This window comes from Phyllobates terribilis, unplaced genomic scaffold (assembly GCF_046119375.1).
Source record: "Phyllobates terribilis strain yellow unplaced genomic scaffold, ASM4611937v1 Scaffold_3__8_contigs__length_932513732, whole genome shotgun sequence".
In the NCBI taxonomy this organism is placed as follows: Eukaryota; Metazoa; Chordata; class Amphibia; order Anura; family Dendrobatidae; genus Phyllobates; species Phyllobates terribilis.
The window spans coordinates 354495280-355071995 of record NW_027362763.1 but is presented as its reverse complement, the minus strand read 5'-3'; the positions used below and the strand labels follow the sequence as shown (position 1 = coordinate 355071995).

The window sequence follows — 576716 nt, the reverse complement described above, 5'->3', positions numbered from 1 at the left end:
CCTGATGTTACCCACTCCTTAGGCCAACTGGATGCGCACCAACGACCTCTAAAGTACGCCCCAAAACCTGAACTTCCCGCCGCATCCGTGTACAACTCCAAAGCACAGTTGTCCTGTACTTCCTCTATGAGCAATGAGCGTCCATTATATTGCTCCAAAAATGTCTCCCACACTACCAAATCGTCTCTGTGTTCAGCTGACAAACGCATGTAATGATGCGGCAATTTTAGACCCGCCGTAGCGCTGGCTAACCGGCGAGAAAAAATTCTCCCCATAGGAATAATGCGACATGCAAAATTAAGTTTCCCAAGAAGAGACTGCATTTCTCTCAAAGTCATCTTCTTTAACTTCCTAGCCCGTGCGACCTCTTCCTTCAAAGCCTTTACTTTCTCCTCAGGCAACCTAAATTCCCAATTCACTGAATCAATTACAATTCCTAAAAAACAAATGGTGATAGTTGGACCTTCGGTCTTTTCTGGAGCCAAAGGCACTCCGAAACGCTCTGCTACCCACTGAGTCGCTCTCAGCAAAATTTCACAACATGAAGAATCGCCCGAACCGATGCACAGAAAATCATCCAGGTAATGTATAATGGATTCAAGCCCTGTCACATCCACAGCCTCAAACAAGGAGCAGGATAAAGAACATCCCATGGGCAAACATCTATCTACGAAAAACTTGCCCTCCCAGTAACAACCCAACAACCTAACACTTTCAGGATGAACGGGCAACAACCGAAATGCTGATTCCACATCCGTCTTAGCCAGCAATGCCCCTTTACCACACTGTCTGACCCACCGAGCCGCCTCATCAAATGATGCATAAACCACGGAACATAGTTCCGGATCAATCCCATCATTCACTGACTTTCCCCGCGGATAGGAAAGATGGTGAATGAGCCTAAACTTATTAGGCTCTTTTTTGGGCACCACCCCCAAAGGCGACACTACTAAATTCGAAAAAGGAGGCTCGGAAAACGGACCCGCCATACGCCCCAAAGCTACCTCCTTTTGTAACTTAGCAGAAACCACCTCCGCATATTGATCTGCTGATCTAAGATTTTTCAACACCCGGGGAATCTCGAATGAAGGTGGAGGAATTTTAAAACCGTCAGCAAAACCTGATACTAACACTGCAGCTTTTTCCCTATCGGGAAACCTACTTAGATAAGGGAGCATTGCGGTTAGTTTCACCGGCGTCTCCCCCTTGGGAATTGTTGGCCCCTGACTTAGCCTTCTTTTTGAAACATCTGGCAGCACCGTGTGATGATCCACTGCAGTGCGAGCAAAGATGCTTGAACCTGCAGTTAGCCCCAAATTTGCGCTGGCCGTCGTTGAACTGCCAGCATAAGCCCGGTTTCTGCGTTCCCGCTTGCCCTGACGTGCCTCCGCTCCCCTGCGTACTTGATTGACCCCCGGAATGGCCGGTAAAACCGGCCCCTCCATGAAAGGAATGCCCTAATCTAGAAGGAGCCATCACCCGTAACCGAAGGCCAATGTCCTTCTGATCCCATCTTATGGCAGGACGAATAGCTTTCCTCTGACGAAACTACTCGTCATAACGAAGCCATGCTTGTCCCCCATAAGTTCTGTGAGCCTCCCCAATAGCATCCATATAGCAAAACAAGGGAGAGCAATTCTCCGGTGCTTTTTCACCTATTACGCTCGCCAAAATGGCGAATGCCTGCAGCCAATTAGTAAAAGTCTGCGGGATTAAGCGCCACCTTTTCTTTTCCTCCTCCTCCTTCTTATTATCATCCTTCTTACTTTTTTTCCAGGTTAAATTTCACCAGAGGCAAAAGAGAAAATATTTCGACGTACTCATCTTTCCAAATTTTTTCCCTCACCTCCTTCTTGAGGTGTGCACGCAACAGACCCTCAAAACACAAGTAAACCTCGCAGTGAGACCTATCATCCAAATGAATTCTACACTCTTTTTCTTTCTCTGTCTGGACTGACACCGAAACGGGCTCAGGCAATTGGCTCGCGCCCCCAAATCTATTGCCTAAGCTGTTCAGCCCGCCCCATTGCGGGCTCACCTATGCGGCTAAATGGCCCGAAACAGCACTACTACCCCTTTCCAAACGCAACAATAACTCCCTCACATTTGCTAAAACCTCACTCACACTCTCCCCAACCTGTTCTTGACTTGTACCCCCAGCCACTGACCCCCGATTAGCACTTAAACCTGGGGATAAAAAATTCTGGGATAACGAACAAGACATAGAACCCAACTCACCGGGCTGCGGAGGAGCTGTGGTCCCCCCAGCCGATAATCCCGACTCCAGCCGTCCATCCCGACATCCGACTCTTCCCGTTGGACCCTCTATCTCTTGTGGCCCGAGCACCGCAGATGCACTGGATCCCGCCGACGCAGCCCTGTGAGGCCGAAAGTTACTGACATGCACTGCAGTCGAAGAAGGACCAAAGGGTTGTGTATGTGGGGACATATTAATATCACCCGATCCCCTGTCTGTTCTGCCCACTGCCCGCAAGGTCTGTGTATTGGCATCCGGTCCTGAATTTAATGCTGTCCAGAGACCATCTGTAAGGGTCGGTAACAACACTTGCCTGTTATCACCGCCCGATTGCTGCCCATCGTGGATAATCCTGCCGTCTACTGTGTCTGAGGAGGCGGGCCGCCCGACCGGAGCATCGCCGATGCGACCCCCCGTGACGTCACTGGTGTTGCGAGGACTGGCGAGTGTAGGCCCCCGCCCGAGCGCAGGCTGCGGCCTACTAACCGCCGCGTGACACGCGCTGGCAAGCGGATTCCTCCCAGACCGGGGCCTGCTGCTGCGCTTCCTAACCGGCACCCGGCCTGGAGGGTCCCCGGAGGGGCTCCTGCGCCTGCGCTGTGTCTGGGGAGCTAAATCAGGCGACAGCCTGGCAGGAGGCCGCGCCCGACGGGAACGCCGCTCAGGCTGAGCTGACACAGCCACCGTCCCTGCTCCCCTTCCAACGATCGCCGCTACCTGCTCTTCCAGCCAGCCCGCAGGGTGCAACTCTACGGCCGCCCTCAGGGACTCAAACAGCTGCGCCGTGGACGCCATGAGGTACGCAGCACGATGTGGGGGAGACAACCCACCACCCTTGTGAGCGGGAAAATGTGACGCCCCTCCCCTCCCTGGCACTTAAACCCCCCGTTAAACCCCTCCCAATGCTAATAGCCTTAGCCACTCCCTCCAACCCATTGTCATGCAGGCCTGCGTCCAAGCCTGCGGGGGAGGGGGGGCTGTACTCCGGCCTGTCCTGTCGTGCTGTGCGTACTCAGTGAGGGGTTCAGTCCACCCTCAGGTATTTCCAGAGCACTTATCAGGGCACCGTTCTGTGTACCTTCCTCTGGCCTCTTCCTGCACCTCACACCCAGCACCACTTCTATCCGGTACCCTCGGGCCTTGGCAGGCGACGTATGTTCCGTCCCCTGGGTCCTATGTGGCTACCTTCTTAGTGCGACTGGTGTGGACTTGTGGCTACAGCACTTGAAACACTGCAGCCTCCGGTTCCTAGTTAAGCATTTGCTGTTTCTCTACTAGTTGAGGGGCCCAGTTCCCTGTTCTGGCCTGACCACTCTACCTCCTGGCAGCAACGGGCGTACGGGTGGCCTTCTGCACGGCCCGTACCCCTAGGGTCCCTTCTCTCCTCGTTCCTGGAGCCATCCTGCTCCCTCTCCTCTCTCTCAGGCTCAGGCCTCCTGACTTGGCCCGCCTGTGGAGCAGAGCTCATACAGAGCCTCTGCTCCCTGACTTCTCCTCAGTCTGTCTGACTGGAACTCCACCTCTCTCTTCTTGAACCAAGATGGTTCCTTCCTTTTATACCTCCTACACATGTGCTCCCAGGATCTACGTCCTCCACCCCATCCACTACATGGTTCCCCCTCTCTAGGTGGTTCCCACCACTCCAGCCAGGGATCAGGGACTGTGCTCTCCCGTAGGAGCAATCTCGCCCTGTCCCCCAGAAATGTGGTGTAGTGGATGCAGTGTTAGGATCCTGAGCCATACTCCTTCCTTACCTGAGAGTGAGGTACCACATCTCTGGATGAGATGCAATACCTCTGTGGCGACCAAACCCTCAGGGGCGCCACACACCCCCCTGGTAAAACACAGCACGTCTGCAGGCTGGAACAGAGCAAAAGACAGGGTAAATTAGGACATGCAGATTTTTGGATGCATCACATTATATAACATTATGGATACTTTTTAAAGGACATTTCTCTTCACACTTATAAAATATTTCTTCACACATATAAGACATTTTTAATATAAACATTCTTCATATCAACACATTTTCAAGTAAAACTTTAGGTCAACCGGTCACAGTAATGCCTGCAACCAGGTGTCCATTTTTCGGTAAAGTGCAAACTTGCAAACACGAATATGAGGGACCCTCAACGGAGGCCCTGGGGTGGCTGCAGGGCTTAGACGATCCAGATGCTGGACCTCGTCTTCGGCCACCTCCAACGGGTTTTTGTTCTGAGGTCACTCGTTGTAGTTCTTATAAAACCAATAAGGGGCACCTCAAGAGGTGCAACTATTTACAAGAAGCGACTGCTCCCAGTCCTCAGCCGGTCAGTCTTTGGACCCGTTACGGGTAACTAACTAAACTGGTAACAACACACAAACTTTGAACTTGCAGTGTCCATTCTGCACGGGTACTGGTGACTACGTGTAGCCTTTAATAGGAGTGCTCCCTCCGGGGAGGCTCTGATCCATGGGAAGCTGACCCAGCCGGGTCTTCATCTTCGCAGGGGTAAAAGTCACTCTCCTCCTCCACCTTGTGGACATTGAGGGCATACCAGCTCCTTACTCCTAGGTGATGGGTGTAAGTCACTGTGTCTCCGGGGTAGAGGTCCCGATCAGGGTGACCCGCTCTTAGATGGGATTCCACGTCCCTCCTGTTGACAAACAAATCAATGTCTGTGTGCGGGTCCCGGATGAACCCCCATCTGGCCTTTAAATCGAATTTAACTACGGTCCCCTCTTCTCTGGGACCGTGGGTGGCTTTGTTGGACTGACGGGCCCGGGTTTTCTCCTGCATATTCTGGGCCTCTAATTTCTCCCATCGCATGCGCCGTGAGCTGCGCTTTTTCAAATTGGGCCAGCTGCTGGTGGCAGAACTCTTTGCGACGGGCTGCGGCTGCCCTGGTCTCCTGGGAGAACCCCATCAGGTCCTCCCCAGCAGGGTCCCACTCGAACTGGGCCTCATCCTTCGGTATTTGGGAGACGACGGCCGGCTCTGAGGCGGGCAGGAGCGAGGGGCACTGGTCTTCTACCTCCGTGGACCTGTCCCACCGGCGGCGGCGGTACATCCACTCGGCTGGTGGGGGAAACGGCTCCTGCAGGGGGCCCAGAAGCTGACTGGATGCTTCCAGGATCTGGGGAGCATTCTGGGCAGACGCGCCCGTGGCTTGTAGGCCTTGCGGCCGGGCCTGGAGAGGGACGCTACTGATGTCACCCGGGGTCAGAGGGCGCGGCTTTGGGACTGGGCGCGGGCTGGTGGTGGCAGCGCCCGGGGTAAGAGGACCTGGCTGCGGGGCTTGCTGCGAGATCAGGAGCGGGCCGCCGCTGGTGGTGCCCGGGGCTAGAGGGCTTGACTGCGGGCCTAGCTGCTGGGGCAGGAGCGGGCTGGTGTTGGAGGCGCCCTGTATCAGCGGCTCCACCAGGGGGCCCAGGAACAGGTCGACGCTGGCAGCGCCCGGGACAGGGAGACTCCTCCTTCCTGCTCCCGCGGCCGCTCCTGCGTCACGTGTCACCTCCTGGCGCTGGTCGGGATCCGCTGAGGCTGGGGCACCGCCGGTGCCTGGTAGCATCATCGGCTGCCGGCTCGCCATCCGCTATTCCATTTCCCGCTTCCACTCGGTGATGGCATCTCACTGGGCCCTCTCCATCCTCCGGTCCAGGTCTTCCATCCCCAAGCAGAGGAACTCCGAGTCCTCTTGGGGCAGCTTAGCCACTAGCTCCTCCAGCGTGTAGGGTGCTGCGGCCTGCAGCAAGTCATTGACTGGGGCTCCGGTACTGCCGTCCTCCATCTTCTCCACCGGGTGCGGTCTGTCTAGACTGATCCAGACCACACCCTGTCTGCCAGTTTTCCTCTCTCCCTTCCCCTGCTGGGGGCGGTCCCAGGGCAATTTGCTGCGGTCCCATGGCTGACTGCTGTCGGTCACTCTTAGGGTCAGCCCCCCCACCTTGATGGACACACTTGCATACATGACCATTGCTGTTTGGGGCGGGTTCTGCGTTTGGTGCCATTCTGGGACCTGGCCCACGATGGGAGGTGGTCTCTTGTCGTCTTTTAGCATGCACATAATGGCGCCCGTTCTTCTCGGGCGGGCGCCACATTCAGCACAGTGAAACAGTCTCTAGGCGCGCGATACCCGGTGATAACGGGTTGGTTGCATATCCTGCCGACTATGCCAAAGTTTATGCGCCCCCTGGGCCGTGGGGGTACCCGGAGCCGGGCCTTGTAGATGCTGGGGGTTGTAGTCACCGTGGCGGCGACCCGGTCCGTGACCCAGGGCGGTCAAACCAAGGGGGTAGTCTATGTGTACAAATGTTAATGTCCGACTCCGCCACCTGTGGAATGCGGTTATTGGTAACTACCGCTGCTGAGCAGTCCGCTGAAGCTGGTGGTATGTGCAGCAAGGTGATGTGACTCCCCACAGGAGGAGTGTAGCTTCAGGGCAGCGTGACTGGATGATGGTGGTGATTGTACAGGGCGTTCTAGTGCTGCTAGTGCTGGCGCCGCAAGGAACACAGAGACAAGATAGTGCAGTCCCAGGGTCTTTACTCACTGTTGTTGTAGTTCAGATTACAGGTACCAAGCAATCTTCCCCCATCGTGCTGTGCGTACTTAGTGAGGGGTTCAGTCCACCCTCAGGTATTTCCAGAGCACTTATCAGGACCCTGTTCTGTGTACCTTCCTCTGGCCTCTTCCTGCACCTCACACCCGGCGCCACTTCTATCCGGTACCCTCGGGCCTTGGCGGGCGACGTATGTTCGGTCCCCTGGGTCCTATGTGGCTACCTTCTTAGTGCGACTGGTGTGGACTTGTGGCTACAGCACTTTCTCTACTAGTTGAGGGACCCAGTTCCCTGTTCTGGCCTGACCCCTCTACCTCCTGGTAGCAACGGGCGTACGGGTGGCCTTCTGCATGGCCCGTACCCCTAGGGTCCCTTCTCTCCTCGTTCCTGGAGCCGTCCTGCTCCCTCTCCTCTCTCTCAGGCTCAGGCCTCCTGACTTGGCCCGCCTGTGGAGCAGAGCTCATACAGAGCCTCTGCTCCCTGACTTCTCCTCAGTCTGTCTGACTGGAACTCCACCTCTCTCTTCTTGAACCAAGATGGTTCCTTCCTTTTATACCTCCTACACATGTGCTCCCAGGATCTACGTCCTCCACCCCATCCACTACATGGTTCCCCCTCTCTAGGTGGTTCCCCCCACTCCAGCCTGGGATCAGGGACTGTGCTCTCCCGTAGGAGCAATCTCGCCCTGTTCCCCGGAAATGTGGTGTAGTGGATGTAGTGTTAGGGTCCTGAGCCATACTCCTTCCTTACCTGAGAGTGAGGTACCACATCTCTGGATGAGATGCAATACCTCTGTGGCGACCGAACCCTCAGGGGCGCCACATATGAGATTTCAGAAATCTCCTCCACTTTCCTGGTACTGTAAACTGTTGTATTTTTTTCCGGCAAAAACGGTGAAGGAAAAAAATGCATCAAAAGCGCATTGTGTGAAGCTACCCTTAGTGGCATTTTAGTGTTCCAAAGGGATGTGAAGACATGTAAGAGATATAAATGGATATATAGATGGAGCTTAGACTGATAAATCATCAAAGTAATTTCAATTAGAAGTGCGGAATATAAATTATGTATTGAGGTTCAGAATAGTTTATAATATCATAACGTTTTGAGCGCTATGGTACGCAGAGTAATACAGTGACATTTATATTAATCTAATGACATACAGAGTGATATAGTGATTGTCTTGTTTGTGAAATTATTGTAATGTCTAGCAGCAGCTCTACAGAATCTAGGGTCTATGATATACTTAAAGCACCATTTCAGCATTTTTTTATTGCAGCACTGGAGTTGTGCTACTAATCTAAGTTCCCTGCCCCTAGACTTATATTTATCAGCCGCCTTATTCAACTGTTCTTGGCACCGCTCCAATTGCTCTTCTGCAGGTTATGACCTGCCGGATTGCTCCAGTGTTTGCTGGGCGATCTGGAAGTCGCAACTTAATGTAAGACTATGAGACCTTGTGACCGTTACCTCTGACTTCTGGTCAGTAAGAAGTTGTGATCACAAGATGGCGCCAGGAACAGCTGAAGATGGTGCTGGTAAATATAATACTAGGGTCAGGAAACTTGGATTAATGACACCATTCCAGAGTTGAAATAAAAAAAAATGCTGGAGTGGTTCTTTAAAAGGGTTGCCCAAGATAATTATATATATTTTTTGTTAGCCCTTCTATTCAAAGAGCTTTCCTACTGCAGCCATGTCACATGCTGACTGGGAATGAGCGGCTCGATCAGCAGAGGATCAGTTAACGTTTAATTTCCTGAAATTCATGGTTTCATACATATTCAAACATTTTGAGATTTGATTTATGGTTCACAAAAAAGAAAATTTACCCAGCACCATTTCCCACACTGCAGAAACATCATGGAGCTGTCTATTGTTATTCTGCATTGCCACATGGGCTACTCCATGACGGCATCTCATGGATTATCACACCTTGTCCAGTAGTGATCAGTACCTGGGCCATCACAGATCAGCGGTTTCTATTGGAGTATTCTTTGTACAGCAGAGTAATTTACTATCTCGAGAATCACAAGGTAAGTCTCTCTTTTTGGTAAATTGTAAGCTCTTATGGCCAGCAGGGTCCTCTCTCTCTGGCGCCTGTAAAATGTAAGCTCTTATGATCAACGGCGTCCTTTCTCTCCTGTAGAGTGTAAGCCCTCAAGGTCAGTAGGGTCCTTTCTCCCTCTCTTTCGCCTGTAAATTTTAAGCTCTTATGGTCAGCAAGGTCCTCTCTTTCTCACTTGTAAAGTGTGGGAGAGAGGTTCTTTCTCTCTCTCCTCTCCCACACTTATATTTTCAGAGTATTAAAATTCCTGTGAATTTATTCGCCACTAAGTCGGCACATTCGAATTTCAAAAGATTTGTTCACCTCTGATGCTGACACATAAAGAGATGGTAGCAGCAGTAAAATCCACACCATGCAGTTTTCTAGTGTCTTGCATATTGCATAGGCTAAAAAAAGGAAGAGGAGTGATGTATGAACTGAAGCGTTCTCAACAAACTAGAAAGCTAAAAGGGGATAGGGAAGGTGACTCTTAAAAAGTTTCTCTTTCATTACATGGTGATTTTTCGTTTTTTGCTCTTTTGTTTTTTCCTCCCCTTCTTTCAAGAGCCATAACTTTTTTTATTTTTCCATTATTTTTCTATTGACTTGGCCATATGAGAGCTTGTTTTATGTTGGATGAGATATAGATGAATAACACCATTAATTTTACCATATAATGTGCTGAAAAACAGAAATAAAACCAAGTGGGATGAAATGGTTATTAATGGCATTTTGGGTAAATAAGAAGATATAACTTTTTATTAAATTTTTTGGGGAAAGTATGGCTACCGAAAAAAATATAATTGATGTCTTTTCATGTTTTTCTGTGTTTAATGCACAGTCTAAATCATTTTGTGTTTTGATAGATTAAAGTTTTATGAATAGGATGATAGCAAAGATGTTTATTTTTCTGTATTTTTTTTAAATGTTTTATATATTTGAACATATACAGTATATATTTCTTTTTATTCTGCAACTGATTTTTTTAAAATTTTTAGTCTAAACTAGGAGACTTGAACCTGTCAATACCACAATATTTCTCCTAAAAGCTAAGTGACAAGCTTGTCTTCATAAGAGGAATAAGGTAGAAGCCATGGGTGCCTTTAGCAAGCCCCAGGCTACCATGGCAACTTGGCTTCCTGCGATTGTCTCGCGGGAGGCAGGAATGAGAACACAAGCTCACTTGCAAACAATAAATGACAACAGCATTTAAATGGTTAAACAGCAGAGATAGGAGCCAGTTCCGATCGATGCTGTTACTGGCAGATGCCAGGTGTGCAACATACAGTAGGGAAAATAAATATTTGATAAACTGACGATTTTGTAAGTTTTCCCACCGACAAAGAATGCAGAGGTCTGTAATTTTTATCGTAGGTACACTTGAACTTTGAGAGACAGATTCTTTAAAAAAATCCAGAAAATCACATTGTATGATTTTTACATAATTAATTTGCATTTTATTGCATGAAATAAGTATTTGATACAATAGAAAAACAGAACTTAATATTTGGTACAAAAACCTTTGTTTGCAATTACAGAGGTCAGACGTTTCCTTAAGTTTTTGACCATGTTTGCACACATTGCAGCGGGGATTTTGGCCCACTCCTCCATACAGATCTTCTCCAGATCTTTCAGGTTTCTGGGGCTGTTGCTGGGAAACATTGAGTTTCAGCTCTCTCCAAAGATTTTCTATTGGGTTCAGGTCTGAAGACTGACTAAGCCACTCTAGGACCTTGAAATTCTTCTTATGTAGCCACTCTTTAGTTGCCCTAGCTGTGTGTTTCAAGTCATTGTCATGCTGGAAGACCTAGTCATGACCCATCTTCAATGCTCTTACTGAGGGAACGAGGTTGTTGATCAAAATCTCGCAATACATGACACCATCCATCCTCCCTTCAATATGGTGCAGTCATCCTGTCCCCTTTGCAGAAAAGCACCCCCAAGTATGATGTTTCCCTCACCATGCTCCACGGTTGGGACGGTGTTCTTGGAGTTGTGGAGAGAAGTTGATACCAAAAAGTTCTATTTTGACCTTGTGTGACCACATGACCTTCTTCAATGCCTTTTCTGAATTTTTCAGATGGTCATTGGCGAATTTCAAAGGGGCCTCCACATGTGCTCGCGTGAGCAGTGGGACATTGCGTGCCCTGCAGGATTTTAATCCATGACGGCGTAGTGTGATACTAGCAGAAATGTTTGAGACTTTGTCCCAGCTCTCTTCAGGTCATTGACCAGGTCATCCAGTGTAGTTGTGGGCTGATTCCTGACCCTTCTAAGAATCATCCTTACCCCACGAGGCGAGATTGTCCATGTAGCCCCAGAGCGAGGAAGATTGACAGTCATCTTGCGTTTCTTCCATTTTCTAATTATTGTGCCAACAGTTGTTGCATTCTTACCAAGCTGCTTGCCTATTGTGTTGTAGCCCATCCCTGCCTTGTGCAGGTCTACAATTTTGTCCCTGATGTCCTTAGACAACTCTTTGGTCTTGGCTATGGTGGAGAGGTTGCAGTGTGATTGATTGAGTGTGTGGACAGGTAATGAGTTCAAACAGGTGCAATACAGGTAATTAGTGCAGAGTAGGAGGGTTTCTTAAAGAAAAGCTAACAGGTCTGTGAGTGCCAGAATTTTTGCTGGTTGGTAGGTGATCAAATACTTATTTCATGCAATAAAATGCAATTAAATGATTTAATAATCATACAATGTGACTTTCTGGTTTTTATTTTTAGATTCGGTCTCTCCAAGTTGAAGTGTACCTACGATAAAAATTACAGACCTCTAAATTGTTTGTAGGTGGGAAAACTTGCAAAATTGGCAGTGTATCAAATACTTATTTTCCCCACTGTAACTGGCACCTGCATGGCTTAGCTCCTGAGCCTGCTACATTAACCACGCATGTAACCTTTAATGAAAATGTCAGATGTCGTTAAGAAATTAAAAACAGATAAGGAAAATAGTGCTTTTTCTAGCTTAGAAGCAGCAAATAAGGCATTTCTTTTTACATTATGAATTTTAATAAGAAACCATATAGATCTCAATGCCATGTAGTTTCTAATCTAGCACAGCCAATCAGAACATGTGGCCCAGTCACTAACACTAAATTGTAATTAAAAATAGCCCAGTGTAACATATTCCTGCAATCACAGCTCTGTTACAAAGTGACCCTGTGGCAGAGCATAGGTGCCATGATCTTTTTATACGTCACTGTCAGCCTACATTGCAAGTTAATTTTCTGCCCACACAAAGTTACAACTGATGGGCACAACTTCCTCATTATGCAGAAAAGGGTGAAGTTATGTGGGCGTCATTTTGGAAATAAATTAGGGTTAATTCTGCTCATCATTAGAGTTGTGAATCTTGTCTCTGTGATCTTGTTAGTGTTCTTACATTCAGTATCATTTGTAGTTAGCGGTTTCCTAGTAACTCAGTACTAATCTTTACATCATCCCCCTTGGTAAAATTCTTATTGATCATCATTTTACTGTGCACATCACTTTTCTTGGCTATCTGTACCATCTGAGTCATCTTAAGCCTTTTTCCTCGCTTTGCTCCCCAGTTCTTAATCATCTACAGGATTTTAATAATCAGCAGTTCAAACCGTTCGGGTACGATCACATGGACATGGGGCCAGTACGCTGAAGAATCTCAGTTTAGATTTGAACGTGGAAAATTACAGTACTAGCAATGTCATTTTAATTGCCAAATAATGAAAATGACATGTTGAAATCAGAGTCATAGCTAGCGTTTTGGTTCAGGGGGGGGTGAAATTTCTGAGTAGGCAGGCCCCTAACCAGGTAACCCTGATTACAACTATGGTGGCGCACCCTAATAGTGAATGTAGGAGAACCTCAGCAGATTACCTTGCTGTTACTAAAAGTAATCTCTATACAAAGACCAACACTGATATTACTTGTATATGGTGACCATATAGTGGTAGATATCAGTCCTGCAGAACTCTAAAGAGATTACAGTACAGTTATATATATAGTACCTTACAGGTGGCGTCTGATGAAATCATTCACTTTTCCCATATTTTCCATCTGGCCCAGGCCGACACGACAACGTCTCCATCCAGGACTCGTTTACAGAGATTATTACAAAGACACATTTGACTTCTCACATTTCAGGCACAGTCTCCATCTATTCCCAACTTGCACAAACCCCTCATCCTACTGATACCCCAATACTGAGCCACTGCTGCCGTATGTGTCCCTACTACTGCACCTGCTGTGTGGCACTGTGTGTCCACAAAATGGTGAAACAAACTTCTAGACTACAGAAATGATGTGTGCCCTAGAAAACAAAGCCCACATTTTGCCCCCTAGAAAGTAATAGTGCCCTTTGTGTTCCCCTTTGACAGTCACAATAACCTGAGTTCCTGTATAATGATAATAGCCCACTCAACATTTAATAATGTCCCCAGTCTCCCCCCATGTACAGCTCCCCTCTTCACAGAATGATGCTCTTCTATACATAGTATAATGCCCCCTCACTGTATAGTACCCCCACACAGTATACTGACCCCTTAGTGACCTCCAAACTGATGGCTCCAACACAGTATGATGGCCCCCACACTGTAAAAAAACCCACATTATCTCCCACGCTGTATGATGGCCCCCTAAGTAGCCTACATATAGTATAATGCACCAGATAGTCCCCAATATAGTATGATGCACCCCCATAGGCCTCCATATAGTAAAATGCACTCCCCATAGGCCTCTATAGTATATTACACTCCCCATAGGCAGACTCTATACAGTATAATGCACCCCTATAGGCCTCCATATAGTGTACAATGCACCCCCATAGGCAGACTCTATATAGTAAAATGTACCCCATAGGCCTCCATATAGTGTAATGCACCCCATAGGCCTCTATAGTATAATGCACCCCCATAGGCAGAGTACATAGTGTAATGCACCCCCATAGCCAGTCTATACAGTATGATGCACCCCCATAGGCAGAAGAGTATATAGTATAAAGCACTCCATAGACAGTCTATATAGTATGACACCCCCCCATAAGCAGAGTATATAGTTTAATGCACCCCCTTAGGCAGAGTCTATAGTATAATGCATCCCCATAGGCAGAGTATATAGTATAATGTACCCCCATAGGCAGAGTATATAGTATTATGCACCCCATAGGCAGAGTACATTGTATAATGCACCCCTATAGGCAGTCTATATAGTATGATGATAAAACATAAAAATCACTGCACACGTAGAGAGGTATGGTATGCTTTAGGTGAAACTTTATTTGAAGGATGATGCTTGAGGCGACTAGTGGGACGTTTCGGCCAACACTGTGGCCTTGATCACAATGTCGCTGTGAGAAAATATGTACAAAAAATATACAATAAGTACAACAAATAGAAAACAACATATATACATATGTACAAAACAATGAATGAAAACATGTCTGTGTTATAATGCTGTTCACAGGGTACAGACAAAGTTCAACCATAATAAATCGCTTGTGGTGAAAAAAATGGTATACCGACCATGTTGCATTTTGAGAGCAGGTCATAATAACCACATGACAATGATCAGGGTCAAGAGTAAGAATTTTTTAGAAGAAAAAGTGCGACTTACCAAGTGGATGGACGCATCCGGGAAACAAAGGAGAAGAATTACCAGTCAAGTAGAAGTGAGGGGCAATTCTTAGATAAGGAAACCTATGAAATATGAATGGGTTATCAATGACATGTTGATGGTGGATGGCAAAAAAAAAGGGGGGGGGGCTTACCAATCCGATAGGAGGTGTCTGGGTATAGACACGGATGGAGTATGCCCGTCAGTTAGAAAAGTGCTGGGTTCAGGGTGTCCTGGAGACAAGGACCACGTCAGCTGGAAAATTATAAATAGCCGACAGGCAAATATGGTCTGGTGCCGTGCTGCAGTTGGCTCGGTACTGTGACATGTTTTCATTTATTGTTTTGTACATATGTATATATATTGTTTTCTATTTGTTGTACTTATTGTATATTTTTTGTACATATTTTCTCACAGCGACATTGTGATCAAGGCCACAGTGTTGGCCGCAACGTCCCACTAGTCGCCTCAAGCATCATCCTTCAAATAAAGTTTCACCTAAAGCATACCATACCTCTCTACGTGTGTAGTGATTTTTATGTTTTATTACTGACGGAACCACTGGCTCCCTTCACTAGCACCATGCCTTTCCACTTTGTTGAGTGCTAGCCTTTATCGTTTCAACTATATAGTATGATGCACCCCCATAGGCAGAGTCTATATAGTATAATGCACCCCCATAGGCAGAGTATATAGTATAATGCACCCCTATAGGCAGTCTATATAGTATGATGCACACCCATAGGCAGAGTCTATATAGTATAATGCACCACCATAGGCAGAGTCTATAGTATAATGCACCCCCATAGGCAGAGTCTATAATATAATGCACCCCCATAGGCAGAGTGTATAGTATAATGCACCCCCATAGGCAGAGTATATAGCATAATGCACCCCTATAGGCAGTCTATATAGTATGATGCACCCCCATAGGCAAAGTCTATATAGTATAATGCACCCCCATAAGCAGAGCCTATAGTATAATGCACCTCCATAGGCAGAGTCTATAGCAGGGGTCCTCAAACTTTTTAAACAGGGGGCCAGTTCACGGTCCCTCAGACCATTGGAGGGCCGGAATATAGTTTTTTAAAAAAACTATGAACAAATTACTATGCACACTGCACATATCTTATTTTGTAGTAAAAAAAACAATACAGGAACAAATACAATATTTAAAATGAAGAACAAGTAAAGTTAAGTCAACCGGTATATCAATAGGTAGGTAACTGTACCCAATAGGCAGCCTAGGTCCCCAATAGGCAGGTAAATATCCCCAATAGGCAGCATAGGTCCCCAATAGGCAGGTAAATGTACCCAATAGGCAGCATAGGTCCCCAATAGGCAGGTAAATGTACCCAATAGGCAGCATAGGTCCCCAATAGGCAGGTAAATGTCCCCAATAGGCAGGTAAATGTTCCCAATAGGCAGCATAGGTCCCCAATAGGCAGGTAAATGTACCCAATAGGCAGCATAGGTCCCCAATAGGCAGGTAAATGTACCCAATAGGCAGCATAGGTCCCCAATAGGCAGGTAAATGTCCCCAATAGGCAGGTAAATGTTCCCAATAGGCAGCATAGGTCCCCAATAGGCAGGCAAATGTCCCAAATAGGCAGGTAAATGTCCCAAATAGGCAGCATAGGTCCCCAATAGGCAGGTAAATATCCCCAATAGGCAAGTAAATGTCCCCAATAGGCAGGTAAATGTCCCCAATAGGCAGCATAGGTCCTCAATAGGCAGGCTGCTTCCCCCTTATAATGCCCTATGCAGGCTGTTCCCCCCTTATTATGCCCCATGCAGGATTTCCCTTTCTCCCACCATATAATGCCCCGTGCAAGATATCACTCCCCTGTCTTTTTAATGCCCCATTCAGGATGTCACCCCCCCATATAATGCCCCATTCAGGATGTCACCACCCCCCCCATATAATGACACATGCAGGATATCACTCCCCTGTCTTTATAATGCCCCATGCAGCACGTCACCCCCCCATATAATGCCCCATGCTGGATGTCACCCCCATATAATGCCCCATGCAGCATGTCACCCCCCCATATAATGCCCCATTCAGGATGTCACCCCCCCCATATAATGACCCATGCAGGATATCACTCCCCTGTCTTTATAATGCCCCATTCAGGATGTCACCCCCCATATAATGCCCCATGCTGGATGTCACCCCCCATATAATGCCCCATGCAGCATGTCACCCCCCCATATAATGCCCCATTCAGGATGTCACCTCCCCATATAATTACCCATGCTGGATGTCACCCCCCATATAATGCCCCATGCAGCATGTCACCCCCCCCCATATAATGCCCCATTCAGGATGTCACCCCCCCCATATAATGCCACATGCAGGATGTCACCCCTAATATTATGTCCCATGCCTCCATACATTAAAAAAAAAAAAATCCAATACTCACCTCCCTCCTTGCCTGCTGCCACTGCTCAGGTCCGGACTCCGGTGTCTCCCGCGTTGTCCCTCTCTGCGCTCCCTGTGACGGCTCAGGGGAGGGCACGGTGTAAAGACGTCACCGCACCCTCTGACCTGAGACGTCACAGGGAGCGCAGACCAGGAAGACAGCGGATCTGCGGAGGCACGGGGAGAGCTAAGTATCGGGCTGCCGGGGCTCTGAGAAAGCGGGGGGAAGGGCGGGCGCTGACACCGCTCTCCTCTGCCCACAGCCCGGCGGGCCGGATAAAAGTCCTCCGCGGGCCGCATGTGGCCCGCGGGCCGTAGTTTGAGGACCCCTGGTCTATAGTATAATGCACCCCCATAGGCAGAGTATATTGTATAATGCACCTCCATAGGCAGAATATATAGTATAATGCACCCCTATAGGCAGAGTATATAGTATAATGCACCCTTATAGGCAGAGTTTATAATATAATGCACCCCCATAGGCAGAGTATATAGTATAATGCACCCCCATAGGCAGAGTATATAGTATAATGCACCCCTATAGGCAGTCTATATAGTATGATGCACCCCCATAAGCAAAGTCTATATAGTATAATGCACCCCCATAGGCAGAGTCTATAGTATAATGCAACCCCATAGGCAGAGTGTATAGTATAATGCACCCCCATAGGCAGAGTATATAGTATAATGCACCCTTATAGGCAGTCTATATAGTATAATACACCCCCATAAAAAATAAATAAATACAAAACTCACCTCTCCTCCTCATTTCCCGCGCTACTCCGAACTCCCGCACATCTCAGAACTGCGGGTGCCAAGTGATGACAACATCGCGCCCAGTCAGTGACGTCAGACACAGAGGGGACTGATGGGAGAGGGAGCGTCGCACTCCCTCTCTCATCATTGAACTTGGGGTGACTGGCGGGCCCGGGCCGGTTCCAGGTTTTTGTGGGCCTTGGGCGAAAGAGTCTCATTGGGCCCCTTTAATGCTTTCCACGATTCATGATGCACAGATACAGTGGAGAAATCTAGGCATACAACACATGGCCCAGCCTCCCCCTCATCCTTCACATATGCAGACACGTACAGGGTACGCATACACACACATGGTACGCAGACATGCCCACGCACACGGTACGCAGACATGCACGCACACAGTACGCAGACATGCACGCACACACAGTACGCAGACATGCACGCGCACACAGTACGCAAACATGCACGCACACACAGTATGCAGACATGGACGCACACATGCACACAGTACGCAGACATGCACATGCAGACATGCGCACACACACACGGTACACAGACATGCACACATACATTACGCAGACACGCACATGCACAAACACATTCACAAATACGTGCACATACTGTACAAGCATATATACAAATTTGAAAATAAATTCTTAGAAACACATATAAAACAGACATAAATATATATGTATATATATATATATATATATATACAGACATTCACATCATACATTCACATCATAAATTCACATCATACATTCACATCATACACACAAATACATTAGAAATATATTTAATATGGGGATTGGGGAAGCTGGCAACAATCCTCACTTACCTGCCCTCGGCCTGTGTCCCGTCCAGCTGTGCAGGGCCGCCGGCGTGTCTTTGGCCATCAGAGACATGGCCCTGGACCATCAGGGGGGCCCACTCGTCTCCAGGGCCCGGGTGCTGCTCCCCCGGGATCTCTGCAGGATTGATAGCGGCTACCTGGCAGTGTAGGGACATCGAGTCTCCCTGCTCTGCCCTAGAGTTACACTAGCGTAGCTCTGGGTGGGCCCCTGAGAGTCTCACTACTCTGCCCATACAGTTACACTAGCATAGCTCCGGGTGGGCCCCTGAGAGCGCGGGGCCACCGCCCCCTCTGCCACCCCGGTAGCTACGATACTGGTTGAAATTGTTTTTCACACATGTTTAAAAATGCATGGATGAAAACTCACTTGGCAAACCATAGACATGTTTTCCCATTTACAGTAAATGGGTGCAAAATGTATTGCAAGCAGATTAGAAGCATTCTTTATACAGATTTCTACCATCAAGTCTCATCCGCAAGCTGTTGAAAAAATTATAGATGCCACTTATGAAAAATTCTAGACATAAGGCTCAGATGATGATACCAAAAGGGCTCTTCATAAACAAAGGGGTAAGGCAAATGAATAGTCAGGTCACAGTTCGAGGTCAGAATTCAAGGAATTGGTAGTGGATCAAGACAAAAGGGCAAAGTAAAGGTCGAAGGTCGGGCAACAAACAACTAATACAGGAACAGAGAAAACAGAGTAATCGCACACCATTTGAGCTAAGCTACAACTGGCACTAATTGGAGGACGAGAGCCAGGTAATTACTCAAATAGCAGACACATGGATGACGCTCTGGCACACCCCTGCCCTGATTGGACGGCTAAACTGTCACTCAACAGACTGACAGCTCAGCATGCCCCAGCCACCGATTAGACGGCTGAGCTGTAGTGATGAGCGAGCATGTTCGCTACTGCTCAGTGCTTGCCCGAGCATCTCACTGCTTGAGATGCTCGGCGCTCACCGAGTATTTCCGGGGTTGCTCGGCGGGAGCTTGCGTCTCCCCCCTGCATGTTTGGCGCTCTTTAGAGCGCCAATGAACATGCAGGGATTGCCTGCCACTCACGGTAATGCTGTAGCCATGTTGGTAGTGGCATTACAGTAATTGGCTGGCCGCACAGCGTCATCAGTCACTCCGGAATCAGACAGTGTAGGGAGAGGTGCTGTTGAGCTAGGGAGAGAATGCTTGTTTCTAGTTAGTGTAGGTGTACCAAACTATATTAGAGACACATATCCATCTCAACAAACAGTCCTTCTGAGGACTAATCCATCTGCAGAGATATCAGGCAGGCAGTGTATATAGGCAGGCAGGGTATATAGCAGACTGCAGTGCATATAGCACAAGAGGCTCTGAAGCGCCCAGGGGATGGGGACGACTCGGCGCCCGGGCCTTGTTGTTTGGTTTTGGGGGATACCGCGGGCTCCTGGGGCCGTACCCTGGGGTCACTCTTAAAAAAGCAAGGAAGGAATTGGGGAAAAAGGTGTATGGGAAGGGGAAAGTTCGTGACGCCACCTGTGGTGTCTGGTGAGGATCACCAGCGCAGCTACAGTCCTCTGAGGCCGGTGATCAGGCAGCTTAGATGGTGCGACTCCCCACAGGTGGAGCGGGGCCTCAGGGCAGCGTAAGAGAAGGGATGCAGGACAGAAGGGACCCAGCCGGGTCGGAGGAAGAATAGGCACACACACGACAGTTCACTTCAGTACCTTTACTGGTGGTGTTTCAGGCACGATCCAGGGCACTGTAGGGTGAAGGGTGCATTTCAGGACTCTCCCCAGTGAGTGGCTGTGGGGCCTCCTGTTCCTTGCCTTTTCCTGTTAAGTGTATGACCTGCCTGGAGCTAGGCCTAACTTGGTCTCTGTCTTGCACCGGCTGACCTGGTGGTAGGGCCTTCTGTTGGAGATCACACTCCCTGGTCTCTTGGGCCTCAGTGACTACTGACCCTGGTATAACAGTCAGCTTTTGGTGTTCCTGGGACATGTAGTTCGCCAGGGATTCCGGTTGTTTCTGCTGGTCCTAGAGATCCTTGCAGACACGGACCCGATGTCCGGTATATGGTTGTGGGGTGAGCCCCCTATGTAGCTCGCTTACTCCACTTGCCTTCGGCCGCGCTCGGGGCCCTCACTAGGCTTCACACTGGCAGTAGGCCTCGCTAGTCTTCACCGCTCTTATGGCGTCGGCACGCCTTAGGCTCACTGACTGAGCTTTTTGAGTCTGAACTCTCTCTAGAGGGACTGGAACTACCTCTGTCCCCTGAGGAAACTGTTCTCTAGACTGAGCTCCACTGCAGGCTGATCTCTCTCAGGCTCCTCTACTGCAGGAACTGAACTGCCTAGCTCCACCTTCCCTTTTTATATCCCTAACGGGCTCCCTCTGGTGGTCTGAGGTGGAAGGTGGAGGTGTGTGTATGCCATGAGGGCCTGGAGGAATCCGTCCATGCACCCCTCTAGGATCTGTGGCACTCATGCGCAGCAGGGGCGCCATATTCCCCCCCTAGCAAAGCTCAGTACTCCCGGACTGAAGTACATTTTGAAACAACAATATAACATGAACAATAACAATCTTCCCTTTATGGGAGGCACATTCTTAAACGTTGCATATAACATTAATAAGTAATAAATAGATATATGTATTGGAATAAGCAACCTAGAAGTCCAAGTCTCTTCCGGAGAGGTTGCACAAAGGGGCACAAATATTTACAAAGAAAAGTCTTTGGGCAGCACATAGTCCTCAGCCATAGAGTTCTTAAGTACCCATACGGGTAATGAGAAGTAAATTGGTAAAGTGTCCATATCACTTGAATTGTCCATTACTGAAAGCAAAAATATAAGTTAAATGCATATAAAAGGCAATGAATACATGGCAATATACAAGATAATACAGTAATATACAATACAATGCTATATAATACCCTAGGGGTAACTATTTACACTTGTCAGAAGTTTAACTATTTTACTCAGTGTAACTGACAGGGGTTGACCTAGTGTACTACGTGTAGACCTACGTGGTACTGAGATGCGTGAGGCACTAATATTTGCACTACCTCCCATTCTGTCAGTTCTAAGTGTTGGGGAACTGCAGGGTTGCCTTAACTTCTCTACAGGACTGGCAAGTATACCATTGGCTGGGCCTTCTTGCTCTGCTCCAACCGGGCATCCTTCTTCCGGGGATTCTTCTTGAGCAGGCTCTACTGAAACACTTACAGGCTCTACTTGCTGGGGAGGGTCTTCTGGCTGTTGAAAGAAGTGGATCACAGGGATTATTACTGCTCCTCCTAGTTGAGGCCAATCTGCCGGGAAATCTCCTAAATCAGTATGGAGTACTGCTTCTTTAGGCTCCTCCGGTACGGTGAGAGGCATTTCTTCTTGGGGCTTTAGCAGGTCTGGACACAACTTCAGATGGTCTCTAGATACCATTGCAGTTGTTATTCCTCCGTCTCTACTAATTAGGCAGATCTTCCTATTATCAAATCTTGAATTTAACACAGTGTAGGGTTCTCTCTCCCACTGGTCATCAAGTTTGTGGTTTCTCCTCTTCCTCTTTAACACCACTTCTCCTGGTGTGAAAGGTTCTGCGGGCGCACTTTTATTGCAGTGAGCTTCCTGCTTGTCCCTTACCCGAGTGAGACTGTCTTCGACACAGGCCTGTACTCTTCTGTACTGCTCCTGTCTGGTCATGTCCCAGTCCTCAGTGGACATATCTGCTTCGGGTTCTACTACACCAAGCTCCAGGTCCATGGGCAACTTCCTGGGTCTTGCTCGCATGAGATATGCTGGAGTACAATTTGTGGAACTCACAGGTATGTGGTTGTACAGATCTACCAGGTCAGGTAGTAGGTCTGGCCACTGATTTCTCTCCTCTAGTGGTAAGGTCTTCAGCAGGTCGATGACGATGTTATTCATCTTTTCACGGAGACCGTTGGTTTGGGGATGGTACGGTGTAGTCCGGATCTTTTTACACCCGTACAGATGGCAGAACTCCTTGAACAATTCGGCTTCAAAGGCTGGGACTTGATCCGTCAGCACCTGCTCCGGGTATCCATGGGGACTGCAGAAGTATGCCTGAAACGTCTTCGCCGCAGTTTCTGCCATCAGGTCCTTGACGGGGGCGACCACCAGGAACCGGGAGTAGTGATCCACCATGGTCAGGGCATAGGAATATCCTGACCTGCTGGGTGACAGCTTGACATGATCCAGGGCCACGATCTCCAAGGGGCGAGTCGTCTTGATGGGTTGAAGGGCTGCCTTCTGGCTGCTGTAGTCTTTTCTTCTGAGGCTACAGGGTCCACAATTCCGGCACCACCTCTCAATGGAACTGCGCATTCCTACCCAATAAAACCGGCACTTCAGCAGGGTTTCTAGCTTCTTCCAGCCAAAGTGCCCTGCCTGATCGTGGTAGGCTTCCAACACCATCTGGATGTCTGTCTTGGGCACCACTATCTGCCATACCATCTCATGGGTTTTGGGGTTGACGTACCTCTGGCACAGCTTCTCTCTATAGATGAACAGCCGGCTCTTCTCATTCTAGAGCTGCTTGGCTTGTAGAGACGCTTCCTTCTCCAGGGAGGAACCTTTCTGGGTTATCAGCTCTTTGATACGGCTGACAACCGGGTCACTGTCCTGGGTCTCCTTCCAGCTGTGGTGAGGCAGGGGGTTCAACTACTTACCGTGATGCCTCCTGGAGGCTCGTTGCTCGTGGACCATTCCATTCCGAAGGCAGGTAGTTCAATCTCCTCCAGGTCATCCGCTTCTTCTTCAGTGTCCGACTGGTGAGGCATCCTGGACAGGGCATCGGCGTTGGCGTTCTTGCAGCCCACCCGGTACTTAATAGTGAATTGGTAGTTTGACAGCCGAGCCATCCATCGTTGTTCCATGGCTCCTAGCTTGGCTGTTTCTAGATGAGTCAAGGGGTTGTTACCAGTGAAGGCAGTGAATTTACTGGAGGCTAGATAGTGCTTGAACTGCTCGGTGATGGCCCAGACCAGGACCAGGAACTCTAACTTGAAGCTGCTATAGTTCTCTGGGTTCCTCTCGGTCGGGCGGAGCTTCCTGCTTGCATAGGCGATCACCTTCTCTTTGCCATTCTGCTTCTGACTCAGTACAGCTCCTAATCCTTCGCTGCTGGCATCAGTGTACAGCAGGAACGGTTGGCTGTAGTCAGGGTAGGCTAGGATCTTTTCGCCGGTCAGGATCTCCTTCATCACGTTAAAGGATTCAGCTTGCTCCTTACCCCACTGGAACGGGGGATTTCTGCCTCTGGGGGACTGTCCTACCAGGAGGTCTTGCAGAGGCGCCGCTTTCTTAGTATAGTCCTTCACAAACCTCCGGTAATATCCGACTAGTCCCAGGAACTGACATACCTCCTTGAGGCTCTTCGGCTCCGGCCATTTCTGCATTGCAGTGACCTTCTCCGGGTCTGGTGCTACTCCCTCTGGACTAACGATGTGCCCCAGGTACTGTACCTTTCTCTAGAGCAGGTGGCACTTTGAGGGCTTCAGCTTCATCCCATACCAGGACAGCAACTCAAATACCTCCGCCAGGTGCTTCAAGTGGTCCTCATATGTTTTGGAGTACACTATCACTTCATCCAGGTATAGTAGTACAGTCTCGAAGTTGCGGTGTCCCAGGCAGCACTCCATCAATCTTTGGAACGTTCCAAGGGCGTTGCAGAGTCCAAACGGCATACTATTGAACTCGCAGAGTCCCATCGGGGTGGTGAAGGCCGTCTTCTCCCGATCCTCCTCAGCAACAGCTACTTGCCAGTACCCACTAGTGAGGTCAAGGGTGGAGAAGTAATTTTCAGACTTTAAGGCAGCCAGGGATTCCTCTATACGTGGTAAAGGGTATGCATCTTTATGTGTAATGCGATTTACTTGTCTGTAATCTACACACATTCTCATGCTTCCGTCCTTTTTCCTGACTAAAACTAGGGGAGCTGCCCAGGGACTACAACTATCCCTTACTACCCCTGCCTTCTTCATGTCGTGCAACATCTCCTTCGCCTTCTGGTAGTGTGCTGGTGGTATAGGCCTGTAACGTTCTTTGATGGGTGGATGGTCACCTGTGGGGATATGGTGTTATACCCCCTTAATCCTCCCAAAGTCAAGTGGGTGCTTACTGAATACTTGCTCGTATTCCTGAACCACCCAGTGTACACCCTGCTTCTGTTGGGCAGGAGTGGTGTCTGTCCCAACATGGAGCTGTTGACACCAATCCTCCACCTAGGTTGCCGGGTCATTATCCTCCACTTCGTCTGATGAGGTTAAGGACTCCACCGTGTGTATGGAGTTATTTACTGTGTACAGTTTGGCAACAGTGGCGTAGCATGGTAATGTAACCTCGTCCTCCCCATAGTTTAGGAGGCGTATGGGCACCCTCCCATTGCGTACATCTACTACCCCTCTAGCAGTCAAGAGTGTAGGCCTATGTTTCGAGCTAAGGGGCTCTACTACCGCCTGGTAGCTCCGTCCTTTTAGACCTATTGCTGCTCTACACCATATCAGCATTTCACTCATCGGGGGAATCACAATGGGTACCGGGTCTGTCACCCGTACATTACCAATTTCACCGCCTGTTAGCTTTACCTGTTGCTGGTACATAAGGGCTCGGATCTCTTTCTGGAGCGCCCTTCTCTGCCCTGGTCTGGCAGTGTCAGCTATCTGTTGAAGCAAGAACACAACTTCTCGCAAACAGTTACTAACAATGTTAGTGCCAAGTACCATATACAAGTTTGTGTCATCAGGATTAGTCTCTACTACAATTAGTCCCTGGTCCTTGAGTTCCACTCTTCCCACCTTTACTGCCACATCCTTAACCCCGACTAGGTTAAGGGGGAGGCCGTTTGAGGCATAAACGGAAAGGTTTGGAGCTGGTGGGCTTAGGTCATCCATGGACCAGAACCTTTTGTAGAGGACATCAGGCATGATGGTTACCTGAGATCCTGTGTCCAGCAGAGAGGATGTCGCGATGCCGTCCAGCACAACGGACAGGAAAGGTCTTCCTCCCACGAACCTGCTGTACCAATCTGTTTGGCCAGGGGCTCCTGGGTGTCGGCCCTCGGCCCCAGGGTTTTCTCATTTAAAGGACAGCTCTGGATGTTGTGACCTGACTTGTGGCAGCGGTGGCAGACAGGGTCCCTCGGTGGACGGCGTTGGTCGCTGATCCTCCCAGGGGGTGGTGTTGTCCTCTTTCTCCTTCTCATCCAGGGGACATCCTCAGGGCTGTTGGCTAGCAGGATCCTTCCCTCCTCCTCGGGCTCTGTCCGCAGCTGCAGGGCACTCAGTACAGTGGTCAGGGTTTTGCTCAACTGACCCACTTCAGAGCGCAGGCTCTCCAGCTCACTAGGGGACGTTGCTTGCACCTTAGCTTCAGAAGCCACTGGGGAAAAGGTGGACGCTGCAGGCACTGGGGTGGCCCCACCCTGGTAACATTGAATAGCAGTTGTTTCCAGGGGCTGCAGTCCTTTTATAGCCATGTCCTTAAGGTTGTCAAAGGTGGCATCTGGATGATCCAGGGACCACCAACGCTCAGTCCTGTTCTCCTCTTGGGACCTCAGTCCCCGGATAAACTGTTCTTTCAGCATTTTATTTTCATCATTGATGCTGGTTGGACTAACCTGTTTCAGAGCCCGCAGGGCCCCTTGCAAACGCCAGGCATAGTCTCGAACACTGTCCTCCGGTTGCGGAGAACAGTTGTAGAACCTCTTCCGGAGGTCTGTCTCAGTACGATTTTCAAAGACAGTCTGCAACTTTTTAAAGATTGCGGACACTGACTCTTGGTCTGCGGCTGACCAGGTTTCTACTTCTCGTTCCGCAGCACCAGTCAATTGTCCCAATACAACAGCGGCTCTTTGCTTGCCTGTCATAGAGTACATGTCCAGTATACCGCATATTTTCCGTTTAAATCCAGACAGGGTATCTGGTTTGCCGCTGTACTGGGGGAGCCACTTCGCTCCAGGGATGTATGGTAGGGCCATGGGTATGACAGGGGTTACAGTCCCTGCTGGTGGAGCAGTTGCTTCGGCCTGCTCGGCGCCGAGCGCGGGTTGATTATCAGAGCCGGTAACCGGTACTCCGGCGTTGTGCTGTTCTTCGGACATTCTGGCGCCCCCCTAGCAAACCGTGGCCTTCCTTCTTTTCTTCTGGTAGACTGCAGCTCCGCAGGTGACGGTCTTCTTCAGGACCTTGCGTCGCTTACGTCCTACGTCAGAGCGTTCACCGGCGCTCTTTCCAGGACCTGCGCTTCCTGGTTTGACGTCGAGGTGTGGGGCGTGTCCGGGGCTTCGCGCGCTTCAGCAGGTACGCCTCTCAGTTTCCCGCGGTTACGCCCTTCCTCCCGCTCGGCGGCACAACAATGGCGGCAATCTTCGCCACAGTTAAATACACAGTTCAGAATAAAGGCGCACAGTACCCGGTGGCAACGGGCACAACACTCTGTCGTTGCAGCGGGCACGGAATCCTGTTTGTGATGCCAGGAAGAGATGAAGCGCCCAGGGGATGGGGACGACTCGGCGCCCGGGCCTTGTTGTTTGGTTTTGGGGGATACCGCGGTGGCCGACTCCCGGGGCCGTACCCTAGGGTCACTCTTAAAAAAGCAAGGAATGAATTGGGGAAAAAGGTGTATGGGAAGGGGAAAGTTCGTGACGCCACCTGTGGTGTCTGGTGAGGATCACCAGCGCTGCTACAGTCCTCTGAGGCCGGTGATCAGGCAGCTTAGATGGTGCGGCTCCCCACAGGTGGAGTGGGGCCTCAGCGCAGCGTAAGAGAAGGGATGCAGGACAGAGGGGACCAAGCCGGGTCGGAGGAAGAATAGGCACACACACGACAGTTCACTTCAGTACCTTTACTGGTGGTGTTTCAGGCACGATCCAGGGCACTGTAGGGTGAAGGGTGCATTTCAGGACTCTCCCCAGTGAGTGGGTGTGGGGCCTCCTGTTTCTTGCCTTTTCCTGTTAAGTTTATGACCTGCCTGGAGCTAGGCCTAACTTGGTCTCTGTCTTGCACCGGCTGACCTGGTGGTAGGGCCTTCTGTTGGAGATCACACTCCCTGGTCTCTTGGGCCTCAGTGACTCCTGACCCTGGTATAACAGTCAGCTTTTGGTGTTCCTGGGACATGTAGTTCGCCAGGGATTCCGGTTGTTTCTGCTGGTCCTAGAGCTCCTTGCAAACACGGACCCAGTGTCCGGTATATGGTTGTGGGGTGAGCTGGTTAAGCTCCTCTGCCCCCTATGTAGCTCGCTTACTCCACTTGCCTTCGGCCGCGCTCGAGGCCCTCACTAGGCTTCACACTGGCAGTAGGACAATGAGGAAGAGGAGGAGAAGGAAGACCTGGAGCTAGTTTCATGCGCTATAGAGGGTACTACCTGCACAACTGTCATACCATCTGTTCTGCGTCGATGGCCAGGGGACAGAGGAGGAGGAGGAGAGCATGGTCAGTCATCCTCTTGGTGAGGACAGAGAAATCTTGCCTGTTTGCAGTCTGGCACGCATGGCTGAGTTTATGCTTTGCTGCCTTTCCCATGACCCTCGCGTTCTCAAAATTTTGGGTGACAGTCATTACTGGTTGGTGACACTTCTAGACCCACGCTACAAGGAGAACTTTATATCTCTTATTCCTGAGGCGGACAGGTCTAAAAAATGGGGCAGTACCAGAAGGCCCTTGTTGCGGAACTATTAAAAAAATTCCCATCTGAAAACGCTGGCGGCAGAGGTCACAGTTCGTTGGACAAACAATGAGTACAGGTGAAAGAGACACAAATGCAATCCAGCAGAGGAAGGGGAACACTGTCAAAGTTCTGGGACAGTTTTCTCAGACCCTCCCATCACACAGGCCCCAAGGAGTGCAAAGTTTGGGAAGATGCTGAGAGAGTACATTGCCGACCGTACCAACGTCCTCTGTGATTCCTCTGTGCCTTATAATTATTGGGTATCCAAGCTGGATACGTGGAATGAACTTGCTCTCTACGCTTTGGAGGTCCTGAGCTGCCCTGCCTCTAGCGTTTTATCAGAGCGGGTTTTTAGTGCCGCTGGTGGAATTATAACTGATAAGCGCATCCGCCTGTCAACTGAAAATGCTGACAGGCTGACTTTTATAAAAATGAACAAGGGCTGGATTGGGCCAGACTTCTCAACACCACCGAATGATAGCAGCGTAACATAAACTCAAATCCAGTGTCTTTTTTTGGGAGGTGTATTCCCATGCACCTCTTCACATCCACACATGGGTATACGCTTTCTGATTTTGGCTATTTGCTCTTGTCCTCCTCCTTCTCCTCATCCTCATCCTCCACCACCATATCACCAGGGTGATCGTGGTCCGTGATGCAACACTCACATAATTTTTTAAAGAGTGTTATGATGCCCGTAAAAAAAAATTATACAGTATGTTCATGTATACCCCCCCAGGGGTAAATGTTTGTTGGCCCATACACTTATTGCATGGGCATTACCAGTATAGGAGACCCGCTCCTTTCTAATAGGAACATTTTTTTATGAGGCCCTCTAAGTCTCTTCCAAGGGGCAGTGGAGTGCCTCCCAATTTTTGGCAGCCCTTGCATTCACTGCATAGGCCAACACTATGGGAGACTCTCTCCTTTCTAATGGGAATTTGTCGTTACTGTGGCCCTGCTCTATGTGTCTTTAAATTCTTAGTGGGTTTTTTCCTAAATTTGGTCAGCCGTTGGACTCACTGCATACCCTATAACTGTATAGCAGACTCTCTCCTTTCTAATGGGAATTTGTCGTTACTGTGGCCCTGCTCTATGTGTCTTTAAATTCTTAGTGGGGTCTTTCCTAAATTTGGTCAGCCGTTGGACTCACTGCATACCCTATAACTGTATAGCATATCCTCTCCTTTCTAATAGGAACATGTCGTACTCGTTACTGTGGCCCTGCTCTATGTGTCTTTAAATTGTTAGTGGGGCTTTTCCCAAATTTTGGCAGCCCTTACAGTCACAGCATGGGCATTACCAATATAGGAGACCCGCTCCTTTATAATGGGAACATTTTTTTACTGAGACCCTCCAGAGGATTTGATTCTGAGGGCTCATCTTTCTCCCCCGCTCAAGAGCCCCACAGCAGCTGCAAAGTTAGCCCTATCATAAACTCTCCTGATGTAGAAGCCAGGGCACACCAGAGGATTCTCTGGTGGGACCATTCAACCCTGCCGAGAAGCAGTCCTGGCTAAGAAAAGTGTATAGGAAGGTTCCCGGACACTCTATGGCTGCTTTTTTACTGAGGTGGAAACCCACGCAAACACGGGGAGAACATACAAAATCCTTGAAGATGTTGTCCTTGCTGGGATTTGAACCAAGGATCCCAGCACTGCAAGGCTTCAGTGCTAACCACTGATCCAATGTGCTGCCGTTCAGGCTGGAGAAACTTGCACCTACTGCCACTTTATCTTCAGCTCCTTTGTGAGAAACTAATGTATTTGGGCAGCCACTCAGTCTACCAAATAAATTTCCTGAGAAGGAAATTGGGGATGGCTTTGCTACTGGTACTAGAGGCAGTGCTAATACCATGGCGTCGTACCATAGTTTACTAGAAATATTCCAGGCTGGTAGGAGGCAAGCAAATTCCCACAGAAAAGTACCAGCAGTAATGTTCAGGGACCCGCGCTTGTAGAAGGCGGAGACAACACCGGGAGAAATAGTGATGGCTGGGGACCGAGTATAGACACAAGGCATGAGGCTGTAAAAAGTTTCCGCCTCCACGAGCCTAAAAGGCCACATTTCAAGTGCAAGAAGCTGCCCAGAAATCTGGCAGTTTAGTGTTGCGGCCTGTGGGTGGGTGGCTGGCTGTATACTTGCGCTTGCATTCCAAGTAACAGAAAACTAAGCAGATGTGGTCTCTATCATCATCATGGCCTCACCTCAGCACTCTGAACTCTCCTGAAGGAGAAGCCAGGGCACACCAGAGGAGTGTCCGGTTTTCTGGTGGGTCAGTCCAACCCTGCCTAGAAGCATCCCTGGCTAAGAAAAGTGTGGGAGAAGGTTCCCAGACACTCTATGGCTGCTTTTTTAATGTGGATCGGACGTGCTTATGCATGTTATTTCTCAAACTGCATTGCAGATCAGGCCATTGCCCAACTCTATAGCATGAAATTATATGCGCAAAGAAAGATGTTTGTGTGTCAAAGCACCACCGACAAGTGCGAGTTGATGTTGGATGGGCTGCCATTGCTTCTGCAACAAGCTGCATTAAAGGACTTCCTGGGAGAAATGACACCCAGAGTAGATACGGTTTCCCTCTATGCCAGTCCTTTCACCGAGCTATAGAATATGGCTGTGGTGAAGCTGTGGACTGGCTCCGTACCGTCCCTGGCCACATTCACCTGTCCACGTGTTTGTGGTTAGGCGGTCCTTCCCAGTAAGTGCACTGGGGAGGGCACTGGTAATGTTGTGGGACCCGTGCTTGTGGAAGGCGGAGACGATACCGGGAGAAATAGTGGTGGCTGGGGACCGTGTATGGACACCCGGCCGCCGCCGTCATGAGGTTATGAAAAGCTTCCGCATCCACGAGCCTAAAAGGCCACATTTCAAGTGAAAGCAGCTTTAGAGGACTTCCTGGGAGAAATGACAGCTGGGTAGATATGGTTTCCCAAGTCCTTTCACCAAGCTAAAGAATATGGCTGTGGTGAAATACAACTCTCAGCAAAAAAAGCTGTGGACTGGCTTCCTACTGTCCCTGGTCACATTCACCTTTCCACGTGTTTGTGGTTAGGCGGTCCTTCCCAGTAAGTGCACTGGGGAGGGCACGGGTAATGTTGTGGGACCCATGCTTGTGGAAGGCGGAGACGACACCGGGACAAATAGTGGTGGCTGGGAAACTGAGTATGGATACCCGGTCGCCGCCGCCATAAGATTGTGGACAGCTTCTGCCTCCACGAGCCTAAAAGGCCACATTTCAAGTGCAAGCAGGTGTTAAAAAACTTGCAGTATAGTATTGCCGCCAGTTTTGGCTGCATACTTGTGTTTGCATTCCAAGGAATGGGGTAGGGACAACTGAACGCTGCACTGGGACACAAGGACGTGGACGGTGATTGTTGCAAGTCTGCAACAACAGGTGCATGGCGGGAGGCATCTTCGCATGCGCCAAGGATCACTTATGATGAGCACACTTTTAGGCAGTGACCTGGGAATCAGCGATGCTTCCAGGGGTCTTTCCCATGCTGTTCCCATGTCTTTTCAGCACTGTATGCATGTGTCTGATGATGTGTCACACACCACATGGCCAGATAAGGTTGTAAAATGTTAAAATGACATTTCCCAGTGAATGCATTTGTCATGGTTGAAAGCAATGCAAAAGTGCAAAAACGCATCAAAAACGCTACATGTGAACATAGCCCAAGGTGTGGAGGAGTATTTTTGTTTTTGGTTATTTATTTTGCCTTATATACAAGTCATTATCCTGTAAAGGATGTTCTTTAACATATTTCCCAGGAAAATTCATTTTGGTTTCGTTTTTGTATGTTTTATTGTGAGTCCGTAAAAGTGGCGTAATACTCTGACGACGTTGTTGACAGCAGTGACCTGGGAGTCAGAAATGCTTCCAGGGGTCTTCCCCATGCTGTTTCCATGTCATTTGAGCACTGTTTCTATCGATTTGAGCAATTTTTAGGCCCTCTGCTGACCGCCGGTGGGAGCCGCCTGAAAAATGCTTGAGTTTCCCATAGACTTACATTGGGCTCGTTGCTCGGGTCGAGCACCTGAGTATTCCAATTTGCTCAACCCGAGCATCGAGCACCCGAGCATTTTAGTGCTCGCTCATCACTACTGAGCTGTCCATCACTATACTGACAGATCAGCACGCCCCTGTCCTAGATTGGACGGCTGAACTGTCACTCACTGCTTCCAGACACACCAATAGGCGGATTTGTGACACTGCCTGTATCTATCAGTACACATTGTAAGATTAGGCAAGAAGGTACAATTATAGTGACACAATTGAGTTATACTGATCATATTGTACTCAATAAGATATTAAAGGGGTTATCCAATATAGAAAATATTTTTAAGTCCCGGATGCACTTAAAAATAAGAAAACGGTGGCATACTCACGCTCCTTCTGGAAGCCACGCCTGTTCCATTCGGAAGTCAGTGGTCCGCTGCAGCCTGTGATTGGCTACAGTGGTAAGGTGGTTGGAAGAGCTTATCATCAGAGAGAAATCCTATGACTTTCTCCTCTACAATGCTGCTCTACACTGTATGTACCATTAGTAGGTAAGTTAGAATTTTTACCATGTCATCATTTTTATCCATATTTTCCAACTCCAAACTGTATTACCTTGAATACTTATTGAATGAAGCAGATTAGGTGATGTGTACTTGTGTAATGAGGGGGGCTGTGGTTTAAGAATATCATGACCCTTTATCAAGGTGTGCAGAATTATTAGGCAGCTTGTTTTCCTCAGCCAAAATTGGCAAAAATTAGATTTAACTGACTCTGAAAAGTAAAAAATTGTTAAAGGTTTTACAGATCGATGCAGCACTCTTGAAATTGCTAAGATATTTGGGAGTGATCACAGAACCATCAAAAGTTTTGTTGAAAATAGTCCTAAGTTCCATAAAAATTTTGCACTTTAATAGTTGACCAATAATTAGTAACATAGTAACATAGTAAAGGAGGTTGAATAAAGACCTAGGTCCATCAAGTTCAACCTTTCTCCCCCAATTGTACTCCCTACACTAACACTACACTAACTGACTAACTTACTAGGACTAGGCCTCACAAATGTATGATTACCATTTTTATTATTGCTGCACTATGACAATTAAAAATGAACCCGTTTATAATTTTTTAAACTAGTTTTATTTTTTGTATTACTCTTATAATTCTAACAGTGGTATTACTAAAATCCCTATGCCTAAATCTGTTGATCCAGAAGAAGGCAAAAACCCCAGGACACATTCAGCTAATTTGCATCACGGGGAAAAATTCCTTCTTGACCCCGAGAAAAGGCGATCAGCCCAAGAACCCTGGATGAAACCTAACTATGATACTAGTTATGTAATTGCTATTACAGTATTAAATGTACTACTATAGGTGTAACATTTTGTCTAATTTAACTGTAACCCACAATGTTATTTGTATCGAGGAAATCGTCCAGCCCTTTTCTGAAAGCTGTTATAGTGTCAGGCATTACTCAAAAATCTTACTTTTTCTTTCTTAAATATATTCATGTTTCAGGCTTATATATCTTGTGGCAAGACGACTCACTCGGCTGCAGTGGGAAGTAGACAGAGGAATGGTTTCATCTGCAGGTTTATTATATCCGCTTAAAGCACTGCAGACTTTAGCAAAATAAACTCAGCCTTGCTGGCATAAATGTAAAACACAAAACCAAGGATAACACAGTCCATATGTGTATGGGTTAGCCTGCAAGACTTTGCAGCTCCTCTTCAGCTAAAGTTACACAGCCTGGAGACTTGTTACTCCAAACTTCCAACCACTGAAAAAAAAACAGGTACTGAGCATTTAACCTTGCTCAGCCACACCCTGAGGGGGAGGTATGGTGAATGACTTCTCTCCCATCTCTATGTCATTCGCACAAAACCACTCCCCCAACATACAGTACAGACCAAAAGTTTGGACACACCTTCTCATTTAAAGATTTTTCTGTATTTTCATGACTTTGAAAATTGTACATTCACACTGAAGGCATCAAAACTATGAATTAACACATGTGGAATTATATACTTCACAAAACATATTCTAGGTTCTTCAAAGTAGCCACCTTTTCCTTTGATGACTGCTTTGCACACTCTTGGAATTCTCTTGATGAGCTTCAAGAGGTAGTCATCGGAAATGGTTTTCACTTCACAGGTGTGCCGTGTCAGGTTTAATAAGTGGGATTTCTTGCCTTATAAATGGGGTTGGGACCATCAGTTGTGTTGTGCAGAAGTCAGGTGGATACACAGCTGATAGTCCTACTGAATAGACTGTTAGAATTTGTATTATGGCAAGAAAAAGCAGCTAAGTAAAGAAAAACGAGTGGCCATCATTACTTTAAGAAATGAAGGTCAGTCAGTGCGAAAAATTGGGCAAACTTTGAAAGTGTCCTCAAGTGCAGTTGCAAAAATCATCAAGTGCTACAAAGAAACTGGCTCACATGAGGACCGCCCCAGGAAAGGAAGACCAAGAGTCATCTCTGCTTCTGAGGATAAGTTTATCCAAGTCACCAGCCTCAGAAATCGCAGGTTAACAGCAGCTCAGATTAGAGACCAGGTCAGTGCCACACAGAGTTCTAGCAGCAGACACATCTCTACAACAACTGTTAAGAGGAGACTTTGTGCAGCAGGCCTTCATGGTAAAATAGCTGCTAGGAAACCACTGCTAAGGACAGGCAACAAGCAGAAGAGACTTGTTTGGGCTAAAGAACACAAGGAATGGACATTAGACCAGTGGAAATCTGTGCTTTGGTCTGAGGAGTCCAAATTTGAGATCTTTGGTTCCAACCACCGTGTCTTTGTGCGACACAGAAAAGGTGAACGGATGGACTCTACATGCCTGGTTCCCACCGTGAAGCATGGAGGAGGAGGTGTGATGGTGGTGGGGTGCTTTGCTGATGACACTGTTGGGGATTTATTCAAAATTGAAAGCATACTGAACCAGCATGGCTACCACAGCATCTTGCAGCGGCATGCTATTCCATCCGATTTGCGTTTAGTTGGACCATCATTTATTTTTCAACAGGACAATGACTGCAAACACACCTCCAGGCTGTGTAAGGGCTATTTGACCGAGAAAGAGAGTGATGGGGTGCTACGCCAGATGACCTGGCCTCCACAGTCACCAGACCTGAACCCAATCAAGATGGTTTGGGGTGAGCTGGACCGCAGAGTGAAGGCAAAAGGGCCAACAAGTGCTAAGCATCTCTGGGAACTCCTTCAATATTGTTGGAAGACCATTTCTGGTGACTACCTCTTGAAACTCATCAAGAGAATGCCAAGAGTGTGCAAAGCAGTCATCAAAGCAAAAGGTGGCTACTTTTAAGAACCTAGAATATAAGACATATTTTCAGTTGTTTCACACTTTTTTGTTAAGTATATAATTCCACATGTGTTAATTCATAGTTTTGATGCCTTCAGTGTGAATGTACAATTTTCATAGTCATGAAAATACAGAAAAATCTTTAAATGAGAAGGTGTGTCCAAACTTTTGGTCTGTACTGTGTAACATGCTGGAGAAAAGTTGTAGGTTCAGTTCACTAAGGCTACCAGCCGTAGTGAAACATACCTCCCATCACATATAACACCAGTGACTCTGTTACATATTCCCCCTCTGCCCAAAGCTGGGGATTTGGGCACCTTCAGACACTAAAAATGGAATTCTGGAGAGGGCATCAGCATTACTGTGTAACTTCCTGGGCCACGTGAAAATTAAAGTCTTGGAGACCTAAGAACCACCCAGTTACCCGGGCAATCTTATCCTTCTTTTCCCTCAACCATCTCAAAGGGGCATGGTCTGACACCAGTTTAAACTCTCGGCCAAGTAGGTAATATCTTAGCGTGTCTATGGCCTATTTTATGGCTAAGCACTCTTTCTCCATAATGACATAATTTTTCTTGCAGGACGAGAGCTTCCAACTCATATACAGGATGGGATGCTCTTCACCATTTATCTCTTGGGACAGCACGGCTCAAAAGCCAACTTCTGAGGTGTCTGTCTGGACCACAAATTCTTTAGTAAAGTCTGGTGTGACCAGGACCGGCTGCTTACACAGCGCCACCTTCAGCTGTTGGAACGCCATTTCAATTTCAACCGTCCATTTCACCATCGTTGATTTGGTGCCTTTCAGAAGGTCCGTCAGTGGTGTGGCAACCATTGCAAAATTTGGGATAAACCGCCGGTCATATCCCATGATTCCAAGAAACGCTCTCACCTGCTTCTTGGAGAGCGGTTGCGGCCACTTCTGAATTACATCGATTTTATTGACCTGTGGCTTAATTTCGCCTCTCCCGACAACATAGCCTAAGTACTTGGCCTCCTCCATTCCAATGGCACATTTTTTCGGATTTATAGTAAATCCCACCATCCACAGAGCATCCAGAATCGCCTTTGGCAAATGACTAGCCCAGTCTGGGCTAAAGACGACCATGTCATCAAGGTAGGCTGCGGAATACTTCTGATGTTGGCCAAGGATACGATCCATGGCCCTCTTGAAGGTGGCTGGGACCCCCTGCAGTCCAAAAAAGCATTCAGGTGTATTGGAAACACCCATCAGGCATTTAGAAAGCCGTCTTCTCCTTGGCCCTCTGGGACATGGGGATCTGCCAATAGCCCTTCGTCAAGTCGAGGGTGGTAATATACCTCGCAGGTCCAAGCCTCTCAATGAGTTCATGGACGTGGGGCATCAGGTATGCGTCACACTTGGATACCTCATTCAGCCTACGGTAGTCGTTACAAAATCTCCACTCCCCGTCGGGCTTTGGCACGAGAACAATGGGACTCGAACAACAGCTCTTTGATTCCTCGATCACACCGAGGTCCAGCATCCTCTTCACCTCGGTTTAGATCACCTCATGGCAGGCTCCAGGAATCCTATAGGGCTTAAGGTTTACCCTAACATGTGCTTCTGTCAGGACGTCATGCTCGACCACCTGCATACGCCCTGGCAACTCCGAAAACAGATCATGGTTCTGTTGCAGTTGCTCTCTACACCGTTGCTTCTGTGCCGGCGATAGAGTCTCTGCTATTGTGACGTTCTCGACTTTGGCCTTGGGACTGGCTCCCAAACAAGGAGCCTCCAACGTTTCCCGATCTCGCCATGGTTTGACAAAGTTCACATGGTACACTTGGTGCGGTTTTCTTCAGCCAGGCTGGTGTACTTTGTAGTTCACTTCGCCGAGTTTCTCCACTACCTCATACGGGCCTTGCCACTTGGCCAGGAACTTGCTCTCGATGGTGGGAATAAGCACCGGAACGCGATCCCCAGGCTGGAACTGCCTCAGCCTTGCTGATTAGTTATAGACCCTTGCCCGGGCCTCCTGTGCCTGGAGGAGATGTGCCTTCACAATAGGCATCACGTTCCCATTCTCCCCTGCATTTGGACGACATGCTATATGATGCTCCGCTGGGGCGTAACCTTGGCTTCCCGGGTTTCCTTGGCAATACCCAGGAGCCCTCGCGGATGTCGTCCACACAGTAGCTTAAACGGGGAGAAACCAGTAGAGGCCTGCGTAACCTTTCTTACCGAGAAGAGCAGGAACAGTAGCAGGTAGTCTCAGTCACGACCATCCTTCTCTACGACCTTTTTGAGCATCGCTTTTAAGGTTTTATTAAAGCGCTCCACCAGGCCGTCTGTCTGCGGATGGTAAACGTAGGTTCGCAGCTGGGTGATCTGGAGGACTTTACACAGCTCCTTCATTACCTTGCTCATGAATGGGGTTCCTTTATCCATTAATACCTCCTCCGGCAGTCCGGTCCTGGCAAATATATGGACAAGTTCCCGGGCTATGCTCCTACTCGACGAGTTCCTTAGGGGTACCGCTTTCGGGTCGCATAGTCCATGACCACCAGGATGTATTGGTGGCCCCGTGCCGATTTAACTAAGGGGCCCGCTAGGTCCATGGCAATCCTCTCAAAAGGGATTTCTATCACAGGTAGTGGGATTAAAGGACTACGGAAGTGGGAAGAGGGGGCAGTTATCTGGCAGGTGGGGAAGGACCTACAATAGTTTAGGATCTCTCGGTAACACCCTGGCCAATAAAACCTCCTCAATATCCTCTCTCGAGTCTTCTCAAGCCCCAGGTGTCCTTCCAAAACATGTGAATGGGCCATATCTAACACCCTCTGTTGATATGGCCCTGGAACTAACAGCTGCTCCACTATCTCATCACCCCTTGCTTTGGTTACCCTATATAATAACTCCCCCTGAACTGCGAAGTGCGGGTACCTGGTGTCTGCCCCTGGCTCTTGAGAAACCCCATTACGGACATTAACATTGTCCCACACCCCCTCAAGGACAAGTCCCGATCTTGAGCAGACCCAAAGTTCTCTCCGGGCACCTCTAACTCAGGGTGGTTCGCCTCCCCGGTCAGAGTCTCGTCCTCGTCGCCGGCAAGGACACACAATGGAAACTCATCCCCTTCAGATTTTGACAGGGGTATTTCCCTAGGGACCTGGCTTTTGTCCACGTGACTCAGTCCGGTTCCCTTCCCCCACAAGTCCTATAACAAAGAAAAATTGCGCCCCAATATGACGTGATATATCAGGTCCTTGACCACCCCGACCTCGTGGGATTGAGCACCACAGTCTGTTCCCACTGTCACTCTGGCCACAGGGTAGTCCTTGGCGTCCCCATGTGATGCGCCCAGGGGATGGGGATGACTTAACGAACGGGGCTTGTTGTTGGTTTTGGGGGATGCCGCGGTGGCCGGCTACCGGGGCCGTACCCTGGGCCTCTCTTTAAAAGGGTGGAAAATTATATAAAAGTTCGTGACGCCACCTGTGGTGTCTGGTGAGGATCACCAGCGCTGCGGCAGCCCACTGAGGCCGGTGTTAAGGCAGCTTGCGTGTTATAGCTCCCCACTGGTGGAGCTAGGCCTCAGGGCAGCGGGGAAGTAAGGATGCAGGACAGATGGGACCCAGCCGGGTCAGAGCAAGAACAGTGACAGACACGATAGTCACTTCAGTACCTTTTACTGATGGATGTTCAGGCACATTCCGGAGCACTGTAGGGTGAAGGGTGCATATCAGGATCCTCCCCAGTGAGCGGGTATAGGGCCTCCTGTTTCTTGCCTTTGTGTAGTAAGTTTCTAACCTGCCTGGAGCTAGGCCTAACTTTGTCTCTGTCCTGCACCGGCTGACTTTGTGGTAGGGCCTTCTCTTGGAGTACACACTCCCATCTTGCGGGGCCTTCGTGACTCCTGGCTCTGTTACGTATCAGCTCTTGGGTGATCCTGGGACTTGAAGTCTTCCAGGGGTCTCCGGTTGTCTCTTCAGGGGGGTATACGGCCCTGTAGACGCGGACCCTTTGTCCGGTATATGTTTTCTGGGGTGAGCTTGTACAGCTCCTCTCCCCCGATGCTACTCACTCCTCTAGCCTTCGGCCTCGCTCGGGGCCCTCACTAGGCTATACACACTAGCGGCAGCTTGCCGCGCTTCACCGCTCTTATGGCGTCGGCACGCCTTAGGCTCACTAACCTGAGCTCTCTCTGGACTGAGCTCCACTGCAGGCTGACCTCTCTCAGGCTTCTCTACTGCAGGACGTCTTCAGAGGAACCAACTGCCTAACTCCACCTTCCCATTTTATATCCCTATCGGGCTCCCTCTGGTGGTCTGAGGTGGAAGGTGGAGGTGTGTGTATGCTGTGGAGGCCTCTTGTGGAGGAATCCGTTCATGCACCCCTCTAGGATCTGTGGCACTCATGCGCAGCAGGGGCGCCACACATGTATGTGGCAAACGCCCACAGTTTTGGCAGGGATCAGCTAGTGAGGAAGGGTGGCACTGATTACGGTCACCAGACTTCCTGAGTCCAATATGTATAAAAAACTATCGCACTCCTGGTAGAGATCGGTGCACACCTCGGGTCCCAGGACAATAATATATAAAATAAACCTGGCACTCATATGATTCAATAATTGATTTTTTAGATTTTAATTAAGAAAGATGTAGTACAGAAAACTACATCATCAACTACAGATGTAGTAGAGAAAACGTTTCGGTCACACATGACCTTCATCAGTGTACTAAAATAACTAACAAACAAGAACAAAATATAAGGACAAAACATAGTCATGTACAGGCATGAACAAAAATTAAGAAAATTCTAAAATTAAACAGTGGACATTGTAAGTAAAGGGTATATATGGATGGGAAAGGAAGTGAAGGGCAACTGAGGGTAAGAGAAAACACGAGGAGGAAAGAGGACAAAATGGAAAAAAAGGAAGGAAGAAAACATAACAGTACTCTGCAGTCAGTGAGCTTATGGTGGACAATGTCCACAAGTATGGTAGCTGTGTAAAAGAAGGAGCACTAAGTAAAGGGAATAAGGCAAGAGGTCCCAGAGAATAGACAGAAATGTAAGCACATACCTCAGGTGCAGATGCAAAGGAAAGAGGAGATCCCTGAGTCCAATAGTCCAAGCACCATCACCCCATTAATGGACACGGCACATGCCTGCGGCCCCTCACCAGGTTGGCCATCAATGCTACAGGCCAGATAGGACCTGTAGAACATCATCGGCGTAGGCTGCAGTCCATTGGTTCTGGAGACATATGGCCCTGGGTGGCTATGTGTCCAGGATTATGACACCGCCAACATACCACATCCCTCACAGCAGTTTTTGCAGGGCCCTCTGTGGGATTGGGACGACCTCACTATGTGACTCTTGACCTCTTACGTGGTGAGCCCTCCCCCCTTTGGGTACTCCAGTACAAGGAAGTTACTATGTCCGGTTCCCGAGGGATTTTTCGACCGCTTGGTTCCTCTCTACCAGGTCCACGAGGTCGTCCGCATTCCAAGGGTTGCCCTGGGCAACCCAGGTCTGCACCAGCCTGGGTAGAGAATGGATGAACCTGTCTATCACCACACACTCGACCATCTGGGCAATAGACGAAGGCTCTGGCTGCGGCCACTTCTGGACTAGATGTAACAAGTCAAACATCTGTGAGCAAGGAGTTTTGTCACCAGCATACACCCAGTGTTGGACCCTTTGGGCTCTGACAGACATAGTCACTCCTGAGCATACCAATATCTCTGTCTTTAATTTGGCATACTCCTGTGCATTCTGTAGGGCCAGGTCATAGGATGCCTTATGGGGTTCACCCGTTAAACAGGGGGCCAGCACCTCTGCCCACTGCTCTGGTGGCAATTTTTCCTGCTCTGCTACCCTCTCGAACACAGTCAGGAATGCCTCAACATCATCCCCTGGGGTCATCTTTTGCATAGCATGCCTTACTGCCTTCTGGAAATATGAAACACCACCCGGTCTTTGGGGAGGGGCGGTTTCCCTGCTGCGGATCTCCTCTGCTAGGAGGTCCATCTGCCATTGCTGCTGCTGGATCTGCTGCATGAGGAGTTTATTAGACTCTTGCTGCATCTGCTGGCTCTGCTGCTGCTGCTCCCATTGCTGGTGTAGAAGCTCCCGATGCTGCTACCTGTTCTGTTGGCTCTGCAAGTGCTGCTGATGTTGCTGTTGTTGGCTCTGGAGCAGGTGCTTGAGGAGCTTCTCCATGCTGCTGGACATCTCTGGCTCGCGGCCTCTACCCAGGACATCCACCGATCTCTGTGGCAGGTACATGTGTTCCTGGAATCTTTCCCTTATTCTCCACCAACTGTGGCAAGACGACTCACTCGGCTGCAATCGGAAGCAGACACAGGAACGGTTTCGTCTGCAGGTTTATTATATCCGCATAAAGTACTGCAGATTTCAGCGAAATAAACTCAGCCTTGCTGGCATAAAGGTAAAACGAAAAACCAAGGATAACACAGTCTATGTGTGTGCGGGTTAGCCTGCGCCACTTTGCAGCACACTTCAGCTCCTCCTCAGTTGAAGTTACCCAGCCTGGAGACTTATTACTCCTAACTTCCAACCACCGAAAGAAAACAGGTACTGAGCATTTAACCTTTCTCATCCACACCCTGAGGGGCAGGTATGGTGAATGACTTCCCTCCCGTCTCTATGTCATTCACATAAAACCACTCCCTTCTCAGGCGGTGGCACATTGATTGTTATTTGTGCTATTTGTGCTACTGGTCACCGGTATATATATTTTTTGTATCAGTATGGATCTAGCTGCGACGGAAGCAGCCTGGCTGGTTCAGATTAGTGGTGTTTTTGGTTCTTTAGCAATATCTGTCCAGGGCACGTCCTCCATGGTTGATGATGGCTTTGCTAAATTAACTGAGATCACAAGCCTACACAAATCCCTCACCAAAACATGGTGGAACTTGGGTTGGTGCCACGTGGTTTGAGAGTCCAGATCTTCCCAGCTTGGGAGGTGGATGGTGATTTTAAGAGAACATGGGAGACCGGTCTTAATCAATGCTCAGGCATCTTTATGCGGATGCTCATTGAGCATGATTACTCCCTAATGGCCAAATTAAAGAAAGACATTAAGGCAAAGGAGAGTAAGCTGGATAAATTTGATTTGCAAGAATTGGTGACTCCCTTCAGGCAAAAGTTAAAAACCACCATTGATCTTTATGAGAAGGATGTAATCAGGAGTAAGAAAAATAAGTTCCAACCGGATAGGTTGGACCTTGAGAACAATAGGACCTATAGATGGTCACGCCATGGCAATAAGAGAAACATCAGGGTTATGGATGATCCTAAGGATGTCACAGCCCCGATAGGGGCAACAGCGTCCTCTACTGATTTTTTATCATCCGACCCAAGCGATCAAGAAAGCGGTCCAGGAGGGGCAGAAGGAAGAACCTACAATCTCAGAAAAAAAGGACGGCGCTACAGGGATTGGTCCCCCCCATTCAAAAGGAACATGAAATGGAACAAGAGATCATAGACTCATCCACAACCTCTGCTCTCCCTGGTCCCTCTGGTAACAGCCTACATATTATTAACCTCTCTGATCGCATCCTTACGCCAGCTGAAACCTCCATTCTATTTAAGGGTCTATCTTTTTTCCCCATGAACCCACTTGACAAATTTGTACTAACCAAAGATCTTTACTTATTTTGTAGGCAATTGTAATTTTAAACTCCTATACCATCGTCCCACTCTGGTGGATTCTCTACCAGAGGGTGACAGACAGGTGCTTCGTGATCTATTGGATCTTCTGGCAGAAAGCGAGGCAGATGGGGACAACAACAAAGGCAGATTTCTAGGTAGGTTGCCCTCCCAGGCACTCCCTCTTTCACATTATTCCCGGCCATCCAAATATTCTTTGAGAATGTTAGCAGGGAAATTCGTGATCTTAGACCGGATAGACACAGGTATAATAATCTTTCTATTGAAGAAAGGAGGGCGTTGTCGAACCTTCACAGGGACCAGTCTATTGTTATCAAGGAGGCCGACAAGGGCGGTAACATTGTTTTGTGGCCCAAGACAATGTATTTAGATGAGGCTAGGAGACAGCTCTTGGATACCAACTGTTACCGGGTACTACCTTCAGACCCTACCCCTTTCTTCAAATCTAGGTTAGACCATCTATTGAATTCCGCTTGCTCTTATGACATCATTAACAAAAAAGAACACGAGTTTCTCCTTACCCGTGACCCTGTGGTACCCACGCTGTATCTACTTCCTAAGATACACAAGTCTGCAACTGTGCCCCCAGGTAGGCCCATCGTATCTGGGATTGGCAGTTTATTTGAACATCCCTGTACTTACCTTGATTTCTTTTTGCAGCCCTTTGTACATTCTCTGGACTCGTATGTGAAAGACACCTCTGACTTGATCCGTAAAATGGAGAACTTAACTATCCTGTGATATGAGACATATTGTTCATACAGGTTTACAGCCCAAGAGTGGCATATCCAGTGGTAGCGTAGTGTAGTTTCCCATCATACAAAGGTGACCTTGTCGTGGTTGATGGGCACACATAAATTGGCCAAATTATGCGCAAAAACCCTTCATTTTTCAAAGTGACATTTGTCTAGATACAATATTTCTTATATATTCATGTATGGAGTGCCGAAGTTCTTTTTGCAATTGAGATTACTTTTTTCTTCAGAGCACCCGAATAGACCAGTGAGCGACCCCTCTCTTTTTTCTATTAATCATTTTTGGGATCCCGCTCCTGGAACATTGCAGCAGGTACGTGTTCACACTATTAGAAGTTTGACAGCCTTTTTTCTGACCATGTGTCCCTCCCATTCAGTCACAGGTGGTTTTAACTAACTCTACCAGCCCATACATTGTAGGTTAAAAGCCCAAGCAGAGACATATTGTTCATACAGGCTTACAGCCCAAGAGTGGCATATCCAGTGGTAGCGTAGCGTAGTTTCCCATCATACGAAGGTGACCTTGTCGTGGTTGATGGGCACACATAAATTGGACAAATTATGCGCAAAAAACCTTCATTTTTCAAAGTGACATTTGTCTAGATACAATATTTCTTATATATTCATGTATGGAGTGCCGAAGTTCTTTTTGCAACTGAGATTACTTTTTTCTTCAGAGCACCCGAATAGACCAGTGAGCGACCCCTCTCTTTTTTCCCATAAAGGGAGTTTAACCATTTATTATTTACTTACCTTGGATGAGATATGGTCCTCGTGGAAACCGTGGCATCTTGTTCTATGAGTCCGGGAATTCCTTTACCATAAAAAGATCTGGCTCCTATTCTTCTCCATCTTTTGTTGGGCCTCACTTCTGCAGAACCTGGATATATCCTGCATACTCTCTGCCTTCCAGCTCACGTTTATATGCTTTTGCCATTCATTTTCAAACTTTTGTGACTGTATGTCCCATATCTCTATGTATTTATATAATAATTTTTTTTTCTTCCATTATTATTTACTATTTCGTTTTGTTATTTTTCCCGATATGTGATCACATATCTTTGTCATATTGTGGAATTATTTTCCGTCATCTGCATTGTTTTTCTTTTTTAATAAATTTGCAAAAATTTCTACATTTCTGTTTTTTTAAGTCTAGATGGGGTGCAGAGTGTACTTTAGTTAGAAAAAAATGAACTTTTTAGAATTTACCAAAAGGCTGCAATGAAACAAAGAGTGAAAAATTTAAAGGGGTCTGAATACTTTCCGTACCCACTGTATATACAGGGTGGGCCATTTATATGGATACACCCAAATAAAATGGGAATGGTTGGTGATATCAACTTCCTGTTTGTGGGCTAAGCAGTTTACGAACTGTAGCATGGGAGATGGGTGGTCTCGTAGGGTGTCTTGCATTGAAATCTGCTGCAATGACCCGGGTACTACATTCACCAGACATCAACATAATTTCTATCTGCTCCTTACGTGTTAACCTCTGCGACATGTCAATGGCTGTAAACAAAGAGAAACTTGTAAATAACTCATGAAAGAATAAAGTTACGTTAAAACGAAGCACACCATTGTTTTTCTTATGAAATTCTCAATAAGTTTGATGTGTCACATGACCCTCTTCCCATTGAAAAAAATAAATTTGGATCCAAAATGGCCGACTTCAAAACGGTCGCCATGGTCTCCACGCATCTGGAAAAGTTTTCCCCCTCCCAAATACTAATATGCCACAAACAGGAAGTTGATATCACCAACCATTCCCATTTTATTTAGGTGTATCCATATAAATGACCCACCCTGTATATACACACACATACAACTGGTAAAATAAGTATTGAGAACGTCACCAATGAAATTCTCACCAGATGTCTGTAACAACCTATCCAATCCACACAGGCATTGCTCAGATGTGATTTTGGCCCATTCTTCCACATAAACACTCTTGAAATCCAGAAGGTTCCATGGTCTTCTTCTATGAACTCTAAACTTTAATTCCTTCCTCAAATTTTCTATTGCGGTCAGTTCAGGTGATTGGCTGTGCCATTCTAGCAGCTTTATTTTTTTTCTATGAAACCAATTGAGTGTCCTTGGCTATGTGTTTGGGATCAGCCTTGTTGAAGTGTTCACCCTTGTTTCATCTTCATCGTCCTGGTAGATGGCAGCAGGTTTCTATCAAGAATGTCTTGGTACATTTCTCCAGTCATCTTTCCTTCAAATTACATGATGTTTGTCAGTGTCAGAGGCTGAAAAACAGCCCCAAACTATGTTGTTTCCATCTTTAAACTTCACTGTTGGTATGGTGTTTTTGGGGATATATGCAGTGCCTTTTGGCCTTCACACATGGTATGTATTTTGGCATCCAAAGAGTTTCATTTTGGTCATATCTGACCAGACTATATTCTCCCAGTATTTCACAGGCTTGTCTAAATGTTGAGCAAACTTTAAATGGGCTTGAACATGCTTTTTGTTCAGCAGTGGAGTGTTTCGTGGTGAGTGTGCATAAAGGCCACAGCGCGCTGCTTTCTCTATCTCCTTGCGTCTGCAAGTATGCACCAGAGCAGCTGTTTGTGACCTATCACATGACCTCCCAAAAACATTATGTGACATGGCACATGATACTTCGGGTGCTGAGAGTCTATGCACTCTAAACTACCCATGGTCCTGCCTATCCTTAATCCACTGCTGGATGTAACCATTTACCAACTTATTTGTCCCTTAAGTGGCTGAGATGGGGCCACATGGCTGTCAGCCTCAGCACTTATGTGGTTTGTAATGTTTTTACCGATGTACACACACAAGTAATAACCTGTGTATTTTACAACTAAACTACAATACAAAGTATGGGAATGAGGTTTGACAACTCATATATACATGATGCAAAACTCCACTTGGATTTGAGGGCAAAGTGTAGATTTTTCACAAACCTATTTCACTCATTGTTGTGCAACATCTGCTGCAAAATCTGCATTTAGCACTAAGTTCATGTTCCTACTGAATTTAGTGCATGGTAAAACCATATACTGTACAGCAACATAAAACTATATGAAACTTAAGAGTTAATATTAGAGTGAATTGAAGGGAACATGTATTTTTCTTTTTCCCAACAGTTCTGAAAGCGATTGAAAGGCGATCAAAATACAGCATCTGAAACCCAGTTATACTTGATAGGGGAAAGAGTGTGGATTAATTGTTCATTTCTTCTGGCTAAATAAATACATTATTTTATGCTATTTTAATAATATTTTTTAAAGGTTTTTGGTTTTTGGGAGTATAAATAATAAGTGTTAGCTGTGTAATTGTGCACTGAGTTCCATGCGATAATGAGGTCATTCATTTGGGCGCCAGTTGTTTTTCTCTACTCTTTGTGGGTCTGTATAATCCGATGTATGAACAGCTGAGAAGCTAAATGGAACATAAACAGAATGCTGATTACATTGGAAATCAGACACTTTATTGGGTTCTGGTAATGTGTCTGCAGCCTGTGTTCTCATTTCTTAGTTTATGTGACAGAGACACTTGTCACATAGTTAAGTCTTGTACCCCATGGTTCAGAATTAATAAAAGAATGTAAGTGACTTAAAGATGACCACAAGGGACAAGTAGAATATCTGTAAAGAAGCCTGTGCTGGAATATATACAGTGGTGTGAAAAAGTGTTTGCCCCCTTCCTTATTTCTTATTCTTCTGCATGTTTGTCACACTTCAATGTTTCAGATCACAATCACAAAACAAATTTAAATATTAGACAAAGCTAACACAAGTAAACACAAAATGCCGTTTTTTAAATGAAGGTCTTTATTATTAAGGAAAAAAAGAAATCCAAACCTACAGGGCCCTGTGTGAAAAAGTGATTGCCCCCTAAAGCATACCTGTGTGAAGTTGCTGGATATTGGCAGGAACTTTAACACGAAGTCATGTAAGCCGATGCAGAGCATCCCAAACATGCTCAATGGGTGACACATCTGGTAAGTAAGCTGGCCATGCAAAAACTTCGCATAGCCATTGAAGAGTAGAGGACCAACATACCACAGGTCACAATCAACAACCTGATCAACTCTACGTGAAGAGGATGTGTTGCACTGCGTGAGTCAAATGGTGGTCACACCAGACACTGACTGGTTTTCTGACCCCCCGGATCCCACCAAAACTGTAAAATTGCAGAATTTAGAGTGGCCTTTTATTGTGGCAGCCTAAGACACACCTGTGCAATAGTCATGCTGTCTAATCAGCATCTTGATATACCACACCTTTGAGGTGGATGGATTATCTCAGCAAAGGAGAAATTCTGACTAAAGCCCCCGGCTCACATAGCGAGATCGCTAGCGAGATCGCTGCTGTGTCACGGTTTTGGTGACGCAACAGCGACCTCCCCAGCGATGTCGCTATGTGTGACACTTTGCAACGATCAGGCCCCTGCTGTGAGGTCGCTGATCGCTGCAAAGTGTCTTGGACCATTTTTTGGTCGTTGCTCTCCCGCTGGTCAGCACACATCGGGAGATGTTACAGGCTCGTAACCATGATAAACAGCGGGTTACTAGGTGCGCGTGTGCCCCTAGTAACCCGATGTTTACCATAGTTACCAGCCTGCTCCTGCTTCAGCAGGCTCGTAACCAGGAGCAGGACATCGTGGAACGATTCTTTCCACGATGTCGCTGCTCCCCTGATCGTTGGTGAGCCTGCCTGTTTGACAGCTCACCAGCGACCACATAGCGACGCAGCAACGATCCCTGACAGGTCGTATCGTTGTCGGGATCGTTGCAGCGTCGCTAAGTGTGACGGGGCCTTAAGGCCACAGCCCCACTATCAGTATTTGGTCAATATTCGGCTAGTATTTTTTCTCAGGAGTGGGAGCCAAAACCAGGTGAGGAACAATCAGAGAAAAAGTATAATAGAAACAAGTGCACCAATTCTGTATTTATCACCCACTCCTGGTTTTGGTTCCCACTCCTGAGAAAAAATACTGACCGAATACTGACCAAATACTGATAATGGGGCTGTGGCCTAACCTAGACAAATATGTGAACAATATTTGAGAGAAAAAGGCTTTGGATCTTTGAGTTCAGCTCATGAAAAATGGGAGAAAAAACAAAAGTGTTGCATTTATATTTTTGTTCAGTATACATTCAACCCTTATCTTTTTTTTAGGCAGTTACATCTATTGCTATGTAGTGATGAGCGAGCATGCGCGCTACTGCTCGGTGCTTGCCTGAGCATCTCACTGCTCGAGATGCTCGGCGCTCGCCGAGTAGTTCCGGGGTTGCTCGGCGGAAGCTCGGGTCTCCTCCCTGCATGTTTTGCTCTCTTGGCAGAGCCAATGAACATGCAGGGATTGCCTGCCACTCACTGTAATGCCGTTGCCATGTTGGTTGTGGCATTACTGTGATTGGCTGGCCGCACAGCGTCATTAAGTCTATATCAGACCTGGCGCGACCATGCTCGTCAGAGTCACTCCGGAATCAGACAGTGTAGGGAGAGGTGCTGCTGAGCTAGAGAGAGATTTGCTTGTTTCTAGTTAGTGTAGGTGTACCAAACTATATTAGGGACACATATGCATCTCAACAAACAGTACTTCTGAGGACTAATCCATCTGCAGAGATATCAGGCAGGCAGTGTATATAGGCAAGCAGGCAGTGTATATAGCAGACTGCAGTGCACATAGCACAAGAGGTTCCATTCCAGTTTTGTCTGCTGCTGCTGTTAGATATTTCTAGAAATAGGCCCAGGTCTCAGGGGCCAAGAATAATTTTTTTTTGGATCTTAATCCTCATTATTTGCTTAAAAAGCAATTCAGAGAACACTGTTGTTCTGCGCCATTTGCTTGTTGGCACAGCAGAATACAGCCAGGTCCTTTCCATATTACAGCGCTAAAAATCCAGCTATTTAAAACTGTGGTTTGTCCATCACACGGATCACATATAATTGCGCTGAAAATACTGCCATTTCTGGCATCCATTAACAATTTGTTTCAGTGTGTCAGTGAAGCAATTGACACCAGTTTGCTGTTCAAAATAGTTAACTACAAGCCAGGTATGTAAAACTGTGTTTTCTCCGTCACATGGATCACATATACGTTTTCGGAAAATACTGCCATTTCTGGCCTCCATTAAATTTTTTTTTCAGTGTGTCAGCAAAGTTTTTGACACCGGTTTACTGTTCAAAATAATTACTGTTCCGTCACACGGATTACATAGAACTTCGCTGCAAATTCAGCCATTTATAGTGAGCGTGGAAGATACTGTCCTCCATTTAAAATGGACAAGGCGCATGGCAAGGGATGGGAAATTGGATGTGATGGTGATGGTGCATGCAGAGGCCGAGGCCGTGGGCAAGCTGAAATTGTGCCACAACAAACACCCACATCTTCTCGCCTGACCTTCCGGTCCCAATTCCTAGGGGACCGCAGCACACCACTATTGAACTCAGAGCAGTGTCAAAAGGTTGTGGGTTGGATAGCGGATAATGCTTTCAGTCACTTTGCCGCCACCACCACCACCCTCACCCTGTCTTCCACACGCTCAAGTCTCAGTAGCTGTGAGTCTGGATCATAAGAATCACAGTAAAGGATCTATATAGTTATGGTACCAACCAATCTAACAATTCACAGAGCTCGTACCTCTTCAAGACAAATTCTAAAATATAACTTTTAATATCTGTATTAAAATATTGACAGCCATAAAATAACAAACCACAACATCAGTGCACAATAAGAGGAGGGGATAGTGCCTCACCCTATTTAGGCCCTATCTCACCCTACCTTGCGCAGAGGTTGGCACCCTATTTTCCTGCGCAATGGTGCCCCTGCTCAACTATGACTCTCCCTGGGATCCCTATAACACCCTATATTGACGGCCAATGGGGTATAGGGATTCTTGGTGGAGAACACACAGTTTCTTGTGACAAATAGAAACAATGCAAAAAATACTCAAAAAGTTTTTATATATCTGTAGCCCTGATCAGTACAATTTGGCCACAGATACAAAAGGGTGCATGAATATACCGTATTTTTCGGACTATAAGACGCTCTTTTTTCCTCCAAAGTTTTGGAGGAAAATGGGGGGTGCATCTTATAGTCCGAATGTTGGGGGTGGGATGTATATATATGCAGGGTGTGGGGGGAGTGGTAGCGGTGGAGGAGCGGGGCACAGGAGGCAGCAGCCGCCCGCTGCAGCCTACACTGTCTCCGCTGCTAAAGAAAATGAATATTCAGTGCTCCCCACGCCCCGGCGTGGGGAGCACTGAATATTCATGCTCCTTAATAGCAGCACACAGTGTAGCCGCGCTGCGGCTCCTGCTGCTGCCGGAGTCGCCTGTGCCCGCTGTTAAAGGGCATGAACATTCAACCTCTCTCCAGACCCATGGGCGTGGGGAGGGGGTGAATATTCATGCCCTTTAACAAGTGGGCACACGCGATAGCCGGCAGCAGCAGGAGCCGCAGCGCGGCTAAGCTGTGTGCCAGCTATGAAGGAGAGTGAAGTCACTGCTCCCCGCGCACAGAGTCCCGACGTGGGGAGCAGTGTCTTCTGGCAGCTGATCTCTCCATGTGAGCCGCGCATGGCAGTGACGTCATGCGCGGCTCACATGGAGAGATCAGTGCAGGCAGACAGGACGCAGCGCTGGAAGAGAGAAGAAAGGTGAGTAGGAGTGTTTATTTTTTTTTATGTGCAGCATGATGAGGATTAGGGGGACCATGCATACCAGGATAGGGATTAGGGGTGCCATGCATACCAGGACGGGGATGAGGGGTGCCATGCATACCAGGACATGGATGAGGGCTGCCATGCATACCAGGACAGGGATGAGGAGTGCAATGCATATCAGGATAGGGATGAAGGGTGCCATGCATACCAGGATGGGGATTGCTGTGCCATGCATACCAGGATGGGGATTGCTGTGCCATGCATACCAGGATAGGGATTAGGGATGCCATGCATACCAGGATAGGGATTAGGAATGCCATGCATACCAGGATAGGGATTAGGGGTGCCAAGCATACCAGGATGGGGATTGCTGTGCCATGGATACCAGGATAGGGATGAGGGGTGCCATGCATATCAGGATAGGGATGAGGGGTGCCATGCATTTCAGGATAGGGGTGAGGGGTGCCATGCATATCAGGATAGGGATGAGGGGTGCCATACATACCAGGATAGGGATGAGGGGTGCCATGCATATCAAGATAGGGATGAGGGGTGCCATGCATACCAGGATAGGGATTAGGGGTGCCATGCATACCAGGACAGGGATGAGGGTTGCCATGCATACCAGGATAGGGATTAGGGGTGCTATGCATAACAGGATGGGGATTAGGGGTGCCATGCATACCAGGACAGGGATGAGGGGTGCCATGCATATCAGGATAGGGATGAGGGGTGCCATGCATACCAGGATGGGGATTGCTGTGCCATGCATACCAGGATGGAGATTGCTATGCCATGCATACCAGGATGGGGATTGCTGTGCCATGCATACCAGGATAGGGATTAGGGGTGCCATGCATACCAGGATACGGATTAGGGGTACCATGCATACCAGGATAGGGATGAGGGGTGCCATGCATACTAGGACAGGGATGAGGGGTGCCGTGCATATCAGGATAGGGATGAGGGGTGCCATGCATACCAGGATAGGGATTAGGGGTGCCATGCATACCAGGATGGGGATTAGGGGTGCCATGCATACCAGGACAGGGATGAGGGGTGCCATGCATACCAGGACAGGGATGAGGGGTGCCATGCATACCAGGATAGGGATGAGGGGTGTCATGCATACCAGGATAGGGATGAGGGGTGCCATGCATACCAGGATGGGGATTGCTGTGCCATGCCTACCAGGATGGGGATTTCTGTGCCATGCATACAGGATAGGGATTAGGGGTGCCATGCATACCAGGATGGGGATTGCTGTGCCATGCATACCAGGATAGGGATTAGGGATGCCAGGCATACCAGGATGGGGACTATGTATAAAAGGAAGGGGGGGGGCATATATACCAGGATGGGGGATATTGTCAGAATTAGGGAACATTACCCCTATACCAGTGTCCCTGTTAAAAGCGCATCATGACCACATTTTTTGCTTACATTTTTTTTTTTATTTTCCTCCTCTAAAACCTAGGTGCGTCTTACGGTCCAGTGCGTCTTCTAGTCCAAAAAATACGGTAATCAAAGCGCATAACATGGATCAATTTTTAAAAAATTTTTGTTTGCTCAAAATCATGCCACATAAAAGGATAAATCTTAAAATGCACTACTTAATTTCCATGACATGGACAGAGGATCCATTTCAAGATAATACTCAATGCCCGATCAATTTATATATAGCTCATGAACTCAGTTAATAAATTGTCCTGGACTAGGGATCCATTTAATACAAATAAATATTACTTAGTAGATGTAACCACAATTAAATGCCCAAATAGCTCAAAGCAATTCATATGTAGCTCATGACCACTGTTTACATGTCATGAATCAAAATATATTACCAAATCGTGCGTCTCAAATGCCGGAAGTCCACGTGCGCTCCACTGCACAGGAAGTAGTGCGCCTCACCCATCGGAAGTCATGTGTTCCACAGAGTGCGTTCCAAATGCCGGAGCTGACAAAATCTTGTCCGGGGCACATGACCGGAAGACTCCGGGCGCGGTCAACTAATAGCGCTCTAGGGATTACAGACTCTGATGTAGTTTTTTGATAGAATGCGTTATGTCTCTGATATAGTTTTTTGATACAATGCATTGTGATTTAACCACAGATATCATTCTCTTTGGGGGTTGCAAAAGAAGGGAAAACATTTTTGGAGTATTATGATACAAGAACAGACATAATCAAAGAATGCAAAGATATGTGGTTATTCTATAGATAGAAGAACCCAAGAATGTGGGCCTAACGTTGCAAAACTACTTCACCCATTAGAGACAGTGCTGCATGACAGATTTACATGGGGTCCCTTGAAAGTCATATCTAAATCTGGAAGCATTCAAATAAAACAACTGAAATTCAGGTGTTCATTTAGCCCATGAGGTTGATGGAATTTCATTCTATATATCCATTTGAGCTCCTTCTGTAAAATCCTTTTATCTGAATCACTCCTTCTAGCTGTGGGTGTTACCACCTCAATAAGTGAAAAGTTCAAAGAACTAAGATCACCCCGATGTTTCTCCCTAATGTGTCTCGAGATAGGTGTATCCCTAGCATGTTTGATATCACCTATATGATCCCCTATCCTTCTCCTCAACTCTCTTTTAGTTTTTCCTTTGTAATTTAGCGGACATGTACACTGAAATACATAAACTACTCCAGTGGTTTTACAGTTGGCAAAATGTTTATTTTTGTAGGTCAAACCTGTTACAGCACTGTCAAAATAGTCACCTGTTTTTATGTACTTGCAAAAACTGCAAGATCCACATCTAAATGTGCCTATACTTCGATTATCTATCCACGTACCTTTTTTTAGGGGGACATAAGTGCTATGTACCAATTGATGGATCTCCCGCTTCTAAAGGTAATGGCAGGCTTTTTCGGAATAAATCAGCAATTTCAGTGTCAGCTGTAAGGATATCCCAATGTTTATCGAATATCTCTCTTATCTCAGTGGAACAGTCATCAAAGTTGCCTATCACTCTCAGGAGGGAATCATGTTTTTTGGGGCGTGGTCTTAATAGATCAGATCTATTAGATCCTGCTGCATTTTTGAAAGCATTAGTAAGTACATGTGCAGGATGCCCCCTATTCAAAAATCGGTTTCTCAGATGTTTGAATTGAACATGGAATAAATCCTTTGAGGAGCAGTTTATTCTTACTCTAAGGTATTGACCCTTAGGTATCCCTCTCCTGAGTGCGGCAGGATGATGACTGTCCCATTGTAACAAATTATTTGTAGCAGTCGGTTTACAAAATGTTTTCGTCTGGACATGACCCAAACTAATATTTACATCCAAAAAATTGATAGATGTAGGGTGTATCTCAGATGTGAATCTTAAGCCAATGGAGTTATTATTTAATTCACAAATACATTTGTTGAATGAGGATGAGTCTCCATCCCATAGTACCAGGACGTCATCGATAAAACACCCCCAGAGTACTATGTGGGGGCTCCACCATGACGTTTCTTCATCGCCAAAGACAATTTTGTCCTCCCACCAGCCCAGGAACAGATTGGCATATGTGGGGGCGCAAGCACTCCCCATTGCCGTGCCCCTGAGCTGGTGGAAGAATTTACTATCAAAAATAAAATAATTGTGTGTCAATAGAAAGCTCAATAGGTCTATAACAAATTGACTATGTCTGGTCAACTGGACCCCCCTTGATCTCCACATCTATGGAGGCCAGCTGTACATCATCCCCAACTGATGTATCTTCCAATTTTAACAAGAGATCAGAGGTATCCCGTATGTATAATGGTAAAGATATTACAAAGTCTCTAAGGACTTTATCTATATAGATGCCACAATTTCGGGTAACCGATTCATTCCCTGATGCTATGGGACGACCTTTTAAGGGCGAAAGACCCTTATGTACTTTTGGGAGCGAGTAGAAGACAGGAACCATTGGGGTTTTTTGGAACATGAAGTCCTGTTCATTCTTAGAAATTAAACCTTCCTTACAGGCCTCAGACAGTAAGGCATGAAGCTCCACATTGAAAATGTCAGTGGAATCTTTACATAAAATACCATAGGTAGTTTCATCAGTTAAGATACTATAGCACATTTTTTTATTTGTCCCATGATCCAAAACCACAAGGTTCCCACCCTTATCGGATGCTTTAAAAATCAAATTATTATTCTCCGATAGGGCATCCAGCACCTTTCTATCTCTAAGGGATAGATTGCTTCCCTTATTCTTCCTTTTTAACCCTAAGTCCTGTAGGTCTCTGTTTACTAATTTTGTAAAAATGTCAATGCTCGAGTTGTCCGAGCCTGGAGGCATCCTTGTACGTCTTGGTTTTAAATCAGTGAACGGTCCACTGCCAATTGGTCTTGAGCCTTCCTCGAGGACATCTGCTAATAGTCTAACATCCGCCAGTTCACTCTCGTCAATGCCAAGAGCCTCACACTCAGATTTATTATGGGTTTTAAAAAATCTCTTCCATTTAAGTTTTCTGGAGAATAAGTTAATATCTTTAACCTAATCAAATTCTAGATATTTACTCGTGGGTACAAAGGATAAGCCTTTCTGTAAGACCGATATTTCTATCTCAGACAAGGGATATTGTGACAGATTGATGATCTTATTTTTACTTGGTCATCTACCTCATGTAGTAACGGGGATTGCCTGTCCATTCCCTCAAATGGTATGGGAGTCGCGAGCCTCTCCTCTCTAAAAAATTAGTAGACGAGGAGGAGAAGGTACCAGCGGATGGACCAGGAGACGACATTGGGGCCTGTGAGAGAAAGCCAGTATTGCCAGAAACTGGTATGAAACGTTTCTTTCCAGGTTTTCCCCATCTCCCTCTCTGTTTTCCTCTACCACCACTAAACCCACTATAGTCTAGGACCCTATAGAGACTTCCCGAATCACTGTCTGAGGCCTCTAGGTCAGACGAAGGGACGTCTGTTCCACAGACTGCGGGGTTAGGTGGCTTTGTCTCCAAAAAATTGAAGACTTTGTTAGCTCTGAAATCTGAACTGTCACGGTTAAATTGCTTTTGTTTTCTTTCTTTGATTTTAAATTGGAACCTTTCTATATTCTTCTGAAGGATTGACTCCCTTCTGGAAAATTCTGGGTATTTTTTATATTTTGATATATTCTCTATAGATTCAGCTAACTTTTTACTGGTTTTATCCAGGGTATTCTTTTCCTCAATTAGCAGTAATTTGATCAATTTCACTGAGCTGTCTTATCAGTTCCTCCTTCCACTTCTGGAGCAGTTCCGGGGTTTTAGATCTTACAGCCGGTGATAAATTGATCCTCAACCCACTAGGTATAATTCTATTTTTAATATAATTCTCGAGACACTGGGTTTCCCACCAGGATTTCACGTTATCCTTATAACCTCTTGTTAATTCCTGAAACAAATGTTTCAAATCAGATGTTTAATCTGGATTGTCCACAATATTACAATCATTGAATGCATCTCTAGCATCCAGTAGCCTTGACTCCGTGTTAATAGGACCTGTTAGAAATCCTGCCATTTAGACACATATGGATCATAAGAATCACAGTAAAGGATCTATATAGTTACGGTACCAACCAATCTAACAATTCACAGAGCTCGTACCTCTTCAAGACAAATTCTAAAATATAACTTTTAATATCTGTATTAAAATATTGACAGCCATAAAATAACAAACCACAGCATCAGTGCACAATAAGAGGAGGGGATAGTGCCTCACCCTATTTAGGCCCTATCTCACCCTACCTTGCCGCGGAGGTTTGCACCCTATTTTCCTGCGCAATGGCGCCCCCGCTCAACGATGACTCTCCCTGGGATCCCTATAACACCCTATATTGACGGCCAATGGGGTACAGGGATTCTTTGATGGAGAACACACAGTTTTTTGTGACAAATAGAAACAATGCAAAAAATACTCAAAAAGATTTTATATATCTGTAGCCCTGATCAGTACAATTTGGCCACAGATACAAAAGGGTGCATGAATATAATCAAAGCGCATAACATGGATCAATTTTTAAAATTTTTTTGTTTGCTCGAAATCATGCCACATAGAAGGATAAATCTTAAAATGCACTACTTAATTTCCATGACATGGACAGAGGATCCATTTCAAGATAATACTCAATGCCCGATCAATTTATATATAGCTCATGAACTCAGTTAATAAATTGTCCTGGACCAGGGATCCATTTAATGCAAATAAATATTACTTAGTAGATGTAACCACAATTAAATGCCCAAATAGCTCAAGGCAATTCATATGTAGCTCATGACCACTGTTTAAATGTCATGAATCAAAATATATTACCAAATCTATATATATATGACTTAATGCCTGCACAACTAAGATTGCATGTCATGAATGAAAATATATCGTGCACATATGACTCAATGCCTGTGCAACTCAACGCGTTTCCCATTTTACCAAGGTTCATCAGGAGTATCTTATTTAGGCAAGTCTTCCAAAGACATAATGTATAATGCCAAGGTTTACTTATCTGAGTCCTCCATATTTAAAAACACAGAGTCTCCACCATAGCTCTGTCGAGTATTTTGAGAGTCCAGGGAGGGTCCCCACTATAATAAACGTGCTTGTATTGGAGAGTCCATCTGTTCAAACACCCTCTTTTATATATGAACCCCCTTCTCATTTATCAGTAAAGTGCATGCAACACACCTGGTTGACCGAATATTACATTAATTCAACACCGGTGACATGATCCAGCTGGCTAACATGCGTTACATAGCACGAGGAACATGTGCTCTCCGGCGTGCGTCTCAAATGCCGGAAGTCCACGTGCGCTCCACTGCACAGGAAGTGGTGCGCCTCACCCATCGGAAGTCATGCGTTCCACAGTGTGCGTTCCAAATGCCGGCGCTGACAAAATCTTGTCAAGGGCACATGACTGGAAGTCTCCGTGCACGGTCAACTAATAGCGCTCTAGGGATTGCAGACTCTGATGTAGTTTTTTGATAGAATGCGTTATGTCTCTGATATAGTTTTTTGATAGAATGCTTTGTGATTTAACCAAAGATATCATTCTCTTTGGGGATTGCAAAAGAAGGGAAAAAAATTTTGGAGTATTAAGATACAAGAGCAGACATAATCAAAGAATGCAAAGATATGTGGTTATTCTATAGATAGAAGAACCCAAAAATGTGGGCCTAAAGTTGCAAAACTACTTCACCCATGAGGGACAGTGTTGCATGACAGATTTACATGGGGTCCCTTGAAAGTTATATCTAAATCTGGAAGCATTCAAATAAAACAACTGAAATTCAGGTGTTCATTTAGCCCATGGGGTTGATGGGATTTCATTCTATATATCCATTTGAGCTCCTTCTGTAAAATCCTTTTATCCGAATCACTCCTTCTAGCTGTGACTTTGTGGGCCGAACCACAGGGTCCAGGAACAGTGTCTGCGGGGAGCACCACTGCTTCTTCCGCTGTTGTGCATGCAAGCCAATCCCCTGTCCATGGTGCATGCGAAGATGCCTCCTGCCCCGTACCTGTCGTTGCACACTCTCAAGTAGCAGCATCAGGAATCATGTCCTTGTCCCAGCGCAGCGTTCAGTTGTCCATACCCCAGTCCTTGGAACGCAAGCGCAAATACGCAGCCAACGCCCCACAGGCCACACTACTAAATTCCCACATTTCACGACTGCTTGCGCTCGAAATGTTGCCTTTTAGGCTTGTGGAGACGGAAGCATTCTGCAACCTGATAGCAGCGGCCGTCCCTCAGTACTCGGTCCCCAGTCGCCACTATTTCTCCCGGTGTGCCGTCCCCGCATTACACAAGCATGTGTCCTAAAACATTAGCCTTGCCCTCAACAAAGCAGTTACTGGGAAAGTCCACCTAATCACGGACATGTGGACAAGTGCTTGTGGGCAGGGACGGTACATCTTGCTGACGGCACACTGGGTTAACATAGTGGAAGCCAGGACCCAGTCGGACCTTGGGACAGAACACGTCTTCCCGATGCCAAGAATCACAGGCCCTAGGTCAATCAAAGTTACCCCCACAGTCTACAGCTCCTGCACCTCATCCTCCTCAGCCTCCTCCTCCTCTTCAGCCTCCATCTCCGAAGTGATCACATCAGTCACAAGCTGGAAGCACTGCATCAGTGCCTCGGTCAAGGGGCAACAGGCTGTGCTGAAGCTAATATGCTTAGGTGACAGTGACAAACCGCACAATGCTGAAGAGTTGTGGACAGCTCTGGAACAGCAGGCAGATCTGTGGCTCACACTGCTGAACTTACATCCAGGCATGGTCGTGTGTGACAATGGCCGGAACCTGGTGGCAGCTCTGAAGCGAGGCGAGCTCACACATGTACCATGCCTGGCCCATGTGCTTAACCTCGTGGTTCAGCGGTTTCTGAAATCCTACCTGGAGCTGCCAGGTCTGCTTGTTAAAGTTCGCCGGCTGTGTGCCCATTTTAGAAAGTCACCTACAGCTTCCGCCGCCCTTGCCATGTTTCAGTAGCGTTTGCAGCTTCCAGCTCACAGACTAGTGTGTGATGTCCCCACGCGTTGGAACTCTACACTGCAGATGTTGTGAAGGATTTGTGAGCAGAAGTGGGCAGTTGTTGAGTACCAGGATCAACAAGGCCATCGGTATTCAGTTCAGACTCCACATATAAGACCTCAGCAGTGGACATGGATGTCAGACATATGTACCATCCTCCAAAACTTTGAGAACTCCACCAAGATGGTGAGCGGCGATGATGCCATAATTAGCGTCACAATCCTGCTTCTCTGTCTTCTGAAATGCTCTCTGCTCACAATCAAAGAGGATGCATTGCAGGCAGAGCACGATGAGATGAAGCAAGGAACCATACAGGGTGATTACACACAGTCCAGCCTCATCTCATCCCAACATCATCTGGATTGGGTGACAATGAGGAATAGGAGGAGGAGGAGGAAGAACAGGAGCTAGTTTCATGCGCTATAGACGGTACGACCTGCACAACTGTCATACCATCTGTTCAGCGTGGATGGCCAGAGGACAGAGAGGAGGAGGAGATTATGGTCAGTCATCCTTTTGGTGAGGACACAGAAGTCTTGCCTGTTAGCAGTCTGGCACGCATGGCTGAGTTTATGTTACGCTGCCTTTCCCATGACCCTCGCGTTCTGAAAAATTTGGATGACAGTCATTACTGGTTGGTGACACTTCTAGACCCACGATACAAAGAGAACTTTAAATCTCTTATTCTTGAGGCGGACAGGTCTACAAAAATGGGGCTGTACCAGAAGGCCCTTGTTGCGGAACTATTAAAAAAATTCCCATCTGAAAACGGTGGCGGCAGAGGTCACAGTTCTTTAGACAACCAAGGAGTACAGGTGAGAGAGACACAACTTCAATACAGCAGAGGCAAGGGAACACTGTCAAAGTTCTGGGAGAATTTTCTCAGCCCCTCCATCGCACAGGCCCTGAGGCGCGGGGTACTCTCACAAGAAGTGCAAAGTTTGGGAAGATGCTGAGGGAGTACCTTGCCGACCTTACCAACGTCCTTGATTCCTCTGTGCCTTATAATTATTGGGTATCCAAGCTGGATACGTGGAATGAATTGGCTCTCTATGCTTTGGAGGTCCTGGCCTGCCGCCAGCGTTTTATCAGAGCAGGTTTTTAGTGCCGCTGGTGGAATTATAACTGATTAGCACATCCGCCTATCAACTGAAAATGCTGACAGGCTGACTCTTATAAAAATGAACAAGGGCTGGATTTGGCCAGACTTCTCAACACCACCGAATGATAGCAGCGTAACATAAACTCAAATCCAGTGTCTTTTTTTGGGAGGTGTATTCCCATTAAACTCTTCACACCCACACATGGGTATACGCTTCCTGATTTTGGCTATTTGCTCTTCTCCTCCTCGTTCTCATCATCCTCTACCACCATATCACCAGGGTGACCTTGGTCCGTGATGCAACACCCACATAATTTTTTAAAGGGTGCTTATGATGCCCGTAAAAAATTTTTTTTATACAGTATGTTCATGTATACCCCCCAGGGGTAAATGTTGGCAGCCCATACACTTAGTGCATGGGCATTACAAGTATAGGAGACCCGCTCCTTTCTAATGGGAACATTTTTTATGAGGCCCTCATCCACGTCTCTTCCAAGGGGCATTGGAGTGCCTCCCAATTTTTGGCAGCCCTTGCATTCACTGCATAGGCAAACACAATGGTAGACTCACTTCCTAATAATGGGAACATTGTTTTCAGGAGGCCCTCCTCTAAGTCTCTTCAAAGGGGTATTGGGGTGCGTCCAAATTTTGGGCAGCCATGCCACTTACTGCATACGCAATAACAGTATAGGAGACCCACTCTTTAGTAATGGGAACAATAAAACATAGCCGGATGATGGCTCTCTAAGAATAGTGAGGGCCGACTGCTGGCCCTTTAAGAATAGTAAAGGCCGCCTGATGGCCCTATAAAAATAGTTTTTGTGACTTTCAGAGTCCCTCCTTCATAAATGAAACACAATGTGTCTGATGATATCTCACACACCACATGGCCAGATAAGGTTGTAAAATGTTAAAATGACATTTCCTGGTGAATGCATTTGTAACGGTTGAAAGCAATGCAAAAGTGAAAAAACACATCAAAAACACTAAGTGTGAACATAGCCCAAGTGTGGAGGAGCATTTTTGGCTATTTATTTTGCTTTATATACAAGTCATTACCCTGGAAAGGATGTTCCTTAACATATTTCCCAGGAAAATCCATTTTGATTTAGTTTTTGTATGTTTTATTGTGAGTCCGTAAAAGTGGCGTAATACCTCTGACAACGTTGTTGACAGAAGTGACCTAGGAGTCAGAAATGCTTCCAGGGTTCTTCCCCTTGCTGTTTCCATGTAATTTGAGCACTGTTCCCATCGATTTGGGCAATTTTTAGGCCCTCTGCAGACTGCCGGGGGGAACCACCTGAAAAATGCTTGAGTTTCCCATAGACTTTCATTGGGCTCGTTGCTCGGGTCGTGCACCCGAGTATTCCAATGTGCTCGACTTGCGCATCGAGCACCCGAGTATTTTAGTGCTCGCCCATCGCTATTGCTATGTTAATGAATGAATGAATGAATTGACATTAGACTACATTTCTCACTACAATACGTAGCAGTAACCTTTAAACCTTGAAACCTTTACTTCCAATACCTCCCAACTTTGAAAGATGGGAAAGAGGGACACACACTGTGGCAATTTCTATTTTATGTTAAGCCACTTCACTTACCTCGCCCAGTCCTTCATATGTGCCGTCACAGAAATATTGCTCCTGGTGAAGCAAATTAGAGTACCCACACAGTATGGTACCACTGTTATAGCCCCCACACAATACGATTCCCCAAAAGTAGTATCACATCTCCATCAGAGCCTGCTCCTTTGACTTCTGCTTCTATTGCCAGGCACAGGCATATGCACTCTGTTCATGGCACTGGTGATAAAGAAGATGTCGGAACCAGAAGCTCTGGACTGTGTGCTCTGTCCAACCTCTAAGGTTAGTGTGGCTGGGATCTGCAGTGTCATCCAGTCTGACATTGTGGGTGTGTGCTGCCCAGCGGAAGTTATCAGCTCCCTGCTCCAGCCAATTGAAAAGCACCACACCCTACTAAAGCTTCCAGCTTGCTTCTGGAACCAGCCAGATATAGCTTATTGCTTCCCTGGCTCGGTCTGTGTCTTCTGCTCCTGTTTGGTTCTAGTGTATTCTTGTTTTCACCGGCTTATGTTTCTGACTATTCTTACGGATCTTGATTTTGTCCTTGACGTGACCTCTCGGCTCTGACCCTACTCGGTGACTTTTCTTGACTCTGGACCGCAGCCCTTCCATGGTAGCATTCCACTGCGTCCAACTGTAGAAACAGATCCTTGTACAGGGATTAAATGGTATTGGGATTTTTTGGCAATCTGCCAGATGGAGTGGCTTGTGGTAAGTCAGTCCGAGGCAGTCTTTTAAGCCAGTGGCCTCAGTCAGACGCTACATTATATCTGTCCCAAACTAATAATGAACCCCCTCCAAACAGTGGTGGATCAAATGCAAGACCTGGCCCATTTAGTCCAATGTCTTGCAGAGTGGATTCACCATCAGGAATCCACTTAGGCCTAAGCCCTTGCAGCACCTTCATTGATTTTTCCGGAGTCCAAGGTAAACCTTCCTAACTGATTTTTATGCGACCGTAACGTTTTTTTTCCTTTAAAGAAAGCTGTTGCCTGTGTATCAGGCTATGTCCACCTTCATCTGGTTCTGAGACCCAGTGTGTGGGAATTATCCTAACCCTGCTGCAGGTTACCCCCAGGTCTGAGCCTTCTCCCTACCTCCTGATGCTCCCAAACTCTCCACTGTAGACTTGTTTTTTAAGGCCTTAGGGCCAAGACGCCCAAAACCCGTCCCTCCATTTTTCTCCAGCCCATAGCCACCCCTAGGAGTCCTTGGACCCACCTCTCCATGAACTTCATTACTGACCTCACACCCTCAGAAGGGAAGACTTATCAGAGTGGTGGTTGATAGGTTCAGTAAACTCTGTCATTTTGTTCCTCTGTCTGGGTTGCCTAACACTGAAACACTGAATTCCTAGGAAGTTCATTCATCACATTGTGCGATTACATGGTGTTCTGGAAAATATATTTTCCAACAGGGGAACTTTTTGCCTACTACCCAGAGGCCAATGGTCAGACAAAATGAACTAATCAAATACTCGAGCAATATCTTCGGTGTTATGTGTCTGATCATCAGTCTGATTTGGTAGATGATCTGCCGTTAGCTGAATTTGCTATTTATAATCAATATAAAAAATCCATTAAAATTACTCCATTTTTCTGTAATCTTGGATTGCATCCTCGTTTTGGATGATCCTTTTCAACCACTGTGATAAATACTTGTTATGCACGTGGTTTTGGAAACACTGTGCCACGGTCCGGGAAGAGCCTGGAGGGGTGTAACTAAATGACCACCTGGTTTTTCCCTAGAGCCCCTGATGGTGTGGTTAGACTTGAACTCAGGTAGATGCCAGGTGCTACTCCAGGGAAGCAGGACCGGCCAATAACTGGTTGACAGGAGGGATGCGGCTGGTAGACAGATGCTGGATCAGGCATGAGTAGGATAGGTACAGTAACACAGGATGAACTCGGGAGCGGGATCACTAGGTCTGGTTCAGACTGGACAGGTGCCGGTAGCAGAATAGGTGTGGACAAGGCGGGTCAGGCTCAGGGCTAGGTAGAGACAGGGCGGACTCAGGAATAGGTTAAAGCAGGATGAACGGGAGCAAGTGAAGACAGGATGGACAGGGTCAGATTCAGGGAGCAAAGGTACAGGAACCTTACAACTAGGTAGAGGGACTAAACTCTGATTCTAATGTTGCTAAGGCACCTCCCAATTGGGGATGGTACTTTATATACCTAATGTCTCCCAGCCATTGGCTATGGACATTTACAGACGTGCACATGTGGCCCCTTTAAAAGGAAGGAAGAGCGTGCGCCCTAAGCATTATCTCAGGAGACATGCATGCCATGCACAGGCCCTGGGAGGAGGCAGTGGCAATGGGGACCAGAACGGTGCGAGGAGGTGAGGAAACACGCCGGCATCCCTGCTGAGAGGAGGAAGTAGTCATGTGCAGGGGCGCCGACACTGCTACAACAGTACCCCACCCCTTACGCTCCCTCTTCTTCAAGCCCACGATGAATTTCTGTAGAAGTGGAGCATGAATATTTTCTTTTGGGCTCCCAAGACCTTTCTGAAATGGCCAAATCCCATCCAATCAACCAAGAAAAAGGTTTTTCCTCTCACCTTCTTCAAGGCTAGGATACTCTTCACCTCATAGACATCGTGTGGAGCAGGCATAACACCAGGATTAGACCAAAGAGAGGGGGAGACAGAGTCCTCTGATCTAAGGCATATAATCAAAATGATAGGACCCCGGAAGAACAATATTGTGAAATTTAACTAGAGGTTCTAATAAATATCAAAGTTAAATATAAAAGATCAGAGGGCTCTTGTTAGAAAAAACCGCGGGATCGGTTTAGCACAAAATAAATTTTATTAAAGTATACATTCATATAAATAGAAAATCCATATAAAGTGAGACAGAACAAGTTGCTAAAATATGTTTAAAGCAATAGTATGCAGTAAGAACACATGGGAACACAATGGATTCCCAGCCCTCATCCCTCAGGGTTAGCAAAAAATCACCCCCCGCAGCAGAGCATGATGGCTTCAGAAACAACAAGAGTGTAAAATGTTATACAAATAACATGTGCACTAATCACATAAACACTTGAAAGGTTTAACAAAACATTGCAAGACATTAAATAAGAAATGCTATACCTGAAGACATGCTAGCGTTATATGGGGCAGGCTGGGAGTCCAAGCAAGCGGTGCTTGCTCATTTTGATTACATGCCTTAGATCAGAGGACTCTGTCTCCCCCTCTCTTTGGTCTAGTTTATGAAATCGGGTTAGACTCCACCTAGTGTGGTGTCTTTATAGGTTTTCTATAAAACCAGGATTCTTGAAGAAGGGACTAAAGATGACCAGCTTCAAGAGGGACACATGGAAGGAATTGGGTATTCGTAAAGAGGTTGGCAGCTTCAACTTAAAAGATATGGCTTTAGGCCTCTTTCACAAGTCAGTGTCTCCAGTACATGTGGTGACAGTTTTCACACGTACTGGAGACACATACACATGTTTACCCATTCAAATAAATGGGTCTGCGCACACATCAGTGTGTTTCCACGGACCTCGTGTCCGTGGGCAAAACACGCTGACATGTCCGCTTTTTGCCCACTGCACGGGCCGCAAGACGTCCAACACACGTGCATAGTGATGACACATGGATGACATACAGTACAGACCAAAAGTTTGGACACACCTTCTCATTTAAAGATTTTTCTGTATTTTCATGACTATGAAAATTGTACATTCACACTGAAGGCATCAAAACTATGAATTAACACATGTGGAATTATATACTTAACAAAAAAGTGTGAAACAACTTAAAATATGTCTTATATTCTAGGTTCTTCAAAGTAGCCACCTTTGGCTTTGATGACTGCTTTGCACACTCTTGGCATTCTCTTGATGAGCTTCAAGAGGTAGTCACCGGAAATGGTCTTCCAACAATCTTGAAGGAGTTCCCAGAGATGCTTAGCACTTGTTGGCCCTTTTGCCTTCACTCTGCGGTCCAGCTCACCCCAATCCATCTCGATTGGGTTCAGGTCTGGTGACTGTGGAGGCCAGGTCATCTGGCGTAGCACCCCATCATTCTCTTTCTTGGTCAAATAGCCCTTACACAGCCTGGAGGTGTGTTTGGGGTCATTGTCCTGTTGAAAAATAAATGATGGTCCAACTAAACGCAAACCGGATGGAATAGCATGCCGCTGCAAGATGCTGTGGTAGCCATGCTGGTTCAGTATGCCTTCAATTTTGAATAAATCCCCAACAGTGTCACCAGCAAAGCACCCCCACACCATTACACCTCCTCCTCAATACTTCACGGTGGGAACCAGGCATGTAGAGTCCATCCATTCACCTTTTCTGCGTCGCACAAAGACACGGTGGTTGGAACCAAAGATCTCAAATTTGGACTCATCAGACCAAAGCACAGATTTCCACTGGTTTAATGTCCATTCCTTGTGTTCTTTAGCCCAAACAAGTCTCTTCTGCTTATTGCCTGTCCTTAGCAGTGGTTTCCTAGCAGCTATTTTACCATGAAGGCCTGCTGCACAAAGTCTCCTCTTAACAGTTGTTGCAGAGATGTGTCTACTGCTAGAACTCTGTGTGGCATTGACCTGGTCTCTAATCTGAGCCGCTGTTCACCTGCGATTTCTGAGACTGGTGACTCGGATAAACTTATCCTCAGAAGCAGAGGTGGCTCTTGGTCTTCCTTTCCTGGGGCGGTCCTCCTGTGAGCCAGTTTCTTTGTAGAGCTTGATGGTTTTTGCAACTGCACTTGGGGACACTTTCAAAGTTTTCCCAATTTTTCGCACTGACTGACCTTCATTTCTTAAAGTAATGATGGCCACTCGTTTTTCTTTACTTAGCTGCCTTTTTCTTGCCGTAATACAAATTCTAACAGTCTATTCAGTAGGACTATCAGCTGTGTATCCACCAGACTTCTGCACAACACAACTGATGGTCCCAACCCCATGTATAAGGCAAGAAATCCCACTTATTAAACCTGACAGGGCACACCTGTGAAGTGAAAACCATTTCTGTGACTACCTCTTGAAGCTCATCAAGAGAATGCCAAGAGTGTGCAAAGCAGCCATCAAAGCAAAAGGTGGCTACTTTGAAGAACCTTGAATATAAGACATATTTTCACTTGTTTCACACTTTTTTGTTAAGTATATAATTCCACATGTGTTAATTCATAGTTTTGATGCCTTCAGTGTGAATGTACAATTTTCATAGTCATGAAAATACAGAAAAATCTTTAAATGAGAAGGTGTGTCCAAACTTTTGGTCTGTACTGTACATTTTCATTTTTCAGGATCTGAGGCTGGGTGAGGGCTTATTTTTTGTGGATTGAGTTGACATTTTTACTGATACCATTTTGGGGTACATACAGTGGAGAAAATAAGTAATTGATACACTGCCAATTTTGCAAGTTTTCCCACCTGCAAAGAGGTTACAGCATTTCCTACGACTTTTAGCAGGCAGGTCTGTGCTCTTAAATAGATAAATAGGTTGGGAGTAGTGACTAGTTGTAATTGCAGCCCTTTTGAGGGCTAGGTTACATCAGTTCCTATCACTTTTTGCCAGGCAGGTCTGTTTTAGTGCTGTGCAAGTGTTTTTCACAGCATTTGGCTAAATCTAGCTAAGCAAATCCTTTTGGGCCTCTTGCAGTGTGTGTTAGTCAGTGGAGTAGCCTATCTGTGTTGCAAGCTACACCACCTGTGTATGTAATACAATTTTTTTAATGCACCTAGCCAAGTAAAACCTTTTGGGCATATTAGCAGTGTGTGTTAGTCAGTGGAGTAGCCTATCTGTGTTGCAAGCTACACCACCTGTGTATGTAATACAATTTTTTACTGCACTTAGCCAAGTAAAACCTTTTGGGCATATTAGCAGTGTGTGTTAGTCAGTGGAGTAGCCTATCTGTGTTGCAAGCTACACCACCTGTGTATGTAATACAAATTTTTTACTGCACCTAGCCAAGTAGAACCTTTTGGCCATATTAGCAGTGTGTGGTACTCATTCTATTAGGCCATCTATACTAAGCTCCACCAGCTTTCAAATTACTAATAATTTTTAGCTGCATCTTGCCTGGAAAATAATTTTGGGCATAGTAGCAGTGTGTGGTACTCAATCTATTAGGCCATCTATACTAAGCTCCACCAGCTTTCAAATTACTAATAATTTTTAGCTGCATCTTGCCTGGAAAATAATTTAGGGCCTGTAGCAGTGTGTGGTACTCATTCTATTAGGTCATCTATACTAAGCTCCACCAGCTTTCAAATTACTAATAATTTTTAGCTGCATCTTGCCTGGAAAATAATTTTGGGCCTGTAGCAGTGTGTGGTACTCATTCTATTAGGCCATCTATACTAAGTTCCACCAGCTTTCAAATTACTAATAATTTTTAGCTGCATCTTGCCTGGAAAATAAATTTGGGCCTGTAGCAGTGTGTGGTACTCATTCTATTAGGCCATCTATACTAAGCTCCACCAGCTTTGCAATTAATAATAATTTTTAGCTGCATCTAGCCCGGGAAATAATTTTGGGCATAGTAGCAGTGTGTGGTACTCATTCTATTAGGCCATCTATACCAAGCTCCACCAGCTTTGAAATTAATAATAATTTTTAGCTGCATCTAGCTTGGAAAATAATTTTGGGCATAGTAGCAGTGCGTGGTACTCATTGTATTAGGCCATCTATACCAAGCTCCACCAGCTTTGAAATTACTAATAATTTTTAGCTGCATCTAGCCCGGAAAATAATTTTGGGCATAGTAGCAGTGTGTGGTACTCACTGTATTAGGCCATCTATACCAAGCTCCACCAGCTTTGAAATTAATAATAATATTTAGCTGCATGTAGCCCAGAAAATAATTTTGGGCATAGTAGCAGTGTGTGGTACTCACTGTATTAGGCCATCTATAATAAGCTCCACCAGCTTTGAAATTAATAATAATTTTTAGCTGCATCTAGCCTGTAAAATAATTTTGGGCATAGTACCAGTGTGTTTTACTCATTGTATTAGGCCATCTATACCAAGCTCCAGCAGCTTTGAAATTAATAATAAATTTTAGCTGCATCTAGCCCAGAAAATAATTTTGGGCATAGTAGCAGTGTGTGGTACTCATTGTATTAGGCCATCTATACCAAGCTCCACCAGCTTTGAAATTAATAATAATTTTTAGCTGCATCTAGCCCGGAAAATAATTTTTCTTCCCAATAGTGGTAGCAATAGAAATATGGGGTTCGCGCCTGGCTAACAAAAATATACGCTTCATAACAAAAAACACCAGCCTAGCGCACTGCATTAATAAGATGGCATCATCGTCTCTCCCAGTGCTAGGCCTACTACGCCGGATAGCATTCCTGTGCCTAAAACACAATGTATGGGTCCGCGCTAGCCACAATGCTGAGGGGTCTAACGCTGCTGCTAACGCTTTATCACAATTCAATTGGCAGATTTTCACAGAGCTCCACCCCAACGCCCACCCATCGGGCAACAGTTGCCCACCCTCCCTATGGGATCTAGTGGCGAATAGTTGATGCCATTAATCAGAGCGTCAGTTGCCCCGTCGACGTGGCAAGCATACGGTAAGGCATGGGAAGAGTGGACACGACTAGTAGCAGGCAGACGGGTTGACCAATGTGAACAAGCCAGATTACATGTCACCATAGAATTTCTCCACCAGCTAATGATGAGGGGCATATCAGGGGCGTCAGGGCAGCGGTGTCTGACCAGAGTAGCATTTCACTTCCAGCTACTGAATTGGGGAGATGTGACAAAGAGATTCATCATCAGACAATCCATAAAAGGGTGGAAAAGGGGTCAGCCAAGTCAGGAGTGTAGACGTCCCATCCCGTGTCACTAAAACTGATTTCTCACATCATATCCCTAACACCATTAACATGACACTCACAATTTGAAGCAACACTACTGTCTACTGCATTTGTGATTGCCTTCTTCGGGGCGCTATGCATAAGCGAATTAGTCCCTCAATCCAAAATTACCACCAGTGGAGGCTTATTACACCAGGACGTAGTCATAGCCAATAATGCAATACGTCTACGCATACGCCAATCGAAAACGGTTCCAGCGGGCATGGGCACTTGGGTACTTCTACAACCCACAAACGGTACACTGAGTCGGGTAACAATAGTAAAAACATATATAACCATCAGATCACAAAGTAATTTCTTCCTATCACACATTGATGGAACGCCATTATCAAGATACCAGTTCCAAGCTATATTTAATAAATGCCTAACATCGGCAGGGAACCACCCCAAAGATTACGGGACACACTCATTCCGCATAGGCGCGGCCACGGAAGCAGTAAGAGCAGGACTGTCAGAAACGGAAGTTCAGAGGATAGGGAGATGGCGATCCACGTGTTTGGCGAGATACATAAGCCCGGACTTGTTATCCTAACGTGGTTTGTTTTCCTTTACAGGTGATGCTAAGCCAACAGTGTGGGTGATAGGCTACTCGTATATATATTGGGCAGAAAAAAGGGCGAAAGTCCACCCAGGCGGAAGGAAATTAGAGTTTCATAACACATATTTCAACTGGAGAGGTATTAGAGGCCTGCAATGGCCACAGGTACTAATGGAGATAATCAAGGTAGGGAGAGAGGCAAGCGGTCCGGTCATCTTAGTTATACATGCCGGAGGAAACGACCTAGGTCATCACAAGAGCGCATAACTAATGGCAATAATGAAACTAGACACTGAGCGCTTCAGAGAATTTTTCACAAAACTAACTATAGTATGGTCAGAGATTGTGCCGATAGCAGTATGGCAAGGTGCGCGAGACACCACGGCCATCGAAAGGACAAGGCGAGTAATAAATATTCGGATGGCAAAATTTAGAAGAGACAGAGGTGGTGTAGTGATACGACACCGACAACTGGAAGGAGATAAAGCAGGCCTCATACGGCCCGACGGTGTTCACTTAATGGATATTGGACTGGACATATTCCTGTCAGGACTCCAGGACGGAGTGGAACAAGCGTTAAGAGTGATGGATGGGGGCCAGAGTCCTGCATACGAATACGCAGGATCCTCCGTCGCCTGGAAATAGAAAGGACATGTTGGAGAGGTACACTTGTTGGCCAACTTGCCGGTGTGGAGACACAGGGCATGCTGCAACAAGCTGAATTATTTTAGAAATAAAATGCCTTTCTAATGGAATGAGTATAAAGAGTTAATAAAGCTGTGACCGATCCTCACCCATCCAGTTGTAAGAGTTACATTATTGTATTGTCAAGGAAAGGGGGGCGGTAGGGGGCTGAGCGTCTGGGTTTGGTTGGGGGTCCCCACAGTCTGCCTAGGCTAGATGCAGTTAAAAATTCTTATTAGATACACAGGCGGTGTAGCTTGCTTCAGAGCTGGGCTACTACGCTGACTAGCAGACACTGAAGCTTTGGAGCAGACCTCTGAGTAAACAGCTCTTCAGACTCAACCATCTGTGTTACCCCAAGCCATAGTGTATGTAGTTTTTTACGGTTAAAAGGGGGGGGAGCGACCCAACCCACCTGGAATTGACGATGCCAACATCACGTAAAACACAGCAAGGGGACTCCATAAAGAGTCTCCATTTTTTCCAAAAATTGTGGCACAGACACCACTTAAGTGGCATCAATTGCCCCAGAGTTGCTTAAAACGGTTGGTGAGGTGATTTTACCAAATTCTCAAGCTTTTAGTCTACCCAGGATGACACAGGGGTAGAAAAGTCCTTGCGGATCCATGATTTGTTCATCTTTATGAACGTGAATCTGTCTACATTCTCAGTGGACAGCCGCGTGCGCTTATCTGTCAGTACACCACCAGCAGCGCTGAACACACGTTCAGAGAGAACGCTGGCTGTAGGGCATGACAAGATCTCCAAGGCATGAGTGGCGAGCTCCGGACATTTTTCCAGATTAGAAGCCCAAAATGAGCAAGGGTCCAGTGACACAGTCATGGCTTCTATGTTCACTTGGAGATACTCCTGTACCATCCTCTCTAGGCGTTGACTATGTGTCAGACTTCTTGTCTCCTGTGGCCTTGCAAAGGATGGTCTAAAAAAGTGGTGAAACGATTCCACAAAATTGCTGTTACCAGCAGATACTGTGTTACTGTTACGGTTTGAGTGATGAAGACTCGACAGTCCCACGGTTGGCAAGTTAGAACTGCGAGATTCACTATGTGCACCACTGGTGTTTTGTGGAAAAGCACATGTAAGATTCTGCAACAGCCTCTGCTGATATTCCTGCATGCGTGAATCCCTTTCTATGGCAGGAATTATTTCGGCGAATTTACTTTTGTACCGGGGATCTAAGAGTGTGGCAACCCAGTAGTCGGGATTACTTCGAATTCTGACAATCCGAGGGTCATGTTGCAGGTAGTGCAGCAAGAAGGCACTCATGTGTCTTGCGCATCCAGGAGGACCAAGTCCTTGTTGTGTTGGTAGCGAGGTAAGAATCATGCTTCCTTCCTCTGCCCTCTCCCCCCAACCTCGCACACCAGAAATGTGATCAAGGTCTCCCTCATCTGATGAGTCTTCCATGCCCACCGCCAGTTCGTCCTCCACTTCTTCCTCGGCTCCTGCACCTTCCTCAACAGTTTGGCTGCTACCATGCGCCCTGGTTAATCCCTCTTCCCCACCCTCCCATGCCTGCCGCCTTGGTGCTGCCGACCGTCTGGACCTTGGAGATGTTATTGTGAAGCCCAGCTGTGCTTGGCATCACAGACCCAGAAGCGTGTATTGAAGGATTCCTCCACAAGAGGCCCCCATAACCATTCACACATCTCCACCTTCCACCTCAGACCACCAGAGGGAGCTCCTTAGGGAGATATATAAGGGAAGGTGAGGCCAGGCAGCAGTTAGTTGAGTCTAGACTGGAACTGACAGAGAGCAAACCTGTTGAGAGAGTTCCTGCAGTGTAAAAGCCTGAGAGAGGTCGGTCTGCAGTGGAGCTTATCCAGATCAAGACTCGGTGTAGCTCAGTGAGGTGAACTGTAGGTGTGCCGGCGCCATAAGATCGGTGAAAGGCGGCACGCTGCCGTTTGTGTGAGCGGCCTATTGAGGGCTTGAGTAGGCCGAAGGCGAAGGAGTAGAGAGTTAGTACATAGGGGGCAGAGGAGCTTAACTAGCTCACCCCTAAGAAGAAGTTACCGGACACCGGGTCCGAAGCTTGCCGGGATCTCCACGACCCAGTAAGATAAACCGGTATCCCTGGAGAACTACAGGTCCCAGGATCGCTAAAGTGCTAATACGTACCAGAGCCAGGAGACACATAGGCCCCGTAATTCAGGAGCGTGCACTCCAAGAGAAGGCCCTACCACAAGGTCAGCCAGCGCAGGACAGAGACAAAGTTAGGCCTAGCTCCAGGCAGGTCAGAAACTTATTACGCAGAAGCCAGAACCAGGAGGCCCAAAACCTGCTCATTGGGGAGGATCCGGACATACACCCTTCACCCTACAGTGCTCTGGGGAGTGCCTGAAATTCCACCAGTTAAAGGTACTGAAGTGACTATCGTGTCCGTCCCTGTTCTTGCTCTGGCCCGGCGTAGTCTCTTTGCCCTGCATCCCCGTTCCTATACTGCCCTGAGGCCCAGCTCTACCTGTGGAGAGCAATACCATCAAGCTGCCCTATCATCAGCCTCAGTGGACTGCGCAGCGCTGGTGATCCTCACCAGAAGCCACAGGTGGCGTCACGAACTCTTTCTGTTATAAACTTTACAAATATCAACCCCCTTTTTAAGGAGAGGCCCAGGGTACGGGCCTGGGAGCCGACCACCGCGACATCCCTAAAGGCCAGGCTAAAAGCCCGGGTACCGAGTCATCCCCATTCCCCTGGGCTAGTCATTATCCCTTCCGCATACGACTCCTCCTATACTTCCTCCACCTCCTCTTGTCCCACCACCTGACTCCGAATTCTGTTTAACGTGTGCTCCAGCATGTAAATCACCGGAATAGTCATGCTGATAATGGCATCATCAGCACTAAACATCTTCATCACCATTTCAAAACAGTGCAGAAGGGTGCATAGGTCCCTGATCTGAGACCACTCCTGCAGCGTGATTTGCCCCACCTCTGGATCTCGTTGGCCCAGGCTATATGTCAGAACGTATTGCACCAGGGCTTGTCGGTGCTGCCACAGTCGCTGCAACATGTGCAGAGTTGAATTCCACCATGTCGGCACATCGCATTTCAGCCGGTAAACTGGCAGGCCCAACGACTTCTGCAGAGATGTAAGTCGTTGAGCTGCGGGATGCGAACGGCGGAAGTGAGCACACAGTGACCGTGCCCTCTGCAGAAAGCCATCTAGTCCGGGATAGTGGGCTAAAAATTGCTGTTCAACACGTGAGCCATACAAGGCACGTGTTGACATTGCCCCGGCGAAGGGCCACACCCAGGTTTGCAGCATTGTCGCACATGGCCTTCCCTGGTTGCAGGCCCAGTGGAGACAACCATTCATGAAACTGGGTCTCCAGAGCTGACCACAACTCCTCAGCTGTGTGACTCACATTTCCCAGACATTTCAAAGTAAACACCGCCTGATGCCGTTGAGCCCTGCTGCCAGAATAGTAAGGAGGTGTACAGGATTCCTTCTGCGCAGTTAGAAAGCTTGTGGCATTACCAGACAGGCTTTGGGTGCAGGTGTAGGACCGAGAGGAGGTTGAGGAGGCAAAAGCAGTGGAGGAACTTCTAGATAAAGAGGATTGACGCACAACTCGTGGGGATGGCAAGACTTGGACAGCAGCCCCTTGTCCTGCTGTCACCATAGTTACCCAGTGCCCAGTCAGCGACATGTAACGCCCCTGTCCATGCCTACTCATCCAAGTGCCTGTGGTGACATGCACCCTGTCACACACTGAGTTTCTCAAAGAAGCGGTGATGTTGTGTGCGACATGCTGGTGTAGCGCAGGCACACCTTTCTTTGAGAAGTAGTGCCGACTGGGCATCTGGTACTGGGGCACTGCGACGGACATAAGGTCTTGAAAATCCAGGTGGAAAGGCAGCATTTCTGTAGCCAACAGCTTGCAGATGGTGAAATTCAACCTCTTAGCTTTGTCATGGCTATGAGGAAATGGTCTTTTACTTGTCCACATCTGAGGGACCGAGGGCTCGCTGTTGTGCTTAGACGGGGTTGAGTAGGGTGTCCCCGGCAAACTGCCGGTCTGTGAGGAAGATGCAGGCGGAAAAGTTAGGCTGCCTTGATCCAAAGGTGGTGCTCTCGATGTCGGAGAGCGCTCAACACCAGCTGGTGTTTCCACTTCCAAATGAAATGATGACCTGCCAATCACACTGGCTGTTGCGGGTAAAGAGGTGGCAGGTCTGCATCCAAAAACATGTGTGACTGCTGTCCCCCCAGTCACAGAGGATGAAGAGGTCATGGATGCACAAGATGGGGCAGACGGTGGTTGGCCCGGCCCGCTAGACCGCATTGTAGCACAGTGAGCTTCCCACTGCAACTTATGCTTCATATCCATGTGACGGTTCATGCATGAAGTACTCAAACTATGGATTTTTTGGTCTCTACTTAGCTTTTGGTGACAAATATTGCAGATAACACGAGTTGGGTCATCCTTATCGATCTGAAAAAATGCCCAGGCTATGCAAGGCTTAGAGCCCATGTGACCTGAAGAGCCACCACGCCTTGTGGTCAGAGGCAGAGTTGTGGTTGAGGATGCAGTTGTTGACGTGCTTCCAGTATTCCGTCTCTGTCCAGGAAGGCGCAGCCTAACCTCGTCAATAGCATCCTCCTCCACCTCCTCTGCTGACCTCATCGACTGGCTGACTGTGGGTTGACAGTAAGTGGGATCTCCAACCTCGTCATCATCACCCTGTGTGTTCTCACACCCGTCATCCTCAGAGCCAACCTCTTCCTGCCCTGACCGAAAAGTCAAGTTGTCGCTCCAATCAGGTATTTGAGTCTCATCATCGTCTTCATCATTGTCTCCACCAACAGGAGTTACAGTTTGGGAACAAGGGTCTACATTATGCTCAGAACCTTCTTCATCTGGTCCTGGGTCCGACTCATAAAGATTCTGGGCATCAGTGCAGATCATTTCCTCATTTGGATTAACAGAAGCTCTGGAGCAGACCTCCATTTCCCAGGCTATAGTATGAGTAAACAGCTGTGCAGACTCAACCCTCTGTGTTACCCCATACTCAGATGGGCAGCTGGAGACTTGGGAGCTGTGAGGAAGCAAGTGCGATTGGGGTGACATCTCTGAGGACTTGAGTATTTGTGATGTTGAAGTTGAGGTGCAGGAGAGCCCACTTGAAGGAGCACTTGATATCCGTTGAAGCACCTGTTTTTGTGCCTCATCTGGAATTTGTAGCGATGGGCGTGTCCGTAAGAAAGGGATCGTATCACATTGTCCACGAAAAGAAGTAGACATCTTAGTTTTGCTGGAAGATGGTCTTTCTTCTGCAGATGTTACTCCCCCCCCCACCGCGGGGGGGCTCGACCCACCAGCGGACAGGCACCAGTATTGGGAGAGGGGGCCTGGCCGTCAGGGTCCACTGTGGCTCTGGCACAAACCCGGCGACACAGAAGTCGCACGGGCAGGAACGGACTGGCCGTGTCGGCTTCGCACTCCAGCGTAGTCCCTCTGCCCGCTCGCGCCCGTAACCTCAAAGGGATGCGCAATCGGCTTTTCTTCCCAGGGCTGTTCCCCGCCCAGCAGGAACGTGGGGGAGCTCAGGTCGGCCTTCCACTGTACTCCCTTACCTCCCTCGCCCTCTTTCCTTCTTCCGTTCTCCATCTAACCCTTCGGCTCTGTGGAGTCCGCTCTCCCTGCAGCTCTCTCCTTCTCACAGGCGGACTACTGCGTGTATTCACACTGTGGCGAATCTTTTGGCCCAGGCATAAGAAGTTGTCGAGGTAATGGATAATATGTGCCCCCTTAGAAACGTCCATTACAACCCAATCGAGGAAGCAACTAAACGCCTCAAATAGTGAGCAGGATCTGGACCATCCCATGGGCAAACAGCAATCTATATAGTATGCTCCTTCCCAGAAGCAGCCCAATAGGTGGACACTATTCGGAGGCACAGGTAGTAAGTAACCGGAACGCCGCATCAATGTCTGTTTTGGCCATTAGGGTGACCCTTCCCGACTTCTTGATCCGCCTGATTGCCTTGTCAAAGGATGTACAGTATATACTACTGTACCTGGTTCCACGTCGATGTTGTCGTTTACTGACCTGCCCCTTGGATATGACAAATGGTGGATTAGTCCGAATGTATTGGGTTCCGTTTTTGGCACAACTCACAACGGGGATACCACTACGTCTTGTAAGGAAAGTGTTCTGAATGGAACTGCCATTCTACCTATAGATATTTCTTTTTTTAATTTTCTTGTCACGACGTCTGGGTGTTGGCTGATTTTAGATTTTTACTCCAGCCTTTCTTGATTTTAGAAAGGCATGACATGCCTATATCTGTGCCTCCCCCTCCTTTTACTCCTCCACCTCTTTTCTTTTCGCATGACTATATGTACTTGTGACTTTTCCATGTGTTAGTTGTGTCTTCTGAGCAGTTTGTCAGGACACCTTTGAAGTGTTTTCTATGTGTTTTCTATGTGTTTTTATGTGTTTTTGTTTGCCTGCCATTGGTTTTAAGGGTGTTCGAAGGTGTTCGACGAACAGTTCGACGAACAGTTCGGCGAACATACGGGTGTTCGACGAACCGAACCGAACTTGAACACTACGGGGGTGGCTCAACACTAATACTGAGTCTAAACAAAGGCAGATGTCTCAATAATGAAATAAATACTAGCATAGGGTATGTACAGAGACTATAAACCAAAGGATTTTTTAGTTTAAACATTATCATAGAGAATCCTCTCTAAAGCATGAAGGCAAATTAAACAAGAAATACATGAAAAACTGTATTAAAAAATAAATAGTAAAGTGTCAGTGCAAATAAATACAGTTTAACACAGAATTTAATCATGTAAAGTGCCAAAGTGCATAAGAGACTACAGACTACAGTATTTAGTAACACAAATAGTTAGGGTAACATACTAGGTACGGGGGGGTATCCCAGACTGACTTCCAACGCACGTTTCGCCTTGATGCGGGCTTTAACGAGGGATCAGTTAAGAGAGTTGATTTGAACTTTGGTGGGGGGTTTTTCCAGATTTTTTTTTTAAAAAAATTGTTACACTTTTTACTTACTTCAAAAGTTCCCTTGGAAGCATCCGATCGCTTGTTCAATACAAGACTGTGCATCAGCCCTGCTATGTATAGCAGAAATAACGATCTCCTTGGAACGCCGGGCTGGCATTCACAGTAGATTCACAATGATGACACAGGCGTCATCAACAGACCCCTGGCTGTCATGATAACTCATCGTGGGCCCTTCCCCCTTCCCCAATCACATGACAGGGGAGCCAATGGGTGAGATTAATGTCATTACTATGGATTATGTTAATACAATTTTGTATTTTTACTATATGAATGCAGTATTCCACTCTGTATGACACATATAGGTTTTACAGTGGCTTGCAAAAGTATTCACCCCCCTTGGCTTTTTACCTATTTTATTACATTACAACCCATGTTTAAATATTTTTGTAATTCCGATTTGTGTGTGATGCATCGTCACTAAATAGTGTAAGTTGGTGAACTGAGAAAAATATAGGCATAAAGTAAATTTATGGAATCAAATAACTAACAATTGTCATGTGCATATGTATTCACCCCTTCTGCGATGAAGTGCCTAAAAATTTCTGGTGCAAACAATTGCCTTCATAAGTCACATGCTTAGTGAAAGGAAGTCCACCTGTTTGCAATCTAAGTGTCACATGGTCTGTAAGTGTATACTAACCTTTTCTGAAAGGCCAGAGAGGCTGCAAAACCATTAAGCAACAGGCCCTGTTATGTCCCATGAATGGGAAATTTTACAGACTGCCCCGGACATTTTACATGCTGTGTTGAATCTCTCGCAGTTTTCATATATTGCTGGTTGTTGCTATGCAATAATATTTACCTTTCCTCTCTTCTCTCTTCCTGTCTTCCACACATGTGACTGTGTTGTAGCTAACCCCTCCCTTCAATTTCCTTTCTTTCCTCATTCTCCATCTTGGCTCCATCAGAAGCCTGCTGCAGTGTATGCATTTCACAAGTTCCTGTAAGAAAATAAACCCCTCTTCTGGATTCTTCTCAACGTGTGAGCCTGCAGCTGGGTTAAGCTATATGTGACCATCGCCAATTGTAAGTACAGGTGAAGAGATCCAGCATCTCACAGAGCCATATTTACAGCCACAGGCCATGGGGACAGAATAGTTAAAAAGAACTTCCCAGATTCATCTGTAAAGCCAGCCACACCTTCTATAAAGCTACAGAACTTTCAGCAGAGCATCTGCTCTCATCATATAAGAGACTATACAGTTTCCCTTCTCCCTGTGAATTAATATGGCTGAGGGAATGACTACATGGTCTCTGCCAGACCCATTGTTAGAGGAAGAATGCATAGAACTTGATCCACTGTCTAGTGAGAAGCCTAGGTGCCCCACAAAGCCTACATGGAAGGTTATTGAGAACCTTGAAATCAGTAAACATGAACTGTCCTGTGTTATAGCAGACTTATGGCAAAAACTGCTGAGTCACATGGACAGCCTCTCTCCGCCTGATTCTCTCAAACTACCACCAGAGGGAGCCATTGCACAACTGTGTTCAGATTATCAACTGTATGTAAAAACAACAGATGAATACCCCACCATTTTACAAAAAATTAACCCTTCTGTTTCTTGTAAAGAGCTGCAAGCTTTCCAACAACTTAACTCTGAGAGAGAAAGCATGGTGCATGATATTAAAGCCAAGACAGAGGCAAGAATAGCATTAATGGCTGAGATGTCATCTTGCATTTCTGGCTCAGCCTCGCGGTCAAAGCGATTATCTAAGTCACGCTCTTCAAAATCTTCAACCCTCAGCGAACAGCTTATAAGGGCACGCGCAGAAACTGTGGCCACTAAGGTACAAGCTGCATTTGCTCAAAGGAAAACTGAGATGGAAGTAGAGGCAGCCAAAGCAGTGCGCACAAAGGCAGAAATGGAAGCCAGCGCAGCACGCCAAAATGCAAAAACGGAAGTCAGCGCAGCAGTCAGCGCAGGTCTCCAAAAGGCGGAAATGGAAATTGAAGCAGCCGAAGCAGCACACAAAAAGGTAGAAATTGAGGCCCTAGAGAAGGAATGTGAACACACCACAGCCATGGCAAGGTTAAATGTCCTGGAACAAGCCATTAGTGAGAGCTAAAGAGACAGCATTAGTTTAAGTGATTTTGATACTGAAGACCCTCTTAAACGTACCAGAGACTATGTACAAAGTCAGAATAGTGGACCCCCGGCTCCAGCAATCGTTCCTGATGCCACAGACGTTCCTAAGGCAACAGGACACAGTGTTTATCAGCATCCTGAATTAAAGGTCAGTACAATACGCTGCCAACCCTGTATCCTGATCCTCCTCTGTGCACTGGAATGTACCAGGCCCCTGCACCTCACCAAACCCTATACACACAAGCACACGTGCAGGCCAATATGCAGGCAAGTCATCACATTCCGGTCAGCCACACAGTTCCAGTCCTATGTGTGGCAGAAACTAAGCACATTAGGCCAGTTACTGGACTGAATGCCTACACTGCACCATATTTTCCTGCTTTCCTAGGTCAAAACACCACAAACTCTATGAACAAAGCTACCCAGCCAGCAACGGTCTTTCCAAAATCAGAGAATGCTGATATGTCCGGCTTTGCAAGGTACATGATTCGCTGTAATCTAACTAAGACCGGTCTTACAAAGTTTGACGATCAACCTGAGAACTACAGGGGTTGGAAATGTACCTTTAAAACCACAATTAGCGACCTCCGCATCACTGCTGCTAAAGAGCTAGACCTGCTGATCAGGTGGCTCGGGCCACAATCCACAGAACGAGTCAAGAGACTTAAATCTGTCCACATCAGTAATCCAATGGCTCATCTTGCCGCTGCATGAGAGAGATTAGAATGAAGCTGTGGTAGTCCTGAGGCCATAGAAAATGCCCTGTTCAAGCGTCTAGATGATTTTCCAAAACTATCCGGTAAAGACAGTGCAAAATTCCAAGAGTTCAGTGACCTCCTGTTAGAACTTCAGCTGGCCAAAGCAGACCCACACCTGCCTGGCCTCAGCTACCTGGACACTGCTCGTGGGGTAATCCCAATAACTTCTAAGCTGCCATCCTATATCCAAGATAGGTGGGCCATGCTTGGATCAAAATACAAAAGGGAAAACCAAGTCTCCTTTCCTACATTTTCCTGCTTCTGTCAGTTTATCGAAAACATTGCAGAGTGTAAGACTGACCCAAGCTTCTTCCATGGAGAACCCAGTGGCTCTGGTTCATTCCCTCCCAAGTATGAAGCTCCACGTTCAAGCAACAGAAACCGCAGCAGTCCAGTGTCAGCGAAGACGACTGATGTTCTTCCCACACCTTCACCAGCTCAGACAAGAGCGAGGTACGTGAAAAGATCGAAAATGTTAGAATCTATGTTGTTTTACTATCGGCCATCTTGTTGTGGTTTGCTCACTTCTAGTCTTTTTCTCTGGTGCTGGGTTTCTTGGTCACGTGATCTCTGCACTCTTCATTACTCAGCACCTGGCTCCCATTCTCCACTGGACATCAGTGTTGTATCGCTCGTGCTCTGGCTAGGTAGCCTGGTTTAGTTCTTGCTTTGGACTATTGTTATCCAGGGACTTCTTGTTCCACCAGTTTTGTTTCCTTTAATTTTCGTTTCTGGAACTAACTTTTCTGTTAGGGGGTCTCCTGCTTTTGTTCCCAGTCCTTAGATCTTTTAGGGACTCCTTTCCTACAGGTCTTCGTTTGAGTTCAGTTCAGGAGTTTTGGTGGGGCTATTCATAAGGAATAGGGCACCCACCCCAGCGTAGGTTAAAGCTGAGTCTCCGTGCAGGGACAGCTTTTCCCTCCTATTCCTTAGTTCTAAGTTGCAGAACATAGCAGAAAATCCTAATCGTATGTGCCCCATTCATAAGATGCCACATCCCCTGAAGAAGTGCATCGGCTTCAGAAAGAAACCCCTCCAGGAACGCAAGGAGCTTCTAAAGAAGTTTGGGGTATGTTACAGATGTTGTGCATCTACTGAACACTTTGCTAAAGACTGTAAAATCTCTATTAAGTGTTTTCAGCGTGACAGTGAGGACCACGTACAAGCGCTCCATCCATCCCAACCTGACTCTGCACCGCTTGAGCCTTCCCCCACCACAAGGCATGGCGGGGAGAATGCAGAGCAACCAGCAAGTCCTACCACAATATCTTCTGCATGTACAGAAGTCTGCGCAGAAGACCTGTGCAACCATTCCTGTGCAAAGATATGTCTGGTGAACGTGTATCCTAAGGACCATCCAGAGAAAACCTTAAAAATGTATGCCGTTCTGGACGATCAGAGCAACCGATCCCTTGCAAGGTCAGAACTCTTTGATCTGTTTGACTTAAAGGGAAACGCTCACTTCTACACTCTGGGCACCTGTAGTGGTGTTACAGAGGTCTCAGGGAGTAGAGCCAATGGACTCATAGTATCTTCTCTGGAGAACAATGTGAAGATACCCCTACCCACTTTGGTCGAGTGCAACCAGATATCATCCAACAGAGAGGAGATTCCTATTCCAGAGGCTGCTCTTCGTCACCCCAATCTGAAGACTATAGCCAACAAGATTCCAGCTCTTGACAACAGCGCGCACATCTTGTTTCTGGTTGGCAGAGACATTCTGCGGCTACACAAGGTACGTCGGCAAATCAACGGGCCACATGATGCTCCATTTGCTCAATGCTTTGATCTAGGCTGTGTTATCATAGGTGATGTCTCCATGGAAAGGACGAAGAGACCTGCAAGGATCTTCTCATTTAAGACTCATGTCTCGCCAAATGGTTGCAGCACTCCCTCTCTACCATGCCCGCATCATTAAATGGTGAAAGAGAAGCCAAGTAACAGTAAGTGGCAACAAGAAACCTCTGACAACGTGAACATGTTCCTGTCCTGTGATGACAACCTCGGGTCAACAGTGTTCAATTCTTCAAATGAAGATAACCGGCTGGTACCTGCTAGAGAAGACAGCGGAAACTATCTCAGGTTCCAAGGACACAAGGACAATGACGTCCACAACGAGGTCATAGACTACCAGACGAAGGTACATATCTTCGGGAGCAAGCAGTCACCTGCTGCAGCAATCTGTGGACCAAGACAGACAGCCCAGGAAGGTAAGAGAGAGTATGGACCTGATGCTCTCTTATCTGTGAAGAACTTCTATGTAGTTAATGTGCTTAAATCAATACCCACAAGTAAAGAGACAATTAATCCGCTCTCCGAAACACAGGAAATGTTGTTAGCAGCAAACCTCAGACCTCACAGCATCGTCTCCATCAGCCAGGAGGTAAGGAAGACGTCTGCACCTGAGGACCGTACAATGAGCATAAAGGATCTTGATCTGGGTTTTAACGCTCCTTCTATGCAACACAGCCTTGGTCTGCTCTGGGACATTAAACAGGACACGTTCATATTCCAGGTGTCAGTCTGCATTAAACCCTTCGCCAAACAAGGAGTCTTACTTGTTGTGAACAGCGTCTATGATCCTCTAGGGTTTATAGCAACCATCACCATTCAAGGCAAGATTCTGTTAAGACAGTTGACTGCTGAGAACACGGATTTGAACACTTGACTACCATCCCAGAAACCAAAAAGGTGGGGAACATGGAAGACGTCTTCAAGGATCTTAGTTCACCCCATCTCGTTCCTATCTGGCTGTTCCTTAAAGTCTCTTTCAGCCGCCACAAGAAGAGGAGTCCACATTTTCTCTGGCGCACCTACAAAGGTCATAACTGCAGTGATCTACCTTAAGACCTCAGAAGCCGTCAACAAGGTACATTGTGAATTTTCCCTGGGCAAGACTAAACTAGCCTCAAGACCTGCTCACACTGCACCAAAACTTGCTTTTTGTGCCACCGTACTGGCAGTGGAGGTTGCCGAAGTTGTTCCTGAACCGTGGCACCACATCTCCACTGACTTGCATCCAACTCACCCAGAAACAGGACTCGTGGCTGCACCCAGCCTTTGCGACAACACCTGGTTATCGTTCCCAGGTTTCGTTCCGGAGGACCCTTGTTCTGTCAATGCTGGCAGCACATTTCAACTTGATGAACCAGTCGCTGACATAGAGACCAGACCCGTCATCTCTACACACAGCATACCTGTGACTCCAAAGTTATGGCTGAGGCCTCATCTTTCTGGACGCTTCTTGAGCGGGTCACTGATTGTGCGGGCTGGTATTCACCTGACGTATAACACCAAGTTCTTCATGGGAGAAGGCATCACATGAAGGACATTGTTTCTGGACATAATGCCTCCAGTTGTGTTGGGACATTAAACTTTCTCCAGTGGATTGTTGGGTTGGTGGAAGTGTTTGCACATTGCAGCTTCCCTAATCCAAAGATGGGTTTCCATTTGGACTCGGACTTTACGGCTGTTGAGGACTTCAGGCCTCCAATTGAAGTTTGGACTACACCAATTGGACTACAACTGTTATTGTTGCATCCCAGTGTGTTTTTCTTTTGTCTTTTAGGTCGACGTTGACACCATCAAAAGACATCACGCCAAGAATTGTGAAATCTAAAGATTTAAGATGGTGAGTGTTATGTCCCATCAATGGGAAATTTTACAGACTGCCCTGGACATTTTACTTGTTGTGTTGCATATCTCGCAGTTTTCATATATTGCTGGTTGTTGCTATGCAATAATGTTTACCTTCCTTGTGTATGGCCCGTCTCTCTTCCTGTCTTCCATTCATGTGACTGTGTTGTGGCTAACCCCTCCCTTCTTCTTCCTGTCTTTCCTCATTCTCCATCTTGGCTCCATCAGAAGCTCATGTGCTCTCAGCCTGTCTGAGGAAAGTTCCTTTTTACCTGCTGCAGTGTATGCATTTCACAAGTTTCTGTAAGAAAATAAACCCCTCTTCTGGATTCTTCTCAACGTTTGTGCCTGCAGCTGAATTAAGCTATCTGCGACCATTGCCAATTGTAAGTACAGGTGAAAGAGACCCAGCGTCTCATAGAGCCATATTTACAGCCACAGGCCATGGGGACAGAATAGGCCCCACTAATCAAACAACACCATGAAGACCAAGGAGATCTCCAAACAAGTCAGGGCAAAGTATCCCAACCTCTGATGATCCCCCTGAGCACTATCAAATCCATTTTCATCAAATGGAAAGAACATGGCACCACAACAAACCTGCCAAGAGAGGGTTACCCACCAAAACTCTCAGCCTGGTCAAGGAGGGCATTAATCAGAGAGGCTGCACAAATACTAAAGATAAGCCTGAAGAAGCTGCAGAGTTCCCAAGCAGAGACTGGAGTACCTGTCCATACGACCGCAATAATCCGTACACTCCATTGAGGTTGCCTTTATCCAAGAGAGGGCAGAAAAAAAGCCTTTACTTACACACAAAAATTGTAAAGCTCATTTTGAGTTTGCCAACAAGACATGTTGGAGACTCCCCAAATCTATGGAGGAAGTTGCTGTGGTCAGATGACACCAAAATTTAACTTTTTGGCCACAAAGGGAAACACTATGTCTGACGCCAAACCAACACAGCTCATCTCCCCGAGAACACCATCCCCACAGTGAAACATGGTGGTGGCAGTATCATGCTGTGGGGATGTTTTTCAGCTGCAGGGACAGGGATAATGACCTGAGCCAAGGAGAAGATGGATGGTGTGAAATACAGGGATATTCTTGAGTAAAACCTGTTTCATTCTGTCAGACATTTGAGACTGGGATGGAGGTTCACCTTCCAACAAGACAATGACTCAAAAAAGCTTACTGCTTAAGTAACACTCAGTGGTTTAAGAGAAACATATTAATTTTTCGGAGTGGTCTAGTCAAAGCCCAGACCTTAATCCAAATGAGAATCTGTGGTCAGACTTGAAGATTGCTGTTCACCAGAGGAAACCATCTAACTTGGAGGAACTAGAGCAGTTTTGCCATTGCCATGAGGAATGGGGAAAAATCCCAGTGGCAAGATGTGAAAAGCCCATAGAGACTTATCCAAAGCGACTTGCAACTGTAATTGCCACAAAATGAGGCTCTACACAGTACTGACTTTAGGGGGGGGGAGGGGGGTGAATAGTTATGCACACTGAAATTTTCAGTTATTTGTCTTATTTGTTGTTTGCTTGACAAAAAACAAACAAGCAAATATTGTAGGCATGTTCTCTACATGAACTGATGCAAACCCTCAAAAAAAAAACTGTGAAATTCCAGGTTGTGAGGAAGCAAAACACGAAAAATGCCAAGGGGGGTGAATACTTTCGCAAGCCACTATATATTGTTGGAGTGTATTCTATACTATTCTTTACTAGTTTAGGGGCAACTTGAGGTTTTCCTGACAACATGCTCCTAACCAAGATAATATATTTAACCCCTGTGAATATAATTATATATGTTATGTGATACAGAAGCTGCAGGACTTTAATGGTGATGCCCACTTGGCTAATCCTAACATTATAAGCCCACTCTCTGACTCTTCAGGAGTATGTGAAATAGCGCTGGGGATAATTTTTTTTTTCTGGGGTGTGGGGGGGGGGGGAGTAGCCTGCGCGAATAAAATCGGAAACTGTTTGAATTTGTGAGGACCTGCGAATTTCATGATATTCTACTCAAATTTGATTCATCTGATCCAACCACACTATTTTTGGTCTAATTCAACTCGTCAACTAATGCTATATTTTATTAATTTGCGAGTGCCGCAAAAAAAAAAAAAAGCAGCAATTTTCTAGTGGATTATTCCCATAAATAGCAGGCTTTATATTTACTGATGCTATTGAACATTAGTGTATGACTTAGTATACAGCAGTGCACAAATCGTTATGAAGTTGGACAGCGTCAGGACACTGTTGACTGGCAAACATTGCTAAACTGGGGTGAGAATTGTTTGTTTTTTCTCATATATATGTGTGAAGTGCTTTCCCTCTGGCCCCCTTGACTCCCAAGACCAAAGTGATTCTAATCACAGTTTGATGGAATAGGCTGCCCTTCCTAACCTTATTTTTCATTTATAAATTGATAAGAAAAGAAACACATTGACTGAAAATTGTGAAGACTTTTTGAAAACTAAGGGCAAATAGAGGAGAAAGACCGTTTTAATATGGCTTAAGGTATTCTGTCTATATTACTTTTTTTTGTTTAATACAAATGACCACATCAGTTAAGAAAAGTACAATCTCATAATGCAATTTTAGATAAAAAAATATGAAGTCATCCAGATTACTTCGCCTTGGTAATAAATATTAAAATATATTTTATATCTAACAACAAAATATAATAGAGTTTTAGGAATTGATGGGATGATTTTAAATAACTATTATTTGTCAATCAGGTCAGTCCTACATCTGAAAAAGCTTGATATTTCATCAGGTATTCTTAAGTGCCCATGGTAACTTCTTGCTTCTTTTTATTGTGCTAATCATAGTCCAATTAATAAAACGGAAGAAATGGTGGCCACAACTCTCTCCCTTTTAGCATCCTCTTATGAACAGCACGGTGACTCATTGATTAGCACTGAAAACTTGCATCGCAGGGGTCCTGGGTTCAAATCCCACCAAGGAAACATCTGCAAGGAGTTTGTATGCTCTCCCCATGTCTGTGTGGGTTTCCTCTGGGTTCTCTGGTTTCCTCCCACACTCCGAAGACATACTGATAGGGAATCTAGATTGTGAGCATCAATGGGGACAGTGTTGATGATGTCTGTAAAGTGATGTGGAATATGATGGTGCTATATCTTATAAGCAATGCATAATAATAATTCTCCACTCCTGATACTTTTTTGTCTGTTTCATGTATCAAGCCATTCCACTTTTCCAAACCTGCCTTTCTACCACCTGGCTTGCAGCCTGATCTCTTTAACCATTTATAGAGTATCTATCACCAGTTCAAAAGAGGCCAGGTTTTCTCTTACTGTTTTTCCACAGTTCCCCGAGTATTCCATTTTTTGTCTGTTGGTATCTTTTAAATCCGTCATATTTTTTTATTTAGTGTTTTTGATATTTACCAAAGAGGCACTGGTCATAGGGTACTAATGCAGAACAGCCTGAAGAAACATTCCCAGAGAATCTTGTGAGCATTCACTATCTTGGTAAAGACCATAAAAATTAGCACTAAATAAAAAGGCCTTTGTGTCTTTGTGTATACAGGATGCTGCTGTATTAGATCATATCCTGCATTTATTTCTCTTCACGTTTTCCTCTTTATCTATAGCCTGATTCCTCTCTCCTCCCTGAGACTGTACATGCTTTCTTCCCTGTCCATATTGTGCAGTCTCTTTGCTGCTATTTCTGAGGTCAGCTTCAAATGCCCTAATTTCATTGTCTGTGTACAGATTGCGATTTCTGGGCTGCCCATCTGAACTGCACAATTTTATAGGCATAAATGAGTCTGATAACTTCGGGAGAGGAGACCCATGGCTGGTCCATAAATCCATAAGTAGACTGTGAAACTCGGACATGTGAAGAAGCCTAACACTACGAGAAGGAAAGGGGAGAGCAGAGAGCCATCAGAACTGAACAGGAGCTATGACAGATTTATAAGATTTTTTTGAAAGCTCTCCGCTAGTCAGAGGACTTATAGACACTCTACAGCAGCAAAATGGTAGATTTTTTTTTAATGAAGACTATAGAAAAAGTTATTTTAACTTGCAGTTAGGAGGCAAAAAAATCTGTTCAAATGTGTATGTATATAGACTTCAAAGAGTCCTTATACATACCAGCTAAGCAATGCTCATCAGCCCGTATTATCACATATTACCTCATATTATAGTGAGATCACTGTCAGCTTTTTAGAGTAGGCAACCATTAAAATTCAGGAGCTGCTTAGCAAAACTGCCACTAACAAAAAATTATTTATCAGGCAATATTCAAGACCACTAAAAGAATAATTCCAATGCATAAATGTAAAATGTTCAATTGCAATGTAAAAATCTGTAAGTTAACTGAGAAAAGCTTTATTTACACTGGCCAATAATCTATCAGATTCTAATGGTAACGAGTCGACCCATCATTCATGATAATTGTGTAATGTGAATGGTTTAAGCAAATGTGATTGTATTGCGCAATGTGAATTGTGTAATGTGAATTCATTTACACAGGGGCGCACACTGACTGCTTGGGGCCCCTGTGCAAGAAATGTGTCTGGGACCCCCCCACCTTTTATGGCGACAAAGCTACAGATGTATATATAGCCACACACATATATATACTTCTTACATAGCCTCCTTTATGTATATTGCCGTCCTTTATTACACAGTGCCCTCTCTTGTTATGTACAGCACCGTCCCTTACATATTGGATTATTTATAGTCCCCTGTCTTTATTACATAGCGTCCTCTCTTGTTAGATATATAATGCACTGATGGGGTAAGGGAAAGCTTCTTTTCTAATGGAGGAGCTGATGGACTGGTCTTCTGGTCACCCGCTGCTCCATCGGCAGTCATTTTATATCTAACAAGAGACGACTATGTAATAAAAGAGGGCACTGTGACTGACAAAAATAACAAGAATACGCTATGTAAGGGACAGCACTGTACATAACAGCAGAGGAAGCTATATAATAAGAGACTGCACCATATATAACTAGAGAGGATGGTCCGTAATAAAGAACGGTGTTATACATAATAAAAGAGGAAACTATATAACTAAGGATGGCACTATACATAATAAGTGAGTACACTATATAGTAAGGGACTGTGGTATACATAATAAGGTTACATTCCTGCATCTGTGTGCAGTGTCGGTGTGCTGCCCTGTTTTACCGACGCATTGAGCATGTCCTATTCTAATCCTCAAAATCAGATCAGAACAGGACATTCTCTGACCCTCACAGATCTCATTCTCAGATCCGTGATTTTCATGGATGTGTGAATGGATCTATAAAACTCTACGAGTCCGTGGACCATCCGATAAAAAAATCTGGCAGCACACGGACATTTCACACAAATGTGAAAATGCAGCCTAAGAGAATTTACAGACAACATTATCACTCCAAGTCACACAGTGCAGATACAGAATAATATTTACATTCAGGCATTTATCGCTGACGTCTCATTTGATCAGAGTCGGTTTCTGCTGCTTCTTCTCCATCTGGTCAGACCTTCATGTCGACATCTCCCAGCCACGACTCGTCTTGTCACGATGATCTCCAGCCTAGAAAATAACAAGGTCACATATATTGTATACATACATGTGTCTCCCTCGTACTGCTCCCCTTACTACAGATATGTACCCCACCATTAATATACTATTAGCCACTTAGTAATCAAAATACAAAGTGATAAGCAGCACTGTGCCCCCCATTATCTATAATCTCCACCAGCCAATAATATAAATTATTCAGTCTCTGTGACTCTCCCCAATTAACTGGAAGGCTATATTCAAGGCTTTACAGTACAAGCAAAGTGAAACCCCCATCAATGCTCTCTCCCAGCACGCCCATCATTGCTCTCTCCCAGCACTCCTATCATTGCTCTCTCCCATCACCCTCATCAATGCTCTCTCCCAGCACCCCCGTCATGGCTCTCTCCCAGCACCCCATCAATGCTCTCTCCGAGCACCCCCATCATTGCTCTCCCCATCCCCACCATCCTAATCATTGCTCTCCTCATCCTCATCATTGCTCTCCCGATCCCCACCATCCTCATAATTGCTCTCCCCATCCCCACCATCCCCATCATTTCTCTCCCCAACCCCTTCATTGCTCTCCCCAGCACCATCATTGCTCTCCCCATCCCCATCATTGCTCACCCCAGCCCCATCATTGCTCACCTCAGCCTCATCATTTCTCTTCCCATCATTGCTCTCCCCAGCTCCATCATTGCTCTCCCCAGCCCCATCATTACGCTCCCCAGCCCCATCATTTCTCTCCCCATCCCCATCATTGCTCACCCCAGCCCCATCATTGCTCACCCCAGCCCCATCATTGCTCCCCCCCACCTCCCCTCATTCTCCCGTTCCTCTCCCAGCATTTTAGTATATAAAAAAAACACACACAACTTACCTCTTAGCCGGCTTCCCTGCAGCATCCTCCTCGTCTCTGGTAACTTTCTCCCTGATACAGGCCCACGCTGCATGATGACATCATTGAGCAGAGTGGGCCTGTGTCAGGGAAGAAGTGCTGGGCAGGAAGCAGAGGTGAGAACAGATCCCTCCAGCTCTGCTGCCATTTTCCTCCTGTTAGCAGCAGAGCTGCAGGGATCGCTCCCTGCCCGCCGCATATGATGAGGGCAACTTGGCCATGGGCCCCCGGAGCCTGGGGCTCCGAGAAGCACGCCAGATTGCCTTAATCATTAGCCGCCCAGCACGGGCCCCCCTGCACCGCCGGGCCCCAGTGCAGTTGCACCAGCTGCATCGGCGGTAGGTCTTCTCCTGCATTTACAGCAGGGTTGGTAAGCCTTCCTACATTTTGGAACCTTTTACATTTTTGCTTTGAAATTATTCTTTTGGTGGTCTTGAATATTGCCTAATATATAATTGCCTAATAATAATTTGTGTCCAAAAAACGCTCACTCATCATGCATGAATTCGTTTAGGTGACCTAAACAATTCTCGTTTAACTTTTGAAAATTGTGTAATGTAAATGCAGATTATTTGCTTGTTCAAAAAGGAGGAGTGGAAAATTCAAGTTTTAAATCAGGTTGATCATGTTCTAAGGCAATAGTTCAGTAACAGCTGGAGCATTGGAACAAATATATATTTGTGATTATCAAAAATTCTTTCACTTTGCTAATTCTATTAAATAGTTTTATACAGAATAAGCGGAAATGTTTGTACAAATCTTTATGAACTCATGTATACAAAATAATTAGTATCACTTATGGGATTTGAATATTGAACAAAAAATACACTTCAGATTATCTGTCTGTGTACATGATGTTCGATGCTACAATTTAATCACTATTAAACCATTTAATTCACGATTCTTTTAATTTATAAAAAATTGTCTGACATCGTTTGCTAGTCGTGAGTTACGATCACAGGTGAGTTCCTCATTTACATGATTATCTGCTTGTGTAAATGAACCCTTCGGGTAGTTTCATGCCTAGTAATTTTTTAAATGTAATGATTTGCTACATTCATGCTCCAGAAGAAGCTAGGACTGGTGAAACTCAAGTTTGGTGTTATAATGCAGGATTACCTGTAATTGCAATAAAGAGATTGGTTCACTGCAACTTGATATTGACAGAACTGGCCAACTATCTATTATGTACAGTATAGGCGCCTCCCAACTCTATATCGACAGATGATGTTGGGAGAGATAGGGGATGGACTGTTTTAATTCAGTTGCCTGACACTTTTGTTCTTTGGGAGATAAGCCACTACCAGGTGTTTCTGGCAGTGGCTTTCTCCTCTATCCACAGACAACAAATGAACACTTGGCACAACAAAACATTCATGCTTGTGGATGAGTTGGGGGATATAGCTGTTGGCTGTATTTGACACTGTGCTTTAGACCTCAGATAAGTGAAAAATCTTTGCCCGCAAAATGATTGTGATAATTATTCTGTTATATGTGATTCTGTATTATATGATGCATGCGGTTTGTATAGCTTAATTTTATCTTAAAGCTAGTAACTGCATTTCATTCAGCAGCAATATAATCATTTTATCACTGCAACATCAAAGATTAAGTATATCCAATTTGTTGAATGGCAGCACCCATGAAGACTAGTTGCAATATCATCTACTGCATTGCAAAAGTATAGCAAGCCCATAGTATGCATGTTTTGTGCAACTGATCTACCTGTGATGGTGGTAGGGTGAAGAATAGCACCAAACTACATTGAAAGGCCTAAAGATGCTCTCTATGGATAGTTTTAGAACATGTGTCATTGAACAATCAACAATACACATCAGTAGTAGTTATTATTCCAGGGCCCTCCAACTGATGACCAAGGGATGGATATGCTTCTGCAAATTTTTGTGCATATGCTTTCATCTATGATATATGTAATGTTGTCAAACATACGTACAAATTATATCACAGTATGTACAACATTGTAGATTATGAAGCTCCACAAACATTGCCAAAATCCCTGCTTTGTGTAAATATTGATTTCCTAACAAAATTTTCAAGCCCATCAGTAATCTGCAGAAAACACTCTTGACCTCCATCACACAGTATAGATTCATTAAATCATTAGAGCCCATTTACTGCTGAAATGATGTCATTTTCTTTTTCGCTACACTAACTGCAGCACAATGTCCACCACCATAAAATAAGTCAGGAATGAAGGTCTTCCATCACTCTGAGTTGTCTCCTGTGGCTGGGTAGAAGTATTGCTCTTATATATTAGGAGATCGCATTACAGTTACATGTGTATTCCATGTTATGGCAGTTCCATTATACATGGTTCTCCTGCTTACGAAAGGCTGATTGATCAGAAAGCATTGGAATTGAATTATCCTGAGATTTTATTTGTTGTACTCTGTGTGACCTTTCTGTGGCATTTGCAGAACAAAATTAAAAAGTCTGAAGTAGAGAACTGTTGAAAAACAGCAGCAAAAAATTCTGTTTATTCAGTCCTTTAGCCGACTTCCTATAAATGCTGAGTTAGGCCTGCAGAAGGTGCAAGTGACTAATATGCCAAATAGCAAACTCTTTTAGATGGGTTCTATATAGACAGTGAAGTTCATTGAACGAAGTTCTAAACCTGTAGACATTTAGACCCAAATTCCTCATAACTCTATCTGCAAAGTCAGAGTTTCTGTTTTATTTTCATCTTAGAAATAGATGTGATCTAACTTATCCAGCTAAAATCTGCCATGCGATTAACTGTTTCTTCACTATTTATCATAGAATCATAGAATGTTAGAGTTGGAGGGGACCTCCTGGGTCATCTGGTCCAACCCCCTGCTCAAAGCAGGATTCACTAAATCATCTCAGACAGATATCTATCCAGCCTCTGTTTGAAGACGTCCATTGAAGGGGAACTCACCACCTCTCGTGGCAGCCTGTTCCACTCTTTGATCACCCTAACTGTCAAAAAGTTTTTTCTAATATCTAATCTGTGTCTCCTCCCATTCAGTTTCATCCCATTGCTTCTAGTCTTTCCTTATGAACTATATATGATTCACAAATGCCATTCACAATACAAGAATTATAGCTGGAGGATTTAATGTAATACAAAACGGAACACAGTTTTGTTACATCCCCTGTGTCTCCTGTTTTAACTATAAAGGAAATATGTAGCAAATTTTTTTGCGTTAGTTACTATATCATACAAAATGAAATGTACCTTGAATTTATATTTTCACTAAACTTTTTCTGCAGCCAATGAAGGCCGCAATTTTTTATTTGCTGGTGTATAAGTGTCTTAGCACAACACTTACATATCACAAATATAGCAACACCTGGGCTTGGGAGATGTGGTCGGTGTCATACCACATCGTATATTATGGCTGCCTCAGATGTGAACAGGGCACTCCTCCTGGGCTGTCCAGTTCACAGCTGTGGCGTGAGCCAGGCACAATTTTTTGGTAGCCCAGAGCAGTGCTAACCAGTAAACTAAGTGATACATTGCTGGAATTGGAATCTCTTCCCTACATTATGCTGATCTCAGATTATGTAGCAAAAACCTGCCAACAGATTCCCTTTAGAGAGAACCTGTAATCAGGATTATGAATGCTATAATAAAGGTATGGCCATAATGGTACTGTTAGACTAATTTAATAGATACTTTCAGTGAAGAAATCTGCAGCCTGGTGGTTATTTAATCATCATTAGAAGTTTGGGTTTCCTAAGCTTTCCGTGCATTGGGGGGGGGGGGCTGTGGGTATGGTCTTCGGCTCTGCTCTGGGCCCTCCGCTACCTCTAGTTTCTGTATCTTCTTTCTGTTTTAAATTTTGCATCTGTGTCATCCTAATGGGCTTCAGTAAAATAGTGTCAGTAGTGGTGCGTGTGCACAGTTAGATATCTGTTCAATTAGGAGCCAAAATCTTAATCAGCACATGCGCCTCCACCAGCACCATTTTACTGAAACTCTCTGCAAAGCTGAAGACCCTACCCACATTCATGCCCCAATGCACCGAAAGATTAGGAAACCAAAATTTTTAATGATAATTCAATAATAACCAGGCTGAGGATTTCTTCACAGATGTTATCTTTTAAATCAGTATAACAGTGCCATAATGGCATAATCCTGATGACAGATTCTTTTTAAGACATTTTAGCCACAGCACCGTATATTCAAGCTTAAGTACACAATTCACAGTAAGTTAGCTATTCAAGTTAGTGCTGTACAAAAGTATTTGCCCCTTCCCAGCATCCCATCTTATAGCATATTTGTCACACGTAATGTTTTCTAATCTTTGTATAAAAGGTAGACGCTTAAATAAACCCAGAATATAGTTTTCAGTTATTACAACATCTATTTAAAGGGGAAAGGTACTTGTAAAAATGTAGCTTTATAATTGTTAAATGGAAACTTATGACACTTTGCTATATACAAATCTTTCTAATATGCACAGAATTTGCACAAAGTCGATATGTTGATGCTGCCATAGCAACCCCAGAACAAGCACTAAAGTAAGGAATATTTACATTACTGCAATAGTTAAATGTATCTAACTTCCATAGCAAATTATGTTCTGGATATTAAAAAATATGATTGTATACTTCTGTATACCTGATGAAGCACGGCAAAACGTGCTTTGGGCGCTGGGATGCTTGATGCAGATAACAGCTAAGTATGCTACTTTATACCAATAGTAGCTTGTTTTTCTTTCATGTTTTATTACTTGTATTATTGAGACTGCTTTATCTTAGGCATTATGCCATTACATTGTTGGTACTTATCATGTAATATTTTACCTTAACACATTAGCATCCACAGTATTCTGAGGTTATTTTTTCATGTATTGTGCAGTATCCATAGATTATACTGGCAGCACTCATTATTCGTCATTTACATTTATACTATGACTTTATTATAATTATATTTATTATGTGAATTGATGCAAACATTGTTTCTTGGCCACTGATACTATCAGCTGTATCCATATGTGTCTGGATTATTGCTTGTCCCCTCTCTTTTTGAGTTACCTTGTTTTATATATTGTTTTGTCATTGTTTTAAACTGATTTCAATAAAAGAGTATTCTTAATATACAGTTAGGTCCAGAAATATTTGGACAGTGACACAAGTTTTGACATTTTAACTTTTTATCAAAACATATTCAAGATACAATTATATACTCAATATGGGCTTAAAGTGCTGACTCTCGGCGTTAATTTCAGGGTATTCACAGCATAATTGGAGTACGGGTTTAGGAATTACAGCTCTTTAATATGTAGCTGTCTCCTTTTAAATGTACCAAAAGTAATTGGACAATTATTTCAAAAGCTCTTTAATGGGCTGCATGGGCTATTCCCTCATTAATCCATCATCAATTAAACAGGTGAAAGGTCTAGTGCTGATTCCAGGTGTGGCATTTGCATTTGGAAGCTGTTGCTGTGAACCCACATCATCAGGAAGAAAAAAAGAAGAAATACATCAGAGAGATAGCAGAAATGTTAGGAGTGGCCAAATCAACAGTTTGGTACATTCTGCAAAAAAGAGAGCACTGGGGAGTTTGGGAATGTAAACAGGGCTGGACACGTCTACTGAAGACATCAATTTTAGATGATCACAGAATCCTTTCCGTGGTGAAGAAAAACCCATTCACAACATCCGCCTAAGTGAAGAAGACTCTCCAGGAAGTAGGTGTTTCAGTATCTAAGCCTACCATAATGAGAATACTTCATGAGAGCAAATACAGAGGGTTCACCACAAGGTGCAAACCATTAATCAGCCTTAAAAATAGAATAGCCAGATTAGATTTTGCCAAAACATGTCTAAATAAGCCAGCTCAGTTCTAGAAAAACATTCTTTGGACAGATGAAACTAAATTCAACCTGTCCCAGAATGATGAGAAGAAGAAAGTATGGAGAAGGCTTGGAACGGCTCATGATCCGAGCATACCACATACTCTGTATTATGGGGGGCAGTTACTTTTTACATTGGTATCTTATGTGAATGCGCTGTTAATTATTAGTATTTTCAAAGACTGGCATAACTATTTGGACCAATAATAGGGAACCACTGGAGGAGGAGATATTTTTTCACACATGTAGCTGAGATACACAGATAATCCTGCAAGAGGGGACCAAAGATATTATGAATGCAGTACAGGTTCACAGGGCTAGCACAACCAGTCAGAGAATATATTGTTTAGTTGCAGACAAGAGGTGTTTTCAGCGTTGAACTATTTTTAATGTCAGGAAAATAAATAGCAATGTATAAAGAGATTATTGAAATACTTACAGCAAAGGATCAGGTGAGAGCTATATTAATTTCATTGTATGAGAAGTTAGGGTACCATAAATAATGACTTATTATCTATTCACAATCTCACTTGGCGAGCCTTCAAATTAGCTGAACCTAACAATACAAGACAATATTAAACCCTTTGTTAACAAAAACAGAATAATGTATTTATCAATAAGGTACCTAGTTGCACAATGCTGTTTTTACGTTCATTATATTTATTTTCCCAAACTTTCAACCACAAATCTTACTAAATGTTCTTAATAAAAAAAAGTATCTAAATGTGTAAAATCCTCATATCGTTAATGTAATTCATTCAGGTAATTATGCTTTCACTGTTTCCCACATAATGTTGTCTTGTGTATCATTATTTTTTCTTTACATCTTCTATTCCGTATTTAACAGAACTTTCTTTTCCCATGTTATTGCAGTAGATTTTTTTAAAATATTTTCAAATATAGGCATAGATAGGCCCCATTGCTGGACGTGCGTAAATTGAATTTGCAAAAAATTGTGTGTGCTAGAATCCACTAATTTTGGGAAATTAATTTAGAATTGATTCTCTCATCCTTTTACTTTACTAAACCCTTATTTGTGACAACTGCCTGCCTGTAAAGTTCACAACAGAAACAGCTAGCCCTCCCCCACATTGTAAACTAGATGCATAATAATGTACAAGGCATGCTGAATTAACATCATAAGAAGCTGTAGGCACAAAGCAATATCTGGTAATATTCCAATCAGCCAATGTAATGGAAAATGGAACAGTATTCCATGAAGTTCAAGCTTTTCTCCCAAAAGCAGTACAAATTAAAATAATTTTATGTATGGGGAATGCCCATGTGTACGAGAAAAGCTGCAAGAACAGTGCAGCATTGAAGTAGTTCTGTGAACCCTTCATTCTTGGGATCCGTAGTGATCCAGCAATCATGGAATGACATGGCATATCTTATCCATATACCTTCATTTATTACTATTAGGAGCTCACCTGGTGAAGTGGATTCTCTAAGCCAAAGGTCAAGGTGTAGCGTCGGCGCCTCTGCCTCCTGCCGTGAGACGCCAATCCCCTCACCGCCGCGGTCCCGGTCTAATGTCCTCCAGCTCCCCTGCTGCTTCTGCCCACGCGCAGTTTCCCGTACCCTGTACTTAGGGCGCGCGCGCTCCCTCCCTCTTAAAAGGGCTGCGCATGCCGTCCTAAAAAGTCCCCAGTCAATGGCCGGAGGACTACTCCTATATTAAGCACCTCCTCCAAAATGGAGGTGCCTGTGCAAGGTTATTGTTTGTGCACTAACACTCTCCTCAGCCCTCAGGTTCCAGTACCCGCCAGCCTGTCTCTCACCCGTGCCCGCCAGCCTGTCTATCAGCCATGCCCGCCAGCCTGTCTATCAGCTGTGCCCGCCTGCCTGTCCATTAGCCGTGCCCGCCTGCCTGTCTACCTGCCGTGCCCACCTGCTTGCCTACCCGCATCACCTGCCTGTCTACCAGCCGTGCTCATCTGCTGTGCCTGTCAGCTTCAGCCATCTGACCCGTGGGAGGCGCCTGCTCTCACACAAGGTCGGTCCCAGAGTGGTACTTGGTTCATCTTCCCAGTCCCGCCTTGGTTCACGGAGTCGACTAAGCCGTCGTGTGGCCAGGGTCGGTCCGGGTAGGCACTTAGTCACGCCCCTCTGGTCCCTCCTCGCATCACAGCACAGAGGTTCCACCACCCGGACCCATAACACAAGGTGAGCAACATGAACAGAAGGCTATGGCACAATAGAGAGGGTCTTGGTGGACACAAGTGTATCAAATAGGCCTGTAACGAGGTGGCACGGGGTGGCAGTCGTGGGCGAGTCTACTGAGCAACCTTCAGCAAGCACTCCGACACCTCGCACATGAATAAACGGATAGAGTCAGTGCTTTTAAATAAAACCAACTTTACTGACAGATTTCAGTGTACAGGCAGGTGCAGCAGATATTCTCAGGCCAAGGTCTTATGCAGGGACAATAAGCCGTTTCTCTACCTTCCGACTCAGTTTATCACAGCAGGCAGCCTTTCACCTTCAGCACACCCTCTGTCCTGGTTCCCGCTAGGGAAGCTGGGCTACTTGGATAAGGCTCCTATCCCTTTTTCACAGTCCCTGTTCTCTCTCGCTGTGCTACTTGGATATAGATATATATATATGTACATCCCTTTTCCACAGCCTCTGTTCGGTCCTCAGTTCCTGCTGAGGGCTGTCGGCTCTCTCTCTCTCTCTCTCTCGCGCACCTTCTAACCCTGACGTGGGTCTATGGCTGCCGGACTCTGCTTAGTGCCTAGTCTCTGTCCTCGGATCCGCGCACCTTCTAACCCTGGCTCAGGTCTCTGGCTGCCGAACTCTCTGGTACTCACATGGACCCTTGATGTCTCGTGTACTGGCCTCTTCTCTGAGTGCATTTACACCATCACTGGTCCTTACTCAGGGCCTTACGGCCCCCCACTGCCTCGACCTGTCCTCGGTCCCAACCTGTCACGAGCAGGTCCTCACTCGTGGGCTTACGGCCCCCACTGCCTCGACTCCTTCTTTGCGGGGACATCCCCGTCTTCACACAAGCTCCCTTTCTCTGGAGATCTTCTCTGACACATTGTCCTGGGCATGGCCACCTGAACACTGCCCCTTGACTTTCTGTCTCCTGTCTCTAAGCTCACTGCCTCTGCTCCTCCCTGCTACACTCCTCCCCCTGGCCAGCTCTGCCATGCTGCTGTAACTAGGCAACTACTGCACTGTACAATACAGGGAGAACACATAAAAGCATCAACATTACATTAGACATTACACTCACACTGGGACAACTACTGCTGCACGTGGGAATAATAACAGGAAGAAGTCCTTCTTAAAGGGGTGGTGGCGTCCATCCCACTTACAGGCCTGCGACAGTGGAGTGTATAAGATACCACCCCAAGCCATTTATCATAATAGCGATTGAAGCATTTATAAGGCTGAGAGAGGGATGGGGATCCCTCTCCCTTCAGCTCGGCGCCCCCCGTGCGATCATCACGAGGTCCTGATTGTTGCTATGGCAACCTGAGGTTGTGATGATGACCTCTGGGTTTAACAGCGACGGTGGCCTGCTTAGACCATGCCAGCAGCATAGTCTAACAGGCGATCTGTCAGTGGAGCAGAGACAGGTATAATGCATTGCAATGCATTTTACTAGTGAACAAAGTGATAAAAGTTAAAGTCCTATAGAAGGACTAAATAAAAAAGTAAACAAAAAAGTAAAAACAAATTGGAAAAATATTTAAAAAAAATATCACAAAATATACATAAATGAAAAAAATGTTAAACCAATAAATATGTATATTTATGTAAGTAAAAAAAAATCTACTTAAGAAGTACACATATTTAGTATCACCATGTCCGGAATGACCCAATATATAAGTCGGTCACACTATTTAACCCCTTCAGTGAACACCATAAAAAAATAGCAAAACACTATGCTTTTTCATCATATTGCTAAAAAAATGGAATAAATGCGATCAAAAAGTCAAATGTAAATAAAAATGGTATCGTTGAAATCATCACCTTAATCTGCAAAAAAGCAATCTGTCATACAGCTTGTCAGCAGAGTAATAATGTTATAGCTCTCAGAATACTGAGATGCAAACACAATTCTTTTTTCTATAACATTTTTAAAAGTGCCAAAAATATGTATGTATATATATATATATATATATATATATATATATATATATATATATATATATATATATATACTTATAATGATGTAAATGTTGTATGGTATCACTGTATTCGTACTGACTCGAAGATTTTACCATTACCTAGATAGATGACAGTTGGTTCATTTAAAAGGTTATGGAGGGGAGGGGTGAGGAGGATCTAGAGACAGAAACAGACCATTTCCGGTGACTAGCTCTTGAAGCTCATCAAGAGAATGCCAAGAGTGTGCAAAGCAGTCATCAAAGCAAAAGGTGGCTACTGTGAAGAACCTAGAATATAAGACATATTTTCTGTTGTTTCACACTTTTATGTTAAGTATATAATTCCACATGTGTTAATTCATAGTTTTGATGCCTTCAGTGTGAATGTACAATTTTCATAGTCATGAAAATACAGAAAAATCTTTAAATGAGAAGGTGTGTCCAAACTTTTCGTCTGTACTGTATATAAGAAAAAACAAGGAAATGACATCACAAATGCGAAGGAAAAAACACAAGAATTGATTCAATCAAATTGCGCATAATTTACAAGAAAAATAACATAGTAACATAGTTTTTTAAGGTTGAAGGAAGACTAAGTCCATCTAGTTCAACCCATAGCCTAACATGTTGATCCAGAGGAAGGCAAAAAAAACATGTGGCAAACGCCAAGCTCCACATTGGGGAAAAAAATCCTTTCTGACTCCACATACGGCAATCAGACTAGTTCCCTGGATCAACGCCCTATCAAGGAGTCTAGTATATATAACCTGTAATATTATACTTTTCAAGAAAGGCATCCATGCCCTTCTTAAATTTTAGTAGTGAATCACTCATTACAACATCATGCGACAAAGAGTTTCATAGTCTCACTGCTCTTACAGTAAAGAATCCACGTCTGTGATTATGATTAAACCTTCTTTCCTCCAGACGTAGAAGATGCCCCCTTGTCCCCGTCTTGGCCTCAGAGTAAAAAGATCAGTAGAAAGATCTTTGTACTGTCCCCTCATATACTTGTACATAGTAATAAGATCACCCCTAAGCCTTCGTTTTTCCAAAGTAAGAACAAAACTGTACACAGTATTCTAAGTGTGGTCGCACTAGTGACTTGTATAGAGGTAAAATTATGTTCTCCTCATGAGCATCTATGCCTCTTTTAATGCATCCCATTATTTTATTTGCCTTTGCAGCAGCTGCCTGACACTGGTCACCAAACTTGACCTTCTCGTACACCAATACACCCAGGTCTTTTTCACTGACAGTTTTGCCCAGTGTTTTACAATTAAGCATATAATTATACATTTTATTTCCTCTGCCCAAGTGCATTACCTTACATTTATCCCCATTAAAGCTCATTTACCATTTATTAGCCCAAGCTTCTAGTTTACATAGATCCTCCTGTAATATAACATTGTCCTCCTCTGATTACCCTGCAGAGTTTGGTGTCATCTGTAAATATTGAAATACTACTCTGTATGCCCCCTACAAGGTCATTAATAAATATGTTAAAAAGAAGCGGGCCCAATATTGACCCCTGTGGTACCCCACTGTTAACTGAGACTCAGTCTGAGTGTTTTCCATTAATAACCACCCTTTGTTTCCTATCACTGAGACAGTTCTTAACCCACTTACATATATTTTCCCCTATCCCCATTGTTCTCATTTTATGTATCAACCTTTTGTGTGGAACCGTATCAAAAGCTTTTGAAAAGTCCATATACACAACATCCACTGCATTTCCTTGGTCCAGTCCGGAACTAGCCTCCTCATAAAAGCTAATCAGATTAGTTTATATATACAGGGTGGCCAAAAGTAGGTGGCCAGAAAAAAATAACATTTATTTTGATTTATATATAAAATTATATTTACTAACACAAGCATAACATTGACAATGAAATTTTATTCTGAACAATAATACAAAAGCCCTTAAATTTTATCAACGCAGGTGCTAAAACTGTTTCCCATTACAATTTGCACAGCTTTGAAGTCGCCTCTTATGCTTCGACAAACTTTTTTGCACAAGTCTCTTTGGGTATTAATTTCTTGAAATGCGTCTCTTATGTAATTTTTCAAATCACTGATACTTTTTGGTTTTCGACTATAAACTTTGTCCTTGAGTACTCCCCAAAAGAAAAAATCCATTGGGGTCAAGTCTGGTGAACGTGCCGGCCAATCAAGTGGGCCTCTTCGGCCAATCCATTTATTAGGAAATGTTTCATCAAGATACTTGCGGACTACTCTAGAATAATGTGGAGGGACCCCAGCTTGTTGGAAATAAAGGTAATTTGAATTAGGCTGTTGCTGTAACTGGGAAACAACTTGATTCATTAGAATTTCGAGATACTTATCTCCTGTGACTGTTCCATCAAAAAATATTGGTCCTAAAACACCAAAACTTGAAATACCACCCCAAACATTGACACCAGGCTCATTTAGTTGTTGCTCTAATGTTAAATGCATGTTCTCATTATACCAATAAATACAATTATGTCTGGTAATATGGCCGGATAATTTGAAAGAAGCTTCATCACTCCACATAATGTTATCTAAAATTACTGGATTTTCTTCAATTTCGTCAAGCATAATCTCACTAAATTGCAGCCGCCTGTCTGGATCATCCTCCAATAAACCATGAATTAGACGTGGACGATAAGCTTTCCACCCAATAGATGTCAGGATTCGTATGATAGAAGCTTGTGAAATTCCCAATTCCAAAGAGGCTCTTCTGGTGGACTTTTTTGGACAAATGATTCAGCAACAAGTTGTTTATTATCTTCTGTACAGACTGTTCTGGGTCGACCAGTTTTTGGAGCATTAATGATTGAGACAGTGGCATTGAATTTGTCATGAATGTGGTAAATGGTTTGTCTCTTTGGGGTTTGAGTACCAATTGTTTCAACCCAATTTGTTCTAACGGTTTCAGCATTTTGAGATTTCCAATACTCTGTTAAAATCCATTTTCTTTGATCTGTATTTAAATTATTTGCCATTATGTGTTATCTGAATTATCTGAAAAGAAAACAGATTTGGGAGAGATCTATCTGTGAAAACTAGATCTGTGAAACTGCTCAGTTGCCCTTAGCAACCAATCAGATTCCACCTTTCATTTTCCAAAGAGTCTGTGAGGAATGAAAAGTGGAATCTGATTGGTTGCTAAGGGCAACTGAGCCAGTTTCACTTTACACCATGTTTGACTTTGACTTTACTCCCCCTTCATAACCTTATTACACTTTCTGTCCACCTACTTTTGGACAACCCTGTATATTAATTTATAATAGTTTATATATATTTATATATATAAACTATTAAAAATGAAATAAAACAAAAATACATACATACAATTTATATCCACAACAAAACACAGTTCCCATATATAAAAAGTGTATTTAATTATTCATTACAAATTATTTTAAATTATTTTAATTATTTTAATTATTATAAACACATACCACATATGTTATAATTCCCCCAAAAAGAGATAAACACCTATTATAACCACCTATATGTTAATAAATGTTACTTATATTATCAAATTTTTGATATCCAACAATATTTTTCTAAAAGGTTTTTTGTCATAATTTTTTATTTTTTAGATATTTTTTAAATGCTCATTATTTAGTTATTTTTTATTTTTCACCCAATGACAAACCTGGTGGATCTGAACCTCCATATCAATAATTCATACACCAACTCATTCCTTCTTGAAGATATTTATACCATGTACCTGCAAATCTACTTACTTCTCAATAGTAATACAATTCATACAATCAGTATTCTTTTCCCTTATTAATTTTTATTGTAATAGATGAAAAAAATCTTTATATATATCAAATAATCTAATCATAATCTCAAACATCATATCCCTTATGTTATGTGAACAATTCAAAACCCCAAGCCGCTATACATACAGGTGCACAAAATTAGAATATCATCAAAAAGTTAATTTATTTCAGTTCTTCAATACAAAAAGTGAAACTCATATATTATATAGAGTCATTACAAACAGTTTTTTGCTAATTATTCTAATTTACTGAGATAATGAGTTTTGTGTATTTATTGGCTGTAAGCCATAATCATCAACATTAACAGAAATAAACACTTGATCTCTCTGTTTGTAATGACTCTATATAATATATTAGTTTCACTTTTTGTATTGAAGAACTGAAATAAATTAACTTTTTGATGATATTCTAATTTTGTGAGAAGCACCTGTATATAGAGAGAAAGCACACATTCCATATTTCTCATTTGTGGTGAATATGAAATGGGAAATTAATTACAATAGAAATTAATAAGGGAAAAGAATTACTTGTATTATTATCGAGAAGAAAGTAGATTTGCGGGTATACGGTATAAATATCTTCAAGAAGGAATGAGTTGGTGTATGAATTATTGATATGGAGGTTTAGATCCACCAGGTTTGTTATTGAGTAAATAATAAAAAAATAACTAAATAATAAGCATTTAAAAAAATATATAAAAAAATAATAACAAAAAAAGTTTTGAAAAATATTGTCAGATATTAAAAATTAGATCATATAAGTAACATTTATTAACATATAGATGATTATAATAGGTGTTTATCTCTTTTTGGGGGAATTATAACATATGTGGTATGTGTTTATAATAATTAAAATAATTTAAAATAATCAAAATAATTTTAAATAATTTGTAATGAATAATTAAATACACTTTTTATATATGGGAAATGTGTTTTGTTGTGGATATAAATTGTATGTACTGTATGTATATTTGTTTTGTTTTCATTTATAATAGTTTATTTTTCTTGCAAATTATGCGCAATTTGATTGAATCAATCCTTGCATTTTTTCCTTTGTATTTGTGATGTTATTTCCATGGTTTTTCTTATATACAGTATGTTGTAACTATATGTGATTGCCCACAATTGACAAAGGCTCTGGATGAGCTGAAACGTTTTGCTGGTATATGGAATAAATGAGACTGATGCACTACACGAGTGCCGGGACCCATTTTTTTCTTAAGGTATCTTAGCTTTCCAAGTGCACCACTAAAGGATTACAGAGGATCACGGAGTGCCGACTATATTCTATTTCTTTGGAGTACCTTAGGCATAAAAACACTGGCATAGAAATGGCTTCACTTGGAGGTGTTTAAAAAAATCTCCACCCCCCCCCCTCAAAAAAATACATTGTTTACGACATGATACATGTTACTCTTTCTCTCTATAGAAATGATATTGATACGATTTTTATCCCCTTTCCTATGTTAATTCTTGAATATAGTCACTACTGTGATCAGTAGTTTATTAAATTATGCTCTGCTGGAGATTTCTGCTTTAATGGATGAAATGGAATTGCTGAACCAGCTAGCACTTTCTAGTAATATCTCCTGTTCACACCTATTAAGGAGTTTTCAATTATATTATAATAACCTTATAGGGATAGTTTTTCTAGCTGTCGCTTTTGTGCTCATTTATTACGGAGATAGAAATTCAACCTGCCATTATACTCCCTTTGTGTTTTCTTTTTTTTTTTCAATTATATGTTCATATTTTTGCAGACTTTGATCTGTGATCTGTATCTGACAGTTTAAATATGAATATTGTGATTTTATCCCAATGTTTAATGCAGAAGAAAGAGCATTAAATAATAAATAAAGCCTCCCTTCAATCAAAGTATTACTGTAAGCGTAGGTGTAGCACAATTGTGCCATATAGAAGGGGGTATTAATATTAAAAAAACGATGTTTTCAAAGTAATACTATGTTATGCAACATAAACTCCTTTCAACTCGATGCATTTACTGCATTGTTCAAAAAGTAAAAAAGTAAGGTCCCCTTCACACGTCATGATATTTCCGGTTATGGAAAAAACAGTACCGGAGCTATCCATGTCTGTGTGTAAATGTGCAACATCAGTGTGGCATCCGTGTGCCGCATCAGTGTTATGCATACCGGCACCTGGGAAAAGCCATACATTTAGCGCTGTTCCCGGGAGCCAAATGCTGAATACTACTGTCATCATTGTCGGCTGGTCTCCCTTTTACCCCACTTGCCACCGCACCAGGGAAGCGCTCAGAGCCAGATTTGGCACATCTTATTGATGTGTAATTTTTTGGGGCCGCTGGGGGCTGATGTTATTAGCCTGAGAGAGGGACCAATATCCTTGCCCCTTACCTGGCTATTAATATCAGCCCACGGCTGTCTGTCTAGCTTTTTTTGGTTTGAATTTATAGGGGGACCCTATTTCATTTTTTTCTGGGGTACCCCTGTAAACTAGCCAGTAAAGGCTAAGCAAACAGCTGTGAATCATTATTAATAACCTGGAAATCTTTAGGGCTAATGACTCCTTTCCCAAATTATTAACATCAGACCCCAGCGGTCGGTTTCCCTCTTCTGGTTATGAAAATGATACGGGAGCCCATTTTTTTTAAATGTATTTAATACACCCTAGACACAAGCCGAAACCTGACTACAGCTATCATCGGCGTTGCCTGCTCTCACTGATTGCAGGAAGAGCAATCGACAATGATGACAGTTGTAGTTAGCGATATACACACACGCCGGCTGCTGACTTGAACTATCATCAGAGTCGCTTGCTCTTGCTGATCGCAGGGAGAGCTGGTGACAATGATGAGAGCTGCCTTCAACACCCGGAGCCTGGGAACAGCGCAAACTGTACGGCTTATCCCAGGCACCGGTATGTGTCAAACTGATGTCACCAGAGTGTGTGACGTTTTCAGGCCTGTGCTGCCGGCAAAAAACGGACATGTCAGCGTGTTTTGCACATGGACACGCGGTTCGTGGAAACACACTGACGTGCACAGATCCATTCATTTGAATGGGTCTACGTGTGTAAGTCTCCAGTACGTGCGAAAACTGTCCTCACACGTACTGGAGACACTGGCGTGTGAAAGGGGCCTAATTCTAAACCTTTAGATTAAATTTCCACAATGAGTTATTGATACTGCATGCCGTGGCTTGTGAAATTATTCAACCCCCTTGGCATTTTTCCTGTTTTGATACCTCATAACCTGGAATTTCAGGTTTTTTTGAGGGTTTGCATCAGGTCATGTTAACAACATGCCTACAACTGTGAATATTTGATTTTATTTTGAAGCAAACAACAAATAGGACTAAATAACTGAAAACTTCAGTGTGCATAACTGTTCACCCCCCTAAAGTCAGTACTTTGTAGAGCCTTTGTTTGTGGCAATTACAGCTGTAAGTCGTTTTGGATAAGTCTCTATAAGCTTTCCACATCTTGCCACTGGGATTTTTTCCTATTCCTCAAGGCAAAACGGTTCTAGCGCCTTCAAGTTAGATGGTTTCTTCTGGTGAACAGCAATCTTCAAGTCTGACCACAGATTCTCAATTGGATTGAGGTCTGGACTTTGACTAGGCCACTCCAAAACATTTACAAGTTTCCCCTTAAACCACTTGAGTGTTGCTTTAGCAGTATGCTTCAGGTCATTGTCTTGTTGGAAGGTGAACCTCCATCCCAGTATCAATTCACTGACAGACTGAAACAGGTTTTGCTCAAGAATATCCCTGTATTTCTCACCATCCATCTTCCCCTCGGGACCATTTTCCCTGTCCCCATAGCATGATGCTGCCACTATCATGTTTCACTGTGGGGATGATGTTCTTGGGGTGATGAACTGTGTTGGTTTGGCGCCAGACGTTGGTGGCCCATAAGTTCAATTTTGGTCTCATCTGACAACAGCACCTTCCACAATACATTTGGGGAGCCTCCCACATCTCTTTTGGCAAATTCAAAACGAGCCTTACAATTTTTGTGTGTAAGTAAATGCTTTTTTCTGCCCACTCTTCCATAAAGGCCACCTCTATGGAGTATATGGCTTAATGTGGTCGTATGGACAGAAACTCCAATCTCTGCTTGGGAACTACGCAGCTCCTTCAGGGTTACCTTTGATCTCTGTTTGGCCTCTCTGATTAATGCCCTCCTTGCCCGGGCTGAGAGTTTTGGTGGGCGGCAGTCTCATTAAAGGTGTAACATACCTGGTGGCGTTCTTGCATAGTGCTCCATTCCCCACTATGCAAGATCGCAAACTTGATCACCAGTCCAGTCAGCTAGCCTGGCTTCTTTCCATGCTGTTTGCTTGCCTCTGTTCTGGCTGCTTAAGGGCGGCGCCCGATCTCTTCCTGCTTCTTGTAGCTGCTGTGGGCACACCCCTAATGTATCCTCAGCCTATTGCTGTCCGTCACTGGATATTTAAACCAGCTTCACCTGGAAGCTGGTGCCTGAGCAACGTGTTCATTCAGTGTGCTCTTTCACTCTGAATGTGCCAGGTCCTATTCTGTGTTTTCTTGCCTGCCTGTCTGCCTTCCTGGAGGCTGTATTTCCAGGCCTGTCTGAACACGCTCCTAGCCTGTTCATCCCGCCCTCTGGGGGCCGCATACCCAGACTCGCTCCTGTATCTCGCTGCAGTAACAGTTCCTGTCTGAACTGTCTCCTAACCTGCTTCCTGTTTTTCTCTATGTCCGTACCTTCCCTTTCTCCTGCATTGTCTGAACCAGCACTTGGCTTTACCTTGGCTCGTTCCTGTATTTGTTGCAGTAACAGTTCCTGTCTGAACTGTCTCCTAACCTGCTTCCTGTTTCTCTCTATGTCCGTACCTTCCCTTTCTCCTGCATTGTCTGAACCAGCACTTGGCTTTACCTTGGCTCGTTTCTGTATTTTGTTGCAGTAACAGTTCCTGTCTGAACTGTCTCCTAACCTGTTTCCTGTTTTTCTCTATGTCCGTACCTTCCCTTTTTCTGCAGAGCCTGAACCTGCTCCTAACTCCTACTCGTTGTCGCTGTACTTCCGTTTGTGAGTTTAGAGTCCACTCGCTACTTCATTGCAAGTATCTTGTGTGTATCTGGTTCTGCCTTTCCCTTCCAGTCTGTTCCGTGTGAACAGAGCCCTGTCCCCTCTGCTCTCCCTTGCTCACCGCTCCGGCGGTTCTTGCCTGCTCTGCCTTGCTCACCGCTCCGGCGGTTCTTGCCTGCTCTGCCTTGCTCACCGCTCTGGTGGTTCTTGCCTGCTCTGCCTTGCTCACCGCTCCAGCGGTTCTTGCCTGCCCTGCCTTGCTCACCGATCCGGCGGTTTCTCTCTGCCCTGCCTTGCTCACCGCTCCGGCGGTTTCTGCCCGCTCTGCCTTGCTCACTGCTCCGGCGGTTCCTGCCTGCTCTGCTTTTCTCACCGCTCCAGGCGGTCTCGCTCTGCTCTGCCTTTGCTCACCGCTCCAGGCGGTCTCGCTCTGCTCTGCCTTTGCTCACCGCTCCAGGCGGTCTCACTCTGACCTGTCTTTGCTCACCACTCCAGGCGGCCTCGCCCTGCTCTGCTCTTGTTCACCGCTCCGGCGGCCTCGCTCTGCTCTGCTTGTCTACCGCATCTGAGAAATAGGAGCATGTTCACACTAGCAAAAAGAAGCAAAACCTACAAAAGACAAAAATATATCTCATACCCTACCATCATTATATATAAATGTAAAGCAAAGTTGCATAATAAATATAGGGTACTTAGTGAACTATTTTTGATCAAAAAAAGTATACAAGCCGTCCCACCAGCGGCAAGGTGACCCTAAATTGGGACGGTACCTATACTGCCTATATTAAAAACCTTACTGTATATCAAAGTTGAAGTAATGCATATAAAAGGGTAGACAAATAGGACCGGGTCCCAACTCCAGACCACCCAGGCCCGTGGTAAGCTACATATATACTAATCAGCTCAACAAAGGGGATGCCACACCCTTAAATTGCACAGAATGCAAACAAGACAAAAAACCAAGCAATGTGAACTGAGGTCTAAGATGGTAGACATGCAAGAAATAGGAGCATGTTCACACTAGCAAAAAGAAGCAAAACCTACAAAAGACAAAAATATATCTCATACCCTACCATCATTATATATAAATGTAAAGCAAAGTTGCATAATAAATATAGGGTACTTAGTGAACTATTTTTGATCAAAAAAAGTATACAAGCCGTCCCACCAGCGGCAAGGTGACCCTAAATTGGGACGGTACCTATACTGCCTATATTAAAAACCTTACTGTATATCAAAGTTGAAGTAATGCATATAAAAGGGTAGACAAATAGGACCGGGTCCCAACTCCAGACCACCCAGGCCCGTGGTAAGCTACATATATACTAATCAGCTCAACAAAGGGGATGCCACACCCTTAAATTGCACAGAATGCAAACAAGACAAAAAACCAAGCAATGTGAACTGAGGTCTAAGATGGTAGACATGCAAGAAATAGGAGCATGTTCACACTAGCAAAAAGAAGCAAAACCTACAAAAGACAAAAATATATCTCATACCCTACCATCATTATATATAAATGTAAAGCAAAGTTGCATAATAAATATAGGGTACTTAGTGAACTATTTTTGATCAAAAAAAGTATACAAGCCGTCCCACCAGCGGCAAGGTGACCCTAAATTGGGACGGTACCTATACTGCCTATATTAAAAACCTTACTGTATATCAAAGTTGAAGTAATGCATATAAAAGGGTAGACAAATAGGACCGGGTCCCAACTCCAGACCACCCAGGCCCGTGGTAAGCTACATATATACTAATCAGCTCAACAAAGGGGATGCCACACCCTTAAATTGCACAGAATGCAAACAAGACAAAAAACCAAGCAATGTGAACTGAGGTCTAAGATGGTAGACATGCAAGAAATAGGAGCATGTTCACACTAGCAAAAAGAAGCAAAACCTACAAAAGACAAAAATATATCTCATACCCTACCATCATTATATATAAATGTAAAGCAAAGTTGCATAATAAATATAGGGTACTTAGTGAACTATTTTTGATCAAAAAAAGTATACAAGCCGTCCCACCAGCGGCAAGGTGACCCTAAATTGGGACGGTACCTATACTGCCTATATTAAAAACCTTACTGTATATCAAAGTTGAAGTAATGCATATAAAAGGGTAGACAAATAGGACCGGGTCCCAACTCCAGACCACCCAGGCCCGTGGTAAGCTACATATATACTAATCAGCTCAACAAAGGGGATGCCACACCCTTAAATTGCACAGAATGCAAACAAGACAAAAAACCAAGCAATGTGAACTGAGGTCTAAGATGGTAGACATGCAAGAAATAGGAGCATGTTCACACTAGCAAAAAGAAGCAAAACCTACAAAAGACAAAAATATATCTCATACCCTACCATCATTATATATAAATGTAAAGCAAAGTTGCATAATAAATATAGGGTACTTAGTGAACTATTTTTGATCAAAAAAAGTATACAAGCCGTCCCACCAGCGGCAAGGTGACCCTAAATTGGGACGGTACCTATACTGCCTATATTAAAAACCTTACTGTATATCAAAGTTGAAGTAATGCATATAAAAGGGTAGACAAATAGGACCGGGTCCCAACTCCAGACCACCCAGGCCCGTGGTAAGCTACATATATACTAATCAGCTCAACAAAGGGGATGCCACACCCTTAAATTGCACAGAATGCAAACAAGACAAAAAACCAAGCAATGTGAACTGAGGTCTAAGATGGTAGACATGCAAGAAATAGGAGCATGTTCACACTAGCAAAAAGAAGCAAAACCTACAAAAGACAAAAATATATCTCATATCCTACCATCATTATATATAAATGTAAAGCAAAGTTGCATAATAAATATAGGGTACTTAGTGAACTATTTTTGATCAAAAAAAGTATACAAGCCGTCCCACCAGCGGCAAGGTGACCCTAAATTGGGACGGTACCTATACTGCCTATATTAAAAACCTTACTGTATATAAAAGTTGAAGTAATGCATATAAAAGGGTAGACAAATAGGACCGGGTCCCAACTCCAGACCACCCAGGCCCGTGGTAAGCTACATATATACTAATCAGCTCAACAAAGGGGATGCCACACCCTTAAATTGCACAGAATGCAAACAAGACAAAAAACCAAGCAATGTGAACTGAGGTCTAAGATGGTAGACATGCAAGAAATAGGAGCATGTTCACACTAGCAAAAAGAAGCAAAACCTACAAAAGACAAAAATATATCTCATACCCTACCATCATTATATATAAATGTAAAGCAAAGTTGCATAATAAATATAGGGTACTTAGTGAACTATTTTTGATCAAAAAAAGTATACAAGCCGTCCCACCAGCGGCAAGGTGACCCTAAATTGGGACGGTACCTATACTGCCTATATTAAAAACCTTACTGTATATCAAAGTTGAAGTAATGCATATAAAAGGGTAGACAAATAGGACCGGGTCCCAACTCCAGACCACCCAGGCCCGTGGTAAGCTACATATATACTAATCAGCTCAACAAAGGGGATGCCACACCCTTAAATTGCACAGAATGCAAACAAGACAAAAAACCAAGCAATGTGAACTGAGGTCTAAGATGGTAGACATGCAAGAAATAGGAGCATGTTCACACTAGCAAAAAGAAGCAAAACCTACAAAAGACAAAAATATATCTCATACCCTACCATCATTATATATAAATGTAAAGCAAAGTTGCATAATAAATATAGGGTACTTAGTGAACTATTTTTGATCAAAAAAAGTATACAAGCCGTCCCACCAGCGGCAAGGTGACCCTAAATTGGGACGGTACCTATACTGCCTATATTAAAAACCTTACTGTATATCAAAGTTGAAGTAATGCATATAAAAGGGTAGACAAATAGGACCGGGTCCCAACTCCAGACCACCCAGGCCCGTGGTAAGCTACATATATACTAATCAGCTCAACAAAGGGGATGCCACACCCTTAAATTGCACAGAATGCAAACAAGACAAAAAACAAAGCAATGTGAACTGAGGTCTAAGATGGTAGACATGCAAGAAATAGGAGCATGTTCACACTAGCAAAAAGAAGCAAAACCTACAAAAGACAAAAATATATCTCATACCCTACCATCATTATATATAAATGTAAAGCAAAGTTGCATAATAAATATAGGGTACTTCTACCCTTTTATATGCATTACTTCAACTTTGATATACAGTAAGGTTTTTAATATAGGCAGTATAGGTACCGTCCCAATTTAGGGTCACCTTGCCGCTGGTGGGACGGCTTGTATACTTTTTTTCATCAAAAATAGTTCACTAAGTACCCTATATTTATTATGCAACTTTGCTTTACATTTATATATAATGATGGTAGGGTATGAGATATATTTTTGTCTTTTGTAGGTTTTGCTTCTTTTTGCTAGTGTGAACATGCTCCTATTTCTTGCATGTCTACCATCTTAGACCTCAGTTCACATTGCTTGGTTTTTTGTCTTGTTTGCATTCTGTGCAATTTAAGGGTGTGGCATCCCCTTTGTTGAGCTGATTAGTATATATGTAGCTTACCACGGGCCTGGGTGGTCTGGAGTTGGGACCCGGTCCTATTTGTCTACCCTTTTATATGCATTACTTCAACTTTGATATACAGTAAGGTTTTTAATATAGGCAGTATAGGTACCGTCCCAATTTAGGGTCACCTTGCCGCTGGTGGGACGGCTTGTATACTTTTTTTGATCAAAAATAGTTCACTAAGTACCCTATATTTATTATGCAACTTTGCTTTACATTTATATATAATGATGGTAGGGTATGAGATATATTTTTGTCTTTTGTAGGTTTTGCTTCTTTTTGCTAGTGTGAACATGCTCCTATTTCTTGCATGTCTACCATCTTAGACCTCAGTTCACATTGCTTGGTTTTTTGTCTTGTTTGCATTCTGTGCAATTTAAGGGTGTGGCATCCCCTTTGTTGAGCTGATTAGTATATATGTAGCTTACCACGGGCCTGGGTGGTCTGGAGTTGGGATGCGGTCCTATTTGTCTACCCTTTTATATGCATTACTTCAACTTTGATATACAGTAAGGTTTTTAATATAGGCAGTATAGGTACCGTCCCAATTTAGGGTCACCTTGCCGCTGGTGGGACGGCTTGTATACTTTTTTTGATCAAAAATAGTTCACTAAGTACCCTATATTTATTATGCAACTTTGCTTTACATTTATATATAATGATGGTAGGGTATGAGATATATTTTTGTCTTTTGTAGGTTTTGCTTCTTTTTGCTAGTGTGAACATGCTCCTATTTCTTGCATGTCTACCATCTTAGACCTCAGTTCACATTGCTTGGTTTTTTGTCTTGTTTGCATTCTGTGCAATTTAAGGGTGTGGCATCCCCTTTGTTGAGCTGATTAGTATATATGTAGCTTACCACGGGCCTGGGTGGTCTGGAGTTGGGACCCGGTCCTATTTGTCTACCCTTTTATATGCATTACTTCAACTTTGATATACAGTAAGGTTTTTAATATAGGCAGTATAGGTACCGTCCCAATTTAGGGTCACCTTGCCGCTGGTGGGACGGCTTGTATACTTTTTTTGATCAAAAATAGTTCACTAAGTACCCTATATTTATTATGCAACTTTGCTTTACATTTATATATAATGATGGTAGGGTATGAGATATATTTTTGTCTTTTGTAGGTTTTGCTTCTTTTTGCTAGTGTGAACATGCTCCTATTTCTTGCATGTCTACCATCTTAGACCTCAGTTCACATTGCTTGGTTTTTTGTCTTGTTTGCATTCTGTGCAATTTAAGGGTGTGGCATCCCCTTTGTTGAGCTGATTAGTATATATGTAGCTTACCACGGGCCTGGGTGGTCTGGAGTTGGGACCCGGTCCTATTTGTCTACCCTTTTATATGCATTACTTCAACTTTGATATACAGTAAGGTTTTTAATATAGGCAGTATAGGTACCGTCCCAATTTAGGGTCACCTTGCCGCTGGTGGGACGGCTTGTATACTTTTTTTGATCAAAAATAGTTCACTAAGTACCCTATATTTATTATGCAACTTTGCTTTACATTTATATATAATGATGGTAGGGTATGAGATATATTTTTGTCTTTTGTAGGTTTTGCTTCTTTTTGCTAGTGTGAACATGCTCCTATTTCTTGCATGTCTACCATCTTAGACCTCAGTTCACATTGCTTGGTTTTTTGTCTTGTTTGCATTCTGTGCAATTTAAGGGTGTGGCATCCCCTTTGTTGAGCTGATTAATATATATGTAGCTTACCACGGGCCTGGGTGGTCTGGAGTTGGGACCCGGTCCTATTTGTCTACCCTTTTATATGCATTACTTCAACTTTGATATACAGTAAGGTTTTTAATATAGGCAGTATAGGTACCGTCCCAATTTAGGGTCACCTTGCCGCTGGTGGGACGGCTTGTATACTTTTTTTTGATCAAAAATAGTTCACTAAGTACCCTATATTTATTATGCAACTTTGCTTTACATTTATATATAATGATGGTAGGGTATGAGATATATTTTTGTCTTTTGTAGGTTTTGCTTCTTTTTGCTAGTGTGAACATGCTCCTATTTCTTGCATGTCTACCATCTTAGACCTCAGTTCACATTGCTTGGTTTTTTGTCTTGTTTGCATTCTGTGCAATTTAAGGGTGTGGCATCCCCTTTGTTGAGCTGATTAGTATATATGTAGCTTACCACGGGCCTGGGTGGTCTGGAGTTGGGACCCGGTCCTATTTGTCTACCCTTTTATATGCATTACTTCAACTTTGATATACAGTAAGGTTTTTAATATAGGCAGTATAGGTACCGTCCCAATTTAGGGTCACCTTGCCGCTGGTGGGACGGCTTGTATACTTTTTTTGATCAAAAATAGTTCACTAAGTACCCTATATTTATTATGCAACTTTGCTTTACATTTATATATAATGATGGTAGGGTATGAGATATATTTTTGTCTTTTGTAGGTTTTGCTTCTTTTTGCTAGTGTGAACATGCTCCTATTTCTTGCATGTCTACCATCTTAGACCTCAGTTCACATTGCTTGGTTTTTTGTCTTGTTTGCATTCTGTGCAATTTAAGGGTGTGGCATCCCCTTTGTTGAGCTGATTAGTATATATGTAGCTTACCACGGGCCTGGGTGGTCTGGAGTTGGGACCCGGTCCTATTTGTCTACCCTTTTATATGCATTACTTCAACTTTGATATACAGTAAGGTTTTTAATATAGGCAGTATAGGTACCGTCCCAATTTAGGGTCACCTTGCCGCTGGTGGGACGGCTTGTATACTTTTTTTGATCAAAAATAGTTCACTAAGTACCCTATATTTATTATGCAACTTTGCTTTACATTTATATATAATGATGGTAGGGTATGAGATATATTTTTGTCTTTTGTAGGTTTTGCTTCTTTTTGCTAGTGTGAACATGCTCCTATTTCTTGCATGTCTACCATCTTAGACCTCAGTTCACATTGCTTGGTTTTTTGTCTTGTTTGCATTCTGTGCAATTTAAGGGTGTGGCATCCCCTTTGTTGAGCTGATTAGTATATATGTAGCTTACCACGGGCCTGGGTGGTCTGGAGTTGGGACCCGGTCCTATTTGTCTACCCTTTTATATGCATTACTTCAACTTTGATATACAGTAAGGTTTTTAATATAGGCAGTATAGGTACCGTCCCAATTTAGGGTCACCTTGCCGCTGGTGGGACGGCTTGTATACTTTTTTTGATCAAAAATAGTTCACTAAGTACCCTATATTTATTATGCAACTTTGCTTTACATTTATATATAATGATGGTAGGGTATGAGATATATTTTTGTCTTTTGTAGGTTTTGCTTCTTTTTGCTAGTGTGAACATGCTCCTATTTCTTGCATGTCTACCATCTTAGACCTCAGTTCACATTGCTTGGTTTTTTGTCTTGTTTGCATTCTGTGCAATTTAAGGGTGTGGCATCCCCTTTGTTGAGCTGATTAGTATATATGTAGCTTACCACGGGCCTGGGTGGTCTGGAGTTGGGACCCGGTCCTATTTGTCTACCCTTTTATATGCATTACTTCAACTTTGATATACAGTAAGGTTTTTAATATAGGCAGTATAGGTACCGTCCCAATTTAGGGTCACCTTGCCGCTGGTGGGACGGCTTGTATACTTTTTTTGATCAAAAATAGTTCACTAAGTACCCTATATTTATTATGCAACTTTGCTTTACATTTATATATAATGATGGTAGGGTATGAGATATATTTTTGTCTTTTGTAGGTTTTGCTTCTTTTTGCTAGTGTGAACATGCTCCTATTTCTTGCATGTCTACCATCTTAGACCTCAGTTCACATTGCTTGGTTTTTTGTCTTGTTTGCATTCTGTGCAATTTAAGGGTGTGGCATCCCCTTTGTTGAGCTGATTAGTATATATGTAGCTTACCACGGGCCTGGGTGGTCTGGAGTTGGGACCCGGTCCTATTTGTCTACCCTTTTATATGCATTACTTCAACTTTGATATACAGTAAGGTTTTTAATATAGGCAGTATAGGTACCGTCCCAATTTAGGGTCACCTTGCCGCTGGTGGGACGGCTTGTATACTTTTTTTGATCAAAAATAGTTCACTAAGTACCCTATATTTATTATGCAACTTTGCTTTACATTTATATATAATGATGGTAGGGTATGAGATATATTTTTGTCTTTTGTAGGTTTTGCTTCTTTTTGCTAGTGTGAACATGCTCCTATTTCTTGCATGTCTACCATCTTAGACCTCAGTTCACATTGCTTGGTTTTTTGTCTTGTTTGCATTCTGTGCAATTTAAGGGTGTGGCATCCCCTTTGTTGAGCTGATTAGTATATATGTAGCTTACCACGGGCCTGGGTGGTCTGGAGTTGGGACCCGGTCCTATTTGTCTACCCTTTTATATGCATTACTTCAACTTTGATATACAGTAAGGTTTTTAATATAGGCAGTATAGGTACCGTCCCAATTTAGGGTCACCTTGCCGCTGGTGGGACGGCTTGTATACTTTTTTTGATCAAAAATAGTTCACTAAGTACCCTATATTTATTATGCAACTTTGCTTTACATTTATATATAATGATGGTAGGGTATGAGATATATTTTTGTCTTTTGTAGGTTTTGCTTCTTTTTGCTAGTGTGAACATGCTCCTATTTCTTGCATGTCTACCATCTTAGACCTCAGTTCACATTGCTTGGTTTTTTGTCTTGTTTGCATTCTGTGCAATTTAAGGGTGTGGCATCCCCTTTGTTGAGCTGATTAGTATATATGTAGCTTACCACGGGCCTGGGTGGTCTGGAGTTGGGACCCGGTCCTATTTGTCTACCCTTTTATATGCATTACTTCAACTTTGATATACAGTAAGGTTTTTAATATAGGCAGTATAGGTACCGTCCCAATTTAGGGTCACCTTGCCGCTGGTGGGATGGCTTGTATACTTTTTTTGATCAAAAATAGTTCACTAAGTACCCTATATTTATTATGCAACTTTGCTTTACATTTATATATAATGATGGTAGGGTATGAGATATATTTTTGTCTTTTGTAGGTTTTGCTTCTTTTTGCTAGTGTGAACATGCTCCTATTTCTTGCATGTCTACCATCTTAGACCTCAGTTCACATTGCTTGGTTTTTTGTCTTGTTTGCATTCTGTGCAATTTAAGGGTGTGGCATCCCCTTTGTTGAGCTGATTAGTATATATGTAGCTTACCACGGGCCTGGGTGGTCTGGAGTTGGGACCCGGTCCTATTTGTCTACCCTTTTATATGCATTACTTCAACTTTGATATACAGTAAGGTTTTTAATATAGGCAGTATAGGTACCGTCCCAATTTAGGGTCACCTTGCCGCTGGTGGGACGGCTTGTATACTTTTTTTGATCAAAAATAGTTCACTAAGTACCCTATATTTATTATGCAACTTTGCTTTACATTTATATATAATGATGGTAGGGTATGAGATATATTTTTGTCTTTTGTAGGTTTTGCTTCTTTTTGCTAGTGTGAACATGCTCCTATTTCTTGCATGTCTACCATCTTAGACCTCAGTTCACATTGCTTGGTTTTTTGTCTTGTTTGCATTCTGTGCAATTTAAGGGTGTGGCATCCCCTTTGTTGAGCTGATTAGTATATATGTAGCTTACCACGGGCCTGGGTGGTCTGGAGTTGGGACCCGGTCCTATTTGTCTACCCTTTTATATGCATTACTTCAACTTTGATATACAGTAAGGTTTTTAATATAGGCAGTATAGGTACCGTCCCAATTTAGGGTCACCTTGCCGCTGGTGGGACGGCTTGTATACTTTTTTTGATCAAAAATAGTTCACTAAGTACCCTATATTTATTATGCAACTTTGCTTTACATTTATATATAATGATGGTAGGGTATGAGATATATTTTTGTCTTTTGTAGGTTTTGCTTCTTTTTGCTAGTGTGAACATGCTCCTATTTCTTGCATGTCTACCATCTTAGACCTCAGTTCACATTGCTTGGTTTTTTGTCTTGTTTGCATTCTGTGCAATTTAAGGGTGTGGCATCCCCTTTGTTGAGCTGATTAGTATATATGTAGCTTACCATGGGCCTGGGTGGTCTGGAGTTGGGACCCGGTCCTATTTGTCTACCCTTTTATATGCATTACTTCAACTTTGATATACAGTAAGGTTTTTAATATAGGCAGTATAGGTACCGTCCCAATTTAGGGTCACCTTGCCGCTGGTGGGACGGCTTGTATACTTTTTTTGATCAAAAATAGTTCACTAAGTACCCTATATTTATTATGCAACTTTGCTTTACATTTATATATAATGATGGTAGGGTATGAGATATATTTTTGTCTTTTGTAGGTTTTGCTTCTTTTTGCTAGTGTGAACATGCTCCTATTTCTTGCATGTCTACCATCTTAGACCTCAGTTCACATTGCTTGGTTTTTTGTCTTGTTTGCATTCTGTGCAATTTAAGGGTGTGGCATCCCCTTTGTTGAGCTGATTAGTATATATGTAGCTTACCACAGGCCTGGGTGGTCTGGAGTTGGGACCCGGTCCTATTTGTCTACCCTTTTATATGCATTACTTCAACTTTGATATACAGTAAGGTTTTTAATATAGGCAGTATAGGTACCGTCCCAATTTAGGGTCACCTTGCCGCTGGTGGGACGGCTTGTATACTTTTTTTGATCAAAAATAGTTCACTAAGTACCCTATATTTACTATGCAACTTTGCTTTACATTTATATATAATGATGGTAGGGTATGAGATATATTTTTGTCTTTTGTAGGTTTTGCTTCTTTTTGCTAGTGTGAACATGCTCCTATTTCTTGCATGTCTACCATCTTAGACCTCAGTTCACATTGCTTGGTTTTTTGTCTTGTTTGCATTCTGTGCAATTTAAGGGTGTGGCATCCCCTTTGTTGAGCTGATTAGTATATATGTAGCTTACCACGGGCCTGGGTGGTCTGGAGTTGGGACCCGGTCCTATTTGTCTACCCTTTTATATGCATTACTTCAACTTTGATATACAGTAAGGTTTTTAATATAGGCAGTATAGGTACCGTCCCAATTTAGGGTCACCTTGCCGCTGGTGGGACGGCTTGTATACTTTTTTTGATCAAAAATAGTTCACTAAGTACCCTATATTTATTATGCAACTTTGCTTTACATTTATATATAATGATGGTAGGGTATGAGATATATTTTTGTCTTTTGTAGGTTTTGCTTCTTTTTGCTAGTGTGAACATGCTCCTATTTCTTGCATGTCTACCATCTTAGACCTCAGTTCACATTGCTTGGTTTTTTGTCTTGTTTGCATTCTGTGCAATTTAAGGGTGTGGCATCCCCTTTGTTGAGCTGATTAGTATATATGTAGCTTACCACGGGCCTGGGTGGTCTGGAGTTGGGACCCGGTCCTATTTGTCTACCCTTTTATATGCATTACTTCAACTTTGATATACAGTAAGGTTTTTAATATAGGCAGTATAGGTACCGTCCCAATTTAGGGTCACCTTGCCGCTGGTGGGACGGCTTGTATACTTTTTTTGATCAAAAATAGTTCACTAAGTACCCTATATTTATTATGCAACTTTGCTTTACATTTATATATAATGATGGTAGGGTATGAGATATATTTTTGTCTTTTGTAGGTTTTGCTTCTTTTTGCTAGTGTGAACATGCTCCTATTTCTTGCATGTCTACCATCTTAGACCTCAGTTCACATTGCTTGGTTTTTTGTCTTGTTTGCATTCTGTGCAATTTAAGGGTGTGGCATCCCCTTTGTTGAGCTGATTAGTATATATGTAGCTTACCACGGGCCTGGGTGGTCTGGAGTTGGGACCCGGTCCTATTTGTCTACCCTTTTATATGCATTACTTCAACTTTGATATACAGTAAGGTTTTTAATATAGGCAGTATAGGTACCGTCCCAATTTAGGGTCACCTTGCCGCTGGTGGGACGGCTTGTATACTTTTTTTGATCAAAAATAGTTCACTAAGTACCCTATATTTATTATGCAACTTTGCTTTACATTTATATATAATAATGGTAGGGTATGAGATATATTTTTGTCTTTTGTAGGTTTTGCTTCTTTTTGCTAGTGTGAACATGCTCCTATTTCTTGCATGTCTACCATCTTAGACCTCAGTTCACATTGTCTACCGCATCTGCGGTTCTGTTCCTGAGTCCCAGTCTGTACTGGACCTTATCCAGTCTGTGCTCCAACCTGCTAGTGCCTCCCTGTCGGCACTCCAGCCGTGCTTGCCAGTACCCCCTGCCTGCATACCAGTCGTGCTTACCAGTGACCGCCTGTCTGCAAACCAGCCGTGCCTGCCTATACCCACCAGTCAGTGTGCCAGCCTAACCTGCCTGTTCCTGTATTCCCCGGTGTGGGTCAGCAGCCGTGTCTGGGGTCTGACCTGGAGTCGTACCTGGTCCCTCTGCTCGGTTCCTCCCTGGTGCACAGGCATCGTATGCTGTCGTGCGACATTGGTCGGATCGGGTAGATACTTAGTTACACCCCTCCAGGCACTCTCCGGTTCATGGTCCAGTGGAATCACTAAACACGCACACGCCAGTCAGTCCGGGCGTGTGCATAAGTTTGCTCAGGCCATGGTTCCCGTTGAGCCCCACGGCCCTTCGCTCTCAGAGACATTTTGAATCCGTGTCCAGCGAATACGTGCATTAAAAAATAAATAAATAAATAAATAAAAAATTTCTCTAGCTATGGCCCAGGCGATGTACGCACCAGTCCAAATGGAGCTATCAGCACTCGTTCCTGCGGATCCGCCACGGTGCTATGGGAATCCAAAACAAAGTCGTGCATTTGTGGAGCAATGCATGCTGCATTTCAAGTTCTATCCTCACTATTTTCCTACCGATCGGGTTAAAGTGGCATTTATGATGTCCTACCTAGCAGGTGATGCCTTGAAATGGATCACCCCCCTATGGGAAGCATGGGATCCTATCGTCCTTGATCTGCAGGCCTTCCTGGTGGCCTTTCTAATGGTCTTCGATGACCCCAATCCTGAAGCCTCTGCTAATGCTTCACTTCCCAGTATCCCGGAGCAGCCCCGATGGGTAATGTGTGAGGGTAACTCACCAGTTCTCCAGCCCGAAGAGACTGATGCCTGTTAGAACTCTCCTGTTAGGTTTTCTCTATCTTGCTCGTCACATGACCTTTTTTGCCTATTTAATCCTGCTCTGCCCTCCTGGCCTTCCTGGACTTCATTGTAATTTCTACTCTTAAGCTAGCCTGGTGCTTAGTTACCTTTCTCAGTCAGTTTTGCTAGGTCTTCCGACCTTTATGTTCTATGTTGTGTGTTTGTCTTTTACTGCTACAATCTCTGCTAGGAGGTGTCCAACTTTATCCCAGTCCCTAGTTCTTGTAGGGATCCCTCCCTTGCATCTATAGGTCTTCGTACAGACTAGCCGAGGACTTTAGCGGGTCTGATCGCAGGATCAGGTTCCCCGTTACATCGTAGGGATCTAGCTTAGTTCTATTGTAGGGACAGATCTCCTTTGTTTCCTTTGTGCTTGTAGCAGATCATAACAGTAAGTCCAGCCCAAAAATATCTCTAAGGAAAGACCTCCAGTTTCCATCATGCTGTCGGTTCAGGATTTGGCTAAACGCCTGCAGGGACTCTCTGTGGAGGTGGCCGAGCTCCAACAACACGTGAGTAGCTGTTCTGGAGCACATTTTGTGGAGCCAAAGGTACGTTTGCCTGATTTATTTTTTGGTGATCAACAAGAATTTTTTTCCTTTAAAAATGCTTGTCTGTTGTATTTTTGTTTGAGACCCAGATCCTCTGGTGATGAATCACAGCGCATAGGGTTCATAATGTCACTTTTGCGCAAAGAACCTCAGGGATCGGCCTTTTCTCTCCAACCTAGTGATCCATGCTTTAGATAAGGATAGTATTTTTTCTGCTTTAGGTTTGTTGTATGATGATCCTGATCGTGTCTCATCAGCTGAGACTGAATTGAGACGTTTGAGGCAGGGATCAGGTAATGTGGAAAAATATTGTTCTCACTTCCGTCGGTGGTCTGCCCAGGTGGGGTGGACCAATTCAGCTTTGAAAAGTTTGTTTCTTGCGGAGCTAGGTGAAAGGGTTAAGGATTTGCTGATTGCTTATCCCACACTTGGAAACTTGCAGGAGGCAATGCAATTAGCTATACGGGTGGACAGGAGACTGCGTGCAAGGGTTAATGAGAGTATATCCTCTGCCACGTCAGCTCCGAGTCTTGAGAGGGTCTGTTCTGACATTGGAGAGCCGATGGAGATTGGAGCGATGGCACCCCGCTCTCAGGAAAAAGACCGCAGGTCTTCTGAAGGTTTGTGCTTTTATTGCAGGAAATCTGACCATTTTATTAAGAACTGTGTGCTTCGCATGAACAAAGAAAAAAAAAAAGGTCAGTTACGCCCGTATAGCCTGTTTGAATACTAAGGGGGTATTTCTTTCTGCTACTACTGCTGCTCAGGAAGAATTAATTGAATTTCGGGTATTTGTGGATTGTGGTTCTACTCTGAATGTGATTGATGGGGGATTCTTGGAAAAACTTAAATTAAAACCCAAACCTTTGTCATCCTCTATTGCTGTGGTTTCTGTCGATGGCTCCCCCTTGAAGAGTGTTACTCACAAGGTCTGTGAATTTCCCCTCACTATTAATGGTATTCACCAAGAAAATTTGGATTTGGTAGTATTAAATAATTTGCCTTCTCCAGTAGTTTTGGGGTTACCCTGGTTAAAATTGCACAATCCTGTACTGGATTGGTCTACCAATGAAATTAAGTCCTGGAGCCCTAAGTGTTATGACAAGTGTTGTAACGGACGTATTGCTGCGGTGGAAAAAGGGGAATTACCTGTACCTATTCAGGATTTTTGGAGAGTATTTTCTGAGGAGGAGCCACAAATTTTGCCTCCCCATAGAGACTATGATTGTACCATTGAATTTGTCCCTGGAGCGACTCTTCCTAAAAGTCGTTTATTTAATCTTACTATTCCTGAGAGAAAGGCTTTGGAGGAATACATACAGACAAGCTTGGCCGCCGGTCACATTAGGCCTTCCAAGTCTCCTGTGGCTGTTGGATTTTTTTTTGTTAAAAAAAAGGACGGCGGTTTACGTCCTTGTCTGGATTTTTGTGAGATTAATAAAATTACTGTACGCAATCCTTACCCACTGCCATTGATTCCTGATTTGTTTAACCAGTTAGTGGGGGCCAAGTGGTTCTCTAAAATTGATCTCCGGGGGGCATACAATTTGTTGCGCATGAAGGAGGGTGATGAATGGAAGACTGCTTTTAACACTCCTGTGTGTCATTTTGAGAATCTGGTTATGCCTTTTGGTCTTACCAATGCTCCAGCATTTTTTCAGAATCTTATTAATGACATCCTTAGACCTTTGATCGGCAAAAATGTGGTTGTGTATTTGGATGACATTTTGATTTATTCACCGGATCTGGAGTCTCATTGGCGGAGCGTACGTGAGGTATTACAGTTATTAATTGACAATTCGCTTTTTGCTAAGCTAGAGAAATGTGAGTTCGATGTACAGAGAATTAGTTTTTTTGGCTACATTATCTCCAGCGAGGGCTTTGAGATGGACCCGGTGAAAGTTCAAGCTGTGCAGGAATGGCCTAGGCCTATTGGTTTGAAATCGATACAGAGGTTTTTGGGTTTCGCCAATTATTACAGAAAATTCATTAAAAATTTTTCTATTATTGTCAAACCACTGACCGATCTCACCAGGAAAGGTGCTAATGCGGTTCAGTGGACTACTGAGGCCATTGAAGCTTTTGTGTTTCTAAAGGAGAGGTTCAGCTCTGCTCCCATCCTTATGCAGCCTGATGTGACTAAGCCATTTTTGGTTGAGGTTGATGCTTCTTCGGTGGGGGTAGGTGCGGTGTTGTCTCAGAAAAACAAGGATGGAGTACATCCCTGTGCTTTTTTTTCAAAAAAAATTTCTGAGACTGAACTTAATTACGATATTGGTAATCGAGAATTGCTGGCTATTAAACTCGCATTTGAACACTGGCGTCATCTCTTGGAAGGTGCTGAATTTCCCATTCAGGTTTTCACTGATCATAAAAATCTGATCTATCTTGATGCTGCCAAGCGCTTGAATGCCCGTCAGGCTAGGTGGGCACTTTTTTTCTCGCGGTTTAATTTTTCCGTTACTTACATCCCGGGTACCAAGAATGTTAAAGCTGATGCTTTGTCTCGCAGCTTTTCTCCCATGGTCGGTGCTGAGAAGGAGGGGAGCATTTTACAAGAAGGTGTTGTGATTGCTGCATTGGACACCGTTTTGGAAGATGAGATTCTTAAAGCACAGGAGAATGCCCCATCTAACACTCCCCATGGGAGGTTGTTTGTGCCTAGGACCTTTAGGAGAAATTTGTTTGTTGAGTGTCATGAGTCTCGGTTGGCAGGTCATCCAGGAATTTCTGAGACCAAGAGACTTGTGGGTCGCAGTTTTTGGTGGCCTGGATGGCAGAAGGAAGTCATTAAGTGGGTGCGTCAATGTACGGTGTGTGCTAGATCTAAGTCTTCACATACTCCTGCAGCGGGGTTGCTTTGCCCTCTGGAGGTTCCTAGTGCACCTTGGACACATCTGGCTATGGATTTTATTACTGACCTTCCCCCCTCTGAGGGATTCACAGTCATCTGGGTGGTCGTGGACCATTTTAGCAAGATGTGTCACTTGGTTCCTTTCATCAAACTGCCCTGCGCTAAGACACTCGCTAAGGCCTTTGTCAAGGAAATTGTCAGACTACATGGCGTTCCTACTGACATTGTTTCGGATAGGGGACCTCAGTTCGTGGCTAGTTTTTGGCGTGCTTTTTCTGACAGGTTGGGAGTTCATTTGTCGTTTTCATCCGGATATCATCCTGAGTCTAATGGCCAGACAGAAAGGAAGAATCAGGATGTTGAGCAGTTCTTGCGTTGTTTTGTGGCAGACAATCAGGACGGGTGGTCTGAGTTTCTGCCACTTGCTGAGTTTGCTCTTAACAACCATACATCCTCTTCTGCTGGTTGTTCGCCTTTTTTTTGTTGTTCTGGGAGACATCCATCTTTTGGGTCATTCTCCAAATTGGTATCGGCTGTGCCTGAGGAGGAGAGTTTTTCCGGTGATTTGGAGAGAGTTTGGACGGATGCGCGTGGTAATCTTCAGGAGGCTAACAAAAAATCTAAGAGGTACTTTGATAGGAAACGGCAAGAGGTTTTGTTTGCTATTGGTGACATGGTTTGGTTGTCCTCTAAGAATCTGCGGTTGAGGATTCCTTCTAAAAAATTGGGTCCCAAGTTTGTAGGGCCCTTTAAGGTGCTTCAGGTAGTTAACCAATCTGCTGTTAGGTTGGAGGTTCCTACCTCCTGGAAAATTAATCCAGTGTTTCATGTTTCTCTGTTGAAAAGAGCTTATGTGTCGGATGGAGACGCCTCTGCCACTGTTCCTCCAGTGGTGGAGGACGGGGAATACGAAATTTCCCGCATCCTAAATTCTAGACGGTATAGTGGGAGTTTGCAGTATCTCGTCGCTTGGAAGGGTTTCGGACCCGAGGATAACTCATGGGTGAGGGCGGATGATGTTTCTGCTTCCAGACTTGTCAGAGCGTTTCACAAGAGGTTTCCTGATAAGCCTGGGCCTAGGGGATCCGGAGGATCCTCATAGAAGAGGGGGTACTGTTAGAACTCTCCTGTTAGGTTTTTTCTATCTTGCTGGTCACATGACCTTTTTTGCCTATTTAATCCTGCTCCGCCCTCCTGGCCTTGCTGGACTTCATTGTAATTTCTACTCTTAAGCTAGCCTGGTGCTTAGTTACCTTTCTCAGTCAGTTTTGCTAGATCTTCGGACCTTTATGTTCTATGTTGTGTGTTTGTCTTTTACTGCTTCAATTTCTGCTAGGAGGTGTCCAACTTTATCCCAGTCCCTAGTTCTTGTAGGGATCCCTCCCTTGCATCTATAGGTCTTCGTACAGACTAGCCGAGGACTTTAGCGGGTCTGATCGCAGGATCAGGTTCCCTGTTACATCGTAGGAATCTAGCTTAGTTCTATTGTAGGGACAGATCTCCTTTCTTTCCTTAGTGCTTGTAGCAGATCATAACAATGCCCACCCAGAATCCACACAGGATGACTACGCTCCGCAGAATACTTCTCTTCCCAACCTCAAGAGGCAGTCCAGACGTGCTAGGCGTAGAGGCAAACCATCACGCCAGGTTCTGTCCTCCCAATGACCTCTTATTTCCCAGCCTGCAGAAGCAGCTACTCACACTGAATCCATGAAGGTTGACCATGTTCGGCAGGCAAAGCAGAGGCCGGAACTCAGTCACAAAATCAGATTGCAGTCCCGCTGTGGTTGTTTGGGTCCCCCTGACGGTCTTTGTCCAGTGAAGGTTGGAGAATCCCAAGACATTAGGCCTTTTGGAGAGGCAGCCCTGGGCCTTAGTGTTTCCTCTCCACAGATGACCATGACTGTCTCCGTGGCAAGTAAAAGCCTCGGATTTACCGGAAGTTTCGGGCTTAAAGCCTTGAAGAGTCAGTGTCTGATTCCCGTCCGAAAACTCCAGAAGCCGGTTTGGGCATTGTCTGCAGAGGGACGAGCCCTACTCAGAAACAGTCAAAAGATGTCTGTACAAATTAAGCTCCAGATTGGAGCATTACACTTGAAGAAGCTTTCCTTTCAGTTGCTGACTGGTTTACCCACAGGTCATCCAGAGCCGAGAGATCTAGTGCCCGCTCAGGTCTGGAGACCCTGTATGGTGTATCCTGGGGGACTACTAAGGTACAAGGGGTGTCCAGTCCCCATATCTTCAGGACAGTCAGCAATGTCTTCTTCTTCTTCACCAGATCTGCTAGTCGCTGACTCGCTGTGCGCTGAAGTCTCCGAAGGAAGAGAAGCGGAGGCAATGTCCCCACACAGTCTCGACGATTGTACCAATGATCTGGCTTCAGGTACCGTCCCGCCTCACAGACATGTCATTTCTGAAACCAGTTTGAGGATGGTCCCAAAGCATGGACCCTCCATCTCTAATAAATCTGGCCTTGCGTCCATCGAGGCGGTGGATACCTCCAAGTCTCTGCACCCCTCCAACCAGGCGGAGGACCTCCAGTTGCCTCCTGAATCCTCCGGGGTGCTACCTGATAACAAATGGAGAGAGACTTTCCTACACCCTGTACCTGATACCTCGCCCACTTCATCGAGTGAGCTTAACCAAGTGGACCCCGAAGCAGTGGTTACCCCTGAGTCTCTGCACCCCTCCAACCAGGCGGAGATCCTCCAGATGTCTCCTGAACCCTCCGGGGTGCTACCTGATAACAAACGGACAGAGACTTTCTTACACCCTGTACCTGGTACTTCACCCACTTCATCCGCTGCTGAGGATGGCTTGATGGGAGGAAGCATCCTAGCTACCAAGATAATGAGACCAGGTTTGTTTCCTCTGGTGGACAGAAGAGGTAGTCCTCTTAAAGAGAAGGATTGGCCTCCAAATTCTCTGCAGAACACCCCTGCGGGCTTGAAGAAGAGGGGGCATAAAGGGGGGGGTACTGTAACATACCTGGTGGCGTTCTTGCATAGTGCTCCATCCCCCACTATGCAAGATCGCAAACTTTATCACCAGTCCAGTCTGCTAGCCTGGCTTCTTTCTATGCTGTTTGCTTGCCTCTGTTCTGGCTGCTTAAGGGCGGCGCCCGAACTCTTCCTGCTTCTTGTAGCTGCTGTGGGCACACCCCTAATGCGTCCTCAGCCTATTGCTGTCCGTCACTGGATATTTAAACCAGCTTCACCTGGAAGCTGGTGCCTGAGCAACATGTTCATTCAGTGTGCTCTTTCACTCTGAATGTGCCAGGTCCTATTCTGTGTTTTCTTGCCTGCCTGTCTGCCTTCCTGGAGGCTGTATTTCCAGGCCTGTCTGAACACGCTCCTTGCCTGTTCGTCCCACCCTCTGGGGGCCGCATACCCAGACTCACTCCTGTATCTTGCTGCAGTAACAGTTCCTGTCTGAACTGTCTCCTAACCTGCTTCCTGTTTTTCTCTATGTCCGTACCTTCCCTTTCTCCTGCATTGTCTGAACCAGCACTTGGCTTTACCTTGGCTCGTTCCTGTATTTTGTTGCAGTAACAGTTCCTGTCTGAACTGTCTCCTAACCTGTTTCCTGTTTTTCTCTATGTCCGTACCTTCCCTTTTTCTGCAGAGTCTGAACCTGCTCCTAACTCCTACTCGTTGTCGCTGTACTTCCGTTTGTGAGTTTAGAGTCCACTCGCTACTTCATTGCAAGAATCTTGTGTGTATCTGGTTCTGCCTTTCCCTTCCAGTCTGTTACGTGTGAACAGAGCCCTGTCCCCTCTGCTCTGCCTTGCTCACCGCTCCGGTGGTTCTTGCCTGCTCTGCCTTGCTCACCGCTCCGGTGGTTCTTGCCTGCTCTGCCTTGCTCACCGCTCCGGCGGTTCTTGCCTGCTCTGCCTTGCTCACCGCTCCAGCGGTTCTTGCCTGCTCTGCCTTGCTCACCGCTCTGGTGGTTCTTGCCTGCTCTGCCTTGCTCATCGCTCCAGTGGTTCTTACCTGCTCTGCCTTGCTCACCGCTCTGGCGGTTCTTGCCTGCCCTGCCTTGCTCACCGCTCCGGCGGTTTCTCTCTGCCCTGCCTTGCTCACCGCTCCAGGCGGTTTCTCTCTGCCCTGCCTTGCTCACCGCTCCGGCGGTTTCTGCCCGCTCTGCCTTGCTCACCACTCTGGCGGTTCCTGCCTGCACTGCTTTGCTCACCGCTCCAGGCAGTCTCGCTCTGCTCTGCCTTTGCTCACCGCTCCAGGCAGTCTCGCTCTGCTCACCGCTCCAGGCGGTCTCGCTCTGCTCTGCCTTTGCTCACCGCTCCAGGCAGTCTCGCTCTGCTCTGCCTTTGCTCACCGCTCCAGGCGGTCTCGCTCCCTGTTGGCACTCCAGCCGTGCTTGCCAGTACCCCCTGCCTGCATACCAGTCGTGCTTACCAGTGCCCGCCTGTCTGCATACCAGCCGTGACTGCCTATACCCACCAGTCAGTATGCCAGCCTAACCTGCCTGTTCCTGTATTGCCCGGTGTGGGTCAACAGCCGTATCCGGGGTCTGACCTGGAGTCGCACCTGGTCCCTCTGCTCGGTTCCTCCCTGGTGCACAGGCGTCGTATGCCGTCGTGCGACCTTGGTCGGATCGGGTAGATACTTACTTACGCCCCTCCAGACACTCTCCGGTTCATGGTCCAGTGGAATCACTAAACACGCACACGCCAGTCAATCCGGGCGTGTGCATAACAAAAGGTTTGTTGTGGTACTATGTTCTTTCCATTTGATGATAGTGGGTTTGATGGTGCTCCTGTGGGGATCATCAGAGATTGGGATATGTTTTTATACCCCAACCCTAACTTGTACTTCTCAACAACTTTGTCATCGACTTTAGAGATCTCCCTTGTCTTGATGGTGTTGTTAGGCTAGTGGTAACTCTTGCTTAATGGTGTGGCAGTCTCTGTGGCCTTTCAGAAAAGGTATGTACAAATGGTGTTGCAGTCTCTGTGGCCTTTCAGAAAAGGTGTGTATATACAGACAGACCATGTGACACCTAGATTGCACACAGGTGGACGTCCTGTCACTAAGCATGCGACTTATGATGGTAATAGCTTGCACCAGAATTTTTTAGGGGCTTCATAGCAAAAGGGGTGAATACATATACAAATGCCAACTTTTAGTTATTTGATCCCATGAATTAAATTTTTGCCTACATTTTTCTCACTTCACCAACTTAGACTATTAAGTGCTGATGGATCACACACAAATCGGATTCCAAAAATATTTAAACACAGGTTGTAATGTAACCAAATAGATAAAAAGCCAAGGGGGGTGAATACTTTCACAAGCCACTGTTCATATGTAAAGAAGTGTGAGAATGCAGTGGCATAGAAAATGTAGACTCAGTGGTACAGTAAAAAAAAATGTTATTTATTAATTATATACAGTCATGGCGGAAAGTGTTGGAACTCTTGAAACTTCCTGAAAATAAAGTATTTCTCCCAGAAAATTATTGCAAATACACATTTTATTTCCTTTGTGTGTATTAGAACAACACAAAAAACTGAGAAAAAAAGGCAAATTGGACATAATTTCACACAAAACCCCAAAAATTGTCTGGACAAAATTGTTGGCACTTTTCCAAAATTGCGGGTTAACAACTTTGTTTCAAGCATGTGATGCTTTTTCAAACTCACCTGTGGCAAGTAACAGGTGTGGGCAATATGAAAATCACACCTCAGAGTCTGAGTTTCATCCATAAGGGCCTTTCCTCAACCCCTCTGCCCTCTGATAATGGTTACCACACTAAGCCCTGACAGGAGCCAACTCTGAACTCATGCTAAGCCACAAGTCTTGTACTGTAGGCCATAGAAAGTTCCTTCTATCACCATCCTGTTCTTGTTGCCTCCAGTTCTTAGGGCAGGGCTCATGCTCTTTTCTTCCACTTTGATCAGGCCTCCAGGCCTGCTGCTCACTTGACCAAGGGGTTTCCTTACCGTTGATCAGGCCTCCGTGCCTACTACTCACTCGATCGGAGGGGTCCGTTAATCCGGCCAAACAGAATTCTTCTGCACCCCTGCCCTATTTGGCTACCAATAATAGTCTTGTGTTCCTAGCCACTTTTCACTAGGGGTTGACTGTAAGCTAGTGCATACCTTACTATACTTGCAACTTTATACAAGTCTGGGTGATGACTGACCTCTTGGCCTGCCCCACATGACTTTTATATTTTCTTGCTGCGATACCTCAGATCACAGGTCCCTGTGTAACTGGCTTCTCGCATCCCCCTGTATAAGCAGTCCTTCTCTCTGCGGTTCCTTAGTTGTTTTTAGTTCCTACCTCTATTTTCTTTGGCCACTAGATGGCAGCATCCATTTACACATGCTTCTCAGCACATTCTTTTTATATGAGTCATTAATTTCCTTACGTGTAATTTTGCTGTTCAAAAAACAGGGTCTCACTATTCCAGCAAAATGAATGGGATTTATAGAAATCTTATGCCCGCTGTGCTTTTTTTTATGTTGCGTGAACTGACCTGCAGTGTGTGTTTGAAATCGGCAAATATCAATTTTTCTTGGGGGTACAAGATTGCCAGACACATAAATAGTAATGCATAGCTGTCTAGGCAGGCAACCAAGAGAAGAGGGCTGAATCCAGCAATTAGTGTGGTGATGTACAGACAGAAAATATGCCAGGCTTTAGGAGAATCTGCTTTGAAGACTGTCAGCAAACTAGATAAAGTGTCAAAAGTGCAAACCCACCTTTGTTGTATAAACCAATTGTCTATATCTGTTCAAGCTGTTGACTCTTATAAGAAATTTGTAAACATCAAGCACTTTTTTCCTTATGCAAAACTGTTCCTTAAAGTGGAAGTTTTTTTTTAACCTTCTCCTGTGTGTGTTTGCATTCATTCTGTCATCCGAGTGGCATGATGGAAGCAACCACTCTACCACCAAGGACCACTGTATCTTTTTCTCTGGAAAGGGTACAACACCAAGCTATACTGTCACATGTCTCAGTGTACAGTGTTTAATACCTACAAAAAGTAGTCTACAAAAAAAACACACAGTGAACCGGCATCAAGGTGATGGGTGTCCTAGACTCATTTATGCACATCAGAAGCACAATACTTTCTGTATGGTTTGAGCCAACAGAAGACCAGACCCTTCATAGTAATACAGATAAAGAAAACATTATCTTGACACCTTGAGTGTTACATACCATGATGCAGCAAACCTCATCTTTACATTTGACACATTTAGCACAAGCCATTGATAATGTCAAATTAATGTCTGCTGCACTGTTCTGTTTAAAATATTAAAGGGTTTAAAAAAAATCAGATCCCTAGTGATCCTGAGATCGGGGTTCTGGAGCACCTAGAATGGGATTCTGCAAAGCGCCGTCCAAAAGTAACATAGGTGAGCATGCTCAGCCTTTGAGCAATTCAGGGCTTCATTTTATAAACAAAGGGCTTGTCCAGGTTTGAGATGAAAGTCTGCAGTCACTCTGTGGCTTCTGAATTCTCACAGCACATTCGCTGCACACTTTTAGGATTCTCCCTTGCCGGTGGCAAGAGTGGACAGTCATGTGAGCACAAGTATGCGATTTGTGTACTTCTGGCCATATTCCGACTAGACATGTCCAATCTTACTCAATTCATTGTCATTGAGTGAAGTCACGCATGTCTAGTCGGCATGTGACCAAATGTATGCAAATCACCCGCACGAGAGAATCCTGACAGCGTGCAGTGCACACTGTGAGAATTCAGAAGTCTGCAGTTACATAGAATGACTGCAGACTCATCACAAACTTGGACAACTCCTTTAATGTTCCTAACAAATAAAAACTTGAGAATTAGTATCACAAAAAACATTTACATTCAGGTACCTGATAGATGACGTTGACTCTTGTCCTGATGCCTTGATGACTTTTCTCATCCACAGCTGGTTTCTGCAGACTTCCATCTTCTCTGTTCTTCTGCAGGACATCCCCACACATTGCTATCTTTAAGGGCAGTGTCATTATAATGCTCCTCAGTAAAAATATCTGCCCTATGCTTGAGTCCCTGAATAAATAATTGCCTTTCACTATATTCCCAGCACAAAATATCACCCCCACACTGTCTATCTTATTGTACATGCTCTCCACACTGTCCTCTCCTTACCATACTGGGCCTCCTCTTCACACTCTCCTCTCACACTGTGTCCCCCTATAGGGCCCAGTCTCTATACTGTGACTCCTCATCACACTCTACCTCCTTGGGTTACTGTCCCCTCCTGGCTGTGACCTTACACTGTCCCCCCATACTACACCCCCACATTACTCAGTCTCTATTCAGTGCCCACTCACACTTTTATCCCACCATACTGTTTCCTCACATGTTTGTTTTCCCCTCCTCATAATGTCTTCTCTCACATCCCCCTGCTAATCATACTGTCTCCTCATATATTTACCCCCTCACACATCCCCCCAATTCCCCATACTGTGTCTGCACACATCACATCACCCTTGCTTCCCATACCGTGTCCACATATATTCCCCTCCTTCGCTCCCCATAATGCGTATTCACCCATCCTCCCTATTTTGTGTCCACACCAATCACCCACACACAAAATGCCCCCCCCTCTCCCCACACTACATATCCCCTCTGCCATAAAATAAATCTCCCCCAGCCATACAATAAATCTCCCCCAGCCATACAATAAATCTCCCCCCAGCCATACAATAAATCTCCCCCATCCATATAATAAATCTCCCCCCAGCCATACCATAAATCACCCCCATAGTAAATCTCCCCTATAGTAAATCTCCCCCATAGTAAATCTCCACCCAGCCATACCATAAATCATCCCCCATAGTAAATCTCCCCCCAGCCATACCATAAATCACCTCCCATAGTACATCTCCCTCCAGCCATACCATAAATCATCCCCCATAGCAAATCTCCCCCCATAGTAAATCTCCCCTCACAATAACTCTCATCCATAGTAAAGCTCCCCCAGCCATACCATAAATCTCCCCCCAGCCATACCATAAATCTCCCCACCACAATAAATCTCCCCCATAGTAGATCTTCCCAGCCATACCAAAAATCTCCCCCCTTATTAAATCTCCCCCATAGTAAATCTCCCCCAGCCATACCATAAATCTCCCCCCAGCCATACCATAAATCTCCTCCCAAAGTAAATCTCCCCCCCCAGCAATACCATAAATCACCCCACATAGTAAATCTTCCCCTCCATTACATCTTCGGTGTCTTCAGTTCTGGAGCACAGAGCACTTACCAACAATGTGCGCCTCTGCAGCGCCAGTGAGTGACATCAGCAGCGTGATCACATGACCTGATGACGTGATGAATGTCAGAGCTTCAATTGTACTCGCATCTGAAAGACGCCAGTACAATCACTGGGAGCCGTCGCGCTACAGCTTCTCGGGGCCGCGTGTCAGCTTCACAACCGGCTCAGAGAACGGCCGAATCCCAGTCTGGGGGGTGGTAGAATGCAGCTGCCAGGGGAGACACATCGGACAGCCTCATTAGGCTGCGCCCGGCTGCCCCCCCCCCAGATACGCATTTGCCTCTTAGTACTATGTGTACTAGAGCGTTACTCCAGGTTTTACATCACAGAGGACATCCACCTCTCTGATACATATCTCCCAGCCACTATGTGTCTAGCAGCCACCTTACTATATACAGTGAAGGAAATAACTATTTGATCCCTTGCTGTTTTTGTAAGCTTGCCCACTGACAAAAAGATGAACAGTCTATAATTTTAAGAGTAGATTAATTTTAACATTGAGAGATAGAATATCTAAAAAAAATCAAGAAAATCACATTGTATAAATTAGATAATTTTTTTTGCATTTTGCAGTGAGAAATAAGTATTTGATTCCACTGGCAAACAACACTTAATACTTGGTGGCAAAACCCTTGTTGGCGAGCACAGCAGTCAGACGTTGTTTATAGCTGATGATGAGGGTTGCGCACATGTCGGGAGGAATTTTGGTCCACTCATCTTTGCAGATCATCTCTAAATCATTAAGATTTTGAGGCTGTCGCTTGGCAGCTTCAACTCCCTCCATAAGTTTTCTATTGGATTAAAGTCTGGAGACTGGCTAGGCCACTCCATGACCTTACTGTGCTTCTTTTTGAGCCACTCCTTTGATACCTTGGCTGTATGTTTTGGGTCATTGTCTTGCTGGAAGACCCAGCCATGACCCATCTTCAATGCTCTTACTGAGGGAAGGAGGTTGTTGGCCAAAATCTAGCGATACATGACCCAATTCATCTTCCCTTCAGTACGGTGCAGTCGTCATGTCCCCTTTGCAGAAAAGCACCCCCAAAGTATAATGCTTCCCCCACCATGCTTCATGGTTGGGACGATGTTCTTAACGTTGTACTCATCCTTCTTCTTCCTACAAATACGGCGAGTTGAGTTAATGCCAAGAGGTAAATTTTTGTCTCATCTGACCACAGCACCTTCTCCCAATAACTCACAGAATCATCCAGATGTTCATTGGCAAACTTCAGAAGGGCCTGCACATGTGCCTTCTTGAGCAGGGGTACCTTGAGGGCACTGCAGGATTTTAAACCTTTAAGGTGTAATGTGTTACCAATGGTTTTCTTGGTGACTGTGGTCCCAGCTGCCTTGAGATCATTAACAAGTTCCCCCTGTGCATTTTTAGGCTGATCTCTCACCTTCATCATGATCAAGGATACCCCATGAGGTGAGATTTTGTATGGTGCCCCAGATCGATGTTGATTGACAGTCATTTTGTATTTCTTCCATTTTCTTACTATTGCACCAACAGTTGTCTCCTTCTCACCCAGCATCTTACTTGTGGTTTTGCAGCCCATTCCAGCTTTGTGCAGGTCTATGATCTTGTCCCTGACATCCTTAGAAAGCTCTTTGGTCTTGCCCATGTTGTAGAGGATAGAATCTGACTGATTGAGTCTGTGGACAGGAGTCTTTTATACAGGTGACTATGTAAGACAGCTGTCTATAATGCAGGTACCGAATTGATTAGGAGCGTTTAACTGGTCTGTAGGTGCTAGAACTCATAATAGTTTGTAGGGGACCAAATACTTATTTCTCACTGCAAAATGCAAAAAAAAATTATCTAATTTATACAATGTGATTATCTTGATTTTTATTTTTGGATATTCTATCTCTCAATGTTAAACTTAACCTACCCTTAAAATTATAGCCTGCTCAAGTCTTTGTCAGTGGGCAAACTTACAAAAACAGCAAGGGATCAAATAATTATTTCCTCCATTGTATATAGAGAGAGAGATTATTTACCTACATCTGGAGCAAACATTTCATGAGCGCAAAATGCCAAACCATGAAGATAGCAAAAGATGAGACAGTTCAGAACTACTACTAACCACTTAATATAAGTAACTTGTTTTAAACAGGGTCTCTTTCAAATATATGAAAAATTTTAACTTTCAAAAGATATACGGTACTTGAGAGTTGATATTACTTTCCCTATAATTACCAAAAAAGCAATATTTATAATAACACAAAAAAGGATAAATGTTGGAAAATAGATTGTAGTGTTTTATGTTTATTTGAATAACCTGTAGTTATTTTTTCATTCTTTTTTTTGTTTTTTTGTTTTTTTGTTCAACATAAATTAAAGAATCACCTTTATATATTTATATATACAAATACAGGACTTAATGTTGACATTATTTACATACATTACACAGAAATACACACATTTTAATATTATTTCTTTGACAGTCTGTGGTCTGACTGAAAGGTGGAGTATTTTAATTTATCACTTTATATTACACACAGAGTAAAATGCAATTGGCTACAAATCACCTACTCTTAAGTCATTGTGCTTAGATAAAAGTGTATCCAATAATTATGAGAAAAGATGCACTAGCCTAGAATGATGTCCTGTAGTAAATCACTAACTTGACAATGTCCCTTGAAACTCTTTGGCATACTTTGCACACAAGTTCCATTGTGACCCATCTGGCTCCATGAATTTTGTATGTTTTCTATGGGACACCAGATGTGAGAAAAATGCAGTTTACTAGTGTAGATGCCAATTAGTGGTTGTTTAAAAGCATACTGTAAGATCACATTTAAAACAATTCTCACTTGTGTACACAAAGTCATCACCGACAGAAGAATAAATACAAGCATGTTCATTACATGTGTTTCTTCCACCCCACAGGGAATAGTGACAGTCATAATCCTCATTTCAAATTAGCTCGTTGTCATTGCTGACTTTCACGCACATATTGTTTAATGTCCAAACTGGGGCTTTTCTAGAACTCCAGTAATCGTATCTCTATGACATCGCTGAACACAGTGCTTGGAAATTTTAGCACGGCTTGTACTAATAATATCTTATTTTACTGTTTTCCCATGAGAACCATTTCCAAATACCTTTTTCTGTATGAACCTTTCTCACCCAGGGTAGAGCTAAAGCCAATTAAATTAAGGGGGTGGAAAATATGTAGGAAAATATGATGCAATGACAACACCTACTAGCTGCAATAATATAGTAATATCAAATATAAAAGCAGCACAAGGATTTTACGATGTGCAGATAAAAGAGACTTCTGCGTGATACCAGACTTCTTGCTTTTGAATGGACTATTCCTTTAAAGGAAATCTGTCACCAGGTGTTTGTTACCCAATCTGAGAGCAGAATGATGTAGGGGCAGAAACCCTGATTCCAGCAATGTATCACTTACTGGGCTGATTGCTGCAGTTTTGATATAAACAGTGTTTTATCTGCTGCAGATCTACCAATTCTCTGAATGCTGAGTTCTTTATGACCCTGCCCACACCACTTATTGGCAGCTTTCTGTGTATACTTTGTATAAAGCTGCCAATCAGTGGTGGGGGAGGCATTATACAGAGCTCATGAGTATGAAGGTCTACATGGCAGCAAGTTTACAAGTATTCTAGTGATAATCTCCTATTGATAAAACAGTGATTTTATCAAAACTACAGCAGGTAGCCCAATAAATAACACATCACTGGAATCAGGGTTTCTGTCTCTACATTATGCTGCTTTCAGATTAGATGCCAAAAACTGGTGACAGCTCCCCTTTAGTGGGTTTTTAATTGCTGCATCCCTTACATTCAACGTAAAAATGAGCAACTAGCAGTTTTAAATTTCCAGCAATATTCAATGTATAATGATAATAAATCGCATGAAATTGTCGCAGTAAAGAAGCACTCCCATTAAAATTTTTATCCTCTTAATATATTGCAATCATCATATTATGTAGCACTGTGCATTTACAATTGCTCATTTTGCTTTTCTACCCACTTAATTCTTCTGTTTTCTTTGCTGTATGTAGAAACAAGAAGTCTATTTTCCCTGCATTTATTATTCCTCTTGAACTCCTGACCCAGCTGCTATGCTCCTTCCCTCTGCAGTGATGACTCATGCAGGGAAAAGAGGCTTCATTTTTATACATAGAGCTTAGAAGGATGCAGCTAGTCTGTTTTTAATCACGTGATGTCATAGACCTAATGTAAAAGAGAAGAATTAGAGTGGGGAAAATAAGTATTTGATACACTGCCAATTTTTCACATTTTTCCACCTACAGAGAATGGAGAGGTCTGTAATTTTTATCGTAGGTACATGTCAACTGTGAGAGACAGAATCTAAAAATAAAAAAACAGGAAATCACATTGTATGATTTTTAAATAAGTAAATTGCATTTTATTGCATGAAATAAGTATTTGATCACCTACCAACCAGCAAGAATTTATGCTTTCACAGACATGTTAGTTTTTCTTTAAGAAGCCCTCCTACTCAGCACTCATTACTTGTATTCATTGCACCTGTTTGAAGTTGTTACCTGTATACAAGACACCTGTCCACACACTCAATCAATCACACTCGAACCTCTCCACCATGGTCAAGACCAAAGAGCTTTCTATGACACCAGGGACAAAATTGTAGACCTGCACAAGGCTGGAATGGGCTACAGGACAATAGGCAAGCAGCTTGGTGAGAAGGCAACAACTGTTAGCACAATTATTAGAAAATGGAAGAAACACAAGATGACTGTCAATCTTCCTCGGTCTGGGGCTCCATGCAAAATCTCACCTCGTGGGGTAAGGATGATTTTGAGAAAGGTCAGGAGTCAGCTCAGAACTACACAGGAGGACCAGGTCAATGACCTGAAGAGAACTGGGACCAGTGTATCAAACATTATTGTTAGTAACACACTACACCATCATGGATTAAAATCCTGCAGGGCATACAAGATCCCCCTGCTCACGCCAGCACATGTCCAGGCCCATTTGAAGATCACCATTGACCATCTGGATGTTCCAGAGGAGGCATGGGAGAAGGTGACGTGGTCAGATGAGGCCAGAATAGAACTTTTTGGTATCAACTCCACTCGCTGTGTTTGGAAGAAGAAGAAGGATGAGTCCAAACCAAAGAACACCATCCCAACCATGAAGCATGGTGGAGGAAACATCATACTTTGTTGTTGATTTTCTGCAAAAGGGACAAGACAACTGCACTGTATTGAAGGGAGTATGGATGGGGTCATGTATCGCGAGATTTTAGCCAACTACCTCCTTCCCTCAGTAAAGCATTGTCAAGCTGGGTCCTCCAGCATGACAATGACCCAAAACACACACCCAGGGCAACTAAGGAGTGGCTCCGTAAGAAGCATTTCAAGGTCCTGGAGTGGCCTAGCCAGTCTCCAGACCTGAACCCAATAGAAAATCTTTGGAGGGAGCTGAAAATGTTGCCCAGCGACAGCCCCAAACCTGAAAGATCTGGAGAAGATCTGTATGGAGGAGTGGGCCAAAATTCCTGTTGTAGTGTGTGCAAACTTGATCAAGAACCACAGGAAATGTCTGACCTCTGTAATTACAAACAAATATTTCTGTACCAAATATTAAGTTCTGTTTTTCTATTGTATCAAATACTTATTTCATGCAATAAATATGCAAATTAATGCTGTAAAAGTCACACAATGTGCTTTTCTGGTTTTTATTTTTAAGATTCTGTCTCTCACAGGTGAAGTGTACCTACGATAAAAATTACAGACCTCTCCATTCTTTGTAGGTGGCAAAACTTACAAAATCGGCAGTGTATCAAATACTTATTTTCCTCAATGTAGCTGGGTAGAAAGGCAAAATGAGCAATTGTAAGAACACAGTGCTATATAATATGATGATTGCAATATATTAAGAGGATAAACATTTTGATGAGAATGCTTCTTTAAGTTTAAATATGAAGGAAGAACACAGGCCAAGTTGTTAAATTCACTTCTGTGCAGTTCTACAGATCACTATGCCGATTATAATGTGGAACTCATTGCAGATTTAATCAATACTGCCTCAGACCAGACACGTACACGGCAACATTAGTGAGGGGTAAACCTGCCATGTACATAATAAAGGGAAATTGAATATACCTCGTACACGGAGTGCACCTTATTTCCATATGATAGTAAGTTAGTTAGCATAGGCCCCTCGAAAGTTATTGTCTGCAATGAACAGATCAGTAACTCCTCTGGCTTTGGCTTGTGGAATGTGTAACCCAGCTTTTTTTTACTGCTACTGACATCTTATAGTGAGAAAGAGCGCTGAACTGAGGGGAAAGCAGCAGAGAAGAATGGGTAATAAATTCTGCATCTCTTTTCACCTATTGCTTTATATAACATCAAGAATCAGGTATAAGTTGTCTTGAGATATTCAGAGGACTATGGATTATTATTTGCTCAGTGCTGTTGTCGCACGGACAATATTTATTCGGCCTGAGGAAATGTGCAGCTTTTTTTTACTCATTTATCACCTGGGTATTGAACTGACAGAAAAAGTTTACTTCATATTTGAAATTCTGAAAATCCAATTGGGTTAGAGTTTGCTGTGTAAAGACATTCATGTATAGGCTGTATGAAGACCCACTGACCGCTGTGGAAATTACAAGGGAAGGGTTTATGAGAAAGATGACTGATTTTTAACCACATTTTCACACTCCACATAAACATCAAATTCGTCAACTTCAGACAGAGGGAGTCCATTTCCTGGAACGTGCTCACAAACTGTGCTTCGTGTGGTGACCCTTGTAACACTAGGGGATGATCTTCGAGAACCTAACCTCTTTTTTCTGCTATGACACATGACTTCCTTGAACATCTCCCGGAAACGCGTGGAAAGTAGATTATATAAGATTGGGTTAACAGCCGAACTGAGATAAAATAATACTCCAGAGATGACATGGGCAAAGATAAACATCTGGTGCATTTCATCTGACCAATCATGAATGAAGCTCCACATCAGTCGTTCAGTGTGGAAAGGCGCCCAACAAATTCCAAACACCACCACAAGGATGACTGTAGGGACAAAAAGACAATGTATGAAAACAGTCAGTCAGGTTTTAATTAAACAGAACAATCATATATATGTACAGAACAATTATATATATGTACAGAACGATCATATACAAGTATATATGCACATCTTTGGATTGTTATGGTTGTCCAGTAAAAATAAGTTATCACCTTTCCACATGATAGGTGATAACTTATAGGTTGATTGTTATGATAGGCTACAAGCACTAAGGAAAGACAGGAGATCTGTCCCTACAATAGAACTAAGCTAGATCCCTACGATGTAACGGGGAACCTGATCCTGCGATCAGACCCGCTAAAGTCCTCAGCTAGTCTGAACGAAGACCTATAGATGTGAGGGAGGGATCCCTACAAGAACTAGGGACTGGGAGAAAGATGGACACCTCCTAGCAGAAATTGTAGCAGTAAAAAGACAAACACACAACATAGAACATAAAGGTCAAAAGACCTAGCTAAACTGATTGAGAAAGGTTACAAAGCACCTGGCTAGCTTAAAAGTAGAAATTACAATGAAGTCCAGCATGGCCAGAAGGGCGGAGCAGGATTAAATAGGCAAAAAGGTCATGTGACCAGCAAAATAGAAAAAACCTAACAGGAGAGTTCTAACAGTACCCCCTCTTCTAAGAGGATCCTCCGGATCCCCTAGGCCCAGGCTTATCAGGAAACCTCTTGTGAAACGCTCTGACAAGTCTGGAAGCAGAAACATCATCCGCCCTCACCCATGAGTTATCCTCGCGACCGAAACCCTTCCAAGCGACGAGATACTGCAAACTCCCCCTATACCGTCTAGAATTAAGAATGCGGGAAATTTCATATTCCCCGTCCTCCATCACCGGAGGAACAGTGGCAGTGGCGTCTCTATCTGATACATCAGCTTTTTTCAATAGAGAAACATGAAACACCGGATTAATCTTCCAGGAGGTAGGAACCTCCAACCTAACAGCAGATTGGTTAACTACCTGAAGCACCTTAAAGGACCCTACAAACTTGGGACCCAATTTTTTAGAAGGAATCCTCAACTGCAGATTCTTAGAGGACAACCAAACCATGTCACCAACCGTAAACAAAACCTCTTGACGTTTCTTGTCAAAAGTACCTCTTAGATTTTTTGTTAGCCTCCTGAAGATTACCACGCACATCCGTCCAAAGTCTCTCCAAATCACCGGAAAAACTCTCCTCCTCAGGCACAGCCGATACCAATTTGGTATGGTTGTTAAGAGCAAATTCTGCAAGCGGCAGAAACTCAGACCACCCCTCTTGATTGTCTGCCACAAAACAACGCAAGAACTGCTCAACATCCTAATTCTTCCTTTCTGTCTGGTCTAGACTCAGGATGATATCCAGATGAAAACGACAAATGAACTCCCAACCTGTCACAAAAGGCACGCCAAAAACGAGCCACGAACTGAGGTCCCCTATCAAAAACAATGTCAGTAGGAACACCATGGAGTCTGACAATTTCCTTGACAAAGGCCTTAGCGAGTGTCTTAGGGCAGGGCAGTTTGATGAAGGGAACCAAGTGACACATCTTGCTAAAATGGTCCACGACCACCCAGATGACCGTGAAACCCTCAGAGGAGGGAAGGTCAGTAATAAAGTCCATAGCCAGATGTGTCCAAGGTGCACTAGGAACCTCCAGAGGGCAAAGCAACCCCGCAGCAGGAGTATGAGAAGACTTAGATCTAGCACACACAGTACATTGACGCACCCACTTAATGACTTCCTTCTGCCATCCAGGCCACCAAAAACTGCGACCCACAAGTCTCTTGGTCTCAGAAATTCCTGGATGACCTGCCAACCGAGACTCATGACACTCAACAAACAAATCTCTCCTAAAGGTCCTAGGCACAAACAACCTCCCATGGGGAGTGTTAGATGGGGCATTCTCCTGTGCTTTAAGAATCTCATCTTCCAAAACGGAGTGCAATGCAGCAATCACAACACCTTCTTGTAAAATGCTCTCCTCCTCCTCAGCACCGACCATGGGAGAAAAGCTGCGAGACAACGCATCAGCTTTAACATTCTTGGTACCCGGGATGTAAGTAACGGAAAAATTAAACCGCAAAAAAAAAAAGTGCCCACCTAGCCTGATGGGCATACAAGCGCTTGGCAGCATCAAGATAGATCAGATTTTTATGATCAGTGAAAACCTGAATGGGAAATTCAGCACCTTCCAAGAGATGACGCCAGTGTTCAAATGTGAGTTTAATAGCCAGCAATTCCCGATTAACAATATCGTAATTAAGTTCAGTCTCAGAAAAATTTTTTGAAAAAAAGGCACAGGGATGTACTCCATCCTTGTTTTCCTGAGACAACACCGCACCGACCCCCACAGAAGAAGCATCAACCTCAACCTAAAACGGCTTAGTCACATCAGGCTGCATAAGGATGGGGGCAGAGCTGAACCTCTCCTTTAGAAACACAAACGCTTCAATGGCCTCAGTAGTCCACTGAACCGTATTAGCACCTTTCCTGGTGAGATCGGTCAGAGGTTTAACAATAATAGAAACATTTTTAATGAATTTTCTGTAATAATTGGCGAAACCCAAAAACCTCTGTATCGATTTCAAACCAATAGGCCTAGGCTATTCCTGCACAGCTTGAACTTTCACTGGGTCCATCTCAAAGCCCTCGCTGGAGATAGTGTAGCCCAAAAAAATAATCCTCTGTACAGCGAACTCACATTTCTCTAGCTTAGCAAAAAGCGAATTGTCAATTAATAACTGTAATACCTCACGTACGCTCCGCCAATGAGACTCCAGATCAGGCGAATAAATCAAAATGTCATCCAAATACACAACCACATTTTTGCCGATCAAAGGTCTAAGGATGTCATTAATAAGATTCTGAAAAAATGCTGGTGCATTGGTAAGACCAAAAGGCATAACCAGATTCTCAAAATGACCCATAGGAGTGTTAAAAGCAGTCTTCCATTCATCACCCTCCTTTATGCGCAACAAATTGTATGCCCCCCGGAGATCAATTTTAGAGAACCACTTGGCCCCCACTAACTGGTTAAACAAATCAGGAATCAATGGCAGTGGGTAGGGATTACGTACAGTAATTTTATTAATCTCGCGAAAGTCCAGACAAGGACGTAAACCGCCGTCCTTTTTTTTAACAAAAAAAAATCCAACAGCCACAGGTGACTTAGAGGGTCTGATATGACCGGCGGCCAAGTTCGTCTGTATGTATTCCTCCAAAGCCTTTCTCTCAGGAATAGTAAGATTAAATAAACGACTTTTAGGAAGAGTCGCTCCAGGGACAAATTCAATGGTACAATCATAGTCTCTATGGGGAGGCAAAATTTGCGACTCCTCCTCAGAAAAAACTTTCCAAAAAATCCTGAATAGGTACAGGTAATTCCCCTTTATCCACAGCGGCAATGCGCCCGTTACAACACTTGTCATAACACTTAGGGCTCCAGGACTTAATTTCATTAGTAGACCAATCCAGTACAGGATTGTGCAATTTTAACCAGGGTAACCCCAAAATTACTGGAGAAGGCAAATTATTTAATACTACAAAATCCAAATTTTCTTGGTGAATACCATTAACAGTGAGGGGAAATTCCTAATCCTTGTGAGTAACACATTTCAAGGGAGAGCCATCGACAGAAACCACGGCAATAGGGGATGACAAAGGTTTGGGTTTTAATTTAAGTTTTTCCAAGAATCCCCCATCAATCACATTCAGAGTAGAACCATAATCCACAAATACCCAAAATTCAATTAATTCTTCCTGAGCTGCAGTAGTAGCAGAAAAAAATACCCCCTTAGTGTTTAAACAGGCTATAGGGGCGTAACTGACTTTTTTTTTTTTCTTTGTTCATACGAAGCACACAGTTCTTAATGAAATGGTCAGATTTTTCTCAATAAAAGCACAAACCTTCAGAAAACCTGCGGTCTTTTTCCTGAGAGCGGGGTGACATCGCCTCAATGTCCATCGGCTCTCCAATGTCAATACAGACCCTCTCAAGACTAGGAGGTGACATGGCAAAGGATTTACTCTCATTAACCCTTGCACGCAGTCTCCTGTCCACCCGTATAGCTAATTGCATTGCCTCCTGCAAGTTTCCAGGTGTAGGATAAGCAATAAGCAGATCCTTAACCCTTTCACCTAGCCCAGCAAGAAACAAACTTTTCAGAGCTGAATCGTTCCACCCCACCTGAGCAGACCACCGACAGAAGTGAGTACAATAATTTTCCACATTACCTGATCCCTGTCTCAAAAGTCTCAATTCCGTCTCAGCTGATGAGACACGATCAGGATCATCATACAACAACCCCAAAGCAGAAAAAAAACTATCCACTGATCTAAAGCACGGATCACTAGGTTGGAGAGAAAAGGCCCATCCCTGAGGTTCTTTGCGCAAAAGTGACATTATGAACCCTATGCGCTGTGATTCATCACCAGAGGATCTGGGTCTCAAACGAAAATACAATAAACAAGCATTTTTAAAGGAAAAAAAATCTTGTTGTTCACCAAAAAATAAATCAGGCAATCGTACCTTTGGCTCCACAAAATGCGCTCCAGAACAGCTACTCACGTGTTGTTGGAGCTTGGCCACCTCCAGAGAGAGTCCCTGCAGGCGTTGAGTCAAATCCTGAACCGACACCATGATGGAAACTGGAGGTCTTTCCTTAGAGATATTTTTCTGGCTGGACTTACTGTTATGATAGGCTACATGCACTAAGGAAAGACAGGAGATCTGTCCCTACAATAGAACTAAGCTAGATCCCTACGATGTAACGGGGAACCTGATCCTGCGATCAGACCCGCTAAAGTCCTCAGCTAGCCTGAACGAAGACCTATAGATGTGAGGGAGGGATCCCTACAAGAACTAGGGACTGGGAGAAAGATGGACACCTCCTAGCAGGAATTGTAGCAGTAAAAAGACAAACACACAACATAGAACATAAAGGTCAAAAGACCTAGCTAAACTGACTGAGAAAGGTTACAAAGCACCTGGCTAGCTTAAGAGTAGAAATTACAATGAAGTCCAGCATGGCCAGAAGGGCGGAGCAGGATTAAATAGGTAAAAAGGTCATGTGACCAGCAAAATAGAAAAAAACTAACAGGAGAGTTCTAACATTGATGGGGGTCTGACCGCTGGGACCAACACTAACCGGCAGAGTGGGACACTTTTTTCTGTATTAGAATGGAGGGGTAGTGTTCATTCCATTAATTTCCTATTGGGTTGCTGAGTGCTGTATTTGGCTTTTCCCATCGCCCTTAGATAATGAATGACTGGAGCGGCGGGCGGTCTGGCATGCACACTACTGCTACATTCAAAGGGAGATCAAAATGCTCTATTATGACAATTGGTGTGACCCAACCAATCCATAAGTTGTCAACTATCCCATGGATGAGTGATAACTTATTTTCACTGGACAATCCCTTTAAATGTTAGTACATACAGTGTAAAAGTTCAATGTTTACAAAGAGTGAATAATTCAGTAGTTTAAAATAAAAACAAACTGTGAACATGATTTAATAGATGCCTGGTCAGTCTGATGTACTTACTTTGCAAATAAATCTATGTTAGAATAGCTGTACAATTTATTTCTAATATTAAAATAGGCATTTTGTAAGCTAGTTCTGGACTCAAAGAAGCTGATACATCAAAGTGTTTACATGGCATAAAACACTTTGAATAGCCGCAAAAATTTGGCGCAATGCAGAGCTGGTATGCGCCTCTTAATGAATGCCCATTCTACGAAACGTGAGTCTTAATAAATTGGGACCAATAACAGGTGGGTAAACATTTTGATATGGATTTTCAAAGTAAGTACACGATCATCATCAGATCTAGGAGATATAGCAAATACTGTCTACACGTTGAATTGAGAAATCTGCCAAATTCTTAGTGGTGCAAAATGTCTCCACCAAGTTTGAATGATCCATTGGCTTCTTCTTCCACTACAAGTGGTGCAAAAGTTTTCCCGGCAGCCTGTGAGAAGAATGAGTGAAGCAGCTTTTGCTTTGTCATCTTAGTTGATGCTGCCAGTGCTTATGCAGAGTACAGCAGTCAAGATGACTTTGTAATTTGCTGTGCTCCGCACTGACAGCGACTAAGATGACAAAACTCATTGTAATTAAGTATTGCATATGTACATTATTTTCACATTCAATACTACATTACACTGAGCTTGCCTTTGCAGAATACAGCAGCCAATGACAAAGTCATTTCGACTGCTGTGCCCCGGGAATTGACAACCTATGCTACCCCACTGACAAGAATCCTAAGCTTTGTAATTTATGAATATATTTCCAGTACTGTTGTAATGCATGCACAGATCAGGACTAACAGGCTTAAAGTGTCAATCCCAAGACATTTTATATTCCCTAAAACCAGTCTAACTGTGTATGTAATGTAGTGTAAGTGCAGTAATATACTCACCGATCGCCATCTTCCCCAATTTCCAGCACTGCTCCAGTCCTGTTCTCACTCATGTGACTTCTATTCTAACTTGCCAGATCACACGGTACTTTATGCGCGAGCCGGAAGTCGCTTTTATAATGTAAGCCTATTGAGCCTTATTCTGATGCTCCATAGACTTACATTGTAAAAGCAACTTCTGGTTCACACAAGGAACCCAGTATGAGCCAGTAAGTCAAAATGGAAGTCAAGTTGAAATATGACGATCAGAGAGTATTTTATTGCACTTACACATTTTGACAAGTTTAGGGAATCAGAAATTTCTTACGATTGCTTCTTTATGAAGAACTTGGTATAACAACATAGATTTACATGTCATTCAGAGTATCTTTTAAGAGCGGGTTGACATTGGTTATAGTTACTGTAATAGCTGCCATTAGTCATTGTCTGCTTTTAGAAATCCAGGATCTGTTAAACCAAAATATAGTAACATAGAAATATCTGAATAGCATATAGAGACACTATACATAGCACATTTTTTAAGGGGCAAATGCTCTTTATACGTAATGAATAGCATTCCATGTTCTGGCTGCAGTCCAGCACTGGATAATGAAGAGTTTATTATTCCGTTGCTATACAGCATAGCACATTTATTGCTGTGTATAGTTTAATGCATTAGAAAACAAAAAATGAAAGAGAATGACATTATTTTTGTATAATTGTAAGTCTTTTTAAAGAAGCTGCTAATATAAGCAGGCTGCACATATAAAAAGCTACATTGTCTGCTAAAATATCCTGGCCCAGCCGTGAAAAGATAAATATTATTTCCCTCTCGCCTGTTGTGTGCAGAATTTTGTTCCACATGCAGTTACCAATTCTCTAAATTATCACAGATTATAAAACCCCAATAATAGCCTGTTGCCTTTAAGGAGGAAGGGTTAATTCCCCCCTCAGATATTTGTCTACAGGTTATTGCAAGTATATAGGGGGTATATATCAAAACTTACAAGCACAAAGCAAACTTCCTAATAAGGGTATTATCAGACAAAAAACATCTACAGTTAAAAGGGGACAACAGCCATGAGCTGTCAGCGTGAGACAGCCCAGAGCCACATCCAGCGGGATACAGACATCACCTGGACAAGTTGCAGGGTCACATAATCCCTGGAAGTTCTATCAATCAAGAACAGCGACAGTACGCTGCTTTCCATATGACAAACTGTCAGAAAAAAAGATGATTCCTTTGCAAACTAATACATATCAGTTTCTATAAACATCTATAATGCATGGGATGCATTAAAAGAATTTGACATCAGCTTCGAAAGTCTTGGAATACTTTTTGCCATGCTCCACTTAGACAATAAACAGTAGGGATGAAAAGCCCACTTGAAAGTCAAAATACAGTGATGAAATAAACCACAACAAAGAGACTGGAATGAATTTTTAGTCCCCACTCTTAGTTTTTTAGTAGACTACAGGGGCGATTCATGAAAGCTTTTACGCCAGAATTCACTTTGTGCCCTGTCCCATGAGTATTTGTAAACAGTAATAATGTACACTGTTGCTCCAACATTCCCCCCCTCCCACAATATAATGCCCCATCACAATCTGATGACCCGACAGCCCCCCACACACAGTATGATGACTCCAACACACACAATATGATGGTCCCCACATAGTATGTTGGCCCCCGCAGATTTCACACAGTATGATTCCCCCACAGCTCCTCTACACATTATGATGACTCCACAGTCTACCACAGAGTATAATAGCCCTCACACACATTATAATGCCCCCAAAATAACCCACACACATTATGATGCCTCCAGAACCCCCACACAGTATCATAGCTCCCCAATCAGTATAATGGTCCTCATCCCCTCACAGACGTTATGATGTCCCTACAGCCTACCGACATACAGTATGATTCCCCCAAAGCCCCCACAAATAGTATGATTCCACCACAGCTCCATACACAGTAATGGCCAACACCATCCCCTACACAAATTATGATGTCCTCACAGTCCCTCATACACAATATGATTCTCACCCAGCCCCCTGCACAAAGTAGGATTACTCCCACAGCAGGACACACAATTAGCCTTCCAACACAAAGTAGGATACCCCCACAGCCCTCCACACAAAGTTGGATACCCCCAAAGCTCCACACACAGTTTGATTCCAGATGGTATGATAACCTCAAAGTAGTCCCCACCACACAGTATAATGTCCCCTCTTTCACCTACAAGTACTGACTCACAAAATTAAAAATAATAAACACTACAACTAATTCCAGGTCCTGGAGAGTGTGGCAACACAGTATGTATCCCAGCATGGGCAAAGCAAAGCAAAGATGTCATCATGCACCTGCAATAGGACAGAGGTTTCCTGTGCATGCTCCACCTGTTTTGTAGGCCGCAGGCCTAAAGCAGCTTGCAGACTACAGTGTAAAGAGTGATAGATCAGGAAGACCATGGATCCATGCTCTACTGCAGAGTATAATTGTAAGGGTATGTGTACAAGTTAAGTATTTGCTACATTTTTGGCTTTTTATTCACACAGGTTTGTGTTATGCGCTACGCAGAGAGACCCAGCAAGACTGGCACCAAACCAGCAAAGGCACAGCCACAGATGCACTTGGCACAAGCTGCCCAGCTATGCGAGCCCTTGAGGGCCGGGAATACTCTTCACCCAGCTCCCAGTAAATGGAAGGGGGACTTTGGCAGAGCCCTTCCCAGGTCCACTGTCGCTGGACATCTGGCACCTGGTTACGCGGTCGGTACCTAGTCAAGAGCCTGGTGAGTACCTCTTCAATTCTCCAGGAAGTGTAACCAGAAGAGAAAATGAGAAAACCCCTGAAAAGATAGCAACACTGCTCCTAGCACCACTCACCACCACAGTACATAGGAACTGCAGAGAACAGCAAAGGACTGAGCAGGGAGCAGGATTAAATAGCCCACCCAATGATCAGGTGTTGAATACCTCCCAATCATCCCCAGACAACCACTCCCTGCTAGTTTTAACAGCAGACTGGACACAATGCCACCACTGCCTAGTGCCAGACACAGCAGCATCCTGCGTTGCCTGGCAACCGGGGAAGACAGCTTGACATCTTCCCCGGGCAGAGAAATCAGTGAGAGACACGGCGTCCCGCGTCCTCACACATCCTACAATACCAGAACGTGATGCACCATAAGATTGGGATGGTTTCCCTGCATACGTAGTATCTCCGCCTCCAGGGTCAGGACAATGGAGGTGCTTGGGACCAGAGTAGCGTAGCACTGGACCTGCTCCATTCCCAGGTGGGAGAACAGAACCACAATTGGTAACAGTTTGTCACAAGAACTAAAGAATTTTGCAGTACCAGCCATGTGAATGGGATTTCTGAAGTCTCATGCACACGTTATTTTTTCCTAGCAGATTTGAAGCATGTCAATTCTTTCAATGTTTTTGCAGCATTTTTCACCTATCCTAATGAATGGGGGGAAAAATGCATCAAAAACACTTGCAAACAACATGTCAAAATGCAACAAAAATGTACATATTTTATGCTGTGTTTTTTCTGCCAATACGTCAGTATTTGCAGCAGAAATGTTTGCAGGAAATACTTAATGTTTGCACATATCCTAAGACTGGCAAGCGTTCTGAGTGGGCCCCTCCATGTGAGTGCCCTCCCTGTAGCTACACCACTGTCTGGTGAGAATGATTTTATTTATTCCAAATAAGAAGTCAAGGCAAATAAACCTCTAACGGTATACAGAAAAATCCAATGACTTCTTTGTTAGTTATATGAGCCACATGGGCAGCTATAATTTCTTGTTCATCCTAAAGTAGCACATACACAAGGGGTTAATGTCGATCAACTGCTGGATATGAAAGACACAACAAACAGCAATGCACACATTAAATTATTTACTCTAACTAGCATGGCTATAAACGAATAACAAGACTGAAATGCATTATATTTGTCTCTTATCCATGGATGTGAAGAGCTTCTGATGCAGAGCTTTCACTTGTGGCAATACAGCGGCAGTCAGGACTGCTGGGACCTAATAGAGTGAGCGCCGTGAGAAGAACCTATCAGAATATTTCTATCTGCACCGTCTATATAGAGAGTTTCTCTGTCCCTAAGGCATATGATAATGGGAGTGTTTTATGCCCCTTCATTTACCTCACTATGGCTGTATACATGTCTGTATGTCCCATGAACTACTTGTTAGGTGTACTAAAATGGCCGCCGCTCAGAGTAGAGTTATGTGTAGATGACATCTTTGCTCCTGTACTCTGTGAATTGATTTTTTCTCTTCAAGGATTTTCAATTCGGCCATATCTCCTTTTATCTTTTATCTGCATGTTTTGCACATTTTGGCTGAGTGCACACGATGTGGTTTTAATGCGTTTCCGTGGCGTTTTTTCCACCATGGAAACGCATTAAAACTGCTTGGTAATAGGTCTGCAATGTATAGCAATGATAATCCGCATGTGCTGTGTACATGATGCGGAAATTTCCGCTCCAGATTATCATTGCGGCAAAAACCGCAGCATAACCAATTCAGCCGCGATTCCGCGGTGAATTCGCACCCATTGACTTGTATTGAATCGCAGCAAACCCGCATGTATGACATCTATACATGCGGATTTACTGCATTTCAATGAAAATCAATAGGTGCAAAATCGCGCCCGGCTGGTACCCGGGTCGGGAGAGTAGGCTGCTACTCCTCTCATCCGACCGCTGCTCTGGCTGATAATACCGAGAGCAGCGTGGATGGGAGAAGCTGCAGTCTGCTCTCTCCAGCCCGCGTGCCCGCGGTAGTTAAAAAAAAGAATAAAAAAGTAAAAATTAAAGAAAAAACCCTTATACTCACCTGTCCAGCGGCCCCCGATGTCCTCCTGGTCCCCGGCAGTGATCCTCTCTCATCAGCGGCCAGCGGTACACTGCAGGACGCGGACTCGTGCCCCGCAGTGTACTGCTAGGACCTGCGGTGACGTCACTGATCACCTGATGGTCACGTGACCATCAGCTGATCGGTGGCATCAGCGATCATCTGATGGTCACGCAACCATCAGGTGATCGGTGACGTCAGCAGTCAGCTGATGCTCACCATGGGGACATTCACAAGAATGTTCCTACGGTCTCTAGCTGACCGGGGCTCATCAGCTAATCTTCCGCTGATGAACCCCAGTGACCTCCTGCAGCATGTATACTGACAGGGGGTGATTTTACAACCCTGTCAGTATACAGTGCTGTATTCTAAAGCAGTGACATCAGTGATGGCTGATGTCACTGCTGTAGAAGTGACCCAGATCGTCGTGGGACACTCGTTGGCAGTACATGGACTGCGTCGTTGACGGCGGACAGGTGAGGAATATTGTTGGGTCTTTTTTTCAGGAGATCGAAGGCATCGCGGAGGCATGTAATAAAATAAATTGTAGAACTGTGTGTTTTTTATTTCATTAAAATACTTTATTCTGGCCATGTCTTTTATTGAAAAAGTGGTGACCATTTTACTACGCAGTTAGTAATGGGGGTGTATTATAGACGCTCTCCATTACTAACCTGGGCTTCACGTCAGCCGCCAATATAAGGCTGATGTGAACCCCAACCCCATTACCTCACTCGCCACCACTACAGGGCAGTGGGAAGAGCAAGGCTAAGCACTGGATTTGGCGCATCTTATGGATGCGCCATTTCTGGGACTGCTGAGGGGTGATATTAATATCCGCGGAGGGTGCTAGTATTCATGGCCCCTTCCATGGCTAGTAATATCAGCCCACAGCTGTCTAGTTTAGCCTTTGCTGGTTAGATTTTATAGGGGGACCCCACGTCAATTTTTTTCTGGGTGTCCCCCTGTAATCTAGCCAGTAAAGGCTAAACAAACAGCTGTGAGCTGATATTAATAGCCATGGAACATTGTTGGCTAATGGCACCTTCCGCGGCTACTAATATCAGCCCCCAGCGGTCGGCTTTCCCTCTGCTGGTTAAAAAAATGACGCGGGAGCCCACGCCATTTTTTTTTAACTTTAGGCTCTGTGCCCATAATTCAGATGTAGCAGCACTTTGAACGCAAATTTTTACTGCGTCCAAAACGTTGCATTCTATTGAACGCAGGTAAATTCACATGTGTTCACTGAACCATGTGTATTTACCGCATTCAATACATTCTAGTGGTCAAATTTCTGCTGAGACTAGCGACTCATCAAGAGAAATTGACATGCTGCAGTCCTGAAAGACGTGCCGCATGTCAGTGTCCACGGGTGATCCGCAGCCTCTGATGCACACATAGTGGACATGGGATTTCTAGAGATCCCATTCACTATGCTGTAACATCTGGACACTGCGGGTTTGACTCTGTATATACACGGAGCATCAAACCTGCTGCGGCTCCTGATCGTGGCCAAGTACCCAAACTCACCCGCAGCGTATTAATTTCTGTAGCGGACACGCTAGTCTCCGCTGCAGATTTTGACTGACTGAAGTATCATTATATGCGGTGGATTCACATGTACCGACAACAAAAGTGCGGCATTAGAACACCGAGTTTTGGACGCAACATAAATACTTTGTGTCCAAATCACTGCTGGGTGCTGATTAGGGGGTGTAGCGGCTAACAAACCAGCTGTGAGATGTTATTTAATGGTCAAAGAAATGTTTGCCTAATGACACCTTCCCAAGCTAAAAAAAAAACAGCTCACTGCAGTCAAATAAATTACATGAATAGAAATGCTAATGAAGATTGGGTGAATGGGACTAGCTGACACCCAGCTCTTTTGTTTGATGATGTAAAGGTGTCAATCAGACCTTTTCATGACCAAACAAAGTAAAGAAACACACAGACACAGTGTAAACACTTTATTTGAAATATAACAGACCCATTATTTAATCATTTAAATAAACCAACATACTCACCCCAGTTCTTATGGTAATCCAAGGGCTTAAGCAATGTCCCACCAAATAACTTTATTTAGCTCCAAAAATCATTCATTGATGCTCAAAAATGCTTCAAAAACCACTTAAAAAACGCATGTAAAAACGCATGTAAAAATGCGTCAAAAACGCATGTAAATCCGCATGCGTTTTTTTTTCTGCCAGGGAGAGGCAAAAACGCTCAGGAAATTTCTGCTTCAATTCCTGAAGCAGAACCCTCTATAGTGTAAGCCAACATGCACAAATTGAGTATTTGGTGAGTATTTTACATCAGTATCTGTAAGACAAAACCAGGAGTGGAGCAATCAGAGGAAAAGTATAAGGGTCCATGCGCACGATGCGTTTTTCAAGCGTTTTTGCTGCAGAATTTTTGTAGCGTAAACGCTTGCAAAATGCTTGGTAATCCTTCTCCCATGGTCCCCAATGTAAATCTGCAATTTCAATGCCCATGCTGCGGAGTTTTCCGCAGTGTTTTTGATGTGCGGAAAATTCTGCAGCATGTCCATTATTTGTGCGTTTACGCATGCGGAATTGCCTTCTTCAATGCATTAGAAAACGCAAGGCAATTACGCATGTGCAAAATGCTTGCTTCAAAAACGCGCGAAAAACGCGTGTCAAATTCCGCACATGTTTTTCGCGGCAAGGACATGCAGAACTGAAGCGGAAATTTTCTGCTTCATTTCTGCATCGTGGGCACATAGCCTAATAGAAACACGTCACCACTTCTGTATTTTTAGGAGGAGGAAGGAAGGAATCCGGGACAACCATCCAACATTAAAATCCAGTTTATTCCTTAGTCCTATGCACCAGAAACGCTTCAGATTTTATACAGTTTCCTTGGATCCTTGTTTTTAATGGCTTGTGAATAAGCTGGATTTTAACGTTGGAAGGTGGTGCCGGATTCCTTCCTCCTCTTCATGGCTGTGCCTCACCAGCAGAAGTGGTACCCTCCACATGTATCTCCATTCTGGACATCGATTACCTTGCAGCGTGGTGAGCTCCATCCATTATCCCTATTTCCCTTTTCTGCATTTTTTACCCATTCCTGGTTTTGGCTTACAAATAGTGAGGTACAAAACTCACCAAATACTCAACGTGTGCACGTGGCCTAAAGGTATTTTGTCTCTAGAAGCTCCTCCTATATTTCCCTATGCCTTTTACCTTGACTATATAACTTATATAAGTTTGTGTCTTTTAGATGGCCAGTCCTGCTCAAAGATGAAAAGAGCTCACAAAAAGCTAGGCATAAAGTGCAGCAAGTGTCATCAGCCAATGCGTGAGGAATGGGAGCATAGCGTGTGGAGGGTGTTTGCCAGAACATAGTCTTTGCAATCTGAGGCTGTAGACCTAGTACACTGGTTAAAGGAGCAGATGTCTGACACTTTTATGAAAATGAAATCTACATTAATGACCACTAAGCTTAAAGGAGTAGAGGAGCTTCATCTCCTGTTTCTGCTTTTTCTACCCTTGATTAGAGATGTAGAAATTGTCTTGGATAAATCTTAGGCTGGAGTCACAAGACTGTTTTTCTCTCATCTGAGAAAATATGTCTGATTATGCTAATCACACTCTGATCAGAGTTTGATCAGAGAGTGCTCAGAGTGTGATCTGATTTTCTCGGCTGTGGAGAATAGAAAATAAAAAGTTTATCCATCTTCTCTATTCAGTTTATCCATGAAATTTGGACTGCACTTGGATATCATCCAAGTGCGGTCCATTTTTTCCCGGAGCCATATACTTAAATGGCTGAGTGCGCTGAATCGGAGGCAAATCACAGGTGCTGCAATTTTTTCCTCGGAGCCTTATTGAATAACATGGGAATGAGTGCTATCTGTCAAAATGACGGATAGCTCTCGTCCAATTTTTTGGTTATTTACAGGAGCCCTAAGAGTGATGATGATTAAATGTAGAATAAAAAAAAATTTGTGAGCTTATTAAGGCAGTGAAAAGAAACTACAAATGTGCAGTCTAATAATAATGAGCAATACAACAAAGAAAAAACAGTTGTTTGATGTTTTACCTGTTAAGGACAAAGTCCTGTCATCTCATCCAGTGGTTCCATAATGAGCGGCAAAAGTTTGAAAAGGATTTCTCACCAGTGAAAAATGTGTCTACTTACAGGACCCAAATCAGCAAGAAAGGCGTATTTCATGCCAGTCTTGATGTGGGGACGTGCTGGAATCAGATGCATCTGATAAATTAAGGCGCATTATTATTTTTGATGTTGTAAATTTTCTGCACCATTTCTGCATTTATTAGGTAAATTAAGTTACTTGCGTTTTTTATTGAGTTTTTTTAGTGCGTTTTTTTGACACTGCAGTTTTTGTCTCTTGTTGGTATGTCATGTTTTAAATAAAGTTGCTATGCTTTTGATACTTTCTGGTATTTGGCTTTCACAAAGCTATATTGATATAGTCTTGTGTTTAATGCGTTTCCACCTCAGAAATGCATTAAAAACACACGTGCTGATTTTCCACAACTAATGCTAATTTATGAGACAATATTAGGTATTCAAATCCAGTCAGCAACTTGTCAGTTGTTTATTACCTGAAGAATTACGGGGCACAAGATGTTCTTCATTTCTTCATTAGCAAAGTAGTACAGACCGTTCATGCAGTGGGCAGAGAACATAATATTGCTCTCAGTGGTCCACATATGGTGAATTCTGGACGCTACTGCAGATTCTCTTAGTCATGCTGTTATTTACCCAAGTGTTTGGATTCACAATCAGGAAATCTTCAATCAGATAGTCAGCCAGATGGGCAAGCAAGACCTATTTGTGATGGTGACGAGAGAATGCCAATTTTATTCTCTCAACTGGTTGGATTATCTCCTGACAGTAGATAATCCATTATTACATGGACTTTGTACTCCACCCGTCTTCCCTTCTCTTCATCTTGTCTCTTGAGTTCTGAGGAAAATTCGGGATGATGCGTCCCTTCCTCAACCCGGTAGGGCCAGGTATCCTCTCACAGTGACACTATCGAAAGACAGATTCTGAGACTTGCCATTTTGCATAGACCTTCTAACACAGAAAGAAGTCTATCATCCCAACCTTTGGCAGCGCAATATTCTCATCCAATTAAAATACATTTTTTTCGGTGTAAACGTATGCAATTTAGTCTTGTAATACAGGGTGTTTATAGCCATGGTAATTGGATTAAATAATCTAATGTGTGCATTGATGCTTGTTGTGCCTCTTCTACAGTATATGGCAGGTAATGGACATTAACCCTTTGTTTATGTGCTGGTTATAGACTCCAGGAAATTAATATTCCATGTAATGAATTTTGCATACACACACACATATATATACGGTGGCTCGAAAGTATTCACAACATTTTTTGTGTTTTGCTACTTCACAACCTGGAATTTCACTGTTTTTTTGAGGGTTTCCATCAGTTCATGTAAAGATCATGCTTATAACTGTAAACATTTGGTTTTCTTTTTCCTGTGAAGCAAACAACAAATAGGACAAAATAACTGAAAACTTCAGTGTGCATAACTATTCAACCCCCTAAAGTCAGTACTTTGTATAGCCTCTTTTTGCAGCAATTACAGCCGCAAGTCACTTTGGATAAGTTTCTATGAGCTTTTCACATTTTGGCACTGGGGTTTTTTCTCATTCCTGAAGGCAAAACTACTCCAGCTCCTTCAAGTTAGATGGTTTCCTCTGGTGAACAGCAATCTTCAAGTCTGACCACCAATTCTTAATTGGATTAAGGTCTGGGCCACTACAAAACATTTACTTGATTCCCCTTAAACCACTTGAGTGTTGCTTTAGCTGCATGCTTTGGGTCATTGTCTTGTTGAAAAGTGAACCTCCATCCCAATCTCAAATCACTGACAGACTAAAAATAGTTTTGCTCAAGAATACCCCATTATTTCGTACCATCCATCTCCCCCCTCGACTCAGACCATTTTCCCTGTCCCTGCTGCCGAAAAACATCCCCAAAGCATGATGCTGCCACCACCATGTTTCACTGTAGGGGTGGTATTTTGGGGGTTATGACTGAGCTGTGTTGGTTTGGAGCCAGATATAGCATTTACCTTGGTGGCCAAAAAGTAAAATTTTTATCTCATCTGACCACAGCATATTCCTCATTACATTTGTGGAGTTTCCTACATGTCTTTTGGCAAACTCAAAATGAGCCTTACAATTTTTGTGTGCAAGTAAAGACTTTTATTGTGGTCACATGGACAGATACTCCAATCTCTGATTGGGAACTCTGCAGCTCCTTCAGATTTACTTTTGGTCTCTGTGCTGCCTCTCTGATGAATGTCCTCCTTTCCTGGGCTGAGAGTTTGGTGTGCGTCCCTCTCTTGGCAGGTTTGCTCTAGTACCATGTCGTTTCCATTTGATGATAATGGATTTGATGGTGCTCCGGGGGATCTTCAGAGATTGGGATATTTTTTTCTAACTCAACCCTGACTTGTACTTACGAACAACTGTGTCCTTGACTTATTTGGAATCCTCCTTGGTTGCAGCCTCTGTGGCCTTTCAGAAAAGGTTAGTATATACTGACAGACCATGTGACACATAGATTTCACACAGGTGGACTTCCTTTCACTAAGCATGTGACTTTTGAAGGCAATTGCACCAGAAATGTTTGGGGTCTTCATAGCAAAAGGGGTGGATACATATGCACATGTCAATTGTTAGTTATTTGATCCCATCAATTTAAATTATGCCTATATTTTTCTCACTTCACCAACTTAGACTATTTAGTGCTGATAGATCACACACAAATCGGATTACAAAAATATTTAAACACAGGCTCTAATGTAACAAAATAGGTAAAAATCCAAGGGGGTGAATACTTTTACAAGCCATTGTATCTTTAAGTGTATAATCAAAGCTTTTGAATTAAAAAGGGGAATTTGGAAGATGGGGACAAAGGCATCGTTCCCCTGTATTAAGTAAGTGCTGTTGTCACCATTTTACTATGACCCATGATTCATTTCCATTCCAGTCAGCTGGCACCCGTTTTTGTTTAATTTCTCTAGTTGGTCTAAAGAAGTTGAGAGTCTGAAGAAGAGGCGGAATTACGTAGCATTGAACCCCGCAAAGGAGAAATCGCAAACACAGATTGAAATTAGGGACATATCTCTGATTTGTTGAGACTATCTCCTCCAAGTTGGGGCTGTCCGGCTGGATCCAGGATGGTTGGGAGCTATGCTGAATCACATCTTTTTAGCCAGGCCCAAGCATCACTATTTAGTGCTGATGCATCACACACAAATCGGATTACAAAAATATTTAAACACAGGTTGTAAAATAACAAAAGAGGTAAAAAGCCAAGAAAGGGGGGAATACTTTGCAAGCCGTAACAGAGTGATCTATTTCAAGTGTTTATTTCTGTTAATGTTGATGATTATGGCTTACAGCCAATGAAACACAAGAGTCATTATCTCAGTAAATTAGAATAATTAACAAAAAACACCTACAAAGGCTTCCCATGCCTTTAAAAAGGTCCCTTAGTCTGTTTCTGTAGGCTCCACAATCATGGGGAAGACTGCTGACTTGACAGATGTCCAGAAGGCAGCCATTGACACACTCCACAAGGAGGGTAAGCCACATAAGGTCATTACTAAAGAAGCTGGCTGCTCACAGAGTGCTGTATCCAAGCTTATTAATGGAAAGTTGATTGGAAGGAAAAAGTGTGGTAGAAAAAAAGGTGCACAAGCAACCGGGATAACCGCAGCCTTGAAAGGATTGTTAAGAAAAGGCAATTCAAAAATTGGGGGGAGATTCACAAGGAGTGGACTGCTGCTGGAGTCATTGCTTCAAGAGCAACCACACACAGACGTATCCAGGACATGGGCTACAAGTGTCGCATTCCTTGTGTCAAGCCACTCATGACCAATAGACAACGCCAGAAGTGTCTTACCTTGGCCAAGGAGAAAAAGACCTGGACTGTTGCTCAGTAGTCCAAGAATTTGGAGGAAGAGTGGAGAGGCACACAATCCAAGCTGCTTGAGGTCTAGTGTGAAGTTTCCACAATCAGTGATGGTTTGGAAAGCCATGTCATCTGCTGGTGTAGGTCCACTGTGTTTTATCAAGACCAAAGTCAGCTCAGCTATCTACCAGGAAATTTTAGAGCACTTTATGCTTCCCTCTGCCAACAAGCTTTTTGGAGATGGAAATTTCATTCTCCAGCAGGACTTGGCACCTGTCCACACTGCAAAAGTACCAATACCTGGTTTAAAAACAACAGTATCACTGTGCTTGATTGGCCAGCAAACTCGCCTGACCTTAACCCCTAGAGAATCTATGGGGTATTGTCAAGAGGAAGATGAGAGACACCAGACCCAACAATGCAGACGAGCTGAAGGCTGCTATCAAAGCAACCCGGGCTTCCATAACACCTCAGCAGTGCCACAGGCTGATCACCTCCATGCCATTGATTGATGATTGATGCAGTAATTGATGGAAAAGGAGCCCCAACCAAGTATTGAGTGCATTTACTGAACATACATTTCAGTAGGCCAACATTTCGGATTTTAAAAACATTTTTCAAGCTGGTGTTATAAAGTATTCTAATTTACTGAAATAATAACTTTTGTGTTTTCATTGGCTGTAACCCATAAATATCAACATTAACAGAAATAAACACCTGAAATAGATCACTCTGATTGTAATAATTCTATATAATATATGAGTTTCACTTTATGTATTGAAGAACTGAAATCAATTAACTTTTTAATGATATTCTAATTTAGTGAGAAGCACTTGTTTGTGTGTGTGTATATATATATATATATATATATATATATATATATATATATATAGTAAGGCAGCGCTCGTCATCATACTGGGGGTAACTCGCTTCGCTGCGTCAATCAATGCACACGTGCAATGTCTTTACGTTTTTCACACAGTGTTGCAGTTTATTATGGCACTTCATAAACCGCTGTTCACACACAGTTCATCTTAGTCCGCCACCGGCAGGTTTACACACAAACAATTCATGAGCCAAGTGGCACACCGGCCCACTTGCTCCAGGGTACAGCTTACGGCAAGGTAATAAAGTAGCAATGTTCATATCACAATGTCCATATAGCACCGGGTATTACCTTTGCCGGGTATAGCTGTCTCAGTCCGTTACTCTGCCACCACTGTGGCTCTGCGGCTTCCCAGGTAGGGGTCTCCAGCCATCGTTCCGTCTAAGGCTACTGGTAAGTCTCCACTCACATCCAGCCTGCGCCTTTCAGGACTCTTCCACAAGCCGGCTTTCCCTCAAAGGCCACTGACATCCATGCATCGGATCCAGGCTTGGCCTTTCAGGCTGCCAGGCTTCACTCTCGGCCTCACTAGGCCTCTCACAAACGGTATCACGGTATCCCACACACATGGGGAACAGGCCTCACGCCTCACACCGAACACACTTGTCTCAAATTAAGCAGGTTTATATATGCTGTGCACAGACAGCCACATACTGACAGGACCTTGCTGATGTCACAGTCATGTGATCAGTCAGCTGTGTGTATAGGTCCTGTGCGCTGTCCCAGTCATGTATACAGAGCTTTACTGTGCATGCAGGACCTGGGTGATGTCACAGTCATGTGACCAGTCAGATAAAGGGGAAGGTACATGGTCCGGTAAGCACATCCTGGACCATTTACAGTAATGCTAGCAACCTGCTGCATTACATATCCCCCCCTCTGTTCAAACTTGTGGGGTTGAACACATAATATACACAATAACATTATAACCCCCAGCTCACATATAGACCATGAACTTTACAATTGTGCTACTCAGCCCCTGGAACCTTAGTCAATGACATTAGCCCATTCCTTAGGGACCTACCATTTGTCACTGTCACTGACTTCGTCAGGTCACCTTTCCGGGTCGTAACTTTGTCAGGTCTCTCCCGCTCCCAGCGGTCAGTTTTAACCTTGTCAGGTCTCCCCCGCTCCCAGCGGTCAATCAAAACCCTGTCAGGTCTTCCCCGCTCCCAGCGGTCAATACAGCAGTGCGACTCACATGCCCTGGTATCTAAGGTCCGGTTCGACTCCGTACTGTCCTGTCCTCTATTGGGTCGTTTATACGGACTGCTCAAACCTGAGTTACTGGAGGTCTCACTACCTCTAAACCCACGCCCACTACTCTCAGGACATCTTGAAAGGTCCCTAACTTCAGCTGTAGCTGTTCTGTTATTTAGGGGGCCCTTTCTCTGTCGGGTCTCACTATTTCTAGACGGCTCCCATCTTCTGCTGCTCAGATGATGCTGTCTATCTACTCGCAGTCTAGCGAGATTCAATTGTTCTACCTCCTGCAGGTAGGTCACTCGGTACTCAATCAGCATGCGTATATATTCTAGGCTTTCTTCTGTTCCTACAGTGGAGAAGGACACCATGCCGTCTTCGTCTGGTATCCAGTCCTGATGATCACGTGGACTGCTTACTTTCACCACACCAGACTTCTTGACCATCATCTGCATGGCTCGACCGCTTCTCCCAATGAGCTTTCTCACCAGAACATGAGGCACCCGGATGACCTCTTCACGCATACTGTGAGCTTTTCTCCTAAGCTCCAGTTGCCTAACGGCTTGTTCCGTCTTCAACCGGAGAAACCGCTTCGTACGAATACATCGCCAGTGCATGTCACTTAGGATAGCCACCCTCTTCACTGTGACTTCGGTCGTGGACAGGACCACCAGCTGTTTAGCTTCTGAGGTCAGGTACACCTTACAGGCTCCCACGGCTTTCTTAAACTCCTCATGCACGAACTCACGGGTGCATTCTTCCCTCAAGTCCTCGGGTACATCTACGAGGCACTTGTACAGAGACGTTTCGGTCTCACCAGTGGTTTCCAGACGATCAACCAGCTCAGGTTTCAGGGACAACTGACTTCCAGCTTCTTCACCCTGGATGCTTCCCCTGAGCTGACTCACAACTACCACTTCACAACTTTTCGTCTTGACCACCTCCACTTCACCTTTATCTTCCAACACCATACTCTTAGCTCTCCTCAGGTCTACCTTCTCATGGTCTAAGGGAGTAAGTGCAACTTGTTTGCCTTTTCCCTTCTCCAAGGAGACCTCATTCACCATGTGACACTTTGCTAGGCGACCTTTGAGCTCCCAAACTTCTCCTTCCAGCTCAATTACTCGCCTCTCAGCGGCCCGTCTCTGAAGCTCTTCCTGCTTCAACTGCTCTTCCAGCAGCAGAGCTCTCTCAGACCTCTCCGTCTCCAATGTGCCCACTCGGCTCTCAATAGCCAGTCTCTCACGCTTCTCTTGCGTCCACTGGGTTTGTAGCAACTCCTTGAGCTCCCTGATCTCAGCTCTTACTTCCACCGAATCATCCAAGCTCGCATCACTCGAGGAGGTATCTGCTTCACACCTCCCCTCACCAGCGGCCAACTCCTGGCCCTGGTCTGTGGATTCTCCGACAGACTCCTCCATCTTTTTCCGCTCAGCTTCCATCTTGCTGACTGTTTCTTTAAGGTACGTCTCCGCCTTCTGGAGAGCATCACAGGACATCTGTAGCTCCTTCACCTGAGCTTCCAGATCTAGGGTCTTTCCCCGGAGACCATCATTCTCCTCACGGGTGTCTTGCAGAGTGGTCTCAACCGCTTGGCGCACTTGCTCTGCACCCACCTTATCCTTCTCTAGTTTTTCCTTCACCTTGAGGAGATCCTCATAATCTCTCTTACTCTGTTGCAGTTCCCTACTGCGTTCACCACACTCCTTCTTGGAGTCACACAGCTCCTGGTTGAGCTGTTTGCGCAGTCGTTCTAGGATTTGTTCGCGTCCAGAAACACCATTCTGCCGCGCCTCCTTCTCAAGCTTCAACTGCAAAACCTCTTCCTGGATTTTGCGGCGGTCCTCCTTAATTGCGTAGAACATTTCCTTCCACTGGTTAATTTCCTCGTTGCTTCCCTTTAGATCTCGCTGTAAGTCCTTCACAAGCTGGTGTATTTTCTGCTGTTCAGACTCCAGGATCAACTGGATTGAGGACACGTTCCCCAGGTTTCCACATAATTGCTGCCCGTCACTCTGACCCTGCTGGCCGATAGGTTCCAGCTCTTGGTCACGACTGGCCGCCTCCCCTTCCAGGGCTGTCAGATCCTTCTGACTCGGTACCATACCGGAGGTTGCTACTGGCAACGTCACCTCCTCTTCTACCTCTAATGGAGGATCCACACTTGAAGCAAAGGCACACAGTACTACCCTCTCTTTATTTTTATTTTCAGCCAAGTCTACAGGAGCAACCTTTTTGTGGCCCTTGCGCCGTCTACGAGATGGGGACTCTCTCACCTCGTCTAGCCCCTCCTGACTGAACTCACTTTTTACTTTAATAGTGTCACAGTCAGCTACGGGGTCTGTGTCACTACCCATGGTGTTGTGGACTAACAGGTCACCTCCCACTTTGACGTCACCCCCTTCTACTGGAGTTACCCCGTTATCAACGGTCACATTGTCATTTTTAGGAGGCACCAACCCACCACCAGTAACAATTTTCAGTTTTCTACACTCCACACTCTTGTGAAAATCCGCCCCTTTTTTAGACTCCGCCCCCTTTTTAACAACCACACCGGCAGGGTAATTTTTACACAAAAAATCAGCAGTAGTCTTAGGACTCAGTTCACAACATCTCTTACCACCTCCCCGGGCACTCTGGGACAACACTGGCGCCCCCGGAGAGTCCATAGAATGGTCCACTGCCGCCATTCCATATGGTGCCCACAGCTCCTGCGGTTCCTGCACCATGTCCAGTAAAAGTTTCCCAAATACCTGCTCCGGTCCCAACCGGCCCTTCAACCGCTCAATAGCTCCAGACAGATCTGCTGCTTTGCTCACAGCCATCGCGGTACACTGTTCACACTAGCACTTCATCGCTCTCCCGGAAAAATTTTCGTGGCCCCACCAAGCCACCGCAAAACCGGATTTGAGTGCGATGAGAATCTTCGCAACCCCGCCGAGTTGCCGCAAGATGCTTTATACTTCGTGAGCCCCGCCGAGCCACAGCAAACCAGGTTTGAGTGCGACGCCAATCTTCGCAACCCCGCCGAGTTGCCGCAAGATGCTTTATCCACACTCGTCGTCCTGTGCCGTTGCCCCTAGCAACCGGGGTTGTCGTTGCCACTAGCAACCGGGCTGCCGTTGCCCGCACTCTCGAACCATATGTAAGGCAGCGCTCGTCATCATACTGGGGGTAACTCGCTTCGCTGCGTCAATCAATGCACACGTGCAATGTCTTTACGTTTTTCACACAGTGTTGCAGTTTATTATGGCACTTCATAAACCGCTGTTCACACACAGCTCATCTTAGTCCGCCACCGGCAGGTTTACACACATAAACAATTCATGAGCCAAGTGGCACACCGGCCCACTTGCTCCAGGGTACAGCTTACGGCAAGGTAATAAAGTAGCAATGTACATATCACAATGTCCATATAGCACCGGGTATTACCTTTGCCAGGTATAGCTGTCTCAGTCCGTTACTCTGCCACCACTGTGGCTCTGCGGCTTCCCAGGTAGGGGTCTCCAGCCGTCGTTCCGTCTAAGGCTACTGGTAAGTCTCCACTCACATCCAGCCTGCGCCTTTCAGGACTCTTCCACAAGCCGGCTTTCCCTCAAAGGCCACTGACATCCATGCATCGGATCCAGGCTTGGCCTTTCAGGCTGCCAGGCTTCACTCTCGGCCTCACTAGGCCTCTCACAAACGGTATCACGGTATCCCACACACATGGGGAACAGGCCTCACGCCTCACACCGAACACACCTGTCTCAAATTAAGCAGGTTTATATATGCTGTGCACAGACAGCCACATACTGACAGGACCTTGCTGATGTCACAGTCATGTGATCAGTCAGCTGTGTGTATAGGTCCTGTGCGCTGTCCCAGTCATGTATACAGAGCTTTACTGTGCATGCAGGACCTGGGTGATGTCACAGTCATGTGACCAGTCAGATAAAGGGGAAGGTACATGGTCCGGTAAGCACATCCTGGACCATTTACAGTAATGCTAGCAACCTGCTGCATTACAATATATATATATATATATATATATATACAGATACACAGATATATATGCTTCCATCAATATGGAGATGGCAACAGCAAGAAGAAAAAGTTGAGGAATTATGAAAAAATGGAACTAAAATTTTCAAAGCATCTCGATTTATTTAGTGTCGAATATGAGTGCCAAGTTCAGAAATACTCGCGGTTACACACCTTGGCATGCAATCAATGAGGTTATTAATGGTTGTCTGAGGAATATCCTGTCACAATGAATGGACTCACAAATCATAAAGATTCATTGTTGGCAGATCCCTTTGCAATTGCCGACCAATGATCTTCCAGATGTGCTTGATGGGAAACAAGCAGGAGACACTGCAGGCCATGGTATCATGTTTACGTCATGTAGACTATTTACAATAGCATGAGAACATGTGGCCTGGCATTGGTGTGTTGAAGAACAACTCCTGGGATACTTTGGAGGAAAAGGTCATACTTCTGGTTCATTGACCAACTGAATGTAATTCTGAGCTGTTATTTTACCGAGAATATAAATGAGAGGGGTACAGCCACCATACATTATGCCACCACACACTACAATCCAGGAGTAGGACCAGTTTACTGCTGTAGCAGTAATCTGATATGTAGCAGAAGATTGGAAAAGAAAGTAGTTTGCAGAGAAGTTGTGGATGTTCAAAGTCATCATGGCATCTGAACCAGATGAAGACAAAAAGGATGAGAACTACTCCAATCAGAAAAAATGTCACCTACAAGGTACATGAGTGCAAATGTACTTGAGCTGGGACCTGGAATCTCTCCTCTGGTCTATATCCCCTCCAGTGGATGAGGTATTGGAGGGAATTTTGGACCCAACAAGAATCCACAATCCTCTGAACCTCATACTCCAAGCCACTGTCGACTGAAACCGGAGAAGGCGGGATGAGGGAGACAATGCTGAAGGGACAAACTCCTTTAATTGGGATTTATGGAACACGTTAGGGATGCGAAGGGATCGAGAAGCTTTAATCTGAATGCCACCAGATTCACCACCTTTAGGATCTCATATGGACCAATAAACTATGGACCATAACTTCGCAGATGGCACTTTAAGTTTAATGTTTCTAAATGAAAACCAAACTTTATCCTTGATCTTAAAAACAGGACCCACCGAACATCTTCTATCGGCCTTTTGTTTTTGGCGACTCTCAGCAGTCTCAATCTAAAAGTTGGCAAATCCCAGAAAATGCTTCAAAGCCTTAAGATCACGAGGCTGAACTCAATCAATTATGGCCTTCACCTTCCCAGGGTCTATCTTAAACCCTTCTGCTGACAGGATAAACCCCAAGAATGAAATTTCCTGAACAGAAAAAAACACATTACTCTAATTTAGCAAACAAAGAGTTTACTCTTAATCTTTATCTTACACTTTGCACTGATGAGAGGCAGTATCCCGAAACACAGTGTCTGCAAATTGAGTTTCTGGTTCTGGCTTATATCCTAAGTCATGTGATAAGGCTTTTTAAAGGGTCACTATTGACTTTTAGGATTGCTACTTCCTGTAGGAGGCACTAAAGTTCTGGTCTTCTTCCTCTCTGAAGAGACAATTTGCACCCTTAATATTTGTAACACAACACGGACATGTTCGTGGTGAGAGTCAAAATCTGGTGAGAAAATTAGAATATCATCCAGGGAAATCACAACATATCTTCCAATGCAATCAGAGAAAATATCATTCATAAAATGTTGAAATACAGCAGGTGCATTGGATAATTCAAATGACATGACAAGGTTTTCAAAAAGACCATCAGACCTTAAAAATGCCATTTACCAGTCATCACCCTTCCGGATACGTACCAATTTGTAAGCCATTCTAAGATCAAGTTTAAAGAACACACTGGCCCCCTGAAGCTGAATATATAGGTCGGGGTTGAGTGGAAGTGGTTAAGTATTTTTAACCGGGATTTTGTTTAGTTATCGGAAATCGATGCAAGGACGGAGACCCCCATCTTTCTTTTTTACAAAGAAGAATCCAGCAGCTACCGGAGAGGAGGAAAGACAGATATGATCTTTTGTCAACATTTTCTTTCATGGTGGTCCGTTCAGGCCCAGACAAATTGTAAAGGTGAGCTTTGGGCAATTTGGCGCTAGGAATAATATCAATAGCACAATCATAAGGATGGGGAAGTAGTATCTCCGCCTCTTTTACCGAGAACATATCTCTAAAGTCCTTCAGGTACCCTGGCAGAGCCTTTTGACTAGCGGAGCATATTTGTACAGTTTTTAGACATCTCTTGCAACAATTGGGGCTCCATTTAACACTCTCCCTCTGACACCAATCAATAACAGGATTGTGAATCTGCAACCATGGAAGCCCCAGTACCAACCCAGCAGGTAAATTATCCAACACAAAACATGAGATAGATTCAGAGTGGAGTGCTCCCACTTGGAGCGTGAAATCCACCGTTACCCTCTTGACCAAAGTCCAGGATAGCGGTGTCTTGTCAAGGGCGAAGATTTGAATGGGTCTTTCGAAACTAACTATCCCTAACCCTAACTTCAGAACCAGTCCCGAATCAATAAAGTTAGCAGCAGAAGCACAGTCAATGACACCATATTTATCAGTACTTTATAAGAGTAAGGCCGGAGTCCCACTATCAAATCACATCCGATGCGAGAGCATCTAATGCTATATGCTAATGACACTCGGCTCCTGCTCTGATGCGAGCGGGAGCTGAGTGTCAGTGTTATGTGCTTTGATCCTCTACATGGAGGAGACGGAAAATTTAATTTCTCTATCTCCTCTGTTGCTGGCGTCTGCGGGAATCGCACTACACTCGGATTATATCCCTATATATAGACTAGCATGGGTGCGTGCTATCCGAATTCCATATGCAAACACAGCATGCTGCGGTTTTTTTTCTGTCCGATCGCGATCTGATCGGAGCAGGAAAAAAAACACCATTGAGAACACAAGCATGTTGCTGGAGAGTAATGGTAAAACCACACACAGAGATGGCAATATCGGGTATAAGTAGGTTAGTCGAGAGAGGAAACACAAGGAGTTCAGTTTTTGACACATTCAGTTTTAGATTGAAGGAGGATATAATGTTAGACACAGCGGAAAGACAATCACTTGTATTTTGTAGTAATGCAGGGCTGAAGTCAGGAGACTATCTGTCATCAGCATATTTTCTAAATTATCCACCAGAATTTTATTATTGAACTACTGCTACTTTGTAAATTGTACATGTGTGAACATTACTTGTAGCTTCCATTTAATTGTAGAAAGAAATACATAATTTAAAAATAAAACAATTATATTAATTCCGTTAATTTAAAATAATAACAAATTAAGCAAACATGGCTAAAGGATATAATCTTAATGTTGTGTATCACATTTTCATTATTTAAAAAAAGGGAACAATCTAGAAATAATACCTTAAAGTTGTTTTCTACTTAAGACAATTTCTTTTTGCTGGAAGGGTCCCTGGACAATAAACAGATCACTTGGTGTCCCACTGGTAGGACTGCCAGCAATCTGCTGTAATCTGCAGAGAAACCTGGGAACAAAAATTCCTTCAGTACTGAAGCATTGCACAGCTACCAGTAAAATCAGTGGGCTGCCACTTTAATGTATAGACTTTCCAGGTCCTTCAAAGTCAGAGACTTCTTATATGTAAAGGGGGGTTTTCATCCAGGGAAAAAAAACTTTGTACATGTTTCCTGTATAGCTAGCTAAGCAGGTTTATTTCTCTTTCTGCACTGATGCAGAGACAAGGAAAGGAAACTGGCTCAACTGAATACAGCCAGTCAGCCAGCGCCCTCTATCACTAATCATATGCCAACTCAGAAAGAGAGCTTCCCTTCTGTGCCAGTGCAAACAGAGAAGTTCAGTAGGACTGACAGTAAAAATGGGACACTTTTCTGAAATTGTTTTAAAGTTATGTTACTAAGTTATATAGAAGAGGATTTTAAACACATTTAGCCAGTTGTTGTTTTTTTTGGGAGGACAACTCTTTAAAGGGAATCTGACAACTTGCCCAGATCCCCCAAACCGCCACCATGAATTTATTACTCTGTTAATACCCTGCCTAAAAATACTTTTTAATTGTCTAATTTATTTCTGCATATGGCAAAAACAATCTTATAACTGCTTTGGAGATATGCTACGTAGAGGCTGAATAGTCGGCAGTCTCCAGTTTTCTCCAGAGTAGTCATCCTAATAATCATGTCATTACGCACCTGTGGCTGTGAGCAACATGATTTGCAAAAGCAGCATCTCTGTTGGATCTTTGGAAATCTCTGCCTATCTGAGAAGGTGCAGTCAGGAGGGTGTACGCTCTCTGACTTCATTAGCGTACTACACATACCCAGGGAGGCAGTCGTAATGTAGGTAACGTTATGGTAGCACAGATATAAAAAATTTTTTTTTTCCATATGCACAAATCAATTAGACAATAAAAAGGGATTGTTAGGCAGTGTGATGCTAGTTACTACTCATGGACAAGCCATGAGGTGGGGGATAAAGGGGTTTGAGGTCGAAAGCCAGGAGGGTATGTCAAACAGAGAGGTGAGGCAAAGACATAGTCAGGTCTCTGTCCGGGCTCAAAATTCCAAGAAGGTAGCGGATCAGGACAAAGGGGCCAGGCAAATGGATGGTCAAAGGCAAATACAAGGTCGGCAACAAAAATAAGCATACTAGTACTTAAAGCATAGAGCAGGCACACACACCACTTCAGCAGAGATACAACTGGCAGAGATTAGAGACAGACACCCAGCTAAATAGCCTGGTATTCAATCCAAACAAGAGACACCTGTAGGAAACCCAGCCCACCCACTGGCCCTGATCGGGCAACTGAAATATCACTAAACACACTGACAGCTCAGCACACCCAAGCACCAAATTGGACGGCAGAACTACCCCTCACCACACTGAGTGGAGGAATCGTGACAGGCATAAACAGAGCAATAAATACTTGCTGGCAGTTTGAGGTTTGCTTTCTATATGACCCCAGTGTTTAACTGTAGTGGAAGAGTTGTATAGAAAAGTGATTGTGAAGACCTTGCCTACAATTTAGTATTCTCTTATTCTAGAATATCTAGCCTTTGGAAATTAATATTAGATACTGCTCAAAGATCTCATTTTGAGGCCTATTTCCTGCTCATATATCATAAGAAGCCTAACTGGAAAGCTTTGCACACATTGGGATATAACTAGAGTTGAGTAAAAAAAATGCCCAGGACCCTGGTACAGGAGCCAAGTCATTAGTTCATGGCCGTCAGACCAGAGCCCTGTGAACCTCCTACTATATGCCGCCATCCCCAGCACCTTTTCTGATTGGTCGGCTTGTAGGACATTATCATTGAGGTGTGACACATGATGTCCCACTAGACCTACTAACTAGAAGAAATACCGAGGATGCCCACAGGTAGGAGGAGGTTTGCAGTCAACCACAGACCACTCACAGGGCCTCTGGATCAGAGTCCTGTATTCTCTTTGTTCTAGTTGCAATGTATTTAACTTTGAGCTGAACTGTGGAGTCAAATCTAAGGGATCCCCGTGTTTTCACACTTTCACCACAGCAAAGGTCTCTGGACTTTACTTTATGGGTTCTAATCAATCTAAGCAATCTCTGTTAACACACACTGACAGATGGTAGATTTCAAAGCATGGTACCAAAGCAGGAGATGTGAAGTGTAATCAGAAAGGTTATAATCAAGACAGTCTATGTTAACACAAATTAGTAAACAGGCAAAAGGTCAGGGTACGTTGCAAAAAGCTGGACAGAAAGCGTGAATCCTAGGAGCTTTATAGGTCAGCCAGTAAGCGATATGAGAAGGGCTCTTTAAGATAATTGAATTGGCACGGCATTCAATGGGAAACTCCTTGGCAAGCTGATCCTTCAAGAGACCAAAAGTCTGTTCTTTCATCATCTTAAGGAAGTTTTTCAACATTGTGATATTGATGATGTATCAATATTAGACCAATGGGGGTATGTCAACTGGCACTTCATGGATCAGCTGTTTTAAGCTGCTCCAGCACAGGCCAGATGTAAATTGGAGGTCATAGATAGAGTAGAAGGGATCTTCAGTGGCAGGGAGCACGATTGCAGTAAGAGAACTTGACAGAATGGCAGTTGAAATACAGATCTGGGTTTTTAGAGGCTTATCCTCTATTGTCCACCCACATCGATTGCCACTCTTAATTGTATCAGTGTGTACAACATGCCGATACTGTTAAACTATGGAAGAGCAAGGAGACATGATCTTCTTGCACTATCACTCTCCATACTAAAGGTCACAGCTCGCTTTAGGCTTGTGCCCTACCAAAAAACAGTTTGACGCACTGGACAAGTCCCAGGTGGGGGCGAAGCAACGTGATGACACCATCGTGCCATGCTTTTATTGGTCCACCCACACCTTGCCACTGTCTGATGGCGGACTTGTCATGATCCAGGTTTAGGTGAGTATATGATGTTTATTTTTTTATTTTAATAGTCAGTATTTGTGGGTGGACTGTGGGGGGCATTATACTTTGTGGGGTCTAGTGTGGAGACAACTAAATCCAAAGACGTCAAATGCACAGTGACTGTATTTTATGCCATATTGCCTTATTTTGTTTCCTCACTGTTGTGATGTTTTTAACTATTTTGGAATAAAGACCGGAGTTTTATAGGATCCTTTATGTTGCCTTGGACTTCATTGTATTTTCTACTGCTTCTTTATCTAGTGGGAGGCCCTGCCGAGTAGCACATTTTTATCAATGGTGCATAGATATTCTATATTGGACTGAGTAAGTGTGGGAACAACTATGTGGCCATTATAAAGGGTGGAGACAATTGTAAGGCCATCATAAAGGGTGAGGACAACTGGGGGGACATCATAAAGTGTGAGGGCATTATACTCTGTATTTGGTGCATTATACTTTGTATAGGATGCTGTGTGGGGCATAATACATTGTGGGGGCATTATTTTGTCTATAGGGTGCTATGGGGCTGTATATTGTCCATCATATTGTGCATTGAGGGCTGTGGGGGAATCCTACTGTATATAAGGAGGTTGTGGGACATCATACTGTATATAGAGAGGCTTTGAGGGCTATCGTACTGTGTATAGGGAGCTATGGTGACATCATACTTTATAAAGGGTAGCTGTGGGGACATCATACTGTATATAGGGAGCAAAACCATTTTTCGCTAATAGATAAATTAGATTAAAAAAAAAGTATCCTGCTTATGTGTTCAGCTCCTTATAAGACACAGCTACGATAACTGCATTGTATCTACCATCAGTCCTGCACTTGAGTGTCTATTTCATTACCAAGCCAAGATTTTCATTCCTGAATGAAAGCAAAATTTCCATTCTATCTCTACAGCAGAGATGTTAAAAATCACAGGGAACTGATGGAGTGAAAAATGATTTCATTTTACAATGCATAATCTTTATTTGCAGAACTGAAATGCCTCTAACCTTTCAGCAGCCTAATAAATATGTAGATACAGAGTTTACACTTAAAAAGAACATACTCTTCTGTACAGCAGTGTTGAAACTACACAAGATTCTGCCGGGGAAAAGATCATTGAATACTGTTTATCATGCTCAGTGAATACTTTTTCTTTTGTATGGCTTTCTCAGAACGAATACACAGCTAGCTATATAACGAAGCAGCTCCAATTCAATATATATACAGTAGATCAGATGCAACAGGAAGCAAGCCCATTGATATATTGATGCTTCCATTAGCAAAGTAAGATGTGCCCTGAAATTACTTGCTGTATCTCAGGAACCATTCATTAGAAGATGGATTTTCCATGTAGACACATTACAAATCTAAGTGCATGAGCCATATGTCAGATTTTTTTTTCTGGAAGCATTGTTCTGTATAGGACACTGTAATGCATCTTATTATAGGAAGCTCAGACCAAACTCATAGATCTCTTAATATTATAATGCTCAGGTTTCAGAACACTGATCCTAATGACTGTGAGATCAACAGTAATATATGTGGCAAACCACAATAATCTCAATATAAAGAACCACAACATAAGTCATCAGTATTTTAAAAAACCTTATTATTTCATAGCATAACCTATACTGACACAAAAAAATAATACTTTAAGATAATAAGCCACAAATATCTGTATAAACCAGTCATAAGGGAAATTATAAAATTAATTAATTCATGAGCAAATATCACTAATTGGAGAATTCTAGAAAAAAGACTGTATTTTATCTTATTCCCCTGTATCATGGAGCTGTACAGTTCTTCTCTTGTGCCCCTCTGGGATAATACCTTTGTAGTACAGCGTTTGGTATGGCATCTGAATATGTTACATGTCTTGGATTCCTATTAATTCAATGAGGAAAATCTTTTAGGTCAAGAAATGTCTATTTCAGGTATGGCTAGCGGTTGTATCATAGGATATAGCATTAGTAGAAATGAGAGTTTCTCACTTTCCTTAAAGTGCACAGAGTTGATTGTGACATACCTCTGTCATTGGTCAACATCGGGTTGGAATATTACATGGGTTGTCCATCTTTAGAGACAATTTTTTTCTTACTTGAATACATGCAATTGGGGCTAAAAATCATTTATGCTATTGGGTCTCATTTAAAAATTTTGCACTATTTGCCTCCTATGACCTCTGTATTACACGGTCTATTGCTGGATGCAGAATAAGTTAACATCGGCCTGAGTCAAATGTTATTCTTAAATTTTTTCTCCTACCCTCAAGGAAAAAGAAGAAGTTTAGATGGATATCTTTAGGTATTTCTGTTATTTCTCCATTTTTATTTTATAACTCTTTTGCTTATTTTGTGTTGCTCTATTTTTCTCTTTTTATACCTTTTCTTGTAAGTTCTGCATTTTTTTTACATTAAAGCTCAAAACTTTAATAAGTTTGGTCCTTATATGTTCTAAACAATCCATAGTCTATCAAAGAGTGTCTAGCCTCTTGACTGTCGGACAGTTATATATATTTCAGGGACTCATCACCCCGTGTGTTTGATGAGTCTGGGCAGCGTGTTGTGTATAGGGGGTGTGTGGACTGTGTTGGGGTGTGATTTATGCTCCCTTTGCAGCCTATAGCAGAGGTTGAATGCAAGACTGAGCGAGAGGAGATATATTAACCCTTGTAGTCACACCCCACATCACGTGCTGAGAAGTGTGTACGTGACACTGCCAAAGAGAGGTAACCATGGAAGGGTAATGGCCAGATTTGTAAGTGTATGCTGAGCTTCTGAGAAAGTGAAAGAGTGACTGTTACAAAGTGAATAAGGTACTGCTTAGATTATCAAAGAACATCACACGTGTCAGAATATTGACTCAGGTGTCACAAAAATGTGGCAAATGAAAACTCACTGTTGTAATTGTGCACTACTGTTGACTTTTGTGAGACTGTTCAAACCAATAAGCTTATTGCCTATGTAAGGTTGTGTAACCATGAAGTTCATTGCCTTCCTGTAAGATAAGTTATTGAACTGACATGTGTGTGTGACAGCATCCTTTCACCATTCTTTTGTGAGAAAACACTGTACTCTTTAGGCCCATCACATGCAGTAAAATTTAAAGGGACATACCATCCCTTAACTCTTTTATAAAGAAGTTCACCCCATACACACCACTAACCTAATGAACTCCTTTGCACAAATCCATAAAAAAAATTACAATAAAGCCCCATTGAACTTTCTGGTACATGCAAGATTCAAACTGTTTCAATAATCTGAAATGACACATCCAGTTTTGGTTTGAATATCCCTATAATGAATTCTTGCCTCCATAATGAAGATGATATGCATAATGCTAGTCAGTTATGTTAAGAATTGTGAATCATTGTATCAATAAAAGGAAAGTCAATTTATTGAATTGCCCCTCAAAAGACTCTATAAAATGTTCCTACAACTGCGCCTGCACATATCATGGCTCCAGTAGGACAGTATGTAAATCAAGAATTTCTCTTTTAGACATATTAATGCAAGTATGTTTTCTAAGTACTCGGCGCTCAAAAAATGGTATTCATGAAAATGATGCAATAAATATCTTTATTATTTCATGGAGCAATCCCCCCCAAAAATGTGATGCTTCGGCCTTATATAATCAGGTCTTTATCAAACTCAGATTCTACAAGCCGAAATGTCACATTTTTTATTTTTTGGGGGGGGGATTTTTTTTTTGGATAGCTCCATGTAATAATAAAGATATTTATTGCATCATTTTCATGAATACCATTTTTTGAGTGCCGAGTACTTAGACACATTACATAAAGGGTGGAACCTTTACTCGAGCACCACGCCTAACACCGAGTGCCGTACACCTATTTGACATACTTGCATTACTGTTAATGAGGTTACTGCCAGTCGCCTTTATCTAAATAATTTCATGGTCATTTATAATAATAATAACATTTATAATAATGTGTCCTTTCTCTGTTATCAGTGTGCCTTTAGTTACTTTATGACCCTGTGGTGCATTTGCAAGGCTGGCCATATACTTACTTTCAGAGTGACATGTTGTTCACAGTTGGGCTATGAAGGTTACATTCAAGGCAACTGTGTTATAAGTTAAAAATAAATAAATGGCCATCAGATGAAAATAACCCAAGCCAGACTCCGATGAATGAAGTCATGACAGTTTCCCTTTAAGCATACCTCAGGTCCACATTTATTGTTCAAGGAAGCCAAAAACTGCACATGGCAATAACTAATGCAAATCCAACATAGCAGATTCTACAGATTTATACAGGGTGCTATATAGTAACCAAAGGATTGTCTACATCATTCTAAACGACTATTTAGAATCTCTACGCCAAGTTATGAACGGCCATAAGGGCTAGTGAAAAATTAGCTGAGCTCATCTGAAAGAGAATGCTGATCTCCATTGGCAGCAACAGAAATCTTGGCATGAGCAAAAAATTGAAGCAAAAGGTATAAAATTATTCAGCTTTCCTTATGTATATTAGGCTGTATTTACACAAAACAAAAATCATTTAAAAATGTAATTTTGACTGATCTTTAATACTGAGGATTGAAATATATGTATCTATCAGGTGTCTGCCTACTCTGGAGAAGTAGCATAGAATGTAACACCTTTTCCAGTGGAACCGAAAAAAGATATAAAATATATTTAATATATCTAAGTGAAAGACACACTGTACTGCATCAATATCCCAGAAAACTGGATTTCAACACTTCTAGATAGAATTATTTAACAGATGCTTCTGATGTTCTGCCACTATCTAGCCTTAGATAAGGCATTCAGTTAACAGAAAATCACTTTTGGATTACTGGATTAAAAAGCCGACAAAAGACTTACTGAATGAGAATCAAAAAGTCTAGTAAATATAAGATACATATTAGCTTCCTTCATACAATGGGTAGCACAGTGGCTCAGTGGTTAGCACTGTTGCTTTGCCACGTTGGGGTCCTGGGTTGAAATCCCACTAAGGACAACATTGGGTTTCCTCCCAGTTCTCCAGTTTCCTCCCACACTCCAAATACATCCTGATAGGGAATCTAGATTGTGAGCCCTAATGGGGACAGCAATGATAAAGTATGTAAAGCGCTATGGAATATAGTGGCACTATAAAAAGCAATATATAATAATGGCAGTAGCAGCAGGGGACATATTGGCTTAATTTTTTTTTCATTTCAAACAAATGGAAAAGCAATTTAAATCTGCAATATGTCCAATAAAAGATGCTGGACTACAGACTATACTCCTTTGTGCATATATTAACATTTTCTATGCAGGGTACCCTGTACATAGGAAAATGTATTTCATTACAAAAGCAAGTAAACTACTGAGTTATCTTCAACTTGTGGCTATCCAGTTATTGCAAAACCACAATTTCCAGGTGATGCTGGGACTATATCATTGTGTACAAGAGGAATATTTTTTCTATTTTTTCTATTTTTAGTGAAAATTCATATGAATATTCATATTAATATGTCTGTTGCATTAAAAATGTGACTTACTAATGGAAATATACTGTGATGGTCAACACACTTCTCATTTGTGCTTCTAAAATTCTCATGGTAAATATTATATAGTTTAGTGGTATGTTGAAGTAATGAAAATACATAATATTTCCGATAATGTGACTGATTTCTCATAAACGACAGAACCACTCCAATTCCCACATTGTGCAAATCTTTACATCAAAGTCTGGCTCTAGACAAGTATGCTTCTTACAGGAATTGGACACATTCATGATTCAGTCTGCTTTTAATTAAAACTACTAGGATACCCATTATTTCTTCACAGACCTTTGTGCTTATCGCATCGCTGTCCTATGTTTTCTTTCATTAATACATGATTTGAACTGAGAAGTATGTATTGATTTCAACAGCACGCTTCACTAGATGACTTAGCTGAACCCACCCCAACTTTGATGTGTTCCAGATATCATACGTTCCTTTCCAGTCTATAATAAAAATACACAGAGAAATAAATTTAACGCAATTGAGCACATTATCTTCTGTGCAATCTGCATTTGCAGTTTATGTGATGTTACCATATAGTTTACCAAATTGTTGCATACCTCCAAACCTCTAGTTGAAACCTGATTTTTACTTACTTATTTAAAATACACCTAGCAACAGTAACAATACTATTAGACAACAAACAGAGAAGCCTTCACCTAAAACCAGGATTTTTAGAGTAGGTTTACTCATGGTTAGTGTAAAGGTGAACTGTTCGTAGCATCCTGAAAACTCTTAACAGGGCTTTCACGGACAGGCATTTTGCAAGCCACTCCACTTAGCAGGTTTCAGAGGTAGCCTAGCCTTCATCCTTTAACTTCTCTATATGGATCTGGACTTACAACAATGACCCTTGGGTTGCATCCATAGAGTAGCTGCTGACTAGTGGAGCAACCAGAGGAAAGTTGACTACCAAGGTCAAAACCCGAGAGGGTAGGTACTAGACAAAATCAAGGTCAGGAGGATTGCCAAGGTCAAGAATGATGGAGTCAGAGGCAGTATAGTTAGGCAAACCCAGTTAAGGTCAATCCAGGGTCAGCAACCAGTATCAATAAGCCAGGTATACAACAACCACAGGGGAAAGAAACCAGGGTCAGAGTACAAGTATAACTGTCTATTCCCATCAATATGCTGGAGCTTAAAGGGGTTTTCCCACAAACAAAAGTTAATTTTAATCAATAGATCTATGAATAATAATAAGTTTCACAATTTAATGAATTGAAACAAAATGTTCCTGTGCTGAGATAATCTTATAAATGTGTCAGCTCCGGTCTGGTCAAATGTTAGTAGCCATGAGTCTCGACCACATACTCCTCCTCACCCTGATGCTCCTTCCTCCCACCATGCCGAGTGTCGTCAGACAGCAGCTGATCCCACACTTGGACACTCTGAAGAGCTGTTCACTGGTCCATTTCCAGATTTGTGCCCCTCGCCTGCTCCGCTTGAAGTGGTGGAAGAGGAGATCCCATGTAGCGATGCCCAAATATTTGAACAGCCACAGCCACAGGAAGTCGACGCTGGCAATTTGTCACAAGAGGTGGACGATGACGAGATACAACTGCCAGGAAGTGAGGAGGAGGATCGTGGTGTGCAAGTGGAAGAGGAGGAGGTGGTGGATGATCCAGTAACTGACCCAACGTGGCAGGAGGACATGCCGAGCGAGGCCAGTAGCACACAGGGTGAAGGAGGCAGAGTACCCCAACAGGCAGGAAGAAGCAGTGCGGTGGCCGCACACAGAAAGCAGGCAACAGTTCCCCATAACACCAACACGAGGGACGTTGCCAGTACAACCTGTAGGTCTTCCAGAGTCTGGAATTTTTTTAAAGACTCTGCTGATAACCCCAAAAAGGCCATTTGTACCACCTGTCATACCAGCATCAGCAGGGGTGACAAAATTACCAGCCTGACCACCACCAGTATGATCAGGCACATGGCAGCAAAGCACCCGACATTGTGGGGTGAACCCCAGGGTCCACGACCAGTGTCAGCAGGTGTCACCACTGCTTCTTCCGCTGTTGTGCGTGCAATAGAACCCCCTGTTGTGTGTGCAAGGTAATCCCCTGTCCATACTGCATGCAAAGATGCCCCCTCCTCTCAGTCTTCACTTGTTATGGCAGTTTCTCAAGAAACAGCATCAACGTCCACGTCCCACCGCAGTGTTCAATTGTCCATATCCCAGACCTTTGAACGAAAGCGGAAATTCGCAGCCAACGCCCCACAGGCCACAGTCCTAAATTCGCACATTTCACGACTGCTTGGGTTGGAAATGCTGCCTTTTAGGCTGGTGGAGACGGAATCCTTCCGCAACCTTATGGCGGTAGCCGTCCCTCGGTACTCGGTCCCCAGCCGACACTATTTTGCCCGGTGTGCCACAAGCACGTGTCCCAAAACATCTGCCGTGCCCTCAACAGTTACTGGGAGAGTCCACCTGACAACGGACACGTGAACAAGTGCTTGTGGCCAGGGACGGTACATCTCCCTGACAGCACACTGGGTAAACATAGTGGAAGCCGGGACCCAGACGGACCTTGGGACGGAACACATCCTCCCCACACCAAGGATTGCGGGCCCTATGTCAGTCAGAGTTGCCCCCACAGTGTACAGCTCCTGCGCATCCTCCTCCTCCTCCTCCTCCTCATGTTCAGCCTCCATCTCAGATATTACCACATCAGTTACAAGCTGGAAGCACTGCAGTACTGCCTCCGCCAAGTGGCAACAGGCTGTGCTGAAACTCATAAGCTTAGGTGAGAAACCTCACACTGCTTGTGAGTTGTGGACAGCTGTGAAAGAGCAGGCAGATCTGTGGCTGAGACCGCTGAACCTACATCCAGGCATGGTCGTGTGTGACAATGGATGTAACCTGGTGGTGGCTCTAAGACGAGGCGAGATCACACACGTACCATGCCTGGCTCAAGTGCTTAACTTCGTGGTTCAGCGGTTTCTTAAATCGTACCCCGAGTTGCCAGATCAGCTCGTCAAAGTACGCCGCCTGTCAGCTCATTTTCGCAAGTGGGCTACAGCGTCCGCTGCCCTTTCTGTGTTGCAGCAGCATTTGCAGCTTCCATCACACCAACTGGTGTGTGATGTCCCCACACGTTGGAACTCAACCCTCCACATGTTGCAAAGGATTTGTGAGCAGAGGAAAGTAGTTGTGGAGTACCAGCTGCAACAAGGCCGTCGATATTCAGGTCAGACTCCACACATAAGACCTCAGGAGTGGACCTGGATGTCTGACATATGTACCATCTTGACAAACTTTGAGGAGTCCACCAAGATGGTGAGTGGTGATGACACCATCATTAGCATCAGCATTCCACTTGTCTGTCTTTTGCAACGCTCTCTGCAGAGAATTAAAGAGGAGGCATTGCAGCATGGTCAGTCGTCATCTTGGTGAGGACACGGAAGTCTTGCCCGTTACCAGTCTGGCACGCATGGCTGACTTTATGTTACGCTGCCTTAACCGTGACCCTCGCGTTGTCAAAATGTTGGGTGACAGTCATTACTGGTTGGTGACACTTTTAGACCCCCGCTACAAGGAGAACTTTCACTCTCTTATTCCTGAGGTAGAGAGGTCTACAAAAATGGGGCAGTACCAGAAGGCCCTTGCTGCAGAACTGTTAAAAAAATTCCCATCTGAACACGCTAGCGGCAGAGGTCACAGTTTGTTGCCCAACCAAGGCGTACATGCGAGAGAGACGCAACTCCAATCCAGCAGAGGCAGGGGAACACTGTCAACGTTCTGGGACAGTTTTCTCAGTTCCTCCCTTCGGACAGACCCTGAGGCGTGGGGTACTCTCACAAGGAGTGGAAAGTTTCAAAAGATGGTGAGGGAGTACCTTGCCAACTGTACCAGCGTCCTCCATGATTCCTCTGTGCCTTTTAATTATTGGGTATCCAAGCTGGACACTTGGAATGAACTCGCTCTGTACGCCTTGGAGGTCCTGGCCTGCCCTGCCGCTAGCGTATTATTGGAGCGTGTTTTTAGTGCCGCTGGGGGAATTATAACTGATAAGCGCACTCGCCTGTCAACTGACAATGCTGACAAGCTGACCCTTATCAAAATGAACAAGGGCTGGATTGGGCCAGACTTCTCATCACCACCAAATGACAGCAGAGTAACATAAAGTCAAATCCACTGTGTTATTTCGGGAGGTGTATTCACATGCACCGCTTCACACCCATACATGGGTATACGCTTCATCATTTCGGCTGTTTTATGTTCTTCTCCTTATCCTCAGCCTCCACCAACACTATACCACCAGGGTGACCGTGGTCCGTGTTGCCATTACTGAAAGTTACTTCGTCCTTATTTTTGTCAGCTTTTGCTTGGAATGCATAAGCAAAGACTGTGGGAGACCCACTCTCCAATAGTGGGAATAATATTTTTAAGATGCTGTACTGTATGGCTCTTATAAGGGGCATTAAAACCGTCTTGTTAAGCTACTGTGACCTCCACCACTTTTCCAAGGGGTATTTGTTGTTAGACTCTTAATAGTTTTAAACGCCAATATTAAAGGTTATTTTTTATTGGGTATTTATTGTAAAAAAGCACTGCGACCTCCAACACTTTTTCAAGGGGCATTAAAACCATCTTGTTAAGCTACTGCGACCTCCACGTCTCTTCCGAGGGGCATTAAAAGCGTCTTGTTAAGCTACTGCAACCTCCACCACTTTTCCAAGGGGCATTAAAACCGTCTTGTTAAGCTACTGCGACCTCCACGTCTCTTCTGAGGGGCATTAAAACCGTCTTGTTAAGCTACTGTGACCTCCACCACTTTTCCAAGGGGCATTAAAACCGTCTTGTTAAGCTACTGTGACCACCACGTCTCTTCAAAGGGGCATTAAAAGCGTCTTCTTAAACCACTCTGAACTCCACAGCTCTTCCAAGGGGCATTGAAATGTTGTTTTTAATTACCTCTAACCTCCACGACTCTTCCAACGGGCATTGCATTTCCTCCTAATTTTAGTCAGCTTTTGCTTTTCAATGCAAAGGCGAAAACTAAGGGAGACCCACTCCCCAATAATGGGTAGAAGGTTTTTAGTACGCTGTAATCCATGTCTGTTTCAAGGGGCATTGCAGTTCCTCATAATTTTTGGAAAGCCTTTCATTCACTGCTTAGGCCAACAGTGTACAGGAGACCCAGTTTCTATAAATGGAGAAAATGGTTTAGTTAAGGCCCTCTGACCTCCATGTCACTTCCAAGGGGCATTGGAGTGCCTCGAAATTTTTGGTAGGCATTGCACTCACTGTATGCCCTATAACTGTGTAATCAAACCGCTCCTTTTGGTACAGAAACATATCCTACAAGAGATGTGTGGTTGACTGGCCTCATATTGATGTGAATGGTCCCTGTTCCTCCTGCTCTTTCTCCTTTGCCACCACCTCATCCATCATTTATCACCTGAAGCTTTGTTTTAACAGGAGTCATAGAACTGGGATAGTAGCAGGAAAACATCCAGCAATCCTCGGAGGAGGTAGGATATGCGCCAAAACGCTGACCACCTCAGGCCTAGCCGCTACTACATACATGCGCTTGCATTCCAAGAAAGCAAAGCGGATGCTAACTTCTATCATCATCATGCTCCTCATCTTGGCACTCTCAACTCCCCTGATGGAGAAGCCAGGGCCCACCGGAGGAGTCTGGTTCTCTGGTGGGCTCGTCCAATGCTGCCCTAAAGCAGGCCAGGCTAAGAAAAGTGTGGGGGAAGGTGACAGGAGAAATAGGGGCGGCTGGGGACCGTTTATGGACACCCGGCCGCCCCCTGGCAGCTGGGGACCGAGTGTGGACACCCGGCCGCCGGGCGGCTGGGGACTGAGTATGGATACCTGGCCGACAAAGCAGCCATGAGGTAGTGGCCAACTTCGGCCTCCTCCAAACTAAAAGGCCCCATTTCAAGTGCAAGCTAGCAGTATGGCATTGCAGCCTGGGGGTGGGTGGGTGGCACGCTGCACACTTACACTTGCATTAAAAGAAAACAAAGCAGATGCTAACTTCTATCATCATCATCATGCTCCTCACCTTGGCACTCTCAACTACCCTGATGGAGAAGCCAGGGCCCACCGGAGAAGTCTGGTTCTCTGGTGGGCTCGTCCAATGCTGCCCTAAAGCAGGTCAGGCTAAGAAAAGTGTGTGGGAAGGTGACAGGAGAAATAGGGGCGGCTGGGGACCGTTTATGGACACCCGGCCGCCCCCAGGCGGCTGGGGACCGTGTGTGGACACCCGGCCGCGGGGCGGCTGGGGACCGAGTATGAACACCCGGCCGCCCCATGGCAGCTGGGGACCGAGCGTGGACACCCAGCCGCCGGGCGGCTGGGGACTGAGTATGGATACCTCGCTGCCGAAGCAGCTATGAGGTAGTGGCTAGCTTCGGCCTCCTGCAAACTAAAAGGCCCCATTTCAAGTGAAAGCTAGCAGTATGGTATTGCAGCCTACGGGTGGGTGGGTGGTTGGCTGCACATTTGCGCTTGCATTGCAAGGAATGGGCGAGGTACAATTGAACACTGCCCTGGGACAAGGACTTGCATGGGGATAGTTGCAAGTCTGCATCTTCTGATGCGGCAAGCATCACTTCTGATGGGCACACTTTTAGACAGTGACCTGGGAGTCAGAGATGCTTCCAGGGGTCTTCTCATGCTGTTACCATGTCTTTTCAGCACTGTATGCATGTGTCACACAGCACATGGCCAGATAAGGTTGTAAAATGTTAAAATGACATTTCCCGGTGAATGCATTTGTCACGGTTGAAAGCAATACAAAAGTGCAAAAACGCATGAAAAATCCTACTTGTGAACACAGCCCAAGGTGTGGAGGAGTATTTTTGTTTTTGGTTATTTATTTTACCTTATACACAAGTCTTTACCCTGGAAAGAAAATTCCTTAACATATTTCACAGGAAAACCGTTTCAGTTTCGTTTTTGAACGTTTTATTGTGAGCCCGTAAAAGTGGCTTAATACCTCTGACCACGTTGTTGACAGCAGTGACCTGGGTGTCAGAAATGCTTCCAGGGGCAATCCCCATGCTACCCCCATGCCTTTTGAGCACTGTCACTATCGTTTTGGGCACTTTTTAGGCTTTCTACAGACTGCCAGGGTTGCCGCCGCAAAAATGCTCGGGTCTCCCATAGACTAACATTGGGCTCGTTGCTCAGGTCGAGCACCCGAGTATCACGGTGAGCTCGGCCCGAGCTTCGAGCACCCGAGCATTTTAGTGCTCGCTCAACACTAGTGGTGACTGAAACTGTGACGGTGCCACCCTATGCCTGGAAGCTGAATGCTGAATAGAGTTAATCTCTTTCCGGCAGCGGGGCTCTCAGAGCGACTGCACAGTGTCAGAACGCTATTAATAAGCAGATTAACCCTATATCTGCAGGTTAATATCATTATTTTACATGACAGGTTCCCTTTAAGAAAAGCCAAGAAATGATTCCTGGTCAGCAGAAGCAGGTTACCGCATGTTTAAGTCAGACAATGTAAATACGCATGCACGATGTCGACTACTTTGACCACCTGTCAACTACTTTGACCACTCATAAAGTATTGTAAAAGTCCCTAACTCTTGCATCTGGGTATCTGAAAAAATGGGAAAGCAATTTTGCAAATAGTCTTGTGAAAAACAATCAACATTTTATGTATACAGATCTTATGCAGACCTATATTTCCGCATGATTAAAGACCATAAGCAAATCTGTGTGTAGCCACGGTCATATTTTACTCACTTTCATCTCCGCCATCTTTTTACTGATTCACTGTAGACAGAGTATTATACGTTCCTGGTAGCAGGAAACCAGCAAAATTCTAAATGTATCCCTTATACCTGAATGGTGACAAAAACCTCATGTAGCTCAAAATAAGCACAAGACTCTTGAAGTCTTCCATAGTCTTTGAGTTATCGAAAATAGTAGCATAAGATTAAGCCGTTGTGACCATGAGTCCCTCTACCCTTATGGACTTCAGCTTTGACATCAGGATGTTCTCTATCAAGGATGTTTCCCAAGCGACTCTATAGTCCTGGACAATTCCAAATGCTCAAGGCTTAGACTTGTTGATTTGGCCAACATCTGCATAGGACAAGGGAAATGGGCAATGTTATTGAACACTACAAATTGATGCTATAGCGAGTATCATTGAAATAAAAGTTACGTGTCTCCAAGGAACATAACGGGGTTTATTGGGCTCTAATTAATATAATTTAGCAGAGGTCACACAAGGGCACAATTTGTACCTACTGATGTTCCAAGCAAGGCTATATACAGTTATATGAAAAAGTTTGGGCACCCCTATTAATCTTAGGCTTAATGTTTTATAAAAATTGGTGTTTTTGCAACAGCTATTTCAGTTTGATATATGTAATAACTGTTGGACACAGTAATGTTTCAGCCTTGAAATGAGGTTTATTGTACTAACAGAAAATGTGCAATCTGCATTCAAACAAAATTTGACAGGTGCATAAGTATGGGCACCCTTATCATTTTCTTGTTTAAAATACTCCTACCTACTTTTTACTGACTTACTCAAGCACTTTTTTTGGTTTTGTAACCTCATTGAGCTTTGAACTTCAGAGCCAGGTGCATGCAATCATGAGAAAAGCTACTTAAAGTGGCCACTTGCAAGTTCTTCTCAAGTTTGAATCTCCTCTGAAGAGTGGCATCATGGGCTCCTCAAAACAACTGTCAAATGATCTGAAAACAAAGATTATTCAACATAGTTGTTCAGGGGAAGGATACAAAAAGCTGTCTCAGAGATTTAAACTGTCAGTTTCCACTGTGAGGAACATAGTAAGGAAATGGAAGAACACAGGGACAGTTCTTGTTAAGGCCAGAAGTGGCAGGCCAAGAAAAACATCAGAAAGGCAGAGAAGAAGAATGGTGAGATCAGTCAAGGACAATCCTCAGACCACCTCCAGAGAGCTGCAGCATCAACTTGCTGCAGATGGTGTCACTGTGCATCGGTCAACTATACAATGCACTTTGCACAAGGAGAAGCTGTATGGGAGAGTGATGCGAAAGAAGCTGTTTCTGCAAACACGCCACAAACAGAGTCGGCTGAGGTATGCAAAAGCACATTTGGAGAAGCCAATTTCTTTTTGGAAGAAGGTCCTGTGGACTGATGAAACCAAAATTGAATTGATTGGTCATACAAAAAGGCGTTATGCATGGCGGCAAAAAAACACAGCATTCCAAGAAAAACACTTGCTACCCAAAGTAAAATTTGGTGGAGGTTCCATCATGCTTTGGGGCTGTGTGGCCAATGCCGTCCCCGGGACTCTTGTTAAAGTTGAAGGACGCATGGATTCCACTCAGCTTCAGCAGATTCTTGACAATAATTTTCAAGAATCAGTGACAAAGTTGAAATTACGCAGGGGATGGATCTTTCAGCAAGACAATGATCCAAAACACCGCTCCAAATCTACTCAGGCATTCATGCAGAGGAACAATTACAATGTTCTGGAATGGCCATCCCAGTCCCCAGACCTGAATATCATTGAACATCTGTGGGATCATTTGAAGAGGGCTGTCCATGCTCGGCGACCATCAAACTTAACTGAACTGGAATTGTTTTGTAAAGAGGAATGGTCAAAAATACCTTCATCCAGGATCCAGGAACTCATTAAAAGCTACAGGAAGCGACTAGAGGCTGTTATTTTTGCAAAAGGAGGATCTACTAAATATTAATGTCACTTTTCTGGTGAGGTGCCCATACTTATGCACCTGTCAAATTTTGTTTGAATGCAGATTGCACATTTTCTGTTAGTACAATAAACCTCATTTCAAGGCTGAAACATTACTGTGTCCAACAGTTATTACATATATTAAACTGAAATAGCTGTTGCAAAAACACCAATTTTTTATAAAACATTAAGCTTAAGATTAATAGGGGTGCCCAAACTTTTTCATATAACTGTACTTTTAATGGGAATATGGAATTGGCCTTTCGTATTTAAGTGATACATAATTCATGTTCATCTGCAAAAAAAAGAAATCTGCCTTAAATAAAATCCTTTCAAAAGATGCACATAAATCAACCTAAGAGGCAGTGGAAAATTTCCACCCCTTCCTTCTGAAAATGGATAAGTAAACTCAGATGTATGTATATTTATTCCACTTAACTTGGCAAACTTGACCCACCCATGACTGAAATATGCAGTTCCTGATCATATGTATATACAGCTTATATTGCCGCTGTATAACTGCCATCCAACTGTCATAAACTCCTGGTTTGACATTGGATTATTTCATGGACATACACTGTGGGAAAGCTATACATAATAATGTCCTTGCTCTATCCTTTAGAAGGCAGGAATGACAGAAAGACTCTGCAGACAGATTCTCTCTATGCTCCTGTAGGAAAGTACCTATTTGTGCATTTATTGGATAGCTGACTGCTCTCTTACAGATAATGAAGAACAGTTCAGTTGGAAACAATGTATATGATAGCTTTAATATGCATTGAAATAAGGGAGATAATGGAACCTGCTATTCTGAATACATGTTACTATTGACATATCATTCCATAATAAGAGTATTATAATGGAATCAATTGTATTCAACCAGGGCTGGACTGTGACTAAATTTCAGCCCAGCCACAGGCCCTCTTACTGTGCAGAGAATGTAAAATATATTTGTGCACTTGTGGGTTACTGCTGATCACTGTGTATATCACACTTACAGAATACAAACAGTCAATCACCAAATAATGCCACTATACAAGTATAAGCACCATTTTGTTACTAACCAAAATCCAGAAAAACAAGATGAAAGTTACCACTACAATATCACCACGCCATGACTACATATTACTACCACATAGTGACCAAATAATATCACAAACAATACCACCAAACCATAACCACATACTTCCAGCATATACAGAAGCAATAATGCCATCATGCTGATCAATACACACCACTGTACTAAGAACAATATTGCCACTAAACAGTTGCTTTGTAATGTTAGATGTCAGTTCAGCAGCTCTACAAAGCCAAATAAATATTAAAGTACAGAGAAATCCAGTGTCTCACCAGTGACGTTCTATTTGATTGCACTTGTTCATTTGCATTTTCTTCTCTATTCAGCCCAAACTGCCATGACAACTTTTTCCATCTAAGACTCATCTCTGCAGAATGTAATATAGGCATCCTTGGCTCATCGGTTCCCAGCATACTTCCCACTTTCTCTACCTTTATGCGAACTTCATACTGGCATAATGATCCATAGTGCCCTAAACAGTAATAATGCCCCCTCTCTGTGCCTCCATATGGTAGTATTGCCCCCACTCTGCCTCCCTAAAGTAATAATGTCCCTATCTGCTTTGTGCCTCCACATGGTACTAATTCCCCATATCATAATAGTGCCCCCTTTGTGCTCCCCATAGTAATAATGCCCCCATCCTGCCTCCATATAGTAATATTGACATCATTGTGTGTCCATATAGTAATGGTGGCACATCTGTGCCTTCAGATAGTAGTAGTGACTCCTTTGAACCTCCATATAGTTTTAGTGGCTCTCTATGTGCATTAATGGAGCAATATTTCCCCCTAATGCACCTCCATAGCTATTGTGCTCTTTAGAGCTTCCATGTAGTGATAGTGCCCAATCTGTGCCTCTATATAGTATTAGTGCCTCCCTTGTGCCTCCATATATTTATTGTGCCCCCCTTTGTGCCATTATATAAAAACCATACTCTTGTATCTCCATATAATAATAATGTATCCCATAAATTATGCCCTGTTGTTTCAATAGGAAAATAAACTGAAACTTACCTTATCCTGCTCCCAGGTTGAACAGCCATGTCCTCTCCTTTCTCCACTACAGTCCGGCGCATGATAAAGTGATATCATTTTGTTGCTTGACATCACCTGTATGACCTTAATCCCTAGCAGGTTGTAACTTGCTAGGGATTAAGGTCATACAGGTGATGTTAAGCCTGAAGTAGTTTACCAGAGTGAATGGCAGAGCCTGGATCTGATAGCTCTCTGCTCTGACACAGTTTTTGCCAATTATAAATTATGCAGACCCGATTGTCCCATTACTGTACTGGCCCATTTGGCTTTTGCCAAAATTGCCAGAAAGATAGTCCAGCACTGTATTCAACCCAGCATCTTAAAATCCTTGTTAATACAACTTATTAGTCTAATAATTGAGAATGGTTTTCATTAAATTACTTTCCTGAATGATCGCAATGAAAATAATTCTAGAATTACTATATCTGGTTAATAATCCTGGACTACTACTTCCCTATGCAAGACGTAAATAGGTTGTCCACTACTTTTACATTGATTGTGATGCGCCCGCTGGGCCGTGGGGTACTCGGCAGCCGGGCCTCTGGTTGCTGGGGGATATCACGGTAGCTGGCCCGGTCCATGACCCAGGGCGGTCAGTAAAAGGGGAATAGTTATGGGATTTAAGTGTTCGTGACACCACCTGTGGAATGCGGCTAAGGGGTGCCGCCGCTGCGGAGCAGTCCTCTGGGTGTAATGGATGGTGGTGCAGGAGAGAGACGGCAGGACGGTCACTCACAGACTCAAAGACGGACACTCACACGGGGGTAAGCTTCAGTACCTTTACTGGTGATGGTGCAGGCACGGTCCAGGGTACTCCGGATGAAGGGCGCACTTTTGGACTCTCCCCAGTGAGCGGGTATAGGGCCTCCTGATCCGTTGCTTTACTCGCTAAGCTTCTGACCTGCCTGGAGCTAGGCCTAGCTTGGTTACTGTCTCTCTTTGCACCTGCTGACCTGGTGGTAGGGCCTTCTCTTGGAGATCACTCTCCCTGGACGCTGGGGCCTCCGTGACTCCTAGCCCTGGTACTGTAATCAGCGTTTGGTGAACCTGGGACCTGTAGTCCTCCAGGGGTTCCGGTGGTTCTTACTGGGTGTAAAGGGTCCCTGTAGGCACGGACCCGGTGTCCGGTATTTATATCGGGGTGAGACTGGTATGCTCCTCTGCCCCCTCGCTACTTCTTCCTTCTCCTCTCACCTTCGGCCTCACTCAGGGCCCTCATTAGGCCTTCACACGTGCTGTAGGCCTTGGCTCGCCTAAGCATGGCAGCCAGCGTGCGGCCTCTTCGCTGCTCTCTGAGCGTCAGCACGCTCCCAGACTCTCTCTCTCACAGTCTGTCTGAACACTAAACTGAGCTACCTGGCTCCACCCTCCCTATATATATCCCTAATGGGCTCCCTCTGCTGGTCTGAAGTGGTAGGGTGGAGGTGTGTGAATGTGTGAGGGCCTCTTGTGGAGAAGTCCATCCATGCACCCTTCTGGGTTCTGCGGCACCAATGCACAGCAGGGCGCCACAATTGCCTATCCTTAGGATAGGTCATCAATGTCTGATCGTCCAGTGTCCGGCACCTGGCACCCCTGCTGATCAGCTGCTACCGGTAAATACTTACTTGCGGAGCAAGCCATCTACTTGTAGTGGCTACTGCAGGGTATTACATATCCGCCTACTATTGATTTGAATATTAGGTGGAGGTGTAGCACCCTGCGGCAGCCACTACATGTAGACGACCAGCTCCATAAGTGAGTACTCCCGGCACCGATAACAGCTGATCAGCGGGGGGTGCCAGGTGTCGGACCCCGGAGAAACAGACGTTGATGACCTATCCTAAGGTTGGGGGCGGCTTTTTGCACCACATGATTGACAGCTCAAACCACCGGCAGGGCTTACTGCAGGTCCGAACTGTGCTCCCTCAGATACTGCTATCAGAAGCAGCTTTACCTCTGCAGCATCAAAAGAATGCAGGGGCACTTTGCAATCCAGATCCAGCAATCTGACCAGCTTCAAAACAGAGCTTGCAAGCTATATAACAAAGAGCTTGCACATACTCCTTGGCTATGAAATCAGCCACCTCTGATTGCAGAAGTGGCAGGTAACCTAGGCAACAAAAAATAAACCATAGAATTAAAAATACGTCTGTTCTCGACAGCAGAAAGAGAAAGGATTTTAATAAGAGGTAAATTGCACACTTGTTAGCTTTTACAAACACTTTGCAATTTTACCATAAAGTTGACTTAATCCACTGATTTTGGCTGACCAAGCTGACAATCTGATGTTTATTTTTTCAGCAACAGAAGATGTCAGGGGAGAAAGAGATAAAGCAGTTTGAGTTTCAACACCTGATCCAGAGAGGCCCACCCGGAGCTACGCTACTCTTAACTGTAACAACGTGCACTACTGCTTTCTGTTCTGTAGACCGCAGTTTGCTTTAAGCCTGCGGTCTGCAGAACAGCCAAGGTGTTGACGCACGCGAAGGACATCAAAGTCCCGCCACAGTGACGTCATCGCGCTGTGCCGGGATTCTGACATTTTGTGCGTGCGTCGGTGTTATGACCGTGTGTTGGTCCGTCTGAGCCTCGACGGTGGAGTCGTTAGGATCCTGGATTATAATAATAATTTTATTTACATAGCCTCAACATATTCCGCAGCACTTTACAATTAAGCGGTGACATGTACAAACAATGCAAAAAAACAATACAATGTTACACATCTCAACAGTTACAGGAGGAGTGAGGACGCTGTTTGCAAGCTTACAATCTATAATTTGTTTCTTCATTTTAATTAAAACTTGTGTGTGCACTATAAACAATGGGGGACCCAGAAACTGCGGGGGACCCTCATACATTATAGGGTCTACTGTAAGGGCCCTTATAAGTTTGGGGACCATTATACAGTTTGGAGGCTAATGTGGGGCCCATTATACAGTGTGCAAGGTAATGTGGGGCCCATTATACAGTATAGAAGCTAGTGTGGGGCCCATTATACAGTATAGGAGCTAATGTGGGGCCCATTATAAATTATAGGTGCTAAGGTGGGGGCCATTATACAGGATAGGAGCTAATGTGGTGCCCATTATACAGTTTGGGACTTACTGTGGGGGCTATTATATAGTTTGGAAGCTAGTGTGGGTCCCATTATACAGTATAGGAGCTAATGTGGGGCCCATTATACAATATAAGTGCTAAGGTGGGGGCCATTATACAGGATAGGAGCTAATGTGGGGCCCATTATACAGTTTGGGGCTTACTGTGTGGGCTATTATACAGTTTGGGGTCTAATGTGAGGGTCATTATACAGTCTGGGGGCTAATGTGGGGGCCATGATACTGCATGGAAGCTAATTTGGGGGCTGTTATAAAGCTTGAGATCTAATGTGGGGCCATTATACAGTGCAGTAACTAATGCGGGGCCATTATACATTTTAGGGCTTACTGTGGGGGCCATTATACAGTATATGAGCTAATGTGAGGTCCATTATACAGTTTGGGGCTTACTGTGCCGCCCATTATACAGTTTGGGGGCTAATGTGAGGGCCATTAGAGAGTTTGGGGGCTAATGTGGGGGTCATTATACAATGTGGAAGCTAATGTGGGGCCATTATATAGTGTGGGAGCTAATGCGGGGCCATTATACACTTTTGGACTTACTGTGTGGGCCATTATACAGTGTAGGAGCTAATGTGGGGCCCATTATACAGTATATAGTAGGAGCTAATGTGGGGCCCATTCTATAGTGTGAGAGCTAATGCTGAAGCCATTATACAGTTTGGGGCTTACTGTGTGGCCCATTGTACAGTTTGGCAGCTAATATGGGGGCCATTAAACAGTTTGGAGGTTAATGTGAGGGCCATTATACAGTTTGGGGGCTAATGCAGTGAACATTATACAGTTTGGGGGCTAATGCAGGAGCAATTATACAGTTTGGGGCTAATGTGAGGGCCAGTATACAGCGTGGAAGCTAATGTAGGGGCCATTATGCAGTTTGGGGGCTAATACAGGGGCCATTATACAGTTTGGGAGCTAATATGAGGTCAATTATACAGTTTGGGGCTCACTGCCCCGTAAACAATTCAAGGGCTAGTGTGGGGACCACTGTGGAGGCCATTATACAGTGTGGGGGCCATTATACAGTGTGTGTTCTACTTTGGGGCCATTATACAGTGTGAGGACTTCTGTGAGGGTCATTATATTGTGTTTTAGGGGAGCAGTGGGGACATCATACTATGTATAGAGGAACTATGGGGATATCATACTGTCTATAGCGGAGCTGTGGGTCCACCATACTGTGTATAGGGTAGCTGTGGAGACATGTTTCTCTGTATAAATGAGCTGTGGGTCCACCATAATGTGTACATTGGGGGACTCAGTGGACATTATAAAATGTTATGTGGGCACATAAGAAGCATTATTGTTATAGGGGCACTCAAGTATTGTGTCTGTCAAAGTGGCAAAATGTGGACACTGTTTTCTAGGGCATTTTTACACGGTATTAATATTTTCTAGGGGACAATTTTACCATTCAGAGGGCAAAAAGGAGGCATTTTTACTATTATTACTATGTAAGGGGCACAGTGGTGGCATTATTATGTGGGTAACTAGGAGGAGTGCTGTTATTGTGCCAAACGCAGGTGCAGAAATAGGGACACATATGGCAGCAACGGCTCAGTATTGGGGAACTATATGTCACCATATGGCAGTAATAACGGTAAGCCACCATAGTTGTAATCAGGCTTACTGGTTAGGGGCCCACTCAGATGTTTCGCCCTTCCTGAGCTGAACCCCTAGCTATGCCTCTGGCCTGATCCTTTGGTTTTCAGAGAAGATAAGATAACAGCGGTGTCTGCCAGCAGCTTTCTCTTCTCTCCCCGTTGAAAGCACATGAACAATTACCCAAGCTGTTGTGCATGGGGGAGTCGGGAGTCAGCTATCTCATGTCTGGACCAACTTTACTTTCACACCACAGTGCATTTTATCATCAGTTGATTCCTTGAAATGGATTACAGAATTTCTAAATTTGTTCTTCATCATAAAACCACATCAATAAACACTATTAACTGGACATTGTAGAGAAAGGCGTTACATTAAGGGTTTTCATCTTTCCCCTCACACACATCTGTGTCCCATAACTTCAGTAATGTACATAATATAGATCCTGCTTCACTAGCTGAGAGTGTCTATGGAAATTGTGTTTTCAAATTTATAGCCAAATTATAGTAGATTCAGGGCCAGACATCGGCTTGGGAGCAAGATTTTTTTAAGCTTTTATCTGCAACAGTCAGTTTCATGCTATAATAGAAAATGGCAATGATGACATATTTCAGAATGAAGCTACTTTTTGATTATATCAAAAATAACACTCCTTTGAAAGTTGTTGATGTATATTAAAGGGGCTTTCTCATCATCATAAATTGGTAAAATTGAAAAGTGCATGTAAAAACAAGCAACTTTGCAATTTACCTCGTTTTTAAAATTCTCTCTGTTCTCAAGAATGGAGGGATTTTTTTATTTTATTGTGTTCATTATCTAGGTTACCAGCCTCCTCTACAGTCTATTAAAGACGGACAGTTTTTTAAGCATGGAGCACGTGCGTGCAATTTCTTTGCTACAGAACTTGCAAGCACTTTTCTATAGCTGGTTGGGTCGCTGGATCCGGCCAGCATCAGTATCCCTGTGCTTCTATGAAAAGCGGTCTCTGCTTGCAGCTTGAGAGAGCGCACAGCTTGGTCCAGCGGCTCGGCCACACCACAGGGCCGAACTGTCAATCAGCAGAACTTGAAGAACATGACTCCTCTCCAACAGGAAGCCAGGAGGCACTCCTGAATTACAATTTTGAGAATAACCCTTTAAATATAGTCCTTAGTCTGAAATTTTTTTTGCTTTCCCTATGTTTTTATACTGTTTTTCCATGCGTTGCAGACTCGTTAAAGGGTCAATATTGACTTTTAGGATTGCTACTTCCAATAGGTAACAGTAGAGTTCAAGTAGAGAAATTTGCATGTTACAGACTCTTTGTAATAAAAAAAAAAAACATACTGATCTCTACGAAATTGCAACGTTGAGGAACAAGAAGTGTCTTTACACAAGAAATATTTATAAAAATATTTAATTTATTAATTTTTTTTTAACAATATAATATAGAATAATTAGTAAAAGGGTGCCTCTAGCAAAGAGGGAACCCAGCTTCAAATTATTATATATATGCTAACTGCGTATGATTATAGTACATTTATATTATAAAAATACTTCCCAAATCAATTAGTTAAATAGATATTACATATTCATAAAGCATGATGTTGAGAACACAGATCTCAGAGCACAGATAGCATAATGTTGAGAAGGTCACACCTGACAAAAATACTGAGGCAAAAATGTACCACATGTCATTACCACAAATATCTAGATCTATCTTTCTGGACGAAGCAACAGCAAAACGCACGTCAGGTTGGAGGGACGCAGCTCCAGTGTGCATTCATGTGACCAGCATATTCCATACCTAGGTACAAGCTTGGACTATCCCACAGGAGAACAGGAGAATCCTCTGGTGGGCCCCTGTCCAAGACTGGACCACCACCCTCTTATATGAGCAGTACTTGTCAGCATCTTATTCATTTAACAATCTACCCAATTCATTCTTATATAAATTTGTGATTGAAGATAATGTCACTATTGCATTTAGCTGAAAAGGGGGGCCTTGGAGTTGGTTACTGGTGGGCCCTTGGCACCCCAGTCCGACACTGCCTAGGTAATATACCTATTTTCTATTACTGTTTCACGCTAGATTGATTTTGTGGTGAATAGGAGGTTTCTAATTTAGTAGGGTGCCTGCAGTTATGGTAAAGAGGAACTACAGACTGCCAGCTAAAAATAAAAATGCCACTTTTCCATGTCTTCGGTTTACCTATAAAGACAGAACTTTTTTTTCCTATACATGTGTTAGATGCATCAGTAAATATGTGCATAAAGATCGTCTTTACAGTTGTCTTGCATCCTTTCCTGGTTTAAAAATAAAAATAAAAAGCTTTACACAAATTGGGCAAAATTTCCATTCCCCCTTGTCTAAGGATACCCTTTTATGTGTTTGTTTTTTTAATTTAGCACTATTTTTAGGTTTTCTGGATGTTTTTTGCCTTATTCATCATGTGTGAGTTTTCGAAATTTTCTAAAGTCGCAAATGATAAACCAGGCAAAAACATATGTAAACTTTAAACTCAGCCCACAATGGAAAACAAAACAGACAAATACATAAAAACCCAGTGTTAAAAATTCACAAATGGAAAATAAATATGGCGCAAATATAAAAATGGTACAAAACACTAAAAACTCAACAACAAAAAGATAAAAATGCAATAATGTGTAAGGCTAAGTGCCCACGATGCAGAAATGCTGCATATTTTTTCAGCTTCTCCCTGGCAGGAAAAACGCATGCGGATTTTACATGCGTTTTTCCTGCCAGGTAGAAGCATTTGTCAAGCGTTTTTGCATGCATTTTTGCATGCGGGTTATCAAGGCATTTTCCAAGCGATTTTAGCATCACTTGGAAAAGTGCTTGACAACTTGGTCACACTATATAAATCCATGCAACCGGCATGGATTTATATAGTGTGACCAAGTAATGGTTAAAAAAAGAATAAAAATGGAAAAAATAAAAAATAAAGATTATACTTACCTTCCGATGGCTAAATGACGTCATGGCAGGTCCTCACACCACCGCGACCCATACAGCATACCGGACGCATCGCTGAGGAGACCGGGGGACATCAGAAGGTAAGTATAATCTCTATTTTTTATTTTTCATTTTTTTAACAGGTTCTATGGTACCTGGGTATGGAGGAGAGTCTCCTCTTCTCCAAACCCGGGTACCATCCACAAATAGAATCGCATAATATTCATGTGTGCAAATGTTCTGACACGGATATTAAGCGTTTCAATGCAAGTCAATGGCGGCAATTACGCTACGTGTCCGCAAAATTAGTGGACATGCTGCGTATTTTTCCACAATGATAATCCGCAGCGGAAATTTCCGCAGCATGTGCACAGCACATGCGGATTATCATTGGGGACAATGGGGCACGTATTACCAAGCGTCTTTTAAGCGTTTTTGCTGCACAAATTCCGCGGCAAAAAAGCTTGAAAAATGCATAGTGGGCACGCAGCCTAACACCTGCAGTGAGAGCTACACTACCATTCAAAAGTTTGGTGTCATTTAGAAATGTCATTGTTTTTTAAAGAAAAGCACATTTTTTTCAATGAAGCTAACATTAAATGAATCAGAAATACACTCTATACATTGTTAATGTGGTAAATGACTATTCTAGCTACAAACGTCTTGTTTTTATTGCAATATCTACATAGGTGTATAGAGGCCCATTTCCAACAAACACCACTCCAGTGTTTTAATGGTACATTGTGTTTACATCATGGAAGGGGAGGAGTAGCGGAGGAAGTGACTGTTTGGCTGAGCAATATGGAAAAGAAGGGTGGAGCTAGCCGGCTAGCTAGCTATGTTCCTCCATTACAGACTGGGGAGTGTCTGACGTTGCAAAGTAGACAACAAAGGCAAAAAGTGGGTGCTGACAGCCCAGAAGCTCAGTATGTGAGTGGAGAAGACGATCTTGGAGCTGAACCCCGTCTACTGACCAGCCAGGTTACAAGGATATGTCCATCGTCACCTTGATTATCACAAAGGAGATTCCTGCCCACCCTCAATGTCTCCAGATGTCTAAACGCTGCAGCCCTAAGCTGCAGACAAGGTGACTAAAGAGCTGCATCAAGGAGTGAGTAAAACCTGCTGGAACTTGTTGTTCCACTACTAAGGAATCTATAAGGGAACTGTTGTTGAGGTAATATTACTGGGACTCGTCGTTCTACTGTTAAGAAGTTCCTTAGAGAACTGTTATTGAAAAGATTTTGCTTTGATTGGGAGCTTACAGTGCACTAACGGTTCCTGTAAGCGCGGCAATATCCGCAGCAACCAGTCACCAACTTTAGACTGCATTATTTGTTGGTTAAGTATGATTAGCTAGGACTGTGACTGCTGTTGCTTAAAGGGAAAGTGTTGCTCTTAACATTCAGGCCTACTGCAAATCATATCTTGTACCAGTATCTCAGATTGTTTAATACTATTTGTTTTGCTGTTCCTTGTTATGTCACTTGCATTTTCCACCATTTATCCCCCTATAAATAAACCTGTTAAGTGTTTCAATCTCATCTCTTGTGAGTGTGTACAGACCATGGACATGGGTTTCCCTAGTCAACCCTTGGAAGAAGAGAAGACCATTCAGCATTCCCCTACAACTCCCAGCAAGATTCAGGTGCAGGCACTGCACCATACTGATGTGAGAACTATCAGGCGGCTTAAAGGGGTGTTACAAGTAAATGACCACTGAGCATTTTTAATTTTGTGTAAAATTTTTGAACTGTGTGTATCATTTCGATGACTTTAGTGCAAAAAATGTCAACAAATACCACAAGACAGAAAAATAAAAATGACTTTGAAAAAATTGCAAATGATGAATTGGGCCTAATATACAGGTTATGTTGTGTGAGGCAGTAAGGTAGATCATATACGAGGGTCTATACGTTTCCCCCAGGATGTGCATAGAAACATACTGAACCCACTGGAGAGCATTGTAGTTACGGCCACAGCTGGGGTTACAATGCAAAGTAAAATAGAATGTGGACTTGGTCAAGCTATTTGACTAAGTCAGATTTAGGAAAACCTGACATGGGCTTTTATTTTTGAAGAGATCTATAGGAAGGTAGTGGGACAGATCTCTCCCTCCACTCCGGGTCTTGGGAGTAGCCCATGTCCGCAATTCCCATTTAAACTTTCAGTTAAGAGTCGGGTGTGTCAGTATTGGTTTTGCAAGCAGCAGAGCAGGAGCCAGAGAGAGCAAAGCCATTGCTGCACCCACGGCAACAGACTGATACGGACGTTACGGATGATCCGGCTGCTAACCGGAGGATAACGTTTGAGTTTACGTTCGTAAGTTACCAAAATACAGACATTTAAGTTGAACTTTCTTGTGTCACTGCCTCATTACCGCTCTGTCGTGAAAGCTGCTGCCTTACAGTTGTTAATGTAATAACAGCAAAACTCTGATTTGTGATGAACACAGAACATTTATTTTTAGGTGGGCAATTTTTTATTGTTTTCCGAGTGCTTTGGCGACATTTGTAACTGCCGGCTGAATGTTTTATCATTTTTCCAGTATGTTCGGGGACAGCTCTTTTTAGTGTTTTGGTGTTTTCAAGATATTTTTTTTTATAACTCTATTCCACATTGAAAAAAATGATAGAAGCTTTTGAAGCAAAACTGCTGGCAAAACACTCAAAAAGATGCCTTGTTGCCTTCTGATCATCTTTTGAGCTTTTGACTTGTACGGTAAGCGTTTTCAGAGATGAAAATGCCTGAAAAATGATCAGCTTGCTTCTTTTTTTAAAGATTGGAATCTTTGAAAGCTTGATAAGTCAAAAAATACTTAAAAGACTGCTGAGATGCACATCAAGTTGTTTTTATATAGAAATGCATATGGTCATTTATTTGTGCATTTAGTTAGCGCTTTTTCAGACAGGTTTCAGAGCAGCCCCACCTGAAAATAAATGTTGTGCATGCATGCCCTAAAAGTTATTTCCCCCAGAAGCACCTCATTGATTATTTACAACCACTTCCAATATAGCCAGAATGGTGAGGCTAGCTGTGAAAAATAAACACTATTCAACACAATACCCTTTCTATGGCTATGTGCGCACGATCAGGATTTGAAGCAGAAATTTCCTGAGCGTTTCTGAATCTCCTTGGCAGGAAAAAACGCTGGGCATTTTTCATGCGGTTTTGAAGCGTTTTTGTACATCAATGAATGCTTTTTGGAGCTAAATAAAGTTATTTGGTGGGACATTGCTTAAACCCTTGGATTACCGTCAGAACTGGGATGAATATATTGGTTAATTTGAATGATTAAAGAATGTCTCTGTTGTATTTCAAATAAAGTGTTTGCTCTGCGTCTGTGTGTTTATTTAACTCTTTACTTTAATTAGTTGTAGTCATGAAAACTTCTGATTGACACCTTGTCATCACCAAACAAAAGAGCTATGTGTCAGCTAATCCCATTCACCCAATCTTCATTAGCATTTCTATTCATGTAATTTATGCAGCTGCTGTGAGATGGTATTTTTAGCCTGGGAAGCCATCAATCTTCTGAAATACGTAAAATAACGAACAACCATATCCCTCATCTGTCCACCATTAACGACGTAGTCCACGTACTGCCAACGATTGTCCCACGACGATCCGGGTCACTTCTACAGCAGTGACATCAGCCATCACTGATGTCACTGCTGTAGAAGACAGCACTGTATACTGACAGGGGTGTAAAATCACCCCTATCAGCACACATGCTGCAGGAGGTCACTGGGGTTATCAGCTGAAGATCAGCTTACCACCCTGGGAACATTGTTGTGAATGTTCCAAGGGTCAGGTGAGCATCAGCTGATCAGTCACGTGACCGATAAATATAAAAATATACTGTACCCATAAATAAATATCATTATGAAAAAAACAAAACAATACACATATTTGATATCACTGCGTCTGGAATGACCTGACCTATAAAACTGTCCTGCTAGATAAACACTTTAGTGAATGCGGTAAAAAAAGTAAATAAGAAACGAAGCAAAAACTATGCTTTATCATCATCCGCATGTAATGTAAATAAACGAATGTAAATAAAAATGGTACTGCTGAAAACGTCATCTTGTCCCGCAAAAAACAAGCCACCATATAGCTCCATCAGCTGAAAAATAAAAAAGTTATAGCTCTCAGAATAAACCGATACAAAAAATTTTTTTCTATAAAATAGTTTTTGTGTAAAAGCGCCAAAACATAAAAAAACTATATAAATGTGGTACCGCTGTAAACGTACTGACCCGAAGAATAAAGCAGTCTTATTAATTTTACCACAAGTGGGTCGGCATAAACAGAACCCCAAAAAACAATTCCTGAATTGTTGGTTTTTGTTTACACTGTGTTCCAAATTATTATGCAAATAATATTTTCTCAGATTTTCCCAAATTACCTATATGAATTGCAGTCATTGTAATTTTCCAGTCAAATAACTATTAGAGTACAATTGAATGGTTTTTGTACAAACTGCCTATGATAACAGTATATTTTTAAAAAAATAAAAAACTCAAACTGCACTCAAAATGCATATTCCAAATTATTATGCACAGCAGAGTTTTCAACCTTTTCATTTTAATAAAGAACAAAAAAATGGTCATTTTTGAAATTATAAGCATTAGCAGGTTATTGCAAACTGAAATCAAACAGTTTTCAACTCAAAACTTTATTCTAGGTGATGTTACATTTGCACATAGGACCCCTTGTTCGAAAGGAGCTTCTGAACTCTCTTGTCCATTGAATTTGTCAGGTTTTGGATGGTTTCTGCTTTAATTGTTTTGCATGAGGACAGAATACCCTCCCAGAGCTGTTGCTTAGATGTGAACTGCCTCCCGCCATCATAGACACTCCTTTTGATGATGCTCCAGAGGTTCTCAATGGGGTTGAGGTCAGGGGAGCATGGGTGCCACACCATAAGTTTGTCCCCTTTTATGCCCATAGCAGCCAGAGATGCAGATGTGTTATGTGCAGCATGAGACGGGGCATTATCATGCATGAAAATGATCTTGCTGCGGAATGCACGGTTCTTCTTCTTGAACCATGGCAGGATGTGCTGTTTGAGAAACTCAACATACATTATGGAGTTCATCTTTACCCCTTCAGGGATCCTAAAAGGACCGACAATCTCTCTCCCCATGATTCCAGACCAAAACATTACTCCACCTCCTCCTTGTTAGCACCATAGCCGTGTTTGCATGGGGTGTCCATCAACCAGCCATCCTCCACTCAATCCATCTGGACCATCGAGATCATTTCATGCATGTACTCATGTACTCAGGAGAAATTGCAGAACAAATTGCATGGTGCAATTTCTCCTGTTACCCTTATGAAAATGCAAAATTGGAGGCTGAAAAACATTTTTGTGGGAAAAATGTGAAAATTTTATTTTTACGGCTCAATGTTATAAACTTCTGTGAAGCACCTTGGGGTTCAAGGTGCTCACCACACATCTAGATAAGTTCCCTGAGAGATCTATTTTCCAAAATGGTGTCAATTGTGGGGGTTTCTACTGTTTAGGCACATCAGGGGCTCCCCAAAAGCAACATGGCATCCGCTAATTATTCAAGCAAATTTTACATTCAAAAAGTCAAATGGTACTCCTTCCCTTCCGAACCCTGCCATGTGCCCAAACAGTGCCCACATGTGGGGTATCGGCACAACAAATTTTGGGGTCCATTTTTTTCCTTTTATCCTTGCAAAAATAAAAAAATTGGGGTCTAAAGTAACATTTTTGTGAAAAAAGTTAAATGTTCATTTTTTTCCTTCCACATTCCAAAAATTCCTGTGAAGCACCTGAAAGGTTAATAAACTTCTTGAATGTGGTTTTTAGTACCTTGAGGGGTGGAGTTTTTAGAATGGTGTCACTTTTGGGTATTTTCTGTCATAAAGGCCCCTCAAAGTCACTTCAACTGTGATGTGGTCCCTAAAAAAATGGTTTTGTAAATTTTGTTGGAAAAACTAAAAATCCCTGGTCAACTTTTAACCCTTATGACTTCAAAAAAAAATTTTGGTTCCAAAATTGTGATGATGTAAAGTAGACATGTGGGAAATGATATTTATTAACTATATTGTGTGACATATCTCTCTCATTTAAGGGTATGAAAATTAAAATTTTGAAAATTGCGAAATTTTTGCCAAATTTCCGTTTTCTTCACAAATAAAGGCTAGTCATGTCGAATAAATGTTACCACTATCATGAAGTACAATATGTCACAAAAAAAACATTATCAGAATCAGTGGGATCCGTTGAAGCGTTCCAGAGTTATTACTGCATAAATTGACAGTGGTCAGAATTGTAAAAATTGGCCTAGTCAATAATGTGCAAACCACCCTTTGGGGTAAAGGGGTTAAATAGGTACCAAAGTGAGTTTCTAAAGAAGTTTGGAAGTCGAAATCCGCTATCCAAACCATGTATTGGAGCCTTCTTTGATGACAGAGTAATCTCCAAGGGACTGTGGCCACCAAGATCACCTGATTTAACACCATCAGATTTTTTTTCTTTGGGGTCATTTGAAAGATCGGGTGTACAGTAACAAGCCACGAACATTACAGGCACTCTGAGAGAACATGCAAAGAGAAATTCAGCCTATGACCCCAGTCATCCTGCGGAATGCATTCAACATAATGGGACAGCGCATGCAAGCGTGCTTGGATGTGAACAGGAGACATTTTCAATACCTGCTTTTAAACATCAGTTTCTCATGAACCAAGGTATGTACAGTCCAAATTTAAGTATGATGGATTGTCTCTTTTAAAAGTTACAGCAATTTTTCCAGGTACAGTAGAATTTAGAAGCTACAGTGACGATACTGTCCAATGTCATCAAAAACAGACTCCATTATAAAAAATCCAAATTCAGTTTTATAATATTTATCTGTCTTGGGGTTTTAGGCTAAATAAACCTTCCGTCATCACTGTTCTGGATATCTCACATTCAAACTCATCCCATTGTTCCTGTTTTTTTAACCATTATGAAATGGGTGTCTAAATATATTGACACTCCAAGTTGATGCATGTTTTACTTGTTTCCTATGCATGGGAACTAAAGTTTAAATGGTTGAACACCATAAACAAAATGGTTTCAGTGTGTTTGTAATATAAATATACAGAACTGACTAATATACTTGTATTATCAAAGGTATCTTGTTCTGAAGATAGCAGCACCGTTCCCGAATTCTAGCGGCTCCACTTCTGGCTTGTGTCTATGCATCAGCTGTATAATAGAAGGGGCTGGCTTACCAATTGAAATAAGCCAGACAGACAGCCCCCTTCACACACAGTACTGATAATGTGCCAAACACAGGTCAGGACTGGAGTTGTGGGGGTAATACCAGTTCTGTGGCTAAAGGACATGCTCTCTAAAAATTAAATGGAAAGGATTAGAAGTCTAAAAATGAAAAAAAAGTAGTATTTTTTTGGGAGCACCACAAGAGAATTTTTGTATGGCCCTCAAGTCCTTACACTACAAGATCCATAGAGTTGCATATTAAACATTATATTGCCAAGACACTTGATGATAGAGGTACAGCAAGAACGCTTATACTCAGAATATAACGTCAAGCATCATAAATTCTCATATGTGTGAACTCTGCTCTGTATATTACTGAAAGAAAATATGATATGGCTCATTTTAAGGATATCGATGATCACTAGCTGTGGCCTCTGAGGCACAGTTTTGAAAATGTAACCTTTGGGCTACAGAATTTGCATTTGAATTAATATAGTTCATGAATTAGGGTATATATGCGTGACTATATACTATAATAAAAATATACAAACCTGTCTATATCTTATCTTCTCATTGCCAGCTGTGCCAGATGCATTTTAAATAAATAATACTTTGCGCTGTCTATTAAGTTCAGCAAGCTAAGAAAGCCAATGATACCAATGCAACATTAATAAAACCCATAAGATTCTATAAAGGCGAATGAAATAAAAGTACACATTTAGAATTGCCTACATAGTATTTTAAAATCTTCAGTAGCCACATTTAGCCATAATAACTACAAAATATCAAGATTAGTTGAACTCTTAACACCTGTAGAAATATATTGCTAAGATGTGCCAATGTTTGTGTGATTTATGGTGATCTGACTGCTGGAATGCTAATGATCCTGTACAATTTTTGCCCTGCGCAGCAGTACAATTGGCCAACCCTTGTCCAGGGAACTGCAGCACCACTCCATTCAAGTTTCCTGTTCTCAGCTACTCCATATATTCATTTTAGTGGCTTATGTCCGATGGGAACCAAGAACCTGCACTGAAAACAACTCCTTAAAGGCGGGCTTGCTAACTGAACAAAAGCAGAATTTGTTAAAATGTGTTAAGGTGCATTTACAGTGCAAGATTATTACGAATGACTGTAGATGCTCACATTGGAAACCATCTAATAACACCCACTTGGGCTTAACGAAAGTTAACGCCTTAGGTGCCATATACTTTGATTGCTAATATCTCCACATTGAAGAGGCAGCCACTTTTACATTGTATGTTTAGTTAAAGATGAAAAATTTGATGAGAGGTCCTCTTTAAGCATTCCATTGATTGGGATAAGGGTGAGGAATTCACTTAAAGGGAATCTGTCACCACATTTGACCTAAACTATTAATATGGGCATATAGGTTATATACTTCTGAAAAAAGTCCAACCTGTATGCCTCATATCAGATGCCTTGTTGTGGAGAAATCATCTTTTATCACTTTATATAAATGACCTCTTCCAGGCTATGGGGAGGACGCTGCCTGGAAGATAACTCTGTCTCCCGAGATTATTTTACGTTAAGGGCAGTTACCAGTGTGAGACAAGTAACTAACACAGAACAGGAGAAATTAAATGTGTCTTCTTGCAAACACATTTTTTGCTTTTCTCTGAGCTGTGCTTTATTGTAACAATACACACAGCTCTGCAGTGAGATCAGGAGAGCAGAGAGTGGCCATTACACATCACACAGGTAGCTCTCCCTTCATGTGACTTCATATTCTATTACATCTAACTCCTGGGCACAGTTTTGCACTGAGTGAAAAATGAAAAAAATCAGGGTCAACTATATACAGTACTAGTTTAGAGAAGACAAACTGACACATGTATTTTAGTTGTATATGTGAGTTTGCCTCCAGCAATAGTGTTTGCTCTCTCAGATACTCACCAAATGAGGAAACATAACTGAGGAAATGTAATATGGGAATAGTTTCCCAGTATGTTTGCTGAGGACAACCACTGCCTAATTTATGTTATCTCATAGAGAATTAACTCAGAATGGTCTGTACTTGGTTTCTTCTGAGTCCATTGTAATAAAAAATTGTACCTCATCTAAATATATAACTGTGTAATACTCCGATCTATAGTTTTTACACATGAAAGTTCATAGACAATCATAGATTCAATATAAATACAAATATTGGTAGACATTTAAACAGCAGAAAAATTGTTTTTGTATTTTACCACATTATATATTACATACATAAAGAGAGCCTGTCGCCATGAAAATGCAGTCAAAACTGCAGGCACCATGTTATACAGCAGGAGAAGCTGAGTAGATGGCTATATAGCTTTGTGGGAAAAGATTCAGTATAATCTGTTTTTTAAACGCGTTGAAAATAAACCGCTTTGTTTCCTACATCATGTCTTCTGGATCCTTACTAGGAATATCTCCTCGACAGCGCTGATCAATACTCCTATCTTCCAAACAAATACTAACACGGCAGGTTTCCTGTCCTAATGGTGATGCAGCAGCTGTTTCTTGCTTCTATTCTTCAGTTGTAGGTTTCACAACCCTAAAAGGTGAGCAGTTACCTGTTCCTTCACTTGTTCTTGCCTACTAGATAAGATCCTATTGCGCTGGTTGTCTCCCCCCTTTTTATCCTGATGCCTAATTCTGGTACTTGGTAGTTTACTATTACTCTGTTGTGTAACATCTGGATTGATACTTGGACTTTACCCTGGCCTGCCTTAGCTCTGCTGATTTTGGCTCCATCCTTCTGATTTAATCTGGTTTGACTAATATACCACTGCCAACTTGCCCCACTAGCCAGCAATTCTCCATAAATACAAACCGGTTGTCTTTGCAGCAAAGAACAGATTATTGTAAAGGGGTGAACACTAAAGTGTTATCTGAGACCTGCTAAGTGGAGAAGATAGTGCAAAGACTGTGCATTGACAGTTGTCAGACTCCAAGTACAGTCTTCAAAATATCACCAGAATGAAGAGAAATACATACAACTGATAATATTTTAACATATTTAAATTTCTACCACAAAATAATTTAACTAGAAAAACAAGACATTACTTACATAGCATCTTAGTCACTTGCCTTCTTCGGCTTTTCTCTTGTTGAAGTCTAACATTTTGGTAACTGTCTCCATCTCCACCAGACTTAGCTTCTAGGACTTGCAGCATCTTCTCCTTCTTAAGTTGGAGGCCAATTAGTAAGTACAGAATACTAATTGTACACATTGGTAAGAAGAAAAAAAATATGGTGGTAATTTGAATAACAAGGTTGTAAATCCATCTTGGTTTTACCAAAATACACGTAGTGGAGCCAGGTATTACTCCAAGACCAGGAATATTCAGGTCATAGATTCCAATTAGGCTGGTGTTGGGAATAGAGCAAATAATAGACAAAACCCACACAGAAATGATGACTTTTCTAGCATGGTTCCTGGTTACTACATACTTGGCCCGAAGAGGATGAACCACTGCAATGTATCTCTCCACACTCAGTGCAGTTACATTTAATATCGAAGCAAAGCAAACTGTCTCAAACAAAAGAGTTTTAAATGAGCATCCACTTCTTCCAAAAAGAAAAGGGTAATTACTCCACAGCTCATAAAGCTCTAGCGGCATACCTAACAAGAGGACCAGCAGATCAGAAATCGCAAGACTGAATAGGTAATAATTTGTAGGAGTCCTCATGATCTTGTGTTTGATAATAACAATACATGTTAAAGTATTCCCCACAGCACCAACTGTGAAAATAAGAAGGTATATCACGCAAATTGGGGTAAAGTAGTTGGATCTACGGGGTCCCAGACACCTCAAAAGAAGTTCTTCTATCGTGAAGTTAATCTCCACAGTGTTTATACCACAAAACTCCATGCTGTGGTTTATGGTACTTTGATTAGTTTCAACTTGGTTAAAGCTATGAGAAATATCTTTGTGATGCTGTGAAAGTCCCAGGTCTGTAAAGTTTCTTGAATTGTAAGCCATTTCTCACTTTATTACGGAACAACCTATGAAGAAAATAACTTTTTTTATGACAGAAGCCAAAAAGTATATTTACATAGTTTGTACATGTACAGTATATAAAATAACATGAAAATAAAAATATTAAAACACAATGCTGTGTTCTAAACAATGGCTAGATAGATAGATAGATAGATAGATAGATAGATAGATAGATAGATAGATAGATAGAGATAGAGATATATAGATAGATAGATAGATACAGTAGATAGATAGAGATAGAGATAGATAGATAGATAGATAGATAGATAGATAGATAGATAGATAGATAGATAGATAGATAGATAGATAGCATCAATTTATCTGTCTGTGGTTTTCAGGAATATATCTCTGAAACCTTTTTTATTGGCGTTTTTTGCCCACATGCCACAACCAACCTGAATCAGATTCAGATCAGATCAGTAAAAGATAAATCCACTTACTTCTGCTTAAATCATGTATAACAGTTGACGTCTGTATATATTTTCTGATGTGTGTAATAAAGTACAATCCCAGTGGTATCCTGAAGTCCTTTTAAATAATGGCTGAAATTATCATACCTCATATGTAAATAAGTCTGTAAGGAAAAAAACACATTATTGCAAGTATTAATTTAAGAAAAAATGCAAACATTAAACTATTCGCTATTACGTTCTCATTAATGTTCCATTTTTTTATTACCGTTATTATTGATTATTTATTGCTGGACATATGGGTTGACTATGGCATTGTCATGCATTTAGCAGTCCCAGTATAGATTTTTTTTTTTAGATTTTTACAAAGCCCCATTACAAATAGAGTAGTAGCCTGAAACATGCTTGATCCTGATGTAGAGGGAAAATCAACATCTACGTCTTAGACAAGTCTAGGAGGGATATAATTTCATCATAGGAAAAAGAACATGATCAAACAAGAATCAAAATTTTAAAAAATACAATACTAAAAAGATACAAATCACATGAAATGTACAGACCTAACGACCCGCTTCCTGGCATCATAATTCTATTTTTCTATTTAACAACCGTAGCACATGTTGGCACAACAAAGGCAGTGGATGTGTAATGGAGTGTACTCATTGTAATAAACGTGTAACTGCATTATGTGATATTTTTGTCATTTTATACCTGCTACTACATGACAATAACAAGCTATTGATAGAATAGTCATCCTGCCGTAATGGACTGTACACAGGAGGCAGTGCTATTTCTGGCTAGTGGCTAGTCAAAAGGGACATGCTTGAAGAAATAAAGTTTGATATTTCTTTATGACAATCACTTTATATGCACCTGATGGCAAACAACAATAAATATTTCATACAGTGTGATTTTATCATATTCTGTTTTGCCTTTAAACTGTATCATGAACAGCAAAACTAAGTTGTGGAGAATAAATGCTGAAAGGTAACACTAGCAAGTAAAATAGAAAAAAACTGAATGGAGAAATCTAAACTTCTGCTTGAACATTTATACAGAAATGTGTTTATGCTATTAAGATACACGTTCACTATTCAAACCATGGCTGCTGTTTTTTGACACAAGGTTAGAGGAGGCTGGGTTTTTATAAAGCTGGGAAATTTGCATGATCTGGCCTTTCCTAACGATGATCGTTAACAAGTCATAACCCTAACAGGCTAATTAGGGTCTGAAACCTTGGTCAAAGTTATCTGAGCCACAAATCTCCAATGGTGCCCAAACTTTTGCATCGGCCCATTTTCCTTTTTGTAATTTTTAAAATCACTAAGAATTGTTAGATCCCTATCTTTTGCAGAATCACATATTTGCAGGTTGTTATAATTGAAGAATAATAGATATTGCTTTTAAAATGTAAAAGAAGACAATATATATGTATTTTTGCCTAAAAATACAAAGGAAATGTGTCATCTTTAACTTTAGGCCTTTTAGAGATCATTTCATTTTCAACTTGCTTAACTGTTCACAATAACAGTCATTTTGACCCGGGATGCCCAAACTTTTACATGCAACTGTAAAAATAATGTGTAGGGGAGCCTTTAAGTTTCACACAGCACTTATCAGGTACATCAAAAAAAATTGTCTTTTGCAACTGATATGTTGAATAAATTTGTGTAAATTTGTTTAACAGTCAAAACAATATCTATATTTCTTCAACTGTAACAACTTGCAAATATGTGACTCTGCAAAAGATAGAGATCTAACAATTCTTAGTGATTCCATAAATATAGATTTATCTCTAAGTGTTATATTGCCGTAAGGCCAGTTCCATAAATATCGATTTTCACTAGGCCTTGTATCACCTTGGGATATCACTGAGAATACATGTGTTAGTCTGGATACTAACAACCCTTCTCTAGTAACTAATAGATTTCTTAAGCAAAGGGCTGTAAAGGATATGATCTTAAATGTACTTTCACTATATGCTTAATAGCTTTACAATTCGATATTTTCCTAAAATTAGTAGGATCATAATGAAGCTGTTTTTATCTGATATTTTTTGCATTCATGGTGTTAAATTTCTTTAACCCCTTAATGAGAGACAATTTTGAGCTTAATGGAAACTTATGTGCATGTGACAGTGTCTCCGGTACGTGTGGAAACTGTCACCAAAGGTACCGGAAAGAGCCCCTAGTGTGAAAATTTAAAAAAAAACTTTTTTGCTACCAAAATGCTATATGTTGCATGCACCTCACGATGGTATATAGAGGTTATACAAATTAACATGAATTCTTTGAAATCCTGGGGGAATGTTACTCTGGGAGACCATTAAGCAGAGCTCCCACAGTCTTGAGGTATATCAGCCTTCAGGCACACACACCTATGACAGAGTTCCAGATTCCTTGTTTATTCAGGAGTTTATTCAGGCTTATCTTGATCAAACAGAATCATTACTCTCTATACAATGCTTCCAGCACAATTATGATAGTCTCTTCAACAATCAGTTCTCTTAACTCACACACTGTGTTTGTACAGAGCCACACTTTATCTTCTTTGCAGCGAGGTAGTGGGGGGAGAACAGAAGGATGAATCCAGCCCTCGGTTGTGGTATTCACTCCTTTTACTGCTGTATAACAGTTTGCTCCCACTTCTGCTCTCCACTTAAGGTAGTCACTAGTGTTGAGCGAGCACTAAAATGCTCGGGTGCTCGAAGCTCGGGCCGAGCTCACCGTGATACTCGGGTGCTCGACCCGAGCAATGAGCCCAATGTTAGTCTATGGGAGACCCGAGCATTTTTGCGGCGGCACCCCCTGCAGTCTGTAGAAAGCCTAAAAAGTGCCCAAAACGATAGTGACAGTGCTCAAATGACATGAGGATAGCATGGGAATCGCCCCAGGAAGTATTTCTGACCACCAGGTCACTGCTGTCAACAATGTGGTCAGAGGTATTAAGCCACTTTTACGGGCTCACAATAAAACGTTCAAAAACGAAACTGAAAGTGCTTTCCTGTGAAATATGTTAAGGAACATCCTTTCCAGGGTAAAGACTTGTGTATAAGGTAAAATAAATAACCAAAAACAAAAATACTCCTCCACACCTTGGGCTATGTTCACAAGTAGCATTTTTTATGCATTTTTGCACTTTTGTATTGCTTTCAACCGTGACAAATGCATTCACCGGGAAATGTCATTTTAACATTTTACAACCTTATCTGGCCATGTGCTGTGTGACACATGCATACAGTGCTGAAAAGACATGGGAACAGCATGGGGAAGACCCCTGGAAGCATCTCTGACACCCAGGTCACTGCCTAAAAGTGTGCCCATCATCAGTGATCCTTGCCGCATCAGAAGATGCAGACTTGCAACTATCCCAGTGCAAGTCCTTGTCCCAGGGCAGTGTTCAATTGTACCTCCCCCATTCCTTGCAATGCAAGCGCAAGTATGCAGCCTGCCACCCACCCACCCCCAGGCTGCAATAATATACTGCTTGCTTGCTTGCACTTGAAATTGGGCCTTTTAGGCATGTGGAGGCGGAATCTGACCACCACGTCATGGCTGCGTCGGCGGCCTGGTATCCATACTCAGTCCCCAGCCGCCCGGCGGCCGGGTGTCCATACTCGGTCCCCAGCCGCCCCTATTTGTCCCGGTAACCATCTCCACACTTTTCTTAGCCTGGCCTGCTTTAGGGCAGCATTGGCTGAGCCCACCAGACAACCAGACTCCTCTGGTGGGCCCTGGCTTCTCCATCAGGGGAGTTGAGAGTGCCAACGTGAGGAGCATGATGATGATGATAGAAGTTAGCATCTGCTTTGTTTTCTTGGAATGCAAGCGTAAGTGTGCAGCCTGCCACCCACCCACCCCCTGGCTGCAACACCATACTGCTAGCTTGCTTGCACTTGAAATGAGGCCTGTTAGGCTTGTGGAGGCAAACGCCGGCCACCATGTCATGGCTGCGTCGGCGGCCTGGTATCCATACTCAGTCCCCAGCCGCCCGGCAGCCGGGTGTCCACACTCGGTCCCCAGCCGCCCCTATTTGTCCCGGTGTGCTTTATACACAAGCGCGCATACCAAAATATTACTTGTGCCCTCCCCAGTGCATTTAGTGGGAAGGACAGCCTAACCACAAACACGTGGACAAGTGAATGTGGCCAGGGATGGTCCATCTCACTGACGCCTTCACACTGGGTTAATATTGTGGAAGCCGGGACACAGTTGGACACTGGGATGCAACACGTCCTCCAGACATAGAGGATTGCGGGTCCTGGATCAATCATGCGTCAGCACAAAGTTCAGAAGGTAGACAGCAGCAGTGGTCAGCCTCCTACACGAGTAAATTATTCAAGATCATGTGGCCATCCATCTCCTTAGCTTTCTGTTCCTTGGAATGCAAGCGCATGTATGTAGTAGCGGCTAGGCCTGAGGTTGTCAGTGTTTTGACGCATATCCTACCTCCTCCAAGGATTGCTGGATGTTTTCCTGCTACTATCCCAGTTCTATGACTCCCGTTAAAACAAAGCTTCAGGTGATGAATGATGGATGAGGTGGTGGCAAAGGAGAAAGAGCAGGAGGAACAGGGACCATTCACATCAATATCAGGCCAGTCAACCAGACATGTCTTGTAGGATATGTTTCTGTACCAAAAGGAGCGGTTTGGCTACACAGTTATAGGGCATACAGTGAGTGCAATGCCTACCAAAAATTTCAAAGCATTCCAATGCCCCTTGGAAGTGACATGGATGTCAGAAGGCCTTAACTAAACCGTTTTTTCCATTTATAGCAACTGGGTCTCCTGTACACTGTTGGCCTAAGCAGTGAATGGAAGGCTTTCCAAAAATTATGAGGAACTGCAATGCCCCTTGAAACAGACGTGGATTACAGCGTACTAAAAACCTTCTACCCATTATTGGGGAGTGGGTCTCCCTTAGTGTCCGCCTATGCATTGAAAAGAAAGAGCTGACTAAAATTAGGAGGAAATGCAATGCCCGTTGGAAGAGTCGTGGAGGTTAGAGGTAATAAAAAACAACATTTCAATGTCCCTTGGAAGAGCTGTGGAGTTCAGAGTGGTTTAACAAGACGGTTTTAATGCCCCTTGGAAGAGACGTGTGTAGCATCGGTGTCTCTGCCCCCTGCTAGGCAGAGACGCCGTCCCTCTCACCTTCCTGTTCAGCGCGCGGCATCCTCCAGCGCTCCTTCCCTCGCTGCTGCCGGCGCGCGCTCCTTCCCGGGCACTGTGCTTAGGGCGCGCGCGCTCCCCCTCTCTTGAAGGGGCCGCGCGCATCGTCCTAAGGAGTCCCCGGCCAATTGCCGGAGGACTTCCCATATATAAGGCACCTCCTCCAAAATGGAGGTGCCAGAGCAAAGTTGTTTGCACTGTGTCTGATCTGTGCTTCAGCCCTCAGGTCCCGCTGCTAGCCTGACTTCTCGTCCTGCCTGCCAGCCTGTTATCTGCCCGTTACCTGCCGAGCCTGCCAGCCTGCTCACCTGAGCGCTCACCTGTTACCTGCCTGTTACCTGCCTTGGCTATCTGTCCGCTCACCTGGGAGCATCCGCCTGCCCTGTCTGTCAGACCGCTCACCTGGGAGCGTCCACCAGTTACCTGCCTGTTACCTGCCTCGTCTGTCAGACCGCTCACCTGGGAGCGTCCACCAGTTACCGGCCTGTTACCTGTCTCGTCTGTCTGCCTGCTCACCTGGGAGCGTCCACCAGTTACCTGCCTGTTTCCTGCTGTGTCCGTCAGCCCGCTCACCTGGGAGCGCCCACCAGTTACCTGTCAGTTACCCGCCTCGTCTGTCTGCCCGCTCACCTGGGAGCACCTGCCTGTTTCCTGCCAGCCTGCCTGGAGACCCTGCCGTCACTTGCTGTGACCACCTTCCTGGTAAACCTAAAGACTGCTACTTGCCCTGCTTTCTCGAACTGTGACCACCTGTCTGCTACCAGAGACTTCCGCCTGCTTGCGTGTCCATCCGCCATACCGGTCAGTCCCAGCCATCTGACCCGTGGGAGCCACCTGCTTTCTTACAAGGTCGTCCCCAGAGTAGCACCTGGTCCCTCAGCCCGGATCCTCCCTGGTCACGGTGTCGTTAGCTGCCGTACGACCAGGGTTGGTTCGGGTGGATACTTAGTCACGCCCCTCTGGGTCCCTCCTTGCACCTCGGCGCAGAGGTTCCACCACCCGGACCCGTAACAGTTTGCTCGGGTCATGGAACCCGGTGGCACCCAAGCTCCCTCGCTCTCTGACCTATACCAGGAAGTCTCCCGTCAGAGATCCCAGCAGGAGTCCATCCTGAACCACCTGCGGAATGTCCACTCCCGCCTGGACACACTGACTGCTCCACCAGCAACCATCGCTAGTTGCACGACTCGCACCCCGGCAGCGCCGCTGCCCTTCAATACCATGGCATCCTGCTCCGGACCCCGGCTTTCTGCACCTCCTCGTTTCGGAGGCGACCCCGCTCAAGCTCGGGGCTTCATAAACCAGTGCACCCTGCACTTTGAACTCTTGGCACATCACTTTACCACCGACCGGGCCAAAGTGGCTTTCATCATGTTCCATCTCACTGGGGAAGCACTGGCTTGGCTAAATCCCCTGAGAGAGAGAGGAGATCCCCTAGTATCCAACTTGTCAGCTTTCCTCACTGCTTTCCGGAAAGTCTTCGATGAACCGGGACAAAAGACCTCGTCAGCCTCCTCTCTGCTACGTCTCTGCCAAGGGAGTCTCACCGTAGGCCAATATGCCATACGGTTCCGTACCCTCGCTTCTGAACATGCCTAGGATAACGAGGCCCTGCTGTCCGTCTTCTGGGAGGGTCTTTCCGGTCGGATTAAAGATGAACTTGCCGGTCGAGACATCCCTACCACCCTGAACGACCTGGTGTCACTTGCTACCCGGATTGACATCCGGTTCCAGGAACGTACCAAGGAAACCACCCGTGAGAGAAAGTTTTCCCGCCTTGCTCCTAACTTCCAGAGACCTGTCTCTTCTTCAGTCACTCCCCGGGCGCACTCACCTGAGCCCATGCAGGTCGACCAGACCAAGTTGGTCAAATCCCGCCAGGAGTCACGGCGGGCCGAGGGGAGCTGTTTCTATTGTGGCAGCAAGGAGCACCTGATCCGTTCCTGCCCGGACAGGCCGGGAAACGCCGGTGTCTAGGATCGATCGGAGAGGTCGTCCTAGACAAAAGTAAGTCCTCTCCCTCCCTGACTTTGTCTGTCTCTCTCTCCTGGGGAGAAGATCGGCTCTTTGAAAACGCTCACCTGGACTCAGGAGCGGCTGGGAACCTCATCTCCCAGTCCTTAGTAGAGAGATACCGTATTCCCACCAAGCTTCTCACTGAACCTTTGTCAGTTGCCTCCGTGGATGGTAAACTTCCAGTACCCATCCTGCTTGTCACTGAACCCTTAACTCTGCAGGTGGGAATGCTGCACTCTGAGAAGATCTCCTTCCATGAGCTATCTGGACTCTCACACTCCCTGTTGCTGGGTCTACCTTGGCTCCAGGCACATGAACCCGTATTGAACTGGTGATCCGGCAAAGTACTCCGGTGGGGTCCTGACTGCCATAGGACCTGCCTGGTTCCGATCCGCCCAGCTCGCCCTCCGCCTACTCCAGCTAATCTACCCGGTCTCCCGGCTCCATACTGGCCCTATGCGGACGTCTTCGGTAAAAAGGAAGCGGAGACGTTGCCACCCCATAGGCCATACGACTGCCCAATCGAACTGGTACCTGGCGCCATTCCTCCCCATGGGCGTATCTACTCGTTGTCTGTGGCCGAAACCCGGGCCATGTCTGAATACATTGAAGAGAATCTGGCTAGGGGATTTATCCGAAAATCTACCTCCCCGGCTGGAGCCGGATTCTTCTTTGTCAAAAAGAAGGACGGCTCGTTACGTCCCTGTATTGACTACAGAGGACTCAATCTAATCACTGTGAAAAACAAATACCCCCTGCCGCTCATCTCCGAATTGTTTGACCGTCTCAAGGGCGCCAGGATCTTCTCCAAGCTGGATCTACGAGGAGCATATAACCTGGTCCGTATCCGTCAAGGAGACGAGTGGAAGACAGCATTCAATACCCGGGACGGTCACTATGAGTACCTTGTGATGCCCTTTGGTCTCTGTAATGCCCCTGCTGTCTTTCAAGAGCTGGTCAACGACATCTTCCGTGATCTCCTGTACTCCTGCGTAGTGGTTTACCTGGACGATATCTTGGTCTTCTCTCCGGATCTCCCCACACACCGGAGGGATGTTCGTCAGGTCCTGCTTAGGCTCCGGCAAAACCACCTCTATGCCAAATACGAGAAGTGCCTCTTCGACCAGACCTCCCTTCCATTCTTGGGCTATGTTATCTCCCAGACAGGTCTACAAATGGATCCAGAGAAGCTCTCTTCTGTTCTAAAATGGCCCCGTCCAGAAGGTTTGAAGGCGATACAGCGATTCCTGGGCTTCGCTGATTACTATCGTCTTTTCATTCCACACTTCTCGTCCCGGACTGCTCCCATATCTGTGCTTACCCGTAAGGGGGCTAATCCCAAGGTATGGTCACCTGAAGCTGAGGAGGCTTTCCTTTCCTTAAAGAGAGCCTTCGCCTCTGCCCCCGTCCTGCATCGTCCGGACTGTAATAAACAATTCTACCTGGAGGTTGATGCCTCCTCCTCCGGAGCCGGAGCGGTACTCACCCAAAAATCTTCTACCGGGAGAATGGTAACCTGCGGCTTTTTCTCCAAAATCTTCTCCTCGTCTGAGCGCTACTACTCCATAGGAGACCGTGAATTGCTAGCCGTCAAATTGGCACTGGGGGAGTGGCGCTATCTGCTAGAAGGGGCTCTTTACCCGGTAATCATCTACACGGATCACAAAAACCTGGCATATCTCCAAAATGCCCAGAGACTCAATCCTCGCCAGGTCCGGTGGTCGTTGTTTTTTGCCCGCTTCGACTTCATTCTTCATTTCCGCCCGGCGGACAAGAACGTCAAAGCTGATGCCTTGTCCCAGTCCTTCCTGTCCTCTGATCAAGAGGAGGAGCCTACGCACATCATTGACTCCTCCAAGGTGATGAATGTAGCCCCCTTGGATCTGACTCGTCCTCCACCCGGTAAGACGTTTGTAGCAGTACCAGATCGGGAGAGGGTTCTTCGCTGGGGACATTCTTCTAAACTAGCTGGCCATGCTGGCCAAAAGAAGACCTTCCAGCTCATTGCCCAGCATTACTGGTGGCATACCCTGCGTAAGGACATTGTAGACTTCGTCGCGGCCTGTTCATCCTGTGTCCGTAACAAAGTTCACAGACATCTACCAGCTGGCCATCTCTTGCCCCTGCCCGTACCTGCTGCTCCATGGCAGCACATTACTATGGACTTTATCACCGATCTTCCTGTTTCTGCCGGTTGTACAGTCATTTGGGTGGTCGTTGACCGCTTTTCTAAAATGGCCCACTTCATTCCCCTGCCTGGTCTCCCATCTGCACCTGAGTTGGCTAAAGACTTTATCCGCTACATCTTCCGTCTCCATGGCCTACCCCTCCACATCGTGTCGGATCGTGGGGTTCAGTTCACCTCACGCTTCTGGAGAGCCACATGTAAGCTGCTAGACATCACCCTGGATTTCTCCTCCGCTTACCACCCACAGTCCAATGGTCAAGTGGAGCGGATCAATCAGATCCTGACCAGCTACCTCCGGCACTTCGTTAATGGCCACCATTCGGATTGGGTGGATCTCCTACCATGGGCCGAGTTCTCTTATAATAACCATGAGAGCGAATCCTCTTCCCAATCCCCGTTCTTTATTGTCTATGGACAGAACCCCCAGATTCCAGTTCCTGGACAACCCTGCCGCAGAGTCTCTTGTTAGCGAATTTTCTACTATTTGGGAGAGTACCAGGTCGGCTGTTCTTCTGTCCTCCGAATGGATGAAGATATATGCTGATAAGAGATGTCTGGATCCACCTCAATTCCGTCCGGGAGACAAGGTTTGGCTCTCTTCCAAATATGTGCGGCTCAAAGTACCCTCCTACAAGTTGGGCCCTCGGTTCATCGGACCCTTCGAAGTCCTCAGGCAAATTAACCCAGTGGCCTACAAATTAAAACTCCCGGCCACCCTACGCATTCCCAACTCCTTCCACGTATCCCTCTTAAAACCCGTTGTCCTTAACACTTTTTCCGACAATCTAGGTACTTCTCCTACTCCGGTTTCTGCTGAGGACATCTTTGAAGTGGAGAGTATCCTGGCCACCAAGAGGGTAAGAGGGAGAACCTTTTTTCTGGTGGATTGGAAGGGGTTTGATCCTGGGGAAAGAACTTGGGAACCCAGGGAGAACATCAACGCTCTGCTTCTCCTTGAGAAATTTCTCTCTGGCCTAAAAAAGGGGGGGCCTAAATGGGGGGGGTACTGTAGCATCGGCGTCTCTGCCTCCTGCTAGGCAGAGACGCTGTCCCTCTCACCTTCCTGTTCAGCGTGCGGCGTCCTCCAACGCTCCTTCCCTCGCTGCTGCCGGCGTGCGCTCCTTCCCGGGCACTGTGCTTAGGGCGCGCGCGCTCCCCCTCTCTTAAAGGGGCCGCGCGCGTCGTCCTAAGGAGTCCCCGGCCAATTGCCGGAGGACTTCCCATATATAAGGCACCTCCTCCAAAATGGAGGTGCCCGAGCAAAGTTGTTTGCACTGTGTCTGATCTGTGCTTCAGCCCTCAGGTCCCGCTGCTAGCCTGACTTCTCGTCCTGCCTGCCAGCCTGTTATCTGCCCGTTACCTGCCGAGCCTGCCAGCCTGCTCACCTGAGCGCTCACCTGTTACCTGCCTGTTACCTGCCTTGGCTATCTGTCCGCTCACCTGGGAGCATCCGCCTGCCCTGTCTGTCAGACCGCTCACCTGGGAGCGTCCACCAGTTACCTGCCTGTTACCTGCCTCGTCTGTCAGACCGCTCACCTGGGAGCATCCACCAGTTACCTGCCTGTTACCTGTCTCGTCTGTCTGCCTGCTCACCTGGGAGCGTCCACCAGTTACCTGCCTGTTTCCTGCTGTGTCCATCAGCCCGCTCATCTGGGAGCGCCCACCAGTTACCTGTCAGTTATCCGCCTCGTCTGTCTGCCCGCTCACCTGGGAGCACTTGCCTGTTTCCTGCCAGCCTGCCTGGAGACCCTGCCGTCACTTGCTGTGACCACCTTCCTGGTAAACCTAAAGACTGCTACTTGCCCTGCTTTCTCGAACTGTGACCACCTGTCAGCTACCAGAGACTTCCGCCTGCTTGCCGTGTCCATCCGCCATACCGGTCAGTCCCAGCCATCTGACCCGTGGAACCACCTGCTCTCTTACAAGGTCGTCCCCAGAGTAGCACCTGGTCCATCAGCCTGGATCCTCCCTGGTCACGTTGTCGTTAGCTGCCGTACAACCGGGGTCAGTTCGGGTGGATACTTAGTCACGCCCCTCTGGGTCCCTCCTTGCACCTCGGCACAGAGGTTCCACCACTCGGACCTGTAACAACGTGGAGGTCACAGTAGCTTAACAACATGGTTTTAATGCCCCTTGGAAGAGTGGTGGAGGTCGCAGTAGAATAAAAAGACAATATCAATGCCCCTTGGATGAGTGGTGGAGGTCGCAGTGGAAAAAAAAGACAATATCAATGCCCCGTGGAAGAGACGTGGAGGTCAAAGTAGCTTAACAAGACAGTTTTAATGCCCCTTGGAAAAGTGATGGAGGTCGCAGTGGAATAGAAAGACAATATCAATGGCCCTTGAAAGAGTGATGGAGGTCACAGTGGAATGAAAAGAAAATATCAATGCCCCTTGGAAGAGTGGTGGAGGTCGCAGTGGAATAAAAAGACAATATCAATGACCCTTTGGAAGAGTGGTGGAGGTCGCAGTGGAAAAAAAAGACAATATCAATGCCCCTTGGAAAAGTTGTGGAGGTCGCAGTGGAATAAAAAGACAATATCAATGCCCCTTGTAAGAGTGGTGGAGGTTGCAGTGGAATAAAAAGACAATATCAATGCCCCTTCGAAGAGTGGTGGAGGTCCCAGTGGAATAAAAAGACAATATCAATGCCGCATGGAAGAGTGGTGCAGGTCGCAGTGGAATAAAAAAGACAATATCAATGCCCCGTGGAAGAGTGGTGCAGGTCACAGTAGCTTAACAAGACAGTTTTAATGCCCCTTGGAAGAGTGGTGGAAGTCAGAGTGGTTTAACAAGATGGTTTTAATGCCCCTTGGAAGAGAAGTGGAGATCACAGTAGCTTAACAAGATGGTTTTAATGCCCCTTGGATGAGACGTGGAGGTCAGAGTGGTTTAACAAGATGGTTTTAATGCCCCTTGGAAGAGACGTGGAGGTCAGAGTGGTTTAACAAGACAGTTTTAATGCCCCTTGGAAGAAACGTGGAGGTCACAGTAGCTTAACAAGATGGTTTTAATGCCCCTTGGATGAGACGTGGAGGTCAGAGTGGTTTAGCAAGACGGTTTTAATGCCCGTTGGAAAAGACGTGGAGGACACAGTAGCTTAAGACGGTTTTAATGCCCCTTGGAAGAGACGTGGAGGTCAGAATGGTTTAACAAGATGGTTTTAATGCCCCTTGGAAGAGACGTGGAGGTCAGAGTGGTATAACAAGACAGTTTTAATGACCCTTGGAAGAGACGTGGAGGTCACAGTAGCTTAACAAGACGGTTTTAATGCCCCTTGGATGAGACGTGGAGGTCAGAGTGGTTTAACAAGATGGTTTTAATGCCCCTTGGAAGAGACGTGGAGTTCACAGTAGCTTAACAAGACGGTTTTAATGCCCCTTGGAAGAGACGTGGAGGTCAGAATGGTTTAACAAGATGGTTTTAATGCCCCTTCGAAGAGACGTGGAGGTCAGAGTAGCTTACCAAGACGGTTTTAATGCCCATTGAAAGAGTGGTGGAGGTCAGAGAGGTTTAACAAGATGGTTTTAATGCCCCTTGGAAGAGACGTGGAGGTCAGAGTGGTTTAACAAGACAGTTTTAATGCACCATGGAAGAGACGTGGAGGTCACAGTACCTTAACAAGACAGTTTTAATGTCCCTTGGTAGAGACCTGGAGGTCAGAGTGGTTTAAAAAGATGGTTTTAATGCGCCTTGGAAGAGACGTGGAGGTCAGAGTGGTTTAAGAAGACGGTTTTAATGCCCCGTGGAAGAGACGTGGAGTTCACAGTAGCTTAACCAGACAGTTTTAATGCCCCTTGGAAGAGTGGTGGAGGTCAGAGTGGTTTAACAAGATGGTTTTAATGCCCCTTGGAAAAGACGTGGAGGTCAGAGTGGTTTCACAAGACGGTTTTAATGCCCCTTGGAAGAGACGTGGAGGTCACAATAGCTTAAAAAGACGGTTTTAAAGCCCCTTGGAACAGACGTGGAGGTCAGAGTGGTTTAACAAGACGATTTTAATGCCCCTTGGAAGAGACGTGGAGGTCAGAGTAGCTTACCAAGATGGTTTTAATGCCCCTTGGAAGAGACGTGGAGGTCAGAGTGGTTTAACAAGACGGTTTTAATGCACCTTGGAAGAGACGTGGAGGTCACAGTACCTTAACAAGACAGTTTTAATGCCCCTTGGTAGAGACCTGGAGGTCAGAGTGGTTTAACAAGATGGTTTTAATGCCCCTTTGAAGAGACGTGGAGGTCAGAGTGGTTTAACAAGACGGTTTTAATGCCCCGTGGAAGAGACGTGGAGTTCACAGTAGCTTAACAAGACAGTTTTAATGCCCCTTGGAAGAGTGGTGGAGGTCAGAGTGGTTTAACAAGATGGTTTTAATGCCCCATGGCAAAGACATGGAGGTCAGAGTGGTTTAACAAGACGGTTTTAATGCACCTTGGAAGAGACATGGAGGTCACAGTACCTTAACAAGACAGTTTTAATGCCCCTTGGTAGAGACCTGGAGGTCAGAGTGGTTTAACAGGATGGTTTTAATGCCCCTTGGAAGAGACGTGGAGGTCAGAGTGGTTTAACAAGACGGTTTTAATGCCCCGTGGAAGAGACGTGGAGTTCACAGTAGCTTAACAAGACAGTTTTAATGCCCCTTGGAAGAGTGGTGGAGGTCAGAGTGGTTTAACAAGATTGTTTTAATGCCCCTTGGAAAGAAAAGACGTGGAGGTCAGAGTGGTTTCACAAGACGGTTTTAATGCCCCTTGGAAGAGACGTGGAGGTCACAGTAGCTTAACAAGACGGTTTTAAAGCCCCTTGGAACAGACGTGGAGGTCAGAGTGGTTTAACAAGACGGTTTTAATGCCCCTTGGAAGAGACGTGGAGGTCAGAGTAGCTTACCAAGACGGTTTTAATGCCACTTGGAAGAGTGGTGGAGGTCAGAGAGGTTTAACAAGATGGTTTTAATGCCCCTTGGAAGAGACGTGGAGGTCAGAGTGGTTTAACAAGACGGTTTTAATGCACCTTGGAAGAGACGTGGAGGTCACAGTACCTTAACAAGACAGTTTTAATGCCCCTTGGTAGAGACCTGAAGGTCAGAGTGGTTTAACAAGATGGTTTCAATGCCCCTTGGAAGAGACGTGGAGGTCAGAGTGGTTTAACAAGACGGTTTTAATGCCCCGTGGAAGAGACGTGGAGTTCACAGTAGCTTAACAAGACAGTTTTAAAGCCCCTTGGAACAGACGTGGAGGTCAGAGTGGTTTAACAAGACAGTTTTAATGCCCCTTGGAAGAGACGTGGAGGTCAGAGTAGCTTACCAAGACGGTTTTAATGCCCCTTGGAAGAGTGGTGGAGGTCAGAGAGGTTTAGCAAGATGGTTTTAATGCCCCTTGGAAGAGACGTGGAGGTCAGAGTGGTTTAACAAGACGGTTTTAATGCACCTTGGAAGAGACGTGGAGGTCACAGTACCTTAACAAGACAAATTTAATGCCCCTTGGTAGAGACCTGGAGGTCAGAGTGGTTTAACAAGATGGTTTTAATGCCCCTTGGAAGAGACCTGGAGGTCAGAATGGTTTAACAAGACGGTTTTAATGCCCCGTGGAAGAGACGTGGAGTTCACAGTAGCTTAACAAGACAGTTTTAATGCCCCTTGGAAGAGTGGTGGAGATCAGAGTGGTTTAACAAGATGGTTTTAATGCCCCTTGGAAAAGACGTGGAGGTCAGAGTGGTTTCACAAGACGGTTTTAATGCCCCTTGGAAGAGACGTGGAGGTCACAGTATCTTAACAAGACGGTTTTAAAGCCCCTTGGAACAGACGTGGAGGTCAGAGTGGTTTAACAAGACGGTTTTAATGCCCCTTGGAAGAGACGTGGAGGTTAGAGGAGCTTACCAAAACGGTTTTAATGCCCCTTGGAAGAGACGTGGCGGTCACAGTACCTTAACAAGACAAATTTAATGCCCCTTGGTAGAGACCTGGAGGTCAGAGTGGTTTAACAAGATGGTTTTAATGACCCTTGGAAGAGACCTGGAGGTCAGAGTGGTTTAACAAGACGGTTTTAATGCCCCGTGGAAGAGACGTGGAGTTCACAGTAGCTTAACAAGACAGTTTTAATGCCCCTTGGAAGAGTGGTGGAGATCAGAGTGGTTTAACAAGATGGTTTTAATGCCCCTTGGAAAAGACGTGGAGGTCAGAGTGGTTTCACAAGACGGTTTTAATGCCCCTTGGAAGAGACGTGGAGGTCACAGTAGCTTAACAAGGCGGTTTTAAAGCCCATTGGAACAGACGTGGAGGTCAGAGTGGTTTAACAAGACGGTTTTAATGCCCCTTGGAAGAGACGTGGAGGTTAGAGTAGCTTACCAAGACGGTTTTAATGCCCCTTGGAAGAGTGGTGGAGGTCAGAGAGGTTTAACAAGATGGTTTTAATGCCCCTTGGAAGAGACGTGGAGGTCAGAGTGGTTTAACAAGACGGTTTTAATGCACCTTGGAAGAGACGTGGAGGTCACAGTACCTTAACAAGACAGTTCTAATGCCCCTTGGTAGAGACCTGGAGGTCAGAGTGGTTTAACAAGATGGTTTTAATGCCCCTTGGAAGAGACGTGGAGGTCAGAGTGGTTTAACAAGACGGTTTTAATGCCCCGTGGAAGAGACGTGGAGTTCACAGTAGCTTAACAAGGCAGTTTTAATGCCCCTTGGAAGAGTGGTGGAGGTCAGAGTGGTTTAAAAAGATGGTTTTAATGCCCCTTGGAAAAGACGTGGAGGTCAGAGTGGTTTCACAAGACGGTTTTAATGCCCCTTGGAAGAGACCTGGAGGTCACAGTAGCTTAACAAGACGGTTTTAATGCCCCTTGGAAGATTGGTGGAGGTCAGAGTGGTTTAACAAGATGGTTATAATGCCCCTTGGAAGAGACGTGGAGTTCAGAGTTGTTTAACAAGCCTGTTTTAATTCCCCATTGGAAGAGACGTGGAGTTCACAGTAGCTTAACAAGACGGTTTTAATGCCCCTTGGATGATTGGTGGAGGTTAGAGTGGTTTAACAAGATGGTTTTAATGCCCCTTGGAAGAGACGTGGAGGTCAGAGTGGTTTAACAAGATGGTTTTAATGACGCATGGAAGAGACGTGGAGGTCAGAGTGGTATAACAAGACGGTTTTAATGCCCCGTGGAAGAGACGTGGAGTTCACAGTAGCTTAACAAGACGGTTTTAATGCCCCTTGGAAGATTGGTGGAGGTCAGAGTTGTTTAACAAGATGGTTATAATGCCCCTTGGAAGAGACATGGAGTTCCGAGTTGTTTAACAAGACGGTTTTAATGCCTCTTGGATGAGACGTGGAGATCAGAGTGGTTTAACAAGACGATTTTAATGCCCCTTGAAAGAGACGTGAAGGTCAGAGAGGTTTAACAAGATGGTTTTAATGCCCCTTGGAAGAGACGTGGAGGTCACAGTAGCTTAACAGGACGGTTTTAATGCCCCTTGGTAGAGACCTGGAGGTCAGAGTGGTTTAACAAGATGGTTTTAATGCCCCTTGGAAGAGACGTGGAGGTCAGAGTGGTTTAATAAGACGGTTTTAATGCCCCGTGGAAGAGACGTGGAGTTCACAGTAGCTTAACAAGACAGTTTTAATGCCCCTTGAAAGAGTGGTGGAGATCAGAGTGGTTTAACAAGATGGTTTTAATGCCCCTTGGAAGAGACGTGGAGGTCAGAGTGGTTTCTCAAGACGGTTTTAATGCCCCTTGGAAGAGACGAGGAGGTCACAGTAGCTTAACAAGACGGTTTTAATGCCCCTTGGAAGATTGGTGGAGGTCACAGTGGTTTAACAAGATGGTTATCATGCCCCTTGGAAGAGACGTGGAGTTCAGAGTTGTTTAACAAGCCTGTTTAAATTCCCCATTGGAAGAGACGTGGAGGTCACAGTAGCTTAACAAGACTGTTTTAATGCCCCTTGGAAGATTGGTGGAGGTCAGAGTGGTTTAACAAAATGGTTTTAATGCCCCTTGGAAGACACGTGGAGGTCAGAGTGGTTTAAAAATATGGTTTTAATGCCCCTTGGAAGAGACGTGGAGGTCAGAGTGGTATAACAAGACAGTTTTAATGCCCCGTGGAAGAGACGTCGAGTTCACAGTAGCTTAACAAGACGGTTTTAATGCCCCATGGAAGATTGGTGGAGGTGAGAGTTGTTTAACAAGATGGTTATAATGCCCCTTGGAAGAGACGTGGAGTTCAGAGTTGTTTAACAAGACGGTTTTAATGCTCCTTGGTGACACGTGGAGGTCAGAGTGGTTTAACAAGACGATTTTAATGCCCCTTGAAAGAGACGTGATGGTCAGAGTGGTTAAACAAGACGGTTTTAATGCCCCTTGGGAGAGACGTGGAGTTCAGAGTTGTTTAACAAGACGGTTTTAATGCTCCTTGGAAGAGACGTGGAGGTCACAGTAGCTTAACAGGATGGTTTTAATGCCCCTTGGAAGAGTGGTGGAGGTCAGAGTGGTTTAACAAGATGGTTTTAATGCCCCTTGGAAGAGACGTGGAGGTCAGAGTAGCTTAACTAGATGGTTTTAATGCCCCTTGGATGAGACGTGGTGGTCAGAGTGGTTTAAAAAGACGGTTTTAATGACCCTTGTAAGAGACGTGGAGGTCAGAGTGGTTTAACAAGGCGGTTTTAATGCCCCTTGGAAGAGACGTGAAGGTCACAGTAGCTTAAAAAGACGGTTTTAATACCCCTTGTAAGAGATGTGGAGGTCACAGTAGCTTAACAAGACGGTTTTAATGACCCTTGAATGAGACGTGGAGGTCATAGTGGTTTAACAAGACGGTTTTACTGCCCCTTGGAAGAGACGTGGAGTTCACAGAAGCTTAACAAGACTGTTTTAATGCCCCTTGGAAGAGTGGTGGAGGCCAGAGTGGTTTAACAAGATAGTTTTAATGCCCCTTGGAAGAGACGTGGAGGTCAGAGTGGTTTCACAAGATGGTTTTAATGCCCCTTGGAAGAGACGTGGAGGTCACAGTAGCTTAACAAGACGGTTTTAATGCCCCTTGGAAGATTGGTGGAGGTCAGAGTGGTTTAAAAAGATGCTTATAATGCCCCTTGGGAGAGACGTGGAGGTGAGAGTGGTTTAACAAGACGGTTTTAATGGCCCTTGGAAGAGACGAGAAGGTCAGAGTGGTTTAACAAGACGATTTTAATGCCACTTGAAAGAGACGTGAAGGTCTTAGTAGTTTAACAAGACGGTTCTAATGCCCCTTGGAAGAGACGTGCAGGTCACAATAGCTTAACAGGACGGTTTTAATGCCCCTTGGAAGAGTGATGGAGGTCAGAGTGGTTTAACAAGATCGTTTTAATGCCCCTTGGAAGAGACGTGGAGGTTAGAGTAGCTTAACTAGACGGTTTTAAGGCCCCTTGGATGAGACGTGGAGGTCAGAGTGGTTTAACAAGACGGCTTTAATGCCCCTTGGAAGAGACGTGGAGGTCAGAGTGGTTTAACAAGGCAGTTTTAATGCCCCTTGGAAGAGTCGTGGAGGTCACAGAAGCTTAAAAAGACGGTTTTAATACCCCTTGGAAGAGACGTGGAGGTCACAGTAGCTTAACAAGACGGTTTTAATGCCCTTTGGATGAGACGTGGAGGTCATAATGGTTTAACAAGACGGTTTTAATGTCCCTTGGAAGGGTCGTGGAGGTCAGAGTGGTTTAACAAGATGGTTTTAATGCCAATTGGAAGAGACATGGAGGTCAGAGTGGTTTAAAAATACGCTTTTAATGCCCCTTGGAAGAGACGTGGAGGTCAGAGTGGTTTAACAAGATGGTTTTAATGCCACTTGGAAGAGACGTGGACGTCAGAATGGTTTAACAGGACGGTTTTAATGCCCACTAGAAGAGACGTGGAGGTCACAGTAGGTTAACAAGACGGTTTTAATGCTCCTTGGAAGAGACGTCACGGTCAGAGTGGTTTAACAAGACGGTTTTAATGCCCCTTGGAAGAGACGTGGAGGTCACTGTAGCTTAACAAGATGGTTTTAATGCACCCTGGTAGAGACGTGGAGGTCAGAGTGGTTTAACAAGATGGTTTTGGTGCCCCTTGGAAGAGACGTGGAGTTCACAGTAGCTTAATAAGATGGTTTTATTGCCCCTTGGATGAGACGTGGAGGTCAGAGTGGTTTAACAAGACGGCTTTAATGCCCCTTGGAAGAGACGTGGAGGTCAGAGTGGTTTAAGAAGGCAGTTTTAATGCCCCTTGCAAGAGACGTGGAGGTCACAGTAGCTTAACAAGACAGTTTTAATGCCCCTTGGATGAGATGAGGAGGTCATAGTGGTTTAACAAGACAGTTTTAATGCCCCTTGGAAGAGACGTGGAGGTCACAGAAGCTTAAAAAGACGGTTTTAATACCCCTTGGAAGAGACGTGGAGGTCCCAATAGCTTAACAAGACTGTTTTAATGCCCTTTGGATGAGACGTGGAGGTCATAATGGTTTAACAAGATGGTTTTAATGCCCATTGGTAAGAGACGTGGAGGTCAGAGTGGTTTAAGAAGACGGTTTTAATGCCCATTGGAAGAGACGTGGAGGTCAGAGTAGCTTAACTAGACGGTTTTAATGCCCCTTGGATGAGACGTGGAGGTCAGAGTAGCTTAACTAGACGGTTTTAATGCCCCTTGGATGAGACGTGGAGGTCAGAGTGGTTTAACAAGACGGTTTTAATGACCCTTGGAAGAGACGTGGAGGTCAGAGTGTTTTAACAAGCCGGTTTTAATGCCCCTTGGAAGAGACGTGGAGGTCACAGTAGCTTAACAAGACAGTTTTAATGCCCCTTAGATGAGACGTGGAGGTCATAGTGGTTTAACAAGACGGTTTTAATGCCCCTAGGAAGAGATGTGGAGGTCACAGAAGCTTAACAAGAAGGTTTTACTGTCCCTGGGAAGAGACGTGAAGGTCGGAGTGGTTTAACAAGACGGTTTTAATTCCCCTTGGAAGAGATGTGGAGTTCACAGTAGCTTAACAAGACGATTTTAATGCCCCTTGGTAGAAACCTAGAGGTCAGAGTGGTTTAACAAGATGGTTTTAATGCCCCTTGGAAGAGAAGTGGAGGTCAGAGTGGTTTAACAAGACGGTTTTAATGCCCCTTGGATGAGACGTGGAGGTCAGAGTGGTTTAACAAGATGGTTTTAATACCCCGTGGAAGAGACGTGGAGTTCACAGTAGCTTAACAAGACGGTATTAATGCCCCTTGGAAGAGTGGTGGAGGCCAGAGTGGTTTATAAAGATAGATTTAATGCCCCTTGGAAGAGACGTGGAGGTCAGAGTGGTTTCACAAGACTGTTTTAATGCCCCATGGAAGAGACGTGGAGTTCAGAGATGTTTAACAAGCCTGTTTTAATTCCCCATTTGAAGAGACGTTGTGTTCACAGTAGCTTAACAAGACGGTTTTAATGTTCCTTGGAAGATTGGTGGAGGTCAGAGTGGTTTAATAAGACGGTTTTAATGCCCCTTGGAAGAGAAGTGGAGGTCAGAGTGGTTTAATAAGATGGTTTTAATGCCCCTTGGAAGAGACGTGGAGGTCAGAGTGGTTTAACAAGACGGTTTTAATGCCCCTTGGAAGAGACGTGAAGGTCAGAGTGGTTTAACAAGACGATTTTAATGCCCCTTGAAAGAGACGTGAAGGTCAGAGTAGTTTAAAAAGACGGTTTTAATGCCCCATGGAAGAGACGTGGAGGTCACAATAGCTTAACAGGACTGTTTTAATGCCCCTTGGAAGAGTGGTGGAGGTCAGAGTGGATTAACAAGATCGTTCTAATGCCCCTTGGAAGAGACGTGGAGGTTAGAGTAGCTTAACTAGACGGTTTTAATGCCCCTTGGATGAGACGTTGAGGTCAGAGTGGTTTAACAAGACGGCTTTAATGCCCCTTGGAAGAGACGTGGAGGTCAGAGTGGTTTAACAAGATGGTTTTAATGCCCCTTGGAAGAGACGTGGAGGTCACAGTAGGTTAACAAGATGGTTTTAATGCTCATTGGAAGAGACGTGAAGGTCTGAGTGGTTTAACAAGACAGTTTTAATGCCCCTTGGAAGAGACATGGAGGTCACAGTAGCTTAACAAGACGGTTTTAATGCCCCTTGGTAGAGACGTGGAGGTCAGAGTGGTTTAACAAGATGGTTTGAATGCCCCATGGAAGAGACGTGGAGGTCAGAGTGGTTTAACAAGACGGTTTTAATGCCCCGTGGAAGAGACATGGAGTTCACAGAAGCTTAACAAGACGGTTTTAATGCCCCTTGGAAGAGTGGTGGAGGCCAGAGTGGTTTAACAAGATGGTTTTAATGCCCCTTGGAAGAGACGTGGAGGTCACCGTAGCTTAACAAGACGGTTTTAATGCCCCTTGGAAGATTGGTGGAGGTCAGAGTGGTTTTAAAAGATGGTTATAATGCCCCTTGGGAGAGACGTGGAGTTCAGAGTTGTTTAACAAGCCTGTTTTAATTCCCCATTGGAAGAGACGTGGAGTTCACAGTAGCTTAACAAGATGGTTTTAATGCCCCTTGGAATATTGGTGGAGGTCAGAGTGGTTTAGCAAGACGGTTTTAATGCCCCTTGGAAGAGACGTGAAGGTCAGAGTGGTTTAACAAGACTATTTTAATGCCCCTTGAAAGAGACGTGAAGGTCTTAGTAGTTTAACAAGACGGTTTTAATGCCCCTTGGAAGAGACGTGGAGGTCACAATAGCTTAACAGGACGGTTTTAATGCCCCTTGGAAGAGTGATGGAGGTCAGAATGGTTTAACAAGATCGTTTTAATGCCCCTTGGAAGAGACGTGGAGGTTAGAGTAGCTTAACTAGACGGTTTTAATGCCCCTTGGATGAGACGTGGAGGTCAGAGTGGTTTAACAAGACGGCTCTAATGCCCGTTGGAAGAGATGTGGAGGTCACAGAAGCTTAACAAGACGGTTTTAATGCCCCTTGGAAGAGTGGTGGAGGTCAGAGTGGTTTAACAAGATGGTTTTAATGCCCCTTGGAAGAGACGTGAATGTCAGAGTGGCTTAACAAAACGGTTTTAATTCCCCTTGGAAGAGACGTGGAGTTCACAGTAGCTTAACAAGACGATTTTAATGCCCCTTGGTAGAGACCTGGAGGTCAGAGTCGTTTAACAAGATGGTTTTAATGCCCTTTGGAAGAGACGTGGAGGTCAGAGTCGTTTAACAAGACGGTTTTTATGCCCCGTGGAAGAGACGTGGAGTTCACAGTAGCTTAACAAGACGGTTTTAATGCCCCTTGGAAGAGTGGTGGAAGCCAGAGTGGTTTAACAAGATAGTTTTAATGCCCCTTGGAAGAGACGTTGAGGTCAGAGTGGTTTCACAAGACGGTTTTTATGCCCCGTGGAAGAGACGTGGAGTTCACAGTAGCTTAAAAAGACGGTTTTAATGCCCCTTGGAAGATTGGTGGAGGTCAGAGTGGTTTAAAAAGATGGTTATAATGCCCCTTGGGAGAGACGTGGAGTTCAGAGATGTTTAACAAGCCTGTTTTAATTCCCCATTGGAAGAGACGTTGTGTTCACAGTAGCTTAACAAGACGGTTTTAACTCCCCTTGGAAGATTGGTGGAGGTCAGAGTGGTTTAACAAGATGGTTTTAATGCCCCTTGGAAGAGACGTGGAGGTCAGAGTGGTTTAAAAAGACGGTTTTAATGCCACTTGGAAGAGACGTGAAGGTCAGAGTGGTTTAACAAGACGATTTTAATGCCCCTTGAAAGAGACGTGAAGGTCAGAGTAGTTTAACAAGACGGTTTTAATGCCCCATGGAAGAGACGTGGAGGTCACAATAGCTTAACAGGACGGTTTTAATGCCCCTTGGAAGAGTGGTGGAGGTCAGGGTGGATGAACAAGATCGTTTTAATGTCCCTTGGAAGAGACGTGGAGGTTAGAGTAGCTTAACTAGACGGTTTTAATGCCCGTTGGATGAGATTCGGAGGACAGAGTGGTTTAACAAGACGGCTTTTATGCCCCTTGGAAGAGAAGTGGAGGTCAGAGTGGTTTAACAAGGCAGTTTTAATGCCCCTTGGAAGAGACGTGGAGGTCACAGTAGCTTAACAAGACGGTTTTAATGCCCCTTGGTAGAGACGTGGAGGTCAGAGTGGTTTAACAAGATGGTTTTAATGCCCCTTGGAAGAGACGTGGAGGTCAGAGTGGTTTAACAAGACGGTTTTAATGCCCCGTGGAAGAGACATGGAGTTCACAGTAGCTTAACAAGATGGTTTTAATGCCCTTTGGAAGAGTGGTGGAGGTCAGAGTGGTTTAACAAGATGGTTTTAATGCCCCTTGGAAGAGACGTGAAGGTCACAGTAGCTTACAAAGACGGTTTTAATACCCCTTGTAAGAGATGTGGAGGTCACAGTAGCTTAACAAGACGGTTTTAATGCCCCTTGGATGAGACGTGGAGGTCATAGTGGTTTAACAAGACGGTTTTAATGCCCCTTGGAAGAGATGTGGAGGTCACAGAAGCTTAACAAGACTGTTTTAATGCCCCTTGGAAGAGTGGTGGAGGTCAGAGTGGTTTATAAAGATGGTTTTAATGCCACTTGGAAGAGACGTGAAGGTCAGAGTGGTTTAACAAGACAGTTTTAATGCCCCTTGGAAGAGACGTGGAGTTCACAGTAGCTTAACAAGACGATTTTAATGCCCCTTGGTAGAGACCTGGAGGTCAGAGTGGTTTAACAAGATGGTTTTAATGCCCCTTGGAAGAGACGTGGAGATCAGAGTGGTTTAACAAGACGGTTTTAATGCCCCGTGGAAGAGACGTGGAGGTCAGAGTGGTTTAACAAGATGGTTTTAATACCCCGTGGAAGAGACGTGGAGTTCACAGTAGCTTAACAAGACGGTATTAATGCCCCTTGGAAGAGTGGTGGAGGCCAGAGTGGTTTATAAAGATAGATTTAATGCCCCTTGGAAGAGACGTGGAGGTCAGAGTGGTTTCACAAGACTGTTTTAATGCCCCATGGAAGAGACGTGGAGTTCAGAGATGTTTAACAAGCCTGTTTTAATTCCCCATTTGAAGAGACGTTGTGTTCACAGTAGCTTAACAAGACGGTTTTAATGTTCCTTGGAAGATTGGTGGAGGTCAGAGTGGTTTAATAAGACGGTTTTAATGCCCCTTGGAAGAGAAGTGGAGGTCAGAGTGGTTTAACAAGATGGTTTTAATGCCCCTTGGAAGAGACGTGGAGGTCAGAGTGGTTTAACAAGACGGTTTTAATGCCCCTTGGAAGAGACGTGAAGGTCAGAGTGGTTTAACAAGACGATTTTAATGCCCCTTGAAAGAGACGTGAAGGTCAGAGTAGTTTAAAAAGACGGTTTTAATGCCCCATGGAAGAGACGTGGAGGTCACAATAGCTTAAAAGGACTGTTTTAATGCCCCTTGGAAGAGTGGTGGAGGTCAGAGTGGATTAACAAGATCGTTCTAATGCCCCTTGGAAGAGACGTGGAGGTTAGAGTAGCTTAACTAGACGTTTTTAATGCCCCTTGGATGAGACGTTGAGGTCAGAGTGGTTTAACAAGACGGCTTTAATGCCCCTTGGAAGAGACGTGGAGGTCAGAGTGGTTTAACAAGATGGTTTTAATGCCCCTTGGAAGAGACGTGGAGGTCACAGTAGGTTAACAAGATGGTTTTAATGCTCATTGGAAGAGACGTGAAGGTCTGAGTGGTTTAACAAGACAGTTTTAATGCCCCTTGGAAGAGACATGGAGGTCACAGTAGCTTAACAAGACGGTTTTAATGCCCCTTGGTAGAGACGTGGAGGTCAGAGTGGTTTAACAAGATGGTTTGAATGCCCCATGGAAGAGACGTGGAGGTCAGAGTGGTTTAACAAGACGGTTTTAATGCCCCGTGGAAGAGACATGGAGTTCACAGAAGCTTAACAAGACGGTTTTAATGCCCCTTGGAAGAGTGGTGGAGGCCAGAGTGGTTTAACAAGATGGTTTTAATGCCCCTTGGAAGAGACGTGGAGGTCACCGTAGCTTAACAAGACGGTTTTAATGCCCCTTGGAAGATTGGTGGAGGTCAGAGTGGTTTTAAAAGATGGTTATAATGCCCCTTGGGAGAGACGTGGAGTTCAGAGTTGTTTAACAAGCCTGTTTTAATTCCCCATTGGAAGAGACGTGGAGTTCACAGTAGCTTAACAAGATGGTTTTAATGCCCCTTGGAATATTGGTGGAGGTCAGAGTGGTTTAGCAAGACGGTTTTAATGCCCCTTGGAAGAGACGTGAAGGTCAGAGTGGTTTAACAAGACTATTTTAATGCCCCTTGAAAGAGACGTGAAGGTCTTAGTAGTTTAACAAGACGGTTTTAATGCCCCTTGGAAGAGACGTGGAGGTCACAATAGCTTAACAGGACGGTTTTAATGCCCCTTGGAAGAGTGATGGAGGTCAGAATGGTTTAACAAGATCGTTTTAATGCCCCTTGGAAGAGACGTGGAGGTTAGAGTAGCTTAACTAGACGGTTTTAATGCCCCTTGGATGAGACGTGGAGGTCAGAGTGGTTTAACAAGACGGCTCTAATGCCCGTTTGAAGAGATGTGGAGGTCACAGAAGCTTAACAAGACGGTTTTAATGCCCCTTGGAAGAGTGGTGGAGGTCAGAGTGGTTTAACAAGATGGTTTTAATGCCCCTTGGAAAAGACGTGAATGTCAGAGTGGCTTAACAAAACGGTTTTAATTCCCCTTGGAAGAGACGTGGAGTTCACAGTAGCTTAACAAGACGATTTTAATGCCCCTTGGTAGAGACCTGGAGGTCAGAGTCGTTTAACAAGATGGTTTTAATGCCCCTTGGAAGAGACGTGGAGGTCAGAGTCGTTTAACAAGACGGTTTTTATGCCCCGTGGAAGAGACGTGGAGTTCACAGTAGCTTAACAAGACGGTTTTAATGCCCCTTGGAAGAGTGGTGGAAGCCAGAGTGGTTTAACAAGATAGTTTTAATGCCCCTTGGAAGAGACGTTGAGGTCAGAGTGGTTTCACAAGACGGTTTTTATGCCCCGTGGAAGAGACGTGGAGTTCACAGTAGCTTAAAAAGACGGTTTTAATGCCCCTTGGAAGATTGGTGGAGGTCAGAGTGGTTTAAAAAGATGGTTATAATGCCCCTTGGGAGAGACGTGGAGTTCAGAGATGTTTAACAAGCCTGTTTTAATTCCCCATTGGAAGAGACGTTGTGTTCACAGTAGCTTAACAAGACGGTTTTAACTCCCCTTGGAAGATTGGTGGAGGTCAGAGTGGTTTAAGAAGATGGTTTTAATGCCCCTTGGAAGAGACGTGGAGGTCAGAGTGGTTTAACAAGATGGTTTTAATGCCCCTTGGAAGAGACGTGGAGGTCAGAGTGGTTTAAAAAGACGGTTTTAATGCCACTTGGAAGAGACGTGAAGGTCAGAGTGGTTTAACAAGACGATTTTAATGCCCCTTGAAAGAGACGTGAAGGTCAGAGTAGTTTAACAAGACGGTTTTAATGCCCCATGGAAGAGACGTGGAGGTCACAATAGCTTAACAGGACGGTTTTAATGCCCCTTGGAAGAGTGGTGGAGGTCAGGGTGGATGAACAAGATCGTTTTAATGTCCCTTGGAAGAGACGTGGAGGTTAGAGTAGCTTAACTAGACGGTTTTAATGCCCGTTGGATGAGATTCGGAGGACAGAGTGGTTTAACAAGACGGCTTTTATGCCCCTTGGAAGAGAAGTGGAGGTCAGAGTGGTTTAACAAGGCAGTTTTAATGCCCCTTGGAAGAGACGTGGAGGTCACAGTAGCTTAACAAGACGGTTTTAATGCCCCTTGGTAGAGACGTGGAGGTCAGAGTGGTTTAACAAGATGGTTTTAATGCCCCTTGGAAGAGACGTGGAGGTCAGAGTGGTTTAACAAGACGGTTTTAATGCCCCGTGGAAGAGACATGGAGTTCACAGTAGCTTAACAAGATGGTTTTAATGCCCTTTGGAAGAGTGGTGGAGGTCAGAGTGGTTTAACAAGATGGTTTTAATGCCCCTTGGAAGAGACGTGAAGGTCACAGTAGCTTACAAAGACGGTTTTAATACCCCTTGTAAGAGATGTGGAGGTCACAGTAGCTTAACAAGACGGTTTTAATGCCCCTTGGAAGAGTGGTGGAGGCCAGAGTGGTTTAACAAGATGGTTTTAATGCCCCTTGGAAGAGACGTGGAGGTCACCGTAGCTTAACCAGACGGTTTTAATGCCCCTTGGAAGATTGGTGGAGGTCAGAGAGGTTTTAAAAGATGGTTATAATGCCCCTTGGGAGAGACGTGGAGTTCAGAGTTGTTTAACAAGCCTGTTTTAATTCCCCATTGGAAGAGACGTGGAGTTCACAGTAGCTTAACAAGATGGTTTTAATGCCCCTTGGAATATTGGTGGAGGTCAGAGTGGTTTAGCAAGACGGTTTTAATGCCCCTTGGAAGAGACGTGAAGGTCAGAGTGGTTTAACAAGACTATTTTAATGCCCCTTGAAAGAGACGTGAAGGTCTTAGTAGTTTAACAAGACGGTTTTAATGCCCCTTGGAAGAGACGTGGAGGTCACAATAGCTTAACAGGACGGTTTTAATGCCCCTTGGAAGAGTGATGGAGGTCAGAATGGTTTAACAAGATCGTTTTAATGCCCCTTGGAAGAGACGTGGAGGTTAGAGTAGCTTAACTAGACGGTTTTAATGCCCCTTGGATGAGACGTGGAGGTCAGAGTGGTTTAACAAGACGGCTCTAATGCCCGTTGGAAGAGATGTGGAGGTCACAGAAGCTTAACAAGACGGTTTTAATGCCCCTTGGAAGAGTGGTGGAGGTCAGAGTGGTTTAACAAGATGGTTTTAATGCCCCTTGGAAGAGACGTGAATGTCAGAGTGGCTTAACAAAACGGTTTTAATTCCCCTTGGAAGAGACGTGGAGTTCACAGTAGCTTAACAAGACGATTTTAATGCCCCTTGGTAGAGACCTGGAGGTCAGAGTCGTTTAACAAGATGGTTTTAATGCCCCTTGGAAGAGACGTGGAGGTCAGAGTCGTTTAACAAGACGGTTTTTATGCCCCGTGGAAGAGACGTGGAGTTCACAGTAGCTTAACAAGACGGTTTTAATGCCCCTTGGAAGAGTGGTGGAAGCCAGAGTGGTTTAACAAGATAGTTTTAATGTCCCTTGGAAGAGACGTTGAGGTCAGAGTGGTTTCACAAGACGGTTTTTATGCCCCGTGGAAGAGACGTGGAGTTCACAGTAGCTTAAAAAGACGGTTTTAATGCCCCTTGGAAGATTGGTGGAGGTCAGAGTGGTTTAAAAAGATGGTTATAATGCCCCTTGGGAGAGACGTGGAGTTCAGAGATGTTTAACAAGCCTGTTTTAATTCCCCATTGGAAGAGACGTTGTGTTCACAGTAGCTTAACAAGACGGTTTTAACTCCCCTTGGAAGATTGGTGGAGGTCAGAGTGGTTTAACAAGATGGTTTTAATGCCCCTTGGAAGAGACGTGGAGGTCAGAGTGGTTTAAAAAGACGGTTTTAATGCCACTTGGAAGAGACGTGAAGGTCAGAGTGGTTTAACAAGACGATTTTAATGCCCCTTGAAAGAGACGTGAAGGTCAGAGTAGTTTAACAAGACGGTTTTAATGCCCCATGGAAGAGACGTGGAGGTCACAATAGCTTAACAGGACGGTTTTAATGCCCCTTGGAAGAGTGGTGGAGGTCAGGGTGGATGAACAAGATCGTTTTAATGTCCCTTGGAAGAGACGTGGAGGTTAGAGTAGCTTAACTAGACGGTTTTAATGCCCGTTGGATGAGATTCGGAGGACAGAGTGGTTTAACAAGACGGCTTTTATGCCCCTTGAAAGAGAAGTGGAGGTCAGAGTGGTTTAACAAGGCAGTTTTAATGCCCCTTGGAAGAGACGTGGAGGTCACAGTAGCTTAACAAGACGGTTTTAATGCCCCTTGGTAGAGACGTGGAGGTCAGAGTGGTTTAACAAGATGGTTTTAATGCCCCTTGGAAGAGACGTGGAGGTCAGAGTGGTTTAACAAGACGGTTTTAATGCCCCGTGGAAGAGACATGGAGTTCACAGTAGCTTAACAAGATGGTTTTAATGCCCTTTGGAAGAGTGGTGGAGGTCAGAGTGGTTTAACAAGATGGTTTTAATGCCCCTTGGAAGAGACGTGAAGGTCACAGTAGCTTACAAAGACGGTTTTAATACCCCTTGTAAGAGATGTGGAGGTCACAGTAGCTTAACAAGACGGTTTTAATGCCCCTTGGATGAGACGTGGAGGTCATAGTGGTTTAACAAGACGGTTTTAATGCCCCTTGGAAGAGATGTGGAGGTCACAGAAGCTTAACAAGACTGTTTTAATGCCCCTTGGAAGAGTGGTGGAGGTCAGAGTGGTTTATAAAGATGGTTTTAATGCCACTTGGAAGAGACGTGAAGGTCAGAGTGGTTTAACAAGACAGTTTTAATGCCCCTTGGAAGAGACGTGGAGTTCACAGTAGCTTAACAAGACGATTTTAATGCCCCTTGGTAGAGACCTGGAGGTCAGAGTGGTTTAACAAGATGGTTTTAATGCCCCTTGGAAGAGACGTGGAGATCAGAGTGGTTTAACAAGACGGTTTTAATGCCCCGTGGAAGAGACGTGGAGGTCAGAGTGGTTTAACAAGATGGTTTTAATACCCCGTGGAAGAGACGTGGAGTTCACAGTAGCTTAACAAGACGGTATTAATGCCCCTTGGAAGAGTGGTGGAGGCCAGAGTGGTTTATAAAGATAGATTTAATGCCCCTTGGAAGAGACGTGGAGGTCAGAGTGGTTTCACAAGACTGTTTTAATGCCCCATGGAAGAGACGTGGAGTTCAGAGATGTTTAACAAGCCTGTTTTAATTCCCCATTGGAAGAGACGTTGTGTTCACAGTAGCTTAACAAGACGGTTTTAATGTTCCTTGGAAGATTGGTGGAGGTCAGAGTGGTTTAATAAGACGGTTTTAATGCCCCTTGGAAGAGAAGTGGAGGTCAGAGTGGTTTAACAAGATGGTTTTAATGCCCCTTGGAAGAGACGTGGAGGTCAGAGTGGTTTAACAAGACGGTTTTAATGCCCCTTGGAAGAGACGTGAAGGTCAGAGTGGTTTAACAAGACGATTTTAATGCCCCTTGAAAGAGACGTGAAGGTCAGAGTAGTTTAAAAAGACGGTTTTAATGCCCCATGGAAGAGACGTGGAGGTCACAATAGCTTAACAGGACTGTTTTAATGCCCCTTGGAAGAGTGGTGGAGGTCAGAGTGGATTAACAAGATCGTTCTAATGCCCCTTGGAAGAGACGTGGAGGTTAGAGTAGCTTAACTAGACGTTTTTAATGCCCCTTGGATGAGACGTTGAGGTCAGAGTGGTTTAACAAGACGGCTTTAATGCCCCTTGGAAGAGACGTGGAGGTCAGAGTGGTTTAACAAGATGGTTTTAATGCCCCTTGGAAGAGACATGGAGGTCACAGTAGGTTAACAAGATGGTTTTAATGCTCATTGGAAGAAACGTGAAGGTCTGAGTGGTTTAACAAGACAGTTTTAATGCCCCTTGGAAGAGACATGGAGGTCACAGTAGCTTAACAAGACGGTTTTAATGCCCCTTGGTAGAGACGTGGAGGTCAGAGTGGTTTAACAAGATGGTTTGAATGCCCCATGGAAGAGACGTGGAGGTCAGAGTGGTTTAACAAGACGGTTTTAATTCCCCGTGGAAGAGACATGGAGTTCACAGAAGCTTAACAAGACGGTTTTAATGCCCCTTGGAAGAGTGGTGGAGGCCAGAGTGGTTTAACAAGATGGTTTTAATGCCCCTTGGAAGAGACGTGGAGGTCACCGTAGCTTAACAAGACGGTTTTAATGCCCCTTGGAAGATTGGTGGAGGTCAGAGTGGTTTTAAAAGATGGTTATAATGCCCCTTGGGAGAGACGTGGAGTTCAGAGTTGTTTAACAAGCCTGTTTTAATTCCCCATTGGAAGAGACGTGGAGTTCACAGTAGCTTAACAAGATGGTTTTAATGCCCCTTGGAATATTGGTGGAGGTCAGAGTGGTTTAGCAAGACGGTTTTAATGCCCCTTGGAAGAGACGTGAAAGTCAGAGTGGTTTAACAAGACTATTTTAATGCCCCTTGAAAGAGACGTGAAGGTCTTAGTAGTTTAACAAGACGGTTTTAATGCCCCTTGGAAGAGACGTGGAGGTCACAATAGCTTAACAGGACGGTTTTAATGCCCCTTGGAAGAGTGATGGAGGTCAGAATGGTTTAACAAGATCGTTTTAATGCCCCTTGGAAGAGACGTGGAGGTTAGAGTAGCTTAACTAGACGGTTTTAATGCCCCTTGGATGAGACGTGGAGGTCAGAGTGGTTTAACAAGACGGCTCTAATGCCCGTTTGAAGAGATGTGGAGGTCACAGAAGCTTAACAAGACGGTTTTAATGCCCCTTGGAAGAGTGGTGGAGGTCAGAGTGGTTTAACAAGATGGTTTTAATGCCCCTTGGAAGAGACGTGAATGTCAGAGTGGCTTAACAAAACGGTTTTAATTCCCCTTGGAAGAGACGTGGAGTTCACAGTAGCTTAACAAGACGATTTTAATGCCCCTTGGTAGAGACCTGGAGGTCAGAGTCGTTTAACAAGATGGTTGTAATGCCCCTTGGAAGAGACGTGGAGGTCAGAGTCGTTTAACAAGACGGTTTTTATGCCCCGTGGAAGAGACGTGGAGTTCACAGTAGCTTAACAAGACGGTTTTAATGCCCCTTGGAAGAGTGGTGGAAGCCAGAGTGGTTTAACAAGATAGTTTTAATGCCCCTTGGAAGAGACGTTGAGGTCAGAGTGGTTTCACAAGACGGTTTTTATGCCCCGTGGAAGAGACGTGGAGTTCACAGTAGCTTAAAAAGACGGTTTTAATGCCCCTTGGAAGATTGGTGGAGGTCAGAGTGGTTTAAAAAGATGGTTATAATGCCCCTTGGGAGAGACGTGGAGTTCAGAGATGTTTAACAAGCCTGTTTTAATTCCCCATTGGAAGAGACGTTGTGTTCACAGTAGCTTAACAAGACGGTTTTAACTCCCCTTGGAAGATTGGTGGAGGTCAGAGTGGTTTAAGAAGATGGTTTTAATGCCCCTTGGAAGAGACGTGGAGGTCAGAGTGGTTTAACAAGATGGTTTTAATGCCCCTTGGAAGAGACGTGGAGGTCAGAGTGGTTTAAAAAGACGGTTTTAATGCCACTTGGAAGAGACGTGAAGGTCAGAGTGGTTTAACAAGACGATTTTAATGCCCCTTGAAAGAGACGTGAAGGTCAGAGTAGTTTAACAAGACGGTTTTAATGCCCCATGGAAGAGACGTGGAGGTCACAATAGCTTAACAGGACGGTTTTAATGCCCCTTGGAAGAGTGGTGGAGGTCAGGGTGGATGAACAAGATCGTTTTAATGTCCCTTGGAAGAGACGTGGAGGTTAGAGTAGCTTAACTAGACGGTTTTAATGCCCGTTGGATGAGATTCGGAGGACAGAGTGGTTTAACAAGACGGCTTTTATGCCCCTTGGAAGAGAAGTGGAGGTCAGAGTGGTTTAACAAGGCAGTTTTAATGCCCCTTGGAAGAGACGTGGAGGTCACAGTAGCTTAACAAGACGGTTTTAATGCCCCTTGGTAGAGACGTGGAGGTCAGAGTGGTTTAACAAGATGGTTTTAATGCCCCTTGGAAGAGACGTGGAGGTCAGAGTGGTTTAACAAGACGGTTTTAATGCCCCGTGGAAGAGACATGGAGTTCACAGTAGCTTAACAAGATGGTTTTAATGCCCTTTGGAAGAGTGGTGGAGGTCAGAGTGGTTTAACAAGATGGTTTTAATGCCCCTTGGAAGAGACGTGAAGGTCACAGTAGCTTACAAAGACGGTTTTAATACCCCTTGTAAGAGATGTGGAGGTCACAGTAGCTTAACAAGACGGTTTTAATGCCCCTTGGATGAGACGTGGAGGTCATAGTGGTTTAACAAGACGGTTTTAATGCCCCTTGGAAGAGATGTGGAGGTCACAGAAGCTTAACAAGACTGTTTTAATGCCCCTTGGAAGAGTGGTGGAGGTCAGAGTGGTTTATAAAGATGGTTTTAATGCCACTTGGAAGAGACGTGAAGGTCAGAGTGGTTTAACAAGACAGTTTTAATGCCCCTTGGAAGAGACGTGGAGTTCACAGTAGCTTAACAAGACGATTTTAATGCCCCTTGGTAGAGACCTGGAGGTCAGAGTGGTTTAACAAGATGGTTTTAATGCCCCTTGGAAGAGACGTGGAGATCAGAGTGGTTTAACAAGACGGTTTTAATGCCCTGTGGAAGAGACGTGGAGTTCACAGTAGCTCAACAAGACGGTTTTAATGCCCCTTGGAAGAGTGGTGGAGGCCAGAGTGGTTTAACAAGATAGTTTTAATGCCCCTTGGAAGAGACGTGGAGGTCAGAGTGGTTTCACAAGATGGTTTTAATGCCCCTTGGAAGAGACGTGGAGGTCACAGTAGCTTAACAAGACGGTTTTAATGCCCCTTGGAAGATTGGTGGAGGTCAGAGTGGTTTAAAAAGATGCTTATAATGCCCCTTGGGAGAGACGTGGAGGTCAGAGTGGTTTAAGAAGACGGTTTTAATGGCCCTTGGAAGAGACGAGAAGGTCAGCGTGGTTTAACAAGACGATTTTAATGCCAGTTGAAAGAGACGTGAAGGTCTTAGTAGTTTAACAATACGGTTCTAATGCCCCTTGGAAGAGACGTGCAGGTCACAATAGCTTAACAGGACGGTTTTAATGCCCCTTGGAAGAGTGATGGAGGTCAGAGTGGTTTAACAAGATCGTTTTAATGCCCCTTGGAAGAGACGTGGAGGTTAGAGTAGCTTAACTAGACGGTTTTAATGCCCCTTGGATGAGACATGGAGGTCAGAGTGGTTTAACAAGACGGCTTTAATGCCCCTTGGAAGAGACGTGGAGGTCAGAGTGGTTTAACAAGGCAGTTTTAATGCCCCTTGGAAGAGACGTGGAGGTCACAGTAGCTTAACAAGACAGTTTTAATGCACCTTGGATGAGACGAGGAGGTCATAGTGGTTTAACAAGACAGTTTTAATGCCCCTTGGAAGAGACGTGGAGGTTACAGAAGCTTAAAAAGACGGTTTTAATACCCCTTGGAAGAGACGTGGAGGTCACAGTAGCTTAACAAGACGGTTTTAATGCCCTTTGGATGAGACGTGGAGGTCATAATGGTTTAACAAGACGGTTTTAATGTCCCTTGGAAGGGTCGTGGAGGTCAGAGTTGTTTAACAAGATGGTTTTAATGCCAATTGGAAGAGACATGGAGGTCAGAGTGGTTTAAAAAGACGCTTTTAATGCCCCTTGGAAGAGACGTGGAGGTCAGAGTGGTTTAACAAGATGGTTTTAATGCCACTTGGAAGAGACGTGGACGTCAGAATGGTTTAACAAGACGGTTTTAATGCCCATTAGAAGAGACGTGGAGTTCACAGTAGGTTAACAAGACGGTTTTAATGCTCCTTGGAAGAGACGTCACGGTCAGAGTGGTTTAACAAGACGGTTTTAATGCCCCTTGGAAGAGACGTGGAGGTCACTGTAGCTTAACAAGATGGTTTTAATGCACCTTGGTAGAGACGTGGAGGTCAGAGTGGTTTAACAAGATGGTTTTGGTGCCCCTTGGAAGAGACGTGGAGGTCACAGTAGCTTAACAAGACTGTTTTAATGCCCTTTGGATGAGACGTGGAGGTCATAATGGTTTAACAAGATGGTTTTAATGCCCATTGGTAAGAGACGTGGAGGTCAGAGTGGTTTAAGAAGACGGTTTTAATGCCCATTGGAAGAGACGTGGAGGTCAGAGTAGCTTAACTAGACGGTTTTAATGCCCCTTGGATGAGACGTGGAGGTCAGAGTAGCTTAACTAGACGGTTTTAATGCCCCTTGGATGAGACGTGGAGGTCAGAGTGGTTTAACAAGACGGTTTTAATGACCCTTGGAAGAGACGTGGAGGTCAGAGTGTTTTAACAAGCCGGTTTTAATGCCCCTTGGAAGAGACGTGGAGGTCACAGTAGCTTAACAAGACAGTTTTAATGCCCCTTAGATGAGACGTGGAGGTCATAGTGGTTTAACAAGACGGTTTTAATGCCCCTAGGAAGAGATGTGGAGGTCACAGAAGCTTAACAAGAAGGTTTTACTGCCCCTGGGAAGAGACGTGAAGGTCGGAGTGGTTTAACAAGACGGTTTTAATTCCCCTTGGAAGAGATGTGGAGTTCACAGTAGCTTAACAAGACGATTTTAATGCCCCTTGGTAGAAACCTAGAGGTCAGAGTGGTTTAACAAGATGGTTTTAATGCCCCTTGGAAGAGAAGTGGAGGTCAGAGTGGTTTAACAAGACGGTTTTAATGCCCCTTGGATGAGACGTGGAGGTCAGAGTGGTTTAACAAGATGGTTTTAATACCCCGTGGAAGAGACGTGGAGTTCACAGTAGCTTAACAAGACGGTATTAATGCCCCTTGGAAGAGTGGTGGAGGCCAGAGTGGTTTATAAAGATAGATTTAATGCCCCTTGGAAGAGACGTGGAGGTCAGAGTGGTTTCACAAGACTGTTTTAATGCCCCATGGAAGAGACGTGGAGTTCAGAGATGTTTAACAAGCCTGTTTTAATTCCCCATTGGAAGAGACGTTGTGTTCACAGTAGCTTAACAAGACGGTTTTAATGTTCCTTGGAAGATTGGTGGAGGTCAGAGTGGTTTAATAAGACGGTTTTAATGCCCCTTGGAAGAGAAGTGGAGGTCAGAGTGGTTTAACAAGATGGTTTTAATGCCCCTTGGAAGAGACGTGGAGGTCAGAGTGGTTTAACAAGACGGTTTTAATGCCCCTTGGAAGAGACGTGAAGGTCAGAGTGGTTTAACAAGACGATTTTAATGCCCCTTGAAAGAGACGTGAAGGTCAGAGTAGTTTAAAAAGACGGTTTTAATGCCCCATGGAAGAGACGTGGAGGTCACAATAGCTTAACAGGACTGTTTTAATGCCCCTTGGAAGAGTGGTGGAGGTCAGAGTGGATTAACAAGATCGTTCTAATGCCCCTTGGAAGAGACGTGGAGGTTAGAGTAGCTTAACTAGACGGTTTTAATGCCCCTTGGATGAGACGTTGAGGTCAGAGTGGTTTAACAAGACGGCTTTAATGCCCCTTGGAAGAGACGTGGAGGTCAGAGTGGTTTAACAAGATGGTTTTAATGCCCCTTGGAAGAGACGTGGAGGTCACAGTAGGTTAACAAGATGGTTTTAATGCTCATTGGAAGAGACGTGAAGGTCTGAGTGGTTTAACAAGACAGTTTTAATGCCCCTTGGAAGAGACATGGAGGTCACAGTAGCTTAACAAGACGGTTTTAATGCCCCTTGGTAGAGACGTGGAGGTCAGAGTGGTTTAACAAGATGGTTTGAATGCCCCATGGAAGAGACGTGGAGGTCAGAGTGGTTTAACAAGACGGTTTTAATGCCCCGTGGAAGAGACATGGAGTTCACAGAAGCTTAACAAGACGGTTTTAATGCCCCTTGGAAGAGTGGTGGAGGCCAGAGTGGTTTAACAAGATGGTTTTAATGCCCCTTGGAAGAGACGTGGAGGTCACCGTAGCTTAACCAGACGGTTTTAATGCCCCTTGGAAGATTGGTGGAGGTCAGAGAGGTTTTAAAAGATGGTTATAATGCCCCTTGGGAGAGACGTGGAGTTCAGAGTTGTTTAACAAGCCTGTTTTAATTCCCCATTGGAAGAGACGTGGAGTTCACAGTAGCTTAACAAGATGGTTTTAATGCCCCTTGGAATATTGGTGGAGGTCAGAGTGGTTTAGCAAGACGGTTTTAATGCCCCTTGGAAGAGACGTGAAGGTCAGAGTGGTTTAACAAGACTATTTTAATGCCCCTTGAAAGAGACGTGAAGGTCTTAGTAGTTTAACAAGACGGTTTTAATGCCCCTTGGAAGAGACGTGGAGGTCACAATAGCTTAACAGGACGGTTTTAATGCCCCTTGGAAGAGTGATGGAGGTCAGAATGGTTTAACAAGATCGTATTAATGCCCCTTGGAAGAGACGTGGAGGTTAGAGTAGCTTAACTAGACGGTTTTAATGCCCCTTGGATGAGACGTGGAGGTCAGAGTGGTTTAACAAGACGGCTCTAATGCCCGTTGGAAGAGATGTGGAGGTCACAGAAGCTTAACAAGACGGTTTTAATGCCCCTTGGAAGAGTGGTGGAGGTCAGAGTGGTTTAACAAGATGGTTTTAATGCCCCTTGGAAGAGACGTGAATGTCAGAGTGGCTTAACAAAACGGTTTTAATTCCCCTTGGAAGAGACGTGGAGTTCACAGTAGCTTAACAAGACGATTTTAATGCCCCTTGGTAGAGACCTGGAGGTCAGAGTCGTTTAACAAGATGGTTTTAATGCCCCTTGGAAGAGACGTGGAGGTCAGAGTCGTTTAACAAGATGGTTTTTATGCCCCGTGGAAGAGACGTGGAGTTCACAGTAGCTTAACAAGACGGTTTTAATGCCCCTTGGAAGAGTGGTGGAAGCCAGAGTGGTTTAACAAGATAGTTTTAATGCCCCTTGGAAGAGACGTTGAGGTCAGAGTGGTTTCACAAGACGGTTTTTATGCCCCGTGGAAGAGACGTGGAGTTCACAGTAGCTTAAAAAGACGGTTTTAATGCCCCTTGGAAGATTGGTGGAGGTCAGAGTGGTTTAAAAAGATGGTTATAATGCCCCTTGGGAGAGACGTGGAGTTCAGAGATGTTTAACAAGCCTGTTTTAATTCCCCATTGGAAGAGACGTTGTGTTCACAGTAGCTTAACAAGACGGTTTTAACTCCCCTTGGAAGATTGGTGGAGGTCAGAGTGGTTTAACAAGATGGTTTTAATGCCCCTTGGAAGAGACGTGGAGGTCAGAGTGGTTTAAAAAGACGGTTTTAATGCCACTTGGAAGAGACGTGAAGGTCAGAGTGGTTTAACAAGACGATTTTAATGCCCCTTGAAAGAGACGTGAAGGTCAGAGTAGTTTAACAAGACGGTTTTAATGCCCCATGGAAGAGACGTGGAGGTCACAATAGCTTAACAGGACGGTTTTAATGCCCCTTGGAAGAGTGGTGGAGGTCAGGGTGGATGAACAAGATCGTTTTAATGTCCCTTGGAAGAGACGTGGAGGTTAGAGTAGCTTAACTAGACGGTTTTAATGCCCGTTGGATGAGATTCGGAGGACAGAGTGGTTTAACAAGACGGCTTTTATGCCCCTTGGAAGAGAAGTGGAGGTCAGAGTGGTTTAACAAGGCAGTTTTAATGCCCCTTGGAAGAGACGTGGAGGTCACAGTAGCTTAACAAGACGGTTTTAATGCCCCTTGGTAGAGACGTGGAGGTCAGAGTGGTTTAACAAGATGGTTTTAATGCCCCTTGGAAGAGACGTGGAGGTCAGAGTGGTTTAACAAGACGGTTTTAATGCCCCGTGGAAGAGACATGGAGTTCACAGTAGCTTAACAAGATGGTTTTAATGCCCTTTGGAAGAGTGGTGGAGGTCAGAGTGGTTTAACAAGATGGTTTTAATGCCCCTTGGAAGAGACGTGAAGGTCACAGTAGCTTACAAAGACGGTTTTAATACCCCTTGTAAGAGATGTGGAGGTCACAGTAGCTTAACAAGACGGTTTTAATGCCCCTTGGATGAGACGTGGAGGTCATAGTGGTTTAACAAGACGGTTTTAATGCCCCTTGGAAGAGATGTGGAGGTCACAGAAGCTTAACAAGACTGTTTTAATGCCCCTTGGAAGAGTGGTGGAGGTCAGAGTGGTTTATAAAGATGGTTTTAATGCCACTTGGAAGAGACGTGAAGGTCAGAGTGGTTTAACAAGACAGTTTTAATGCCCCTTGGAAGAGACGTGGAGTTCACAGTAGCTTAACAAGACGATTTTAATGCCCCTTGGTAGAGACCTGGAGGTTAGAGTGGTTTAACAAGATGGTTTTAATGCCCCTTGGAAGAGACGTGGAGATCAGAGTGGTTTAACAAGACGGTTTTAATGCCCCGTGGAAGAGACGTGGAGTTCACAGTAGCTCAACAAGACGGTTTTAATGCCCCTTGGAAGAGTGGTGGAGGCCAGAGTGGTTTAACAAGATAGTTTTAATGCCCCTTGGAAGAGACGTGGAGGTCAGAGTGGTTTCACAAGATGGTTTTAATGCCCCTTGGAAGAGACGTGGAGGTCACAGTAGCTTAACAAGACGGTTTTAATGCCCCTTGGAAGATTGGTGGAGGTCAGAGTGGTTTAAAAAGATGCTTATAATGCCCCTTGGGAGAGACGTGGAGGTCAGAGTGGTTTAAGAAGACGGTTTTAATGGCCCTTGGAAGAGACGAGAAGGTCAGCGTGGTTTAACAAGACGATTTTAATGCCACTTGAAAGAGACGTGAAGGTCTTAGTAGTTTAACAATACGGTTCTAATGCCCCTTGGAAGAGACGTGCAGGTCACAATAGCTTAACAGGACGGTTTTAATGCCCCTTGGAAGAGTGATGGAGGTCAGAGTGGTTTAACAAGATCGTTTTAATGCCCCTTGGAAGAGACGTGGAGGTTAGAGTAGCTTAACTAGACGGTTTTAATGCCCCTTGGATGAGACATGGAGGTCAGAGTGGTTTAACAAGACGGCTTTAATGCCCCTTGGAAGAGACGTGGAGGTCAGAGTGGTTTAACAAGGCAGTTTTAATGCCCCTTGGAAGAGACGTGGAGGTCACAGTAGCTTAACAAGACAGTTTTAATGCCCCTTGGATGAGACGAGGAGGTCATAGTGGTTTAACAAGACAGTTTTAATGCCCCTTGGAAGAGACGTGGAGGATACAGAAGCTTAAAAAGACGGTTTTAATACCCCTTGGAAGAGACGTGGAGGTCACAGTAGCTTAACAAGACGGTTTTAATGCCCTTTGGATGAGACGTGGAGGTCATAATGGTTTAACAAGACGGTTTTAATGTCCCTTGGAAGGGTCGTGGAGGTCAGAGTTGTTTAACAAGATGGTTTTAATGCCAATTGGAAGAGACATGGAGGTCAGAGTGGTTTAAAAAGACGCTTTTAATGCCCCTTGGAAGAGACGTGGAGGTCAGAGTGGTTTAACAAGATGGTTTTAATGCCACTTGGAAGAGACGTGGACGTCAGAATGGTTTAACAAGACGGTTTTAATGCCCATTAGAAGAGACGTGGAGGTCACAGTAGGTTAACAAGACGGTTTTAATGCTCCTTGGAAGAGACGTCACGGTCAGAGTGGTTTAACAAGACGGTTTTAATGCCCCTTGGAAGAGACGTGGAGGTCACTGTAGCTTAACAAGATGGTTTTAATGCACCTTGGTAGAGACGTGGAGGTCAGAGTGGTTTAACAAGATGGTTTTGGTGCCCCTTGGAAGAGACGTGGAGGTCACAGTAGCTTAACAAGACAGTTTTAATGCCCCTTAGATGAGACGTGGAGGTCATAGTGGTTTAACAAGACGGTTTTAATGCCCCTAGGAAGAGATGTGGAGATCACAGAAGCTTAACAAGACGGTTTTACTGCCCCTGGGAAGAGACGTGAAGGTCAGAGTGGTTTAACAAGACGGTTTTAATTCCTCTTGGAAGAGATGTGGAGTTCACAGTAGCTTAACAAGACGATTTTAATGCCCCTTGGTACAAACCTAGAGGTCAGAGTGGTTTAACAAGATGGTTTTAATGCCCCTTGGAAGAGAAGTGGAGGTCAGAGTGGTTTAACAAGAATGTTTTAATGCCCCTTGGATGAGACGTGGAGGTCAGAGTGGCTTAACAAGATGGTTTTAATGCCCCGTGGAAGAGACGTGGAGTTCACAGTAGCTTAACAAGACGGTATTAATGCCCCTTGGAAGAGTGGTGGAGGCCAGAGTGGTTTATAAAGATAGATTTAATGTCCCTTGGAAGAGACGTGGAGGTCAGAGTGGTTTCACAAGACGGTTTTAATGCCCCATGGAAGAGACGTGGAGGTCACAGTAGCTTAACAAGACGATTTTAATGCCCCTTGGAAGATTGGTGGAGGTCAGAGTGGTTTAATAAGACGGTTTAAATGCCCCTTGGAAGAGAAGTGGAGGTCAGAGTGGTTTAACAAGATGGTTTTAATGCCCCTTGGAAGAGACGTGGAGGTCAGAGTGGTTTAACAAGACGGTTTTAATGCCCCTTGGAATAGACGTGAAGGTCAGAGTGGTTTAACAAGACGATTTTAATGCCCCTTGAAAGAGACGTGAAGGTCAGAGTAGTTTAAAAAGACGGTTTTAATGCCCCATGGAAGAGACGTGGAGGTCACAATAGCTTAACAGGACTGTTTTAATGCCCCTTGGAAGAGTGGTGGAGGTCAGAGTGGATTAACAAGATCGTTTTAATGCCCCTTGGAAGAGACGTGGAGGTTAGAGTAGCTTAACTAGACGGTTTTAATGCCCCTTGGATGAGACGTTGAGGTCAGAGTGGTTTAAGAAGACGGCTTTAATGCCCCTTGGAAGAGACGTGGAGGTCAGAGTAGCTTAACAAGGCAGTTTTAATGCCCCTTGGAAGAGACGTGGAGGTCACAGTAGCTTAACAAGACAGTTTTAATGCCCCTTGGATGAGACAAGGCGGTGACAGTGGTTTAACAAGACAGTTTTAGTGCCCCTTGGTAGAGACGTGGAGGTCACAGAAGCTTAAAAAGAAGGTTTTAATACCCCTTGGAAGAGACATGGAGGTCACAGTAGCTTAACAAGACGGCTTTAATGCCCTTTGGATAAGACGTGGAGGTCATAATGGTTAAAAAGACGGTTTTAATGTCCTTTGGAAATGTCGTGGAGGTCAGAGTGGTTTAACAAAATGGTTTTAATGCCCCTTGGAAGAGATGTGGAGGTCAGAGTGATTTAACAAGACGGTTTTAATGCCCCTTGGAAGAGACGTGAAGGTCAGAATGGTTTAACAAGATGGTTTTAATGCCCCTTGGAAGAGACGTGGAGGTCAGAGTGGTTTAACAAGATGGTTTTAATGCCCCTTGGAAGAGACGTGGAGGTCACAGTAGGTTAACAAGATGGTTTTAATGCTCATTGGAAGAGACGTGAAGGTCTGAGTGGTTTAACAAGACAGTTTTAATGCCCCTTGGAAGAGACATGGAGTTCACAGTAGCTTAACAAGACGGTTTTAATGCCCCTTGGTAGAGACGTGGAGGTCAGAGTGGTTTAACAAGATGGTTTGAATGCCCCATGGAAGAGACGTGGAGGTCAGAGTGGTTTAACAAGACGGTTTTAATGCCCCGTGGAAGAGACATGGAGTTCACAGAAGCTTAACAAGACGGTTTTAATGCCCCTTGGAAGAGTGGTGGAGGCCAGAGTGGTTTAACAAGATGGTTTTAATGCCCCTTGGAAGAGACGTGGAGGTCACCGTAGCTTAACAAGACGGTTTTAATGCCCCTTGGAAGATTGGTGGAGGTCAGAGTGGTTTTAAAAGATGGTTATAATGCCCCTTGGGAGAGACGTGGAGTTCAGAGTTGTTTAACAAGCCTGTTTTAATTCCCCATTGGAAGAGACGTGGAGTTCACAGTAGCTTAACAAGATGGTTTTAATGCCCCTTGGAATATTGGTGGAGGTCAGAGTGGTTTAACAAGACGGTTTTAATGCCCCTTGGAAGAGACGTGAAGGTCAGAGTGGTTTAAAAAGACTATTTTAATGCCCCTTGAAAGACACGTGAAGGTCTTAGTAGTTTAACAAGACGGTTTTAATGCCCCTTGGAAGAGACGTGGAGTTCACAATAGCTTAACAGGACGGTTTTAATGCCCCTTGGAAGAGTGATGGAGGTCAGAATGGTTTAACAAGATCGTTTTAATGCCCCTTGGAAGAGACGTGTAGGTTAGAGTAGCTTAACTAGACGGTTTTAATGCCCCTTGGATGAGACGTGGAGGTCAGAGTGGTTTAACAAGACGGCTCTAATGCCCGTTGGAAGAGATGTGGAGGTCACAGAAGCTTAACAAGACGGTTTTAATGCCCCTTGGAAGAGTGGAGGAGGTCAGAGTGGTTTAACAAGATGGTTTTAATGCCCCTTGGAAGAGACGTGAATGTCAGAGTGGCTTAACAAAACGGTTTTAATTCCCCTTGGAAGAGACGTGGAGTTCACAGTAGCTTAACAATACGATTTTAATGCCCCTTGGTAGAGACCTGGAGGTCAGAGTCGTTTAACAAGATGGTTTTAATGCCCCTTGGAAGAGACGTGGAGGTCAGAGTGGTTTAACAAGACGGTTTTTATGCCCCGTGGAAGAGACGTGGAGTTCACAGTAGCTTAACAAGACGGTTTTAATGCCCCTTGGAAGAGTGGTGGAGGCCAGAGTGGTTTAACAAGATAGTTTTAATGCCCCTTGGAAGAGACGTTGAGGTCAGAGTGGTTTCACAAGACGGTTTTAATGCCCCATGGAAGAGACGTGGAGGTCACAGTAGCTTAAAAAGACGGTTTTAATGCCCCTTGGAAGATTGGTGGAGGTCAGAGTGGTTTAAAAAGATGGTTATAATGCCCCTTGGGAGAGACGTGGAGTTCAGAGATGTTTAACAAGCCTGTTTTAATTCCCCATTGGAAGAGACGTTGTGTTCACAGTAGCTTAACAAGACGGTTTTAACTCCCCTTGGAAGATTGGTGGAGGTCAGAGTGGTTTAACAAGATGGTTTTAATGCCCCTTGGAAGAGACGTGGAGGTCAGAGTGGTTTAACAAGATGGTTTTAATGCCCCTTGGAAGAGACGTGGAGGTCAGAGTGGTTTAACAAGACGGTTTTAATGCCACTTGGAAGAGACGTGAAGGTCAGAGTGGTTTAACAAGACGATTTTAATGCCCCTTGAAAGAGACGTGAAGATCAGAGTAGTTTAACAAGACGGTTTTAATGCCCCATGGAAGAGACGTGGAGGTCACAATAGCTTAACAGGACGGTTTTAATGCCCCTTGGAAGAGTGGTGGAGGTCAGAGTGGATGAACAAGATGGTTTTAATGCCCCTTGGAAGAGACGTGGAGGTTAGAGTAGCTTAACTAGACGGTTTTAATGCCCCTTGGATGAGACGTGGAGGTCAGAGTGGTTTAACAAGACGGCTTTAATGCCCCTTGGAAGAGACGTGGAGGTCAGAGTGGTTTAACAAGGCAGTTTTAATGCCCCTTGGAAGAGACGTGGAGGTCACAGTAGCTTAACAAGACAGTTTTAATGCCCCTTGGATGAGACGAGGAGGTCATAGTGGTTTAACAAGACAGTTTTAATGCCCCTTGGAAGAGACGTGGAGGTCACAGAAGCTTAAAAAGACGGTTTTAATACCCCTTGGAAGAGACGTGGAGGTCACAGTAGCTTAACAAGACGGTTTTAATGCCCTTTGGATGAGACGTGGAGGTCATAATGGTTTAACAAGACGGTTTTAATGTCCCTTGGAAGGGTCGTGGAGGTCAGAGTGGTTTAACAAGATGGTTTTAATGCCAATTGGAAGAGACATGGAGTTCAGAGTGGTTTAAAAAGACGCTTTTAATGCCCCTTGGAAGAGACGTGGAGGTCAGAATGGTTTAACAAGATGGTTTTAATGCCACTTGGAAGAGACGTGGACGTCAGAATGGTTTAACAAGACGCTTTTAATGCCCATTAGAAGAGACGTGGAGGTCACAGTAGGTTAACAAGACGGTTTTAATGCTCCTTGGAAGAGACGTCACGGTCAGAGTGGTTTAACAAGACGGTTTTAATGCCCCTTGGAAGAGACGTGGAGGTCACTGTAGCTTAACAAGATGGTTTTAATGCACCTTGGTAGAAACGTGGAGGTCAGAGTGGTTTAACAAGATGGTTTTGGTACCCCTTGGAAGAGACGTGGAGGTCACAGTAGCTTAACAAGACAGTTTTAATGCCCCTTAGATGAGACGTGGAGGTCATAGTGGTTTAACAAGACGGTTTTAATGCCCCTAGGAAGAGATGTGGAGGTCACAGAAGCTTAACAAGACGGTTTTACTGCCCCTGGGAAGAGACGTGAAGGTCAGAGTGGTTTAACAAGACGGTTTTAATTCCCCTTGGAAGAGATGTGGAGTTCACAGTAGCTTAACAAGACGATTTTAATGCCCCTTGGTACAAACCTAGAGGTCAGAGTGGTTTAACAAGATGGTTTTAATGCCCCTTGGAAGAGAAGTGGAGGTCAGAGTCGTTTAACAAGACGGTTTTAATGCCCCTTGGATGAGACGTGGAGGTCAGAGTGGTTTAACAAGATGGTTTTAATGCCCCGTGGAAGAGACGTGGAGTTCACAGTAGCTTAACAAGACGGTTTTAATGCCCCTTGGAAGATTGGTGGAGGTCACAGTGGTTTAACAAGATGGTTATCATGCCCCTTGGAAGAGACGTGGAGTTCAGAGTTGTTTAACAAGCCTGTTTAAATTCCCCATTGGAAGAGACGTGGAGGTCACAGTAGCTTAACAAGACTGTTTTAATGCCCCTTGGAAGATTGGTGGAGGTCAGAGTGGTTTAACAAAATGGTTTTAATGCCCCTTGGAAGACACGTGGAGGTCAGAGTGGTTTAAAAATATGGTTTTAATGCCCCTTGGAAGAGACGTGGAGGTCAGAGTGGTATAACAAGACAGTTTTAATGCCCCGTGGAAGAGACGTCGAGTTCACAGTAGCTTAACAAGACGGTTTTAATGCCCCATGGAAGATTGGTGGAGGTGAGAGTTGTTTAACAAGATGGTTATAATGCCCCTTGGAAGAGACGTGGAGTTCAGAGTTGTTTAACAAGACGGTTTTAATGCTCCTTGGTGACACGTGGAGGTCAGAGTGGTTTAACAAGACGATTTTAATGCCCCTTGAAAGAGACGTGATGGTCAGAGTGGTTAAACAAGACGGTTTTAATGCCCCTTGGGAGAGACGTGGAGTTCAGAGTTGTTTAACAAGACGGTTTTAATGCTCCTTGGAAGAGACGTGGAGGTCACAGTAGCTTAACAGGATGGTTTTAATGCCCCTTGGAAGAGTGGTGGAGGTCAGAGTGGTTTAACAAGATGGTTTTAATGCCCCTTGGAAGAGACGTGGAGGTCAGAGTAGCTTAACTAGATGGTTTTAATGCCCCTTGGATGAGACGTGGTGGTCAGAGTGGTTTAAAAAGACGGTTTTAATGACCCTTGTAAGAGACGTGGAGGTCAGAGTGGTTTAACAAGGCGGTTTTAATGCCCCTTGGAAGAGACGTGAAGGTCACAGTAGCTTAAAAAGACGGTTTTAATACCCCTTGTAAGAGATGTGGAGGTCACAGTAGCTTAACAAGACGGTTTTAATGACCCTTGAATGAGACGTGGAGGTCATAGTGGTTTAACAAGACGGTTTTACTGCCCCTTGGAAGAGATGTGGAGGTCACAGAAGCTTAACAAGACTGTTTTAATGCCCCTTGGAAGAGTGGTGGATGTCAGAGTGGTTTAACAAGATGGTTTTAATGCCACTTGGAAGAGACGTGAAGGTCAGAGTGGTTTAACAAGACAGTTTTAATGCCCCTTGGAAGAGACGTGGAGTTCACAGTAGCTTAACAAGACGATTTTAATGCCCCTTGGTAGAGACCTGGAGGTCAGAGTGGTTTAACAGGATGGTTTTAATGCCCCTTGGAAGAGACGTGGAGGTCAGTGTGGTTTAACAAGACGGTTTTAATGCCCCGTGGAAGAGACGTGGAGTTCACAGTAGCTCAACAAGACGGTTTTAATGCCCCATGGAAGAGTGGTGGAGGCCAGAGTGGTTTAACAAGATAGTTTTAATGCCCCTTGGAAGAGACGTGGAGGTCAGAGTGGTTTCACAAGATGGTTTTAATGCCCCTTGGAAGAGACGTGGAGGTCACAGTAGCTTAACAAGACGGTTTTAATGCCCCTTGGAAGATTGGTGGAGGTCAGAGTGGTTTAAAAAGATGCTTATAATGCCCCTTGGGAGAGACGTGGAGGTGAGAGTGGTTTAACAAGACGGTTTTAATGGCCCTTGGAAGAGACGAGAAGGTCAGAGTGGTTTAACAAGACGATTTTAATGCCACTTGAAAGAGACGTGAAGGTCTTAGTAGTTTAACAAGACGGTTCTAATGCCCCTTGGAAGAGACGTGCAGGTCACAATAGCTTAACAGGACGGTTTTAATGCCCCTTGGAAGAGTGATGGAGGTCAGAGTGGTTTAACAAGATCGTTTTAATGCCCCTTGGAAGAGACGTGGAGGTTAGAGTAGCTTAACTAGACGGTTTTAAGGCCCCTTGGATGAGACGTGGAGGTCAGAGTGGTTTAACAAGACGGCTTTAATGCCCCTTGGAAGAGACGTGGAGGTCAGAGTGGTTTAACAAGGCAGTTTTAATGCCCCTTGGAAGAGACGTGGAGGTCACAGAAGCTTAAAAAGACGGTTTTAATACCCCTTGGAAGAGACGTGGAGGTCACAGTAGCTTAACAAGACGGTTTTAATGCCCTTTGGATGAGATGTGGAGGTCATAATGGTTTAACAAGACGGTTTTAATGTCCCTTGGAAGGGTCGTGGAGGTCAGAGTGGTTTAACAAGATGGTTTTAATGCCAATTGGAAGAGACATGGAGGTCAGAGTGGTTTAAAAATACGCTTTTAATGCCCCTTGGAAGAGACGTGGAGGTCAGAGTGGTTTAACAAGATGGTTTTAATGCCACTTGGAAGAGACGTGGACGTCAGAATGGTTTAACAGGACGGTTTTAATGCCCACTAGAAGAGACGTGGAGGTCACAGTAGGTTAACAAGACGGTTTTAATGCTCCTTGGAAGAGACGTCACGGTCAGAGTGGTTTAACAAGACGGTTTTAATGCCCCTTGGAAGAGACGTGGAGGTCACTGTAGCTTAACAAGATGGTTTTAATGCACCCTGGTAGAGACGTGGAGGTCAGAGTGGTTTAACAAGATGGTTTTGGTGCCCCTTGGAAGAGACGTGGAGTTCACAGTAGCTTAATAAGATGGTTTTATTGCCCCTTGGATGAGACGTGGAGGTCAGAGTGGTTTAACAAGACGGCTTTAATGCCCCTTGGAAGAGACGTGGAGGTCAGAGTGGTTTAAGAAGGCAGTTTTAATGCCCCTTGCAAGAGACGTGGAGGTCACAGTAGCTTAACAAGACAGTTTTAATGCCCCTTGGATGAGATGAGGAGGTCATAGTGGTTTAACAAGACAGTTTTAATGCCCCTTGGAAGAGACGTGGAGGTCACAGAAGCTTAAAAAGACGGTTTTAATACCCCTTGGAAGAGACGTGGAGGTCCCAATAGCTTAACAAGACTGTTTTAATGCCCTTTGGATGAGACGTGGAGGTCATAATGGTTTAACAAGATGGTTTTAATGCCCATTGGTAAGAGACGTGGAGGTCAGAGTGGTTTAAGAAGACGGTTTTAATGCCCATTGGAAGAGACGTGGAGGTCAGAGTAGCTTAACTAGACGGTTTTAATGCCCCTTGGATGAGACGTGGAGGTCAGAGTAGCTTAACTAGACGGTTTTAATGCCCCTTGGATGAGACGTGGAGGTCAGAGTGGTTTAACAAGACGGTTTTAATGACCCTTGGAAGAGACGTGGAGGTCAGAGTGTTTTAACAAGCCGGTTTTAATGCCCCTTGGAAGAGACGTGGAGGTCACAGTAGCTTAACAAGACAGTTTTAATGCCCCTTAGATGAGACGTGGAGGTCATAGTGGTTTAACAAGACGGTTTTAATGCCCCTAGGAAGAGATGTGGAGGTCACAGAAGCTTAACAAGAAGGTTTTACTGTCCCTGGGAAGAGACGTGAAGGTCGGAGTGGTTTAACAAGACGGTTTTAATTCCCCTTGGAAGAGATGTGGAGTTCACAGTAGCTTAACAAGACGATTTTAATGCCCCTTGGTAGAAACCTAGAGGTCAGAGTGGTTTAACAAGATGGTTTTAATGCCCCTTGGAAGAGAAGTGGAGGTCAGAGTGGTTTAACAAGACGGTTTTAATGCCCCTTGGATGAGACGTGGAGGTCAGAGTGGTTTAACAAGATGGTTTTAATACCCCGTGGAAGAGACGTGGAGTTCACAGTAGCTTAACAAGACGGTATTAATGCCCCTTGGAAGAGTGGTGGAGGCCAGAGTGGTTTATAAAGATAGATTTAATGCCCCTTGGAAGAGACGTGGAGGTCAGAGTGGTTTCACAAGACTGTTTTAATGCCCCATGGAAGAGACGTGGAGTTCAGAGATGTTTAACAAGCCTGTTTTAATTCCCCATTTGAAGAGACGTTGTGTTCACAGTAGCTTAACAAGACGGTTTTAATGTTCCTTGGAAGATTGGTGGAGGTCAGAGTGGTTTAATAAGACGGTTTTAATGCCCCTTGGAAGAGAAGTGGAGGTCAGAGTGGTTTAACAAGATGGTTTTAATGCCCCTTGGAAGAGACGTGGAGGTCAGAGTGGTTTAACAAGACGGTTTTAATGCCCCTTGGAAGAGACGTGAAGGTCAGAGTGGTTTAACAAGACGATTTTAATGCCCCTTGAAAGAGACGTGAAGGTCAGAGTAGTTTAAAAAGACGGTTTTAATGCCCCATGGAAGAGACGTGGAGGTCACAATAGCTTAACAGGACTGTTTTAATGCCCCTTGGAAGAGTGGTGGAGGTCAGAGTGGATTAACAAGATCGTTCTAATGCCCCTTGGAAGAGACGTGGAGGTTAGAGTAGCTTAACTAGACGGTTTTAATGCCCCTTGGATGAGACGTTGAGGTCAGAGTGGTTTAACAAGACGGCTTTAATGCCCCTTGGAAGAGACGTGGAGGTCAGAGTGGTTTAACAAGATGGTTTTAATGCCCCTTGGAAGAGACGTGGAGGTCACAGTAGGTTAACAAGATGGTTTTAATGCTCATTGGAAGAGACGTGAAGGTCTGAGTGGTTTAACAAGACAGTTTTAATGCCCCTTGGAAGAGACATGGAGGTCACAGTAGCTTAACAAGACGGTTTTAATGCCCCTTGGTAGAGACGTGGAGGTCAGAGTGGTTTAACAAGATGGTTTGAATGCCCCATGGAAGAGACGTGGAGGTCAGAGTGGTTTAACAAGACGGTTTTAATGCCCCGTGGAAGAGACATGGAGTTCACAGAAGCTTAACAAGACGGTTTTAATGCCCCTTGGAAGAGTGGTGGAGGCCAGAGTGGTTTAACAAGATGGTTTTAATGCCCCTTGGAAGAGACGTGGAGGTCACCGTAGCTTAACAAGACGGTTTTAATGCCCCTTGGAAGATTGGTGGAGGTCAGAGTGGTTTTAAAAGATGGTTATAATGCCCCTTGGGAGAGACGTGGAGTTCAGAGTTGTTTAACAAGCCTGTTTTAATTCCCCATTGGAAGAGACGTGGAGTTCACAGTAGCTTAACAAGATGGTTTTAATGCCCCTTGGAATATTGGTGGAGGTCAGAGTGGTTTAGCAAGACGGTTTTAATGCCCCTTGGAAGAGACGTGAAGGTCAGAGTGGTTTAACAAGACTATTTTAATGCCCCTTGAAAGAGACGTGAAGGTCTTAGTAGTTTAACAAGACGGTTTTAATGCCCCTTGGAAGAGACGTGGAGGTCACAATAGCTTAACAGGACGGTTTTAATGCCCCTTGGAAGAGTGATGGAGGTCAGAATGGTTTAACAAGATCGTTTTAATGCCCCTTGGAAGAGACGTGGAGGTTAGAGTAGCTTAACTAGACGGTTTTAATGCCCCTTGGATGAGACGTGGAGGTCAGAGTGGTTTAACAAGACGGCTCTAATGCCCGTTGGAAGAGATGTGGAGGTCACAGAAGCTTAACAAGACGGTTTTAATGCCCCTTGGAAGAGTGGTGGAGGTCAGAGTGGTTTAACAAGATGGTTTTAATGCCCCTTGGAAGAGACGTGAATGTCAGAGTGGCTTAACAAAACGGTTTTAATTCCCCTTGGAAGAGACGTGGAGTTCACAGTAGCTTAACAAGACGATTTTAATGCCCCTTGGTAGAGACCTGGAGGTCAGAGTCGTTTAACAAGATGGTTTTAATGCCCCTTGGAAGAGACGTGGAGGTCAGAGTCGTTTAACAAGACGGTTTTTATGCCCCGTGGAAGAGACGTGGAGTTCACAGTAGCTTAACAAGACGGTTTTAATGCCCCTTGGAAGAGTGGTGGAAGCCAGAGTGGTTTAACAAGATAGTTTTAATGCCCCTTGGAAGAGACGTTGAGGTCAGAGTGGTTTCACAAGACGGTTTTTATGCCCCGTGGAAGAGACGTGGAGTTCACAGTAGCTTAAAAAGACGGTTTTAATGCCCCTTGGAAGATTGGTGGAGGTCAGAGTGGTTTAAAAAGATGGTTATAATGCCCCTTGGGAGAGACGTGGAGTTCAGAGATGTTTAACAAGCCTGTTTTAATTCCCCATTGGAAGAGACGTTGTGTTCACAGTAGCTTAACAAGACGGTTTTAACTCCCCTTGGAAGATTGGTGGAGGTCAGAGTGGTTTAACAAGATGGTTTTAATGCCCCTTGGAAGAGACGTGGAGGTCAGAGTGGTTTAACAAGACGGTTTTAATGCCACTTGGAAGAGACGTGAAGGTCAGAGTGGTTTAACAAGACGATTTTAATGCCCCTTGAAAGAGACGTGAAGGTCAGAGTAGTTTAACAAGACGGTTTTAATGCCCCATGGAAGAGACGTGGAGGTCACAATAGCTTAACAGGACGGTTTTAATGCCCCTTGGAAGAGTGGTGGAGGTCAGGGTGGATGAACAAGATCGTTTTAATGTCCCTTGGAAGAGACGTGGAGGTTAGAGTAGCTTAACTAGACGGTTTTAATGCCCGTTGGATGAGATTCGGAGGACAGAGTGGTTTAACAAGACGGCTTTTATGCCCCTTGGAAGAGAAGTGGAGGTCAGAGTGGTTTAACAAGGCAGTTTTAATGCCCCTTGGAAGAGACGTGGAGGTCACAGTAGCTTAACAAGACGGTTTTAATGCCCCTTGGTAGAGACGTGGAGGTCAGAGTGGTTTAACAAGATGGTTTTAATGCCCCTTGGAAGAGACGTGGAGGTCAGAGTGGTTTAACAAGACGGTTTTAATGCCCCGTGGAAGAGACATGGAGTTCACAGTAGCTTAACAAGATGGTTTTAATGCCCTTTGGAAGAGTGGTGGAGGTCAGAGTGGTTTAACAAGATGGTTTTAATGCCCCTTGGAAGAGACGTGAAGGTCACAGTAGCTTACAAAGACGGTTTTAATACCCCTTGTAAGAGATGTGGAGGTCACAGTAGCTTAACAAGACGGTTTTAATGCCCCTTGGATGAGACGTGGAGGTCATAGTGGTTTAACAAGACGGTTTTAATGCCCCTTGGAAGAGATGTGGAGGTCACAGAAGCTTAACAAGACTGTTTTAATGCCCCTTGGAAGAGTGGTGGAGGTCAGAGTGGTTTATAAAGATGGTTTTAATGCCACTTGGAAGAGACGTGAAGGTCAGAGTGGTTTAACAAGACAGTTTTAATGCCCCTTGGAAGAGACGTGGAGTTCACAGTAGCTTAACAAGACGATTTTAATGCCCCTTGGTAGAGACCTGGAGGTCAGAGTGGTTTAACAAGATGGTTTTAATGCCCCTTGGAAGAGACGTGGAGATCAGAGTGGTTTAACAAGACGGTTTTAATGCCCCGTGGAAGAGACGTGGAGGTCAGAGTGGTTTAACAAGATGGTTTTAATACCCCGTGGAAGAGACGTGGAGTTCACAGTAGCTTAACAAGACGGTATTAATGCCCCTTGGAAGAGTGGTGGAGGCCAGAGTGGTTTATAAAGATAGATTTAATGCCCCTTGGAAGAGACGTGGAGGTCAGAGTGGTTTCACAAGACTGTTTTAATGCCCCATGGAAGAGACGTGGAGTTCAGAGATGTTTAACAAGCCTGTTTTAATTCCCCATTTGAAGAGACGTTGTGTTCACAGTAGCTTAACAAGACGGTTTTAATGTTCCTTGGAAGATTGGTGGAGGTCAGAGTGGTTTAATAAGACGGTTTTAATGCCCCTTGGAAGAGAAGTGGAGGTCAGAGTGGTTTAACAAGATGGTTTTAATGCCCCTTGGAAGAGACGTGGAGGTCAGAGTGGTTTAACAAGACGGTTTTAATGCCCCTTGGAAGAGACGTGAAGGTCAGAGTGGTTTAACAAGACGATTTTAATGCCCCTTGAAAGAGACGTGAAGGTCAGAGTAGTTTAAAAAGACGGTTTTAATGCCCCATGGAAGAGACGTGGAGGTCACAATAGCTTAACAGGACTGTTTTAATGCCCCTTGGAAGAGTGGTGGAGGTCAGAGTGGATTAACAAGATCGTTCTAATGCCCCTTGGAAGAGACGTGGAGGTTAGAGTAGCTTAACTAGACGTTTTTAATGCCCCTTGGATGAGACGTTGAGGTCAGAGTGGTTTAACAAGACGGCTTTAATGCCCCTTGGAAGAGACGTGGAGGTCAGAGTGGTTTAACAAGATGGTTTTAATGCCCCTTGGAAGAGACGTGGAGGTCACAGTAGGTTAACAAGATGGTTTTAATGCTCATTGGAAGAGACGTGAAGGTCTGAGTGGTTTAACAAGACAGTTTTAATGCCCCTTGGAAGAGACATGGAGGTCACAGTAGCTTAACAAGACGGTTTTAATGCCCCTTGGTAGAGACGTGGAGGTCAGAGTGGTTTAACAAGATGGTTTGAATGCCCCATGGAAGAGACGTGGAGGTCAGAGTGGTTTAACAAGACGGTTTTAATGCCCCGTGGAAGAGACATGGAGTTCACAGAAGCTTAACAAGACGGTTTTAATGCCCCTTGGAAGAGTGGTGGAGGCCAGAGTGGTTTAACAAGATGGTTTTAATGCCCCTTGGAAGAGACGTGGAGGTCACCGTAGCTTAACAAGACGGTTTTAATGCCCCTTGGAAGATTGGTGGAGGTCAGAGTGGTTTTAAAAGATGGTTATAATGCCCCTTGGGAGAGACGTGGAGTTCAGAGTTGTTTAACAAGCCTGTTTTAATTCCCCATTGGAAGAGACGTGGAGTTCACAGTAGCTTAACAAGATGGTTTTAATGCCCCTTGGAATATTGGTGGAGGTCAGAGTGGTTTAGCAAGACGGTTTTAATGCCCCTTGGAAGAGACGTGAAGGTCAGAGTGGTTTAACAAGACTATTTTAATGCCCCTTGAAAGAGACGTGAAGGTCTTAGTAGTTTAACAAGACGGTTTTAATGCCCCTTGGAAGAGACGTGGAGGTCACAATAGCTTAACAGGACGGTTTTAATGCCCCTTGGAAGAGTGATGGAGGTCAGAATGGTTTAACAAGATCGTTTTAATGCCCCTTGGAAGAGACGTGGAGGTTAGAGTAGCTTAACTAGACGGTTTTAATGCCCCTTGGATGAGACGTGGAGGTCAGAGTGGTTTAACAAGACGGCTCTAATGCCCGTTTGAAGAGATGTGGAGGTCACAGAAGCTTAACAAGACGGTTTTAATGCCCCTTGGAAGAGTGGTGGAGGTCAGAGTGGTTTAACAAGATGGTTTTAATGCCCCTTGGAAAAGACGTGAATGTCAGAGTGGCTTAACAAAACGGTTTTAATTCCCCTTGGAAGAGACGTGGAGTTCACAGTAGCTTAACAAGACGATTTTAATGCCCCTTGGTAGAGACCTGGAGGTCAGAGTCGTTTAACAAGATGGTTTTAATGCCCCTTGGAAGAGACGTGGAGGTCAGAGTCGTTTAACAAGACGGTTTTTATGCCCCGTGGAAGAGACGTGGAGTTCACAGTAGCTTAACAAGACGGTTTTAATGCCCCTTGGAAGAGTGGTGGAAGCCAGAGTGGTTTAACAAGATAGTTTTAATGCCCCTTGGAAGAGACGTTGAGGTCAGAGTGGTTTCACAAGACGGTTTTTATGCCCCGTGGAAGAGACGTGGAGTTCACAGTAGCTTAAAAAGACGGTTTTAATGCCCCTTGGAAGATTGGTGGAGGTCAGAGTGGTTTAAAAAGATGGTTATAATGCCCCTTGGGAGAGACGTGGAGTTCAGAGATGTTTAACAAGCCTGTTTTAATTCCCCATTGGAAGAGACGTTGTGTTCACAGTAGCTTAACAAGACGGTTTTAACTCCCCTTGGAAGATTGGTGGAGGTCAGAGTGGTTTAAGAAGATGGTTTTAATGCCCCTTGGAAGAGACGTGGAGGTCAGAGTGGTTTAACAAGATGGTTTTAATGCCCCTTGGAAGAGACGTGGAGGTCAGAGTGGTTTAAAAAGACGGTTTTAATGCCACTTGGAAGAGACGTGAAGGTCAGAGTGGTTTAACAAGACGATTTTAATGCCCCTTGAAAGAGACGTGAAGGTCAGAGTAGTTTAACAAGACGGTTTTAATGCCCCATGGAAGAGACGTGGAGGTCACAATAGCTTAACAGGACGGTTTTAATGCCCCTTGGAAGAGTGGTGGAGGTCAGGGTGGATGAACAAGATCGTTTTAATGTCCCTTGGAAGAGACGTGGAGGTTAGAGTAGCTTAACTAGACGGTTTTAATGCCCGTTGGATGAGATTCGGAGGACAGAGTGGTTTAACAAGACGGCTTTTATGCCCCTTGGAAGAGAAGTGGAGGTCAGAGTGGTTTAACAAGGCAGTTTTAATGCCCCTTGGAAGAGACGTGGAGGTCACAGTAGCTTAACAAGACGGTTTTAATGCCCCTTGGTAGAGACGTGGAGGTCAGAGTGGTTTAACAAGATGGTTTTAATGCCCCTTGGAAGAGACGTGGAGGTCAGAGTGGTTTAACAAGACGGTTTTAATGCCCCGTGGAAGAGACATGGAGTTCACAGTAGCTTAACAAGATGGTTTTAATGCCCTTTGGAAGAGTGGTGGAGGTCAGAGTGGTTTAACAAGATGGTTTTAATGCCCCTTGGAAGAGACGTGAAGGTCACAGTAGCTTACAAAGACGGTTTTAATACCCCTTGTAAGAGATGTGGAGGTCACAGTAGCTTAACAAGACGGTTTTAATGCCCCTTGGAAGAGTGGTGGAGGCCAGAGTGGTTTAACAAGATGGTTTTAATGCCCCTTGGAAGAGACGTGGAGGTCACCGTAGCTTAACCAGACGGTTTTAATGCCCCTTGGAAGATTGGTGGAGGTCAGAGAGGTTTTAAAAGATGGTTATAATGCCCCTTGGGAGAGACGTGGAGTTCAGAGTTGTTTAACAAGCCTGTTTTAATTCCCCATTGGAAGAGACGTGGAGTTCACAGTAGCTTAACAAGATGGTTTTAATGCCCCTTGGAATATTGGTGGAGGTCAGAGTGGTTTAGCAAGACGGTTTTAATGCCCCTTGGAAGAGACGTGAAGGTCAGAGTGGTTTAACAAGACTATTTTAATGCCCCTTGAAAGAGACGTGAAGGTCTTAGTAGTTTAACAAGACGGTTTTAATGCCCCTTGGAAGAGACGTGGAGGTCACAATAGCTTAACAGGACGGTTTTAATGCCCCTTGGAAGAGTGATGGAGGTCAGAATGGTTTAACAAGATCGTTTTAATGCCCCTTGGAAGAGACGTGGAGGTTAGAGTAGCTTAACTAGACGGTTTTAATGCCCCTTGGATGAGACGTGGAGGTCAGAGTGGTTTAACAAGACGGCTCTAATGCCCGTTGGAAGAGATGTGGAGGTCACAGAAGCTTAACAAGACGGTTTTAATGCCCCTTGGAAGAGTGGTGGAGGTCAGAGTGGTTTAACAAGATGGTTTTAATGCCCCTTGGAAGAGACGTGAATGTCAGAGTGGCTTAACAAAACGGTTTTAATTCCCCTTGGAAGAGACGTGGAGTTCACAGTAGCTTAACAAGACGATTTTAATGCCCCTTGGTAGAGACCTGGAGGTCAGAGTCGTTTAACAAGATGGTTTTAATGCCCCTTGGAAGAGACGTGGAGGTCAGAGTCGTTTAACAAGACGGTTTTTATGCCCCGTGGAAGAGACGTGGAGTTCACAGTAGCTTAACAAGACGGTTTTAATGCCCCTTGGAAGAGTGGTGGAAGCCAGAGTGGTTTAACAAGATAGTTTTAATGTCCCTTGGAAGAGACGTTGAGGTCAGAGTGGTTTCACAAGACGGTTTTTATGCCCCGTGGAAGAGACGTGGAGTTCACAGTAGCTTAAAAAGACGGTTTTAATGCCCCTTGGAAGATTGGTGGAGGTCAGAGTGGTTTAAAAAGATGGTTATAATGCCCCTTGGGAGAGACGTGGAGTTCAGAGATGTTTAACAAGCCTGTTTTAATTCCCCATTGGAAGAGACGTTGTGTTCACAGTAGCTTAACAAGACGGTTTTAACTCCCCTTGGAAGATTGGTGGAGGTCAGAGTGGTTTAACAAGATGGTTTTAATGCCCCTTGGAAGAGACGTGGAGGTCAGAGTGGTTTAAAAAGACGGTTTTAATGCCACTTGGAAGAGACGTGAAGGTCAGAGTGGTTTAACAAGACGATTTTAATGCCCCTTGAAAGAGACGTGAAGGTCAGAGTAGTTTAACAAGACGGTTTTAATGCCCCATGGAAGAGACGTGGAGGTCACAATAGCTTAACAGGACGGTTTTAATGCCCCTTGGAAGAGTGGTGGAGGTCAGGGTGGATGAACAAGATCGTTTTAATGTCCCTTGGAAGAGACGTGGAGGTTAGAGTAGCTTAACTAGACGGTTTTAATGCCCGTTGGATGAGATTCGGAGGACAGAGTGGTTTAACAAGACGGCTTTTATGCCCCTTGAAAGAGAAGTGGAGGTCAGAGTGGTTTAACAAGGCAGTTTTAATGCCCCTTGGAAGAGACGTGGAGGTCACAGTAGCTTAACAAGACGGTTTTAATGCCCCTTGGTAGAGACGTGGAGGTCAGAGTGGTTTAACAAGATGGTTTTAATGCCCCTTGGAAGAGACGTGGAGGTCAGAGTGGTTTAACAAGACGGTTTTAATGCCCCGTGGAAGAGACATGGAGTTCACAGTAGCTTAACAAGATGGTTTTAATGCCCTTTGGAAGAGTGGTGGAGGTCAGAGTGGTTTAACAAGATGGTTTTAATGCCCCTTGGAAGAGACGTGAAGGTCACAGTAGCTTACAAAGACGGTTTTAATACCCCTTGTAAGAGATGTGGAGGTCACAGTAGCTTAACAAGACGGTTTTAATGCCCCTTGGATGAGACGTGGAGGTCATAGTGGTTTAACAAGACGGTTTTAATGCCCCTTGGAAGAGATGTGGAGGTCACAGAAGCTTAACAAGACTGTTTTAATGCCCCTTGGAAGAGTGGTGGAGGTCAGAGTGGTTTATAAAGATGGTTTTAATGCCACTTGGAAGAGACGTGAAGGTCAGAGTGGTTTAACAAGACAGTTTTAATGCCCCTTGGAAGAGACGTGGAGTTCACAGTAGCTTAACAAGACGATTTTAATGCCCCTTGGTAGAGACCTGGAGGTCAGAGTGGTTTAACAAGATGGTTTTAATGCCCCTTGGAAGAGACGTGGAGATCAGAGTGGTTTAACAAGACGGTTTTAATGCCCCGTGGAAGAGACGTGGAGGTCAGAGTGGTTTAACAAGATGGTTTTAATACCCCGTGGAAGAGACGTGGAGTTCACAGTAGCTTAACAAGACGGTATTAATGCCCCTTGGAAGAGTGGTGGAGGCCAGAGTGGTTTATAAAGATAGATTTAATGCCCCTTGGAAGAGACGTGGAGGTCAGAGTGGTTTCACAAGACTGTTTTAATGCCCCATGGAAGAGACGTGGAGTTCAGAGATGTTTAACAAGCCTGTTTTAATTCCCCATTGGAAGAGACGTTGTGTTCACAGTAGCTTAACAAGACGGTTTTAATGTTCCTTGGAAGATTGGTGGAGGTCAGAGTGGTTTAATAAGACGGTTTTAATGCCCCTTGGAAGAGAAGTGGAGGTCAGAGTGGTTTAACAAGATGGTTTTAATGCCCCTTGGAAGAGACGTGGAGGTCAGAGTGGTTTAACAAGACGGTTTTAATGCCCCTTGGAAGAGACGTGAAGGTCAGAGTGGTTTAACAAGACGATTTTAATGCCCCTTGAAAGAGACGTGAAGGTCAGAGTAGTTTAAAAAGACGGTTTTAATGCCCCATGGAAGAGACGTGGAGGTCACAATAGCTTAACAGGACTGTTTTAATGCCCCTTGGAAGAGTGGTGGAGGTCAGAGTGGATTAACAAGATCGTTCTAATGCCCCTTGGAAGAGACGTGGAGGTTAGAGTAGCTTAACTAGACGTTTTTAATGCCCCTTGGATGAGACGTTGAGGTCAGAGTGGTTTAACAAGACGGCTTTAATGCCCCTTGGAAGAGACGTGGAGGTCAGAGTGGTTTAACAAGATGGTTTTAATGCCCCTTGGAAGAGACATGGAGGTCACAGTAGGTTAACAAGATGGTTTTAATGCTCATTGGAAGAAACGTGAAGGTCTGAGTGGTTTAACAAGACAGTTTTAATGCCCCTTGGAAGAGACATGGAGGTCACAGTAGCTTAACAAGACGGTTTTAATGCCCCTTGGTAGAGACGTGGAGGTCAGAGTGGTTTAACAAGATGGTTTGAATGCCCCATGGAAGAGACGTGGAGGTCAGAGTGGTTTAACAAGACGGTTTTAATTCCCCGTGGAAGAGACATGGAGTTCACAGAAGCTTAACAAGACGGTTTTAATGCCCCTTGGAAGAGTGGTGGAGGCCAGAGTGGTTTAACAAGATGGTTTTAATGCCCCTTGGAAGAGACGTGGAGGTCACCGTAGCTTAACAAGACGGTTTTAATGCCCCTTGGAAGATTGGTGGAGGTCAGAGTGGTTTTAAAAGATGGTTATAATGCCCCTTGGGAGAGACGTGGAGTTCAGAGTTGTTTAACAAGCCTGTTTTAATTCCCCATTGGAAGAGACGTGGAGTTCACAGTAGCTTAACAAGATGGTTTTAATGCCCCTTGGAATATTGGTGGAGGTCAGAGTGGTTTAGCAAGACGGTTTTAATGCCCCTTGGAAGAGACGTGAAAGTCAGAGTGGTTTAACAAGACTATTTTAATGCCCCTTGAAAGAGACGTGAAGGTCTTAGTAGTTTAACAAGACGGTTTTAATGCCCCTTGGAAGAGACGTGGAGGTCACAATAGCTTAACAGGACGGTTTTAATGCCCCTTGGAAGAGTGATGGAGGTCAGAATGGTTTAACAAGATCGTTTTAATGCCCCTTGGAAGAGACGTGGAGGTTAGAGTAGCTTAACTAGACGGTTTTAATGCCCCTTGGATGAGACGTGGAGGTCAGAGTGGTTTAACAAGACGGCTCTAATGCCCGTTTGAAGAGATGTGGAGGTCACAGAAGCTTAACAAGACGGTTTTAATGCCCCTTGGAAGAGTGGTGGAGGTCAGAGTGGTTTAACAAGATGGTTTTAATGCCCCTTGGAAGAGACGTGAATGTCAGAGTGGCTTAACAAAACGGTTTTAATTCCCCTTGGAAGAGACGTGGAGTTCACAGTAGCTTAACAAGACGATTTTAATGCCCCTTGGTAGAGACCTGGAGGTCAGAGTCGTTTAACAAGATGGTTGTAATGCCCCTTGGAAGAGACGTGGAGGTCAGAGTCGTTTAACAAGACGGTTTTTATGCCCCGTGGAAGAGACGTGGAGTTCACAGTAGCTTAACAAGACGGTTTTAATGCCCCTTGGAAGAGTGGTGGAAGCCAGAGTGGTTTAACAAGATAGTTTTAATGCCCCTTGGAAGAGACGTTGAGGTCAGAGTGGTTTCACAAGACGGTTTTTATGCCCCGTGGAAGAGACGTGGAGTTCACAGTAGCTTAAAAAGACGGTTTTAATGCCCCTTGGAAGATTGGTGGAGGTCAGAGTGGTTTAAAAAGATGGTTATAATGCCCCTTGGGAGAGACGTGGAGTTCAGAGATGTTTAACAAGCCTGTTTTAATTCCCCATTGGAAGAGACGTTGTGTTCACAGTAGCTTAACAAGACGGTTTTAACTCCCCTTGGAAGATTGGTGGAGGTCAGAGTGGTTTAAGAAGATGGTTTTAATGCCCCTTGGAAGAGACGTGGAGGTCAGAGTGGTTTAACAAGATGGTTTTAATGCCCCTTGGAAGAGACGTGGAGGTCAGAGTGGTTTAAAAAGACGGTTTTAATGCCACTTGGAAGAGACGTGAAGGTCAGAGTGGTTTAACAAGACGATTTTAATGCCCCTTGAAAGAGACGTGAAGGTCAGAGTAGTTTAACAAGACGGTTTTAATGCCCCATGGAAGAGACGTGGAGGTCACAATAGCTTAACAGGACGGTTTTAATGCCCCTTGGAAGAGTGGTGGAGGTCAGGGTGGATGAACAAGATCGTTTTAATGTCCCTTGGAAGAGACGTGGAGGTTAGAGTAGCTTAACTAGACGGTTTTAATGCCCGTTGGATGAGATTCGGAGGACAGAGTGGTTTAACAAGACGGCTTTTATGCCCCTTGGAAGAGAAGTGGAGGTCAGAGTGGTTTAACAAGGCAGTTTTAATGCCCCTTGGAAGAGACGTGGAGGTCACAGTAGCTTAACAAGACGGTTTTAATGCCCCTTGGTAGAGACGTGGAGGTCAGAGTGGTTTAACAAGATGGTTTTAATGCCCCTTGGAAGAGACGTGGAGGTCAGAGTGGTTTAACAAGACGGTTTTAATGCCCCGTGGAAGAGACATGGAGTTCACAGTAGCTTAACAAGATGGTTTTAATGCCCTTTGGAAGAGTGGTGGAGGTCAGAGTGGTTTAACAAGATGGTTTTAATGCCCCTTGGAAGAGACGTGAAGGTCACAGTAGCTTACAAAGACGGTTTTAATACCCCTTGTAAGAGATGTGGAGGTCACAGTAGCTTAACAAGACGGTTTTAATGCCCCTTGGATGAGACGTGGAGGTCATAGTGGTTTAACAAGACGGTTTTAATGCCCCTTGGAAGAGATGTGGAGGTCACAGAAGCTTAACAAGACTGTTTTAATGCCCCTTGGAAGAGTGGTGGAGGTCAGAGTGGTTTATAAAGATGGTTTTAATGCCACTTGGAAGAGACGTGAAGGTCAGAGTGGTTTAACAAGACAGTTTTAATGCCCCTTGGAAGAGACGTGGAGTTCACAGTAGCTTAACAAGACGATTTTAATGCCCCTTGGTAGAGACCTGGAGGTCAGAGTGGTTTAACAAGATGGTTTTAATGCCCCTTGGAAGAGACGTGGAGATCAGAGTGGTTTAACAAGACGGTTTTAATGCCCTGTGGAAGAGACGTGGAGTTCACAGTAGCTCAACAAGACGGTTTTAATGCCCCTTGGAAGAGTGGTGGAGGCCAGAGTGGTTTAACAAGATAGTTTTAATGCCCCTTGGAAGAGACGTGGAGGTCAGAGTGGTTTCACAAGATGGTTTTAATGCCCCTTGGAAGAGACGTGGAGGTCACAGTAGCTTAACAAGACGGTTTTAATGCCCCTTGGAAGATTGGTGGAGGTCAGAGTGGTTTAAAAAGATGCTTATAATGCCCCTTGGGAGAGACGTGGAGGTCAGAGTGGTTTAAGAAGACGGTTTTAATGGCCCTTGGAAGAGACGAGAAGGTCAGCGTGGTTTAACAAGACGATTTTAATGCCAGTTGAAAGAGACGTGAAGGTCTTAGTAGTTTAACAATACGGTTCTAATGCCCCTTGGAAGAGACGTGCAGGTCACAATAGCTTAACAGGACGGTTTTAATGCCCCTTGGAAGAGTGATGGAGGTCAGAGTGGTTTAACAAGATCGTTTTAATGCCCCTTGGAAGAGACGTGGAGGTTAGAGTAGCTTAACTAGACGGTTTTAATGCCCCTTGGATGAGACATGGAGGTCAGAGTGGTTTAACAAGACGGCTTTAATGCCCCTTGGAAGAGACGTGGAGGTCAGAGTGGTTTAACAAGGCAGTTTTAATGCCCCTTGGAAGAGACGTGGAGGTCACAGTAGCTTAACAAGACAGTTTTAATGCACCTTGGATGAGACGAGGAGGTCATAGTGGTTTAACAAGACAGTTTTAATGCCCCTTGGAAGAGACGTGGAGGTTACAGAAGCTTAAAAAGACGGTTTTAATACCCCTTGGAAGAGACGTGGAGGTCACAGTAGCTTAACAAGACGGTTTTAATGCCCTTTGGATGAGACGTGGAGGTCATAATGGTTTAACAAGACGGTTTTAATGTCCCTTGGAAGGGTCGTGGAGGTCAGAGTTGTTTAACAAGATGGTTTTAATGCCAATTGGAAGAGACATGGAGGTCAGAGTGGTTTAAAAAGACGCTTTTAATGCCCCTTGGAAGAGACGTGGAGGTCAGAGTGGTTTAACAAGATGGTTTTAATGCCACTTGGAAGAGACGTGGACGTCAGAATGGTTTAACAAGACGGTTTTAATGCCCATTAGAAGAGACGTGGAGTTCACAGTAGGTTAACAAGACGGTTTTAATGCTCCTTGGAAGAGACGTCACGGTCAGAGTGGTTTAACAAGACGGTTTTAATGCCCCTTGGAAGAGACGTGGAGGTCACTGTAGCTTAACAAGATGGTTTTAATGCACCTTGGTAGAGACGTGGAGGTCAGAGTGGTTTAACAAGATGGTTTTGGTGCCCCTTGGAAGAGACGTGGAGGTCACAGTAGCTTAACAAGACTGTTTTAATGCCCTTTGGATGAGACGTGGAGGTCATAATGGTTTAACAAGATGGTTTTAATGCCCATTGGTAAGAGACGTGGAGGTCAGAGTGGTTTAAGAAGACGGTTTTAATGCCCATTGGAAGAGACGTGGAGGTCAGAGTAGCTTAACTAGACGGTTTTAATGCCCCTTGGATGAGACGTGGAGGTCAGAGTAGCTTAACTAGACGGTTTTAATGCCCCTTGGATGAGACGTGGAGGTCAGAGTGGTTTAACAAGACGGTTTTAATGACCCTTGGAAGAGACGTGGAGGTCAGAGTGTTTTAACAAGCCGGTTTTAATGCCCCTTGGAAGAGACGTGGAGGTCACAGTAGCTTAACAAGACAGTTTTAATGCCCCTTAGATGAGACGTGGAGGTCATAGTGGTTTAACAAGACGGTTTTAATGCCCCTAGGAAGAGATGTGGAGGTCACAGAAGCTTAACAAGAAGGTTTTACTGCCCCTGGGAAGAGACGTGAAGGTCGGAGTGGTTTAACAAGACGGTTTTAATTCCCCTTGGAAGAGATGTGGAGTTCACAGTAGCTTAACAAGACGATTTTAATGCCCCTTGGTAGAAACCTAGAGGTCAGAGTGGTTTAACAAGATGGTTTTAATGCCCCTTGGAAGAGAAGTGGAGGTCAGAGTGGTTTAACAAGACGGTTTTAATGCCCCTTGGATGAGACGTGGAGGTCAGAGTGGTTTAACAAGATGGTTTTAATACCCCGTGGAAGAGACGTGGAGTTCACAGTAGCTTAACAAGACGGTATTAATGCCCCTTGGAAGAGTGGTGGAGGCCAGAGTGGTTTATAAAGATAGATTTAATGCCCCTTGGAAGAGACGTGGAGGTCAGAGTGGTTTCACAAGACTGTTTTAATGCCCCATGGAAGAGACGTGGAGTTCAGAGATGTTTAACAAGCCTGTTTTAATTCCCCATTGGAAGAGACGTTGTGTTCACAGTAGCTTAACAAGACGGTTTTAATGTTCCTTGGAAGATTGGTGGAGGTCAGAGTGGTTTAATAAGACGGTTTTAATGCCCCTTGGAAGAGAAGTGGAGGTCAGAGTGGTTTAACAAGATGGTTTTAATGCCCCTTGGAAGAGACGTGGAGGTCAGAGTGGTTTAACAAGACGGTTTTAATGCCCCTTGGAAGAGACGTGAAGGTCAGAGTGGTTTAACAAGACGATTTTAATGCCCCTTGAAAGAGACGTGAAGGTCAGAGTAGTTTAAAAAGACGGTTTTAATGCCCCATGGAAGAGACGTGGAGGTCACAATAGCTTAACAGGACTGTTTTAATGCCCCTTGGAAGAGTGGTGGAGGTCAGAGTGGATTAACAAGATCGTTCTAATGCCCCTTGGAAGAGACGTGGAGGTTAGAGTAGCTTAACTAGACGGTTTTAATGCCCCTTGGATGAGACGTTGAGGTCAGAGTGGTTTAACAAGACGGCTTTAATGCCCCTTGGAAGAGACGTGGAGGTCAGAGTGGTTTAACAAGATGGTTTTAATGCCCCTTGGAAGAGACGTGGAGGTCACAGTAGGTTAACAAGATGGTTTTAATGCTCATTGGAAGAGACGTGAAGGTCTGAGTGGTTTAACAAGACAGTTTTAATGCCCCTTGGAAGAGACATGGAGGTCACAGTAGCTTAACAAGACGGTTTTAATGCCCCTTGGTAGAGACGTGGAGGTCAGAGTGGTTTAACAAGATGGTTTGAATGCCCCATGGAAGAGACGTGGAGGTCAGAGTGGTTTAACAAGACGGTTTTAATGCCCCGTGGAAGAGACATGGAGTTCACAGAAGCTTAACAAGACGGTTTTAATGCCCCTTGGAAGAGTGGTGGAGGCCAGAGTGGTTTAACAAGATGGTTTTAATGCCCCTTGGAAGAGACGTGGAGGTCACCGTAGCTTAACCAGACGGTTTTAATGCCCCTTGGAAGATTGGTGGAGGTCAGAGAGGTTTTAAAAGATGGTTATAATGCCCCTTGGGAGAGACGTGGAGTTCAGAGTTGTTTAACAAGCCTGTTTTAATTCCCCATTGGAAGAGACGTGGAGTTCACAGTAGCTTAACAAGATGGTTTTAATGCCCCTTGGAATATTGGTGGAGGTCAGAGTGGTTTAGCAAGACGGTTTTAATGCCCCTTGGAAGAGACGTGAAGGTCAGAGTGGTTTAACAAGACTATTTTAATGCCCCTTGAAAGAGACGTGAAGGTCTTAGTAGTTTAACAAGACGGTTTTAATGCCCCTTGGAAGAGACGTGGAGGTCACAATAGCTTAACAGGACGGTTTTAATGCCCCTTGGAAGAGTGATGGAGGTCAGAATGGTTTAACAAGATCGTATTAATGCCCCTTGGAAGAGACGTGGAGGTTAGAGTAGCTTAACTAGACGGTTTTAATGCCCCTTGGATGAGACGTGGAGGTCAGAGTGGTTTAACAAGACGGCTCTAATGCCCGTTGGAAGAGATGTGGAGGTCACAGAAGCTTAACAAGACGGTTTTAATGCCCCTTGGAAGAGTGGTGGAGGTCAGAGTGGTTTAACAAGATGGTTTTAATGCCCCTTGGAAGAGACGTGAATGTCAGAGTGGCTTAACAAAACGGTTTTAATTCCCCTTGGAAGAGACGTGGAGTTCACAGTAGCTTAACAAGACGATTTTAATGCCCCTTGGTAGAGACCTGGAGGTCAGAGTCGTTTAACAAGATGGTTTTAATGCCCCTTGGAAGAGACGTGGAGGTCAGAGTCGTTTAACAAGATGGTTTTTATGCCCCGTGGAAGAGACGTGGAGTTCACAGTAGCTTAACAAGACGGTTTTAATGCCCCTTGGAAGAGTGGTGGAAGCCAGAGTGGTTTAACAAGATAGTTTTAATGCCCCTTGGAAGAGACGTTGAGGTCAGAGTGGTTTCACAAGACGGTTTTTATGCCCCGTGGAAGAGACGTGGAGTTCACAGTAGCTTAAAAAGACGGTTTTAATGCCCCTTGGAAGATTGGTGGAGGTCAGAGTGGTTTAAAAAGATGGTTATAATGCCCCTTGGGAGAGACGTGGAGTTCAGAGATGTTTAACAAGCCTGTTTTAATTCCCCATTGGAAGAGACGTTGTGTTCACAGTAGCTTAACAAGACGGTTTTAACTCCCCTTGGAAGATTGGTGGAGGTCAGAGTGGTTTAACAAGATGGTTTTAATGCCCCTTGGAAGAGACGTGGAGGTCAGAGTGGTTTAAAAAGACGGTTTTAATGCCACTTGGAAGAGACGTGAAGGTCAGAGTGGTTTAACAAGACGATTTTAATGCCCCTTGAAAGAGACGTGAAGGTCAGAGTAGTTTAACAAGACGGTTTTAATGCCCCATGGAAGAGACGTGGAGGTCACAATAGCTTAACAGGACGGTTTTAATGCCCCTTGGAAGAGTGGTGGAGGTCAGGGTGGATGAACAAGATCGTTTTAATGTCCCTTGGAAGAGACGTGGAGGTTAGAGTAGCTTAACTAGACGGTTTTAATGCCCGTTGGATGAGATTCGGAGGACAGAGTGGTTTAACAAGACGGCTTTTATGCCCCTTGGAAGAGAAGTGGAGGTCAGAGTGGTTTAACAAGGCAGTTTTAATGCCCCTTGGAAGAGACGTGGAGGTCACAGTAGCTTAACAAGACGGTTTTAATGCCCCTTGGTAGAGACGTGGAGGTCAGAGTGGTTTAACAAGATGGTTTTAATGCCCCTTGGAAGAGACGTGGAGGTCAGAGTGGTTTAACAAGACGGTTTTAATGCCCCGTGGAAGAGACATGGAGTTCACAGTAGCTTAACAAGATGGTTTTAATGCCCTTTGGAAGAGTGGTGGAGGTCAGAGTGGTTTAACAAGATGGTTTTAATGCCCCTTGGAAGAGACGTGAAGGTCACAGTAGCTTACAAAGACGGTTTTAATACCCCTTGTAAGAGATGTGGAGGTCACAGTAGCTTAACAAGACGGTTTTAATGCCCCTTGGATGAGACGTGGAGGTCATAGTGGTTTAACAAGACGGTTTTAATGCCCCTTGGAAGAGATGTGGAGGTCACAGAAGCTTAACAAGACTGTTTTAATGCCCCTTGGAAGAGTGGTGGAGGTCAGAGTGGTTTATAAAGATGGTTTTAATGCCACTTGGAAGAGACGTGAAGGTCAGAGTGGTTTAACAAGACAGTTTTAATGCCCCTTGGAAGAGACGTGGAGTTCACAGTAGCTTAACAAGACGATTTTAATGCCCCTTGGTAGAGACCTGGAGGTTAGAGTGGTTTAACAAGATGGTTTTAATGCCCCTTGGAAGAGACGTGGAGATCAGAGTGGTTTAACAAGACGGTTTTAATGCCCCGTGGAAGAGACGTGGAGTTCACAGTAGCTCAACAAGACGGTTTTAATGCCCCTTGGAAGAGTGGTGGAGGCCAGAGTGGTTTAACAAGATAGTTTTAATGCCCCTTGGAAGAGACGTGGAGGTCAGAGTGGTTTCACAAGATGGTTTTAATGCCCCTTGGAAGAGACGTGGAGGTCACAGTAGCTTAACAAGACGGTTTTAATGCCCCTTGGAAGATTGGTGGAGGTCAGAGTGGTTTAAAAAGATGCTTATAATGCCCCTTGGGAGAGACGTGGAGGTCAGAGTGGTTTAAGAAGACGGTTTTAATGGCCCTTGGAAGAGACGAGAAGGTCAGCGTGGTTTAACAAGACGATTTTAATGCCACTTGAAAGAGACGTGAAGGTCTTAGTAGTTTAACAATACGGTTCTAATGCCCCTTGGAAGAGACGTGCAGGTCACAATAGCTTAACAGGACGGTTTTAATGCCCCTTGGAAGAGTGATGGAGGTCAGAGTGGTTTAACAAGATCGTTTTAATGCCCCTTGGAAGAGACGTGGAGGTTAGAGTAGCTTAACTAGACGGTTTTAATGCCCCTTGGATGAGACATGGAGGTCAGAGTGGTTTAACAAGACGGCTTTAATGCCCCTTGGAAGAGACGTGGAGGTCAGAGTGGTTTAACAAGGCAGTTTTAATGCCCCTTGGAAGAGACGTGGAGGTCACAGTAGCTTAACAAGACAGTTTTAATGCCCCTTGGATGAGACGAGGAGGTCATAGTGGTTTAACAAGACAGTTTTAATGCCCCTTGGAAGAGACGTGGAGGATACAGAAGCTTAAAAAGACGGTTTTAATACCCCTTGGAAGAGACGTGGAGGTCACAGTAGCTTAACAAGACGGTTTTAATGCCCTTTGGATGAGACGTGGAGGTCATAATGGTTTAACAAGACGGTTTTAATGTCCCTTGGAAGGGTCGTGGAGGTCAGAGTTGTTTAACAAGATGGTTTTAATGCCAATTGGAAGAGACATGGAGGTCAGAGTGGTTTAAAAAGACGCTTTTAATGCCCCTTGGAAGAGACGTGGAGGTCAGAGTGGTTTAACAAGATGGTTTTAATGCCACTTGGAAGAGACGTGGACGTCAGAATGGTTTAACAAGACGGTTTTAATGCCCATTAGAAGAGACGTGGAGGTCACAGTAGGTTAACAAGACGGTTTTAATGCTCCTTGGAAGAGACGTCACGGTCAGAGTGGTTTAACAAGACGGTTTTAATGCCCCTTGGAAGAGACGTGGAGGTCACTGTAGCTTAACAAGATGGTTTTAATGCACCTTGGTAGAGACGTGGAGGTCAGAGTGGTTTAACAAGATGGTTTTGGTGCCCCTTGGAAGAGACGTGGAGGTCACAGTAGCTTAACAAGACAGTTTTAATGCCCCTTAGATGAGACGTGGAGGTCATAGTGGTTTAACAAGACGGTTTTAATGCCCCTAGGAAGAGATGTGGAGGTCACAGAAGCTTAACAAGACGGTTTTACTGCCCCTGGGAAGAGACGTGAAGGTCAGAGTGGTTTAACAAGACGGTTTTAATTCCTCTTGGAAGAGATGTGGAGTTCACAGTAGCTTAACAAGACGATTTTAATGCCCCTTGGTACAAACCTAGAGGTCAGAGTGGTTTAACAAGATGGTTTTAATGCCCCTTGGAAGAGAAGTGGAGGTCAGAGTGGTTTAACAAGAATGTTTTAATGCCCCTTGGATGAGACGTGGAGGTCAGAGTGGCTTAACAAGATGGTTTTAATGCCCCGTGGAAGAGACGTGGAGTTCACAGTAGCTTAACAAGACGGTATTAATGCCCCTTGGAAGAGTGGTGGAGGCCAGAGTGGTTTATAAAGATAGATTTAATGTCCCTTGGAAGAGACGTGGAGGTCAGAGTGGTTTCACAAGACGGTTTTAATGCCCCATGGAAGAGACGTGGAGGTCACAGTAGCTTAACAAGACGATTTTAATGCCCCTTGGAAGATTGGTGGAGGTCAGAGTGGTTTAATAAGACGGTTTAAATGCCCCTTGGAAGAGAAGTGGAGGTCAGAGTGGTTTAACAAGATGGTTTTAATGCCCCTTGGAAGAGACGTGGAGGTCAGAGTGGTTTAACAAGACGGTTTTAATGCCCCTTGGAATAGACGTGAAGGTCAGAGTGGTTTAACAAGACGATTTTAATGCCCCTTGAAAGAGACGTGAAGGTCAGAGTAGTTTAAAAAGACGGTTTTAATGCCCCATGGAAGAGACGTGGAGGTCACAATAGCTTAACAGGACTGTTTTAATGCCCCTTGGAAGAGTGGTGGAGGTCAGAGTGGATTAACAAGATCGTTTTAATGCCCCTTGGAAGAGACGTGGAGGTTAGAGTAGCTTAACTAGACGGTTTTAATGCCCCTTGGATGAGACGTTGAGGTCAGAGTGGTTTAAGAAGACGGCTTTAATGCCCCTTGGAAGAGACGTGGAGGTCAGAGTAGCTTAACAAGGCAGTTTTAATGCCCCTTGGAAGAGACGTGGAGGTCACAGTAGCTTAACAAGACAGTTTTAATGCCCCTTGGATGAGACAAGGCGGTGACAGTGGTTTAACAAGACAGTTTTAGTGCCCCTTGGTAGAGACGTGGAGGTCACAGAAGCTTAAAAAGAAGGTTTTAATACCCCTTGGAAGAGACATGGAGGTCACAGTAGCTTAACAAGACGGCTTTAATGCCCTTTGGATAAGACGTGGAGGTCATAATGGTTAAAAAGACGGTTTTAATGTCCTTTGGAAATGTCGTGGAGGTCAGAGTGGTTTAACAAAATGGTTTTAATGCCCCTTGGAAGAGATGTGGAGGTCAGAGTGATTTAACAAGACGGTTTTAATGCCCCTTGGAAGAGACGTGAAGGTCAGAATGGTTTAACAAGATGGTTTTAATGCCCCTTGGAAGAGACGTGGAGGTCAGAGTGGTTTAACAAGATGGTTTTAATGCCCCTTGGAAGAGACGTGGAGGTCACAGTAGGTTAACAAGATGGTTTTAATGCTCATTGGAAGAGACGTGAAGGTCTGAGTGGTTTAACAAGACAGTTTTAATGCCCCTTGGAAGAGACATGGAGTTCACAGTAGCTTAACAAGACGGTTTTAATGCCCCTTGGTAGAGACGTGGAGGTCAGAGTGGTTTAACAAGATGGTTTGAATGCCCCATGGAAGAGACGTGGAGGTCAGAGTGGTTTAACAAGACGGTTTTAATGCCCCGTGGAAGAGACATGGAGTTCACAGAAGCTTAACAAGACGGTTTTAATGCCCCTTGGAAGAGTGGTGGAGGCCAGAGTGGTTTAACAAGATGGTTTTAATGCCCCTTGGAAGAGACGTGGAGGTCACCGTAGCTTAACAAGACGGTTTTAATGCCCCTTGGAAGATTGGTGGAGGTCAGAGTGGTTTTAAAAGATGGTTATAATGCCCCTTGGGAGAGACGTGGAGTTCAGAGTTGTTTAACAAGCCTGTTTTAATTCCCCATTGGAAGAGACGTGGAGTTCACAGTAGCTTAACAAGATGGTTTTAATGCCCCTTGGAATATTGGTGGAGGTCAGAGTGGTTTAACAAGACGGTTTTAATGCCCCTTGGAAGAGACGTGAAGGTCAGAGTGGTTTAAAAAGACTATTTTAATGCCCCTTGAAAGACACGTGAAGGTCTTAGTAGTTTAACAAGACGGTTTTAATGCCCCTTGGAAGAGACGTGGAGTTCACAATAGCTTAACAGGACGGTTTTAATGCCCCTTGGAAGAGTGATGGAGGTCAGAATGGTTTAACAAGATCGTTTTAATGCCCCTTGGAAGAGACGTGTAGGTTAGAGTAGCTTAACTAGACGGTTTTAATGCCCCTTGGATGAGACGTGGAGGTCAGAGTGGTTTAACAAGACGGCTCTAATGCCCGTTGGAAGAGATGTGGAGGTCACAGAAGCTTAACAAGACGGTTTTAATGCCCCTTGGAAGAGTGGAGGAGGTCAGAGTGGTTTAACAAGATGGTTTTAATGCCCCTTGGAAGAGACGTGAATGTCAGAGTGGCTTAACAAAACGGTTTTAATTCCCCTTGGAAGAGACGTGGAGTTCACAGTAGCTTAACAATACGATTTTAATGCCCCTTGGTAGAGACCTGGAGGTCAGAGTCGTTTAACAAGATGGTTTTAATGCCCCTTGGAAGAGACGTGGAGGTCAGAGTGGTTTAACAAGACGGTTTTTATGCCCCGTGGAAGAGACGTGGAGTTCACAGTAGCTTAACAAGACGGTTTTAATGCCCCTTGGAAGAGTGGTGGAGGCCAGAGTGGTTTAACAAGATAGTTTTAATGCCCCTTGGAAGAGACGTTGAGGTCAGAGTGGTTTCACAAGACGGTTTTAATGCCCCATGGAAGAGACGTGGAGGTCACAGTAGCTTAAAAAGACGGTTTTAATGCCCCTTGGAAGATTGGTGGAGGTCAGAGTGGTTTAAAAAGATGGTTATAATGCCCCTTGGGAGAGACGTGGAGTTCAGAGATGTTTAACAAGCCTGTTTTAATTCCCCATTGGAAGAGACGTTGTGTTCACAGTAGCTTAACAAGACGGTTTTAACTCCCCTTGGAAGATTGGTGGAGGTCAGAGTGGTTTAACAAGATGGTTTTAATGCCCCTTGGAAGAGACGTGGAGGTCAGAGTGGTTTAACAAGATGGTTTTAATGCCCCTTGGAAGAGACGTGGAGGTCAGAGTGGTTTAACAAGACGGTTTTAATGCCACTTGGAAGAGACGTGAAGGTCAGAGTGGTTTAACAAGACGGTTTTAATGCCCCTTGAAAGAGACGTGAAGATCAGAGTAGTTTAACAAGACGGTTTTAATGCCCCATGGAAGAGACGTGGAGGTCACAATAGCTTAACAGGACGGTTTTAATGCCCCTTGGAAGAGTGGTGGAGGTCAGAGTGGATGAACAAGATGGTTTTAATGCCCCTTGGAAGAGACGTGGAGGTTAGAGTAGCTTAACTAGACGGTTTTAATGCCCCTTGGATGAGACGTGGAGGTCAGAGTGGTTTAACAAGACGGCTTTAATGCCCCTTGGAAGAGACGTGGAGGTCAGAGTGGTTTAACAAGGCAGTTTTAATGCCCCTTGGAAGAGACGTGGAGGTCACAGTAGCTTAACAAGACAGTTTTAATGCCCCTTGGATGAGACGAGGAGGTCATAGTGGTTTAACAAGACAGTTTTAATGCCCCTTGGAAGAGACGTGGAGGTCACAGAAGCTTAAAAAGACGGTTTTAATACCCCTTGGAAGAGACGTGGAGGTCACAGTAGCTTAACAAGACGGTTTTAATGCCCTTTGGATGAGACGTGGAGGTCATAATGGTTTAACAAGACGGTTTTAATGTCCCTTGGAAGGGTCGTGGAGGTCAGAGTGGTTTAACAAGATGGTTTTAATGCCAATTGGAAGAGACATGGAGTTCAGAGTGGTTTAAAAAGACGCTTTTAATGCCCCTTGGAAGAGACGTGGAGGTCAGAATGGTTTAACAAGATGGTTTTAATGCCACTTGGAAGAGACGTGGACGTCAGAATGGTTTAACAAGACGCTTTTAATGCCCATTAGAAGAGACGTGGAGGTCACAGTAGGTTAACAAGACGGTTTTAATGCTCCTTGGAAGAGACGTCACGGTCAGAGTGGTTTAACAAGACGGTTTTAATGCCCCTTGGAAGAGACGTGGAGGTCACTGTAGCTTAACAAGATGGTTTTAATGCACCTTGGTAGAAACGTGGAGGTCAGAGTGGTTTAACAAGATGGTTTTGGTACCCCTTGGAAGAGACGTGGAGGTCACAGTAGCTTAACAAGACAGTTTTAATGCCCCTTAGATGAGACGTGGAGGTCATAGTGGTTTAACAAGACGGTTTTAATGCCCCTAGGAAGAGATGTGGAGGTCACAGAAGCTTAACAAGACGGTTTTACTGCCCCTGGGAAGAGACGTGAAGGTCAGAGTGGTTTAACAAGACGGTTTTAATTCCCCTTGGAAGAGATGTGGAGTTCACAGTAGCTTAACAAGACGATTTTAATGCCCCTTGGTACAAACCTAGAGGTCAGAGTGGTTTAACAAGATGGTTTTAATGCCCCTTGGAAGAGAAGTGGAGGTCAGAGTCGTTTAACAAGACGGTTTTAATGCCCCTTGGATGAGACGTGGAGGTCAGAGTGGTTTAACAAGATGGTTTTAATGCCCCGTGGAAGAGACGTGGAGTTCACAGTAGCTTAACTAGACGGTATTAATGCCCCTTGGTAGAGTGGTGGAGGCCAGAGTGGTTTATAAAAATAGATTTAATGCCCCTTGGAAGAGACGTGGAGGTCAGAGTGGTTTCACAAGACGGTTTTAATGCCCCATGGAAGAGACTTGGAGGTCACAGTAGATTAACAAGACGATTTTAATGCCCCTTGGAAGATTGGTGGAGGTCAGAGTGGTTTAAAAAGATGGTTACAATGCCCCTTGGGAGAGACGTGGAGTTCAGAGTTGTTTAACAAGCCTGTTTTAATTCCCCATTGGAAGAGACGTTGTGTTCACAGTAGCTTAACAAGACGGTTTTAATGTCCCTTGGAAGATTGGTGGAGGTCAGAGTGGTTTAATAAGACGGTTTAAATGCCCCTTGGAAGAGAGGTGGAGGTCAGAGTGGTTTAACAAGATGGTTTTAATGCCCCTTGGAAGAGACGTGGAGGTCAGAGTGGTTTAACAAGACGGTTTTAATGCCCCTTGGAAGAGACGTGAAGGTCAGAGTGGTTTAACAAGACGATTTTAATGCCCCTTGAAAGAGACGTGAAGGTAAGAGTAGTTTAAAAAGACGGTTTTAATGCCCCATGGAAGAGACGTGGAGGTCACAATAGCTTAACAGGACTGTTTTAATGCCCCTTGGAAGAGTGGTAGAGGTCAGAGTGGATTAACAAGATCGTTTTAATGCCCCTTGGAAGAGACGTGGAGGTTAGAGTAGCTTAACTAGACGGTTTTAATGCCCCTTGGATGAGACGTTGAGGTCAGAGTGGTTTAAGAAGACGGCTTTAATGCCCCTTGGAAGAGACGTGGAGGTCAGAGTAGCTTAACAAGGCAGTTTTAATGCCCCTTGGAAGAGACGTGGAGGTCACAGTAGCTTAACAAGACAGTTTTAATGCCCCTTGGATGAGACAAGGCGGTGACAGTGGTTTAACAAGACAGTTTTAGTGCCCCTTGGTAGAGACGTGGAGGTCACAGAAGCTTAAAAAGAAGGTTTTAATACCCCTTGGAAGAGACATGGAGGTCACAGTAGCTTAACAAGATGGCTTTAATGCCCTTTGGATAAGACGTGGAGGTCATAATGGTTAAAAAGACGGTTTTAATGTCCTTTGGAAAAGTCGTGGAGGTCAGAGTGGTTTAACAAAATGGTTTTAATGCCCCTTGGAAGAGATGTGAAGGTCAGAGTGGTTTAACAAGACGGTTTTAATGCCCCTTGGAAGAGACGTGAAGGTCAGAATGGTTTAACAAGATGGTTTTAATGCCCCTTGGAAGAGACGTGGAGGTCAGAGTGGTTTAACAATATGGTGTTAATGCCCCTTGGAAGAGACGTGGAGGTCACAGTAGGTTAACAAGATGGTTTTAATGCTCATTTGAAGAGAAGTGAAGGTCTGAGTGGTTTAACAAGACAGTTTTAATGCCCCTTGGAAGAGACATGGAGGTCACAGTAGCTTAACAAGACGGTTTTAATGCCCCTTGGTAGAGACGTGGAGGTCAGAGTGGTTTAACAAGATGGTTTGAATGCCCCATGGAAGAGACATGGAGGTCAGAGTGGTTTAACAAGACGGTTTTAATGCCCCGTGGAAGAGACATGGAGTTCACAAAAGCTTAACAAGACGGTTTTAATGCCCCTTGGAAGAGTGGTGGAGGCCAGAGTGGTTTAACAAGATGGTTTTAATGCCCCTTGGAAGAGACGTGGAGGTCACCGTAGCTTAACAAGACGGTTTTAATGCCCCTTGGAAGATTGGTGGAGGTCAGAGTGGTTTTAAAAGATGGTTATAATGCCCCTTGGGAGAGACGTGGAGTTCAGAGTTGTTTAACAAGCCTGTTTTAATTCCCCATTGGAAGAGACGTGGAGTTCACAGTAGCTTAACAAGATGGTTTTAATGCCCCTTGGAATATTGGTGGAGGTCAGAGTGGTTTACAAGACGGTTTTAATGCCCCTTGGAAGAGACGTGAAGGTCAGAGTGGTTTAAAAAGACTATTTTAATGCCCCTTGAAAGACACGTGAAGGTCTTAGTAGTTTAACAAGACGGTTTTAATGCCCCCTGGAAGAGACGTGGAGGTCACAATAGCTTAACAGGACGGTTTTAATGCCCCTTGGAAGAGTGATGGAGGTCAGAATGGTTTAACAAGATCGTTTTAATGCCCCTTGGAAGAGACGTGGAGGTTAGAGTAGCTTAACTAGACGGTTTTAATGCCCCTTGGATGAGACGTGGAGGTCAGAGTGGTTTAACAAGACGGCTCTAATGCCCGTTGGAAGAGATGTGGAGGTCACAGAAGCTTAACAAGACGGTTTTAATGCCCCTTGGAAGAGTGGTGGAGGTCAGAGTGGTTTAACAAGATGGTTTTAATGCCCCTTGGAAGAGACGTGAATGTCAGAGTGGCTTAACAAAACGGTTTTAATTCCCCTTGGAAGAGACGTGGAGTTCACAGTAGCTTAACAATACGATTTTAATGCCCCTTGGTAGAGACCTGGAGGTCAGAGTCGTTTAACAAGATGGTTTTAATGCCCCTTGGAAGAGACGTGGAGGTCAGAGTGGTTTAACAAGACTGTTTTTATGCCCCGTGGAAGAGACGTGGAGTTCACAGTAGCTTAACAAGACGGTTTTAATGCCCCTTGGAAGAGTGGTGGAGGCCAGAGTGGTTTAACAAGATAGTTTTAATGCCCCTTGGAAGAGACGTTGAGGTCAGAGTGGTTTCACAAGACGGTTTTAATGCCCCATGGAAGAGACGTGGAGGTCACAGTAGCTTAAAAAGACGGTTTTAATGCCCCTTGGAAGATTGGTGGAGGTCAGAGTGGTTTAAAAAGATGGTTATAATGCCCCTTGGGAGAGACCTGGAGTTCAGAGATGTTTAACAAGCCTGTTTTAGTTCCCCATTGGAAGAGACGTTGTGTTCACAGTAGCTTAACAAGACGGTTTTAACTCCCCTTGGAAGATTGGTGGAGGTCAGAGTGGTTTAACAAGATGGTTTTAATGCCCCTTGGAAGAGACGTGGAGGTCAGAGTGGTTTAACAAGATGGTTTTAATGCCCCTTGGAAGAGACGTGGAGGTCAGAGTGGTTTAACAAGACGGTTTTAATGCCACTTGGAAGAGACGTGAAGGTCAGAGTGGTTTAACAAGACGATTTTAATGCCCCTTGAAAGAGACGTGAAGGTCAGAGTAGTTTAACAAGACGGTTTTAATGCCCCATGGAAGAGACGTGGAGGTCACAATAGCTTAACAGGACAGTTTTAATGCCCCTTGGAAGAGTGGTGGAGGTCAGAGTGGATGAACAAGATCGTTTTAATGTCCCTTGGAAGAGACGTGGAGGTTAGAGTAGCTTAACTAGACGGTTTTAATGCCCGTTGGATGAGACGCGGAGGACAGAGTGGTTTAACAAGACGGCTTTTATGCCCCTTGGAAGAGACGTGGAGGTCAGAGTGGTTTAACAAGGCAGTTTTAATGCCCCTTGGAAGAGACGTGGAGGTCACAGTAGCTTAACAGGACGGTTTTAATGCCCCTTGGTAGAGACGTGGAGGTCAGAGTGGTTTAACAAGATGGTTTTAATGCCCCTTGGAAGAGACGTGGAGGTCAGAGTGGTTTAACAAGACGATTTTAATGCCCGGTGGAAGAGACATGGAGTTCACAGTAGCTTAACAAGATGGTTTTAATGCCCTTTGGAAGAGTGGTGGAGGTCAGAGTGGTTTAACAAGATGGTTTTAATGCCCCTTGGAAGAGACGTGGTGTTCACTGTAGCTTAACAAGATGGTTTTATTGCCCCTTGGATGAGACATGGAGGTCAGAGTGGTTTAACAAGACGGTTTTAATGCCCCTTGGAAGAGACGTGGAGGTCACAGTAGCTTAACAGGATGGTTTTATTGCCCCTTGCAAGATTGGTGGAGGTCAGAGTGGTTTAACAAGATGGTTTTAATTTCCCTCGGAAGAGACATGGAGTTCAGAGTGGTTTAACAAGATGATTTTAATGCCCCTTGGAAGAGATGGGGACGTCAGAGTGGTTTAACAAGATGGTTTTAATGCCCCTTGGAAGAGAAGTGGAGGTCACAGTAGCTTAACAAGACGGTTTTAATGCCCCTTTGATGACACGTGGAGGTCAGAGTGGTGTAACAAGACGGTTTTAACGCCCCTTGGAAGAGACGTGGAGGTCACAGTAGCTTAACAAGACAGTTTTAATGCCCCTTGGAAGAGACGCGGAGGTCAGAGTGGTTTAACAAGATGGTTTTAATGCACCTTGGAAGAGACGTGGAGGTCAGAGTGGTTTAACAAGACGGTTTTAATGCCCCTTGGAAGAGACGTGGAGTTCACAGTAGCTTAACAAGACGGTTTTAATGCCCCTTGGAAAAGAAGTGGCTGTCAGAATGGTTTAACAAGACGGTTTTAATGCCCCTTGGAAGAGTGGTGGAGGTCAGAGTGGTTTAACAAGATGGTTTTAATTCCCCTTGGAAGAGACGAGGAAGTCAGAGTGGTTTAAAAAGACGGTTTTAAAGCCCCTTGGATGAGACATGGAGGTCACAGTAGCTTAAGAAGACGGTTTTAATGCCCCTTGGAAGAGACGTGGAGTTCACAGTAGCTTACAAGATGGTTTTATTGCCCCTTGGTTGAGATGTGGAGGTCAGAGTGGTTTAACAAGACGGTTATAATGCCCCTTGGAAGAGACGTGGAGGTCAGACTGGTTTAAAAAGACGGTCTTAATGCCCCTTGGAAGAGACGTGGAGGTCACAATAGCTTAACAGGATGGACTTAATGCCCCTTGGAAGAGAGGTGGAGGTCAGAGTGGTTTAACAAGATGGTTTTAATGCCCCTTGGAAGAGACGTGGAGGTCAGAGTAGCTTAACTAGACGGTTTTAATGCCCCTTGGATGAGACATGGAGGTCAGAGTGGTGTAACAAGACGGTTTTAATGCCCCTTGGAAGAGACGTGGAGGTCAGAGTGGTTTAAAAAGACGGTTTAAATGTACCTTGGAAAAGACGTGGCTGTCAGAGGGGTTTAACAAGACGGTTTTAATGCACCTTGGAAGAGTGGTGGAGGTCAGAGTGGTTTAACAAGATGGTTTTAATGCCCCTTGGAAGAGACGTGGAGGTCAGAGTGGTTTAACAAGGCAGTTTTAATGCCCATTGGAAGAGACGTGGAGGTCACAGTAGCTTAACAAGACAGTTTTAATGCCCCTTGGATGAGACAAGGAGGTCATAGTGGTTTAACAAGACACTTTTAATGCCCCTTGGAAGAGACATGGAGGTCACAGAAGCTTAAAAAGACGGTTTTAATACCCCTTGGAAAAGACGTAGAGGTCACAGTAGCTTAACAAGACGGTTTTAATGCCCTTTGGATGAGACGTGGAGGTTATAGTGGTTTAACAAGATAGTTTTAATGCCCCTTGGAAGAGACGTGGAGGTCATAGAAGCTTAATAAGACAGTTTTAATGCCCCTTGGAAGAGTCGTGGAGGTCAGAGTGGTTTAACAAGATGGTTTTAATGCCCCTTGGAAGAGACGTGGAGGTCAGAGTGGTTTAACAAGACGGTTTTAATGCCCCTTGGAAGAGACGTGGAGGTTAGGGTAGCTTAACTAGATGGTTTTAATGCCCCTTGGATGAGACGTGGAGGTCAGAGTGGTTTAAAAAGACGGCTTTAATGCCCCTTGGAAGAGACTTGGAGGTCAGAGTGGTTTAACAAGGCAGTTTTAATGCCCCTTGGAAGAGACGTGGAGGTCACAGTAGCTTAACAAGACAGTTTTAATGACCCTTGGATGAGTCGAGGAGGTCATAGTGGTTTAACAAGACAGTTTTAATGCCCCTTGGAAGAGACATGGAGGTCACAGAAGCTTAGAAAGACGGTTTTAATACCCCTTGGAAGAGACGTGGAGGTCACAGTAGCTTAACAATACGGTTTTAATGCCCTTTGGATGAGACGTGGAGGTTATAGTGGTTTAAAAAGACTGTTTTAATGCCCCTTGGAAGAGACGTGGAGGTCACAGAAGCTTAACAAGACGGTTTTAATGCCCCTTGGAAGAGTCGTGGAGGTCAGTGTGGTTTAACGAGATGGTTTTAATGCCCCTTGGAAGAGACGTGGAGGTCAGAGTGGTTTAACAAGACGGTTTTAATGCCCCTTCGTAGAGACGTGGAGGTCAGAGTGGTTTAACAAGATGGTTTTAATGCCCCTTGGAAGAGACGTGGAGATCAGAGTGGTTTAACAAGATGGTTTTAATGCCCCTTGGAAGAGACGTGGACGTCAGAGTGGTTTAACAAGACGGCTTTAATGCCCCTTGGAATAGACGTGGAGGTCACACTAGGTTAACAAGACGGTTTTAATGCTCCTTGGAAGAGACGTGAAGGTCAGAGTGGTTTAACCAAAACGGTTTTAATGCCCCTTGGAAGAGACGTGGAGGTCACAGTAGCTTAACAAGACGGTTTTAATGCCCCTTGGTAGAGACGTGGAGGTCTGAGTGGTTTAACAAGATGGTTTTAATGCCCTTTGGAAGAGACGTGGAGATCAGAGTGGTTTAACAAGACGGTTTTAATGCTCCTTGGAAGAGACGTGGAGTTCACAGTAGATTAACAAGACAGTTTTATTGCCCCTTGGATGAGACGTGGAGGTCAGAGTGGTTTAACAAGACCGTTTTAATGCCCCTTGGAAGAGACGTGGCGGTCAGAGTGGTTTAACAAGATGGTTTTAATTTCCCTTGGAAGAGACATGGAGTTCAGAGTGGTTTAACAAGATGGTTTTAATGCCCCTTGGAAGAGATAGGGAGGTCAGAGTGGTTTAACAAGATGGTTTTAATGCCCCTTGGAAGAGAAGTGGAGGTCACAGTAGCTTAACAAGACGGTTTTAATGCCCCTTTGATGACACGTGGAGGTCAGCGCTGTTTAACAAGACAGTTTTAATGCCCTTTGGAAGAGACGTGGAGGTCAGAGTGGTTTAACAAGACGATTTTAATGCCCCTTGGAAGAGACGTGGAGGTCACAGTAGCTTAACAAGACTGTTTTAATGCCCCTTGGAAGAGACGCGGAGGTCAGAGTGGTTTAACAAGATGGTTTTAATGCCCCTTGGAAGAGACGTGGAGTTCACAGTAGCTCAACAAGACAGTTTTAATGCCCCTTGGAAAAGACGTGGCTGTCAGAGTGGTTTAACAAGACGGTTTAAATGCCCCTTGGAAGAGTGGTGGAGGTCAGAGTGGTTTAACAAGATGGTTTTATTGCACCTTGGAAGAGACGTGGAAGTCAGAGTGGTTTATCAAGACGGTTTTAATGCCCCTTGGATGAGACGTGGAGGTCACAGTAGCTTAACAAGACGGTTTTAATGCCCCTTGGAAGAGACGTGGAGGTCAGAGTGGTTTAACAAGATGGTTTTAATGCCCCTTGGAAGAGACGTGGAGGTCAGAGTGGTTTAACAAGACGGTTTTAATGCCACGTGGAAGAGACATGGTGTTCACAGTAGCTTAACAAGACGGTTTTATTGCCCCTTGGATGAGACGTGGAGGTCAGAGTTGTTTAACAAGACAGTTTTAATGCCCCTTGGAAGAGAAGTGGAGGTCAGAGTGGTTTAACAAGATGGTTTTAATGCCCCTTGGAAGAGACGTGGAGGTCAGAGTGGTTTAACAAGACGGTTTTAATGCCACGTGGAAGAGACATGGTGTTCACAGTAGCTTAACAAGACGGTTTTATTGCCCCTTGGATGAGACGTGGAGGTCAGAGTGGTTTAACAAGATGGTTTTAATGCCCCTTGGAAGAGAAGTGGAGGTCACAGTAGCTTAACAAGACGGTTTTAATGCCCCTTTGATGACACGTGGAGGTCAGCGTTGTTTAACAAGACAGTTTTAATGCCCTTTGGAAGAGACGTGGAGGTCAGAGTGGTTTAACAAGACGGTTTTAATGCCCCTTGGAAGAGACGTGGAGGTCACAGTAGCTTAACAAGACTATTTTAATGCCCCTTGGAAGAGACGCGGAGGTCAGAGTGGTTTAACAAGATGGTTTTAATGCCCCTTGGAAGAGACGTGGAGTTCACAGTAGCTCAACAAGACAGTTTTAATGCCCCTTGGAAAAGACGTGGCTGTCAGAGTGGTTTAACAAGACGGTTTAAATGCTCCTTGGAAGAGTGGTGGAGGTCAGAGTGGTTTAACAAGATGGTTTTATTGCACCTTGGAAGAGACGTGGAAGTCAGAGTGGTTTATCAAGACGGTTTTAATGCCCCTTGGATGAGACGTGGAGGTCACAGTAGCTTAACAAGACGGTTTTAATGCCCCTTGGAAGAGACGTGGAGGTCAGAGTGGTTTAACAAGATGGTTTTAATGCCCCTTGGAAGAGTCGTGGAGGTCAGAGTGGTTTAACAAGACGGTTTTAATGCCACGTGGAAGAGACATGGTGTTCACAGTAGCTTAACAAGACGGTTTTATTGCCCCTTGGATGAGACGTGGAGGTCAGAGTTGTTTAACAAGACAGTTTTAATGCCCCTTGGAAGAGAAGTGGAGGTCAGAGCGGTTTAACAAGATGGTTTTAATGCCCCTTGGAAGAGACGTGGAGGTCACAGTAGCTTAACAGGATGGTTTTATTGCCCCTTGCAAGAGTGGTGGAGGTCAGAGTGGTTTAACAAGATGGTTTTAATGCCCCTTGGAACAGACGTGGAGGTCAGAGTGGTTTAACAAGATGGTTTTAATTTCCCTTGGAAGAGACATGGAGTTCAGAGTGGTTTAACAAGATGGTTTTAATGCCCCTTGGAAGAGATGGGGAGGTCAGAGTGGTTTAACAAGATGGTTTTAATGCCCCTTGGAAGAGAAGTGGGTGTCACAGCAGCTTAACAAGACGGTTTTAATGCCCCTTTGATGACACGTGGAGGTCAGAGTGGTTTAACAAGACGGTATTAATGCCCCTTGGAAGAGACGTGGAGGTCAAAGTGGTTTAACAAGACGGTTTTAATGCCCCTTGGAAGAGACGTGGAGGTCACAGTAGCTTAACAAGACGGTTTTAATGCCCCTTGGAAGAGACGTGGAGGTCAGAGTGGTTTAACAAGATGGTTTTAATGCACCTTGGAAGAGACGTGGAGGTCAGAGTGGTTTAACAAGACGGTTTTAATGCCCCTTGGAAGAGACGTGGAGTTCACAGTAGCTTAACAAGACGGTTTTAATGCCCCTTGGAAAAGACGTGGCTGACAGAGTGGTTTAACAAGACGGTTTTAATGCCCCTTGGAAGAGTGGTGGAGGTCAGAGTGGTTTAACAAGATGGTTTAAATGACCCTTGGAAGAGACGTGGAAGTCAGAGTGGTTTATCAAGATGGTTTTAATGCCCCTTGGATGAGATGTGGAGGTCACAGTAGCTTAACAAGACGGCTTTAATGCCCCTTGGAAGAGACGTGGAGGTCACAGTAGCTTAACAAGACGGTTTTAATGCCCCTTGGTAGAGACGTGGAGGTCAGAGTGGTTTAACAAGATGGTTTTAATGCCCCTTGCAAGAGACGTGGAGGTCAGAGTGGTTTAACAAGACGGTTTTAATGCCCCGTGGAAGAGACATGGAGTTCACAGTAGCTTAACAAGATGGTTTTAATGCCCCTTGGAAGAGTGGTGGAGGTCAGAGTGGTTTAACAAGATGGTTTTAATGCCCCTTGGAAGAAACGTGGTGTTCACAGTAGCTTAACAAGACGGTTTTATTGCCCATTGGATGAGACGTGGAGGTCAGAGTGGTTTAACAAGACGGTTTTAATGCCCCTTGGAAGAGACGTGGAGGTCAGAGCGGTTTAACAAGACGGTTTTAATGCCCCTTGGAAGAGATGTGGAGGTCACAGTAGCTTAACAGGATGGTTTTATTGCCCCTTGCAAGAGTGGTGGAGGTCAGAGTGGTTTAACAAGATGGTTTTATTGCCCCTTGGAAGAGACGTGGAAGTCAGAGTGGTTTATCAAGACGGTTTTAATGCCCCTTGGATGAGACGTGGAGGTCACAGTAGCGTAACAAGACGGTTTTAATGCCCCTTGGAAGAGACGTGGAGGTCACAGTAGCTTAACAAGACGGTTTTAATGCCCCTTGGTAGAGACGTGGAGGTCAGAGTGGTTTAACAAGATGGTTTTAATGCCCCTTGGAAGAGACGTGGAGGTCAGAGTGGTTTAACAAGACGGTTTTAATGCCCCGTGGAAGAGACATGGAGTTCACAGTAGCTTAACAAGATGGTTTTAATGCCCCTTGGAAGAGTGGTGGAGGTCAGAGTGGTTTAACAAGATGGTTTTAATGCCCCTTGGAAGAGACGTGGTGTTCACAGTAGCTTAACAAGACGGTTTTATTGCCCCTTGGATGAGACGTTGAGGTCAGAGTGGTTTAACAAGACGGTTTTAATGCCCCTTGGAAGAGACTTGGAGGTCAGAGCGGTTTAACAAGACGGTTTTAATGCCCCTTGGAAGAGACGTGGAGGTCACAGTAGCTTAACAGGATGGTTTTATTGCCCCTTGCAAGAGTGGTGGAGGTCAGAGTGGTTTAACAAGATGGTTTTAATGCCCCTTGGAAGAGACGTGGAGGTCAGAGTGGTTTAACAAGACGGTTTTAATTTCCCTTGGAAGAGACATGGAGTTCAGAGTGGTTTAACAAGATGGTTTTAATGCCCCTTGGAAGAGATGGGGAGGTCAGAGTGGTTTAACAGGATGGTTTTAATGCCCCTTGGAAGAGAAGTGGAGGTCACAGCAGCTTAACAAGATGGTTTTAATGCCCCTTTGATGACACGTGGAGGTCAGAGTGGTTTAACAAGACGGTTTTAATGCCCCTTGGAAGAGACGTGGAGGTCAAAGTGGTTTAACAAGACAGTTTTAATGCCCCTTGGAAGAGACGTGGAGGTCACAGTAGCTTAACAAGATGATTTTAATGCCCCTTGGAAGAGACGCGGAGGTCAGAGTGGTTTAACAAGATGGTTTTAATGCACCTTGGAAGAGACGTGGAGGTCAGAGTGGTTTAACAAGACGGTTTTAATGCCCCTTGGAAGAGAAGTGGAGTTCACAGAAGCTTAAGAAGACGGTTTTAATGCCCCTTGGAAAAGACGTGGCTGACAGAGTGGTTTAACAAGACGGTTTTAATGCCCCTTGGAAGAGTGGTGGAGGTCAGAGTGGTTTAACAAGATGGTTTTAATGCCCCTTGGAAAAGACGTGGAAGTCACAGTGTTTTATCAAGACGGTTTTAATGCCCCTTGGATGAGACGTGGAGGTCACAGTAGCTTAACAAGATGGTTTTAATGCCCCTTGGAAGAGACGTGGAGGTCACAGTAGCTTAACAAGACGGTTTTAATGCGCCTTGGTAGAGACGTGGAGGTCAGAGTGGTTTAACAAGACGGTTTTAATGCCCCTTGGAATTGACGTGGAGTTCACAGTAGCTTAACAAGACGGTTTTAATGCCCCTTGGAAAAGACGTGGCTGACAGAGTGGTTTAACAAGACGGTTTTAATGCCCCTTGGAAGAGTGGTGGAGGTCAGAGTGGTTTAACAAGATGATTTTAATGCCCCTTGGAAATGACGTGGAAGTCAGAGTGGTTTATCAAGACGGTTTTAATGCCCCTTGGATGAGACATGGAGGTTACAGTAGCTTAACAAGACGGTTTTAATGCCCCTTGGAAAAGTGGTGAAGGTCAGAGAGGTTTAAGAAGATGGTTTTAATGCCCCTTGGAAGAGACGTGGTGTTCACAGTAGCTTAACCAAACGGTTTTATTGCCCCTTGGATGAGACGTGGAGGTCAGAGTGGTTTAACAAGACGGTTTTAATGCCCCTTGGAAGAGACGTGGAGGTCAGAGCGGTTTAACAAGACGGTTTTAATGCCCCTTGGAAGAGACGTGGAGGTCACAGTAGCTTAACAGGATGGTTTTATTACCCCTTGCAAGAGAGGTGGAGGTCAGAGTGGTTTAACAAGATGGTTTTAATGCCCCTTGGAAGAGACGTGGAGGTCAGAGTGGTTTAACAAGATGGTTTTAATTTCCCTTGGAAGAGACATGGAATTCAGAGTGGTTTAACAAGAGGGTTTTAATGCCCCTTGGAAGAGATGGGGAGGTCAGAGTGGTTTAACAAGATGGTTTTAATGCCCCTTGGAAGAGAAGTGGAGGTCACAATAGCTTAACAAGACTGTTTTAATGCCCTTTGATGACACGTGGAGGTCAGAGTGGTTTAACAAGACGGTTTTAATGCCCCTTGGAAGAGACGTGGAGGTCAAAGTGGTTTAACAAGACGGTTTTAATGCCCCTTGGAAGAGACGTGGAGGTCACAGTAGCTTAACAAGACGGTTTTAATGCCCCTTGGAAGAGACTCTGAGGTCTGAGTGGTTTAACAAGATGGTTTTAATGCACCTTGGAAGAGACGTGGAGGTCAGAGTGGTTTAACAAGACGGTTTTAATGCCCCTTGGAAGAGACGTGGAGTTCACAGTAGCTTAACAAGACGGTTTTAATGCCCCTTGGAAAAGACGTGGCTGACAGAGTGGTTTAACAAGACGATTTTAATGCCCCTTGGAAGAGACGTGGAGGTTAGAGTAGCTTACCAAGACGGTTTTAATGCCCCTTGGAAGAGACGTGGCGGTCACAGTACCTTAACAAGACAAATTTAATGCCCCTTGGTAGAGACCTGGAGGTCAGAGTGGTTTAACAAGATGGTTTTAATGCCCCTTGGAAGAGACCTGGAGGTCAGAGTGGTTTAACAAGACGGTTTTAATGCCCCGTGGAAGAGACGTGGAGTTCACAGTAGCTTAACAAGACAGTTTTAATGCCCCTTGGAAGAGTGGTGGAGATCAGAGTGGTTTAACAAGATGGTTTTAATGCCCCTTGGAAAAGACGTGGAGGTCAGAGTGGTTTCACAAGACGGTTTTAATGCCCCTTGGAAGAGACGTGGAGGTCACAGTAGCTTAACAAGGCGGTTTTAAAGCCCCTTGGAACAGACGTGGAGGTCAGAGTGGTTTAACAAGACGGTTTTAATGCCCCTTGGAAGAGACGTGGAGGTTAGAGTAGCTTACCAAGACGGTTTTAATGCCCCTTGGAAGAGTGGTGGAGGTCAGAGAGGTTTAACAAGATGGTTTTAATGCCCCTTGGAAGAGACGTGGAGGTCAGAGTGGTTTAACAAGACGGTTTTAATGCACCTTGGAAGAGACGTGGAGGTCACAGTACCTTAACAAGACAGTTTTAATGCCCCTTGGTAGAGACCTGGAGGTCAGAGTGGTTTAACAAGATGGTTTTAATGCCCCTTGGAAGAGACGTGGAGGTCAGAGTGGTTTAACAAGACGGTTTTAATGCCCCGTGGAAGAGACGTGGAGTTCACAGTAGCTTAACAAGGCAGTTTTAATGCCCCTTGGAAGAGTGGTGGAGGTCAGAGTGGTTTAAAAAGATGGTTTTAATGCCCCTTGGAAAAGACGTGGAGGTCAGAGTGGTTTCACAAGACGGTTTTAATGCCCCTTGGAAGAGACCTGGAGGTCACAGTAGCTTAACAAGACGGTTTTAATGCCCCTTGGAAGATTGGTGGAGGTCAGAGTGGTTTAACAAGATGGTTATAATGCCCCTTGGAAGAGACGTGGAGTTCAGAGTTGTTTAACAAGCCTGTTTTAATTCCCCATTGGAAGAGACGTGGAGTTCACAGTAGCTTAACAAGACGGTTTTAATGCCCCTTGGATGATTGGTGGAGGTTAGAGTGGTTTAACAAGATGGTTTTAATGCCCCTTGGAAGAGACGTGGAGGTCAGAGTGGTTTAACAAGATGGTTTTAATGACGCATGGAAGAGACGTGGAGGTCAGAGTGGTATAACAAGACGGTTTTAATGCCCCGTGGAAGAGACGTGGAGTTCACAGTAGCTTAACAAGACGGTTTTAATGCCCCTTGGAAGATTGGTGGAGGTCAGAGTTGTTTAACAAGATGGTTATAATGCCCCTTGGAAGAGACATGGAGTTCCGAGTTGTTTAACAAGACGGTTTTAATGCCTCTTGGATGAGACGTGGAGATCAGAGTGGTTTAACAAGATGATTTTAATGCCCCTTGAAAGAGACGTGAAGGTCAGAGAGGTTTAAAAAGATGGTTTTAATGCCCCTTGGAAGAGACGTGGAGGTCACAGTAGCTTAACAGGACGGTTTTAATGCCCCTTGGTAGAGACCTGGAGGTCAGAGTGGTTTAACAAGATGGTTTTAATGCCCCTTGGAAGAGACGTGGAGGTCAGAGTGGTTTAATAAGACGGTTTTAATGCCCCGTTTAAGAGACGTGGAGTTCACAGTAGCTTAACAAGACAGTTTTAATGCCCCTTGAAAGAGTGGTGGAGGTCAGAGTGGTTTAACAAGATGGTTTTAATGCCCCTTGGAAGAGACGTGGAGGTCAGAGTGGTTTCTCAAGACGGTTTTAATGCCCCTTGGAAGAGACGAGGAGGTCACAGTAGCTTAACAAGACGGTTTTAATGCCCCTTGGAAGATTGGTGGAGTTCACAGTGGTTTAACAAGATGGTTATCATGCCCCTTGGAAGAGACGTGGAGTTCAGAGTTGTTTAACAAGCCTGTTTAAATTCCCCATTGGAAGAGACGTGGAGGTCACAGTAGCTTAACAAGACGGTTTTAATGCCCCTTGGAAGATTGGTGGAGGTCAGAGTGGTTTAACAAAATGGTTTTAATGCCCCTTGGAAGACACGTGGAGGTCAGAGTAGTTTAAAAATATGGTTTTAATGCCCCTTGGAAGAGACGTGGAGGTCAGAGTGGTATAACAAGACAGTTTTAATGCCCCGTGGAAGAGACGTCGAGTTCACGGTAGCTTAACAAGACGGTTTTAATGCCCCATGGAAGATTGGTGGAGGTGAGAGTTGTTTAACAAGATGGTTATAATGCCCCTTGGAAGAGACGTGGAGTTCAGAGTTGTTTAACAAGACGGTTTTAATGCTCCTTGGTGACACGTGGAGGTCAGAGTGGTTTAACAAGACGATTTTAATGCCCCTTGAAAGAGACATGATGGTCAGAGTGGTTAAACAAGACAGTTTTAATGCCCCTTGGGAGAGACGTGGAGTTCAGAGTTGTTTAACAAGACGGTTTTAATGCTCCTTGGAAGAGACGTGGAGGTCACAGTAGCTTAACAGGATGGTTTTAATGCCCCTTGGAAGAATGGTGGAGGTCAGAGTGGTTTAACAAGATGGTTTTAATGCCCCTTGGAAGAGACGTGGAGGTCAGAGTAGCTTAACTAGATGGTTTTAATGCCCCTTGGATGAGATGTGGTGGTCAGAGTGGTTTAAAAAGACGGTTTTAATGACCCTTGTAAGAGACGTGTAGGTCAGAGTGGTTGAACAAGGCGGTTTTAATGCCCCTTGGAAGAGACGTGAAGGTCACAGTAGCTTAAAAAGACGGTTTTAATACCCCTTGTAAGAGATGTGGAGGTCACAGTAGCTTAACAAGACGGTTTTAATGCCCCTTGAATGAGACGTGGAGGTCATAGTGGTTTAACAAGACGGTTTTACTGCCCCTTGGAAGAGATGTGGAGGTCACAGAAGCTTAACAAGACTGTTTTAATGCCCCTTGGAAGAGTGGTGGAGGTCAGAGTGGTTTAACAAGATGGTTTTAATGCCACTTGGAAGAGACGTGAAGGTCAGAGTGGTTTAAAAAGACAGTTTTAATGCCCCTTGGAAGAGACGTGGAGTTCACAGTAGCTTAACAAGACGATTTTAATGCCCCTTGGTAGAGACCTGGAGGTCAGAGTGGCTTAACAAGATGGTTTTAATGCCCCTTGGAAGAGACGTGGAGGTCAGTGTGGTTTAACAAGACGGTTTTAATGCCCCGTGGAAGAGACGTGGAGTTCACAGTAGCTCAACAAGACGGTTTTAATGTCCCTTGGAAGAGTGGTGGAGGCCAGAGTGGTTTAACAAGATAGTTTTAATGCCCCTTGGAAGAGACGTGGAGGTCAGAGTGGTTTCACAAGATGGTTTTCATGCCCCTTGGAAGAGACGTGGAGGTCACAGTAGCTTAACAAGACGGTTTTAATGCCCCTTGGAAGATTGGTGGAGGTCAGAGTGGTTTAAAAAGATGCTTATAATGCCCCTTGGGAGAGACGTGGAGGTCAGAGTGGTTTAACAAGACGGTTTTAATGGCCCTTGGAAGAGACGAGAAGGTCAGAGTGGTTTAACAAGACGATTTTAATGCCACTTGAAAGAGACGTGAAGGTCTTAGTAGTTTAACAAGACGGTTCTAATGCCCCTTGGAAGAGACGTGCAGGTCACAATAGCTTAACAGGACGGTTTTAATGCCCCTTGGAAGAGTGATGGAGGTCAGAGTGGTTTAACAAGATCGTTTTAATGCCCCTTGGAAGAGACGTGGAGGTTAGAGTAGCTTAACTAGACGGTTTTAAGGCCCCTTGGATGAGACGTGGAGGTCAGAGTGGTTTAACAAGACGGCTTTAATGCCCCTTGGAAGAGACGTGGAGGTCAGAGTGGTTTAACAAGGCAGTTTTAATGCCCCTTGGAAGAGACGTGGAGGTCACAGAAGCTTAAAAAGACGGTTTTAATACCCCTTGGAAGAGACGTGGAGGTCACAGTAGCTTAACAAGACGGTTTTAATGCCCTTTGGATGAGACGTGGAGGTCATAATCTTTTAACAAGACGGTTTTAATGTCCCTTGGAAGGGTCGTGGAGGTCAGAGTGGTTTAACAAGATGGTTTTAATGCCAATTGGAAGAGACATGGAGGTCAGAGTGGTTTAAAAATACGCTTTTAATGCCCCTTGGAAGAGACGTGGAGGTCAGAGTGGTTTAACAAGATGGTTTTAATGCCACTTGGAAGAGACGTGGACGTCAGAATGGTTTAACAGGACGGTTTTAATGCCCACTAGAAGAGACGTGGAGGTCACAGTAGGTTAACAAGACGGTTTTAATGCTCCTTGGAAGAGACGTCACGGTCAGAGTGGTTTAACAAGACGGTTTTAATGCCCCTTGGAAGAGACGTGGAGGTCACTGTAGCTTAACAAGATGGTTTTAATGCACCCTGGTAGAGACGTGGAGGTCAGAGTGGTTTAACAAGATGGTTTTGGTGCCCCTTGGAAGAGACCTGGAGTTCACAGTAGCTTAATAAGACGGTTTTATTGCCCCTTGGATTAGACGTGGAGGTCAGAGTGGTTTAACAAGACGGCTTTAATGCCCCTTGGAAGAGACGTGGAGGTCAGAGTGGTTTAACAAGGCAGTTTTAATGCCCCTTGCAAGAGACGTGGAGGTCACAGTAGCTTAACAAGACAGTTTTAATGCCCCTTGGATGAGATGAGGAGGTCATAGTGGTTTAACAAGACAGTTTTAATGCCCCTTGGAAGAGACGTGGAGGTCACAGAAGCTTAAAAAGACGGTTTTAATACCTCTTGGAAGAGACGTGGAGGTCCCAATAGCTTAACAAGACTGTTTTAATGCCCTTTGGATGAGACGTGGAGGTCATAATGGTTTAACAAGATGGTTTTAATGCCCATTGGTAAGAGACGTGGAGGTCAGAGTGGTTTAAGAAGACGGTTTTAATGCCCATTGGAAGAGACGTGGAGGTCAGAGTAGCTTAACTAGACGGTTTTAATGCCCCTTGGATGAGACGTGGAGGTCAGAGTAGCTTAACTAGACGGTTTTAATGCCCCTTGGATGAGACGTGGAGGTCAGAGTGGTTTAACAAGACGGTTTTAATGACCCTTGGAAGAGACGTGGAGGTCAGAGTGTTTTAACAAGCCGGTTTTAATGCCCCTTGGAAGAGACGTGGAGGTCACAGTAGCTTAACAAGACAGTTTTAATGCCCCTTAGATGAGACGTGGAGGTCATAGTGGTTTAACAAGACGGTTTTAATGCCCCTAGGAAGAGATGTGGAGGTCACAGAAGCTTAACAAGAAGGTTTTACTGCCCCTGGGAAGAGACGTGAAGGTCAGAGTGGTTTAACAAGACGGTTTTAATTCCCCTTGGAAGAGATGTGGAGTTCACAGTAGCTTAACAAGACGATTTTAATGCCCCTTGGTAGAAACCTAGAGGTCAGAGTGGTTTAACAAGATGGTTTTAATGCCCCTTGGAAGAGAAGTGGAGGTCAGAGTGGTTTAACAAGACGGTTTTAATGCCCCTTGGATGAGACGTGGAGGTCAGAGTGGTTTAACAAGATGGTTTTAATACCCCGTGGAAGAGACGTGGAGTTCACAGTAGCTTAACAAGACGGTATTAATGCCCCTTGGAAGAGTGGTGGAGGCCAGAGTGGTTTATAAAGATAGATTTAATGCCCCTTGGAAGAGACGTCGAGGTCAGAGTGGTTTCACAAGACTGTTTTAATGCCCCATGGAAGAGACGTGGAGTTCAGAGATGTTTAACAAGCCTGTTTTAATTCCCCATTGGAAGAGACGTTGTGTTCACAGTAGCTTAACAAGACGGTTTTAATGTTCCTTGGAAGATTGGTGGAGGTCAGAGTGGTTTAATAAGACGGTTTTAATGCCCCTTGGAAGAGAAGTGGAGGTCAGAGTGGTTTAACAAGATGGTTTTAATGCCCCTTGGAAGAGACGTGGAGGTCAGAGTGGTTTAACAAGACGGTTTTAATGCCCCTTGGAAGAGACGTGAAGGTCAGAGAGGTTTAACAAGACGATTTTAATGCCCCTTGAAAGAGACGTGAAGGTCAGAGTAGTTTAAAAAGACGGTTTTAATGCCCCATGGAAGAGACGTGGAGGTCACAATAGCTTAACAGGACTGTTTTAATGCCCCTTGGAAGAGTGGTGGAGGTCAGAGTGGATTAACAAGATCGTTTTAATGCCCCTTGGAAGAGACGTGGAGGTTAGAGTAGCTTAACTAGACGGTTTTAATGCCCCTTGGATGAGACGTTGAGGTCAGAGTGGTTTAACAAGACGGCTTTAATGCCCCTTGGAAGAGACGTGGAGGTCAGAGTGGTTTAACAAGATGGTTTTAATGCCCCTTGGAAGAGACGTGGAGGTCACAGTAGGTTAACAAGATGGTTTTAATGCTCATTGGAAGAGACGTGAAGGTCTGAGTGGTTTAACAAGACAGTTTTAATGCCCCTTGGAAGAGACATGGAGGTCACAGTAGCTTAACAAGACGGTTTTAATGCCCCTTGGTAGAGACGTGGAGGTCAGAGTGGTTTAACAAGATGGTTTGAATGCCCCATGGAAGAGACGTGGAGGTCAGAGTGGTTTAACAAGACGGTTTTAATGCCCCGTGGAAGAGACATGGAGTTCACAGAAGCTTAACAAGACGGTTTTAATGCCCCTTGGAAGAGTGGTGGAGGCCAGAGTGGTTTAACAAGATGGTTTTAATGCCCCTTGTAAGAGACGTGGAGGTCACCGTAGCTTAACAAGACGGTTTTAATGCCCCTTGGAAGATTGGTGGAGGTCAGAGTGGTTTTAAAAGATGGTTATAATGCCCCTTGGGAGAGACGTGGAGTTCAGAGTTGTTTAACAAGCCTGTTTTAATTCCCCATTGGAAGAGACGTGGAGTTCACAGTAGCTTAACAAGATGGTTTTAATGCCCCTTGGAATATTGGTGGAGGTCAGAGTGGTTTAACAAGACGGTTTTAATGCCCCTTGGAAGAGACGTGAAGGTCAGAGTGGTTTAACAAGACTATTTTAATGCCCCTTGAAAGAGACGTGAAGGTCTTAGTAGTTTAACAAGACGGTTTTAATGCCCCTTGGAAGAGACGTGGAGGTCACAATAGCTTAACAGGACGGTTTTAATGCCCCTTGGAAGAGTGATGGAGGTCAGAATGGTTTAACAAGATCGTTTTAATGCCCCTTGGAAGAGACGTGGAGGTTAGAGTAGCTTAACTAGACGGTTTTAATGCCCCTTGGATGAGACGTGGAGGTCAGAGTGGTTTAACAAGACGGCTCTAATGCCCGTTGGAAGAGATGTGGAGGTCACAGAAGCTTAACAAGACGGTTTTAATGCCCCTTGGAAGAGTGGTGGAGGTCAGAGTGGTTTAACAAGATGGTTTTAATGCCCCTTGGAAGAGACGTGAATGTCAGAGTGGCTTAACAAAACGGTTTTAATTCCCCTTGGAAGAGACGTGGAGTTCACAGTAGCTTAACAAGTCGATTTTAATGCCCCTTGGTAGAGACCTGGAGGTCAGAGTCGTTTAACAAGATGGTTTTAATGCCCCTTGGAAGAGACGTGGAGGTCAGAGTCGTTTAACAAGACGGTTTTTATGCCCCGTGGAAGAGACGTGGAGTTCACAGTAGCTTAACAAGACGGTTTTAATGCCCCTTGGAAGAGTGGTGGAAGCCAGAGTGGTTTAACAAGATAGTTTTAATGCCCCTTGGAAGAGACGTTGAGGTCAGAGTGGTTTCACAAGACGGTTTTAATGCCCCATGGAAGAGACGTGGAGGTCACAGTAGCTTAAAAAGACGGTTTTAATGCCCCTTGGAAGATTGGTGGAGGTTAGAGTGGTTTAAAAAGATGGTTATAATGCCCCTTGGGAGAGACATGGAGTTCAGAGATGTTTAACAAGCCTGTTTTAATTCCCCATTGGAAGAGACGTTGTGTTCACAGTAGCTTAACAAGACGGTTTTAACTCCCCTTGGAAGATTGGTGGAGGTCAGAGTGGTTTAAGAAGATGGTTTTAATGCCCCTTGGAAGAGACGTGGAGGTCAGAGTGGTTTAACAAGATGGTTTTTATGCCCCTTGGAAGAGACGTGGAGGTCAGAGTGGTTTAAAAAGACGGTTTTAATGCCACTTGGAAGAGACGTGAAGGTCAGAGTGGTTTAACAAGACGATTTTAATGCCCCTTGAAAGAGACGTGAAGGTCAGAGTAGTTTAACAAGACGGTTTTAATGCTCCATGGAAGAGACGTGGAGGTCACAATAGCTTAACAGGACGGTTTTAATGCCCCTTGGAAGAGTGGTGGAGGTCAGGGTGGATGAACAAGATCGTTTTAATGTCCCTTGGAAGAGACGTGGAGGTTAGAGTAGCTTAACTAGACGGTTTTAATGCCCGTTGGATGAGATTCGGAGGACAGAGTGGTTTAACAAGACGGCTTTTATGCCCCTTGGAAGAGACGTGGAGGTCAGAGTTGTTTAACAAGGCAGTTTTAATGCCCCTTGGAAGAGACGTGGAGGTCACAGTAGCTTAACAAGACGGTTTTAATGCCCCTTGGTAGAGACGTGGAGGTCAGAGTGGTTTAACAAGATGGTTTTAACGCCCCTTGGAAGAGACGTGGAGGTCAGAGTGGTTTAACAAGACGGTTTTAATGCCCCGTGGAAGAGACATGGAGTTCACAGTAGCTTAACAAGATGGTTTTAATGCCCTTTGGAAGAGTGGTGGAGGTCAGAGTGGTTTAACAAGATCGTTTTAATGCCCCTTGGAAGAGACGTGGAGGTTAGAGTAGCTTAACTAGACGGTTTTAATGCCCCTTGGATGAGACGTGGAGGTCAGAGTGGTTTAACAAGACGGCTTTAATGCCCCTTGGAAGAGACGTGGAGGTCAGAGTGGTTTAACAAGGCAGTTTTAATGCCCCTTGGAAGAGACGTGGAGGTCACAGTAGCTTAACAAGACAGTTTTAATGCCCCTTGGATGAGACGAGGAGGTCATAGTGGTTTAACAAGACAGTTTTAATGCCCCTTGGAAGAGACGTGGAGGTTACAGAAGCTTAAAAAGACGGTTTTAATACCCCTTGGAAGAGACGTGGAGGTCACAGTAGCTTAACAAGACGGTTTTAATGCCCTTTGGATGAGACGTGGAGGTCATAATGGTTTAACAAGACGGTTTTAATGTCCCTTGGAAGGGTCGTGGAGGTCAGAGTTGTTTAACAAGATGGTTTTAATGCCAATTGGAAGAGACATGGAGGTCAGAGTGGTTTAAAAAGACGCTTTTAATGCCCCTTGGAAGAGACGTGGAGGTCAGAGTGGTTTAACAAGATGGTTTTAATGCCACTTGGAAGAGACGTGGACGTCAGAATGGTTTAACAAGACGGTTTTAATGCCCATTAGAAGAGACGTGGAGGTCACAGTAGGTTAACAAGACGGTTTTAATGCTCCTTGGAAGAGACGTCACGGTCAGAGTGGTTTAACAAGACGGTTTTAATGCCCCTTGGAAGAGACGTGGAGGTCACTGTAGCTTAACAAGATGGTTTTAATGCACCTTGGTAGAGACGTGGAGGTCAGAGTGGTTTAACAAGATGGTTTTGGTGCCCCTTGGAAGAGACGTGGAGGTCACAGTAGCTTAACAAGACAGTTTTAATGCCCCTTAGATGAGACGTGGAGGTCATAGTGGTTTAACAAGACGGTTTTAATGCCCCTAGGAAGAGATGTGGAGGTCACAGAAGCTTAACAAGACGGTTTTACTGCCCCTGGGAAGAGACGTGAAGGCCAGAGTGGTTTAACAAGACGGTTTTAATTCCTCTTGGAAGAGATGTGGAGTTCACAGTAGCTTAACAAGACGATTTTAATGCCCCTTGGTACAAACCTAGAGGTCAGAGTGGTTTAACAAAATGGTTTTAATGCCCCTTGGAAGAGAAGTGGAGGTCAGAGTGGTTTAACAAGACGGTTTTAATGCCCCTTGGATGAGACGTAGAGGTCAGAGTGGCTTAACAAGATGGTTTTAATGCCCCGTGGAAGAGACGTGGAGTTCACAGTAGCTTAACAAGACGGTATTAATGCCCCTTGGAAGAGTGGTGGAGGCCAGAGTGGTTTATAAAGATAGATTTAATGTCCCTTGGAAGAGACGTGGAGGTCAGAGTGGTTTCACAAGACGGTTTTAATGCCCCATGGAAGAGACGTGGAGGTCACAGTAGCTTAACAAGACGATTTTAATGCCCCTTGGAAGATTGGTGGAGGTCAGAGTGGTTTAAAAAGATGGTTATAATGCCCTTGGGAGAGACGTGGAGTTCAGAGATGTTTAACAAGCCTGTTTTAATTCCCCATTGGAAGAGACGTTGTGTTCACAGTAGCTTAACAAGACGGTATTAATGTCCCTTGGAAGATTGGTGGAGGTCAGAGTGGTTTAATAAGACGGTTTAAATGCCCCTTGGAAGAGAAGTGGAGGTCAGAGTGGTTTAACAAGATGGTTTTAATGCCCCTTGGAAGAGACGTGGAGGTCAGAGTGGTTTAACAAGACGGTTTTAATGCCCCTTGGAAGAGACGTGAAGGTCAGAGTGGTTTAACAAGACGATTTTAATGCCCCTTGAAAGAGACGTGAAGGTCAGAGTAGTTTAAAAAGACGGTTTTAATGCCCCATGGAAGAGACGTGGAGGTCACAATAGTTTAACAGGACTGTTTTAATGCCCCTTGGAAGAGTGGTGGAGGTCAGAGTGGATTAACAAGATCGTTTTAATGCCCCTTGGAAGAGACGTGGAGGTTAGAGTAGCTTAACTAGACGGTTTTAATGCCCCTTGGATGAGACGTTGAGGTCAGAGTGGTTTAAGAAGACGGCTTTAATGCCCCTTGGAAGAGACGTGGAGGTCAGAGTAGCTTAACAAGGCAGTTTTAATGCCCCTTGGAAGAGACGTGGAGGTCACAGTAGCTTAACAAGACAGTTTTAATGCCCCTTGGATAAGACAAGGCGGTGACAGTGGTTTAACAAGACAGTTTTAGTGCCCCTTGGTAGAGACGTGGAGGTCACAGAAGCTTAAAAAGAAGGTTTTAATACCCCTTGGAAGAGACATGGAGGTCACAGTAGCTTAACAAGACGGCCTTAATGCCCTTTGGATAAGACGTGGAGGTCATAATGGTTAAAAAGACGGTTTTAATGTCCTTTGGAAATGTCGTGGAGGTCAGAGTGGTTTAACAAAATGGTTTTAATGCCCCTTGGAAGAGATGTGGAGGTCAGAGTGGTTTAACAAGACGGTTTTAATGCCCCTTGGAAGAAACGTGAAGGTCAGAATGGTTTAACAAGATGGTTTTAATGCCCCTTGGAAGAGACGTGGAGGTCAGAGTGGTTTAACAAGATGGTTTTAATGCCCCTTGGAAGAGACGTGGAGGTCACAGTAGGTTAACATGATGGTTTTAATGCTCATTGGAAGAGACGTGAAGGTCTGAGTGGTTTAACAAGACAGTTTTAATGCCCCTTGGAAGAGACATGGAGGTCACAGTAGCTTAACAAGACGGTTTTAATGCCCCTTGGTAGAGACGTGGAGGTCAGAGTGGTTTAACAAGATGGTTTGAATGCCCCATGGAAGAGACGTGGAGGTCAGAGTGGTTTAACAAGACGGTTTTATTGCCCCGTGGAAGAGACATGGAGTTCACAGAAGCTTAACAAGACGGTTTTAATGCCCCTTGGAAGAGTGGTGGAGGCCAGAGTGGTTTAACAAGATGGTTTTAATGCCCCTTGGAAGAGACGTGGAGGTCACCGTAGCTTAACAAGACGGTTTTAATGCCCCTTGGAAGATTGGTGGAGGTCAGAGTGGTTTTAAAAGATGGTTATAATGCCCCTTGGGAGAGACGTGGAGTTCAGAGTTGTTTAACAAGCCTGTTTTAATTCCCCATTGGAAGAGACGTGGAGTTCACAGTAGCTTAACAAGATGGTTTTAATGCCCCTTGGAATATTGGTGGAGGTCAGAGTGGTTTAACAAGACGGTTTTAATGCCCCTTGGAAGAGACGTGAAGGTCAGAGTGGTTTAAAAAGACTATTTTAATGCCCCTTGAAAGACACGTGAAGGTCTTAGTAGTTTAACAAGACGGTTTTAATGCCCCTTGGAAGAGACGTGGAGGTCACAATAGCTTAACAGGACGGTTTTAATGCCCCTTGGAAGAGTGATGGAGGTCAGAATGGTTTAACAAGATGGTTTTAATGCCCCTTGGAAGAGACGTGTAGGTTAGAGTAGCTTAACTAGACGGTTTTAATGCCCCTTGGATGAGACGTGGAGGTCAGAGTGGTTTAACAAGACGGCTCTAATGCCCGTTGGAAGAGATGTGGAGGTCACAGAAGCTTAACAAGACGGTTTTAATACCCCTTGGAAAAGACGTAGAGGTCACAGTAGCTTAACAAGACGGTTTTAATGCCCTTTGGATGAGACGTGGAGGTTATAGTGGTTTAACAAGATAGTTTTTATGCCCCTTGGAAGAGACGTGGAGGTCATAGAAGCTTAATAAGACAGTTTTAATGCCCCTTGGAAGAGTCGTGGAGGTCAGAGTGGTTTAACAAGATGGTTTTAATGCCCCTTGGAAGAGACGTGGAGGTCAGAGTGGTTTAACAAGACGGTTTTAATGCCCCTTGGAAGAGACGTGGAGGTTAGGGTAGCTTAACTAGATGGTTTTAATGCCCTTTGGATGAGACGTGGAGGTCAGAGTGGTTTAAAAAGACGGCTTTAATGCCCCTTGGAAGAGACTTGGAGGTCAGAGTGGTTTAACAAGGCAGTTTTAATGCCCCTTGGAAGAGACGTGGAGGTCACAGTAGCTTAACAAGACAGTTTTAATGCCCCTTGGATGAGTCGAGGAGGTCATAGTGGTTTAACAACACAGTTTTAATGCCCCTTGGAAGAGACATGGAGGTCACAGAAGCTTAGAAAGACGGTTTTAATACCCCTTGGAAGAGACGTGGAGGTCACAGTAGCTTAACAATACGGTTTTAATGCCCTTTGGATGAGACGTGGAGGTTATAGTGGTTTAAAAAGACTGTTTTAATGCCCCTTGGAAGAGACGTGGAGGTCACAGAAGCTTAACAAGACGGTTTTAATGCCCCTTGGAAGAGTCGTGGAGGTCAGTGTGGTTTAACGAGATGGTTTTAATGCCCCTTGGAAGAGACGTGGAGGTCAGAGTGGTTTAACAAGACGGTTTTAATGCCCCTTCGTAGAGACGTGGAGGTCAGAGTGGTTTAACAAGATGGTTTTAATGCCCCTTGGAAGAGACGTGGAGATCAGAGTGGTTTAACAAGATGGTTTTAATGCCCCTTGGAAGAGACGTGGACGTCAGAGTGGTTTAACAAGACGGCTTTAATGCCCCTTGGAATAGACGTGGAGGTCACACTAGGTTAACAAGACGGTTTTAATGCTCCTTGGAAGAGACGTGAAGGTCAGAGTGGTTTAACAAAACGGTTTTAATGCCCCTTGGAAGAGACGTGGAGGTCACAGTAGCTTAACAAGACGGTTTTAATGCCCCTTGGTAGAGACGTGGAGGTCTGAGTGGTTTAACAAGATGGTTTTAATGCCCTTTGGAAGAGACGAGGAGATCAGAGTGGTTTAACAAGACGGTTTTAATGCTCCTTGGAAGAGACGTGGAGTTCACAGTAGATTAACAAGACAGTTTTATTGCCCCTTGGATGAGACGTGGAGGTCAGAGTGGTTTAACAAGACCGTTTTAATGCCCCTTGGAAGAGACGTGGCGGTCAGAGTGGTTTAACAAGATGGTTTTAATTTCCCTTGGAAGAGACATGGAGTTCAGAGTGGTTTAACAAGATGGTTTTAATGCCCCTTGGAAGAGATAGGGAGGTCAGAGTGGTTTAACAAGATGGTTTTAATGCCCCTTGGAAGAGAAGTGGAGGTCACAGTAGCTTAACAAGACGGTTTTAATGCCCCTTTGATGACACGTGGAGGTCAGCGTTGTTTAACAAGACAGTTTTAATGCCCTTTGGAAGAGACGTGGAGGTCAGAGTGGTTTAACAAGACGGTTTTAATGCCCCTTGGAAGAGACGTGGAGGTCACAGTAGCTTAACAAGACTGTTTTAATGCCCCTTGGAAGAGACGCGGAGGTCAGAGTGGTTTAACAAGATGGTTTTAATGCCCCTTGGAAGAGACGTGGAGTTCACAGTAGCTCAACAAGACAGTTTTAATGCCCCTTGGAAAAGACGTGGCTGTCAGAGTGGTTTAACAAGACGGTTTAAATGCCCCTTGGAAGAGTGGTGGAGGTCAGAGTGGTTTAACAAGATGGTTTTATTGCACCTTGGAAGAGACGTGGAAGTCAGAGTGGTTTATCAAGACGGTTTTAATGCCCCTTGGATGAGACGTGGAGGTCACAGTAGCTTAACAAGACGGTTTTAATGCCCCTTGGAAGAGACGTGGAGGTCAGAGTGGTTTAACAAGATGGTTTTAATGCCCCTTGGAAGAGACGTGGAGGTCAGAGTGGTTTAACAAGACGGTTTTAATGCCACGTGGAAGAGACATGGTGTTCACAGTAGCTTAACAAGACGGTTTTATTGCCCCTTGGATGAGACGTGGAGGTCAGAGTGGTTTAACAAGATGGTTTTAATGCCCCTTGGAAGAGAAGTGGAGGTCACAGTAGCTTAACAAGACGGTTTTAATGCCCCTTTGATGACACGTGGAGGTCAGCGTTGTTTAACAAGACAGTTTTAATGCCCTTTGGAAGAGACGTGGAGGTCAGAGTGGTTTAACAAGACGGTTTTAATGCCCCTTGGAAGAGACGTGGAGGTCACAGTAGCTTAACAAGACTGTTTTAATGCCCCTTGGAAGAGACGCGGAGGTCAGAGTGGTTTAACAAGATGGTTTTAATGCCCCTTGGAAGAGACGTGGAGTTCACAGTAGCTCAACAAGACAGTTTTAATGCCCCTTGGAAAAGACGTGGCTGTCAGAGTGGTTTAACAAGACGGTTTAAATGCCCCTTGGAAGAGTGGTGGAGGTCAGAGTGGTTTAACAAGATGGTTTTATTGCACCTTGGAAGAGACGTGGAAGTCAGAGTGGTTTATCAAGACGGTTTTAATGCCCCTTGGATGAGACGTGGAGGTCACAGTAGCTTAACAAGACGGTTTTAATGCCCCTTGGAAGAGACGTGGAGGTCAGAGTGGTTTAACAAGATGGTTTTAATGCCCCTTGGAAGAGTCGTGGAGGTCAGAGTGGTTTAACAAGACGGTTTTAATGCCACGTGGAAGAGACATGGTGTTCACAGTAGCTTAACAAGACGGTTTTATTGCCCCTTGGATGAGACGTGGAGGTCAGAGTTGTTTAACAAGACAGTTTTAATGCCCCTTGGAAGAGAAGTGGAGGTCAGAGCGGTTTAACAAGATGGTTTTAATGCCCCTTGGAAGAGACGTGGAGGTCACAGTAGCTTAACAGGATGGTTTTATTGCCCCTTGCAAGAGTGGTGGAGGTCAGAGTGGTTTAACAAGATGGTTTTAATGCCCCTTGGAACAGACGTGGAGGTCAGAGTGGTTTAACAAGATGGTTTTAATTTCCCTTGGAAGAGACATGGAGTTCAGAGTGGTTTAACAAGATGGTTTTAATGCCCCTTGGAAGAGATGGGGAGGTCAGAGTGGTTTAACAAGATGGTTTTAATGCCCCTTGGAAGAGAAGTGGGTGTCACAGCAGCTTAACAAGACGGTTTTAATGCCCCTTTGATGACACGTGGAGGTCAGAGTGGTTTAACAAGACGGTATTAATGCCCCTTGGAAGAGACGTGGAGGTCAAAGTGGTTTAACAAGACGGTTTTAATGCCCCTTGGAAGAGACGTGGAGGTCACAGTAGCTTAACAAGACGGTTTTAATGCCCCTTGGAAGAGACGTGGAGGTCAGAGTGGTTTAACAAGATGGTTTTAATGCACCTTGGAAGAGACGTGGAGGTCAGAGTGGTTTAACAAGACGGTTTTAATGCCCCTTGGAAGAGACGTGGAGTTCACAGTAGCTTAACAAGACGGTTTTAATGCCCCTTGGAAAAGACGTGGCTGACAGAGTGGTTTAACAAGACGGTTTTAATGCCCCTTGGAAGAGTGGTGGAGGTCAGAGTGGTTTAACAAGATGGTTAAAATGACCCTTGGAAGAGACGTGGAAGTCAGAGTGGTTTATCAAGATGGTTTTAATGCCCCTTGGATGAGATGTGGAGGTCACAGTAGCTTAACAAGACGGCTTTAATGCCCCTTGGAAGAGACGTGGAGGTCACAGTAGCTTAACAAGACGGTTTTAATGCCCCTTGGTAGAGACGTGGAGGTCAGAGTGGTTTAACAAGATGGTTTTAATGCCCCTTGGAAGAGACGTGGAGGTCAGAGTGGTTTAACAAGACGGTTTTAATGCCCCGTGGAAGAGACATGGAGTTCACAGTAGCTTAACAAGATGGTTTTAATGCCCCTTGGAAGAGTGGTGGAGGTCAGAGTGGTTTAACAAGATGGTTTTAATGCCCCTTGGAAGAAACGTGGTGTTCACAGTAGCTTAACAAGACGGTTTTATTGCCCATTGGATGAGACGTGGAGGTCAGAGTGGTTTAACAAGACGGTTTTAATGCCCCTTGGAAGAGACGTGGAGGTCAGAGCGGTTTAACAAGACGGTTTTAATGCCCCTTGGAAGAGACGTGGAGGTCACAGTAGCTTAACAGGATGGTTTTATTGCCCCTTGCAAGAGTGGTGGAGGTCAGAGTGGTTTAACAAGATGGTTTTATTGCCCCTTGGAAGAGACGTGGAAGTCAGAGTGGTTTATCAAGACGGTTTTAATGCCCCTTGGATGAGACGTGGAGGTCACAGTAGCTTAACAAGACGGTTTTAATGCCCCTTGGAAGAGACGTGGAGGTCACAGTAGCTTAACAAGACGGTTTTAATGCCCCTTGGTAGAGACGTGGAGGTCAGAGTGGTTTAACAAGATGGTTTTAATGCCCCTTGGAAGAGACGTGGAGGTCAGAGTGGTTTAACAAGACGGTTTTAATGCCCCGTGGAAGAGACATGGAGTTCACAGTAGCTTAACAAGACGGTTTTAATGCCCCTTGGAAGAGTGGTGGAGGTCAGAGTGGTTTAACAAGATGGTTTTAATGCCCCTTGGAAGAGACGTGGTGTTCACAGTAGCTTAACAAGACGGTTTTATTGCCCCTTGGATGAGACGTTGAGGTCAGAGTGGTTTAACAAGACGGTTTTAATGCACCTTGGAAGAGACTTGGAGGTCAGTGCGGTTTAACAAGACGGTTTTAATGCCCCTTGGAAGAGACGTGGAGGTCACAGTAGCTTAACAGGATGGTTTTATTGCCCCTTGCAAGAGTGGTGGAGGTCAGAGTGGTTTAACAAGATGGTTTTAATGCCCCTTGGAAGAGACGTGGAGGTCAGAGTGGTTTAACAAGACGGTTTTAATTTCCCTTGGAAGAGACATGGAGTTCAGAGTGGTTTAACAAGATGGTTTTAATGCCCCTTGGAAGAGATGGGGAGGTCAGAGTGGTTTAACAGGATGGTTTTAATGCCCCTTGGAAGAGAAGTGGAGGTCACAGCAGCTTAACAAGATGGTTTTAATGCCCCTTTGATGACACGTGGAGGTCAGAGTGGTTTAACAAGACGGTTTTAATGCCCCTTGGAAGAGACGTGGAGGTCAAAGTGGTTTAACAAGACAGTTTTAATGCCCCTTGGAAGAGACGTGGAGGTCACAGTAGCTTAACAAGATGGTTTTAATGCCCCTTGGAAGAGACGCGGAGGTCAGAGTGGTTTAACAAGATGGTTATAATGCACCTTGGAAGAGACGTGGAGGTCAGAGTGGTTTAACAAGACGGTTTTAATGCCCCTTGGAAGAGAAGTGGAGTTCACAGAAGCTTAAGAAGACGGTTTTAATGCCCCTTGGAAAAGACGTGGCTGACAGAGTGGTTTAACAAGACGGTTTTAATGCCCCTTGGAAGAGTGGTGGAGGTCAGAGTGGTTTAACAAGATGGTTTTAATGCCCCTTGGAAAAGACGTGGAAGTCAGAGTGTTTTATCAAGACGGTTTTAATGCCCCTTGGATGAGACGTGGAGGTCACAGTAGCTTAACAAGATGGTTTTAATGCCCCTTGGAAGAGACGTGGAGGTCACAGTAGCTTAACAAGACGGTTTTAATGCGCCTTGGTAGAGACGTGGAGGTCAGAGTGGTTTAACAAGACGGTTTTAATGCCCCTTGGAAGAGACGTGGAGTTCACAGTAGCTTAACAAGACGGTTTTAATGCCCCTTGGAAAAGACGTGGCTGACAGAGTGGTTTAACAAGACGGTTTTAATGCCCCTTGGAAGAGTGGTGGAGGTCAGAGTGGTTTAACAAGATGATTTTAATGCCCCTTGGAAAAGACGTGGAAGTCAGAGTGGTTTATCAAGACGGTTTTAATGCCCCTTGGATGAGACATGGAGGTTACAGTAGCTTAACAAGACGGTTTTAATGCCCCTTGGAAAAGTGGTGGAGGTCAGAGAGGTTTAAGAAGATGGTTTTAATGCCCCTTGGAAGAGACGTGGTGTTCACAGTAGCTTAACCAAACGGTTTTATTGCCCCTTGTATGAGACGTGGAGGTCAGAGTGGTTTAACAAGACGGTTTTAATGCCCCTTGGAAGAGACGTGGAGGTCAGAGCGGTTTAACAAGACGGTTTTAATGCCCCTTGGAAGAGACGTGGAGGTCACAGTAGCTTAACAGGATGGTTTTATTGCCCCTTGCAAGAGAGGTGGAGGTCAGAGTGGTTTAACAAGATGGTTTTAATGCCCCTTGGAAGAGACGTGGAGGTCAGAGTGGTTTAACAAGATGGTTTTAATTTCCCTTGGAAGAGACATGGAATTCAGAGTGGTTTAACAAGAGGGTTTTAATGCCCCTTGGAAGAGATGGGGAGGTCAGAGTGGTTTAACAAGATGGTTTTAATGCCCCTTGGAAGAGAAGTGGAGGTCACAATAGCTTAACAAGACTGTTTTAATGCCCTTTGATGACACGTGGAGGTCAGAGTGGTTTAACAAGACGGTTTTAATGCCCCTTGGAAGAGACGTGGAGGTCAAAGTGGTTTAACAAGACGGTTTTAATGCCCCTTGGAAGAGACGTGGAGGTCACAGTAGCTTAACAAGACGGTTTTAATGCCCCTTGGAAGAGACGCTGAGGTCTGAGTGGTTTAACAAGATGGTTTTAATGCACCTTGGAAGAGACGTGGAGGTCAGAGTGGTTTAACAAGACGGTTTTAATGCCCCTTGGAAGAGACGTGGAGTTCACAGTAGCTTAACAAGACGGTTTTAATGCCCCTTGGAAAAGACGTGGCTGACAGAGTGGTTTAACAAGACGGTTTTATTGCCCCTTGGAAGAGTGGTGGAGGTCAGAGTGGTTTAACAAGATGGTTTTAATGCCCCTTGGAAGAGACGAGGAAGTCAGAGTGGTTTAACAAGACGGTTTTAATGCCCCTTGGATGAGACGTGGAGGTCACAGTAGCTTAACAAGACGGTTTTAATGCCCCTTGGAAGAGACGTGGAGTTCACAGTAGCTTAACAAGATGGTTTTATTGCCCCTTGGTTGATACGTGGAGGTCAGAGTGGTTTAACAAGACGGTCATAATGCCCCTTGGAAGAGACGTGGAGGTCAGACTGGTTTAAAAAGACGGTCTTAATGCCCCTTGAAAGAGACGTGGAGGTCACAATAGCTTAACAGGACGGATTTAATGCCCCTTGGAAGAGAGGTGGAGGTCAGAGTGGTTTAACAAGATGGTTTTATTGCCCCTTGGAAGAGACGTGGAGGTCAGAGTAGCTTAACTAGACGGTTTTAATGCCCCTTGGATGAGACATGGAGGTCAGAGTGGTGTAACAAGACGGTTTTAATGCCCCTTGGAAGAGACGTGGAGGTCAGAGTGGTTTAACAAGACGGTTTTAATGCCCTTTGGAAGAGACGTGGAGGTCAGAGTGGTTTAACAAGGCAGTTTTAATGCCCATTGGAAGAGACGTGGAGGTCACAGTAGCTTAACAAGACAGTTTTAATGCCCCTTGGATGAGACGAGGAGGTCATAGTGGTTTAACAAGACACTTTTAATGCCCCTTGGAAGAGTGGTGGAGGTCAGAGTGGTTTAACAAGATGGTTTTAATGCCCCTTGGAAGAGACGTGGAGGTCAGAGTGGTTTAACAAGACGGTTTTAATGCCCCGTGGAAGAGACATGGAGGTCACAGAAGCTTAAAAAGACGGTTTTAATAACCCTTGGAAGAGACGTAGAGGTCACAGTAGCTTAACAGGATGGTTGTATTGCCCCTTGCAAGAGAGGTGGAGGTCAGAGTGGTTTAACAAGGCGGTTTTAATACCCGTTGGAAGAGTGGTGGAGGTCAGAGTGGTTTAACAAGATGGTTTTAATGCCCCTTGGAAGAGACGTGGAGGTCAGAGTGGTTTAACAAGACGGTTTTATTGCCCCGTGGAAGAGACATGGAGTTCACAGTAGCTTAACAAGACGGTTTTAATGCCCCTTGGAAGAGACGTGGGCTTCACAGTAGCTTAAGAAGACGGTTTTATTGCCCCTTGGTTGAGACGTGGAAGTCAGAGTGGTTTAACAAGACGGTTATAATGCCCCTTGGAAGAGACGTGGAGTTCAGACTGGTTTAAAAAGACGGTCTTAATGCCCCTTGGAAGAGACGTGGAGGTCAGAGTAGCTTAACCAGGCGGTTTTAATGCCCCTTGGATGAGACGTGGAGGTCAGAGTGGTGTAACAAGACGGTTTTAATGCCCGTTGGAAGAGACGTGGAGGTCAGAGTGGTTTAACAAGACGGTTTTAATGCCCCTTGGAAAAGACGTGGCTGTGAGAGTGGTTTAACAAGACGGTTTTAATGCACCTTGGAAGAGTGGTGGAGGTCAGAGTGGTTCAACAAGATGGTTTTAATGCCCCTTGGAAGAGACGTGGAGGTCAGAGTGGTTTAACAAGATGGTTTTAATGCCCCTTGGAAGAGACGTGGAGGTCACAGTTGCTTAACAAGATGGTTTTAATGCCCCTTGGAAGAGAGGTGGAGGTCAGAGTGGTTTAACAAGACGGTTTTAATGCACCTTGGATGAGACACTGAGTACACAGTAGCTTTACAAGACGGTTTTAATGCCCCTTGGAAGATTGGTGGAGGTCAGAGTGGTTTAACAAGATTGTTTTAATGCCCCTTGGAAGAGATGAGGAGTTCAGAGTGGTTTAACAAGACTGTTTTAATTCCCCTTGGAAGAGACGTGGAGTTCACAGTAGCTTAACAGGACGGTTTTAATATCCCTTGGTTGAGACGTGGAGGTCAGAGTGGTTTAACAAGACAGATATAATGCCCCTTGGAAGAGACGTGGAGGTCAGAGTGGTTTAACAAGACGGTTTTAATGCCCCTTGGAAGAGACGTGGAGGTTACAGTAGCTTAACAGGACGGTTTTAATGCCCCTTGGAAGTGTGGTGGAGGTCAGAGTGGTTTAACAAGACGGTTTTAATGCCCCTTGGAAGAGACGTTGAGGTCACAGTAGCTTAACAAGACGGTTTTAATTCCCCTTGGATGAGACGTGGAGGTCACAGAAGCTTAAGAAGACGGTTTTAATGCCCCTTGGAAGAGACTTGGAGGTCAGAGTGGTTTAACGAGACGGTTTTAATTCCCCTTGGAAGAGACGTTGAGGTCAGAGTGGATTAACAAGACGGTTTTAATGCCCCTTGGAAGAGACGTGGAGGTCACAGTAAGTTAACAAAACGGTTTTAATGCTCCTTGGCAGAGACGTAGAGGTCAGATTGGTTTAACACGACGGTTTTAATGCCCCTTGGAAGAGACCTGAAGGTCACAGTAGCTTAACAAGACGGTTTAAATACCCCTTAGAAGAGAAGTGGAGGTCAGAGTGGTTTAACAAGATGGTTTTAATGCCCCTTGGAAGAGACGTGGAGGTCAGAGTGGTTTAACAAGATGGTTTTAATGCCCCTTGGAAGAGACGTGGAGGTCAGAGTGGTTTAACAAGATGGTTTTAATGCCCCTTGGAAGAGACGTGGAGGTCAGAGTGGTTTAACAAGACAGTTTTAATGCCCCTTGGAAGATTGGTGGAGGTCAGAGTGGCTTAATAAGATGGTGTTAATGCCCCTTGGAAGACACGTGGAGTTCAGAGTGGTTTAACAAGACGGTTTTAGTGCTCCTTGGAAGAGACGTGGAGTTCACAGTAACTTAATAAGACGGTTTTAATGCCCCTTCAATGAGACGTGGAGGTCAGAGTGGTTTAACAAGACGGTTTTAATGCCCCTTGGAAGAGACGTGGAGTTCACAGTAGCTTAACAAGACGGTTTTAATGCCCCTTGGAAAAGACGTGGCTGACAGAGTGGTTTAACAAGACGGTTTTAATGCCCCTTGGAAGAGTGGTGGAGGTCAGAGTGGTTTAACAAGACGGTTTTATTGCCCCGTGGAAGAGACATGGAGTTCTCAGTAGCTTAACAAGACGGTTTTAATGCCCCTTGGAAGAGACGTGGGCTTCACAGTAGCTTAACAAGACGGTTTTATTGCCCCTTGGTTGAGACGTGGAAGTCAGAGTGGTTTAACAAGACGGTTATAATGCCCCTTGGAAGAGACGTGGAGTTCAGACTGGTTTAAAAAGACGGTCTTAATGCCCCTTGGAAGAGACGTGGAGGTCAGAGTAGCTTAACCAGGCGGTTTTAATGCCCCTTGGATGAGACGTGGAGGTCAGAGTGGTGTAACAAGACGGTTTTAATGCCCGTTGGAAGAGACGTGGAGGTCAGAGTGGTTTAACAAGACGGTTTTAATGCCCCTTGGAAAAGACGTGGCTGTGAGAGTGGTTTAACAAGACGGTTTTAATGCACCTTGGAAGAGTGGTGGAGGTCAGAGTGGTTCAACAAGATGGTTTTAATGCCCCTTGGAAGAGACGTGGAGGTCAGAGTGGTTTAACAAGATGGTTTTAATGCCCCTTGGAAGAGACGTGGAGGTCACAGTAGCTTAACAAGATGGTTTTAATGCCGTTTTAATGCCCCTTGGAAGAGAGGTGGAGGTCAGAGTGGTTTAACAAGACGGTTTTAATGCACCTTGGATGAGACACTGAGTACACAGTAGCTTTACAAGACGGTTTTAATGCCCCTTGGAAGATTGGTGGAGGTCAGAGTGGTTTAACAAGATTGTTTTAATGCCCCTTGGAAGAGATGAGGAGTTCAGAGTGGTTTAACAAGACTGTTTTAATTCCCCTTGGAAGAGACGTGGAGTTCACAGTAGCTTAACAGGACGGTTTTAATATCCCTTGGTTGAGACGTGGAGGTCAGAGTGGTTTAACAAGACAGATATAATGCCCCTTGGAAGAGACGTGGAGGTCAGAGTGGTTTAACAAGACGGTTTTAATGCCCCTTGGAAGAGACGTGAAGGTTACAGTAGCTTAACAGGACGGTTTTAATGCCCCTTGGAAGAGTGGTGGAGGTCAGAGTGGTTTAACAAGACGGTTTTAATGCCCCTTGGAAGAGACGTTGAGGTCACAGTAGCTTAACAAGACGGTTTTAATTCCCCTTGGATGAGACGTGGAGGTCACAGAAGCTTAAGAAGACGGTTTTAATGCCCCTTGGAAGAGACTTGGAGGTCAGAGTGGTTTAACGAGACGGTTTTAATTCCCCTTGGAAGAGACGTTGAGGTCAGAGTGGATTAACAAGACGGTTTTAATGCCCCTTGGAAGAGACGTGGAGGTCACAGTAAGTTAACAAAACGGTTTTAATGCTCCTTGGCAGAGACGTAGAGGTCAGATTGGTTTAACACGACGGTTTTAATGCCCCTTGGAAGAGACCTGAAGGTCACAGTAGCTTAACAAGATGGTTTAAATACCCCTTGGAAGAGAAGTGGAGGTCAGAGTGGTTTAACAAGATGGTTTTAATGCCCCTTGGAAGAGACGTGGAGGTCAGAGTGGTTTAACAAGATGGTTTTAATGCCCCTTGGAAGAGACGTGGAGGTCAGAGTGGTTTAACAAGATGGTTTTAATGCCCCTTGGAAGAGACGTGGAGGTCAGAGTGGTTTAACAAGACAGTTTTAATGCCCCCTGGAAGATTGGTGGAGGTCAGAGTGGCTTAATAAGATGGTGTTAATGCCCCTTGGAAGACACGTGGAGTTCAGAGTGGTTTAACAAGACGGTTTTAGTGCTCCTTGGAAGAGACGTGGAGTTCACAGTAACTTAATAAGACGGTTTTAATGCCCCTTCAATGAGACGTGGAGGTCAGAGTGGTTTAACAAGACGGTTTTAATGCCCCTTGGAAGAGACGTGGAGTTCACAGTAGCTTAACAAGACGGTTTTAATGCCCCTTGGAAAAGACGTGGCTGACAGAGTGGTTTAACAAGACGGTTTTAATGCCCCTTGGAAGAGTGGTGGAGGTCAGAGTGGTTTAACAAGATGATTTTAATGCCCCTTGGAAAAGACGTGGAAGTCAGAGTGGTTTATCAAGACGGTTTTAATGCCCCTTGGATGAGACGTGGAGGTTACAGTAGCTTAACAAGACGGTTTTAATGCCCCTTGGAAAAGTGGTGGAGGTCAGAGAGGTTTAAGAAGATGGTTTAATGCCCCTTGGAAGAGACGTGGAGGTCAGAGCGGTTTAACAAGACGGTTTTAATGCCCCTTGGAAGAGACGTGGAGGTCACAGTAGCTTAACAGGATGGTTTTATTGCCCCTTGCAAGAGAGGTGGAGGTCAGAGTGGTTTAACAAGATGGTTTTAATGCCCCTTGGAAGAGACGTGGAGGTCAGAGTGGTTTAACAAGATGGTTTTAATTTCCCTTGGAAGAGACATGGAATTCAGAGTGGTTTAACAAGAGGGTTTTAATGCCCCTTGCAAGAGACGTGGAGGTCAAAGTGGTTTAACAAGACGGTTTTAATGCCCCTTGGAAGAGACGTGGAGGTCACAGTAGCTTAACAAGACGGTTTTAATGCCCCTTGGAAGAGACGCTGAGGTCTGAGTGGTTTAACAAGATGGTTTTAATGCACCTTGGAAGAGACGTGGAGGTCAGAGTGGTTTAACAAGACGGTTTTAATGCCCCTTGGAAGAGACGTGGAGTTCACAGTAGCTTAACAAGACGGTTTTAATGCCCCTTGGAAAAGACGTGGCTGACAGAGTGGTTTAACAAGACGGTTTTATTGCCCCTTGGAAGAGTGGTGGAGGTCAGAGTGGTTTAACAAGATGGTTTTAATGCCCCTTGGAAGAGACGAGGAAGTCAGAGTGGTTTAACAAGACGGTTTTAATGCCCCTTGGATGAGACGTGGAGGTCACAGTACCTTAAGAAGACGGTTTTAATGCCCCTTGGAAGAGACGTGGAGTTCACAGTAGCTTAACAAGATGGTTTTATTGCCCCTTGGTTGATACGTGGAGGTCAGAGTGGTTTAACAAGACGGTCATAATGCCCCTTGGAAGAGACGTGGAGGTCAGACTGGTTTAAAAAGACGGTCTTAATGCCCCTTGAAAGAGACATGGAGGTCACAATAGCTTAACAGGACGGATTTAATGCCCCTTGGAAGAGAGGTGGAGGTCAGAGTGGTTTAACAAGATGGTTTTATTGCCCCTTGGAAGAGACGTGGAGGTCAGAGTAGCTTAACTAGACGGTTTTAATGCCCCTTGGATGAGACATGGAGGTCAGAGTGGTGTAACAAGACGGTTTTAATGCCCCTTGGAAGAGACGTGGAGGTCAGAGTGGTTTAACAAGGCAGTTTTAATGCCCATTGGAAGAGACGTGGAGGTCACAGTAGCTTAACAAGACAGTTTTAATGCCCCTTGGATGAGACGAGGAGGTCATAGTGGTTTAACAAGACACTTTTAATGCCCCTTGGAAGAGTGGTGGAGGTCAGAGTGGTTTAACAAGATGGTTTTAATGCCCCTTGGAAGAGACGTGGAGGTCAGAGTGGTTTAACAAGACGGTTTTAATGCCCCGTGGAAGAGACATGGAGGTCATAGAAGCTTAAAAAGACGGTTTTAATAACCCTTGGAAGAGACGTAGAGGTCACAGTAGCTTAACAGGATGGTTGTATTGCCCCTTGCAAGAGAGGTGGAGGTCAGAGTGGTTTAACAAGGCGGTTTTAATACCCCTTGGAAGAGTGGTGGAGGTCAGAGTGGTTTAACAAGATGGTTTTAATGCCCCTTGGAAGAGACGTGGAGGTCAGAGTGGTTTAACAAGATGGTTTTATTGCCCCGTGGAAGAGACATGGAGTTCACAGTAGCTTAACAAGACGGTTTTAATGCCCCTTGGAAGAGACGTGGGCTTCACAGTAGCTTAACAAGACGGTTTTATTGCCCCTTGGTTGAGACGTGGAAGTCAGAGTGGTTTAACAAGACGGTTATAATGCCCCTTGGAAGAGACGTGGAGTTCAGACTGGTTTAAAAAGACGGTCTTAATGCCCCTTGGAAGAGACGTGGAGGTCAGAGTAGCTTAACCAGGCGGTTTTAATGCCCCTTGGATGAGACGTGGAGGTCAGAGTGGTGTAACAAGACGGTTTTAATGCCCGTTGGAAGAGACGTGGAGGTCAGAGTGGTTTAACAAGACGGTTTTAATGCCCCTTGGAAAAGACGTGGCTGTGAGAGTGGTTTAACAAGACGGTTTTAATGCACCTTGGAAGAGTGGTGGAGGTCAGAGTGGTTCAACAAGATGGTTTTAATGCCCCTTGGAAGAGACGTGGAGGTCAGAGTGGTTTAACAAGATGGTTTTAATGCCCCTTGGAAGAGACGTGGAGGTCACAGTAGCTTAACAAGATGGTTTTAATGCCCCTTGGAAGAGAGGTGGAGGTCAGAGTGGTTTAACAAGACGGTTTTAATGCACCTTGGATGAGACACTGAGTACACAGTAGCTTTACAAGATGGTTTTAATGCCCCTTGGAAGATTGGTGGAGGTCAGAGTGGTTTAACAAGATTGTTTTAATGCCCCTTGGAAGAGATGAGGAGTTCAGAGTGGTTTAACAAGACTGTTTTAATTCCCCTTGGAAGAGACGTGGAGTTCACAGTAGCTTAACAGGACGGTTTTAATATCCCTTGGTTGAGACGTGGAGGTCAGAGTGGTTTAACAAGACAGATATAATGCCCCTTGGAAGAGACGTGGAGGTCAGAGTGGTTTAACAAGACGGTTTTAATGCCCCTTGGAAGAGACGTGGAGGTTACAGTAGCTTAACAGGACGGTTTTAATGCCCCTTGGAAGAGTGGTGGAGGTCAGAGTGGTTTAACAAGACGGTTTTAATGCCCCTTGGAAGAGACGTTGAGGTCACAGTAGCTTAACAAGACGGTTTTAATTCCCCTTGGATGAGACGTGGAGGTCACAGAAGCTTAAGAAGACGGTTTTAATGCCCCTTGGAAGAGACTTGGAGGTCAGAGTGGTTTAACGAGACGGTTTTAATTCCCCTTGGAAGAGACGTTGAGGTCAGAGTGGATTAACAAGACGGTTTTAATGCCCTTTGGAAGAGACGTGGAGGTCACAGTAAGTTAACAAAATGGTTTTAATGCTCCTTGGCAGAGACGTAGAGGTCAGATTGGTTTAACACGACGGTTTTAATGCCCCTTGGAAGAGACCTGAAGGTCACAGTAGCTTAACAAGACGGTTTAAATACCCCTTGGAAGAGAAGTGGAGGTCAGAGTGGTTTAACAAGATGGTTTTAATGCCCCTTGGAAGAGACGTGGAGGTCAGAGTGGTTTAACAAGATGGTTTTAATGCCCCTTGGAAGAGACGTGGAGGTCAGAGTGGTTTAACAAGACGGTTTTAATGCCCCTTGGAAGATTGGTGGAGGTCAGAGTGGCTTAATAAGATGGTGTTAATGCCCCTTGGAAGACACGTGGAGTTCAGAGTGGTTTAACAAGACGGTTTTAGTGCTCCTTGGAAGAGACGTGGAGTTCACAGTAACTTAATAAGACGGTTTTAATGCCCCTTCAATGAGACGTGGAGGTCAGAGTGGTTTAACAAGACAGTTTTAATGCCCCTTGGAAGAGACGTGGAGGTCAGAGTGGTTTAACAAGATGGTTTTGATGCCCCTTGGAAGAGACGTGGAGGTCAGAGTTGTTTAACAAGACGGTTTTAATGCCCCTTGGAAGAGACGTGGAGGTCACAGTAAGTTAAGAAGACGGTTTTAATGCCCCTTGGAAGATTGGTGGAGGTCAGAGTGGCTTAATAAGATGGTGTTAATGCCCCTTGGAAGAGTGGTGGAGGTCAGAGTGGTTTAACAAGATGGTTTTAATGGCCCTTGGAAGAGACTTGGAGTTCAGAGTGGTTTAACAAGACGGTTTTAGTGCTCCTTGGAAGAGACGTGGAGTTCACAGTAACTTAATAAGACGGTTTTAATGCCCCTTCAATGAGACGTGGAGGTCAGAGTGGTTTAACAAGACGGTTTTAATGCCCCTTGGAAGAGACGTGGAGGTCAGAGTGGTTTAACAAGATGTTTTTAATGCCCCTTGGAAGAGACGTGGAGGTCAGAGTGGTTTAACAAGACGGTTTTAATGCCCCTTGGAAGAGACGTGGAGGTCACAGTAGCTTAACAGGACGGTTTTAATGCCCCTTGGAAGAGACGTGGAGGTCAGAGTGGTTTAACAAGACGGTTTTAATTCCCCTTGGAAGAGACGTGGAGTTCAGAGTGGTTTAACAAGACGGTTTTAGTGCTCCTTGGAAGAGACGTGGAGTTCACAGTAACTTAATAAGACGGTTTTAATGCCCCTTCAATGAGACGTGGAGGTCAGAGTGGTTTAACAAGACAGTTTTAATGCCCCTTGGAAGAGACGTGGAGGTCAGAGTGGTTTAACAAGATGGTTTTGATGCCCCTTGGAAGAGACGTGGAGGTCAGAGTTGTTTAACAAGACGGTTTTAATGCCCCTTGGAAGAGACGTGGAGGTCACAGTAAGTTAACAAGACGGTTTTAATGCCCCTTGGAAGATTGGTGGAGGTCAGAGTGGCTTAATAAGATGGTGTTAATGCCCCTTGGAAGAGTGGTGGAGGTCAGAGTGGTTTAACAAGATGGTTTTAATGGCCCTTGGAAGAGACGTGGAGTTCACAGTAACTTAATAAGACGGTTTTAATGCCCCTTCAATGAGACGTGGAGGTCAGAGTGGTTTAACAAGACGGTTTTAATGCCCCTTGGAAGAGACGTGGAGGTCAGAGTGGTTTAACAAGATGTTTTTAATGCCCCTTGGAAGAGACGTGGAGGTCAGAGTGGTTTAACAAGACGGTTTTAATGCCCCTTGGAAGAGACGTGGAGGTCACAGTAGCTTAACAGGACGGTTTTAATGCCCCTTGGAAGAGGCGTGGAGGTCAGAGTGGTTTAACAAGACGGTTTTAATTCCCCTTGGAAGAGACGTGGAGTTCAGAGTGGTTTAACAAGACGCTTTCAATTCCCCTTGGAAGAGACGTGGAGGTCAGAGTGGTTTAAAAAGATGGTTTTAATGCCCATTGGAAGAGACGTGAAGTTCAGAGTGGTTTAACAAGACGGTTTTAATGCCCCTTGGAAGAGACGTGGAGTTCACAGTAGCTTAACAAGACGGTTTTAATGCCCCTTGGATGAGACGTGGAGGTCACAGTAGCTTAACAAGACGGTTTTAATGCCCTTTGGAAGAGACGTGGATGTCAGAGTGGTTTAACAAGACGGTTTTATTGCCGCTTGGATGAGACATTGAGTTCACAGTAGCTTAACAAGACGGTTTTAATGCCCCTTGTAAGATTGGTGGAGGGCAGAGTGGTTTAAGAAGATGGTTTTAAAGCCCCTTGGAAGAGACGTGGAGTTCAGAGTGGTTTAACAAGACTGTTTTAATGCCGCTTGGAAGAGACTTGGAGTTTCCAGTAGCTTAACAAGTCGGTTTTAATGCCCCTTGGATGAGACGTGGAGGTCAGAGTGGTTTAGCAAGACGGTATTTTTGCCCCTTGGAAGAGACGTGGAGGTCACAGTAGCTTAACAGGACGGTTTTAATGCCCCTTGGAAGAGTGGTGGAGGTCAGAGTGGTTTAACAAGACGGTTTTAATGCCCCTTGGAAGAGACTTGGAGGTCACAGTAGCTTAACAAGATGGTTTTAATGCCCCTTGGATGAGACGTGGAGGTCAGAGTGGTTTAACAAATGGTTTTAATGCCCCTTGGATGAGACGTGGAGGTCACAGTAGCGTAACAAGAGGGTTTTAATGCCCCTTGGAAGAGACGTGGAGGTCACAGTAGCTTAACAAGACGGTTTCAATGCCCCTTGGAAGAGACGTGGAGGTCAGAGTGGTTTAACAAGATGGTTATAATGCCCCTTGGAAGAGACGTGGAGGTCACAGTAGCTTAACAGGACGGTTTTAATGCCCCTTGGATGAGACATGGAGATCAGTGTGGTTTAACAAGACGGTTTTAATGCGCCTTGCAAGAGAAGTGGAGGTCAGAGTGGTTTAACAAGATGGTTTAATGCCCCTTGGAAGAGACGTGTAGGTCACAGTAGCTTAACAAGACAGTTTTAATGCCCCTTGGATGAGACGTGGAGGTCATAGAGGTTTAACAAGATGGTTTTAATGCCCCTTGGAAGAGACGTGGAGGTCATAGAAGCTTAAGAAGATGGTTTTAATGCCCCTTGGAAGAGACTTGGAGTTCTGACTGGTTTAACAAGACGGTTTTAATGCCCCTTCGAAGAGACGTGGAGGTAAGAGTGGTTTAACAAGACGGTTTTAATGCCCCTTGGAAGAGACGTGGAGGTCACAGTAAGTTAAAAAGACGGTTTTTATGTTCCTTGGAAGAGACATAGAGGTCAGAGTGGTTTAACACGACAGTTTTAATGCCCCTTTGAAGAGACTTGAAGGTCACAGTAGCTTAACAAGATGGTTTTAAGCCCCCTTGGTTGAGACGTGGAGTTCAGAGTTGTTTAACAAGATGGTTTTAATGCCCCTTCAATAAGACGTGGAAGTCAGAGTGGTTTAACAAGGCGGGTTTAATGCCCCTTGGAAGAGACGTGGAGGTCAGAGTGGTTTAACAAGACGGTTTTAATGCCCCTTGGAAGAGACGTGGAGGTCACAGTATCTTAACAGGATGGTTTTAATGCCCCTTGGAAGAGTGGTGGAGGTCAGAGTGGTTTAACAAGATGGTTTTAATGCCCCTTGGAAGAGACGTGGAGGTCAGAGTGGTTTAACAAGATGGTTTTAATTCCCCTTGGAAGAGACGTGGAGTTCAGAGTGATTTAACAAGACGGTTTTAATGCCCCTTGGAATAGACATGGAGGTCAGAGTGGTTTAAAAATATGGTTTTAATGCCCCTTGGAAGAGACGTGGAGGTCAGAGTGATTAAACAAGATGGTTTTAATTCCCCTTGGAAGAGACGTAGAGTTCAGAGTGGTTTAACAAGACTGTTTTAATGCCCCTTGGAAGAGAAGTGGAGTTCACAGTAGCTTAACAAGACAGATTTAATGCCCCTTGGAAGAGACGTGGAGGTCAGAGTGGTTTAACAAGACGGTTTTAATGCCCCTTGGACGAGACGTGGAGGTCAGAGTGGTTTAACAAGGCAGTTTTAATGCCCCTAGGAAGTGACGTGGAGGTCACAGTAGCTTAACAAGACAGTTTTAATGCCCCTTGGATGAGAGGTGGAGGTCATAGTGGTTTAACAAGACAGTTTTAATGCCCCTTGGAAGAGACGTGGATGTCACAGAAGCTTAAAAAGACGGTTTTAATACCCTTTGGAAGAGACGTGGAGGTCACAGTAGCTTAACAAGACGGTTTTAATGCCCTTTGGATGAGACATGGAGGTCATTGTGGTTTAACAAGACGGTTTTAATGCCCCTTGGAAGAGACGTGAAGGTCACAGAAGCTTAACAAGACGGTTTTTATGCCCCTTGGAAGAGTCGTGGAGGTCAGAGTGGTTTAACAAGACGGTTTTAATGCCCCTTGGAAGAGACGTGGAGGTTAGAGTGGTTTAACAAGATGGTTTTAATGCCCCTTGGAAGAAACGTGGAGGTCAGAGTGGTTTAACAAGATGGTTTTAATGCCCCTTGGAAGAGACGTGGAGGTCACAGTAGGTTAATATGACGGTTTTAATGCTCCTTGGAAGAGTCATGAAGGTCAGAGTGGTTTAACAAGACGGTTTTAATGCCCCTTGGAAGAGTGGTGGAGGTCAGAGTGGTTTAACAAGATGGTTTTAATGCCCCTTGGAAGAGACATGGAGTTCACAGTAGCTTAACAAGACGGTTTTATTGCCCCTTGGATGAGACGTGGAGGTCAGAGTGGTTTAACAAGACGGTTTTAATGCCACTTGGAAGAGACGTGGAGGTCAGAGTGGTTTAACAAGACGGTTTTAATGCCCCTTGGAAGAAACATGGAGGTCACAGTAGCTTAAAAGTTTGGTTTTATTGCCCCTTGCAAGAGTGGTGGAGGTCAGAGTGGTTTAACAAGATGGTTTTAATGCCCCTTGGAAGAGACGTGGAGGTCAGAGTGGTTTAACAAGATGGTTTTAATTCCCCTTGGAAGAGACGTGGAGTTCAGAGTGGTTTAACAAGACGGTTTTCATGCCCCTTGGAAGAGACGAGGAGGTCAGAGTGGTTTAAAAAGTTGGTTTTAATGCCCCTTGGATAAGACGTGGAGGTCATAGTGGTTTAACAAGACGGTTTTAATGCCCCTTGGAAAAGACGTGGAGGTCACAGAAGCTTAACAAGACAGTTTTAATGCCCCTTGGAAGAGACGTGGAGGTCAGAGAGGTTTATCAAGATGGTTTTACAGCCCCTTGGAAGAGACGTGGAGGTCAGAGTGATTTAACAAGACGGTTTTAATGACCCTTGGAAAAGACAAGGAGTTCACAGTAGCTTAACAAGACGGTTTTAATGCCCCTTGGAAGAGACGTGGAGTTCACAGTAGCTTAACAAGACGGTTTTAATGCCCCTTGGAAGAGACGTGGAGGTCAGAGTGGTTTAACAAGACGGTTTTAATGCCCCTTGGACGAGATGTGGAGGTCACAGTAGCTTAACAGGATGCTTTTAATGCCCCTTAGAAGAGTGGTGGAGGTCAGAGTGGTTTAACAAGATGGTTTTAATGCCCCTTGGAAGAGACATGGAGGTCAGAGTGGTTTAACAAGACGGTTTTAATGCCCCTTGGAAGAGATGTGGAGGTCAAAGTAGCCTAACAAGACGGTTTTAATGCTCCTTGGATGAGACGTGGAGGTCATAGTGGTTTAACAAGACGGTTTTAATGCCCCTTTGAAGAGACGTGGAGGTCACAGAAGCTTAACAAGATGGTTTTAATGCCCCTTGGAAGAGACTTGGAGGTCAGATTGGTTTAACAAGACGGTTTTAATGCCCCTTGGAAGAGACGTGCAGGACACAGTAGCTTATCAAGACGGTTTTAATGCCCCTTGGAAGAGACGTGGAGGTCAGAGTGGTTTATCAAGATGGTTTTAATGCCCCTTGGAAGAGACGTGGAGGTCAGCGTGGTTTAACAAGACGGTTTTAATGCCCCTTGGAAGAGTGGTGTAGGGCACAGTGGTTTAACAAATGGTATTAATGCCCCTTGGAAGAGACGTGGAGGTCACAGTAGCTTAACAAGGCGGATTTAATGCCCCTGGAATAGACGTGGAGGTCAGAGTGGTTTAACAAGATGGTTTTAATGCCCCTTGGAAGAGACGTGGAGTTCAGAGTGGTTTAAGAAGACGGTTTTAATGCCCTTTGGAAGAGACGTGGAGTTCACAGTAGCTTATGAAGATGGTTTTAATACCCCTTAGATGAGACGTGGAGGTCAGAGTGGTTTAACAAGACGGTTTTAATGCCCCTTGGAAGAGTGGTGGAAGTCGCAGTGGAATTAAAAGACAATATCAATGCCCCTTGGAAGAGTGGTGGAGTTTGCAGTGGAATAAAAAGACAATATCAATGCCCCATGGAAGAGATGTGGAGGTCACAGTAGCTTAACATGACGGTTTTAATGCCCCTTACAAGAGCCATGCAGTACAGCATATTAAAAACATTATTTCCATAATTGGGGAGTGGGTCTCCCATAGTCTTTGCCTATGCCTTCCAAGCAAAAGCTGCCAAAAATAAGGACAGAGGAACTTGCAATGCCCCGTACAAGAGCCATGCAGTTCAGCATATTAAAAACATTATTCCCATTATGGGGGAGTGGGTCTCCCTTAGTCTTTGCCTATGCCTTCCAAGCAAAAGCTGCCAAAAATTAGGACGGAGGAACTTGCAATGCTGGCAACACGGACCACGGTCACCCTGGCGGTATAGTGGGGGTGGAGGCTGAGGATAAGGAGAAGAGCAAAAAACATCCGAAATGAGGAAGCGTATACACATGTGTGGGTGTGAAGCGGTGCATAGGAATACACCTACTGAAACAACACAGTGGATTTGACTTTTTGTTACACTGCTGTCATTTGGTGTTGATGAGAAGTCTGGCCTAATCCAGCCCTTGTTCATTTTGATAAGGGTCAGCTTGTCAGCATTGTCAGTTGACAGGCCAGTGAACTTATCAGTTATAATTCCCCCAGCGGCATTAAAAACACGCTCCGATAACACACTAGCGGCAGGGCAGGCCAGGACCTCCAAGGTGTACAGAGCGAGCTCATTCCAAGTGTGCAGCTTGGATACCCAATAATTAAAAGGCACAGAGGAATCATGGAGGACGCTGGTATGGTCGGCAAGGTACTCCCTCACCATCTTTTGAAACTTTCCACTCCTTGTGAGATTACCGTGCGCCTCAGGGCCTGTAAGATGGAGGGGTCTCAGAAAACTTTCCCAGAATGTTGACAGTGTTCCCCTGCCTCTGCTGGATTGGAGTTGCATCTCTCTCACCTGTACGCCTTGGTTGGTCAACGAACTGTGACCTCTGCCGCTAGCATGTTCAGATGGGAATTTTTTTAACAGTTCTGCAGCAAGGGCCTTCTGGTACTGCCCCATTTTTGTAGACCTCTCCACCTCAGGAATAAGAGAGTGAAAGTTCTCCTTGTAGCGGGGGTCTAAAAGTGTCACCAACCAGTAATGACTGTCACCCAACATTTTGACAACGCGAGGGTCACGGTTAAGGCAGCATAACATAAAGTCAGCCATGCGTGCCAGACTGGTAACGGGCAAGACTTCCGTGTCCTCACCAAGATGACGACTGACCATGCTCTCCTCCTCCTCCTCCTCCCCCTGTCCTCAGGCCACTCATGCTGAACCGACGGTATGACAGTTGAACAGGTACTACCGTCTACAGCGCATGATACCAGCTCCTGTTCTTCCTCCTCCTCCTCCTCTCCCTCATTGTCCCCCAATGCACGTTGGGATGAGATGAGGCTGGGCTGTGTGTAATCACCCGTTACGGCTTCTTGATCCATCTCATCATACTCTGGCTGCAATGCCTCCACTTTAATTCTCTGCAGAGAGCATTGCAAAAGACAGACAAGTGGGATGCTGACGCTAATGATGGCGTCATCGCCACTCACCATCTTGGTGGACTCCTCAAAGTTTGTAAGGATTGTACATATGTCAGACATCCAGGTCCACTCCTGAGGTCTTATGGGTGGAGTCTGACCTGAATATCGACGGCCTTGTTGCAGCTGGTACTCCACAACTGCTCTCCTCTGCTCACAAATCCTTTGCAACATGTGGAGGGTAGAGTTCCAATGTGTGTGGACATCACACACCAGTTGGTGTGCCGGAAGTTACAAACGCTGCTGCAACACAGCAAGGACGGCGGAAGCTGTAGCTGACTTCCGAAAATGAGCTGATAGGCGGCGTACTTTGATGAGCAGATCTGGCAACTCGGGGTACAATTTAAGAAACCGCTGAACCACGAGGTTAAGCACATGGTACGTGTGTGATCTCACCTCACCTCAGAGCCGCCACCAGGTTACAGCCATTGTCACACACGACCATGCCTGGATGTAGGTTCAGCAGTCTCAGCCACAGATCTTCCTGCTCTTTGACAGCTGTCCACAACTCACAAGCATTGTGAGGTTTATCACCTAAGGTTATGAGTTTCAGCACAGCCTGTTGCCGCTTGGCGGAGGCAGTACTGCAGTGCTTCCAGCTTGTAACTGATGTGGTGATATCTGAGATGGAGGCTGAACATGAGGAGGAGGAGGAGAATGATGCGCAGGAGCTGTACACTGTGGGGGCAACTCTGACTGACATAGGGCCCGCAATCCTCGGTGTGGGGAGGATGTGTTCCGTCCCAAGGTTCGACTGGGTCCCGGCTTCCACTATGTTTATCCAGTGTGCCGTCAGGGAAATGTACCATCCCTGGCCACAAGCACTTGTCCACGTGTCCGTTGTCAGGTGGACTCTCCCAGTAACTGCGTTGTTGAGGGCGCGGCAGATGTTTTGGGACATGTGCTTGTGTAGTGTGGGGATGGCACACTGGGCAAAATAGTGTCGGCTGGGGACCGAGTACCGAGGGACGGCCACAACCATAAGGTTGCAAAGGATTCTGTCTCCATCAGCCTAAAAGGCAGCATTTCCAACACAAGCAGTCGTGAAATGTGCGAATTTAGGACTGTGGCTTGTGGGGCGTTGGCTGCGAATTTGTGCTTTCATTCAAAGGTCTGGGATATGGACATTTGAACGCTGCGGTGGGATGTGGACGTGGACGTTGATGCTGTTTCTTGAGAAACTGCCATAACAAGTGAAGACTGAGAGGAGGGGGCATCTTTGCATGCAGTATGGACATGGGATTGCCTTGCACGCACAACAGGGGGTTCTCTTACATGCACAACAGCGGAAGAAGCAGTGGTGACACCCGCTGACACTGGTCGTGGACCCTGGGGTTCGCCCCACAAAGTCGGGTGCTTTGCTGACATGTGCCTGATCATGCTGGTGGTGGTCAGGCTGGTAGTTTTGTCACCCCTGCTGATGCTGGCATGGCAGGTGGTACAAATGGCCTTTTTGGGGTTTTCAGCAGAGGCTTTAAAAAAATTCCAGACTCTATAAGACCTACCGGTTGTACTGGCAACGTCCCTAGTGTTGGTGTTACGGGGAACGGTTGCCTGCCTTCTGTGTGCGGCCACCACACTGCTTCTTCCTGCCTGTTGGGGTACTCTGCCTCCCTCCCCCTGTGTGCTGCTGGCCTCGCTCTGCGTGTCCTCCTGCCACGTTGGGTCAGTTACTAGATCATCCACCACCTCCTCCTCTTCCACTTCCGCACCACGGTCCTCCTCCTCACTTCCTGGCAATTGTGTCTCGTCATCATCCACCTCTTGTGACAAATTGCCAGCGTCGCCTTCCTGTGGCCGTGGCTGTTCAAATATTTGGACATCGCTAAATGGGATCTCCTCTTCCACCACTTCAAGCGGAGCAGGTGAGGGGCACAAATATGGAAATGGACCAGTGAACAGCTCTTCAGAGTGTCCAACTGTGGGATCAGTTGCTGTCTGACGACACTTGGCATGGTGGGAGGAAGGAGCATCAGGGTGAGGAGGAGTATGCAGTCGAGACTCTCGGCTACTAACTACTAGTATTATCTGCTATCCAATTAATAACCTGTTCACACTGATCAGTTCGCAATAGTGGTGCTGTTGTGTGCTTCCCTAGTAATTCGGTCAAGAACTGGGAGCGAGAAGATGTGGCTGTTGGTTGTGGCACATTTTCACCTTGGCCACGGCCCCGTCCTCTGCACGCACCATCACCAGAACGTCCAGTTCCACGTCCCTTGCCACGCACCTTGCCCATTGTAAATTAGGTAAAATAGCTTACACTCGCACTATCAATGGCAAAAGGGTAATAAAAAGGAGATTTGAACCGTGGAAGAGGAAAACCACAGTTCTATTTCTCTGGCCTACACCAGACTCTTTTAAACAGATATATTGGTGTCTGAACAGTCAGCGAGACACTGAAAATCAGTTTTTTTTATGGAAAAAAGACAAAAAAGTGGATAATACAGAGATTTGAACCGTGGAAGAGGAAAAACACAGTTCTAGTTCTCTGGCCTACACCAGACTCTATTAAACAGATATATTGGTGTCTAAACAGTCAGCGAGACACTGAAAATGTTTTTTTTTTATGGAAAAAAGACAAAAAAGTGGATAATACAGAGATTTGAACAGTGGAACTGCAAAACCACAGTTATAATTTCCTGGTGTATACCAGACTTGTTAAAATAGATATATTTGTGTCTGAACAGTCAGCGACACACTCAAACTGTTTTTTTTATGGAAAAAAGGCAAGCGGGTTGATAACACCCAGATTTGAACCGTGGAAGAGGAAAGCCACAGTTCTATTTCTCTGGCCTACACCATACTCTTTTAAACAGATATATTTGTGTCTGAACACTCACAGACACACTCAATTTTTTTTTTTTTGGGGGGGGGAATACCAAAAGGTTAATAAGACGGGTATTTGTACAGTCTGACTGAGGAAAAACCAAAACCAAACAGGATTTAGATAAAAAAAAGGATTTTTCCTGGCCCCTGAGACCTGGGGATAAGTCTAGCAATTTGACCAGCAGGAGCACACAGGACTGTAATGCAGTGTTTGTTGGTATAACCACTGCGTCTCCTATACAGCCTGCCTGCCTGCCTGATATCTGGGAAGGATATTAGTCCTGAGAAGTACTGTTTGTTTGATTTGGTAGGCTTTAGAGACCGTACACTAACTATTTTGCAGTATAAATCTCTCCCTAGCTCAGCAGCACTGACCCTACACTGTCTGATCTGGAGTGACTGTGTCCAAGATGGTGGCGCCCGGTTTTAAATACTCGAGGTGACGCTGTGCGGCCAGCCAATCACTGTAATGCCCACAAACAACATGGCTGCGGCATTACAGTGACTGGCTGGCAATCCCTGCATGTTCATTGGCTCTGTAAAGAGCGCCAAACGTGCAGGGCGGAGACCCGAGCTCCCGCCCGAATAACCCGGAAATGCTCGGTGCTCGCCGAACATCCCGAGTAGTGAGATGCTCGGGCGAGTACCGAGCAGTGTCGAGCATGCTCGCTCAACACTAGTAGTCACCATTCACAGCTAGCTGGCAGTCGTAGCCAGAGACGCTCAGCACCTCCATTAGTCCGGAGTACAGGTTTGCATTCTTACCCAGACTCAGCAACACAAGACTAACTTTTTCCAATCCTTATGGGGCAGGTCTGACCATTCCCCCTAATGCAATTTGTTAACCCCTCTATTTGCTGGATGATTTTAAAGACACCTGTACAGTTTATACCCGTCACATATATTAGTTGCAAATTTTTCATTTTCATAAGGGCAATGGATGAAAATGAACCCCTTAATTTGTTATGCAATTTCTTCCAAATGTGATGACTTGATATTATTGTGATCACCTGATATTATTGTTTGGCCACACAGCAGGATTTAGAGGGAAGGTGCACTCTTTGATGGACCTGATTGAGGGCTTCTTTTTGAGGAATGAACTGAAATTGTTTTTGGTGCTATTTTGTAGTACATAACATTTTTTGACGTTTTTAAGGCTAGGTTTAAAATTTTCCCAGGCTCTACGCTGAGCACTTACATTGTGATTTCTTTCGAAATTCCCCCAAAAAAGAAATTCTCTGATGGAACCATTCACTCCAATGAAGCAGATTAAGTCACTTGGGACTCAATTTGGACTCTGTTTCAGCAATGTTATTTGTTATAGGGATGCACAAAACTGTGGTCGACCACATTTTTGTGCACTAAAATGATGCCCAAAAGACTGAAACCGACGGAATAGAGGTCAGAGTCTAACGTGGCTCCATCTGTTTCATTACAGTGAATGGCTTAGTTGGGAGTTTTGTCTAAATTGCATTTTTTCAGGATTTAGATGAAAATCATGAATGCTCAGCATAGACCACAAGATAGATGTGAACTGACCCTTAAGGCCCGTCACACTAAGCGACGCTACAGCGATCCCGACAACGATACGACCTGTCAGGGATCGTTGCTGCGTCACTATGTGGTCGCTGGTGAGATGTCAAACAGTCAGATCTTCCCAACGACGCAGCAGCGATGCAGCGACCCGTAACGATCTGTATAACGATGCACGCCTATGTGTTTCTGTGTCTGAGTCGTCAACAAGGTCATTGGTAAGGTGTCAAACAAACTGATGCACGCTACCCAGCGGGGCCTCAACGATCATAGAAATGTCCATACCATTCCGACACGACCAGCGATCTCACATCAGGGGCCTGGTCGCTGCTAAGTGTCAAACGTAGCGAGATCGCTACTGAAGTCGCTGTTGCGTCACAAAACTTGCTTAGTGTGACGGGGGCTTTATATTCATTTTTTGAAGGCAAAATGAGCATAGCGTAATTGATAAGACACCTTTATTCTTCGGGTTAGTACGATTACAGCAATACCAGATTTATGTTGGCTTTTTATGTTTTGCTACTTTTGCACACTAAAATGAATTTTTATGAAAAATTGTTTTTTTTCAACGGCAAATTCTGAGAGCATTAACATTTTTTATATATTTTGTCCAAAAGAACTGTATTTTTTGCAGAATGAGATGAAGGATTATTGGTACCACTTTATGGTACTTGATTTATAATTACTTTTTAGGGTATGTGCAAACATTAAGTATTTGGTGCAGAAATTTCTGCACCATTTCTGCGTCTCTTGGCAGGAAAGAAAGCAGCGTAAAATCTGCATGTTTTTTGTCGCGATTTACATACGTTTTCGTTGCAGATTTTTCCCCACTCATTAGTATGGATAAGATCTGCAGCAAAAAATCTAAATTTAAATCTGGCATCAAGAAACCTTCCAGGTTTTGTGACAAAACTGCACAGAAAAAACTTGCCAAAAACTCAACGTGTTCACCATGCAACATAAGTCAGTACAATTATAGTGATACTAGATTTATATAGGTTTTTTATGATTTGCTACTTTTGCACACTAAAAACAATATTTTGCAAAGTATATTTTATTTTTTCATTGCCATTCTGAGAGCTGTGACTTTTTTATTTGCCGAGAGAGCTGAGCAGTGCTTGTTTTTGGCGAGACAAGTTGATGTTTTCAATGAAATCATTTTTTTTATTTGATTGCATTTTATTCCATTTTTGCATCAGCATAATTGAAAGATATACCTTTTTGATGGGTATTTTATCTATTTTCTACGGTGTTCCCCGTACGGAATACATGGGACAGTTTTATAAATCTGGTCGTTCTTAACCCAACAATACCAATTATGTTTACCTTTTTTGTTTATTAAAAAAGTAATAAGGATTTTTATTAAAGGTTGTCTTTTGGGTTATCCTTTACTCATACAAGCAAGAAAATAACTATAACATGATATAATGGTAGTAGAGTATGAAATATCTAGGATTTTTTTTATAGTATAGCACCAATAAATGCAAGGTTAAATTATTTTTATGATATATTCATAGTTATATTCATTGTTACTAATCTGCAAAGATTTTGAAGGCACTTCAGCTTGTAAACCAAAAAGTCAGAAGGCTGTTTAGTTACATCCATGTAAAACCTACAATGTGGACTTCTCATCTCCAGCCATATGAACTGCCTAGAAATGAGTATTGCTACTGAGAAACCTGTAACATCTTTTTCACTTCTTCTTTAAATCCCCTTTTTACTTGTGAGAAATTGCAGAAACTGAGAATTAAAGTGGAAAGAGATGATTTGCGCTCATGGAGTAGAGCCACGAAAATCCCAAACCTGCAATTACTGTTTATTGAACTAGGAATTGTAACAGTATAATCATGACTTGGGGATTAGTTTGTACTGTTCATTTATAACCTAATCTCCAGGGCTTATCTTTCCCATGCTCCATTCATTGTGCTTTTCTTCTGGGATTCAAAAAAAAGGGCTTTTCACTTAGAAAACACCAGTATAAGCAATGAAAGCACATATTCACTGTTACAAATCATACAACTCTATATGACCAGGCTCCATGACCTACTATGTTTTCTTTGGGATATGCGTTATACTTTGGGGTTTCCTAAACATTTTATATATTTGGATGAATTACTGGTTCTTTGTCTATTTAATATTTGCACAGCTTTTATCTAGTTTTGGTTGTGGCTATTATTCGAAGAAAAGTATTTGACTTTTTCTCCACTAATGGATTGACTCACAGTTAAATACAAAAACTATAGGAGTTCTTCATTGGTTTATATTGTTAAAATCTGAGTTTCTCTCTCCCTGTAATGTATACAGTCCTCTCACTTCTTGTTAATGCATACTGCTATCACTCTGCTTCCTGTACTGATATACATGCTAGTATCTCCTGTCTACAGTGTACACAGAAATGTCCTCAATGTAGTCAGTCTCCTTTGTGAAACAAGAAGGTTAAATGAGTGTCCTTAGCTATTATCAGCTATTATTTTAACATTAATTTCACACTGGTATTAACTGTGATATATTTATTCTAGAAAAGTTAATCATCCCCAATTTAACCAAATCATACCCAGTCCAACAGTCACAAGGTCATGGGTCTGTTTTACCAAATCAAAGCTTGTTCTGGTCCTTTTTCAGCAACTCTTAAAAAAGCATTTCCTTCAAAGTTTTTACACTCTTAATATATTGCAATCATCATATTATATAGCACTGTATACTTACAATTGCTCCTTTTGCCTTTCTACCTAGTTAATTCATCTCTTTTCTCTGCTCTATGTAGAAACAGGAAGTCTCTTGTCTCTGCATTCATCATTCCCCTCTTCAACTCCTGCCCCAGCTGCTCCATCCTCCCCCCTGCAGGGGACTTTTGCAGTAACTTATACAGGGAAAATTGACCGCCTGTTTCTACAAAGAGCTTAGAAGGATTCAGCTAGTCAGTCTTTAATCACGTGATGTCACAGATCTAATGGAAATGAAAAGAATTATCTGGGTAGAAGGGCAAAATAAGCAATTGTAGGTACACAGTGTTATATAATATTATAATTGCAATATATTAAGAGGTTAATATTTTTGATGGGAGGAGTGCTTCTATAACACAAGGTTTTATATTACTATTAGCAGGTGTAGAAAGAGTAAAGAAATTCTATCCTTCTTCCCTAGCCAAAATATTCAAGGACAGATAAAGATTGCAATTGCCCTAGACTCATAAACTATGCTTCTATTATTTGATGTGCTATTGTAGCGCCCTGAGGGTTCGGCAGCTACAGGGGTATTGCACCTCAGCCCAGAGGTGTGATATTCCACTCCCAGGTAAGGATGGAGTATGGACCAGGGCTCAGTTAGCTGCATACAGCACACACACACCATTTCCGAGGGACAGCTCAACGGTGCTCCCACTAGACAGAAGTGCAGGCACGACCGACTATGTCCCTGCCTGGAGTGGGGAGGGGGGTGGAACACCCAGTGCTGTAGGGGCAGATAGGGGTTGGTTCCTGAGCATAGGAAGGAGCCCATTGGTTGCTGGTCACCTGGGCTCATGGTCAGAGGGAGGTATAAAAGGTGGGCACCATCTTAGATCTAGGTTCTGTCCAGAGAGGAGAAGACAGTGAGTAGAGGCTCTGTAGGAGCTCTACTCCAGGAGGGCCTAGTGAGAGGCCGAGGAGGAGGTGAAGGGGAGCTGTGGTGCCACCTGAGCCCAGCTCCAAGAGAAAGGAACAGGAAGGAACGGAAAGGGAGAAGAAGAGACAGAGAAACAGAAGAGCTCAGGAACAAGAAGGTGGAAGGGACCCTAAGAACCCACGAGAATCCAGGGTGAAGGGTCAGGCAGATTAAGGGTACCGGATCCCAAGTTGGTGGAGGAGAAACTACCCTCAGCCAAAGACTGGTCGTCGTGATCATTTATTGGTGCGACACCTCATCAAACCTGCTAGGAAGGCACCATATAGGACAGCGGAGGACGGGGCCCACGTTTAACCGCACAAGTCCGCGGCAGCTGGACAAAAGTGGGTCACTGGTGAGGCAGACCAGAGAAAGGATTAAAGGGGGTCCTGTGCCATGCTCCTGAACTGCCTGGGAGTTGACCGAGCCCCACACCTGGTGGACGCAGCACGGCTCGGGTGGTCACTACTTGTACAGAGGTGACCTGGAGTACCTGAACTGTGAGTAAACGATATTGGACTGCAGTACGTTGTCTGTGTGCTCTTTCGCTCCTCCAGCACTATCAGCACTGGGTCTCTCACTCCCATCACTCCCAACATCCACTACACTGCCCTGGGGCCGCACTCTTCCCGTGGGGAGTCACACCATCCCAGCTGCACACGTCATCAGCCCCAGCGGACTGCCTTGCAGCGGCGGTTCCTAACAACCGCAATCCACGGGTGGCGTAGTCGGACTTTATCGTCGGTACGTAGCAGGCTACCATTGGTCTGACCACCCTGAGCCGTGGGACCGGGCCGCCACTACTACCCCCATCGTTCCCCTATCGCCTGGATCCGCGTGCCCCTGAGTGAGCTCACTCTGCTGTGAATTCAGTTAGGGATAGGATGCTGTTGTTCTGAGGGACAGTTTTACCTACCTATTTGGTCTATTCTGCTTTACCCAAGCTACTTTATAAATCGCTGTGCCTTGCAGTGCTAGTGCACAGTTCTCTGTGCTGTTCACCGCTTTCTGCAAGATCTCTGTGTGTGAGTGCAGCTCACCCTGTAGTGTGTGCTTCAGCCACGTCTGGTTATAGTGCACTCAGTGTGTGTCACTGCCTCATACATTGTCCTATTTTGCCAATTCATAATTTTTCCTGATATCTCCTAATAGTGTGGTGGTTCCATCCGTATTCAGCTAAATTGGTTCCAAACACACTATATAGGAGTAGATAGAGAAATTTTTTTGGTCTTGCAGCGCTAGTGCACAGTGCTCTGCATCTGTACTGTTCACTAGAGATGAGCGTTGTTCGACTCGAACTGTTCGCCAATCTCAAATTCGAGCTGTTTTGGGCGGTGTTCGAGCCGTTCGGCGAACACGAACGATTTGAGAAAAATTCGGCTGTTCGAGGTTATGTTCGATAACTGTTCGTGCACCAAAATCATAACTAGATTTTTTCTCAGTAATGATGAAAATTAATGTTAATACGCAGTTTGAGTGTACAGCGGGGCAGGGGATGGATCTCTGCAGGAATAATCAAGATCTCCATTTTTTTTTCTCTTTCCCGCATTTACAGTGGGGAGGTACAATCTGTCAGCCTATCAGCAGGGCACACACGGAGCGAAGTGCTTTTTTTCACACAAGCAAGGGCATGTGTCATTGGCAGTGTATGTCACATGTCCTTGCCCTATAAGACCCAGCCATTTTCCCCGTCGCCACCATTTTCTCACTGCTGCAGCTGCGTGTTAGACGGCACCGCTGTTGCTGTGTGCGCTATACCTTGTTAATTTCAAGCCAATTTTCGCACAAATCTACAGATAGCTTGGGAGTAGGGAATAGTTGTGATTGCAGTCCTTTTAAGGACTAGGTTACAGCATTTCCTACGACTTTTATCAGGCAGGTCTGTGCTCTTAAATAGATAGGTTGTGGGAGTAAAGACTAATTGTAATTGCAGTCCTTTTCAGGACTAGGTTACATCAGTTCCTATCAGTTTTTGCCAGGCAGGTCTGTGCCAGTGCTGTGCAAGTTTTTTTCACAGCATTTGGCTATATCTAGCAAAGCAAATCCTTTTTGGCCTATTGCAGAGTGTGTTAGTCAGTGGAGTAGCCTATCTGTGTTGCAAGATATACCACCTGTGTATAGAAAACCATTTTTTTTACTGCACCTAGTGAAGTAAAATCTTTTGGGCATAGCATCATTCTATTAGTCCAACTATACTGACCTTCATCAGGTTGCAAATTGAATATAATTTTTTTCTGCATCTAGCTCTGAAAAAATATTTGGGCTTCTAGCAGTGTGTGGGACTTGTTCTATTAGTCCATCTATACTGACCTCCATCAGGTTGCAAACTGAATATAATTTTTTTCTGCATCTAGCTCTGAAAAAATATTTGGCCTTCTAGCAGTGTGTGGGACTTGTTCTATTAGTCCATCTATACTGACCTCCATCACGTTGCAAATTCAAAATAATTTTTTGTCTGCATCTAGCTCTGAAAAAATATTTGGCCTTCTAGCAGTGTGTGGGACTTTCTCTATTAGTCCATCTATACTGACCTCCATCAGGTTGCAAATTAAAAATAATTTTTATCTGCATCTACCTCTGAAAAAATATTTGGGCTTCTAGCAGTGTGTGGGACTTGTTCTATTAGTCCATCTATACTGACCTCCATCAGGTTGCAAACTGAATATAATTTTTTTCTGCATCTAGCTCTGAAAAAATATTTGGCCTTCTAGCAGTGTGTGGGACTTTCTCTATTAGTCCATCTATACTGACCTCCATCAGGTTGCAAATTAAAAATAATTTTTATCTGCATCTAGCTCTGAAAAAATATTTGGCCTTCTAGCAGTGTGTGGGACTTTCTCTGTTAGTCCATCTATACTGACCTCCATCAGGTTGCAAATTAAAAATAATTTTTATCTGCATCTAGCTCTGAAAAAATATTTGGCCTTCTACCAGTGTGTGGGACTTTCTCTATTAGTCCATCTATACTGACCTCCATCAGGTTGCAAATTAAAAATAATTTTTTGTCTGCATCTAGCTCTGAAAAAATATTTGGCCTTCTAGCAGTGTGTGGGACTTTCTCTGTTAGTCCATCTATACTGACCTCCATCAGGTTGCAAACTGAATATATTTTTTTTCTGCATCTAGCTCTGAAAAAATATTTGGGCTTCTAGCAGTGTGTGGGACTTGTTCTATTAGTCCATCTATACTGACCTCCATCAGGTTGCAAACTGAATATAATTTTTTTCTGCATCTAGCTCTGAAAAAATATTTGGCCTTCTAGCAGTGTGTGGGACTTGTTCTATTAGTTCATCTATACTGACCTCCATCACGTTGCAAATTCAAAATAATTTTTTGTCTGCATCTAGCTCTGAAAAAATATTTGGCCTTCTAGCAGTGTGTGGGACTTTCTCTATTAGTCCATCTATACTGACCTCCATCAGGTTGCAAATTAAAAATAATTTTTTGTCTGCATCTAGCTCTGAAAAAATATTTGGCCTTCTAGCAGTGTGTGGGACTTTCTCTATTAGTCCATCTATACTGACCTCCATCAGGTTGCAAACTGAATATTTTTTTTCTGCATCTACCTCTGAAAAAATATTTGGGCTTCTAGCTGTGTGTGGGACTTGTTCTATTAGTCCATCTATACTGACCTCCATCAGGTTGCAAACTGAATATAATTTTTTTCTGCATCTAGCTCTGAAAAAATATTTGGCCTTCTAGCAGTGTGTGGGACTTTCTTTATTAGTCCATCTATACTGACCTCCATCAGGTTGCAAATTAAAAATAATTTTTATCTGCATCTAGCTCTGATAAAATATTTGGCCTTCTAGCAGTGTGTGGGACTTTCTCTGTTAGTCCATCTATACTGACCTCCATCAGGTTGCAAATTAAAAATAATTTTTATCTGCATCTAGCTCTGAAAAAATATTTGGCCTTCTAGCAGTGTGTGGGACTTTCTCTATTAGTCCATCTATACTGACCTCCATCAGGTTGCAAATTAAAAATAATTTTTTGTCTGCATCTAGCTCTGAAAAAATATTTGGCCTTCTAGCAGTGTGTGGGACTTTCTCTGTTAGTCCATCGATACTGACCTCCATCAGGTTGCAAACTGAATATATATTTTTTCTGCATCTAGCTCTGAAAAAATATTTGGGCTTCTAGCAGTGTGTGGGACTTGTTCTATTAGTCCATCTATACTGACCTCCATCAGGTTGCAAACTGAATATAATTTTTTTCTGCATCTAGCTCTGAAAAAATATTTGGCCTTCTAGCAGTGTGTGGGACTTGTTCTATTAGTCCATCTATACTGACCTCCATCACGTTGCAAATTCAAAATAATTTTTTGTCTGCATCTAGCTCTGAAAAAATATTTGGTCTTCTAGCAGTGTGTGGGACTTTCTCTATTAGTCCATCTATACTGACCTCCATCAGGTTGCAAATTAAAAATAATTTTTTGTCTGCATCTAGCTCTGAAAAAATATTTGGCCTTCTAGCAGTGTGTGAGACTTTCTCTATTAGTCCATCTATACTGACCTCCATCAGGTTGCAAACTGAATATATTTTTTTTCTGCATCTACCTCTGAAAAAATATTTGGGCTTCTAGCTGTGTGTGGGACTTGTTCTATTAGTCCATCTATACTGACCTCCATCAGGTTGCAAACTGAATATAATTTTTTTCTGCATCTACCTCTGAAAAAATATTTGGGCTTCTAGCTGTGTGTGGGACTTGTTCTATTAGTCCATCTATACTGACCTCCATCAGGTTGCAAACTGAATACAATTTTTTTCTGCATCTACCTCTGAAAAAATATTTGGGCTTCTAGCTGTGTGTGGGACTTTCTCTATTAGTCCATCTATACTGACCTCCATCAGGTTGCAAATTAAAAATATTTTTTTGTCTGCATCTAGCTCTGAAAAAATATTTGGCCTTCTAGCAGTGTGTGGAACTTGTTCTATTAGTCCATCTATACTGACCTCCATCAGATTGCAAACTGAATATAATTTTTTTCTGCATCTACCTCTGAAAAAATATTTGGGCTTCTAGCTGTGTGTGGGACTTGTTCTATTAGTCCATCTATACTGACCTCCATCAGGTTGCAAACTGAATACAATTTTTTTCTGCATCTACCTCTGAAAAAATATTTGGGCTTCTAGCTGTGTGTGGGACTTGTTCTATTAGTCCATCTATACTGACCTCCATCAGGTTGCAAATTGAATATAATTTTTTTCTGCATCTAACCCAGCCACAAGTTTTGGCCTAATACCACAGTTTGGCCACTCAGCTCTGCTCGGTTCCCATCCATTGTTTTTTTGTGCAAACAACTCCAGAGCTGTGAATTAGTTAACCACCAAAATGAGTGGAAAAAGGCCTGCTGCTGGTGGAAAGGGGAATAGGCGTGTTGGGAAGGGGAAAAAAGGTTGTGTACGTGGGGTAGGTGTTAAAGCAACAGTAACATCTGCAGAAGAAAGACCATCTTCCAGCCAAACTAAAATGTCTACTTCTTTTAGCGGACAATGTGATAAGATCCCTTTCTTACGGCCACGCCAATCGCTACAAATTCCAGATGAGGCACAAAAACAGCAGGTGCTTCAACGGATATCAAGTGTTCCTTTAAGTGGGCTCTCCTCCACATCAACTTCAACATCACAAATACTCCAGTCCTCAAAGGTGTCACCCCAATCGCACTTGCTTCCTCACAGCTCCCAAATCTCCAGCTGCCCGTCTGAGTATGAGGTAGAACAGATGGTTGAGTCTGCAGAGCTGTTTACTCATACTATAGCCTGGGAATCAGAGGTCGACTCCAGCGCTTCTGTGAATCCAGACGAGGAAATGATCTGCACTGATGCCCAGAATCTTTATGAGTCGGATCCAGGACCAGACGCAGAAGGTTCTAACCATAATGTAGACCCTCATTCCCAAACTGTAACTCCTGTTGGTGGAGACAATGAGGAAGATGATGATGAGACTCAAATACCTGATTGGAGCGACAACTTTAGTTTTTTGTCAGGGCAGGAACAGGTTGGCTCTGAGGACGACGGGTGTGATAACGCACAGGGTGATGATGATGAGGTTGGAGATCCCACTTACTGTCAACCCACAGTCAGCCAAGAGATGAGGTCAGCAGAGGAGGTGGAGGAGGATGCTAGTGACTATGAGGTCAGGTTGCGCCTTCCTGGACAGAGACGTAGTACTGGAAGCACGTCAACAACTGCATCCTCAAACACAACTCTGCCTCTCACCACAAGTCGTGGTGGCTCTTCAGGTCGCATGGGTGCTAAGCCTTGCATAGCCTGGGCATTTTTTCCGATCGATAAAAATGACCCAACTCGTGTTATCTGTAACATTTGTCAGCAAAAGCTAAGTAGAGGCCAAAAAATACATAGTTTGAGTACTTCATGCATGAACCGGCACATGGACATGAAGCATAAGTTGCAGTGGGAAGCTCACTGTGCTACAATGCGGCCTAGCCGGCCGGGCCAACCACCGTCTGCCATATCTTGTGCATCCGCGGCCTCTTCATCCTCTGTGACTGGGGGGACAGCAGTCACACCTGTTTTGGGGCGCAGACCTGCCACCTCTTTACCCGCAACAGCCAGCGTGATTGGCAGGTCATCATTTTCTTTGGAGGTGGTAACACCAGCTGGTGTTGAGCGCTGTCCGACATCGATAGCACCACCTTTGGATCAAGGCAACCTAACATGTCCGCCTGCATCTTCCTCACAGACCGGCAGTTTGCCGGGGACACCCTTATCAACCCCGTCTAAGCACAATAGCCAGCCCTCGGTCCCTCAGATGTGGACAAGTAAAAGACCATTTCCTCCTAGCCTTGAGAAAGCTAAGAGGTTGAATTTCACCATCTGCAAGCTCTTGGCTACAGAAATGCTGCCTTTCCGCCTGGTGGACACAGAGGATTTTCGAGACCTTATGTCCGTCGCAGTGCCCCAGTACCAGATGCCCAGTCGGCACTACTTCTCAAAGAAAGGTGTGCCTGCGCTCCACCAGCATGTCGCACACAACATCACCGCTTCTTTGAGAAACTCTGTGTGTGACAGGGTGCATTTCACCACAGACACTTGGACGAGTAGGCATGGACAGGGGCATTACATGTCGCTGACTGGGCACTGGGTAACTATGGTGACAGCATAACAAGGGGCTGCTGTCCAAGTCTTGCCGTCCCCACGAGTTGTGCGTCAATCCTCTTTATCTCAAAGTTCCTCCACTGCTTCTGCCTCCTCAACCTCCTCTCGGTCCTCCACCTGCACCCAAAGCCTGTCTGGTCATGTCACAATCTTTCTAACTGCGCAGAAGGGATCCTGCACACCTCCTTACTATGCTGGCAGTAGGGCTCAATGTCATCAGGCGGTTTTTACTTTGAAATGTCTGGGAAATGTGAGTCACACAGCTGAGGAGTTGTGGTCAGCTCTGGAGAACCAATTTCATGAATGGTTGTCTCCACTGGACCTGAAACCAGTGAAGGCCGTGTGCGACAATGCTGCAAACTTGGGTGCGGCCCTTCGCCGGGGCAATGTCACACACGTGCCTTGTATGGCTCACGTGTTGAACCTGGTTGTCCAGCAATTCTTAGCCCACTATCCCGGACTAGATGGCCTTCTGCAGAGGGCACGGTCGCTGTGTGCTCACTTCCGCCGTTCGAATCCCGCAGCTCAGCGACTTACATCTCTACAGAAGTCGTTGGGCCTGCCACTTCACCGGCTAAAATGCGATGTGCCTACCCAGTGGAATTCAACTCTGCACATGTTGCAGCGACTGTGGCAGCACCGACAAGCCCTGGTGCAATACGTTCTGACGTATAGCCTGGGCCAACGAGATCCAGAGGTGGGGCAAATCACGCTGGAGGAGTGGTCTCAGATCAGGGACCTATGCACCCTTCTGCACAGTTTTGAAATGGCGACGAAGATGTTTAGTGCTGACGATGCCATTATCAGCATGACTATTCCGGTGATTTACATGCTGGAGCACATGTTAAACAGAATTCGGAGTCAGGTGGTGGCACAAGAGGAGGTGGAGGAAGTAGAGGAGGAGGAGTTGTATGCGGAAGGGCTAACATCTGCAAGGTCCAGATGGTCGGCAGCACCAAGGCAGCAGGCATGTGAGGGTGGGGGAGATGGTTTTACCAGGGCGCATGGTAGCAGCCAAACTAGTGAGGAAGGTGCAGGAGCCCAGGAAGAAGTGGAGGACTAACTGATGGAAGACTCATCAGATGAGGGAGACCTTGATCACATTACTGTTGTGCGAGGTTGGGGGGAGAGGACAAAGGAAGGAAGCATGATTGTTACCTCGCCACCAACACAACAGGGACTTGGTGCTCCTGGATGCGCAACACACATGAGTGCCTTCTTGCTACACTACCTGCAACATGACCCTCGAATTGTGAGAATTAGAAATAATCCTGACTACTGGGTTGCCACACTGTTAGATCCCCGGTACAAAAGTAAATTTGCAGAAATTATTCCTGCCATAGAAAGGGATGCACGCATGCAGGAGTATCAGCAGAGACTGTTGCAGAATCTTACATGTGCTTTTCCACAAAACACCAGTGGTGCACGTAGTGAATCTCACAGTTCCAACTTGCCAACCGTGGGACCGTCAAGTGTTCAGCACTCAAACCATAACAGAACCACAGTATCTGCTGGTAACATCAATTTTGCGGAATCATTTCACCACTTTTTTAGCCCATCCTTTGCAAGGCCACAGGAGACAAGAAGTCTGACACATAGTCAACGCCTAGAGACGATGGTACAGGAGTATCTCCAAGTAAACATTGAAGCCATGACTGTGTCACTGGAACCTTGCTCTTTTTGGGCTTCCAATTGGATAAATGGCCGGAGCTAGCCACTTACGCCTTGGATATCTTGTCATGCCCCGCAGCCAGCGTTCTGTCTGAACGTGTGTTCAGCGCTGCTGGTGGTGTGCTGACAGATAAGCGCACGCGGCTCTCCACTGATAATGTAGACAGACTCACGTTCATAAAGATGAACAAATCATGGATCCGAAACGACTTTTCTACCCCTGTGTCATCCTGGGGAGAGTAAAAGCTTGATGATTGGTTAAAATCACCTCACCAACCGTTTTAAGCTTTCAAATTACTAATCATGTTTATCTGTATCTTGGCTGGAAAATAATTTGGGCTTTGTAGCAGTGTGCAGCACTGATTCTATTAGGCCATCTATAATAAGCTCCACCAGATTTAAAATTACTAATCATGTTTATCTGTACCTTGGCTGGAAAATAATTTGGGCTTTGTAGCAGTGTGCAGTACTGATTCTATTAGGCCATCTATACTAAGCTCCACCAGATTTAAAATTACTAATCATGTTTATCTGTACCTTGGCTGGAAAATAATTTGGGCTTTGTAGCAGTGTGCAGCACTGATTCTATTAAGCCATCTATACTAAGCTGAACCAGATTTAAAATTAATAATAATTTTTAGCTGCATCTAGCCCGGAAAATAATTTTGGGGCTCCGAGATGCGCAAGACACATAAGTGCCTTCTTGCTGCACTACCTGCAACATGACCCTCAAATTGTCAGAATTCGAAGTAATTCTGACTACTGGGTTGCCACACTCTTAGATCCCCCCAAACTTTTCGATCAACCTTTTCATTTTAATAAAGACCAAAAAAAGGTCATTTTTGAAATTATAAGCATTAGCAGGTTATTAGAAACTGAAATCAAACAGTTTTCAACTCAAAACTTTATTCTAGGTGATGTTACATTTTCACATAGGACCCCTTGTTCGAAAGGAGCTTCTGAACTCTCTCGTCCATTGAATTTGTCAGGTTTTGGATGGTTTCTGCTTCAATTGTTTTGCATGAGGACAGAATACAATCCCAGAGCTGTTGCTTAGATGTGAACTGCCTCCCGCCATCATAGACACTCCTTTTGATGATGCTCCAGAGGTTCTGAATGGGGTAGAGGTCAGGGGAGCATGGGGGTCACACCATAAGTTTGTCCCCTTTTATGCCCATATCAGCCAGAGATGCAGATGTTTTATGTGCAGCATGAGATGGTGCATTATCATGCATAAAAATGATCTTGCTGTGGAATACACGGTTCTTCTTCTTGAACCATGGCTGGAAGTGCTGTTTGAGAAACTCCACATACATTATGGAGTTCATCTTTACCCCTTCAGGGATCCTAAAGGGGCCGACAATTTCTCTCCCCATGATTCCAGCCCAAAACCTTACTCCACCTCCTCCTTGTTGGCGCTGTAGCCGCGTTTGCGTGGGGTGTCCATCAACCAGTCATCCTCCACTCCATCCATCTGGACAATCGAGCATTGCACGGCACTCATCCGTGAACAAAACAGTTTTGAAATCAGTCTTCATGTAATGTTTGGCCCACTGGAGCCGTTTCTGCTTGTGTGAAGTGGATAGAGGAGGTAGACAGGATGGCGTATGCACAGCTGCAAACCTCTGAAGGACCCTGCATCTTGTTGTTCGGGGGACGTTGGAGGCACCAGCAGCTTCAAAAACTTGTCTGCTGCTTCTTAAGTAGTCTTGCCTTTCATTGGACACACCTGCACAGGTGTCTGCAATTGCTTACAATGATATAAAGAGCCCTGACACACATCACCATCAATGAGTTTAACTGACAAACAAACAAATTCTTCCCTTATCACTCCTAAACACTTTTTGCATAATAATTTGGAACACAGTGTACATGTGCTTTTCCACAAAACACCAGTGGTTCACGTAGTGAATCTTACAGTTCTAACTTGCCAACCGTGGTCTGTATGGAGTTGTTCAATAAAGGGTCCAAAATTAAGATAACATAGATGGGAGAGGTCTCTATGAATAGGAATTCCTAAGTATTTGATACCCTGTGAGGGCCAGGCAAAGGGAAAGTTGGACTGGATGGAATCCTGAATGGATTTGGGGAGGGAGACATCGAGGGCCTCAGACTTCGCTGCATTGATTTTAAAATTTGACCATGTAACAAAGTGATCTATTTCAGCCATAACAGCATGGATGGATATATGTGATTGAGTGATATATACTAGGACATCATCAGCAAATAGAGAGCACTTGTACTTGGTGCCTCCCACCTCAATCCACCTAATATTGGGGTTATGGCGAATTGATGAGAGCAGGTGCTCCGTCACTAGGATGTATAAGAGAGGGGACAGAGGACATCCCTGCCTTGTCCCATTGGTGATTGTGAAAGGTGATGAAAATGTTCTGATGCACCCCCTGGGCCTTGGGACACCCGGAGCCGGACCCTTTTTGGTGGATGCTGGTGGTTGTAGTCTCCGTGGCGGCGAACCGGTTCCGTGGCTCAGGGTGGTCAAACCAGTGGCGGAACTATTTATCTGGTTTTGATGTTTAAATGTCCGACTACGCCACCCGTGGATTGCGGTCAGAGTGAACCGCCGCTGCAGGGCAGACTGCTGAGGCTGGTGTTGTGGGTGCAGCAGAGCGTAGCATAACTCCCCACGGGAGGAGTATAGCCTCAGGGCAGTGTATGCGGAGGATAGGGGTGATGGTGCAGGGCAGCAACAGTAACAACACGGAGTCAGTGATGCAGTCCAGGGCCTTTACTCACAGTTCTTATTATCCAGACCACGTCTGCAGGTAACGGCTGCCCACGTCGTACTGTGCTCACCAGGTGAGGGGCTCAGACAACTCCCAGATAACTTTGGAGCGCTTCACAGGACCCCCTTTGTGTGTCCTTTGTCTGGCCTTTCTTACCAACCCTTCTGTCCGGCTGCCTCGGGCCTCCTCTTGGTAAACTTGGCGGCAGTTTCCCTGACCCTATGTGGTGCCTTCCTAGCGGGTGTAGCGAGGGGCTGCGCCACATAAAATGTCACAGCCTCCAGTTTCTAGCTGAGGGTCGTTTCCTGCCTCCACTAGTTTCGGGGACCGGTCTCCCCCTTTGGTCTGACCCCTCCACGCAGGTGGATTCGGGCGTGCGGTGGCGACTCGCCCGTCCGCACCCCTGGGATCCCTTCATTCCTCGTTCCTGGAGCCTTCTCCGCTCCTCTTCCTTCCTTCTCACTCTTCCAGGCCTGGGCCTCTGTTACTAGGCCCGCCTCTGGAGCAGAGCTCATGCAGAGCCCCTGCTCCCTGTCACTTCTGCTCAGACTTCTCTGCACTGAACTAAGATGGTGCCCACCTTTTATACTCCCTTCTCAATGCACCCAGGAACTGCTTCCTCCTTGCTCCTGCACTACAGGGTTCCCCTTCCTCAGTGTTCCCTCCCCCCACTCCAGCCAGGGACAGGGACTGTCGTGCCCATCTCAGGGGCATATTGGTCGCCCTGCCCCACGGCAATGTGGTGTAATGCATGCAGGTGTCGGGTCCTGATCCACACTCCATCCTTACCTGAGAGTGAGATATCACACCTCTGGGTGAGGTGCAATACCTCTGTAGCAACCGAGCCCTCAGGGTGCTACAGTTCCATTTATCTTCAGCCTAGGTGACGTATTGCGATACAGGGCCGTGATTTTTGCTATAAAAGGGTCCCCTAGACCCCTACCCCAAGCTTTTTAAGAGAATCATATATGGCGTGCCAGGAGACTCTATGGAATGCTTTCTCAGCATCCAACGAGAGTATCTAGTTACAAATTTTTAACTGCATCTAGCCCAGGAAATACTTTGTGCCTAGTAGCAGTGTCTGCTAGTCAGCGGATTATCCCGGCTGTTAAGCAAGCTACACCACCTGTAGTTTGGACACTTAATTTTTTCAAAGGAAATGCTTCGGGACCACGGGATACTCAGTGAAGAGCATCAGGAGGCACCCCAAGACATAGGGGCTGGGACTGGCAGTAGGATGCCTTGCGGTGGACAGCCGAGCTCGATCCTTATAAAAGCTTTTTAACTGCAGCAGCTTTAGTGGACGCTAATGGAGCTGGAATTACGCGGCTGCTGGCATGAGACTTGTCCTCCAATAGATCCTTGTAAATGGATTTAAAGTGTATTCATTCAAATTAGAGAGACAATTTAAATTAAAAAGCTTAGAGCTGCCTCCACCACAGGGGGGCTCGCTCGACCCACCAGCGGACAGGCACCAGTATTTGGAGAGGGGGGCTGGCCGTCAGGGTTCACCGCGGCTCTGGCACAAACCCGGCGACACGGAGGTGGCACGGGCAGGAGCGGACTGGCCGTGTCGGCTTCTCACTTTTTGGATTTTAGAAGGGCATGACATGCCTATATCTGTGTCTCCCCCTCCTTTTACTCCTCCACCTCTTTTCTTTTCGCATGACTATATGTACTTGTCACTTTTCCATGTGTTAGTTGTGTCTTCTGAGCAGTTTGTCAGCTTTTGGACACCTTTGAAGGTGTTTTCTATGTGTTTCTATGTGTTTTTATTTGCCTGCCATTGGTTTTAACGGTGTTCGAAGGTGTTCGACGAACAGTTCGACGAACAGTTCGGCGAACACACGGGTGTTCGACGAACCGAACTCGAACACTACGGGGGTGGCTCAACACTACTGTTCACCGCTGTCTGCAGGGTTTGGTGTGTGAGTGCAGCTCACCCTGTAGTGTGTGCTTCAACCACGTCTTGTTGTAGTGCACTCAGTGTGTGTCACTGCCTCATACATTGTCCTTTTTTGCCAATTCATAATTTTTCCTGATATCTCCTATTAGTGTGGTGGTTCCATCCGTATTCAGCTAAATTGGTTCCAAACACACTATATAGGAGTAGATAGAGAAATTTTTTTGGTCTTGCAGCGCTAGTGCACAGTGCTCTGCATCTGTACTGTTCACCGCTGTCTGCAAGGTCTGTGCGTGTGAGTGCAGCTCACCCTGTAGTGTGTGCTTCAACCACGTCTGGTTGTAGTGCACTCAGTGTGTGTCACTGCCTCATACATTGTCCTTTTTTGCCAATTCATAATTTTTCCTGATTTCTCCTATTAGTGTGGTGGTTCCATCTGTATTCAGCTAAATTGGTTCCAAACACACTATATAGGAGTAGTTAGAGGAGCCTTTCTGCAGCATTGGGCCCTGCAGCCCCAGCCAGATTAGTATTAGCTTATTTTTTGTAGTCTCATCTATTGCATTGTAGGTTACCTTTCTACATTGTAATAGCTACAAAAAGTTTGTGATACTATCGGTATTACATCTTTAGGCACATCCAGTGTCTTTTTGTGACAAAAAAAACCTAAATAAAGTTCACCAAACACTCCACTTTACAGTTGTGTAGGCCACATTAGCTCATATTAAAGTCTAGTCCACACTTTATAAAATTAGTGTTTCTTATACCTGTTAGCAGCTGTTCAGGAATAAGCACACTAAGCCCTTAGTACTTTTCTGCCTATCTTTATCAGTCTACCAAGATGAAGAAGGCAGGGAGTAAGGCATGTGGTCGTGGGCGTGGGCGTGGAGTTTCTGCAGGGAGAGGACGTGAGGATTCTGTGCCTGCAGGGAGAGGACGTGGGGATTCTGTGCCTGCTGCGGGCACCAGTGACTCAGCATCCTCCAGTTTTACCAGGGAACAGTCCTTTATGCGCAGCTTTGTAGGAGCTAGCCGTACCCCACTGCTGCGGGAGGACCAAATTGAAGCCGTTGTCGGATGGATGGCAGCTAACCATCGACTTCAATTAGTTCCAGATCCACTCAGGTCTTGAGCACTGAAGAGCACCCATCTGTCTCTTCACCACCTGCCAAATTGCCCAGGCAGTCAGAGAGCCCTGGACAGGAGCCATCTCTACTTCTGTTCTCTGAATCTCTTGGCTTGGAAAGAGGGGGCCAGCCAAGCAGAATTCGAGAATTTGGAGAAGAGGTAGTATGCAGTGATGCGCAACCGTTTTGTCTCTCTGAATCTGAAGAGGCGGGTGGGCCAGTGCCTATGGTCAGCAGCACACCTCAGTAAGCATCTGATGATGAGACTCAGGTGCCACTTTCTGGTGCGTACTGTGCTGTCGAGACTACCCAGGAGAAGCAGTTGTTTGAAGAGGGTGGTGTAGATGATGAGGTCCTTGACCCATCATGGCGTGAGGTACAGGAAGGTGGTGGGAGCAGCTCTGAGGAAGAGATTCCCCGATCAGCTCAAAAAGGAGGGAGAGGGAGGGGGCAGACTTGGTTGACTATGGTGACAGCATAACAAGGGGCTGCTGTCCAAGTCTTGCCATCCCCACGAGTTGTGCGTCAATCCTCTTTATCTCAAAGTTCCTCCACTGCTTCTGCCTCCTCAACCTCCTCTCGGTCCTCCACCTGCACCCAAAGCCTGTCTGGTCATGTCACAATCTTTCTAACTGCGCAGAAGGGATCCTGCACACCTCCTTACTATGCTGGCAGTAGGGCTCAATGTCATCAGGCGGTTTTTACTTTGAAATGTCTGGGAAATGTGAGTCACACAGCTGAGGAGTTGTGGTCAGCTCTGGAGAACCAATTTCATGAATGGTTGTCTCCACTGGACCTGAAACCAGGGAAGGCCGTGTGCGACAATGCTGCAAACCTGGGTGCGGCCCTTCGCCGGGGCAATGTCACACACGTGCCTTGTATGGCTCACGTGTTGAACCTGGTTGTCCAGCAATTCTTAGCCCACTATCCCGGACTAGATGGCCTTCTGCAGAGGGCACGGTCGCTGTGTGCTCACTTCCGCCGTTCGAATCCCGCAGCTCAGCGACTTACATCTCTACAGAAGTCGTTGGGCCTGCCACTTCACCGGCTAAAATGCGATGTGCCTACCCAGTGGAATTCAACTCTGCACATGTTGCAGCGACTGTGGCAGCACCGACAAGCCCTGGTGCAATACGTTCTGACGTATAGCCTGGGCCAACGAGATCCAGAGGTGGGGCAAATCACGCTGGAGGAGTGGTCTCAGATCAGGGACCTATGCACCCTTCTGCACAGTTTTGAAATGGCGACGAAGATGTTTAGTGCTGACGATGCCATTATCAGCATGACTATTCCGGTGATTTACATGCTGGAGCACATGTTAAACAGAATTCGGAGTCAGGTGGTGGCACAAGAGGAGGTGGAGGAAGTAGAGGAGGAGGAGTTGTATGCGGAAGGGCTAACATCTGCAAGGTCCAGATGGTCGGCAGCACCAAGGCAGCAGGCATGTGAGGGTGGGGGAGATGGTTTTACCAGAGCGCATGGTAGCAGCCAAACTAGTGAGGAAGGTGCAGGAGCCCAGGAAGAAGTGGAGGACTAACTGATGGAAGACTCATCAGATGAGGGAGACCTTGATCACATTACTGTTGTGCGAGGTTGGGGGGAGAGGACAAAGGAAGGAAGCATGATTGTTACCTCGCCACCAACACAACAGGGACTTGGTGCTCCTGGATGCGCAACACACATGAGTGCCTTCTTGCTACACTACCTGCAACATGACCCTCGAATTGTGAGAATTAGAAATAATCCTGACTACTGGGTTGCCACACTGTTAGATCCCCGGTACAAAAGTAAATTTACAGAAATTATTCCTGCCATAGAAAGGGATGCACGCATGCAGGAGTATCAGCAGAGACTGTTGCAGAATCTTACATGTGCTTTTCCACAAAACACCAGTGGTGCACGTAGTGAATCTCACAGTTCCAACTTGCCAACCGTGGGACCGTCAAGTGTTCAGCACTCAAACCATAACAGAACCACAGTATCTGCTGGTAACATCAATTTTTCGGAATGATTTCACCACTTTTTTAGCCCATCCTTTGCAAGGCCACAGGAGACAAGAAGTCTGACACATAGTCAACGCCTAGAGACGATGGTACAGGAGTATCTCCAAGTAAACATTGAAGCCATGACTGTGTCACTGGAACCTTGCTCTTTTTGGGCTTCCAATTGGATAAATGGCCGGAGCTAGCCACTTACGCCTTGGATATCTTGTCATGCCCCGCAGCCAGCGTTCTGTCTGAACGTGTGTTCAGCGCTGCTGGTGGTGTGCTGACAGATAAGCGCACGCGGCTCTCCACTGATAATGTAGACAGACTCACGTTCATAAAGATGAACAAATCATGGATCCGAAACGACTTTTCTACCCCTGTGTCATCCTGGGGAGAGTAAAAGCTTGATGATTGGTTAAAATCACCTCACCAACCGTTTTAAGCTTTCAAATTACTAATCATGTTTATCTGTATCTTGGCTGGAAAATAATTTGGGCTTTGTAGCAGTGTGCAGCACTGATTCTATTAGGCCATCTATAATAAGCTCCACCAGATTTAAAATTACTAATCATGTTTATCTGTACCTTGGCTGGAAAATAATTTGGGCTTTGTAGCAGTGTGCAGTACTGATTCTATTAGGCCATCTATACTAAGCTCCACCAGATTTAAAATTACTAATCATGTTTATCTGTACCTTGGCTGGAAAATAATTTGGGCTTTGTAGCAGTGTGCAGCACTGATTCTATTAAGCCATCTATACTAAGCTCCACCAGATTTAAAATTAAAAATAATTTTTAGCTGCATCTAGCCCGGAAAATAATTTTGGGGCTCCGAGATGCGCAAGACACATAAGTGCCTTCTTGCTGCACTACCTGCAACATGACCCTCAAATTGTCAGAATTCGAAGTAATTCTGACTACTGGGTTGCCACACTCTTAGATCCCCCAAACTTTTCGATCAACCTTTTCATTTTAATAAAGACCAAAAAAAGGTCATTTTTGAAATTATAAGCATTAGCAGGTTATTAGAAACTGAAATCAAACAGTTTTCAACTCAAAACTTTATTCTAGGTGATGTTACATTTTCACATAGGACCCCTTGTTCGAAAGGAGCTTCTGAACTCTCTCGTCCATTGAATTTGTCAGGTTTTGGATGGTTTCTGCTTCAATTGTTTTGCATGAGGACAGAATACAATCCCAGAGCTGTTGCTTAGATGTGAACTGCCTCCCGCCATCATAGACACTCCTTTTGATGATGCTCCAGAGGTTCTGAATGGGGTAGAGGTCAGGGGAGCATGGGGGTCACACCATAAGTTTGTCCCCTTTTATGCCCATATCAGCCAGAGATGCAGATGTTTTATGTGCAGCATGAGATGGTGCATTATCATGCATAAAAATGATCTTGCTGTGGAATACACGGTTCTTCTTCTTGAACCATGGCTGGAAGTGCTGTTTGAGAAACTCCACATACATTATGGAGTTCATCTTTACCCCTTCAGGGATCCTAAAGGGGCCGACAATCTCTCTCCCCATGATTCCAGCCCAAAACCTTACTCCACCTCCTCCTTGTTGGCGCTGTAGCCGCGTTTGCGTGGGGTGTCCATCAACCAGTCATCCTCCACTCCATCCATCTGGACCATCGAGCATTGCACGGCACTCATCCGTGAACAAAACAGTTTTGAAATCAGTCTTCATGTAATGTTTGGCCCACTGGAGCCGTTTCTGCTTGTGTGAAGTGGATAGAGGAGGTAGACAGGATGGCGTATGCACAGCTGCAAACCTCTGAAGGACCCTGCATCTTGTTGTTCGGGGGACGTTGGAGGCACCAGCAGCTTCAAAAACTTGTCTGCTGCTTCTTAAGTAGTCTTGCCTTTCATTGGACACACCTGCACAGGTGTCTGCAATTGCTTACAATGATATAAAGAGCCCTGACACACATCACCATCAATGAGTTTAACTGACAAACAAACAAATTCTTCCCTTATCACTCCTAAACACTTTTTGCATAATAATTTGGAACACAGTGTACATGTGCTTTTCCACAAAACACCAGTGGTTCACGTAGTGAATCTTACAGTTCTAACTTGCCAACCGTGGTCTGTATGGAGTTGTTCAATAAAGGGCCCAAAATTAAGATAACATAGATGGGAGAGGTCTCTATGAATAGGAATTCCTAAGTATTTGATACCCTGTGAGGGCCAGGCAAAGGGAAAGTTGGACTGGATGGAATCCTGTATGGATTTGGGGAGGGAGACATCGAGGGCCTCAGACTTCGCTGCATTGATTTTAAAATTTGACCATGTAACAAAGTGATCTATTTCAGCCATAACAGCATGGATGGATATATGTGATTGAGTGATATATACTAGGACATCATCAGCAAATAGAGAGCACTTGTACTTGGTGCCTCCCACCTCAATCCACCTAATATTGGGGTTATGGCGAATTGATGAGAGCAGGTGCTCCGTCACTAGGATGTATAAGAGAGGGGACAGAGGACATCCCTGCCTTGTCCCATTGGTGATTGTGAAAGGTGATGAAAATGTTCTGATGCACCCCCTGGGCCTTGGGACACCCGGAGCCGGACCCTTTTTGGTGGATGCTGGTGGTTGTAGTCTCCGTGGCGGCGAACCGGTTCCGTGGCTCAGGGTGGTCAAACCAGTGGCGGAACTATTTATGTGGTTTTGATGTTTAAATGTCCGACTACGCCACCCGTGGATTGCGGTCAGAGTGAACCGCCGCTGCAGGGCAGACTGCTGAGGCTGGTGTTGTGGGTGCAGCAGAGCGTAGCATAACTCCCCACGGGAGGAGTATAGCCTCAGGGCAGTGTATGCGGAGGATAGGGGTGATGGTGCAGGGCAGCAACAGTAACAACACGGAGTCAGTGATGCAGTCCAGGGCCTTTACTCACAGTTCTTATTATCCAGACCACGTCTGCAGGTAACGGCTGCCCACGTCGTACTGTGCTCACCAGGTGAGGGGCTCAGACAACTCCCAGATAACTTTGGAGCGCTTCACAGGACCCCCTTTGTGTGTCCTTTGTCTGGCCTTTCTTACCAACCCTTCTGTCCGGCTGCCTCGGGCCTCCTCTTGGTAAACTTGGCGGCAGTTTCCCTGACCCTATGTGGTGCCTTCCTAGCGGGTGTAGCGAGGGGCTGCGCCACATAAAATGTCACAGCCTCCAGTTTCTAGCTGAGGGTCGTTTCCTGCCTCCACTAGTTTCGGGGACCGGTCTCCCCCTTTGGTCTGACCCCTCCACGCAGGTGGATTCGGGCGTGCGGTGGCGACTCGCCCGTCCGCACCCCTGGGATCCCTTCGTTCCTCGTTCCTGGAGCCTTCTCCGCTCCTCTTCCTTCCTTCTCACTCTTCCAGGCCTGGGCCTCTGTTACTAGGCCCGCCTCTGGAGCAGAGCTCATGCAGAGCCCCTGCTCCCTGTCACTTCTGCTCAGACTTCTCTGCACTGAACTAAGATGGTGCCCACCTTTTATACTCCCTTCTCAATGCACCCAGGAACTGCTTCCTCCTTGCTCCTGCACTACAGGGTTCCCCTTCCTCAGTGTTCCCTCCCCCCACTCCAGCCAGGGACAGGGACTGTCGTGCCCATCTCAGGGGCATATTGGTCGCCCTGCCCCACGGCAATGTGGTGTAATGCATGCAGGTGTCGGGTCCTGATCCACACTCCATCCTTACCTGAGAGTGAGATATCACACCTCTGGGTGAGGTGCAATACCTCTGTAGCAACCGAGCCCTCAGGGTGCTACAGTTCCATTTATCTTCAGCCTAGGTGACGTATTGCGATACAGGGCCGTGATTTTTGCTATAAAAGGGTCCCCTAGACCCCTACCCCAAGCTTTTTAAGAGAATCATATATGGCGTGCCAGGAGACTCTATGGAATGCTTTCTCAGCATCCAACGAGAGTATCTAGTTACAAATTTTTAACTGCATCTAGCCCAGGAAATACTTTGTGCCTAGTAGCAGTGTCTGCTAGTCAGCGGATTATCCCGGCTGTTAAGCAAGCTACACCACCTGTAGTTTGGACACTTAATTTTTTCAAAGGAAATGCTTCGGGACCACGGGATACTCAGTGAAGAGCATCAGGAGGCACCCCAAGACATAGGGGCTGGGACTGGCAGTAGGATGCCTTGCGGTGGACAGCCGAGCTCGATCCTTATAAAAGCTTTTTAACTGCAGCAGCTTTAGTGGACGCTAATGGAGCTGGAATTACGCGGCTGCTGGCATGAGACTTGTCCTCCAATAGATCCTTGTAAATGGATTTAAAGTGTATTCATTCAAATTAGAGAGACAATTTAAATTAAAAAGCTTAGAGCTGCCTCCACCACAGGGGGGCTCGCTCGACCCACCAGCGGACAGGCACCAGTATTTGGAGAGGGGGGCTGGCCGTCAGGGTTCACCGCGGCTCTGGCACAAACCCGGCGACACGGAGGTGGCACGGGCAGGAGCGGACTGGCCGTGTCGGCTTCTCACTTTTTGGATTTTAGAAGGGCATGACATGCCTATATCTGTGTCTCCCCCTCCTTTTACTCCTCCACCTCTTTTCTTTTCGCATGACTATATGTACTTGTCACTTTTCCATGTGTTAGTTGTGTCTTCTGAGCAGTTTGTCAGCTTTTGGACACCTTTGAAGGTGTTTTCTATGTGTTTCTATGTGTTTTTATTTGCCTGCCATTGGTTTTAACGGTGTTCGAAGGTGTTCGACGAACAGTTCGACGAACAGTTCGGCGAACACACGGGTGTTCGACGAACCGAACTCGAACACTACGGGGGTGGCTCAACACTACTGTTCACCGCTGTCTGCAGGGTCTGGTGTGTGAGTGCAGCTCACCCTGTAGTGTGTGCTTCAACCACGTCTGGTTGTAGTGCACTCAGTGTGTGTCACTGCCTCATACATTGTCCTTTTTTGCCAATTCATAATTTTTCCTGATATCTCCTATTAGTGTGGTGGTTCCATCCGTATTCAGCTAAATTGGTTCCAAATACACTATATAGGAGTAGATAGAGAAATTTTTTTGGTCTTGCAGCGCTAGTGCACAGTGCTCTGCATCTGTACTGTTCACCGCTGTCTGCAAGGTCTGTGCGTGTGAGTGCAGCTCACCCTTGTGGTGTGTGCTTCAACCACGTCTGGTTGTAGTGCACTCAGTGTGTGTCACTGCCTCATACATTGTCCTTTTTTGCCAATTCATAATTTTTCCTGATTTCTCCTATTAGTGTGGTGGTTCCATCCGTATTCAGCTAAATTGGTTCCAAACACACTATATAGGAGTAGTTAGAGGAGCCTTTCTGCAGCATTGGGCCCTGCAGCCCCAGCCAGATTAGTATTAGCTTATTTTTTGTAGCCTCATCTATTGCATTGTAGGTTACCTTTCTACATTGTAATAGCTACAAAAAGTTTGTGATACTATCGGTATTACATCTTTAGGCACATCCAGTGTCTTTTTGTGACAAAAAAAACCTAAATAAAGTTCACCAAACACTCCACTTTACAGTTGTGTAGGCCACATTAGCTCATATTAAAGTCTAGTCCACACTTTATAAAATTAGTGTTTCTTATACCTGTTAGCAGCTGTTCAGGAATAAGCACACTAAGCCCTTAGTACTTTTCTGCCTATCTTTATCAGTCTACCAAGATGAAGAAGGCAGGGAGTAAGGCATGTGGTCGTGGGCGTGGGCGTGGAGTTTCTGCAGGGAGAGGACGTGAGGATTCTGTGCCTGCAGGGAGAGGACGTGGGGATTCTGTGCCTGCTGCGGGCACCAGTGACTCAGCATCCTCCAGTTTTACCAGGGAACAGTCCTTTATGCGCAGCTTTGTAGGAGCTAGCCGTACCCCACTGCTGCGGGAGGACCAAATTGAAGCCGTTGTCGGATGGATGGCAGCTAACCATCGACTTCAATTAGTTCCAGATCCACTCAGGTCCTGAGCACTGAAGAGCACCCATCTGTCTCTTCACCACCTGCCAAATTGCCCAGGCAGTAAGAGAGCCCTGGACAGGAGCCATCTCTACTTCTGTTCTCTGAATCTCTTGGCTTGGAAAGAGGGGGCAGCCAAGCAGAATTCGAGAATTTGAAGAAGAGGTAGTATGCAGTGATGCGCAACCGTTTTGTCTCTCTGAATCTGAAGAGGCGGGTGGGCCAGTGCCCATGGTCAGCAGCACACCTCAGTAAGCATCTGATGATGAGACTCAGGTGCCACTTTCTGGTGTGTACTGTGCTGTCGAGACTACCCAGGAGAAGCAGTTGTTTGAAGAGGGTGGTGTAGATGATGAGGTCCTTGACCCATCATGGCGTGAGGTACAGGAAGGTGGTGGGAGCAGCTCTGAGGAAGAGATTCCCCGAACAGCCCAAAAAGGAGGGAGAGGGAGGGGGCAGACTTGGTTGCCTGTAGCCTCCACTTCGACACCCATTAGGAGCATGGCTCTTCCAAAATCCAAAGCGGGCGCTCCCAAGACTTGCAGTGCCTGGTCCTTTTTTGACACAGTTGCAGATGACATTTGCTTTGTCAAATGCAAGCTGTGTAATCAGAAGGTGAAAAGAGGGAAAAGTGTCAGCAACCTCAATACCACAAATATGTGGAAACATGTGCGGACCAAGCACGTGGTGGAGTTACAAAATCACACTGAAGACCTAGGCCAACCTACAGCGCCACCTACCACCTCTTCAGCTCGTGTTGTAGCCTCTTCCTGCAGCTCACACACAGCTGGTTCGGCTTCCTCACAGGATCGCCATGGAAGAATCTCTGGCACTGTTGTACAGAGACACAGTGTAATTCCACCCACAGCACCACTTTTCCAGTCATCCTCACACTCCCAGGCCAGTCTACATCCATCGTTAGCACAGGCATGGGAGAAAAGGCGCCCATACTCGGCAAACCACCCCCGAGCACAGGCTCTGAATGCTGGCATTGCTAAACTACTGGCCCTTGAAATGCTATCATTCAGGCTGGTGGAGACTGACACATTCCGTAACTTTATGGCATTGGCAGTCCCACAATACAACGTGCCCAGCCGCTTTTATTTCAGCAGGCAAGCCGTCCCTGCCCTGCAACATCATGTGGAGGGAAAAATTAAACATGCGCTACAAAACGCCGTCAGTAGCAAGGTCCACCTGACCACCTATGCGTGGACCAGTAAGCATGGACAGGGACGATACCTTTCCCTCACTGCCCATTGGGTAAATGTTGTGGAGCCGGGTACAGATCTTGAGAGTGGCGCTGTACGTGTTCTGCCAACTCCAAGGATTGCAGGAATCCAGTCTGTACACATTGACTCCTCCTCATACTCCAGTTCCTCTGAATCAGCGCTGCAGGAGCCATCACGGTCTACCTCCACATCGACCCGTGAACGGTTACCTGTTATGGTGACCAATATGAGCACAGCCGTGGCCAAACGTCAACAGGCCGTATTAAAATTAATTTCTTTGGGGAATCGAAGCCACACAGCGCAGGAGCTCTGGAATGCCATCAAGCAGCAGAGCGACGTGTGGTTTGTGCCAGCGAATCTCCAGCCAGGCATGGTAGTGTGTGACAATGGCCGAAATCTGGAGGCAGCTCTGGGCCTAGGCAACCTCACTCACATCCCATGTCTGGCACATGTGCTCAACTTGGTCGTGCAGAGTTTTTTGAGGGACTATCCGGATCTTGATGCACTGCTTCACAAGGTCCACATAGAGTGCGCTCACTTGCAGCGTTCCAGCAATGCAAGATCACGCATTGCAGCTCTGCAGCGCCGATTACGTCTTCCGGAACATCGCATCATATGTGACCTACCCACCAGGTGGAATTCAACGTTACATATGTTGGAGAGGTTGTGTGAGCAGCAGGCAGCAGTAATGGAGTACCAGCTGCAGCAGGCTCAAACAAGTCGCAGTGCGCGCCGTTCACACTTCACCACCACTGAGTGGGCCTCTATGAAGGACATTTGCCACGTTTTGCGTGCCTTCGATTATTCCATGCGTATGTCGAGTGCAGATGATGCACTAGTCAGCATGACTATCCCCCTTATCTGCCTGCTTGAAAAAACACTGCAAGCACTAAGGGATGAGGTTTTGGAAGAGGTGGAGGATGAGGAGTCACAAATGCCATCTGCTTCTCTACAGTCTGCGCAATGTGGTTCCTCACAAAGGCCTAGGCAGGGGACACTTTGTGAGGAGGATGAGGAGGAGTCAATGGATGAGGAAGACATCTGTCCAGAGGAGGGAGGTACACAATGCTCTAGTAGTCAGTATCTAGAGCGAGGGTGGGGTGATGCAGAGCAGGCAGAGATCACGCCTCATGCAGGGGACAGCGTTTCTTGGCCAGTTGGCAGTTTGCAGCACATGGTTGATTTCATGCTGCAGTGCCTGAGAAACGACCGCCGCATCGCCCACATTCTCAACACGGCTGATTATTGGGTGTCCACCCTCCTAGATCCTCGCTACTGGGACAACTTACAAAGCCTCATAACACCGTTGAACCGGGAGCGTAAAATGCGGGAGTACCAAGACGCACTGGTGCATTCCATCATGTTCTCCATTCCAACCGAGAGCAGTGCTGCTAGTGCTTTACAAAGCAGCTCAGTGCGTCGAGGCAGTGGAGGAAGCTCTGCACAAAGAGGGAGCAGAAGCAGCGCCTCAGCACAAGGCAAGACCAGTATGGCCGAAATGTGGCAAAGTTTTGTGTCCCCGCCACCACAAATGTCTACACCATCACAGACGGCTCCAGTCAGCAGGAGGCAACGTTTCCGTCAGATGGTGACAGACTACATGTCTTGCCCTCTTAGTGTACTCCCAGACGGCTCTTCTCCCTTCAAGTTTTGGGTCTGTAAGCTGGATACATGGCCAGAGCTTAGTCAGTATGCATTGGAGGTGCTAGCTTGCCCTGCTGCTAGTGTATTATCGGAACGCGTCTTTAGTGCCGCAGGTGGTGTACTAACAGACCGTCGCATGCGACTATCCTCCGATAACGTTGACCGGCTTACTTTTCTCAAAATGAACAAGGCCTGGATCTCTCATGAATTTGCCAGTCCTCTTCCAAAATAAATAATTGGTTGGCAACAGTATCCAGGTCTCCTGTTCTGTTCATGTTTCTACCACCTGAACTGTAATCCCTGAGCTCCAACACCGCCAGTTGGCGCTCGCAAGTGCCGTCTGCACAGTCAACACTTGCTGCCGTGTCATTGGGGTTCAGTAACGTCAGCTGTTCCCCGGCTGTGCGGACGGCAATTTCTCCTGCTCTGTCCACATTCTCACTACTACAGATTTTAAAGTTGCTCCAATTACACCTCTGGCTCCTCTGTTTTCAGTATTATCCCTGAGCTCCAACACCGCCAGTTGGCGCTCGGAAGTGCCGTCTGCACAGTCAACACTTGCTGCCGTGTTATTGGGGTTCAGTAACGTCAGCTGTTCTCCTGCTGTGCGGATGGCAATTTCTCCTGCTCTGTCCACATTCTCACTACTACAGATTTTAAAGTTGCTCCAATTACACCTCTGGCTCCTCTGTTTTCAGTATTATCCCTGAGCTCCAACACCGCCAGTTGGCGCTCGGAAGTGCCGTCTGCACAGTCAACACTTGCTGCCGTGTTATTGGGGTTCAGTAACGTCAGCTGTTCCCCTGCTGTGCAGACGGCAATTTCTCCTGCTCCGTCCACATTCTCACTACTACAGATTTTAAAGTTGCTCCAATTACACCTCTGGCTCCTCTGTTTTCAGTATTATCCCTGAGCTCCAACACCGCCAGTTGGCGCTCGGAAGTGCCGTCTGCACAGTCAACACTTGCTGCCGTGTTATTGGGGTTCAGTAACGTCAGCTGTTCCCCTGCTGTGCGGATGGCAATTTCTCCTGCTCTGTCCACATCCACTGTACTACTGATTTAAAACCTCCTCCAAATACACCTCTGGCTCCTCTGTTTTCAGTATTATCCCTGAGCTCCAACACCGCCAGTTGGCGCTCGGAAGTGCCGTCTGCACAGTCAACACTTGCTGCCGTGTTATTGGGGTTCGGTAACGTCAGCTGTTCCCCTGCTGTGCGGACGGCAATTTCTCCTGCTTTGTCCACATCCACTATACTACTGATTTATAAACCTCCTTCAAATACACCTCTGGCTCCTCTGTTTTTAGTATTTACCCTGGGCTCCAATACCGCTAGTTGCTGCTCAGAAGTGCTGTCTGCACAGTCAACGCTTGCTCCAGTGTTATTGGAGTTCAGTAACGTCAGCTGTTCCCCTGCTGTGTGTCCGGCAAATTCTCCTGCTTTGTCCACATCCACTGTACTACTGATTTAAAACTTGCTCCAATTACACCTCTGGCTCCACTCTGTTTTTAGTATTTACCCTGGGTTCCAGCACCGCCAGCTGGTTCTCGGTAGTTCCATTTGCTCTTGTACCTTCTACTACCCATCCGGGTTCCAGTACCGTCAGCTGGTTCTCGGCAGTGCCTTTGGATTAGGTGCCTCCTTCTCGGTATCCAAGTTCCACCAACGTCTGCTGGTTCTTGGTAGTGCTTTCCGGCACAGGTACCTTCTGCTTAGTAACCGAGTTCCAGTACCGTCAGCTGGTCTTCGGCAGTTCCATTGGCTCTTGTACCTTCTGCTACCCATCCGGGTTCCAGTATCGTCAGCTGGTCCTCGGTAGTTCCATTTGCTCTTGTACCTTCTACTACCCATCCGGGTTCCAGTACCGTCAGCTGGTTCTCGGCAGTGACTTTGGCACGGGTACTCCCTCCTGCCCAGCCTGGTTCCAGCACGCCAGCTGTTTCCGGGTAGTGTCAACGTCACTTTGCCTCCAATGCGTTGTCCTGTCGTGTTGCGGTCGGGTTAGCCGACTCTATGGTGCCTGCAGTTTAGGTGACTCCTATGTGGGCTGCGGGATCTGGCAATGAAGGCTGGTTCCATAGTGCCAATAGGACAAGCACCCCCTGTAGGACTGTGGGTTTTGGTAACTGCGGCCGGCTCGCGGCCTTGAACTTTTTTTTACATGGGTACCTTCGGCTACCCATCCGGGTTCCAGTACCGTCAGCTGGTTCTCGGCAGTGCCTTTGGATTAGGTGCCTCCTTCTCGGTATCCAAGTTCCACCAACGTCTGCTGGTCCTTGGTAGTGCTTTCTGGCACAGGTACCTCCTGCTTAGTAACCGAGTTCCAGTACCGTCAGCTGGTCTTCGGCAGTTCCATTGGCTCTTGTACCTTCTACTACCCATCCGGGTTCCAGTACCGTCAGCTGGTTCTCGGCAGTGTCTTTGCCACGGGTACTCCCTCCTGCCCAGCTTGGTTCCAGCACGCCAGCTGTTTCCGGGTAGTGTCAACGTCACTTTGCCTCCAATGCGTTGTCCTGTCGTGTTGCGGCCGGGTTAGCCGACTCTATGGTGCCTGCAGTTTAGGTGATTCTTATGTGGGCTGCGGGATCTGGCAATGAAGGCTGGCTCCATAGTGTCAATAGGACAAGCACCCCCTGTAGGACTGTGGGTTTTGGTAACTGCGGCCGGCTCGCGGCCTTGAACTTTTTTTTTACATGGGTACCTTCTGCTACCCATCTGGGTTCCAGTACCGTCAGCTGGTTCTCGGCAGTGCCTTTGGATTAGGTGCCTCCTTCTCGGTATCCAAGTTCCACCAACGTCTGCTGGTCCTTGGTAGTGCTTTATGGCACAGGTACCTCCTGCTTAGTAACCGAGTTCCAGTACCGTCAGCTGGTCTTCGGCAGTTCCATTGGCTCTTGTACCTTCTGCTACCCATCCGGGTTCCAGTACCGTCAGCTGGTCCTCGGTAGTTCCTCAGCTTTCTTGTACCTTCTGCTACATTTCCAAGTTCAAGCTTTGAAATGGTTCTTGGTAATCACTCTGGATCTCCCTGACGAGGACCCTGAAGACGAGGACCCTGAAGACCAACCCTAAGAAGACGAGGACCCCGAAGACGACGACCCTGAAGACGAGGACCCTGAAGACCACCCCGAAGAAGACGAGGACCCTGAAGACAACCCCGAAGAAGACGAGGACTCTGAAGACCACCCCGAAGAAGACGAGGACCCCGAAGACGAGGACCCAGAAGACCAACCCGAAGAAGACGAGGACCCCGAAGACGAGGACCCCCGAAGACGACGACCCTGAAGACCACCCCGAAGACCAAGAAGATGACCCTGAAGAAGTTGACCAAGAGGACAAAGAAGAGAAGACAACCACCAAGATGCAGAAGAACAAGAGACAGAAAATACAAGAAGCTGCAGAACAAAAAGCGGAAGAACATTAAGCATAAGACTAAAAATCAGAGCAAAAGATAATATCTAAATTATAAGCAGAAGATGACTAAGCAGTGTATGGGGGTGAGTCCGTTCCTCCTCGTGGTGCCCCTGGAAAAGACCTGCTGCTGCAGGCCAAACTGAACGCGGACAAATCCTGTTGTAAATCTTTTGTGATGGGCAGAACGAAAGGTGTAATGTCCAACCTTTTATAGATAACAACTACAGGAATGCCTGTCACAAATAAGAATATGATGAAGAAGAAGAATATGAAGAAGATGAAGAAGTAGAATATGAAGAATGTAAAAAAAAAGAATAATACGAAAAAGGTGAAGAAGAAGAAGAAGATGAAGAAGGTGAAGAAGAAGTGGATGAAAAAGATGCTGAGGATGATGAAGGAGAAAGTGTGGGAGAAGTAAAAAAGAAGGTGAAGAGCATGGAAGTAGTGAAACATAAATATCTGACAAAATATAAAAATACTTAACATAGTCAATATTTCCGTAACTCAGAACGTCTTAAAAGAAATATTAATTCCTGCTATTCCATTTGATTGGGCTAAACCTCTATGCCTTTATTGTCTCCCCCACCTCCCCCAATACATTCTACATTATTCTTAGTTGTTTTCCTTCATGTAGAATTAACCTACAAGGAAAGAAAGGGTTTATTTTCATTCCGATATTTCTGTCCCATTGACTTGCATTGGTTTCCGGTATCGGAATCGGCGATATCCGATACTTTTTCGGTATCGGTCCGATCCAATCCGATCCGATATTTCCCGATATCGGAAGGTATCGCTCAACACTAGCTATGATATGTTACATGCAATATGTACAGAATATGCCATGAATGAAATGGTAATACTAAAAATGCATATATTAATTCCCTTTTCAAGAATCCATACATATTTTGTCATTATCACCTTGACATTTTATTCTTACTCTTGCACTTTACAAATTGCATGGTACACAAATGAAACAAATCAAAGCAATGCAACTCTTACATTAAAAGAGGTTTCTTTCCTATAGAATCTTGTATAATGCATTAAATCAAAATTACATAAGCTGTAATAATGAGATGCATTTGCATTTGACACATTTAAAAGAAGGTTCAGATGTGGTCTTATATAAATTATATTTAAATCAATACCTTTAGTCATTCAGTATTACACTGAGGTTTTCATTATTAGCGTATGCATTGTCCATGCATTAATAGCTCATGAATGTAAATTGCTACACCGAATATTGACTACATTACCTTTACTTTATGGAGGCACGTTATTTAAAATCAACCTCCTTCCGTATCAAATGCTTTGGATTATGCTTTACGCTGCAGTTCTATTTGCTCCTGTTAGCTGCCACATATAGACACAAGCTCAGTGGTAAGTTATATCCTAATGAGGTGACTTTCACTACAGCACAATAGGAAGATTGTAGAGAGCAAGTATCTAAACCGATAGAGCAAATGGAAATATTCTTGTTTCTTCTACAGTATAGACCAAAAGTTTGGACACACCTTCTCATTTAAAGATTTTTCTGTATTTTCATGACTATGAAAATTGTACATTCACACTGAAGGCATCAAAACTGTGAATTAACACATGTCGAATTAGATACTTAACAAAAAAGTGTGAAACAACTGAAAATATGTCTTATATTCTAGGTTCTTCAAAGTAGCCACCTTTTGCTTTGATGACTGCTTTGCACACTTCCACATGTGTTAATTCATAGTTTTGATGCCTTCAGTGTGAATGTACAATTTTCATAGTCATGAAAATACTGAAAAATCTTTAAATGAGAAGGTGTGTCCAAACTTTTGGTCTGTACTGTATATAGATACTAAGGTAAATGACCTCCAGATACCTGCTTAAAGGGGTTGTCTGGTCCAAATCGATAAGTCTGAAGTCACGCTGTGTGACTGCAGACTCATGAATCATTCTAGTGCATGCACTGTGCGCAGCAGGGATTCACCGGTTTCTGAACTTGGACCGGAGGGTATCTATGCGCTATACATACTCCTGGCCAGAGCCCGTCCAGTGGTCGCGGTTTCGCTCCATACAGTTGTATGGATCAAGGTCACACCCTCTAGTCGGCCATGCCCTCTAGTCGGCTATGCCCACTGGACGGCTGCGTCACTATTCGGGACGCGGCCTCGCTCAATACAAGTGTATTTCATAAGAGTTACACAGCCTGTTTTGCTTCTTATATTAAAATATATAACGTTTCTCTAGACCCTCCTTGAAGAAAATATTTTTACTTTGTAGCATTTCTATAACATGTGTTTTGATATATTATTACCACTAAGGCTATTTGTATCTGTGTGGTTCAGTACTATTGTACTGCTCTGTCATAGGAGTAGAAGAACAAAAAATGACTGCAGTGCTGGAACTTTCACACCAACATTGCCCCTCGAACCTCACTGACTCCTTTAAAGGGAACTTGTCACATGAAAAAAATGCTATTCACCTGCAGATATGGGTTTAATCTTCAGGTTAATAGCACTCTGAACCAGCCTGGTGCCCGGACTGAGAGCCGCTCTGCCGGGAGGAAATGAACTCTAGTCCTCCTGACAGCGTTCAGGTTTCAGTCACAGGGGTGGCACCGGCACTGGTTCAGCCAACGCTCTATGTATTGAGTGACGGTTGTAACCGTGCTCCTGGCACTGGCTGACAGCGGCTCAGCATTAGGGCTATCTATCAGTCAGTGCTGGGGGCGCTGTTGCAGCCACCGCTCACTATACACAGAGCGGTGACTGAACCAAGTGCGGGCGCCGGGCAGGTTCAAAACACTATTATCCTGCAGATTAACCCCACATCTGCAGGTTATTAGCGTTTATTTTCACATGACAGGTTCCCTTTAATATCTTACTCTCCTTCTTATGGTTTCTTATATTGCAGTTGACATTATGGTAAACATATATAGAGAAGTTTTCTTTTTTATGTTTCTGCTTACAAATCTCAGTTCAGAGCTGTCTTCAACTGTATAGCAATCCTCTACTTGTCCTCTGCCACACTAGCCTGACTGTTATAAGAGACCTTAGAGGACTAATTTCACTTCTAACTTATTTTCCCCAAAACATGAAGAAATCCTTCATAACTGTTGGTGTGGTCATCAAAAGTCCTGAGTTTACAATATGCCGTTAGATGTCAATAATTTGTCTAGTAGCATTTAATGTCATCAGCAGCAGCACTGTACATCCAATGTAGGTAGAATTCTTTCAAATAAGAAAAATGGACATTTTGGGGGATCAGTGTTATGATCTGCAACCTGAACTAAGGGAAGATAAGGGAAAGCTGTCCCTACAGTAAGACTAAGCTGAATCCCTACGATGTAGCGGGCTGCCTGTTCCTAGCGAACAGACCCGCCTTTGTCCTCGGCTAGTCTGAACGAAGACCTATAGCATAAGGAAGGGGACCCTAAAAGAACTAAGGACTGGGACAAAAATGGGACACCTCCTAAACAGAGAAGTTGTTGCAGAACACAAAAAGACACACTGATAAAAAGGTACTAGAGGTCCCAGAAGGACCAAGTGAACTGACAGAGAAAGGCACCGAAGCACCTGGCTAGAGAAACAGTCAAACATTGCAGTCCAGCACAGCGGAGTCCAGCGGAGCTGGAATATAAAGGCAGATGGTTACGTGACCGCAAAACACAAGATGGAAAAAACAAACAGGAGGGTTCTAACAGTACCCCCACTTTTATGAGGATCCTCCGGATCCTCCAGGCCCAGGCCTGTCTGGAAACCTCTTGTGGAAAGCTTTAACAAGCCTAGGAGCAGAGACATCATCTGTCCTTACCCAGGAGTTGTCTTTGGGACCGAAACCCTTCCAGGAGACAAGATACTGTAATCTTCCTCTATGCCATCTAGAATTCAAGATACGAGAAATTTCATATTCGCCGTCTTCCACCACAGGAGGAACTGAGACAGTGGCATCCCTATCTGATAGATCAGCCTTTTTCAACAAGGAAACATGAAACACAGGATTAATCTTCCAGGAAGTAGGGACATCCAACCTAACAGCAGACGGGTTAACAACCTGAAGCACTTTAAATGGACCCACAAACTTAGGACCCAGTTTTTTAGAGGGAATCCTCAACCGCAGGTTCTTTGAGGACAACCAAACCATGTCACCCACAGTAAACAAAACCTCCTTACGTTTCCTGTCAAAATACTTCTTGGACTTCTTGTTAGCCTCTTGAAGGTCGCAACGTACATTAGTCCAAACTCTCTCCAAATCACCGGAAAAATTCTCCTCCTCCGGCACCGCCGACCCCAATTTGGGGAGCGAATCAAAAGACGGATGTCTCCCGGTACAACAAAAAAAAGGAGAACACCCAGCAGAGGAGGATGTGTGATTGTTAAGAGCAAATTCTGCGTGAGGCAGAAACTCAGACCACACCTCTTGATTGTCCACCACAAAGCAGCGCAAAAACTGTTCAACATCCAGGTTCTTTCTTTCAGTCTGTCCATTAGACTCAGGATGATACCCAGACGAAAATGACAAATGGACTCCCAACCTGTTACAAAAAGCATGCCAAAAGCGAGCCACAAACTGAGGTCCTCTATCAGAAACAATATCCGTGGGAACGCCAAGGAGCTTGACAATCTCTTTAACAAACGCCTTAGCGAGTGTCTTGGCGTAGGGCAACTTAATGAATGGAACCAAATGACACATCTTACTAAAACGGTCTACTAAAAGCCATTGTGAGATGCGTCCAAGGCGCACTAGGAACCTCCAGAGGGCAAAGGAACCCTGCAGCAGGGGTATGTGAAGCCTTTGACCTAGCACACACAGTTCATTGACGCACCCATTTGATGACTTCCTTCTGCCATCCAGGCCACCAAAAACTGCGATTGATAAGTCTCTTAGTCTCCAAAATTCCTGGATGACCTGCCAACCGAGACTCATGACACTCCACAAACAAATCTCTCCTAAAGGCTCTAAGCACGAACAACCTCCCATGGGGAGTGTTAGATGGAGCATCATCTTGAGCTTTCAGAATCCCATTCTCCAAAACGGAGTCCAATGCCGCCACCACAACTCCTTTCTGTAAAATGCTCTCCTCCTCCTCGGCACCGACCGTAGGAGAGAAGCTGCGAGATAAAGCATCGGCTTTAACATTCTTAGTACCAGGGATATAGGTAACAGAAAAATGAAACCGAGAAAAAAAAAAGTGCCCACCTAGCTTGACGGGCATTCAAGCGCTTGGCAGCATCCAGATAGATCAAATTCTTAGGATCAGTGAAAACCTGAATAGGAAATCTAGCGCCTTCCAAAAAATGACGCCAATGTTCAAACGCGAGTTTAATAGCCAGCAACTCCCGATTTCCAACATCATAATTCAGTTCGGTTTCTGAAAAATTTTTAAAAAAAAAGGCACAAGGATGTACTCCATCCTTGTTCTCCTGAGACAAAACTGCTCTGACCCCCACTGATGAAGCATCGACCTCGACCAAAAAAGGCTTGGTCTCATCAGGCTGCATAAGGATAGGGGCAGAACTGAACCTCTGTTTGAGATACTCAAACGCTTCAATGGCCTCAGTAGTCCACTGGACCGTATTCGCACCTTTCCTGGTGAGATCGGTCAGAGGCTTAACAATTACAGAAAAATTCTTAATGAATTTCCTGCAATAATTGGCAAAACCCAAAAATCTCTGTATAGATTTCAAACCAATAGGCCTAGGCCATTCCTGCACAGCCTAAACCTTCACCGGGTCCCTCTCAAAGCCCTCGCTGGAGACAATGTAGCCCAAAAAACTAATTTTCTGCACAGTGAACTCACATTTCTCCAGCTTAGCAAAGAGTGAATTATCACTCAATAACTGCAAAACTTCACGTGCACTCTGCCAATGGGACTCTAGATCTGGTAAATAAATAAAAATGTCATCCAAATACACAACCACATTCTTACCAATCAAAGGTCTCAGGATGTCATTAATAAGGTTCTGAAAAAATGCAGGTGCATTGGTAAGACCAAAAGGCATTACCAGATTCTCAAAATGACCTACCGGAGTGTTAAAAGCAGTTTTCCATTCATCACCCTCCTTCACTCGTAGCAAATTGTATGTCCCCCGGAGATCAATTTTAGAGAACCACTTGACCCCCACCAACTGGTTAAACAAGTCAGGAATTAACGGCAATGGGTAGGAATTGCGTACGGTAATCTTATTTCACGAAAATCCAGACATGGACGTAAACCCCCGTCCTTTTTTTTAACAAAGAAAAATCCAACTGCCACAGGCGACTTAGAAGGTCTAATGTGACCAGCAGCCAGGCTAGTCTGTATGTATTCCTCCAAGGCCTTTCTTTCAGGGATAGTCAGATTAAACAAGGTAATTCCCCTTTTTCCACAGCCGCAATGCGACCATTACAACATTTATCATAGCACTTCGGACTCCAAGACTTAATCACATTAGTAGACCAGTCCAGCAAAGGATTGTGCAGTTTTAACCAAGGCAATCCTAGAACGACCGGAGAGGGTAAATTATCTAATACAACCAAGTCCAAAATTTCTTGGTGAACTCCATTGATAGTGAGGGGAAATGCAGCAACCTTGTGAGTAATACATTTCAAGGGAGTGTTATCAATTGCAATCACAGAAATAGGTGATGACAAAGGTTTGGATTTCAATTTAAGGTTTTCCAAAAACCCTTTATCAATCACATTAAGTGTTGAACCACAATCCACAAATACATGAAATTCAATCAAATTTTCCTGCAAAGTAGTACTCCCAGAAAGAAATACTCCTGCAGAGCGTAAACAAGCTATATGGGCGTAACTGACCTTTTTTTTTTTTCTTTACTTAAACAAAGCTCACAATACTTAATCAAATGGTCAGCTTTACCACAATAAAGACACAATCCCTCAGCAAACCTCCAGTCTCTTTCCTGAGAGGGGAGCGACTTCACCCCAACCTCCATCGGTTCTCCACCATCAGAGCAGATTTTCTGGGGACTAGGACCTGGCATTACAGGAGTCTTTACTTCATTCTGTCTAAATCTCAGTCTCCTATCCACACGTACAGCTAATTGCATGGCATCCTGCAGAGTCTCAGGTGCGGGGAATGCAATTAGCAAATCCTTAACCCTTTCACTCAGACCAGCAAGAAATAGACATTTCAGAGCCCATTCCATTTAACTTCTGAGGCCCATCTTCTGAAGTGTGTGCAATAATTTTCAACATCACCTGACCCCTGATTCAAACGCCTGAGTTCTGCCTCAGCAGATGAGATTCGATCAGGATCATCATATAATAGCCCCAAAGCAGAAAAAAATTCTTCTACAGACCTTAAACATGGATCATTAGGTTGGAGAAAAAAGGCCCACCCCTGTGGTTCTTTGCGCAAAAGTGACATAATAAAACCAATGCGCTGTGATTCATTCCCAGAGGACCTTGGTCTCAAACAAAAATATAACAAACACGCATTTTTAAATGCTGTTTACCATAAAAAACATCAGGCAATCCTACCTTGTGTTCCACAAAATGCGCTTCAGAACAGCTACTCACGTGTTGCTGGAGCTCAGCCACCTCCAGAGACAATCCCTGCAAGCGTTGAGCCAAATCCTGGACGGAAACCATACTGATCCCCGAATTTCTTTCCTTTTAGTTTTTTTTGGGCTGGACTTACGGTTATGATCTGCAACATGAACTAAGGAAAGATAAGGGAAAGCTGTCCCTACAGTAAGACTAAGCTGAACCCCTACGATGTAGCGGGCTGCCTGTTCCTAGCGAACAGACCCGCCTTTGTCCTCGGCTAGTCTGAACGAAGACCTATAGCATAAGGAAGGGGTCCCTAAAAGAACTAAGGACTGGGACAAAAATGGGACACCTCCTAAACAGAGAAGTTGTTGCAGAACACAAAAAGACAAACTGACAAAAAGGTACTAGAGGTCCCAGAAGGACCAAGCGAACTGACAGAGAAAGGCACTGAAGCACCTGGCTAGAGAAACAGTCAAACACTGCAGTCCAGCACAGCCAAAAGGGTGGAGCTGGAATATAAAGGCAGATGGTCACGTGACCGCAAAACACAAGATGGAAAAAACAAACAGGATGGTCCTAACAAGCAGGGCATCACTTTTTACTTAAATGCATGTATATTTATGTCTGTTAAACATTTTAACAATAGGGTTACATTAAACAGTTTGGATATGTTGTCTTCTACAGCCTTTATGCATCACTGTACATAACAGGTTGCAGAATGAGATGACAGTGAAATCTGTCAGTGAGCTTATCTTTGTTTCCCTAAACTTTTCTATGCGGATTTATGACTATGATTATTAGATACGAGTTTAATTGTTTGCCTTGAATTTACAATCTAAATTTTTTTAACAGACAGCTTCTTCCAAATACAACAAAATGCCGGCCAACATTTTGCTAAGTTGTTGAGGGTCAGGAAAAGGGTTAAAATAAAAATTGATACTCACCTCACTGCTTGCTTACCTTGCTGAAGCCCACCGTTGTCTGAGACTTAGTCATACCATAGCCGGCACACATCATGAAGTTCAAATGTGTGTTGTGATATCAAAGGCCTACTCAGTGCCAGAAGCCAGGTGCAAAGGTTGTATAACCAAAGAGGATGTTGCATGCCGCAAGGAGGAGGGTTGTCCGGTGGGCTGCAGCATCAGCCGAACAGGTGAGTAGTGAGGTTAGCATCAATTTATTATTTTTATTACACAGTAATTGTCAGAAGTGCTGGCACCAGTGAAATTGTCCCAGAAAATGAAATATTTCTCCTAGAAAATTATTACAATTACACATGTTTTGTTATACACATGCTTATTTACATTTACTAAACATGAAAAAACTGGCTTTTAAAAGGAAGGACAAGGACGCATTGAAAATTATACAGCGAGACCTAAAGGGGAAAATTAAGATTGCCCGTGAAGCATTCAGAGTTAAATTAGAAAATCAATTTGCACAAAAAAGCTCCAGAGAGGTGTGGGCTGGAATGAAGCTAGTGACTGGGTTTAAGGCAAGGTCGGAGCAGGGGGGTGGTGGACTTAGAATGGCTAATGAAATGAATGAGTTCTTCAATAGATTCAGCAATAAAGGTGCGGTAGCAGCAGGGAAGGGGGAGGAGGCCGGGGAACAACTAGCTAAATTAACAGGGGGTGAAATAGATCATTTCTCGGTCTCCAAAAATGACGTGAGGGACCAGTTTAGTAAGCTGGCCATTGGCAAAGCAGCAGGGCCTGACGGTCTCAGTCCATGTGTCCTCAGAGTGTGTGCAAATGAGTTGTGTACTGTCTTCCAGCATCTCTTTAACCAGAGCTTACAATCAAAGAGAGTACCAGTGCTATGGAAGACTTCCTGCCTGGTGCCGATTCCCAAGACTACCTTCCCGGCTTCCCCGGGGGACTATAGACCGGTGGCCTTAACATCGCATACGATGAAGTCCTTGGAGAGAATAGTACTTGCTCACTTGTGTCCGAGGGTGATGGCGCATACTGATGCTCTTCAGTTTGCGTACCGGCAGGGACTGGGGGTGGACGATGCTGTAGCGTCTCTGCTACAAACAGTACATTCCTTTTTTGGACAATGAAGGAACCACAGTGCGTGCTTTGTTCTTTGATTTCTCTAGTGCGTTCAACACATTACAGCCACTCTTACTGCGTGGAAAGTTGATTAAAATGGCGGTGGATGAGGGACTTGTGAATTGGATAATTGACTACCTGTCGGATAGGCCACAGTTTGTTAGGTGGGGGACGGCTACATCAGATAGTGTACTGAGCAGTGTCGGAGCCCCGCAGGGAACAGTGCTGTCGCCATTCCTCTTTACATTGTACACAGCTGACTTTCAGTATAAATCAGACCGTTGTCACCTCCAGAAGTACTCGGATGACTCTGTGATAGTTGGCGGTATTGGGAAGGACCAGGATGAAGAGGAATATAGAAGGGTAGTTGCGGACTTTGTAGTATGGTGCCAGGCTAACCATCTAGAACTAAATGTTAAGAAAACCAGGGAGTTGGTGATGAGCTATGGAAGGTGCAAGAAGGTATGCCTACCTGTTACCATTGACGGTCAGGATGTGGATATGGTGGACAGTTTCAAATATTTGGGGGTTTACCTGGATAGCAAGCTAGACTGGAAGTGCCACATGGAGAAGGTCTACAAGAAGGGGATGAGTAGATTGTACTTCCTAAGGAAGTTAAGGTCTTTTAATGTGTGTGGCAAAATGCTTGAGGTGTTCTACCAATCCATTGTGGCTAGTGCCACCTTTGCGGCAATAATTTGCTGGGGTAACAGTGTGCGTGTTGCTGACGCCAACAAGCTCAACAAACTTATAAAGAAGGCTAGCGCGACAGTGGGCCTACAGCTTGGGACTTTTGAAGAGGTGGTAGAGGATAGGATTAAGAAGAAGTGCAGAGCTATAATGGGCAACAACACACACCCGCTTTATGAACTGTTTGCGAAACAGAAGAGCACATTCAGCAATCGCCTAATACAACTAAGGTGTAAAAAGGAAAAATACAGGAGATCGTTTGTTCCAACAGCTATGGGGGTGTTTAACAAATGTCTGAAAAGCAATGTCTAAAGCATTCCAAATGTTATGTTATCATATGTGTCATGTTCAAGATCTGTGTTCTGCTGCTGTGATACCGCAATTTCCTCCGGGATAAATAAAGTATATCTTATCTTATCTTATCTTATCTTATTTCCTTTATGTGTATTAGAACAACACAAAAATCAGAGAAAAAAAGACAGATTGAACATAATTTCACACAAAACCTCAAAAATAGTCAGGACAAAATTGTTGGCACCCTCAACTTAATATTTGGTTGCACACCCTTTGGAATAAATAACTGCAATCAACTGCGTCCTAAAACCATCAACCAGTTTCTTACAACTCTCAACTGGAATTTTGGCCCACTTTTCTTTTGCAAACTGCTCCAGGTCTCCTATATTTCAAGGGTACCTTCTCCCAACAGCAATTTTAAGATCTCTCCACAGGTGTTCAATGGGATTTAGATCTGGACTTATAGCTGGCCACTTTAGAACTTTCCAGTGCTTTGTTTCTATCCATTTCTGGGTGCTTCTTGAAGTATGTTTGGGGTCATTGTGCTGCCAGAAGACCCATGACATAGGACACAAACACAGCTTTCTGACCCTGAGCACTACATTGCAACCAAAATCTTTTGGTAATCTTCAGATTTCATGATGCTTTGCACACAGTCAAGGCACCCAGTGCCAGAAGCAGCAAAACAACCCAAAAACATCTTTGAACCTTCACCATATTTGACTGCAGGTACTGTGTTCATTTCTTTATAGGCCTCATTCTGTTTTCGGTAAACAGTAGAATGATGTGATTTACCAAAAACATCTAACTTGGTCTCATCTGTCCACAAGACGCTTTCCCAGAAGGAATTTGGCTTACTCCTGTAATTTTGGCAAACTGCAGTGCAGCAGTGTGGTCCTCCTGGGTTTCCTGCCATAGAGTTTTATTTCATTCAAATGTCAATGAATAGTTCGTGCTGACAATGATGCACTCTGAGACTGCAGGGCAGCTTGAATTTCTTTGAAACATGATTGGGGCTGCTTATGCACCATCCAGACTTTTCTGCATTGCAACTAATGTTGAGCCACCCCCGTAGTGTTCGAGTTCGGTTCGTCGAACACCCGTATGTTCGCCGAACTGTCCGTCGAACTGTTCGTCGAACACCTTCAAACACCGTTAAAACCAATGGCAGGCAAACAAAAACACATAGAAACAAATAGAAAACACCTTCAAAGGTGTCCAAAACCTGACAAACTGCTCAGAAGACACATGGAAAAGTGACAAGTACATATAGTCATGCGAAAAGAAAAGAGGTGGAGGAGTAAAAGGAGGGGGAGACACAGATATAGGCATGTCATGCCCTTCTAAAACCAAAAAAGTGCGAAGCCGACATGGCCAGTCCGTTCCTGCCCATGCGACCTCCGTGTCGCCGGGTTTGTGGCAGAGCCGCGGTGAACCCTGATGGCCAGCCCCCCTCTCCCAATACTGGTGCCTGTCTGCTGGTGGGCCGAGCCCCCCCGCGGTGGGGGGGGAGTAACATCTGCAGAAGAAAGACCATCTTCCAGCCAAACTAAGATGTCTACTTCTTTTCGTGGACAATGTGATACGATCCCTTAATTACGGACGCGCCCATCGCTACAAGTTCCAGATGAGGCACAAAAACAGCAGGTGCTTCAACGGATATCAAGTGCTCCTTCAAGTGGGCTCTCCTCCACCTCAACTTCAACATCACAAATACTCCAGTCCTCAGAGGTGTTACCCCAATCGCACTTGCTTCCTCACAGCTCCCAAGTCTCCAGCTGCCCATCTGAGTATGGGGTAACACAGATGGTTGAGTCTGCACAGCTGTTTACTCATACTATAGCCTGGGAAACGGAGGTCTGCTCCAGAGCTTCTGTTAATCCAGACGAGGAAATGATCTGCACTGATGCCCAGAATCTTTATAAGTCGGATCCAGGACCAGATGAAGAAGGTTCTGAGCATAATGTAGACCCTCGTTTCCAAACTGTAACTCCTGTTGGTGGAGACAATGATGAAGACGATGATGAGACTCAAATACCTGATTGGAGCGACAACTTGACTTTTCGGTCAGGGCAGGAAGAGGTTGGCTCTGACGACGACGGGTGTGAGAACACACAGGGTGATGACGAGGTTGGAGCTCCCACTTACTGTCAACCCACAGTCAGCCAGTCGATGAGGTCAGCAGAGGAGGTGGAGGAGGATGTGACTTGCCCAGGGGATGGGGATGACTCGGTACCCGGGCCTTTGCCTGGCCTTGGGGATGTCGCGGTGGTCAGCTCCCTGGCCCGTACCCTGGGGTCACTCTTTAAAAGGGTGGATAATTGTTAATTTTATAAGAGTTCGTGACGCCACCTGTGGTATCTGGTGAGAAGCACCAGCGCTGCAGCAGTCCACTGAGGCGGGTGATAAGGCAGCTCGATGGTATAGCTCCCCACCGGTGGAGCTATGTCTCAGGGCAGCATATGCAGGGGGAATGCAGGACAGAGCAAGAACGGGAACGGACACGGTAGTCACTTCAGTACCTTTTACTGGTGGAAATTCAGGCACATCCCGGAGCACTGTAGGGTGAAGGGTGCATATCAGGATCCTCCCCAATGAGCGGGTGTAGGGCCTCCTGTTTCTTGCCTCTGCGTAGTAAGTTTCTGACCTGCCTGGAGCTAGGCCTAACTTTGACTCTGTCCTGCGCTGGCTGACCTTGTGGTAGGGCCTTCTCTTGGAGTTCACGCTCCCAGTATGCGGGGCCTAAGCGTCTCCTGGCTCTGTTACGTATCAGCACCTTAGCGATCCTGGGACTTGTAGTTCTCCAGGGATTCCGGTAATGCCTTACTGGGTCATAGAGATCCCGGTAAGCTCGGATCCGGTGTCCGGTAAATGCTTCGGGGTGAGCTGGTTAAGCTCCTCTGCCCCCTATGTACCACTCGCCTTCGGCCTACTCGGGCCCTCACTAGGCTATACACACTAGTGCCGCACTTCACCGATCTTATGGCGCCGGCACACCTTAAGCTCTAACTGGGCTCCCTGAATCTAGCTAACAGGAGCCTCGTGCTCCACTGCTGAACTATTAACTGAGTTCTCTAGACTAGACTGAGCTCCACTGCAGCCTGACCTCTCTTAGGCTTCTCTACTGCAGGAACTGTTCAGAGGAACTGAACTGCCTAGCTCCACCTTCCCTATTTATATCCCTAACGGGCTCCCTCTGCTGCTCTGAGGTGGAAGGTGGAGATGTGTGAATGTTTATGGGGGCCTCTTGTGGAGGATTCCATCAATGCACTCTTCTAGGATCTGTGATACCAAGCGCAGCGGGGCGTCACAGATGCTATTGACGATGAGGTTAGGTTGCGCCTTCCTGGACAGAGACGGAGTACTGGAAGCACATCAACAACTGCATCCTCAACCACAACTCTGCCTCTGACCACCAGTCGTAGTGGCTCTTCAGGTCGCATGGGCTCTAAGCCTTGAATAGCCTGGGCATTTTTTCAGATCGATAAGGATGACCCAACTCGTGTTATCTGTAATATTTGTCATCAAAAGCTAAGTAGAGGCAAAAAAATACTTAGTTTGAGTACTTCATGCATGTACCGTCACATGGATATGAAGCATAAGTTGCAGTGGGAAGCTCACTGTGCTATAATGCGGCCTAGCGGGCAGGGCCAACCACCGTCTGCCCCATCTTGTGCATCCGCAGCCTCTTCATCCTCTGTGACTGGGGGGACAGCAGTCACACATGTTTTTGGATGCAGACCTGCCACCTCTTTACCCGCAACAGCCAGTGTGATTGGCAGGTCTTCAGTTCATTGGGAAGTGAAAACAACTGCTGGTGTTGAGCGCTCTCCGACATCGAGAGCACCACCTTTGGATCAAGGCAACCTAACATGTCCGCCTGCATCTTCCTCACAGACCGGCAGTTTTCCGGGGACACCCTACTCAACCCCGTCTAAGCACAACAGCCAGCCCTCGGTCCCTCAGATGTGGAAAAGTAAAAGACCATTTCCTCCTAGCCATGACAAAGCTAAGAGGTTGAATTTCACCATCTGCAAGCTGTTGGCTACAGAAATGCTGCCTTTCCGCCTGGAGGACACAGAGGATTTTTGAGACCTTATGTCCGTCGCAGTGCCCCAGTACCAGATGCCCAGTCGGCACTACTTCTCAAAGAAAGGTGTGCCTGCGCTCCACCAGCATGTTGCACACAACATCACCGCTTCTTTGAGAAACTCTGTGTGTGACAGGGTGCATTTCACCACAGACACTTGGACGAGTAGGCATGGACAGGGGCGTTACATGTCTCTGACTGGGCACTGGGTAACTATGGTGACAGCAGGACAAGGTGCTGCTGTCCAAGTCTTACCGTCCCCACGAGTTGTGCGTCAATCCTCTTTATCTCGAAGTTCCTTCACTGCTTCTGCCTCCTCAACCTCCTCTCGGTCCTCCACCTGCACCCAAAGCCTGTCTGGTAATGCCACCTGCTTTCTAACTGCGCAGAAGGAATCCTGCACACCCCCTTACTATGCTGGCAGCAGGGCTCAACGGCATCAGTGTTTACTTTGAAATGTCTGGGAAATGTGAGTCGCACAGCTGAGGAGTTGTGGTCAGCTCTGGAGACCCAGTTTCATGAATGGTTGTCTCCACTGGACCTGCAACCAGGGAAGGCCGTGTGCGACAATGCTGCAAACCTGGGTGCAGCCCTTTGCCGGGGCAATGTCACACACGTGCCTTGTATGGCTCACGTGTTGAACCTGGTTGTCCAGCAATTTTTAGCCCATTATCCCGGACTAGATGGCCTTCTGCAGAGGGCACGGTCGCTGTGTGCTCACTTCCGCCATTCGCATCCCGCAGCTCAACGACTTACATCTCTACAGAAGTCGTTGGGCCTGCCAGTTCACCGGCTGAAATGCAATGTGCCGACACGGTGGAATTCAACTCTGCACATGTTGCAGCGACTGTGGCAGCACCGACAAGCCCTGGTGCAATACGTTCTGACGTATAGCCTGGGCCAACGAGATCCAGAGGTGGGGCAAATCACGCTGCAGGAGTGGTCTCTGATCAGGGACCTATGAAGTTGACGCGCCCCCTGGGCCGTGGGGTACCCGGAGCCGGGCCGTTAGACGCTGTGGCGGTGACCCGGTCCGTGACCCAGGGCGGTCAATCCAAGGGTAATTTATATATATGGGTTTTATAATGTCCGACTACGCCACCTGTGGAGTGCGGCCAAAGGGGCCGTCGCTGCGGAACAGTCCTCTGAAGCTGGTGGTTTTGCAGCAATGGTATTATTACTCCCCACAAGAAGAGTGTAGCTTCAGGGCAGTGTGGGTGGATGATGGTGGTTGTAGTGCAGGGAATCAGTAATGAACACAGAGTCCGTGTGATGCAGTCCCAAGATCTTTACTCACAGTTGTTGCAGTCCAGATTACAGGTACCAGAGCAATCTCCCCCGTCGTGCTGTGCGTACTCAGTGAGGGGCTCAGTCCACCCCCAGATAGCTCCGGAGTACTTAGCAGGACCCCCTTCTGTGTGTCCTTTCTCTGGCCTTCTCCCTGCGCCTCACACCCAGTGACACTTCTATCCGGTATCCTCGGGCCTTGGCGGGCGACGTGTGTTCCGTCCCCTGGGTCCTATGTGGCTACCTTCTTAGCGAGACTGGTATGGACTTTGGCCTGCAGTACATGAAATGCTGCAGCCTCCGGTTTCTAGCTGAGCCTTGCTGTTTCTCCGCTAGTTGAGGGACCGGTTCCCCTTATCTGGCCTGACCCCTCTACCTCCTGGTAGCAGCGGGACTACGGGTGGCCTTCTGCACGGCCCGTACCCCTAGGGTCCCTTCAGTTCCTGGAGCCTTCCTGCTCCCACTCCTCTCTTCTCTCCTTCAGTCCTGGGCCTCCCAGGCTAGGCCCGCCTCTGGAGCAGAGCTCATGCAGAGCCTCTGCTCCTGTCACTTTTCCTCCTCTGACTGTCTTGCTCTTTCTAAGATGGCTTCCTATTTATACTCTTCCTGTAATGTGCTCCCCTAAGCTGCTCCCCTAAGCACCCACTACATAGGACCCTCCCGCCAGCTAGGGACCTGGGACTGTGCTCTCCCTTAGGAGCAATCTCGCCCTACCCCCACTGCGGGTATGTGTTGGATGCAGGTGTTAGGGTCCCGAGCCATACGTCTTCCTTACCTGAGGGTGAGATACCACACCTCTGGGTGAGATGCAGTAACTCTGTGGCGACTGAACCCTCAGGGGCGCCACACACCCTTCTGCACAGTTTTGAAATGGCGACGAAGATGTTTAGTGCTGACGACGATGCAATTATCAGCATGACTATTCTGGTGATTTACATGCTCGAGCACACATTAAACAGAATTCAGAGTCAGGTGGTGGGACAAGAGGAGGTGGAGGAAGTAGAGGAGGAGTCGTATGCGGAAGGGATAACATCTCCAAGGTCCAGACGGTCGGCAGCACCAAGGCGGCAGGCATGGGAGGGTGGGGGAGAGGGATTAACCAGGGCGCATGGTAGCAGCCAAACCGTTGAGGAAGGTGCAGGAGCCGAGGAAGAAGTGGAGGACGAACTGGCGATGGGCATGGAAGACTCATCAGATGAGGGAGACCTTGATCACATTTCTGTTGTGCGAGGTTGGGGGGAGAGGGCAGAGGAAGGAAGCATGATTCTTACCTCGCTACCAACACAACAAGGACTTGGTCCTTCTGGATGCGCAAGATACATGAGTGCCTTCTTGCTGCACTACCTGCAACATGACCCTCGGATTGTCAGAATTCGAAGTAATCCCGACTACTGGGTTGCCACACTCTTAGATCCCCGGTACAAAAGTAAATTTGCCGAAATAATTCCTGCCATAAAAAGGGATTTACGCATGCAGGAGTATCTGCAGACGCTGTTGCAGAATCTTACATGTGCTTTTCCACAAAACACCAGTGGTGCACGTAGTGAATCTCACAGTTCTAACTTGCCAACCGTGGGACTGTCGAGTCTTCATCACTCAAACCGTAACAGTAACACAGTATCTGCTGGTAACAGCAATTTTGTGGAATCGTTTCATCACTTTTTTAGACCATCCTTTGCAAGGCCACAGGAGACAAGAAGTCTGACAGTCAACGCCTAGAGAGGATGGTACAGGAGTATCTCCAACTGAACATCGAAGCCATGACTGTGTCACTGGACCCTGGCTCATTTTGGGATTCCAATCTGGAAAAATGGCCAGAGCTCGCCACTCACGCCTTGGAGATCTTGTCATGCCCTGCAGCCAGCGTTCTCTCTGAACGTGTGTTCAGCGCTGCTGGTGGTGTGCTGACAGATAAGCGCACGCGGCTGTCCACTGAGAATGTAGACAGACTCACGTTCATAAAGATGAACAAATCATGGATTCGCAAGGACTTTTCTACCCCTGTGTCATCCTGGGGAGACTAAAAGCTTGAGGATTTGGTAAAATCACCTCACCAACCGTTTTAAGCAACTGTGGGGCAATTGATGCCACTTAACCCTAGAACGCATGACCATAAAAATCTACACTTTCACATACCTGGGGCCTTTTAGGCCCGTGTGCAAATAACATGGAATAACTCAAACTCAAATGACAAACAACTATATACATGAAGAATACCTAGAGTTTCAAAATTCTAACTAAAGTAATCTTGCAGAAAATAGAAAACAATTAACAGGCCGGGCCTGCGAGGCCCCAGGTATGCATTCTAGGGTTAAGTGGTGTCTGTGCCACAATTTTGGGAAAAAATGGAGACTCTTTTTGGAGTCCCCTTGCTGTGTCTTACGTGACGTTGGCATCGTCAATTTGAGGTGGGTTGGGTCGCTCCCCCCCCCCCCTTTTAACTGTAAGAAACTACATACACTATGGCTTGGGGTAACACAGATGGTTGAGTCTGAAGAGCTGTTTACTCAGAGGTCTGCTCCAAAGCTTCAGTGTCTGCTAGCCAGCGTAGAATTTTTAACTGCATCTAGCCTAGGCAATACTTTGGGCGTAGTAGCCCAGCTGCGAAGCAAGCTGCACCGCCTGTGTATCTAATAAGAATTTTTAAATGCATCTAGCCTAGGCAGACTGTGGGGACCCCCAACCAAACCCAGACGCTCAGCCCCCCTACCGCCCCCCTTTCCTTGACAATACAATAATGTAACTCTTACAACTGGATGGGTGAGGATCGGTCACAGCTTTATTAACTCTTTATACTCATTCCATTAGAAAGGCATTTTATTTCTAAAATAATTCAGCTTGTTGCAGCATGCCCTGGGTCTCCACTCCGGCAGGTTGGCCAACAAGTGTAACTCTCCAACATGTCCTTTCTATTTCCAGGCCACGGAGGATCCTGCGTACTCGTATGCAGGACTCTGACCCCCACCCATCACTTTTAACGCTTGTTCCACTCCGTCCTGGAGTCCTGACAGGAATATGTCCCGTCCAATATCCATTAAGTGAACACCGTCGGGCCGTATGAGGCCTGCTTTATCTCCTTCCAGTTGTCGGTGTCGTATCACTACACCGCCTCTGTCTCTTCTGAATTTTGCCATCCGAATATTTATTACCCGCCTTGTCCGTTCAATGGCCGTGATGTCTCGCGCACCTTGCCATACCGCTATCGGCACAATCTCTGACCATACTATAGCTAGTTTTGTGAAAAATTCTCTGAAGCGCTCAGTGTCTAGTTTCATTATTGCCATTAGTTATGCGCTCTTGTGATGACCTAGGTTGTTTCCCCCGGCCTGTATAACTAAGATGACCAGACCTCTTGCCTCTCTCCCTACCTTGATTACCCCCATTAGTACCTGTGGCCATAGCAGGCCTCTAATACCTCTCCAGTTGAAATATGTGTTATGAAACTCTAATTTCCTCCCGCCTGGGCGGACTTTCGCCCTTTTTTCTGCCCAATATATATACGAGTGGCCTATCACCCACACTGTTGGCTTAGCGTCACCTGTAAAAGAAACAAACCACGTTAGGATAACAAGTCCGGGCTTATGTATCTCGCCAAACAGGTGGATCGCCATCTCCCTATCCTCTGAACTTCCGTTTCTGACAGTCCTGCTCTTGCTGCTTCCGTGGCCGCGCCTATGCGGAATGAGTGTGTCCAGTAATCTTTGTGGTGGTTCCCTGCCGATGTTATGCATTTATTAAATATAGCTTGGAACTGGTATCTTGATAATGGCGTTCCATCAATGTGTGATAGGAAGAAATTACTTTGTGATCTGATGGTTAGATATGTTTTTACTATTGCTACCCGACTCAGTGTACCGTTTGTGGGTTGTAGAAGTACCCAAGTGCCCCTGCCCGCTGGAACTGTTTTCGACTGGCGTATGCGTAGACGTATTGCATTATTGGCTATGACTACGTCCTGGTGTAATAAGCCTCCACTGGTAGTAATTTTGGATTGAGGGACTAATTCGCTTATGCATAGCGCCCCGAAGAAGGCGATCACAAATGCAGTAGACAGTAGTGTTGCTTCAAATTGTGAGTGTCATGTTAATGGTGTTAGGGATATGATGTGAGAAATCAGTTTTAGTGACACGGGACGGGACATCTACACTCCTGACTTGGCTGACCCCTTTTCCACCCTTTTATGGATTGTCTGATGTTGATTCTTTGTCACATCTCCCCAATTCAGTAGTTGGAAGTGAAATGCTACTCCGGTCAGACACCGCTGCGCTGATGCCCTTGATATGCCCCACATCATTAGCTGGTGGAGAAATTCTATGGTGACTTGTGATCTGGCTTGTTCACATTGGTCAACCCGTCTGTCTGCTACTAGTCGTGTCCACTCTTCCCATGCCTTACCGTATGCTTGCCACGTCGACAGGGCAACTGACGCTCTGATTAATGGCATCAACTATTCGCCACTAGATCCCATAGGGAGGGTGGGCAACTGTTGCCCGATGGGTGGGCGTTGGGGAAGAGCTCTGTGAAAATCTGCCAATTGAATTGTTATAAAGCGTTAGCAGCAGCTTTAGACCCCTCAGCATAGTGGCTAGCGCGGACCCATACATTGTGTTTTAGGCACAGGAATGCTAGCCTAGTAGGCCTAGCACTGGGAGAGACGATGATGCCATCTTATTAATGCAATGCGCTAGGCTGGTGTTTTTTGTTATGAAGCGTATATTTTTGTTAGCCAGGCGCGCGCCCCATATTTCTATTGCTACCACTATTGGGAAGAAAAATTATTTTCAGGGCTAGAACCAGCTAAAAATTATTATTAATTTCAAAGCTGGTGGAGCTTGGTATAGATGGCCGAATACAATGAATACCACACACTGCTACAAGCCCAAATATTTTTTCAGAGCTAGATGCAGATAAAAATTATTTTTAATTTGCAACCTGGTGGAGGTTAGTATAGATGGACTAATAGACCAAGTCCCACACACTGCTAGAAGCCCAAATATTTTTTCAGAGCTAGATGCAGAAAAAAATTATATTGAATTTGCAACCTGATGGAGGTTAGTATAGATGGACTAATAGAACAAGTCCCACACACTGCTAGAAGCCGAAATATTTTTTCAGAGCTAGATGCAGAAAAAAATTATATTGAATTTGCAGCCTGGTGGAGGTTAGTATAGATGGACTAATAGAACAAGTCCCACACACTTCTAGAAGCCTAAATATTTTTTCAGAGCTAGATGCAGAAAAAAAATTATATTGAATTTGCAACCTGATGAAGGTCAGTATAGATGGACTAATAGAACAAGTCCCACACACTGCTAGAAGCCTAAATATTTTTTCAGAGCTAGATGCAGATAAAAATTATTTTTAATTTCCAACCTGGTGGAGGTTAGTATAGATGGACTAATAGACCAAGTCCCACACGCTGCTAGAAGCCGAAATATTTTTTCAGAGCTAGATGCAGAAAAAAATTATATTGAATTTGCAACCTGATGGAGGTCAGTATAGATGGACTAATAGAACAAGTCCCACACACTGCTAGAAGCCTAAATATTTTTTCAGAGCGAAATGCAGAAAAAAATATATTGAATTTGCAACCTGATGGAGGTCAGTATAGATGGACTAATAGAACAAGTCCCACACACTGCTAGAAGCCTAAATATTTTTTCAGAGCTCGATGCAGAAAAATATTATATTGAATTTGCAACCTGGTGGAGGTTAGTATAGATGGACTAATAGAATGATGCTATGCCCAAAAGGTTTTACTTCACTAGGTGCAGTAAAAAAAATTGTATTCTATACACAGGTGGTGTAGCTTGCAACACAGATAGGCTACTCCACTGACTAACACACTCTGCAGTAGGCCAAAAAGGATTTGCTTTGCTAGATTTAGCCAAATGCTGTGAAAAAAACTTGCACAGCACTAAAACAGACCTGCCTGGCAAAAAGTGATAGGAACTGATGTAACCTAGCCCTGAAAAGGACTGCAATTACAATTAATCTTTACTCCCAACCTATCTATTTAAGAGCACAGACCTGCCTGATAAAAGTCGTATGAAATTATGTAACCTAGTCCTTAAAAGGACTGCAATCACAACTATTCCCTACTCCCAAGCTATCTGTAGATTTGTGAGAAAATTGGCTTTAAATTAACAAAGTACAGCGCACATAGCAACAGCGGTGCCGTCTAACACGCAGCAGCAGCAGTGAGAAAATGGTGGCGACGGGGAAAATGGCTGGGTTTTATAGGGCAAGGACATGTGACATACACTGCCAATGACACATGCCCTTGCTTGTGTGAAAAAAAAGCAGTTCTCTCCGTGTGTGCGCTGCTGATAGGCTGACAGATTGCACCTCCCCACTGTAAATGCGGGAAAGAGAAAAAAAAATGGAGATCTTCATTATTCCTGCAGAGATCCATCCCCTGCCCCTCCCCCCGCCCCGCTGTACACTCAAACTGCATATTAACATTAATTTTCAGCATTACTGAGAAAAATCCAGTTATGATTTTGGTGCACGAACAGTTATCGAACATAACCTCGAACAGCCGAATTTTTTTCAAATCGTTCGTGTTCGCCGAACGGCTCGAACACCGCCCAAAACAGCTCAAATTTGAGATTGGCGAACAGTTCGAGTCGAACACCGCTCATCTCTAATTGCAACCTTTCATCAATTTTTCTCTGCCATCCACGTCCAGGGAGATTAGGTACAGTACCATGGATTGTAAACTTTTTGATTATGGACAAAGGAACATCAAGATCTCTGAAGATGGACCTTGGGATTGTTGATATTTTTAAACAATTTTGGTTCTCAAGTCCTCAGACAGTTTTCTTCTCCTATTTCACACAATGCAAAGATTGAGTCAACTTCTCTCCTTTTTATCTGGTTCAGGTGTGATTTTCATATTGCCCACATCTGTTACTTGCTACAGGTGAATTTGAAAAAGTATCACATGCTTGAAACAAAGTTGTTTATACACAATTGTGGAAAGGTACCAACAGCTTTGACCCGGGCCATTTTTGGGGTTTTGTCTCAAATTATATACAATTAGCCTTTTTTTCTCTGTTTTTTTTGTGCTTCAATACAAACAAAGGAAATAAACATGTGTATAACAAAACATGTGTAATTACAATAATTTTCTGGGAGAAATACTTCATTTTCTGGAACAATTTCAAGAGTGTCATCACTTTTGGCCATGACTGTACTCTGTGGTCTATACAGATCTCAGAGCATAATAAGTTGTATTTCATTTATGTTGAAAAACTTCAGATGAAGCAGAGGACTGGACGGAGAGGTAGACCAGAGGATAAGCTCTAGCAGAACAGGTGTGTTGCAAGAGATGTATTATTATATTTTATTTTAACAGTATACGTTTATTATGCTCTGGAGTCTACAAATATTTCAAAGTATTAAAAGGAGCATTTGATTGGCATCAAATAATGTCAATGCTAATTGAATATCCTTGCCAAACTCAAGTGAACCGTTGTCGAATTCGAACCTTGGCAGATTCGCTCATCACTAGTGATTAGGTTTCTAAAGCTGATTAGTTTCAGTTCATCCTGCTGTTACGGTTATGATCTGCAGTTTTTGTTCATTGGCAGTTTTCTGCAGTTTTTGTTGATCCTACTGCAAGCCAATAATTATAAGTTAAGATGGTACCATGTAGTATCTAGCACAAAGTTATTAGCAGCAGCAGATAATCTATTTCCACTAATTTGCAAGGTGGGACCTTTATAGATCTAAGATTGAGATCTGGGGAATTTGGCACATTTAACTCTTATTTGTTGCATGGTGCTTCATCCTGTTAATTGAAGCCAATTCTATGAATGGGTATGCACATGCTTAGTCTGAAAAAATGTTTAGGTAGATGGTACATGTCAAAGTAACATTCACATGAATGACTGAACTCAAGGTTTTTTAGCAGAACATTGACCAGAGCATGACACTTCCTCAGTTGGCTTATCATCTCCTCATTAGGAGAGCAATGAACATGTATTTGGTCAATGAGCCTTTGCTATCCTTGACCTTGTCACAGATGTACCAGATTTTTATTTGGACCACTTTTGGTAAGTTCTAACTACTGTCTTCTGGGAATAGACCAAGCCTTTGGAGAACCTATTAGCAAGTCGCCTAGAAATGACAATTTAGCATTATCAAATTTGCTCGTATCCATGCGTATTTTTCCAGCTTCCAACATAACAACTTCACTTACTGATTCATTTATCCCCTCCTTGACAGGTGTCAGTGGCATGAGATAATCCTTGCTATTCACTTCGCCTGTTAGTGCTTTTAATGTTATAGCGGATTTGTTTATATTATTTCACACTGTCCAGGTTGAAGAAAAAACTACACATCAGTGAAAAAATTATCAAGGTTAGTTATATACTTCTCTATATTTTCTCTATCTTCTTGAAAAGTAATTTTCTGCTCAGGCTCAATAGTAAAAATTTTAGTATTTCATATGCCTGTCACTCTATCACTCATGTTGCATACCTAGTCTGATAAGGGTTAGCACAACCTTCAAAAGCTTTGCATTTCTGAACAATGCCTAAAGAACTCTGGCAAAATTATCTTAACTCACACAATCCAAATATCCAAATATTGCAGAGCAATCTGTATAATATTGTATAAAGCCGGCCAAACACTCTAGACAGTTGTCAAATGCTTGATTGTCCAACAAACTATTTGAATTCCTCTGTAAACCTACAATGTAGATGGTTACTTGGATAGGGAGAGGGAAACAAGTCTCTCTCGGACATCTCTGGCTTAGCTCACAAGGAATCGGGCATGTTGACATAGAACATTCTGATCCGTTTACCTCCATGAGAGATCAACAACTATATTCAAAGACAGTTGGGGGATCCCATACATTTAATCTTTAACTTACATTTATCTCAAGTGTATCTCCAGCATCCAAGAAATGTGAACAGTCTGCTCCAATTAGTAATGCTTGTAGAGTATCTTTCTTTCTTGATGTTTTTTTTCTATGTAACCAAATATTTGCTGGGAGTTAATGGGAAAATGTTTAATTTCAATACATACTCCGAATTTGTATGTGCCCTTTTTCAGCTTTAATTACTTTTGGCTTTTTTTCTTTTCAGGCTGGGGTCACACATGTAGCAAGTTTCTGAAGATCGTCTGCTGAGAAGTCGCTTCCTAAAAATCGCAGCGACTCTCCACTATATAAATAGAAGTAACCCCATCTTTAAAGAGTTATTCTTAAGTTATGAACTAAGTATAGGATGGCAAGTAGTAATAAACAACGCAAATTTGCTATTAATTTTTTTTTTGCCTATTATTTGACTTTTCGGTCCGGATTCATCAAGGCTGGCATTTTGCACGCCATCCATAACGAAGGGTGAACTGAGTAAGATGTGCCAAGTTCATTAAGAAGCATTTGACTCTTAATGATTGTAACAAATCTTTCAGCTGCTGTGTGCCAGCATAACAAATGTACTTCAGTAGGGGAGTGGACTTGATGTCAGTCATAATTTACAATACTTTTGTGGTATAAATAATCAATTTGTCAGCCTTGCTTGGCCATATCCCCAGCTACCTATCCGTCCACTTTTCAAAAAGTTCATGAAAGTGAACAGGATGGGTGTAAAAATGCCATGTGTTTCTTTCAATATAACATTACTAATTTCCTGACTTTTAGAAGAAACTTGGAATCACATGATATTTAAATCGCATGACTGGTAATGTTAACAACAAAACTAGAGACATCCAAAACCTACAGGTACTACAACACATTTTATAAAAATCACAAAAATGCTAGAAAATAAAGCTTGAAAACATACATAAAATATGCCACCATTTTTAAGCGCTTTGTTATGTAATGTTAAAAACACAACTATAGAAACATAATCTAAAAACTCCAGGTAATAATACACATTAAAAAAGACCCCAAAATACTAGAAAAAAAAGCTAGAAAACAAATATGAGTAAAGTGCCCATAGAGTAGCCATAGGCAAGTGTCATGAGACTGAAACCCTGGCACGATACTGAAAAATGGGGCCTGTTTCCATTGTGTGCGTGTTGCTGTTTTTCACATTGGACACTTCCCGATTCCTCTGGTACACCACACTTACCGTGGCAACGATCCCCCATGACCCCACGAATGAGAGACCACAATAGTCCATAAAAACAAGTTCAACTTTTTATCAACAAGATTATCTTGTTTTTCCCACTAAGAGCAATCTTGTAGTTATGATACCTTTTAGTGGCTAACAAAAATAAAATAAATGATGTTACAAAGCAAGCTTTCGAGACTTCTTAGGCCTCTAATTCAGGCATGGTATAACAAAGTTTCTGCAGAAACCCAAATATATGCACAAAAAAGGCAGAAGCATGACATAATTGTGCAATTATTTAAATGTCCATTTATTATGCCATGCCTCTTCCTTTTTTGTGCATATATTTGTGTTTCTTCACATATTTTGTTATACCATGCCTGAGGAAGAGGCCTAAGAAGTCTCGAAAGCTTGACTGTGAAACATCATTTATTTTATTTTTGTTAGCTCTTAAAAGGTATCATAACGACAAGATTATCTTGTTTTTCCCACTGAGAGCAATCTTTTTTCAACTGGCTAACACGGTACTAAACTTTTTTTTTTTATTTATCAACAAAGCTCAGGAGGGGATGCAGACTTCTTGCTTTGGGTTACAGAAAAGTGTCATTTCCTCAATAAACATTTTCAGCGGCACAGTTGGTGAAACTTTTCACCAGCAGAGTTAGGGACTTGTAAGCTTCCTAGCCAGCTATAAGGCTATGTGCCCACGATGCAGAAATGTTCAGGATTTTTTCCTGAGCGTTTCTGCATCTCCCTGGCAGAAAAAACGCATGCGGATTGTACATGCGGATTGTACATGCGGATTGTACATGCGTTTTTCCTGCCAGGGACATGCGGAAGTGAAGCGTTCTTCACATGCATTTCCGCATGCGGGTTGACAAGCGCTTTCCAAGCGATTTTAGCATCACTTGGAAAGTGCTTGACAACTTGGTCACACTATATAAATCCATGCAAACAGCATAGATTTACACTATATAGTGTGACCTTAAAGAATGGTAAAAAATAAAAAAATAAATCTATAATTACCTTCCGATGGCCCCCGGAGTCTTGCTTCGCTCCGTCCTGGCTTGCCGGCAGCTCGCGGTACACTACACTGAAGGGCCAGCCGTCACATGGCTATGACGTCAGCGCAGGTCCTTCAGTCCACCGCCATCTGCCAGCAAGTGAAGACAAGGAGACCGGGGGCCATCAGAAGGTAAATATCATATTTATTTTTTATTTTATTCTTTTTTTTACAGGTTCTATGGTACCCGGGTCCGGAGGAGAGTCTCCTTTCCTCCACACCCGGGTACCATCCGCACATTGAAACGCATGGATTCCGCATCAACAGATGCAGTGATGCGGAATCCAAGCGTTCCAATGAAAGTCAATGGCGGCGAAAATGCAGCGCTTCCGCAAAACAATTGGTAGTGCTGCGTTTTTTTCCGCAATGATAACCCGCAGTGGAAATTTCCGCAGCATGTGCACAAAACATGCGGATTATCATTGGGGAACATGGCAGGCCTAATACCATGCGTTTTTTAAGCGTTTCTGCAGCATTTTTGCCGCTCAGGAAACGCTTAAAAAACGCATCGTGGGCACACAGCCTTACACTTTAGCTGCAACTTCCTGTTTTCTCTATCTTCAGCTCAGTTCTCAGGAACCAGGTAAATGAAGCGCCTGTGGCTAACTCCATCATTATATGTGTCCCAGTCTCGCTGACCCGTCTCTTCTCAGACCCACAGCTATCAACACTCGGCTCACAGTTTACATTCCCGGAGGCCCGTAGGGACTCTCACAAGTTCCCTTCCCTAACTCGCTTACTAGAAGTACTCCATTGCCACAACTCGAGCTCTTCTTCTTAATTATTTTCCTACTTTGCCTGCTTCTCTGTTCTCCTCTTCCACACACACACACTCCAGTGAAGATCACCTTGACCAGAGGGGTGTCTTTACTTCTCTCCTTGTCTGAACTCACTTACTAACAGAACTTCCTATTCCTATCACTAACCCACAATGTCCAATCCTCCTACCCAATCTGGGCTGGCCTTTACAGTTAACCCTGTCTACATAACTAACAGAAAACTGCAGCCACAGAAGGATAACTTTCAAATATAATACAATGCAGTAAAATAGATTTTCATACATTTAACTACCAGGATCGGTCAGAGGGTGGAACGCCATCATCACCACCCTTACATATGTAAAAATGTTACCTTTACATGCAGTTGCATAACTTGAAGCTTATGGACTCCAATGCAATGTTCCAATGGGGCCCTCAATTATTGCAAGTCTTGGGTCCCTTAGGCTCCAGGGCCAGGGTGCAATTGCAACCCCTGCACCTATTGTAGTCATGCCCCTGATTACATGTGTTGTTTTTCCCCAAAAGTGTGTGTGAAAGCTGACATACAGGAGTGTATTTGGCATCAATGATTTCACGCAGGTGCTGCATTCCAATTTCTTCTAGACTAAAGAGCTCCATTCCCACTCACTACTGTGTAGAGGTATTTTCCCCAACCAGGTACTTGGGATCCACATGTCTGTTTTGTCACTTATTTCTTAGCAGATGTAGATAGTGTTGTGCACTATGAGCACTGGGAATGGCATAGTATAATTAGAATCACAACCAAGTAACTGCAGTTAGTTACTGAGTAGGAGCCATTTAATTTGTTCCTTTCTTCCATAGGTATTTCTCCTTTGATATTTAGAACCTTAAGCAATTAATATAAAACAAGATTTGAACACTTGCAAACTCTCTAGGTATTGCAGGTTCTTTGGATTTTCCCCCTGCACCAGTGACCTTGTAGTATCAGGTGTTGCAAATCTGCTTCATTCTTCAGTTCTCTGCACAAAGCCTAGCTAGTCGCAGAAAATGCTGATGCTGCAGTTTTTATTTTCTTTATTTTTTTTTTACTCATTTATATAGCGCCATTAATTCCACAGCACTTTACAGAAATTATCGGCACTGCCCCCCATTTTGGCTCACAATCTAAGTTACTGATCAGTATGTCTTTGGAGGGTGGGAGGAAACTGGAGAACCCAGAGGAAACCCACTCAAACATGGGGAGAACAAACAAACTTCTTGCAAATGTTCTCCTTGGTTAGATTTGAACCCAGGACCCCAGCGCTGCAAAGCAACAATGCTAACCACTGAGCCACCGTGCTGCCCCAATATTTCTGTTATATAAACGGTACCACAGAAAGAGAACATGATGATATTCCAACACTAATTGACTGGATGAGATTCAACCTATGAACGAATACCTCAAATCCCTAAAAGTAATTGCGTTCTACTTTCTTCCACCCATAATGAGTGACCCCTGGTCCTTAGTATGGTCTTGGAAGGAATAAGTTATGTGCTATTCCTTTGTACAGACTACACATATATTTATACATGTAAATGAGATATCCTATTGAAAGCATGTAAATCGCATACTTGTGGTCATACACCCTCACCGGCAACATCAACGAATCCTGACAGTGATTGGTGTGCATGGTGTAAAGATTCAGGTGTCTGCAGTCTCATAGCGTAACTGTAGAATTTTACCATAAGACCGAACAACTCGTTTAAGTCTAGAATCCTACCAATTATGCACTGAAAAAAACGTATTTAAAAAAACTGCAATCTGAAACAAAAACACAAAAAAAGGGTAAAAAAAAACACAGCAAAATTGCAAATTGTGTATTTTGGGATCAGACACCTGCAGAAAGAACACAGTGGAAAAAATACAGCATTTCCTCAGAGGGAGCATGGCTATAAAGTCCTCTAACCATTTGAACTGTCTAAGGCTCTATCTTCATATCTTCTCTTTTTCTATCAAGTATGAAACTAAAATGTGTCAGATTGTCTTGTTATAGGTGGTCCCATCTTTACCAAAAAAAACTGAAATATTTCTGGCTGATGAGGTTATAAGTTTACATAGATTTACAAAAAACTGTAAAAAAAAAATTTTGGGAACATTTAAATACGAATATATGTATAAACATGGAAAGATAAAAGTCATGTGGAGATTATCTATATATTTATACAGAGATTAAGGTAAATTAATTTTTATGGAGCACAAAGTAAGTATATGTGATTCATGTATTGATTTTATGTGTTATACAGGGAAGTTTATGGACAGATTTTTATCCCTTCCTTTATTTTCATTTTTTAGTTTTTTCTTTAGCTGATGGAATGAAATTCTTTTTCTATGCCTGGGGGAACACTTACTCTCCATTATCGGTTGTTTAAAGTTGCTAGAATATGTTCCTTAAAGGAGTTCAACCACCAACAGGTTTAACGTACAGCCTCATCATTCATGACCCTTTGTAGCTTTTTTATTGTCTTTACCTTTGTAGACTAATATGTAACTGTCAAGTTTAGCGTTTCCTAATAGCGGCAGTTCTGATATTTGTGAAACCTTCATGATACATTTATACATTTTTTGTTACACATGTATTTCGATGTGTGTGATATATATATATATATATATATATATATATATATATATATATATATTTGTGTATATGTATATATATAATCTGTCTCATGTACACCATCAGTACAGGCATTATTAGATATAAATATTTATATACAACCGCAGGTAGAAAAATTAGTTTACAAAAGGAAAACTGCTTCACACTGTTATATTTCAAATGATAATTACTAACAGAATTATCAGTACTATCCTATAACTAATATCTCAGACTTCTGAATCATTACACCATATATTCATGTGTTACAAGCTGCACTTCTTGTATTCAAATAATAAAATGGAGATAAACGCAGGATCCACAAATACTGAAGTGTAAGGTAAATGAGTCTGACAAACTGAAGACACTTACCTGGTTTTATAGATGTAGACTACTCCTTGAGTTTTTCACATGCTGCAAGCAGTTGGATGATTCCCCAGGACATTCACCACTGGATGATTGTCTTCATATCCTACACAGACCTGACTGAGCACTGCTCTCAGCCTTACACCTTTTATTAAGGCTCCACCAGAGGGCGGTGCTGAGCTGACAGGACAGCCCTACACATCCATTCACTTCTCTGCTTAGCCAGGCATCGGCTGCTGCTCTGCTACTTATACAGCCATACTGCTTTGACGGGTTATGTCTGTGTTCTTAGGTTTCCTTATGTTACGCATTAATCTCCATGAGGTTGTCTTTTTTTCTGTCTTTATTAAATGATATATTGTGGGAACTTTACATGTCCTTGAGCTGCTTGGATATAGAGGTACTGTATGCACACATTTCATTTTGGGTCATAAAATATTAGAATAGGTATTAATATAATGTATTACTGTATTCAGAAGTGTGACAAGCATGTATAGCACTCTTATCTTCATTGTAGCACTGCACAGCGTGTGAAACCTCCTACCTGGTCAGTCATATAGATTATTTATTAATAAAATGATACAAATGTCACAATGTTGCTACTTCCTAGTCTTATTCTAGTCAGTGCTGTTCATGTTTGAGAACCAAGCAACAAATGATATTTTGTTTGTTACAGGAACATTTATATGTAAAAAACCTAAAACCAGAATTTCCATATTACTTAACTTATTTTGCTTATAGAACCTAAGATAAAAACAAAATGAGCATATACCTTATAATAAGTAAATAGTAATAGTTACTATTACATAGGTTGAGAAAAGACCTAGGTCCATCAAGTTCAACTATCCTCCACCAATTGAACATTTTGTCTCTAGTTTAACTATAACTCACAATGTTATGTGTATAGAGGAAATCATCCAGTCCTTTTTTTGCTGTTATAGTGTCTGCCATCACTATCTCTTGTGGTCAGCATTCCACAGTCTGACTGCTCTAACTGTAAAGAACCCTTTCCTGTTTAGGTGCAGGAATCACCTTTCTTCCACCCATAATGAGTGCCCCCTGGTCCTTAGTATGGTCTTTGGAAGGAATAAGTCATGTGCTATTCCTTTGTACAGACCACACACATATTTATACATGTAAATGAGATCTCCTCTGAGGCGTCTTTTTTCTAAGCTAAACAAGCCCAATTTTTCCAACCTCTCCCTCCTGAGATATGGCTGACCCTTCTGGATACCTTCCCTCTCCAAACACAACTCCCTAAGAGAAAAAACCAGGACTGAACATTTAAACGATGCTCAGCCACACCCTGAGGTGGAGGTATGGGGAATGATGTCCCTCCCATCACTGTCATTCCCCTAAAACCACACCCTTTAAGTGAGTTAACCCACCAGCATATAACATGCTGGCAGAAAGTCCACTGGTTTCAGTTCACACAGGCAAGCAACCTGTGCAACACATACCTCCCCTCATATATCATACCAGTGACTCTGTCACATATTCCCCCCCTCTGCCCAAAGCCGGGGGTTTGGGCACCTTCCGATACCAGACAGGGAATTCTAGAAAGGGCATCAGCGTTCCCGTGTAACTTCCCGGGCCTTTGCTCTATGTGAAAGTTGAAGTCCTGAAGAGCTAGGAACCATCTAGTTACCCTGGCATTTTTACCCCTCTTTTCCCTCAACCATCTCAACGGGGCATGGTCTGATACCAACTTAAACTTTCGGCCTAGTAGGTTGTATCTTAGTGTATCTACGGCCCATTTTATGGCTAGACACTCTTTTTCTACTATTTCTCGCAGGACGAAAGCTTCCGGCTCAGATAGAGAATGGGATGTTCTTCTCCATTTATCTCTTAAGAGAGTACGGCTCCTAGACCAACCTCTGAAGCGTCTGTCTGGACCACAAACTGTTTCTTGAAATCTGGTGCGACCAGGACTGGCTGTTTACACAGTGCTGACTTCAACAGTTGAAACGCAGTCTCTGTTTCCTCCGTCCACTTCACCATGGTTGACTTGGTGCCTTTTAGGAGATCCGTCAGTGGCGCAGCCATTATGGCAAAATTTGGGACAAACTGCCGATAATATTCCATCATTCCCAGGAATGCTCTCACTTGCTTCTTGGAGAGCGGTTTCGGCCAGGTCTTGATTGCCTCCACTTTATTAACTTGCGGCTTTATTTCGCCTCTCCCGACCACATAGCCTAAGTACTTGGCCTCCTCATTTCCAACGGCACATTTTTTGGGATTTATTGTAAATCCCGCCTTCCTTAGAGCATCCAGAATGGCCGGTAGTTTAGGTAGATGACTTTCCCAGTCTGGGCTAAAGACTACAATGTCGTCAAGGTAGGCTGTGGCATACTTCTTATGTGGGGCGAGGATCCGATCCATAGCACTCTGGAAGGTGGCTGGGGCCCCCTGTAGTCCGAACGGCATCCGAGTGTATTGGAAGCACCCATCAGGTGTTGAGAAAGCTTTTTTCTCCTTGGCCATCTGGGACATGGGGATCTGCCAGTAGCCCTTCGTCAGGTCCAGAGTGGTGATGTACCTCGCCAGTCCAAGCCTCTCGATGAGTTAATCGACGCGGGGCATCGGGTACGCGTCACACTTGGACACCTCATTCAGCCAGCGGTAATCATTACAAAACCTCCACTCTCTGTTGGGTTTTGGCACGAGGATGATGGGGCTAAACCATCCACTCTTTGACTCCTCTATAACACCAAGGTCTAACATTCTCTTTACCTCGGCCGAGATCACCTCCCGGCGTGCTTCAGGAATCCTGTATGGCTTCAGGTTCACCCTTATATGTGGCTCTGTTAACACATCATGCTCTACCACCCGGGTATGCGCCGGCAAGTCTGAGAACAGGTCTCGATTCTGCTGGAGTAGTTCTCGACACTGTTGCTTCTGGGCTGGCGAAAGGGTCTCCGCTGTCGTGACATCTTCCACCTGGACTTCGGGAGTGGCTCCCAGGCAAGGAGTTCCCACGGGTTCCTGATCTCGCCACGGCTTGAGTAGGTTTACATGGTACATCTGGTGTGGCTTTCTTCGGCCAGGTTGGTGGACTCTGCAGTTCACTTCACTGAGCTTCTCCACCACCTCATATGGGCCTTTCCACTTGGCCAAAAACTTACTTTCAACGGTGGGAATAAGAACCAGGACGCGATCCCCAGGTTGGAACTGTCTCAGCCTTGCCGACCGGTTATACACCCTCGCCTGAGCTTCCTACGCCTGGAGGAGATGTTCCTTCACGATGGGCATCACCTTTGCCAATCTCTCCTGTAACTGGGTGACATGTTCGATGATGCTCTGGTGGGGCGTTACCTCTGCCTCCCAGGTTTCCTTGGCGATGTCTAGGAGACCTCTTGGATGCCGTCCATACAAGAGCTCAAATGGAGAGAAGCCAGTGGAGGCTTGAGGAACTTCTCTGACAGAGAAAAGCTGAAATGGGAGCAGGTAGTCCCAGTCTCGCCCATTCTTTTCAACGACCTTCCTGAGAATCACCTTTAAGGTTTTATTGAAGAGTTACACTAAGCCGTCCATCTGCGGATGATAAATTGAGGTCCGAATCTGGGCAATCTGAAGGACTCTGCATAGCTCCTTCATCACCTTGCTCATGAAGGGGATTCCTTGGTCTGTCAAAATCTCTTTTGGCAGACCTGTTCGAGCAAAAATATGATCTAGCTCTCGGGCTATACTTTTACTGGACGAGTTCCTTAGGGGTACCGCTTCGGGGTACCAGGTCGCATAGTCCATGACCACCAAGATGTATTGGTGGCCCCGGGCCGATTTAACTAAGGGACCCACGAGGTCCATGGCAATCCTCTCAAAGGGAACCTCTATGACAGGTAGTGGAACTAAGGGACTACGAAAGTGGGCGTGGTTATCTGGCAGGTGGGGCAGGACCTACAATAGTTTAAGATTTCTCGATAACATCCTGGCCAATAAAACCTCATTATTCTCTCCTGGGTTTTCTCAACCCCTAGGTGTCCCCCTAGAATATGTGAATGTGCCATGTTTAATATCCTCTGATGGTATGAACCTGGAACTAACAGCTGTTCCACTACCTCTTCACTTTTTAGTTTGGTCACCCGGTATAATAGCTCCCCCTGAACTGCAAAGTGTGGTTACCTGGTGTCCGCCCCCGGCTCTTGAGCAACACCATTACAAACAGTAACATTATCCCACGCCCCTTTCAAGGTCAAGTCCCGAATCTGAGCTGACCCAAAGTTCTCTCCAGGCACCTCTAATTCAGGGAGGTCGACCACCTCAGACACAGTCTCGTCCTCGTCGCCAACAAGGACACATAGTGGGAACTCATCCACTTCCGATGTCGACCGGGGTATTTCTCTAGGGTCTTGGCTTTTTTTTACGAGACTCGGTCTGGATCCCTTCTCCCACAAGTCCCAGAACAAGGGAAAATCGCGCCCCAAAATGACGGGATGTATCAGGTCCCTGACCACCCCGACCTCGTGGGATTGGGCGCCACAGTCTGTTCCAACTGTCACTCTGGCCACCGGGTAGTTCTTGGCATCCCCATGTATGCAGCGGACGCCCACAGATTTGGTAGGGATCAGCTGGTGGGGAAGGATCGCACTGATTAAGGTTACCAGACTCGCAGAGTCCAACAGCCCCAGGACCATCACTCCGTTAACGGATACGGCACACGCCAGCGGACCCTCGCTGGGTTGACAGTCCACACTGCAGGCTGGGTAAGCATAATATGAACATCGTCTGCCTAGGCTGCAGTCCATTGACTCAGCAGACATGCGACAGTGGGCGGCTACGTGTCCCGGATTGCGACACCGCCAACAGATCACAACCTTAACAACAGTCCTTGCGGCACCTTCAGTGGAAGTGGGATGCCCCCCAGTTGTGGCTCTGAACCCCTTCCGTGGTGAACCCGCCCCCTTTTGAGCACTCCAGTAGGGGGAGGTGATTATGTTGGGTTTCCCAACCACTTTTTCGACCACTTGGCACCTCTCTACTAGGCCAACAAGGTCGTCCGCATGCCGAGGGTCGCCCTGGGCAATCCAAGTATGCACCGGCCTGGGTAGGGAATGGATGAACCTGTCCATCACCACACACTCAACCATCTGGGCAGGAGTGGAAGACTCTGGCTGCAGCCACTTCTGGACTAGATGTAATAAGTCGAACATCTGTGAGCGTGGAGGTTTGTCGCCAGCATACACCCAGTGGTGGACCCTTTGCGCTCTGACAGACATTGTCACTTTTGAGCGTGCCAATATCTCTGTTTTTAATTTCACATACTCCTTTGCGTCTTGTAAAGTCAGATCATAATAGGCCTTCTGCGGCTCCGCGGTAAAATATGGCGCCAGAACCTCCGCCCACTGCTCCTGAGGTAATCTCTCCCGTTTCGCCACCCTTTCAAAAACAGTCAGGAACACCTCAACGTCATCCCCCGGGGTCATCTTCTGTAAGGTTCTCCTTACCGTTTTCCAGACGTGTGTGTCCTCACCTGGATCTGGGGGTGGAGCGGATGTCCTGCCACAGATCTCCCCTGCTAGGAGCTCCATCTGTCGTTGCTGCTGCTGGATTTGCTGTATCAGGAGTTTATTTGTCTCCTGCTGCTGCTCCCGTTGCTGTTGAAGCTGCTCTCTGTGCTGCTGCTGCTGCATGCTCTGATGGGTCTGCAAGTGCAGTTGCTGCATGCTCTGCTGGCTTTGGGACAAGTGCTTAATGAGCTCCTCAAATGCTGCCGGACTTCTCTAACTGGCTGGCGGCCTTTACCCAGGAAATCCACTGGTCTCTGTGGCAGGTACACTTGTTCCTGGAACCTTGCACGCACTCTCGCACCAACTCTGGTAGGACGACTCGCTCGGCCACTTCTGGAAGTAGACTCAGGAACCAGAGTTTTCTTTGCAGGCTTTATTAACAGCATAAAGCTCTGCACTCCAGCAAAATAAATGCAGCCTTACTTGGCTAAACAACAAAACAAAAGATAAACTATAGCACATTCCATGTATGTGTGTGCAGCTCGCCCACACAGGTTATGTCCAGTCTTCAGCTCCCTCCTGAGCTATGGCTGACCAGTCAGGAGACCTTCCCTCTCCAAACACAACTCCCCAAGAAAAAAAAACAGGACTGAACATTTAAACAATGCTCAGCCACACCCTGAGGTGGAGGTATTGGGAATGACGTCCCTCCCATCACTGTCATTCCCATAAAACCAGAATTTCCATATTACTTAACTTATTTTGCTTATAGAACCTAGGATAAAAAAAAAATGAGCATATACCTTATAATGAGTAAATAGTAATAGTTACTATTTCATAGGTTGAGAAAAGACCTAGATCCATCAAGTTCAACTATCCTCCACCAATTGAACATTTTGTCACTAGTTTAACTATAACTCACAATGTTATGTGTATCGAGGAAATCATCCAGTCCTTTTTTGCTGTTATAGTTTCTGCCATTACTACCTCTTGTGGTCGGCATTCCACAGTCTGACTGCTCTGACTGTAAAGAACCCTTTTCTGTTTAGGTGCCGGAATCACCTTTCTTCCACCCACAATGAGTGCCCCCTGGTCCTTAGTATGATCTTTGGAAGGAATAAGTCATGTGCTAGTCCTTTGTACAGACCACACATATATTTATACATGTAAATGAGATCTCCTCTGAGGCGTCTTTTTTCTAAGCTAAACAAGCCCAATTTTTCCAACCTCTCATCATATGAGAAGCCTTCCATCCCTCGTATATTGTGGTAGGACGACTGGCTCGGCCACTTCCGGAAGTAGACTCAGGAACCCGGATTTTCTTTGCAGGCTTTATTATATAGCATAAAGCTCTGCACTCCAGCAAAATAAATACAGTCTTACTTGGCTTATCAACAAAACAAAAGATAAACCATAGCACAGTCCATATATGTGAGTGCAGTTCGCCCACACAGGTTATCTCCAGCCTTCAGCTCCCTCCTGAGCTATGGCTGACCAGTCTGGAGACCTTCCCTCTCCAAACACAACTCTCCAAGAAAAAAAAAACAGGACTGAACATTTAAACGATGCTCAGCCACACCCTGAGGTGGAGGTATGGGTAAATGAGGTCCCTCCCATCACTGTCATTCCCTAAAACCACACCCTTTAAGTGAGTTAACCCACCAGCATATAACATGCTGGCAGAAAGTCCACTGGTTTCAGTTCACACAGGAGAGCAACCTGTGCGACATATACCACCCCTCATATACGATACCAGTGACTCTGTCGCAATATATTACATAAAAATAACATATGGTACTTAGGTAACAAACATTGCTTTCATCAAAAAAGCGTAAAACCTCATGCCACCGCAACAAGGTGTACCCAACCGGGAGGGGCTTAATGCTTGTAGTTCACCTCACTATGTGTCAGCTGACGTTTAAATAGATAAGGGCAAAGTGGGACCTGAGTCCCGACTGTCCAGACACCTGACCATGGAAAGCTATATAAACAAAATGCACAGCCCAAAAAGGGGGAGCCACAACCCTGTTTGTACAAAGTACAAAAAAACTAAAACAAAACCCAAAAAAATGGAGCCAGAGCATATGTTAGTTTAAGTGCAATGCATAGGTGTGTATTTACACTGTGAACATTTAACAGATGAAATGAGCAAATACCTTGCAGTAAGTAAATGAATAAATAGTAATAGTACATGTAAATAACATAGGGTACTTAGTTTACACTGTTTTGATCAAAAAAGTGTAAAAGTGTATTTTGCTTATACTGTTGCCTATATGGTGTAACCATATTCTACCATGCTTTACCTAGATGTTAAAAGGACTTTTTCTCCATTACAAATATACTAGTTCTCTGCTCAGGATCACCTCCAGAAGTGAGAGCAGGAAAAAGCTACACAAAAGCTGCTCTTTCTATGGCAGACTTGGCTGTTACATTTATTATACAGTCATTTCAATGGCCAGCATGTAAAGCCACATTTCCCCTGCAGACAAAAACATGCCCAATTGGAGATTCTCTAACTGATAATAGTGGATCACCTGGATTTCCATGAACTAGACCTGTGGCGATCAGCTAATCCCTGGGGCAGCAGTCATTAGTGAAACAGTTGAGACCATTTTAATCACTCAAAAGTGAAGCTCTCAAAAGTTTTGTAGCGTTAACATTTGATTGACAGTTTACTTGTTTTTTCTAAGGAGAAGTGATTTAACCCCTTTATGACGTGGTACGTAATAGTACGTAACAATCTCTGACAGTGCCATTTAACTTGCGCAAACCAGATGCGCGTCACTTACCCTGCCCATCAGTGACTCCGTGATATGATCGCGGGTCACCTATGGGTTGGCATGGCAACACGAGGTCTGCAGGAGATCCCTGTTCTGTTGTTGTCATGGCCAGATTGCTATGAGCGCCGCCTAGTGGTCGATGCTCATAGCAAGTGAGCATTTCTGCTACACAGAGGCGATCGGCCTGTGTGTAACAGAAACAATCAGACAAGTGCTGCTTCTAGTCTCCCATGGAGACTATTGAAGCAAGCAAAAAGTGTAAAAATTGTTTTTAAAAATATGAAAAAATATAAAAGTTTAAATCAACCCCTTTTTGCCCCATTCAAAATAAAACAAAAAAAACACATACACATATTTGGTATCACCGCGTTCAGAATCTCCCGATTAATATAAAAAAAGAATTAATCCAATCGGTAAATGGCGTAACGAGAAAAAAAGTCTAAAGGCCAGAATTATGTTTTTTCGGTCGCCGCAATATTGCAATAAAATGCAATAACGGGCAATCAAAACATCGTTTCTACCCCAAAATGGTATCAATAAAAACGTCAGCTCGGCGCTCAAAAAATAAGCCCTCACCCAGCCCCAGATCCTGACAAATAGAATATGCTACGGGTCTCGGAAAATGGCAACTGTTTTTTTTTTTTTGCAAATTTTTGATTTTTTTTTCACCACTTAAATTAAAAAGAACCTATACATGTGTTACGGGTCCGGGTGATGGAACCTCTGTGCTTTGGTGCAAGGAGTGACCAGAGGGGCGTGACTAAGTGCCTACTCAGTCTGACCCAGGTCACATGGCGGCTTAGTAGACTCCGTGAACCAGGGAGGGACTGGGCAGGTGAACCAGGTGGCACTCTGGGACCGACCTTGTGTGAGAGCAGGTGACTCCCACGGGTCAGATGACAGGAGCTGACCGGTACAGCGGATGAGCATGGCAGGAAGGCTGACGGGTGGTCCGGGTAGATAAGCAGGCTGGTACGGCAGATGGCCAGACAGGTGCTCCGGGTAGGCAAGCAGGCGGGCACGACAGGTTACTTGGCAGGTGCTCCAGGTTGGCAGGCTGGCGGGCCCGGCAGGAAACTGGCAGGTGCTCCAGGAAAGCAGGCTGGCGGGCACGGCAGATAACTTACAGACTGGCCGGCAGAACTATTAGACAGACTGGTGGGCTGGACTGTTAGACAGACTGGCGGTCAGGACTGACAGGCAGCGGGACCTGAGGGCTGAAGCAAGTGTTAGCACACGGAACAACAACCTTGCACAGGCACCTCCATTTTGGAGGAGGTGCCTTATTAAAGGGAAGTCCTCCGGCCATTGGCCTTGGACTCTTTAGGATGGTGCACGCGGCCCCTTTAAGAGGGAGGGAGCGCGTGCTTTAAGCACAGTGCCCGGGAAGCTGCGCGCAGTACGCGCCACAGCAGCAGGAGGAGACTAGGAATACGCTGGACCAGGACCGGAGCGGTGAGGGGAACGGCGTCTCTGCCCGGCAGGAGGCAGAGACGCCGATGCTACAACATGTTTGCTATCTAAAAACACGGATGACACTGATGGTAAAAACAGACATGCAGGTGACACACTGATGGTAAAAATGGACACATGGATGAAACATTTATGCTTAAAACAGACACACACATGACACACTGATGGTAAAAACAAATACCTTGATGCACAACACTGATGACACCAGTACCATTATTTCACATACGTGTTTAACCCCTTTCTGACGTGCTCAGTAATAGTACATCATAGTGACCTGGGTCTATTGGACCAGGTACGTACTATTACACGCACTGCGATGCGGGGTGATCGCCGTCGGGTGTCAGCTCATTTTCACAGCTGACACCCGGTGCTATGTGCCAGGAGCGGTGCCGCACCGCTCCCGGCACATTACCCCCCAAAATGCTGCGATCGAAGTCGATCGCAGCATTCCGGGAGCAAGGGGAGGTAAGCTCGACCTACTTACCTCCTCTTTGGCGTTCCGCGCTGTCTGTGCAGGTCCCGGTAATTGTCATGGTGACCCGATGTCGTCATGACGACATTTGGGTCTCCAGACATCAGGAAGTTACTTTGATCATGCGCAGTGCGTGATCAAAGTAACTTCTGCCTGTGCAGCACTGACACACAGCATAGCATAGAGATGCTGCTACAAGTGATCAGCCTGCAAAAAATTTGAGTCTCATAGTGGGACAAAGTGTAAAAGTAAAAAAAAGTGTCAAAGTGAAAAAAATAAATAAAAAATTTGTAAAAATATTAAAGAAAAAAATAATCAAACAAAAATAAATAGAAATATACTGTACCATAAATAAAAAATGAAAAAAAAAACAAAAAAACAATAAAAGTACATATATTTGGTATCGCCGCGTCTGGAACGACCTGACCTATAAAACTGTGTCACTAATTAACCCGTTTAGTGAATACGGTAAAAAAATAAGTAAAAAACAAAGCAAAAACTATGCTTTATCATCATACCGCCAAACAAAAAATGGAATAAAACGCGATCAAAATGACGAATGTAAATAAAAATGGTACAGCTGAAAACATCATATTGTCTCGCAAAAAAAAAAGTTATAGCTCTCAGAATAAAGCGATACAAAAAAATTTATTTTTTCTATAAAATCGTTTTTATTGTGTAAAAGCGCCAAAACATAAAAAAATATAAATGTGGTACCACTGTAAATGTACTGACCAGAAGAATAAAGCTACCTTATCAATTTTACCACACGCGGAATGGCATAAAAAAAATCCGATAAAACAATTCCTGAATTGTTGGTTTTTGTTTATTCTGCCTCTCAAAAATCGGAATAGAAAGCGATCAAAAAATGTCACATGCCCGAAAATGGTACCAATAAAAATGTAAACTTGTCCAACAAAAAACAAGCCCTTACATGACTCTGTCGGCTGAAATATGGAAAAATGATTGCAAAAAGTAGTCTTTGCAAGAAAAAGCGTCTTTTGGTGTATGACAGCTGCTAAACATAAAAACCCAATATGAATCTGGCATCGCTGGCATTCGCACCAACCCGAAGAATAAAGTTGTCTAATCACTTGTACTACAAGAGGAATGGCACAAAAAATAAACTCTAAGGTTAGGGTTGTGTTAGGGTTAGGGTTGTGTTAGGGTTAGGGTCGTGTTAGGGTTAGGGTCGTGTTAGGGTTAGGGTTGTGCTAGGGTTAGGGTTGTGTTAGGGTTGTGCAAGGGTTAGGGTTGTGCTAGGGTTAGGGTTTTGCTAGGGTTAGGATTATGTTGGGGTTGGGATTTTTTCAAAAGTAAAAGAAAAAAAAATGATGATATGGTGACTAGTGTTGAGCACAAGTGCTCGCTACTTGAGTTTGCATCAAGTGCTCCGGTATGCACTGAGTATCGCGAGTGCTCAAGTGACATTCTCGAGTCTCTGCCCCATATGCTTCGTGGCCAAAAAATCCTTGCCTGCCATGCACAAGCGATCCCCACATGTTTTTTTTGGGTGTCCAACAACTGTGAAATATGCTTGGCAGGGACTCAAGCATGTCATTCGAGCACCAGCGACACATGGTGCATACCCAAGTAACTGATGCAAACTCAAGTAGCGAGCACTTGCGCTCAAGACTAATGACAACTTATTCAATATGATGACCTAATGTTATCAAATTCTGTGTCGTACATCTGGGTTCAAAATGTTCACTATACCCCTTGATAAAATCCTTGATGGGTCTAGTTTCCATCATGGGGTCACTTCTGGGGTGTTTCCACTATTTAGGTGCATCAGGGGCTCTTCAAACACAACATGACATCCGCTCTCGCTTTTTTAGACAATTTTGTGTTCAAAAATTCACACAGTGCTCCTTCCCTTTTGAACCCTGCCGTGCTCCCGAACAGTGTATTTTCCCCACATATGGGGTATCCGCGTACTCAGGATAAATTGCACAACAGTTTTTGGGGTACATTTTGTCCTCTTACCCTTAAAAATATTGGGGCTAAAAGATCATTTTTGTGGAAAAAGATTTTTCTATTTTCACGGCTCCATGTTATAAACTTCAGTGAAGCATCTGGGGGGGTCAGGGTGCTCACCACACATCTAGATAATCTCCCGAGGGGTCTAGTTTCCAAAATGTTGTCATTTGTGGGGGGTTTCCACTGATTACGCTCATCAGGGGCTCTCCAAATGCAACATTGCGTCCGCTAATTATTCAAGCAAATTTTACATTCAAAAAGTCAAATAGCGCTTCTTCCCTTCCAAACCTTGCCGTGCACCCAAACAGTGGTTTTCTCCTACATATTGGGTATCTGCTTACTCAGGAGAAATTGAACAACAAATGGTATGGTGCAATTTCTCCTGTTACCCTTATAAAAATGCAGAATTGGGGGCTGAAAAACATTTTTGTGAGAAAAATGGGAAAATTTGATTTTTACGGCTCAGTGTTATAAACTTATATGAAGCACCTGGGGGTTTCAGGTGCTCACCACACATCTAGATAAGTTTCCTGAGGGGTCTAGTTTCCAAAATGGTATCACTTGTGGGAGGTTTCCACTTTTTAGGCACATCAGGGGCTCCCCAAATGCAAGATAGCATTCGCTAATTATTCAAGCAAGTTTTATATTCAAAAAGTCAAATGGTGCTCCTTCCCTTCTGAACCCTGCCGTGTGCCCAAACAGTGTTTTTCTCCCACATATCGGGTATCGGCTTACTCAGGAGAAATTTCACAACAAATTTTTAGGTCCACTTTTTCCTGTTACCTTTGCGAAAATAAAAAAATTGGGGTCTAAAATAACATTTTTGTGAAAAAAGTAAAATGTTCATTTTTTTCTTCCACATTCCAAAAATTCCTGTGAAGCACCTGAATGGTTAATAAACTTCTTGAATGTGGTTTTGAGCACCTTAAGGGGTGCAGTTTTTAGAACCACTTTTGGGTATTTTCTGTCATAAAGGCTGTGAAGAAACGACCCCAGGGGGACACTACAGAATCTCGCTGTTGCCGCTTTTTGTGATGGATCCACACCCCGCCACCCGCCTGTTGTCACTCTACGCCAGACGGAGCACGTGGTACAGATCTACCCTTTGCACCAACAGGATGTTCCACCCCCCTCAAGGACGCGCAAGTTCTGATTGGTACAGTTCTACACAGTCACCTCCTGTCCACACGGGTACAAAGAGGCACCAGGGAGCGAGCAAAGGTGATCCACTCAGTCACTGACGTGGCCCCACACTCACCCACACCCCTGACAGGCTGAGAGGCTCTTCCACTACTCCAGTGAAGCAGAGCCTTGTCGGCCTGGTAGAGCTGCCACCAGTCTCTATTTGATATAACAGACTTATATTGGGCTAGAAACCAGCCTGGTAGCGTGTTTGTTGGACCGAACAACAGACATAATGTTCGTGGATCAAGATAAAAGAACAGCCCAAGGTTAAATTATATATTTAATTGCCTTAGGGGCACACTAAACTATACACTATATACATAAGGGTTATACATACACAGTGGTCAGAGTTACAAATACAAAAGCATGGTACAACAAGTATAAGCAGATCTTAAAGTCAATTACCAGATAGTTGGAAGGCCTGGCTCGGGGGATAGGCGGCCACATGAGGAGGTTGTGGGCCCTCACTTGGTTGGTGGACTTCTCCCACACGTCTTGATGTCATGAGCTTCCCAGGAGAAAGATTGTGGGAGGAGACCTGCAGGAGTTTTTAAACTCTCTGGGTCACTCCCAGGGCTGGACCTAACTTTCCACCCTCTGGTCTAAGCTTGCTACCATCTCCCGAAACCAAAATGGGCTACAATTCCTTACTGGATGCTCCTAGGGAGCCGGCTCTGGAGTCATCGGATCCAGCTGGACTCCTACTACGTGTGGAGACCAAACACAGGGGTCCTAGGGGTTTCCAAAAGGCTGGGGCATGTATCTCCTCATCCCTATGCACTAGATTGGGCTGAGATGCAGTCTGGCATTCGCTATCTCCCCCTGAGCTAGAAAATCCATTTTGTGAAAAGCTGGGACATATAGTTATTCCACAACTCGGTATTGAAATATAGTACCTTAACAAAAGAGCACATGTTAGGGATCACTACAGGGGGTCCTTCCTGTCAGCTCAGCTCACAGCTGCAGAGAGACACTTGTACTGAAGCCCCCCTCCCTCCTCTCTTACAGCTGCGGGTCCGATTACACTGTGCCTGGAGATCTCTATAAGACCTGTCAGCCAGGGCACATGTGATTATTCTAGAATATTCTTCATAAAGGCCCCTCAAAGTCAATGTGGTGTGGTCCATAAAAAATGGTTTTGTAAATTTTGTTGGAAAAATGAGAAATCGCTGGTCAACTTTTAACCCTTATAACTTCCTAACAAAAAGAAATTTTGTTCCAAAATTGTGCTGATGTAAAGTAGACATGTGGGAAATGTTATTTATAAACTATTTTATGTGACATATCTCTCTGATTTAAGGGCATTAAAATTAAAAGTTTGAAAATTGTGACATTTTCAAAATATTTGCCAAATTTCAGATTTTTTTCACAAATAAACGCAAGTCATATTGAATAAATTTTACCACTATCATGAAGTACAATATGTCATGAAAAACATTCTCAGAATCAGTGGGATCCTTTGAAGCATTCCAGAGTTATTACCTCATAAAGTGACAGTGGTCAGAATGGTAAAAATTGGCCTGGTCATTAACGTGCAAACCACCTTCGGGGGGTAAAGGGGTTAAACACAGACGTGTGAATGGAGCCCAAGAAAGACTGGCAGCAGAGAAGAGTTAGGTTGAAAAGCCTATTATACTTAAAGAGGTGGTCCACTACATTGTATACTGCCCCCATCGATTTAAACATTGTAAATAAGTATTTTTGTAAATACATACTGCTGCCATATGTGCCTGTGAGTGGCGCTATTGCTGATCGCTCAGTCCGCATCACGTGACCCTGGCTGATGTCACATCAACTTCTGGATTTCCTGAATTCCCCCAGGCATGACCCAGGTTATGCGCCCCCCCCTGATTGACTGGGCTGTGGGTGGTGTTTCACCGCGTGTCACAGCACAGTATCCAGTGCTTTCCCTCTCTCCTCTGCTTTCATTGGCCACAAGCGCGCGCTGGATACAGGGCTGTGACGTGAAGTGAAACACCACCCACAGCCCAGTCAATTGGGGGGTGCGTTCAACTGGGTCACGCCTGGGGGAATCCAGGAAATGCGGAAGTTGACATGACATCAGCGGATGTTAGCGGCGACTGCAGCCAGGGTCACATGGTGCGGACTGAGAGGTCAGTGATAGCGCCGCTCACAGGCACATATGGCAGCAGTGTGTATTTATAAAATTACTTGTTTACAAGGTTTAAATCGATGAGGGCATTATACAATGTAGTGGACCAACTCTTTAATGAAAGCAAAATGAGGAGTGAGAAGCGGAGTGAGAAAACATGCAGAGGAAGACAGAAAAATGAAAAAATGTTAAGTAACATCCTTTCCAGGGTAATGACTTGAATATAAGGCAAAATAAATATACAAAAATGCTCCTGCACAACTTGGGCTATGTTCACACGTAGTGTTTTTGATGCATTTTTGCACTTTTGCATTGCTTTCAACGGTGAAAAATGTACTCACCGGGAAATGTCATTTTAACATTTTACTACCTTATCTGGCCATGGGTTATGTGAGACATGATCAGACACATTCATACAGTGCTGAAAAGACATGGTAACAGCACGGGGAAGACCCCTGGAAGCATCTCTGACTCCCAGGGCACTGCCTAAAACTGTCGTCATCTCATCAAACGTGATCCTATATTACTGCGGACAGTTTTGGCAACGTGACAAATCTTAAACTCCATTTAAAATGGGCAAGGTGTGTGTCAAGGGACGGGGAAGTGGATGTTATGGTGATGGTGATAGTGCACGCAGATGCCGTGGGCAAGATGAAACTGTGCCTGCTGAGGGAGCACAACAAACACCCACATCATGTCGATCTACCTTCCTGTCCCAATTTCTAAGGGGCGGTGGAACACCACTATTGAAGCCAGAGCAGTGTGAAAAGGTTGTTGGTTGGATAGCAGATAAAGCTTCCAGTCAGTTTGCCACCACCACAACCCTGTGTTCCACGTGGTCCAGTCTCAGTAGATGTGGGTCTGGACCACATTATTATTATTACTTTATCACCATTTATTCCATGGCACTTTACATGTGAAAAAGGGGTATACATCGTAAAAACAATTGCAATAATCTTAAACAAAAATGTGACAGTGACTGGTACAGGAGAAGAGAGGACCTTGCCCGTGAGGGCTCACAGTCTACAAGGGATGGGTGAGGATACAATAGGTAGGAATAGAGCTGGTCGTGCAGCAGTATGGTGGACCGGGGATTACTGCAGGTTGTACGCATGTCGCAAGAGGTGGGTCTTCAGGTGCTTTTTGAAGGTTTCAACACTAGGGGAGAGTCAGAAATGGTGGGATAGAGAGTTCCAGAGAAGGGGGGATGCACGGGAGAAATCTTGTATGTGATTGTGGGAAGAGGAGATAAGAGGGGAGTAGAGAAGGAGATCTTGTGAGGATCGGAGGTTGTGTGCAGGTACTCGTACTGGGAGACTAGGTCACACATGTTTGGAGGAGACAGATTTTCGATAACTCGGTTTGCCAAAGTTAGGCTTTTCAACTGGAGTCTCTGGGCAACAGGGAGCCAGCGCAGGGATTGACAGAGGGGAGAAGCCTGGGGATATCGGGGTGATAAGTGGATTAATCGGCCAGCATAGTTTAGGATAGATTGGAGTTGGAGGGGTGCGAGAGTGGTAGAAAGGAGGCCACAGAGCAGGAGCTTGTGGTAGTTGAGGCGGGAGATGATGAGGGTGTGCACTGGTGTTTTTCTAGATTCATGGCTGAAGAACGTGCGGATCCCTGAGATACTTTGGAGCTGGAATCAGCAGCAAGTGGAAAGGGCTTGGATCTGACGTTTGAAGGACAGATCAGAGTCAAGCTTGCGGGACTGGTGAGAGTGGGCAGCCATTCACTTTGATGGATAGGTCAGTTGGGGGGAATGAATGAGATGGTGGAATGATGATGCATTCAGTTTTATCCATTTTAAGTTTTACAAATCTAGCAGAGAAGAAAGATGAAATAGAGGACACACATTGTGGGATTCTGGTTGGTAAGGAGGTGATATCAGGTCCAGAGAGGTAGATCTCTGTGTCATCAGCATAGAGGTGATACTGAAAGCCGTGAGAGTATGAGCTGTCACAGGCCAAAGGTATAGATGGAGAAAAGCAAGGGTCCTAGAACTGAACCTTGGGGGACACTGACACATAGGGGGTGAGATGAGGATGTGGTGTGTGAGCCGGAGACACTGAATGTCCTGTCGGTTAGTATGAAAAGATCCAAGACAGGGCCAAGTCTGTGATGCCGAGAGATGAGAGTCTTTAGTAAGAGGAAATGGTCTATTGTGTCGAAGGCAGATGACAGGTCTAGGAGGAGGAGGACAGAGTAGTCTTGCTTGGATTTAGCAGTTAGTAGGTCGTTGGTGACTTTAGTAAGGGTAGTTTCAGTGGAATGGTGGGGTCAGAAGCCAGAATGCAAGCGGTCAAAAAGGGAGCAGGAGGAGAGGTGGGAGGACAGTTCAAAATGGACATGTTGATCCAGTAGTCTGGAGGCATAGGGGAGAAGTGAGATGGGGCGATAACTAGATATAGGATGGGTCAAGGGAGGACAAGGCCAGGGAATAGTGAGGGGACAGGTGGATTAGTCGGGCAACAGAGTTTAGGATAGATTGGAGGAATGCGAGAGTGTTAGAAGGGAGGCCACACAGCAGGAGGTTGCAGTCGTCGAGAAGGGAGATGATGAGGGCGTGCACTAGTGTTTTTGTAGATTCATGGTTGAGGAATGTGCGAATCCGGGAGATTTTTTTTACTTGGAGTCGGCTTCTTCCTCACCCTGATCCTCCTTCCTCCCACCATTCTGAGTGCCCTGAGACAACTGATCTCACACTTGGATACTCCGAAGAGCTGTTTTGTTCATCTTTCCATTTATAAATTCTGGCCTCTCGCTCGGTCCACTCGAAAGTGGAAATAGCTTGGATATGTGGTTTGAAGGAGAGATTAAAATCTATTCACTCTTCCATCGATAGATTCGGGCCTCTCATCCGGCCAACTTCAAGCAAGTCAACAGAAGATCGCATGTAGCAATTTGAGCAGCTATGGATACCCGAAGATGACGGTGGGAAAGTGCAATTACTGTTGTAAGAGGTGGATAATGATGAGACACAATGGACAGAAAGTCAGGAGGAGGACCAGGGTGTGGAAGTGGAAGACGAAGCGGTGGATGATGAAGTCACTGACCCAACCTGGCAAAGGGACATGCAGAGCAAGGACAGCAGCACACAAGGGGAGGGAGGCGTAGCACCACAACAGGCAAGAACAAGCAGTGTGGTGGCCACAGGCACAAGGCAGGCAACTGCTCCCCAAAAAAACAAGACGGAAGTTGGCACTACAACTGTTAGGTCTCCCCGAGTCTGGTTCTTTTTTAAAGACTGTTCAGATAACCCCAAAAAGGCCATTTGCAACATCTTCTAGGCCAGCATCAGCAAGAGCACCAAAACTACTAGCCTGACCACCATCAGCATGCTCAGGCACATGACAGCAAAGCACCAGACTAGCTGGGCCGAACACCAATGTCCAGAAACAGTGTCTGCAGGTGACACCAGTGCCTCTTCCGCTGTTGTGCGTGCACGCCAATCCCCTGTCCATGGCACCTTCCTAAAGCACGGGTCCCAAAACATTACCCGTGCCCTCCCCAGTGCACTTACTGGGAAGGACCGCCTAACCACAAACACGTGGACAAGTTAATGTGGCCAGGGACGGTACGGAGCCAGTCCACAGTAAAAAAAAACAGCCATAGAGTGTCCATGAACCTTCCCACACACTTTTCTTAGCCAGGGCTGCTTCTCGACAGGGTTGGATGGGCCCACCCGAAAATCCTTGGGTGGGCCCTGGCTTCTCCATCAGGTGAGTTCATTATAGCACAAACTTTGGGGCTCCTGATCAGGGGAGAAAGGTGGGCCCTCAGAAACAAATCTTCTGGTGGGCCCAATGTTTTTCACTCTGACACTGCTTCTCGCTGAGAGTTGTATTTCACCACAGCCATATTCTTTAGCTTGGTGAAAGGACTGGCCTAGAGGGAAACCGTATCTACTCCGGCTGTCATTTCTCCGCCACCAGGTTCCGCCCATTGTCACTCACGACCATGCCTGGCTGTATGTTAAGTGGTGAGAGCTGAAGATCAGGCTGCTGTGTTTTAGCTTTCAACAACTCTGCAGCGGTGGGTGGTTTGTCACCTAAGCATTAAGCATATTATCACAGCCTGTTGCCACTTGGCCAAGGCAGTGCTGCAGTGCTTCCAACTTGTGACTGATGTGGTCATTTGAGAGATGGAGGCCGAACAGGAGAAGGAGGTGCAGGAGCTGAACAATGTTATTACATTGAGGTTACATTGGCGAGTCTGGTTTTTATACTAAAAAGATCCTACTGTGCTTTTATTTATTTATTTATTTATTTATTACATCTCTTCAAATGTGTATTGGAGTTCATCCTAATTTTTAGCAGCCCTTGAAATTGCTGCAAATGCAATAACAGTATAGGAGACACACTCCTTAATAATGGGAAGGACAATACAAATAGATTCTATATTCTAGAATATTAACTGTCTTATCTGAAATTCTTTTACGGGTGAGGTATCGCAGTATGGATAGCGTATTACATCGATCCAGCCAAGTATTATTGCCTTATACTGCGTACTGCCTCAAAAAAATTAAATCTATTCTATTCCCTATCAATAACGCTGTTAGATGCATTTACAATAGGGACAGGTGCTGCTAGGTGGTATCATCACCAGCTACAGATGAGTGTTCATTCTGGTCGCATAAATGTCTTCCACAGTTCATAACTTTATTTTTTTTATTTCTTTGGCCTTATATACAAGTCATTAACCTGGAAAGAATGTTTCTTATCATTTTTTCCATTTTAGTTTGTTTTTTTGTATGTTTTTTTTGTCAGTCCATAAAAGTGGCTTAATACTCTGACAACATGTTCACAGATATGCTATTTGTCAGCAGCCAACTGTGAATAGGTTTGAACCCACAACTGCAATACTTAAAATGGAGTGTAATATTTGATACGCTCACAATAATTGCTGGATTATTAGGACAGTCATATGGGATAACGTCTGATGCCCACGGTTTTAGGCAGTCGCCTAATAGTATGGTAAGGGTGGCATGGTGGCACTGCAGCCTTGCAGCACTGGGGTCCTGGGTTCAAATCCCACCAAGGACAACATCTGCAAGGAGTTTATATGTTCTCCCCGTGTTTGCGTGGGTTTCCTCTGGGTTCTCCGGTTTCCTCCCACACTCCAAAAACATACTGATAGGGAATCTAGATTGTGAGCCCTGATGGGGACAGCGACAATAATGTATGTAAAGCGCTGCAGAATATGTTAGCACTATGTAAAAATAAAGATGATTATTATTATTATTATTTGTCAGCGACCAAGTGTCAATTGGTTCAACAAAACACAGGTGGCTGACTTTAAATGGAGTGGAATATTTGGCACGCTCCACAAAATTTTGGTATTATTACGGCAGTCATATGGATCATGTGCGTCTGATCATTGAAAAAAGTTCTTCTGCTTCCACAATACCGTAATATGAATAAAACTAAAAAAATCTGTCTGTATTCTGCAAACAAGCAAATGGAGCTGTAAAATGGTGTACACTGACACACTCCTACAATCCATAAATGTAGGACAATATTTTCCACGTTCACTACAAATGGCTGGATTTGAACCACAGTTATATGTGATACGTGTGATGGAGAACCACGGTTTTAAATTGCAGGCCTGTAGTTTACTAATACTATTCTTCACAGCGACCTCGTGGGAATAGCTTGACCGACACACTGCAACGAAATGGAAATGGAAGCCAGAAATGGCTAATTTTGGAATGCTGTTATATGTGATACGTCTGACAGAGAACCATGGTTTTAAATAGTAGGCCTGTAGTTTACTAATACTATTCTTCACAGAAACCTAGTGTGAATAGCTTGACCGACACACTGCAACGAAATGGAAGCCATAAATGGCTGATTTTGGAACGCTGTTATATGTGAAACGTCTGACAGAGAACCACGGTTTTAAATAGCAGGCCTGTAGTTTACTAATACTATTCTTCACAGAGACCTAGAGTGAATAGCTTGACCGACACACTGAAACAAAATGGAAAAGGAGGCCAATATTTTCCAAGTTCAGTTCAAATTTCTGGATTTTTATCGCTATAATATGGAAAAGATCTGGCTGTATTCTGCAGTGCTAACGAGCAAATGCAGCAGAAAAATGGTGTACTCTGGATTGCTTTTTAAGCAAATAACCAGAATTGAAATAAAAAAAAAAATTGCTCTGGCCCCTGATACCTGGGACTATGTCTACAAATATTTGTTACAGGAGGATCAGTCAGAAGTTGAACATGCAATGGATCCTCTTGCGCTGTATCATGCACTGCCTGCCTTGGTTTTTAAGCAAATAACCAGGATTAAGATAAAAAAAAAATTTGCCCTGGCCCCTGATACCTGGGGCTATGTCTAAAAATATCTGTAATAACAGCAGCAGCAGCAGACAGAGCGTTCAATGGACCCTCTTATGCTGTATCATGCACTGCAGTCTGCCACATACACTGCCTGCCTGCCTAGCTCCTGTTATCACCACTGAATATATGCAGCTGGATTAGTCCTCACAAGGACCGTTAGTTCAGATGTATATATACTGTATTTTTCGGACTATAAGACGCACCGGACCATAAGACGCACCTAGGTTTTAAATGAAGAAAATAGGGAAAAAAAATGTAAGCAAAAAATGTGGTCATGATGTCCTGTTATGAGGGAGGGGGTCTTCTGCTGACACTGGTATTGGGGTAATGTCCCCCAATTCTGTCAATATCCTCCATCCTGGTATGTATGGTCCCTCCTTCCTGGTATAAGTGGCCCCCATCCCATCCTCGTATACCTAACCCTCATCCCCATCCTGGTATCATGGTACCCCTTGATCCCCCATCCTGCTATGCATGGTACCCCTTGATACCCCATCCTGGTATGCATGGCACCCCTTTATCCCCATCCTGGTATGCAAGGCACCCCTTTATACCCCATCCTGGTATGCATGGCACCCCTTGAGCCCCCATCCTGGTATGCATGGCACCCTCTGAGCCCCCATCCTGGTATGCATGGCACCCCTTTAGCCCCCATCTTGGTATGCATGGCACCCCTTGAGCCCCCATCCTGGTATGCATGGCACCCTCTGAGCCCCCATCCATGTATGCATGGCACCCCTTTAGACCCCCATCCTGGTATGCATGGCACTCCTTGAGCCCCCATCCTGGTATGCATGGCACCCTCTGAACCCCCATCCTGGTATGCATGGCACCCCTTGAGCCCCCATCCTGGTATGCATGGCACTCCTTGAGCCCTCATCCTGGTATGTATGGCACCCCTTGATACCCCATCCTGGTATGTATGGCACCCCTTGAGCCCCCATCCTGGTATGCATGGCACCTTTTGAGCCCCCATCTTGGTATGTATGGCACACCTTGAGCCCCCATCCTGGTATGCATGGCACCCCTTGAGCCCCTATACTGGAATGCATGGCACCCCTTGAGCCCCCATCCAGGTATGCATGGCACTCCTTTAGGCCCCATCCTGGTATGCATGACACCCCCTGAGCCCCCATCCTGGCATGCATGGCACCCTCTGAGCCAACATCACGCTGCCTACAAAAAAATAAACAATCATACTCACCTCCTCTCTCCTCCAGCGCTGTCCCGCTCTGCTGCCGACACTCACTGTGTGAGCCGCGCATGGCAGGGCGCGCATGGTGTCCCTGCCATGCGCCCTCACACAGTGTGAGACGCTGTGCTGGAATAGTCACTGCTCCCCACGCCGGGACTCTGTGCGTGGGGAGCAGTGACCATTCAGTCTGTTCAATAGCCGGCACACTGTACCGCAGCGCGGCTCCTGTTGCCGCTCTGTGGTCAGTGTGCCTGCTATTAAAGACCATGGATATTCACTACAACCCATGGGAGTGGGTTGTAGGGAATATTCATGAGCTTTAATAGCAGGCACACAGACCGCAGAGCGGCAGCAGTAGCCACGCTGCTGCTCCAGTGTGCTGGCTATTAAAAAAAATATATATTTATTGCTCTCCACGCCCATGGGCGTGGGGAGCAGGGAATATTCATTTTCTTTAGTAGCGGGCACAGAGTAGGCTGCAGCAGGCTGCTGCTGCCTCCTGTGCCCCGCTGATCCCACGCTGCCGCTCCCCCCCACCCACCACCACGCACAGCCATGTATATAGTATTCGGACTATAAGACGCACCCCCCACTTTGCTCCAAAATTTTGGAGGAAAAAAGTGAGTCTTATAGTCCGAAAAATACTGTATATATGTTGTGGAATACCTATATTAACTATAAAAAGCAAATCTCTCCCTGACTCAGCAGCAGCTCTCCCTACTCTGCCAGTTTCCGGGGTAGACTGTGACGAGCATAGCGGCGCCAGGTCTTATATAGACCTGATGTCGCAGTGCCGCCAGCCAATCACTGTAATGGCCACAACCAACATGGCTATGGCATTACAGTGCGTGGCAAGCAATCCCTGCATGTTCATTGGCTTTCTAAAGAGTGCCAAACATGCAGGGCAGGGACCCGAGTTCCTGCCCAAGTAACCGGGAAATTCTCGCTGAGCGCCAAGCTTGTCGAGCACCGTGATGCTTGGGCGAGTACCGAGTAGTGGCGAGCACGTTCACTCATCACTAGTGGTTACCCCACATATTGATTTGATTTAGATTTTTCTTTTGTTCATTCACTTTGCATTTTGTTAGTTGATAAAATAAACTTCTATTTCTGAAAGTATTATTACTTTGCAGATATTTTTCCATACCAGCCTAAAAGTTTTGTACTGCATATATTTATTTAATTTACTTTTTGTACTGTATATACTGTATTTATTTAATTTATTTTTTATAAAAAAATACACCATTCAAACATGAACAAATAACCTGTATAAATGCCATGGAAACAGCCTACACTTTTCTGGAAGGAAGGGAGGGACAACACGCCTCCAGGAGAAAAGAGGGTGTATTGTGAGACTGTATTGGGGTGAATGTTGAATGTGCCAGCCATGCTTAACTTGGAGGGGTAGTGGGAGAACAGCTAAAACAAAAACACCTTTCAAATAAATTGAGATGTGGGGTGTATAGGGATGCACACAAAAATCAGTGAATGAAATGTGAGTAAGGCTGTGTGCCCACGATGCGTTTTTTAGGCGTTTCCGCAGCAGCAAAAACGCTGCAGAAACGCTTAAAAAACGCATGGTAGAAGGCCTGCCATGTCCCCCAATGATAATCCGCATGTGCTGTGCACATGCTGCGGAAATTTCCGCTGCGGATTATCATTGCGGAAAAAAACGCAGCACTACCAATTATTTTGCGGAAGTGCTGCGTTTTCACCGCCATTGACTTGCATTCGAACGCGCCAATTCCGCAAGACTGCATCTGTACTTGCATAATTGGCGCGTTCTAATGTGCGGATGGTACCCGGGTGTGGAGGAGAGGAGAGTCTCATCCACACCCAGGTACCATTAAAAGCTGTAAAAAAAGAATAAAATAAAAAATAAATATATACTTACCTTCTGGCGGCCCGCGCTGCGCTACTCCTTGCTTCTCGGCACTTCACGATGGAATGAAGGACCTGCGCTGACGTCAGAGTCATGTGACGGGTCACGCGACACTGACGTCGGCAGGTCCTTCACTCTACCGCTGCCGGCAGCCGGGACCGAGCGAAGCAAGACAGCGCGGGCAATCGGAGGGTAAGTATATTTTTATTTTTTTATTTTTTGACATTCTCTCGGTCACACTATATAAATCCATGCTGTTTGCATGGATTTATATAGTGTGACCAACTTGTCAAGCACTTTCCAAGTGATGCTAAAATCGCTTGGAAAGCGTTTGACAACCCGCATGCGGAAATGCAAGTGAAGAACGCTTCACTTCCACATGTCCCTGGCAGGAAAACGCATGTACAATCCGCATGCGTTTTTTTTTGCCAGGGAGATGCAGAAACGCTCAGGAAAAAATCCTGAGCATTTCTGCATCGTGGGCACATAGCCTAAGGGTTTGCATCCAAACCTTATAATGTGCTAAAACACCTCCCAACAGTAAAGAATGAAGAGCAGAAACCCCTCCTTGTGTGGTGTGCTGCGTATAGAATACATCATAGTAATGAGTCTCCTCCTACCAGCTCAGAGTCAATTGTCAGTTAAGAGATTAGAGAGGGAAAACTGGGGAAAATTTAGGATACAAGACATATAATGGCGAGAAATAACATTATTCCTCATGTACACACGCAAGAAAGCTTATCCTAAAATGGTACTTGAAAATACAATTACCCTTTTAATACGGCAATCATGAGTAAAGTAAAATCCGCGAGAAAATTTGGTGCTAATGCAACACAGGAAATGCTGGAGTACGGTAACTTAGTATATTTAGGAAATGCAGGAGAATTGGACTTTTAAAAACTGAAAACGTAATGCTGAGGCCTTAAAAAGAACAGAAAACCTAAAAATGAACTTTTGATAATGACTGATCAATTTTGGCAGAGAATGAAGCAGATTTCTCTGATAAGATATATTACAAAGTTGCGTATTTTCACGTGTACTACTGATTTATGGACTAAAAATTAAAACTTGGTAGGGTATATTGATGACATGTAAGTTCTAGAAAAGAGAGTACAGAAAAACATTTCAACACTTTTTAGTATAACCTATAATCTTATTATATAGAGGAGCCTTAAAGGGAATGTTTCGTCAGAGAATGACCTACTTATTAAATCAGGTTTTTATGTTAAATGTATTTTATTACATTTTTTTTTGCAACGTTTTTCATATCACGATCTGTAGTGGAAAAAAAATTTTCACACTGGCCACTGGGATTTATTCATATTTCCTGCTCTTTCAGGAAGAGTTTTCACAAGTCTCATTATCCTAACAGGTGTAACATCCCTGGCGGCGTGCTTGCATAGTGCACCACCTCCCACTATGCAAGACCGCAATCTTACCTGTCAGTCCAGCCTGCAAATCTTGCTCCAGTTCATGCTGTGTGCATGTCTCTTGACTGACTGCTTAGGGCGGCGGCCCGGTTACTTCCTGATTCTTATAGCTGCTGTGGGAGCGCCCCTAATGCGTCTCCAGCCTATTGCTGTGAGTCACTGGATATTTAAACCCCCTCCACCCAGTGGGAGGTGCCTGAGCAACACTAACATTCAGTGTGCTCCTTGACTCTGAAGTTGCCAGGTCCAGTTCTGCTTCTTGTCTGTTTCCGCCATCTCTGGGGGCTGCATGCCCAGACCTGTTATCTGTGACTTCATGTCCGTTTCCGCCATCTCTGGGGGCTGTCTACCCAGGTCTGTTATCTCTGACTTCTAGTCTGTTCCGCCCTTCTGGGGGCTGTATACCCAGGCTCGTTCTTTTATCTCATTGCAGTAGCAGTTCCTGTCTGAACTGTATTCTAGCCTGTTACCTGTTTGTCTCTATGTCCGTACCTTCCCTTTTTCCTGCAGTATCTGAACCTGCACCTACTCCAACTCGTTGTCTCTGTACTTCTGTTTGTGAGTTTTGTGTCCACTCGCTACTTCATAGTAAGTACCTTGTGTGTATCTGGTTCTGCTTGTCCCTTTTCCCTTCCTCTGTATCTTCCTCCTGTGTTCTAGCCATCTTCCTGTATTTTCCAGTCTGTTCCATGTGAACAGAGCCCTGTCCTCTGTGCCTTGTCCACCGCACCTGCGGTTTCGCTCCGCTCTGTCTTGCCCACCGCTCTGGCGGTTTCTCTCTGCTCTGACTTGCCCACCGCTCCGGCGGCTTCCCTCTGCTCTGCCTTACCCACCGCTTCGGCGGTTTCTCTCTGCTCTGACTTGCCCACCGCTCCGGCGGCTTCCCTCTGCTCTGCTCTGCCTTACCAACCGCTCCGGCGGCTTCTCTCTGCTCTGACTTGCCCACCGCTCCGGCGGCTTCTCTCTGCTCTGCCTTGCTCACCGCACCAGCGGTTTCTCTCTGCTCTGACTTGCCCACCGCTCCGGCGGCTTCCCTCTGCTCTGCCTTACCCACCGCTTCGGCAGTTTCTCTCTGCTCTGACTTGCCCACCTCTCCGGCTGCTTCCCTCTGCTCTGCCTTACCCACCGCTTCGGCGGTTTCTCTCTGCTCTGACTTGCCCACCGCTCCGGCGGCTTCCCTCTGCTCTGCTCTGCCTTAACAACCGCTCCGGCGGCTTCTCTCTGCTCTGACTTGCCCACCGCTCCGGCGGCTTCTCTCTGCTCTGCCTTGCTCACCACACTAGCGGTTTCTCTCTGCTCTGACTTGCCCACCGCTCCAGCGGCTTATCTCTGCTCTGCCTTGCCCACCGCTCTGGCGGCTTCTCTCTGCTCTGCCTTGCCCATCGCTACGGCGGCTTCACTCTGCTCTGCCTTGCTCACCGCTCCGGCGGTTCCGCTCTGCTCTGCCTTGTCCACTGCACCTGCGGTTTCTCTCTGCTCTGCCTTGTCCAACGCTCCGGCGGTTCCGCTCTGCTCTGTCTTGCCCACCGCACCTGCAGTTTTCACTCCGCTCTCCTTGCTCACCACACCAGCAGTTCCTCTCTGCTCTGCCTTGTCCTCCGCTATGGCGGTTTCGCTTTACTCTGCTTGTCTACCGCATCTGTGTCTCTGTACCTGTCTCCCAGTCTGTACTGGACCCTATCCAGCCTGCGCTCCAACCTGCTAGTTCCTCCCTGTCTGCACTCCAGCCGTGCTTGCTAGTATCTCCATGTATGCATTCCAGCCGTGCTTGCCAGTGCCCACCTGTCTGCATACCAGCCGTGCTTGACAGTGCCCACCTGTCTGCATACCAGCCGTACTTGCCAGTACCCACCTGTCTGCATACCAGCCGTACTTGCCAATACCCACCTGCCTGTATGCCAGTCTAACCTGCCTGTTCATGCATTCCCCAGTGTGGGTCAACAACTGTGACATGGAGTCGCACCTGGTCCCTCTGCTCGGTTCCTCCTTGGTCCACGAAGTCGACTAAGCCGCTGTGCGACCTTGGTCGGATTGGGTTGATACTTAGTTACGCCCCTCCAGGCACTCCTCGGTTCATGGTACAGTGGGACCACTAATCACGCTCACGCCAATCAGTCCGGGCGCGAGCGTAACAGTTTGCTCAGGCCATGGTTCCCGTTGATCCCCACGGCCTTTCGCTCTCAGAGACATTTTGAATCCTTGTCTGGCGAATACGTGCACCAAGAAAATTTTTTTTTCTCAAGCTATGGCCCAGGCGATTTATGCACCAGCCCAAATGAATCTATCAGCACTCGTTCCTGCGGATCCACCACGGTACTATGGGGATCCAAAATGAAGCCGTGCATTTGTGGAGCAATGCATGCTGCATTTCAAGTTCTATGCTCACTATTTTCCTACTGATTGGGTTAAAGTAGCATTCATGATGGCCTACCTAGCGGGTGATGCCTTGAAATGGATCACCCCCCTAGGGGAAGCATGGGATCCTATCATCTTTGACCTGCAGGCCTTACTGGTGGCCTTTCTAATGGTCTTCGATGACCCTAATCCTGAAGCCTCTGCTAAAGCTTCCCTTCCCAATATCCCGGAGCAGCCCCGATGGGTAATGTGTGTAGGTAGCCTACCAGTCCTCCAGTCTGAAGAGACTGCTGCCCACCCAGAATCCACACAGGATGACTATGCTCCACAGAATACTTCTCTTCCCAACCTCAAGAGGCAGTCCAGTCGTGCAAGGCGTAGAGGTAAACCATCACGCCAGGTTCTGTCCTCCCAAAGACCTCCTGTTCCCCAGCCTGTAGAGGCACCTTTCCGCACAGAATCCATGAAGGATGACTATGTTCGTCAGGCAAAGCAGAAGCCAGAACTCAGTCACAAAATCGGAATGCGGTCCCGCTGCGGTGGTTTGGGACCCCCTGGCGGTCTTTGTCCAGCGAAGGTTGGAGAATCCCAAGACATTAGGCCTGTAGGAGAGGCTGCCCTTGGTGTTAGTGTTTCCTCTCCACAGATGACCATGACTGTCTCCGTGGCAAGTGAAGGCCTCGGAATAACCGGAGGTTTCGGGCTTAAAGCCTTGAAGAGTCGGTGTCTGATTCCTGTCCGACAACTCCAGAAGCCGGTTTGGGCATTGTCAGCAGAAGGACGAGCCCTACTCAAAAACAGTCAAAATATGTCTGTACAAATTAAGCTCCAGATTGGAGCATTACATATGAAGAAGTTCACATTCCAGGTGCTGACTGGCTTGCCCACAGGTCTTCCAGAGCCGAGAGATCTAGTGCCCGCTCAGGTCTGGAGATCCTGCATGGTGTATCCTGGGGGACTGCTAAGGTACAAGGGGTGTCCAGTCCACACATATTCAGGACAGTCAGCAGTTTCTTCTGCTTATTCACCAGATCTGCTAGTCGCTGACTCACTGTGCGCTGAAGTCTCCGAAGGAAGAGAAGCGGAGGCGTTGTCCCCACACAGTCTCAATGATTGTACCAATGATCTGGCTTCAGGTACCGTCCCGCCTTACAGACAAGTCATCTCTGAAACCAGTCTGAAGATGGTCCTTAAGCAAGGACCCTCCGTCTCTAATAAACATCGTCCTACGTCCATCAAGGCGGTGTTTACCCCCGAGTCTCTGCACCCCTCCAACCAGGCGGAGGACCTCCAGTTGTTTCCTGAATCCTCTGGGGTGCTACCTGATAACAAAGGGAGAGAGACTTTCCTACACCCTGTACCTGGTACTTTGCCCACTTCATCCAGTAAGCTTGGCAAAGTGTACATCGAAGCAGTGATTACCCCCGAGTCTCTGCACCCCTCCAACCAGGCGGAGGACCTCCAGTTGTCTCCTGAATTCCCCAGGGTGCTTCCTGTTAAACGGAGAGAGACATTCCTACACCCGGTACCTGGTACGCCGCCCACTTCATCCAGTAAGCTTGGCAAAGTGAACGTCAAGGCGGTGGTAACCCCCGAGTCTCTGCACCCTTCCAACCAGGTGGGGGACCTCCAGTTGTCTCCTGAATCCACCAGGGTGCTACCTGATAATAAACAGAGAGAGACTTTCCTGTGTGCTGTTCCTGGTACTTCACCCACTTCATTTGTTGCTGAGGATGGCTTGATAGGAGGAAGCATCCTAGTCACCAAGATGATGAGATCAGTTTTGTTTCCTCTAATGGACAGAAGAGGTAATCCTCTTGAAGAGAAGGATTGGCCTCCAAATTCTCTGCAGAGGACCCTTGCAGGCTTGAAGAAGAGGGGGCGTAAAGGGGGGGGGTACTGTAACATCCCTGGCGGCGTGGTTGCATAGTGCACCACCTCCCACTATGCAAGACCGCAATCTTACCTGTCAGTCCAGCCTGCAAATCTTGCTCCAGTTCATGCTGTGTGCATGTCTCTTGACTGACTGCTTAGGGCGGCGGCCCGGTTACTTCCTGATTCTTATAGCTGCTGTGGGCGCACCCCTAATGCGTCTCCAGCCTATTGCTGTGAGTCACTGGATATTTAAACCCCCTCCACCCAGTGGGAGGTGCCTGAGCAACACTAACATTCAGTGTGCTCCTTGACTCTGAAGTTGCCAGGTCCAGTTCTGCTTCTTGTCTGTTTCCGCCATCTCTGGGGGCTGCATACCCAGACCTGTTATCTGTGACTTCTTGTCCGTTTCCGCCATCTCTGGGGGCTGTATACCCATGCCTGTTATCTCTGACTTCTAGTCTGTTCCGCCACTCTGGGGGCTGTATACCCAGGCTCGTTCTTGTATCTCATTGCAGTACCAGTTCCTGTCTGAACTGTATCCTAGCCTGTTTCCTGTTTGTCTCTATGTCCGTACCTTCCCTTTTTCCTGCAGTATCTGAACCTGCACCTACTACAACTCATTGTCTCTGTACTTCTGTTTGTGAGTTTTGTGTCCACTCGCTACTTCATAGTAATTACCTTGTGTGCATCTGGTTCTGCTTGTCTCTTTTCCCTTCTTCTGTATCTTCCTCTTTTGTTCTAACCATCTTCCTGTATTTTCCAGTCTGTTCCATGTGAACAGAGCCCTGTCCTCTCTGCCTTGTCCACCGCACCTGCGATTTTGCTCCGCTCTGTCTTGCCCACCACTCCGGCGGTTTCTCTCTGCTCTGACTTGCCCACCGCTCCGGTGGCTTCCCTCTGCTCTGCCTTACCCACCGCTTCGGCGGTTTCTCTCTGCTCTGACTTGCCCACCACTCTGGCAGCTTCCCTCTGCTCTGCCTTACCCACCGCTTCAGCGGTTTCTCTCTGCTCTGACTTGTCCACCGCTCCGGCGGCTTCCCTCTACTCTGCCATACCCACCGCTCCGGCGGCTTTTCTCTGCTCTGACTTGCCCACTGCTCTGGCGGCTTCTCACTGCTCTGCCTTGCTCACCGCACCAGCGGTTTCTTTCTGCTCTGACTTGCCACTGCTCCGGCGGATTATCTCTGCTCTGCCTTGCCCACCGCTTCGGCGGTTCTGCTCTGCTCTGCCTTGTCCACTGCACCTGCAGTTTCTCTCTGCTCTGCCTTGTCCACCGCTTCGGCGGTATTTGCTCTGCTCTGCTTGCTCACCGCACCAGCAGTTCCTCTCTGCTCTGCCTTGTCCTCCGCTCCGGCGGTTTCGCTTTACTCTGCTTGTCTACCGCATCTGCGTCTCTGTACCTGTCTCCCAGTCTGTACTGGACCCTATCCAGCCTGCGCTCCAACCTGCTAGTTCCTCCCTGTCTGCACTCCAGCCGTGCTTGCCAGTATCTCCCTGTCTGCATACCAGCCATGCTTGCCAGTGCCCACCTGTCTGCATACCAGCCATGCTTGCCAGTGCCCACCTGTCTGCATACCAGCCGTACTTGCCAGTACCCACCTGTCTGCATATCAGCCGTACTTGCCAATACCCACTTGCCTGTATGCCAGTCTAACCTGCCTGTTCATGTATTCCCCTGTGTGGGTCAACAACTGTGACCGGGGTCTGACCTGGAGTCACACCTGGTCCCTCTGCTCGGTTCCTCCTTGGTCCACGGAGTCGACTAAGCCGCCGTGCGACCTTGGTCGGATCGGGTTGATACTTAGTTACGCCCCTCCAGGCACTCCTCGGTTCATGGTACAGTGGGATCACTAATCACGCTCACGCCAATCAGTCCGGGCGCGAGCGTAACAGTTTGCTCAGGCCATGGTTCCCGTTGATCCCCACGGCCTTTCGCTCTCAGAGACATTTTGAATCCTTGTCTGGCGAATACGTGCACCAAGAAAAATTTTTTTTCTCAAGCTATGGCCCAGGCGATTTATGCACCAGCCCAAATGAATCTATCAGCACTCGTTCCTGCGGGTCCACCACGGTACTATGGGGATCCAAAACGAAGCCGTGCATTTGTGGAGCAATTCATGCTGCATTTCAAGTTCTATGCTCACTATTTTCCTACTGATTGGGTTAAAGTAGCATTCATGATGTCCTACCTAGCGGGTGATGCCATGAAATGGATCACCCCCCTAGGGGAAGCATGGGATCCTATCATCTTTGACCTGCAGGCCTTACTGGTGGCCTTTCTAATGGTCTTCGATGACCCTAATCCTGAAGCCTCTGCTAAAGCTTCCCTTCCCAATATCCCGGAGCAGCCCCGATGGGTAATGTGTGTAGGTAGCCTACCAGTCCTCCAGTCCGAAGAGACTGCTGCCCACCCAGAATCCACACAGGATGACTATGCTCCACAGAATACTTCTCTTTCCAACCTCAAGAGGCAGTCCAGTCGTGCAAGGCGTAGAGGTAAACCATCACGCCAGGTTCTGTCCTCCCAAAGACCTCCTGTTCCCCAGCCTGTAGAGGCACCTTTCCGCACAGAATCCATGAAGGATGACTATGTTCGTCAGGCAAAGCAGAAGCCAGAACTCAGTCACAAAATCGGAATGCGGTCCCGCTGCGGTGGTTTGGGACCCCCTGACGGTCTTTGTCCAGTGAAGGTTGGAGAATACCAAGACATTAGGCCTGTAGGAGAGGCTGCCCTTGGTGTTAGTGTTTCCTCTCCACAGATGACCATGACAGTCTCCGTGGCAAGTGAAGGCCTCGGAATAACTGGAGGTTTCGGGCTTAAAGCCTTGAAGAGTCGGTGTCTGATTCCTGTCCGACAACTCCAGAAGCCGGTTTGGGCATTGTCAGCAGAAGGACGAGCCCTACTCAAAAACAGTCAAAATATGTCTGTACAAATTAAGCTCCAGATTGGAGCATTACATATGAAGAAGTTCACATTCCAGGTGCTGACTGGCTTGCCCACAGGTCTTCCAGAGCCGAGAGATCTAGTGCCCGCTCAGGTCTGGAGATCCTGCATGGTGTATCCTGGGGGACTGCTAAGGTACAAGGGGTGTCCAGTCCACAAATATTCAGGACAGTCAGCAGTTTCTTCTTCTTCTTCACCAGATCTGCTAGTCGCTGACTCGCTGTGCGCTGAAGTCTCCGAAGGAAGAGAAGCGGAGGCGTTGTCCCCACACAGTCTCGATGATTGTACCAATGATCTGGCTTCAGGTACCGTCCCGCCTTACAGACAAGTCATCTCTGAAACCAGTCTGAAGATGGTCCTTAAGCAAGGACCCTCCGTCTCTAATAAACATGGTCCTACGTCCATCAAGGCGGTGTTTACCCCTAAGTCTCTGCACCCCTCCAACCAGGCGGAGGACCTCCAGTTGTTTCCTGAATCCTCTGGGGTGCTACCTGATAACAAAGGGAGAGAGACTTTCCTACACCCTGTACCTGGTACTTCGCCCACTTCATCCAGTAAGCTTGGTAAAGTGTACATCGAAGCAGTGATTACCCCCGAGTCTCTGCACCCCTCCAACCAGGCGGAGGACCTCCAGTTGTCTCCTGAATTCCCCGGGGTGCTTCCTGTTAAACGGAGAGAGACTTTCCTACACCCGGTACCTGGTACGCCGCCCACTTGATCCAGTAAGCTTGGCAAAGTGAACGTCAAGGCGGTGGTAACCCCCGAGTCTCTGCACCCTTCCAACCAGGTGGAGGACCTCCAGTTGTCTCCTGAATCCACCAGGGTGCTACCTGATAACCAACAGAGAGAGACTTTCCTGTGTGCTGTTCCTGGTACTTCACCCACTTCATTTGTTGCTGAGGATGGCTTGATAGGAGGAAGCATCCTAGTCACCAAGATGATGAGATCAGTTTTGTTTCCTCTAATGGACAGAAGAGGTAATCCTCTTGAAGAGAAGGATTGGCCTCCAAATTCTCTGCAGAAGACCCTTGCAGGCTTGAAGAAGAGGGGGCGTAAAGGGGGGGGGGGTACTGTAACATCCCTGGCGGCGTGGTTGCATAGTGCACCACCTCCCACTATGCAAGACCGCAATCTTACCTGTCAGTCCAGCCTGCAAATCTTGCTCCAGTTCATGCTGTGTGCATGTCTCTTGACTGACTGCTTAGGGCGGCGGCCCGGTTACTTCCTGATTCTTATAGCTGCTGTGGGCGCACCCCTAATGCGTCTCCAGCCTATTGCTGTGAGTCACTGGATATTTAAACCCCCTCCACCCAGTGGGAGGTGCCTGAGCAACACTAACATTCAGTGGGCTCCTTGACTCTGAAGTTGCCAGGTCCAGTTCTGCTTCTTGTCTGTTTCTCTGTTTCCGCCATCTCTGGGGGCTGCATACCCAGACCTGTTATCTGTGACTTCTTGTCCGTTTCCGCCATCTCTGGGGGCTGTATACCCAGGCCTGTTATCTCTGACTTCTAGTCTGTTCCGCCACTCTGGGGGCTGTATACCCAGGCTCGTTCTTGTATCTCATTGCAGTACCAGTTCCTGTCTGAACTGTATCCTAGCCTGTTTCCTGTTTGTCTCTATGTCCGTACCTTCCCTTTTTCCTGCAGTATCTGAACCTGCACCTACTCCAACTCATTGTCTCTGTACTTCTGTTTGTGAGTTTTGTGTCCACTCGCTACTTCATAGTAAGTACCTTGTGTGTATCTGGTTCTGCTTGTCTCTTTTCCCTTCTTCCGTATCTTCCTCTTGTGTTCTAGCCATCTTCCTGTATTTTCCAGTCTGTTCCATGTGAACAGAGCCCTGTCCTCTCTGCCTTGTCCACCGCACCTGCGGTTTTGCTCCGCTCTGTCTTGCCCACCGCTCTGGCGGTTTCTCTCTGCTCTGACTTGCCCACCGCTCCGGTGGCTTCCCTCTGCTCTGCCTTACCCACCGCTTTGGCGGTTTCTCTCTGCTCTGACTTGCCCACCACTCTGGCAGCTTCCCTCTGCTCTGCCTTACCCACCGCTTCAGCGGTTTCTCTCTGCTCTGACTTGCCCACCGCTCCGGCGGCTTCCCTCTGCTCTGCCTTGCTCACCGCACCAGCGGTTTCTCTCTGCTCTGACTTGCCACTGCTCCGGCGGATTCTCTCTGCTCTGCCTTGCCCACCGCTTTGGCGGTTCTGCTCTGCTCTGCCTTGTCCACCGCACCTGCAGTTTCTCTCTGCTCTGCCTTGTCCACCACTTCGGCGGTATTCGCTCCGCTCTGCTTGCTCACCGCACCAGCAGTTCCTCTCTGCTCTGCCTTGTCCTCCGCTCCGGCGGTTTCGCTTTGCTCTGCTTGTCTACCGCATCTGCGTCTCTGTACCTGTCTCCCAGTCTGTACTGGACCCTATCCAGCCTGCGCTCCAACCTGCTAGTTCCTCCCTGTCTGCACTCCAGCAGTGCTTGCCAGTATCTCCCTGTCTGCATACCAGCCGTGCTTGCCAGTGCCCACCTGTCTGCATACCAGCCATGCTTGCCAGTGCCCACCTGTCTGCATACCAGCCGTACTTGCCAGTACCCACCTGTCTGCATATCAGCCGTACTTGCCAATACCCACTTGCCTGTATGCCAGTCTAACCTGCCTGTTCATGCATTCCCCGGTGTGGGTCAACAACTGTGACCGGGGTCTGACCTAGAGTCACACCTGGTCCCTCTGCTCGGTTCCTCCTTGGTCCACGGAGTCGACTAAGCCGCCGTGCGACCTTGGTCGGATCGGGTTGATACTTAGTTACGCCCCTCCAGGCACTCCTCGGTTCATGGTACAGTGGGATCACTAATCACGCTCACGCCAGTCAGTCCGGGCGCGAGCGTAACAACAAGCAGGACTACAAGTAAAAGGATGGCTTGATGCAATCAAAATAATGGTGGAGAAGACCCTGCTGGAACTATATAGATTTGTACAAGATTAGTTGTCCTACAGATCGTTCATCCGTCAAGTCACCATAGCTCGAGATCGAGCTGAAGGGTGTTAAAGAAATGAATCTGTATGCACTGCTGGTAACACAGGATCCACCATTCACAATAGGTGACATGACTGCGCTCCCTGCTCCCCATCCCTTTATAATGATCTTTACGTATGCTCATTAGATTCTACAACAGATACAGTCTGAATAGGTCTGAAAGTGATCCTGTCACCAGATCAACAGTGAATATTTTTTATCTTATTTTATTCCCGCCGCTTTTCAAAGTATTGTGTTTTTTTCTTTTTTTTTAAAATCTGACATATAGTTGCACCTAACTGAGATACAAGCTTTTTTAATACTAACTTTTATAGTCTTTACCAAGCAGGCATTGCTCACACGAGTCTCTGAAGAATCTTTCAGCTGATCTGCATTATTACCCTGTTAAGCCATCTCCCCTTACATGTGGATTTCTTGAAACGACAGAACATATAATAGCCCCTGTGGCCATTGTGAAAATTTAAAGACTGAATTTTTTTAATACAGATAGCCAGCCATATGAAAAATAAGAAATGTTAAAAATGACCAAAAATCTTTAAAACATATATTTAACATAAACACCAAATTAAACAGTATGTCACTTTCTGATGACACATTCTCTTTAACAAACTCGATAATTCCTTTTCTTGAAGGACACCGTCAAGACCACCAGACATCGAAATATTGTGTTTCTTGTGTCTTTTTCATCCACATCATTTTAAAACCTCTACAGAATTTTACTTATACTTACTGTGACGAAACAGCTTCTTATCTTAATCAGCTAGACATCTAGATTTGTTAAGCCAAGAGAAATACACTATTGTGTTTGTGTTGACTTTTGAATGTGTGTTTTTCTTTGGTGGGTCAAGAAGGACAGACCAGTATTTGTACAACCCTGAATGTTGACTTCTATTGACCTGTGAACAATGATTGTTTACTAAATATGTTGATTAAACATTGTGTGGACCCTGTGGCTTGTTGACTCACAAAACAGAAGGACAAACTATGCAAATTTATTAAATGCTCAAACAATGAGATCTGAGCACTGTACCTTTCCCCCCGTCCTGTGACTGATCACCTTAGCCATATACATAAATATAAAAAGGTTTTATTTATCCAGCTGCAAACAGAATCGAAGATCAGGCAGATTCTTCAGGACATCAGCTTGGTAGCATGGCTTTATCCAAAGAGACATAGATTTGGATTCTACATGATTCCCGCCTAAGGGTACATGGCCGTGACTGGAAGGATATGGATCTGCTCCATTGACCATCAGAGAACCCATGGATACATTTGTGGAAACCAGGTTGGGATAATGAGGTCACCTGGTCCCATGGATATGGTTTTTTGGGATTGCCAGGTGGGATACTCCGGTCACCTGGAACCCATAGAGACGTTCGGAGAAGCCAAATTGGGACTGACCGGTCATATGGCCCCATGGAAACTCTCGGAGAGGCCAGGGTGGGACCCTCAGAGTGATACCTTTATTGGGTCACCATAAAAAAAATATATATGCAAGCTTTCAGAACACAGAGGCTCCTTTTTAAGGTAATATTACAAATTAATTGATAAGACACAACATTTAAGAGATGTTACAGCAAGACATTTGTTCATGAGGTGTAAGGGGTGATTCCTCTCAATAATAAGTCAGAAAATTCAAATGTAGGGTTTTTAATTGCAAATGGCAAGTCTGTGGGAATGCTTAATTACGTGGAGACCGTCTGGTGGAGGTGTGAATTGAATCCATGTTGTGAGTCATAAATCCAGGTGTTAGATTGAGTCCTGTTGTCAAGGAATTGAACATTCTTATCAATTTGACTTCCCAAATTTTTCTCTCTCTCTGTCATCCTTGAAATGACCTTTTAGTATTAAAACTTTTAGATCTGTCATACAGTGTCCCGTGCCAGAGAAATTTTTTCCCACAGGCGTGTCCAGTTCATTCTTAATTGTGTTTCTGTGTAAATTCATTCTCGTTTTGCAGTTTTTGCATAGTTTCTCCAATATAAACTCCTTCCGGGCACCTTGTACATTGTATCATGTACAACACATTGGAGGATGTGACGCGCCCAGGGGATAGGGACGACTTGGCGCCCGGGCCTTGTTGTTGGTTTTGGGGATGCCGCGGTGGCCGGCTCCCGGGCCCATACCCTGGGGTCACTCTTAAAAAGAAAGGGGGAAATTATATAGGATAGGGAAAGTTCGTGACGCCACCTATGGTATCTGGTGAGGATCACGAGCGCTGCAACAGTCCTCTGAGGCCGATGTTCAGGCAGCTTAGTTGGTGCGGCTCCCCACAGATGGAGCGGGGCCTCAGGGCAGCGTAAGTGAAGGGATGCAGGACAGAGGGGACCCAGCCGGGTCAGAGGAAGAATAGGCACATGACAGTTCACTTCAGTACCTTTACTGGCGGTGTTTCTGGCACGGTCCAGGGTACTTCAGGGTGAAGGGTGCATATCAGGACTCTCCCCAGTGAGCGGGTGTGGGGCCTCCTGTTTCTTACCTTTCCTCAATAAGTTTCTGACCTGCCTGGAGCTAGGCCTAACTTGGTCTCTGTTTTGCACCTGCTGACCTGGTGGTAGGGCCTTCTGTTGGAGATCACACTCCCTGGTCTCCTGGGCCTCCGTGACTCCTGACTCTGCTATAACAGTCAGCTTTTTGGTGTTCTTGGGACATATAGTTCGCCAGGGGATCCGGTTATTCCTGCTGGGGATATAGGCCCCCTGTAGGCGTGGACCCGGTGTCCGGTAAATGGTTTTGGGGTGAGCTGGTTAAGTTCCTCTGCCTCCTATGTTGCTCTCTTTCCACTCGCCTTCAGCCACGCTCGGGGCCCTCACTAGGCTTTACACTGCAGCAGGCACACTGCTCTTCACCGCTCTTTTGGCGTCGGCACGCCCTAGGCTCACTAACTCGAGCTCTCTGAGTCTGGACTAACCTGACAACCTCTCTGGCTGCAGCAGACTTCACACAGACTTCACTCTCTGTGGACTCCAGACTCAACTGCCTAGCTTCACCTTCCCTTTTTATATCCCTATCCGGGCTCCCTCTGCTGGTCTGAGGTGGAAGGTGGAGGTGTGTGAATGCTTTGAGGGCCTCTTGTGGAGGAATCCATCCATGCACCCCTCTGGGATCTGTGGCACCAATGCGCAGCAGGGCGCCACATTCCCCCCTAGCAAAGCTCAGTACTCCCGGAGTGAAGTAATTTTTATAACAGATGACAACAATAACTCTTCCCTTTATGGGAGGCACTTTGCTTGACCGTTACATATAAAACATTAGAGATAATAAATAGATATGTAAAATACAATAAGCAACCTCAGAATTCAAGTCTCTTCCGGTGAGGTTCCCTAACTGGGTGTCCTTCTCACAGGTTAAAGTACTTGGTAGCTTGAGGGACCTGTCAAAAGCAAACCCTCCACGTAGGCCCTGGGGTGGCTGCAGGGCATGGCGATCCTGAGTTGGACCTCCACTTGTGCCACACCAGACAGGTTTTTGTTCTGAGGTCACCTAAAGGGGCACTCCAGTGAGTGCGATTATTTACAGCAAACAGTTTTTGGGCTGCACACAGTCCTCAGCCACAAAGTTCTTTATGTACCCTTACGGGTAACTAGAGGCAACCAGAAAAGTGTCCATTTCACTTAGATTGTCCATTATAAGTCAAAACACAAGTTAAGAAATTCATACATGAAAATACACAATATAATACCCCAAGGGCAACTATTTACACTGTCAGAGTTTCCCTCTCTATTCTATGTATCTGACAGGGGTCTGACCTCGTGTGCTACGTGTCGACCTGTGTAGTACGGGAGTGTGGATGGTATCTGTGTCTGCACCGTCTGCTACCCTGTCAGTTCTACGTGTAGGTAGATTGTAAAACTGCCTTAACCTCTCTATGGGACTGGCAAGTGTACCATTGGCTGGGCCTTCTTGCTCTGCTCCAACCGGGGATCCTTCTTCCAGGGATTCTTCTTGAGCAGGCTCTTCTGAAGCACTTACAGGCTCTACTTGATGTGGAGGGTCTTCTGGCTGTTGAAAGAAGTGGATCACAGGTATTATTACTGCTCCTCCTAGTTGAGGACAATCTGCCGGGAAATCTCCTAAGTCAGTATGGAGTACTGCTTCTTTAGGCTCCTCCGGAATGGTGAGAGGCACTTCTTCTTGGGGCTTTAGTAGGTCTGGACACAACTTCAGATGGTCTCTAGATACCGTTGCAGTCGTTATTCCTCCGTCTTTGCTAATCAAACAGGTCTTCCTGTTATCAAATCTTGAATTTAACACAGTGTAGGGTTCTCTTTCCCACTGGTCATCAAGTTTGTGGTTTCTCCTTTTCCTCTTTAACACCACTTCTCCTGGTGTGAAGGGTTCTGCGGGCACACTTTTATTGTAGTGGGCTTCCTGCTTGTCCCTTACCCGAGTGAGACTGTCTTAGACACAGGCCTGTACTCTTCTGTACTGCTCCTGTCTGGTCGTGTCCCAGTCCTCAGTGGACATATCTGCTTCTGGTTCTACTACACCAAGCTCCAGGTCCATGGGCAACTTCCCATGAGATATGCTGGAGTATGCTGAATTGGTGGAACTCACAGGTATGTGGTTGTACAGATCTACCAGGTCAGGTAGTAGGTCTGGCCACTGATTTCTCTCCTCTAGTGGTAAGGTCTTCAGCAGGTCGATGACGATGTTATTCATCTTTTCACAGAGACCATTGGTTTGGGTGTGGTACGGTGTAGTCCGGATCTTTTTACACCTGTACAGATGGCAGAACTCCTTGAACAGTTCGGCTTCAAAGGCTGGGCCTTGATCCATCATCACCTGCTCCGGGTATCCATGGGGCCTGCAGAAGTACGCCTGAAATGTCTTCGCCGCAGTTTCTGCCGTCAGATCCTTGACGGGGGCGACCACCAGGAACCGGGAGTAGTGATCCACCATGGTCAGGGCATAGGAATATCCTGACCTGCTGGGTGACAGCTTGACATGATCCAGGGCCACGATCTCCAGGGGACGAGTCGTCTTGATGGGTTTCAGGGATGCCTTCTGGCTGCTGTAGTCTTTTCTTCTGAGGCTACAGGGTCCACAATTCCGGCACCACCTCTCAATGGAACTGCGCATTCCTACCCAATAAAACCGACACTTCAGCAGGGTTTCTAGCTTCTTCCAGCCAAAGTGCCCCGCCTGATAGTGGTAGGCTTCCAACACCATCTGGATGTCTGTCTTGGGCACCACTATCTACCATACCATCTCATGGGTTTTAGGGTTGACGTACCTCCGGCACAGCTTCTCTCTATAGATGACAAACCGGCTCTTCTCATTCCACAGCTGCTTGGCTTGTAGAGACGCGTCCTTCTCCAGGGAGGAACCTTCCTGGGTTATCAGCTCTTTGATACGGCTGACAACCGGGTCGCTGTCCTGGGTCTCCTTCCAACTGTGCTGAGGCAGGGGGTTTAACGTCCTTCCGCGATGCCTCCTGGAGGCTCGTTGCTCGTGGACCATTCCATTCCGATGAAAGGCAGGTAGTTCAATCTCCTCCAGGTCATCCACTTCTTCTTCAGTGTCCGAGTGGTTAGGCACCCTGGACAGGGCATCGGCGTTGGCGATCTTGCGGCCTGCCCGGTACTTAATAGTGAATTGGAAGTTTGACAGCCGAGCCATCCATCGTTGTTCCATGGCTCCTAGCTTGGCTGTTTCCAGATGAGTCAAGGGGTTATTATCAGTGAAGGCAGTGAACTTACTGGAGGCTAGGTAGTGCTTGAACCGCTTGGTGATGGCCCAGACCAGGGCCAGGAACTCCAACTTGAAGCTGCTATAGTTCTCTGGGTTCCTCTCGGTCGGGCGGAGCTTCCTGCTTGCATAGGAGATCACCTTCTCTCGGCCATTCTGCGTCTGACTTTACACAGCTCCTAATCCCTCGTTGCTGGCATCAGTGTACAGCAGGAACGGTTGGCTGTAGTCAGGGTAGGCTAGGATCTCTTCGCCAGTCAGGATCTCCTTCATCACCTCAAAGGATTTAGCTTGCTCCTTACCCCACTGGAATGGGGGGTTCCTGCCTCTCCTGGACTGTCCTACCAGGAGATCTTGCAAAGGCGCCGCTTTCTGGGTATAGTCCTTCACAAACCTCCGGTAATATCCGACTAGTTCCAGGAACTGATGTACCTCCTTGAGGCTCTTCGGCTCCGGCCATTTCTGGATGGCAGTGACCTTCTCCGGGTCTGGTGCTACTCCCTCTGGACTAACGATGTGCCCCAGGTACTGTACCTTTTGCTTGAGCAGGTGGCACTTTGAGGGCTTCAGCTTCATCCCATACCGGGACAGCGACTCAAATACCTCCGCCAGGTGCTTCAAGTGGTCCTCATACATTTTGGAGTACACTATCACGTCATCCAGGTATAGTAGTACAGTCTCAAAGTTGCGGTGTCCCAGGCAGCACTCCATCAATCTCTGGAATGTTCCGGGGGCGTTGCAGAGTCCAAATGGCATACTATTGAACTCGCAGAGTCCAATCGGGGTGGTGAAAGCCGTCTTCTCCCGATCCTCCTCAGCAACAGCTACTTGCCAGTACCCACTAGTGAGGTCAAGGGTGGAGAAGTAATTTGCAGACTTTAAGGCAGCCAGGGATTCCTCTATACGTGGTAAAAGGTATGTTTATGTGTAATGCAATTTACTTGTCTGTAATCTACACACATTCTCATGCTTCCATCCTTTTTCCTGACTAGGACTAGGGGAGCTGCCCAGGAACTACAACTATCCCTTACTACCCCTGCCTTCTTCATGTCGTGCAACATCTCCTTCGCCTTCTGGTAGTGTGCTGGTGGTATAGGCCTGTAACGTTCTTTGATGGGTGGATGGTCACCTGTGGGTATATGGTGTTGTACCCCTTTAATCCTCCCAAAGTCAAGTGGGTGTTTACTGAATACCTGCTCATATTCCTGAACCACCCGGTGTACACCCTGCTTCTGATGGGCAGGAGTGGTGTCTGTCCCAACATGGAGCTGTTGACACCAATCCTCCACCCTCGTTCCCGGGTCATTATCCTCCACTTCGTCTGGTGAGGTTAAGAACTCCGCCGTGTGTATGGAGTTGTTATTTACTGTGTACAGTTTGGCAACAGTGGCATAGCGTGGTAATCTAACCTCGACCCCCCCATAGTTTAGGAGGCATACGGGCACCCTCCCATTGCGTACATCCACTACCCCTCTGGCAGTCAAGAGTGTAGGTCTATGCTCCGAGCTAAGGGGCTCTACTACCGCCTGGTAGCTCCGTCCTTTGAGACCTATTGCTGCTCTACACCAAATCAGCATTTCACTCATTGGGGAAATCACAATGGGTACCGGGTCTGTCACCCGTACATTACCAATTTCACCGCCGGTTAGCTTTACCTGTTGCTGGTACATAATGGCTCGGATCTCTTTCTGGAGTGCCCTTCTCTGCCCTTGTCTGGCAGTGTCAGCTATCTGTTGGAGCAAGAACACCACTTCTCCCAAACAGTTACTAACAATATTTTTGCCAAGTACCATATACAAGTCTGTATCATCAGGATTAGTCTCTACTACAATTAGTCCCTGGTCCTTCAGTTCCACTCTTCCCACCTTTACTGCCACATCCTTAACCCCGACTAGGTTAAGGGGGAGGCCGTTTGAGGCATACACGGAAAGATTTGGATCTGGTGGGTGAAATTCGTCTATGGACCAGAACCTTTTGTAGAGGACATCAGGAATGATGGTTACCTGAGATCCTGTATCCAGCAGAGCAGGTGTCGCGATGCCGTCCAGCACGATGGACAGGAAAGGTCTTCCTCCCACGAACCTGCAGTATCAGTTTGATGGGCCTGAGGGGTCTACTCCTGGGTGTCGGCCCTCGGCCCCAGGGTTTGCTCATTTAAAGGACAGCTCCGGACGGCGTGACCTGTCTTGTGGCAGCGGTGGCAGACAGGATCTTTCGGCGGGTGGCGTTGGTCGCTGGTCCTGCCAGGGGGTGGCGTTGTCCTCCTCCTCCTTCTCATCCAGGGGACATCCTCAGGGCTGTCGGCTAGCAGGATCCTTCCTTCCTCCTCGGGCTCCGTCCGCAGCTGCAGGGCACTCTGTACAGTGGTCAGGGTTTTGCTCAACTGATGCACTTCAGAGCGCAGGCTGTCCAGCTCACTAGGGGACGTTGCTTGCACCTTGGCTTCAGCAGCCACCGGGGAAAACGTGGACGCTGTGGGCACTGGGGTAGCCCCACCCTGGTAGCGTTGGATAGCAATTGTTTCCAGGGGCTGCAGTCCTTTTATAGCCATGTCCTTAAAGGTGTCAAAGGTGGCATCTGGATGATCTAGGGACCACCAACGCATAGTCCTGCTCTCCTCTTGAGACCTCAGTCACCGGATAAACTGTTCCTTCAGCATTTTATTTTCATTATCGATGCTGGTTGGACTAACCTGTTTCAGAGCTCGCAGGACCCCTTGTAAACGCATAGTCCCGAACACTGTCCTCCAGTTGCTGAGAGCAGTTGTAGAACCTCATCCCGAGGTCTGTCTCAGTACGATTCTCAAAGACAGTCTGTAACTTTTTAAAGATTGCGGACACTGACTCCTGGTCTGTGGCCAACCAGGTTTCTACTTCTCGCTCCGCAGCACCAGTCAATTGTCCCAATACAACAGCGGCTCTTTGTTTGCCTGTCATAGAGTACATGTCCAGTATACCGCATATTTTCCTTTTGAATCCAGACAGGGTATCTGGTTTGCCGCTGTACTGGGGGAGGCACTTCGCTCCAGGGATGTACGGTAGGGCCATGGGTATGACAGGGGTGACAAGCCCTGTTGGTGGAGCGGCTGCTCCGGCCTGCTCGGTGCCGAGCGCGGGTTGATCATCAAGGTCGTTAACCGGTACTCCGGCGTTGTGCTGTTCTTCGGACATTCTGGCGCCCACCTAGCGAACCGTGGCCTACCTTCTTTTCTTTTCTTCCGGTAGGCCGCAGCTCCGCAGGTGACGGTCTTCCTTCAGGACCTTGCATCGCTTGCGTCCTATGTCAGAGCGTTCACCGGCGCTCCTTCCAGGACCTGGCGCTTCCTGGTTTGACGTCGAGGCATGCCGCGTGTCCGGGGCTTCGCACGCTTCAGCAGGTACTCCTCTCAGTTTCCCACGGTTACGCCCTTCCTCCCGCTCGGCGGCACAACAATGACGGTGATCTTCGCCACAGTTAAATACACAGTTCTGATTAAAGGCACACAGTACCCGGTGGCAACGGGCACCACACTCCATCGTTGCAGCTGACACGGAATCCTGTTTGTGACGCCAGGAAGAGATGACGCGCCCAGGGGATGGGGACGACTCGGTGCCCGGGCCTTGTTGTTGGTTTTGGGGATGCCGCGGTGGACGGCTCCCGGGCCCATACCCTGGGGTCACTCTTAAAAAGAAAGGGGGAAATTATATAGGATATGGAAAGTTTGTTACGCCACCTGTGGTGTCTGGTGAGGATCACCAGCGCTGCAACAGTCCTCTGAGGCCGGTGTTCAGGCAGCTTAGTTGGTGCGGCTCCCCACAGGTGGAGCGGGGCCTCAGGGCAGCGTAAGTGAAGGGATGCAGGACAGAGGGGACCCAGCCGGGTCTGAGGAAGAATAGGCACACACACAACAGTTCACTTCAGTACCTTTAGTGGTGGTGTTTCTGGCACGGTCCAGGGTACTTCAGGGTGAAGGGTGCAAATCAGGACTCTCCCCAGTGAGCGGGTGTGGGGCCTCCTGTTTCTTGCCTTTCCTCGATAAGTTTCTGACCTGCCTGGAGCTAGGCCTAACTTGGTCTCTGTCTTTCACCTGCTGACCTGGTGGTAGGGCCTTCTGTTGGAGATCACACTCCCTGGTCTCCTGGGCCACCGTGACTCCTGACCCTAGTATAACAGTCAGCTTTTTGGTGTTCCTGGGACATATAGTTCGCCAGGGGTTCCGGTTATTCCTGCTGGGGATATAGGCCCCCTGTAAGCGCGGACCCGGTGTCCGGTAAATGGTTTTGGGGTGAGCTGGTTAAGCTCCTCTGCCCCCTATGTTGCTCTCTTTCACACTAGCCTTCGGCCACGCTCGGGGCCCTCACTAGGCTTCACACTGCAGCAGGCACACTGCGTTTCACCGCTCTTTTGGCGTCGGCACGCCCTAGGCTCACTAACTCGAGCTCTCTGAGTCTGGACTGACCAGACAACCTCTCAGGCTGCAACAGACTTCACACAGACTTCACTCTCTGTGGACTCCAGACTCAACTGCCTAGCTCCACCTTCCCTTTTTATATCCCTATCCAGGCTCCCTCTGCTGGTCTGAGGTGGAAGGTGGAGGTGTGTGAAGGCTATAAGGGCCTCTTGTGGAGGAATCCGTCCATGTACCCCTCTGGGATTTGTGGCACCAATGCGCAGCAGGGCGCCACAGATGTACATGAAAAGACATCCATGATTTTGTAGTCCTGATTTGCGTTTGGTATGCAGACTCTATTTGATGGTAATATTTGGGTAGAAGTTTTGCATTTTTTGTTATTACATGGGGATGACACTTCTGACAAGGAGATTCCTTAAGTTAGGGAGCTGTTTGTAGGAGAGAAGTGGTAGTTCTGGGAATATTTCCTTCAGTTTGTGGTATCTGTGGAATATGGGTTGGAGATCAGCACCAATGTTCCTTAGGATGTTCATGTGGGGGTTGTATGTGACCACAAGAGGTACCCTGCTGTTGTCCTCCCTCTGTCTGTAATCCAGGAGGCTGCTTCTTGGTATCTTTGTAGCTCTGTGGATCTGTTCATCTATTACCAGTGGATGGTATCCTTGTTATAGGAATGTATTCCTCAGTGATAGCAGGTGCAGTTTTCTGTCCTTACTGTCTGAACAGATTTGAATGTACCTCAGAGCTTGACTGTAGATGATGGATTTCTTTGTGTGTCTTGCATAAAAGCTGTTCCATCTAAGATATGCCAGATGTCCTGTGGGGCTTATGGTAAATTGATGTTTGTATGGTGTTGTCTTTGATGTATATGGTCGTGTCCATGAAATGTATTTGGGATTTTGAGAAGTTGAGGGTTAGCTGATGGTTGGGTGGAACCTGTTGAAGTTATCGTGGAAGGTCAGCAGGTCATCTTTGAGCCTGTCTAGATAATTATCAGATCATCAATGTAGCAGAAGTGTGCTAGAGGTTTAATAGAGCAAGATGACAAAAACTCCTCCTCCAGTTTAGCCATAAATAGGTTAGCATATTGTGGGGACATTTTGCTTTCCATGGCACTGCCCATACATTGTTGTTATAAATTATTCCCAAAGGAGAAATAATTGTGATGGAGTACAAACCTGATTAATTGCAGAGTTGGCCAGATTGTTTTTTTGTAGGAAATGTTTGTGACTCCCCCCCTGGGCCATGGGGCACTCGGATCCGGGCAACAGGGCAATAATGGGGGTAGTAGTGGCAACCCGGTCCGTGGCTCAGGGTGGTCAGACCAGTGGCAGTCTTCTATATGTTTTGCAATGTCCGACTACGCCACCCGTGGATTGCGGTCAGGGCTAACCGCCGCTGCAGTGCAGGCCACTGGGGCAGATGTAAATGTGCAGCACTGAATAGTACAACTCCCCACGGGAGGAGTATGGCCCAGGGCAGTATATAATGGATGATGGAGGGGATGATTCCGACCGCAGTAGCCAGGAAACGGAGGCCTCTTCAGGTTCTTTATTAGAACAGGTGAAATGACCCAAAAACAGGCCCGGCTAGGAGGGGGCCTGGATGTCAGAGAACAAGGGGGAAGCTGGCCCTGATCAGGGTGAGGGTGTAGGCATACCGTGCTCTCTGCACTCTCTCTGGCTATTTCCCTCCTCGTGGTGTGATGGCCCACGTTCCAGAGCTTGCCGTGTCTTCTCGCCCGTATGGCTTGCAACTTGGGTCCCTTTCTACTCCCGGCCTGGTACGGCTTTGCTGGTCCCTTCTGCTGTGGCGGAACCTCCGGGCTTCTTAGGCCAGGGAACATACAATCCCCTGCGGACTGGTTATTTGCTGTAGGACCTGAAATCCTCACAGCCTCAGACACCAAAGTCTGGTAGATTAGTTTCTCTATCTGCCAGGACAGGCTTGCTTCGCCTCTTGTCCCTGGCTCATGGCTCTCCTTCTGCCACACGGCCTCTTAGGCTGCAACACAACTGTCTGTCCCTGCTCTGGGACACCTCTCAATCCAGAGACAGGTTGTCCAGTTCTCTCTAACCCTGCCCCCAGCTCCAGCTTTTATAGGGGCAGCCTGCTCCCCCTACTGGCCTGGGACAGGAGGTATTGCATGCTAATGGTCCTTGACCAGAGAACCTCCCCCTTGCTCTCAGACACAGCTTTATTATACATTTGTAGCATCCAGGCCAGGGTGACACATTTGCATGCTGCAATCTCATCCTCATGAGGAATGTTGGAGTAGAGAGACTCTACATCCATGGTGGCTAGTATTGTGTCTTCCGGACGTGTTCCCAGGGCTGACAATTTGAGGAGAATATCTGTGGTTTCCTGGATATAGCTGGGTATGCGTCTCACCAAGGGTTTCAGAATGTTCTCCACCCAGCCTGAGATATTTTCAGTTAATGTCCCAATACCAGAAATGATTGGCCTCCCAGGATTACCTTCTTTATGTATTTTAGGTAACATGTAGAAGGTACCTGTTTGGGGATTGTCTGGTATTAGTTCCAATAGTGAGGATGAAGTAGAATCAAACCCATTGATGATATGTGTTAGTTCCTCTGTTAATTTTTTGGTGGGATCTTCCTGAAGTGGAGCGTAGAATTTTATATCCCATGTTGTGTGTGTTTCCTGGATGTAATCGGACATGTTCATAATGACTACAGCTCCTTTTTTGTCTGCTGATTTGATGATGATGACTCGCCCACCCTGAGCTGCGGGGGTTACTCGGAGCCGGGTTGGTGTAGGTGTTACGGGGGATGCAGTCGTTGCCTGGACCCGTTCCGTGCCCAGGGCTGTCACATTAAAAATAATGGGCTTCTTTTAGGATGAGTGGTATTTCGACTACGCCACCTGCGGCTTCCGGTGATGGACACCAGCGCTGCTACAGTCCACTGAGGGTGGTGTTATGGGCAGCTAAGATGGGACGGCTCCCCACAGGCGGAGCAGGCCTCAGGGCAGTGTGAGAAGGAATGGTGGGTGCAGTGCAGCGCAGAAAATAACAGGCTGAGGCGGTGTGTGAAGTCATCCGGGTCTTTACTCACTTTCAGATTAATTTTCAGCCGCAAAGCTTCTCTCTGCTACACACGGCATACTGCGGCCACAGGGAAGGGGGTTCAGCACTTCCCAGGTAGATCAGGAGCACCTGTCGAGACCCCTCTGGTGTGTGTTCCTCTCCTTGGTAAGTTCTCCCACTAAGTCTTCTCCTGACTGTGTGTGGTACGAACGTGGTGTAAGGCCAGGTCCCACTGGATAAACGCAGTGTGAGAGATACAGGTGCGACTCCGCTCCATCCGTATCCCTTTGGGATCCACTAAGCCTCCGAGCTTTTCGGACTGAGACTTGAAGTAACAAAGTCAGATATCAGGGGCCGGTAACCCCTCTTGCAGCAGGAATCCCTCTGACTAGGCCAGAGTAAAGAATACAGGTGGCGACTCCGCTCCGTCCGTATCACCATGGGATCCTTTTGCCTGTGGAGCCTATCTCCTCCGCTCCCCTCCAAGGCCTTTTCAGGTCAGGACCTTGACCTGGTAGAGACAGTGGTTAACTCTGACCCGCTCCTCGTCTCAAGGCCAGAGTAATAGGGCCGCGAACCTTCCGCCAGCTACAGTCTTTTGCTGGACCCTGACAGAAGACCCTCAATCAAAGACCTTGAACCTAAGATGGCCGTAGATTAAATATGAATCTATAAGTGTTTCCTAAAAGTGTGTCCTCCACCCTCACCCACTACATGGTTCCCCCTATCTTTGGTTCCCCCCATCTTCTCTATCCCAGGCCGGGGCAGCACCTTGGTGCATTTAGGCCCCCTTCAGGACAGGAGTGGTGTAGTGTTGAGTGTTGAAGTGGGGTCCTGAGAGATGCTCCATCCTTACCTGGAAGAGGAGATACCACACCTCGATCTGAGGTGCAGTACCCCTGTGGCGACTGAACCCTCAGGGGCGCCACAATGATATTATTGTTAAAGATTGTATGGCCTTTCTTTCCTCCATACTGATATTGTGTGGTACTTTGTGGTGTCTGTCCAAAATGTCAGATTTAACTTTTTTATGGAAACAGTCTATGTAGTGATCCAGAATTTGGTTGTGCCCAGGTTGTGGGGTCCAGTTTGTCCTCTTTTTATTTTTTGATGTGTTTTAATGTGTTCACATTATCAGATCCCGCCCATGATTTCCAGGACTTAGCAGTACTCAGCATGAGCTCCTGAGATTTTATCAATTTATACCTTGTAATGAGCAATCTGTAAGGCATAAGGCAAAATCTGGAAAATACCAGCTCTTTGGAAGACAGAAGCAAGCAGGACTGCAACACATCCAAGAAAGAAAAGAAAAAATCAGGATAAAAGAGGAATTTTAGATAACAAGCAAGAACTATACCCGCAGCACAGCATAGGCTGCAAACAGCAGAGAATATAAAGTCTGACAGACCCCAGAGCTGAACATCAAGAGGTAAGGCCATCTTGCTACATCTCTCTTCATCTCCAAACCCTATAGAATACCTATAGAGACCACACACGATAGAAAATTAGAGTACAGGACGAGGAGGACCCTGAGAGTTTTAATCTCACATAAACATTTATAGCAACGGAACTATCATGGTACAAGGAACGGAACCCTAATTGGAGGAATTTTATCAACAATTCCAGCACATTAAGAATTAAGTTATAACCCTGAGGCAGAGAGAAAGCACAACCACTGCTGAACAGATCACAGCAGGCAGGGTCTCCAGCCACCCCCCAACCCCATCCACGTTACAACCCCCGATGGGTATACTTAGAGACAGCCTGTCCCAACTAGAAAGCGAGTTTATCCAATTCAAAAAGGAATTTTAATGAAGCCAAGGTGCGAAAAATGCTAATGACCAACTGAGGGAGGAAATATCAAGAGTGAAAACAGACCGGTGTGAAATGAAACAATCACTTCAAATGCTGCAGAAAGAAAATTCACAGCTCAAAAAAGAAATAAAAGAGCTAAAATCATCAAACCTGCAACAAAAACTTGAGAAGGCACCACAAAGTACAAATCACCCCCCCAAAACCGATGCCTGCCCCAACTACCTCGGTGCCTGACACACCACAGACCTGCGAAAGCCTCAGCCAGGCGGACTCTACACACTATCCCAGAAATAAAAATACAGCCCCAGACGCAAAGCAAACCAGGGTAAGCAGCACCCCTGTACCCAACAACACCAAAATAAACTCCACCCTCAATCCCAGCAACGAAAATACAGCCCCATCAACACAGCAACCCAGGGCAACTGATACCCAAGGACTAGTGATGAGCGAGACTCTGTAGACTTGTATTATTTTCTTGTTAGCCTCATTAGTCTGTTTTTTCAATAAAAGTAATTAACACAATACATTGAGAATGAAGGAAGTTTAGCAAGTATTAACAGAAAAAAATCCACAGTGATAACTCAGTGCATTTTGACTTCATCATTTATATTGAAAGAATGTAATATTTGGATCTGTATCAATGTTAAAAATCACTGATCTGTTAAATAGGAAGATTTAAAATTCATTTGAATTCCAGACACTTATACCTAGAGAGCTATACCAGACAGTCTAGGCTGTTTATTACATTGACAGTGTTAGGAGTCGGGTTACTGCAGCACAATATACTTAGCTCCCTGCCTAAAAGAGTGGACCTAGGAAGGCTATTTATCCTAGAGAAATCTTCTTGTATATTTTGATCAAGGTTAATATATTGGATATAGTGATGAGCGAGCATGCTCGCTACTGCTCGGGTCCCCTCCCTGCATGTTTGGCACTCTTTAGAGAGACAATGAACGTGCAGGGATTGCCTGCCATGCACTGTAATGCCGTCGCCATGTTGGTTGTGGGCATTACAGTGATTGGTTGGCCGCACAGCGTCATCAGGTCTATATCAAACCTGGCACCGTCATGCTCGTCACAGTCACTCCCGATCAGTGTAGGGAGAGCTGCTGCTGTGTCAGGGAGAGATTTGATCGTGTATTAGGTAGTGTAGGGAGAAAAACCGTACATTTACACATATCCATCTTAACAAACAGTCCTTCTAAGGACTAATCTATCTGCAGAGATATCAGGCAGGCAGGGTGTATAGGCAGGCGGTGTATATAGCAGACTGTAGTGCATATAGCACAGGAGGCTCCATTCCAATTCTGCCTTCTGCTGCTGTTAGATATTTCTATACAAAGGCCCAGGTCTCAGGGGCCAGGAATACTTTTCTTTGGATCTTAATCCTCATTATTTGCTTAAAAAGCAATCCAGAGAACACCATTTTTTCTGCGCCATTTGCTTGTTGGCACTGCAGAATACAGCCAGGTCCTTTCTTGGCTAGAGCGCTAGAAATTTGTGCCATTTGCTTGTTGGCACGGCAGAATACAGCCAGGTCCTTTCCTGGCTAGAGCGCTAGAAATTAGAGCGCTAGAAATCCAGCTATTTAAAACTCTGTTTTCTCCATCACACAGATCACATATACATTGTCAGAAAATACTGCCATTTCTGGCCTCCATTAAAAATTTCCTTTATTGTGTCATTGAAGCAATTCACCGCAGTTTGCTGTTCAAACTACTTACCTACAGGCCAGGTATTTAAAACTCTGTTTTCTCCGTCAAACGGATCACATATACGTTGTCAGAAAATACTGCCATTTCTGGCCTCCATTAAAAATTTCCTTTAGTGTGTCATTGAAGCAATTCACCGCAGTTTGCTGTTCAAACTACTTACCTACAGGCCAGGTATTTAAAACTCTGTTTTCTCTATCACATGGATCACATATAAGTTCGCTCCAAACTCAGTCATTTGTAGTGAGGGTGGAAGATACTGTCCTCCATTTAAAATGGGCAAGGCACGTGGCAAGGGACGGGGAACTGGACGTGATGGTAATGGTGCACGCAGAGGCTGAGGACAAAGCTGTGGGCAAGCCGAAATTGTGCCACAACAAACACCCACATCTTCTCGCCTGACCTTCCAGTCCCAATTTCTAGGGGACCGCAGCAAACCACTATTGAACCCAGAGCAGTGTCAAAAGGTTGTTGGTTGGATAGCGGATAATGCTTCCAGTCACTTAGCCACCACCACCCTGTCTTCCACACGGTCAAGTCTCAGTAGCTCTGAGTCTGGACCGCATATTCCTCACCCTGATCCTCCTTCCTCCCACCACGCCAAGTACCCAGAGACAACTGATCCCACACTTGGACACTCTGAAGAGCTGTTCACTTTTCCATTTATAGATTCGGGCCTCTTGCCCGGTCCACTTGAAGCGGGACAAGAGGAGATTGCGTGTAGCGATGCCCAAATATTTGAGCAGCCACAGTCACACGAAGGTGACAGTGGGAAAGTGTCACAAGAGGTGGACGATGATGAGACACAATTGCCAGAAAGTCAGGAGGAGGACCAGGGTGCGGAAGTGGAAGACGAGCTGGTGGATGATATAGTAACTGACCCAACCTGGCAGGAGGACATGCAGAGCGAGGACAGCAGCACACAGGGGGAGGGAGGCTGAGCACCCCAACAGGCAGGAAGAAGCAGTGTGGTGGCCGCAGACAGAAGGCAGGCAACCGTTCCCCGTAACACCAACACGAAGGAAGTTGCCAGTACAACTGTTAGGTCTTCCCGAGTCTGGTTGTTTATTAAAGACTCTGCTGATAACCCCAAAAAGGCCATTTGCACCACCTGCCAGGCCAGCATCAGCAGGGGTGGCAAAACGACCAGCCTGACCACCACCAGCATGATCAGGCACATGGCAGCAAAGCACCCAACTTTGTGGGCCGAACCCCAGGGTCCAGGAACAGTGTCTGCGGGTGGCACCATTGCTTCTTCCGCTGTTGTGCATACCCCAGTCCTTGGAATGCAAGTGCAAATATGCAGCCAACGCCCGACAGGCAACACTACTAAATTCTCACATTTCAGGACTGCTTGCGCTCGAAATGTTGCCTTTTAGGCTCGTGGAGACGGAAGCATTCCGCAACTTGATGATGGCTGCCATCCCTCTGTACTCGATCCCCAGCCGCCACTATTTCTCCCGGGGTGCCGTCCCCGCATTGCACAAGGACGTGTCCCAAACATTAGCCGTGCTCTCTACAACGCAGTTACCGGTAAAGTCCACCTAACCATGGACACGTGGACAAGTGGTTGTGGGCAGGGACAGTACCTCTCGCTGACGGCACACTGGGTTAACATAGTGGAAGCCGGGACCCAGTTGGACCTTGGGACGGAATACGTCTTCCCGACGCCAAGGATTGCGAGCCCTAGGTCAATCAGGGTTGCCCCCACGGTCTACAGCTCCTGCACCTCATCCTCCTCCTCCTCTTCAGCCTCCATCTCCGAAATGACCACATCAGTGACAAGCTGGAAGCACTGCAGCACAGCCTCGGCCAAGCGGCAACAGGCTGTGCTGCAGCTAATATGCTTAGGTGAAAAACCACACAATGCTGAAGAGTTGTGGACAGCTCTGAAAGAGCAGGCAGATCTGTGGCTCACACTGCTGAACCTGTGACAATAGCCGGAACCTGGTGGCGGCTCTGAGGCGAGGCGAGCTCACACATGTACCATGCCTGGCCCATGTGCTTAACCTCGTGGTTCAGCGGTTTCTCAAATCCTACCCATAGCTGCCGGATCTGCTTGTTAAAGTACGCTGCCTGTGTGCCCATTTTAGAAAGTCAGCTACAGCTTCCGCCGCCCTTGCAGTGTTTCAGCAGCATTTGCAGCTTCCAGCTCACAGACTGGTGTGTGATGTCCCCACGTGTTGGAACTCTACACTGCAGATGTTGGGAAGGATTTGTGAGCAGAAGAGGGCAGTTGTTGAGTACTAGAATCAACAAGGCCATCGGTATTCAGTTCAGACTCCACACATAAGACCTCAGGAGTGGACATGGATGTCAGACATATGTACCATCCTCCAAAACTTTGAGGACTCCACCAAGATGGTGAGGGGCGATGACGCCATAATTAGCGTCACCATCCCGCTTCTCTGTCTTCTGAAACGCTGTCTGCTCACAATCAAAGAGGATGCATTGCAGGCAGAGCATGATGAGATGGAGCAAGGAACCATACAGGGTGATTACATACAGCCAAGCCTCATCTCATCCCAATGTGGATTGGGTGACAATGAGGAAGAAGAGGAGGAGGAGGAAGGACAGGAGCTAGTTTCATGCGCTATAGACGGTACTACCTGCACAGCTGTCATACCATCTGTTCAGTGTGTATGGCCAGAGGACAGAGAGGAGGAGGAGGAGGAGGAGAGCATGGTAAGTCATCCTTTTGGTGAGGACATGGAAGTCTTGCCTGTTAGTAGTCTGGCACGCATGGCTGAGTTTATGTTACGCTGCCTTTCCCATGACCCTCGCGTTCTCAAAATTTTGGGTGACAGTCATTACTGGTTGGTGACACTTCTAGACCCACGCTACAAGGAGAACTTTATATCTCTAATTCCTGAGGCAGACAAGTCTACAAAAATGGGGCTTTACCAGAAGGCCCTTGTTGCGGAACTATTTAAAAAATTCCCATCTGAAAACGCTGGCGGCAGAGGTCACACTTCGTTGGACAACCAAGGAGTACAGGCGAGAGAGACACAACTTCAATCCAGCAGAGGCAGGGGAACACTGTCAAAGTTCTGGGAGAGTTTTCTCAGACCCTCCCATCGCACAGGCCCTGAGGTGCAGGGTACTCTCACAAGGAGAGCAAAGTTTGGGAAGATGCTGAGGGAGTATCTTGCCGACCATACCAACGTCCTCCATGATTCCTCTGTGCCTTATAATTATTGGGTTTTCAAGCTGGATACGTGGAATGAACTGGCTCTCTATGCCTTGGAGGTCCTGGCCTGCCCTGCCGCCAGCTTTTTATCAGAGCGGGTATTTATTCCTATGCACCATTTCACACCCACACATGGGTATACGCTTCCTGATTTTGTCTATTTGCTCTTGTCCTCCTCCTTCTCCTCATCCTCCACCACCATATCACCAGGGTGACCGTGGTCCGTGATGCAACACCCACATAAATTTTTTAAAGGGTGTTTATGATGCCCGTGAAATTTTTTTTAATACAGTATGTTCATATATACCCCCCAGGGGTAAATGATTGTCAGCCCATACTCTTAGTGCTTGGGCATTACAACTATAGGAGGCCTGATCCTTTCTAATGGGAACATTATGAGGCCCTCCTCCACGTCTTATCCAAGGGGCATTGAAGTGCCTCCAAATTTTTGGCAGCCCTTGCATTCACTGCATGGGCCAACACTATAGGAGGCTCTCTCCTTTCTAATGAGAATTTGTAGTTACTGTGGCCCTGCTCTGTGTCTTTAAATTCTTAGTGGGTTTTTTCCTAAAATTGGTCAGCCGTTGGACTCACTGTGACTCACCCCCTGGGCCGTGGGGCACTCGGAGTCGGGCAATCGGGAAACGATGTGGGTAGTAGTGGCAACCCGGTTCCGTGTCTCAGGGTGGTCAGACCATTGGTAGTCTGCCTTGCGCTGTTGGTAATGTCCGACTACGCCACCCGTGGATTGCAGTCAGTGCGAACTGCCGCTGCAAGGCAGACCGCTGAGGCTGATGGTGTATGCAGCTGGGGCAGTGTGACTCCCCACGGGAAGAGTGCGGCCCCTGGGCAGTATAGCAGAAGATGGATTCAAAAAGACCTAAATAAACTGGAGCAGTGGGCAGCAACCAACAGAATGGTTTTTAACAGGGAAAAATGCAAAGTACTACATCTGGGCAATAAAAATGAAAAAAGCATATACAGAATGGGAGGAATAGAGCTAAGCAACAGTACATGTGAAAAAGACTTAGGTATACTAATAGATCATAGACTGAACATGAGTCAACAGTGTGATGCAGCAGCAAAAAAGGCAAATACAATTCTGGGATGTATTAACAGAAGCATACTGTCTAGATCACGTGAAGTCATTATCGGTCTTTACTCCTCTTTGGTCAGACCTCATCTGGAATACTGTGTACAGTTTTGGGCACCACATTTTAAAAAAGACATAGACAAACTGGAGCAAGTTCAGAGAAGAGCGACCAGAATGGTGACTGGTCTGCAAACCATGTCCTATGAGGAACGGTTGCAGGATTTGGGAATGTTTAGCTTGCAAAAAAGAAGACTGAGAGGAGACTTAATAGCCGTCTACAAATATGTCAAGGGCTGTCACATTGTAGAAGGATCATCATTATTCTCATTTGCACAAGGAAAGACTAGAAGCAATGGGATGAAACTAAATGGGAGGAGACACAGATTAGATATTAGAAAAAACTTTTTGACAGTTAGGGTGATTAATGAGTGGAACAGGCTGCCACGAGAGGTGGTGAGTTCCCCTTCAATGGATGTCTTCAAACAGAGGCTGGACAGACATCTGTCTGAGATGATCTAGTAAATCCTGCTTTGAGCAGGGGGTTGGACCAGATGACCCAGGAGGTCCCTTCCAACTCTACCATTCTATGATTCTATGATTCTATGGGGGTGATGGTGTAGGGAGTCTCAGCGCCATTAGTGCTGGAGGAGCAAGGAGCACACAGACAACAGGTTGCAGTCCAGGGTCTTTACTAGAACAGGTGAACTGACCCACAAACAGGCCCGGCTAGGAGGGGGGGGCCTGGACGTCTGAAAGCAAACGGGAAATTGGCCCTGGTCAGGGTGAAGGTGTAGGCTTACCGTGCTCTCTGCGCTCCTTCTGGCTATTTCCTCCTTATAGGGTAACAGCCCACGTTCCTGAGCTCACCGTGTCTTCTCGCCCGTATGGCATGCAACTTGGGTCCCTTTCTATTCCCGGCCTGGTACGGCTTTGCTGGTCCCTTCTGGTGTGGCGGAACCTCCGGGCTTCTTAGGCCAAGGAACATACAGTCCCCTGCGGACTGGTTATCTGCTGTAGGACGTGGAGTCCTCACAGCCTCAGACGCCAAAGTCTGGTAAATTGGGTTCTTTGTCTGCCATGACAGGCGCACTTCACCTCTTGTCCCTGGCTTGTGGCTCTCCTACCGCCACACGTCCTCTTAGGGTGCAATACAACTGTCTCTCTCTGCTCTAGGACACCTCTCAATCCAGAGACAGGTCGTCCAGTTTTCTCTAACCCTGCCCCCAGTTCCAGCTTTTATAGGGGCAGCCTGCTCCCCCTACTGGCCTGAGACAGGAGGTATTGCATGCTAATGTTCCCCTGACCAGAGAACCTCCCCCTTGCTCTCAGACACAGCTTTATTATATTTGTGGCATCCAGGCCAGGGTGACACAACTGCATACCCTATAACTGTATAGCAGACCCTCTCCTTTCTAATGGGAACATGTCGTACCTTGTTACTGTGGCACTGCTCTTTGTGTTTTTAAAATTCTTAGTGGGGTTTTTCCTAAAATTGGTCAGCCGTTGGACTCACTGCATACCCTGTAACTGTATAGCAGACCCTCTCCTTTCTAATGGGAACATGTCGTACTTGTTACTGTGGCCCTGCTCTGTGTGTCTTTAAATTCTTAGTGGGGTTTTTCCTGAAATTGGTCAGCCGTTGGACTCACTGCATACCCTATAACTGTATAGCAGACCTTCTCCTTTCTAATGGGAACATGTCGAACTTGTTACTGTGGCCCTGCTCTGTGTGTCTTTAAATTATTAGTGGGGTTTTTCCTAAAATTGGTCAGCTTTTGGACTCACTGAATACCCTATAACTGTATAGCAGACCCTCTCCTTTCTAATGGGAACATGTCGTACCTTGTTACTGTGGCCCTGCTCCGTGTGTCTTTAAATTCTTAGTGGGGTTTTTCCTAAAATTGGTCAGCAGTTGGAGTCACTGCATACCTTATAACTGTATAGCAGACCCTCTCCTTTCTAATGGGAACATGTCGTACTTGTTACTGTGGCCCTGCTCTGTGTGTCTTTAAATTCTTAGTGGGGTTTTTCCTAAAATTGGTCAGCCGTTGGACTCACTGCATACCCTATAACGGTATAGCAGACCCTTTCCTTTCTAATGGGAACATGTCGTACTTGTTACTGTGGCCCTGCTCCGTGTGTCTTTAAATTCTTAGTGGGGTTTTTCCTAAAATTGGTCAGCCGTTGGACTCACTGCATACCCTATAACTGTATAACAGGCCCTCTCCTTTCTAATGGGAACATGTCGTACTTGTTACTGTGGCCCTGCTCTATGTGTCTTTAAATTCTTAGTGGGGTTTTTCCCAAATTTTGGCAGCCCTTGCAGTCACAGCATGGGCATTACCACTATAGGACACCCGCTCCTTTATAATGGGAACATTTTTTTTACTGAGACCCTCCTCTATGTCTCTTCAAAGGGGTATTGGGTTGCGTCCAAATTTTTGGTAGCCCTTGAAGTCACTGAATACGCAATAACAGTATAGGAGACCCACTTGTTAATAATGGGAACAACAAAGCATAGCCGGCTGATGGCTCTCTAACAATAGCTACGGCCGACTGCTGGCCTTTTAAGAATAGTAAGGGCCGTCTGATGTCCCTGTAAAAATAGGCTTTATGACTTTCAGAGTCCCTCCATCATAAATAAAAAAGGATATGTCTGATGATGTGTCACACACCACATTGCCAGATAAGGTTGTAAAATGTTAAAATGACATTTCCCGGTGAATGCATTTGTCTTGAAAAAATAACGTAAAAAACCCAAAACAATAGGATCTTTCTTTAGTATAAAAAACAGCGTCACCAATTTAACCTCAATGTAATCACATTGTTCATCTCAAGCACCCCCTCCTCCATCTCCGAAATGATCACATCAGTCACAAGCTGACAGCACTGCAGCACAGCCTTGGCCAACAGGCATCAGGCTGTGCTGAAGATAACATGCTTAATGCTTAATTGACAAACCGCCCAGCGCTGCAGAGTTGACAGCTGTAACACAGCAGCCTGATCTGTGGCTCTCACCGCTGAACATACAGCCAGGCATGGTTATGTGTCAATGGGCGGAACCTGGTGACGGAGAAATGACAGCCGGGGTAGATATGGTTTCCCTCTATGCCAGTCCTTTCACCGAGCTAAATAATATGGCTGTGGTGAAGTACAACTCCCACTGAGAAGCTGTTTCAGATTGAAAAACATTGTGCCCACCAGAGGATTTGATTCTGAGGGCTGACCTTTCTCACCCGCTCAAGAGCCCCATAGCAGCAGCAAAGTTAGCGCTATCATGAACTCTCCTGAGGTAGAAGCCAAGGCACACCAGAGGATTCTCTGGTGGGACCGTCCAACCCTGCTGAGAAGCAGTCCTGGCTAAGAAAAGTGTGTGGGAAGGTTCCCGGACACTCTATGGCTTCTTTTTTACTGAGGATGAAACACACACAAACACGGGGAGAACATACAAAGTCCCTGAAGATGTTGTCCTTGCTGGGATTTGAACCCAGGATCCCAGCGCTGCAAGGCTTCAGTGCTAACCACTGATCCAATATGCTGCCGTTCACCCTCTAATATCTAACAGGCTGGAGAAACTTGCACCTACTGCCACTCTATCTTCAGCTCCTTTGTGAGAAAATGTATTTGGCAGCCACTCAGTCTACCAAATAAAATTCCTGAAAAGGAAATTGGGGATGGCCTCGCTACTGGTACTGGGGGTAGTGCTAATACCATGGTATCATACCATAGTTTGCTGGAAAAATTCCAGGCTGGTAGGAGGCAAGCAAATTCCCACAGAAAAGTACCAGAAGTAATGTTCAGGCCACATTTCAAGTGCAAGCAGCTTTAGAGGACTTCCTGGGAAAAACGACAAGCAGGGTAGATACGGTTTCCCTCTATGCCAGTCATTTCACCGAGCTAAATACAACTCTCAGACAAGAAAGTTATGGACTGGCTCCGTCCCGTCCCTGGCCACATTCACCTGTCCACGTGTTTGTGGTTAGGCGGTCCTTTCCAGTAAGTGCACTGGGAAGGGCACGGGTAATGTTGTGGGACCCGTGCTTGTGGAAGGCAGAGGCGAAACTGGGAAATATAGTGGTGGCTAAAGACCGAATATGGACACCCAGCCGCCGCCGGCATGAGATTGTGAAAAGCTTAAAGGCCACATTTCAAGTGCAAGCAGCTGTCAAAAATTTGGCAGTATAGTATTGCAGCCTGTGGGTGGGTGGGTGGCTGCCTGCACACTTGCGCTTGCATTCCAAGGAATGGGGTAGTGACAGCTGAACGCAACAGTGGGACAAGGACGTGGACGGTGATTGTTGCAAGTTTGCAACGACAGGTGCATGGCGGGAGGCATCTTCGCATGCGCCAAGGATCACTTATGATGGGCACACTTTTGGCAGTGACCTGGGAGTCAGAGATGCTTCCAGAGGTCTTCCCCATGCTGTTCTAATGTCTTTTCAGCACTGTATGCATGTGTCTGATAATGTGTCACACACTACATGGCCAGATAAGGTTGTAAAATGTTAAAATTACATTTCCTGGTGAAAGCATTTGTCTTTGTTGAGCGCAATTCAAAAGTGCAAAAACACATCAAAAACGCTACGTGTGAACATAGTATTTTTGTTTTGGTTATTTATTTTGTCTTACATACAAGTCGTTACCCTGGAAAGAATGTTCCTTAACATATTTCCCAGGAAAATCCATTTTGGTTTCGTTTTTGTATGTTTTATTGTGAGTCAGTAAAAGTGGTGTAATACTCTGACCACGTTGCTGCCAGCAGTGATCTGGGAGTCAGAGATGCTTCCAGGGGTCTTCCCCATGCTGTTCCCATGTCATTTGAGCACTATTCCCATCGATTTGGGCAAATTTTAGGCCCTCTGCAGACCGCCGGGGGGAGCCGCCTGAAAAATGCTCGCGTTTCCCATAGACTTACATTGGGCTCGTTGCTCGGGTCGAGCATCCAAGTGTTCCAATTTTCTCGACCCGAGCAACGAGTACCCGAGCATTTTAGTGCTCGCTCATCACTACCAAGGACCCAACGACACACAGAAAACAAATGGTCCAAATAAAACACCAGGGCCTGACATTGTTCTATTAATAGACTCAAATGGGAAATACCTGGACACTAAGAGACTGGTTCCCAGGGGCATGGGTCCTAAAAATCCGCTGCTCAAAAATTCCACAAACAGAGGAGGTGATCAATAACCCATACTTCTCAGAGCCCAAACACCTCATACTACACACCGGCTCAAACCATATCCACCAAGAGGCAGTCACACAAGACCTATCAAAACTCGCAATAGCGGCCCATCAAAAATTCCCCAGAAGCAAAATAATCCTGTCTGCCCTGCTTCCAAGGAAAGACATACACCAACAGGTAACCCAGCAAATCAACACAGAGCTGCCCGCCAGCATTACCTCAACACCAAACATACAGCTGGCAAGACACCCCAAAATAACGCTCCATCATCTACAGTGGGTACAGAAAGTATTCAGACCCCTTTAAATTTTTCACTCTTTGTTTCATTGCAGCCATTTGGTAAATAGTAAAAAGTTCAATTTTTTTCACATTAATATACGCTCTGCACCCAATCTTGACTGAAAAAAAACAGAAATGTAGAAATTTTTGCAAATTTATTAAAAAAGAAAAACTGAAATATCACATGGTCATAAGTAGTCAGACCTTTTGCTCAGACACTCATATTTAAGTCACATGCTGTCCATTTCCTTGTGATCCTCCTTGAGATGGTTCTACTCCTTCATTGGAGTCCAGCTGTGTTTAATTAAACTGATAGGACTTGATTTGGAAAGGCACACACCTGTCTATATAAGATCTCACATCTCACAGTGCATGTCAGACCAAATGAGAATGATGAGCTCAAAGGAACTGCCCAAGGAGCTCAGAGACAGAATTGTGGCAAGGCACAGATCTAGCCAAGGTTATAAAACAATTTCTGCATTACTCAAGGTTCCTAAGAGCACAGTGGCCTCCATAATCCTTAAATGGAAGAAGTTTGGGACCACCAGAAGTCTTCCTAGACCTGCCCATCCAGCCAAACTGAGCAATCGTGGGAAAAGAGGCTTGGTGAGAGAGGTAAAGAAGAACACCAAGATCACTGTGGCTGAGCCCCAGAGATGCAGTAGGAAGATGGGAGAAAGTTCCACAAGGTCAACTATCACTGCAGCCCTCCACCGGTCGGATCTTTATGGCAGAGTGGCCCAATGGAAGTCTCTACTCAGTGCAAGACATATGAAAGCCCACATAGAGTTTGCTCAAAAACACATGAAGGACTCCCAGACTATAAGAAATAAGATTTTCTGGTCTGATGAGATGAAGATAGAACTTTTTGGTGATAATTCTAAGCGGTATGTGTGGAGAAAACCAGGCACTGCTCATCACCTGCCCAATACAATCCCTACAGTGAAACATGGTGGTGACAGCATCATGCTATGGGGGTGTTTTTCAACTGCAAGGACAGGACGACTGGTTGAAATTGAAGGAAACATGAATGCGGCCAAGTACAGAGATATCCTGGATGAAAACCTCTTTCAGAGTTCTCTGGACCTCAGACTTGGCTGAAGTTTCACCTTCCAAAAAGACAATGACCCTAAACACACAGCTAAAATAACAAAGGAGTGGCTTCAGAACAACTCTGTGACCATTCTTGACTGGCCCAGCCAGAGCCCTGACCTAAACCCAATTGAGCATCTCTGGTGAGACCTGAAAATGGCTGTCCACCAACGTTCACCATCCAACCTGACGGAACTGGAGAGGATCTGCAAGGAAGAATGGCAGAGGATCCCCAAATCCAAGTGTGAAAAACTTGTTGCATCATTCCAAAGAAGACTCATGGCTGTACTAGCTCAAAAGGGTGCTTCTACTCAATACTGAGCAAAGGGTCTGAATACTTATGACCATGTGATATTTCAGTTTTTCTTTTTTAATAAATTTGCAAAAATTTCTACATTTCCGTATTCTTCAGTCAAGATGGGGTTCAGATTGTACATTCGATTCCCAGAGAGAGTCCACAGAGTGGGCAGAAGTACAGGAGTCCACATGCCCCACAATGGCAAGACAAAGCAACAGAGGGCAGCAACATGGCAGAAATAAGGATATTGCTCAACACATTGTGCAGCAAACTTTTGGGACACCCAGTAAAATATGCCACCTAAACTGGTTATATCCTATAAAAATCTTTCTATTATAAGGTATATCGACAAAATATGACATCCTTAGTTATCAGCAGCTGGAACATTCAAGGACTGAGGAACTTCAGCTTTTGGGTCCAGGACAAATGACTCAGACTTCAAACAAAGGCTAAAAAACATTGACATTCAGATCCTCCTGGAGACATGGGCCCGAGCAGAGGAGGAATCCGCCCAGAAAAACAAGAACACCAAACAGGGCCACTGTTCAGGGGGCATACTAATCTGGTACAAGGAGGAGATCAAAGAACACATCAAGGCAATAAAAAGAGGAGACAGCCACATCTGCATGAGGATAAGCAGCTCCTTTCAGCAGGACATCAACCTCTGCGCAGCTTATGTCCCTCTATCAGAATCCCCATACTTTAAGCCGGACATCTTGAAGATCCTACAGAGGGAGGCAGCCCAATTCAAGGGCAGGGGACTCATCTGTGGAGACCTCAACACCAGGACGGGTACAGAGAAAGACTACGCGTCAACTGATGGTGTGGCACCCCAGGTCTGGTCGCCACAGTGGCAGCAATGTCATGTCTGAGAGCAGATGGGAGGTTCCCTGGTTGGGGACAATTAGCATGCATCACCTCCTGCCTCAGTCCAGGGAGGGGAGAAACCTGCCCTTTATAAACTGGATCTGGGGCGGGGTTAGAGAGACCAGTTGGAGACCAGTTAGAGACAAGCTCCAGTGAAGCTGCAGATAGGGACAGGTCAGCAGCAGGCTGAGGAGTCCCTGTAGGCAGAGGAGGAACACAAGGCCAGGAGGGGAGTCAGCAGAGCTCGTCCTGCCTTGAGACTTACAAAGCTGGACACTGGAGTCCGAGGCTGTGAGGGTTATAAGCCCAGCAGCAGAAAACCACCACGCAGGGGACTTCAAGTTCTCTGGCCCAAGGAAGCCCGGAGGCTCAGCCACACGAGAGGGACCACTACTGCCCAGGAGGGGTGAGAAGTACGGAAGGCCCGAGTCACCAGTCATACAGGTGAGAACAACACGGTACACTCAGAGACGTGGGCTACCACTACACTACAGCAGGATAGCCAAGAAAGAGTGAAGTCAGCACGGTAGGCCTACAAACTCCCCCTGACCAGCGGGATTTCCCAGTTGCTCTCAGACTGACCAGGCCTCCCTTGTTAACCTGTATTCCGGACGGGTCCCTTAATACCACCAACAGTAAAGACCCTGATTTGCATGACAGACTCCGTGTGGTTACTGATGCTCCCGCGCACCATCACCACCAACATCCCTATTTACTGCCCTGAGGCTATACTCTTCCCTCTGCTGCACCCACAACACCAGCCTCAGCGGTCTGCCCTGCAGTGGCAGTTCACTCTGACCGCAATCCACGGGTGGCGTAGTCGGACATTTAATATCACAAAACCCTATAAATAGACTGCCACGGGTTTGACCACCCTGAGCCACGGGATCGGGTCACCGCCACGGTGACTACAACCCCCAGCATCCACAAAAAGGCCCGGTTCCGGGTATCCCCACACACACATGGCCCAGGGGGTGCGTCAACTTTGGCGTAGTCGGCAGGATTTCGTGCCCGCCACCAACGGGTACTGCGTGCCTGAAAAAAGACTGTAAAACTTACTTTGGTGGAGTTTCCCGCCATCCGCAGCCGTTTCCCGCCATCCGTGGCCATTTTCCCTCGATCGGGCGCCATCTTTGGGGCGCCGCGCGGGAAGAAGAGGGGCGTGGATGACGAAAGAGCGCGAGAACTGGAGCCCCGCCTTACGCACGGACGCTGCGCAAGGTCCTGAAAGGAGCCGAGCGGACGCTGACGTCACCAGGACGCGACGCAAGGTCCTCAACCCCGACGGTCGCCTGCGGAGCCGCGGCCTACAGAAGAAAAGCAACGGAAGGTAGGCCACGGTTGACTAGGGGGAAAGAGGATGACGGAAGCGGAGGGAACTGTCACTGCCAGCGCGGCCGCTGCCGCAGTAATGCCGTTCACGATGCCTTATATCCCGGAGCGGCCTGGTTGCCCCAGTACTCAGGGGAGTCGCATAGCCTGAGCGACTTTAAAGAGAGACTATATAGCCTATTCAAGGTGTACCCCCTGACGGAGGAACAAAAAGTGACCATACTGATAGGCCAGTTAACCGGCGCGGCCCAACAAGAAGTAAAGTCCTGGTCAGTCAGGGACAAGGGGACCGTGAAGGAGATTTTGGCCCGTCTAAAGGATACTTTTGATACCCGCACCTCAGCAGAGATTAAAATGAGATTTTATGGGTGCAAACAGCGGGCCCAAGACAGTATAAGAGACTATGCTTTGAATTTGCTAGAGGCCCTGAGAGCCATCAAGCAGGCAAACCCTGACAGTGTGAGGAATGCAGATAAATGGCTGATTGAACAATTCATTGAGGGTCTGCTGTCCAGGGCCCACCGAACCCAGTTACGCCTGATGGCCCTGCAGAACCCTGAATTAGACTTTGCACAGTTTAAGGACAGAGCCATCCGGGTACTCCGAGAACCCGCACCCGGTGGCGTTGCAGCACCCAGGCGCCCTGCTATCACTTATCACCAGGAGGCGGCGCCCCAGTCTACAGAATCTGCAGGAGCCAATGCACAGACTATGAATAGTGCCCCGTCTACAGACCTGCACCATCAGGTCCAAGAACTGACCAAAAGCGTTGCCACACTAACCAGGACTGTGCAGTCGTTACAGGTATCCTCTCCAGTAAAGATCCAGCTGGCTATCAGTCAGGAGGACGTCCCATGGCGCCGACAGAAGAGGATCACACCGTTCAGAGGGAAGCCAACAGACCGCTATGACCAGGATGGACGACCCATCTGCCACCGCTGCAGCCAGCCAGGACATATTGCAAGGTACTGTAATTTAAACGAGCCCAACCTGGGGCAGAGGGCCAACCCCCAGGTGTAAGATCATCAGGCCCGTCAAACTGGCGTGACAAATATGTGGGGGGAGACCGGTCTTGCCTGTGGTACTGGATGGCATTCCCATGAGTGCACTGTTGGACACCGGGTCACAGGTAACAACCATCCCCTATATACTTTTCAAGCGGTACTGGGATGACATGGATATTACCCGCTACCCAGATAATGAGTTGAGCATCATCGCCAACAATGGTCAGCCCGTGCCGCAGGTGGGGTTCAAGGAGGTGACCATCAAAATTGGTAAAGTCGAACTGCCGGCGCAAGGACTGATTATTGTGGACATTGACCGTCGTGAAAGTCACCCTAAAATATCCTTGGGTACTAATGCTATTGAAAATTGTCTTTTAGAGATAATTGGTATATTACAGCAGGTTGCAATGAATGCCAGCTCCAGCCAGCAGCGTGTCTTACAAAAAGAGATCAGAGCCCTGATGAAGTGGCAACAGGTAGAACTGTCTGGTGGTGAGATTGGTAGCGTTAGGATGAGTGACCCGTTCCCTATCGCCATGCCCCCAAAAAGTGAAATGATGATCTGGTGCCGGACTGAAATCGGGTTAAGAGGTAGAGACTACCAAGCTATGGTAGAACCCGTTTACTCAGACAGTAGGCCCACCATTTTGACAGCACAGGGGGTGGTTGATGTCCGCCATGGGAGGGTACCAGTCCGCATCCTAAATACTGGGGAAAGAGAAGTACACTTGCCCCGGTATGCCATTCTAGCCAAATTGTTCACCATTAACCAAAACTCTGTAAAAGTCGTGGAACCCTTGCCTCCATCTTCACCAGAGGAGGGTAACGGCTCCAAGAAACAAATGGAGGACTGGTGTCAGAAACTGCATGTGGGCACCGACTCCACTCCCTCACACCAAAAACAGGGAGTCTACCGGGTGGTTCAGGAGTACGAAAGAGTGTTTAGCAAACACCCGCTAGACTTTGGGCAAGTAAAGGGGGTAGAACACCAAATCCCCACAGGAGACCATCCACCCATGAAAGAGAGATACCGGCCTGTACCCCCTGCACACTATCAGAATGCCAAGGGTATGTTATGGGAAATGAAGGAGGCTGATGTGATCAGGGATAGCTGTAGCCCCTGGGCAGCTTCTCTAGTTCTTGTAAAGAAGAAAGATGGCACGATGAGGATGTGTGTAGATTATAGAAAGGTCAACAGAATAACACACAAAGATGCGTACCCGTTACCTAGGATAGAGGAGTCTTTGGCTGCACTAAAATCTGCTAACTTCTTCTCTACTTTGGATCTCACTAGCGGGTACTGGCAGGTTCCTGTAGCAGAGTCAGACAAGGAGAAGACCGCCTTCACCACCCCGATGGGTCTCAGTGAATTCAACTGTATGCCGTTCGGACTCTGCAACGCACCCGGGACTTTCCAGAGGCTGATGGAGTGTTGTCTGGGGCACAGAAATTTCGAGACGGTCCTACTCTACCTGGACGATGTCATCGTGTATTCCAAGACCTATGAGGACCATCTAAAGCACCTGGCAGAGGTGTTCGATGCCCTGGCAGGCTTCGGCCTAAAGGTGAAACCCTCCAAGTGTCATCTACTGAAGCCAAAAGTACAGTACCTGGGACACGTGGTGAGTGCTGACGGAGTAGCCCCAGACCCCGACAAGATCACGGTGATTAAGGACTGGCCAAGACCCTCCAGCATAAAGGAAGTGCGGCAGTTCCTCGGGTTGGTAGGCTACTACCGAAGATTCATCTCCGGGTTCACCAAAATGGCAGCCCCTATGCAGGACCTCCTGTTAGGTCAGTCAAAGACTAAAAGTCAGAAGCCGCCCTTTAAGTGGGACAAGCTGGAGGAGGAGTCTTTCTGCCAGCTGAAGATGGCCCTCACGGGGGATGAGATCCTGGCCTACCCTGATTAAAGCCAGCCTTTTATCCTCCACACCGACGCCAGTAACGTGGGGCTAGGAGCCGTAATGTCCCAGATCCAGCAGGGCAGAGGACGGGTAATTGCTTATGCTAGCAGAAAGCTGAGACCCACAGAGAGAAACCCTGAGAATTATAGCTCCTTCAAGCTAGAGTTCCTGGCAGTGGTGTGGGCAGTCACCGAACGATTTAAGCATTACCTGGCTTCCTCTAAGTTCACTGTGTACATGGACAACAACCCGTTGACACACCTGGACACTGCAAGACTTGGTGCCCTAGAGCAGAGATGGATGGCTGTCCAATTATGAATTTACCATCAAATACCGGACAGGGCGCGCAAATGCCAACGCGGATGCATTGTCCAGAATGCCTCACTTGCAGGACGGAGGAGAGGATCCAGAAGAACTGGAAGAAATTGAACTCCCTGCATTCCACCGTCATGGGATCACCCAGTGTTCCCACTGCGTAAAGGAGAGGTCCTCAGCCACCGCTACGTTCAATCCCTTACCCCACCACGGCTGGGCAGAGACACAAGTGACGCACCCCTGGGCCTGTGTCGCGCAGCGTTGCGCACGCGGGAGCTTACCCGGAGCCGGATCTGTTGAGGGTTGTAGTCTCGTGGCGGTGACCTGGTCCGTGCCCAGGGAGTCAGACTAAGTGGCGCTGTATTAGCGGTAGATGTTGGACGACTACGCCACCCGTTGAATGCAGCGAAGGAGCTGCCGCTGCAGGGCAGACCGCTGAGGCCGGTGGTAGGATTGTGCAGCGTGATAGTATCACCCCCAACGGGAGGGGTATGGCCTCAGGGCAGCCGACGTGGATGATGGGGTAGCAGGAATCACTCAGAGACGATGCGGTGTAATTCAGGGTCTTTACTGGTGATAAAGATAGACCCTCCCGGAGTACTGGCTAGCGATCGGGGCCTGGTCAGTCCTTGAGCAGATGGGATCTCCCCTGGCCAGGCGGAGTTGTAGGCCTCCCAAACTGACTGTACTCTTCTGGCTACCTTGCTAGAGGCGGGTATAAGTAGCCCACGTCCCTGAGTGTACCGTGTGGTGCTCACCCGTATGGCCGGTGACTCGGGGCCTTCTAGTGGCGTCCGCTCCACGACGGCGGTGCTGGTCCCACGCGTGTGACCGTGCCTTCGGGTTTCTTGGCCAGAGGACCTGAAATCCCCTGCCGGGCGGTTTCTGCTGCTGGGTAAAGATTAGTCCCCACAGCCTCGGACTCCGGGTCTGGTGATAGCTTCTCAGTCAGGGCGAGCTCTGCAGCTGTCAGCCCCTGACTCCTTATAGCACTGCTCCCACAGAGCTCCTGATGTTCTTTTCCTATATCTGCTTCTCTTCTCTGTCTCTACTTCTTCTCTACTCACTAACCCTGCCTCAGCCCTAGGTTTATATAGGGGAAGTTCTTCCCCTCCCAGGACTGGGCAGGAGGTGTGGCATGCACAGGATCCCTGACCAAGAGACCTCCCACCTGCTCTCAGACATAACATTGCTGTTACTGTGGAAACCAGACCCCTGGGGTGCCACATTCCCCCCTAGTGAAATTTAGTACTCCGGGACTAAACATATTTTTAGAAAAACATAACAAGGTATAAACAATAATAATACAATAAGAAAAACACATAAAGATGGTTACGGCGTGTCCGCAACCGGGTGCAGTCTTTGAAGAAAAGCAAGGTGTCCATTTCACCAAAACAGGGAGACGTAACCAGGTAGGGGTCTGTCCTGCCCCGAGTCCTTAACAGTCTTTAGTCCATTCCTAGGTTACGCTCCAACCATGTACAAGGATTCCCGGTAAATCCACCAAGGACTCCTATAAATAACTAGAAACACATAATTATACACAAGCAACAAGAAAAACAGGTAACCACAAATAAAACAATTTATACACTTCAAATCCTCCAACGTGCGGGTAACTGGCCTCTAGTGGCCCTAGTGGACCTACGGAGCTGACTGTCTAGCCCTGAACTACAGGGTGTAGGAGCTGTCAAGGGTAAACTGGGCAGCTGTCTACCGGCTCTTTGGCTCACTAGGGGTACGGCAGGCTCACTATAAGCAGAGGGTTGATCCTCCTGTTCTGCTTGTGTGGAGTCTTCTGCCTCCTGGACCGGCTGCTCTTCCAGCTCTACCTGTTGCTCCGTAGGCACTTGGGATGCTGGTTGGAGGAACGTGAGGACGGGTACCACAACTGCACCATTGACTTGAGTCCAGGACCGAGGGAAGTCTCCGAGCACAGTACTAACCATATCTTCCCTTTCCTCTACGGGTCGATGGTCTTCTTGTTCCTCTTCAGGGTTCCGTAGCTGTTCAGGACACTTCTTCAGGTGATCCCGGGATACAATGGCTATGGTCTCCCCTCCGTCTTTACTGATGGTACAGACTTTCGGGTTCTCGTGGCTTGAGGGCAGTACGGTGTACGGGTCCTTCTCCCATTGGTCGTCCAACTTGTGGAGCCGTCTTTTCCTCTTCAAGGCCTGCTCTCCGGGTACCAGGGGAACAGCGGGAGCATACTGGTTGTAAGTTTTCTCTTGTCTTTCCCTAGCCTGACAGAGACTTCGCTCCACGCTCTCCTGTACTTTCCGGTACTGCTGCTGCCTCTCTGTGTCCCAGTCTGCTTCTGGTGAAGTGTCCTCGGGTGTCAGGACTCCCATTTCCAGGTCAACAGGTAACTTACCAGGTCTCGCCCTCATTAGGTAAGCCGGGGTACAGTTGGTGGAACCTACCGGGATGTGGTTGTATAGGTCCACCAGATCGGGCAGCTTCTCAGGCCACAGACTGCGTTCTTCCAGGGGCAACGTTTTCAGGAGATCCATTACCACCTGGTTCATTTTCTCACAAAGTCCATTAGTTTGCGGATGATAGGGTGTCGTCCTTATCTTCCGGCAGCCATACAGAGTGCAGAATTCTTGGAAGACCTCCGCTTCAAAGGCAGGTCCCTGGTCTGTCAACACTTGGTCCGGGTACCCGTGTGGACGGCAGAAATGCTGCTGGAAGGCTCTAGCTGCTGTTCGAGCTGTTAAGTCCTTGACGGGGATGACAACCAAGAACCGGGAGTAGTGATCCACGATGGTTAGTGCGTAGACGTAGCCACTTCTGCTTGGGGTCAGTTTTACATGATCCAAGGCTACCAGTTCCAACGGCTGCCGGGTGACGATGGACTGCAGGGGAGTCTTCTGGCTGGCACGGTCCTTCCTTCTTAGGTTGCACGGGCCACAGTCTCTGCACCACCTCTCGATGGTTCCCCTCATGCCTACCCAGTGGAACCGCCCGCGCAGCAGGAACTCCAGCTTCTTCCATCCGAAGTGTCCAGCCCCGTCGTGGTATGCCTCCATCACCATGGCTGCGTCTCTCCGTGGCACCACTACTTGCCAGATTAGTTCATGCGTCCGGGAGTTAACCATTCTGCGGCACAACTTCCCCTTGTAAAGGAACAGTCGACTCTTCTCAGCCCACAGTTGCTTGGCTTCCTCCGGAGCGTCTGGGTCAAGGCGAGCCTCTGGCCGAGTCAGCATCTCCTTTACCAGCCGGACGGCAGGGTCACTGTCTTGCGTTTCCTCCCAGTTGTAGTGAGGCAAGGGGTTAAACGTAGCGGCTTGCTTACTCCTTACCCGATGGGAATACTGGATAGTCCCATGACGGTGGAACGCGGGGAGTTCGACTTCTTCCAGTCCCTCTGGATCTTCTCCTACGTCCGGTAGGTTTGGCATCCTGGACAGGGCGTCCGCGTTGGTATTGGAGCGTCCTGCCCGGTATTTGATTGTGAACTCGTAGTTGGACAGACGGGCCATCCATCTCTGCTCTAGGGCACCGAGTCTTGCCGTGTCCAGGTGTGTCAACGGGTTGTTATCCGTGTACACGGTGAACCGGGAAGAAGCGAGGTAGTGCTTAAAGCGTTCGGTGACTGCCCACACCACTGCCAGGAACTCTAGCTTAAATGAGCTGTAATTCTCAGGGTTTCTTTCGGTGGGTCGCAGTTTTCGGCTAGCGTAAGCGATTACTCGTTCTTTCCCCTGCTGGATCTGGGACAGTACGGCTCCTAGCCCGATGTTACTTGCGTCGGTGTAGAGGATAAAGGGCTGGCTGTAATCAGGTACGCCAGGATTTCATCCCCCGTGAGGGCCATCTTCAGCTGGCGGAAGGACTCTTCTTTTAACTTCTCCCATTTGAAGGGCGGCTTCTGGTTCTTGGCCTTCCGGGACTGGCCTATCAGGAGGTCCTGCATAGGAGCTGCCTTTTTGGTGAAACCGGGGATGAATCTGCGGTAATAGCCTACCAACCCGAGGAACTGCCGCACTTCCTTTACACTGGAGGGACTTGGCCATTCCTTAATTGCGGTGATCTTATCAGGGTCGGGAGCCACTCCGTCAGCGCTCACCACGTGTCCCAGGTACTGCACCTTTGGTTTCAAGAGGTGACACTTGGAGGGTTTTACCTTTAAGCCGTAGCTTGCCAGAGCTTCGAACACTTCCGCCAGGTGTTTCAGGTGGTCCTCATAAGTCTTGGAATATACGATGACATCGTCCAGGTACAACAGGACCGTCTCGAAGTTTCTGTGGCCCAGACAGCACTCCATTAATCGTTGGAAGGTTCCCGGTGCGTTGCAGAGTCCGAACGGCATGCAGGTAAACTCGCTAAGTCCCATCGGGGTGGTGAATGCGGTCTTCTCCCGGTCCGCCTCTGCTACAGGAACCTGCCAGTACCCGCTAGTGAGATCCAAGGTAGAGAAGAAGTTAGCAGATCTTAAAGCAGCCAAAGACTCCTCTATCCTTGGTAAGGGGTACGCATCCTTGTGTGTGATACGGTTAATTTTCCGGTAATCTACACACATCCTCATGGTGTTGTCTTTCTTTTTGACTAAGACTAGTGGAGCTGCCCAGGGGCTACAGCTATCCCTGATCACCCCAGCCTCCTTCATGTCCCTAAGCATCCCCTTGGCGTGTTGGTAGTGTGCAGGGGGTACGGGTCGATACCTCTCTTTTATGGGAAGATGGTCTCCCGTGGGGATGTGGTGTTCTACCCCTTTGACTCGCCCGAAGTCTAACGGGTGTTTACTAAACACTCTCTCGTACTCTTGAACCACCCGATAGACTCCCTGTTTCTGGTGTGAGGGAGTGGAGTCAGTACCCAAATGTAGTTGCTGACACCAGTCCTCCATTGTTTCCTTAGAGCCGTTACTTTCCTCCGGGGAAGATGGAGGCAAGGGTTCTACGGACTGTATGGAATTTTGATTGATGGTATACAATTTGGCTAGCGTGGCATACCGGGGCAGGTACACTTCCCTCTTCCCGATATTTATTATGCGAACGGGCACCCTCCCATGGCGTACATTGACCACCCCCCGTGCTGTCAAAATGGTGGGCCTACTGTCTGAGTAAACTGGTTCTACCATTGCCTGGTAATCTCTACCTCTCAGACCAATAGCTGCCCGGCACCAAATCATCATTTCACTTTTTGGGGGCATGGCAATAGGAAAAGGGTCACACATTCTTACGCTACCAATCTCACCACCGGAGAGTTCTATCTGTTGCCGTCGCATCAGTGCCCGGATCTCTTTCTGGAGCACTCGCTGCTGGCCGGAGCTGGCGTTCTTGGCAACCTGCTGTAAAAGGAAAATCACCTCTGCAAGACAATTTTCAATTACATTAGTTCCTAGAGTTATCTTTGGGTGACTCTCGCGCTTGTCAATGTCTACAATGATCAGTCCCTGTGCCGCCAATTCGACTCTACCGATTTTAATGGTCACCTCTTTAAATCCAATCTGTGGCACGGGCTGACCATTGCTGGCGATGATACTCAAGTCGTCGTCAGGGTAGCGGGTGATATCCGAGTCATTCCAGTACTGCTTGAAGAGCACGTACGGGATAGTGGTAACCTGTGACCCGGTGTCCAGTAGGGCACTCATGGGGATGCCATCCAGTACCACGGGCAAGACTGGATGTCCTCCCACATATTTGTCGCGCCAGTTCGATGGGCCTGATGATCTTTTTCCTGGGGTTTGGCCCTCTACCCCAGGTTGTGCCAGTTTAAAGGACAGTACCTTGCCATATGTCCGGGTTGATTGCAGCGGCGGCAGATGGGTTGCCCATCCTCGTTGTATCGGTCGCTGGGTCTTCCTCTGGCCGGTGGGGTCCTCCTTGGTCGATGCCACGGGATGTCCTCCGGTCCGGATGCCAGCTGGATCTTCCCTGGAGTGGAAACCTGTAAAGACTGCACAGTTCGGGTTAGCGCGGCAACGCTTTTAGCTAGCTCTTTGACCTGATGGTGCAGGTCTGGAGCCGGGTCATTGTTCAAAGCCTGCGCATCAGCTCCCACAGGCCCTGCCGACAAGGGTGCCGCCTCCTGGTGGTAAGTGGTAGTGGGGCGTCTGTGGGTCACAACGCCACCTGGTGCCGGTTCTCGGAGCACCCGGATGGCTCTGTCCTTGAACTGTGCAAATCCCAGATTAGGGTCCTGTAAGGCCATTGCCCGCAACTGGGTTCGATGGGCATTGCAATATAAACCCTCTATAAATTGTTCAGTCAACAGCCTGTCCTCGTCTCCCACGCCGTCAGGGTCGGTCTGCTTAATGGCTCTCAGAGCCTCTTGTAGGTTCAGGGCATAGTCCCTTATACTCTCGTGTGCTCGCTGCTTGCACCCGTAGAATCTAAGCTTGATCTCGGCTGAGGTGCGGGTATCAAAGGTGTCCCTCAGCCGGGTTAGTATCCCTGCAACAGTCCTTCCCCCAGGTGGCCAGGACTTTACCTCCCTTTGGGCTGCCCCGGTTAATTGGGCCACCAGGATGCTCACTTTTTGCTCTTCTGTGAGGGGATACACCTGGAAGAGGCTATCCAGCTTTTCTCTAAAGTCATGCAGGGTATGTGACTCCCCTGAGTACTGGGGTAGCCAGGCCGCTCCCGGGATATAGGGCATGGTGAAAGGCATGACTGCAGCAGCGGTGGCGCTGGCGGGGGTTGAGGCAGTGAAGCTCTCCTCCGTATCCGACATCTTCCTCCCCCCTAGTGGACCGTGGCCTACCTTGCGATGATCCTCTTCCGTAGGCCGCGGCTCCGCAGTGGATCGTCAGGGTTGAGGACCTTCCGTCGCGCTCCTGTGACGTCGGCGTCTGCTGGGCTCCTTCCAGGACCTTACGCAACGTCCGGACGTGAGGCGGGGCTTCAGTTCTCGCGCGCTTTCGGAGTCCACGCCCCTCTTCTTCCCGCGCGGCGTCTTCAAGATGGCGTCCAACGGCGGGAAAACTCCACGGATGGCGGGAAGAAGGCAGAAGATGGCGCCGGATGGCGGGAAAACTTCGCGGATGGCGGGAAGAAGACAGAAGATGGCGCCGGATGGCGGGAATCTTCACCACTGGTAAGTTTGAACAGTCTTTTTCAGGCACGCAGTACCCGGTGGTTGCGGGCACGAAATCCTGCCGACTACGCCAAAAGTTGACGCACCCCTGGGCCTGTGTCGCGCAGCGTTGCGCACGTGGGAGCTTACCCGGAGCCAGATCTGTTGAGGGTTGTAGTCTCGTGGCGGTGACCCGGTCCGTGCCCAGGGAGTCAGACTAAGTGGCGCTGTATTAGCGGTAGATGTTGGACGACTACGCCACCCGTTGAATGCAGCGAAGGAGCTGCCGCTGCAGGGCAGACCGCTGAGGCCGGTGGTAGGATTGTGCAGCGTGATAGTATCACCCCCAACGGGAGGGGTATGGCCTCAGGGCAGCCGACGTGGATGATGGGGTAGCAGGAATCACTCAGAGACGATGCGGTGTAATTCAGGGTCTTTACTGGTGATAAAGATAGACCCTCCCGGAGTACTGGCTAGCGATCGGGGCCTGGTCAGTCCTTGAGCAGATGGGATCTCCCCTGGCCAGGCGGAGTTGTAGGCCTCCCAAACTGACTGTACTCTTCTGGCTACCTTGTTAGAGGCGGGTATAAGTAGCCCACGTCCCTGAGTGTACCGTGTGGTGCTCACCCGTATGGCCGGTGACTCGGGGCCTTCTAGTGGCGTCCGCTCCACGACGGCGGTGCTGGTCCCACGCGTGTGACCGTGCCTTCGGGTTTCTTGGCCAGAGGACCTGAAATCCCCTGCCGGGCGGTTTCTGCTGCTGGGTAAAGATTAGTCCCCACAGCCTCGGACTCCGGGTCCCGGTGATAGCTTCTCAGTCAGGGCGAGCTCTGCAGCTGCCAGCCCCTGACTCCTTATAGCACTGCTCCCACAGAGCTCCTGATGTTCTTTTCCTATATCTGCTTCTCTTCTCTGTCTCTACTTCTTCTCTACTCACTAACCCTGCCTCAGCCCTAGGTTTATATAGGGGAAGTTCTTCCCCTCCCAGGACTGGGCAGGAGGTGTGGCATGCACAGGATCCCTGACCAAGAGACCTCCCACCTGCTCCCAGACATAACATTGCTGTTACTGTGGAAACCAGACCCCTGGGGTGCCACACAAGATAGTGACCCCGCAGTCTGCCTGGTGAAAGAGATGCTGACCCAGGCTGATGCCCACCTTGATCCAGATGCTCCAGAAGAGGCCAAACAGCTGTGGAAGGAAAGGAGCAAGCTGTTTCTCTACGAGGGGAGGCTGTGCCGCAGGACCGTCAACTCTCGAACACATGAGCTGATCTGGCAGGTAGTGGTCCCAAGGCGGGATGCGGCTATGGTCCTAGAAGCATACCATGATGGAGCAGTGCACTTTGGATGGAAGAAGCTGGAATTCCTGTTGCGGGAACGGTTCTTCTGGGTAGGCATGAGAGGGGCTATAGAGAGATGGTGCAGAGACTGTGGCCCGTGCAACCTAAGGAGGTAGGACCACGCCAGCCAGAAGACTCCCCTGCAGCCCATCATCACAAAGCAGCCCCTTGAGCTGGTGGCCCTGGACCACGTAAAGCTGGCTCCAAGCAGATCGGGATACGTCTACGCCCTCACAATCGTAGATCACTACTCCCGGTTCCTAGTGGTGGTCCCTCTCAAAGACTTAACAGCTCAGACGGCCGCCAGAGCCTTTCAGCAGCATTTCTGCTGTCCACATGGGTATCCAGAGCAAGTGTTGACTGATCAAGGTCCAGCGTTCGAGGCTGAAGTCTTCCAGGAATTCTGCAACCTGTATGGCTTCAAGAAGATAAGGACAACGCCTTACCACCCCCAAACCAACGGGATGTGTGAGAAAATGAACCAGGTAGTACTGGACCTGCTCAAGACGTTGCCCCTGGAGGAACGCAGCCTGTGGCCTGAGAAACTGCCGGATCTGGTGGACTTGTATAACCATATCCCAGTGGGTTCTACCAACTGCACCCCGGCTTACCTAATGAGAGCAAGACCTGGTAAGCTGCAATTGACCTGGAGATGGGAGTCCTGACACCTGAGGACACCTCACCATAAGCAGACTGGGAGACAGAACGACAGCAGCAGTACCGGAAAGTACAGGAGAGTGTGGAGCGAAGTTTGTCTCAAGCAAGAGAGAGGCAAGAGAGGAATTACAACCAGCATGCTCCTGCTGCTCCCCTGGCACCTGGAGAGCAGGTCTTGAAGAGGAAGAGACGGCTCCACAAGTTGGATGACCAGTGGGAGAAAGACCCGTACACCGTACTGCCCTCGAGCCATGAAAACCCAAAGGTGTGTGTTATCAGTAAGGATGGAGGAGAGACCACAGCCACTGTCTCCAGAGACCACCTGAAGAAGTGTCCCAAGCAGCTGCAAAGCGCTGATGAAGACCAAGATAGCCCTCAACCCGCAGAGGAAAGGGAAGAAATGGTCAGTACAGTGATCGGGGAATTTCCACAGTCCTGGACACAAATCAACAACGCCATAGTGGTACCCGTCCTTACCTTCCTCCAACCAGCCCCTCAAGAGCCTGCAGAAAAGCAGGTAGTGTTGGAAGAGCAAGTGGCCCCAGAGGCAGAAGAGTATATACCAGCAGCTCAGGAGAATCAACCCTCTGCTAGTAGTGAGCCTGCCATGCCCATGGTGAGCCAAAGAGTACGCAGAAAGCTGCCCAACCTACCCGTAACATCTGCAAACACCTCTAGTACAGACACAAGCACACCCAGTACACAGGGGGTGGAAACAGGGGACACGCATAGAGTACCACCAGACAGTGGGTTACGTAGGTCCACCAGGAGCACTAGGGGTCAAATACCAGCTCGCTGGAGAATTTAAAAATGTGATATAAATGCCTGTAAATTGCAAATGTTAGAATGTTTGGTGCGTGAATAATAATTATGTTTTTCTAGTTACCCGACAGGGTTCATGGACTGGCAGGTTATGGACAATGAATAGCCGGAACTGTACCTTGTACATAGTTGCACCTGGTAAGGTGCCCTCTTTTGAAGGCGACCACAGAACACTAAACCCATGGAGGTGGCTGAAGACGTGGTCCAACTCCAGATCATCAAAGCCCTGTAGCCACCCCAGGGCCTACGTGGAGGGTTTTGGACGGGTCCCTCAAAGTGCGTCTTGGGTGACAAGTAGAGATGAGCGTTGTTCTACTCGAACTGTTCGCCAATCTCAAATTCGAGCTGTTTTGGGCGGTGTTCGAGCCGGTCGGCGAACACGAACAATTTGAGAAAAATTCGGCTGTTCGAGGTTATGTTCGATAACTGTTCGTGCACCAAAATCATAACTGGATTTTTTCTCAGTAATGATGAAAATTAATGTTAATACGCAGTTTGAGTGTACAGCGGGGCGGGGGGAGGGGCAGGGGATGGATCTCTGCAGGAACAATGAAGATCTCCATTTTTTTTTCTCTTTCCCGCATTTGCAGTGGGGAAGTGCAATCTGTCAGCCTATCAGCAGCGCACACACGGAGCGAAGTGCTTTTTTTCACACAAGCAAGGGCATGTGTGATTGGCAGTGTATGTCACATGTCCTTGCCCTATAAGACCAAGCCATTTTCCCCGTCGCCACCATTTTCTCACTGCTGCAGCTGCGTGTTAGACGGCACCGCTGTTGCTGTGTGCGCTATACCTTGTTAATTTCAAGCCAATTTTCGCACAAATATACAGATAGCTTGGGAGTAGGGAATAGTTGTGATTGCAGTCCTTTTAAGGACTAGGTTACAGCATTTCCTACGACTTTTATCAGGGAGGTCTGTGCTCTTAAATAGATAGGTTGTGGGAGTAAAGACTAATTGTAATTGGAGTCCTTTTCAGGACTAGGTTACATCAGTTCCTATCAGTTTTTGCCAGGCAGGTCTGTGCCAGTGCTGTGCAAGTTTTTTTCACAGCATTTGGCTGAATCTAGCAAAGCTAATCCTTTTTGGCCTATTGCAGAGTGTGTTAGTCAGTGGAGTAGCCTATCTGTGTTGCAAGATATACCACCTGTGTATAGAATACCAATTTTTTTACTGCACCTAGTGAAGTAAAATCTTTTGGGCATAGCATCATTCTATTAGTCCATCTATACTGACCTCCATCAGGTTGCAAACTGAATATAATTTTTTTCTGCATCTAGCTCTGAAAAAATATTTGGGCTTCTAGCAGTGTGTGGGACTTGGTCTATTAGTCCATCTATACTGACCTCCATCAGGTTGCAAATTAAAAATAATTTTTTTCTTCATTTAGCTCTGAAAAAATATTTGGGCTTCTAGCAGTGTGTGGGACTTGTTCTATTAGTCCTTCTATACTGACCTCCAGCAGGTTGCAAATTGAATATAATTTTTTTCTGCATCTAGCTCTGAAAAAATATTTGGGCTTCTAGCGGTGTGTGGGACTTGGTCTATTAGTCCATCTATACTGACCTCCATCAGGTTGCAAATTAAAAATAATTTTTTTCTGCATCTAGCTCTGAAAAAATATTTGGGCTTCTAGCAGTGTGTGGGACTTGGTCTATTAGTCCATCTATACTGACCTCCATCAGGTTGCAAATTAAAAATAATTTTTTTCTTCATTTATCTCTTAAAAAATATTTGGGCTTCTAGCAGCGTGTGGGACTTGTTCTATTAGTCAATCTATACTGACCTCCATCAGGTTGCAAATTAAAAATAATTTTTTTCTGCATCTAGCTCTGAAAAAATATTTGGGCTTCTAGCAGTGTGTGGGACTTGGTCTATTAGTCCATCTATACTGACCTCCATCAGGTTGCAAATTAAAAATAATTTTTTTCTGCATCTAGCTCTGAAAAAATATTTGGGCTTCTAGCAGTGTGTGGGACTTGGTCTATTAGTCCATCTATACTGACCTCCATCAGGTTGCAAATTAAAAATAATTTTTTTCTTCATTTAGCTCTGAAAAAATATTTGGGCTTCTAGCAGTGTGTGGGACTTGTTCTATTAGTCCTTCTATACTGACCTCCAGCAGGTTGCAAATTGAATATAATTTTTTTCTGCATCTAGCTCTGAAAAAATATTTGGGCTTCTAGCGGTGTGTGGGACTTGGTCTATTAGTCCATCTATACTGACCTCCATCAGGTTGCAAATTAAAAATAATTTTTTTCTGCATCTAGCTCTGAAAAAATATTTGGGCTTCTAGCAGTGTGTGGGACTTGGTCTATTAGTCCATCTATAAGGACCTCCATCAGGTTGCAAATTAAAAATAATTTTTTTCTTCATTTATCTCTGAAAAAATATTTGGGCTTCTAGCAGCGTGTGGGACTTGTTCTATTAGTCCATCTATACTGACCTCCATCAGGTTGCAAATTAAAAATAATTTTTTTCTGCATCTAGCTCTGAAAAAATATTTGGGCTTCTAGCAGTGTGTGGGACTTGGTCTATTAGTCCATATATACTGACCTCCATCAGGTTGCAAATTAAAAATAATTTTTTTCTGCATCTAGCTCTGAAAAAATATTTGGGCTTCTAGCAGTGTGTGGGACTTGGTCTATTAGTCCATCTATACTGACCTCCATCAGGTTGCAAATTGAATAAAAAAATTTTCTGCATCTAGCTCTGAAAAAATATTTGGGCTTCTAGCGGTGTGTGGGACTTGGTCTATTAGTCCATCTATACTGACCTCCATCAGGTTGCAAATTAAAAATAATTTTTTTCTGCATCTAGCTCTGAAAAAATATTTGGGCTTCTAGCAGTGTGTGGGACTTGGTCTATTAGTCCATCTATACTGACCTCCATCAGGTTGCAAATTAAAAATAATTTTTTTCTTCATTTAGCTCTGAAAAAATATTTGGGCTTCTAGCAGTGTGTGGGACTTGTTCTATTAGTCCTTCTATACTGACCTCCAGCAGGTTGCAAATTGAATATAATTTTTTTCTGCATCTAGCTCTGAAAAAATATTTGGGCTTCTAGCGGTGTGTGGGACTTGGTCTATTAGTCCATCTATACTGACCTCCATCAGGTTGCAAATTAAAAATAATTTTTTTCTGCATCTAGCTCTGAAAAAATATTTGGGCTTCTAGCAGTGTGTGGGACTTGGTCTATTAGTCCATCTATACTGACCTCCATCAGGTTGCAAATTAAAAATAATTTTTTTCTGCATCTAGCTCTGAAAAAATATTTGGGCTTCTAGCAGTGTGTGGGACTTGGTCTATTAGTCCATCTATACTGACCTCCATCAGGTTGCAAATTGAATAAAAAAAATTTCTGCATCTAGCTCTGAAAAAATATTTGGGCTTCTAGCGGTGTGTGGGACTTGGTCTATTAGTCCATCTATACTGACCTCCATCAGGTTGCAAATTAAAAATAATTTTTTTCTGCATCTAACCCAGCCAATAGTTTTGGCCTAATACCACAGTTTGGCCACTCAGCTCTGCTCGGTTACCATCCATTGTTTTTTTGTGCAAACAACTCCAGAGTTGTGAATTAGTTAACCACCAAAATGAGTGGAAAAAGGCCTGCTGCTGGTGGAAAGGGGAATAGGCGTGTTGGGAAGGGGAAAAAATGTTGTGTCCGTGGGGTAGGTGCAGAAGAAAGACCATCTTCCAGCCAAACTAAAATGTCTACTTCTTTTAGCGGACAATGTGATAAGATCCCTTTCTTACGGCCACGCCAATCGCTACAAATTCCAGATGAGGCACAAAAACAGCAGGTGCTTCAACGGATATCAAGTGCTCCTTTAAGTGGGCTCTCCTCCACATCAACTTCAACATCACAAATACTCCAGTCCTCAAAGGTGTCACCCAAATCGCACTTGCTTCCTCACAGCTCCCAAATCTCCAGCTGCCCGTCTGAGTATGAGGTAGAACAGATGGTTGAGTCTGCAGAGCTGTTTACTCATACTATAGCCTGGGAATCAGAGGTCGACTCCAGCGCTTCTGTGAATCCAGACGAGGAAATGATCTGCACTGATGCCCAGAATCTTTATGAGTCGGATCCAGGACCAGACGCAGAAGGTTCTGACCATAATGTAGACCCTCATTCCCAAACTGTAACTCCTGTTGGTGGAGACAATGAGGAAGACGATGATAAGACTCAAATACCTGATTGGAGCGACAACTTTAGTTTTTTGTCAGGGCAGGAACAGGTTGGCTCTGAGGACGACGGGTGTGATAACGCACAGGGTGATGATGATGAGGTCGGAGATCCCACTTACTGTCAACCCACAGTCAGCCAAGAGATGAGGTCAGCAGAGGAGGTGGAGGAAGATGCTAGTGACGACGAGGTCAGGTTGCGCCTTCCTGGACAGAGACGTAGTACTGGAAGCACGTCAACAACTGCATCCTCAAACACAACTCTGCCTCTCACCACAAGTCGTGGTGGCTCTTCAGGTCGCATGGGTGCTAAGCCTTGCATAGCCTGGGCATTTTTTCAGATCGATAAAGATGACCCAACTCGTGTTATCTGTAACATTTGTCAGCAAAAGCTAAGTAGAGGCCAAAAAATACATAGTTTGAGTACTTCATGCATGAACCGGCACATGGACATGAAGCATAAGTTGCAGTGGGAAGCTCAGTGTGCTACAATGCGGCCTAGCCGGCCGGGCCAACCACCGTCTGCCATATCTTGTGCATCCGCGGCCTCTTCATCCTCTGTGACTGGGGGGACAGCAGTCACACCTGTTTTGGGGCGCAGACCTGCCACCTCTTTACCCGCAACAGCCAGCGTGATTGGCAGGTCATCATTTTCTTTGGAGGTGGTAACACCAGCTGGTCTTGAGCGCTGTCCGACATCGATAGCACCACCTTTGGATCAAGGCAACCTAACATGTCCGCCTGCATCTTCCTCACAGACCGGCAGTTTGCCGGGGACACCCTTATCAACCCCGTCTAAGCACAATAGCCAGCCCTCGGTCCCTCAGATGTGGACAAGTAAAAGACCATTTCCTCCTAGCCATGAGAAAGCTAAGAGGTTGAATTTCACCATCTGCAAGCTCTTGGCTACAGAAATGCTGCCTTTCCGCCTGGTGGACACAGAGGATTTTCGAGACCTTATGTCCGTCGCAGTGCCCCAGTACCAGATGCCCAGTCGGCACTACTTCTCAAAGAAAGGTGTGCCTGCGCTCCACCAGCATGTCGCACACAACATCACCGCTTCTTTGAGAAACTCTGTGTGTGACAGGGTGCATTTCACCACAGACACTTGGACGAGTAGGCATGGACAGGGGCGTTACATGTCGCTGACTGGGCACTGGGTAACTATGGTGACAGCAGGACAAGGGGCTGCTGTCCAAGTCTTGCCGTCCCCACGAGTTGTGCGTCAATCCTCTTTATGTCAAAGTTCCTCCACTGCTTCTGCCTCCTCAACCTCCTCTCGGTCTTCCACCTGCACCCAAAGCCTGTCTGGTCATGCCACAAGCTTTCTAACTGCGCAGAAGGGATCCTGCACACCTCCTTACTATGCTGGCAGTAGGGCTCAACGTCATCAGGCGGTTTTTACATTGAAATGTCTGGGAAATGTGAGTCACACAGCTGAGGAGTTGTGGTCAGCTCTGGAGAACCAATTTCATGAATGGTTGTCTCCACTGGACCTGAAACCAGGGAAGGCCGTGTGCGACAATGCTGCAAACCTGGGTGCGGCCCTTCGCCGGGGCAATGTCACACACGTGCCTTGTATGGCTCACGTGTTGAACCTGGTTGTCCAGCAATTTTTAGCCCACTATCCCAGACTAGATGGCCTTCTGCAGAGGGCACGGTCGCTGTGTGCTCACTTCCGCCGTTCGCATCCCGCAGCTCAGCGACTTACATCTCTACAGAAGTCGTTGGGCCTGCCACTTCACCGGCTAAAATGCGATGTGCCTACCCGGTGGAATTCAACTCTGCACATGTTGCAGTGACTGTGGCAGCACCGACAAGCCCTGGTGCAATACGTTCTGACGTATAGCCTGGGCCAACGAGATTCAGAGGTGGGGCAAATCACGCTGGAGGAGTGGTCTCAGATCAGGGACCTATGCACCCTTCTGCACAGTTTTGAAATGGCGACGAAGATGTTTAGTGCTGACGATGCCATTATCAGCATGACTATTCCGGTGATTTACATGCTGGAGCACATGTTAAACAGAATTCGGAGTCAGGTGGTGGCACAAGAGGAGGTGGAGGAAGTAGAGGAGGAGGAGTTGTATGCGTAAGGGCTAACATCTGCAAGGTCCAGATGGTCGGCAGCACCAAGGCAGCAGGCATGTGAGGGTGGGGGAGATGGTTTTACCAGGGCGCATGGTAGCAGCCAAACTAGTGAGGAAGGTGCAGGAGCCCAGGAAGAAGTGGAGGACGAACTGATGGAAGACTCATCAGATGAGGGAGACCTTGATCACATTTCTGTTGTGCGAGGTTGGGGGGAGAGGACAGAGGAAGGAAGCATGATTGTTACCTCGCCACCAACACAACAGGGACTTGGTGCTCCTGGATGCGCAACACACATGAGTGCCTTCTTGCTGCACTACCTGCAACATGACCCTCGAATTGTGAGAATTAGAAATAATCCTGACTACTGGGTTGCCACACTGTTAGATCCCCGGTACAAAAGTAAATTTGCAGAAATTATTCCTGCCATAGAAAGGGATGCACGCATGCAGGAGTATCAGCAGAGACTGTTGCAGAATCTTACATGTGCTTTTCCACAAAATACCAGTGGTGCACGTAGTGAATCTCACAGTTCCAACTTGCCAACCGTGGGACCGTCAAGTGTTCAGCACTCAAACCGTAACAGAACCACAGTATCTGCTGGTAACATCAATTTTGCGGAATCATTTCACCACTTTTTTAGCCCATCCTTTGCAAGGCCACAGGAGACAAGAAGTCTGACACATAGTCAACGCCTAGAGACGATGGTACAGGAGTATCTCCAAGTAAACATTGAAGCCACGACTGTGTCACTGGACCCTTGCTCTTTTTGGGCTTCCAATCTGGATAAATGGCCGGAGCTAGCCACTTACGCCTTGGAGATCTTGTCATGCCCCGCAGCCAGCGTTCTGTCTGAACGTGTGTTCAGCGCTGCTGGTGGAGTGCTGACAGATAAGCGCACGCGGCTCTCCACTGATAATGTAGACAGACTCACGTTCATAAAGATGAACAAATCATGGATCCGAAACGACTTTTCTACCCCTGTGTCATCCTGGGGAGAGTAAAAGCTTGATGATTGGTTAAAATCACCCTACCAACCGTTTTAAGCTTTCAAATTACTAATCATGTTTATCTGTATCTTGACTGGAAAATAATTTGGGCTTTGTAGCAGTGTGCAGCACTGATCCTATTAGGCCATCTATAATAAGCTTCACCAGATTTAAAATTAAAAATAATTTTTAGCTGCATCTAGCCCGGAAAATAATTTTGGGGCTCCGAGATGCGCAAGACACATAAGTGCCTTCTTGCTGCACTACCTGCAGCATGACCCTCATATTGTCAGAATTCGAAGTAATCATGACTACTGGGTTGCCACACTCTTAGATCCCCCAAACTTTTCGATCAACCTTTTCATTTTAATAAAGACCAAAAAAATGGTCATTTTTGAAATTATAAGCATTAGCAGGTTGTTAGAAACTGAAATCAAACAGTTTTCAACTCAAAACTTTATTCTAGGTGATGTTACATTTTCACATAGGACCCCTTGTTCGAAAGGAGCTTCTGAACTCTCTCGTCCATTGAATTTGTCAGGTTTTGGATGGTTTCTGCTTCAATTGTTTTGCATGAGGACAGAATACCCTCCCAGAGCTGTTGCTTAGATGTGAACTGCCTCCCGCCATCATAGACACTCCTTTTAATGATGCTCCAAAGGTTCTGAATGGGGTAGAGGTCAGGGGAGCATGGGGGTCACACCATAAGTTTGTCCCCTTTTATGCCCATATCAGCCAGAGATGCAGATGTTTTATGTGCAGCATGAGATGGTGCATTATCATGCAGAAAAATGATCTTGCTGTGAAATACACGGTTCTTCTTCTTGAACCATGGCAGGAAGTGCTGTTTGAGAAAATCCACATACATTATGGAGTTCATCTTTAGCGCCTCCAGGGATCCTAAAGGGGCCGACAATCTCTCTCCCCATGATTCCAGCCCAAAACATTACTCCACCTCCTCCTTGTTGGCGCTGTAGCCGTGTTTGCGTGGGGTGTCCATCAACCAGCCATCCTCCACTCCATTCATCTGGACCATCGAGCACTGCACGGCACTCATCCGTGAACAAAACAGTTTTGAAATCAGTCTTCATGTAATGTTTGGCCCACTGGAGCCGTTTCTGCTTGTGTGAAGTGGATAGAGGAGGTCGACAGGATGGCGTATGCACAGCTGCAAACCTCTGAAGGACCCTGCATCTTGTTGTTCGGGGGACGTTGGAGGCACAAGCAGCTTCAAAAACTTGTCTGCTGCTATGACAAGGCTTTTTTGCCGCTGCTCTTTCAACCTGACGTAATTGCCTGTAGGAAAGAGTCCTCAATTTGCCCTTATCAGCACGCACACGTGTGTACTGTGAATCAGCTACATACTTCTTGATTGCCAAGACGCTTCATCCTGATCATCGCACATTGTTGATTGTAGTCATGCCTTGACCTAAACACTCCACAATTTGTTGCTTCTCAGCAGCCGACACATCCTTTTTCTTTCCCATTTTGGCAGAAAATGTAGGCTGCTTAAAAATGTGAGAGAGCCTTCTTAAGTAGTCTTGCCTTTCATTGGACACACCTGCCAAACTAATTAGCACAGGTGTCTGCAATTGCTTACAGTGATATAAAGAGCCCTGACACACATCACCATCAATGAGTTTAACTGACAAACAAACAAATTCTTCCCTTATCACTCCTAAACACTTTTTGCATAATAATTTGGAACGCGGTGTACATGTGCTTTTCCACAAAACACCAGTGGTTCACGTAGTGAATCTTACAGTTCTAACTTGCCAACCGTGGTCTGTATGGAATTGTTCAATAAAGGGCCCAAAATTAAGATAACATAGATGGGAGAGGTCTCTATGAATAGGAATTCCTAAGTATTTGATACCCTGTGAGGGCCAGGCAAAGGGAAAGTTGGACTGGATGGAATCCTATATGGATTTAGGGAGGGAGACATCGAGGGCCTCAGACTTCGCTGCATTGATTTTAAAATTTTACCATGTAACAAAGTGATCTATTTCAGCCATAACAGCAGGGATGGATATATGTGATTGAGTGATATATACTAGGACATCATCAGCAAATAGAGAGCACTTGTACTCGGTGCCTCCCACCTCAATCCACCTAATATTGGGGTTATGGCGAATTGATGAGAGCAGGTGCTCCGTCACTAGGATGTATAAGAGAGGGGACAGAGGACATCCCTGCCTTGTCCCATTGGTGATTGTGAAAGGTGATGAAAATGTTCTGACGCACCCCCTGGGCCTTGGGACACCCGGAGCCGGACCCTTTTTGGTGGATGCTGGTGGTTGTAGTCTTCGTGGCGGCGATCCGGTTCCGTGGCTCAGGGCGGTCAAACCAGTGGCGGAACTATTTATGTGGTTTTGATGTTTAAATGTCCGACTACGCCACCCGTGGATTGCGGTCAGAGTGAACCGCCGCTACAGGGCAGACCGCTAAGGCTGGTGTTGTGGGTGCAGCAGAGCGTAGCATAACTCCCCATGGGAGGAGTATAGCCTCAGGGCAGTGTATGCGGAGGATGGGGGTGATGGTGCAGGGCAGCAGCAGTAACGACACGGAGTCAGTGATGCAGTTCAGGGCCTTTACTCACAGTTCTTATTATCCAGACCACGTCTGCAGGTAACGGCTGCCCACGTCGTACTGTGCTCACCAGGTGAGGGGCTCAGACAACTCCCAGATAACTTTGGAGCGCTTCACTGGACCCCCTTTGTGTGTCGTTTGTCTGGCCTTTCTTACCAACACTTCTGTCCGGCTGCCTCGGGCCTCCTCTTGGTAAACTTGGCGCCAGTTTCCCTGACCCTATGTGGTGCCTTCCTAGCGGGTGGAGCAAGGGGCTGCGCCACATAAAATGTCAGAGCCTCCGGTTTCTAGCTGAGGGTCGTTTCCTGCCTCCACTAGTTCGGGGACCGGTCTCCCCCTTTGGCCTGACCCCTCCACGCAGGTGGATTCGGGCGTGCGGTGGCGACTCGCCCGTCCGCACCCCTGGGATCCCTTCATTCCTCGTTCCTGGAGCCTTCTCCGCTCCTCTTCCTTCCTTCTCCCTCTTGCAGGCCTGGGCCTCTGTTACTAGGCCCGCCTCCGGAGCAGAGCTCATGCAGAGCCCCTGCTCCCTGCCACTTCTGCTCAGACTTCTCTGCACTGAACTAAGATGGTGCCCACCTTTTATACTCCCTTCTCAATGCACCCAGGAACTGCTTCCTCCCTGCTCCTGCACTACAGGGTTCCCCTTCCTCAGTGTTCCCTCCCCCCACTCCAGCCAGGGACAGGGACTGTCGTGCCCATCTCAGGGGCATATTGGTCGCCCTGCCCCACGGCAATGTGGTGTAATGCATGCAGGTGTCGGGTCCTGATCCACACTCCATCCTTACCTGAGAGTGAGATATCACACCTCTGGGTGAGGTGCAATACGTCTGTAGCAACCGAGCCCTCAGGGTGCTACAGTTCCATTTATCTTCAGCCTAGGTGACGTATTGCGATACAGGGCCATGATTTTGGCTATAAAAGGGTCCCCTAGACCCCTACCCCAAGCTCTTTAAGAGAATCATATATGGCGTGCCAGGAGACTCTATGGAATGCTTTCTCAGCATCCAACGAGAGTATCTAATTACAAATTTTTAACTGCATCTAGCCCAGGAAATACTTTGTGCCTAGTAGCAGTGTCTGCTAGTCAGCGGATTATCCCGGCTGTTAAGCAAGCTACACCACCTGTAGTTTAGACACTTAATTTTTTCAAAGGAAATGCTTCGGGACCATGGGATACTTAGTGAAGAGCATCAGGAGGCACCCCAAGGCATAGGGGCTGGGACTGGCAGTAGGATGCCTTGCGGTGGACAGCCGAGCTCGATCCTTATAAAAGCTTTTTAACTGCAGCAGCTTTAGTGGACGCTACTGGAGCTGGAACTCTATTTTATTATAAATGTAAGAACACAAACTAGTACAAGTAACGAAAACAATTTCCAGCAATATAACCGATACATAAACAATGTGTATACAAGGGACCCCACCTGCCTGACAACCAGCATACAACCACAGCCTATCCAAACATACCTCAAACTTCCTCCACACTTACACCTGATTCTGCTGTAACAAAAACCAGAGATGCAGAAGCAAAATACATATAACAAAATATAAACCACATAAACCATATGAAATAACACACAACACTTAAATCATGAGTAACACATAATAACACATACACTACCCCAACTCTCACTATACCCCCAACCCGAACCGGCCTCTAAGTTCCGAAAAAGTCCTTCCGGACTTAGGGCGAACCCCGACAGTTTTGGGCCCGGGCCAGTCCAAGTTCATGCTTAACCCCCCTCAAAACCCCCACCCCACCTAACTAACCCCCAAAGTAAAAGAACAATAAGACAACAATAATAATAACAAGAACAATAACAAAAATACCATCCGCACCGGTTCGGTGCTTGTAAACCCTTTTCATGATACCATTCTCAAAACAAAAAGCTACGGTGAGAACTTAGCCCACCACCAGGAGGCTTGGAGCAATCCAGAACTAAGGCACCTGGAAGGAGAAACCCCTCCAGAGACGGGAGGCCCCCGATGCACCCAGCCTTTCATACTCCAAGGAGCGCATCTTCACCAGGTCACCAAGGATGTTGCTACATACCTCACCCACTGGGAGGATTTTACTGCCCGTCGACACTAAACACCGTGCATTCCATGTGAAAAACCTAACCACTAGGCTAACTAGAAAAAGAGTGCACTGGTCCCGTCCACCAAGGTCTCTGAACGCTCCATAGGCCCACTCAGCGTAGGAGAGGCCCGCCAGCCTAGGCCAGTCAATGGAAGCGCCCACCCTGTTGCATACCTCTGCATTAAAGGGACACTGAAGCAGGAAGTGCTCCATGCTCTCAAGCGTGTCAGCACAACTCTCACGAGGACAATTCCTATCCTCGGAGTTCCTGTACTTCAAGTTGTCCCTCACATACAGCTTACCCTGAAAGCAGCGCCAAGTCAAGTCCCAATACTTCGCGGGGATCCGTTTTGAATTTAAAAGACGCAACCCCACCTCCAGATCCCGACTTGGGCAGTCCCTGAGTGCCAGTGGCTTTTGAAAATGGGTCGATAAGATCCTCCCCTCGAGAAGTTTCCTCGTGAGAGTCCTCACCTCCCACACTCCCAAACCCCACCGGCGTATTACTTTCAAAACCGGGGTAACATAAGCCGGGAGATGCCCGTGCGGTGTGCGAAGATCCTTCACACGCCCTCCTGTCTCCCAATCCTGGAAGAAGGACTGCAACCATCCCCTACAGGAGAATACCCACAGAGGAGCCCTCTCTTTCCAGAGGTTTGATATATTTAGCTTAAGAAAGGTGCAAACCAAGAACACCACGGGGTTGACCATATTCAACCCCCCTAGTCTCCTCGTACGGTAAGTAACCTCCCGCTTGACTAGGTTCAGCCTGTTTCCCCATAACAGTTGGAAAAACAGGCCATAGACCCGCGTCCAGAGAGGCTCTGGCAAAATGCAAATGCTGCCTAGATACATTAACAATGGGAGCAGGAAACCTTTGCACAAGCTCACCCTTTCCCTCAGGGTCAAAGACCAACCCTTCCACTGGTCCACTCTCTGGGCGGCAGTTTTAAGTCTACTTTCCCAGTTTTTGGTTGGGTAATCACCCTGGCCAAATTCAACGCCTAGGATCTTGGCATACTCTTGGGGCTCTGGGAGGGTGTCCGGGAGATCAAACCTGGGATCTCCTCCCCCCAGCCAAAGACTCCCACACTTGCTCCGATTGACAATGGAACCAGAGGCCCTGGAGTAGCCCTCCACCTCAGACATCACTGCCCGCACCTCCTCTTTTGAGGAGACAAAAACAGAGACATCATCAGCATAGGTCACTACCTTCAGGGCGGCCTCCCGTTCGCCCGCCTGGTCCATCCTCACCCCCGCTATTGGTCCACGATCCACCCTCCTTATGAAGGGATCAATCGCGAACACATACAGCAGGGGACTGAGAGGACATCCCTGACGAACGCCGGAGCCCACCGCAAAGGCCTGTCCAATCCAACCATTCACAAGTGGGAAACTCTCCGCCCCTCTGTACAATGTCTTCAGCCAGTCCACGAACCTCCCTGGCAGACCATACCTCAGAAGAGTGGACCACAGGTACTCGTGATCAACCCGGTCAAAGGCTTTGGCCTGATCCAAGGACAGCAGATACCCCTTCCAGAGGCCAGCCCTACCCTGTTCCACAGCCTCCCGGACACCGAGAACAGCACTAAAAGTGCTACGGCCAGGAACACAGCAGTGCTGGGACTCAGAAAGGAGCCGTGGCGCAAACTTCACCAACCTATTAAAGAGTACTTTAGCCAAAACCTTTCTGTCCACATTGAGAAGCGCTATGGGCCTCCAGTTCTCAATGTGCGACGGATCCTTTCCCTTAGAAAGAAGGATCAAAGCTGACCTCCTCATTGATCTCGGAAGAGTGCCCGAGGAGAGACACTCATTAAAAACCTGAGTCAATAAGGGGACCAAAAGGTCCTTAAAGGTCTTGTAGAACTCCGACGTTAAGCCGTCCGGACCTGGTGATTTTTTGAGCTGGAGCCCGTCAATCGCCAGTCTAACTTCCTCTTCTTTGATCTCATCCACCAAGACATCGAGCGAGGGGTCTACCCCTGATTCAGGAATGGCCTCAGCCAGGAAAGCCGACGTCTCATCTCGATCCAGCTCCCTCCTCCCCAAGAGATGTGAGTAAAAGGATCTGACGACCTCCAAGATCCCTGACCTGGACCTGGTCAGGGATCCTGTACTGTCCCTCAGACCCGCCACTATCTTACTACTCACTGACATCTTGCAGTTTCTGTAGGGGTCGGGTGAGCGATACTTCCCAAAGTCCCTCTCAAAAACCAAAGATGTGTGCCTATCATACTGACATCTCTTGAGTAAGGCTTTCACCCTGGTGATGTCCTCACGGCCACCCCCAGTCGAGACAAGTTCCTCGAGTTTCCTCCTCAGGCCCCGATACAGGAGATCCCTGTTCAGGCTTCTGAGGTTAGAAAGCTGGCGGAAGAATCTCGCCACCCGATGTTTGAAGATCTCCCACCACTCTGACTTAGTGTTACCAAGGCCCAGTAGCAGTACCTGACTTTGAAAGAAATCCTCAAAGGACTGTCTTACAGCTGCTTCCTTCAGGAGTGACGAATTCAGCTTCCAAAAACCTCTTCCCATCCGAGGAGTCTCTGTAACATTCAGAGAAAACATAATCAGGCAGTGGTCGGAGAATTCAACCTCTACCACCGATAAAGGTGAAGAGACTGCCTCCTCCTTCAAATAAAACCTGTCTATTCTAGACCTAGTCTGACTACCTCTGAAATAAGTGTAACCCACGTGGCCCGTGGTGTTCCGGATGTGGACATCCACTAGGCGAGCCTCACTAACTATGCTATTCAAGGCGACGCTGTCGTAGGCCAACCGGTCTCTGGAACCTCCTCTGTCTTGGGGCCTCGAGACATTGTTGAAGTCCCCTCCAAAGACCACCAGTCGGCTACAAAACAAAAAGGGTTTAATACTCATAAAGAGACACTTGCGGTCCCACTTAGTCTGGGGACCATAGATGTTTATGAGCCGAAGCTCTTGTCCCCTTATGAACACATCCAAGATCAAGCACCTCCCCATTTCCAACTCAATAACCCGTCGGCATACTACATCTGCGGTCTTGAAAAGGACCGCCACACCGCTATACGGCTCAGCCGCAAGAGACCAATAGGAAGGCCCGTGTACCCACTCCCTCTTAGCTTTTTTAAGGGACGTGAGATCGACCAACCTGGTCTCCTGCAAAAACAAAATGTCGGCATCAAGCTGGCCGAGAAAATGGAAGGCCGTGAACCTAGCCGCATCAGACTTTATGCTGGCAACATTAATGGTCGCCAGCGTCAACGGGGTGAGTGCCGCCATCATGAGTGATCAGGTTGGACAGCGACCTTCTTCCCACCCACCTTACCCTTTACATGTGCTCCATTTTCCTCCTCAGAGGACGATATAGCACGTTTCAGGCACACCGACACATCCATACCTGCTGTTCCACACACAACTTTAACGGGCACAACTGTTTCAGGCGCACCCTTGCCCTTGTCAGGAGGCCCTGGGTCGACCCCCCCCACCAGAGGCCCGGTTTCCCCAACCCCCGATGTTGAGGGCCTGGCGCCCCCTTTAGCCCCTACATCCTTGTCCGCAACCCCCAGCACCAGACCCCCCTCCTCCCCCCCATCTGAAGACAAGGGAGACTCGCTTAGGGCCTGGTACTGGTTGGAGAGCTCCACCGGAGGAAGGGAGGAAGAGCCTTCCTTTGGCACCTGGCCCCGGGTTGCCTTCTCCTTCGAGTTACCCTTCTTCCTCACCCTTTTCTTCTCCCTTTTCTTTTGCTGTTGCCACTCTTCATTCCCCCCCTCATCCACACCTTCGCTGGATGAGGATAAGGGAGAGGTGGCCCCATCCTCCCTGACCATCCTCCTGACCTCTTCGTCTATCTCACTGTCCGGGACCTCAGCTGCAAGCTCCCCCGAACTAGGGACCAGAGGCAGGGACATAATCCCCTGGTCCCTCTCCACCACTCTCCTCGGACGCTGCTCTTTCCCTCCCGCCTCAGGGGGAGTTCTGCTCCTCACCGGTCCCTTACTTCCTACGCCGCCGCTAGTCCCTTCACCGGCTGGTCTGGTCCTCGCCTCCTCCCTACCAGCACCTCCCGGATTCAGGCCAACATTGGCATAGGAGCGCGGACAGCGACTAAACGGGTGTCCCAAGACACCACACAGGTTACACCGAATGTCCCTACAGGTTGCGGCCAGATGACCCACCCCTCCACACATTGCGCACTTCTCCACCTTACACCCCGCGCTGAAGTGAGAGGGGCTGCCGCACCTGTGGCACAACTTCGGCTGCCCCTGGTAAAAGATCAGGATTCGGTCCCTTCCCAAGAATGTTGAAGTGGGAATGTGGGTAACCGAGTAACCCGAGACCTTCAGTTTTACCATAAAGGTCCAGGCCCCTGACCAGATGCCATGCTTGTCCAGATTCTTTTTGGGAATCTGGACCACCTCCCCATACCTGCTCAGCCAGGTCATGATGTCCATCTCAGAAAGTGACTCGTTACTGGTGAGCACGGTCACTTTCTTCACTGAGTTTTGGCGAGAGATAGCCTGGACTATAAACCCTCGCCATTCAGGGCAAATCCGAGCCAGCTCATACTGAGACCAGAAGAGCTCTAGGCCCTCCGATCTCACAAAGCTGACGTCGAAAAAGGTGGCACCATAGGGATGAATCAGGGCATAGATGTCATCAGCCCTGAAGCCCATCCCCAGGAAAAGCTCCACCACCTTGTCCCTAGAGGGGCAAGTTTCATTGCCTTCCCACCGGAGACGGACCACATTCCTACGGACGCCACCCTGCCCTGCTGTCGGCAGAGACCACGTAACGTTCTCTGCCCCTAACTCTCGGAAGGCGGACAGACCATGTCGGTCTATCCAGAACGATAAATCTACCTCCCTACCCTCCACTGTAATGGACTGCTCTCCCCTCTTCAGGGCATCCAGGAGACGCCATTGCAAGTAACCCTGCCCAGTGTCCCCTGACAAGGACCCTCCACTACCCGCGGCAGCGGCCGCCGCAAAGGTGCGGACATGTGAACCGCCCTCTAACGAGGCCGCCAACGAACTGGGATTCCTTGGCCTCACACTTGGCCCCTCATTCACACTCACACTCTGCCTCACAGCCTCACCTACCGCCCCTGCACCACTACCATCACCACCAGCCGTACCACTCACCACTTCCATACCTGCATCCTCACCTCCATCCTCACCTCCTTCATGTACCCCATTCATCCCCACCTCATGCACCCCATCCATGCTAGCCAGAACAGGTGGGGTACTAACCGCTTTACCCAAGGTCCTGGCATCACTGGGGGGGGGTTTCAGGACACTCACCACATCCGCAGCATTGTCCTTACTCCCCTTCTCCCCCTCTGCCACCTTGGACCCTCTAATATTCATGCGCTGGGTATCACAGGGGCCGGGATTTTGGGCGCCGGGTTTTACCAACCTCACAGGTGCAGACACCCCAGCCGGTTTACCCCCGGCAGCCTTGTCCCCAGCATGCGGCCCCTCAACCCTCTGGCCAGATATGGAAGCAGTGTCTCTCTCCTCCCCCACCATCCTCCGGACCTCAGCCAAGATCTCTGAAAAAGCTGCTCCGGCTCCACCGCCACAACCCCCACCTTCCTCTGCCCGAGACCCAGAGGCCATGGGAGACAGAGACGGGAACTCCACCACACTGAATATGTCTGGCGCCACTGCCAGCGATGACCCTTTGCCATCCCTACTGTCCTCCGTAGGGATCGCCACACCATCACCACTCGCCTTACATTTGCCTTTACTCTCCCCACCGGACCTGCGCCGAGGACCAACTTCATGATTCGGGCGCCCTTGACCGGTGGGGGTTACACAGGAGACAGCAGCAGCATCAGTATCATCATTAAACACGTAACACATACTCACCGTCTCCTGTGCCTTCTTCTTGCGCCCCTTCTTCTTTCCAGGTCCCGGATCTTCGTCCCCGAAACAAAAATGCTGGAGGTTCACCGGGGACTCCAGCAACCGGATGGCCGCCATGAGCCCCCCGGACCCCGAAGACGCCTCCATGTCCTCCTCCTCTGATGTGCTGGAGGCAGGCAGCGCCACCTGCTCAGGACGCAGACCGGAAGATTTAGGAGGCTCCCCAGTAACGCCGGCAGGCTGCTCGACCGGGGTTACTGCCACCTCCTGGGACACTGTTCCTGGATCCGTCTCTGTCTTCCCTGCTGTTTTCCCTGCTGCCTCCCTCCCAGCCGCAGGTTTCTTCTGGGTAACTCCAGGTGCTGTGGTGGGCAGGACGAGGGGCGGGGCACTGGCGCAAGGCTTGCTGAGCCTTCTGGTACTATAAGCATTGCTTGCTGCTTTTTCTTTCATGTCCCTCCTGCCTCCCTCCTTCCCTCCGCCCACAGACTGTACAGAGGCAGTGCAGAGAGCTGCGGTGGGCAGGACTAGAGGCGGACCAGCAGACCGGGAACTGCTGGGCTCTGCAGTTCCACTCGCGGCTCTCATGATAGCTGCGCCGAGCGCTGAGGTGGGCGGGGCTTGGGGCGGGTTGGCAGACTGGGGGCCGCTGGGCTCGGTAGTTCCATGTGTGCCTCTCATGGTGGCCGCGCTGAGTGCCAAGGTGGGCGGGGCTAGGGGCGGACTGGTAGACCGGGTGCCGCTATTTTTGGGCTCTGCAGTTCCACGTGTCTCTCTCATGGTGGCCACGCCGAATGTCGAGGTGGGCGGGGCTTGGGGCGGGTTGGCAGACTGGGGCCCGCTGGGCTCGGTAGTTCCACGTGTGCCTCTCATGGTGGCCGCGCTGAGCGCCGAGGTGGGCGGGGCTAGGGGCGGGCTGGCAGACCGGGTGCCGCTGGGCTCTGCAGTTCCACGTGTGTCTCGCATGGTGGCCACGCCGATTGCCAAGGTGGGCGGGGCTAGGGGCGGGCCGGCAGACCGGGTGCCGCTGGGCTCTGCAGTTCTACGTGTGTCTCTCATGGTGGCCACGCCAAGCGCTGAGGTGGGTGGGGCAAGGGGCGGAGCCCCGGACCGCGATCCCCCGGCCTTTGTGCCCGCACCCACACTATCCTCTGCTCGCACTAACAGCGCGCCACTTCCTCCACCCCCCACCGTCTCCTCCTCCATGGCTGGGGTAACCCCCGGGGCAGCACCCAGAGCTGTGGTGGGTGGGACAGGGGGCGGGGCTCCAGACAAACGTTCCTTTCCAGGCTCCTGGCTGCCATGCATAGTCCTGGGAGTGCCTTCACTGGCCGGCAGGCCCCCTTCACACGCCCCCCTTCCTTGCTGCGTGGTTAACCCCTCCTGGCCCGAGAACCGCCGATCATTAGAGAATTTCTCCAGAAAGGGACCCGCAGCCCTCTCTATTTCTGCCTGCCTCTGCTCCACCTCGGCGATCCTATCCTTGACCCTCTGGATTTGCGTGGCGATCGCCGGGCGCTTCCTCTGGGCTGCTGCATTATATAGCGCCTTGGCCTGCCGCAAGTCCAGCAGGAGTTTCGCCAGTGCCACCTTCCCCTTTTCGTGGCACCGCAACATCTCCACCACCCGCTGGGAGAAAGCCTCCGCTGACTCGTCCGGGCCCCTCTCGGCCCATGGGGCACTCCCCTTGCTTCCCTTGGGCTTGCCAGTCACCTTGTTAGCCGATGCCGGCATGCTCACCGTAGCCGTTTCACGCTGGGACAGCCTCCCAGACCTCCTCACAGAGTCCTCCGATGGATCCATATTCAGTCCTCCGACCCCACCCGGCCCAGACCGGGAGGGCCGGAGCCCGGGGCTACCCCCCGACACCCCTGCCTCGGTCCTGGGAAAACGAAGAGGCAAGGGTCGGGCTTAGAAAAAAGTCCTAGTTGGAGCTTCCCAGGAGCTCCTCCACACAGCTCTCACTCAGCTAGGAACACAGGCCACACCTCCTCCACTTCCTGCTACCGTGGCTGCTGGCATGAGATTTGCCCTCCAATAGATCCTTGTAAATGGATTTAAAGTGTATTCATTCAAATTAGAGAGACAATTTAAATTAAAAAGCTTAGAGCTGCCTCCACCACAGGGGGGCTCGCTCGACCCACCAGCGGACAGGCACCAGTATTGGGAGAGGGGGGCTGGCCGTCAGGGTTCACCGCGGCTCTGGCACAAACCCGGCGACACGGAGGTGGCACGGGCAGGAGCGGACTGGCCGTGTCGGCTTCTCACTTTTTGGATTTTAGAAGGGCATGACATGCCTATATCTGTGTCTCCCCCTCCTTTTACTCCTCCACCTCTTTTATTTTCGCATGACTATATGTACTTGTCACTTTTCCATGTGTTAGTTATGTCTTCTGAGCAGTTTGTCAGCTTTTGGACACCTTTGAAGGTGTTTTCTATGTGTTTCTATGTGTTTTTGTTTGCCTGCCATTGGTTTTAACGGTGTTCGAAGGTGTTCGACGAACAGTTCGACGAACAGTTCGGCGAACACACGGGTGTTCGACGAACCGAACCGAACTCGAACACTACGGGGGTGGCTCAACACTAGTGACAAGGACACCTGGTTACGGGAGCGCCGTGACCTAAAAAGACTAAACTTCTTGTATATATGTTACTGTATTGTTATTACCTGTTGTGTTTTTGCAAAATGTGTTTAGTCCCGGAGTACTAAATTTCACTAGGGGGGAATGTGGCACCCCAGGTCTGGTCGCCACAGTGGCAGCAATGTCATGTCTGAGAGCAGGTGGGAGGTTCCCTGGTTGGGGACAATTAGCATGCAGCACCTCCTGCCTCAGTCCAGGGAGGGGAGAAACCTGCCCTTTATAAACTGGATCTGGGGCGGGGTTAGAGAGACCAGTTGGAGACCAGTTAGAGACAAGCTCCAGTGAAGCTGCAGATAGGGACAGGTCAGCAGCAGGCTGAGGAGTCCCCGTAGGCAGAGGAGGAACACAAGGCCAGGAGGGGAGCTAGCAGAGCTCGTCCTGCCTAGAGACTTACAAAGCCGGACACTGGAGTCCGAGGCTGTGAGGGTTATAAGCCCAGCAGCAGGAAACCACCACGCAGGGGACTTCAAGTTTTCTGGTCCAAGGAAGCCCGGAGGCTCAGCCACATGAGAGGGACCACTACTGCCCAGGAGGGGTGAGAAGTACGGAAGGCCCGAGTCGCCAGTCATACGGGTGAGAACAACACGGTACACTCAGAGACATGGGCTACCACTACACTACAGCAGGATAGCCAAGAAAGAGTGAAGTCAGCACGGTAGACCTACAAACTCCCCCTGACCAGCGGGATTTCCCAGTTGCTCTCAGACTGACCAGGCCTCCCTTGTTAACCTGTATTCCACACGGGTCTCTTAATACCACCAACAGTAAAGACCCTGAATTTCATGACAGACTCCGTGTGGTTACTGCTGCTCCCGTGCACCATCATCACCAACATCCCTATTTACTGCCCTGAGGCTATACTCCTCCCGTGCGGAGTTATACTTCCCTCTGCTGCACCCACAACACCAGCCTCAGCAGTCTGCCCTGCAGCGGCGGTTCACTCTGACCGCAATCCACGGGTGGCGTAGTCGGACATTTAATATCACAAAACCCTATAAATAGACTGCCACGGGTTTGACCATCCTGAGCCACGGGACCGGGTCACCGCCACGGTGACTACAACCCCCAGCATCCACAAAAAGACCCGGTTCCGGGTATCCCCACACACACATGGCCCAGGGGGTGCGTCAATGGAAACACATACGTACTGGGAGACGAGTCCTTTTACAGCGACTCAGTACAGACAGCAAGAAACAGCCATGACAGAATCATGAACAAAAGCGTCAGGACACTGCTGAACCTGTGCCGGAGGCTCGGGCTGTATATACTGAATGGGCGCTTCAGAGGGGACTCATTAGGGAGATTTACACTAAACTCCCACACAGGCAGCAGTGTGGTAGATTATGCCATTACCGACATGGACCCAGCAAACATAAATGCCTTCATAGTCACCCCTGAAACTCACTTGTCAGACCACAACCAGACACTGCTGAACATAAGATCCACGGACAAGTCACTCACACAAAAGCCCCACTTGAGTGGTCTCTACAACCTGCCCTCGTCCTTCAAGTGGCACAAACAGCCACTGAATACACCAACATGACCAACAGAATCGAGATTCAAGAGCTACTTGTAAATTTTAACACAAGTCTCTATACACCAAACCAGCAAGGGGTCAACCTGGCAGTGAACAACTTTAATAACATCCTACATAACATGGCAGAACATGCAGGCCTCAGAAGGATAACCCCAAGAGACCTACAAATAAACAGTGCCAACAATGGTATGACAAAGAATGCAAGACAATATGAAACCAAAAACACAGAGACCCCAACAACAGAGACTTAAGAGCAGCCCATGAAATCCTACAGAAGCAATACAAGCGCATCCTCAGGGGGAAAAAACAGAGGCACATCTCCCACAAACTACAGCAGCTTGAAGACTCCCTCCAGGACAACTCATTCTGGGAGACCTGGAGTCACATCGGTACAAAGCCCAAGCACAGCACCCTCCACATTCAGAATGGCAACATCTGACATAGCTACTTCGAGGGCCTCTACAGGTACATACCAGAACAAGACCTAACCCCACAACAGGAGCACCTAATCACAAAACTGAGGGACATGGAGAAGACAATCAAGGACTTCCAAAATCCTCTGGACATCCCAATCAGTGTGATGGAAATAAAAGACAGAATCAAACTGATGAAATGCAAGAAGGCTGGGGGCAGTGGTGGCATCTTGCCAGAGATGATCAAATACAGTTCCGCAGACATACTTGCAGCACTATCAAAACTATTCACCCACGTTCTGTGTGCCGGCTACTTACCTCAAAGCTGGAATCAAGGTCTCATAACGCCCATCTACAAGAATGAGGCAAAACTACAGAGGGATCTGTGTCAACAGCATTCTGGGAAAACTGTTTAACAGCATCATTAATAAAAGGATCACCACCTTCCTCACCCAACATGACATCATCAGCAGAAGTCAAGCTGGGTTCATGCCGAACCACCGCACCACCGATCACATCTACACCCTGCAGAGCCTCATCAAAATCCATGTCCACAGCAAAAAACAAAGTAAAATATTTGCATGTTTTGTGGACTTCAAGAAGGCCTTTGACTCAGTGTGGCATCCTGGCCTGTTCCTGAAACTCCTAGATAGCGGAATAGGTGGCAGAACCTATGATGTCATCAAGAGCTCGTACACCGAGAACCATTGCATCGTGAAAGGGAATGGGAAAAGGACTGCTTTCTTCAGACAGGGCCGCGGGGTCAGACAGGGATGAAGTCTGAGCCCAACCCTATTCAACATCTACATAAATGGACTGGCTGCAGCTATGGAATCCTCCTCTGCCCCACGCCTCAGTCTGCACGACCAAGAGGTGAAGTTCCTGCTGTACGCAGATGACTTCCTGCTACTCTGCCCAACCGAGAGAGGCCTCCAAGATAGCCTGGCAGTGCTGGAAACATTCAGTACCACATGGGCTTCGCCCATCAACCAAAAGAAGACCAAAGTCATGATGTTTCAGAGAAGGAACCAGAAGAAAACCCCCACTTCTTCCCTCACATTAAATGGCTCCACGCTGGAGAAGAGCAGCAGCTATACCTACCTCGGTCTGGAGCTAAGCCAAACCGGGAGCCTCGAGCAAGCAGCAGAAGCCCTGAAAAGAAAAGCATGCAGAACCTTCTATGCCATCAGAAGACAACTGTACCACCTCAAACTACCGGTGAGAGTCTGGCTCAAGATATTTGACAGTGTCAATACCCCTATATTGCTGTATGGCAGCGAAGTATGGGGCCCAGAGACCTACCCAGACCAGACAAAGTGGGATCTCAGCCCAACTGAATTCTTCCACCTGGAGTCCTGCAAATATCTCCTCCAGGTCCATCGCAGCACCTTAAACATAGCCTGTAGGGCTGAGCTGGGTCGATTCCCCATTTGGCTCACTATACACAAGAGCTTCAGGCACACATACAGAGTAGCAACCTCAGCTCCTACCATCATAAAGCCCTGCTGAGCCGGAGCCCAGAGCAAGCCAGGAACCCGGGCAGCCAGTCCAGCCAAAGTCAGCAACACACCCTGACAAAAGGCCAAATAAAGGGGACCTCGGAGAGCTGCAAGAAGCAATACATAAAGGGATGGAAAAGTGAACTAGAGAAAGCCCAGAAACTCACTATCTACCGGGCACTGTAGAGGGAGTATGACGCGCCCCCAGGGCAATGGGGTACTCGGCAGCCGGGCCTATGGATGCTGGGGGGGGGGATGTCACAGTGGCTGGCCCAGTCCGTGGCCCAGGGCGGTCAACCAAAAAGGGGATTGTAACTTGGATAGAAAATAAAAATAAAGTAAATAGTTCGTGACGCCACCTGTGGTACCTGGTAAGGTTTACCAGCGCTGCTGCAGACCTCCGGGGGGGTGATGGGATAGCGGCTGAGGTGTTTCTGCTCCCCACAGGAGGAGTGGGCCCCCGGGGCAGTGTGGAGTTTGGTGGGTGGTGATGCTGGGACTTGTAGTGCAGGCGGGATGGCGCAGCAGGAGTAATTGACAGAGACAGGGGATTCGCTTCAATACCTTTACTGGTGCAGATGTCAGGTACGTTCCAGGGTACTCAGTAGGATGAGTGCACTTCAGGACTTCTCCCCAGTGAGCGGATATAAGGCCTCCTGGTCCGTGTCTGCATCTCTGTATGCTCCTGGCCAGCCTGCAACTGGGCCTAGCTTATGTGTCATGCTGTTCCTTCACCTGTCGCTTGGTAGTGGGACCTTCTGCTGGCAACCACTATCCCTGGTCGTCAGGGCCTTTGTGGTTCCTGGTCCTGTAATGGGTCTAGCTTCAGGTCTGCCAGGGACTTGTTGTCCTCCTGGAATGCCGTTGGTCCCTACTGGGTATAAAGGACCCTGTAGGCGCAGACCCAGTGTCCGGTTTGTATATCGGGGTGAGCCTATGATGCTCCTCTGCCCCCTAAACTCCTCTCTCCTTTCCTCCTTGCCTTCGGCCACACTCGGGGCCCTCAGAACTCAGCAGCAGATGCGCTGCGCCTTCGATGCTCTCAGCGTCAGCACGCTCTCAGACTCTCTGACTCTGTCTGACTGATCTCTAAACTGACTGACTTCCTGGCTCCACCCTCCATATATATATCCCTAACGGGCTCCCTCTGCTGGTATGAGGTGGAAGTGTGGAGGTGTTTGTATGTAATGAGGGCCTCTTGTGGAGAAGTCTGTCCATGCACCCTGGGTCCTGTGGTACCTGTGAACAGCAGGGTGCCACAAGTACACTTTGGCCCCATATCTGGACAGGTTACACCAACGCAAAGACAGGCAGTCTGTACAGACTGAGTGCCCACAGCCTAGAGGTGGAAACAGGGCGGCACCGACAGACATACATGCTGCGGAAAAACAGACTGTGCCAGCACTGCCAGCAGGGTGCCCTGGAGGACGAGGTGCACTTCCTGCTGCACTGCAACAAATACTCAGCAGTGAAGGTCTCCCATTTCCAGAAACTCTCCACTCTCATCCCGGACTTCGCATCCATGGACGATGAAAGGAAACTCCGCATCCTACTGGGGAAGAGGAATCAACGGTGGAGATCGCCGCCCAATATGTCACCGCATGTCATAAACTGAGGGGAACGTAAGACCCCTGAATGGTCTATTACTGACCAAATTGATCCCCTAACACCCCATCCCCACAAGCCCCCTCCCCTGTCACACTTATCATTATTATTTTTTATTTATTTATTGCTTTGACAACACTAATTGTATTTTGGTCCTGCCAATAAAGCCTATTTGTTATATATTGTATTGTATATAGAAAGAAATCAAATTTTGGACCCTAAGGCTATGTGCCCACGATGCAGAATTGCTGCATATTTTTTCCGCTTCTCCCTGGCAGGAAAAACGCATGCAGTTTTTACATGCGTTTTTCCCGCCAGGTAGAAGCGTTTGTCAAGCGTTTTTGCATGCATTTCTGCATGCGGGTTATCAAGCGCTTTTCCAAGCGATTTTAGCATCACTTGGAAAGTGCTTGACAACTTGTTCACACTATATAAATCCATGCAACCGGCATGGATTTATAGTAGTGTGACTAAGTTAGTTAAAAAAAAAAGAATAAGAATGGTAAAAAATAAAAAATAAAGATTATACTTACCTTCCGATGTCCCCCGGTGTTTTCTCTGCGGCGTCCGGTGTCTTGGGCGGCTCGCGGTGGTGTGAAGGACCTGCGGTGACGTCATTGATAGTGTTGAGCCACCCCCGTAGTGTTCGAGTTCGGTTCGGTTCGTCGAACACCCGTGTGTTCGCCGAACTGTTCGTCGAACTGTTCGTCGAACACCTTCGAACACCGTTAAAACCAATGGCAGGCAAACAAAAACACATAGAAACACATAGAAAACACCTTCAAAGGTGTCCAAAAGCTGACAAACTGCTCAGAAGACATAACTAACACATGGAAAAGTGACAAGTACATATAGTCATGCGAAAATAAAAGAGGTGGAGGAGTAAAAGGAGGGGGAGACACACATATAGGCATGTCCTGCCCTTCTAAAATCCAAAAAGTGAGAAGCCGACACGGCCAGTCCGCTCCTGCCCGTGCCACCTCTGTGTCGCCGGGTTTGTGCCAGAGCCGCGGTGAACCCTGATGGCCAGCCCCCCTCTCCCAATACTGGTGCCTGTCCGCTGGTGGGTCGAGCGAGCCCCCCTGTGGTGGAGGCAGCTCTAAGCTTTTTAATTTAAATTGTCTCTCTAACTTGAATGAATACACTTAAAATCCATTTACAAGGATCTATTGGAGGGCAAGTCTCATGCCAGCAGCCGCGTAATTCCAGCTTCAGTAGCGTCCACTAAAGCTGCTGCAGTTAAAAAGCTTTTATAAGGATCGAGCTCGGCTGTCCACCGCAAGGCATCCTACTGCCAGTCCCAGCCCCTATGCCTTGGGGTGCCTCCTGATGCTCTTCACTGAGTATCCCATGGTCCCGAAGCATTTCCTTTGAAAAAATTAAGTGTCTAAACTACAGGTGGTGTAGCTTGCTTAACAGCCGGGATAATCCGCTGACTAGCAGACACTGCTACTAGGCACAAAGTATTTCCTGGGCTAGATGCAGTTAAAAATTTGTAATTAGATACTCTCGTTGGATACTGAGAAAGCATTCCATAGAGTCTCCTGGCACGCCATATATGATTCTCTTAAAAAGCTTGGGGTAGGGGTCTAGGGGACCCTTTTATAGCCAAAATCACGGCCCTGTATCACAATACGTCACCTAGGCTGAAGATAAATGGAACTGTAGCACCCTGAGGGCTCGGTTGCTACAGAGGTATTGCACCTCACCCAGAGGTGTGATATCTCACTCTCAGGTAAGGATGGAGTGTGGATCAGGACCCGACACCTGCATGCATTACACCACATTGCCGTGGGGCAGGGCGACCAATATGCCTCTGAGATGGGCACGACAGTCCCTGTCCCTGGCTGGAGTGGGGGGAGGGAACACTGAGGAAGGGGAACCCTGTAGTGCAGGAGCAGGGAGGAATCAGTTCCTGGGTGCATTGAGAAGGGAGTATAAAAGGTGGGCACCATCTTAGTTCAGTGCAGAGAAGTCTGAGCAGAAGTGGCAGGGAGCAGGGGCTCTGCATGAGCTCTGCTCCGGAGGCGGGCCTAGTAACAGAGGCCCAGGCCTGGAAGAGGGAGAAGGAAGGAAGAGGAGCGGAGAAGGCTCCAGGAACGAGGAATGAAGGGATCCCAGGGGTGCGGACGGGCGAGTCGCCACCGCACGCCCGAATCCACCTGCGTGGAGGGGTCAGGCCAAAGGGAGAGACCGGTCCCCGAAACTAGTGGAGGCAGGAAACGACCCTCAGCTAGAAACCGGAGGCTGTGACATTTTATGTGGCGCAGCCCCTCGCTACACCCGCTAGGAAGGCACCACATAGGGTCAGGGAAACTGGCGCCAAGTTTACCAAGAGGAGGCCCGAGGCAGCCGGACAGAAGGGTTGGTAAGAAAGGCCAGACAAAGGACACACAAAGGGGGTCCTGTGAAGCGCTCCAAAGTTATCTGGGAGTTGTCTGAGCCCCTCACCTGGTGAGCACAGTACGACATGGGCAGCCGTTACCAGCAGACGTGGTCTGGATAATAAGAACTGTGAGTAAAGGCCCTGGACTGCATCACTGACTCCGTGTCATTACTGCTGCTGCCCTGCACCATCACCCCCATCCTCCGCATACACTGCCCTGAGGCTATACTCCTCCCGTGGGGAGTTATGCTACGCTCTGCTGCACTCACAACACCAGCCTCAGCGGTCTGCCCTGCAGCGGCGGTTCACTCTGACCGCAATCCACGGGTGGCGTAGTCGGACATTTAAACATCAAAACCACATAAATAGTTCCGCCACTGGTTTGACCACCCTGAGCCACGGAACCGGGTCGCCGCCACGAAGACTACAACCACCAGCATCCACCAAAAAGGGTCCGGCTCCGGGTGTCCCAAGGCCCAGGTGGTGCATCAGAACATTTTCATCACCTTTCACAATCACCAATGGGACAAGGCAGGGATGTCCTCTGTCCCCTCTCTTATACATCCTAGTGACGGAGCACCTGCTCTCATCAATTCGCCATAACCCCAATATTAGGTGGATTGAGGTGGGAGGCACCGAGTACAAGTGCTCTCTATTTGCTGATGATGTCCTAGTATATATCACTCAATCACATATATCCATCCATGCTGTTATGGCTGAAATAGATCACTTTGTTACATGGTCAAATTTTAAAATCTATGCAGCGAAGTCTGAGGCCCTCGATGTCTCCCTCCCCAAATCCATATAGGATTCCATCCAGTCCAACTTTCCCTTTGCCTGGCCCTCACAGGGTATCAAATACTTAGGAATTCCTATTCATAGAGACCTCTCCCATCTATGTTATCTTAATTTTGGGCCCTTTATTGAACAACTCCATACAGACCACGGTTGGCAAGTTAGAACTGTAAGATTCACTTCGTGAACCACTGGTGTTTTGTGGAAAAGCACATGTACACTGCGTTCCAAATTATTATGCAAAAAGTGTTTAGGAGTGATAAGGGAAGAATTTGTTTGTTTGTCAGTTAAACTCATTGATGGTGATGTGTGTCAGGGCTCTTTATATCACTGTAAGCAATTGCAGACACCTGTGCTAATTAGTTTGGCAGGTGTGTCCAATGAAAGGCAAGACTACTTAAGAAGGCTGTCTCACATTATTAAGCAGCCTACATTTTCTGCCAAAATGGGAAAGAAAAAGGATGTGTCGGCTGCTGAGAAGCAACAAATTGTGGAGTGTTTAGGTCAAGGCATGACTACAATCAACATTGTGCGATGATCAGGATGAAGTGTCTTGGCAATCAAGAAGTATGTAGCTGATTCACAGTACACACGTGTGCGTGCTGATAAGGGCAAATTGAGGACTCTTTCCTACAGGCAATTACGTCAGGTTGAAAGAGCAGCGGCAAAAAAGCCTTGTCATAGCAGCAGACAAGTTTTTGAAGCTGCTTGTGCCTCCAACGTCCCCCGAACAACAAGATGCAGGGTCCTTCAGAGGTTTGCAGCTGTGCATACGCCATCCTGTCGACCTCCTCTATCCACTTCACACAAGCAGAAACGGCTCCAGTGGGCCAAACATTACATGAAGACTGATTTCAAAACTGTTTTGTTCACGGATGAGTGCCGTGCAGCGCTCGATGGTCCAGATGGATGGAGTGGAGGATGGCTGGTTGATGGACACCCCACGCAAACACGGCTACAGCGCCAACAAGGAGGAGGTGGAGTAATGTTTTGGGCTGGAATCATGGGGAGAGAGATTGTCGGCCCCTTTAGGATCCCTGAAGGTGCTAAAGATGAACTCCATAATGTATGTGGATTTTCTCAAACAGCACTTCCTGCCATGGTTCAAGAAGAAGAACCGTGTATTTCACAGCAAGATCATTTTTCTGCATGATAATGCACCATCTCATGCTGCACATAAAACATCTGCATCTCTGGCTGATATGGGCATAAAAGGGGACAAACTTATGGTGTGACCCCCATGCTCCCCTGACCTGTACCCCATTCAAAACCTTTGGAGCATCATTAAAAGGAGTGTCTATGATGGCGGGAGGCAGTTCACATCTAAGCAACAGCTCTGGGAGGGTATTCTGTCCTCATGCAAAACAATTGAAGCAGAAACCATCCAAAACCTGACAAATTCAATGGACGAGAGAGTTCAGAAGCTCCTTTCGAACAAGGGGTCCTATGTGAAAATGTAACATCACCTAGAATAAAGTTTTGAGTTGAAAACTGTTTGATTTCAGTTTCTAACAACCTGCTAATGCTTATAATTTCAAAAATGACCATTTTTTTGGTCTTTATTAAAATGAAAAGGTTGATCGAAAAGTTTGGGGGATCTAAGAGTGTGGCAACCCAGTAGTCATGATTACTTCGAATTCTGACAATATGAGGGTCATGCTGCAGGTAGTGCAGCAAGAAGGCACTTATGTGTCTTGCGCATCTCGGAGCCCCAAAATTATTTTCCGGGCTAGATGCAGCTAAAAATTATTATTAATTTTAAATCTGGTGAAGCTTTAGTATAGATGGCCTAATAGGATCAGTGCTGCACACTGCTACAAAGCCCAAATTATTTTCCAGCCAAGATACAGATAAACATGATTAGTAATTTGAAAGCTTAAAACGGTTGGTAGGGTGATTTTAACCAATCATCAAGATTTTACTCTCCCCAGGATGACACAGGGGTAGAAAAGTCGTTTCGGATCCATGATTTGTTCATCTTTATGAACGTGAGTCTGTCTACATTATCAGTGGAGAGCCGCGTGCGCTTATCTGTCAGCACACCACCAGCAGCGCTGAACACACGTTCAGACAGAACGCTGGCTGCGGGGCATGACAAGATCTCCAAGGCGTAAGTGGCTAGCTCCGGCCATTTATCCAGATTGGAAGCCCAAAAAGAGCAAGGGTCCAGTGACACAGTCGTGGCTTCAATGTTTACTTGGAGATACTCCTGTACCATCGTCTCTAGGCGTTGACTATGTGTCAGACTTCTTGTCTCCTGTGGCCTTGCAAAGGATGGGCTAAAAAAGTGGTGAAATGATTCCGCAAAATTGATGTTACCAGCAGATACTGTGGTTCTGTTACGGTTTGAGAGCTGAACACTTGACGGTCCCACGGTTGGCAAGTTGGAACTGTGAGATTCACTACGTGCACCACTGGTATTTTGTGGAAAAGCACATGTAAGATTCTGCAACAGTCTCTGCTGATACTCCTGCATGCGTGCATCCCTTTCTATGGCAGGAATAATTTCTGCAAATTTACTTTTGTACCGGGGATCTAACAGTGTGGCAACCCAGTAGTCAGGATTATTTCTAATTCTCACAATTCGAGGGTCATGTTGCAGGTAGTGCAGCAAGAAGGCACTCATGTGTGTTGCGCATCCAGGAACACCAAGTCCCTGTTGTGTTGGTGGCGAGGTAACAATCATGCTTCCTTCCTCTGTCCTCTCCCCCCAACCTCGCACAACAGAAATGTGATCAAGGTCTCCCTCATCTGATGAGTCTTCCATCAGTTCGTCCTCCACTTCTTCCTGGGCTCCTGCACCTTCCTCACTAGTTTGGCTGCTACCATGCGCCCTGGTAAAACCATCTCCCCCACCCTCACATGCCGGCTGCCTTGGTGCTGCCGACCGTCTGGACCTTGCAGATGTTAGCCCTTCCGCATACAACTCCTCCTCCTCTACTTCCTCCACCTCCTCTTGTGCCACCACCTGACTCCGAATTCTGTTTAACATGTGCTCCAGCATGTAAATCACCGGAATAGTCATGCTGATAATGGCATCGTCAGCACTAAACATCTTCGTCGCCATTTCAAAACTGTGCAGAAGGGTGCATAGGTCCCTGATCTGAGACCACTCCTCCAGCGTGATTTGCCCCACCTCTGAATCTCGTTGGCCCAGGCTATACGTCAGAACGTATTGCACCAGGGCTTGTCGGTGCTGCCACAGTCGCTGCAACATGTGCAGAGTTGAATTCCACCGGGTAGGCACATCGCATTTTAGCCGGTGAAGTGGCAGGCCCAACGACTTCTGTAGAGATGTAAGTCGCTGAGCTGTGGGATGCGAACGGCGGAAGTGAGCACACAGCGACCGTGCCCTCTGCAGAAGGCCATCTAGTCTGGGATGGTGGGCTAAAAATTGCTGGACAACCAGGTTCAACACGTGAGCCATACAAGGAACGTGTGTGACATTGCCCCGGCGAAGGGCCGCACCCAGGTTTGCAGCATTGTCGCACACGGCCTTCCCTGGTTTCAGGTCCAGTGGAGACAACCATTCATGAAATTGGTTCTCCAGAGCTGACCACAACTCCTCAGCTGTGTGACTCACATTTCCCAGACATTTCAATGTAAAAACCGCCTGATGACGTTGAGCCCTACTGCCAGCATAGTAAGGAAGTGTGCAGGATCCCTTCTGCGCAGTTAGAAAGCTTGTGGCATGACCAGACAGGCTTTGGGTGCAGGTGGAAGACCGAGAGGAGGTTGAGGAGGCAGAAGCAGTGGAGGAACTTTGACATAAAGAGGATTGACGCACAACTCGTGGGGACGGCAAGACTTGGACAGCAGCCCTTGTCCTGCTGTCACCATAGTTACCCAGTGCCCAGTCAGCGACATGTAACGCCCCTGTCCATGCCTACTCGTCCAAGTGTCTGTGGTGAAATGCACCCTGTCACACACAGAGTTTCTCAAAGAAGCGGTGATGTTGTGTGCGACATGCTGGTGGAGCGCAGGAACACCTTTCTTTGAGAAGTAGTGCCGACTGGGCATCTGGTACTGGGGCACTGCGACGGACATAAGGTCTCGAAAATCCTCTGTGTCCACCAGGCGGAAAGGCAGCATTTCTGTAGCCAAGAGCTTGCAGATGGTGAAATTCAACCTCTTAGCTTTCTCATGGCTAGGAGGAAATGATCTTTTACTTGTCCACATCTGAGGGACCGAGGGCTGGCTATTGTGCTTAGACGGGGTTAATAAGGGTGTCCCCGGCAAACTGCTGGTCTGTGAGGAAGATGCAGGCGGACATGTTAGGTTGCCTTGATCCAAAGGTGGTGCTATCGATGTCGGACAGCGCTCAACACCAGCTGGTGTTACCACCTCCAAAGAAATTGATGACCTGTCAATCACGCTGGCTGTTGCAGGTAAAGAGGTGGCAGGTCTGCGCCCCAAAACAGGTGTGACTGCTGTCCCCCCAGTCACAGAGGATGAAGAGGCCGCGGATGCACAAGATATGGCAGACGGTGGTTGGCCCGGCCGGCTAGGCCGCATTGTAGCACACTGAGCTTCCCACTGCAACTTATGCTTCATGTCCATGTGCCGGTTCATGCATGAAGTACTCAAACTATGTATTTTTTGGCCTCTACTTAGCTTTTGCTGACAAATGTTACAGATAACACGAGTTGGGTCATCTTTATCGATCTGAAAAAATGCCCAGGCTATGCAAGGCTTAGCACCCATGCGACCTGAAGAGCCACCACGACTTGTGGTGAGAGGCAGAGTTGTGTTTGAGGATGCAGTTGTTGACGTGCTTCCAGTACTACGTCTCTGTCCAGGAAGGCGCAACCTGACCTCGTCGTCACTAACATCTTCCTCCACCTCCTCTGCTGACCTCATCTCTTGGCTGACTGTGGGTTGACAGTAAGTGGGATCTCCAACCTCATCATCATCACCCTGTGCGTTATCACACCCGTCGTCCTCAGAGCCAACCTGTTCCTGCCCTGACAAAAAACTAAAGTTGTCGCTCCAATCAGGTATTTGAGTCTTATCATCGTCTTCCTCATTGTCTCCACCAACAGGAGTTACAGTTTGGGAATGAGGGTCTACATTATGGTCAGAACCTTCTGCGTCTGGTCCTGGATCCGACTCATAAAGATTCTGGGCATCAGTGCAGATCATTTCCTCGTCTGGATTCACAGAAGCACTGGAGTCGACCTCTGATTCCCAGGCTATAGTATGAGTAAACAGCTCTGCAGACTCAACCATCTGTTCTACCTCATACTCAGACGGGCAGCTGGAGATTTGGGAGCTGTGAGGAAGCAAGTGCGATTGGGGTGACACCTTTGAGGACTGGAGTATTTGTGATGTTGAAGTTGATGTGGAGGAGAGCCCACTTAAAGGAGCACTTGATATCCGTTGAAGCACCTGCTGTTTTTGTGCCTCATCTGGAATTTGTAGCGATTGGCATGGCCGTAAGAAAGGGATCTTATCACATTGTCCGCTAAAAGAAGTAGACATTTTAGTTTGGCTGGAAGATGGTCTTTCTTCTGCAGATGTTACTGTTGCTTTAACACCTACCCCACGGACACAAACTTTTTTCCCCTTCCCAACACGCCTATTCCCCTTTCCACCAGCAGCAGGCCTTTTTCCACTCATTTTGGTGGTTAACTAATTCACAACTCTGGAGTTGTTTGCACAAAAAAACAATGGATGGGAACCGAGCAGAGCTGAGTGGCCAAACTGTGGTATTAGGCCAAAACTATTGGCTGGGTTAGATGCAGAAAAAAATTATATTCAATTTGCAACCTGATGGAGGTCTGTATAGATGGATTAATAGAACAAGTCCCACACACAGCTAGAAGCCCAATATTTTTTCAGAGGTAGATGCAGAAAAAAATATATTCAGTTTGCAACCTGATGGAGGTCAGTATAGATGGACTAATACAACAAGTCCCACACACAGCTAGAAGCCCAATATTTTTTCAGAGGTAGATGCAGAAAAAAATATATTCAGTTTGCAACCTGATGGAGGTCTGTATAGATGGATTAATAGAACAAGTCCCACACACAGCTAGAAGCCCAATATTTTTTCAGAGGTAGATGCAGAAAAAAATATATTCAGTTTGCAACCTGATGGAGGTCTGTATAGATGGATTAATAGAACAAGTCCCACACACAGCTAGAAGCCCAATATTTTTTCAGAGGTAGATGCAGAAAAAAATATATTCAGTTTGCAACCTGATGGAGGTCTGTATAGATGGATTAATAGAACAAGTCCCACACACAGCTAGAAGCCCAATATTTTTTCAGAGGTAGATGCAGAAAAAAATATATTCAGTTTGCAACCTGATGGAGGTCTGTATAGATGGATTAATAGAACAAGTCCCACACACAGCTAGAAGCCCAATATTTTTTCAGAGGTAGATGCAGAAAAAATATATTCAGTTTGCAACCTGATGGAGGTCTGTATAGATGGATTAATAGAACAAGTCCCACACACAGGTAGAAGCCCAATATTTTTTCAGAGCTAGATGTAGAAAAAAATATATTCAGTTTGCAACCTGATGGAGGTCTGTATAGATGGATTAATAGAACAAGTCCCACACACAGCTAGAAGCCCAATATTTTTTCAGAGGTAGATGCAGAAAAAAATATATTCAGTTTGCAACCTGATGGAGGTCAGTATAGATGGACTAATACAACAAGTCCCACACACAGCTAGAAGCCCAATATTTTTTCAGAGGTAGATGCAGAAAAAAATATATTCAGTTTGCAACCTGATGGAGGTCAGTATAGATGGACTAATACAACAAGTCCCACACACAGCTAGAAGCCCAATATTTTTTCAGAGGTAGATGCAGAAAAAAATATATTCAGTTTGCAACCTGATGGAGGTCTGTATAGATGGATTAATAGAACAAGTCCCACACACAGCTAGAAGCCCAATATTTTTTCAGAGGTAGATGCAGAAAAAAATATATTCAGTTTGCAACCTGATGGAGGTCTGTATAGATGGATTAATAGAACAAGTCCCACACACAGCTAGAAGCCCAATATTTTTTCAGAGGTAGATGCAGAAAAAAATATATTCAGTTTGCAACCTGATGGAGGTCTGTATAGATGGATTAATAGAACAAGTCCCACACACAGCTAGAAGCCCAATATTTTTTCAGAGGTAGATGCAGAAAAAAATATATTCAGTTTGCAACCTGATGGAGGTCTGTATAGATGGATTAATAGAACAAGTCCCACACACAGCTAGAAGCCCAATATTTTTTCAGAGGTAGATGCAGAAAAAAATATATTCAGTTTGCAACCTGATGGAGGTCTGTATAGATGGATTAATAGAACACGTCCCACACACAGCTAGAAGCCCAATATTTTTTCAGAGCTAGATGCAGAAAAAAATTATATTCAATTTGCAACCTGATGGAGGTCAGTATAGATGGAATAATAGAATGATGCTATGCCCAAAAGATTTTACTTCACTAGGTGCAGTAAAAAAATTGGTATTCTATACACAGGTGGTATATCTTGCAACACAGATAGGCTACTCCACTGACTAACACACTCTGCAATAGGCCAAAAAGGATTAGCTTTGCTAGATTCAGCCAAATGCTGTGAAAAAAACTTGCACAGCACTGGCACAGACCTGCCTGGCAAAAACTGATAGGAACTGATGTAACCTAGTCCTGAAAAGGACTCCAATTACAATTAGTCTTTACTCCCACAATCTATCTATTTAAGAGCACAGACCTGCCTGATAAAAGTCGTAGGAAATGCTGTAACCTAGTCCTTAAAAGGACTGCAATCACAACTATTCCCGACTCCCAAGCTATCTGTAGATTTGTGCGAAAATTGGCTTGAAATTAACAAGGTATAGCGCACACAGCAACAGCGGTGTCGTCTAACACGCAGCTGCAGCAGTGAGAAAATGGTGGCGACAGGGAAAATGGCTTGGTCTTATAGGGCAAGGACATATGACATACACTGCCAATGACACATGCCCTTGCTTGTGTGAAAAAAAGCACTTCGCTCCGTGTGTGCGCTGCTGATAGGCTGACAGATTGCACCTCCCCACTGCAAATGCGGGAAAGAGAAAAAAAAATGGAGATCTTCATTGTTCCTGCAGAGATCCATCCCCTGCCCCTCCCCCCACCCCGCTGTACACTCAAACTGCGTATTAACATTAATTTTCATCATTACTGAGAAAAAACCCAGTTATCATTTTGGTGCACGAACAGTTATCGAACATAACCTCGAACAGCCGAATTTTTCTCAAATCGTTCGTGTTCGCCGAACGGCTCGAACACCGCCCAAAACAGCTCGAATTTGAGATTGGCGAACAGTTCGAGTAGAACAACGCTCATCTCTAGTCATTGAGTCATGTGACAGGTCAAATGACTCAATGACGTTATGGCAGGTCCTTCACAACACCACGACCCATACAGCAGACCAGACGGAGGGGAGAAAACACCGGGAGGACATTGGAAGGTAAGTATAATCTTTATTTTTTATTTTAAATTCTTTTTTTTACAGTTTCTATGGTACCCAGGTCTGGATGAGAGTCTCCTCTCCTCCTGACCTGGGTACCATTCGCACATTGAACCGTGTGATATCCGCTTTTGCAGATGCAGTGATGTGGATGTCACGCGGTCCAATGCAAGTCAATGGCGGCGATTACGCTGCGTGTCTGCAAAATTAATGGACATGCTGCATATTTTTCCGCAATGATAATCCGCAGCGGAAATTTCCGCAGCATGTGCACAGCACATGCGGATTATCATTGGGGACCATGGGGCACGTATTACCAAGCGTTTTTTAAGTGTTTTCGCTGTGGAAATTCCGCTGCAAAAAGCTTGAAAAACGCATAGTGGGCACGCAGCCTGAGAATCCCAGCCCTGTAGCCACAGCAGACAGCAGGGACTCAGGCATCATGGAGATAACATATCCAAGAGGTCAAAAGAGCATTGGTGCAAGAAGGGACATAAAACAATCCACCATCAGACAAAAAACAGAAACCCTCTTTGCTGACTTTAAGGAGGAAGATAAGAAAAAGACAAATGTCCTCTTCTATAGTGAGCAGCCCTGCGCCTGGCACACAGCCCTGTGCAAACTCTATAAAAACATTTTAAAATGTGGCATCAACAGGGGCTGTCAAATCAGAGTAAAAGACCCAGAAAATAACAACGTCACACTCACCATTAATCTATACCACTCTGGCACAATAGTCATACAGGGCAATGAGGAGAACCTTCAATTGTTTGATGAAAATTTTCCTCATATTAAGGTCAAGGCTCTCACACATAAAGAAGTAAGGCCAACATGCAGCAAAGAGCCCACCTCTACTAGGAGGACCACCAGAGATCCCCCTGCTGCCCAAAGCCCTAATGATGCACCCCCCTCACTGGAGACCCTCAGGCTATGTGCACACGATGCGGAAATTGCCGCCAAAATCTGCATGTTTTTTCCTCTCCCTGGCAGAAAAAACGTATGCGGAATTGTCATGGTTTTTTTCTGCCAGGGAGAAGCGTTTTAGCTTTTTTACATGCGTTTTAAGCATGCGCATTTTCAAGCACTTTTCCAAGCGATTTTGAGTATCACTTGGAAAAGGGCTTGAAAAGTTGGTCACACAATATAAATCCATGCAACTGCCATGGATTTATATTGTGTGACAATAATATAGTTTAAAAAAAGGAATTACAATGTAAAAAATATTCATACTCACCTTCCGCCGGCCCACGGTGTCCTCCCGGCGACGATGTGCTCTCCTTGGCTCACAGCGGTGATCTGCAAGGACCTTCAGTGACATCATTTAGTCAGCTGATGGTCATCACCTGACCACTGACGTCAGTGGTCGCGTGACAATCAGCTGACTAAATGACGTCACCGAAGGTCCTTGCCGATCACCGCTGGGAGCCGAGGAGAGCTCGGAGCTCGCCGACTACTTGCGAGATGCTTGGGCGGATGCTCGGGTACCCTCCCTGCATGTTTGGCGCTCTTTAGAGTGCCAATCAACATGCAGGGATTGCCTGCCACTCATTGCAATGCCGCAGCCATGGTGGTTGTGGCATTACAGTGATTGGATGGCCGCACAGCGTCATCAGGTCTATATCAGTAATCGCGCTGCTGTGCTCGTCACAGTCACTCCGGAATCAGGCAGAGTAGGGAGAGGTGCTGCTGAGCTAGGGAGAGATTTGCTTGTGTATTAGGTAGTGTAGGGAGAAAAGCCGTAAAATACACATATCCATCTTAACAAACAGTCCTTCTGAGGACTAATCCATCTGCAGAGATATCAGGCAGGCAGTGTATAAAGGCAGGCAGTGTATATAGCAGTCTGCAGTGCATATAGCACAAGAGGCTCCATTCCAATTCTGCCTTCTGCTACTGTTAGATATTTCAAGCCCCAGATATTTCCTGGCCCAGGTCTCAGGGGCCAGGAATACTTTTTTTTGGATCTTAATCCTCATTATTTGCTTAAAAAGCAATCCAGAGAACACCGTTTTTTTGCTTGTTGGCACTGCAGAATACAGCCAGGACCTTTCCATATTACAGCGCTAAAAATCCAGCTATTTAAAACTGTTTTTCTCCATCACACGGATCACATACGTTTTCAGAAAATACTGCCATATTTGGCCTCCATTCAAATTTTTTTCACTGTGTCAGCGTAGTTTTTGACACCTTTTGCTGTTTGCTGTTCCAAATAGTTACCTACAGGCCAGGTACTTAAAACTGTGTTTTCTACATCACACGGATCACATATACGTTTTCAGAAAATACTGCCATATTTGGCCTCCATTCAAATTTTTTTTCACTGTGTCAGTGTGGAGCCCCTGAGGGTTCGACCGCCACAGGGATGCTGCACTTCTTTAATGGAGTGTAGTGTTCCTCCTCTGAGGTAAGAACGGTGTGATAGTCGTGACTAGTGTTGAGCGAGCACTAAAATGCTCGGGTGCTCGAAGCTCGGGCCGAGCTCGCCGTGATACTCGGGTGCTGACCCGAGCAACGAGCCCAATGTTAGTCTATGGGAGACTCGAGCATTTTTGCGGTGGCACCCCCGGCAGTCTTTTAAAAGCCTAACAAGTGCCCAAAACGATAGTGACAGTGCTCAAATGAGATGGGGACAGCATGGGGATCGCCCCAGGAAGCATTTCTGACCCCCAGGTCACTGCTGTCAACAACGTGGTCAGAGGTATTAAGCCACTTTTACATGCTCACAATAAAACGTTCAAAAACGAAAGTGAAACTTTTTTCCTGTGAAATATGTTAAGGAACATCCTTTCCAGGGTAAAGACTTATGTATAAGTTAAAATAAATGACCAAAAACAAAAATACTCCTCCACACCTTCGGCTATGTTCACAAGTAGCATTTTTTATGCGTTTTTGCACTTTTGTATTGCTTTCAACTATGACAAATGCATTCACCGTGAAATGTCATTTTAACATTTTACAACCTTATCTGGCCATGTGCTGTGTGACACATGCATAAAGTGCTGAAAAGACAAGGGAACAGCATGGGGAAGACCCCTGGAAGCATCTCTGACTCCCAGGTCACTGTCTAAAAGTGTGCCCATCATAAGTGATCCTTACCGCATCAGAAGATGCAGACTTGCAACTATCCCCATGCAAGTTCTAGTCCCAGGGCAGTGTTCAATTGTACCTCCCCCATTCCTTGCAATACAAGCTCAAGTATGCAGCCTGCCACCCACCCACCCCCAGGCTGCAATACCATACTGCTTGCTTGCTTGAACTTGAAATTGGGCCGTTTAGGCATGTGGAGGCGGAATCTGGCCACCACGTCATGGCTGTGTTGGCGGCCTGGAATCCATACTCAGTCCCCAGCCGCCCGACGGCCGGGTGTCCATACTCGGTCCCCAGCCGCCCCACGGCCGGGTGTCCACACACGGTCCCCAGCCGCCCCTATTTCTCCTTGGAACATCCCCCCACACACTTTTCTTAGCCCGGCCTGCTTTAGGCAGCATTGGACGAGCCCACCAGAGAACCAGACTCCTCCGGTGGGCCCTGACTTCTCCATCGGTGAAGTTGAGAGTGCCAAGGTGAGGAGCATGATGATGATGACAGAAGTTAGCATCTGCTATGTTTTCTTTTAATGCAAGTGTAAGTGTGCAGCCTGCCACCCACCCACCCCCAGACTGCAATTCCATACTGCTAGCTTGCACTTGAAATGGGGCCTTTTAGTTTGGAGGAGGCCGAAGCTGGCCACTACCTCATGGCAGCGAGGTATCCATACTCAGTCCCCAGGAGCCCATATTTGTCCTGGTGTGCCTTATACATAAGATTAAGCGCGTATACCAAAACTTTACCTGTGCCCTTCCCAGTGCATTTAGTGGGAAGGAGAGCCTATTCCGCTGTAGTGTGTGCATGCCAAACCCCTGTTCATGGTACATGCGAAGATGCCTCCCACCTTGCACCTGTCGTTGCAGACTTGCAACTATCCCCATTCAAGTCCTTGTCCCAGGGCAGTGTTCAATTGTACCTCTTCCATTCCTTGCAATGCAAGCGCAAGTATGCAAGTATGCAGCCTGCCACCCACCCACCCCCAGGCTGCAATACCATACTGCTTGCTTGCTTGCACTTTAAATTGGGCCTTTTAGGCATGTGGAGGCGGAATCTGGCCACCATTGCATGGCTGTGTCGGCTGCCTGGTATCCATACTCAGTCCCCAGCCGCCTGGTGGCCGGGTGTCCCCGCTTGCTCCCCAGCCTCCAGGGGGTGGCCGGGTGTCCATACTCGGTCCCCAGCCACCCCTATTTGTCCCGGTAACCTTTCCCACACTTTTCTTAGCCTGGCCTGCTTTTGGGCAGCATTGGCCGAGCCCACCGGACTATCAGACTCCTCCGGTGGGCCCTGGCTTCTCCATCAGGGGAGTTGAGAGTGCCAAGGTGAGGAGCATGATGAGGATGATAGAAGTTAGCATCTGCTTTGTTTTGTTGTAATGCAAGCGCATCTATGTAGTAGCGGCTAGGCCTGAGGTGGTCAGCGTTTTGGCGTATATCCTACCTCCTCCGAGGATTGCTGGATGTTTTCCTGCTACTATCCAAGTTCTATGACTCCCGTTAAAACAAAGCTTCAGGTGATAAATGATGGATGAGGTAGTGGCAAAGGAGAAAGAGCAGGAGGAACAGGGACCATTCACATCAATATCAGGCCAGTCAACCAGATATGTCTTGTAGGATATGTTTCTGTAACAAAAGGAGCGGTTCGGCCACACAGTTATAGGGCATACAGTGAGTGCAATGCCTACCAAAAATTTCGAGCCACTCCAATGCCCCTTGGAAATGACATGGAGGTCAGAGGGCGTTAACTAAACCTTTTTTTCCATTTATAGCAACTGGGTCTCCCGTGCACTGTTGGCCTAAGCAGTGAATGGAAGGCTTTCCAAAAATTATGAGGAACTGCAATGCCCCTTACAAGAGCCATGTGTGGCACCCCAGGGGTCTGGTCACCACAGTAATAGAGATATTACGTCGGAGAGCAAGTGGGAGGTTTCCTGGTCAGGATCCCTTAAACATGCAACATCCTCCTGCCCCAATCCTGGGAGGGCAGAATTCTGCCCTTATAAACTGGATCTGGGGCGGGGTTGAGTGAGTCAGAGAACAGTCAGAGTCAGAGTGAGAGCAAGGGAAAGTAACAGCAATGAGCTCTATAGGAGCTAGGAGCTAAAGACCAGGGACTGGAAGCTGAGCAGAGCTCGCCCTGGCAGAAGACAATAGGAACCGGACACAGGAGTCCAAAGCTGTGAGGACTTATATATCCAGCAGCAGAAACCAGCCGGCAGGGGATTTCAGGTCCTCTGGCCATAGAAGCCCGGAGGCTCAGTCACAAGCAAGGGACCAGCACCGCCGTCGTGGAGCGGAGGCTACCAGAAGGCCCCAAGTCACCAGCCATACGGGTGAGCACTACACGGTACACTCAGGGATGTGGGCTACTTCTACCCGCTTACAGCAAGGTAGCCAGGAAGAGTGCAGACAGACGGGGAGGCCTACAACTCCACCTGGCCAGGGGAACTCCTGCTTGCTCACAGATTGACCAGGCCTCTTATGCTAGCCAGTACTCCCGGGAGGGTCTACCTTATAATCATCAGTAAAGACCCTGAACTGCACTGCAAAGACTATGAGTCATTCCTGATGCGCTCGTGCACCATCACCCCCATCATCCACACTCACTGCCCTGAGGCTATACTCCTCTCGAGGGGAGTTATCCCATTCTATGCTGCGCACACAACACCAGCCTCAGCGGTCTGCCTCGCAGCGGTGATACTCCCTGACCGCAATTCACGGGTGGCGCAGTCGGACAATTAACCTCAAAACCTAAGAAAGACTGCCACTGGTTTGACCAGCCTGAACCACGGGACCGGGTCACCGCCACGGAGACTACAGACCCCAGAGACCCGGCACCGGGTATCCCACACACGTGTACACACGGCCCAGGGGGCACGTCACATGCAGTACAGCATATTACAAACATAAGTCCCATTATTGGGGAGTGGGTGTCCCATGGTATTTGCTTATGCTTTCCCAGCAAAAGCTGCCAAAAATTAGGACGGAGCAACTTGCAATGCCCCTTACAAGAGCCATGCAGTACAGCATATTACAAACATAAGTCCCATTATTGGGGAGTGGGTGTCCCATAGTATTTGCTTATGCTTTCCCAGCAAAAGCTGCCAAAAATTAGGACGGAGCAACTTGCAATGCCCCTTACAAGAGCCATGCAGTACAGCATATTACAAACATAAGTCCCATTATTGGGGAGTGGGTGTCCCATAGTATTTGCTTATGCTTTCCCAGCAAAAGCTGCCAAAAATTAGGACGGAGCAACTTGCAATGCCCCTTACAAGAGCCATGCAGTACAGCATATTACAAACATAAGTCCAATTATTGGGGAGTGGGTGTCCCATAGTATTTGCTTATGCCTTGCAAGCAAAAGCTGCCAAAAATAGGGACGGAGGAACTTGCAATGCTGGCACCCTGGTGGTATAGTGGTGGTGGAGGCTGAGGATAAGGAGAAGAAGATTAAACAGCCGAAACGAGGAAGCGTATACCCATGTGTGGGTGTGAAGCGGTGCATGTGAATACACCTCCCGAAATAACACAGTGGATTTGACTTTATGTTACGCTGCTGTCATTTGGTGGTGATGAGAAGTCTGGCCCAATCCAGCCCTTGTTCATTTTGATAAGGGTCAGCTTGTCAGCATTGTCAGTTGACAGGCGAGTGCGCTTATCAGTTATAATTCCCCCAGCGGCACTAAAAACACGCTCCGATAACACGCTAGCGGCAGGGCAGGCCAGGACCTCCAAGGCGTACAGAGCGAGTTCATTCCAAGTGTCCAGCTTGGATGCCCAATAATTAAAAGGCACAGAGGAATCACGGAGGACGCTGGTACGATCGGCAAGGTACTCCCTCACCATCTTTTGAAACTTTCCACTCCTTGTGAGAGTACCCCGCGCCTCAGGGCCTGTAAGCTGGGCGGGTGTCAGAAAACTATCCCAGAACGTTGACAGTGTTCCCCTGCCTCTGCTGGATTGGAGTTGCATCTCTCTCGCCTGTACGCCTTGGTTGGGCAACGAACTGTGACCTCTGCCGCTAGCGTGTTCAGATGGGAATTTTTTTAAGAGTTCTGCAGCAAGGGCCTTCTGGTATTGCCCCATTTTTGTAGACCTCTTCACCTCAGGAATAAGAGAGTGAAAGTTCTCCTTGTAGCGGGGGTCTACAAGTGTCACCAACCAGTAATGACTGTCACCCAACATTTTGACAACGCGAGGGTCACGGTTAAGGCAGCGTAACATAAAGTCAGCCATGCGTGCCAGACTGGTAACGGGCAAGATTTCCGTGTCCTCACCAAGATGACGACTGACCATGCTCTCCTCTTCCTCCTCCTCTTCCTCCTCCCCCCTGTCCTCAGGCCACCCACGCTGAACCGACGGTATGACACTTGTACAGGTACTACCGTCTACAACGCATGATAGCAGCTCCTGTTCTTCCTCCTCCTCCTCCTCCTCTCCCTCATTGTCCCCCAATGCACGTTGGGATGAGATGAGGCTGGGCTGTGTGTAATCGCCCGCTACGGCTTCTTGATCCATCTCATCATACTCTGGCTGCAATGCCTACTCTTTAATTCTCTGCAGAGAGCGTTGCAAAAGACAGACAACTGGGATGCTGACACTAATGATGGCGTCATCGCCACTCACCATTTTGGTGGCCTCCTCAAAGTTTGTCAGGATGGTACATATGTCAGACATCCAGGTCCACTCCTGAGGTCTTATGTGTGGAGTCTGACCTGAATATCGACGGCCTTGTTGCAGCTGGTACTCCACAACTGCTCTCTTCTGCTCACAAATCCTTTGCAACATGTGGAGGGTAGAGTTCCAACGTGTGGGGACATCACACACCAGTCGGTGTGCCGGAAGCTGCAAACGCTGCTGCAACACAGCAAGGGCTGTAGCCGACTTGCGAAAATGAGCTGACAGACGGCGTACTTTCACGAGCAGATCTGGCAACTCGGGGTACGATTTAAGAAACCGCTGAACCACGAGGTTAAGCACATGAGCCAGACATGGTACGTGTGTGATCTCACCTCGCCTCAGAGCCGCCACCAGGTTACGGCCATTGTCACACACGACCATGCCGGGATGTAGGTTCAGCAGTCTCAGCCACAGATCTGCCTGCTCTTTCACAGCTGTCCACAACTCACAAGCAGTGTGAGGTTTATCACCTAAGCTTATGAGTTTCAGCACAGCCTGTTGCCGCTTGGCGGAGGCAGTACTGCAATGCTTCCAGCTTGTAACTGATGTGGTGATATCTGAGATGGAGGCTGAACATGAGGAGGAGGAGGAGGATGCGCAAGAGCTGTACACTGTGGGGGCAACTCTGACTGACATAGGGCCCGCAATCCTCGGTGTGGGGAGGATGTGTTCCGTCCCAAGGTCCGACTGGGTCCCGGCTTCCACTATGTTTACCCAGTGTGCTGTCAGAGAGATGTACCGTCCCTAGCCACAAGCACTTGTCCCCGTGTCCGTTGTCAGGTGGACTCTCCCAGTAACTGCGTTGTTGAGGGCACAGCATATGCTTTGGGACACGTGCTTGTGTAATGTGGGGATGGCACACCGGGCAAAATAGTGTCGGCTGGGGACCGAGTACCGAGGGACGGCCACCGCCATAAGATTGCGGAAGGATTCCGTCTCCACCAGCCTAAAATGCAGCATTTCCAATGCAAGCAGTCGTCAAATGTGCGAATTTAGGACTGTAGCCTGTGGGGCGTTAGCTGCGAATTTCCGCTTTCGTTCAAAGGTCTGGGATATGGACAATTGAACGCTGCGGTGGGACGTGGACGTGGACGTTGATGCTGTTTCTTGAGAAACTGCCATAACAAGTGAAGACTGAGAGGAGGGGGCATCTTTACATGCAGTATGGACAGGGGATTGCCTTGCACACACAACAGGGGGTTCTATTGCACGCACAACAGTGGAAGAAGCAGTGGTGACACCCGCTGACACTGGTCGTGGACCCTGGGTTTCGCCCCACAAAGTCGGGTGCTTTGCTGCCATGTGCCTGATCATGCTGGTGGTGGTCAGGCTGGTAGTTTTGTCACCCCTGCTGATGCTGGCATGGTAGGTGGAACATATGGCCTTTTTGGGGTTATCAGCAGAGTCTTTAAAAAAATTCCAGACTCTGGAAGACCTACCGCTTGTACTGGCAACGTCCCTCGTGTTGGTGTTACGGGGAACGGTTGCCTGCCTTCTGTCTGCGGCCACCACACTGCTTCTTCCTGCCTGTTGGGGTACTTTGCCTCCCTCCCCCTGTGTGCTGCTGGCCTCAATCTGCATGTCCTCCTTCCACGTTGGGTCAGTTACTAGATCATACACCACCTCCTCCTCTTCCACTTGCGCACCACGATCCTCCTCCTCACTTCCTGGCAATTGTGTCTTGTCATCGACCACCTCTTGTGACAGATTGCCAACGTCGACTTCCTGTGGCCGTGGCTGTTCAAATATTTGGGCATCGCAACATGGGATCTCCTCTTCCACCACTTCAAGCGTATCAGGCGAGGGGCCCAAATATGGAAATGGACCAGTGAACAGCTCTTCAGAGTGTCCAAGTGTAGGATCACTTGCTGTCTGACGACACTCGGCATGGTGGGAGGAAGGAGCATCAGGGTGAGGAGGAGTATGCGGTCGAGACTCACGGCTACTAAGAGTTGACCGTGTGGAAGACAGACCGGAGGTGGTGGTGCCCAGGTAACTGGAAGTATTATCTGCTATCCAATTAATAACCTGTTCACACTGATCAGTTCTCAATACTGGTGTTGTTCTGTGCTTCCCTAGTAATTCGGTCAAGAAGTGGGAGCGAGAAGATGTGGCTGTTGGTTGTGGCACATTTTCACCTTGGACACGGCCCCGTCCTCTGCACGAACCATCACCAGAACGTCCACTTCCACGTCCCTTGCCACGCGCCTTGCCCATTGTAAATGAAATAAAATAGCTTACACTTGCACTATCAATGGAAAAAGGGTAATAAAGAGTAGATTACAACCGTGGAAGAGGAAAACCACAGTTATTGTTTACTGGGGTATACCACACTTTTTTAAAAAGAGATATTTGCGGCTGAACAGTGAGCGACACACTCAAACTGCTTTTTTTTTAGATACCAAGGGCCCAAAAACTGGATAGTACAGCGATTTGACCCGTGGAACTGCGAAACCACACTGGGATGTCGGGCCTACACAAGACTATTTTCAACAGATATATTTTTGTGTCACAACAGTCAGGAGACACTACTGTTTTTATTTACGGAAAAAACTACCAAAAGCTGAATAATAGAGATTTTTTACCGTGGGATGGCAAAGCCACAGTTATTGTTTACTGGGGTATACCACACTTTTTTAAATAGAGATATTTGCGGCTGGACAGTGAGCGACACACTCAAACTGCTTTTTTTTAGATACCAAAGGCCCAAAACTGGATAGTACAGCGATTTGACCCGTGGAACTGCGAAACCACACTGGGATGTCGGGCCTACACAAGACTATTTTCAACAGATATATTTTTGTGTCACAACAGTCAGGAAACACTACTGTTTTTCTTTACGGAAAAAACTACCAAAAGCTAAATAATAGAGATTTTTTACCGTGGGATGGCAAAACCACAGTTATTGTTTACTGGGGTATACCACACTTTTCTAAGTAGAGATATTTGCAGCTGAACAGTGAGCGACACACTCAAACTGCTTTTTTTTTAGATACCAAATGCCCAAAACTGGATAGTACAGCGATTTGACCCGTGGAACTGCGAAACCACACTGGGATGTCGGGCCTACACAAGACTATTTTCAACAGATATATTTTTGTGTCACAACAGTCAGGAGACACTACTGTTTTTCTTTACGAAAAAAACTACCAAAAGCTGAATAATAGAGATTTTTTACCGTGGGATGGCAAAACCACAGTTATTGTTTACTGGGGTATACCACACTTTTTTAAATAGAGATATTTGCGGCTCAACAGTGAGCGACACACTCAAACTGCTTTTTTTTAGATATCAAAGGCCCAAAACTAGATAGTACAGCGATTTGACCCATGGAACTGCGAAATCACACTGGGATGTCGGGCCTACACAAGACTATTTTCAACAGATATATTTTTGTGTCACAACAGTCAGGAGACACTACTGTTTTTCTTTACGGAAAAAACTACCAAAAGCTGAATAATAGAGATTTTTTACCGTTGGATGGCAAAACCACAGTTATTGTTTACTGGGGTATACCACACTTTTTTAAATAGAGATATTTGCGGCTGAACAGTGAGCGACACACTCAAACTACATTTTTTTTAGATACCAAAGGCCCAAAACTGGATAGTACAGCGTTTTGACCCGTGGAACTGCGAAACCACACTGGGATGTCGGGCCTACACAAGACTATTTTCAACAGATATATTTTTGTGTCACCACAGTCAGGAGACACTACTGTTTTTCTTTACGGAAAAAACTACCAAAACCTGAATAATAGAGATTTTTTACCGTGGGATGGCAAAACCACAGTTATTGTTTACTGGGGTATACCACACTTTTTTAAATAGAGATGTTTGCGGCTGAACAGTGAGCGACACACTCAAACTGCTTTTTTTTTAGATACCAAAGGCCCAAAGCTGGATAGTACAGCGATTTGACCCATTGAACTGCGAAACCACACTGGGATGTTGGGCCTACACAAGACTATTTTCAACAGATATATTTTTGTGTCACAACAGTCAGGAGACAATACTGTTTTTCTTTACGGAAAAAACTACCAAAAGCTGAATAATAGAGACTTTTTACCGTGGGATGGCAAAACCACAGTTATTGTTTACTGGGGTATACCACACTTTTTTAAATAGAGATATTTGCGGCTGAACAGTGAGCGACACACTCAAACTGCTTTTTTTTTAGATACCAAAGGCCAAAAACTGGATAGTACAGCGATTTGACCCGTGGAACTGCGAAACCACACTGGGATGTCGGGCCTACACAAGACTATTTTCAACAGATATATTTTTGTGTCACAACAGTCAGGAGACACTACTGTTTTTCTTTGCGGAAAAAACTACCAAAACCTGAATAATAGAGATTTTTTACCGTGGGATGGCAAAACCACAGTTATTGTTTACTGGGGTATACCACACTTTTTTAAATAGAGATATTTGCGGCTGAACAGTGAGCGACACACTCAAACTGCTTTTTTTTTAGATACCAAAGGCCAAAAACTGGATAGTACAGCGATTTGACCCGTGGAACTGCGAAACCACACTGGGATGTCGGGCCTACACAAGACTATTTTCAACAGATATATTTTTGTGTCACAACAGTCAGGAGACACTACTGTTTTTCTTTGCGGAAAAAACTACCAAAACCTGAATAATAGAGATTTTTTACCGTGGGATGGCAAAACCACAGTTATTGTTTACTGGGGTATACCACACTTTTTTAAATAGAGATATTTGCGGCTGAACAGTGAGCGACACACTCAAACTGCTTTTTTTTTAGATACCAAAGGCCCAAAACTGGATAGCACAGCGATTTGACTCGTGGAACTGCGAAACCACACTGGGATGTCGGGCCTACACAAGACTATTTTCAACAGATATATTTTTGTGTCACAACAGTCAGGAGACACTACTGTTTTTCTTTACGGAAAAAACTACCAAAACCTGAATAATAGAGATTTTTTACCGTGGGATGGCAAAACCACAGTTATTGTTTACTGGGGTATACCACACTTTTTTAAATAGAGATATTTGCGGCTGAACAGTGAGCGACACACTCAAACTGCTTTTTTTTTAGATACCAAAGGCCCAAAACTGGATAGTACAGCTATTTGACCCATGGAACTGCGAAACCACACTGGGATGTCGGGCCTACACAAGACTATTTTCAACAGATATATTTTTGTGTCACAACAGTCAGGAGACACTACTGTTTTTCTTTACGGAAAAAAACTACCAAAAGCTGAATAATAGAGATTTTTTACCGTGGGATGGCAAAACCACAGTTATTGTTTACTGGGGTATACCACACTTTTTTAAATAGAGATATTTGCGGCTGAACAGTGAGCGACACACTCAAACTGTTTTTTTTTTGAACCGTGGAAGTGCAAAACAACACTTCTGTTTCTCTAGCCTACACCAGACTATTTTCAACAGTTATATTTGTGTCTGAAAAATCAGAGACACGCTTTTTTTTGGGGGGGGACACACCAAAAGGTTAATAAGACGGGTATTTATACAGTGTGAAGGAGGGAAAAAAAAGGAGGATTTAGATGAAAAAAAAGAATTTTTCCTGGCCCCCGACACCTGGTGCTAAGTCCAGCAATTTCAGCAACAGGAGCACACAGGACTGTAATGCAGCGTTTGCTGGTATAACCACTGTGTCTCCTATACAGCCTGCCTGCCTGGTATCTGGGAAGGATATTAGACCTGAAAAGGACTGTTTGTTTGTTCTGGCAGACCCTACACTAACTATTTCGCAGTTTATATCTCTCCCTAAATCAGCAGCGCTGTCCCTTACACTGTCTAATCCGGAGCGACTGTGTCCAAGATGGCGGCGCCCCGTTTTAAATACTCGAGGTGAGGCTGTGCGGCCAGCCAATCACTGTAATGCCCACAACCAACATGGCTGCAGCATTACAGTGACTGGCTGGCAATCCCTGCATGTTCATTGGCTCTGTAAAGAGCGCCAAACATGCAAGGCGGAGACCCGAGCTCCCGCCCGAGTAACCCGGAAATGCTCGGTGCTCGCCGAACATCCCGAGTAGCGTGATGCTCGGGCGAGTACCGAGCAGTGTCGAGCATGTTCGATCAACACTAGCCGTGACCCAGCCTTTGCATCCAACACCACATTTCTCCACCAGAGGGGGCTAGTATGCACTAGGTGCTGCCCTCCTGGTTACAGGGAGACTGGGGAACCAAGAGTTAGGGGAACCAGTTAGTGGGTGAGGGTGGAGGACTCACAATTTAGTGACGCTGTAAAATTCATATTTAATAAAAAGCCATCTTGGGTCTTGGTTCTTAGACTGTCTTTGATCGTTCATTGACTGTCTTTGTGCTGTCAATTACTGAGTGGTACTGTGATCTCCCACCCTGAGCGCAGATCCTGTGTGGGCCTGCATCGGATGGAGACACAGCCCTCGTGCCCCGGCCTTGGGACGAGGGGCAGGTTGTAGACAAGGAATGTCTCGACCCGGTCAAGGACCAGGACCAAGAAGGCCCGGAACTTAAGAGTGTGGCTCCATAGCAAATGGATCCCGGCGAGGATGCAGACGGAGCGGTGTACGCCACCTGTCCTCACCAGCTGATATATTCAGAGGGAGTTCGGCTGCAAGAGGGGTACTGGCCCCCGACACCCGACCTTGCTACTCCACGTCCTGGTCGGGAAAGCCCGGTAGGCCCTGAGGATCCTACCGGGTATCGGAAGGAGCGGAGCTGCCACCCATGCCCTTGTTCTGAGAGGAGCTCAGAGGGAGACCCGGCCTATTCGCACACACACGGACAGGAATGGATTCGGTCTGTAGTTCAGGAACACTCTGGTGTAGGGTCCCGATTGAACGCTGGACTTACTCGAAGGTTGTCGGACCCCCGTCCCTGGTGACCGCAGGACTCTGCGGGGAGCAGCGAGTCGCCTTCCTTCTGCCATCTCTAAAGTGAGTAAAGCCTTGGAAGTTTACCCCTATGGCCTCTGGACTGTTTATTCTGCGCCACACCACGAGACGCGGCGCCCGTACTCCTCCACTACTATCCCCATCCTCCTGTCTCTCAGCCCTGAGGCCCTGCTCCGCCTGTGGGGAGTAGTAATAACTCTGGCCGCCGTAACACCATGCCTCAGCGGACTGCAGCTGCGCTGGTGGCCTTCACCAGGTGCCACAGGTGGCGTAGTCGTAAATCAGCCACTCAACCCGAATAAGCCCACACCATCCTTTTAATGTGACGGCCCTGAGCACGGGTCGGGTCCGGGCCACGGCTGCACCCCATCTCTCCATCACAGGACCCGACTCCGAGTCCCCCATCTTCCAGGGTAAACAAAGGGGCTTTTCGAGTAGAGGCTTCACAACCTGGCTTAGTCGGCAGGATCTCGTGCCCGCAGCAAAGGAACGAATTACCCATTGCTACCAGGTACTGTGTGCCTTACACCTTGAACTGTCATTTTTACACTTAAAATGGCACCCGCCCAAGAAGAGCAGGCGCCATAATGTGGTGAAAAGACTGTCTTGGAACACCTCCCATCGTGGGCTGGGCTCCCGTTTGGCGCCAAAAATGTGGACTGCCCCTTCCATCAGAGACTGTCCGCGGGGTAATGCCCGTCAAACCGGATGGGCTGAACGAAGGCGGGCCTGTCAACATGCCGCCCAGGAACCGCCCCGAAAGAGGAGGAAGAAGAAAAGCAACAAGGTGCGGCCATAGCAGTTGGAGGTTGGCATTCATCAGAGGCAGACATGGACGCTTCTGGAGAGCAAACCAACGCACCTTCTGAACCCGGTTCAGGCCCTTCACCCGGCAGAGAGCGAGGCGGCAGCGTGTTAACCTCGGGAGATTTCAAATTTCTCCGGCAGGAAGCCCCGGGTCTCTCGCGGAGACAGAGAGAGGCCCAGGAGGCGGCGACGGCTGCGTGGTGGGAAGAGATGTTGCTACGTGTCCGGGCCCGCCGCCAAGGAGTTGAAGTCCCAAGACAAGGAGACGCGGTGACAGAGGTCGTGAGCGGCCCAGCAGCGGGTGAGTGTGCTACCTCTGCCCCGGCTGCAAAGCCTGCCGTCCCTATCCTGGACCTCATGGCCGAATATCTAATACCCCACGCGGCCACCTGGGAGCAGGTCTTGGCTCCGGAGCTGCAAGCGGCAGCTATAGGTGGGGACCTGCGATGCCGCCCTAACCCTGAACCCGAAGTGCCTGAAGCTGCAGAGGTGTCCACCGGCTCCAACCCGGATTGGTCCGCGCTTTCAGAGGACCCGCAGCAACCCTTGATGACCCCGCTACCCGCACCAGCAGTAACCTGGCCGGAGGCTGAAGAGTGGGCCTGGGACAACCAGGGGGGGGACCTGATGGGCTTCCCCCGGGAGACCCGGGCTGAAGCGCACAGGAGGAGCCAGTGGTGCAGCGACCAAATATTCCAGCTCGCTCAGGAGCAACGTCAATGGGAGCTCCGCTGCGAGCGCCTCGAAGTACGGGCCAAAGCTGCCAAATCCCGGGCTCATCAGGAAGAGGCCACCCGTCCCAGTCCCCGAGTGGAAGGGCAAGTCGTCCGCTTCCACCATGGGGCGGGGTGGGGGTTCATCCGAAGTCCCCAGTACCAGGACGACGTGTTCGTCAGCCGGCGGGACGTCGAGCCGCGTCTGAGGAAGGGACACCCTGGTCGGAACCTCTTCCCGGGCGATACAGTGACCTTTTCTCGCCACCAGGGGGTGCAGGGGTGGTACGCCCTGGATGTACACAAAGTGTCCGGGAGCGACGCCCCCTCGCGCTCGGCCTTAGGGGACCGGTCAGCCTCCGTCGGGAGGAACGAGCCTTTTCCCAGGAGGGAACCCGAGGTTTAGGCAGCCCCGGCTGTTGTAGTTTGTTTAAAAGTTGAAATGTTGACATTTAAGTTTTAATTTTCTTATATCCCGGTTTCTTGAGATATGTGTCCCTGCGGACTGGCAGCAGACTGACTCTTTCCCTTGTAAATAGTTTGCATCTTTTTAGGTGCTCCATATTGGTTTTATGCAAAACCGCGGACATTTCTACCTCAAGACCTCAGAAGGAAAACCTGTCAGGGTGGCTCTCTGGGAGGTCCAACTCGGGATCTTCATGCCCTGCAGCCACCCCAGGGCCCACGTTGAGGGTTTGGGACAGGTCCCTCGCACTTCTGAACTGACTCTGCGTCTTTGCACCTTAACCAGTCTGTTTGCACAAAATGTCTCTAGAAAATGCTAGCACTTTTATAATTTTATACTTTTGTAATTTTGTACTGTATAACCTCTTTTGCAACGTTTAAGAAGATGTGCCTCCCATAAAGGGAAGACAGTTCATGTTTATATTAAAAGAAAATTTCCTGGGTGTTACTCTTTTGCAGCCCGCGGACGTGCTGTGTTTCACCCGGGGGGAATGTGGCGCCCCTGAGGGTTCGACTGCCACAGGGATGCTGCACTTCTTTAATGGAGTGTAGTGTTCCTCCTCTGAGGTAAGAACAGTGTGATAGTCTAGTATGCACTAGATGCTGCCCTCCTGGTTACAGGGAGACTGGGGAACCAAGAGTTAGGGGAACCAGTTAGTGGGTGAGGGTGGAGGACTCACAATTTAGTGACACTGTAAAATTCATATTTAATAAAAGCTATCTTGGGTCTTGGTTCTTAGACTGTCTTTGATCGTTCATTGACTTTCTTTGTGCTGTCAATTACTGAGTGGTACTGTGATCTCCCACCCTGAGCGCAGATCCTGTGTGGGTCTGCATCGGATGGAGACACAGCCCTCGTGCCCCGGCCTTGGGACGAGGGGCAGGTTGTAGACAAGGAATGTCTCGACCCGGTCAAGGACCAGGACCAAGAAGGCCGGAGCTTAAGAGTGTGGCTCCATAGCAAATGGATCCCGAGGAAGATGCAGACGGAGCGGCGTACGCCACCTGTCCTCACCAGCTGATATATTCAGAGGGAGTCCGGCTGCAAGAGGGGTACCGACCCCCAACACCCGACCTTGCTACTCCACGTCCTGGTCGGGAAAGCCCGGTAGGCCCTGAGGATCTCACCGGGTATCGGAAGGAGCGGAGCTGCCACCCGTGCCCTTGTTCTGAGAGGAGCTCAGAGGGAGACCCAGCCTATTCGCACACACACGGACAGGAAAGGATTCGGTCTGTAGTTCAGGAACACTCCGGTGTAGGGTCCCGATTGAACGCTGGACTTACTCGGAGGTTGTCGGACCTCCGTCCCTGGTGACCGCAGGACTCCACGGGGAGCAGGGAGTTGCCTTCCTTCTGCCATCTCTAAAGTGAGTAAAGCCTTGGAAGTTCACCCCTATGGCCTTCGGACTGTTTATTCTGCGCCACACCAAGCGACGCGGCGCCCGTACTCCTCCACTACTACCCCCATCCTCCTGTATCTCTGCCCTGAGGCCCTGCTCCGTCTGTGGGGAGTAGTAATAACTCTGGCCGCCGTAACACCATGCCTCAGCGGACTGCAGCGGCGCTGGTGGCCTTCACCAGGTGCCACAGGTGGCGTAGTCGTAAATCAGCCACTCAACCAGGATAAGCCCACACCATCCTTTTAATGTGACGGCCCTGAGCACGGGTCGGGTCTGGGCCACGGCTGCACCCCATCTCTCCATCACAGGACCCGACTCCGAGTCCCCCATCTCCCAGGGTAAACAAAAGGGCTTTTCTAGTAGAGGCGTCACATCAGCGTAGTTTTTGACACCGGTTTGCTGTTCCAAATAGTTACCTACAGGCCAGGTATTTAAAACTGTGTTTTCTCCATAACATATACGTTTTCGGAAAATACTGACATTTCTGGCCTCCATTAAAAATTTGTTTCAGTGTGTCAGTGAAGCAATTGACACCAGTTTGCTGTTTCAAATAGTTACCTACAGGCTAGGTATTTAAAACTGTGGTTTCTCCATCACACGGATCACGTATAAGTTCGCTCCAAATTCAGTCATTCATAGTGAGCGTGGAACATATTGTCCTCCATTTAAAATGGGCAAGGCATGTGGCAAGAGACGGGGAACTGGACATGATGCTGATGGTGCATGCAGAGGCCGAGGACAAGGCCGTGGGCAAGCCGAAATTGTGCCACAACAAACACCCACATCTTCTCGCCCGACCTTCCTGTCCCAATTTCTAGGGGACCACAGCACACCACTATTGAACCCAGAGCAGTGTCAAAAGGTTGTTGGTTGGATAGCAGATAATGTTTCCAGTCACTTAGCCACCATCACCACCCTGTCTTCCACATGGTCAAGTCTCAGTAGCCGTGAGTCTGGACCGCATATTCCTCACCCCTATCTTCCTTCCTCCCACCATGCCAAGTGCCCGGAGACAAATGATCCCACACTTGGACACTCTGAAAAGCTGTTCACTTTTCCATTTATAGATTTGGGCCTCTTGACCGGTCCACTTGAAGCGGGACAAGAGGAGATCTCGTGTAGCGATGCCCAAATATTTGAGCAGCCACGGTCACACGAAGGCGATGGTGGGAAAGTGTCACAAGAGGTGGACGATGATGAGACACAATTGCCAGAAAGTCAGGAGGAGGACCAGGGTGCGGAAGTGGAAGACGAGGTGTTGGATGATATAGTAACTGACCCAACCTGGTAGGAGGACATACAGAGCGAGGACAGCAGCACACAGGGGGAGGGAGGCTGAGCACCCCAACAGGCAGGAAGAAGCAGTGTGGTGGCCACAGACAGAAGGCAGGCAACCATTCCCCGTAACACCAACACGAAGGAAGTTGCCAGTACAACTGTTAGGTCTTCCCGAGTCTGGTTGTTTTTTAAAGACTCTGCCGATAACTCCAAAAAGGCCATTTGCACCACCTGCCAGGCCAGCATCAGCAGGGGTTGCAAAACTAGCAGCCTAACCACCACCAGCATGATCAGGCACATGGTAGCAAAGCACCCGACTTTGTGGGCCGAACCCCAGGGTCCAAGAACAGTGTCTGCGGGTGGCACCATTGCTTCTTCCGCTGTTGTGCATGCAAGCCAATCCCCTGTCCATGGTGCATGCGAAGATGCCTCCTGCCCTTCACCTGTCGTTGCACACTGTCAAGTAGCAGCATCAGGAAGCACGTCCACGTCCTTGTCCCAGCGCAGCGTTCAGTTGTCCATACCCCTGTACTGGGAACGCAATCGCATATACGCAGCCAACGCCCCACAGGCCACACTACTAAATTCTCACATTTCACGACTGCTTGCGCTCGAAATGTTGCCTTTTATGCTTGTGGAGACGGAAGCTTTCTGCAACCTGATGGCGGCGGCCGTCCCTTGGTACTCGGTCCCCAGCCACCACTATTTCTCCCAGTGTGCCGTCCCTGCATTACACAAGAACGTGTCCCAAAACATTAGCCGTGCCCTCAACAACGCAGTTACCGGGAAAGTCCACCTAACCACGGACAGGTGGACAAGTGCTTGCGGGCAGGGACGGTACATCTCGCTGACGGCACACTGGGTTAACATAGTGGAAGTCGGGACCCAGTCAGACCTTTGGACGAAACACATCCTCCTGATGCCAAGGATTGCCCCCATGGTCTACAGCTCCTGCACCTCATCCTCCTCAGCCTCCTCCTCCTCTTCAGCCTCCATCTCCGAAATGACCACATCACTCACAAGCTGGAAGCACTGCAGCACTGCCTTGGCCAAGCGGCAACAGGCTGTGCTGAAGTTTATGATGCCAGTAAAAAAAAAAAATGTATACAGTATGTTCAAGTATGCCCACCAGGGGTAAATGTTTGTCAGCCCATACACTTAGTGCATGGGCATTACAAGTATAGGAGACCCGCTCCTTTCTAATGGGAACTCTTTTTATGAGGCCCTCCTCCAAATCTCTTCCAAGGGGCATTGGAGTGCCTCTCAATTTTTGGCAGCCCTTGCATTCACTGCATAGGCAAACACAATGGGAGACCAAATTCCTAATAATGGGAACCTTTTTTGTTATGAGGCCCTCCTCTACGTCTCTTCCAAGGGGCATTGGAGTGCCTCCCAATTTTTGGCAGCCCCTGCAATCACTGCATAGGCAAACACAATGGGAGACCCACTTCCTAATAATGGGAACATTTTTTTTATGAGGCCCTCCTCCACGTCTCTTCCAAGGGGCATTGGAGTGCCTCCAAATTTTTGGCAACCCTTGCATTCACTGCATAGGCAAACACAATGGGAGACCTACTTCCTAATAATGGGAACATTGTTTTCAGGAGGCCCCCCCCTAAGCCTCTTCAAAGGGGTATTGGGGTGCATCCAAATTTTCAAAGTGGTATTGGGGTGCGTCCAAATTTTTGACAGCCCTGTCACTCACTGCTTACGCAATAACAGTATAGGAGACCCACTCTTTAGTAATGGGAACAATAAAACATAGCCGGCTGATGGCTCTCTAAGAATAGTGAGGGCCGACTGCTGGCCCTTTAAGAATAGTAAAGGCCGCCTGATGGCCCTATAAGAATAGACTTTGTGACTTTCAGTGTCCCTCCTTCATAAATGAAACAGAATGTGTCTGATGATATCTCACACACCACATGGCCAGATAAGGTTGTAAAATGTTAAAATGACATTTCCTGGTGAATGCATTTGTCACGGTTAAAAGCAATGCAAAAGTGAAAAACCGCATCAAAAACGCTACGTGTGAACATAGCCCAATGTGTGGAGGAGCATTTTTGTTTTTTTGGTTATTTATTTTGCTTTATATACAAGTCATTACCCTGGAAAGGATGTTCCTTAACATATTTCCCAGGAAAATCCATTTTGGTTTTATTTTGGTATGTTTTATTGTCCGTAAAAGTGGCGTAATACCTCTGACAACCTTGTTGACAGCAGTGACCTGGCAGTCAGAAATGCTTCCAGGGGTCTTCCCCATGCTGTCCCCATGTCATTTGAGCACTGTTTCCATCGATTTGGGCAATTTTTAGGCCCTCTGCAGACCTCCGGGGGGAGCCGCCTGAAAAATGTTCGTGTTTCCCATCTTCCTGGTAGAAATGACATGCAGGGCACATACGGTTTCCCTCTATGCCAGTCCTTTCACCGAGATAAATACACTTCTTAGCAAAAAAGTTGTGGACTGGCTCCGTACCGTCCTTAGCCACATTCACCTGTCCACGTGCTTGTGGTTAGGTGGTCCTTCCCATTAAGTGCACTGGGGAGGGCACGGGTAATGTTGTGGGACCCGTGCTTGTGGAAGGCGGCGGCGATATCGGGAAATATAGTGGCGGCTGGGGACCGAGTATGGACACTCGGCCGCCGCCGGCATGAGGTTGTGAAAAGCTTCCGCCTTCACGAGCTTAAAAGGCCATATTTCAAGTGCAAGCAGCTGTCAAAATTTTGGCAGTATAGTATTGCAGCCTGGGGGTGTGGGTGGCTGCCTGCATACTTGCACTTGCATTCCAAGGAATGGAGTAGGGACATCTAAATGCTGCAGTGGGACAAGGACGTGGACAGGCCCACCAGAGAACCGGAGACTCCTCCGGCGGGCCCTGGCTTCTCCTTCAGGAGAGTTCATAGTGCCGAGGTGAGGCCATGATGATGATAGAGGCCACCATCTGCTTAGTTTTCTGTTACTTGGAATGCAAGTGCAAGTATGCAGCCAGACACCCACCGACCCACAGGCCGCAACACTAAACTGCCAGATTTCTGGGCAGCTCTTTGCACTTGAAATATGGCCTTTTAAGCTCATGGAGGCGGAAGCTTTTCACAACCTCATGCCGGCAGCGGCCGAGTGTCCATACTCGGTCCCCAGCTGCCACTATATTTCCCGGTATCGCCTCCGCCTTCCACAAGCACGGGTCCCACAACATTACCCGTGCCCTCCCCAGTGCACTTAATGGGAAGGACCGCCTAACCACATACACGTGGACAGGTGATTGTGGCCAGGGATGGTACGGAGTCAGTCCACAACTTTTTTGCTAAGAGTTGTATTTAGCACGGTGAAAGGACTGGCATGGAGGGAAACCATATCTACCCTGCGTGTCATTTCTCCCAGGAAGTCCTGTAATTGAGCTTGTTGCAGAAGCAATGGCAGCCCGTCCAACATCAACTCACACTTGTTGGTGGTGCTTTGACACACACACACATCTTTCTTTGCGCATTTAATTTTTTGAATACAGAGATGGACAATGGCCTGATCTGTAATGCGTTTTGAGAAATAACATGCATAAGCATGGCTGATCTACATTAAAAAAGCAGCCATAGAGTGTCCGGGAACCTTATCCCACACTTTTTTTAGCCAGGGCTGCTTTTTGGCAGGGTTGGACAGGCCCACCAGAGAACCGGAGACTCCTCCGACGGACCCTGGCTTCTCCTTCAGGAGAGTTCATAGTGTTGAGGTGAGGCCATGATGATGATAGACGCCACCATCTGCTTAGTTTTCTGTTACTTGGAATGCAAGCGCAAGTATGCAGCCAGCCACCCACCCACCCACAGGCCGCAACACTAAACTGCCAGATTTCTGGGCAGCCCTTTGCACTTGAAATATGGCCTTTTAAGCTCGTGGAGGCGGAAGCTTTTCACAACCTCATGCCGGCGGCGGCTGGGTATCCATACTCAGTCCCCAGCCGCCACTATATTTCCCAGTATCGCCTCCACCTTCCAAAAGCACTGGTCCCACAACATTACCCGTGCCCTCCCCAGTGCACTTACTGGGAAGGACCGCCTAACCACAAACACGTGGACAGATGAATGTGGCCAGGGACGGTACGGAGCCAGTCCACAACTTTTTTTGCTGAGAGTTGTATTTAGCTTGCTGAAAGGACTGGCATAGAGGGAAACCGTATCTACCCTGTGTGTCATTTCTCCCATGAAGTCCTCTAAAGCTGCTTGCACTTGAAATGTGGCCTGAACATTACTGAGGGTACTTTTCTGTGGGAATCTGCTTGCCTCCTAGCAACCTGGAATATTTCCATCAAACTATGGTACGACACCATGGTATTAGCACTGCCCCCAGTACCAGTAGCGAAGCCATCCCAAATTTCCTTCTCAGGAATTTTATTTGGTAGACTGAGTGGCTGCCCAAATACATTTTCTCACAAAGGAGCTGAAGATAGAGTGGCAGTAGGTGCAAGTTTCTCCAGCCTGTTAGATATTAGAGGGTGAACGGCAGCACATTGAATCAGTGGTTAGCACTGAAGCCTTGCAGCGCTGGGATCCTGGGTTCAAATCCCAGCAAGGACAACATCTGCAAGGACTTTGCATGTTCTCCCCGTGTTTGCGTGTGTTTCCTCCTCAGTAAAAAAGCAGCCATACAGTGTCCAGGAACCTTCCCACACACATTTCTTAGCCAGGACTGCTTCTCAGCAGGGTTGGACGGTCCCACCAGAGAATCCTCTGGTGTGCCTTGGCTTCTACCTCAGGAGAGTTCATGATAGCGCTAACTTTGCAGCTGCTATGGGGCTCTTGAGCGGGTGAGAAAGGTTAGCCCTCAGAATCAAATCCTCTGGTGGGCACAATGTTTTTCAATCTGAAACAGCTTCTCAGTGGGAGTTGTATTTCACCACAGCCATATTCTTTAGCTCGGTGAAAGGGCTGGCATAGAGGGAAACCGTATCTACCCCGGCTGTCATTTCTCCATCACCAGGTTCTGCCCATTGTCACACACGACCATGCCTGGCTGTATGTTCAGCAGTGAGAGCCACAGATCAGGCTGCTGTGTTACAGCTTTCAATAACTCTGCAGCGCTGGGCGGTTTGTCAATTAAGCATTAAGCATGTTATCTTCAGCACAGCCTGTTGCCGCTTGGCTAAGGCAGTGCTGCAGTGCTGTCAGCTTGTGACTGATGTGATGATTTCGGAGATGGAGGAGGAAGTGCATGAGCTGAACAATGTGATTACATTGAGGTTAAATTGGTGACGCTGTTTTTTATACTAAAGAAAGGTCATTGTTTTGTTTTTTTTACGTTATTTTTTCAGACAAATGCATTCACAGGGAAATGTCATTTTAACATTTTACAACCTTATCTGGCAATGTGGTGTGTGACACATCATCAGACACATCCTTTTTTATTTATGATGGAGGAACTCTGAAAGTCATAAAGCCTATTTTTACAGGGACATCAGACGGCCCTTACTATTCTTAAAAGGCCAGCAGTCGGCCGTAGCTATTGTTAGAGAGCCATCAGCCGGCTATGCTTTGTTGTTCCCATTATTAACAAGTGGGTCTGCTATACTGTTATTGCGTATCCAGTGACTGCAAGGGCTGACAAAAATTTGGACGCAACCCAATACCCCTTTGAAGAGACATAGAGGAGAGTCTCAGTAAAAAAAATGCTCCCATTATAAAGGAGCGGGTCTCCTATAGTGGTAATGCCCATGCTGTGACTGCAAGGGCTGCCAAAATTTGGGAAAAACCCCACTAAGAATTTAAAGACACATAGAGAAGGGCCACAGTAACAAGGTACGACATATTCCCATTAGAAAGGAGAGGGTCTGCTATACAGTTATAGGGTATGCAGTGAGTCCAACGGCTGACCAATTTTAGGAAAAACCCCCACTAAGAATTTAAAGACACAAGGAGCAAGGCCACAATAACAAGGTACGACATGTTCCCATTAGAAATGAGAGGGTCTGCTATACAGTTATAGGGTAAGCAGTGAGTCCAACGGCTGACCAATTTTAGGAAAATCCCCACTAAGAATTTAAAGACACACAGAGTAGGGTCACAGTAACAAGTACGACATGTTCCCATTAGAAAGGAGAGGGTCTGCTATACAGTTATAGGGTAAGCAGTGAGTCCAACGGCTGACCAATTTTAGGAAAGACCCCACTAAAAATTTAAAGACACATAGAGCAGGGACACAGAAACAATTACGACATGTTCCCATTAGAAAGGAGAGGGTCTGCTATACAGTTATAGGGTATGCAGTGAGTCCAACGGCTGACCAATTTTAGGAAAAACCCCACTAAGAATTTAAAGACACACGGAGCAGTGCCACAGTAACAAGGTACGACATGTTCCCATTAGAAAGGAGAGGGTCTGCTATACAGTTATAGGGTATGCAGTGAGTCCAACGGCTGACCAATTTTAGGAAAAACCCCACTAAGAATTTAAAGACACACGGAGCAGGGCCACAGTAACAAGTACGACATGTTCCCATTAGAAAGGAGAGGGTCTGCTATACAGTTATAGGGTATCCAGTGAGTCCAACGGCTGACCAATTTTAGGAAAAACCCCCACTAAGAATTTAAAGACACACGGAGTAGGGCCACAGTAACAAGGTATGACATGTTCCCATTAGAAAGGAGAGGGTCTGCTATACAGTTATAGGGTATGCAGTGAGTCCAACGGCTGACCAATTTTAGGAAAAACCCAACTAAGAAATTAAAGACACACGGAGCAGGGCCACAGTAACAAGGTACGACATGTTCCCATTAGAAAGGAGAGGGTCTGCTATACAGTTATAGGGTATGCAGTGCGTCCAAAGGCTGACCAATTTTAGGAAAAACCCCACTAAGAATTTAAATACACACAGAGCAGGGCTACAGTAACAAGTACGACATGTTCCCATTAGAAAGGAGAGGGTCTGCTATACAGTTATAGGGTATGCAGTGAGTCCAACGGCTGACCAATTTTAGGAAAAACCCCCACTAAGAATTTAAAGACACACGGAGTAGGGCCACAGTAACAAGGTATGACATGTTCCCATTAGAAAGGAGAGGGTCTGCTATACAGTTATAGGTTATGCAGTGAGTCCAACGGCTGACCAATTTTAGGAAAAACCCCACTAAGAAATTAAAGACACACGGAGCAGGGCCACAGTAACAAGGTACGACATGTTCCCATTAGAAAGGAGAGGGTCTGCTATACAGTTATAGGGTATGCAGTAGTGTTGAGCCACCCCCGTAGTGTTCGAGTTCGGTTCGGTTCGTCGAACACCCGTGTGTTCGCCGAACTGTTCGTCGAACTGTTCGTCGAACACCTTCGAACACCGTTAAAACCAATGGCAGGCAAACAAAAACACATAGAAACACATAGAAAACACCTTCAAAGGTGTCCAAAAGCTGACAAACTGCTCAGAAGACATAACTAACACATGGAAAAGTGACAAGTACATATAGTCATGCGAAAATAAAAGAGGTGGAGGAGTAAAAGGAGGGGGAGACACAGATATAGGCATGTCATGCCCTTCTAAAATCCAAAAAGTGAGAAGCCGACACGGCCAGTCCGCTCCTGCCCGTGCCACCTCCGTGTCGCCGGGTTTGTGCCAGAGCCGCGGTGAACCCTGACGGCCAGCCCCCCTCTCCCAATACTGGTGCCTGTCCGCTGGTGGGTCGAGCGAGCCCCCCTGTGGTGGAGGCAGCTCTAAGCTTTTTAATTTAAATTGTCTCTCTAATTTGAATGAATACACTTTAAATCCATTTACAAGGATCTATTGGAGGGCAAGTCTCATGCCAGCAGCCGCGGTAATTCCAGCTCCAGTAGCGTCCACTAAAGCTGCTGCAGTTAAAAAGCTTTTATAAGGATCGAGCTCGGCTGTCCACCGCAAGGCATCCTACTGCCAGTCCCAGCCCCTATGCCTTGGGGTGCCTCCTGATGCTCTTCACTAAGTATCCCATGGTCCCGAAGCATTTCCTTTGAAAAAATTAAGTGTCTAAACTACAGGTGGTGTAGCTTGCTTAACAGCCGGGATAATCCGCTGACTAGCAGACACTGCTACTAGGCACAACGTATTTCCTGGGCTAGATGCAGTTAAAAATTTGTAATTAGATACTCTCGTTGGATGCTGAGAAAGCATTCCATAGAGTCTCCTGGCACGCCATATATGATTCTCTTAAAAAGCTTGGGGTAGGGGTCTAGGGGACCCTTTTATAGCTAAAATCACGGCCCTGTATCGCAATACGTCACCTAGGCTGAAGATAAATGGAACTGTAGCACCCTGAGGGCTCGGTTGCTACAGACGTATTGCACCTCACCCAGAGGTGTGATATCTCACTCTCAGGTAAGGATGGAGTGTGGATCAGGACCCGACACCTGCATGCATTACACCACATTGCCGTGGGGCAGGGCGACCAATATGCCCCTGAGATGGGCACGACAGTCCCTGTCCCTGGCTGGAGTGGGGGGAGGGAACACTGAGGAAGGGGAACCCTGTAGTGCAGGAGCAGGGAGGAAGCAGTTCCTGGGTGCATTGAGAAGGGAGTATAAAAGGTGGGCACCATCTTAGTTCAGTGCAGAGAAGTCTGAGCAGAAGTGGCAGGGAGCAGGGGCTCTGCATGAGCTCTGCTCCGGAGGCGGGCCTAGTAACAGAGGCCCAGGCCTGGAAGAGGGAGAAGGAAGGAAGAGGAGCGGAGAAGGCTCCAGGAACGAGGAATGAAGGGATCCCAGGGGTGCGGACGGGCGAGTCGCCACCGCACGCCCGAATACACCTGCGTGGAGGGGTCAGGCCAAAGGGGGAGACCGGTCCCCGAACTAGTGGAGGCAGGAAACGACCCTCAGCTAGAAACCGGAGGCTCTGACATTTTATGTGGCGCAGCCCCTCGCTACAACCGCTAGGAAGGCACCACATAGGGTCAGGGAAACTGGCGCCAAGTTTACCAAGAGGAGGCCCGAGGCAGCCGGACAGAAGTGTTGGTAAGAAAGGCCAGACAAAGGACACACAAAGGGGGTCCTGTGAAGTGCTCCAAAGTTATCTGGGAGTTGTCTGAGCCCCTCACCTGGTGAGCACAGTACGACGTGGGCAGCCGTTACCTGCAGACGTGGTCTGGATAATAAGAACTGTGAGTAAAGGCCCTGGACTGCATCACTGACTCCGTGTCGTTACTGCTGCTGCCCTGCACCATCACCCCCATCCTCCGCATACACTGCCCTGAGGCTATACTCCTCCCGTGGGGAGTTATGCTACGCTCTGCTGCACCCACAACACCAGCCTCAGCGGTCTGCCCTGTAGCGGCGGTTCACTCTGACCGCAATCCACGGGTGGCGTAGTCGGACATTTAAACATCAAAACCACATAAATAGTTCCGCCACTGGTTTGACCACCCTGAGCCACGGAACTGGGTCGCCGCCACGAAGACTACAACCACCAGCATCCACCAAAAAGGGTCCGGCTCCGGGTGTCCCAAGGCCCAGGGGGTGCGTCAGAACATTTTCATCACCTTTCACAATCACCAATGGGACAAGGCAGGGATGTCCTCTGTCCCCTCTCTTATACATCCTAGTGACGGAGCACCTGCTCTCATCAATTCGCCATAACCCCAATATTAGGTGGATTGAGGTGGGAGGCACCGAGTACAAGTGCTCTCTATTTGCTGATGATGTCCTAGTATATATCACTCAATCACATATATCCATCCCTGCTGTTATGGCTGAAATAGATCACTTTGTTACATGGTAAAATTTTAAAATCAATGCAGCGAAGTCTGAGGCCCTCGATGTCTCCCTCCCCAAATCCATATAGGATTCCATCCAGTCCAACTTTCCCTTTGCCTGGCCCTCACAGGGTATCAAATACTTAGGAATTCCTATTCATAGAGACCTCTCCCATCTATGTTATCTTAATTTTGGGCCCTTTATTGAACAATTCCATACAGACCACGGTTGGCAAGTTAGAACTGTAAGATTCACTACGTGAACCACTGGTGTTTTGTGGAAAAGCACATGTACACTGCGTTCCAAATTATTATGCAAAAAGTGTTTAGGAGTGATAAGGGAAGAATTTGTTTGTTTGTCAGTTAAACTCATTGATGGTGATGTGTGTCAGGGCTCTTTATATCACTGTAAGCAATTGCAGACACCTGTGCTAATTAGTTTGGCAGGTGTGTCCAATGAAAGGCAAGACTACTTAAGAAGGCTCTCTCACATTATTAAGCAGCCTACATTTTCTGCCAAAATGGGAAAGAAAAAGGATGTGTCGGCTGCTGAGAAGCAACAAATTGTGGAGTGTTTAGGTCAAGGCATGACTACAATCAACATTGTGCGATGATCAGGATGAAGTGTCTTGGCAATCAAGAAGTATGTAGCTGATTCACAGTACACACGTGTGCGTGCTGATAAGGGCAAATTGAGGACTCTTTCCTACAGGCAATTACGTCAGGTTAAAAGAGCAGCGGCAAGAAAGCCTTGTCATAGCAGCAGACAAGTTTTTGAAGCTGCTGGTGCCTCCAACGTCCCCCGAACAACAAGATGCAGGGTCCTTCAGAGGTTTGCAGCTGTGCATACGCCATCCTGTCGACCTCCTCTATCCACTTCACACAAGCAGAAATGGCTCCAGTGGGCCAAACATTACATGAAGACTGATTTCAAAACTGTTTTGTTCACGGATGAGTGCCGTGCAGCGCTCGATGGTCCAGATGGATGGAGTGGAGGATGGCTGGTTGATGGACACCCCACGCAAACACGGCTACAGCGCCAACAAGGAGGAGGTGGAGTAATGTTTTGGGCTGGAATCATGGGGAGAGAGATTGTCGGCCCCTTTAGGATCCCTGAAGGCGCTAAAGATGAACTCCATAATGTATGTGGATTTTCTCAAACAGCACTTCCTGCCATGGTTCAAGAAGAAGAACCGTGTATTTCACAGCAAGATCATTTTTCTGCATGATAATGCACCATCTCATGCTGCACATAAAACATCTGCATCTCTGGCTGATATGGGCATAAAAGGGGACAAACTTATGGTGTGACCCCCATGCTCCCCTGACCTCTACCCCATTCAGAACCTTTGGAGCATCATTAAAAGGAGTGTCTATGATGGCGAGAGGCAGTTCACATCTAAGCAACAGCTCTGGGAGGGTATTCTGTCCTCATGCAAAACAATTGAAGCAGAAACCATCCAAAACCTTACAAATTCAATGGACGAGAGAGTTCAGAAGCTCCTTTCGAACAAGGGGTCCTATGTGAAAATGTAACATCACCTACAATAAAGTTTTGAGTTGAAAACTGTTTGATTTCAGTTTCTAACAACCTGCTAATGCTTATAATTTCAAAAATGACCATTTTTTTGGTCTTTATTAAAATGAAAAGGTTGATCGAAAAGTTTGGGGGATCTAAGAGTGTGGCAACCCAGTAGTCATGATTACTTCGAATTCTGACAATATGAGGGTCATGCTGCAGGTAGTGCAGCAAGAAGGCACTTATGTGTCTTGCACATCTCGGAGCCCCAAAATTATTTTCCGGGCTAGATGCAGCTAAAAATTATTTTTAATTTTAAATCTGGTGGAGCTTATTATAGATGGCCTAATAGGATCAGTGCTGCACACTGCTACAAAGCCCAAATTATTTTCCAGTCAAGATACAGATAAACATGATTAGTAATTTGAAAGCTTAAAACGGTTGGTAGGGTGATTTTAACCAATCATCAAGCTTTTACTCTCCCCAGGATGACACAGGGGTAGAAAAGTCGTTTCGGATCCATGATTTGTTCATCTTTATGAACGTGAGTCTGTCTACATTATCAGTGGAGAGCCGCGTGCGCTTATCTGTCAGCACACCACCAGCAGCGCTGAACACACGTTCAGACAGAACGCTGGCTGCGGGGCATGACAAGATCTCCAAGGCGTAAGTGGCTAGCTCCGGCCATTTATCCAGATTGGAAGCCCAAAAAGAGCAAGGGTCCAGTGACACAGTCGTGGCTTCAATGTTTACTTGGAGATACTCCTGTACCATCGTCTCTAGGCGTTGACTATGTGTCAGACTTCTTGTCTCCTGTGGCCTTGCAAAGGATGGGCTAAAAAAGTGGTGAAATGATTCCGCAAAATTGATGTTACCAGCAGATACTGTGGTTCTGTTACGGTTTGAGTGCTGAACACTTGACGGTCCCACGGTTGGCAAGTTGGAACTGTGAGATTCACTACGTGCACCACTGGTATTTTGTGGAAAAGCACATGTAAGATTCTGCAACAGTCTCTGCTGATACTCCTGCATGCGTGCATCCCTTTCTATGGCAGGAATAATTTCTGCAAATTTACTTTTGTACCGGGGATCTAACAGTGTGGCAACCCAGTAGTCAGGATTATTTCTAATTCTCACAATTCGAGGGTCATGTTGCAGGTAGTGCAGCAAGAAGGCACTCATGTGTGTTGCGCATCCAGGAGCACCAAGTCCCTGTTGTGTTGGTGGCGAGGTAACAATCATGCTTCCTTCCTCTGTCCTCTCCCCCCAACCTCGCACAACAGAAATGTGATCAAGGTCTCCCTCATCTGATGAGTCTTCCATCAGTAGAGATGAGCGTTGTTCTACTCGAACTGTTCGCCAATCTCAAATTCGAGCTGTTTTGGGCGGTGTTCGAGCCGGTCGGCGAACACGAACAATTTGAGAAAAATTCGGCTGTTCGAGGTTATGTTCGATAACTGTTCGTGCACCAAAATCATAACTGGATTTTTTCTCAGTAATGATGAAAATTAATGTTAATACGCAGTTTGAGTGTACAGCGGGGCGGGGGGAGGGGCAGGGGATGGATCTCTGCAGGAACAATGAAGATCTCCATTTTTTTTTCTCTTTCCCGCATTTGCAGTGGGGAGGTGAAATCTGTCAGCCTATCAGCAGCGCACACACGGAGCGAAGTGCTTTTTTTCACACAAGCAAGGGCATGTGTGATTGGCAGTGTATGTCACATGTCCTTGCCCTATAAGACCAAGCCATTTTCCCCGTCGCCACCATTTTCTCACTGCTGCAGCTGCGTGTTAGACGGCACCGCTGTTGCTGTGTGCGCTATACCTTGTTAATTTCAAGCCAATTTTCGCACAAATATACAGATAGCTTGGGAGTAGGGAATAGTTGTGATTGCAGTCCTTTTAAGGACTAGGTTACAGCATTTCCTACGACTTTTATCAGGGAGGTCTGTGCTCTTAAATAGATAGATTGTGGGAGTAAAGACTAATTGTAATTGGAGTCCTTTTCAGGACTAGGTTACATCAGTTCCTATCAGTTTTTGCCAGGCAGGTCTGTGCCAGTGCTGTGCAAGTTTTTTTCACAGCATTTGGCTGAATCTAGCAAAGCTAATCCTTTTTGGCCTATTGCAGAGTGTGTTAGTCAGTGGAGTAGCCTATCTGTGTTGCAAGATATACCACCTGTGTATAGAATACCAATTTTTTTACTGCACCTAGTGAAGTAAAATCTTTTGGGCATAGCATCATTCTATTAGTCCATCTATACTGACCTCCATCAGGTTGCAAACTGAATATAATTTTTTTCTGCATCTAGCTCTGAAAAAATATTTGGGCTTCTAGCAGTGTGTGGGACTTGGTCTATTAGTCCATCTATACTGACCTCCATCAGGTTGCAAATTAAAAATAATTTTTTTCTTCATTTAGCTCTGAAAAAATATTTGGGCTTCTAGCAGTGTGTGGGACTTGTTCTATTAGTCCTTCTATACTGACCTCCAGCAGGTTGCAAATTGAATATAATTTTTTTCTGCATCTAGCTCTGAAAAAATATTTGGGCTTCTAGCGGTGTGTGGGACTTGGTCTATTAGTCCATCTATACTGACCTCCATCAGGTTGCAAATTAAAAATAATTTTTTTCTGCATCTAGCTCTGAAAAAATATTTGGGCTTCTAGCAGTGTGTGGGACTTGGTCTATTAGTCCATCTATACTGACCTCCATCAGGTTGCAAATTAAAAATAATTTTTTTCTTCATTTATCTCTGAAAAAATATTTGGGCTTCTAGCAGCGTGTGGGACTTGTTCTATTAGTCCATCTATACTGACCTCCATCAGGTTGCAAATTAAAAATAATTTTTTTCTGCATCTAGCTCTGAAAAAATATTTGGGCTTCTACCAGTGTGTGGGACTTGGTCTATTAGTCCATCTATACTGACCTCCATCAGGTTGCAAATTAAAAATAATTTTTTTCTGCATCTAGCTCTGAAAAAATATTTGGGCTTCTAGCAGTGTGTGGGACTTGGTCTATTAGTCCATCTATACTGACCTCCATCAGGTTGCAAATTGAATAAAAAAAATTTCTGCATCTAGCTCTGAAAAAATATTTGGGCTTCTAGCGGTGTGTGGGACTTGGTCTATTAGTCCATCTATACTGACCTCCATCAGGTTGCAAATTAAAAATAATTTTTTTCTGCATCTAGCTCTGAAAAAATATTTGGGCTTCTAGCAGTGTGTGGGACTTGGTCTATTAGTCCATCTATACTGACCTCCATCAGGTTGCAAATTAAAAATAATTTTTTTCTTCATTTAGCTCTGAAAAAATATTTGGGCTTCTAGCAGTGTGTGGGACTTGTTCTATTAGTCCTTCTATACTGACGTCCAGCAGGTTGCAAATTGAATATAATTTTTTTCTGCATCTAGCTCTGAAAAAATATTTGGGCTTCTAGCGGTGTGTGGGACTTGGTCTATTAGTCCATCTATACTGACCTCCATCAGGTTGCAAATTAAAAATAATTTTTTTCTGCATCTAGCTCTGAAAAAATATTTGGGCTTCTAGCAGTGTGTGGGACTTGGTCTATTAGTCCATCTATACTGACCTCCATCAGGTTGCAAATTAAAAATAATTTTTTTCTGCATCTAGCTCTGAAAAAATATTTGGGCTTCTAGCAGTGTGTGGGACTTGGTCTATTAGTCCATCTATACTGACCTCCATCAGGTTGCAAATTAAAAATAATTTTTTTCTTCATTTAGCTCTGAAAAAATATTTGGGCTTCTAGCAGTGTGTGGGACTTGTTCTATTAGTCCTTCTATACTGACCTCCAGCAGGTTGCAAACTGAATATAATTTTTTTCTGCATCTAGCTCTGAAAAAATATTTGGGCTTCTAGCGGTGTGTGGGACTTGGTCTATTAGTCCATCTATACTGACCTCCATCAGGTTGCAAATTAAAAATAATTTTTTTCTGCATCTAGCTCTGAAAAAATATTTGGGCTTCTAGCAGTGTGTGGGACTTGGTCTATTAGTCCATCTATACTGACCTCCATCAGGTTGCAAATTAAAAATAATTTTTTTCTGCATCTAGCTCTGAAAAAATATTTGGGCTTCTAGCAGTGTGTGGGACTTGGTCTATTAGTCCATCTATACTGACCTCCATCAGGTTGCAAATTAAAAATAATTTTTTTCTGCATCTAGCTCTGAAAAAATATTTGGGCTTCTAGCAGTGTGTGGGACTTGGTCTATTAGTCCATCTATACTGACCTCCATCAGGTTGCAAATTAAAAATAATTTTTTTCTTCATTTAGCTCTGAAAAAATATTTGGGCTTCTAGCAGTGTGTGGGACTTGTTCTATTAGTCCTTCTATACTGACCTCCAGCAGGTTGCAAACTGAATATAATTTTTTTCTGCATCTAGCTCTGAAAAAATATTTGGGCTTCTAGCGGTGTGTGGGACTTGGTCTATTAGTCCATCTATACTGACCTCCATCAGGTTGCAAATTAAAAATAATTTTTTTCTGCATCTAGCTCTGAAAAAATATTTGGGCTTCTAGCAGTGTGTGGGACTTGGTCTATTAGTCCATCTATACTGACCTCCATCAGGTTGCAAATTAAAAATAATTTTTTTCTGCATCTAGCTCTGAAAAAATATTTGGGCTTCTAGCAGTGTGTGGGACTTGGTCTATTAGTCCATCTATACTGACCTCCATCAGGTTGCAAATTAAAAATAATTTTTTTCTTCATTTAGCTCTGAAAAAATATTTGGGCTTCTAGCGGTGTGTGGGACTTGGTCTATTAGTCCATCTATACTGACCTCCATCAGGTTGCAAATTAAAAATATTTTTTTTCTGCATCTAACCCAGCCAATAGTTTTGGCCTAATACCACAGTTTGGCCACTCAGCTCTGCCCGGTTACCATCCATTGTTTTTTTGTGCAAACAACTCCAGAGTTGTGAATTAGTTAACCACCAAAATGAGTGGAAAAAGGCCTGCTGCTGGTGGAAAGGGGAATAGGCGTGTTGGGAAGGGGAAAAAAGGTTGTGTCCGTGGGTTAGGTGCAGAAGAAAGACCATCTTCCAGCCAAACTAAAATGTCTACTTCTTTTAGCGGACAATGTGATAAGATTCCTTTCTTACGGCCACGCCAATCGCTACAAATTCCAGATGAGGCACAAAAACAGCAGGTGCTTCAACGGATATCAAGTGCTCCTTTAAGTGGGCTCTCCTCCACATCAACTTCAACATCACAAATACTCCAGTCCTCAAAGGTGTCACCCAAATCGCACTTGCTTCCTCACAGCTCCCAAATCTCCAGCTGCCCGTCTGAGTATGAGGTAGAACAGATGGTTGAGTCTGCAGAGCTGTTTACTCATACTATAGCCTGGGAATCAGAGGTCGACTCCAGCGCTTCTGTGAATCCAGACGAGGAAATGATCTGCACTGATGCCCAGAATCTTTATGAGTCGGATCCAGGACCAGACGCAGAAGGTTCTGACCATAATGTAGACCCTCATTCCCAAACTGTAACTCCTGTTGGTGGAGACAATGAGGAAGACGATGATAAGACTCAAATACCTGATTGGAGCGACAACTTTAGTTTTTTGTCAGGGCAGGAACAGGTTGGCTCTGAGGACGACGGGTGTGATAACGCACAGGGTGATGATGATGAGGTCGGAGATCCCACTTACTGTCAACCCACAGTCAGCCAAGAGATGAGGTCAGCAGAGGAGGTGGAGGAAGATGCTAGTGACGACGAGGTCAGGTTGCGCCTTCCTGGACAGAGACGTAGTACTGGAAGCACGTCAACAACTGCATCCTCAAACACAACTCTGCCTCTCACCACAAGTCGTGGTGGCTCTTCAGGTCGCATGGGTGCTAAGCCTTGCATAGCCTGGGCATTTTTTCAGATCGATAAAGATGACCCAACTCGTGTTATCTGTAACATTTGTCAGCAAAAGCTAAGTAGAGGCCAAAAAATACATAGTTTGAGTACTTCATGCATGAACCGGCACATGGACATGAAGCATAAGTTGCAGTGGGAAGCTCAGTGTGCTACAATGCGGTCTAGCCGGCCGGGCCAACCACCGTCTGCCATATCTTGTGCATCCGCGGCCTCTTCATCCTCTGTGACTGGGGGGACAGCAGTCACACCTGTTTTGGGGCGCAGACCTGCCACCTCTTTACCCGCAACAGCCAGCGTGATTGGCAGGTCATCATTTTCTTTGGAGGTGGTAACACCAGCTGGTCTTGAGCGCTGTCCGACATCGATAGCACCACCTTTGGATCAAGGCAACCTAACATGTCCGCCTGCATCTTCCTCACAGACCGGCAGTTTGCCGGGGACACCCTTATCAACCCCGTCTAAGCACAATAGCCAGCCCTCGGTCCCTCAGATGTGGACAAGTAAAAGACCATTTCCTCCTAGCCATGAGAAAGCTAAGAGGTTGAATTTCACCATCTGCAAGCTCTTGGCTACAGAAATGCTGCCTTTCCGCCTGGTGGACACAGAGGATTTTCGAGACCTTATGTCCGTCGCAGTGCCCCAGTACCAGATGCCCAGTCGGCACTACTTCTCAAAGAAAGGTGTGCCTGCGCTCCACCAGCATGTCGCACACAACATCACCGCTTCTTTGAGAAACTCTGTGTGTGACAGGGTGCATTTCACCACAGACACTTGGACGAGTAGGCATGGACAGGGGCGTTACATGTCGCTGACTGGGCACTGGGTAACTATGGTGACAGCAGGACAAGGGGCTGCTGTCCAAGTCTTGCCGTCCCCACGAGTTGTGCGTCAATCCTCTTTATGTCATTTTTCCTCCACTGCTTCTGCCTCCTCAACCTCCTCTCGGTCTTCCACCTGCACCCAAAGCCTGTCTGGTCATGCCACAAGCTTTCTAACTGCGCAGAAGGGATCCTGCACACCTCCTTACTATGCTGGCAGTAGGGCTCAACGTCATCAGGTGGTTTTTACATTGAAATGTCTGGGAAATGTGAGTCACACAGCTGAGGAGTTGTGGTCAGCTCTGGAGAACCAATTTCATGAATGGTTGTCTCCACTGGACCTGAAACCAGGGAAGGCCGTGTGCGACAATGCTGCAAACCTGGGTGCGGCCCTTCGCCGGGGCAATGTCACACACGTGCCTTGTATGGCTCACGTGTTGAACCTGGTTGTCCAGCAATTTTTAGCCCACTATCCCAGACTAGATGGCCTTCTGCAGAGGGCACGGTCGCTGTGTGCTCACTTCCGCCGTTCGCATCCCGCAGCTCAGCGACTTACATCTCTACAGAAGTCGTTGGGCCTGCCACTTCACCGGCTAAAATGCGATGTGCCTACCCGGTGGAATTCAACTCTGCACATGTTGCAGCGACTGTGGCAGCACCGACAAGCCCTGGTGCAATACGTTCTGACGTATAGCCTGGGCCAACGAGATTCAGAGGTGGGGCAAATCACGCTGGAGGAGTGGTCTCAGATCAGGGACCTATGCACCCTTCTGCACAGTTTTGAAATGGCGACGAAGATGTTTAGTGCTGACGATGCCATTATCAGCATGACTATTCCGGTGATTTACATGCTGGAGCACATGTTAAACAGAATTCGGAGTCAGGTGGTGGCACAAGAGGAGGTGGAGGAAGTAGAGGAGGAGGAGTTGTATGCGGAAGGGCTAACATCTGCAAGGTCCAGACGGTCGGCAGCACCAGGGCGGCAGGCATGTGAGGGTGGGGGAGATGATTTTACCAGGGCGCATGGTAGCAGCCAAACTAGTGAGGAAGGTGCAGGAGCCCAGGAAGAAGTGGAGGACGAACTGATGGAAGACTCATCAGATGAGGGAGACCTTGATCACATTTCTGTTGTGCGAGGTTGGGGGGAGAGGACAGAGGAAGGAAGCATGATTGTTACCTCGCCACCAACGCAACAGGGACTTGGTGCTCCTGGATGCGCAACACACATGAGTGCCTTCTTGCTGCACTACCTGCAACATGACCCTCGAATTGTGAGAATTAGAAATAATCCTGACTACTGGGTTGCCACACTGTTAGATCCCCGGTACAAAAGTAAATTTGCAGAAATTATTCCTGCCATAGAAAGGGATGCACGCATGCAGGAGTATCAGCAGAGACTGTTGCAGAATCTTACATGTGCTTTTCCACAAAATACCAGTGGTGCACGTAGTGAATCTCACAGTTCCAACTTGCCAACCGTGGTCTGTATGGAATTGTTCAATAAAGGGCCCAAAATTAAGATAACATAGATGGGAGAGGTCTCTATGAATAGGAATTCCTAAGTATTTGATACCCTGTGAGGGCCAGGCAAAGGGAAAGTTGGACTGGATGGAATCCTATATGGATTTAGGGAGGGAGACATCGAGGGCCTCAGACTTCGCTGCATTGATTTTAAAATTTTACCATGTAACAAAGTGATCTATTTCAGCCATAACAGCAGGGATGGATATATGTGATTGAGTGATATATACTAGGACATCATCAGCAAATAGAGAGCACTTGTACTCGGTGCCTCCCACCTCAATCCACCTAATATTGGGGTTATGGCGAATTGATGAGAGCAGGTGCTCCGTCACTAGGATGTATAAGAGAGGGGACAGAGGACATCCCTGCCTTGTCCCATTGGTGATTGTGAAAGGTGATGAAAATGTTCTGACGCACCCCCTGGGCCTTGGGACACCCGGAGCCGGACCCTTTTTGGTGGATGCTGGTGGTTGTAGTCTTCGTGGCGGCGATCCGGTTCCGTGGCTCAGGGCGGTCAAACCAGTGGCGGAACTATTTATGTGGTTTTGATGTTTAAATGTCCGACTACGCCACCCGTGGATTGCGGTCAGAGTGAACCGCCGCTACAGGGCAGACCGCTAAGGCTGGTGTTGTGGGTGCAGCAGAGCGTAGCATAACTCCCCACGGGAGGAGTATAGCCTCAGGGCAGTGTATGCGGAGGATGGGGGTGATGGTGCAGGGCAGCAGCAGTAATGACACGGAGTCAGTGATGCAGTTCAGGGCCTTTACTCACAGTTCTTATTATCCAGACCACGTCTGCAGGTAACAGCTGCCCACGTCGTACTGTGCTCACCAGGTGAGGGGCTCAGACAACTCCCAGATAACTTTGGAGCGCTTCACAGGACCCCCTTTGTGTGTCCTTTGTCTTGCCTTTCTTACCAACACTTCTGTCCGGCTGCCTCGGGCCTCCTCTTGGTAAACTTGGCGCCAGTTTCCCTGACCCTATGTGGTGCCTTCCTAGCGGGTGGAGCAAGGGGCTGCGCCACATAAAATGTCAGAGCCTCCGGTTTCTAGCTGAGGGTCGTTTCCTGCCTCCACTAGTTCGGGGACCGGTCTCCCCCTTTGGCCTGACCCCTCCACGCAGGTGGATTCGGGCGTGCGGTGGCGACTCGCCCGTCCGCACCCCTGGGATCCCTTCATTCCTCGTTCCTGGAGCCTTCTCCGCTCCTCTTCCTTCCTTCTCCCTCTTGCAGGCCTGGGCCTCTGTTACTAGGCCCGCCTCCGGAGCAGAGCTCATGCAGAGCCCCTGCTCCCTGCCACTTCTGCTCAGACTTCTCTGCACTGAACTAAGATGGTGCCCACCTTTTATACTCCCTTCTCAATGCACCCAGGAACTGCTTCCTCCCTGCTCCTGCACTGCAGGGTTCCCCTTCCTCAGTGTTCCCTCCCCCCACTCCAGCCAGGGACAGGGACTGTCGTGCCCATCTCAGGGGCATATTGGTCGCCCTGCCCCACGGCAATGTGGTGTAATGCATGCAGGTGTCGGGTCCTGATCCACACTCCATCCTTATCTGAGAGTGAGATATCACACCTCTGGGTGAGGTGCAATACGTCTGTAGCAACCGAGCCCTCGGTGCTACAGTTCCATTTATCTTCAGCCTAGGTGACGTATTGTGATACAGGGCCGTGATTTTGGCTATAAAAGGGTCCCCTAGACCCCTACCCCAAGCTTTTTAAGAGAATCATATATGGCGTGCCAGGAGACTCTATGGAATGCTTTCTCAGCATCCAACGAGAGTATCTACTTACAAATTTTTAACTGCATCTAGCCCAGGAAATACTTTGTGCCTAGTAGCAGTGTCTGCTAGTCAGCGGATTATCCCGGCTGTTAAGCAAGCTACACCACCTGTAGTTTGGACACTTAATTTTTTCAAAGGAAATGCTTCGGGACCACGGGATACTTAGTGAAGAGCATCAGGAGGCACCCCAAGGCATAGGGGCTGGGACTGGCACTAGGATGCCTTGCGGTGGACAGCCGAGCTCGATCCTTATAAAAGCTTTTTAACTGCAGCAGCTTTAGTGGACGCTACTGGAGCTGGAATTACGCGGCTGCTGGCATGAGACTTGCCCTCCAATAGATCCTTGTAAATGGATTTAAAGTGTATTCATTCAAATTAGAGGGACAATTTAAATTAAAAAGCTTAGAGCTGCCTCCACCACAGGGGGGCTCTCTCGACCCACCAGCGGACATGCACCAGTATTGGGAGAGGGGGGCTGGCCGTCAGGGTTCACCGCGGCTCTGGCACAAACCCGGCGACACGGAGGTGGCACGGGCAGGAGCGGACTGGCCGTCTCGGCTTCTCACTTTTTGGATTTTAGAAGGGCATGACATGCCTATATCTGTGTCTCCCCCTCCTTTTACTCCTCCACCTCTTTTCTTTTCGCATGACTATATGTACTTGTCACTTTTCCATGTGTTAGTTGTGTCTTCTGAGCAGTTTGTCAGCTTTTGGACACCTTTGAAGGTGTTTTCTATGTGTTTCTATGTGTTTTTGTTTGCCTGCCATTGGTTTTAACGGTGTTCGAAGGTGTTCGACGAACAGTTCGACGAACAGTTCGGCGAACACACGGGTGTTCGACGAACCGAACCGAACTCGAACACTACGGGGGTGGCTCAACACTATCCATCAGTTCGTCCTCCACTTCTTCCTGGGCTCCTGCACCTTCCTCACTAGTTTGGCTGCTACCATGCGCCCTGGTAAAACCATCTCCCCCACCCTCACATGCCTGCCGCCTTGGTGCTGCCGACCGTCTGGACCTTGCAGATGTTAGCCCTTCCGCATACAACTCCTCCTCCTCTACTTCCTCCACCTCCTCTTGTGCCACCACCTGACTCCGAATTCTGTTTAACATGTGCTCCAGCATGTAAATCACCGGAATAGTCATGCTGGTAATGGCATCGTCAGCACTAAACATCTTCGTCGCCATTTCAAAACTGTGCAGAAGGGTGCATAGGTCCCTGATCTGAGACCACTCCTCCAGCGTGATTTGCCCCACCTCTGAATCTCGTTGGCCCAGGCTATACGTCAGAACGTATTGCACCAGGGCTTGTCGGTGCTGCCACAGTCGCTGCAACATGTGCAGAGTTGAATTCCACCGGGTAGGCACATCGCATTTTAGCCGGTGAAGTGGCAGGCCCAACGACTTCTGTAGAGATGTAAGTCGCTGAGCTGCGGGATGCGAACGGCGGAAGTGAGCACACAGCGACCGTGCCCTCTGCAGAAGGCCATCTAGTCTGGGATAGTGGGCTAAAAATTGCTGGACAACCAGGTTCAACACGTGAGCCATACAAGGCACGTGTGTGACATTGCCCCGGCGAAGGGCCGCACCCAGGTTTGCAGCATTGTCGCACACGGCCTTCCCTGGTTTCAGGTCCAGTGGAGACAACCATTCATGAAATTGGTTCTCCAGAGCTGACCACAACTCCTCAGCTGTGTGACTCACATTTCCCAGACATTTCAAAGTAAAAACCGCCTGATGACGTTGAGCCCTACTGCCAGCATAGTAAGGAGGTGTGCAGGATCCCTTCTGCGCAGTTAGAAAGCTTGTGGCATGACCAAACAGGCTTTGGGTGCAGGTGGAAGACCGAGAGGAGGTTGAGGAGGCAGAAGCAGTGGAGGAACTTTGACATAAAGAGGATTGACGCACAACTCGTGGGGACGGCAAGACTTGGACAGCAGCCCCTTGTCCTGCTGTCACCATAGTTACCCAGTGCCCAGTCAGCGACATGTAACGCCCCTGTCCATGCCTACTCGTCCAAGTGTCTGTGGTGAAATGCACCCTGTCACACACAGAGTTTCTCAAAGAAGCGGTGATGTTGTGTGCGACATGCTGGTGGAGCGCAGGCACACCTTTCTTTGAGAAGTAGTGCCGACTGGGCATCTGGTACTGGGGCACTGCGACGGACATAAGGTCTCGAAAATCCTCTGTGTCCACCAGGCGGAAAGGCAGCATTTCTGTAGCCAAGAGCTTGCAGATGGTGAAATTCAACCTCTTAGCTTTCTCATGGCTAGGAGGAAATGGTCTTTTACTTGTCCACATCTGAGGGACCGAGGGCTGGCTATTGTGCTTAGACGGGGTTGATAAGGGTGTCCCCGGCAAACTGCCGGTCTGTGAGGAAGATGCAGGCGGACATGTTAGGTTGCCTTGATCCAAAGGTGGTGCTATCGATGTCGGACAGCGCTCAACACCAGCTGGTGTTACCACCTCCAAAGAAAATGATGACCTGCCAATCACGCTGGCTGTTGCGGGTAAAGAGGTGGCAGGTCTGCGCCCCAAAACAGGTGTGACTGCTGTCCCCCCAGTCACAGAGGATGAAGAGGCCGCGGATGCACAAGATATGGTAGACGGTCGTTGGCCCGGCCGGCTAGGCCGCATTGTAGCACACTGAGCTTCCCACTGCAACTTATGCTTCATGTCCATGTGCCGGTTCATGCATGAAGTACTCAAACTATGTATTTTTTGGCCTCTACTTAGCTTTTGCTGACAAATGTTACAGATAACACGAGTTGGGTCATCTTTATCGATCTGAAAAAATGCCCAGGCTATGCAAGGCTTAGCACCCATGCGACCTGAAGAGCCACCACGACTTGTGGTGAGAGGCAGAGTTGTGTTTGAGGATGCAGTTGTTGACGTGCTTCCAGTACTACGTCTCTGTCCAGGAAGGCGCAACCTGACCTCGTCGTCACTAGCATCTTCCTCCACCTCCTCTGCTGACCTCATCTCTTGGCTGACTGTGGGTTGACAGTAAGTGGGATCTCCAACCTCATCATCATCACCCTGTGTGTTATCACACCCGTCGTCCTCAGAGCCAACCTGTTCCTGCCCTGACAAAAAACTAAAGTTGTCGCTCCAATCAGGTATTTGAGTCTTATCATCGTCTTCCTCATTGTCTCCACCAACAGGAGTTACAGTTTGGGAATGAGGGTCTACATTATGGTCAGAACCTTCTGCGTCTGGTCCTGGATCCGACTCATAAAGATTCTGGGCATCAGTGCAGATCATTTCCTCGTCTGGATTCACAGAAGCGCTGGAGTCGACCTCTGATTCCCAGGCTATAGTATGAGTAAACAGCTCTGCAGACTCAACCATCTGTTCTACCTCATACTCAGACGGGCAGCTGGAGATTTGGGAGCTGTGAGGAAGCAAGTGCGATTTGGGTGACACCTTTGAGGACTGGAGTATTTGTGATGTTGAAGTTGATGTGGAGGAGAGCCCACTTAAAGGAGCACTTGATATCAGTTGAAGCACCTGCTGTTTTTGTGCCTCATCTGGAATTTGTAGCGATTGGCGTGGCCGTAAGAAAGGGATCTTATCACATTGTCCGCTAAAAGAAGTAGACATTTTAGTTTGGCTGGAAGATGGTCTTTCTTCTGCAGATGTTACTGTTGCTTTAACACCTACCCCACGGACACAACCTTTTTCCCCTTCCCAACACGCCTATTCCCCTTTCCACCAGCAGCAGGCCTTTTTCCACTAATTTTGGTGGTTAACTAATTCACAACTCTGGAGTTGTTTGCACAAAAAAACAATGGATGGTAACCGAGCAGAGCTGAGTGGCCAAACTGTGGTATTAGGCCAAAAGTATTGGCTGGGTTAGATGCAGAAAAAAATTAGATTCAGTTTGCAACCTGATGGAGGTCTGTATAGATGGGTTAATAGAACAAGACCCACACACAGCTAGAAGCCCAATATTTTTTCAGAGGTAGATGCAGAAAAAAATATATTCAGTTTGCAACCTGATGGAGGTCAGTATAGATGGACTAATACAACAAGTCCCACACACAGCTAGAAGCCCAATATTTTTTCAGAGGTAGATGCAGAAAAAAATATATTCAGTTTGCAACCTGATGGAGGTCAGTATAGATGGACTAATACAACAAGTCCCACACACAGCTAGAAGCCCAATATTTTTTCAGAGGTAGATGCAGAAAAAAATATATTCAGTTTGCAACCTGATGGAGGTCAGTATAGATGGACTAATACAACAAGTCCCACACACAGCTAGAAGCCCAAATATTTTTTCAGAGGTACTGTAGATGCAGATAAAAATTATTTTGAATTTGCAACCTGATGGAGGTCAGTATAGATGGACTAATAGAGAAAGTCCGACACACTGCTAGAAGGCCAAATATTTTTTCAGAGCTAGATGCAGAAAAAAATTATATTCAGTTTGCAATCTGATGGAGGTCTGTATAGATGGATTAATAGAACAAGACCCACACACAGCTAGAAGCCCAATATTTTTTCAGAGGTAGATGCAGAAAAAAATATATTCAGTTTGCAACCTGATGGAGGTCAGTATAGATGGACTAATACAACAAGTCCCACACACAGCTAGAAGCCCAAATATTTTTTCAGAGGTACTGTAGATGCAGATAAAAATTATTTTGAATTTGCAACCTGATGGAGGTCAGTATAGATGGACTAATAGAGAAAGTCCGACACACTGCTAGAATCCCAAATATTTTTTCAGAGGTACTGTAGATGCAGATAAAAATTATTTTGAATTTGCAACCTGATGGAGGTCAGTATAGATGGACTAATAGAGAAAGTCCGACACACTACTAGAAGGCCAAATATTTTTTCAGAGCTAGATGCAGAAAAAAATTATATTCAGTTTGCAACCTGATGGAGGTCAGTATAGATGGACTAATACAACAAGTCCCACACACAGCTAGAAGCCCAATATTTTTTCAGAGGTAGATGCAGAAAAAAATATATTCAGTTTGCAACCTGATGGAGGTCAGTATAGATGGACTAATACAACAAGTCCCACACACAGCTAGAGGCCCAATATTTTTTCAGAGGTAGATGCAGAAAAAAATATATCCAGTTTGCAACCTGATGGAGGTCAGTATAGATGGACTAATACAACAAGTCCCACACACAGCTAGAAGCCCAAATATTTTTTCAGAGGTACTGTAGATGCAGATAAAAATTATTTTGAATTTGCAACCTGATGGAGGTCAGTATAGATGGACTAATAGAGAAAGTCCGACACACTGCTAGAAGGCCAAATATTTTTTCAGAGCTAGATGCAGAAAAAAATTATATTCAGTTTGCAACCTGATGGAGGTCTGTATAGATGGATTAATAGAACAAGACCCACACACAGCTAGAAGCCCAATATTTTTTCAGAGGTAGATGCAGAAAAAAATATATTCAGTTTGCAACCTGATGGAGGTCAGTATAGATGGACTAATACAACAAGTCCCACACACAGCTAGAAGCCCAAATATTTTTTCAGAGGTACTGTAGATGCAGATAAAAATTATTTTGAATTTGCAACCTGATGGAGGTCAGTATAGATGGACTAATAGAGAAAGTCCGACACACTGCTAGAAGGCCAAATATTTTTTCAGAGCTAGATGCAGAAAAAAATTAGATTCAGTTTGCAACCTGATGGAGGTCAGTATAGATGGACTAATAGAATGATGCTATGCCCAAAAGATTTTACTTCACTAGGTGCAGTAAAAAAATTGGTATTCTATACACAGGTGGTATATCTTGCAACACAGATAGGCTACTCCACTGACTAACACACTCTGCAATAGGCCAAAAAGGATTAGCTTTGCTAGATTCAGCCAAATGCTGTGAAAAAAACTTGCACAGCACTGGCACAGACCTGCCTGGCAAAAACTGATAGGAACTGATGTAACCTAGTCCTGAAAAGGACTCCAATTACAATTAGTCTTTACTCCCACAACCTATCTATTTAAGAGCACAGACCTGCCTGATAAAAGTCGTAGGAAATGCTGTAACCTAGTCCTCAAAAGGACTGCAATCACAACTATTCCCTACTCACAAGCTATCTGTATATTTGTGCGAAAATTGGCTTGAAATTAACAAGGTATAGCGCACACAGCAACAGCGGTGCCGTCTAACACGCAGCTGCAGCAGTGAGAAAATGGTGGCGACGGGGAAAATGGCTTGGTCTTATAGGGCAAGGACATGTGACATACACTGCCAATGACACATGCCCTTGCTTGTGTGAAAAAAAGCACTTCGCTCCGTGTGTGCGCTGCTGATAGGCTGACAGATTGCACCTCCCCACTGTAAATGCGGGAAAGAGAAAAAAAAATGGAGATCTTCATTGTTCCTGCAGAGATCCATCCCCTGCCCCTCCCCCCACCCCGCTGTACACTCAAACTGCGTATTAACATTAATTTTCATCATTACTGAGAAAAAATCCAGTTATGATTTTGGTGCACGAACAGTTATCGAACATAACCTCGAACAGCCGAATTTTTCTCAAATTGTTCGTGTTCGCCGAATGGCTCGAACACCGCCCAAAACAGCTCGAATTTGAGATTGGCGAACAGTTCGAGTAGAACAACGCTCATCTCTAGTATGCAGTGCGTCCAAAGGCTGACCAATTTTAGGAAAAACCCCACTAAGAATTTAAAGACACACAGAGCAGGGCCACAGTAACAAGTACGACATGATCCCATTAGAAAGGAGAGGATCTGCTATACAGTTATAGGGTAAGCAGTGAGTCCAACGGCTGATCAATTTTAGGAAAAACCCGACTAAGACTTTAAAGACACACAGAGCAGGACCACAGTAACAAGTACGACATGTTTCCATTAGAAAGGAGAGGGTCTTCTCTACAGTTATACGGTATGCAGTGAGTCCAACGGCTGACCAATTTTAGGAAAAACCCCACTAAGAATTTAAAGACACATAGAGCAGGGCCACAGTAACAAGGTACGACATGTTCCCATTAGAAAGGAGAGAGTCTGCTATACAGTTATAGGGTATGCAGTGAGTCCAAAGGCTGACCAATTTTAGGAAAATCCCCACTAAGAATTTAAAGACACACAGAGCAGGGCCACAGTAACAAGTACGACATGTTCCCATTAGAAAGGAGATGGTCTGCTATACAGTTATAGGGTATGCAGTGAGTCCAACGGCTGACCAATTTTAGGAAAAACCCCACTAAGAATTTAAAGACACACGGAGCAAGGCCACAGTAACAAGATACGACATGTTCCCATTAGAAAGGAGAGGGTCTGCTATACAGTTATAGGGTATGCAGTGAGTCCAACAGCTGACCAATTTTAGGAAAAACCCCCACTAAGAATTTAAAGACACACGGAGCAGGGCCACAGTAACAAGGTACGACATGTTCCCATTAGAAAGGAGAGGGTCTGCTATACAGTTATAGGGTATGCAGTGAGTCCAACGGCTGACCAATTTTAGGAAAATCCCCACTAAGAATTTAAAGACACACAGAGAAGGGCCACAGTAACAAGTACGACATTTTCCCATTAGAATTGAGAGGGTCTGCTATACAGTTATAGGGTATGTGTAGCACCCTGAGGATTCGGCTGCTACAGGGGTATTGCACCTCAACCCAGAGGTGTGATATTCCACTCCCGGGTAAGGATGGAGTGTGGAACTGAGCTCGGTAGGCTGCATGCACTACACACATCCCATTTCCGGGGAACAGACCAACGGTACTCCCACTTAGAAATGTGCAGGTACGACCGAGTCTGTTCCTGGCTGGAGTGGGAGGGGGGGTGGAACATCCCAAGTAGTGTAGGGGCAGATAGGGGGAGCAGCCTGGGTAAAGATAGGAGCTCATTGGGTGCTGGTCACCTGAGCTCACACATAGAGGGAGTATATAAGGTGGGCACCATCAAAGATCAGGGTCAGTCTGCTGTAGAGGAGGAGTGAGTCAGCCTTTTGCAAAGAGTCTGTTGGAGAGCAGAAGAGCAGAGCAGAGAAGCCTGAGCCAGAGTGAGAGAGGAGAAGAAAGAAAGACCCAGAGAGAGGGAAAAAGAAAGGACTCTGAGACCCCAAATTCAATCCCCGGGTGAAGAGTCGGCAATTGGGTACCGGATCCCAAGCTGGTGGGGGCAAAAGCACACCCTAGCCAGAGACCGGAGGCCGTGGGCAGCGTCTGCCACGGCCACCCACCACATCCACCCCGAAGGCAGACCACGTGGAGGGTCAGGGAACCCAAGGCCAAGGGTCTCCCAACAGAAGGCCCGAGGGAGCTGGACCTAGGTGGATCACTAGTGGGGACGGCCAGAGGAAAGGACAGAAGGAGAGCTCAGGGTCACGCTCCGGACTTGCTTGGGGGTTGGCTGAATCCAGGACCTGGTGGACGCAGCACGGCTCGGGTGGTCACTTGAAGCTGGAGTGACCGGAACATCAGCAGTGAGTAAATACCCTAAACTGCACAACCCGACTCTGTCTTCATTACCATCTATGCTGCACCACCACAACCCCCATCCTCTGCATCTGACCCCCTGAGGCTATACCCCACCTGTTGGGGGTTATACCACCAAAAGCTGCACCAACACCATCGGCCTCAGCGGACCCTGCTGCAGCGGCGGCCATAGTGACCGCAATACAACGGGTGGCGTAGTCGACATTAAGAACTTAATAACATCTGTAGGACTGCCACATACAACTGAGTTTGACACCCTGGGCACGGACCGGGTCACAGCCACTCGGAAGACTACAACCCCCATCTGATCCGGCTCCGGGTATTCCCCTAAAGAATATGGCCCAGGGGGCGCGTCATATGCAGTGAGTCCAACGGCTGACCAATTTTAGGAAAAACCCCACTAAGAATTTAAAGACACATAGAGCAGGGGCACAGTAACAAGGTACGACATGTTCCCATTAGAAAGGAGAGGGTCTGCTATACAGTTATAGGGTATGCAGTGAGTCCAACGGCTGACCAATTTTAGGAAAAACCCCACTAAGAATTTAAAGACACATAGAGCAGGGGCACAGTAACAAGGTACGACATGTTTCCATTAGAAAGGAGAGGGTCTGCTATACAGTTTTAGGGTATGCAATGAGTCCAATTGTGTGACGCTCGAAAGCCCTACCCTGGGAGATGGGGGACTCGGAGCTGGGTCCTGTGTGGTAGATGGGGTGCAGCCGTGGCCCGGACCCGCTCCGTGTCCAGGGCCGTCACATTAAAAAGGGATGGTACGGGCTTATCCGGGTAGAGTGACTGATCTCGACTACGCCACCTGTGGCACCTGGTGAAGGCCACCAGCGCTGCTGCAGTCCGCTGAGGCAGGGTTTTATGGCAGCCGTCGTTGTTACTACTCCCCACAGTCGGAGCAGGGCCTCAGGGCAGAGAGACAGGATGGAGGCGGTAGTAGTCTAGGAGGTCTGGTGCTGCGTAGTGCGGTGTAATGCAGAATAAAGAGTCCGGAGGCCATAGGGGTTAACTTCCAGGGTTTTTACTCACAATGGAGATGCAGTAGGAAGGCATCTCCCTGCTCCTCGCGGAGTTCTGCGGTCACCAGAGACGGGAGGGGTCCGACTACCTCCGAGTAAGTCCAGTGTTCAATCAGGACCCCACACCAGAGTGTTCCTAGACTTCAGACCGGGTACTTTCCTGTCTGTGTGTGTGGATAGGCCGGGTCTCCCTCTGAACTTCTCTCAGAAAAAGGGTATGGGTGGCAGCTCCGCTCCTTCCGTTACCCAGTGGGATCCTCAGGGCCTACCGGGCTTCCCTGAGCAGAACGTAGAGTAGTAAGGTCAGGTGTCGGGGGCCGGTACCCCTCTTGCAGCCGGAATCCCTCTGAGTAGATCAGGTTCGTGAGGACAGGTGGCGTATACCGCTCTGTCTGCATCCTCCCTGGGATCCATTTGCAGTGGAGCTACACTCCTAAGCTCCGGACCTTCTTGGTCATGGTCCTTGACCGGGCTGAGACATACATTGTCTGCAGCCTACCCCTCGACCCAAGGCCGAGGTACGAGGGCCGTGTCTCCGTTCTTTGCAGGTCCAGACAGGATCCACACTCAGAGAGGAAGGTCACGGACACAGAATGATCAAAGAACCAAGAACCAAAATGGCTTTTTATTAAATATGAAATTTAAAGTGTCACTAAAATGTGAATCCTCCACCCTCACCCACTAATTGGTTCCCCTATCTCTTGGTTCCCCAGTCTCCCGAGTGCCAGTAGGGGCAGCACCTAGTGCCTATTAGCCCCCTCTGGTGGGAGAAGTGTGGTGTTGGATGTGAAGGAAGGGTCCTGACCATCGCACTGTTCTTACCTCAGAGGAGGAACACTACACTCCATTAGAGAAGTGCAGCATCCCTGTGGCGGTCGAACCCTCAGGGGCGCCACGCTCCCCCCTGATGAAACACAGCACGTCCACGGGCTGCAAAAGAGCAATATCTGGTACAGTTTTTTTCTTTTTATATAACAACAAACAATCTTCCCTTTATGGGAGGCACTTCTTCTTAAACGTTTCAAACAGCATATAAAAGTACAAAAATATAAAAATATAAAAGTGCTACAATCATCCAGAGACATTTATGCACAGACGGGTTAAAGTGCAGGGACTTAAAGGCAGTTCAGAAGCACGAGGGACCTGTCCCAAACCCCCAACGTGGGCCCTCGGGTGGCTGCAGGGCATGAAGATCCCGAGTTGGACCTCCCAGAGAGCCACTCCCGACAGGTTTTTCTTCTGAGGTCCGAGGTAGAAATAGCCGCGGTTTTACATAAAACCAATAAGGAGCACCTAAGGAGATGCAAACTATGTACAAGGTAGGAGTCTGTCTGCAGCAAGTCCGCAGGGACCAAAGTCTCTAGAAACCGGGGATGTAAATTAAAACATAAACTTAAATATAATAACTTTTAAACAAGTTACAGCCGCTGGGGCAGCTTAAATCTCGGGTTCCCTCCGGGGAAAAGGCTCATTCCTCCCGACGGAGACTGACTGGTCCTCTGAGGCCGAGTGCAGCATCCCTGTGGTGGTCGAACACTCAGGGGCGCCACACAAGGGCTGACCAATTTTAGGAAAAACCCTACTAAGAATTTAAAGACATACGGAGCAGTGCCACACTAGCAAGGTACGACATGGTCCCATTAAAAAGGAGAGGGTCTGCTATACAGTTATAGGGTATGCAGTGAGTCCAACGGCTGACCAATTTTAGGAAAAACCCCACTAAGAATTTAAAGACAAATAGAGCAGGGCCACAGTAACAAGGTACGACATGTTCCCATTAGGAAGGAGAGGGTCTGCTATACAGTTATAGGGTATGCAGTGAGTCCAACGGCTGACCAATTTTAGGAAAAAAAAACACTAAAAATTTAAAGACACACGGAGCAGGGCCACAGTAACAAGGTGCGACATGTTCCCATTAGAAAGGAGAGGGTCTGCTATACAGTTATAGGGTATGCAGTGATTCCAAAGGCTGACCAATTTTAGGTAAAACCCCACTAAGAATTTAAAGACACACAGAGCAGGGCCACAGTAACAAGTACGACATGTTCCAAATAGAAAGGAGAGGGTCTACTATACAGTTGTAGGGTGTGAAGTGAGTCCAACGACTGACCAATTTTAGGTAAAACCCCACTAAGAATTTAAAGACACACGGAGCAGGGCCACAGAAACAAGTACGACATGTTTCCATTAGAAAGGAGAGGGTCTGCTATGCAGTTATAGGGTATGTGTGACACCCCAGGGGTCTGGTTGTCACAGTAATAGAGATATTATGTCTGAGAGCAAGTGGGAGGTTTCTCTGGTCAGGATCCCTAAACATGCAACACGGTCCGCCCAGACCTGGGAGGGGAGGAATCTGCCCTTATAAACTGGGTCTGGGGCGGGATTAGAGCAGTCAGAGCCTGGAGAGGGAAAGGAAGAACTAGGAGCTCTGTAGGAGCAGTAGCTGAAGTCCAGGGGCTGGAGCTGAGCAGAGTTCGCCCTGGACGAAGATACTAAAGCCGGACACAGGAGTCCGAGGCTGTGGGGACTGATATACACCCAGCAGCAGAAACCAGTCGGCAGGGGATTCCAGGTCCTCTGGCCATAGAAGCCCGGAGGCTCAGTCACAAAGAAGGGACCAGCACCGCCATCCAGGAGCGGAGGCTAACAGAAGGCCCCAAGTCACCAGCCATACGGGTGAGCACCACACGGTATACTCAGGGACGTGGGCTACTTGTAACCGCTGACAGCAAGGTAGCCAGGAAGAGTGCAGATAAACGGGGAGGCCTACAACTCCACCTGGCCAGGGGAACTCCTGCTTGCTCGCAGACTGACCAGGCCCCTTATACTAGCCAGTACTCCCGGGAGGGTCTGCCTTGTACCATCAGTAAAGATCCTGAACTGCACCTCACGTCTCTGTGATTCCTTGCCGCACCAGCACCATTAGCACTGGGACCCTCACACCATCACTCCCATCATCTCTCACATTAGCTGCCCTGAGGCAATACTCCTCCCGTGGGGAGTTATCCCATACTCGGCTGCGCAACCAACATCAGCCTCAGTCGGTCGGCAGCGCAGCGGCGGTCCCCACTGACCGCAATCCACGGGTGGCGTAGTCGGACACTTATTACAACATTTAGACTGCCACTGGTTTGACCACCCTGGGCACGGACCGGGTCACCGCCACGGAGAACTACAACCCCCAGCGACCCGGCTCCGGGTATTTCCCCTGCACAGCAGCAGCAGCACAGGCCCAGGGGGCGCGTCATATGCAGTGAGTCCAACGGATGACCAATTTTAGGTAAAACCCCACTAAGAATTTAAAGACACACAGAGCAGGGCCACAGTAACAAGTACGACATGTTCCCAATAAAAAGGAGAGAGTCTGCTATACAGTTATAGGGTATGCAGTGAGTCCAACGGCTGATCAATTTTAGGAAAAACCCCACTAAGAATTTAAAGACACGCAGAGCAGGGCCACAGTAACAAGTACGACATGTTCCCATTAGAAAGGAGAGGGTCTGCTCTACAGTTATAGGGTATGCAGTGAGTCCAACGGCTGACCAATTTTAGGAAAAACCCCACTAAGAATTTAAAGACACATAGAGCAGGGCCACAGTAACATGGTACAAGATGTTCCCATTAGAAAGGAGAGGGTCTGCTATACAGTTATAGGGTATGCAGTGAGTCCAGCGGCTGACCAGTTTTAGGAAAATCCCCACTAAGAATTTAAAGACACACAGAGCAGGGCCACAGTAACAAGTACGACATGTTCCCATTAGAAAGGAGAGGGTCTGCTATACAGTTATAGGGTATGCAGAGAGTCCAACGGCTGACCAATTTTAGGAAAAACCCCACTAAGAATTTTAAAGACACACGGAGCAGGGCCACAGTAACAAGGTACGACATGTTCCCATTAGAAAGGAGAGGGTTTGCTATACAGTTATAGGGTATGCAGTGAGTCCAACGGCTGACCAATTTTAGGTAAAACCCCACTAAGAATTTAAAGACACACGGAGCAGGGCCACAGAAACAAGTACGACATGTTTCCATTAGAAAGGAGAGGGTCTGCTATGCAGTTATAGGGTATGTGTGACACCCCAGGGGTCGGGTTGCCACAGTAATAGAGATATTATGTCTGAGAGCAAGTGGGAGGTTTCTCTGGTCAGGATCCCTAAACATGCAACACGGTCTGCCCAGACCTGGGAGGGGAGGAATCTGCCCTTATAAACTGGGTCTGGGGCGGGATTAGAGCAGTCAGAGCCTGGAGAGGGAAAGGAAGAACTAGGAGCTCTGTAGGAGCAATAGCTGAAGTCCAGGGGCTGGAGCTGAGCAGAGTTCGCCCTGGACGAAGATACTAAAGCCGGACACAGGAGTCCGAGGCTGTGGGGACTGATATACACCCAGCAGCAGAAACCAGCCGGCAGGGGATTCCAGGTCCTCTGGCCATAGAAGCCCGGAGGCTCAGTCACAAAGAAGGGACCAGCACCGCCATCCAGGAGCGGAGGCTAACAGAAGGCCCCAAGTCACCAGCCATACGGGTGAGCACCACACGGTATACTCAGGGACGTGGGCTACTTGTAACCGCTGACAGCAAGGTAGCCAGGAAGAGTGCAGATAAACGGGGAGGCCTACAACTCCACCTGGCCAGGGGAACTCCTGCTTGCTCGCAGACTGACCAGGCCCCTTATACTAGCCAGTACTCCCGGGAGGGTCTGCCTTGTACCATCAGTAAAGACCCTGAACTGCACCTCACGTCTCTGTGATTCCTTGCCGCACCAGCACCATTAGCACTGGGACCCTCACACCATCACTCCCATCATCTCTCACATTAGCTGCCCTGAGGCAATACTCCTCCCGTGGGGAGTTATCCCATACTCGGCTGCGCAACCAACATCAGCCTCAGTCGGTCGGCAGCGCAGCGGCGGTCCCCACTAACCGCAATCCACGGGTGGCGTAGTCGGACACTTATTACAACATTTAGACTGCCACTGGTTTGACCACCCTGGGCACGGACCGGGTCACCGCCACGGAGAAATACAACCCCCAGCGACCCGGCTCCGGGTATTTCCCCTGCACAGCAGCAGCAGCACAGGCCCAGGGGGCGCGTCATATGCAGTGAGTCCAACGGATGACCAATTTTAGGTAAAACCCCACTAAGAATTTAAAGACACACAGAGCAGGGCCACAGTAACAAGTACGACATGTTCCCAATAAAAAGGAGAGGGTCTGCTATACAGTTATAGGGTATGCAGTGAGTCCAACGGCTGATCAATTTTAGGAAAAACCCCACTAAGAATTTAAAGACACGCAGAGCAGGGCCACAGTAACAAGTACGACATGTTCCCATTAGAAAGGAGAGGGTCTGCTCTACAGTTATAGGGTATGCAGTGAGTCCAACGGCTGACCAATTTTAGGAAAAACCCCACTAAGAATTTAAAGACACATAGAGGAGGGCCACAGTAACATGGTACAAGATGTTCCCATTAGAAAGGAGAGGGTCTGCTATACAGTTATAGGGTATGCAGTGAGTCCAGCGGCTGACCAGTTTTAGGAAAATCCCCACTAAGAATTTAAAGACACACAGAGCAGGGCCACAGTAACAAGTACGACATGTTCCCATTAGAAAGGAGAGGGTCTGCTATACAGTTATAGGGTATGCAGAGAGTCCAACGGCTGACCAATTTTAGGAAAAACCCCACTAAGAATTTTAAAGACACACGGAGCAGGGCCACAGTAACAAGGTACGACATGTTCCCATTAGAAAGGAGAGGGTTTGCTATACAGTTATAGGGTATGCAGTGAGTCCAACGGCTGACCAATTTTAGGAAAAACCCCACTAAGAATTTAAAGATACATAGAGCAGCGCCACAGTAACAAGGTATGACATGTTCCCATTAGAAAGGAGAGGGTCTGCGATACAGCTATAGGGTATGCAGTGAGTATAACGGCTGACCAATTTTAGGAAAAACCCCACTAAGAATTTAAAGACACACGGAGCAGGGCCACAGTAACAAGTACGACATGTTCCCATTACAAAGGAGAGGGTCTGCTATACAGTTATAGGGTATGCAGTGAGTCCAACGGCTGACCAATTTTAGGAAAAACCCCACTAAGAATTTAAAGACACATAGAGCAGGGCCACAATAACAAGGTACAAATTCCCATTAGAAAGGAGAGAGTCTCCCAGATTGTTGGCCTATGCAGTGAATGCAAGGGCTGCCAAAAATTTGGAGGCACTTCTATGCCCCTTGGAAGAGACATGGAGGAGGGCCTCATAAAAAAAAGTTCCCATTAGAAAGGAGCGGGCCTCCTATACTTGTAATGCCCATGCACTAAGTGTATGGGCTGACAAAAATTTACCCCTGGGAATACATGAACATACTGTATAACAAAAAAATTTCACGGGCATCATGAACACCCTTTAAAAAAATTATGTGGGTGTTGTATCACAGACCACGGTCACCCTGGTGATATGGTGGTGGAGGATGAGGAGAAGGAGGAGGGCAAGAGCAAATAGACAAAATCAGGAAGCGTATACCCATGTGTGTGTGTGAAAAGGTGCATGGGAATACACCTCCCAAGAAAAGACACTGGATTTGAGTTTATGTTACGCTGCTATCATTCGGTGGTGTTGAGAAGTCTGGCCCAATCCAGCCCTTGTTAATTTTTATAAGAGTCAGACTGTCAGCATTTTCAGTTGACAGGCGCATGCACTTATCAGTTATAATTCCACCAGCGGCACTAAAAACCCGCTCTGATAAAACACTAGCGGCAGGGCAGGCCAGGACCTCCAAGGCATAGAGAGCCAGCTCATTCACATATCCAGCTTAGATACCCAATAATTATAAGGCACAGAGGAATCACGGAGGACGTTGGCAAGGTACTCCCTCAGCATCTTCCCAGTCTTTGCACTCCTTGTGAGAGTACCCGGCGCCTCAGGGCCTGTGCGATGGGAGGGTCTGAGAAAACTCTCCCAGAACTTTGACAGTGTTCCCCTGCCTCTGCTGGATTGAAGTTGTGTCTCTCTCGCCTGTAAGCCTTGGTTTTCCAAAGAAATGTGCCCTCTGCTGCCAGCGTTTTCAGATGGGAATTTTTTTAATAGTTCCGCAACAAGGGCCTTCTGGTACTGCCCCATTTTTGTAGACCTGTCCGCCTCAGGAATAAGAGATATTAAGTTCTCCTTGTAGCGTGGGTCTAGAAGTGTCAGCAACCAGTAATGACTGTCACCCAAAATTTTGAGAACGCGAGGGTCATGGGAAAGGCAGCGTAACATAAACTCAGCCATGCGTGCCAGACTACTAACAGGCAAGACTTCCGTGTCCTCACCATGAGGATGACTGACCATGCTCTCCTCCTCCTCCTCTCTGTCCTCTGGCCATCCACGCTGAACAGACGGTAAGACAGCTGTGTAGGTAGCACCGTCTATAGTGCATGAAACTAGCTCCTGTCCCTCCTCCTCCTCCTCTTCCTCATTGTCACCCAATCCACGTTGGGATGAGATGAGGCTGGGCTGTGTGTAATCACCCTGTATGGTTCCTTGCTCCATCTCATTGTGCTCCACTTTTGCATCCTCTTTGATTGTGAGCAGAGAGCGTTTCAGAAGACAGAGAAGCGGGATGGTGATGCTAATTATGGAGTCATCGCCGCTCACCATCTTGGTGGAGTCCTCAAAGTTTTGGAGGATGGTACATATGTCTGACATCCATGTCCACTCCTGAGGTTTATGTGTGGAGTCTGAACTGAATACCGACAGCCTTGTTGATGCTGGTACTCAACAACTACCCTCTTCTGCTCACAAATCCTTCCCAACATCTGCAGTGTAGAGTTCCAACGCGTCAGGACATCACACACCAGTCTGTGAGCCGGAAGCTGCAAATGCTGCTGAAACATGGCAAGGGCAGCGGAAGCTGTAGCTGACTTTCTAAAATGGGCACACAGGCGGCGTAGTTTAACAAGCAGATCCGGCAGCTCCGGGTAGGATTTGAGAAACTGCTGAACCACGAGGTTAAGCACATGGGCCAGGCATGGTACGTGTGTGAGCTCGCCTCGCCTCAGAGCCGCCACCAGGTACCGGACATTGTCACACTTGACCATGCCTGGCTGTAGGTTCAGCGGTGTGAGCCACAGATCTGCCTGCTCTTTC

At 46.1% G+C, this 576716-nt stretch overlaps 1 protein-coding gene across 1 annotated transcript; it reads right to left on the bottom strand.

The window, feature by feature from the left end:
* Positions 1 to 139136: 139136 nt before the first annotated feature.
* On the bottom strand, positions 139137 to 402050 carry NMUR1 (neuromedin U receptor 1). The gene is made up of 4 exons (XM_073675271.1): positions 401913 to 402050; positions 212276 to 212409; positions 210902 to 211840; positions 139137 to 143886 (listed from the first exon to the last, which is right to left on the bottom strand). Exons 3-4 carry the CDS (start codon positions 211815 to 211817, stop codon positions 143489 to 143491), a joined length of 1314 nt encoding a protein of 437 aa, XP_073531372.1. The 5' UTR covers positions 211818 to 211840; positions 212276 to 212409; positions 401913 to 402050; the 3' UTR covers positions 139137 to 143488.
* Positions 402051 to 576716: the final 174666 nt, after the last annotated feature.

Bases quoted from the DNA above. Each gene is read 5' to 3' on its own strand.
- NMUR1 (XM_073675271.1), bottom strand. From the start codon at position 211,817: ATGGCTTACAATTCAAGAAACTTTACAGACCTGGGACTTTCACAGCAT. The intron at 143,887-210,901 runs GTAAGTAATGTC...TTGTCCCTACAG, and splicing joins GCAAGTGACTAAGATGCTAT to TCATCCTTGTGGTGGTGTTT.